The 558,841-nt window shown below is 38.9% G+C and overlaps 3 protein-coding genes and 5 long non-coding RNA genes across 17 annotated transcripts in view; 3 read left to right on the plus strand and 5 right to left on the minus strand.

Moving 5' to 3' along the window:
• The first annotated feature begins 3,180 nt into the window (after window positions 1-3,180).
• Window positions 3,181-113,146, plus strand: LUZP2 (leucine zipper protein 2). The gene is given in 13 exon segments (XM_068194647.1): window positions 3,181-3,347; window positions 61,541-61,658; window positions 63,754-63,824; window positions 66,810-66,888; window positions 74,738-74,800; window positions 79,608-79,670; window positions 81,700-81,762; window positions 86,926-87,000; window positions 91,416-91,580; window positions 105,165-105,257; window positions 111,883-111,960; window positions 112,517-112,567; window positions 112,569-113,146. Coding segments are annotated over 13 exon segments (1,026 nt in total). The 5' UTR covers window positions 3,181-3,285; the 3' UTR covers window positions 112,614-113,146.
• Window positions 113,147-203,350: 90,204 nt separating this feature from the next.
• Window positions 203,351-211,584, plus strand: LOC137476692 (uncharacterized). The gene is made up of 3 exons (XR_011000528.1): window positions 203,351-203,438; window positions 209,366-209,439; window positions 211,224-211,584. It is a non-coding gene; the product is annotated as an uncharacterized lncRNA (long non-coding RNA).
• Window positions 211,585-243,039: 31,455 nt separating this feature from the next.
• On the minus strand, window positions 243,040-448,634 carry GALNT18 (polypeptide N-acetylgalactosaminyltransferase 18). 4 transcript variants are annotated; one of them, XM_068194648.1, is made up of 12 exons: window positions 448,334-448,630; window positions 447,926-448,191; window positions 358,461-358,653; window positions 347,829-347,995; window positions 316,970-317,153; window positions 315,854-316,051; window positions 312,977-313,091; window positions 299,423-299,608; window positions 294,938-295,075; window positions 290,757-290,852; window positions 261,017-261,181; window positions 243,040-243,517 (listed from the first exon to the last, which is right to left on the minus strand). In XM_068194648.1, exons 2-12 carry the CDS (start codon window positions 448,158-448,160, stop codon window positions 243,371-243,373), a joined length of 1,824 nt encoding a protein of 607 aa, XP_068050749.1. In that variant the 5' UTR covers window positions 448,161-448,191; window positions 448,334-448,630; the 3' UTR covers window positions 243,040-243,370. The 4 variants fall into 4 exon arrangements, with proteins under 4 accessions (XP_068050749.1, XP_068050751.1, XP_068050750.1 ...); XM_068194649.1 differs by lacking the exon at window positions 243,040-243,517 and adding an exon at window positions 260,294-260,329 and having other exon boundaries at window positions 448,334-448,632; XM_068194650.1 differs by lacking the exon at window positions 261,017-261,181 and having other exon boundaries at window positions 448,334-448,633.
• Window positions 354,936-358,030, minus strand: LOC137476413 (uncharacterized). Its single transcript, XR_011000360.1, has 2 exons — window positions 356,555-358,030; window positions 354,936-356,099 (listed from the first exon to the last, which is right to left on the minus strand). It is a non-coding gene; the product is annotated as an uncharacterized lncRNA (long non-coding RNA).
• Window positions 448,635-470,063: 21,429 nt separating the features above from the next.
• LOC137476411 (uncharacterized) lies at window positions 470,064-476,584 on the minus strand. The gene is made up of 2 exons (XR_011000358.1): window positions 476,407-476,584; window positions 470,064-470,227 (listed from the first exon to the last, which is right to left on the minus strand). It is a non-coding gene; the product is annotated as an uncharacterized lncRNA (long non-coding RNA).
• Window positions 476,585-508,579: 31,995 nt separating this feature from the next.
• On the minus strand, window positions 508,580-509,572 carry LOC137476693 (uncharacterized). Its single transcript, XR_011000529.1, has 2 exons — window positions 509,403-509,572; window positions 508,580-509,188 (listed from the first exon to the last, which is right to left on the minus strand). It is a non-coding gene; the product is annotated as an uncharacterized lncRNA (long non-coding RNA).
• A 14,063-nt stretch (window positions 509,573-523,635) lies between these two features.
• LOC137476414 (uncharacterized) lies at window positions 523,636-533,515 on the minus strand. Of its 4 annotated transcripts, XR_011000363.1 has the most exons (4): window positions 533,377-533,515; window positions 529,130-533,342; window positions 524,802-526,200; window positions 523,636-523,756 (listed from the first exon to the last, which is right to left on the minus strand). It is a non-coding gene; the product is annotated as an uncharacterized lncRNA (long non-coding RNA). The 4 variants fall into 4 exon arrangements; XR_011000364.1 differs by having other exon boundaries at window positions 525,554-533,342; XR_011000361.1 differs by having other exon boundaries at window positions 524,802-533,342.
• Window positions 533,516-538,457: 4,942 nt separating this feature from the next.
• The window catches only part of USP47 (ubiquitin specific peptidase 47), a 53,102-nt gene continuing 32,718 nt past the window's right edge, over window positions 538,458-558,841 (plus strand). Inside the window, exons 1-4 of one of the 4 annotated variants that reach the window (XM_068194654.1) lie at window positions 538,458-538,711; window positions 553,482-553,541; window positions 556,675-556,878; window positions 557,709-557,825. In XM_068194654.1, the coding sequence (XP_068050755.1) occupies window positions 538,673-538,711; window positions 553,482-553,541; window positions 556,675-556,878; window positions 557,709-557,825 (420 nt within the window). In that variant the 5' untranslated portion in view covers window positions 538,458-538,672. The remainder of the gene's footprint in view (window positions 538,712-553,481; window positions 553,542-556,674; window positions 556,879-557,708; window positions 557,826-558,841) is intronic. The other 3 variants (XM_068194652.1, XM_068194653.1, XM_068194656.1) reach the window with 3 other exon arrangements.

Here is a 558,841-nt window from a genome sequence, read left to right on the forward strand (position 1 = left end):
TATGTTCCTGGTTGTTAGCATACCTGGATAAGGTCTTTCATCTTCAGTATTAGGGGGTTTGGGTTTTGTTGTTGTTTTATGTGTGTTTGTTTGGGTCATTGTTTTTTGTTTTGTTTTCTTGTCTTTTTACTTGGCTCCAGTGTACACTTAATTAAAAGAATAAAATTGCTTATAGTCTGACAAGTTTCTGATTCAGTATTTCCAGTTTTGTAGAGTTTTATTTCCTGTTTTATTGAGATTCCATCATCAGCCTGATGAATATCTCTATTCAAAGTCTGTCCAAACCTGCCTTCCTCAATAGCTCCTTACTCATAAATGTGTGTTTGCTTTTTTTCATGTTATTTAGGTTAGGTTAGGCTGAGAGCCCTGTGTCAGCATACACTCTGTATCTCAATGTGTTGAGTCTAAACCCAAGAAAAATCAAGAAACTCATGCCAAATCTTCAGAAAAAGTGTCTCTGCCTGTACTGTTCAGGAGTGCTCCAACAGTATTCAGCATTCTATAAACCAGAAAGTGATGAGCTGTAGAACAAAGGCTTTTGAGATGAGGAAGGGTTTGAACTGTGCCACTGCTTGGTCAAGGGCTCTGATCTGTAACTTTCTTCAAAGAGTTTGTAAGGGAAGCAACGACACTGTACTGCTTGACATTTTCTAAGAAAAATTTAACCCTGTTTGGCTTATTTCTGTAGCAAAATTGTGAACTTTCTTGAGTGGATACTGGTGCTTGTTTGAAGGCTGAGGAACTAGGAAACATCTTTTACTTTTCTGCTATTTAAATTGCTTGTAAAGAATGTAAACATTTTTAGTAATCTCAGTAGAATTTTGCAGAAATTTTGAATCCTTATCACTCTGATAATGCTAACTATGTGGTTTTGATAGCTGCCCTTGGTGACCACAATAACTGTCAGGCAGTCTGGGTAACATGGTTTCTGTTTTCCAGGTGAGGAAAAAAGGACATGGTTAATGAACTGAATTGCACCTTTCCTCTCTTATTTCATAGCATGGGTTTTAGTCTGCTGTAGTTGAGTGTAAGGAGTCTGTGACATCTTAATTTCTAAATTCAGCAATGCTCCAGGTGAACAACAGTACAGCTCTCTGAAGCTATTTTTGTAAAGAGTGTTTTTAGAAGAAAAAACATATTCAAAACCCTGTACATTTTTTGCTCATTCCTATGACATATGAGGGAAAGAAATAATTTGGATGCAATGTTGAAATAAATTCCTATTAAACCCTTGATCCAGAATACTTGATATTGTTTCAACAATTTGAGAAGTGGAAGAAAATCTTTCATTTGTCAGATTCATTATGTATTTGCCACCTTGGTTAATAATTTCTCACTGTTCCTAACACATGGATAACCATGACAGTTGCTCACCAGTCTTAATACATTTTACATTACAATGAGTCTGTTACACCCAAGTATTAACCTGCATTCTGAACCCCGGCTACATTTTATTTTCATTTTCCTTTGATGCAGTACATTGATAATGAAAATCAGATCATTAGTTGGATTTATGGATCAAATCTATCTCTATGTAGCCAGCTCTATCTCTTATGGCCAGAAAATTAATCTTTTCACTTACTCTTTTGCAACGGGTTCTCTTTGAAGAATCTAAGTACACTCATACACCCTGTATGAATGCACATAAAAGGAAGATGAAAGAAGCATTAGCTGCTGATCCATTACTATGAAGTGCCTGGTAGACTGGAAAGGTTGGCTTTTTCTAGAAGAGAAAATGACAAGCTAACAGTTATTTTTATGACCTTTTTACCATGCTATCATAAGTATCCATGGTAACATGACTGTTCATTCAAGCTGGTACGTAGCATCAAAATAGCAATAAATAAAGGTTTAAATGAATGTGATTGAATAGAATGTGCTGCCAGGTGTGCTGAAAAAGATACTAGAGTTGGGACACAGAAAGTCAGAATTTAAGTATTTTGTTCCTTTTCATTTTTTTCTTTTACCTCCCATCACTCTCAGTTTGCTATTGAAGGATGTAATTTATTAATTTTGTTTGTATTCACCATGTACCTATTTTATTAAGGGACAACACTAATTTTAAAAAGTCATCCATTCATTTCAAACAGTGAATTTCTGTTTTCTGTGATGGAACACAAAATTACTCTGCAATAAACAGCTGAATGCAATCACTAACCAGTTTAAACTAAAGAAATCTTTATTTTACACTTGTGATGCATAATGTAGTTTCTGGATGTCTTTTGTAAGAGCAGAGAAGCCCACAGGTGACCAGATACCTTTCTTGTAATGACCACAATTCACTCACTTCCAGACAAGTTTGTTTGATTGCGGTGTTGCAGTATTGTGGAGAAAGATTCCTTCTGTTTAAATGTTATACTTTCATATGATTTGCAATCAGATGAACTTGTGTTTAGGTAGGCAATTATTTACACACTGAAAACATTTTTAACCAAATTTGCTGATTTGTGTAACTTATGATTAAGTTCGGGAGAATACAAACACAGGAAACGGGCAAAGGGTGTTTATTTCTTTGACGGTCTTGTCCATTGTTTCAGGTTATGAAGGGCTTTTAGAGATGACATTGTTCTAAATCCTGTTCTGGAAGCTGTTTCTGCTCCTACCTTCGACTTGATACGGGGTGAATGAACAGCGGATCGGAACAGCAGCGGTGTGCTCCTGCCGTGCAGAAGCGACGCGTGGCTGTGTGCACTGACAGGCTCCTCCGGGGCTCGACACCCACCTGGAACAGCTCCTGCCTCGGGATCGCCTCTCTTGTGCAGCCACATCACAGAAACACACTAGCTGCTAAATACTGCTGGTGTTTTCGCGGCGGCTTTCTCTCTCTCTCTCTCTCTCTCTCTTTTTTTTTTTTTTTTTTCCCTTCCAGGCAGCATCTCTCGGCCGTGCCCCGCCGCTCCCACGGGATGAATCTCCGAGCAGCACGCCCTAATCCCTCCTCGGCCGCCGCGAAGGGGCGCGGCCTGGCGCAGCCGGCGGGGCGTGCTGGAGCAGCCGCGGGCCGGGCTCCGGAGCAGCCGCGGGCCGGGCTCCGCGCTGCCGGCTCGCCGTGCCCCGCCGTGCCCCGCCGTGCCCCGCCGTGCCTCGCCGTGCCCCGCCGTGCCCCGCCGTGCCCCGCGATATCGCTCCCGGAGGGAGCTCAGACCCCGCTCGGCGCTCCCTTCCTCTCGCCGTCCGACTGTCTGCGCCGGCGGAGGGGGAATCTTTCCGCAGCTCCCTTGCGAGGTGAGGTTGGAGGAGACGAGGACCGGTGTGAGGACGCGGAACGAACGGAGGGGGGCCGGTATGAAATTCATCGCTGCTTATTACGTGCTGCCTCTCTTTCCTGCTCTGGTCTTTGGCACTAGGTGAGTACCGACAGCTGTTTTCCTTAGAGCGCTCCTGCTTTGTTTCCTTTTTCAGATTCAGAGCTTTGAAGAGAAATAAAACAGATTTCAGGTCTTACTGAGGTATTAAGTTTAGAGCAAAGATCGTCTCTGATTCTTATCGGTCTCGCTCCCGCTCCTGATCGTCTCAAGATTGAATGTTCTCTTGGTGGTTGTTTTTTGTTTGTTTGTTTGTTTGAGTTTTTTGTTTGGTTGGTCGATTTTTTTTTCCCATTATTTTTTTAATGCTGGGAAAGAGATACTCCTGCATAATTTGACCCACAGCTTGTGGGCTGTAACAAGGCAGTGACGGATGTAAGCTTTATATATAGAGCAGTTAAACCAGATGGACTCTGTTTCATTGTAAAGAAAGGCAAACAGGTGAAACTGAGAATTGCTAACGCTTTCCCTTACAGAGTGCGAAAAATTAAAAACACTAGAACAATCTCATCTCAGGATTCTATATCCGAATAATGACCGGGGACTTTTTTTACTGTAAGATATTGTAGTGTTATCTCAATCCCAGTAAATGTATAAAAAGTTGCTGCAATCTAGAATAATTCCTTCCTGTGAAAGTGTAAGTGTGAGAAAACATGAACAAAATCTATTGCAGCTTAAAAATAAACCTGATCTGACCATGCAGTGTCCTGATAAGATAACGTGTTCTGCTCAGTTGCTCAGAGACAGTATATTGTCTATGTTGAGATAGTATATTGTCTGTGCTGTCAGCAAAGAAAAGGTAAAGCTGAGACACATTATCCCATTGTCTTGATGTACACAGATGAGAAATTAATGTGGGGTACAGAGCAGATCTGTTATGATACTGCTGTTCAGACTGCTCAACTTCCAGTTCCTCATCAGTAGATCAAGCCAGAATTTTGACTATGGTATTTCTCTGCTGTGTTGGAATAATAACACAGAAATAAGTGCATAATAAATAGAAATGAGTCTTTAAAGCATGTTCTTGGAGCATGTTCTTGTAAAGCATGTGCACATTTTTCAGGAAAATGTGGCTTTTTCCTTTGTGCTGTGTCTCCTCCTGTGAAATGGGCATCAAAGCAGCCTTTTGCAGAAGCACTGCTGTTTTAAGGCTTAAAACATGAGGTATTCACTGAGATGTAAAAAGGAAAGAAGAAAATGTGTGCCTGGTACATAGTCAAGTAAGGAGCAGCAGGAGCTGCATACAGAGGCAAATAATAACTGAAAATTTCTGAACAGTAAAATGTCTGAATGCAGGAAGAAATCAGGGCATTGCTTCAATTATCCAGTAACAGCCTTACTTTAGAATGAGTCTTTATTGGCACAAGGCGGGTCCTTTTTTTGGTAACATTTCTGGTTAGGGGTTCCACTGCTGGTCCATATGAGCCATGCTGATGTGCTTTGGAATGTAGCACTTGGAGGAATATATTGTGGTTCAATTCTTCTGATTTAATAAAAGGCCTAAGGAAACTTTCACTAGCAGTCATGTGAATTAATTTGGATTAATAATTTTATGCTCATTAAAGAGTGATGCATCCTTGGAAGAAGAGTTAAAATGGAGAGGAAGCACCAAACCAGCTTTTGCAGATGCAGGTTTGTATCTTGCATGAGCTTGTGCAGATTACCCTGTACAGAAAAGAGATATAAGAAAGCTTAAAAACTGCCTGAACATTCATGGGAGTCATTAATTCAAGGTATTTAGTGTAGAGCCCTAAAATTGAGTCCTTATCTTCTTGAGCAAATGTTACCAGTATGAGAAATTAAGCATAGTTAATTCTGGATAGTTGTAAAAAAAATAATAAATTCAAATCCTCCCTTAACTTTCAAAAAATTGTTGGGAAGAATATCAAGAAGTTGAAATTGGCATGTGGATGCTAATTATAAAAATCATAATTCTGAAGAGTGTGTATATTTCCATAAGAGCACAGTGTTGTGGCCTGTGGTGGTTATGTAATTGAGAGATGAAAATGATCAGTGGGGGAGAAATTCCACTTAAAATTCCACTCAGGTACAGTATGGGTTGCAAAGTGATTTTTGGTACCAGATTGGTCATCCCATTACAGAGGAGACTGAAATTCTATTGTAGAGTTGGAGATTTATAAAAGTCCTGGTCTACTCTCTTCAGCAGTCTTCAGCCAGTTTTTAACTGGCTGTGTAGAAGATCGAGTTCAACGTTACAACAGCACATTCAGGAAGTTTAAAAAATGCAGTGCTGTCAACGTGCCATTTACTGGAAAGAGATTATGCTTTAATCTCCTTCAGCAGAAGGCAATTCTGGCCCTGACAATTAATACTTGTTGTAAACCTGTGCCTAATTGACTGGTTGGACCCAACAAGGTAGGTTTGCAGGACCAGTTTTTCTTGCAAAACAGCAGGGTACAATATCTTACCATGTGAAATTCCTTAGCTAAGGCAGAATATTAACTTTGCAGGACAGAGTTTTCCATCATGAGGATTTCTTTTTGTAAAAGTTTGTACTCCATTTCACACATTGGTACTGATTAAAGACAGGACTTGTTGCAGAGGTGGACAACTCATGGATTTTTGTTCCTTGTCAGGCAGTGATGCTATCCTTTTTGCATCATGTTATGGTGATAGTTTTGAAAGATCTCAGCATGTCTTCAAGCATAATTGCAGACAAATATGAATTAATGAGTTAAGCTATGTTAAGGCAACATGTAATCTTTTCTTATTTGATAAAATTGTTAAGAAGAGGAAAGCTATCACCATTATTTCATAATTGTATGTAACTTCTAAACTTGGTCTAAAATCATACGTATTAACCAAATGCCCATAAAATTACAGAAAGTTCATTATTTTGAAATGAATTATCTTTTCTGCATTATCTAACTGGATTTTGGTATGGCTTTGAAACACAGTGGTAAGTCTTCATCATATTTCAGGTCAGTTGTGGTGCCAAAGAGGTCATAATATTGAATTGAATTTGTCTGTCCAGTTAAACATGTATGTTTTGATGGCTTAAGTAAAAATTACTGCTCTAAAATCTGTCTCTCAAAATGTAAAGAGGAACATTTTTGAAGATTAATTTAGCTTGGTAAAAAATATGAAATTGGTGTTTTCCTGTCCACTTTTATATTTCCTTTGACATTTCAGTTTTGGCAGATTTAATGTGATAAATGTTATAAGTTGATTTTTTTCAAATTCTGCTGAAGACAATAGAGGGTTTTCATATGACATCAGAAATGAGTCTCACTGCCCTGAGAGTTCAGGGAATGGACTCAGTGCAGAATAAGCTCAGGATCTTATTCTGTGAGCACTTGCTTGCTTTTGTGGCCCCAGACAGCTGAATAGTCTGACTGGAATGCTTGTAAAAGGGAATCTTACATGAAGGCAGTCATTGGGGTCAGTAACTATGGTCCAGATGATCTTGTCTAGTGAGACCTCCCTACTTTTAGCTAAAAGGACAGTTTTCTGAATATTATTTGAACATTACTTTTGAAATGCTGTATACCAATTTTTTTTGTCTAAACAACAAAATACAACTCCTTAGAAGAAGCCTGATGTGAAACAGAGCTTTCCTTTTCTTTTTTCTTTTTTTTTTTCTTGTGACAGTGCATTCCTTTCTGTCCACATGTGAAATATGACAAAGATACAGCACACTGAATAATTTGATTGCAGTAGAATGCTTTGTACTAGAGAACAGGACCATAAATGCCACAAGATGCTCTTCAGTAATAATTGTAATATTTCTACTACAGCAACTCATTAAATGAATGTAAAAATAACAGGGCTGTAAAAGGCAGAATTTTTTAATTGTGGAGAAGTAGCTGGTGGTAATTTTTTTTCCCTAAAAGTACAGTTCATTGTCAGTCTTACTGCACTGGTGTTACAAAGCAATCTGTAATGCAATGGCTTAAGAATAATGCATCCTCTGTTGTTTGTAGCAGGATAAAAGTAGTGTACTCATTTCAGGCTGATTAATGAATGTACAGTGTTGATCTGGTATATGTATATTGTTGGAAGTGATAAAAAAAATGATGAATTTCTTAATTAAGCTTGAGAATGGTTGAGCTTTCCTTGGATGTATTTTTAAGGTCAGGTATTTTCTTTACATTTGTTGGGTTTGGTAATTATTTTTAAGGGACTTGAAAATAATTTTTCCCTCCTTTCAGATAAAGGTGTGTAAATAACTCAGCCTGTGGCTTGAGGAAAAGATACAGATACCTGTCTGATGATACTGTACTGGCATAGAGAGAAAGTTGAAAATCCTTGTTTCTAGTTTTTAAGATCATTTTGGTCATAAAAACATCATCAGATATTGAAAGTAGCTGTTTTTCATTTAGACTGATATGAGAGTAGGTGGAGCACTTCTTTATAGACTTTGAAGGATGAGGCTCATTGAATGTTAATGCTCTTGGCCGTACCCATGCCATAGTAACATTCTGTCTGGCCAGTAGCCAGAACTGATTCTCACTTGTGAGATCTCAGACTAAGGTCCAGTAGTGTCCCTTCTCTTCCCTTCAATTGAAGATTAATTCTGTACAGTGGTAGTAGGCTGCTTATTTTGGAGAAAATATGATACCTTTTTTTGCTGTAGGTTCTTAACTTGCTTTCTGAATTCTTTCAGAAATGCAGGGGTAATAAATATAATTTTTCTCCTGTGTAGAGTTCACAGTTTTGTTGTCTAAATTTTCTGGGCCCTAAAAGCTTTCTGATTTCTATCAGTGTGGATGATGATGCTTGTTTGGTTAATGGCTTGTAAGGATTTATATTTGAGGTACAGATGTAGTATTTAGCATGTGACTTGTGGCTGTACTAGACCTGTAAACTATGTGCTTTTGTTGTGGACCGTGTTTAAGTGTAATGGGTGCTTAAACCAGTGGTGCAACTTCATAATTTCATGGTATGTATTTGGCTTGATGGCTTTATTTGGATGACTTCTAAGAAAGTGCCTAATGCAGCACACTAGAAGCTACTTGCACCTTGCTGCCAAAGGAATGGAGAAAAATGCATTGGCAATATCGATGGTGCTCCATATATCTAAGGTGATGAACCTAAACTAAAAATCCAGAAAGAAAGTCTCAGTTTGGCCAGAAAAATAAAATAAAAAAAAAATTCTTCTGTGATGTTGGAATTCTGCTTGTTATGCTATGTATAACGCATTTCTGCCCAAGAGACTTGCCAAGGAGTTACTGCTGGCATTTTAGTGTATTCTTTAGTGTTTAGAAGAATTAGAATGCTGACACTTTCCTGTGTCTCATTTATTAATTTACAGTCAGGACGTAAGATAAGGATATATTAACCTGAATTGTAATCCCTTTTTCAGCGAGATTGTGAACTCAATATTATTTTCTATATTTAATAGAAAACTGCTCACAGACTGTGTTCCTTGTGATGTACCACTCCGCAGACAAAGAAATCTCATTTATGCCACTTGTCAAAGCAGTGTTTCTTCCCATTGTCTAGGTTTGCACAATGGGTGCACCGTCTGTCTTGTAAGGGTCAGATTGTAAATATTCTCTATTTGGAAGTCAAGGAATATGTTTGTCAGAAAGCAAAAGAAAATTTTCATACTATCCTTCGGTATTAATATTGTGCAAAGGTTTAAGATATGTATTGTTATATTTGCTATTTTAAACACATTGGAGGGCAAGTACATTTTAGAAATACTGAAGAATATATATGACATTTCATCAAATAGCATTTTTATGTACTTCTGTGTTTTTCTTTACTCTTTCCTTACTTGCTCATCTTTGCCTTTGCATAGTTCCTGTGTTTATTCTAATGTTTACTTTTTCTGGTTTTTATCTCAGCAATATTTTTTGTAGTGTTCCCTCTTTTTCTGCTGTATTTGTAGATGCAACCAATACCTCAGTCAATCATTAGAGAAATCAGTACATGAATCTTAAAAGCTGAAGAAATAGGTGTGTACAGAATTTATTGATATCTTACTTGTTGATATTGGTTAATAGTTTCTATGGAAAAAAGTAGAGAAGTGTCAAAAAATTCTGGTGTATTTTGTCTTCATGTGCTGTCTTAGGAAGAAAAGACTAATTTGCTGCCAGCTAGTGTATATTGCCCAAAATGTTGATTTTTCCAGCCATTTACATAGTCTTGTTGTTATTTTTGAATGGTCATATTCGGACAATTTGTGGTCAGTTTCCTTGCAGGAAATAGGTAGGTTTTCTTTGCATTTGCTAACTATGAAAGTGGAAAAACAAAGTAAACCTGCTTTGGACAAATTGAACACTTAGAAAATGGGGTATGTATTTGCTGAGTCACATGTAATTGCAGAACTAAAACCTTTCCCTTTCAGTTGGAGATGGAACTGCAGGAGAATATCTTTCTAATGTGTCCATATAAAAGACTTCCAGGCCACCACACTTCCATGACCCAGATATATGCTCCTGCTTTGACAGCATCAAAACACCTTCTATGCAACAACAGGAAACAGGGATTTATGGTGGGGCCCAGTCTCTGTAATTTCACCATTGTAAAATCATACATAAACAAATCATCAGTAGTTTTATGGGTGTTTATTCCTTTGGTGGTTGGAGGGGGGAGACAAATTTCCTGGTGTACCTGGTAAACAAAATAGTTTACTCATGCTTTATATTGTTGAATTCTCTATAGTTGATACAGTTCTTCAGGTGATTGTGGTTTTGTTGATATGAAAGACTACAGAAGTAGGAGCTGTGACTTTGTACCTCAGAATTGCTTGGTGAACCAAGAGCAGCAATAAACCCAACAATTACACTATGCCCACCATATATGCATCGTCTTCATCATGTTTGAATGATTTTGCAGCCATGTGTTTGTTTCAGGCTAGTCAGTGGCAATAAACATGGGAAGAAAACTGAGATTTTACTGAAATGTGGAAGAACTGAGCTGACAAGACTGGAAAAACAGCAGCTGTGCTCTGGGTAGCATTAGATTGTTAAGGATGTTTCTTCCTCCTGAGGCAGTGTAATGAAATGTGTGCTTGATGTGCAAAGAGAGACTGTCTCACTTGAAAATGGAGAAATAAAATCAATTTTTATACTGCTTCACTTAGATTTTTTTGTTAAGAAGTATTTTTCTGGATGAGGTGAAACTCAGCGAGAGTGCAATATGTTTAGGTGTTTAGTAGCTGAACCTTTGAGATGCTATGCTGAAACTAATCAGTTGATAATCAATTGTTATTTTCAGTGCCAAAATGTCCAAAATAGCCACTGTATTCTCACTGCTTATCAATGGCTGGCATAGTCCATCAGTCCTGCTGTACTTCTACCCCTCTGTTCTATGAAGAGTACAGAAGCTCCTATTATTTCCTTGTCTGAAAAGAGACACTGTCAATTTTTTATTGGTTTTGATTTGTTTTCTTTCCCCTTCTGTGAAGGGAGCCAACATTTGCCAAGGGATCAGATATTTTTGAGAGGCTTAATACCTATAATCTGCAATGAATTTTCTTTCAAGTGAGCTGAAAGAGTCTAATATGATGACTTTTGAATTTCAGGAGACAGCTGGCTGACTGTACTAACCTTTTGAAACTCTGAAACAAAAGCTATATTCTTTGAAACTTATACTATTCTTTAGGTGCTGAATGGCATGGGGGATACCAAATAGTTGTGATTGTTAGAAATCCATCCTGACCTCTTTTAGGAAGTTTAGCTTTGCAGCTGTCTTCATTTTACCCTCAGTTGAGGAATAAGATTATTGGGCTTAATGCAAAGGGTAAGGCTTGGGTAATTAATCTGTACCCATGGTGCCTCAATGACAGTGAAGTGAGGAGGGGTCAGAACCTATTACAGCATTGCTGCTTTCCTTCTGTTCCCTTAAGCATATTTAATGTTGCAATTAGTGCGGCCTATGCAATTTAATTTGGTGAGAAATCAGTCTCAAATACCGCTTTCTGTGAGATCACTGCATTCATATATAAATATATGTGAATATATGCATTCATATATGAAAAAAACCCGCTGTCCTCAAGTGCATAGACAGTGGATAGAGACTCATCTGCTTTTTTCTTTGTAAAACCACTGTCTGCTCTTCGGTACACAGATGTGCTGTATTTGGCTCAGGAAAGCTCATGAAAGCAGGCATTTAACTTAATTTAATTTATTTATTTTACTCTGTTCCCGTTTCAAACATCCTAGTTCTTTCCCTAATTTTTACTCAGATGGAGCTCCTTTGCCGCAAGGGCAGATTGTTATCTGTTCCTGGGCACAGAAAGAATTAAAATGCTGTAAGAATTAAATAGTAAGACTAATTTTAAAGAAATAATAGTCAGTCCATTTGACTCAGAAAAAAATGTGCATTTCTGTCTGTTTTAATGTCCTAGTGTGTAGTATTGTCAGTTGCATATGTACAGAAAAGTGACAAAATTTAAAGAGCTTCTGAAAAGAACTAGGAAGAGATACAGGACATGTATACCAGAACTAAGGGTTTAAGGAATATCTGTTTCCTTTGTATGAGATGACTACTGCATCACTGGCTTATAAAATGTTTAAGCCATTCCCATCAAATAGGTGATGTGCAGAAGTTGATACTGCAGTCAGGATTTAATATTTTAGTGTTCACTGACATCATTTGTTTCTTTGCTGCTTAACCTTGCTGGTAATGTCACATGTTAAAATGGTACTTTTAAATGTAATGGGAAACTGTTCCCAATACTATTCAGTAATTACAGGAACATGGAAGTTTTTATCACACTAGATTAAACCTGATGATACCTTGGAAGCAGTATGGATTAATTTAATGTGCCTTAATTATTTTAGTGTTTTAGGGAATTAAAGGATCCTTCAGGTAGCTTGTGCCATTCCTTTAGAAGAATATTCAGTATCTATAACAGAGTCTTTGTTTGTGTGAATATTTGCAAGGACCCATCTGGAGAAATAAGTAGATGTGTTTCCAGAAGTTTAGCTACCAAGTAGGCCAGAAACAAACATACATGTCCGAGCAATCCCCTCAACCACCTGATTTTCAAGGAAACCATTGAGAAAAATCACTTTACAAAGTCAGATTTGTGAAGCTGCCAGAGCCATTCTGGGACCTGATAGGATGAGATAAGATACCAGAGGATGGTGATGGGAAAACAGTCTAATTTCAATGCCTATTAGAAGGAGGTAGATAAAAAGGGACATTGTTTAGTGAATGAATAAGTTGAAATACTGATGCTATTCTAGAGACATGTTATTTACCTGTATCTTGCCAGATGCTAACAGTATCTGGAGCTGCTCTTTCTAAACAAAGGTTTTAAAAAATGCTGTTTGTGTAGAGAGACAGTATTGGAGAGGAGAAGGCTTGTTAGGCTCTTCCTGTTACTGTTCAGGACTTAGAAATTATAGCATTTACGTAGCTTTAATTCTTTAAAACAAAAGCTTAAAAATTGTTTTAAAAATATGTCTTGAAAGTCTCCTAATAAGAAAGCAGTAAAATACCTAGCACTTTCACTTCAATTTTTGGGCAATAGGGTAGGTTCTCTTGTGCTACAGATAACTATTCTCCATATATTTTAAACTTCATAGATATATATAGATTATATATAGCTAGGGCTAAAACTTTTTGGGGCTCTACAGATAACACTGTTTTATAGACAGTGTATCTGTGTATGTGTGGAAATCTGAGTGCTCATTACTAATGAGGATGGAGAGAACTCCTGCCTGATTCTTGTTAATTTAATGAAAATGAGTGTCAGTAAGAAAGTCTCCTCATCTGGAGCAGATACCAAAATGTCATTGTGGATGCTGATAAAAAGAAATTAAGAATTGCAAAATTGTAATCTATTTCCTTGGTATATATATATATATATATATATAATTATACTTAATTCTGTAGAAGCATATATATATATATATATATATATATATGCTTCTACAGAATTAAGTACTTCAAAACAGATGATTTTTTTTTCAAAAGCTAAGGCATCAAATTTGACTATATTTTTGCAGATAAAAATACCAAATTATTTCTACAGGCAACACTGAGGGTTTTTTATATCCTGCCACTTCCTTCAAATGCAAGAAATTATATTGGAGACAAGTATTGTTTCTGGCAAATATATTAACCTGGAATTATTCTGCCAACTTCCACTTTTGCGGTCTTTCAGTTGGACAGTCTTGCATTTCAGTGTCTAAAAAGATGTTAACTTTCTTTAAATTCCTTGTATTTCTACAGAATTTTATATTTATGTTGATGATGGCCATTAGTTCCTGTCATTATGGCCTAGGTCACATTTCTGAAAGAGAAACTTTAGCAATTGGTGTATTGTTAAATGCTCACTCCGCTCTTGGTAATTTTGGTGTTTTTTTGTGTTTCTTGGTGGCCCAGTTATCAATATAACCTCTTGTTACAGCGGCATCTGACATCCTGAGGATGTTCCAAATAACTCTCACAGGGATGCCAAGCAGTGGGTGCTTTTGCAAAGTCTCTCTTCTTAACAGGCTCTGAAGCTTTTGCTTGGAGGTAACCTTCTAAATCTTCTTTATAGAAAGATCTGAATCTTTTCAGAGCTCCAGTGCTTTTACGTTTCGCCTGAATATGAGGAAGAACTTCATTACTGTGCAGGTGACTGTGCACTGGAGCAAGTGGCCCAGACAGCTTGTGGAGTCCCCCTCTCTAGACATCTTGAAGGATTCTCTGGACATGGTCCTATGCCATGTGCTCTAGGATGACCCTGCTTAAGCAGGGAGGTTGGACTGGATGACCCGCTGTGCTCCCTTCCAACTTTGCCCATTCTGTGATAATGTGAAAGAAGAGTGCTCATTCATTTACCATCACTTCATTGACTTGCAGCATAGTTTTCAGTCAAGATAATTTGTAGCAAATGAAGCAGCTTCAAATTCTTATTTGTGTGGAGGAGAAAAGTGGGATGATTGCTTTTCCTGTTTTCTTTCCTTTATTTTCTTCTTCCAAAAGCCTGTGTTGGAATTAATATATAAAGCTTGATTTAGGTGAAAAAACTGGTGAAATCTTGCCTTCATAAAAAGGCAGCTATGGTTGTTTATGGGCACGGTAAGGCTTGCTTCTTCTTCATTTGATTTGGATTTTCATCTTGAAGCTAGTCCAAGGATCATTCTTAAAAGGCTAGTGTAAATGCCCGTTTCTTAAAATATCCAGAAGACCTGGAATTTCCATAACAGCTTCATTTGGAGTATAAAAAATTTAAAAGAATTGTAGAAAACAAAATTAATTAATGTTTTTGTATGTTTCTGGGTAAACTAAACTGGTATTCTTTCTGTTTAAACCTGTATAATCCATGTTTATTGATGTAGCCTAGGATATGTATAAGAAATTGAGATTGGTTTTGGAGGTTCAGTTGTCTTCCACTTATTGAAACAAGAATAATAGATGAGAATAACTCTTTCAGTAATATATGAAAACATATATATGTATATATTCGTAGTGAACATCAAGATGCAATCTTTAAAATACTAATCTTAAAAATGAGGGAGGACCATTGAGTTTAGATGTTTTAGCTTAAAAACATCAAGCCACAAAAACTCTGATTTGCATTATGGATCCAGGTGTGACATCCCAACCTCAAGGGGAAGGGTGCACCCAAGATCAATAGGTGCTTATGGTTAAAAGGGATGACAAAAGTCACAGAGACCACAAAAACTCACAAAAGTTTTATTATTAAATTACACAATTGGCATGGAAATTGGTATGTTAGTGCCTGTCCTACTATATAAGCACATGGGAGTGTGGTAAGATGAAAATGAGAGGGAGGGAGGGAGGGAGGTTGAGCTTAATGTGGGGATACCTTTCTACAGGTAGCTCTAGGGTGGGAAAACCTAAGCTTCTCACTTTCTATTCAAGTTAGTTTCCATACTCAGTCCATTCTTTCGGATCTTTCTGGAAATGGGTCAGAGGGCTTCAGAGGTCTTCGGTGGTCTTGATTCCCACCTTTATAGTCCATGCCCACTTCTTGGCCTTGTTCTTGCCCTAGAGTTGCACTGCATTGTGCTTATTTCCAAGAACTAGAATAAGGATGTTTGTCCTGGAAAAGTGCTGCCCTGCTTCTGCATGGCCCCCTTCTCCAGCAGCCTCTTTTTCTTTCCCACAGTGTGTTGAAACACACACATTATACCATCTTTTGGGATTCTACACAAGGTCGTGGGAGTATGCTTTGTTCAGATGATATGGAGCCTTGAGAATATTAAGTGGCTTGGCAGGATTACACTAAAATAAAGTAAAACTTGAATAACAGCCTGTAGCTTTATTTGATTATCTTCAGTAATTACTAAATAAATCACACATTTGATTTCTTCGTAGTCATTGTAACATCCATTGAGTTCACAAATCCCCATTGATGGTAGAACAATATCCTAGCATCTTCCTAGCACGTGTGGAAAGAGAATAAGAAATTGGCATTCAGTTTAGCAACACTTGAACCAAGACAACACTCAGATTTTTTAAAAAGATATAATTATTCTCTTATTTAAATACAAGAAAGTTACAGACTTTTTTTTTAATTCAGCCTTTGATATTTAGCTCTAATTTCTCTAAAACAGAAAATCTCAGAGTTAAAGCTTCTTGTGTGAAAGTTGGCTTTTTAATTTTTTAAAAAATTTGCTTCATATTTAGATCCTTGAAGTACTGACACATACATTGAGTGAATTCTAATTTTTCTTTCTTTCTTTATAGCCTTTATATTTTGTAAATGCACATCAGATTTACTACTCACTTTAAAGTCTGTGGAACAGCAGTAACTGTGGAATGCATAATATGCAGATCTGTCTTTTTTTGGTCAACAGGTTTCTTGTTTTGCAACCAGTTAGCATATTTACATGAGTTCTGTGGGAAAAGTTAATGCATCTTGTTTATTTCATTCTGGGGAAATAAGGAGAAAAGGGATGCTCTTGATACAAGATTTTGTCAGTTGTGTTATGGAAGTACTCTTTCAGGCTTTTGTTCCTATTTTACTTTTAACATTTTGTATTCTGACTGTTCTTCAGCAATTTTATAACTTTATATTTGTGTAAGGAGTACAGGAATTATCTGTCCCAACTTTATGGCATCCCACTGCCAAACACACAAGAGCTCTCAGGTATACAAACCTTTCTAACTTACCTTCCTTTTATATTTCTCTGAGAGTCATCTTATGGATATTCTCAGTTCAGGCAGGGAGAGAAGGAGAGAGATTCTACCAGGAAAAATTCTACCCAGAAAAATGCCTGGGAAAAAGTCCGAGAGGAATGTAAACAATTATTATCTCTCTCTCTGTTCATATTGTTTATAGATATGTTCTGCCACCGTGTGCTATGTGGAATTTCTTTTTATTTTCTGAATGAAATTTATGAAAATTTTGTGCTTAATGAGTAGCTTAATTTTGCCCTTAATTCAGTACCTTAATGGATACTGAATGGGTGTTATAGTAGTTGCAAGACACCTAGTGTCCCAGGTACACCTTTAACAGTTCCAGTTAAAATTTAACACTTTAAGCCTTTGTTTTAGAAGTTGTTTTCCTTTTGTTTTTCTTAATGTTTTCTGTTTAGAGTGGTTCATAGGATATTGTGGATTTCTTCTCTCTCGGGGTTCTTAGAGGTCAGGGTGAACCCAAAAGAGATCCGAAATGAGTCTTTGCTTCCTTAGCCCGAACGTTGCCAAAGAAGAGGTCTTGGAATGCTTCCAGTTGCTTTTTCAAGGTTGTTTATTATTTCTTAGCTACAATATTTTCTCTCTGACCTGCCGAGGTCCTCTCAGCAAGGCAGCCATGGCATTCTGCTCTGCCCTGTCGGGTAGTGTTTACCTTTTATATCAAAAAGGTAAAAGTATACTATGTTTACAATTTATTACCAATACCTAACATTTATGTCGGACAGTGTGTCCCTACCTTAAACCAATAGAATGCTAGCCCTCTGCACAATATGAGTGGGGGAAATACCAGCACTCATCAAATTAGTACTGAGTTTAATCATGCGCCTTCTAATATGATAAAGTGAAGAATGCAGCCATGGCAAGGCTGTATTTCCATTTCTCTTAGAATTAAAAGGCAAGGCAAAAAAATGGTATATATCTGTGAGTAACTGGGCATTGAATGTCTATAGGAAGAGTTGCACATCATAGCTGAAGGATGTTTCTGTTGAAAACTCAATCTAGATATTTAATGTTTAGATTGTGGCACCGAGAAAAGAAGAAAACAATGCTCCCCATATATGACCCACTGTCTGAGGTCAGTGACATGGTTCTCTGTGGAGGGCACCAGCTTGGAGAAGGAGTCATCCCTGTTTGAAAGAAAAAAACCAATACGCTAAAAAAGTCTACAGATGCAATTGTCAGACTTCTTCATATAGCCTGTATAATTTTCCAGTAACAGTATAGATTTAGACCTGTGAAATTGCTACAGAGGTGTCAAGTACAGGGGGGAAAAATAGCGAAGCAGTCCAACTAGAAATTGTGCTATGCATTTAACCTGCACAGCATTCATGGAGTAATGAGGACAGGGTAAAGCTTTTAAATAAGTTCACAATGAAAAAGTCTAGCTTTTAAACTCAGGAATCTGACAATTTTTAAGCCACCCACTCTTCTGGTTAGTTTTAATACCAGCAGTCAGAAAGGATATATTTCCAAGTTCAACTGCTATTGAAATTGCATGTGGAACAGTGTGCATTAAGTGGTTTCTACAGCAAGTAAATGGAAAAAAGCAGCACCATGAATTGTGAATTTTCAGGCTGCTGTCATACAGAAGAGTATCTCAGACCTATTTTTTCAGGCTTTTGGCATTAATTTGGAGCTTTTTGGTTTTGGACTTGGTGTATGGTTAGCAATCTTTGATGTCACCAGATCAACTTTGGCTTTAATACATGCAGTGTACATAACTGGCTGTTTTTTCTGATGAGTGTAATAATTCCTTTTCTTATTCATTTAAAATCATGACATAAGTGTCCTTCCAATGGAAAGGAAGGAATGATAAAATATGTGTAATTTTTTTCCACTTTTGTACATTCTAATGTCATATCATAGCTATTTCTCATCTCTTTCTTTCCAAGTGAAAGGTCAGTAGTTAAATTTGGCTTGGAAAAAAACATTAAGGAAAATGTGCTTGTATATTCTTGAATAACATGACATTAAATCAATGAGTTCAGTAGAACTATATAGTTACTATTTAAAGGACTATATGAATCAGACTTCCTTGCTGCTTTCCATTTCAGTGCTGACTTACATGATACTGTGTAATATCAAACTTGTTAGAGGTACACCTACTTTGTCAGAAAGATACCCAGCTAATAGCTGGGCAGGGGGTTGACTATAAAATTGAAGTCAAATTGAGGTAAGACTTCAGGTTAAAAATTCATAGCAAAGAAAAATATTTGATTCTTGTTTCAACTTTTTTTTCAATAGAATATTCAGCATAGCAGAATAATATGTTATTTTTACTTGGTATCTTAAAAGGGTGTGCCTAAATTTATTGCAACAACCTATATTATTGACTAAAAAGAAATAGATTTGTTTTCTACTCTTCAGAAACTGCATTTCCAATTTAGAAAAAAACAATCTTTTTATCAATTGAAATGAATACTCATTTTTTTTAAAACAGTGAGCAGCTTTTCTACACTGATTAAAATATTGAAGTATATCTAGCATGAATAGATTAAGGTGAATTAGGAAATATAAAACAATTAAAGCTAGCATAGATTGTTTCTAGAGCTTTAAAATGCCCAGATGCCTTGCAATACCCCCGCAGGCACCAAAGCCAGAAAAAGATCCAATTCAGCAACAATGATCGGGAGTGATTCGAGATGCTGTCATAGAAGGTGAATGGCAAGCTGCCAGTTCTCTTGCTTGCCCTATGATAATTAATAATAATCAAGCAAATTGGGAACTTCACGATTGGAAAATACTTCAACAAGCAAAACAGTTTTTTTTTCTAGAGGGAAAGGAGCTTTGTGGTTCCCTAGCAGATTTGTTCACCCCGCATGTCAACTCCAGAAGAACGGAGGAGATATCAACTCTATCTCCAGCCGGTCTTCAATAGACTCTGCACAGAACTTGGACCAATCCCACCTTCCATAGAAGATACCCTGTCAATGGTAGTAACAGAGCAATCATTTGGACTGCTAGTTTGTAATGCTGTGTTAAGAAATTGCTGTAAAAACGCTGCTTGTGGGAATTCTGGAAAGCAAGCTGACATAGTATTAAGCTGTGGTAATTGTAGAGAGAATTTTGTTACACATTGTAACCGCTTACGAAATGATTATGCTTTATGCTTAGGTTGCCAAAGCATCTTTGATGATATTACTTTTGAAGATAATTGTAGAGTATTTCTGAACCTTAAGCCAAATCAACCTTTTCCAGAAACATGGGTACCAGAAAGCATTGACAGCCAAAATGAAGCTTTTCTTTGGTGGGCATTGAACAAGGCTTTAACTGTTGTCTTATCCACAAAAAGAACGCAAGCTCTTGGCTTGTGGTGTTCATTTTGCCAGTTAGGAACAAGAATTACAAAATAATGAAATTGTTTCATTTGATTATAGGGCTGATAGGATTGACAAAACTGTCCTTGGAGAAGACAGCATGGATTAACATCCAACCACAAAAGAATATGTGGGTTACCTGGGCCAATCAGACAGGGCAAAAGTAATTCTGTTTATCACTAGCTACCCCTTCTGATCCCTTTTGTACTTGTTTAATTGGAATTCCTTTGAACAATCTGACAGAATTCAGGCCTTGGACAAAAAGTAAAGTATATCCCAAGCCTGAACAAGCAGCAGATGAGTTTTGTACTACCACCTATCAAACAAAAGGAGTTCCAATTAATTGGTGCAAGCAACTCAACATTTTGACAAACCCCTTAGGGTCCCAAGCATTCTTAATGGCAAAAGGACTGAATGCTACAGGTATAGAACCTCAGGAATTAGACATTTTAGGGTCTGCTCCAGGAAATTACTTTCTAGTTTTTGGATTTCAGGGAAGGGACATTAGCTCAGAAAACCTTCGGGCATTCAAACCAAGTAGTAATAGTACTTGGATTGCCCCTGGATCCCCTTGGTACCACAACATTACTGCTTATTGTGACAATTGGATTTGGCCTGTTCCATGGTTTAGGGCCACAGCACAGATGTTACCTCCAGGAGTATTCCTCATTTGTGGGGATCGTGCCTGGCCTGCCATACCTGCTAAAGCAGCAGGAGGACCGTGTTATTTTGGCAAATTAACATTATTTGCCCCCAGCATCCAACAGGTACTCAACATGAATCACAAGTCTCAATGAGTTATGCATAGTGTACGCCAATTAGAATTAGGACCTGAATGTAGAGATGATGTTCAATTGTGGGGACGGCCATCTATCATTTTAACATCAATTTTTGCACCAGGAGTTACTTCCTCCTGAGCTTTTGAACGAATGAGATGACTAGCTTGTCGGACAGGGAAACAAATTAGTATCACCTCCAAAATATTAAGTGAGCTCACCACTGACGTTGACAGTATACGACATGCTGTATTACAGAATCGTGCTGCAACTGATTTCCTGTTATTGGCTCAAGGACACGGCTGTGAGGATTTTGAGGGAATGTGTTGCATTAATCTTTCTGATCAGTCTGTTTCCATTCACAAGAGACTTTCCCTACTACAAGAAAATACGAAAAAGATTACTATTGTTGAAAATCCTTTTGATGAATGGCTCAAAGAATGTGGAATTACTGGATGGCTGAAAACCTTCTCGATGGAAGGAATTGGATTCCTTCTTGTCACTTTTGCTGTGCTTATTATCTTTGGCTGTATTTTTTCATGTATGAAGAAAAGCTTAGAGTCCATTGTAAATAGGGTCTGGGTTGTCCAGAAAGAAAAAGGGGGATTTGTAGAGGAATTTCTTGTGGAACAAGGACATGCTATCTTCAATGCTATTCCTTTGCAGGAACTGGACAACCCTGGCCTGCAGATTACAGAGTTACTTTAGATACTTTAAAGTATTTAGGACATCCTTGAAAAGACAATAAGCTTTGTACAAACACAATAGTCAATGCTGGATGCTGAGTAGTATATGAAAACTGTCACGTACCATAACCTGATCAGATGCTTGTAGTATAACAAACAATCTAGAAGTGACTTGTATATGTAATTATATCACGTTAACTCTTCAGGTGGGGATCAGCCTCTTCTCACAGGCAGTTAGCAACAAGATGAGGATATAGCCTCAAGCCTGTGCCAGGGGAGGTTCAAGTTCGACAACAGGAGGAATTTCTTCACGGAAGGGGTTGTTAAGCATGGGAATGGACTTCACAGGCAGGTGGTGGATTCACCATTCCTGGAGGTGTTCATGAAATGCCTAGATGTGGCACTCAGTGCCATGGTCTAGTTGACAAGATGGTGTTCCACCAAAGGTTGAACTCTGTCTCAGATGTCTTTTCCAACTGTTTGAGTCTGTGATTTCATCTGCAGGTGTGGTTTCTCCAGATTACTAGAAATAAACATAACTAATAAAAGGTATATAAAAAAAAAGTCAAGTGCAAAATATGTTCCTTATGCTTAATAAGTTATATCTGCATTAGGGATCTAAAGCAGTAGTTACAGTGTCATCCAAGAATCAGAAATTACTAGGACTTAATAGTGTACCTTTCATTTAAATCTAGTTAAGATTTTAAGATCAAGATTTTATCAAGTTCTGTCAAGAAAAGTTCTAGGAAGATCTGTTCTCAGAGGAATATGCATTGAATTTTGTGCTGTAGCTTTACCATAAACATTTGCCAGTTTCAGGAGTTTCATCTTCTGTCAGCCCTGTTCTGCACTGTGTCTCATGCTACTAGTATTATGTACTGTGAGTACTGGTAGATCACATAAATGTTACATGAAGATTGCAAATTTATGTGACTAAACATCACAGCATATAGTACTGATTTTCTAGTAACACTGTTAACCAGAGCCAGGGTGAACAAATCTTCAGAACATTAATTTGTATTTATAATTGTGCTGTTTACTGCAGACTATAATGATTTTGACCTTTGTGCACGAGGATAAACTAATCCTCAGGTTTAAAGTAATTGCCACACTATATTTGGTATTGACTAAGCAGTTACATTGCCTTCAGCATCAAACAGAAGCAACTTGCTAGACTTAATCTCAGACAATTTTAGTTTAACAAATTCTGATTTTTACGCAATTATTAAGATTGTAGACTTTGAAGGATGCCACAAAAATAGGCCTTACTTTGAAATTTAATTTAGACTGGCAGACCCAAGCTAGTTGGGAAGATACTGTCTTTCCCCCATACAGGGGAGTCCATTTCCTAATAGACTCGTAGCTTTCAAGCCTATGTGTCAGAGGCAGCAGAAGTAATTTTTATAATTTCTAGGCTAAATGTTTGGCTAAATGTGTATATATATATGTAGATGAGAAAGGGTTAAGTATATGCAAATACCTGTAGAGAATTCATGGAGTGTACTTAAAAATTGAAGAGAAAAAATACAAAGACAATATAATGAAGTTTCCTTTCTTATGTTGGATGTTTGGTTATTTTGGTCCTACCTCACTTCTGTTAAGGGAAAATGTTGCTTTTTCTGTTTCATGGTGGCTTGGCTGTTGCTTGTAATAACTACTTCTGAGGAAGGGTTATTCAGCTTTGGAATAAAAAAAAATCTGTCTTTAATTTTGGCTATTAAAGGGACCATATTGAAACTCTTCTGTTGAGAACTAAAAAGAAAAATTGTTTGAACAATTTGAACATCAGATAACTGTACTGATTAGATAATGGTACTGACTTCCCATGTAAGGTTTTGTTAATGATCTTATATGTGGTGGGAGTAAAGAGATTGACCTGAAAGTGGGGAAATTTTGTGCAGAAGTTTTGTATATGTTAGAAAACAGTCTTATAATTAATACATTAACAAGAGTATTAACCTTCCATAGCTTTTTGTTACTTAAGTTTTTTCATAAGTTGATTGTGCAGATTGTGGTTGCTGTGGTGTAGAAATCTATCTGTGCTGTTTTCCTTCATTGCAAAAATAGATCGGCTCCAATTCTTTCCATTTCAAGGTAGTGGAACTACTTGCAAATAACTGACTCTTGCAAATAACTTCCATCACATTCTCTATTTCTATGTTTTTTATACAATCAACCAGTTTTGGAGGACAGAGGGCAGGAAAAAGGGCTTGATTATTAAATGAACTCTTCTAGCATATATGTTATTAGGGTAATATGAGATTAAATGGGGATTATGACTTGTCATGAGAGAGGCATTATGTAGATAAACAGATTTTTTCAAGACTTGTTCATTTCAATTTAGTGCTTAGTCATTTGGTTTAATGTCTTCCAGTTTTTCAGAGAAGTGTTTCCTAGTTAGTACTAAGATTTTTTTTCCTAAACCAAAGAAGGGACTTTTCGGTGGGTTAGGAACTTCCTTGGAATAAAAATACATTCTTTTCAGAATTAAACAAACCAAACCAACCAACCAAAAAAAAAAAAAAAAAACCAAACTAAACAAACACAAAAAAAAGCCAAAAAACCCCCAAAAAAGCCCACAAAATTTGCTAGAAGCTCATTGTCTGGTGGTAAGGTTTTGATTGGTTTTTGTTTTTTTGGGGTGGTGGGGGTGTAGGTTGTTTTTTGTTGTTGTGTTTTGGGGTTTTTTCATTGTTGGGGTTTTTTTCTTTGTAGGAGGTTGTGATATTTCTGACTTACAGGAGTTTCTTTGGAGAGAGTTTTTTTGGTTTTTTGCTGTGTAGAGGGAGGGTTACTGTCTGGAGCAAAAATGCTGTCTGGAACATTTTTGTTGGTAGAGGAATTCTTATTTAATGAATGGCTAACAGACATAATGATCCCTGAAAGATTATTTTTTCCCCTTCCTTCTCTACATAGGTGTTATAGAAGTGGTTTATGGAAGTGATGTAGTTCTGTGAAAGTATGTTTGTGAGCTAGTTTAAGGCAGAAAATATTTAGGGTTCTCACTGAAGGCTTAAGCAGCTTGACTCCTTGAAGTGTTGAAATTGTGCCAGAAAAAAATAATTCATGTACTTGGATTGTTGTGGTTCTTAAGAAGGACTAGAAGTGTTCAGTAGTACCTCTGCTAGGATTCTCTGGTGGCATCTGCTGTTCTTTAGTTTCTGTGTATCATTTCATCTTGTTTGTCTTTGCATTAGGGTTAATCTTACTGCAAAAATACTCTATGAATGTAAAATGTGCTTAAACTTTCTGTATAAGAAACAACAGAAAGCAAACCAGCTAGTTTTGCTTTCACCTGTTTCATTCTGTATTATTTTCTGTCTCTCTTCTCATAAAACCTCCTCGCATAGAGTTACATAAGGACTGAAGTAATTTCAGTCTCTTGAGAGAATAATAAAGTTCAGGAAAAACATCAAATAGTACAGAAAACAAGAATTCAAACAATGTGGGATGTGTTTCTAATTCTGCATATTTTTTTCTATGAGATTGTTATTTTTTATTTATTTCTTCTCACTTTCCTACTGTTTTTTAGAGTATGTTTATGAAAAATGCTTGCGGGTTTGACAGTATTAATTGACTAGACAAAATGCTTCATGTAGCAGAGGACATCTCTGTTGTAGTGGTAAAATGTGAGCTAGCAGACCAGTTGAAAATTTAATTATGAATATCTAAGAGATAGCAAGTTAATTGTGGGACTAGAAACAAGCAGCTGTTTGGTTTGGGGTTAACCTGAAATCTCTGTATTCTATTGCAGAAAAATAGTCATTTCAGGTCTAGAATCCATTCCCTGTACTTCTAGAATACATTTGGATTGAAATAAAATTGAGAATTTAATGCATCTGAGCAGAATGGTCAGTTGTTTTCTTCAAACAGAATGAAGTAAGGAAGTACTGTCACCCACCTTGCATAAAGCTCAGCAGTCAGTTTGAGGCCTATAATATTTTTCATACTAATGTATTTGTAAGACCTTCATAAAAGTAGAATTTTGAGTTGTTGGAATTATTGCTATATATTGTTATATTAAGTCCTAAAAGTTAGACCTTATTTTATACTCCAGAAATTGTTCAAAAATTCAGTTTTGGAACACAAAGTGATCTTGGTTAAACATGAAAAGTGAAGTTGAACCTTTTTTTTTATAATTAATGTTAGTAGGGAATTAAATTTTTCATGCTTTCCTTAAGGAAGCACTAAAAGCCATAAAAGTTGTTTTTTTTGTTTTTTTTTTTTTTTTTTTTTTTTTTACATTGTATATTTATATTCTATGTAAATGTGTTTATGAAAACTTCAAAACTCCAAAAACTCTGCTCAAAGTCTCCAAAACACCTACCCATAACAGCTGGTGCAATGCTATTTGCATTAATGGAAATACATGACAGATCCAAATTTCATGACAACATTCAGTTCTTGAATGTTCTGTGTTTAAAAATTGACTGAGTACACATTTGATTGTGGAAACCACTGAAGTGTGTTGAGTCCCTCCACTCAAAAAACAGAAAGTCAGAGTTGGTGTGTGTTTGCATGAGTTTATCTTGGAGCTGTCCTGGGCTGGTGAACATGGTCAAGAGGCAGAACGAGTAGTCAGGAAGATCACCAGTGCAGGCAGCAGAAGAGTAAAAACCTGGGTCCTGAGTCGCAAGATGAAGCAAGCATTCCTTTCAGCAGTAAAAAGTGATTTCCAAGAATATCTGCTTCTGCAAAAGACACTTCAGATTTCTGGGATTGATTTGTGAAAATGCACTGTGAAGCAGTTAGATGTATTTCAAATATGGAACAGTCCTGCTGTCAAACTCAATGGATATCACCAAACCATCCCATGAAATATGCACATTGCAAGCTTTCTTCCGCAGTTCTACTAGCTAAAGGATATTTAGGTACTTTCTATGTTGTATGAATAATGTATTCCCCCTGCAGTGCTTGAAAAAATACTAAGAATAGCAAAACCTGTTTATTATAAAGAACCACAGTAAAATAGAAGTAACTTCTTGCACAGCTGATACTGTTGAGAGAACAGACTGCTTTCAATATTCTGCCTGAACAGTGTAAATTCTGTATTACAGTATCAAGCAAGTATTTGGAAAATACAAGAATAAGATCTATATGGCAATGTTTGGCAATGACTCTTCATGAAGTACAAAAATATAAAGTGTAAAAGTTATGACATTGACAGTTTCAGGGAGAAAAAAATCATCAACTATCTAGAGTCAATATTTCAATGGATTTTTTTCATTTATTAATGAGCATATTAAGCAAAATGACATTATTACAAATTATTACATTACATTATTAATCATTACAAATGTAAATATATTGGTCAGAGAAATGCTAAATTAGAGACATTCACCTTGGATATTTTGTTTTATTGCTATTTCAGTACAGCAGAAAAATGTTGTTTAAAAATCAGCGTGCACTGGAGATTCTTGACAAAAGAAATCAGCAAATGAAGCTATAAGTACTTTGTAAGCGTGAAAATATGGAGAATGTGTACTGTAGAGCACAGTAATTTGCTGAATGTTCATACTCAGAAAAGTGATTTAATGCAAAGTAAAAACAAAACTCCAGTCTCCTCAAACCTCAAATCATTTAATATGTTTTTATTGCTGAATTCCTGCTTAGTGTCAAGTTGTATTCACTGATCTTCAGTTTATGAGATCTCAGTTGCTTTCTCAGTTACTTACAGAATTCTTAGGATTGGAAGGAACCTCTGGAGATCATCTAGTCCAATCCACCCTCCAAGGCAGGCTCACCTAGTGTAGGTGACACAGGAATGCACCCAGGTGGGTTTTGAACATTTTCAGGGAGGAGACCGCACAACTTCCCTGGGCAGCTGTTCCAGTGCTCTGTCACCTTCGGCATCAAGTTCTTCCTCATGTTGGGGTGAAACTTGGTGTGTTTTGGTTTATGTCCTGTCACTGGACACCACTGCAAAGAGGCTGGCACCATCCTCTTGGCAACTGACCTTGAGATATTTATATGCATTAATGAGATGCCCTCTCAGTCTTCTCTAGTTTAAATAGGCCCAGCTGCCACAGCCTCCTCACAGGAGAGGTGCTCCAGACCCCTCATCATCTTCGTGACCTCTGCTGGATCCTCTCCAATACCTCCTTGTCTTTCTTGTACTGAGTAGTCTGCAGTACTCAAGATGCTAAAGCTTATTAGAAATCTGATTCATATCAATATACAAAATCCCTTTTTTACCCCGACTGTTGCTCTTGGGGCAGATATTTTGTACCTATAAATTTTATTAACTTAGAGTATAGGTAAACGTTAAGGTTCACTTATTACTTTCTGTAAGTAGATGTGAATGAGAGAAAATAAGTTTGAAAGCTCATTTTGACAGGTTAATCACTGTGTATTTGTAAGAAACTAAAAAAACTATTTCATTGGAAGAATAGAGATTTGTCAGTTATTTAATTCTATACATAGAATTAACTGTACTTACTCTGATCTAAGTAGATATGGTCACTGGACCTGTAGCTTCTTGAAATGGCTTCTAAAAAAGAAATTAAAGCATGCTATGTTTTCTGGCAATGTAATTTTAAACTGGTGTTTAGGCTTTAAGGTGTAAGTGAATTACCTTCTAAAAATTTTGCTGAAATGTGGAAATCTGTTTGAGTGATACCCACCCATGGTTACTTTAGCATTGTAATACTGAATATGTCTGTAAGTGTTTAAGGCCAGGTTGGATGGAACTCTGAGCAACCTGGTCTAGTGAAATATGTTCCTGCCCATGGCAGGTTGTTTGGAACTAGATGATCTTTAAGGTTCCATCCAACCAGGCCATTTTATGTATGGTTTATGAGTACCACTTTTTCTGGTTTCTCTCAAATCAGAAATTATACTTACTTGATGTACAAGCACTTTTGCTTTTTCCCTTTTCTTCTCAATAAGCAATTAAAAAATTATAATTTTAAGTTAGATGGAGCAAACATCTTAGAGCATCATATTGGTCATGGATCTGTACTCTACAGAAAAGCATTCAACCAGCTTATCTAGAAGCTGCAGCAAGTTTTGAGTCTGGAAAATAGCCAGGATTTTGTGATTTAATCTGAGGTAAAACACAAACTTAAGCAATTGTAGTTCGTAAACTATGAAGGAGGGAGGGAAAAAATACTACAAACAAGTCAAAACCACAGAAAAACAAACCCAAAGGCAAAAAATCCCATCAAACTCAAGCAGAGAAATTAATAAAATCTGTGTTTTTCTGGCGTGGAGTATTTTGAGATGCCAACTAAATTTCCTTGTCAATTTTAAGATACAAACTTATTTTTCAAGTTCAGTATTAAAAATATTATGGTCTGACTGGTCGTTTGAAATACCTTATCTTTTGGAAAGGCCTCTATTCTATACCTAAGTGTTTTTCCAGCTGAGAACATGTCAGATTTCATGACTGTACTTCAGTAACTGATTGTAGCATATCAAGCAGATTAATTAGGATCACATATATTTCTTCATATTTACTAAATGCTTTTGATTGCATGTACATGTACTGTTTCCCAGCTTTTTATGTGTATGGTAATTATATCTCTCCCATAAGGAGAGTCTTCAATTTATTAGCAAGTTTTCTGGCAATAGAAAGTTGCCAGAAATATATTGTAATGTTGTATCAAATATGTAGTAAGATTGTGAGGCTGTAAGGAAACACCTTATTACTAACACAAAAAAAGAAAAGCCAGTCTGCTAGACTGTCTGCTTTGCACATGTGAAATGTTTTTTCTGGTCTTCATTCTGATGGAGGCTCCTAGGGGTTACAGGAATTATACTCTGTGTTTTTAATAAATAAAATTGCATCCTGGTGCTAACAATGCTACATAGAGAAGTGACAGTGCTCTGCATTCAAATTACTCTCCAGTATACAAGAAAGTGAATATCCCTGAAATGGTCAAGGAAACGGTAGAGGAATCCATACAATCTGCCTATTCAGTGATGCTCTGTAGAAAAGAATGAATAATGCTAGAATTTGGCATGATCAACTAGGTTCCTAAATGATGTGCTAATTAGGAAAGCAGACAAAACAAGAACTGTAGAAGCAAAATGTAACTTTAAACAAAAACATCAGTTGTTTGAGTTGATACGAATGGGAGGTTTTTTCTTTAAAGAAGTCTGCACTGGGTTAATATACCATTTAGTTTTTTAAAACCTGTTATTCCTTGGCAGGCATTCTCCAAGGAAGAGATAATGTGCTATTTCTTCAGTTAGAATGAGAAATCTGTGTGGTGTGATTAATAAACATGAACCTGCAATTAAAGTAAAAGGGAAAGAGGTTTGCGTGGTAAAACAAAATAGGAAGTAAAAAATGGGCCTTTGCTCATTTTTGCTTTTACAGATCTCAGTGGAATTGTCCTTACATACAGGGATCTACATCTCTTTATTTAGTACCTGCAATTATAGACATGAAGTACCATGTGAAGAAGCACTAGAATAAGACTTTCAATCTTTCTAGTACAGATTCAATGAAGCAGAGAAAGCGATGTCCCAAAATAGGTTCTTTCACCTGGTGTGCAATAGGCCAATGCACACACAGAGTCGAGGTACGTGATTTATTTACAGTTCTGCATGGAAAGGGGGCTGGGTGGCAAATCCATGAAGTCAGCACAACAACTACCAAAACTTTTCACTGTTTTCACATTTTAATAAGCAAAAGCATTAATGTTCACTGGATACAAGTTACCTAGTTATTTTGTTAATTCATATTCTCTCTACTATTGGTCAATATTTCTCTCACTTCTCATGCTAAGCAGTCAGCATGCTCTTTCTCCTTTGAGTTGATTGGTTTCTTGGGTCAGTGGTTGTGATCTTTCCTTGCCAGAATTACCTTTTACCCAGCCAGAGCTAATTCAGCACAGTTGCTGAGTTGTCCTTATTAGTTTCTTCCTTGGGGGTTCTGCCAAATGTCCTTCTGGCCTGTAAATTTTGAATTCTTTGTGTCCACTATCAGTGGTACATCCTTCTTCCCAAGCTTTGTTAACCTCCCCCTATGTCTGAAATCATTGAAGCATGTCCAACCCTAAGTGGTAACAAAATAATTCTGCCAACAAGTAATTTACCTTTCTAACACCTGGACCTCACTTAGATATTAGCTGCTCTCTGTTCCATGGATTAAATCTCCCTTCTTGTTGATGAGGCTTGAAAAGTATACAAAGAACAAATCATCCTTTCTTAAGAAAATTTTACATCAACCAAATTTTGCAACAAGAGGAATGCCCTTAAAAATACAAATCACAGCTACAAGAATGTAATATAAAAACCTATTCATAATGCTTGCACATCCATTTTTCATTTTATATTTTAATCTTTGCAGGGGAATAGGTTCACAGAACTGTACAGTAGGTAGGGCTATAAATCAAGCAAGGCCTAGCAAAAGTATTCTTAGAAATGCTCAAAAACACTCTGTTAAATGCTGGGTGTCTTCCAAAGATCCAACTTCTTAAATTTCAAGTTATGTTTGAGCACCTCTTCATATAGAAATGGCTTAGCATCCTCTTGAAGCCATCTGTGATGCATGATACAATTTTCCTCTGGGTGGTATGAAATGGAGAGGTAGCTTTGGGATGTTGTCCAACCTTATTAACATTTTCCCAGTGTCTGGTCCACTTGAAAGCTGGAATCACCATCATCTTGTGCAAATTTTCAAAAAGCCCACAAAATCCTAGTAATTTCTTAGTGTCAGGTAGAGGTGATGTAGGAGAAAAGTTTCATGTGCAGTTAAAGTTGATTTAGTTTACTTTGAAAGGAATGAAGGACTGATCTGGTTGGAAGATATTTTCATTAGTAAGAAGGGCTTTAGTATTGTCCAGTGCATAGCAACAATAATGAATAACTATTGCAAGGTAAATCAGTCAACCAGGATAATACTTGTATTTCTAAACCTGAAAACTAGGCAAGCAGCAGTTCATCCCTTGGTATTAAAGTTTCATGAAACATGAACTCTGAAGTTTAACACATCAATGTATCTTGATTTTAATCGTGAGACATATCTTGAAAATATTGTATCTGTATCTGAACACATTTCTGATACAGATTCTTAAATAATTTTTCAGTCTTAATTGTATGATATTAGTATCTATAATAATATTTATCGTTAGCCTTTGCTTCTGTTTTTCTTTCAGTCATTTGGAAGGAAAGTGAGGAGACCAAGGATTTTAATTTACAAAATTGGAGCATTTTCGTGTACTCTGAACTGACTGACCTTGTTTTAACTGATCTATTTTTTTAATTGATGACAGGACAGGTTGATTTCTTGAGTGAAAGGACAGCTATAATGATTGAAATTAGTTAAATAGGAGGAGTTCTGCTCTTTGGTGTCAGCACTTTCATGAGCAGTCGGCACTTAATCTTACAGGAAAATAGCGTCATGCTTCTTTTCTTGGCAGACGTACATTTCCTTTTGTATGTGTTAATGTAGTTGCTTATGGGTAATATCAAGGAACACTTGTACTGCAATTTTATTCAAACCCTGCTCCTGTCTCTCTCTGTGGATGATTATACATACTCATTGGTGTTGATGTGAAAAAGGAGAGGGGATCAGGTAGTAACAGTTTGTCTTAATACCGGGACAAAAGAAAGGAAAAGATGCTCCTGGATGTTGTCTTTCATTTGCTAAGTTAACCAGTCTGACATTAAGGTCCATATATGGACCTGGCAAACCAGTTCCAAATATATTTCTAGTGTTGTGTGCTGTGATGTATTTTATCTGGACTAAGAGACAAAAAACTTTCAAGAACTATGTAGTATGTTGTGTCTCCTATCTGTACATGCTCCTTTGTTCACACGCTGGATCTCTGTGCACAGCAGTGTTGTGACTGATGCTGGCAGAGCCTTGCAGTTACCCCTGTGCATCTGTGCACGTGTGACTTTGGTCTGAAGCCAGGTCTGTACTGTTGGCTGCAGCTTGCATACTGGTAGAACTAACCTTTGTAGTTGTGGTGGTTTTCAGATGGTGGGATTTTCATGAAGTGCTCCGGTGGCTCTGCTCAATTATGGTAAAGGACTTTGTAGTCTGTACTGGTAAAGCAGATTTTCTTTCCTGGGTTTTGGAGCTCCAGTGGGGAATTCCAAGTACAATTTCTAGACCTATTCTATTAATTGACTTGATAATTCTTATTGAAAGCAGAATGATGTGGGCATTCAACAGTATCAATAAACTTTGAAGGCTAAATGAACTTGCAACTGAGTAGATGAAAATTCTGCACTTTACATTAACTGAGTACCACCATCTAGATGATAATGCCCAGATAATAATTTAAAGTTCAATTTAGATAGTTTACTGCCAATTTTATTAAAGCTGTGTAGTCAAATTTTCTAAACTTAAATGGATTTTTCTAAGGTTTCTTACTTACTAGCAATCTGTCAACAAAGGAACAGGTGCAGATCTTTGGTAAGTATATGGTCACATAAGTAAAATGCTAGTGAGGAGTACTATTTTGCTCATTTCAAACTGAAAACAACATTATTAAAACCCCTTATAATTGTTCAGAAAACTAAAGCTACAGTTAGTAGAGCTGTGTGTCTACTACATGCAGTACTGTAAAGATAATTTTTTTCCTCCGTTATCTGCCAATTCAAATTAACAGGCTGTTAGTTTGTCTGTCATGTGTTGTGGAGACCCTGAGAGGCATTCCCTGGGTTAGGGAGACACAAGAAGCTTCCCTCAAAAGATACTCTGTTCTGTTAGACCCTTTTGGCTCCTTCCCTTTGTTCCTATGTCCCTCAGCCACTTGCTCCCTATTCCCCCACTGGCCCTCATCTTTGTACTGCCCCCAGTGCCCTGTTCAGCCCCTACCTCTCAATATACAAAAACCTGGACTCTCCCCATGAGTTCAGCCTTTGGACCTGAACATCTTTCCGCGTGCAGCATGCAAAGGCCCATTTTGCTTCCTTACCCTGGACTTTATTAGCAGCTGTTTTGGCTGCTACAATGTGTTATATGCAATGCAATGGAACAATTTCGTAATCTGAGCACCTAGCATGGCTTCAGCCTAAATATCCTTCAACTGATTTAATTAGCAAAGCTCCGTGTTGATCACTTTACAATTAAACTTTCAGATTGTATGAGGAAAAAAGGAATCCCTTTACAAAACAAAAAAATTAGAATTAGGCCTGTGATAACAGTAATTTACATTTGTGTTTCAGGAAATGTGTTAAACAGTTAATGAATTATTCAGCTGTGGTTGTGTGTAACATTTATAGATTTTAGTAAGCTTTCCCATACTAAATTTTACTATTTCTTGCATATTTATTAGCAGAAAAGGGCTCATTAAGAAAATATATTCATTAATGTATTATCTCTTACAAAGAATAGCACTATGTTTTCTGTGATCTGTATATTTCCAAATATTATTCCACATTTGTGTATAAAATATATGTATTATTATTACCTCTGAGATGCAGAAAAAAAAATTATATGGGTTAAGATTATATAACTGTTTTGCTTACTTCTGCGTTCAAAGTTCTCCTCTGGAAGTGTTTAATTTTCAGGAATCTGGGACTGATTTGGGGGTGCTGGTGGCTGAGAGGCTGGACATGACCTAGCTATGTGCACTGGCAGCCCGGGAATGCAAACGTGTCCTGGGCTACATCCAAAGCAGTGTGGGCAAGCAGGGTAAGGGCGGGGGGGGCTTCTGCCCCTCTGCTCTGCTTGGGTGAGATCCCACCTTGAGTACTGTATCCAGCTCTGGGGTCCCCAGCAGAGGAAAGACATTGACCCATTGAACTGAGGAGGCCACCAAGTTGATCAGAGGGATGAAGCAATTCTATGAGGAAAGGCTGAGAGAGTTGGGATTTTTCAGCCTGGAAAAGACAAGACTTTGAGATGACCTTATTGCAGCCTTCCAGCCCCTCAAGGGAACTTGCATGAAAGATGGAGAGAGACTTGTTACAAGAGCATGTAGTGACAGGACACGGAAAGAATTCAAAATGACAGAGAGTAGGTTCACCTTAGATATTGGGTAAAAAAAAAATCTTGGGTGCTGAGGCAGTGGAAAGAGTTGCAAAGAGAAGCTGTGGACACCCCATGCCTGGAAGTGTTCTATCCCTGGCTGAATGTGTCTCCCTTGATCTAGTGCAACATGGTCTGGTGAAAAATGTCCCTGTCCATGGCAGGGAGCTTCAAACTAGAGGATGTCTAAGGTCCCTTCCAGCTTAGGCCATTCTGTGCTTCTGTGAATATTGGAGCCAGGTGTAGGTGCTTCGTCTTGGTTTTTGCTCTTCTATCTGAAAGATACCAAGCCCTTCACATTGCTGCATTGGATGATAAATTTCTGAGCCAACAGAAGTCCTTTCTTGGGTTGCTACTTTCCCAGCATATCAGAAGACCCATTTTCTCAAAATCAGCCTTAACTTTCTCTGAGATGCTCTGGGCTCTTACTGTAGTCAGTAACATGTATGGACAACAAAGTGTGTATTCATGAGATGGATTTTTGCTCCTGCACATCTTGGGTTACCCAGGAGATCTGGGAAGAGATGTTACGTGTTTGCAGAATTATTCACATTCCTTTCTGCTGTGTGAACAGTGCATCTCAGCTGTCGTAGTGCTATATTTACAATGCTAAAACAGTAATACTTTATTAGTCTGAGCACTGAGCTTTCTAGGAATTGCATCTATCTGTCCATTCTAAAAAATCCTGGAAAGTTAGGGCTTTTTTTTTTCTTTTTGTTTAGCCTGTCTTTTGCTCTTTATGGGAATATTTATTTTTTCATAGATTTCACAGCATCTTCAGAGTAATGAATAATTAATTATGACTAGCAATTTATGCTTATTTTCTACATAAATTTTGAAGTGTCTGAAATACCAAATTCTTATTTGTACTAAGTACTATATAAATATGAGCAGTAGCTTATTAATTTGTCTACTCTAAAGAGAACCGAGGGAAAGAAGAAGAGATTAGCAGCTAGCAGCCAGCAGGATGGTGATATCATGCAAAAAATCAATTCTGCTTTCTTGGAGGAGGTGAGATAATTTTTTTACTTGATACAGCCAAAGAGACCAGATACCATGGAAGGTAAGAAAGTAAAAAATTATGTTAAAAAACTTTGGATGTTTTACCTGGTTTTTGTGAAATGGTTCTGGATAACCACAAAGACTCCCTAGAGTCTGTTCATGCCAAAAAAAGTCATTTAAAATGATAAAACATTTTAATAGGTCCAAAAGAATTGTGTTAAAAAAAAACCCCAAAACCAAAAAACAAAACCCACCAAAAACATAACAAAATAAAATAAATGACAAACAATGATTAGCTATTTCTCCCACTTGCCTTGCTTTTAATTTTCTTTTCAGTATGTGTGTTGAGGCCAGCTCAAACCCATTATTGTTGCTGAAAATCTTTGGTTAGTTGCTCAGTTTTTATACCTTGTATATATTCATCTCTACATATTCACCCCCACGTCTTCCCCCCTGCTGGTCGGGCTAATTCAGGCTTTCACACACTTATAATGAACTGGGGAAGAAGCATTTATACCACCAGTTATCTACTCAACTGTGACCTCTTTAATTGAACTGCTCAACTCTTACCTAAAACATAACACCACCCTCTGTCCCCTTCGTGCTGAGATAACCAGCTCTCTTTGCAATAGCTTGGTCAGTCATAACCTGGGCTGTTCTCTGGGTTTCATGGGTACACTGCTCATGGCCATCTCCTTTGGGCCTTCTCTCATTGTAGGGGTTTACTGGCCAGCCATGCTGGGTCAAGAACTGCATTAACTGCATTCTTACCCCTTATTAACAAAAAGTTCTCAGCTTCTTTGGTTTAGCTACAGGGGTTTAATGAATGCAGTCATTGAAGAAGTTGATGCCATCGCTTACACAGAATTTCTGTTGATGTTCTCTAGTAGATGAAGTATGAATGACTACTGCCATTTATATAGTCATAAAATGGTTTGGGTTGGAAGAGACCTTAAAGATAATTTCGTTCCAACCTTACCCACTGTGGCTGCTAATGTGTCTGGTAATAGAGATGAGGTTGAGCTCTGTTGGTAAAATTGGATTTGAAATTTCCCTAGACATTCTCATTTAAATGAATTGAGCCATGAAAAGCACAACCATTTGCTATTGTTAATTACATTAATGTAACTGTAGGCTTTAATTTTCTCAAAAGTATTTAAAACCTATTTTCCTTTGTACTTTATACATTTAATGTATTTTAATTATTTGTTATTGCTGTTTTATATTAACTAAGAATTTTAAAGATACCCTAGGTATTATGTAATTATGTTACTTTTCCATCCCTTTGAAAATATTATTCTTAGATTATAATAGAATTTTTTCCAAATAGTTCAGGAAAAAAAAAATCCTTAAATACTTTAATGAAATGTGGGGTAAAGTGAAGTTTACAGCACTCTGAAACAGTGTTCAGTTCTCTTCACTTGTGGTTAATGTCACTGGGAAAACATTAAAGGACATACCTAAAGTTGTAGTAGATATCAGGATGCAAAGTATTTTAAGGGCATCTCAGTGCAGAACGAAGGAGACCTGTTTCGTACAAGTGGCTTCTGCAAAAGGAAAACTGGCTCTCTTGGAGTTTCATGTGTTTTGGGGAACTTCCTAGTGGATAGATACCAGGTACATCAAGTGAGCCATCACTTTTGAAGACGGTCTCCCATTCTTATTCCCTTGTACACTCTTAAGTGGCCATTTATGATACCAGAATTAATTTGAGATCTGAACTTTTACTTGCATAACTTGCAAATTTTACTGTAAACACTTCATTTTAGGGTAAATAAATTTTATTCTGTTTTATTTAATATAAGTAATTTTTATGCTGTTATTTTGGCTCACACAGTAGTTTTTTCTCTTTCTTGTCTCTGTAGTCTTTGTACTGTTTCATTACCTCTCAGTCTTTTCTCCAGTAAATGTCGGGTTTTTTCTTCAGGGACATGTAGGTAATGTCATCAACTTCTTGGCAGCAGGCCTCTGTTCCTTTTGCATACCTGGGTGCCATATCTTCTGCATTCAGGGACTTTTGGGAATGTTGTTACTGGTTTACAGGCAGGTACCTGAACAGGGATCCACACCATAGATCGAAAGGCTCAGACAATTCCATTCCAGAGAAATATTTGCTTCATTTGGGTCTAATAAGTAATAAACATTCATCATTCATATAGGTTAAAAACCCTAGGATTTGCATTGCACAGCTCAGAATTTCTATTGTCACAATTTCTGGAGAAATATCAAACTAGACTAACTGAACTAAGAAGTATCAAAATGCCGAACCATAAATGCAAAAAAAAGTATTTTTGATCAGAATTAAAAGATTAATTCAGGTGAGACTAACATTTAATATTTGTGGCCTTCTAGCCTTGATACCTTTATGTCGTGTTTAGGAATAATACTCCTCAATTCAGTGCCCCCACCGAGAATCACTCCCCCTTTCCATTCCAGTGGGATGGAGTTGAGAATTGGAGGCAAAAAAGGTGAAAATCACAGGTTGAGATAAGACCGATTTACTGGAAACAGCAGTGATATAAGAAAAGGAGTAGTAAAGCAACAATATTAGTAAGAAAAGGTATAAGAAAAAGAAACTATTTACACGGAAAGACTGTGACAAATTGCGACTGGCTCTCCCCCACTACGCTTTCTCCAGAACAAAAAGCGTGTCCTTCTGGGAAGCAAGAGTCTCTTACTCCTGGCCCTGGCAATGACATGGTGGTACGAAATAACACCCACTCATCACAGTGCATGGCAGACCAGAACTCCTGGGCTCAGGTGATCCTATTGAGGTGATACACGGAATAAATAAATAGACTCCACAACCTGGGGTAGTTATGAAGTGGGTATGTATGTCATCGCCCGACACAAGTGAGATAGCTCTCCAGAAACTTGTGCCCCGAGCCTCAGTCTGACCCACACTTTTATTCAGAAAGTTGTTCCATATGCAGTACATTGCACAACTTTTCCATGCATATTTAACCCCTGGCCCCGCCTGTCCTTGGTTCTCGTGCTAAATAGGTCCACGCCCTTCTGGGCACGCGTGGTTTGCTGTGGTGGTCATACGGGGGTCTCTCGGGGGTCTTCTTAGGCTGAAGGTTTTGGTCTTCCTCATGACTGAACTTTTGAACTTTTCTTCTCTGCGCGTGCGCTTTCAGTCTTTTGGTGCTTATCTGTGTACATCTGTCAGTCTTGATAGGCTTGGAGACAGAGAAGCTTCTTTATCTGGGTTCTTTGCATCCCTTAGCATTGTTCTTTATGCAAGAAATTTGCATTTTCCTATGACTTTTTTACCAGGCAGACGTTTCTTAAGTAAAAGGTTAAAATTCAACACATAACTCTACAAGTTAAAATATAAAAGCTTAATTCATTTTGTTAATTTAAGTGAGCTCCAAAAATCTGTATTTCACTATGGGATCATCCTCCTCGGTAGCTGGGACTACAAGCCACTATGCCCAACTACTGTAAAAAATTTAGCACTGTCCTGGCTGAAACTAGGACACTGTGGGAAATGAGTTTGGTGGTTCTTTTCTTGTAAGGCCTGTTCTCATTTACTCACTCACCCAGTCTTAGGTTGATTTTATGGTGTTCTATTCCTGATGTCTGCTGTGAGTCCAGAGAAGGTTGCTGTGAATTTAAGGTGGGTCCTGTGGAGGGGCAGGAGCTTTGGGGACTCCTGCATGGAAAGCCTCACTTACGGGCACGCTCATCGTGGTGCAGATCGGCGGGTACTTCGTTGCTTAGCTGACTTGGTTTTTTGTTAGTTTAAGCAAGAAGTTTCTTTTTTCCCCATTCATTGGCCTGTAGAGACTGCAGCAGCAACCCTTCAGCCAGCTTTTGTTTTTTCTTGAACCGTTCGGCTTGCTTTCAGTCCAGTATCAGACAGTCTCCGAGAGATGGTCAATGGGGAACTGCAGGGAGCCATGGCAACCACTCTGCCCGGCCCCAGACCTCAGGAAAAGCTGAACCAACTATAGAAAGGACCCCAAAATCTACCTGCTGTGGGTTCAGAAATCCACAAATCCAAAATCACCGAAATTCATCTGCTGTGAGGAGGAGACCAGTGCCAGAGGTTCAACAAGTTCCCATCTGCTTTGCCTGAGCTGCTGCATGAACTTTTTTCCTTCCCTGAGACAAAAGCAGGGTGCGATTTTGTTCCCCCCCACCATGCAGCCAGCCAGTTTGCGTCTTCCCCTGACATTCTGGGGTTTTTTGTTCTGCTGTGGGTGGGTGTGTGGGGAGTGGGAGGTGGGGTTCTGATGGTTCAATGTCTAGCATGTATTTAGTTGTTTTCCCATGCCGTGCCTGCACTTTGTTTGTCGATAAACAGTTGGGGTTTTTCACTTTCATCCCCTGCTGTTCGTTTTCTCCTTGATAGAAAAGGGATTGCTGAGGCACTTTTTCTTTGGAGGAAACACTTGTTCCAGAGTGTTTTCTCCTAAACTTGCCTCTAAACCGAGACACCCAGAAGGATTAAATCTGGGATAGCTGAGAGCACAGTGAATGAAATGTCTCATTTGATTTGTTGATTCTGGAATTACACTTTAGCTGTTGTTTTCTGGAGGAGTTTGCAATTATTGTTTTAGTTTAAACTAAATTGGAGAAAAATGTCCATCATGTACAGCAAATCCGCTGCAGTACATTGCTCCTGGTTGGCTTTGCTTGAGTTAATTTATTAAAAAGAATTTTTAAAAAAAAGAGAGCAAAATCAATTCCATAGGTCATATGTAAAGCTGATAGCTCATATGTTGGAAGAAAGGCAATGCTGCTATGCTTGGACAAATACAACTTTTTTATGTTTCTAATCTGTCAAAAACACCAATCACTTGTTTTTTTTTAAATCTTAGAAGTTTATTAATAATAAAATACTTATAAAAAAGTAGTAATAAAATTAGAGTAATAAAAATTTGGACAATGAAGATTAGGACACTATGAGACAATAAAAAGCAAAGAATTACGGTCATTTGGATGTTTTTGGGCACTAAGCTGCCAAAACTATGCCTTGTGAGCAAAGGAATAACCCTTAAAAGCAACAGCCTGGTGCATATTCATATATCTCCTACGTGATGCATAAATTCCTTGCAAATTAAGAATTTTTCTGGTTTTTGTCAACTTCTTCCCCTTAATCCTGGTGGTTCCATGAAGTCAGAGAGAAGGTGGAAGAATGTTTGTCTTTTCAGATAAGGAGGCTGTAACTCTTCAGGGTTCATGTTGCTGTTATCTCTGTGCGAAGAGTTTCTTGATTATCTCATCTCTTTCTTGAGCTAGTAAAAAAAATATCTTACATCACATAGTTTCTATTTTAACATTATGTTGTAACCTAAAACTATATTTAACACACTACTTAAAAAGGATTAATACAATATTACAAAATAACCCTCCATAATACACATAGTATTCCATTTAATATTTGCAAAAAGCCAATTATAAAATACACATTTTTCACATAATCTGAGATAAAACAGTAGATATGAGCTTCTCAGATAAGTTCAAGGTAAAGATCATATTCAGATGATTGTAATAAACTTTTTATCACCTCTGTTTTTTTCTGCTGTGCATTGGAAGGATTAATAATAAACAAGTTCTATAGATTGTAATAAACTTTTTATCACCTCTGTTTTTTTCTGCTGTGCATTGGAAGGATTAATAATAAACAAGTTCTCAGGAAAGAGACTTAACAATGCCATGAGGAGAAAATACCATGGAGACAAGAGTGTCTGTATTCTAAATTACTTAGAAAACTGGAATCTTTTATTTTATGCTGAATTGTAGTCCCTTCATTAAAATGAAGGAAGAATTCAAGACAAAGTGACCATTTGGAAGAGGGAAAGTCTTCTTTTTGTCTGTGACTAATAGGGCTTTATGTATAGCAATATTAGGTGCAGCTCTTGGGTTTTATGTCAACACAAAGTATAAGTCCAGGCTGACTGAAAAGCATGGAAAATCTCCTTGTACAAGTGTATAACTGCTTGCACAAAGTAGAGAATGGTTCAGGTTGTTTCCCTGCTTATTTATTTCTTAATGATTTATTGAGACCTTTCTAGTAACTTTTCTGTTCCCAGTATAGCATCACAGTTCTACAGGAGAAAGATCTGTCTGCAAAAGACACATAAGCAGTTTTGGACCCATTCCCAAGGTACTTTTCCTGAGTCTCTTCAGAAGATAAAATGCATAGCTCTCTGCAATTCCTACCATTTAGCTTTGAGAAGTTTGAGCCAGTGCACCTTTTGTTAAAGTTCACATGTAGGCCATATCCCTTCAGAGTAGGATAAAATTATTACAAACCAAAATACTTTTCCTGAAGCACGTAAACAAACTTAAAATATCTACTGATTTTCAGTGATGTGTGAAAAAAATCCTTTTATTAGTGTTTTTTACAGTGTTTTTTTTTTTTAATCCTCTTCTGGGGAAAAGTTTTTCAACAGCAAGCTCAGGGATGCAGGTTGTTCACTGGTAGTAGAAATAAAAATGCAGCACTATGGACTAGTTTCTAGTCTTTCAACTTGAATTAGGAAATTTGCTTTCTTGATTTATCCTAGCTTTCTCTTTTGTGTATTTTCTGGAATGACTAAACCTTGAAGACAGATATTTTTGAGCTGAACTCTGTTTTGTAGTTATACAACCATCCCTTTTTGAGTTCCATGATATTTAATGACTGAAATCTGTTAAAGGGACTTGCAAGTCTTTTCCTTTCTGGTTGATTTGTTATGGTTTCACATCTCTACTGCAAATTCCTGGAAGTGCTTATCAACAGGAGAAATGGTGGCAAAGGAAATATTTGTTTAATGAGGCATTACATTCAAGTTTCTGCAGTGATGAGACGTGTGTGCTTCCATAGGAAGTTCTCAACCCTTCTCAAATTTTTCCTCTAAAATGGAGCACAGTGTCTGTGATTTTACTCTATTCCAGCACTCTTTGGCTTGCTGAACTGCTCAAATTTTGTTCCTCTATCTGTATTAACTCCCTGTCTTTTAGATGGCAATTCTTGTTAAAGATGAGGTTGAATTTTCATAGCTCCTCAAAAGTAAAGATGCTTTTTTTTTTGTGAAGATGATTTTATTCATAGACTCACTGTCTTTTATAATTTTCCTTTTAACTAGAGTGGTCAAATGTACCAGACCATTTAACTTCTACCTGTTACTGTGTCAAACATTTACTACTTTACCTCTCTGACCTACATTTTTTGATACTGGGTCACCTAATTGTTGCTGCATTTTGTTTTGCACTAACTGACTGCAAATAATGCTACTCATGCATGTGTATGATTAAATATTGAAATATTGCTAGTTGTGTAATTTTCTGGAGCTAGAAAGAATGGCATTTCCTATATATTGTTGTTCATTAACTGGGGTATAGAAGATCTTTATCTGAGAGATAAAGAATGGCAAAAATCTGTTCATCTCTTCTGTTTTGCCAGGTGATAACTTGACAACGATTTTATATTTTCCTACATATGCATATTGATTTAAAAAGGAACTTAATAAATATTCTGATGAAGTTCTCAGATTGCAATTAAAAAGTTAAATAACCAATTAAAAATAGAGCAATGTGGGAAGCTCTTTTTTTGTGGGTTCGTTCTTTAATTCATTGGGGTTTGGTTTGGTGGGAGAGAGTTGCGTATCGTAAGTATAATAATATTTGCAATAGGGTCCTGTAACTAAAAAAAGACAGGACAGCATTTCAATTTTATTTATTTGGTATATCCACAGATATTTTGACTTTAGTTGTTCATAAAATGTATTGAAGTGTTTGAACTCCAGTGTACTCCTTTCTGTTGCACAAGCTCCTAGATGATGCTATTTTATTTCCTTTCAAAAATAGTATGAAAATATGCAACCATCACCATTGCCTGAAGTGTGTTTATATGTGTATCCCCATACATAATTTTAATTATAAAAGACTCAAAAAGAGCTCTTTATACAGCAAGTTCCCATTATTCTGTCTCTCATATGTCCATCACTGTGCAAATAATGTGCAGGCAAATTCTTCCTGTTACCATAGTCATTTTTATTAAAAGCAGCTTACAGTTGGTACTCAGGGTAGGCATGGCACTAGAAGTGAAAGCAAACTCTCTTCTGTAAGACTATATTTTGCCTTACTGCTGTGGGGGGTCTGTAAAGACCAGGAATACCGCGTCACGAAGTAATTGATTACATTAATACTTTTGTAATTCTGTCGTACAACCTGACATAAATCTGGCACAAATAGATGCAGAGTTAGACCTTAAGTTAGAAAAAATCAGAGACATAGACATTAATCTAGATATTTTGATTACATGATCACTGAGCAGCTCACTACAGGTCCTTACTGAATGGTAAGAGTAATTCCATACAGAGGTCTCTTGCTTGTCTAGATTAGAAACCAAAATTACTAACTCTCAAAGCAGACACGGTTTTACACCACTGCATTTGTGTAGTGTAATTAATGAAATGGATTAATTAGCTGCATTTTAAATGAAATGTTAAATGCAGCAGGAAATATATCTGCTACTATCAACATCTGAATTGCTCGAAGAATATGGATTTGTGCTTAATGCACAGTACTCGAGTCTTTTTAATTGATGAAGAGATGGGTGTTATGACCTCTTAGATTTGTTTATCTGGGCAAATTATAAAATACTGCTTTATAAATGGAGCAGTAGCAATGGCTTAAATTCATGTTAGCAGTCCTTGTAACTGTGGAAACTACAGGGACTTGAGGAGCTCTGAAATTTACAGCCTTTAGGAGTATTCATTGTAAGGATATTTGGAAATGTTTGTTTAAAACCAGGAAAAAAGCCTAAACTGAAAACTGAAAGGAAAAGAAATGTATATAACTTCCATTCTAAAGTTGTATCCTGTTTATTTCTTGCATTTCAGTATTATATTAAAAAAGGATGTTTAGTGCTGCAGAGGACCTAGTAATGAAAGCAATGCCATTAAGTCATTGAGAGTCATCCATCATTTAAAAAAAAATAGAATCTTCCTGAGGAATTATCTGCATCATATTTTTAGAGAGAGTCTATTTTTCAGAGTGAGAGGGACAAGACTAAGAAACTAGAAACAAGCTTCCCAGCAGTAGGATCTGTATGTGGAAGTGTGTGTGTTTAGGTATTTACAAGCTCTAACATAATCAGATTATTTTGGAGTCACATTCTCGATGCCTCACTTTGCTTCCTAAATATTAAGATTTTTTTTTAATATTACGATGTATCCTTTCCTAATTTATAATAGGATGTCAGGATGTTCTGATTGACTTTGGTTTTTTCCTAGGTAAGTGACACCAACCAGTTTAAATATAGCCTTGGCTCAGAGCTTGATGGTGTGCTACAGCTCAGTAATGTGCTTGATGAGCATTCTAGGAAAGGATCACAGTTTATATTTAGCTCCAGATATAATTAGCATATCTCTGCTTCCCTAGGAGGAGGGAGTAGTAGCAGTATCATGTTATCTTGTCGGTTTTGTGGTGTAAGGCTTGGTCTGTTAAAGGTTGTCACTGGCTGAAATGTCAAAGAAAAAATACTGGAATAATGTAAAAATGTCCCTGTATGTCCTATCTTCTGTGACTTCTGCAAGTGTTAGGTCTGACAGCCATTTTGAAACACGGATGAAGATGTAGAAGACTATTGTCCCTAGGAAAAAAATATTTAGAGATATCTATGTGCAATCTTGCCTTTCAAAATCACCACCTTTTGGGTGCTCTTAGTTTAGTTGCTGGGTTTGGTTCAGACCCTTTATTTTCCTTTCTTCCATCTCTATATGTCTTTTGGACAAATGGTTTTTTGAGTTCATACTTTTAAAGGACTGAAAAGGGGGAGAGAAACTTGAAGTAATTAAAATCAGTAATTCTAGCTATTTGTATCTGCAGCTTATTTGTCCACATACATGTTAATTTGACTCGCTATGAGATTAATAATATAAAGTGCTGCTTATCACATTTCGAGAATGTTGTTTCTCCATTCAGATCCACACAGACCTGGGTACTTCAGCAGATTCTGTAGCAGAACTGATGGCATTTGCTTTGAGTTAACCTTAACTGATAGTTCTGCAAATCATCCCATTCAGAAAAACAGTGTAAGTGTTAAATTTACAAGCAAGTCTTACAAGGAGTCAGGAATGAGGAAAGGAAATTGAAGTTTTATGGCAATGTTAGGTATGATGGCTGAATTTAATTTTCTTTTTTTTTACTTGTAATAAATCTGGTTGATTTTGCACATGGCTTCTAAAATCTTTCTTCAAAATATTTTTATCTACTTTTTTTTTTTTTTTTTTGTAATTTCCATATAGTTGCTGATCTGTATTCTTGCTAGGGAATAAAAACTGCTTCTTGCCAAAGGGCTTAAATAGTACCAAATCTCATTTCAGTCAGCATTAATAAACATGGGTTGTATGTTTTCCTGGCTTTCATTTGGAATGAAAGTGAAATACATAGAATAAGCATATTGTAACTATTGTAAATGAATGAGTCAAACATGATCTTGCTAGCATATACTCAAGGAATAAATGAGGCAAGGGTGTGCTTGTGAAAATCAAGAAGAATCCTAATTTCATTATAAATCTAGAAGGATGTTGTTTTTCCAGGCACTTGTGGATGTGTTTCACTAGTGGACTTGGCAGTGCTGGGTTAACTGATGAACTCAATGATCAGAAAGGTCTTTTCCAACTGAAATGATTCTATGATTCTATATTGAGTTCAAAAACATATATTCTAGGCTTAGTCATTACTTGATTGACTGCAGCTGATGTGTTGCCCTGCCTGCTCGTGACGTGAAGGAGTTAAGCAAACTGCACCTACTGCTTCTCATTGCCTTAACTTGTGGGGCATGACTTCAGTTTGCAGCCACTGTCTGTAAATTGAATTAAATCTCCATAAACCAATCTCCAGACCTGCAGCAAGACAGAATGTGCAAAATGTACATTGCCTTGTATATTATAAAATATATTTAGTCTGCTTCAGAGAGCCTTTATGTCTGAACTTATTTAAACAAATTGCAAATCAGTTTTTGGTGAATATTTGTTAAACTTTTCACAACTTCTGTGAGTATATTGAGTAGGGTTTTACAAGTTTTCTGAGGCAGTGCCCTGCACAGGAGGAGGACACAAACTCTTGTGTGCTGCCTCTTCTGGTTCCATTTATGGATGTAAACACCCCATCACATGCCAGCACTGCAGCCTATTAGAGAAGCATGTGGTCTCCATGTTCATACACATTTAAGAAAGAGAGTGTCGTGGTTTGACACGGAAGTAAATTTTCTTAGGAAGTTGATAGTTAAACCAATCAGTGGTCAGGTTTGGATATTGGTACCTAGAGTAACCACTGAAGATATAGACACGCTTCTGAGAGCACAGAGGGTTAAAAGCAAAAACCAGGAGGAAAATGTCGCTAAAAATGTGGAGGAAATGTCCTTGGAAGTTGACTGATGAAGATGAGTTGCTGTAAATGTGGCTGTAAATGTGCTCTTGGGAGGTGTGCAGTGCCCACGTGGGCATTTCTGAAGGAGGTACAGCTGTGGGTCACCAGCACTAGGTCAGGGACACACCTGAGGAACGGCAGCCTGTGGGTCACACATGTCAGAGTGGTACCACCCCTAGGTGACTTCAGTCCATGGAGAACTCATACTGGAGTAGAGAAAAAGCACCAACAGACCATGAGCAGCAGGGGAAGGTTGCTATGCACTGCCCCAGTCTCCTGTGATTCCTGGAATGGCTCAAGAATATCCTGCCATGCGCATATCAGAAGTTGAGATGAGGTGTAGGAGAAAGAGATTTGGTGCAGGATGACATGGCGAAGAGGAAGGAAGAGTATTTATAGGAGTAAATATATAGAGTATTTATAGGAGTTTTTTGATTTTTTTTATACTCTCCTCTTTTCCAAATACCCAGATCAGCAATCAGAAGTGGGGGTTAAATAACAGTAAGTTAAATTAAGAAAAAATTTCCCAAACTGAGACAGTTTTGCCAGTGACAGCCCTTAGCAAAAGAAAAATAAACACTTTCATTCAGTTGCTGCAGAAGTAGAGTTCCCGGATTCTCTGCTGAATGAACATGCAGATATTCTTGACTTAAATTTATATCTCAGTGAGAAAATTATTGCTGCTGTGGTACCGTTGAAAGCTGTAGAAATTAAAAGACAACTTCAAGGTCAAATCTTCATTTCAATTTCTGATTCAATGTATTTATTTAACCTGAAGAAAACTCATGAGATGTAAAGCATTTGAATTCTAATGTGATCCTTTAAGAGCTGATATATTTATACTTGTAAAAAAATATTCAGTATAAAGGGCAGTTGTCAAAAAACTATTATGTAATGAAACTAGATTTACAGTTCTGATTTCAAATCTAAGATCTTAGTCCAATTAAACAATAAATGGCAGGTGCCCTTGAAATCAGTTTCATGATGACACACAAATTTGTGGAGTGATAAAACTACAGAAAAATTTCATGTAATTCCATTTTTCTAGTCAATATTTGTGATATTTTCACATGTATGCATTTATGCATTTCAGTAATGGTGTATCAACAATATTACTGGAATTTGTCTTTCCTTTCAGAATTGCAAACAGAAAAGCTGAAAGAATTATTTGTAGCTAGTACAAAAGTCAAGCAGATCTCACAAAATAATTATTTTTCTAATGAAAACTATATTGTCTGTATTTGGTGGAGATGTTTGTTTGGTGTTCATTGAATCTCTAAGACAAATGTTAACACGCAGATTTCACTTCAAGAGGTAACATCAGTTGAAAATAAGGTCCAGTGCTTGTTTCTACCCTTCCTAAAATTTCCTAAACAAGGCAATGATTTAGGAATTCTGATTTCAAGGAAGGAGTGAGTCATCAGGCTTGTGAGAGTATTTTCTTGTGCATGAGATTGTTCATATGTGTCTGAAAAGACAAATAGAAATGGCTGGTTAATGAAAACAAATGCTAAATGGTTGTCTGAAACTGTCAATATGGGAATTTATATATACACATATATACTTTTGTTGTAAATATATATATTTAAACTGTAAATGTATGTAAAGGAATATGTGAATTATAGAAAACCCTATAATAGTGCCTGAGCCTCTCTGAGAGGAGACAGGGAACTAATTTTTGTTATGTGCAGTCACACAGCTAAAATACTTACACTTTGACTTGGTTCTATATTAAAGACTTATGATATGCTTTCTCAAATACTGCAATGTTTTTTCTCCTTTTCTAAATGTGGGATAAGTATTTAAAAGCCAAGTCTTTTATTCCTATCAGCAAAATATGAATTGAGAACACTCAAGGTGGGTAGCAGGAGTAGTAATGGGCACCTTTATAAAAACTAATTTAGTGAAAATGGAAAAAAACTTTGAGGGATTCCATGATGTACCTAAAAATCGATGCATAAACAAGAAAAATATTTAACAGGTTGGTGGGAAGTATGTGATAGCAGTGTCGACACTTCCAAAATATGTAAAAATCCTTTCACATAAATGTGTATGTCCATGTAGTTATTGGTGTGATTGTATTTGAGTGTGTATGTATACACATACATATACAAAGTAATTGTGTTCCCCAATGGGAAAAATGTTAGAAACTATAGTAAAAACTAGTACTGATGAAGAGTCTGTATGAAATATTATGAAATTATTTTTTATCACGTGTATTTCTCCCATTGAATGCTGCAGAATACCAGCATTACCAGAAAGCAGAATTCCCAGACAATGGCAGAAGGTGATCATATTGAATTTAAAATGCCAGCATATTCTAAGAAAAGAAAATGAATGAAGGACAAAGGGCTTGAAACAAGATTCTTCTGTGCGAAGTCAGAATGTGCAGAAGTAGAATATCCTGTTGATTTGATTAACAGAAATCTTCAAGTGTTTTATTTATATCCAAATGTCATATTCATGAATGATAATCAACATTGGTCAACTTAAGTACTTCTGAAGATGTTTTCATTATTTAATTTGAGAACAACTCTGCTTCAGTGTGCTCTTGAATCATCTAAATATACTTGAATTTTCAAAGGCCAAGTGCTGCATGAAAATCAGTTTGCTTTTGGCATTTTTTTCTAAGCCAGATTCTCTAGTAACCTATAAAATAAGTTCAGGTCAAACTTTCAGCTTTTCAGATTTTTCAGTAAAGGTATTGCTTCTGAAGTTATGTTCAGCCCCTAACTTCCTCTCTGTTGCAGAAATCTGGAAGGATGGTTGTATAGGAAAAAGCTTTTGTTCATGTACATCTAATAGTGAATTACACATCTCAACAAAGGAAATGGAAGAAGAGGATATGGGGACTTACTGATGATGAAATGCAAACATTGACTTCTGTAGCTGTTAAATCATGAAAAAGAGAAATTTGCTTTCTAATTTGTACATCTGAATTCAGAACAGTGCCTTTTGAGCTCATCTGTTCATTCAAAATTTGGGACTAAAAAAAATTCTTTAAAAAGAGTTGAAGAGATGGACAAAAAAATTATTGAATTTTCTTTTAAATTACTTTTCAATATTTGATTGCTTTCCAAAGGTTTGTTATGCTAATGAGTGATAAATAATTAGAAATCTTTGCAAATTACCATGTAAGAACAGTATGTATCAAAAAGCTGCAGTTGAGGAAGAACTCGCTTCAGACTTGCAAACACACAGAGACACTAGGCTGCAAACACAAAATAATTGACTGGTCCCAATCCAAGTGTCCTTTCTCTTCCTTAATCTTCTATAGCTAAGCAGTAAAAGTGAACTATTTTGAAAATAATTTGAAAAGTAACTTGCCTTCAACAAAAAACTTGGTGTCAAATGTGTTGCCTTCAGTGGAACTGTGCCATCTTACAGAATGGGTCGTGTTTCCTTAGGGCTGAAATAAAAAACTAGCACAGGATACCAAAGCTACCATTCCCCTAGGAGCATGCCTGTGGAGGGTTGTGAGGAAGAATTAGTATCACACTACGCGTGTTTCTCAAGCACTCTTAGCAGGGCCCTGCATACCAGGTTTTAACTATTTTAACTAATGTATTTTTAGACTAAGATTTTTTTTTCCTCCCTTCCTCAGACATACTGTACCAGGATCTGCTGCCAGCTGGCTGTTGATGTCATAGACCTTTCTTCCAGTCATACTCGCCTAGAAAGAGTAAAATGATTGAGCCCAATTTTTTATCTACCAGTGGGGGACATTTGTTTTTCTTACCCTGAAGGTAGATTGGAGTCTTGGTGTTACTACATGCGATGAAAAAGTGTGTCAAAACAAAATCTTGGGAGCCTCAAAGGAAACTCCTCCTCCTTTCTAGGGTTAGGGGTTTTACAAATAATAAGCTGCATTAAACATCTCCTATTTTTAAGCATAAACTTTTTAATATAGGTTAAAAGTAGCAAGGTAGAATGATAATTAGTTCTGATTCATTGACTACGACATCCTTGCCCTCTCCAATGTTACGGAATCTTTGAAGTGTTCTCTGTGTTGTGCTGGCTGTGGATTTGTGCTAGGCTTGAAGTTTAATATATGAAATAGAAGCTGATCAGTTACTTCAAAAGGTGAGATGAGGTACCCATTGAGCCCATCTATTTAGAGCTGGTTTACTTTTTTACCAAATAGGATAATACATTGCAAATGGCTCTTTCTTTTTCAAAGAGCCATTCACATGAGAGATGAGATAGTTTTACTCCTTCCATGATGAATGCTTAATTCTCCATGAAGTGTGAGCCACATTAGCAAGAATTCCAGTGTTACCTCTAAGTGCTTTAAAGCTGTGTTGTTTACGTTATTATCAGAGATTAGAACTAAAGCAGCTGCAAATATTATCACACATCTCCTACATACTAATAACTGGGCTATTGAATGTGAGGGTTTTAGCTCTTCCTCCTTCTGTTTTACAGATTTGTTGAGACTTTTTACTTCCAGCTATGGCCATTTAATGGATCGGATCAAATTATAATAATTTTGAAATTGCTCATACCTCATCATTAAATGTTGTAATCTCTCTTTTCTCATATTTTTCCAGCTTGCAGTAAAAATCTGTGTGCCTTCAGAAGACGATTTATTGAGTGAAGCAGGTTTCTTTGGAAAACATCTAGTGATGCAACATGACACAGTATTGCATTACTGCCTCTTTGTGCATGCAGACACAGCAATAATAACAGTGAGAATGGTTTTAGTAGCAAGACTAGTTCAGCTATAAATTATTAGAAATTAATAGTTGACCCTTTAAGAAAAGGGTTGCCTACATGCCTACATTGCCTACATGCATTATCCTACAGCTAAGTGTTAATTTAACTGGCTGTGTAAGGAAAACAAGGAAATGCTGTCATATTTTGCGTTCAGAACATCAAATGCACAGTTGCTATAGGAAGGCACATTCTTTTTGTGTCTAGAAGCTCTGTGAGGAAAAAAGCTAATTCTAAAACTGTTACTGTTTTTGCCTCTTACGTTCAGAAAGTTCATCACAATAGAAGGATAAGCACAAGACTTCCAAATTTTTATTTATTAAAAAAACAAAAGTTAGCAAGTTAAGCAGCAATCACAGAGTTGTGTAAAGACTATGTAATTTTTGGTGACTTTGCCACTGGTTTTGTAATACAAACAGTGCGTGTTATACTAGAAAACATTTGGATCTATTTAATTCAAGTAGATTTCAAAAAGTTCTGTCCTTTCATGTCTGCAAGATGTGTACATGAAATTCAGTTTATTTATTTTTCTTACTGGACAGCATGTTACTGAAAAAATGTACTGTTTTTATATAGCATTGTTTCTGTAAAATTCCATTAAAATATGTAGAATACTTATTACCCTTAATGTGCTGAACTATCTGGGATTTTACTGGTGAGAATGGAAGATCTTGACTAGTATTGAAAAGTTTTATTAGGATGGTGTGGTGCTCAACAAACTTCGACTTTAAAACCTGACTTTTGTCATTAGCAACCGGTTTTAATACTAAGTGAACATAAATTATTGATGCATAAGTATTCATACAAATAGAAAGACACAGATTGTTGTATAGCTCCTACTGTACCTTCCACGGCGGTCAATGTCAACCACACTGTTGACATAATTGATGAGTTTGCCTCTTTGCTGTAAATAATGCGCTGCGACTCCATTTCCTATTTTCACACTTTGAAACCCTGGTGTATGGTTAGGGGTGTACTGTATGCTAATAAAGATAATCTTTGTCCGAAGAACAGTCCTGCAGCTCTGACAAGGTGTTCCACCCCTCTTTGCTACTGTTGTGCTTCAGTTATTTGATCTTAATATGAGTTGTACTAATTGAACTGCATTTTGTAAATAAATTCAGACAAAAATGACGAATGCTTCTTGAAAATATTGATCAAGTCTTGCAACGAGAACAGGGAACATTAGATACAGGTGAAAGACATGTTGGGCCGTGAGCAAGCCCATAAGAACTGGATTCTTCGTTTTGATCCTAGTAATGCTGTACAGTTCATGTCTCCTAACTCTGGCATTTCTGCACAATCATGAGGGGAGTTGTGCTGGGTTTTGCTTGCAGCATAAATGGATGTGTGAAGCAGGAGTTTGAGTTGTGACTATCCAAAGGTTTTTATCACAAGTATCACTTTTGATTTCTAAGATGCATAGTAATGCATAATTTTTTATGTGCAGACATTTTTTTTCTAAATTCACCCAACTGGGATTGTATAAGTATATCATCAAGGATCTACATCACCTCTGCTTTTCTGAAATTTTTGAAAAAATACAATGTTCTTCCCATGATAATGAGTAGTGTATATAACTAGAAAAGCATGGGTTTGTAAATTTTTAAATGTTTTCATTTTGGTCCCCAGGAAAAAGAAATATAAAAGGAAATACCTTATATTTTGGCTCATTGAAGGTTTAGATATATTTATGCTTATACGTACAAAGGCTCTTTTTCTCTAATGTTCAATTCCTTTCTTGGTTTCATGTAAGAAAGTGTATCACTACTCTCTGGATACATCCATCCAACTAATTCCTTATCCACCTAACAGTCCTCCCATCAAATCCAGTCTCTCTCCAATGTGGTGGAGTACTCTGTCAAAGGCTTTACAAAAGTCCAGATAAATGGCATCTCTAGCCCTTCTCTTGTGCACTGATGTAGTCACCCCATCACAGAAGGCCACTGGGTTGGTCACACAGGTCTGGTGCTTGATGTCCCAAATCCCTTCCCTGTCCCTCATGTGCCTCAGCTCAGCTTCTAAGAGGATCTGGTCCATGACCTTGCCAGCACAGAGGTGAGATGGACAGGTCAGTAGTTCCCGGGGTCCTCCTTTCTATCCCTTTTAGAGATGGTTACAATGTTTCCCTTTTTTTGAATACCCTGGGACTTAACCTGACTGCCATGACTTTCCAAGTATCATGGACTGTGGTGTAGTAGCTAAATCAGCCAATTCTCTCAGGACTCTCTAGTGCATCTCCTTGGGTCACATAGATTTGTTTATGTCTGGATTGGTCAGGTGATCATGAACCTCATCTTCAACAACCAACTAATAAAAGTCAGGTAATTAATTATTTTCTTCATTTCCCCCTAAATCCCCAGTTCCTCCCTGTTCCCTGTCCCCAGTTCCCCCTCTCTCTTCACCCCCCGTCTGAAACACAGTGTTCAGGTAATGTCCAAGTACAAAATATATTGTGTCATTTGAGTATGAAGAATAGTTGTATCTGACAAAGCCTGGATTTCAGCAAAAGCATATCTGCTGATCAGCTTAATACTTATAAGACTTTCCCCAAGTGTAATAGTCAATGCAGAATTAAATCAGGTAGAAGTACTTAAAACTCATGTTGGATACTATTTTAATACTGTATCTATCTATCTGTCTCTATAGATATAGATATATGTTGTAATTATATGTAGCATACTTTATCTAGATAACCTGATCATTTTGGGTTTTGATTAATAAAAAATTTCACAGATTTTCTAGATTTAAAATGTTCATACTTAGGAAAATCAGCATTGCAATGCTCTATTACAAATTATTTCAATCTCATTTGATTATTGTACAATTTTTAATATTTTAATATTCTTATATTCAACTGCCATATATGTTGATTAAGAATTATGATTAATCATTTTTTCACTTGAATATAAACCAGATTTATGTGCCCACTTCTACTACCAAGAATACCTTCAAAAGATTGCTTTAGAAACACCCATGTGATCATGCACTTTGCAAGGGTACTTTGTAAGCAGTATTTGTTACAATTTGTTACACCCTTATCAAATTACCTAATTTTATTAACATTTACTGTAGAATGCCCTAAACTAGTAATTATAATTAAGCAGAAGAAGTTTTTTAAAAAGAGGAGCTTAAAAATAAACTGTTGCATGATTGCTGAAGGAGTGCCTCAGTTTAGAGACAAATTTCAGGAGAAAATGCTCTGGAAGGAGTGTTTCCTCTAAAGAGTAGGGCTTTGGTGATCCTTTGATCCTTTTTTTTTTTCCAATGAGAAATGAATACCAGCGGGTGAAAGTGGAAAAAAGTAAAACTGTTTATTATTCTACTTTAATTTGTCCTAAACCACAGACTTTTTTCCACTTTTCTCTTGTTTCAAGGGCTGGGTTTTTTCAGTCAGGGACTTCTATGCACCAGAAATAATTTAATTCTTTATAGAAGTTTTATTTCAACGGCAGGCTTTTTAAACCTTGCTGGAAAACAAGATCAATAGTCATTTGTCCTGACATAGTCCGTCTGAAAAATTAATTCAATTCTTATTTTGAAGACCAAAAGGTTAATTTATAATAGTTAAGGAAGTAACAAGATGGAGTGATCTCTGGGGTGCAAGTCTTTCTACTTATTAGATATTTGCCTCTGTTGTATACTGAGAATTAGAATCTGTTGGAATGTTTATTAAGATCTATTAAATTTTGTCTGTAGAAGAGTAAAAGAGCTGACTAATCTTAAAACAATAGGGAAATAAAATTCCCTTGAAAACTGATTATATTGACATTTATACTGTTACTACATTAATAAGCTGATGGTAGTAGTGAAACAACTTGCAATTAGAGTACTACAGATGATTGTAACAAGCAGAGTATTGCTAAATTGTTCTGTTTCATAATGAACATTTAAAAAAATCCTTTAATGTGCTCAAATGATAAATGTTCATTTTAAGCCTAAAATATGCTGACAATATCTTGCAGAATGGTATTAACTGATATAACCTAATATTCAGGGAACAGATCTGTGTATAGTTTCATACTTTCCTAGGAGTGGATTTAATTATATGTTACATATAATCATTATATACAACATGTATTTCAAAATGTGTAAGAGAACCCTGACAGTATTTGAGGATTCAAAGTTTTCAGAAAATCACTGGAATTTGATGATGTTGTGGTGACACATCACAAACACTGAGTCAGCTTCTTTCAGAACTGTCCTGTAGTATAAACTGGCATCCAAGTTCAGCATAAGGAAGTTGTTCAATTTAGAGATTATTTTTTGGGCTGGAAGAATCCAGCATCCACCCACATCCACACAACATGCTGTTGAATTTAACATTTCAATCTTTTCCTGCCGAAGTTACTTCTCTTATTTTCTTCTACGTGGTGAAGGATGATGCCATCCTTCTTAAAGACCCATATGCTTCATTCTGACAGGTACCTACATATGGATCAGGTGTTCTTTCATCTTAAAATCTTCTTCAGCTTCAGTGGAACTATTCTGATAAAGTCTTGTAACATCTGGTTCATTTGCTTTACATGTTGCAGTTTTTCTTAATTGAACAAATCATCTTGTTAGTTAAATTCAGACAAGTGTGCTTGTATTCATTAGGACAAAATTTCTGTATTTGTAAAATACAGGACAAAGTTTCTGTATTTGTATATTTGTAACTGCTGTGTTTCAAAATATGAAAGAAATGTTACTATACTGTGGTGAAAATATTTGATTTTTATTAATATAACATTAGCTTCAGAAAATACAATATGCTTTTCATACAGTAACACAGCTGTAGACTGTTGGCATGCTGATGTGGAAAACTGACGTGTGAAACCTTCTTAAGAATGCTTATCAAACACATGTGAGAGTAAAATTTGGTTATTTAGAAATCAGGAAGGGAAGAATAAGAAAACCAATTGACCATAGAGCTTTCCTTAAACCCAATCCCGAGAATCCTGCTGATATTAAGGAAGTTGTGGCCTGTATCAGGAACAGTGTGGCCATCAGGACCAGGGAGGTCATTCTTGTGCTGTACTTGGCACTGGTGAAGCCACACCTTGCGTGCTGTGTCCCGTTCTGTCCCCATCCACCCTTCCCTGCCTTCTCCAACTCAGGAAGGACATTGAGGTGCTCAGATGTGTCCAGAGGAGGGTAACAAGGCTGGTGAAGGGTCTAGAACACAAGCCCTCTGAGAAGTAGCTGAGGGAGCTGGGGTTGTTTAGGCTGGAGAAAAGGAGGCTCAGGGGTGACCTTAACACTCTCTACAACTCCTTGAAAGGTGGTTGTAGTCAGGTGGGGGTTGGTCTCTTTCTCCAGACAGCCAGCAGCAGGATGAGATGACACAGTCTTAAGCTGTGCCTAGGGAAGTTTAGGCTGGACATTAGAAAAACAGAAAGGCTGGACACAGAAAGTTTGATTAGGCACTGGAATGGGCTGCCCAGGGAGGTGGTGGAGTCACCACCCCAGTGGTGTTTAAGAAAAGACTGGATGTGGCACTTAGTGCCATGGTTTAGTTGATGAGGTGGTGTTAGGTTGTAGGTTGGACTCGATGATCTTGAAAGTCTTTTCCAATGTAATTAATTCAGTGATTCTGGGAAGTCTAAAAGTGAAAATATAGTCAGTTTTGTTGAGAATGTGAGAGATCTTGAATAATGTAAGTGATTCATGATTAGATCACTATATTTACAAATTTACCCTTTTTCACTTGAATTGCACTTTGTTAATTTAAATAACACAGGTTCTCAATGTAGAAATTGAGGTGACCAAAACAGATGGCCTGATCTGAGGGTTTGTGGGTTATCACATGGGTGCAGAGTTGAATTTCGCTATATACAAATATATGGGTACTGTTCTTGGACGCAATGCAGAGTCAGAGCTTGATATCAGAGATAATATTGCCCAGAACAGAAAACCTTCAAGACCTAAGTGTCAATTGTTCTGTCTTGTATCTTCATTCCTGTTATATAAAAAAAAAAATTCTTCTAATAGTTTTACAACCCATTCCTGAAAGCAGGGTAACTGAGGTTCTTAAGTGAAAGAGCACTGAATGACAGTTTTATATATATCTATTAGAACAATTTGATTGCAACAGGAAGGAGGTATGTAACCATTATTATAATTATCTGTAGTAATATAACAATACACAAGCACAAAGATAGCATTTAAGAAAACGTCTAAGGAAAAAAAAAAAAAAAGGAAGTGTTGGAGTAAATAGCGGAGAGAAAAAGAATCACTACTTGTGGATCCAGTAACGAAACTTGATTGTTGCAATTTCAATATCTTGTTAAAAGTGATGGTCACTGTCTTGATCAGGGTTGGGGAATGCCCATGAAACAAAGATTTCAATGTATGCTTAAGGTGCTTTCAGGTTCAGGTGGGAATGCCCAGCCCCCTCCCCTGGGGAGGTGTTAGCACTGTGGATCATGCAGAGTCCTCTGGTGGAAGACCCCAGAAATAAGTATGGAGGTGCTTTGATGGTCACTGGTGGTTGCAGGTGACACCTGTCCCAAAACTTGGGGTGATATGTCTATAAACAGTGGCTTCCTTTCCCACGGTTTGCCGCAGTGGGAATTTTTGTCTGCATGCATTAACCAGGATGTGCTAACCAGATCTCACATCTGCCAGGCCTGGAATTAGAACTTCCCTGTTGTGAATTCCTCACTTCTGTGCTTATCTGAAGTTTCTGCTGCGGTGACTTTCCTTATGGCAAGTTCCTTCTTGGCAGTGTTTGAGACAGGGAGCTGCGCTCTTTAAGTCCTTACAAGCAGTTATGAGGGTTTGATTTGATTTGTGACTCCCCATGGTAAACTGGTTGTTGGCTTTTTGTCTCCACCTTTCTGCACAGTGTGTCATAGAAGATAATGTGAAGGAAAAGACAGGTGCATGCATAATTAAATTTTTAAATTCTGGAAATCTCCTAGTTTATACAAATTGCTAATTATCAGGCAATAGAGCAAAACATGTGCCAACTGAATACCCATGGGGCAGCCTGGGATGGACAGATGACCATTAAATGCTGAAGCATGTTTAGGGGACAGAGTGTGGTACTTCAAAGTGATTGCTAAAACACAGTGTTACCACCAGCATGTAATTTTTTTTTTTTTTTTAAAGCCCAACATATCAATAGCAAAAGGAGACCATCAGGACTAACACAAGTTTTTCTATTACTTAAAAAGGAGTGGAAGTGATGATCTTATTCAAACTACCTGATCACTTTAGCAGAAGGTAATTCCTCCTTGACCTCTGTTTATAGGGAAATTAAACTGATGGTATTCTCTGAAATGTGTCAGGCTGACTACACATAATGTTACTGTTAAGGTAAGGCAGCTCTATTACAGTGATACCTTCTTTAGAATCATATGTAGCTTGCTTGGAAACAAAAAAAGCCTGTAGGTGTTCCTGTATTACACAGAATGTTTTATATATATTGCAGGTAATGATGAGAATGTTTATATTTATCATGTATTCTAGCACTAGCTAATTTTGATTAATATATTTTCTTTTATACAATGTGATAGAAAAAAACTGAACCAAAAAAGAAACTATAAATGTAAATAATGCTAAGTTTGGAAGGTCCATAATTTTGGCATACAGATTTCCTGTAAACCCATGTGAGTTTTGCTGCATGACCTCTATTAGAGCTAACTTATTTTTGATCATAGGATCATAAAATGATTTGGATTAGAAGGGAATTTCAATTCCAATCCCCTGCCATGTCTAGGGATACCTTCCACTAGGCCAGGATGCTCAAAACTCCATTCAGCTGGCCTTGAACTTATATTTTGATAACATCCAGTTATCTAGTTATTTTATTAGGAAAGTCAAGTCACTGTCATCACTTCTAGTTACTTAAAGTATCATTTAATACAGAATAATTTTCTTTTTTGATAAGTCTGTCATATTTTGTGAGTTTGTCGTTCGCTAAAGTAGATAGTACTGATACTAGATAGGACGTTTAATTTGCTTTCCTAAGTTTCTCTGCTAAAGTGTGTATTCAAAGTCCATGAGTGTTAAGATCCCTGCTTAACCTCAAGGTCCTGAATCTCCAGGTAAAATACAACTTTTGTGCTGCAAATTTGAGATTCTCGAAGTACTGCATGAAAGAAAAAGAAATTAAGTTGCAGAAGGAAAAGGTGTTTTAATTCACTGTTTGGTCTTTATCAAAACAGCAATTTTAAATTAAAAAGTATGTTGCATTAGCATTAATTGTGAAGTTTACCTGTTTTTCTGAAATGGAATATGAGAGCTGGATCTGCATTTCATTTAACCTCAAGCAGTATGAATTGGATTTATTTAATTGGGGATTTTATAAAAACTTTAAAATAAATGGTTTAATTCCAAGTAAAAGTTCCATTTTGAAAAGGATAGAATTTTTTTTACTTATCCATTAATTCATAACTAAGTTTGATTCCACTGAGCATATTTGTCAGTTCTAGTTTATACTGTAAGACTTAAGTGAGAAGAAATTGCAGAATGAGTTAAACTTTATGATTCAAAGAATCTGTAAGCTTTATTGGCCTGGTCAGTGGGAGCGTGTGGCATGCAGGGGATTGATGCCCAAAAGATAGGCTGGAAATAAATCCCCAGAGACTGATGTCTGTAGAGCAGGTATTTGCTTATTGCAGCGCTGGTGGGTAAGGGGGATAGCTCCACCTAGCTCACCCGCCTTTGTCAAGTGCTGGGGTATATTTATACAGCATTGCTGAGTGTCGCTGTGTCACTGTAACATCGTCACATGCAGGCCAGAATTAATTTACATAGAATGATCTCGTGGTTATTAGACAGCTCTTTTGCACTGCGCTTGTGCCTCCTCAGCTCAGGGGTCGTCGGGGGTCTTTGATGAAGGCTTCCAAAAATCTTCTTCGCAGGTGAACTTCTCAACTTTGTCTTCGGAGCATGTGGAGTTTACGGTGTTCCTTGGTCTGTCTGGTCCTAACCGGCCTAAATTCTTTGTTTTGTGGCTAATTGGCTATACATTTTCTAATTTCTCATTAGTACTATACTTATCTATCTCTGAATCTATCCAGCTAGTGTGATTTATTTCTTTTTTTTTTTTGTCGATTCAGCGTTAAGTAAATAGTTAACCATGTACTAAGCATTACATTGTATAGAAAGTTTATATCAGGTTATATTGGTATAAAGAGCTATGATTCAAGTTAGATAAGTAAAAAAAGCTATGATTTAGGTTATATAAGTGTAGAAAGTTATGATTCAGGTTATATTGATATCAGGTTATATTGATGTCCTATTACTCTGGTTGTATAAGCACCTTGTAACTTTGACCTAAGTTATACAGGCACCATGGTTAACACCACACCTCCATGTGCATCTCTGCCATGCTCATTTTACAGTGGTTATTTATTTGTTTACAAGTTTGGCATCTGTCCTGTTTGTTTATTCATCTAAAAGTTACAGTCTTGAGGGGTTGGGGTCTTCTATAACTTGTGGTTTTCTTATCTTAGGTTATAAACATGGCACACTATTCTTATCTAATACGTTCATCACACCTGTTTTGCTAATGCTTATTGCACACTTTATTGCTGTATCAGTTATACTTCATCTGACATTGTGCAATAATTTTGTTCCTATTCTTTTATTACATTTTTCTGTGCTTTGTGACAGCTCTTCTATTAGTCATGAAAATGACTAGTAGCAGCTAGTAAGCGTTCTTCAGTATTGCTTAGCACATGCGGGTTAAGCCCTTGTCCTGCAGAAAAAGCAGTTAGCCAAACCCATTAGCACACGTTCCTTTCCCTTATCATCTTAGTCCACTTGTTTTTTGTTTTCTCCAAGAGCAGTTAGCATTAGGCATAGCATCTACCATTTGCTTATCATCTGGGGCTAGGCTTCTTGTTTTGCAAAAGCGGTTGTGATCCAGCCCAGCTGGTAACACCTAACTTTTATTAATCTATGCTTTATACTAAGGTGTTTGTGTTAAAGGAGTCCTGTGTTTCATTTACCAAGTTATAATAGATAATGAATTGTTCTTACTGATGTCTCAAAACTTCATACTTACAGAGTTTTGCTTTGTTTCTTGTATGGTACATGTTTTAAGGTAAGAAAAATCTCACACTCTCACTCATGCTAAATACATCCCTTTATGTCTCCTCTTCATCACAGACAGTCCTTAATTTGCAGTGTTTCAATCTGGTAATTTGCTCATGCAGAATCAGGACATCATTTCAATGTATAAAACATCTATTCATCAATATTAGGAAAAATTAAGTTCTATAGGTGAGCAAGGGGACATAGTCCCCTTGAAATCTATACAGGGTGTTGGAATTAATTACATTTGGATGAACTAAGATATGTTTTCAGTTGCATTGACAGATGTTTTGAAATTATCTCATGCTTTTATTCTTTGTGTTAGTCAGGGCTATGAAGAACTGGAAAGACAACTGAAAGAAGTCTTTAAAGAGAGGAGCAACATACTTCATCAGCTGTTAAAGAATTCTAAAGAACTTCAGGGAATTAAAGTAAACCTCCAGGTTAGATTCTGTCTCATTTTCTGTAAGATTACTTACTTATCTCAACATTTTCTTATTGGTGTCTTAATTACAAAAAATATGTTTCTTTTAAAAAATCATTAAATATGTGAATAATTATTATTTTGTTTATTTTGTTGATCTTCTATTAAACATAAACTTGATCGTTTCATGGGAAATTTCATCCTAATGTGTTGGGGCCTTTATCAACTCAATAAAAAAAAAAGAAAATATGAAAATAGAACATAGAAAAAGGAAGGGAAGGACAAGAAATACAGAGTATTAATGGAGCTGACACACATTTGAAGCACGGACAGATGACTCTTCAACTAATTAAAGTTGAAAAGAAGGATATTTTATTGCAGCGCTGGACACATGCGGAATCATTTCTAGATACATGTGCAGGGAGTTGCAGACTATTTATACAGTTGCCCTCTATTTATACAGAAAAGATTTTGCATATCCAGGCAGTTTCTAAGGACGCATAATCCATTATCATTTCCTGCCCGCTTCGTATTATAATCAGCTGAATATCCATTACAGCTGAATTGGGTTGGTGGGATTTTGAAATAGGGGAGTGGTCGTATGGGAGGAAGAAAGTTGTCTTCCTCCTGGTGAGCTCTTTACCTATAGCTAGTTGGCAGGACCTTTTGACCTGCTGGTCACGGTCCAAGCCTCTCTTAACTGTTTGATTATTCTCGAGGCAAGGTATTTCTATAGTCTCTGCTTCTTCACAATTGTGTCATCTATCTTTGCCACTTCTAGCTTCTCTATCTTAATATATTTGTTACTCTTCAACTAAGGTACGTGATCTTTGCTAGCTAACTTAGTTTCTTAACTCATTTTAAAATCGTAAGTAAAATATGTCATCTTCTACTATCCCAGTTATATTCCCAGCTGGCCCCTTGACTCAAATTTGTACTGGCAGCTACTGAAAAGGATGGCTTTTGCTGTTGCAGGTTGGATCTTTGCTGCTGAATTCCATACACTCAATTCAGTTGCTCAGTTTACCTTTCTGACATGCCATCTACACAGTCTGACTGGATTTACTGCAGGGCATTGACTTACAAATTTGGCTGACAATCTGTGCTAGATGAGCCTGAAGTGAGAGCTCAGACTTCTCTTCATTCTGGGTGCCATGGTGCCATTCATTCTCTTCATATCTGGGTGCCATGGTTAGGCTGAAAGGGCAGTAAAAAAACTCTGAACTCAAATCAGCTCCTCAGAGGGAAAACTAAATTGAAAATGCTTCCCTGGGTTTGAAGTCCAGATATTCAGCTGAGGGAGCACCTGTCTTTTCCCAGTAGAGTCTGTTGGTCTGGTGCAAACATTTAGACTCATTATCAGTTGAAATTGGTCTCTGTATTTCATGCCGATTTAAAGGAAATTATTTTTCTGACAATACATCTTTGTAAGCTAGCCGGAAAAAATAAAAGGAGAAGCACTCTATCTGTTCACAGGAGAATACCAGTGGTGTGCATCAGTACTGTGCTATATTATAGTATTATGTTATATTTTCTTATGTTCCAGACTTCCCTGGTTTTAATTAATCAACCTTTAGGGTTTTTGGTTTGGGATTTGGGTTTAATTTGTTTTTGTTTTTGTTTTTTTTTTGGTTTTTTTTTGAGTGCTTTATCACCATTACTGTAGGCTTTTTCTTACTTTTTAGAGAAATATACTCTCCTTGTAGCAAATTTATTTTAGAATGTAGCACAATTGAAGGTCGTATTCAGCAAAATTGCACTGTGAAAATTAGACTCAGCACTACAGAGATCTTGATATAGGCAAACAGCTGTAGTATTATCTTCTGCATATACACACTTACTTGGTCATAAAATTCTAATGCTTTCAGTCATTCGTCTGTTTCTAAATCTGATTGTTGTATTTATCTCTCATTTAGTATTTGAAAAATACAGAGCTGTGTACAGTTAACAGTGTTTGAGCTACAGTAAAGAAAAATCAGACTATTCCAATTTTCTTAAGTGGTAATGTGTGCAATTCACCAGGACCATTTTATGAACAAGGGCTAAATACTTTTACAGATTATTAATAAAAAGGATCTCTTTAATAGAGTTTTTTTTTTTTTTGTTGCTATCAGTCTTTAAAAGATGATGAAGCATCAACCAAAAATGATGTACAGAAACTTCTGGAAATGGGCCAAAACCAAAGGTAAGACCTTCACTTCCTTCTTTTTCTTTCCATTTCCTGACTAAAAGCTGTCAGACTAGCAAATTCCACCTTTCCTTTTACTATATAGATAAACACTGCTGTATTCCAGAATCTGCTAACTGTAACAGTAAAATAAACACAGGAAATACTCTTTTTGAAAGAAATGATGGATTTGCTGATGTTCGACGTATGATAGGAAAATGTAATAAAATGTGAGATATCTGCTAAACAAAGACATTGAATTTTAAAGGAAAATTTAATCATGAAGTATTTATTAAAAAATAAATTCAGTATTTTTAGAAAATTAAATTACTGAAGTGTCTAAATCTCTGAGTTTGGAGATGATGACATTTATTCAAACCTCTTAATTTAAATGTTTATGTGTGTAGACACTCAAAATCACTAGTCCATGTGCAAACAGGCATACTTCCACTGGATATTAGGGATGAATGGAGTTAGAAAGAGAAAGAAGTATTAATTTCAAATTACTCATTGAGTACTTAAAATGTTAGTTCCCATGGCTGGGAATGCAAGTTCCCAGCCTAGTCCTTAGTCTCAATTTCCCTAGTGCTTCATTGTGAGTAAGCCTCATCATTCTGTGTCTCTTAATTTTTGAAACTCAGTCCAGCAAATAGCAACATCAATACAATTTTATTAACAAGAAAGCATAACTAATATAGTGACCACTTTTGCTGGAAAAATAGAGTATATAGTGACTGCCTCTATACTTCATATTTCTCCCTAGGAAAAATGTTTAGTAAGAAAATATTAAGTTCATACTTCCTTCATTGTTAAAAATGAAATAATTAAATTCCATGGCCATCTTACATCTACATTCAGTGTAGATGCACACATGAAAGTATGTATAAAATTGCATTGCTACATAGAAACCTTGTGAGAAAATTACCTTCATATCTTAAATACCCAATATATAAGGTCTGCAATACAATACCAGTAGAATTTCTTATTTTTACTGTAATGCATAGCAATCTTTCAGGTATTCCAGACAAATATATTAAATTATAAAGGAAAGACTTTAGCTACTGTCCTATTTAAATACTTATGTGGCTTGGTTATGACTGAAGGTGTACATCTCAGCATCACAGCTGTCCTTTGCACAGACTAAATCCTTCATCTTACATGAATGCAGTTTTGTGGTGGTTTGATTGTTGTGCAACTTTCCTTTATGAAATTGAGACATGAATTGATTAAAAGTATTAATGGACTGTTTAGTAAATAGATATTAGTTGCAGCTGGGAAAATGGAGTCTGCTGAAAGAAAGTTTTATTACATATTTCAAATATTCTTCCTAATCTCCTCTGTAAATCACCACTTGCAGTCTCTCACGTTCCGCCCTAAAATATATGTTGACTTTGCTTCTAAGGCATCCAGACATTGAGTGTACTGCACAAGAGCAGTTCCCAGAAAGAACTGGGAAATAAAAAGTGGATCAGTGCAATCTGCTGCTGAGCAGCCCACTCCATCATTCAGAAAATGAAAAGTTTTTACAGTATACTACAAGGAAATGCTTTGGGGCTACTACTGTTGCCAGAAGTTTACAGACTTGCTAGATTTCATTTCCAGAGAGGGGTAAAAAGTTCAGCGTATGAAAGAGGAATTAAAAATGTGCCAGGGAATCTTCCTCATAGAATTTCACTGGGGAAAGGTCACAGTTTATTTTCCAGGGTCCTCAAGCTACCTTTTACCTGCAGTAAATGAAGAAAAGTGAACATAGTATTATGCTTAAAAATCTACTGCATTGAAGCCAAAATTCAAAATATATCCCAATAATAATGTTATGATCTTTCTTTGAACAAACATGAGCTGCATACTTGGTCTGAGCACGACTTTGATTATACTCTACAGTGCTGGATGATACAGTAAAGTTTAGAGTACTAGAATTTCAGCTTTTGTTAGTGAATGTTCTGTTAACTTTAAAATAATTTTTTTTTTAAATTCCATTTGTGCAAATTCTTCAATAATTCTGAAGTTCCAAGTAAAACTTGGTCACTGTGATGCCTCCAGTTTTATTCTATCTGTGCATCATCAACACTGTGAAATGATGGCATTTTTAGTGCCGATGGTATATTGTTTTCATGCTGCTCAATCACTTTTTCAATTAAATCTGTTCTGTACCAGTGTTGCCGAAATTGCTGAAAGTAGTAGGGGTTATCAGCTAAAAAAAATAAAACAGATCCAACAGGTAGCAAGTTCTTTTAAAATTATGTGGTGTCCATTCAGTTTAGTTTTCACAAGGCCAAATTATTATATGTTACTGTCTGTAAATCCAGTTGTCTTGGTCTTCATTGAGAGTTTATCCATGCAAGCAGCAATCCTCCAAAAGCTCTACAGCTGTTATGAAATATGTCATTTTACTATTTTGCTGCGTCTCCAAAGTGTGTCATGTGCTGTGAGTAGAAAATTCTCACAATTTAGAGAAAATCTCTGACTAAATCAGTAATGCACAGGGTTTTTACTTGATTCAAATAAACCCAATCCAAGCAATTATCCTGCTCTTTTTTCTTTTTATACCAGAATCTTCTACTGAATTTTTTGTTGCTTGTCTCTAGAAAGTGCCATATGAGGTTGAATTTTATCAGAGCATGATTTATTTGTTTATTTTAAAGCAGATATAAACTTGTTCTTATTGATAATAGTATGTCTTGATGTCAGTGGATTTTCACTTGCCTACTTTCCTCACTTATTTGGTGTCAGTAATTTTTGTTAGAAATTATGCACTAGCAGATGTTTTGCACAGGAGGCCATTCAGCAGATATGAACAGTGGCCACTTTGCATCATAGATAATTTTTGTTTTGCATTGGCACTATACTTCATGGAATCATTATGATTTAATTTGCAAGACTCATAGACAAAATACATCTGTTTGCTACTCTGAATAATTAAAGGTCCGTTTTTAATCTAAATAAGTGTTTCCTAGTGGACACTTGTGTTGAAGTTTGTGTTCTGTGTTTTCAATAACCTAGGGAAATGAAAACTCTCCAGGAAGCCTTTCAAAAGCAGCTTAATGAGGCAGCTGAGAAGGCAGAGAAGCAGCAGGCTACCGTGAGTGAATCTCTTTCTTTCCTTATTTTTGTTTTTTTTTTTTCCTGTTTTTTCTTAATCTTGCCTTGAGAATTTATTAGCTCAAAAACTTTGTAAAAAAAAAATAGATCTCATATATATGTTAGTACCCTGCAAGCTTCAGAAGAAAGGATCTGGAAAAAGTTTTAATGTTCTAAAATATTAAGATATCTTCCCTTATTTCTGTGGAATTTAGGGATGTTCATGCACTTTTGGAGACTTTAGACAAGAAATTTAGGCCTTAGGCATGCATCTATTGACTTTTTAGGAATTACTATGAATTTTCAGCAACAAAATACATAGTAGAGTGTCTGATTTTGACCATAGTGGAACTAATTATCATTCTATTAAGTCTTATTAATAATATATAAGTATTATTAAGTCCCATTAAGATTTCATGCTTTATTGAAATTCTGTTTCTGGACAAACTGCACAATTGTTTTGACTTTCATGTAGCAACGTGATGTTTTGGAGCATAAATAGACACATTTTGCTACTGTAGGAAAAAAAAAAGGTAGAATCATGTTTACTAAGAGGAAAGAAGGAAATTTTTCATATGTTGGTTATTAATATTCCTGTAACATGGACACAACTGAGCTGTGTTGACTAGCATAAGTTGACTAGATAATCTGCAGAGGTTCCTTCAAATCCTAAATGTTTTATGGTTTGAACTCCGAATTTGAAATCAACCTGCTAGAAGTGTTTATAGATCTATTTTCTGTTTCATACTGGATAACTACTGATTTATTTACTAACCTTTTGCTGTCTTCTAGGGTCACAAAGCAAGGGTTTGTCCAAGACAGAGGTTTAAATGTAATTATTAAATTCAACAAATATTTACACAGCCTTATTTCATATGACTGTGATTTGTATGTGGCTATATTCCCTTGGTGAACAAAATGTGAGAGTGTATGTTTTCCTACTTTCTAATTAGAAACAGCTTAGATTGTGGACCAAACTATTCCTATTGTAGGTTTCTTTCAGTTAATCTCATTCTTGGAAACACATTTTTTCCCTTTGGTGCTCAAAAATCTGAAGAGTAAAGATACTTTCTGTTCTTGTGTACCACACAACATAAAATAATTGTATTTTTGGTACTTGCATTTTTGTCTAGAGAAAGAAAAAGAACTTTTATCCTCTTCAAGAGTGAAAAGCAGTAATCTGAAAGCAGTATTGAGTTTGAAAAGAGTAGCATATTTTGGTGGTCTTTCTATCCAGGACAGTATACATCCAGAAAAAAATGAAACAAACTGCACTTGTTTTAAGATCCTTTTGTACTGAGACAATCTATAAATTGTCTATCTCGAATCCTAGAGTCATAGAATGTTAAGGGGCTGGAATGGACCTTAAAGATCATCTAGTCCCAACCTCCTATGCCGTGGGCAGGGGCACCTCCCACTAGATTGAGTTGCTCAAGGCCCTTTTGAACTGGCTTTGAACACTGGCAGGGTTGGGCATCCACGGCCTCCCCAGACAACCTGTCCCAGTGCCTCACCTGGAATATACCCTTGTACCTCTTTGTCCTGTCACTACAGTTCTTGAAGGGTCTCTCTCTGGCTTCCCTGTAGGTCCCTTCTCATGCTGGAAGGTTGCTCTGAGATCTCCATGCAACCTTCTTTTCTCCAGGCTGAACAGCTACAGCTCTTTCAGGCTGTCTTCACAGGGAATGTGCTCCAGTCCTCTTATCAACCTTGTTGTCCTCCTCTGAACTTGCCCTGACAGTTCCATGTCATTCTTATGCTGGGGATACCAGAACTGTACACAGTACTCCAGGTGGGGTTCCACAAGAGCAGAGTAGGGGGGAGAATCACTTCCTTCAATATAGTTCTGAAATAAGAAAAAAATGAGTATCTAGTAGTCTCTGATAAGTACTCAGAACATACTAGTTGAAAGTTGACATTTTTCAGGTGTATTGAATGTATTCCTATTGACTTTATCACCACAATGAATTCCAGTCCTACTCATGGAAGGTGGAAAACATATTTAATTATTGAGTCTTTTAATTAGATTTTGATACTCAAGACTAATTCAGGTGTGGATTACATAAATCTCAGATATAGTGAATGGATTTGTTGGTGTTTGTGCTTTTTTTATTTGAGCAACAGTGCCTTGTGTACATTCAGTCCCAATCTAGCACTCTGAAGAGCACAAGATTTGTTCTACACAAAACAATATCTGCCATTAACTGGGAGCAAAATACCATCTGGTGTAGAAACCAGGGGAAGCTCCTCTGAGTGTATAACAGAATCTGGCTTGGAGTGGTGGCACATGCTTAAAGAATCTGAATTCTTGAGCTGTATTCCAATACTCAACACTAATAGTATATTAAACTTGCTAATAATTCTAAGGAAATCAGAACTGTGTCCTTGGTTTGTGATTTACTTCCTTATGCCTCAGAGTACAGTGTACCTAGTGAAGCTCAGCAGTACTGTGAGTCTGAATGAATATTCAAAATGTACCTCAGGATCCTCAGATGAAAAGTGCAGTAGAAATGGAGATAGATATTATTACTGACACACAAGGTTATTTTATACCTGGTTTCTCTATGTGTTCCATGTTTTTCTGAAAACAATGTGAAATCTATGAAAGAAGGTCTAAATACTTTAATGCAAGACTAGTGAGAGAATGGGATCTTGAATTTAATTCTAATTTAATTAATTGTGAAACTTGTTTTTAGTCCAATCTAAGCACATTTTATATTATAGGACTTGATGAAAGAAATCTTGATTTTCATCAGAGTAAATGAAAGTAGAATTACATTTCACAAAGACTAATAAAGCACTGGTGGGAGCGGGAAGGGTGGAAATACATTTTTCTGCATTTGTGCAGGAGACATAATACAATGCTTACTGTATGTATGGCTGTATAAATTCAACACGTAACACCTGCCTGTAGGTGTTCTTTATTAGGTCAGTGTAAAAGTGTAAGTAAGAATTCACAAGAATTAAGTCAAATTGAATGAAAAATAACCGGGAAATTACTCAAGGACTCTGACCAAAACAGAAGAAAAAAGGAATCACAACAGCTATACATTAGACTTCACATCCATGCCTTCTTGTGCAATGTGTGGCAAGGCTTTTCACTAGTGTTGCGTGAACGATTCATCAGAAACAGAGATATCAATGTTACTATGCTTGCAAATCCATTTTTTTCAGCCTTTAAGACTAGACAAACCAAGAACTGCAGGCAGCAAAAAAGTTGCTGTTCTGAGCAGCTGCTGAAGTGTTGGTGGGTACAGGTAGAGGTACAGGTAGAGGGCAGCTAGTGGAGCTGCTGCTGGGTAGTGAACAGCGTTCTGAGGACAGAAGCAGCAGCCGAGGCATGCGGAACGTAAAAGGACAGGTAAAGACATTCCTGTCCCTCAGAGCAGTAATCACACTGAGGGATCTTAACAGGAGTGAGCGCTGTCTTTCTGGATTGTGTCCTGCATCTGTAGCACTAACAAAGAGCAGCAGCAGTTTGTCTTGGGACAGGTCTTTCCTAGAAAATTTATGGCAGATCTCAGATACATTTATGTCTATTGTTTCAGCTGTTGTGTCTGGGATAATAAAATGTGCAGAGAAACATTAGAAAAACTGTAAGGATGGTTTAAATTTTAGACTAGTCCTACATTGTAAACTTCAAGGTCAAATACAGTCTTCCAGAAAGACTTTGGTTATGAAGGAGCTTCTCTACAGATTGTCTCACACTAGAACTTTAGATTATTTTTATATCTAAAAACATTTCAGAAGGACCATACTGGGTTTAGTTATACAATATGCATATAAAATATGTAAGACATGATTCCAAATAGCCTGATGTCCTCTTTAACAATCATTAAAGGTTGAAAAATTTTTTGTTCTGTATTTAGCATCAAATACCTAAGCAATTTGTATTAAGTTTTCATGCAGTGAAAAAAATATTAATAAAGTCAAGCTATTATCTCTAAATGTGAAGTGGAGCCACTTCCAGAAACAGAGTTGGAGATCACAGACTGATTTTCACTTTTGTTAACAAAAAGGCACAGAGCAAATGGGACATGTAACTTGAAAGTGTCTTGTTTTGTTTGTTTGATATTTTTCAATGAATTTGAATAAACAGAGTAAGTATTGATTCTGTATGTCTTCATTAGGTTAAAAGACTCTTAGAGCTTTTGGGAGATTGACTCTTTGCTTGGCTGTATTTCATGCTAATGTTTGCATGTTAAGAAATAGTTACATTTTTAGCAAGTTTGAAAACTTATTTCCCATTAACTGCAGTTAAAGTTTATATAAAGAGCTGGCTGGCTCTGGATGAGGGAGAAAAAGAAATAAGGAAACACTCAAAAATAGTTTGGCTAAGTAGAGTAAGTTTAATCTACCTTTTCTGTTTATTCTGTTGGTATTTTATATCATGCTGGCAGTTTTAAAGAAGATATGCTAATGGATTGTCTGGCAATACAGTTACAGTACTGTCTGTCAAAATAAAGGAGAAAATTTGTCTGTGTAATTTCCTTTTTTGCTCAGTGTACATTATGAGAAATGAGAATTAAGTACCACTTTATATATTACTTATTTAAAGGAACCATAAACAATATGGGTATTTTTAAATCAGTAGGGTTTTTCTAGTAAAAAAAGGTTATACAAATGAAAGCTTTTATTTTATACAAATAAAAGGTTTTCTAGTAATAAAAGGTTACAATAAAGGGTTATGTAATAAAACGTTAACAGAATGTGGGGAATTTGATTCAGTATTATCCCCATACTTGGAAGATTTTAATAAAAAGTTCTGATGTTCTTTTCCCTTAAAAAATATTTATTTTTTCTAGTAAAAGTTTTAATGACTATTCAGAAAGTCCTAAATGTTCCTTTGATGGAAGTTTCATTTCTTAATCAAACTATAACTTGCAGCTTAAAAGCTACATTCATCTTAGACTAAGAGGTGAAATCTATTTAGCTTTGCTTTTAAAAGTATTTAGCACTCTGTAGAACGCTTTTTGCCCAAAGGAAGGAATATTTTCTATGTTTTACATAATAGCCTAGACAGTTCTCTCTGAAGTCAATTTTTACACTACATCTTGAAAAGTAGACCAGGAAAATGAACACTGAGTATGTTAGGGTTTCCAGATATGGCCAAAATAGTCAGGTGTTAATGAATGAATTTCAGTCAAACCTTAACTGCTCATTTTAGTCCTGAGCAAGATACAAGCAGTCCGGAGGTAAGCGAATATGATTACAGCTGAGTCTTAGCTTAGTAATGATGTTGTATTGGGATTTTACCATCCTGTCATGAATAAATACGATTGTCTGACTCTTATAATTACATCACTACCATCTGCTAAAGCATTCTCTATTTCGATGGGGGAAAATTTAATTGAAACATTTCAAGGTCACCAGCTGCTGTGAGTAAAGGCCACTGGATGGAAACTCTTGTCGTTAATAAACACAATGAGCTCTGAAACACACAAAACTCTGAGTATCTTGGATGACTGTCTCCAGGATATGGAAGCAGTGTCCTTGCTTAGTACTGAAAAGTTCAGACTTAGGACAATATATTTTCATTACGTGCTGTCATAATTGCAGCCAGATAGCAATTAAAGGCAAACAACATATGCAAAGAGGTGAATGTTATTTTTTTCCCTATTAATTTAGAGGTGGGTATAAATGTCTATTCTTGCTTATTATACTCTCAGGATTTGATGACTGAAATAAGTATTTTTACGTCTCTTCTGGAAAATTATATTATGTCTTGTCCTTGAGACTTACTGAAAGCATCATGCAAATGGCCTGATACAGGCTGATCTGCCTTAAAGCATGAAGCTATACATATGGGTACACTTAAATGGATAGGTAAAGTTATCCCTTTAATGGCTCTAGTAGTCAAGTCATATAAATCCCCCTGTGTAACTCTCCATATCTGTACTTTGTGACTAAGTGGTTCTTCATGTGTTAGAGATTTAGTAGAAGACCCTTAAAATGCTATTATAATTTAAAGGCAAAAATTAATCAGTTCCTAAATAATACTTCTATTCTTTTTTAAAAAGGAAGTGATGTAAAAATATTTTTTAATTTTTAATTTGTTAATTTTAATTATTGTTTTTTTTTCAGCTAAGCTAAAATGGTATGTTTGCACTATGTAAGATATCCATATCATTGATATAAGATGCATATGTATGTGAATAGTAAGTAACAAAATTTAACTAACATAGATTACTGGATAAATTTATAGTACTGGACTGTCTTAAATGTCTCCTCCCTAAAAGATCCAAGCTATGTAGAGATAATAATTTTGATATCACATCTCTTTAGTTATTTCATATATATTCATAGCTAGAAGTGCCTTGAAGGAATATTAATATTCCTGAGAGATAGATCTAAGAAAGGGAGCACTCTTTAATGGAGGTCAGTATATTTTTTTTTCAGTGTTTAATGGTAGGTAGCTGGCAATTCCTTTGAACAGCTGAAAAAACAAAGTAACCACAATAAATAGCTGTCCTGTGCTTCTCCCCATTCATCTTGATCTGATATTTTGGTTATGACCTTTATTTTTTGTTGCGCCAAATCTTCATATTTATTCTCTATGCATGTTCTAAATTGCAGTATTTGTGGATGTCAGTACTAGGCAGGTGCTGAATAAAGCATCATTCTCTTCCAGTAGGTGGATGTGCAATCAGTATTTCCACAATCAAAGCACTTAGACAGAACTTTGAAAGAGTTTTGTAAAAGACGTTCTACTTATGTATGTCAGGTGGCACCAGTTTCATGGACCCCCTACCTACATTTCTGTCTTAAGTGATTATAGCATTCTCTGACTTCACTTTTGATACAGGTGAGAGTGCTGTCAGTTCAGTGATGTTTTTTAAATTACCAACATGTCTACTTGAGTGTGGACATGATTATAAGAACAGCTGTCATATCATGTAGATTCAGTGTTCATTTTTTTTATGTACATGACATCCAAACCATTAACCTTTGGATCAAGGTCTCTGAAATCTGAACCTGTTTTCTTACAGGAGTTTTGTTTTTCTGTTGCAATGTCAGAACAACTGTAGTTTCCTTTGAACAGGGATAGAGTTTTGTATCAACAGCATGGGACATAATAGGGTAAATAGGGATGAGTATTTTGCTAATTGAACAGTCCAAAAGCATCTTCCTCAAAGTAACAGAAATGTGTTCTTTTAATCCTAGTTTATAATTATGTCCTCCTTCCTCCCATTGTATTCCATAAGCTGTGATTAAAGCTCAGTCCTGAAAAAACTCTTATGTAAGAATAATTTTTTAAACTGTGTTTGATTAAAGTCAGTCTCAAGCCTTGTGACTGGAATTTGTACTTTCCAAGTCAAGTCATTGACTTAAGTAGGATCTAAAGACCATATTTGAATGCTTTCATATATAACACACTTTATTCCACAGGTGGATCTGACTAGGAGCAAGGTCTTTATCTAATTAGGACCAACAGTGAAGCATTCAAATAAAATAACTGTATTAGAAACCTGCTCTGATAGATATGTTCTTACAGGGGAAAAATATTTTTGTTAGAAAATCAGTTAATATTGTTTTAAAAATCCTCAGTTCTTTGAAGATCATATTGAAATACCTTGTGAAAAATAAACACTTTGTCTACTGGTACAAAACAAAAGTAAGCCTATTTACAAACAGCAATTTTCTTATTTTGATTATTAGCTTTCTAGTAAATATGCTAAATGTTTGTAAATTTATCAAATACTTAACTGTGGCCTATGCCAGTTTGGTATGTAAGCAAAGATTTTGATTTGGTAGTTGTTTTTTTCAAAACTTTTAAAAGCATCAAAAAATAATTAGTGTTTACAGTTACATCTCAACAACTCCCACTCAACATTTCTTTAAAATCATAGATTAACTTTTTGAAGACTGAAATGGAAAGGAAGAACAAAATGATACGAGACCTCCAAAACGAGGTAAGAGGAACATTTGATTCTCATCTCAGTTCAGAATTCATATTGGAAGAGAGTGTGGTTTGGCTTCATATGCAAAGCACGTTATTGTAATAGGCAAAAAAGGCAGCAGTGAAATTCTCCGAACAGAAAAGCAAGCAAAAATGACTGTGTGCATTTAGAAATAATGTTTTACTGAATGCAATGGTTGACTCCATGCTAGTGGTGCTTAGTTTGATAGCACACTTCTGCAACTTTTGCTGCTTTTCCAGAAAGGAAGTTCTGTAGGTTATTGACACACCGTGAAACTTTGTTCGTATTGTTATTGCTTACTTTGGAAATAAACAGCAAGTGGAGGAAAAAGGAAATGCAATATCGGAACTGAGATTCTTAATAAAATTTAAAAAAATCTCAAACTCCTAAAATGTTTTTTTAAGCTTTGTGTGCCGTGAATATCATTCCCAGATTGATCCCAAAATTCCAAATAAAATATAAAACATGTTTTAATTAATGCTTATTGGTATTAAACTGAATTTGTTTTGAAATTTGGTCCTTGAATAGAAACATCAAATATTTGAGCAGCATTATATTTTCCCTCCCTTATCTCTTTCTCTCCACAGGATTCTCTCATCCTGATTTGCTTAAATCAGGATGTAGTTTCTCTTTCCATTCCTTCATTTTTGCAAAGAACGCTGCACTTGAAAATATTTTATTCATATGATGCCTTGTTCTCTTGCCAACCAGGCTTCTTGCCGTTATCTGCTTTGTTCAGTTCTTTTGCTTTTCTAAACTATTCTGAGTCCATGTGTATGTAAACTTGATCTCTTTAAAGCTGCCATTTAAACAGGAATCCCTGATTTCTTTGGTCTATGAGATTGTATATATAATCTGAAAAATGCGTACATTGCTTTTTAAGTCATAAATGTATCCTAGTTTTGGATTAATTTTTTACAGTAGTCAGGAAGGGGGGCATGGCCAAACCATAATGTTATTTGATACCATCTTACATCACTTGCCAGGGGCAGGAAGAGGGGACTCTCTCATTTCTGGTTCTGTTTGAGAGAGAAGAGCATGGTGACTGAAATGGTCTGGTACTGTTTTACTTTCCATATAATTTGTTTTTCTTATACCTTTTGTTATTAATATTGTTGCTGTTACTGTTCATTTTCTTACCTTATTGCTATTTCTAGTAAATTGTTCTTATCTCAACCCAGTTTTCACCTTTGTGCCTCCAATCCCCAAATCCATTCCTGGAGTGGAAAGTGGGAGGGGAAGGAGGTGAGCGGGCAAGCTTGTTTGGGAGAGTCTCACTGGGGTACTGCATTGGGGAGTACTATTCCTAAACCACAACAGATGTCTCTTTCAGTTGCTCATGTTACTTAGGTCATGCTCTCAGTTGCCTTTATCGACAGTCAAAAATGCCTTGCTTTCTGTTCTCATCTGTTATTATTGGATGCTTTGCAATTGAGCCTTAAACTCTAATAAATCGTATCAGTCTCATCCTATTGAGCAGTCAGTAAAAAATCTTTTGTCTTACTGAACACAAATATTCAAACTGTCTGCCTGTTAATGATTTGCTTAGGTAGGTCAGTAGACTTCTCTAGTATTTACCACATTTATAGCAAATTTTAGAAAATCTACTTTGAAAGGAATCTTTCTTTTGGCACCAAATATCAGCTACTCTGTGGAAAATGAACCAAAAGCTATACCTATCTAATGGCTTTCTATTAAATTTTTATACCATGTTATTTTCCCTGAAAATAACCACTTCTACCAGTTTTTTGGAAATTTGACTGAATTTAAATGATATGATTTTGAGGAAATATTGTGTTATTTAGGTCCTGCCTCCAAACACTGAATACACATTGCTTTTAAAAAACTCATAAATTTGGACGTGCTATATATTTAAATAATTGACAGCAATTTATGTGTAGGTTTTGAAACAATATCTGCATACAGCTGTATAGAAACAGATAATGAAAATGCTTCCTTAATAGCTGCTCTTGTTGTTTCAAATATTGCCTTCACCCTCATTTTATATTGCCAAATTGTGAATTTTGCAATCTTAGGCTCTTCTGTGACTGTAAAAATAATTTCCTATTTAGTTCTGCTCTTTCAGCACATGCCCTAGTGCCATTTGGAGATACAAATAGATGGCAACAGCCTTCCAGCTGAATGCAGCAGGTGTCATGTAGTGTGTGAGGAGAGGACATTGTACAGAAAGGCAATTTTTAGCCTATTCAAGGATTTGGGGGGCAAAAATTGACAAAAAAATTGTCTGTAGTATTGAGGAAAAAATGTGCCAGGTAGAGCACAAAGGGATTAGGTGTCTCAAAATAATCTGGGTTTTAAAAGTCTTTAAGTGCTTCCTGCAAATACCACAAAATATCTGCCAGACTTCTAGCTGTAACATCATGTGGATTGTGTTAATTTAGTTTTAAAGGATTGGCATGTAAGCAGATAGGCTTTTATTTCAAGCAATTTCTGTTATTGACAAAGAAACCTAGAAGTTTGGAAATGCAGAAGCACCAGTAGAACTAAGAAGCTTGCAAAAATGTAGAATAAAATAGAATATGTATAAAAAAAGATTATTTAAAAATTTTCACTTTTGTAGATGGTTATAGAGTGAGCAGCTCACTTCTAGCATATCGTATGGTTTTTGGGAAATTGTGCCTGTTTTGGATCTGATAGTTACTCATGTTTGCCAGGAATATAAGCCTGTAAATTTTCTATTTAAATCCTGAACTGCTGGGAATTTGGAATGGCTCAGCTCAGGTCAAATGCAGTGTTCTCTTGTGGGTCTGTGCCTTTAAGCACAGAAAGTTTAAAATTCTCAGCATCCAGGATTCCAGCAGACAAATGCTGTATACATATAACTATATACTTTTGGGTTTGTTTGGCACAAAATGTGGAAATTGCGACAACCGTCTAGTACATTGTGTGTCCTGTTGCCACACAGTTTTTCACATTCTGGGTTACTGCATGGTATTCTCAGAATAGCCTATGTAGAAATTACTTACAAAAGATTAATGTATTAGTAGAAGTTATTTCTTACAATAGTTTACATTGGGTAAAAGGAAGATAAATGAATCAAAATGCAGTGATTATGATTCATTCTGTCTGTGCTTCTGAAAGTCGGACAGAGTGCTACTGAACCAACCATCACCAGTCTGTAGAGGGACTGGAGGATAATGAGTTAGTCAGACTAAAGGGATGACTTGATATCCTGGGTTAATTAAGTGCAAGTCCCTAATGAAACAGTGCCTTTGGGACGTCTGTTTTAACATCATCCCAAAAGGTGATGCTGATCTTTATGTGAAACCATTAAGATGTGTGTAAAACACATTCACTTTGTGTTCACAAGTATAGCATGGTTCTTTAGGTTGTACCCCTGGTGAGCCATAGATGAGTCAGGTGTGCTTCATGACTTTGATTTTTATTTTGTTTACCTTTGTTCATCTTGTATCTGCTATACCGTTCCATTTTTTCAGAGCCAGTTGTTTTATTCTGTATTTCTGTAGTGATTAGCGCAATAGGCTGTTTCTCTTTGGTGAGTTACAGCATAAATTTTCAAAAAAAGAACTAAAATATGTAATTGATTGTGACACTTACTAGAGCAACATCCAGCTCTTTGCAAATCATGTTTTGAAAGATAGAATCTGGATTGTTGGATTGTCTCATTCAAAATAACATCCTAGTTCCTTTCTGTTGTATCAGAGAACTATGGGCATCCATGTCAAACAGCTGGGAAAAATTTATTGTTTTTGCAGTGAAATGTGAAATTATGTCAGATCTCCTCCTTATTTTGGAATTGTGAAAATGAGTTTTCAAATAAAATTTTAGTTCCTTTGCATTTGCTTTTTAAAAAAAAAAGGGTTTTTTTTTTTCAAGTGAAACTCAAAGCTTCCAATTCTGGAATTGAAGCTTCCAGTGTTTCAGTGGCATGCGGACCTAAATTTGATCTGGATGGAATTATGTTTTTTGCTCTAATGACAGCTTGTTCTTGTGCACAATGTACAGGAAAGCTATTAACTCTGGAATAGTTGGTTTTTGTAGTCTTTTAATTTTTTTTCATGTTAAGCCTGTTATGTTCAGCACTGGTAGATCTGCTTGTTGAATACTAATGGTTTTGACCAGTTTTAAAAGATGTTCACACTGCAGAGAAATCTTCACTCTTGACTGTCATTTATGGGATAATATGAGTGAGGAGTGGAAGAATAATTACTATGAAGAATTAATTTTGTCAGGGTTTGTTATTTTCCCTGAAAATGAGAAGAAAAACATTTAAAACTCTTACATGAAAAACCATATTGATTTGGCAGAATGCTTTCAGGTAACTAACTTCCTACTGTTTTTATTATTTCCAGTTTTAAATTATAAAATTTAGCAGAAACATCCCTTGATTTTGGTCATCAAAGTCAAGTGATGAGACCTTGGCCCTTTTACTCAATTGTTAAAATGATTTACAGAAAATGATTCTGAGCTATGGAGTTGATACCAAGCAAGGATTAGAGGTTTTTTTCTGCCCTTTTGTACTTCAGCATATTAAATCTAAATTGCTTTCAGTTGCCAGTGTTCTGGGAAGGTCTCTATGGGCAGTCCTGTTCCTGTTGAAGCAAATTTTAATGCAAATGCCTTTAAGAATTCTGTAAGAGGATACTGTGCCTTGATTAATCTCTCTTGTTTTATTTATATCTTTGTTGATGACTTGAAGATGTTATCCATATAAAAAATAAAGCTAGTATTGATCAAATAGTTAAAGGGTCCCTTAATGTTTTAATAACACTTACTAATAAACTATTTTGGTTTTTTTTTTTTGTCCCACTCACAGAACAAAAGCCTCAAAAACAAGCTCTTGTCAGGAAACAAGCTTTGTGGTATGCACGCAGAAGAAGTAAGGAAGATTCCTCTCTGTTCTAAATCTAATGTACCCAAAAAAGTTTGCATCAAAGTGTTTTGTACTGAGGTTCTGGTGTATTATACATATACACAAGAATTTATATGTGTGTGTGTGTATATATAGACCAGAATACAGAATGTATATTATGCTTACATGGTGAGTGTTCCTGAGGTGTTGTCATCCCAGCTCATTTTTGTGACTTCACAAGAAGCAGCTCAAATGTATTAGAAAGCAAGTTGCAAACTCAAGTTTCAGACAAATAAAATCATCTAGGTGTGCCTATGATATAACTCTGTAGATATATACCTTTATAACATATATGAAATTGATTTCATTTACATGAACTCCATGTCTACACTAAGCCGGGAATTGCCAAAGGCCCCTTTTGAAATTAACATTGAGACAGGAATGATCTATTATTACTGATTCCCAGAATATTTCATTATTTCAAGGGAAAAAGATCACTACGAAACTGAGGGAAAGAAATCTCTCCTCTACTGAGGAGTGAAATAGTCAATGATACAAAAGCCCTATTTTTGGCAAATTCCCCAATGCAGAAGTACCTGCACTCATGTAAGCATTCCCTTTATTTTCCTTTTCATTAAAAAAAAAAAGCTATGTCATGTCAATCTGATTTACTCACATTACTTTAGTCTGGGTTTTTTGCATATGTAATTTCTGTTAAGGTTATTGCACCTTGCCAGAATGAAACCAAAGCATAAAAAATTTCCTCTGTACTAAAATTTTCCTAATGATGATTGAATGCATTTTCTTCATTAGAGTCTCTACCTTTTAAGTTAGAGATCAGTACTTAGGAGGTCAAGTTTCTGATAAATTCTCAAAGGTAGGAAATAATAGGGTTAGGAGTACTTTTTTAAGTCTTTCAAAATCTCTTACCTTCCTTTATCCCCATTGTTGGTCTCAAACATGTCACAGTGTAGGAATACAGATGTATTTTCTTCCCTTCTTTACTGCTTAAAAAACAGCAGTGTGTACAAATACCCTTCTTTTTCAAGTGTTTTTCTTAGTGTATTGGGTTTGCAAGGCAAGGTTTTGGTAGTGGGGAGAGCTATTGGGGTGGCTTATTTTGGGAAGCTTCCAGAAGCTTCTCCTGTGTCCAACAGTGCCAATGTAAACCAGCTCCACTATGAACCTGCCACTGGCCTAGGCTGAGGCAGTCAGAGATGGTAGTAACCCCTTTGTGATAATATATTTAAGAAAGAAAAAAGTTGCTGCACTGCAATAACTGTTGACAGAGAAGAGAGGAGTGAGAATATGTGAAGGAATCATGTCTGCAGATACCAAGGTCAGTGCAGAAGGAAGGAGAGGAGCTGCTCCAGGTGCTGGAGCTGAGATTCCCCTGCAGTCAGTGGGGTAAAAGGCCATGGTGAAACAGCTGTGCCCCTGCAGCCTTCGGAAAGACCAACAGGAGTGCAGAGATCCACCTGCAGCCTGTGGAGGAGACCCATGTCAGAGCAAGTGGCTGCCCTTAAAGAATTATTCTAAGGATATATTTAGCAATATATAAAGTAAATATCATCTTAAACTGATACAAATAAGCATAACTATGCCTGTACTTTCAAGGGCATGGTTGCAAACTGAGAAACTCCAAACTAGTTCCTTTGGATACCACCTGGAACATCCTGATCTTTACAAAGACCTGTATAAGCCTATGGAGCCTTTTACTTCTAAGAATAAGATAGTTTACTTTGAAGGTGATTCCTTCAGTTTTGCTACAAGGCAAGTATTAATAACAGCTCACGTCTAAAATTTGTAAGCCCAACTGCTATTCTTTATAGTACTAACTCAGGTATGTGCTTTAGGTGAGTGCCATTTTGCATTTTCCTCAGTACTTTTGGTTGGTTTGACTTGTTAAACTGGAAAAGCAATTGACAATTATTTGGAGGGGGGCATTCTACATTTTAAATCTGATCTAGATTCTGCTGTTCTCAGAATTCGCTTTTTTTTTTAATATTTAAAATTTAAAAAACCCAGAACCTGATTTGATTATCCTCACTTTCAGTCAAAAAAGATCCAAGCCCAGCTGAAAGAGCTTCGTTATGGGAAAAAGGATTTGATTTTTAAGGTAAGTTTTATTTCACTATAGTTAGCTAAAGTATTAGGGTTAATATAGCATTGGAGTAAAGTAGGAATATGGTAGCTGCCTTTATTATTGCAGTTCTAAGGAATAAGTTTGTTCTGAAAAGAGCTCAAAACACCAAGACAGGCTTAATACCATAATGCATTTTCAGAAATATATCTTCATTTTTGTGCTTGCAAAAAGCAAAATTCTAGGTTACTGCTGATGAATAAAACCTGTTGCCCTATTCCATATATTCTGTAACACGTCTTTCATATTTTTAACTGAATGATATAATATTTTACAGATGCTTCTTGTTTTTCCTTTAATTAGCACTCTTCCATGGCAAAGTCAAGTATTGTTAACATTTAAAGCAAATCTCTGTGTTCATGGTAAGCTTGAGCAATGTAATGTTCCTTAGGTCTGAAGATTTAAGAAAAAAGAAACATCTGCTACTAAAACAATCCAAATCAATAATCTGTTCTAGCTAGCACATTTTAAAAAATAATAAAAAAATTTAAAATAAAGGAGGGGAGGACAAAAAAGAAAGACATTGCTGAAGGGCATCAAGTCCTTGTTAACACAGGGAGAAGTTAACCCCTGTTAAAAGGAAGAGGAGAGAGATGTGGGTCACCTGACTATTAATGGAGTAGTCCTTTTATATATTCCCAGCACAAAGGATGGAGAATAAGTAGTCATCTTCAAAGTTACTGGACCTAGAATTACTTACAAAGTCATTCATGTCAATATGAGTTCCAGATTTTCTTCTGGAAGTGTTTAACTCTCTCTGCTGTCTCTCTATTGTATATACAGTGCTGTGAATATCTAAATACAGAGTAATACAGTAGGCCATTTAAAAGAGACAGTGTGATTTCTGTGCTTTTTTTTGCCTTTTTTTTTTTTTTTTTTTTTTTTAATGCATAGGTTTATTCCAAGATTCTTCAGGGATGTTTATTTCTGGTCTCCAGAAGACTAAAACCAGGGAAACAGATTTAGATACAAAAATTAGGTATATTATAGATCTAGGCATTTAACTTTTAACGCCATCTAGCATTAACAAAAGTAACACATCTTTCTTAAAATTCAGTATAATGGAGAGCTTGAGCAGAGGTAAAGATCAAAAATTCTAATCTTGCCTTGCTGTGAAAGTTTGTTTTCTTTGGCTGAAGCAGTAGGATTGCTCAGCACTATTATCTTCTTGTTGCTTTCATTATGCTAATACACAGTGATCCCAAAAAAGGATCTGAGTTCTGGTAGGGTGTATACTAATGGAACTCCTGCCGAGTACTACCCACCTGAAAAAAGCTCACTAAAGATTAAAAAGAAAACGGGAACATAAACAAGTGAACATGGCAGAAAGGCTGTCCAGCAAGTCACTGACGTACATGCAGTGAAATCCACCTTCTCCTAAGACTGCTCCAGTAAACTGTGACAATGTAGTAGTTAAGGCACACATGTAGAGAACTGTACTAAAGGGAGGAAACGTGTCCAGTGTGAATGGTTTCATCTGACTGGGTATGGCATTCTCCATCATAGTCTCCGCTTCAAATCCTTGGAGCATTATCTTCTGAAGACTATGTCTACATTTGACCACATGAATTACACCTTAAAGTCTTTGACTTATATTGAATAGACATATTGAATAGACCGGACGATACCCTTTTCCTGACCCAGAGATGGGGCAGCTGAGAGGCGTTTTAAAAACTTTTATTCCATTTTCAGTCTCATGAAAAGGGTGACACAATATGAATGTTTATAATTACAATCCATTCTGATTGTAATTACAAGCCATTACAATCAGAAGCTACTTCCTAATTACAATACACTATAAGGGCTTCTTGGCCTATCAGCTTTTTGCCATGCCATGTTGTAGATGCCTTAAAGCAAATAATCTAAAACTACCCCCGTGGGTCCCACTGCAATGCATCTTTCATAGTTCTATTTGTCCAAAGTATCTAGCCTTATTTGCAAGGCCATCTTTTGAAACTTTTTTCTAGCTCCATTTCTCTCTCAACAATATCTGTCCTATTCCATGGCATTTCTAAATCAGCATTTCTTGTCTCAAAGTTTGCATATGGATGCACACTGTGTGGGGGCCTTCTGTCAGGCCCTGAGAACTTTCTAGAAATCCATTTCCCACTGTTCTTGATTATGAATGAACACTAGAGCCACCAGCTGAGATGCAGGTAGTGGTAGTGTGGGTTCTCCTCTGAGTGCTCTTATTGCAAAATAAGGATAGTTACTTACCTTCTAGGTAAACTATGATCTTATGTAACTAAAAAAACTCTAAGAACTTTAGATGGGGAATGTTGATGAATTGTGGATTCCAAAGCCCCACATACTGAGAACTATGTGTTATATATTTATATGTAAATAATTGAAACATCTCTTGACAGTGTGCAATTCTGTATTAGATTGAATGCCTGCTTTGCTAATATTGGTATATCCTTTATATGTAACCAGAAACGTTTTTGCAGGTTTATTCATCAGTCTTTTTCTGTCCAAGAAAATTTGATTTGTGAAGCAGAGGGAGCAGCAACCTTATGCTATCCTCCTAAATCATATGAGATAGGGGGAGGGTAGGTTCAGTGTGCTTGTTGGTGTGTGTTTCATGTCTGAAGACAGACACGCTAAGCAGAGTAGAAGCCATTTAGTATAGTCTGGAAAGTTTTTAAATATCTGCTTGTGGCGAGTGGGAGATAAACCAGTGGGAGGAATGAACCCCACACAAATATCTTGTGAAAGATTTAAAGTCACAGCTATAATTTAGTAGGAAAATTACAATAAAGGCAATAGTACAGAAACACTGGTTTAAACTGACAAAGTCAGAACACGACCTGATACCCTGTTGGTCAGTGTGGTGGTAGCAGTCCAATTAAATGGGGGTGGCAGTCCTGTTGGATGTGGTCTTGTCAAAGCAGTGAGCCTGTGGAAAGGTCTGGTCCTTCTCTGGAGGTCCGGTGGTGGTGGAGAGTTCTTGTGATTCTTGGGAATCCAGTGGCACGTGTTGTCCTGTCCCAAACCCCAGATACATAGAAGCAGGAGTGTTCAGTAGCTCCCTTAGGGTGGGGAATTTCACAATGGGCTGATGTGATTCTATCAGTCATTCTGGGGAGTCCTTGATGTCCCATGAGTAGAGATGACCCCTCAGAGTGGCTGCTGCTTCCCCAGAAGGAGGAGTTAACATGGTTGAGTCATGGCAAAGATAGAGAAACAGTGCTCCACCCACCTTAATAGTCCATCAGAAGGTAATGTGGGTGGTGGTAGAATATATACTTCAGTTACACCCCATATTGTAACCCAGGATCCTGTTTGATCAGAGAGAGGCTGCTAGGTTTGGGCAAGAACAGGTGATATTTCATTTCTAATAGCTTTCATACTGGAAACATAACAGATTTAATGTTAGCATTGCTAACTTAAATTTTGCCAACTGACAAAATGGAAGGATTATTTCTGTAGTGAATTCTCTGTTGCCAGACTAAAGGATCAAACCAATGGTCTGATATGTGTGTTTTGACAGTGACTGGTGTTAGCTGTAAGGAATGTGATGCAGTGTAAATTATGCACAGCAATTCACGACAGACTTTCCCACATCTGAGTAAACAGTTGACTTCCACTTTGAAGCAAGTTTGGTTTTGACTAATGAAACTGTGACTCTGGTGATAAATCTGAAGATAAATGCCTAATCCTGTTTTAAAATGCAACCATGCAGTTCTTTACATGAGTTAGGAACTGAAAATTCCAGGCTTTTGACATTTAATTTGGCAGTACAGCCTATGCCTAATGCTAATAAACATCACAGCTGTCTGCTGAGGACTACAGGCTTGCCTAAGCTCATCACCTCATCTATGACATGTGCTGGAAGGACTGTTATTACCTCAGCAGAAAACAAATTAACCACCTTTATAGGATTTACACTAAACAGCATTTATGTCGTGTGGCTATCAATTAAGCTATGCTACAATCAACAGAGTGCAGGAGATTTTGAAAGGTCTGTCAGGAAAAAAATCTCTGGCTGGGATTGAACTCCAGAAACCTGAGAGCATGGAATGGTGTTGAGGGAAAATGCACTTGCAAATATTGGGTTGAAATAAAAATGTGCTGCTCTTTATCTGAGAAATGAGAATTTTATCCAATTATTCTGCATGTGCAAAATGTATATTTACCTAATCAGAATTTCAGAGAGAGAAGATAAGTGGCTAGTCCAGTGTCCTTCTCTATGGCTCCCTTTTTAAACAGGGAAAACAATGACTAGGCTGGGTTTTTTGCAGGTACAACAGCAGAAGAATTCTTATTCCTTTTGATTGCATAGTTATGTGTTATTAATGACAAGGCTGAGAACTGCAGGAATCTGCTTTCCTGAAACAGAAAAGTCTTGCAGAGAACGTATTTCCTTCAAATGAACAGGCTGGGTTTATACATCTCCAAGGGAAAGAGAGAGAAAATATTTGTCTTTATTTACTGAACACTTAATAGTGTGTTCTGATGCTTTTTGTTTTGGGCCGCTCACTTAAAAAGCATCTTCTGAACCCCTGCGCTCCATGAATGACATATACATTATATAGAGCCAGAAGTCCTTCCACGCAGGGTGCAGGCTACTAGCCTGATCCTGACTTCAAACACAAGTCTCCCAAAATGCTTTCCTGCTATGAGTTAGATATTCTTGTGAATTTTCCTTCTATATTTCCAGGAAAAGATATGGAGAAAAAAAATCTGGAGTTACCTCCTTGTATACTAGTAGGTAGTATAATTTCATAAGGTGTTTGCATGTAAGAATGTTTGGGTGTTTTCTAATTTGTCTGTTTATGCCCAATTAGCTTAATGTTGGTATCACAATGTTTAAAACTACAAAATAATTTTCAAATTGCACTCAGAAGTCAGACAAATGAACAAAATTATTCAAAGACATTTGAATACCTTGAATTTTCCAGAAGGACATTATGACATAATATTAAATACTTTATAGTATGGAAATAATTTTGCTATTGACATTGAATTATTATAAACATTCACATAAATGGAGCACATTTGACCATATTTTTTTTTTCCTCAGGTAAAGCAAATCTGACCCAACCCATATATATTACTTGTAAAATTTCTGTTCTTTCCTCTCTCGCGTGAAAAAAATGCATTGGAGATTGCATCAGCTTTTTTTCTTAATTCCCACAGGCACAACAGCTAACAGATCTGGAGCAAAAACTATCAGTTGCAAAAGGCAAATTGGAAAACGCAGCCCTTGACAAAGTAAGACGTAATTTAAGCATGTTTACCTATATCAGCTGTGGATGTTTTGGTGTAATTTGACAAAAACAAATGAAAGCCTTGCAGTTACCAGGCTGGATACTAAGTTGCATCTGAATTGTACCCGAGAGAGATGCTACTGAAATCAGTGGAACTAATTATGATACACGAAGTTAAGTATATCTGCAAAGTTATTTAAGAAGAGGATGGTCAAATTAGAAAAAAAAAAAGCTCAAAAAAATTTTGCACTGATTTTTAGTAGATTTAGATATTTATTGAACTATAGTTTGTGCTGACAGTAGACTTAGTGTCTATCATAAGTTTTTTTGCACTAGAGCAGTTTTCTATTTCACACCATGGACCCTTAGAATGCTTACAAATTTTGAATTATCAGGCCCCAGATACCAAGAACAGTGTGGCCAGTGGGGCTAGGAAAGTGATTGTCCCCCTGTACTCAGAACTGGTAAGGTCACGCCTCACATATTGCTCAGTTTTGGGCCACTCACTTAAAAAACAACATTTTAGTGCTGGAGTGAGTTCAGAGAAGGGCAGTGAAGCTGGTGAAGGGCCTGGAAAACATGTCTTCTGAGGAGCATCTGAGGGAACTGGCGCTGTTTAGTCCGAAGAAGAGGAGGCTCATGCTTATTGCTCTCTACAGCTGTCTGAAAGGAAACCGTCATGAGGCAGGGGTTGGTTTCTTCTGCCATGTCTCAAGTGAAAGGATGAGAGGAAATTATTTTAAGTTGTACCAGGGCAGATTCAGATTAGAAATAAGAAATTTTATTTTCACTCCAGAAGTGGTTAGGCATTGGAATAAGCTGCCAAGGAAGTTGGTGGAGGTGCCATTTCTAGAGTGTTAAAGAGGCATCTGGATGTGGCACTTGGGTTTAGGGATGATTAAAATGGTGCTGTGTTGACAGATGGTCTTAAAGGTCCCTTCCAGTCGTGATGATTCTGTGGATCTAGCCATGTGATAGGAATACAAATAGATCTGGGAAATATGAAGACATGCATCATATGTGGGCAGTATTTTGTCCAATAAGCAGCCTATTTTGATCACAATCACATTTACACAAGGTTATAGAGAACTTTGTCAAATTACATCCCTGGTTCCAATAGTGTTTCCTGCACCTATGCTTTCATGATGTTCATTTATAGATCTCCTATTAGCAAAGTCTATATTGAATTATGCTATGCACAGGATGGAAACAAATTTACTTGTTCTTCTTTTACCTTTGGAATGGCAAAATTGGAATGGCTGCCGCCAAGGAAGAATGAGCACTGGATGGCAGGATTAAGAGATGAGAGGATGAGAAATTATCCAGAGAAATTTCTGGATGAGAGGAGTGTGATTTCAGATTGGTGGATCTGCAGGAAGCCCTAGGATTATATTAGACTAGATTGACTGAGTCCATATCATCCTGCAAAATTAGACAGTCTGTTACCTTTGCCCATTTAATCATAACAAATGGTGATTTATGCTGTCTGTGCAGTCACTAACTTGAAAAGTTAGAATTAAAGACATGTTACATTGAAAAGAAGTATGCTGGTATCTTCTGCTGCCAATTAGAAATCAAAGGGTCCCTGAGTCAAATGGATAAATGGATGGGCAAGAAGGTTTTGGAGGAACTTAGGAATAAAAAGAGGATGTATCATCTTTGGAAGGAGGGTCAGGTCTCTCAGGAAGTTTTTAAGGGTGCTGCAAGAGCATGTAGGAAAACAATTAGAGTGACCAAAGCTCAGATTGAACTTAAAATGGTGACTTCTGTAAAAGATAATAAAAATTGTTTTTGCAAATATATCAATGGTAAAAGGAAGGGTAAGACCAAATTTTGTGCTTTATTAAATGTGAGGGACCTTAACTGCAGATGAAGAGAAGGCAGAGGTGCTTAGCACCTTCTTTGCCTCAGATTTTAGTGAGAAAATGACTTGCCTTCAGAACAACTGTCCTCTTGGGTGGGTTGATGGTATCAAGGAGCAGAATGGTGCACCCATTATCCAAGAGGAGGCAGGCAGAGAACTGCTGAGATGCTTGGATATTCATAAATTTATGGGACCTGATGGGATCCACCCCAGGGTGATGAGGGAGCTGGCAGCTGAGTTTGCAAAGCCGCTCTCCATCATTTACCAGCTGGGCTGGACTCGATGATCTTGAAGGTCTCTTTCAACCCAGTGATTCTGTGAATTCTGTGAATCATTGGCTCGGTTGTAAAACTCCTCTTCCCAGGGAAGGTATGGGGCCACTCACATTCCCACAGAACATTCGATAGCCTCAGTTGAGGGTAGTCATCCCTTCGGATGGGGCATAACTGTGCTGATGTGAGAGGCAGCTGTCATGTCTTAGAAGGTGCAATAAGCCATCAAAGATGCCCAGAGTGTCCCCAGACTCTTTCTGGGACCTTCAGTCAGAGGACTGTGCATTATCCACAGTGTTGCACCAGACAGTGTAAACTGCTCCCTCAGGAGAGGTACCCTGGGCACTCCCACATAAGCCTAAACATGGAACTCTGTTTTGTGGGCTTTCCCTTATCTCCGAGGAAACAAGACTGTGGATATCACTTTGACCAATGGGCATCAAAATCGCAATGATTAAGTCTCATAACTGGATCCAGGGGTGGTGATATCTTTTTACTTTTATTTCCTTCCTTCCTTCCTTCCTTCCTTCCTTCCTTCCTTCCTTCCTTCCTTCCTTCCTTCCTTCCTTCCTTCCTTCCTTCCTTCCTTCCTTCCTTCCTTCCTTCCTTCCTTCCTTCCTTCCTTCCTTCCTTCCTTCCTTCCTTCCTTCCTTCCGTCCTTCCTTCCGTCCTTCCTTCCGTCCTTCCTTCCGTCCTTCCTCCCTCCCTCCCTCTCTCCCTCCCTTCCTCCTTTTATATTGATATGTTACTGTAGGTAATATCAAAACCAGTTATATATTTGCTTTCCACTGCAAGCAAATTGCTCTAAAATAAACCATATATATAAAACATAAATAATTCTGTGGTGTTTCACTCTAATCTGCCCCAAGGGATCTATTAACAAGAACCTAAGTTAGTGACTTCCCTTAAGGGGCAGGTCATAACATGTTCCATCTCCTGTTTCTTTAATTCTCCCTATTGTGCTCTGCATTAATGGTCTTTCTATGGTTGTCTTTTGTCCTACTATTGAAATACACTCTACTAACTGTTTGTTTTTTTAAGAAACAATCCGTTTTTCCAGTTAAGAGATACATTCCTTGCTTTCAGTTCAGGGGAAGTTTATCTGATGTAAAACAAAATATTTGTCATTTTCTCAAAAATATTTGCTAAGAAAATAAACTAAAACATGTGTGCCATTGCTTAGGATTAATATGACTATGAAATATTTTATTTTATATATAATATTTCACATACTTTATATGTAATGTGTAATGATACACATTTTCCACCACATATACATGTGTTTTCCACCAGCTTTTGCCATGGTATCCCTTGATTTAAAAAAATTAAACTTTAAAACCTTAAGAGGTTAAAAACCTTAAAAAAAAAATCTTTGATGATTGAAACGTGAACGCATTTTGTATTTACAGGTGCATTTTTAATAAAAAGAAGAAAACTAGAAATTAAATGTTTTTTTAATGTCAAATGCTGCTAACTCCCCCTGAAGTGAGTGTAAGAAGTTACCTCAATGGCCAGCATTTGATACATGTCTTGCTTTTATGAAATAATGATTTAAAATATGATTTCCTGACTGCTGTAGTTATCTCATTGTTCTTGCTCTCTCAGCTTATTTCAATTACAGACTTCTATTTCCATTAATATATCTGTCTATGTTTCTGGGAGTAAAGCACAAATGTTCTAACAAGAGTCGCAAGCACTTCACCACTTAGAAGTTTTATTTTGGCTTAATGGACAGTTGTGGGTCTGGACAAATATATTTTCAACTGTTAAAAAGACCTATGTTTTTTTACTATATAGTGCAAAAGTGTAATACACCCATGAGAGAAGCCATCTTAGTTGGATTATAATCTATCTGAAATGTGTAAAAATACCAATTATTTGAAATGTTACTGACAAAACTCCATGCATAGTCTATGTCTTGCAATACTTATGACTTCTCTGTAGATATTATACATAAAAGGCTGGACACTGTATGATATTTTGTAAATAGTATTTTTCTTTTCAGAAAAAAAATATATTTAAGTACTATTTGCAGTAATCAGTGTGGATAAAACTGCATGAAGGGATGGGAAGAGTGTGCAGTGACTTCCTAGGCAGTTTGGTGTCTAATGTTCTGTAACCTAATCACATAAAAATACTGCTTTAGACAGTCTTAATTCCTTCCATCAGTAAGAAAAATCAGCAGCTACTCATAAGTGTTTGGTTTAATACAGACAGAGAAAGTAAACCATTGTGTTCATCATAGCACGTCATAGAGAAGTGATGGTTTCTTATTTTCCCCAGGAGTCACAGCTGAAAGCTCTGAAGGAGACTGTGCAGCTTTGCCTGTCTTCCGTTCTGCGCAGTCAGCCTCCCACAGTGAATCTAAACTCTTCAAAACCAGCTGAGAAGCTGACTTCCTCAAATACAAAGGGCTCCAAAGTCCCATTTCAAGTGACAAGCACCAAGGTATGATTCCACTCTTGGGTGGTTTTTTTTTTTAACATCTTTGGAAGTTTGTATTGTAAGAGCATCAAACTGAAACTAAGGAGGATTTCAAATTCATTGGAAGATTATGACAAATTTTGAGGATAATTCTAAGACTGTTTCTGATGTCAATAAGTTGGTTTTTTATTTGGGAAGCAGCTACATTTTAGTGAGTAACAAAATTCTGTCACGTGGTAAATGGATTGATCGTGTCTGCACGACAAATCTACAACAAAGATGGATTTGCATTTAAAATAAATGAGGGTGCTAATTCATAGGATCATTTACCTGTCAGGCACTGAAAGTGAGTTTGTGGTAATACAGCACTAAACAGTAATATGGGGTTTGCTTATCATGGTTCCTTTCAGTGAAAAAAAAAAAATATATAAAAACCATAAAATCATCTGGGGCACCCAAATCAAAACTGCCAAAATGGATCAATAAACTTGACAATAGGGAATAGGGAATATTGCAGTCTTGCAAGATGAGAAGGGCAGTTTCAGAGAAAGCATGAGGGAAAAAAAAATAAAAACTGGTTTGAGTCAATAAATTCAAACATTATAAATACAGTCAAGATTCATATTGATTAACAACTGTCCTAGTAATTTTCATCTCCAGTGTTACATTTTGCTCCTGAATTCAACTGATTGAATAGACAGAACTAGAAAATGTATAATTTCAGTGAAAAGGAAGTTTTACGGAAGAATGACTGAAGGACACTTCAATGTCCTCCTTTCATTACAAAACTGAAATAAAAATAGGAATTGCTAACTCATAGCCAATTTGCAATTTGTATATGGCAGTTGTTGGTATTTACTGTTAGTGTACAGGCTGAAGCCAAAAATTAGTAATCTTTCTATATATAATTAAAATACAATTTCAGAAAGCAGAATATAATTACAAAACTGGATATCACATCACTACTCTTAAAATTATGATTGTCAGTTTATTAATAAGTGTTTTGCAGGAAGAAACCATCATTCCCAAAAATTATTACCTCTGGAAAAAAAGCACTGTATTAATTATTAGCAGCACATGGGTATGATAGTGTTCATTTAGATTAAGCTCACTGGATCCATGTTCTGCAGGACATGCAAGCAGAGCAGCACTCTGGGATCTCAGGAGCATATTGTTCCTAATTAATGTGGCTGTAGAATTGTTTAGCTTGCTCTTAATGTCCTTTTCTTCAGGTTGGAAGTATTCATGCCTCTGTCATGAGAGGAGTACTGAAGGATAAGGGCCAGCTAGACAGCATGTCTCTGTTTAAGATTGGTCTAGGGTCGGAGCCTTTGGAGAATTTGGGGTCTCCTTGATGTTACACATAGGGACGTGAGAACACAGATAGAGATTAGAATTAGATTTTTGATATTTGACTCAAATACAGAGTACTCTTCCTTCTTTTTTTTTTTTCTCAATTACATGAATACAATCAAGGGAAATGGAAAAAAGTACCTGGTATCTCTTATTTAGTCTGTAACACCCCCTCCCAACACACACACACACACACACACACACACACACACAAAAATATCCTTTTCCTTCAAGTTTTAGTGGCACAATCTTTATCTTCATTTCATTAACGGTTTGACCTCACTCCTCTTTGTTGCAGAGTGTAAGTAGCTGGAATGGGTTCAACTCTGAAGTTAGCAATGTGCTAATGGGTTAAAGAGGTAACTGTTAATTGTTTATTGCTGCACTTTTTGTGGCTGTTAACTGCAGATCTGTTTGCCTGTATATTAAAATCACTCCATAGCCTCACTCCAAATATCCTTTTTTAATTAACTCTTTACCTCTCAGATGTTTCAATAAAGTCTCCCGTAATCTATTACATAATATGTCTCAAAATACTGTGGATGACTGCTTGACAGTGGTTGAAAAGGTATATGTATATTCAAAATCTAAATTTCTTAAGAAATATTTTAAATAACATCAAAATCCAGATTGTTAGGTATGGTGATTGGTCTCACATGGACCTGTGGATTAGCATTTACAGCATACATCCAGTTTACCTGATTTTGCTTCAGTCTAAATCCAGGACCCCAAACTAGAGCAGCCTCAAGCTTGCTGTGATGCTCAGCAGATTTCTGGCCAAGCTCTTTCTCTATCAGAAACAGAGAAGACCCCTTTGATCATTGCTCACCTACTCACATCATGTGATTTTTAAAAATATTTATCTTTTTTTTTTTTTTTGGCATGGTGACAGCAGAGATAACTGGTAAAATGTACACTATTTCTAATTTTAGTTGAAGTTGCATTTAGTAGAAAAGTAGTAATATATTTTTCATCTTTTGACTTTCCTAGGTGATGTGTTTGTTACATGTTCTGTTAAAAAATATGTGCATGAGAGCAATTAATTTCTATTACATGGGATCTAAAACTGCAGCCATCCCTAAACATCTGTGAAGTACTTAAAAGATTTTTGCCTAATACCTTCCCTTTCTTTACTCCCTTTTACAGTGAGGCTACATTTAGTTCATTGTGTGTTCATTTAAGTATTAGAACTTTTTATGTATCACCTCTCCTATACTCTAGCTCCTGATGTGAAGTCTACAAGTGTTTAAACATATACATTCTGCTTGAAAATACAAAACTTCTTCTTCAACTCCTTGGCATGATCTTGGCCATGAAGGAATGTCTGCAATTGAAATTTCAGTCACTAGGTCAAACTAAAATTATTATGGCTTCAAATAGGATGCTTATTCTGCATTTTTTAATTGCAAGATCTTTAATCCTGGTCTAAATGAATCGTGGTTTTTATTATTATTCATTGTTACCCAGATCTATGACCAGTTGAGTTCAATTAGAATGAAAAATACCAATGGTTACCTGTATGTTTTTAGGTTTCCTACTTTATTTATGTGTACTGATTTCTGTCTTATTGTCTTTCTGATCAAATAGTCTGGCTTTTAATTAGCACTGAAATTTCACAGTCTGTTCTGCTCTGTGTGTATATAGCAGTTTCTCTGTGCTTGTACAGCAAACAGCAATGATTCTCACACAATATGAAGAAAATCTGTTCCTCTACCAACAACAAACTTGTCATGAGTTTTTGGACACAGCTGTTCTAGGAAGAAAAATTAGTAAGAGGAAAATTATTCAGTCATTTCATTAATACCAATATTGTGAAACTTTTAATCAATGAATGTTAGATTAGAGATGCCTCCTCCATGGGTCATAATTATATTAGCTGCTCATTGAATTCAGCAGAGAAGAGCAACAAGATGTGTTTTCAAATATACATATTGTAGATATGTATAAAGAGATAGATATATAGGGATAGATGATGATAAATAGATAGATAGATAGATAGATAGATAGAAAGAAAGAAAGAAAGAAAGAAAGATCTATCTGAGGGATCCAGCTGCCTTCCTCACTATTTCTAGTTGTGAATCTAATACCATAGTTTGGACTGTCATAATAGCAATAGTTGCAGCTCTGAATCATGAGACGTTTGAGGGGGGGAAAATGTGATTTCGTGGTTCCATGCTTTATCTTCCTTCATATTTCTGTCATGCTATGGCAGAACATCCCTTAGAGAATCACAAGGGTAGACAGAAAAGTTCGAAGTCTAACTCCCACTGCAGATCAAGTGGAAGAAAAAAAGTGAAAAATCATCACAAATGCATGATTTTAAGATTAAACTAACCTCTGTAGAGTTGCATGAAATTGTTTCTCTGTGAATTTAGAGCCAAAAATAGCAGAAACACATCACCTAGCTTTTTTAAAAAGGTATTGACTTGCATAAAATTTTGTTGAAAGGCAGTAAAAGTGTTACATAAATACCAAAAGCAATTTAACTTGGCCAAGGTGACCCTTCAACTTGAGACAATAATACTTGGCTAGATATTTGCAGTTTATTTAGTGTAGTATATCACACAGGCTAATCTGAGATCTTCAACTACATCAAGCAAGTCTGAATCTCTGTCAAGAAGACATAAAAACCCTAGCCTGTGTCCAGATACATAATTTAGAGATTAAAATGTATGTATTATTTATTGAAGAAGTTGTAGTGGTTGGTTTATTTTTTTCTCTCAACAGTTCTTTTCACCAGCATTCTTTCCAAAATGCTAGGAGGTCTAGAGAAAGGTAAAATACTAATGGGATAGATATCATAGCTTGTGATACAAGCATAATACAAATGAAAGTCCAGGTTCACCCTGCTGCTGTACAGCTTGCACTGTACAAATGATGTGCAACCTGTGCTTTGCAGTTGGATATTTTTTCATTTTTTAAATGTTATTACAGTGTATTTCTAAAGTTTTCCTGTTCCTATGCAGAATGTAAACCACAGTTTACTTGCTATCTTGATTTTTATTTGTTCCCATTTTTTTTTTATTTTAGATGTGTGAAGTCTCAGAAAGCCAAAAATGTATTCATTCATTTTTCATGTTCAGGGCCTGAAAGAAGACTTGTATGTGTTTGGAGATGGAATTATTTCTGTATTTTGCCATAACATGCTTAATTTTGATGGACTGCTGTTTCACTTTTTGCCCCTGAGTAGGGTAAGGGCTATAAAATGCAGCATGGGCAACTGAATGAAACAAAGCTCTATTCATATTATTTGCAGTAATCAATCTATCCTGCATTTTGCCAAGCAGTACTTGTGTTTTCTCATTTATTAAATCAGGGGCACTGTTTACTGCAAAACACAGTAGGTAAGCTCTTTCAAAAACGCTGATTCTTCTCAGATCCACACTTTTTCATTGTTCCAGATAGGTTTCAATTTATGTGACAAGCAAGAACTAAAAACCAGGAGACAAGATGAAGACAACATTGCATGAATATCTGCTGTTGTTAGTGACATGCAGACATGTTATCAAAACATACCATATTTCCTTTTTTTTAACTTACCATTTGTCTCCAATGGCTCTTCCTTTTTCTTCCCTTTTTTTAATGTTGCTATGGATGCCCTTTTCCTTATATGCTTTCTGCCATCTTATCTTTCTTATCTGGGGTTGTGGAAGGTTGGTTGGGGGGGGGGGGGTTGCTTCATTTTGTTTATTTTAATGAGTAGAACTATCTAGGTGATGAATTTTCAGCTATCCCAAGGCTCTGATTTGCATAGGTCAGTTACACAGTGCTCTATATCCATCTTTTTAATTCTTCAGCTGTTCTGACTGCTAATTTGCTTATGCATGTGTGTTAGTGTTTGCAGGTGGCAGTATAAGTAGGTAGAAAGTATAATATCCAGAACAGTGGGAGTGTTCTCGAAGTACTGGGAGTAGCTGTAGGGGACTCTGCAGTCTTGTTGCATATTCAGGACTGTAGTAGTCAAGGTATATTGGGGAAAAATATTTTCAAATAGATTTTTATACTTAGAAAGATCTCCTGAATAAAAAAAAAATTGTGTAATATATTACCAGACAGTAACAGAAGACCCTGAAATCGGAAGTTTATATTCAGAAATGAGACTTGAAGGACACTTTTGTTACTGTCAGGCAGAAAAACATAGTAAAGCTATCCTGCCTTTAAAGAAATATTACAAAAATATTCATATCTAAGTGCTTTTTTATCAGATCTGTAGCAAAGATAATATTCCACAGAACTGAACCATTAAATAACTACAGGGCATCAAAAGTAGACACAGCTTTTGCAACACACAAAGCCAGTTATTTCTCAAGTTGCCCCAGTTTTTTATTTGACTAAGGAAAACAACAAACGAAAACTTTATAATTTAAATAGGATTAATGATATGCATGACAAATGTTTATTGTGAAGTCCTTTGAAAGAACAATAAGAATAATTCAAGAAGCTCTTGATATCATGTGTGGCAAATCCAGTCATATTTCTGGGTGAGCTACATAGAGCCTTCAGTAATAAATGTAATTCCTTCCTTGCCATTTAGAGGTTATTCTACTTCTCCTTTTATCTAGGTATTATAGGCTCAAGTATATTTGCTGCAGTAAAGTGCCTTGAAAGCAATTTAGGAATGGTATGTCTATGCTCTTAAATATATCCAACAGCATGTGCATGCCTTCACAATATAAATAAAGGGTTTAGGACCCTATTCTCTTGAGATATCTATGCAAAAGATGTCCATGGACCTTAGCAGCACACCAGCAGATTAGTTATAAAAATGACTGTGGCATAACTTTATGATAAGCAAGTGACCCAACTGTAGTGCCATGAGACCTGAACTCAGGACTCCAATCCTGTAATACTACACAAACATTTTCTTTAAAGCATGGGCCAGGATGGAAAATTAATCTCAGGAAAATGTCAGAACAGAATGTCATAGAAAAATGCTGCATTTGGGGATTAAATAAATAGAGGCAAGGAAAGTCTTACAGGGATCCCTTCCTTTTTTGTAAAGGCAGTGAGCCTTCTCAGCTTCCACTGAAATTGCTGTGGTTGTGCTTAGGACTTTCAGGACCAAACCCCAAATGTGTCATCAGCAGCTTTCCCACAGCAGTAAGCTCTCCTCCAAATCCAGGGTATGGATTCAGATCACACATTGCTACATCATTAGAAGCAGCACTGGCTTTTGGCAAATACTTTTATCATTAGCCCTGCTGACTTCAAAGAACTCAAACTGAGCAGCAATAGAGCATGTCTTTTACCTGTTAAAGTCAGAAGACTCCTGATGGGTAATGTAGTAGCATCTACCTACAAAGTAGTAGAGATCTAATAGGACTTTGTTAAATTTTCAAACTGGATTATATGAAGTATAATTTAGTTGTTTTTTAAGGCACAAACTTTCGTATCTTGGTATAAATTCAAAATATAGATGCTTTTCAAGAGATGCTTTTCTCCTCTTTAAATATCAGCCGAATGATTAAAGTGAGACAGAAGCTGTAGACAGCTGTGGGAACACCTACCTGGTTACAGATAATCGTAAAAAGCAAATATTACACCAGTTTTACTGGCTGCTCTTATGGAATAAAATGTTGCTGATGGTAAGACTGAAATCTTGTATTGCCTTTTACTGATAAGATGCGATTTCCATTTCCATGGACTCATTTTACAGATTCTTAGGTAAGTACAAATTTTAATCTGGTATTTATATTAACATATTTTGATTGAATTTGCTACATGAAGAGTAATTTAGGCTATTTTTAGCAAAGGAAAGCCAGTTTGGGTTTTGGCCAAATGATAAGCCAAGTTTGCTTTAAATTCACTTTGCAATTACATCCTCTACAAAAATAGAGCAGGTAAACAATAGCCTAATTACTACAGGTAATAAATGAGAAATTTGGAAGATGCAAATTACGGAGCACAGGTGCTTTTGTAAATGGTATCATTTGGAAAATTTTAATCTTCAGTGACCCATAAAGATGAATAGCCACATTTTGTGGTGGTGTTATGCAAATTCAAGTAATGTTGAAATAGCATCTGTTTGCAAATTTCAGTAATTTTTCTTTTATTAGAGTACTTCCACATGTGTGTAGCTGCAGATCTCAGTTCTGTTATCTGCAGAAAACTAAAAATGTCTTTTTTATTAAGAATATTTCTGGTAACTGCTCAAAAGTGTGTAGCAGTAGAATTGCCCTGTACAGAGCACACACCTGAATATCCTCCATGCTAGGCTATTAATAAATTCCAGACTTTTACAGGTTAGTTCTCTTATCAGCACATTGCATCAATCCACACTTTAAATTATTTATTTTCTTCGCTTGGTTTATTTTAAGTAGTAAGGAGGCATGCTTTCAAGTATATGTGCACTAAGCACTACTTAGAACAACTTGGGATTCTTTTTTGCTATCCATGATTGATTAAAATGTAATTTGGGCTGTAAATCTTTAATCTCACTAGGCTACAAAACTGTGTGACATGTGGAGTTCTATTTAGTGAGAATTTTCCTGAACAGCCAACCTAAACCACTGACTCCAATAATTTCAGATTTTCATTGTCTCGTATATTTCATACCAACATAAGCCATGCAACAAGAAGATGATGGTGTTTTGTCCACAGTTTAATAAAAATAATTTATGACTTCCACAAAGTTAGTACAAGGAAAAAGTATTTCTAAATTCTGTTTTCAGTTAAGTAATTTTATCTCTTTCTCTTGTATAATCTCACCAGAACTTTGATTTGTTTCCTTATGTTTATTTTTGTCTAAGCATGTGACTTAGATATTCTCTCTTTTGTTTTGGCAGTTGAATAGAAGTAAATACATCATTCTGACTCTTTTGAAAACTGAGGTACAATGAATCATTGAGATGTTCTTATTGATACAGAAAAAAATGGTTGTATACATCTTCACAAGGGCTTTCACACCCTCACCTGCATGAAAATACAAATAAGAAACTGCAGTTGTTCCAAGGAAGTGAGGCAACTGAAAGTGTTGGTTTAAGGTTCTGTTAGAAAACTGAAATTATCTCAAATATGCAATGCTTTCAAACTAAGTGCATTAGAAAAAACCAGCAGAATTCAGTGCACAGTAGCAAACACATGGAACTCCTTTGTATGTGTAGCTAGGCATTTTTAGAATTGCATTCCTCTCTTGTGAGTCTTTTCTCCTTTACCAGCCCCTTGCTGTCCTGGAGGCGTTTGGGGGTCAACCTAAATACTAGCTGCCTGAGAATAGTTAATAGACTTCCATGCCATACTGTAAATGCAAATACATTCTGTATATTACTAGTGGAAGGTGTCCTGATATTATTTTTATCTTCTGTTTCTCTGGTACTTTCTTATCTTTGAGCACATTTGTGAGTTTGCTGCATGTCGTGCTGGACTGCCCTGGAAGGGATGCTTTGCTCTGGTCTCTGACAGAGACCGACATCCTCCAGCTCACTGTAGTTCAGGGATAGTTCATCCTTTCTGCATGTACTAGCTTTCATATAGAAAAGATGTTCACTTAGCAATGAGGTCCTTTGGTTTGAGGTGATTAGGAACTAGTTTTTTTTCCCAAGGAGACTTTAAATAGAAGACTTATTAAGTAGGAAATACTAAAAATAGTGTTTGAAAACTTCAGTATCTTCCCTGGCTCTTGACAAACAAAAACTTTTAATTTTTTTTTTCTTTTAGAATAGTTTTTTTTTTCAAGAGATAAAGGACCCCAGAAGACTTAGAAAGTAAAAATGTAAATTAATAATGTTTATAATGTCTAACATAATATACTGCTATGAGGCATTTATATGTATGAGGGGAAATTCTGCACGTGTAGATGAAAAGAATTATTCAGGAAGTTGACATCTAGATATGTCATCTATCATTCCAAATGATCTCTTTGAAAGAAAAATCCTTTCACTTTGATAGATGTTCAGCTATTTGAGATCATTGTGGATGTTCATCTTGGAGAAGCTCCTTTATAACCAAGTAATAGGGAAAAATTGCATTGATGTGACCCATATGGTGTTGGCAGGTTGTCTGTTGTCTGTCCTGTTCCTAGCACTCTGGCATCTCACATGAAAAACTGCTGACTACAGAGTAAGGGTTGTGTAGTCGTGCCAAAAAGTCATGTGAGAAGAAAGAGCCAGTGGAACTATTCATAATATGGCAAATACTTGAGCTACATAGCAAAGTTGCAGAATCTTTTGAAAGATGGGATTCAGTTGGCCTAATTTTGCAGTTTTATTTAGCAGTGAAGATGAGGGTATTATAACAATAGTGCACCCTTTGAGAAGAAAAGCTGTTTGGTATTAGAAATGAAAAATATATAAAGCATAAATGAAGGGAATTTCAAGGGCATGAAGGAGAAGTGGGGTTTATTTATTCCACTGCAAACTTTGGAGTTTAGTTTGCTTATCTTCAAGCATTATGCAAGTTTTGCTGCGAGCAAAGCAGTCATCAACAGACTCTAGTTTCCTCTGCAAGTACATACCTTCAATACATTTTAAACCATTATTTCAAGGATCTGAAATGCAAAGCTTGGGTTTTAGTCAAGCTTGTAAGGTCTCACCATGACGATTCTGCCAAATTATTTTGAAGAGAAAGACAAGACAGAAGATTTCATGTTCCTTGAAAAAATATTTGCATTTGAAATCCCATATTGAAAAGATTTGAGGACAGTTTAGAAAGCTTTAAGTAAATTGGAAAGGAATTCATAATCTTTATCCAAACAATTTCACTGTGCAAAACTTGATGTCACTTTTATTATGTAAGGTGTTGGTCTAGTAAATAGGCTCCACTCAGATAAATAATAGCATATTCATTTTTATATGAGGGGTTATTTTTAATAATAAAACATCTGTCTGCAGAGTCTTCCTGTAAGACTCACACATCATCAGCAAGTATATAGGACTCTAAAATTTTTTTTCATGTAAATAGACAGTGTTAGTCCTAAAATTTTATAGAATAAAACGGCATAAATAGATGCAGTATGCCCTCTGGCCAGAACTCAGATTGAAAGGACTGTGTTGATTTGGCACAGCCTGGGTTTTTGGTAATTGCAGGGGGAGGGGGATCCCACAGGGTTTGCTTCTATGAGAAGCTGCTGGAAGCTTCCACCATGTCTGACAGAGCCAATCTCGTTGGCTCTGAAGATGCACATGCTGCTGGCCCGATCAGAGAGGTTGGTAACGCCTCTGAGATAACATATTTAAGAAACTCAAAACAGCACAAGTGCAGTTTTTCCCAGGAGTGGCAGGGCACCTCTGCCAGGGGTCATCCCTGGTGCAGTGATGCGCCACAGCTGCCTCCATCGTGGTGCAGCCTGCAGCCATCCCTGCCTGCGTGGCAGCCCCTAGCCAGCCACGCTGCAGGCAGAGAGGAAGGGACAGCAGCGGCAGCTTCTCCTTCCTGGTGCCCTGCATGAGGAGAGGTGTTAAATAGCACCAGTGCCCTGCTGGCTGCCTCTGCCCACGTGGTGGCCGCAGGGCCACATGGCCAACGGCAAAAACACAGCAAGTGACTCCCCAGTATGGAACCTAGATGAAATCAACCTCTCGGCGCTACAGGATCCTGCAGGAATCTTTGAATTAATGGAACTTGTTTGCAGTGGTTCCTACAAGCAGCAGTTTTTCTTCTAGCTAGAGAAGAGAAGGAAGTGAGGACATGTGAGGGAAAAACAGCATGGCCACTCCAAGGTCAGTGGAAAAGAGAGGGAGAGGAGATGCTCCAAGCATCGGAGCCGTGATTCCTCTGCAAGCTGCAGTGAGGACTGTGGCGAAATAAGCTGACCCCCTGAAACGTATGCAGTCCACAGGGAATGCAGAGATCTGCTTGCAGCCCGTGGGAAAAATGCTCATGCTGGAGCAGGTGGATGCCAGAGAAAGCTGTGATCCAGTGGGAGACCAAATGGAGAGAGAGTGCCCCTGCTTCCAGAGAGAGAGACAGAGGGCATTTGCTTCCAGACTAGAGCAGCGTATCCTTGGAAGACTGTGGACAACTGACCCACATCACAGCAGTTTTGGGAAGAATGTTTGCCCGTGGGAGGGACCTAACGGCATAGCAGAGAAAAGAGTCCATGAGCAAACAGAAGATCTCGAATGACAAACTGGCCAAAATCCCCACATCCTGTCTCCCTTCACTGCCATTGGGAAGGAGGGAGGGGCTGGGAAGAAAAAAAGGTGGTTTAAAGGCTTCTTTTACTTTCATTATCCTCCTCTGACTCTCTTAATAATAAATTTACTTTATGTATTTAAATGTGAACGTGTTTTGCCCTTAGAGTGTTTTTCTCCCAGTCCTTATCTCAAGTCATGAGCCCTTTGTTAATATTTTTCTCTTTCCTCTGCCCAGATAGCAGGAGAGGGTAAGTGAATTACTTTCCTGGGGGCCTGGCATTTGGCCAGAGTCAAACCATGACAGGGACCCAGCCAGGGTCTTGCCCTCTTGTTCTGCTTTCCTCCTTTGGCCTTTGTGAGAAGTGTGGTGGTGTTTTAAACTCGAACTTAAGACATGCAGATCAGTGTCACCTTAGGGTAACAGCATGAAAAGTAATGGGAGATGATGGCTGTGTGATAGATGAAGGGATGCAATGTCCATTAATTAGAAAATGGGGGAAATGAAACAGTCCCGTTCACTGCTCCCAGGTTTGGCTGGTGTCAGAGCAGTGCAGCTCTGGTAAGTGATTTTAATAGTTTGTAACAGGATCCGATCTTACTGGCTAAGGCAATCCTATAGAAATTGAAAAACCTCATGAAATCATGTCTCTTGTTTTGGGAGAGAGAAAAGAAGAGTTATAGTATGTAATAACAGACAGGAGACAACTGGAAATTTTCCTGTTCTCCAATATCCTAGAAATAGGAAATGCTTTAAACATCTGAAAATGTGACACTTGGAATCAATTTTTTAATGACAACTTACCTAAAATCTCAAACTTCCCCTTGTTTTGTAGAAATGAGTACAAGACACTGAGAAATTGTGTATCATTTGCTAAGGTATAATCTTAAGCAAGAACCAAATTCTGAAATAAGAAGTACTATGCATAGGCATTTATTCTTCTCAGTAGCGCTTAAAGCTGTCTGGTTTTGCGGGCATCCCATGGGATTTCACTATATCAGGTAGTCAAGAAACTAAGTGAACACAGGTTTTATAATTTATTGAACGTAACACTTCTCTTTTTCAATGGGAAGAAATTTAGGTTTGAAGAACTGTAATTTCTTTCAGTCCAAACAGACAGGTCGCTCAATACAGGTATTAAATGTCATTTATTATTTAACAAAACAATTATTTATATTGATCTTTTCAATTTGTTTGTCTCCACATTACTTCCTCCCATAGTCCGTTGCTCTATAAAACTAACAAATCCTCATTGGAGAGCTGTTAATCAGAGACTTTTTGAACTATCTGAACTGTTTTATTTCAGCTATAAATTGAAGTATTTTTCATGGTTCAAGTGAAATTGTAAATAGTAACCTGCTTAGTTTGGTTTGTCCTGTTTGTAATTTCTGATCATCATTTATATTATTTAGTAATTCAATGCAGTATAAGTGACATGAGAAAGGTTTCAAAACTGGTGTCTGAAGTTTTAACTTCCCTTTACAGAAAAGTTATTTTGTTTTGTTTCCTGTCACCATCCCCCTGAAGAGTTTCAATTTGTCTTGCAGGCAATTTGATGCTTTCAGGATAGTTTCAGTGCATGTTCTTCCTTTTTTGCCCTTTTGAATCTTAAAAGTTTCAGGAAATACAGAAAATTATGCTTAAAGCAAGCAACAATTCAGTGGAAGAAAGTTCACTGCTTATAAAATGATATTTGAGTGCCTTCCCCATACAGCAGTCCATTTTGTGTGTAAGGAGAGGAAGGCATGAAAAGGAACATGTTTTGCCAGCTTGCAGCTTGGGAGGTGGGAGAGCAGAGGGAGAGGCTGTGGATGGCTAAAGTAAGCTAAAGCAGTTCAAAAACATGTCAACTCACAGCCTCAGTCTTTCCCAGAATCCACAAGACTCACAGGAATATGTGTTCTGAAAATGCTCTTTTTCTCTCCTTTGGCATTTAGATAGAATATCTTGATTATGTATATGGAAGTAATCATTTACAAGGGAGTGCTGTAACAAGAATGTATATTGAGGCATTCCCTGTATAAAATTTGCTGAAAATGCTGTATATAAAGTAGTGAACTGTTTGCAGTATGTGACCTCTTGGTTTTTAATTGTTATCCTGAATTTCCACATGTGACTTATTTGATATTTTATCCCCATTATATAAATGTATTTAAATTATTATTTTATATTTTTCTTTTTCAGGTCTGGCAAAATGTCTCAGCAGAGAAAGAGAATTTTCATCTGGCCTTGAAAAAGGAAGAAAATCGAAGCACCCAGGAGTGTGATTCTCAAGATGTAAGATTAGCTCACCTGAAAAACAAGGCCTAATCTAGGCTGTATGAAAACATGAATGCTTTAGGCAACTGTCAATGAGACTTTTCCTATTCAAGATGGTAGACATATTTTATAAGCCTGCTATGTTCTGTATTAAAGTGCTGAGGAGCAAATGCTCTTTGCTGTCAATCTGCATATATATTATCAAGGTTTTTTTTTTTTTAAAACTGCTTAATAGAAGTGGTAAAGCTGTTGCAGGAAGAGCAGTGGTGGGAAGTGGTGTCATTTGATGTTTAACCATTTCAAAAATTCGTTTGTTCCTGGTTGAAGCATTGCCTGCATTATAGTGAGATCCAAAACCCTTGTTTACATATCATTATATTTATTATTAATTTATTTACTTCTCGTAATCAGGCACAGCCTTCACAGATGCTTTGTTTAACAAAGCAAAGCCTTTGGGGAGATGTAAGACATGACAGCATAATAGTTGAAAGGATGTGATATCGTTCACTGCCAGTCTAGAAAAGCTGTAAGGTGTGTTTTTCTTATGACAGCTCTGACAGAAAGCTAAATCTGGTGCTTTTACTGAGACAATACACTCAGTCAAACAGCATGGTGTGAGCTCTTAAAAGAAATCTTGAATGCATGTATTGTGGCTGTAACTATAAAGATACAAATAGAACAGGAAAAAAAAACAGAAAAAATGAGTGAGACAGATTTTGTTGTGAGAGTCTGCTCTGACTTGAGGATTTTCTGCTCAAAAGTTCAAAAAGTATAGTGCTACTCTGACTAATTTGCAGGTGAAATATAAATATCGAATATTCACTATATATTGAATATATTGTTATATCTTGAGATAAAACAAAATCTTATGGAGGTAAATGAGTAGCTTGCTGTTAGTGATCATGACAGTGTGAAGAAAATTCTGGAAAAAATCTTAGATAATTCAGTATACAGTAATTTAAAAAAAATATATAGTATCAATTTATTACAAAGGTATTACAAGTTTGTTCAGTTATAAGTTACTTTCCTTCTGCCACATCATCTAGAGAACAAGGAGAAATTATGAAAATCCATGAGTGCATACTTTGCTGTTGCACATTTCTTAATACCTAAAGGTAAAAGAAACTTCAGTTGTTAATAAAATTTGAAGGAGCGAAAGAAAAACAGGTGGAACTATGAAGTTGGAGTGAACTCCATTTAGATTATGACTAGAGGTTAGTTATTCCTTGGAAAAGTTGTGAAAGGCTTGATGAAATTTAGAATACTTTCAATAGAGACTGAAACAGTTTAGGCTAAATACTTGTGTCAGAAATTTTAAACAGCTCTTTTTTACAGAAGTGGATACATTAAAAGAGAAAGAAGAAGAAAATAACTGGTAACATATTTCAAAAATCAAAACAGTATTTAATTTCTGTGTCAAGTACTGCGATGAAAGACACCTAAAAGATTCACCTTTCCATAAAATAAATTTTTTAGTTATTTAGATTAGCCAGTGGTTGTTTTTTTGTCCTTCTAACAGCTAGTATTTTTAACTGTTTAGTCAGTCAGCAACTGTTTAGTCTGTCAGCAGGCAGACACACTGTCCATCTTAACATAGGCTAAAATGGACATAAAAATAGTGCAGGTATAGACATTTGTCTAGCAACTTTTTCTTCATCATCATCACCTCACATTAACATAGAGAGAAAGAAAGACACAAGGAAGAATTCAAATTATTAGCTTTAGAACTGAACTAAAAATGTTCTTTCCACAATCAGCCTTCATATATTGGCATTAGAGATACCACTTTGAGTTCTGAAAGAACTGGAAGGAATTTATTTTCCCAAGGGATCGTATTACTTCAGTAATACAAAGCTGCAATTTGTACCTGTGAACACTATCACTTGGAGAAAATTCAACACTTGGCAAGAGTTTGAATTGTGTTTTTTCATTACTTGGCTGTGCGTAATTTTTTCTGAAGTTTTTACAGCTGCTTAAATTCAAATGAAGGAAGATTAAGGTTGTATGGTTAAGGTTGTAATGCAGCATTTTAAAGAAAAATTAGTGAAGATGCACTTAAAACTGTGTTGCTTGGAAACCTAATATTTCAGCAATCCTTTCTCTGAACTTTACAAAGACCATTTTATTGTGTCTCTGATAAATAAAATGTGATTTCTATTTAGAAAGAATTAAGGTAGTGAAGACTAACTAGAGAAGAACATGCAATCTTACAGATACTGAGGTAAAAAATAAAGCAAAATGGTTAGTTGCTGGTTCCAACTGGTATTTTTAAGTCTGTATGGCTAAGCATCTCTATGTTAAATTTGTGATCTTTCTGCAATTTTGTAGTTATGGGGTTTATGCCTGTTCAGAGTAATTAATGTAGTTTATATTAGAACAAATACAAATGAAAATTTATTGGCAAATGGGATACAGAGTAGCAAATTTGGAAATTAGACACTGCTGATATTTATCTGTAATGAAATTTGGCGTAGGACCAGTAATAGTCAGAAGTAGGTAGAATATCCTGTGATACAGAATCTGAAACTCATCAAAAACAAAACAAAACAAAACAAACAAACAAACAAAAAAAACAAAAAAAACCCCCCAAAATAATTAACTTCAATATTGTTGTAAAAGTTTCCATAATTTAGATTATTTGTATTTTATTAGAGGCATCTTGTCAATACTACTTTTTCTTAGCCTTTTCCAGAGATGCTTTCCTATGTCTGACTCCTGAAAGTCTCTGTGCACAACCAGAGTTCTGCAGAGCTTTTTCCCCTGTATCCCTTCCTTTTTCTGTCTTCCCAAAAGCTTTTGGGATTTTGGCTTTTACACCATAATTTACTTCATTCCCTTTTCATGTGAGATAATTCTTACGCATGTGACATATCATTTTAAACCACCTATTTGGTATTGCTAAAACATCGAAGAATTTATAAAATTATTCTTCATTCTCTGTTGTCATATTAGTTTTTTTGCTTTGTCCTTATAGAGTTTTCTCTGATAAATAGAAGTGGTAGTGCTTTTATTTACTGCCTTAATTTCCTGCAGTAAAAAACCACTATATGTTCATTGACCATCCAATGACAAAGGACATTCAGTATTGGAGCCAGAATTGTACACATTTCTAAGCAACTACAGCATTTTGCTTTATTTTCTTAAATCAGTTTCAGAGCTCTGATCAAATTGCACTCTCCAATTGTTTTCCAAAGGGCATAATAAGAGGAAAAAAAATTTTATAGCAAAATTTCCAACTAATAAAATCCTTAAAGCAAATTTGATTCTGTAAATGAGGACCAGGAAGGTGATAAGGAGTTTAACCATCCCCTTAGCACACTGTGATCTAAAACAGGAAAAGGATATGAAAAACTGCAGAGGTGTCTTCTGAAAAGGCATATGCACATTTCACATACTTCTTGTTCTGTATCTTTCTTCTAAACAGTGATTAAAGCAGCTTCCAGTACAGATCTGTAACAAATTCATGAGCAAACCTGATAAAACATGTCTTTGAGTAAGCTGTGAACCTCACCTGGTTAATGACAACTAAGATAACTAGTTATATTCAGAATTAACTCAGTACTTTCTCCCCCATCATGCTTTACAAACAACTTCTGTATCTGCTTGTTGTGCCCTATGAAGCCAAAAGCAGCGGTGATGCAAAGGAACACTCAAACTCCAATGTCTGGTCAACTAAATCTGTATGATGCTCTTTAGGAGCAGCAGAATTATCTTCTAACTGCAATAGCTGTTATAATACCACTTATTTAAACTTGATTTCCTGTCCACTTGTGAGTTGATTATTTGGCCTTAAATTGTTATGATTTTTTTGACCGTAAAGCCAGTTCTGATTTGCTGAGTTGATGCAGTAGAAAATACTTCTAGTTACATTGTTCAGCTGTTTGCAGATAAAGTTGTGTGATTTAATAGCCAATGGACATGCTGAGTTCTGACTGGCTTGTTGAAAATTTTTTAAATAAAGATGCACCCTTCGTTTATCCACCTTTGTCATTTATACATCCAGCTGTGAAGCTCTCCAGCTTTGCAGTGTTATTTACTAGGACAATTGAATACCATAACTTCTCAAATTTTGTATACATTACCAATCAAGGTGCAGATTTTATAACCATAATTTCACACACAGATAATTTGTTAATTGGGCTGCATGCTAAGCTGAGGAAAGCAACACAGCAAATTGTTTTTGCTTTTTGGTAGTTTCTACCATGTCAAGCTCTCATTCTGTCCTTTTGTAGTGAGTGTTCCTCTCATGGGAGGGAATCTGACCGACAGTCACCCAGACGAACATACAAAACAATCCACTACTTGGCAAAGAGGGAACTAACAACAATAACAGAAGTTTAATATTTTGCTTTCTTTGTCACCTAAGGTTGTGAAAGGTATTCTAGTGCATTGGGTTTATATTCCTCCACTGATCTTTAGCTGAGGGACATAAAGATATATGTGTTGTGTGTATTTGTATATTTATGTGTTTATATATGCATATATACACATATACATATATATATATATATACATAAAGCACATAAATACACACATGGCAGTGTGGGGCTATGGGGGTGTGTTTATATGTATGTATTTATAGATATGCCTGAGGTCATATGCGGATGGGATTCAGTTTGGGTGCTGTTAAACCCAGTCCTCTGTGTGTGTGTGTGTGTGTGTACACCTCATCCATAGGAACTGGTTACAGTCCTGGCTATTAAAGTGTTGTTGTTCAATCTGTAATTTATTTGGTAAGGATATACAATGTTTCACAGTGACAAGGAGTCAATAATGAATCTGTTACGCTTTAACATCATAAAGACATTCTCAAGAAAAAGTCCCTATCTTTCTCCAACAGTGACCCATATGGTGTGCTATTAAAGGAAAAGATCTCTGAGTGAGCAAATATGAAATACTACAGACATAAGTCTTTATTGCTCTTTTCCTATCAAGATAGCCTTTGTTATCTGGTCTATGAAAAGAGTGTGCAAGACTACTCACTCATAAAGCATTGTTTTATCATTTGCTTTTATTTTCTCTAAAGCAGACCTGCTTTTTTTTTTCCTTCCTTTGCATATGTCTTAAGAAGTTGACCTTTAGCTTTATTGATGCAATTAATAGTTTTTGCTTCCTGTCTCCTATAAATTATGTTGGTGAAATAGTTTACCTGATTTCTTGTACATTGAGAGAAAATTCCGGATATGTAAATTATCATATTTAATTAGCATTATTTCTATCCTCTTCATTACACATTTTGCAATACTATTGATTGTTTGACCTATAGTATATTTTGTCCTCAAGCCACACACCTAGAAGTCACCTAAATCTTCATTTTTTTCTGATGATAATTCAGCTTGAAATATTTTTTAAAAATCTAGATTATGAACAAATAATTGAAATGAAAGTTTTGACAGGACCACACTTAAAAGGTTTTGAAGTATTACAAGTCTACTAAAAATTGCTACTCTGTCATCTGACTTTTTAGTCTTTATCTAAGACATAAATCACATGCTTGTTTGATGTTTTGTTTGATTTTTTGTCATAAAAGGAGTAGGTGCTTTATCAATAGACTTTGTTTTAATCAATACTGCCTTGATTATTCCCTACATGAATCCAGTTTTTGTGTGCTACTCTCTAGAGTGGGAAAATATGAAAAAGAGTTCCCCACATCAAATCCATCTGCATCATGGCAGAGGCTAACTTCAGTAGCTTAAACATGACTAAACCCCTCCCCACTGTTACATTAGAAAGAGTCTTGATGATTTAAAACTTTAAAAAAACCCTGTCATTTTCACTCCATTTAAATGTATCACTTTTAACAGCAAAACAAGTAGAGAAATTCCTATGTGAACTCATTTAGAGTACTAACCAAGTATTATGAATATTTGACTGTATTTCATGTTTCAACTCCTTTTCTTATGGCATCCTTAATCCTACTCCTGAAGGGACTTTGATTTAAGGACAGTAGAATTTTCACTGTTGAATAAATCTCTGGTTTCATATCTGAAGATCTCCTTAGTTCAAAAATCCACTTTGTAATTAATTTTATTTATGATGTGCTACTCTGTTTTCCCAAATATTAAAAAGCATATTGGCAAAGAATATAACATTATTCCTTGAATAAAATGACAGCAATTAATGCAACAAGATTTTCTGCCTTGAGAGTCATCTGACTTCCCTATTCAGTGACTTTATATTCCTATTCAGGGATCATTATACATAAGAGATCTAGAGTTTAGACAAGAGAATAGTAATAGAGTAGTTCTAACTGTAATGCTGATTTTCTACTGTTTGTTACTATTTCCTCACCCATAAAAGACACTTGTAATTAATTTTCTGTTCCCTAGGACCACTTGTAGAAGTAAACTTCACTATTGGTGATGAGATTTAAACATGAAGAAAAAAAGCTGGATAAGTATCAAGTTGTTAAACTTGCTGTCACAAGACTATATTGTTGAAGACTTACAGGGATGATGGGAGTCTGGGATAAGCTTAGCTATGAAAACTTTGTTCCATTTCATCAAGCAGGCTTAAAAGAAGACCCAGTGGGTTTTTTTTTTGTTGTTTTTTTTTTTTTTGTTTTTTTGTTTTTTTTTTTTTTGAAAACTGAATATTTTTGCAAAAAATATGAAGTAGTTATCTCTTACATTTCTATTGACAGGTTGCCAAGACATGTTTGGGGAATCGTAATGATTCAACATCTCGTTTGAAGGCAGCAGAAACAGAGACAAGCTTTCAGGTATTCTTTTTCAGAGTAATTTTTGGGGTTTTACTAAAAGGTCTTATGAAATTAAGTTAAAGTATACTTACACATTCTTCACCAAGTTCTGTCTCAAAAGAGAAGACTACTTAATTCAGGCTTTGACTGCATCTGATTGCAATTCATCTGTTCAAAATGTTTTCTGGCTGGTAGCAATCTGCAAACTATTAAATATTTGGAGAGCTGGTAGTCAAATGAATTAGTAGTCAAATTACTTAATTTGACTGTGTGATGTGTATAGCCCTGGAAGCAGGAGTAAGGAGATATTTCCAAAATAATTAAATATTAAATACAGATATAATTATTTATATATATATATATATATATATTTATATAAAATATGCAGTCATATGAAGCTGTATGCAGCATCAGACTTGTATGGTTTTGCACTGTGAAGGTTGTTAATTATCCTTTCTTTAATAGAGATCAGGACCCTTCTCTAGGGACAATTCCATTGCCATGGAATTTTAACATACTTTTTTTCTTTCTGCTTACATATATATATATTCTATACACCATGTTTTTACCTCTACAGAAGTTTCACAGCTCTCCACGGACTAAACACGAAGATAAAAAATCACCTGAAAAAAAATGAGAAAAAAACCGAAGAATCAGTTAGTGCACCAGAATAAAAACTCTAAATGCTACTAATCTACATTGAAAAATGCCAATCACTTCCATTCTCATGTTCTGCTAGCACAAAGGCATGAAATGTCCCAGGTTTCTAAAGCATGGATTTTTCACTATTTTATGGATGTCTGTAAATTAGTGTAGAACAGACCAGTTAGTACCTTACAGCAATAATGCAAAATGGATGTTTGAAGAAATGCTTTGTAATGCAGTCCAGTTTTTGAATTCTTGTTCTACCTTATCAGTAATTGTATACTATAAATTACCTTCTATGTAAACAACAGTCATTCTCAAGTATATTTCTCAGTCTGTTTTATTTAATGTAATTTTGTGGCAGATTAGGTTCTAATATTAAGAGTGTGTGTGGGGGGGGGATGATATCTGTGTAACTATATTTGAAGTACAATCCTTAAGTGCAACTGTAAAAAGAGAACTCTGTGTGGGGGGGTCCATGTATACTTACCTTTTAGTAATTCCATCTCAAATCTACTTACTTACACAATAAAATATGTTTATTTTGTTCTTTTTTTCCTCACTCCTATCTTAACTAGCCCATTTTTGAACACTGAAAAGCTGACAGAATTGGATTTTAAGGGATGGAGATAGAGAGGATCATTACTTTGACGATTCAAGCAAAAAAATTGCAGGTGGTACTGAGTTTCATAGCTTGGATGGCAGTCATGGGAAGTCAGTTTCATCCCTTATATTTGTGCTGATCTCAACGGGATGAAATATACTTCAAAGGGTAAAGCCCTATTTTGTCCACTGCAGTTGGCCTTTGATCACTCCATCAGGGAGGATTCATTGGAGTAAGCTCTGTCACTCATGGATTCTTTCAGTTTCTCCTTAAGTCGCATACTCTGTGACAAGAAAGCAGAAAGAAAGGGAGGAGAAGAGAGAATGTTTTGCTTGTTTGTGTGTATGTCGTTATTGGTCTAATTTAAGAATTCATATGCCATATCTTTTTGAGATGCAAATCTTTCAAGAAGGGTTGGAATAGTAAACTGCCTGGTGCAATGCTATGCTATCCCTAGCAAGAAGTGTTTTAAGCGTTTGTAACTTGTAAACTTTTGTCTTAATGCACACCTCAGCACATTTTTTACTAGATTTAAAGTAGTTACAATAATTTACTTTTTCTTGCTTTGTATCAGTTTGAAAGCAAATAGATAAATCTTTTATTTGACTTAGTGATGCTCTGTTCAGTTTTAGCATTTAAGATTTTGCCTCTCCTTCAACAGTCTCCTTCAATACCTGCCTTTTCCTTGCTGATATGAGTAATCTTTCACCCTGGCACATTTTATATGCTCCTCTACTCAAAGGTAGATAGTTGCAGTTTCTCTGCCTTGAGAAAATACAATTTTAAAAAGAAAAAAACCTCATGAGCTGACCAAATGATGACAAAGTACAGCTTAAGGTTATCCATGTTAAGAGTCGAAAGACGTGAAATTGCGGCCACAAAATTAATCAGAAAAGAGATGTGGCTTTTTGCATTTGATCCTAAATCTTTTACTGTTGTAGAGCTCAACTTCAAAACTTAACAAGTTTAGTAAATTGTTACCATACTAAATGTCCTAGAACAAAAAGCCAGAGTTTTTCACTTTCTTCTTGCACCTTATAAACTGCTCCACACACAGTTCTATGTGTTTTCCTCCTCGGCCCTACTTACAACTGTACATTTTAAGTCTTCAAAAGACTAGTTACAAAATTAAAAACAAAAATATTCAGCAGCTAGTCTCACAGACCAAGGTCCAGAAGAAAGAGCGAGTGCTGGATTGAACCCTTCCTTTTCAACCTGTAAACTGCACTGCCAACAATAAGACGATTCTCTTTCTTTCCCAGATATATGCAGGATCTCATTCTTTCAGTCTCAAAAACAGAAAAACAGAATCCAAAACCGCACCCCTCCACTTACTCCTCCCAAACAAAGGTGCTAGGAGAAAAAGCTTTTGGCTTTTACCCTGCCTCTGTCGCTGTTCAGCAGTTCCACTAGACAGTGATGTTTATTTGCAAAAAAGTAAATGGACAATGGCTAACTAAGCAACTCAAATTACAGATCCAAAGCTGGAAACGTCACTACTCAAACACAGCATATCAGGACAGAAAGATGCTTGGTTTCAATTTCTGGATTCAACAAACGAAATTTATAGCTGAGTTTACCTATTGATTACAATCCAGGGCTTGCTTCCACAAAAAAGTTGCCAGGTTAGAAAACATTTAGCAGGCCTTTACCTACCATTGACAGCCAAAAGAGAACCGGAAACACTAGAGCTGGATACTTTCCCTCCCATGGAAAAAGACTTCCAAACACTTCCAAGAGCACACCATCAAAATTTGTATAATCTATCCAGTAATGAATATGTCCAAGGATTGCTCCAACACAAAATTTTCAGGACAGAAAAGACTTGATGGCCTTTGCCTGTGATTGGCAGCTGCAGTACATCAGGTGTTTCTCTTCCTAAGGAAAGGGACACCCAGTTTTGATATTTGGTGTACAGCTAACATTGAATATTTCCAGTGAATTGCTCCCACATAAAAGGTCCCTGGACATAATGGTCTCGTTGGCCTTTACCTCCCATGAGAGTACTTTATCATCTATACCTGTGTTGAGGAATACATGGAGAGGCACAACAGGAGCTGTGTACTACCTTACATTTGGATAGCAAAGGGCATGAAGACCAGTGGTGCCACCTAGGTTGATGGACACTGAAGGGGAAAGAGTGGAATTTGTGCATGGATGGACTGTGAAGGTTGAAAAACCAAGGGGTTCCTCTGCTTGGGGTCCCTGGTCAGAGGCACCCAGCTCCACCCAGAGAATGTACTCCACCTGTGGGTTTCATTTCAAGGTGTCATTCAAGGAATTTCTTTAAATTTATTAAATTTTTAATAGTTTATATCCTGGTTTTCTCCAAGCTTACACTCTTTCCTGTAATATAGAGGCAGGATGAAGTATTTTGAGGATGGAACATGCACAGTGCAAGAAGATTTATAAAAATCTTAAAATGGTGACAATATAGTTGTGAAATATTTTGTTGTTTAGGATTCCCATAGAACAGAAGATTTAACTCCTATCATTTTCAGAGGGAGGAAATACTTTCAATCTTCCCACTTTAGTACAGTGGACTCTTGTTCAAGATTTGGAGAGGTTTTATTTGAAATTTTATGAAAGCTCACAATATTTCTCTAAGTTCCTCATGTTGCTTTTATTATTAATGAATGTCTGATACTATGTATATGTTGCCTTTTTATAAAGTCACTTGAGGGAAAAGATGTATACATTGTCAGTAATAGTCAGCCGTGTTCATATTTGAATTTGTATCTTGAAAGGGGGAAAATCAATTTGTAGACCTTTTCACTGTGAAAATACTGCAGAGAAATGATTTCACTGCAGTCCATTGCTCATGAAGATAAGCAGCTTAGAGAAATCTTTACAATCAAGGGAATCTTAAACCCAGGGAAGCAGGAAGCTATGAAGCCATCCCTAGGTTAGAAAGGGAGGTTTCTAAAATTAGATTATTATTTAAACAAGTCTGCTCTAAGTTAGCAGTTGGATACTTCTTCTGAGTTCATGCATTTTGGATGAAAAATGTAAAAATTGTCCCTCCTCAGTGACGTAACTGCTGATGTTGTAGATTAGGAGTTTTTTCTGTCTTCCCATTTAATACTTTTAGAATTCCATTGAGACCTTGCTGATCAACACTCAAAACATCTGAGTAGTATCAGTTTTGCCCTAACAGATCTGAAGAAATGAGTTTTGTCCTAAAGTATGGCTACGTCTCCAGCACATTTTATGTTTGAAATGCGTGACGTTACCTATAGTCGGAGGTATGAAAATGGTGTTACCATCAATGGATTCTCCAGGTAGGATGGAGTGAATGGATGCTTGGCTAAGGACATGCACTGGAGCTGTGTCAAGCCAGATCAGGCCCTTCAGAACAGAGAAGGGACAATCTGTTGAATAAGTTCTTTTCACTCTGTTTTAAAGGAGGGCCCAGTGCTGGACGGGAACTGTAACACACATGTGAGGCACAGAAATGTTCTGCGTGTGACTTGTCCAGTTGAAGTTTGTATAGGTAACATCTGCAGACAAAGCTCCAAGTTCCCTCTCCTACTTTTTCCTTCTCCTTCCACTGCCATTAAAGTTAGAAAGCCCTTTCTGACCTTTTCCAAACATAAGCCAGGTTACATTTAGTCTGGGTAATTTTATCTATGTTGGTCTGTTTATGTCCTCTCTCTTTTTTTTCCTCTTTTTTATTTTAAATTTATTTTATTTAAAGGAAACCTTTTTAAAAATTCCAGTTTTATAGGGAAATCTCCTGTAACTGCCTAATCACACTTTCCATCTGACTTCTAATACAACTTTCAGCTTCTGTTATTGTCACACCTATTCTTTGAAGGTAACACAATGGTTGAAGATAAGCTTGTTTTAAGAAATAGTGGTTTTGTTAGCATCTTTTTGCCTTTTTTGATTTTGCAAAATCATGCACCAGTGTTTTAGCAAAGATTAAGTTCCTGTTAAAAAACATTCCGTCTACTTCACTCCAGAAATATATGTAAGAAACCCCACACAGCTACCTGTGTGCTCCACAGAGAGATCGTTAGAGTTCTGTAAGTTTGGACATAATTGGTTAGAAACAAGGCTGGCTTTCTGCCTGTCTTTCCTTGATCTCTGAGGAGAAAATGGTGTATGCAGAGACGCATTTTCAATTATAAATTATTTCAGGTTTTCAACTGACTGGTTTGAGATTTGATATCCTGTCATGGTTCAAAGATGAGAGGATTAAGTTGAACAAACCTTTCTTTTAGCAGCAGGTAAGCAGATAAGCAGTACAGTAAAGTAAGATGGTTACTGCAACTTAAGTGGGATTTTGTATTGGGTGAAATGATTTTTTCACAGTTACTCAATTTGAGATGCAGATCAGAGAAACAGGGGACAAATATTAGGATTTTTCTGTTTGCTTTATTGTCAAAAGAGAAACTAATCCGTGGTAAAGTTGGAAAAAAACTTTTTCTTCCACCAACTTATGCATTTGAAATTTAACATGGATTTTGAATAAATAGGCATGTAAATGCTTTATCATAAATAGAAAATGTGTGAAAATACAATTCTAAATCCATATTTTCAGTGTGCTAACCTAAAGGACACAATATAAATAAAAACTGAAATATTCTCTATAGTTGTGGGGATAAGAGACACCCAGTAGTCTTCCAGTAGGGCACAAAATTTGCAGAGGCTTTGGGACACAGCCAAACCTCCACAGATGTTCTTCATGGAGACTGTCTATTAGGAAACTAAACCGTATGGGTTAGACTATTTCCAATATGGTAAAGGGAATGAGAGATTAGGGAGGAAATGGTGGAATTTACTCTGACCAGGAAGAAATAAGGAAGAGAACCCAAGTTGAACCAATGTCCACTCTCACCCCTTGTCACAGAATATGAGCACACTGCCTGGAGAGGAGGTGCCGTGAGAATTGTGAACCTGAGTTGCAAAGAGTGTGTCCTTGAATTGCTCTAGATGTGTTCAGTATATTTCGTGTGAACTTTTTTCTTCTTTTCCTGTGGCCTCTTAATGAAAAATGTTAAGATTTTAACAATTTTCTTTTTAAATATATTATTAATTGAAAATTCATATTCACATTACCCCAACATCCAGAGGTGTTCTCTGATTCAACAACAGTCAAAGCCTTTTTTAATGTGATTTCTGACTTTAAGGTAATAATTCAGGAAAAAAATATAACATCAATTTTTCTATAAATATTAAAAACTTTGACTGCAAGTGGGAATGTTTCAGAACATGTTTTTTTTTTTTTCAATTTGTTTCTTTTGAAAATAAACACTTCCTGTTCATGCACACAAAGCAGTGTCAACAATACTGCCAGTAAGAAACATTCCTCTGCATTAATATGAAATTTAAATTTGAATACACAGTGTGTGACTGAGAACTGGCACAGGTTGCTGTTGGGGAAGATGAAATGGGAAAGCCTTATAAATACTGTGGAAACCCAGAGCCAGGGGTATATCCCCCTGTCTGCTCTGGGGTGCTCCGACTCCCAGGAAAACACTGACTTTGGCCATCATTCATGGAGAAGGCCTCCCAAGCCTCAAAGTAAACCAGAGACTACAAAAGTGTCAAATAGATTGTAGAGATTGTAGGGAGTAGTTTAGTATGTCACATGGGTGAGAAATTTAGATTTTAGGATTTTTAGCATATTGTAGATAGATGCAATATGGAGGATGCAGGTTGTTGTCTCGAGTTCCTTTCTTCTTTCTTCTTCCTTTTTCTTCTTGGGTTTGGGTGGTATCTTTTAATTGGGCAGAAAAATCTGCATTGCGGGCCTTTAGGGGTCAGTTATTGGGTTAGAAAGGGAAATAATCTAGGTGTCACTCCTTAATTGGGTAGTTTAGTTTTAGATTAGACTTAAAAAGACCTTGCAGCGTGAGTTTGTTAGCCATTTTGTGCTGTTTTCACGCATGTAAGGTCTGAGTGCAGACAGCGTGCTGAAGTCTTGATAAGATAACAATAAAACAAGAACCTGAAGACCGAAGAAATCCTGTTTGTCTGCTTTTCCTAACAAAGAACTGCTTCAAGGGGGTTTCCTCCTGCCAGGGGAGCCCTCAGGGAGCTGCCCGACGTGGGGCCCGCAAACTCACAAATATGATTGCCTGGCAAAGGATTTGGAAAATACAGAGACCGTAGGCGAGGCTGAGTGAGAATAAGCTTTGAGATGTCAGACCTTGGTTGCTAAGCAACTAGAGAACAGTGGTATCACCAGTTGCAGGCAACTCCCCCTTTTGACCCACAGACAGATCCAGGGGTCAGATAGAATGTTCTGTCTCATCCCTCAAAAATGTACAGTTTATCCCACATCTGTAACCCTCCCCTGAAGTATCAGGTATCTGTAATCCCGTTGGCCCAAAGTCTTATTCCGCACCCACTCTGAAGCCCCCTAGATCAGGTGTACCCAGGGCACCAGGGGCCCTCTTGGAACCCTCTCTTGGCATCCTCTCCCGCCCCCGCTCCCTCCCTCTCGCCATCCCTCCCTGTCCTCACTCCTTGGGGCCTGCCCCGAGCTGCGGCCGGCAGCTCCACGCTGGGACCCCACACCCACGCCCTTTGCAATAAACCCTGTATTCCAAGACCTGGCTTCAGAGATCTCCCGTCTCCATCCGTCCCGACCGTCCAGGACGTCAGCGCGCCCCGCAGGTTACCTCAAGAGGTTGTGGAGTCTCCATCTTTGAAGATGCTACAAAGCTGGACAAGGCGCTGTGAAAGAGGGACTAATAATAAAAGGGTGGCTGGCAGGAACAAACGCAGATCCAAACCAATATGGTTAATCCGACGTTCTCCCTTTATTGTTTACAGACAGCAGTTTTTATACACTTCCAGATAGTTTACAATCGTGAGCACACTCTCATTGGCAAGCAAACATTGTTTGTTCCTGTCTTAAGGTGGCTAGAGTTTCACACTGCAGAGCTATACTAATTAATTCACACCTAGATAGCTCAGTACATTGTGTTATACCTTAACATAATTTCTGACTGCGCCACAAACTTATTCTTAACTGCGCCACAGGCTCCAAGGCCTCACCAAGGCCCACATCTGAGGCCTAGGCTGGGGTAGCTCAACCTTCACTGTAAACATATAAATCATGGACATCCAGATCGTGACCCATTTCTCTCAGAAATTGCTCTACAGCGCTGTTCAGCCTTTTCTAGGTGGCCCTGCTTGAGCGAACGGATGGCAACACGACTTCCAGAGGCATTCCCTATCTCAGACATTCAGTGATTCCATGAAAAGTAAATTAATTGGTCACCATTGTTTCAGAGCACTCAAAGCAACAATGCCCAAGTCCACACTGACCCTGTAGTATAGTTCTTCTCTCTGCTTTTGACAGGCCTCTGAGAGGTTTTGTTTTTTCCCTTTTGTTTGTGTCCATTTTTTCTATATGCCCATAATTTAAATTTCCTTTATATTCAATTTTATTTTAATATTTTGTTTTCTATTTTTTACTTGCTTGGCTTTAATTGAAATGTATTTGTTGCCTTGTTCTGACTGGAGGAAGTCTTGTGGCTCTTCTCTGGTAAGAACTGCAAACACTTCATGCTGACAAACCAGTCCCATCCTTGCAAATTTCATTATTGGCTGTGAAGACTTCCTAGGTTTGTTTCTTTAGCAATTAAGGTTCTATCCCAAGCTCACTGAAAATGAATGACAAAGTTTAACTATCTTAAATGCAGGATTAATCAATCTCAGCAGGCAGATAAAGAGTGATACAGTGTAATGGTCTCACTACAAGAAGCAAAAGGTGATTAAATGTAAATCCCTTTTTTTTTTTCTTCCTGTGGTTTTGTTGTTGTCTTTCTTCCTTTTTTTTTTTTTTAACTTACAAAAAGCCTAATAAAGCTTGCTATTGAATAATTAATGAAAAATAACTGGTATCTAAGTTTGTCAAAATTACAACCTTCATTCTAGGCTTGGTGCCCCTTCAAATAATTGAAAAAAATATCAGACTTTCCACCTATAGTTTAATTATGCGTTTTATATTACCATAGGTTTATTGTTATATCTGTATAGAATTGTTGGTCTTAGAACTAAAATTAATTTGTTTATATTTTCCTTCGATTCTATTTACTTGAATAAATTGCAAAACGTGAGCCTAATCAGCCATCAGTCATTCAGTTCAACTGAATTTAATTTCTTGAGCAGAGCAAGCACCTTATGGTATCTGATAGGCCAAAATAGACATTTTATTAGTTTACATTCTGAATGCAGACAGGATAAATAATTATAAATGCACTAAAGTGTGAAATGTGTAACAAAAAGTGTAGTTTCATGAAAACTATTGAAAGGGGCAGTCTAATATATTTGCAGATATATTCCAAGAATTGGATTTGGTTTTGTGTGCTTTAAAGAGATGAGGAGTTGAAAGAGAAAGCTCTAAGAATTGTTCCATACTTGCTTCCCTTTTCCTTCTACTTGTGTAATGAAAACAGAACAGATTCAGATTTGAAGAATACGTTTTGACAATTATGTAAATGCAATCAATATAAGGAAAAACTTATCTCTGAGAAACAAGCTTCTGTTTGTTTTCCTCAAACTGCTCTGCATACTGGCACAATACAAAATTAGAGATTATTTGTTGTAGAAAATGTACAGAAGAGTTTTTGTGATTGAATCTGTGCAAAACATATTATTTCAAGAAAAATATATCAGATAGCTTACTCTGCTGGCCTTTATAGCTTTTAAGAAATTTTATATCCATCTGCCTGTTCCAACTTCTAGAAATTTACTGCAGGCTGTTATGGCATTTAGATATCTGATGATCACAATATGATTTGTGCTGGTTTTAAGGAAGAAATCTTTCAGTATTCTAATTTCCTTAGTTTGTGACAAAGGCTTAAGATAAAACATACTAATACATACCTTAATTTCCAATATTACTGTAAAGGCAGCTGCATTCTTTGTGTCTTAGTAGAAGTATATGCAATCCAACAAGTCATTATGTACATATATATTTTCATGCATTTAAGTGGTTGTATTTGCTCCAGTGGGCCATTACATGAGTCAGACGAATTGACTTCTGTAAAAGTCTTTGTGGGACTTTGTTCAACTCTTGATGAAGCCTTTATCATGTGGTTCTCATGGAAATAAGTGGACTCATTGAAATAATTTTAATTTCAGTGTAATTTAAATAGAATTGGGATGGAGTATCTTGGGATCCCAAGAGATAATAATGGTCTGCATTTCAAAATCTTGCCCTGAAATCTTCACTACAGAAGAAATTGTATTACATCTACTCCGACATAGACTTGAACACAAGTATATATGCACAGAATTACAGTGAGAAGGCTGTGAAAGCTTAAATTGCATCTAGAATATTGGAGGAGGTGGAGGGCACTTAAGGTCCTCCAGTCAGTAGTAGTGATTCCAATCATCAGCATCCATTGAGTCAACCTTAACTCTTAAATATTCTCAGCTCATTAGGTGCTAGATTAATAGCTTGTGTTGCCTGGTGCTGCAGCACAGTGACTTACATTTCCTCTGTGTTGTAGGTACATTCCACTTGACCTGAATTAAATGATCTTGAATCTGATTGCATCAAAATTTTCAATACTCATGCCATAATTATATCTGGATCTAAATAAACTAGCTCAACTTTTTATATTCTCAATGAAGTAACAATATTACTCCCCATCTGTGATTTACTTTATGCATAAATTTCACAGGTTTCTAGGTGGATTAAATAAATTACAATGATTAGCATAACAAACCTGAATCCCACTACTGTACATTGTGGTACTAAAGAAAAATTTGCAGAGGATGAGAGGAAGAACTGAGTAATTAGGATCAGAAAAAAATATAACTGAATTGATAAGTCAGATGCCATCCTTATGGTGAAGCTGATATTTTGTGGGATGTCTGCCCTATTGGAGGAAAGCATTACTCATAGTTTAAAGAATTTTTTTTGTCCTGATCAAGGATGATGTTGGTGGAGACAGGAGATGGAGCATTACCCAGAACTGGTATAGTTGGTGCTATCTCCAGTGCTTAAAACATGGGATTACACTGAACTCCAAAACTCGCTCTCTAAGGAAACCCCTTGTCAAAATGAGCACAAAGTGTTTATGATTTCATAAGGATCTAAGGAGAGACTAGATTTTGGTCTGGCTGGTTTTCTTTTTTTACAGTTGCCCAAATCAAAAGGGAATAGTAAGTATTTTCTGTGTTGGGAGCATTGTCTTGACAGCACATGGATTTGCTATGCTCAGGATGGTGTAGTTCTATCTGTGCCTCAGATGGTAAAGAGAGGGTTTCACTATCCATTGCATGGGGACCCAGGGTTAAGTAATTTATTCAATGTTTTGGGTAGTTTACATAAATGCCAGTTCCATTTCAGGCTTTGTGTTGGCAGAATCTGGCTTGTGAAAATTCTGCAGAAGGTAGTAAAAGATAGCAAGAATCCCTGTGTTGTGTTGTCTTTAGTGAAATAGGTCTAGAAAAGACATGAAAGAACCACATAACTTATTCCTTTTCCTGAGGATGAGACAAGCTATTCTTATACATTTTTGACAGAAATCTGGTTTGCTCTGCAAATGGAGAATCACAGCTTTGCTGGGCAATATTCTAATATTTCCCTAGTCTTTCTATCACTGAGTTTTATATACAGCCTGATTTTAAACACTTCTCTCCCTTTTCCTGTATCTGAAACATTCTTTTCTAACTGAGCCCCACACAGAGGTTTGTTAATTTCTTAATTTGAAACCTTGCGTTCTCTAATTCTTTCATTTTTAGACTGTTGAAAGCCCAGTGCATTTGTCTTTCCATATGTCATGCACTGTCTCCTCTTAGGATTCCAGTGTTCACATTTCTATTTTTTGGCATTCCAAAGGAGACATATTACTCTGAGAAGCTGGGTGGATTTTACCTGGCTTTGTTTACTGCTACAATAAACACCTGCTTAAAATTACCTGTAGTGGGATGCATATTCCATAATCTGTGGCAACAATTAGTAAAGGAAATGTGACTGGAGTGGCTGAATCCTTTAGTGGATTCCCTTCCACATTTTACAGTATTTTATTGCTTCTATTGTTTTGAATTCTCCATTTAAAAATAAAAATGAATATTCTATTTTAGATATTCTGTTCAAAGGCTCTGAGCTTTTAACTCAGCATTTTGCTTTTATTTCTGTGTAAAAGTGCCTATTATGTGATACTCTAAATGCTATTAACTCCTTTCTCATTGTCTTAAAAGCAATTCCCTTTTTTGTCCTTTTTAATCTCTCATAATTTCACTTCTTTTTTCCTAGATAGCTGGAAGCATTTTTACAGTGTAATGTCTCCCTAGGCAGAGTATTTGATATTTGAGGTGGATTTGATAATTCTTCCCAGTGCATCATAACCAGTGTGCCTCCATTTAGCTCTCCTACTTGTTTCGTTAAATCTTCTGGTTGGAATGTGCTTGCTTTTCCCCAGGTTTGAGTTTAGCAAGAAAGTTTGTGAGATTACCTGGGGAAACTAAATTCAAATGTGCTGAAGTGTTTAAGAAGTAATCATGCATCAAAGGGGGTAAAGTCCCTCCTTCCCCCACAAATCTTTAAGAAAGCTTGCAGATTGATATCAATGAAAAAATTAGGGCACCTATAAAGTGAGAACTTCTAAACAGCTTTGACAACATACTGAAACTGAGCATTCAGATGTCTAGGAACTGCAGTGGATTGTCACTGAGTGTGAAATGTTTTTCTGCAATGTCAAAATCCAGGATATAAATGTACGTTCAGTCTTTATGACTATTCTGTAACAAAGTAGAGGCATTTTTATTAGTTTTTACTTAGACAAAATTCATAATAGAATCCAGAAACCACACCCAGTCAGAAGAGTAGCCAAGAGCACTGTGCCAGGGATGAGTTCAGCCTGCTGTATCCATGTGTCTGTTGGCATTACACTCTAAGGAATGTTCATAGAGATTTTCTCAGGAGATAACTACAGACCACTTCTTTACTCTTAAGACAGATCAGTGGGAAAGAAATAAAATGCCCTTCATGTTCAGAGCCCAGCAGTATGTTTTGTTTTTGTGTTGTCTTTAACTGTTTCAACATAAACCAAGCAGTCTATACTAATGCTTTCACCTCTGAATACTTCACTACTTCCAAAGGAAATTTCTTTTCAAGTTGGAGTTCATGAAAAACAACCTTAATGCTGGAGGGTACCATTGTTTTTGTGATGAATAGCATTTCTGAAATTGTAAGTTTTTGGATGTCAGAAATTGCATTTTCTTCCCTCCTTGATTTTTAATCTTTGTTTCAGTCACCCTGGAATTAAAGGAAAATTGAAAATGTTAACAGGCTGGATGAGAGCAGTATTTGTTTCACTCCTTGCTTGTGTTATTTTATTCTTGGGTTTCTTTTGATTCTTCAGCAGATACTGATGGAGGTGTCAGATATTCCAGAAATTTATGTAGATTACAGACCCAACACAAGGGGTCCCCACAATGTAATGCTCAAGAAATTCCTCCTCCTCTTCACTGTTAAACAGTCTTATTTAACTGGTAAGACATTGTGTTCAAGTGTCAAAGAGATTGTTCTAAAGAGATATTTAATATTACTACACTATGTATAATATCATCAAATTGACTTCATGATTTAAAGCAGAAAATAAATTCAGTTAGAGAAGTAATTAACCACTTTCTCATCAGACATTTTAAATTATGTTGTGGCTGATGTTCAATCTATTTGAATTTGTGTTTGTTAGGTTTTTTTTTCTTTTTTTACAAGAGCTATTCCATAAAATAGAGTTACTCCTGGACATCTATATGCTTTTACAGTTTATTACTTTTATTAATTTCCAAGAGTCAAGACTCTATTGATCAACAGAAAGAATGGGTTTAAAATAGTAGTAAATTTTTTCCACTGGAGTCTTGATGAAATGCATTTTTTGTCAATGCACATCTCTAGGTAGTTGAAAGTAGCTTCCATTTAGAAGCATGTATGTTATCAGAGAGTGAAGAAACAGCCCAGTTTTACAAAGGTGATGTTCAGTCTCCGGCCTATTTAGAAATAGGTAATATGAGGTAACTCATATCTCTTGGATCTCTTGGAGTAGGAAGGGACATTGAGAAATGGAGACTCTTGGGTCTAATGGAGTGAAATTTATCTGTTGGATTTAGTAGAACTGATAGAAGCAGTAATTTCTCCATCTAAAATCTTCATGACTTCTTTAAAACCCCCATATTATATACGTATATACACATTTTCTTTTTCATCTCTATGTTGACTTGGCTTTATAACCTTTTAAATTTCCATGGCCATTGTGGTTAAGTGCTCCATACATCACTACAAAGTTGGGGCAGTGTGGCTGGAAGGTGGTCCAGGGCAAAGTACCTGGGGCTGCTGGTCAAGAGCTGCTGAAAATGAGCCAGGGTGTGATCAGGTGGGCAGTGCCACCCTGGCCTGTACCAGCAATAGTGTGGCCAGCAGGAGCAGGGCAGTGGCTGTCCCCCTGTACTGGGCACTGCTGAGGCCACGCCTCGAGTGCTGTGTCCTGTTCTGGGGTCCCTCAGTTCAGGAAGGACACTGAGGGGCTGGAGCGAGTCCAGAGAAGGGAAACTGAGCTCAAGAGGGGTTTGGAGCCTGAGTCTGATGATGAGAAGCTGAGGGAGCTGGGGATGTTTAGTCTGGAGAAGAAGAGGCTCAGGGGGAACTTTATTGCTCTCTGCAACTGCCTGAAGGGAGTGGGTAGCCAGGTGGGGGGTCAGTAATTTCTTCCAGGAAAGCAGTGATAGGATAAGAGAAAATGACCTCAAACTGCACCAGGAGAGGCTCAGGCTGGACATCAAGAAGGTCTTATCTGACCTAAATCATCTTATGTTTCTATTCTATGATTCTGAGTATCTTACTGAATGTCCCTGACAAATGCTATTGGCTTTATGTGCTGTATCTGTTGAACCTGTTGGCTGGTTTGATCCAAAGTTTAAGGACATAGATAAAATTATTTGTGATTCAAGTTCTTTTAATTTCTAAAAAATTAAATGCTTTAATAGAAATGCCTTCAGAACTGGGAGCAGATGGTTCTTTTGAAAGCAGGCCATGTCCTGGAGGGAAGGTGTAGGGGGTGGCACATGTCAGTGGGCTCTGAAGATTAAAGAGTTTCTGCTGGACCAGGGAACCACTTTAGACCTTTGCTATTGTAATTTACTGGTATTGTGGTTTTTTTAAGCTGGGTGTCTCAGAACATCTAGATGTAAGAGATGGTCCCAAGTTTCCCTCATCTGCCTCACGATCATTGCAAGGACAGAGACTAAGACCCTGAAGACCCTGACTGGAGTTCTGGCCTGGTTGAGGTGGACGCTTGCCAAGTGATTGGTTGCAGGTGTGCTTGCTGTGCTGCCACTGTGCACTGCTTCGAGCAGGGACTGGTAAGGAGCGGCTTGCTCTGTACTCTTACATCTGCTTCACAGTCCCCGCTCATCACAACAGCCCATGAATTTCCCCATCTCTTGGCCAGATACCACTCGCTTTAGAGAACTTTGGTGATCCCTCATGGAAGATCCCTCATCTGCCTCACAGCTGCCATCAAGGATTGAAGCACGTCCCAAGGACTGAGACTGAGAGCCTTAAATTTCTAACACAGGGGCGCTGGTCTGACCGAAGCAGGATGTCTGCCAAGTGTTACCTGCAGATGTATTTGCTGGACCAAGACAGGTTACCCATGGTAACCAGCCCCAAAATGATTAGTCCTGTTCACTGCTGGGACTGGATTGTCCTGTTCCAAACTGGACTGTCTGTACTTGTTCTCAACAGACTTATTACCTGCTCCCTCGACATACTATAGAAGACCCCTGAGTTAACCAAAGACTTTGAGATTCGCCCCAACATGTCAAGACAGATCTATTGGCTGGACCACAAGGATTTAGTCTCTCTGTTGGTAACTATTCCCCCCACCTTTCTCTTTCTCTCTCTCTATCCTTTATCTCCTTTCTAATCCTTATATTGCATTTGCTGTGGGCACTCAATAAAAGGTGCATTTGTTTTGATTGATACTGAAAATCCCATTCTCTGTGTTGTTTTTGCACTCTGAGATGGTAAAATGAACCATCACGACTCCACCTTGTACTAGCGGATCGTGACACCGGATCAGGGGTCTGCATGCGTAGACATTTAAAAGGAAGAGTTTTCAGTCTTCAACAGATAAAAGTCTAAAGCACTAGACAGAGCAGATAAATGAAACCAACAGATGGAAGAAATGCAGAAAGAGAACAAATAGCAGAAATAGCCACATACTTTGACATAATCAAATAGCATTCGCTGACATATCACTATATCTGACTACTACAGTGCTGCATGTTTAGTGTAGGTAGTTTGAATCTCTTCAGCCAGCAACACAAAGTTCACATGACATCTTTTGATGGATAGCATCCTTCAGTTTTATATTTGGAAAAAATTCTTTGTTCTTGGTGCCAACATAACTTGCTGACTTTTGAAAAAGCAGTGATTATGGAATTTTTTAGCACTACCTTTTGATTTACCTGAGAAATGTCAGCTTGTGGTCAGGAAGGGGAACTGTTTTCAGCTGAATTTGCAGTTCTTTTATTCCTCCCTCTGTTGACTAAAGAGGGACATTTCTCCCCCTAAGCAAGAACATCCAGCTTATGCCACATGTTTAAATTCTAAGTGTCAGGAGGTTGGTCAAAGGAATGCCTCCCTCAAACTTTGTAGTTAAAATGTAAGGATATCAGGAATGATCAGGAATTATCTTCAGCTGAACTCATAAGTTGAGTTTGTTTAATGAAGCAAAAAGTGTCAAATCCTTAGGCATTCTGTGATTGCTTTATCCATACACTTGACCTAGAGCAAAGTCTGAGTAAGTAGCCCAATGAGTTCTGGTCTATTAGGCTTGCCTTTGAAATCATGAAGAATAGAAATCTGCCTAGAGAGCAGATATTCCTGTTTGAAAGCTTTTACTTTCAAAAGTAGTTTGTGTTGGGTCTGCAGCTGTTGCAATGGGCACATAGGATTCCAGGGATGTTAGTCTTAAGCTTGTTGTCTTACCTAGGGATTCAGTAGGACTGTATATGTTTTCTAGGCTTAGTTCTTCATGCTATGCCATGTTATTTTGGAATTTGTCCTCAACCTGCTACCCTTGAGCCCTATTTAACAGAAGTTTTTACATTTCTTCACATTTGCATAGGTGTCCATGTCTCGCATCCTGTATATAAAAGAATATCATTGGCCTTCTTGGTCTGAATCTTTGCCTTAATCTCCTTTCCAAGCTGTTATGAATTATTGCTCCTTCTTGGAGTTATATAAACTGATATTTTTGGTTGTTGGTTGATCAGTAACCTGTTTAATATCGCTTCATCTTGCGCACAGCTGCACTCTTGTTCTGAACTCATACTTTGCTTTTGTCTTTCCTGAAGCCTGCAGAATATTCTCAGACCCCTAAAGCAGGCAGTTTACCAGCAAGAATTGCTCAATCTGCTTGAATAATCCCATTCAGAAAATGACATCATTAAGGCATTAATTTTTTCATGGTCAAGTTAAAGAGTATCAAGGATGGGGAATTCTTCTTCACTGTTTACATACTGGTATTAAATGAGACTAATTTTCACTTTCTCACACAGCAATATTCATAAACAAGCAGTTGTGCTGTCTCAATATATAAAAGCGATTCTTTAATATCCTGCCACGATAAAATGACTATTTCAGAAGTTAGTAGTTTGTTGTTTTTGGTTTGTTTTTTTTTTTTTTTTTTTTTTTTTTTTTTCTTCTGAAAACTGTGTATTCTGGCATGTTCCTTTTCTTCTCTGAATCATTATGAAATGAAAAGCTTTTTTAGCAGTGAACTAATATGTGTCACTGTCTGTTATGCACCCCCTATTTATTCAGTTAGAATTTTAAAATCTGCTGTAATGAGAAAATGCCTCTGTAGTTTTGTATTTACTGTGCCTGATTTCTGAAGTGTAGGATGCCAGAATTAATTTGTAATTTTTTTTACCTATTGCTACTCATTATTACTATATACTATTTTTCCTTATTATTTCTTCTAATAATTCAGTGAAAACACTGTCAGCAGTGGATGCTTTTGTTATTTCTGATCATTCTAGAATCTCATTGAAGCTGCATTTACTGTAGATAATTAATTGGAAAACAGCTGTTTGTTCCTGCGCTCTAGAAATTTCAGCATTGAAGAACTGATTAAAATACTAGATTAAGCTTTGTAGGAATGTGTTTTTGAAACTGAATTTCCCCCCCATTCTTTACGAGTCTTCCTTTCAGTTGGTGTAATTTCCTTCATATATATTTGTATCTTATATATTTCCTGACAATATTTTTCATTCTGTTACTCTTCACTTTTTCCAACAAATAATGAAAATTCTGGATTTTGTGTGTTACTTCCTATTGCTTTACCACTGATTATATTTAAATACTTTCATGGTATTTTTCACGTTACCATGTTTGTCATCTTCAAAGCTGTTCTTTGCAATTTCCTGGAATACCTGCACACTGTTTTCCTCTGAAATTCCTACTGCCTGTTGTTTGGGCTCTTGTTGCAAGGGATGACAGGAATGAAATCTGCCTCTGTTCTTTTTCAAGATTCTGGGCAGTACATTTGTATCCTGAGTCACTAATTAATTACAGTGGGATTTTTCAGGATTCTTGTTCATGCTTGAGAAATTTTTTTATCAGAGATTGTTTTTCACAAGGGTAACTTCAGATACTGAAATGAATCCCTCCCATTTTGCTTTAACGCATTATGAAAAACCTTACTCCCTCATTTTCACAAACAAAACATTATCTTTTTCAATGTAGTCACTTGGAGCAATTCCTGTGATGTATCTTGGGCACGTTCACTACATTGATTCAAGCTTTCTAGAACTCATTATAATGTAAAGAGAATATTAATCTCTTTTTTCTTCCCTGTAAACATATTGATGTCATCCCAACTTAATGGGTAGCACAATATCCTTCACTGTAGAGTTTATGCCTCTAGTCATTCCTGCCTTCCTGCCTGATAAGGGTCTAAATTCACTGATTTTGAGAGCCTCTAATCATACATCCAAACTCTGGAGAGATCAAAACACTGATATGAGTATCCCAAGTGCCATCTCTTTTTTTTTTTTTTTTTTGAGGCATGCTTAAACATTTCTTTGTTTTGGTTTTTGTAATCACATAGAGTCATAGAATCACAGAACAGTCTGGGTTAGAAGGGACTTCAAGGATCATTTATTTCCAATCCCCCTGCCATGGGCAGGGACATCTCCACCAGACCAGGTTTCTCAGGGCCCCATCCAACTTGGCATTAAACATTTTCAGAGATGAGGCTTCCACAACTTCTCTGGGCAGCCTGTGCCTCATGACCCTCACAGTAAATAATTTTTTCCTATTCTCCAATCTAAATGTACTCTCCCTTAGTATGAAGCCATTCCCCCTTGTCCTATATACTTTCAGAGCTTTCAGAAGTTCATATACTTTTAGTTAGGATCCATACAAAAATGTGGCAATTCAATTAGAAATGTAGCCAGAGAAGTAAGAGCCAGGACAGGAAAGTAAAGCCCCATTTCTGCAGCTGTTTCTTCACACACAGATCTTCATGCCTGTGCTGAGATTCATGGAGGTCATTGAGATTCTGCGTGGATTCAACAGCTACAGTCTCAAGCTCCAGGGACTTCCCAGATTCAGATGTTGAGAGTAAAATTATGTATGTGTGCATTTCTTGTTCATTTGATTTAGAAAACTAGATACAAATCCAATCCTTGCTAATTCAGATTCAAATCAAGCAATGCAAACTCAGTTGAATGAATTTTCCATATAATTAGCTTTATCTGTGAGGCTATAGAGTAACACAACTTTTTTGTTATACTTAACACTAAAATATATCTGCTTGATACCCAAGAGTAGTTATGTGGTTTCAAAATGAATAGAGATAACCTAATTTTACAGAAATCATTCTGTATTAGCTCAGTTTTGTGCAAGATGGAAAATGGTGATGTTAATTAAAATGCATCAATGTCAAGTAGTATTTCTGTTTAATTTTATGGAAATCATTTCCTCAAATACATTTGTAGCTGAGATGTATGCAAGGGAACAACTCTTATTTCCAAACTCTTTGCTCTTCTGAAAGGGTCATAAACCTCACAGAGAGGTGAGCTTTATTCAAGCCATTGAACTAAGTCAATGAATAACATCCAGCTCAGGCATCATTGGGAAGTGCAGGCTTGTAACATTACTGGTAAGCAGAAAAAATAGCGACTGACTGGCAGTGCCATTTTCTGACTGGTTAAGGTACACACACACACACTGCTGAGTGATTGTTGGCTGCAGAGAGACACCTGCATGCTTCAGGTGGCACACAGATCTGCTGCACCATGGAAAATTCAGAATTATGTCACAGTACATATGCAGAGCCCTGGGTTGCCCTTTTCTAGGTAAGTTATACATATGTATGAAACATATTGTTCCTGTTAGACCTTACTGGTTACTTTTTACCACCAATAAATTATCTCATTTTTTATGCTTGCCCAAGTCAGGGAGTGGGGTTGGAATTAGATGACCTCTAAGATCCCTTCCAACCAAAAACATTTGATGACTCTGTGAGTTTCTTTAGGCCCAGATATGTTGCATAAAAATATCCTGCCTTGTCGGTCCTGTATCCTTTCCATGCTGCAGAAATATTGAGAGTAATTGGCCCACCCCCTGCATCTGTTTGGCTTTGCTAGAAGAGCTTCATGGTTTTCCAGACACACATTTTTACCCCCTGGAGGATGTCCTTTTTTTTTATTGTTGTTGTTACTTTCTTGTAATTTTTTTCTCTGCCAGCTTCCTATATGGATTTTTACAGCAGGACACCTGGTTTGACTCAAATTACATCTAAGCATGTAGTAAGCTTCTGATTCTCTGGAATAGCTCAAAAATGATTATGCTAAATGATAAAATCATTAGGTTGTGAATAATTCCAATTTTATGCAATGGTTAGAGACAGTGGTTATTTCAATCACTGAAGTGTAAGAAACATCTGACTAACTAGATTTAAACCTACATTTAAATATTTTCTACAAGGATACATAGGCATGTCTCAACGTTTCCTTTTAATAGATTTTTTTTTTTGAAGATGCAAGTAATAAGTAGTCATAATTTTCATCAACTTATCAGTTGTTTTTATAGGATAAAATATATACATAAAAATATGTAGATTAATGAAAAGCTTTGCATGAAAAATGGGATAATATAAGAGATGGACATTAGGTAAGGGGAGTGGGTACCTTGGAGTGAACGAACTATTTGTTCATTTGTTCCTATTTGTATTGAGCCTTTGCTCCTGTTTGTGTAGCAATGTGCTTGATGGAAAAATCTTCACTGAACTTAGCCATGAGACTTCAGAGTCTCACTAAGGATTGGTGTACCATGAAGTTTTTCCACATAAACATATGCATGTCTGTGTTCCTTGCATTGCTTGCAACCTGTTTTGGTCAACAGGCTCTGGACAGATATGACACCATTATTCTTGCTGATAGCCAGGATTCAAAAATGCTTTTCTCAGTGGGCTGATGAAATGACAGACAGTGGGAAGACAAATCTGAGAAAGGGAGTGTATATGAAAATCTGATTTTTTTTATTCCCAGCAGTTATCAGTTGCTATAATAAAAGATACTGCTTCTCCTAATGACTCTTGCCTAATAATTATTAGGTGTTCTAAACAAAAACAAACAAACAAACAAACAAACAAACAAAACCCAATTAGACGGCACCTTTTTTTTTGGTGAATTTGTCGTAAAATTAGAAATAGTGCTTTCCAAGAAATAATTTGCAAAGCTAGCAACATGAACCAGGTTAAGAAAAGAACCATAGGTTAGCAAATTATCTCTTTCCACACCAATGATTTCATGCTGATGCATTCTCAGTATTGTAACAGCACTCATCACTTACTGGAGCATGCTATGAAATACAAGGTGGATCAGAAATAAAAAAACACCTCTGACCTTGTTTCTCTGCTGTGAGGGGAAAGAAAAGCCTCATCTCTACCCTGGTCAGAATAGATCATAAAATCAGGATGCTCATAGCCCCAGGTTGGAAAGGCCTCAGTGCCTCAGCCTACAAACTCCTGTGTAATAAAATTTGAGCACAGAGTTCACATCATGTTGCTCAGGACCTTTTCCAGTCAGGTCCTGAAGACCTCCAAGAACGGAGGGTGGCCCCCTCTTCCAGGGCATGACTGTCCTCTTGTCTTACAGGGCTAATTCCTTCTACCTGAAGTCTCTGCTCTAGATAGCTTCCACATCTTTTGGAGCTCACAGATCCCTCCACGGAATCATAGAGTGATTTGGGTTGGAAGGAAACTTTGGAGATAATCTAATCCAACTCCCCTGACCTAGAGCAGGTTGCACAGAGGTGTATCCATGCAGGTTTTTAATATCTCCAGAGAAGGAGACTCCCCAGCATTTCTGAGCAGCCTGTTCCTGTTCTGTTGTCTTCAAAGCAACAGAGCATCTCCTCATATTCAGATGGAGCTTTCTGTGTTTCAGTTTGTGTGCCTTGCCTCTTTTCCTGCTGCAGGGCCCTGAAAGAATTTGACTGAAAAGAATCTGGCCCCATTTTCTTGAGGCTTGAGGTTTGGGCTGTTTGACCACAGGCTGTGGATCCACCAGAGTGCATTTAGAGTGAGCTATGCAAATCCTTCTTGGCCACCCTTATGTCACACAGCTTTCTTGCTGCCTCCTGCAGTTCAGCCACCTGCTGCTGTGGGATGTCCTCCTCCTGCATCTGTTGCGGGCACCTCTGCTGCCTGTCCCTGCTCCAGGAGAAAGGTTCAGGTACTTCCTGCACTCTGAGGTCTGTGCTGCAGCCTCTCTCCCCAGCAGCTCTGTGTGGGCAGGGGCACCCATGTTGCAATGATTCAAATTCTAGGATGGGTTGGTTTGTTGGGTGCACGAGGACTTGGAAGGTTGGTACAAACCTGTTGTGGAGAAAGCGCAGGAGGCACATTATGCTGGGTTTAAAGTTGTGAGTATTGGGTAAACTCAGACTCTGGAAACCCAGTTCAGAGTTTGTTAGTTTAAGGTATTATTCCACCACAGGAGCCATCCTGCAGGTGCAAGGAAGCACTGGGTTTTATTCAGGTCCTATGGAAGCAAGGGAAAGCAATTTGTCCAGCAGCTTCTGTTAGCCTGAAGAGTTAAAAGGGACAATTTCTGCTTTTGAAATCTGTCCCCAGTGTTGCTTGAGTCACCAGAGATACACTAAGAAGAGGCAATTACCAACTATTCTTCTCTTTTTAATTTTTTTTTTCTAAGTCCAGAGGAAAGTTAATTACACCCCAGTGTAGTGTCACATAAAACGACCCAAACCAAGTGCAACTACAGTTGTGGGGAGAAAAAAATCCAGCTGTAACTCTGCTCTGGAGCAAAACAAGAGAGATTTCTCACCTGCATGTCAAGATTTATAGTGTCCCCAGAAGCCACCTAGTCGTAAAGTAGGGAGCACTAGCTAAGGAATGGATATGTGAAGCCACAGTTCCCTTTCACTTGGAGTAGCCTCCAGTACTAACTACTGGGAACATGTTTCTGTGAAGAAAACAAGCCTGATGAGGTCACAAAATAAGTCCTGAGGAGGATCTCGGTCAGATTGCTTTAATTTAAAGGTCACAATTGCAAATGAACAAGAACAACCAGAGCAGCCTTTGAAGCAAAGAGAGATGGTAAATTACAGCAAAGAGGCACAGTAAGAGGAAACTGCAGCAGCAGAGAGAAGCTGCAGCAGCAGTTCAGGAGCTGCTCTGTCACACTCGTGCCAGCAGAGAGCAGTGGAAGAATGGCAAAAGATCCTGCCTGGATGCATGGATGCACCAGCACATCTTCAACGTGCTGGCTGATTTAACATTACTGCTTCTGCATCTCATACTGTGTGTGCAGGGCTAGCTCTTCACCTCCTTTCATTACATCGTGCCACTTAGGTCAAACTCTCATAAAGTAGATGTTTAGTAGGCTGCAAAATGACAGAAAAGGTACATTTTCGGCACCAAATCTGAAGCACCACTTTAACAATGTAGAAGGTTTTTTATGACATAGACCACACTTACTTTTTGTGATGTAGGTCCTATTTGGATGATGGTATTTCAAGGTGTTACGAATTCGAAGCCAGATTTTGATTCTGTATTGTGAGGGTTTACCCAGGATATTTAATTTAAGAGGATATTGAATTTTAAAAGGTACCAGCTGTTCCTCAACAGTTAAATCTGCTCTGAAGTTTAAAACTTTGAGAATGTCAGCATAAAAATATGCCATATATTTTGAAACAAAACTGATGACAATGGCATTGTGTGCTTGTTATTTTCAGACCTTGGCTGCTGGACACCCTGAGTCACTTCTGAATCATCATTCCATTGAGAAAGTATCCCAGCAGAGAACTGACTGTTCTCCTTGATACATACAGAGAGAATTTAATCTAAATTTGGTCAAGTAATTTCCTTCTTTTATTTTGCACGTGTCTTAGTTATTTCATTTTCTGGCCATGCAATTTGCATTTCTACTTATCTCCGTTATCACAATATGGGGATATGATGTTTTTTCCTTTGTAAGCTTTACTGTTCATTCCCAACTGTGAAAACATAGCATCCTCACATAATCTTCAACTAGCTATGCATCAAATTCTATTATTCTTATCAATTAGTATATATGTTACATTGTTTATTGGGGTAAAACACTTCTCTAGTGAGGCAAACATATTTATAGCCCTTACAAGGAAAATGTTCTTACTAAAAATCAATATGCCTATATAAAAATACAGTAGAACAGTGTAACATATGTAAGGTGTGTTTGTACTTGTGTCTCTTTAAATCTAGAAAGGTTGTTTGTCATGCAAAGATTTGTCTTGTTTCGCATGTGTGTGTCTATATGGCAGTGCCCTGAAGGAGCATTGAAAGGCCACTCATTTGTAAGTGTAGCAGGTCTGCTTCTGGCACAGAAAGCTGTTCCACAGAAGGGGATTGGGAATCACTGGCTGCTCATACAAATTCTCGTTGCCAGTCTAGCTGTGAAAGACAGCTGTGCAGAGCAGAGACTGCTACCAAGGCTGGCAGGCAGCATCTGGCCCTCTGCTCATAAACCTATCGTTCAAGCATATTAAATTGGAAGCCAGAAATGTTATTTCTTGTACTATGCCCTAAGTAAAACCTCAGGCGGTCAGAATGGTCACAGTCATAACTTGTGGCAAATAAATGATGTCTGAAAAAAAGGTGAATATTACTTGGAGATGCGCTCACAGAATTAATATTATAGTTATACAGTTCTACATTTGCCATTACATTACCAGTGACAATGGCAGGATTATAAAGCAGAAGATTATAAATGAGAACCAAACAAAGCCATGTGCTTTGAGTGAGTTATTTTTCTTTTTTTTTTTTTTTTTTTTTTTTTTTTGCATGTGCCATTGCATTTTTAAGCGGAGATATAACCCAAGCTGCTGGAATATATTCTGATCTTCAGTAAGCAGCATTTATCCAGAATAACTACAGGAGTTAATATTGATTAAAATCACAATTTGGCCCATAAGCCTGGCATGACATTTTCAGTAGAGATATTTGACTTCACTTTCAGTAATTGTTTATTTTGAACCTGAGAGGCAGCTTGGTAGATATATAAAAATTAAGGCCTGATAGATTTTGGTGGTTAAAATTATTACAGTGATCTGTTGTCAGCTGAAATATTTAAACCAGTAGCATTCAATACTGGTATTCTATATTGGCTACTGGTATTCCAGAAATGCCTTCGGCAGAGATGACCTTGCCTTCAGGCAGAGATATGGGCTTGGTGATGAAATCGATTCCAGACCATTTAGTCATGATCCATTGCCTTCTTGTCTTCCCTGCAATGGCAGAAACATGTACTTGCTGCTACCTCTTACTAGGAGTACAGGTGTATTTCAAGAAGTTTGGATCTTGTATTCTGTGAACTGTCACAGCAATGAAAAAATTAGAACTAGAGATACCTGTAAAAGAAATAATAATGTCCCTGATTACTGCATCTTTACTTACGGATGTGGGATAGCCTCCAGTAATATAATCTTCCCATCACTTGAGTCCCAAACTGGTATTTTGAAGTTTTGAGTAATGTGATTTCAGTATTAATCCTGTGATCTGAAAACGATGCCCTTTTCAGGTACCACAGGCTGGACACCCATAAAATTATTGAAAAATTTTACACAGGAAGTAAATTCATACATTTTGGAAGGGATGCTCTTTTGGAAACTGATTTAGAGCTCCCATGAGGAAAAAATGACTTTGTGTTTTGATGAACTTTGAAGCCATTGTTGCCCTGATGTGTGCTGTGGATGAGGCTAATGATCCATGGATTTAATGGAATGTGTCTGAGATTTTTGGTTTGGCATTCGGTATGTATGTAAGAGGGTCATGTATGGTCTTGTTACAGTTTAAAATTCAGTGTGCTTTCAGTTGTTGACTGAACGCAAACTTTGTTACTATTCTGGGATTTACAAAACATGATGTGAACTGGCAGAGGAAAAAATTGGAGACAACAGTGAATTAATGTGTGTATATCCAAATGGAAACATATATGTCTCTTCAGTAGATAACTACTAGTACATTAACATTTGCAACACTTTACACAAAGCATGATTTAATTTTTTTTTTTTTTACTGTCTGGTAAAAGGTAAAGAAAATCTCATAGCTGCTTTTGTGTGCATACAATTATATATGTGTAAAATGCACTCACTCTATTTTCAGCAAGTGGTTGAGAATGTCAGCTGAGTCAGCACAGACTGAGAGAACATGATTACTATACTTCAGTGATATGTACCCTATGGATAAGATAATGCTTCTAATGTACTAAACTCTTCCAGAATACCTTACAGAATGCCAAGTTTAAATGTGTTGTTCCAAAAGCTAGTCAGAAGGTAGGACAGTTACCTGGATGCACCTTGTGTGATATTTAAATTTCTTGCTGGCCATTATTGGCTACTCTAAAACACTTTGCAGCTAATAAGAAATGCATTAATGTAGTAGAGGGATTCAGGAGAGGATAAACAGAACAAAAAAGTAGCTATTTTCTAACAATTATCCTGATAAGCTTTTGAATTTAGTCCAATCCTGTTAATGAAGATGGTAGCTTGCAGCACTTTAGAATAAAGCAACATGAAAAATCAAATTGTATTGATTAAAAACCTGTATCAAACACAATAAGCTACTGTAGACTTAATGTATTTTTGAGGTAAGTGACTTCAGTCAACATATGTAAAATGAAATGGTGAGAAAAAATTCAGTTTGGATGCTCTTTTCAAAATTTCAAGTGTGGTCAGAGCTAGTTGTTTAGATGGTTACTAAGAGATAGTAGAGGTCTGTGCTTTGTTATTTTGAGGGATCTTTTGTGTAATGGATTTGTCAAAGTAGAGAGGATATGGTAATTACAGGATGAGGAAACGGCAAAGAGAAAGGGGCCGGGAGAACTAGTTTGTGCCACTAGCATAAGGAAACATAAAAACCTGGTGGCTGTATAGTGTGGCTGTTGCGACTTCATGCTGTGCTACATCAGGGCTGAGATATGTTGGTAATTATCACCCTCGTTCCTAGAAAACTGCATAAGGATTACTTTTTGTACCATTTACTTGTTTAAAGGTAAGATTTCTGAGAATGATAACTAAAAATGCACAATAAAAGGTAACATTTAGTGAAAAATGCCTGTACCTTTTCACAATCCCTATGAGGGAAGTAAGATTCCTTAGCTGTAGTATGACGTAAATGACATGCGAAGTCCGGTACGCCTTCATAAGCTTTATTCCCACACTCACCACTGATACTGTAAAGTTTCTTTTTCCCAGGAGGGCTACTTCCACCCAGCAAAGAGAAAAAGCCCCTTTTAAAAACAAAAAAAGAAGAAGAAAATAAAAACCAGTGAATCTAGGTAAACACTGGGGAGTTTGCCACTGCAGACCTGCTGATAATGACGATGTGTGACTACAGAAACTTTCCTGTGACACTCCACCTGCAGAGCAGCCCTTAAACCTCTGTCTGTCCAGTTATCTATCATAGCCTCCGTCTTTCTTTTTTGCCTGTTTTTGGCTTCTTACTTTCCTTGAAATGGGTTCTTAGGATTCTGGTAGCATTCAAAGTAATGATGTGGTAAGCTTTCGGCATCTCTACATTGTGCAACCCTGAGACAGGTCTGCAAACTTCACTGTGTATTTATCCATTAATTACACTGTCATGTATCACTCTTATCAAAAGAAACAGGATGAGGGAATGCCTGTTAACCAAACAAAAGCACAGTATCAAACAAAACAGCTCTCTGAGAAAAAAAGCATTTGGCAAACCAGAGGAAAGCATGGAATTCATAGTAAACAGAGCATATGTTTCTCTGCAATAAATTAGCATAACCATAGTCTATTCACATTCCACTTTGTGTTATTGTAGCTGTGCAAATTATTATGCAGAAAAAGACAGCACAATCTTGTTGCAGACTGAACCAAATCAAGCATTTACTTTGGCTGCTTGAATAAAAAAAGTTGCTAGATTTTCCCAGTGCATTTTCAGAGTTTATTTCTATGAGGTTGATTTTTATTTTTGTTTGGGTTTTTTTTTTTTTTTGTTGTTTTGTTTTGTTGTTGTTGTTTTTATTCATTAATGTCAGTGCTGGTACTGGACATGGCAGTTTATTATCACAGAAAAATAGCTTGAGCACCTTGCAGTCCAGAGACCACAGCAATGGATTAGAATTTAGGAATCTTGGGATTTTTTGACCATACATCTCCTGTTTGGCTTCTGTCTCTCCCATTTTCTCAACAGTTTTGCTAATTCAGAAGAGTAAGGACTGTATTCTGCAAGGAGTTCATGTACTACATAGCTTCTACATGGCCATGCTCACCTTGGTTGTGGCCTTAGTGTGATAAAATAAACAGCAATCAATTCAACAGTCCATCCACCAGTCAACTAAAGTAGAGGATCACTAGCTAATGCTGGTTTTTCTAGTCTTCATCATGCTGTAAAACATGGCACACCATTTTGACTAGTTAGATGCTCAAAGTAGAGTAACTCTGATCAATATTGAAGTCCAAGTTAAAACTTTTACTTGCAGATTCTTGGACCATCTTGCTTTCTGTTGTTTAAATGCTTATCATTCAAATGGCCTGTGAGGGAAGGTTCTTGTGTCTCTGTAACCCATGGAATGCCTCTCAGGGTCTCCACAATTGCATCCAGGAAATACTTCAGGATTCTCACATACTTCCTTGGTCCTGATACACTTTGAATTATTACAATGCATTTTGAATTATCTCTGTGGAAGGTGAGAAGGAATCAGACAAAGTCCTTTACTGTTGGAAGCAGTTTGTTGGGGTGTCTTCATGGATATCATTTGCAGAGGTGAGCAGGCCCCATTTCTCTTTTTATTCTCTGTTCTTGAGCTGCAATGGATTCACTGTATTTCTAGACAAGGCCCATCTGAGTTTCTCTTTGATGATCAGCCAGCCAACATTTATCTGTGAGTCTGAAAAAATAGCAAAACAGAGCTGATGTTTCAAATGCTGCATAGTGCCTTTTGTTTTATCTCCTTTCTTATTTATTACCATGACCTACCTTGGGGAGACAGGAAGAGCAAGAACCCCAGCTTGATACCAATTGTGCTGGCTCTTAGCCAAGTAAAGGATGAAACCATGGAACTTCAAATGGACCAAAACGTTCTCCAGCTGAAGAGTGAGTGGGCAGGTCTTACTACTCAGAACATGTGAGCTGTTCTCTTACAGCTTCTCTGTGCCTCTTTCTGTACTGGTTTTAATTGGCAGATACTATGCTCCTGCCCACAGGAGGAATATGAAGATTATTCAGTGTTTCTAAAAAGCTTTGAAGATGAACAAAGATGCCCCTATAGAGCTGTCTGTGTTTTCAGCAGAAAATCTTGCTGGTTTATTTTGCTGGCAGTTAGAATAAATTTTGTTGCTCACGGGAGAAAAACACTGTTTTCCCTCACTGTTTGAAGGGCTGCATTGTCCTGTGAGGCTTGAACCAGAGCAGGTGGTGTGTGATGCACGAGCTGGGCTACAAGGCAGGTCTGCTGGACAAACTGTGTGTTCTCTGAAGAACTGCACTAGGTTACCTACAGGACTCACTCATTCCTGGACTGTACCATCAGCAATTTAGGACATCTCTGTACCAGTCTGTGTGATGGGAAGGTGAGGCTAATTGTTTTCCCTTTCCTGACCACTGGTCTTTTCTTGGGGGAGAGTTAAGCAGCAGTTCATAACTAGGCATGCCTGGAATCATGCACAAACTCTTGTCCTATCAGATATGACTTTGGAGAAGAGACCAACACCTGTCTTACCACAACTTCTTTTCAGGTACTTGTAGAGCATGATCAGATCTCTCCTGAGCTACCTATTCTCCAGACTAAACATCCCCAGTGGGCAATGGTGAATATTCCATATATTTTGAGCCTTTTTGTGTGGAAAATAGAAAAAGTAAATTCTTGTTGCCTGTTCTTATGTTTCTGCATCAGTTGCAGTATAAATCTTAATTTAGAAGCTCAATATTGAAGAGACACCAGCTTTTAACAAAGTCTCTGCAGAACTGCAGAGCTGCAATAAAACAATGAGCAGCATTTATTCCACTCTACAGCATTTCTATTCAGAAACCTCTTTTTTAAGAGTAATGTAATGTTTTGGGGTTTGAGTAATGTTCCCACATAAAAACATGCATTAACCATCAGTTATCTTACAAGGGGGGAATAAAGTAGATATCCATTAGTATATTAACTCGTTGGCAGTAATAGCAAATAATTATTCATTATTGCAATCTCTTCTTGACATTTCTGCTGCTGGAATTTTTAGAAATACAAAATGTTCTCAGGTATATTAGAAATGTATTGATGGATATTCAGTTGGTATCAAGCCCTTACAGCAAGCTGGTCTTCTGGATTGCTGCCTAGTTAATCTGTGATTAATGAATGCTTCCATTTTGTATAGGAATTTGGGAGCCTGTGTTCTTGGCATTCTTGAAGTATGTAAATGTCTTCCTCAGATATAACATGACAGACAACACCTAAAATACAAGTGCTTTGTTCTGCTACCTGTCAGATCAAAGGAAAGGTTTGCATTCTTAAAGCTATGATTTTAACTGGAAGAGGAAATGAGCTGGCAAATGCTCTGTACTCTGTTCTTTCTGCGGCATCCTCTGAAGTAATTTTGCATACTGAAGGGCAAAACCAGCAGATGAGATATGTTGATGTCCTTAAATAGAATGCATTTGTAAATAAAGACCTGTAAACCCTTTAAAGTAAACACTTTAAAGAGCAAATATACCTTCTTTAAAAAAAAAGAAAAAAGCAGATGACCTTATCAGGTGTCCTGCTGAAGGTCTGGCTGGATGTCTGAAGGTTCGGAAGCAAGTAATGGTTTAAAAATCTAATTACTCTGAGTGAGTAAATCCTGAGTGATGGTAAGTGCTGGAAAGGTCCTTTGGAATGAATGGGAATTGTAGGAACTTCACAAATCCTAGAATTTGCCCCAGTGTCCATAGAAAAGGCCTCTTTTTTAACTGTTGGTAATTAAAAGGTTATTCTTGTAATGGAACAGCAAGCTTCACTTACACCATGCTGCAGTCATTACCTTGCAATTATTTCTTCTTTAGGGCTTTCAGAAGTAGCTCTTGGAGCTGACAGCTGCAGCCTACAACATACCTGGTGTTTTAGATAGCTACTTTAATGAAAACAGATGAGTGTAAGGTCAGTTTCTCCACAGTACATTCTAATTATATTTCCACTTTCCTTCAGAAAGCAGATCACATCTGGCCCAAAGACAGAAGTCCATTGTGCCAGACATGGAATGGAATAGGTGTTGTTTTGTACTTGCCTTCTTGGAGAGATAATGACATGGAAAATTATTTCTCTGCCACTCTTTACTTATCTTCCAGCTGTTACTGTGTTTGTGTACAACTGGATACAAAAGCTAATCACAAACTTCTGTTTAAAAGGGTTTTTTTTTTGTTGGCTCCCACGTCAACTTTAGCTGATACAGACAAGGTTGTTAAAGCAGAAATGTTGCAAAGCAGTGTGGAACATTGCTCAACTGTATGTGCAAGACAGGATTAATATTATCTACTGTTGGATCCTGGCAAACCAGGGCAAAAACCAGATGTACACCAGACTTTTCACTTAGTGATATGTGTCAAAATGTGGGAGAGAAGGGAACAAATCTACGTAAAGTCTTGACTCCTTTAAAGGGCCCAGAATTTCAGAAGAACAGAATTTTACTACAGTATTTTCAAAGAAATTGAAATTACTGCAAGGGGAATTGACAGCTATGGAGGAACAGTCAATGCCTGTATGGAAAGTGTTCCTGATTCTGTTACTCATTTATTTTTGTTTTGTGTCACAATAGCACCAAAGGGAGTAATTTCTCTCCTGAGCTGTTGGTCAGAAAAGCCAGGTGAACTTCCAAAAACCATCTTAGTATGAGCAGTGTTACCATAAAGATGCAACAGCCACACCGTGATGGGATATTTGCTCATAAGGGATGAAGAACACGAGAGAAGTCTGTAAGAGCCTGGAAAGCAACACTGAGTTGACTGACAAGCACACCAAGAGAATAAATCACAAGCTGTTCTTCTGGAAAGCAAAACTTAATGTAATCTGTGCTTGTCCATTCTGCCCTAGGGTCCTCAAGGTACTGTATGCTAAGCAGTTAATAAATATTGTCTTTCTGAACAGACTGCCCTATGTCACTGTAAAATGTCTCCTTCTGCATCTGAATCATGAAAAGGCAAACTCTCAGGGGAGATCCACCCTGTAAGTGAAAAACCCAAAGTGAGAAATAAGGCGCATGGGAGGAATCCAGTCAGAATGGATCAAAAGATTTGGCAAAAAATAAAAGTGCTGATAGGTTGCGGTATTATATTGCTCTTTGAGGCAGTCAGTTGCAGGAGCTGTAACAACAAAATATGATTTAATGAGTTTTGTGAACAATTGATGCTCTGGAGGGCTGTGATTTTTTTTTCCCTTTTACTTTCTGTAAACATACTCCAGGAAGCCTAATTGAAGCATGTGAATAGTTCCATTGCAAGTAATAAGATTAATCATGCTGAAAGCAAAAAACATTGTTAAGTATCTTCCTAAACAATCGCTTGGGCTTCCTTAGGGCCCTTTCATTGTTGTAGTACCTCCAGTGGAAAAAATATGCACAGTAAACTACTGAGATGATAAATCCTGCTTCTTCCCAAGAATGCTGTCTCTAATTTCCCTGAATCTCAAAACTTTGTTAGCATTTTCAATTTTATTTTTCAGTACAGACATGTCCTCCATTATGTTGTTCATATTTTTAAATCAATTTCAAAGCTTGTAAGAATGTTTTATAGATAAATCATTGGTTGCTTATAGGTAACAGTAAAAACCAGTGTAGAATATATATGAATATCAGGATACAGAAATATAAGTAAAATGGATATGTTGTTGTCTGTTAGCTGGGAAGGTAAACCCTTTACTCATTTAAGTTTTTATTTTCTGTGTATTTCGTCATAGGATGTATGTGAATATAACTTTGGTAGAAGACTTTTCCTGTCCTTTTCTCTCTGTGAGCAATGTGCATGATGGAGGAGATGGTTCATTCTGCAAAGAACACTCTCTTTGGGGAAATGCCACAGGATCACTTGTGCTGATGTGGAACACATGAACTCCAGGGTGAAATAACATGAAAGTCACCAGGCTCAGTGGGAACTGGGTACTTTGATTGTGACCATCCCCTTTCAAATCTGAGGGTTTTTTTTCCTGAGCAGATTTGTCTATGAATACCATACACCATTAAATTTACGTGTAAAAATAACAGCTTCTGGTCCTAGCACATCTGCTGGGTTTTCAAGAGCAAACACACATGCTAAAATGAAATCCCAGGTTTTAGAGTAGCAGGAAGGTGCATCAGCTAAACTCTATCTTTGGAGCCAATGAGGTATGGATATTTCTAGGAAGCCTTCCTGACGTGATGGCTCGTGAGGCCCAAACTGGGGGTAAGGAAAGGGCATAAAGTATTGAAAAGTGGTACCACATGTCAAAAGATGCCCTGCTGTTTCTGGCAATTTTTATGCATAGATATTTTCTGTTGCAAAGGAGCACATTACTGAGATAGAATTGTAAACAGCTGGCCTGAAAACTGTGCAAACCAGGCTTAAGCTGGACGATGTATATGCTTTTTAGATTAACTTTGGGTTAAAGAGAAAAGAAAGCTGGTAGCCAGTTTGCAATTTGCATTTTTGGCAGCTTCACACATGAGTTCCAGTCCGTGCCCTGGCGCTGGGCTGAGCTCTCCAGAGGACACAGACTGAAGACAGTGACAATTTGTGATTCATTTCATGACATGTGAAAAATTTTCTGATGGTGGTTGTGCTTCAGAGTTTATGTATCTCACAGTGAGTGGCTAAGGAACAGTCTGCCCATATTAAGCACTGGATCTAAGTGGCTCACAAGCAGTGGATGAGCAATTAAGTTTCAGTCAGAAGTAGTAATGGTGTGGGAGAGAAAGAATGCAATTTGCAGCAAGGGTTTTAATGCAATCCTGAGAATATTAAATAGAAGTTTTGCTTTATTTGGTACTTTCAGTGGTCTTCCAGTGGAAGACAAATGTTCACAATTCAGTTAGACTGTTGATCACCAGTGAGAAGAGCCAGTGGAATAACTAAAGCATATGAAAAAATGTTATTAAAGAGGAAGTATTCCAGGAGCTCAGTCTACTTAATCTATTAAATCTAAGGTGAAAGGGTGGTTGCAGTAGTCATTATATGAGAAATATAATTTATATGTTCTCATAACTAATGACAAATACAATTTTCCTACAGAGAGCTTTCTGAAATCTATCAGATGAAAATAAAGCAAGTTCTGATGTTTGAAACTGATAAATTAAGGGGCAGGGGATTCAATATTTTTTAAAATTGGACCCCCAGTTGCCAGCAAGCCGTGGATTATGCCTTGCTAAACACATCTTAAATCAAGAACAGATATTGCTTCATAAAATATAAATTGCTGGAATGACTTGTGCCTTTGACTCTCTCTCTTATGGCTTTTTCAGTTTTGTGCTACTCCCGTATCATGGTTTGACGCTGGCGCAATGCCAGTGCCCCCATGAGAATACACCTTCCCCAGAAGAGTGCTGTGAGATGCGACCAGAGACAGAGCAGAGTAGGCTGGAGCTTAAAAATAGAGAAAAAACTTTATTAACCTACACTATTGTAAAAGGAACACACAGGAAAACAGAAAGAAAAACCTTCCAAAACATTCCTCCTCCCCCCACCCAATTTCCAACTAAACACAGTGAGACAGAACCCTGGATTCCTGATCAAATTACCACCCCTCAGATAATCAATACTCAGTCCATCAAGGGAGAGAGGAGTCTCTCTTGTATCACAGACCCCCAGAAAACACAATTGCAACCTCTGGTGTTTCCATGTCACAGATGGCACCGCCTGGAGAAAATCTGCCAGTGTGACATCCTCCTTCCATGTACAGTGCTCTCACCACTGTGCATGGACCAAGACTGCTCACAGGGTTCCTTTTAAGGATGCTTTGCCAAGGACCAAAGAACAACAGTTTCTCATTTTGGGACAACAGTCCCCCCCATTTTCTCCCCCCCTGGGGCCGAGGGTCTCAAGAACAGAGATCTTCTTTTCCCTGAAGACTGAGGGCACCACCACACCCTCCTCATCTTTCTCTGTTCACTCCACTCCTGTCACTCTCCCGGCATCACTGCAGCAGGTCATTCTCTTGGCTCAAACCATTGCATCCCCCCAAGAATGCAGCCTGTGTTGCAGGAGAAATTGGTTCAGTCTATGGCTATACAAGAAAAGTCCAGCCAAGGCCACTCCATCATCTCCCACCTAGGATTCTTTCCCCACCTTCTTCTAACATCTCGGGCCCCAGGCCGTCTCTCTTCTCTTTCAGATCAAGGAGGATTAATGTTTCACAAAGCTTTCACTGTCCAAGAAGGAGTTAAAAGTCTCGGGCTCCCAGGACGGCTGAAATCTCAGCTGCCCAGAACTCCAACTCCCAGGGCTGGGCAACCACTTCACTTCCTCCTCTGCCAGCGTACTGCGGGCACATGATATCAAATTTCCAGGTGGCTGCAGTCTCTCTCTCTCTCTCTCCCATTGGGGTGGGGGGAACAAAGACTTCTCAGTTTCTTTCCACCCTTCTGTCCGAAGGGGCCGACCCCATTCCACTCCCTTCTCTCTCCTAGGCCACATCGCTTCCCCTCCCCATCCCAGCCCGTGGCTGGGCAGGGGACAGTCTGCATCCTTCACTGACCGGAACCAAAGAGAGAGTTCTCCTGGAGCTCTCTGCTTCTAACCCCCTGTTCTCAGAGGTGTGCCCATGTCTTCAGTGGTCACACCAGGTGTCAGTGTTCAAAGCTGACCACTGATTGGTTTGACCCCAACTTCCTGAGAAAATTCACTTCCTTGTCAAACCAGGACATCCTGACAGGTAACCAAGGTGTGCGTGCTACATGCTGGTTACAATGGTTTTGGATGCAGACTAATGGCCTTTAATGCATGCTTGTTTTTCACTCAGGACCTACTAGAATTTTAAAAGTCCATTTATAGAAAGAAAGAGCTAAAACATCCCTTTTCCTACTTAGGAAGATTAATTTAAAGTGTGTTAAACTTTTGCATATTGTTTACAAATTGAGTTCTATAAAACATCCTGACTACATTGAAATGACAGTGATTGAGAGGAAGCAACACACACACAATTAATACTGACTGAATTGCTAATTACAAGGGGGGAAATAAAGGATTGACATCTCATTTGCAATGAGATGCTGCAGGTCTTTTGCAAAAAGAACTGGCAGTATTGTCATGTTATTTTGCATTTTCCTTCAGCTGGTATTTTGATGTCCTGTAGTTAAAATTCAACTGAATTCTCATCTTGTAAAATTCTCTTGCAATGTGATAAAGGTCTTAAGAGGAAAAGCAAAGTAGTTACCACTCCCCAAGAATTAACTCCCTCCTGAGACTTTCTACTACCAAATATAGATCGTGCTACACTGTTCTTACTTGTTTTATTAGTTACACCAGCTTTCTCAGTCTTTGTGCTTTATTTCCCTGGCATGCAGAAAAAGTAAATAGTGCTGTTACCGAGAAGGGTTATACAGGCTTAAAAATAAAGTTCATTTGAAACAGTACATTTTATTAAGGAAACCCTGTAGCTGGAAAAAGTAAGTTCAGCAGTTATGCTAAGGAGTGGCCCTTAAACTGTAGATGCGTGCACCAAATGCTGGGTTGCACAGAAATGGGCTGGCCAGATGCAATCTGACAGATTTGTATTAATCTGGTCACCTTGGCCTGGCCACATGGATGCAGAGATCAGTGTGGTTCTTCCATGACCAGGGCAGGATTATGTGTTACAAGGGTTTGAAAGATTTTAAAGTAAATGCTATGGTCTGGCATAAAAGGGAACAGTAGGAGAGAAACAGACAATGGCAGCATCAACACTGACAATGGAACCAGAAACTGGAGGGTATAAAAAAGTGACTCTCTGGGATGTTCCCAGTGCTGCAGAGTTGCCACCATTTCTTCACTGCCTTAATGAACAGGGAAGCCAGTGAGGTGTATCCCCAGCGCTCTTCCAGAGTTTGCCTCAGGCTTTCTCAGCAGAAGAAGCAGAAACCCAAGTTTTGTAAGAAAAGTCTTTAGGCTAAGGTGCTTTCAGAGGTATATGCACACCTTTTGATATGATTCCACCCATCATCTGTTAACATAATTAATTCACAAGAGTGATGTATGAAATGTGCTCCCTGTGGCCTATGGAGAGGATCAAAAATAGGCTCAGTCAAATTCAGCAGAGTTCAGAGTTTCAGAGTTCAAGTCTGAAAGATGAGAAAACTCAAGTGGAAGCACAGAGAAGGCTGAGCTATGAATGGACATTCCAGGGCAGAATTATTTCTTTACCTCTGGGAATAACAGTGTGCATTCCCCCAAGCATTCTGCACATCTGCCGTGCCTGTCATGAAGAAGATTCAAGCATGGCTTTTAATCACAAGCCTTGCAAATAAAAATTAATTATTTTTTCAAGAAATAAAAAGAAGCAGCTACATTGTTATTTGAATGGCTTAGCGTTTAACTTCAATAACAGCCCTAAGTGTCCACACCCAGTAGGAAAGACTTAAAGACATGCTTTCTTTTTTTGCTCTTTTTTGGTTTCTTGTAGCATTGCAGACAATCTTGCAGAAGGATAGTCTTGGCTTGGTCTGCATCCTCATCATGGCCAGTTAGGTGGGATGAAAGAGTGGCCTCACAAGTAGGTAAAAAACCCCAAAATCTTTAATATTGAGGTCTTATAATTGAGGGAATAGAGTCAAAACGTGCTCAAGTTTCCCTATGTCTTGCTAAGGACTGGTGAGAACAGTGGGGGACAGAAATTTTGTCTTGTGAGTAATTATTCAAACAGTGAGAGATGTACTCACAGATAATCACCCTAACTGCAGTATTTGCTTAGAAAATCAATCCAAACTAGAACTGTTTTATGCAGGGAGCACATATAGGGTCAGTCTCCTGTTGCTGATGGTGGAGACGGGAATGTACCGTACACACACCGAAGTCCATGCAGGTGTGTCGGGTGTCCCCTATTACAGGAGCTTTGAATTTCCTGGGTTTACACACATGATTGGACAAGGGTCCCAACTCTGCCCAGCTCACTGGCCAACGACGTGGGTGCGTCCTTGTTCCAAAGGGGTTGGCTGGGGTCCCCTCTTTGAGCTTGAATTCAGCCAATCACTTTCACACCTGGGGACTTGTTTTTCTCGATTCTCTAATGAACTAAGCTGTCTGTCATGGCCAAATTATCCGTGCAGCTGTAGATCAGCTATAACTGTCACAGTCTCCCATGACACATAACCTTTTACCTTTCAGACTCAGTAGTAACAGGAATGGAAAAGAAAAATTTTGGCTTCTTAGAAGCTATTGTACTGTTTTCTATGACAGAACCTTAGAAACTCCTAAGTATTTTGAAATAGTAAAGTAACTTATACTGTTTTTGAGAATTGAAGTAAGAACTGCTTCTTGCAGCTGTGATCCTTTACTGATCCTAGTAATAAAACATGGTATAACAAGAGTGCTAAGTGCCTTCAGCTTAGCAAATGGACCTCTAGTTCCTTCTTCAAAAGTATCTAGTTTACTCATTTTGACAGATAAAATGTGAGAATAGGTAGTAGGACATGTACCCATGTGATTAAAAAATGCCTTAGTTTCCCTAATAACCAAAATCTACCAGAAAGAGAATGTTTCCTGTATTTTCCTGTATCCATCAGTTCTTTTACTGTCCTGATATATAGCATAAGGAATGGAAATGCCATAGTGTTCAGTCAGTTTTATAGATTACAATTTGCTTCCATGGCTGACACAGACAATAGGGATTTACTAATAGTAGAGGAAGAAATACAGCACTCAGAGGTTCAGAAGAGTTTTTGATTAATTTTGTGCTTACTCAACCTTCTGTCCAGCCCCTCCCCAGGTGTAGTCCTGTGGAATATGGCTTTACACCCAAGGCAGGAGGATAAAGTACTTATGTTTGCTGACTGAGGTCCTGGATATTTTTAATGTGATAGACGGACACGTAACAGCCAAAGCAGAGCACAACAGCTCTACTTCCCATACATTGGTGTTGCTGAATGCACGAAAGCCACCCCGGCCTGTCAGGGAAATCACCTCTTTTCTTGTTCATATTTGCACAACAGAATCATGTCATTCCTTCTATCTCTGTAGGGGGATAAATATTTTGTGGAAGATTAGCTAACATGACCTACCTAATAAGTTATTAATAAAATAAGTCTGTGGTTGGCAGTATTTATGCAAGCGCAGTATGGGTTTATGATAGTAGAAGTGCCTGACAGGCTTGTCCTGGTGCGAGGAAAGTTACTGTAAGTGATTAAAGGAGGTGGAAGAGGTGATGTTGAAGAAGTAGAACTGGTTTTTTGACCTGAATGTAAACACATCTCCATCCCACAGAAGTGAGATGCTTTTTTCAGCAAGCACCAGTAGACTGAATGATAAAGTTTTCCTGGCAAAGGCAGTTGATTATAAAAGGAACTTGAATAAAGCAGTAATAATAATGAAAAAGGCTTCACAGAAAATTGTAGGTGACTTGCAATTAGCACATGTGTAAGTGATCTTCCTTCTGGTTATTTTTGTGAAGTACTTGTATGCATTACATGTGTACGTTAGATTACTAAGGTATGCATTACGCATTGTCTTCAGAGGCTTGATTTTCTTAAGAGTCATGTGAGAATATCTGCAATTTTAAATGAAATTATCGAGTAAAATGGATGAAGCTGAATGTGATTTTGTGTTTGGAAGATGAAATGAAGTAGTGAATCAAGAGAATTAACAGTTTTCTTTGTTCTGTTTGGAGAGGATAAGAACCTGTTTCCTGCTACATGGCTTATGTTTGAGGTGAATGAAGGACACAAGGAGTTTTTACCTGAAAATGTGCTTGTATGTGTGCAGGTTGAGAGAACCCCTGTGTTATCATTCAGTCTGTCTTAAACCACAACCCACCTCAGGCTGGCTATGAGCTGTCTGTGGAAGGAGGTCAGGAAAGAGGCAAACCCTGTGAGGCAGGAACTGTCTCTGTGTCCTCACCAAAAAGATCTCAGCTATGATAACTCCTTTGCCAGGGAAGTATCAGGGGCATTCACACAAACCCTGAAATTGTTCATCTCTGCTGATTGTGGGCCATCATCTTATAAGGGGTCAGGGACTCCCAAAGTGTCCAGTGATTCACAACATTAGATCATCCAGTGTGAAACTCCACCTCAAGGAGAGGTACCTGGGCATTCCCACCTGAACCTGAGTGACTATAAACCCAGCAGAATCTGTGTTCCATGGATTTCCCTCATCACCAGATGGATCCAGTCTGCAACCATCACGTCAACCAGCAGACACTGACAGAAATTGCAACAACCAAATCTCATTGCAAGGCCTTCAGGTGGTGAGATCTTTCTACCCTAATCCTTCTTTCTCTTTCTTTTCCCTAAGAAAAATGTTTCCTTAAGTGATATTTTTGTGCTTTTATATTGTCATCCTACTAAGATAATGATAACCAAAATGGCTATATGCCTGCTTTCCATTGCCATCAAATTGTTCTAAAACAAACCTTACAGATTTACATTTATAGACACTGATCATTCAGGGTTGTTTCACTCTAATCTATTGCAAGGGATCCATTAATTAAAACCTGGGTTGCTCTCACCTTTATGGGGTTGGAAGACCCTGTTCAGTTGCCTCCTTTTAATTTTTCTTGTGAATGCATAAGATCTAATTTGTCTGTGTACCTAATTACTGGCACTATGCAGAGCCATAAGAGGCAACGAGGCACCTTGTGCATAGATCTCTTGGAATACATCATCCATACTCTCAGGAAAACAGCAGGTGGAAAGCAGGGGTAACGTACAGGGAACCAGGATGTTTGCCATTGCGTTGGATCGTAACACTGCTTGAAATAAGCACTGTTCTTCACTTTTGTTGGAAAGAATTGCCTCTGAGAAAAAAAACCCAGTATATTTAATGAGAATTCAAAGATATTAGTAAAATTTCAATGATTAAACATTAAATGTTATTGCAATCAGCAGATAATTATTTATTAATAATATTTAAATATAGTTATAAAATTATCTCAATTATTTTATAACATTTAGTTAATGATTTACTGGTCACATGTGCTTTCTAAAAGGATATTCCTGATTAGACTCTTGGAAAAGGTAATTTTTTACAGCAGACCTTCCTGTACCTCAGAGAACATGCAGAAGTTTCCAAAGCTTTAAAATTTACTGGACAAAACCTGCTCGGATGACAAAGAGTGTCCATCACCTGATGTGGTCCATCACCAGCACATTCTGTTCTGGGATCAGGATTAGGGGCAGTATACGAGGATGACAGGTTTCTATGACTTGAGATAAATAAAGCATTAGGTTCCAGCTCCAAACTTCAAACTTGCTTCATACTTGAAGGATGGAGTGTTGAGATCCATATGCCAATGAAAAATGGACACACTGGTTAACAGATTTATTCCTGAAAATAATTTCCTTATTCATAGTATGTAGTAGAAGAAAAATGAGGAACACCACACTTTGTCAAGCAGTATTAAAATACATGTTAATTTAGCTGAGAGTTTTAGGGATGCAATTTTAAAATAGTTATTTCAGTATTTTATCATTTTCCCTCTGGGTGCTTTGATTTGCCTAACAGGTTTGTGCTTTATCTGATTCTCTTTTAACAGGTTTTCAGTGTATAGCTTTGATCTGGAATAACTAGGACAGAGGAAAAGTTTTAGCAATTCTTTTCTTACATGGTAAATGACATTTCTTCACAGATATTATATTCATAGGTATATTAATAAAACGTTTTTATTGGGTCTAGTGGCATAACAGATGTGGAAGTGCAAGTACTCAAAATCTATAAATTATGGAGATACAAGGGCTAAATTTCCTTTACTGACAATGTCTGTTTTGGATGGAAATGGCAAATGAGGCAGGGCAGTTTACAGGAAAATGTACTTAGCTGTGTGCTGTGCATGGTTAAGTGTATCCAGACCGATAGGTCTGGTCTGTATTTGAAAACATTGACCTCAGTGAGCCAAAAATACATAATTCAGTGTTTTGCTAAACTGGGCCCAGCTTTATTTGACTCCACGTGTCCACGTAGTTTATAACTTATTGTTGATATCACAAGGAGTAAGAGGATAGCATTTTTTTAATCTGAACTACAATACATTTGGTTATGAGACCTTTTCATTGTAAAGCTAAAGCTGAGAGGAACACAAGATACTCCCAGTAAAATGAAAGTAGGTCCTAAAGAAGCCAGTACCACTCAATTTCTATAAATGGAAGACCAAGAACATTTCAAAATTTTAAAGCTAATTCTAAGGGCAGAAAATAGATATTTTCTTTTTCTCTTTCCTAAAGTGCTAGTTCATATAGAAAGCAAAATTGCTGTGGGAACAGAAACCCTGCCTGCGTATAAAAGTATATACCTTTGCAACCCTATAAATGGATTTTTCAGAAACAGAGAAACAGTCAGAGCATACTTTCTCTAACAATTCCCAGTTTGATGCTTAGCTAGGCCATTTCACTCTATTTAAAGAGTCATGATTAAAATAATATCTAGAAAGGACTGAAGAGTAGAATCTTTCCTAAGGGAAATGCCAACTCAACATTGATTTCAGCCAGAACTAACAAAAAAGTCCAAGTATCAAAATATTTTGCTGAACTGAAAGGCTCAGAAAAATCTCAGATTCATAGTATAAGAATAAACCCCTCTGATTTAAAATGTTTTAATCTCTAAGTTAATGTCTCCACAGGGCTGAATGGGAACTTCAGGTTTGGGCATTCAGCCTCTTTGATTGGGCCATTCACTCAAGACCTGGACTTGATGATCCCTGTGGCTGCCTTCCAACTCAGGATGTTCTGTGATTCTGCTTTAAGAGTTTCACCTTACCTAGGGAGTTACTTTGAGGGTGCCAGGTCAGGGAGCAGCATCCCTGCAGCTTCCCCAAAACCCCCATGGAGTCACACCTCCACCTTGTGCTGCCTCCTGCTTGCCCTCATTTACTGGGAGCTGGATGTAGGCTGTGGTTCCAAATATATTTGCTACAAAAAGCAATAGTAATCCTAAAATCTTCTTTGGTGTGAGGGGAAGAGACAGCTGTGAGAGTCCCCAGCCAGGCTGGGTCACAAGAGTCCATTCCCTCCATCCCCACTATGTGCTTTTCATTGAAAAGACCAATTCTTTTGGTGATCACAACCCTTTTTTAAGACTTCTTTATATTGCTAGGGCTATTAATTAGCCTTCATTCCTCTTTTGCAGCCTATACCATGGCTGTAACTGCATGTTTATAGTAGATAGGTTACTTGTCAATTCGTTGTAATAATGCTCTTGGGGTTACATACACAAAACAGAGAAATTCTGCTTGGTTCTGTCTGTGGAACTATGTTAATATCTGTGTGGAACGACATAGTGGTGTCCTGCATGTAACCTACTGCCATGCTGGGACTCATGTTCAAGGTGTGAGTGTACAGAATAGTCTGCTCTTGAACAGTGTCTGAAAAAAAGGGGCAGTGTGAAGCCAAGGTGTCTCCAGTGATCTCTATGACACTGAGAGAAGAGAGGAACTTAAAAAAAAAAAATTAACAAAAAACTAGAGCAGTAACTCTTTCTATAACTATTGTAGAATTGCCCTCTACAGAGTTGGTGAAAATATGATTTATATTCTGGAACAAATATTTGATTTTAACCTCAAATTTGATATGTGTTTTGAATATATTTTTGTTCCTGGAAGCTGTATCAGCTTTATCTGCAGCATTAGAGCAGAATAAAGAGAGCAGAATCATATTGTGCCATAGCTGTTCAGGGTGACAGTCTCCCTGCACACAGAAGTATTCCTCTCTAACAATGACAATTCATTGTGACCTGATTACCCAAAGATGATGAAAAGCTGCAGAAACAATTGTATTTACAGATTCTTGGTTGCATTTGTTTGTTGCTTGCTAGGATTTTATGGAAACTGGGAAAAATATTGATACCAAATAGGAGATGCTGCAGGGTTGTGCTTTTCTCTCGCCCTTTGCAAAGAAAAATATATGTTTTGTAGCATTTCATGTCATATTGATTGTTTCCCTCATCCATTTGTTTTTGCAGCAATGCAAACTGTCCAATTGTTACCTGCATAGCTGTAGAAAGTGTTATTTCATGTGGTCCTGCAAAGAAACTGTAAGGATTATAGGTACGGCCTCTCACAATTTGCTCTAATGGAAATAAACCTATAGTTTAGTGTATTTATATATTTCCAAACTTCTCCCAGCCTTTCCAGTGAGGGTGAGTTAGTGCTGGCATTCTGCAGCTCTTTGTTTTGTCACTTTTCCCAGAGAGAGTGGAAGATGGAAGCTCTCAGGCCAGCATTGTGGCTTCAGGAATTAGGCAGGACTACACTGTAATAGCACATTCTGGGCACAGATTAGGCTGCAGCTTTTGCTGTCACCTTAGCATACAAATGTTTTCAAGTTGGAGCCCGGAGAGATGCCCAAATGCAGACTAAAGGCAGAGGAGCACGTGGAGATGAAGCCCTGTTGAGCACAGCAGGAATTCCGTCATGGATTCTATGGAAGGCTCTGAGCACAGCCTTGTTGTGCTGTCTTTGGGTTATTCCTTCTTCGTTAGTGACATTGCTTTTGGAGGAAGATAGCTATTTTTATGGGCACTTCTATTAAAAGTCAAATAGTTGCTTTCTGTATATTTTAAATTTCAGGGCCTTTGGGTTGATCTCTCTCTAGACCCATCAGTGTTGTGGTATAGTCATATAAAGCCATTCCTGCAAAAAGTCACTCTATCAGGCTTTTTTGCTCTGGTTCTCAAGTTACTTTAATGTTTGCTGCTGCTGACAAATGACTTTTTTAGCTTGATTTAAATGTATATTCCTATTTTTGCTGAATCATAAAATTTTGACCAAACTACATTTAATCTAAACCATTCGTTTATTTGAATTATTTTATTTTTATTCTAGTTATTCTTGGTACATGCTTCATAGTTCTGAATGCATTTAAGAAAACTAGCACTTATTTTGATAGATTTGGAGCTGAAACTTTCTGCCCTACAAGACCTTTCTATAATTCCCCAAGGAAATGAGCTGTGCTAGTTCTGGGTAATCTGTTTAGTTCTGTGGAGGGCTTTTTCTAAATTACAGAAGGTTCTGCAGATTCTGCTCAAACATTGTTTTATTCATATGATTGGCTTCAACAAATATGTTGGTGGTGGACAGGACTGTGTATTTCTCAGCACAAATAACTACCGAAAAGCCTGTGTAAAAAAGCTGTTTATAAAATGCAAAACCCAAGCAAAAAAAAAAAAAAAATACACCTATCACATTTTAGCATTGACCGGTTAATAAAACATGTAAGAAAGTGTCACACTCAATGTCACAAATATGAGAGTTATATCTCACTTGAATTTGCCTTAGCTTCAGTTATTAATTGATGTATTTTTCTTTGACTATTTTTTTTTTTTAAACTTAAGAGCCAAAGCATCTCCTCCTCAGGACAGGGTAACACATTCATTTCTTACCCTGAACAAATTGAACAAATTGTTCATTGAACAAAATTGTTCATTGAACAAATGAACAAAGCAAGTTTCTCAGGGCTTTTTCCAGTCTGGATCTGAAAACATCAAAGGACTCCACGAGCTCCTTGGGCAATGTGTGACCACTGTCTCTCAGCTTCCTGCTGTACACCTCAGAAGAAGTTGCATCCAACCTCTCCATCATCTCCTCTTAGGACTGGAATAGGGCAATCTGCTTGGCTGGGGAATAGTCATGAGTAACTCCCAAACATCCCATATATGTGACGCGTGAGGATCACAAGATCCCAGTGGTTTCTGACACATAAATCAGCCTGATTAGTGCCACAGGAATAGGCAGAATCTGCTATGAAAAATATGAAAGAGCTGACCTGAAGAATAGTGTTAAGTGTAATTTCCTCACAGTGATTCCACCATTCCATGGCAAAAAACCAAAATAGAGGTTAAGATGTAAGCCTGATTAGTTTTCACTTTTGTAAACAATATGGATTAAATTAATTTGGTTATGCATTGATGGTACTCATAGTTTCTTTTACACTCTTGCATAGATATTTTACAATATTCTTTGAAGGTCTCATAAAAATTCAGCATACAGAAAGATAAACTATAATTTCTGAGAGAAGTTCCGGAAAATGTGAATGGAACTCTTTCTGTATGAACATGCATGATTAAGGCATCACTTGTATTTTGAAAAAGTGTGGCACAAACATAAGAAAAGAAACATTGCAGCATAAATGAATCTTTTTCATACCATCATAAAGAAATTACAATGTCTAAGACAAGAGCCTGTAACAAGATTTCATAAAAGGTTACCAAGTGGGATTTCCTACTATTTAATAAAAGCTGTTCATGATTATATAAAATGCAAGCTTTGATAATTCAAGAAGGATTGCAGTAGTTCTTAATGGAAAAAACGGAGTTCTGAGAGCAGTTTAGAATGGGACACACTCATTTTTTTTAAATAGAGAGACAAAAAGTCTCCCTCCCAAAATATCTTTGGCAAGGTCCTGCCAAATGTTTTTCCAGGGGTACTTGAGTACTGCTCTGTGGAAATGGAATCTTCATAAAGGAAAACACTCTGCCTTTTTTTGTGGAAGGCACACTCCAAAATTCTGACCCTTAAGCGGAAGGATATAATGGCCCACATAGATTTTATGAGGATAGACAGCTGCTTCTGTTGACACTGGGAAAAAGTTCCTTGAGCCACTCAATTTGCTCTTGGCAGATCTCTAGTTGGTGCTGTGTGTCATCGACTATAAGGCTGTACTAGGAATATGTATTTTTAACATTCCAGGTTGCTCCCAGGTAGACTAATGAATGAGTCTGCAGTAAATTAAGCACAACATGCCTTTAATCTGATGATGTATGTACTTGGCTGGTTTTATCTCATCTTTGTAGAAGGAAAAAAATACTAAAATTAAAGATGTGGCTTCATGTTTATTCACCCATCAGTCTTAACTTCTGCTTATGAATTTCACACATTCTGTGATTTTTTAAATTCCTCTTCTGCTCTTATGGAATGATTCTGATTCTTATGGAATTACTGATTTCAAAGGAAGTTGTTCTGCATGTTGCTGGAAGAATTCCTTGAGCAGTATGTCAGGATTAGTATGTACCTGTTCTGTCACCCTGTTCAGCAACTAGTGAAGAAACATACATTTGTGAAATGACATCACAAAATATACCTGGAAATTTAGTTCTCTTAAACCCTCTGTGCACTGGAAGGTGGTACTGATGTAGCTAGAGTTGCAGTAGTACCAGTCTCCCCATTTTTGTCCCCTCCAACCAGCCAGGCACATTGTGCGCACACAGTCATTTTTAGTGCTCTGCTGCACTCAGAATTTTTCTGCCTGGGGGATGAAAGTTTTGGTACAGAGCATGTTTTATACGTCCTAAATTGTGGCCATTCTTGGGTTGTGGAGTGGCACATCAATGAAACAGCAGCTTTGTGATTGGAGAAGTCACCAGTCCCAGTTTGAACCTGCAGACTGATGTGTTTACAAAAGCACTGCCACTAGCACTTCTGTTGCAATTTCCACTTAATGTTTCTCAGTTAGAAAGTGTCTCATATGAGGATCTCAGTTACATTATCCCTGATGCATATCTTATTAATGTGTTGAGAATATGAGATTAGAGTTGGTCTTCTGAGGATTACTGATCATTGCTTTAACTGAGGAAATGAATTATACTGCTCTGCTCCCTTGCACTATATATTTTTTTCTTACTTCAGGTAGGTTTGTCTGTACCACATTGTTATTTTAACAGCTTTTGATACTTTAAAAAAATCTTTTTGGTTCAATATTTCATTATGCATAAAAAGTTTGAAACACCTTCCTCTTTGGATGAAGAGCCTAGCTGGATATAAAACATGACATTTTGCCTTTTGTAGTATTGTGGCATTAATGCTTTGAATAATATGTGGATTATTAGTATGTGGATCATTGGTAGGGTGCAAGGCTTCCTGCTTCTGTCATGCATTACCTTAAAACTGGGAATCATTCTTTTATTTTTGGTAAACCTATTATGAGCTGACATAATACTACATTTTTAGTCAGCAGTGCTTCAGATGACGCTCCAGCTCAGAGGTAAGGGCTTCCTTTGGCTTAACTAGTATTTTCCCAAAGTTTATATTAATGCGCTTACTTAAAACTATGGTCACGCTAAGAAGCATAATTACAGACTGCATGCAGACTCTTGATAAGGAAACAGGGAAAATCTGTATCAGGAAGATCAAAGAAGCATCTGAAGTTAATTATAAATTAGCACTGAAGTGTAGCTGCCAAAGCACTTTAATTATTACTGGAGGTTAAACAACCCTGGTATGATCTTGCGTGTTGGTTAAGTTTACACCAGAGTCCTTTCATTGTGCTCATTTACACCTAAGATCACTGAAGGATGAATGACTTCCAGTCTAAAAGAAGACACTGGAGATGTCATTTCCATAGGAAGGTTCTAGATTTTTAAATGTTCTTTACATCATGGTGCCTTCTACAATGGGGGCGATTAGAAAACTCCATTAAAATAAGATGTAGGATTGATAAGTAAAACTGAATTTCACTGTTAAGATATTTTTTTCATGCAGAGATCAGTAAAGGACCTAAAACATTATCATTGATTTAGTTTCAAAGATGAAACCTATCAGAGCACAGTATCTCTGCAGTTGTAGTACACTGTTTCCCTGTAACCAAAGGTACAAAGTGACAGCCAGGCTCCAGTGAAGGTCAGGAACCTTATTCATGAGGCAGACCTTAGCCAAGGGCTGGCATTGCTAGTGATGCCATGACCCTCTCTGACATAATTTGGACACCTCATAAATTAATAAGGATTGAAAGTTTTTATTTACAGTTCTGTTTTGGAAGAAGAGTCATCCTTTGTCCGTAAGCGATGCTGTTATCCACAAAGACCCAGCAGAAAGTTTAATGAATTCAAGCATTCTGCTTTAGAATACATCTGGTCAACAAATAAGTACTTATTTGATGACTTTTCATCACCTGCATTTTCTAAAACATGCTTTCTTTCAATTTGAAAAGTCTAATTTATACTCATGCTAAATGAATTATTCAAAGAGAATTATTTAGTTGATTCATATGAGATTATTTTCTTGCTTATGAATCAGCAAGGAAGTTATGATTAGAGCCAATGGAAAAACTTTCAACAAATCAAAAGATCATTTACTCTGTTCTCTACCATTGGTGGTCCCTATGGTTTCAGTGTAACTAATGCAGTTTTTTAAAAACTACAGCTGTGCACATTCATGTAGAAATTCTAGCTCCTCAGTTTATGCCATATCTACTGTGTAGCTGGAAAAAATATTTTTGTAGCAGTTCTTTATATATTTGAAAGTCGTTATTGTATATTCCCTAACATGTTTTCTGTAGGTGATCAATGCCAGATCTCTCAGGTTTTCCCCACAGAATGTGGTCAGATGTTGTCCATTATTCATATCACTATCTTTTATCCCCAAGGGATCTACTTGAAAAATATTAATGAACAACAAATGATGGATGCCTGTAGCAAAGTATGTGAACAACTTAGGCCCCATTGTGCACCAGCCATCCAGCTTGTAGCTATTCTTATCAGAGTTCTCTCTCAGCCCTGGGATGCATCAAGGTTACGAAGACATAAACTGTGCTAAATTAAGAAAGAAGAGACTGAGAAACAGAATACCAAGACCACAAGGACTGGATAACAGGGGGCTGTGAAGCACCTGGGCTGTAACCAACCACATACTCTGAGAAATGCATGCAGAACACGTGGACAAGATAGAGGCACCAATGAAGAAGAGCGTGATCAGTGTGTGCAGTAGAGTTGGAATGTATAAATAAGTGCGTAATGCAAATTATGAAGGGCTTCTTCTTAATCATATTGGTTAGTTGTACAGGAGTTCTGTTTTCCTGCAGACTCCAATGATTGCAGAATGAAAAGAATTTGAGAATTTGAGAATTTTCATATCATTGTGCCTCACAATAGTTATTTCCAGGGTGGTTTTTTTTGTTTTGTTTTGTGTTTTTTTTTTTTTTTTTTTTGAAAGCTTAACAAAAAATTAAACAAAATTTTCATATGAAAAGAGAAATAAATTCTCCAATTATACATCTGCAGCAAAGTTGGGGGCCATCTTCTTCAGTATGAAATCAAGCTGCATAATGAGTAATAGGCACTTACAGTAAAAAATGTAGGATTGCTATAAATTGATTTAGAATATTGAATGGAAATTAGATACATGATTATATATTAAAAAAAAAACCTGAACCAGAATGTGCTTACTTCTGTGTCATTCTTAATCTCTCTTTGGCTCTCTCTTTATTATCCCGCTACTACCTGAATACAGTGAAACTTGTTTACTACGATGGAAAAATCAGCTGTGTAAGCACCAGAGCACCCCTTGGAATATAGTGATGGAAAGGAGACACTCGGCCAGTGCGACTGCACATTGATCTTCAGCTGCAAGCTGGAAGTTACGGCTGAAGGCTGGGTGGGAGGTTTGCAAGTCTCTCTATAAAAAATGCACTGAAACTGGCCATAGAAAAACACTCTTCTGCTGCACCATTGATAATGGGTTACTTCCAATGCAAGCAGGCAAAATGAAGCTGGCACAATATTCTCCGTGAAGGGGTGGCTAGTTGGCCCAAAATGTCTTCTTGGGGCTAATAATGAAAATGTAGTTTTATCCATTCCTGCTGAACTAGTTACACACCTATTTAAAAGTGTGACAACTGTGCTCCTTGCTTTGATTTCTGTTCCTGGAAGTTCCATGAAACAGCAGTGAGTATAAATCTGCCAAGCGCCCATCTGCAGCTTTTGTGGATCGTTTTCAGTATTACCACTGGCGGACATCAAACTGCAAAAGTCCTACAGGTAGGAAAAGGCCATCTACTTAACCCTAAGCCTAAGCCTAGGCCTAGCCCTAACCCTAACCCTAAGCCTAAGCCTAGCCGTAACCTTGTTTTGATTACAGCCGATGTGAAAACTGATGGTTCCTGAAATGTATGAAGCTGAGTTACCTCCTATTTACACAAAATAGAGTAACTCCAGCCAAGCCAGTGGTGGCAGTCCAGAGCCATACCAAAAAGAGAGAATCCTTCAGCAGTGCACTCTTCCTTTCCTCAATCCACGGGGGCCATCCTGAAGAAAACTCAAAATGGAAGCTAAGTTCATCAATATTTCAAGCAGAAAATGTACTGGTATCTGCCTGTCTTTCCATCCCAAGCTCAGATTAATCTGGCTGTGTGTCAACTGCCTCACAAAAAATGTTCTGATTTGTGGATTCTTGCATTTGAAAACTAAGCAAAAAAAATATCCCGAGGTGTGTTTTTCATATTCCCAATGTGCCTATAAATTTCTGTATGTCTTTGACATCCTCAGACAATATTTGTGTCATTGCTTTAGTCTGCATTTTAAGGTGCCTTATGATTATCTCAGAAGTACAGGTGTGGATTTTTCTGAAAAAAATTAAAACAAGATCTTTCTGAGGCACAGGATAAGCTGCTTATGGTCTAAAAAACTCTACTGTATCAACCTCTTATTGGCTACTGTTTCTGTCCTCTCTATTCCTAAATCCTGCAAATTTTCCAACCCTAAGTAGTGTTTACTGGAGGGATTATTTCAGTCAGATCCTTATGCATGTTTCTCTACCCAATGGCCAGCTTTGTGTGCCAGATGCATTGGTTTCATTCTCAACATGTTCCCAGTCTTTCTGCCTGCTTTTCAGGATGACTTGGTAGATGAAGTTTGTGTGCTTCAGTGATAATCCTGGAATTTGTTACTGGTTTTTCTTTGCTTTTTCCCTTAAATTATATTTAGTTATTTTGTTGGCAGCTTTTTTCTTTAGCTTTTTAAAACCTGTCTATAAACAAATTAGGGGGAACAAATTTTGATGCAACTGGATTAGGAACCTTGGACACAGCATCAATTTCATCACATTTGAACTAATAAATCAATTTTCTTATTTCCTTCCATGTATTAATGAGAGATACACGAATAAATTAATTTTTTAGCATTTAAATCACTATTCCATTAGTTTTTCAGTTTGGATTGATTTTTGTTTTTTTCATTGAAGAAAGAATTTACTATTTTATTAAAAAACCCCTTTGGTCTGAGTTTTTCAAGCATGAAATAAACACGATTCAGTTTTATGTAACATGGCCTATTCAGTTATGCTTATGCTAGGGAGTTTTTAGCCTTTAAGAATAGCATGTTGTTTTTAAAATTAATTTGTAATTGATATAATTTGCTAATGTAGCATGCATTGTGTGACATATAAAAAGCATGTTGCAACTGTCTGGAAAAACTTGAGAGAGCATTATTGACAGACACACAGCTTGAACCTAAGTTGCCAAATGTACCTGCAATGTCTGTTCAGAATGAGTTGCTGCTTTTTTTCTGGTAATGCAGGACATCCTTTGCATTTAGACAGGTAAATTTAATTCTTTTGCTCTACTGTACATGTGATGAAAGCTGATGAGCAAGAAAAAAAAGCACTTTCTTCGGCAAAAAGGCTTTTAAGGTAATTGCTCAGGAATCTTAAGGGGCTTGGGGCGTTTTTCCTATCTTTTTAAAGTATGATCTTTCACAGGAGGATGATTTAAAAGAAGCTGTAGTGTTTGCAAGCAATGATCTACTAGTAGGTTTGGTAGCATTTTAGGCATTATCAGGATGTATTGTGTTCTCAGAAAGAATTGACTTGTGTGAATCACAAAGACAAATGCATTTCTTGAAACTACACCATTCCAGCCCCATTACTTGCAGGGGTCAGAGTGTCCAGTCATGTAATGGAAGCCATTTGCAGAGAGAAATAATTTCAGGAGTCCCAGAAAAATTCAGGATCTAGGAGAAAATGAGAAACCCTAAGCTGATACTTTTGTAAGCTATTTACAAATTGATTAATATACAGCACTTTGGAAGAAAAGAGTGTCACTATATTTGGCTAAACTGCTGTCAGAGTTACGTGATCACAACGTTTGCTTGTCACATGCTTTCACAGATATTTTGTGCTTGTGGGCCTTTGAGAGGGTGCCCTTCCATGGCAACCCTGGTACTCACAGTTTGGTAGCATCCACAGGGATGGAATCCAGGGCTGGAGTAGAGCTGCAGAACTGGACAGTGTTCACTCCTTACATGTGGCTTTTCGATTGTAACTGGAGGCTTCCAGGTCAGTGCTCCCTGCCATATTTTAATTGACTGTCTTAAGGTGGTGTGAGTCTTGAGGGGTGGGGGCATTGGGTGTAAATCCTGAGTGAAGAAGGCTGCAAACTGGAAACAGATTTTATTTATTTGTTTTTAAAGCTATCAGAGTCAAAGAATTAAAATGACTTGTGTGTGGCTGAAAAGCAGGAAGGCAGGAAAGCAAAAGATGGAATTGCAGTGTCTTGGCCCCATGACTGTTGCATAAACTCCTTGACCAGACTGCCTCAAGGCAGATTAATCCAGTAGTTATCAGCTACAGTTGGAAGCATGCAGTTGTATCAATGGTACATGGGATACTGCCAGCAGGACTCCACATTAGGCCCTTCTGTGGGCAGGAATTCAGTCAGGAAAATTTTGATTTGAAAGCAGAGGGCAGGCTCAGCTGGTTCCCTCATCTTTCATACCAATTTAACAGACCACCTCCTTTCCATTTCTTCCTCCACTTCCCTTCCATTCCTTTGTTTCTCCAGCCTGACACTGTCAAGGTTTCATTAACTGGCCAGGAAATGAAATGGCACCATGGTATTGATCCTCTTTCACCACTTAGCTGAAGAGTGGTACCAACCTTGTGCTGCATTTGGGTCTCACTACTGGGCAAATTAATAAGAATCGGTGCAGATTTTAATTTTTAAAAAGTTTCTTTTGTACCACTAGATATTAATTATAAAAACAGCCAACTTTTTTTTTTTTTTAATTAAAATAGATGATACTGGCTTTTGCTTTCCTTTAAAAGATAAAATATGTCATGGTTTCTGGGGTTGTATTTTTCCATTTGTTTTGAAACAGAGAGGATTTTGCCTTACAAATGACATTCAAACACAGCCCATTCTCTCTTTGATTTTTTTTCTTCTGTTTGTTTCTTTCTTTTTCAGTATTTTCTCTACATTGTGTTTAGTGGTGCTGTTCAAAGTGGCAGTAGATTATTAGGCTGTACTGGAAAACAATTTGCTACTTGTACAGGACTCTTGTACCCCTCTGCTCCAGGGATAAGAATTATTAGTCTACAAACACTTTGCCCTTTGAGGTTCATTTCAGAGTACATTTAAGTTTCTATAGCCCTCTGTGCTCTCTCTCATTCTGGTGAGATGTAGAATACTGACTCTAATGCGCCGGACAGGTAAGATCACAGCCCTGATGAGGAGGAACTATAATTCACTTTACAAAATTGTGGAGCAGGTGACAGAGAATGTTTCCAGGAGTGCAAATTTAGGAAATGGGGAATGCCAGTGATAATGCCTAGTCTATGTCCTTGCCTTGTAAATTTGTGTGTCAGGTGTAGGGTGTATTATTAGAGTGAGCATTTTACATGAGTTCTGCATCCCCTAGAGAAGATTTCAAGTCATATTTGGAGGCAGCCTGAATAAATATGAATCAGTAATGAGAGACATCAGACCAGAATCCATTCAGATTGATTCAGTTCCCATGTGGGAGGGAGTGAGAAGCACTTTGCACAACACCAGTGGGGCATTGCTGCACCCTTTGTGCTGCTGATGCTTGTTTCTCTATATCACAAAATCTTAGCAGAGTGGGCAATGAGAACACTGCTGGAGCTCAAGCTCAAAATCTGTCTTTGCCCTGAGAACCAGATTTTGTTGTTAATGCCTCTGATGCTTAATTTGTCTCACCCCAGATGAAATTTGACCTAGTGAAACAAAGGTTTATGCTTTTCCTACTGTTCTCTCACAATTGTGGAATCTGATTTGTAGCATAAATTATATTTTGAGTATTCAAGTTGTTTTTCTAATAGAGGCATAAGAATCCCTGCCTGTCTCTTGGATTTTAGTTGTTCTGCAGCTGCAGTGAACTGTGTGAGTAACAGTTTTTTAACCAAATAATAGTCTGAGATTTTAAAACTTCCAGTCCTACACTCTTACATACTCCATCCACTTCCCTTTAAAACAATCGCTTATCAAAGGAAGACACTTATTTTACCCCCAAAATCCCTTCCAGGGTTGCGAGTAAAGTCAAATGTCAGTGTTGAAATAAATTTAAAAGTTGTATGTTTTTTGTGCTTCTTTCTTGGATGCAGAAAACTTCTAGCTTTCTGTAGTATGATTACTTCCCAAAGCATAAATAAATAGGACAGATTAGCCTTGCTTGGTGTTAGGAAGCTCAGTCAGACCTTAATGGACTGTTGCATAGAAACTGGCCTTTGAAGAATTATCTCACAGCTGCTAGTGAGATAGATTAAAAAATTCCAAAATTACTTGAAATTATTTGAACCTCTCTATACCTCATGTAAATAAGATTCTGTTAGCTTATAAAACGAGATTTTATAAAAGATTTTGAATCCAAATCAGATTGGTTCATAGGCTGTGGCTCAGTACATCCTGTCTGATCCATTTGTAAGATCAAATAGACAGAGGTAGGCTCTGCTTGTACTCTGAATACAAAAATGTTACTGACATTAACGAGAACAAACCCCTGAATTGCTTTTAAATACTCCAGAAAGCAAAAGTTACTGCAGTTGACTACTTTGCACAATTAGTGGATCCTCATCCTAAGCTAATGGCACTTACCTGCCAACACAAAGTCAATTAACAGCTCTGAAGATATCACAAGATAGCGGTAATTTCTGTCACCACAGGGATATTAGTACACTTCAGAACTGGAAGGGACCTGGAGGAATGTGGCTATTAGTAAATGCCTGCATTTTTATGCATGCAAAGTCAGTTTCATGTGTGTTGATCCCACTGCAGTGTTGTAGCTATACATTCATAATGAGTATCATTTTCCATTTGATGATGTCAGTGCAAATCCAGGAAGATTACACTGAAGTGATGAAAGAATCCTGTGTTGACTGAAGTTAATGGGATTTGATTTTCAAGCATTTGATAGGACTCCCTTCCCCCTTTTCCCAGCACATGAAGAAATTGGTAACTGGTTACAGGACGGCCAAGGAAAATTATTTGGAAGAGAGAACCATGGAGGACGGTGTCAAGGTCAGCAAGGACATTGCTGACAGTAGAGATGTCTGGTTTGGGAGAGGGAAGTGGCACCTGACTGAAGTGAGTGTGGAATACTCTTTAATCTGGATAAAACCTGTGGAAGTTCCAAGTGCTGTGCAGGACCCTGCTTTCAGCTGAGCTCACAGGCTGGCTTCTGCCTGGCTCTTCTGAGCCAGTTACATGCTGGAGGCAGAAACAGTTGCTTCAAAATAAATGTGTAGAAGTGAGGATCAAGAGTGGAAATTTCTTTAGAAACTGCTGTGAGATCTTAATCCCCTTCCATGAGAATTTTAGCTCTTTAATGAAATAGGTGTAAGCCACAGGACAAAAACCAGAAAGAATAGAATAGTTCTCAACGCCATAGGGATCAGTTGTGAGGAACTCAATGGCCTGGTAATTTCTCTTTTTCCTTCAGAGTGTGTGAGGTGTCCTTTCAGGCACTGTGGAGAAGCAGCATTGCATTCTGCTGCTTTCTATTCAGATAGTCTGAATCACACTAGGAGGCATCTGAATAAGATACAGATGGTTGTGTATGTGTAATCTCAGACTGAAATAGAAAAAAATATAGAATATGTAGGATATTGCAAGTTTTTCTTTGATTAAAGAGCATGCATGTCCACATTAATTAAAAAAACCCAACCACCTACACTTTTATTTTTCTCAGGCGCCATCTTTGCTTTCATTGCTAAGGACACAACAAATCAATCCTAATTAGAAACCTAATTGAATAGTCCAAGGAGTAATCAACATTAAACAAAATGTTTCTAATGATGATCTGTCAGTTTTCTTTTTAGCTTCTTTTTAGGCAGCTGCCAAAGTTATATCTTTAATTGCTTCTTTTAAATTGATTTCTACAGAGATCTTTTAGCTGGATTTTAAACCAGCTGAATGGAGTATCTGGGTTCATCAGAAATTAGTAGTCTTATTAGTGATTTGAAAGTCAAATGACTGGGGTGACATATAGGAAATCAATGAAAACTAATAGGTGGAAGAATATTATTTAAATATTTATAAAAACCCCATCACTCTCAGCTAAATCCCAAACTGTCTCTGGGACAGCATTTCTGCTGATATATATCAGCTGATTTATGCCAACTAAGGACCTTATGCTTACAGAAGGAGGCAAATTATGAGTTTTCTTTTTTTGTTCTAAATAATTTACACTAACACGTGAATAAACGTGAGTGTGGAAAATACTGTAGTAATCAAGAATTGAAAGAATGATGTTTGACTGTCTCAACAGCAGTGGCAGCAAACAGTCATTATAAAAACCCAGGGTATTGAAAGCTGTGCATTTCCAGGAGAAATCCCTTCAGTTTGAAGGAAATTATTGGAAAATTCCATAAGACTTTTAAATTTTCCTATGAAAATGGATTTTTTTTTTTTTAAATGAGCATTCAGCTGAATTTTTTTTTTTTAATTTCTCTGAAGCCAAATGTGTGGCAGATCCTGACGTCTCTGTTACAGGTGGAAACAATAAATCAATGTGATGTGGAGCAAAGAAATGCAACAACACTCTTCACTCCTTCAACCAAAAATCAAGTTCTAAACTTTGGAAATGTCCATATGTATACATCCAGTAACAGAATTGCAATCCACACCTGCATAGTATGTTTACTGAAAAAAATTTGGTTATATATTTTTAGCATTAAAAATATGTCTTTAAGCCTGAAAAAGAACTATTTGATGGGCAATCACAGTATAATATTTAAATTATAATTTTTTAAAAAAATACAATCATTTGTTAATTTCTTATGTCCAACATTTTAAGAAGCTGTGAAGTGCTCTTCAAAGCTTCCATTTGGAAGTTGGGTTAGAGCTGTGAGCCAAGCCTTGCCTTGCTGCAGCCACAGTTCAATTAACTGAACTGAGCCAGACCTGATTTCTGTTCCAGTTTGAATCATAAGTCATTGAATTTTTCAGTGCTGAAGGAGAGGATTATTTCCTTACACTGCCAAGATCTTTTCCTGTCCTCTATTATGTGAATTCAATCAAATAATCACGTAAATTAAGTGACTATTTAATCAAGTAAATCAAAGTAATGTTTGAAAGAACAGGTGCCATCCAGAAAGAAAGTACCAAAATATTAATCTGGCTTTAAATTATGTAGTACCCTGCCATTAGTGACTGTAACTTACAGACTAGATCCTTCTGCCAATTTTGGATCTGTAGTTTAAACCAGTCTCCTTCATTCTCTAAGGCTCTTGTGAGGGAAGAAAACAGCCTGTTGATAACAACTATTATTCCCAAAATATCTTAATACTGCTCTTGAGATGATCCATGAAATGCTGCTGTCCAAAGTGGGATTGAGATAACAATGATCCTTTCTGGAGTTTTTTTCCTACAGTGTGGGATTTTATTAATGTGATATTCCTGTTCTTCTATTAAAATTAATGAAGAGACCCATTTCTGACTGGATTTGTTTATAGTGTGAGTTTTCCTCGAGGATTGTCAGTGAAAAGTTACACAGGTATGTTCTTTGGGACCTTAACTGATTACATCTTTAATCTTCACCAAAATACAGTGAGTTTTATGAAATCTAAGAACAAAACAACAAAAAAAAATAGGATTAAAAAAAAATTAAAGTCCCTCCTCAAGGGACAGGATGAAAGTCTGCAAAACTTTCAATATGTTTTGAGAAAAAGGAAAAAAAGAGATTATTAAGTCACATATGTTGAGAGTAATGGAGATGTGCTTGACATCTGCAAAGAAAGAGTGGCAAATGCCCAAAATTGTGCTGATACATTAAGCAAAATCTCTGTGTAGGGAAAATAAATTGGTCTCCAAGTGAAAAATATAATTTTGGAAAATGAGTTTTCATTCATTTAATAGCCCTGTAGCTTGTGTGCAGTAAAACCAAACCAAACCAAAAAAACCCCAAAAAATCCAAACAAACCCAACTTCAGGGAAACTATAATTATTCACCTATATACCTTATGTTTTGCCTGGTTTGGTTTGTTACTAAATAGTTGTCTAGCGTCCTGGACACTCCACATAAGTATTCTGATTTAAACATATTTGGGAAAGTAATGTGTATTATATTCATGGCCAACTGAAACTCGCTATGTGCAATTGTTGGCGTCGGTGCTAATCCATCCTCCCACAATAAGTAACTCCTCCTGTCCATTTTAATGTGGGTGAGGCAGATGTGGCAGAATAGACAAAAGGACCTGGAGCTTTGCATCTTGTCAGGATGAGAAATGCATCCAGCAGATGTCATGCATTTTGACTGCATGGTGGGTATTGATGAAATTGGTTGGGTAATTTTCCCAAGTACAGCTAAATACAGATAGAAGATTTAGATTCTCCAGGAGACTTTAGGCAGATTCCTGCTACCTCACACTTCATGTCCTACAGATGACCTTCTCAGGGTCCAAAGAGTGGCTATAATATCTGCCCACCTTACTGTGCTTGTGAATATAACTAAACCCTGAGATTCCTGCCTTCAGAAAGATTCCTGCTCTGGGCATGGAATTTGAAGCCATTCTCAATATGGGTTATGGAGGATGGAAACTTGAATGGAAGTGTAAAAATTCTGTTACAAAAAGGAGTGTAGAAAGATTTTTTTTTTTTTTTAAGTCTTGAATCTTTTGCTCAGGGTTTGAGAATTGGGGTGAGTTTATAAATCATTTGAGTATTTTAACAACCTGACTGAAGTAGAAAAAATGTGTTATGAATCAGAGTTTTGGTCAGGAACACCTGTGATCTGTCAGTGTGTTACCACAAAATATGAGCAGCAGCAGTTAGAGGTGCCAGTCTTGGTCTCATCTTTGTCACCCTTCCCTTTTTAAGAGCATCATGTTGCACTATCAGAATCGGACCTGTTTTCCACCTTTACAACTTGGTGACAGTTAGATTTTTGTTTTATCAAGCAGAGAAAGAGGCAAGACAAAGATACAGATCTGAGAAATAGGTGATGTTCTTTCCTAGGTCTAACTCCTTTTCCCCACCTCTATACATCCCTGAATGTAAAAAAATAATTTTATTGTATACATCCCTGAATGTAAAAAAATAATTTTATAGCCAAGAGTGCCAAGTGAGCTGCTCCGTGTCAGTAGAGAAAATGGTGATGTCAACTGTTCCACTTCTTATCACATAATACAAGAAAATTCTTTCACTTCAGAGTTAACATTTTCCTGAACGTGTGGAATCGGAGACGAGGGGACTGAGAGACATGCAGAACTTTGAGCAGCCTGTGCAGCTCCATAGTGTTAGGATGTAGAAAGTCTTTAGGAATCAGAGGAAGGACAGGAGAGACAGCACTGGCTCAGGAAGGTTGCTCTGGGGGCAGAAACCAACACTGGGCTACAGACAACTCCCTGGTCTGTTTGCATTCCCCAGCACTGGGCTACTTTTACCTGGCTCCCAGCTCCCCTCAGGAGCCCTGTGCATCTCCTGCCTCAGCGCTCATATGGAGGCTGGGACATGTGGCACAGATTAAGGACTTTGCACAATTTTATTGCCTCTTGGAAGGACGGGTGAGACTCATTAGAGACTGATGGGGACAGCAACTGGTGGTATCTCAACATTTTGCACCAAAGGAGCAGAGAGGAGAGTTGTACTGGGTGGTATCTCAACTGGTGGTATCTCAACATTTTGCACCAAAGGAGCAGAGAGGAGACTTGTACTGGGTGGGCCTTGTGCCCAAAGATAGGAAGCCGTGTACACTGCTGAAATCCTCACCTGCAACAGTAATACATTTTCCGAGGCACACACATTCACTAAACTAAGTTTTCAGTTATGCCTTCCAGCTGGAAATATTTAAATTATTTGGTATCAGGGAGCCATTCACCTTCAGTCATTCTCCACACATGCCTTCTATTCCTGTGATTTGTATATTGTTTATTCTAATGTGTTACCCTGCACTGTAAATATCTACATCTTGATTTGTCAAGTGCCTTGGTAGCTAATATGCTGCTATACCTGGGAGAGACATTTTCATAAACAAATATTTACAGCACATCTTATATTCTCCTATATCATTATATAAAAATACTTTATTTGTTTAAATTCTGTTCAGAATACATCCACTGGGACAGCAGTTTCCTTAAAGAAATGCATCTGAGGAAATAAGGGCCTAAAATATACAAAGCTGAAAACAGTAAACACCTAGGTACTATTGCAGTCTTGATAATAGTAAAGTCCCCAAGCAAGAGAAATTGTGCATCCTTCACTGTCCATTTGTCTTGCTCCTGTGTGTGCAGCTATGAAAATAAGGGTCTTTGTTTTCACTTTTGCTTTTAAGAGCCCTTCTCATATATGAAAGCAAACTCTCTTTATGGTAGCAGCTTTCGTAGCCTTTTATAACCCTGCACTCTCATAAAGCAATTTTCCTTCATATTTTCTGTATGAAACTGATTGTTTTAGCGTGTGTTTCTTCTTCATGTATGGAAAAAAGAGAAGTGTCTTGTATCAAAGCAGAGTCAGGTAACAGCATCAGTTAATGCCTGATCACCAACAAAGGCCTTGCTGGACTTGCCCTTTCTTCACAGTGCAGACCCAAGCCTGTCCATAGAGTTTCAGAACTTTTACAGACCACACCCACCCACTGGTGCTTGTCAAGTTTCTCTTCACCTTTGTTCTGTCTTCTGAGCTAAGAGACATCCCTGAGCTTGGTGCATCTTTAAGACTGCAGTCATACTGCCTACTGAGGAGGCAAAATCCTAGGAAGGTCTTATCAGGATTAACAATAAACTAAACAGTGATTTGAAGTCATGTGAAGGCACTCCACTTATTCCTATTAAACGTTTTGCAGAGGAACTGCAGTGCTGACTTTTTTCTTCTTGTCATGAATGCTGTGGAAGCCTTTTACTTTAAAGGGGTTTTTTGTGTTTATTTTCATCTCTGCATTAACAAAGTGAAGCAGATGGTTGTCTGTCATCTTCCTTTTTAATATATTTTTTACACACATCTATGTCAGCTTCAGAGAGATAATTGTGAAAAGGCTTTGTCTTACAAAGCAAGTATTTTCAAGCATAAATTGATTTTGAATATATTGGGTGACACAGTTACAGATGCCACTTTCTTGAAGGGTTCAAGGCAGCTTTTAACTATCAGGGGAATGGAGATTTTTAATGAATCTTGAGTAGTGAAAGCTAGTATATCTTTTGAAAACTGACTGAAATAGACTGTGCTTCTATTAAGTGATTTATGATTTTTCAGAGCTTTTATATTAAAAACAAAACAAAACAAAACAAAAAGCCCAAAACGGCAAAAAACCTCAAATCCTGGCAAAGGATAACCAACCCCAAACCCCCACCTTTTTCCTAATACTCCTTAATCATTGGTATTCCACTAAAGAAACATTGCTTGAATGAAATTTAAATGCGATCTTACACCCAAATAATTGTATTAAATGTTAATTACTAAACTTCAGTCTCCTTTAATCTACAATGTTTTTATTTACTTATGAGGAAATTGATTATTTACTTAACATGAAAGATTTGTGAGCCTAAAATATTTTTTTCCAGCTGCATTAGTTGGCTTAATGAAAGACACTCTGTTTTTCTGCACCCATCACTCCTCATTAAAGTTATTTTTTTAAGTTCAGTTAGCTGAGCGGTGCCAAGAGAGAACAATCAGTCCTAGCCAAAGAAAAGTCTGAATCTGTGACCCTACACGTGGGAGATAGGAATCCCCTGGAAGTGTTACATAAATCCAGCCTCTCTACAATGGTCATTTGCTAGGCAGAACAAATTTTAAACAGTACCTTTTTGAGAAATATATTTTTTTTAGAAATAACTGATTTTCTAGTGTGATGGTTTATATTAAAAAAAAAAAAAAGGACAGTGATTGCTATTAGAAACCATTAAGCATCTACTTTGCTTGACTTTATTTCCTCTTAGAGGGACAGGTGAGAAGGAAATCATAGGCTCTTAAAGGTATTTCAGATTAGCCATCCCAAATCATGAACTGTTGCTGAAAAGGACATGTTTAGTTACCATGTTTCATTTCAGTTACTCAGCATTTACAGATTAAATCCCAGATATCCCCATATACCCAGGGACTGCTCCTAGTAGTTTCTATTTCCACATAGTAGCAGAAAGAGAGGGCAGAGTTTATTTTTCAATGAGAAATACCCTAAAGTAATATAAATAAAAATCACATTGAGAATACTGGATTGGAGAATTTCATGAACTCTAGCTTTTCAGAACAGGCATTCAGTTACTTGCCACATAGTTCTAAGAGCTTTTGAGTTATCAGCAATTGAAATTTTGGCACATTTCTTTTCATATCACATCACTGTCTTCACATGCTAAAGCATTTCAGACTTTGGCTTAGTGTTCCTAAGTATAGAATTGTATTTAACTGCAGTGTTTGAAGTGCAGTGGACATCAAATTCATCAAGAATTCTCTTTCCCACTTGCTATCAAATTTTAGTGATCACATTTAAGTATTTAAATATGTTAAATGATACAAGGCCTGAATAAAATTAGAATATTGATTAACACAATGTTTTCTAATCTCTAAGTTTTCTGTAAACCAATACGACTCTTGAAGAAACCATATTTAATATGTGAGAAGTGCCTTAGCTCATAGGGTTATATCTCTACAGAGACAGGCTTACTTGCCATAATTCAGAGTAACCTCAGTGGAATATGATGTCAAATAGAATCTTATTTCTTATTTAAAGTATTTAAACTTTTAAATACATCCATGAGCAGAGCAAAAGGCAATGTATACTACATGAAAGATTTCTTCAGACAGTTCTGTGCCAGCATTATATGAAACTCTCTTGACATATTCATGAGGTCTGAACACCACAGTAATCTTACCTTGTGCTACTGGTTTAATAACAGTGTTCACTTTAAAAGTTAATTTTACTTTAACCTTTCTTTCTTATTATTAAATGGATTTTGTTTCAAACCAGCCTGTGAAAATAATAGTGCATGTGTATTTCTGACATATCTTATTTGCATAGAAATAGAAGATTAGACACAACTAACTATTAGCTGCCTATCTTCAGTGTGGTGGTTGGTGCTACAGCTGAAGAGAGGAAATTGCCATTCTGTTGTATTGCAAGGTGCTTTGTGACTTTCAAGTGTTAGCTTTCTGCCTTGAAATCTATCTAAATAAACGGGAAATAAAATTAGATGGCTGAAATCCTGAATGTAGCTACACAGAAGGTCAGGAAAAGATAGACAGCTCTTTATCAGAGAGAACATTTTTCACAAATTTCAAATATCAGACCTCCTATTTCTTAAATCTAAGTCTTCAAGGGAGATTTACAAATTGCTTTTAAAGTCCAGGATGTAAAATCTGTAACTGCTCCTTACTAAAAACACAGGGGAGCAACGGAAGCATCTGTGCTATGGCTCACCAAAACCTACTGATCCCTCTTTGTTGCAAAGGTGCTGTTAATTCTGTCCTTGGGTTTCATGGGCCTCTCACATCTTCCCTTTCTAACACAAAGGGCTGCTCTGAGCACTACCTGTGCTCTTGCTTACCTGGTCTTTCTGAGTAACCTAAGATATCAGTATAATTCCTTCTGTTAGTCACACCACTAACATCTCATTCTTCACATGAAGAGGGAAGGGCTTTTCCAGCCGTGGTCTGTTTTCCCCCATTATTCCCCCATTTCTCACTTTATGTTCTTAGCATTTACCTTCTATTGGCTGTGGAGTTCAGGGACCCATTTTGGATAGATATAACTCACAAAGGGGTTCTGTTGTATTTGCTGGACATGCTTTTAAAAAGCCAAACTGGGTGTTACTCTTCAAATTTTCTTTTGATATTTGCACTGCCTGATGTTTTGTGTTACATTTTGTGTGGGATGGTATTTCTTCATACAGATTGCTTTGGCTGTATAAGCTTTATTGCTTTATAGAAAAACATTAACTTTTTTTCTAATGTTTAACATTTTCTATTAAGAATCTATTTCTAAGCAAAGTTCATATTTATTCAGCAGCAGATTGTAAAGATAATTTTCCGTCAAATCTTCTTCCCACATAACATGGTTTAGCTCCCCCTGTGTTTTAACATTCAGAGGTACACTTTCTTTTCAAAAGAGGTTAGACTTTGATTATTAGTGCACACTTATGAGGCTGAAATAATACTGTAACTTTTCTGCCAGCCTGGAAATTATGAGTGGAAGCAAACAATAAAATCCACTGTGTATATTTTAGTAATGTGTGCATAAGGAAAAGCAATTTCAGTTCTTCACTGAAGCTGGTAATATATTCAGACACTTTTTATTACTACTGCTTTTATCCCCACATAAAAGAAACAAAAAAAACAAAACAAAACAAAAAAAAAAAACCAAACAACAACAACAACAAAAAACCCACAAAAAAAAAAAAAAAACAACATAGCAAATAAATAGAAATTTCAAACGTTAGTAAAAACCAAAACTACAGGAATTGGTACTATGGAATTTGGCAGCCATTGAAGCTACAGTCATGTTTTGTTTCTGATTCATATCCTGCCTCTCAAAAAAAACCCAACCAATAAACATCCCCCAATCAAAACCAAAAACCCAACCTCAAAACCTTTCCTCCACACCCCCCCAACAAAAGCAAGCAAACAAACAAACAAACAAAACAAACAAAAAAACAAACAAAAAAACAAGAAAAAAACCCAAAACAACCCCCTAAAAACTCCCAAGACCATGGCTCTGCACACAAGAACAGATCAAACTGGGACAGGAAAGAGGAAAGAGCAGAACCTTATGGAAGAGTGCAAGTCTAGAAGTTCTGTGCCCTAGAAGTCCCAATACTTAAACATTTTTAACAGAGTGGAGCTCAAACCATGGCTGCAGACCCTCAAATCAAATTCTTGTCAAGTTCAGTTCCACGTTTGAGTTTGTATCTGTCAGAAGTGTTCATCTCTACAAAACAATCAAACTGAAACCTAGAACTGAATATCCAGGATGTCTATAAGGCTTCATCCAGATCAAATTCTGAGGAGTTTTTTTCTCCTTTTATGATTTTCAATATTCCTTAACCTTTCAAGGTACCTCGAATTTCCCCAAGAGAAAGGGAAATTTTTATTTCTAGTGGGCCAATCATCTTCTGTTTTAAAAGATTTATTCAGTGAAATGTAAGCAAAATTTAACAATAAGTACATTCTTAAACCCTTGAAATGAAGCCTACACTTAGGTACTTTGATGAGTAAAAATGCTTTTTTAATAAAGAAATAAATACATAATTAAAGCACAAGTAATGATCTGGGATTGGGCATTGTTGACTGAAGAACACTACTACTACTGTGAGTAGCAGTAGTAGCACTAGTAATTATTCAATAATATATTGTGCTCTGGACAGCATAAATGTTCTAATTCCACTATTTAGACTTTTCTAGAGAGATGTAATCAATATTTTGGGTTTTTTTCTTTATTCTCTCCATCTCATTCTTCCTCTCCCTTCCATCCTCCCATTGCCCAGCCCCCTGGTATATTGATATCACTGCATGTGGCAGAATTCTTCCTTTTCTGAGACTGACATCCTTCTGTCTAAAAAAAGACTGTGGGAAATATGTAGCATCTATTAGAGGTTTTATTTTGCTGGTATTTTGGTTAGATACAGATTACAGAGCAGAACTTCAGCTATACATTCTGGCTTGTAGAAGCTTTCCAATGCTTCTGCAATTGTTTTAGCATTTTAAATATTTAGTATTCTACAGTATTTTATTCAGAATTTGAAGACTGTATGAGATTCAGTAGAAAAGCAAGATTCACAATGAAAGGCAATATGCTTCAAAAGATAATTGTGAAGCAGGAAAATGAGTTTCCATCTTAGATTCTGTGGGGTTTGGTTTGGTGTGACCTGATTATTTAATGTATCAAAGGAAATCTGTGTGAATCTTTCTTGCTCTGAATTGAAGAAGTCAGCTGTCTCAGCTCTGACCCACAGAAATTCCTACAGGTTGTTAAGAAAGCCCTAGGGAGAGGATATTTGTCTGGGATCAATGCAGTTTCTCTTCACAAACGCCGTACAGACTGTGACAGAAATTGAATCTATGACTGCAGTGTGACACTGCCAAGCTGTTTGGTCTGTATTTGTGCCTTTTTGTACACTTTTGCTGACCATGAGAATCCTCCAAAATATCACAGAATTGCATTTTGTTTATTTCGTAACAACAGTAGCTGTTGAAACCAATTTGATTATTATATCAAGTTATGATTATAACCATATAGAAAAAGTTAATTTGGGCTGTTATGCAAATTATTTTATTTCCTCTTTGTCAACCAGCTACTGTCAGTTTTAAATTGTATATAATTTATATGTGATATGTCAGTGAAATATTGTGCTATGATAAGCAGATACACACAGGGCTCTGAAAGCAGTTTCACAATAGCAGTGCTTTAATCTGAGAGTTCAATAATGTGACTTAAAGGTTCTCTGAAGATATTCTTGTATGGTAAATGTGTTCTTGTATTACACACAGCAGGTACAGGAGGACCTTTCACTGTGTTCCAAGTCAGGTTGTACCATGTGTTTCCTTTTGATACCTCATTATCTGTTATTATATTTAATTCTATGGTCGTGCAAATCTTTATATCTGGCTTTATTGTATTTTATTATATTACATAAAATACTATTTTATACTTCAAAGATTTCTAGCTACTTTCTTTAGTGTCAGAATAAATTACAGTGTTGGAAAGATCTGTGGTGCTGTTAGAAGACATTTTCTTTGAAATATCATTAAAATTAATTTTAAGAGCTTTTTCTTGAGACTAGGTGTTGAGAACAGAAGATACTCTGGAAAAAAAAAAGTCATGCTAGCATGAAGGCTTTAGTTACTTGAACCTAAAACCACTAGAAAAATCATTAGGGGTTTATTTTTTCAATAACCAAGAACACTGTTTTCTTCAGATTAATTCACTTGCAAGATGACAAAATACAAAAGCCTACAAATCCATTCAAGTTACTTTTGAACCAGTCCCAAAATGGCCTTTTAATTACAATTTTCAGGAGAAATGGCAGTCAGCTGGAGATATCCTTGGAAATAGAACAAATTCTAGATTTGAAAGGTCCTGATGCTGTTTGCCATCACCCAGAATGGCAGGGTATTTAATATTGCCAACTTAACAGAGAGTTCCAGCAAATGCTCAGCCTTTTCCTTTGCTGAGTGACTGGTGCTCCTTGGTCTGAGTGACTGTAGAATTAATTTTGGAACTCTTTCTAACAAATAGTTGTGGCTTCCTTAAGCTGTATGTCAGGACAGAGCATTTTGACCGTGCTTGATAAGTATCTTGACTAGAATTTCAAAGTAAAATCTCCAGTAATTTCTGAGAATAAAAGCAACATATTTTTCAATAACCTAAGTTTTTGAGGTCCCTATTCCCTCAGATGCTTCTGAATATCTCACTGCTTGGATACAAGGCTTGGCTTCTCTTTGCCCTTATTTTTTTGGACTGACAACCATTGCTTCTGTTGGAAAAGCTGGCAGTTGAAGTGTTGATTAATTTACCTCAAGTGGAATAAAGAAGTAGAGAGATAAACAAGAAGAATATGAAAATTAGTTTAGACCCTGGAGAACACACACAAAATCCTGGAAGGCTAAAAATTATGGTATTTAACCAATTAACAGCATGCCAAATTAAATACTTTACTATTAAATCTACGGCAAGTTCTTCCATTGAAAGAATTGAAGAGCAAGCATTTAATTTAACTGAAACTATCTTTCTGCAAGATCTGGGAACAAATGTCTGGAATATTTAAAGGTTGTTCATTTTTTTGGATGATAAAAATGGTAGTTCCCTTTTTACTAAGTATTTGCTTATACTAGAAAAGAGTAGGAGCAAAAACAGTCTATATCAGTGACTGCACACAAAGTCTTTACCCAGAAGAGGTTATGATGTCAATATACAAGACAAACTGAAGCTGAGAAAAAGGGGGAATCAGTATTTCTGTTTTAGAAAAGAAACACAAATGGGAAATAATTAGCACTTTGGATTCCTAGGGCTCAATGATGGCACTGGAGCCATTTGGGTGAGTGGCTTGTGATGAATATCAAGGGTTAACTGTCTTGTCCAGTGGACTTTTCAGAATCACTCTGAACACCTGGAGAGCCTGGGGTGCAACTGAGATCTGTTATCTATCCCAATCCTTCCCTGAACTGCAAAACCACCCAGCTGTGAAACATGCCTGTGGACCATAAAGCAGAGCACAGCTTGGAGCAGTTCAGGGCTCCAGCACCATGAGAACCCAGCAAAAAATTGCTGGGAGGGAGGGGATGGCTGAACAGCTTCAGCAGGGAAATGTCCAGCTTCTGTGACTTTACAATCAAGTATTCATAGCAAGGTGAAGAAGAAGTCAAGGTCCAGAAAGAGAAAAGGAACCTCTGACCATGTGAATTCTTTCCTGGGGTATGTTCAAATTTGGATTTTAAATTGGAGGAAATGAAAGGCAGAATGTAATGAAGGATGTACTTTTATAGTTTGGAGCTTTTTTTGAGAATTTCTTGCATTTGATGTTTTAAATCAATTTTCCAAGGAGCAATAAACTGAACTAAACTAAAAGCTACATGGAACAGAATTTTTAATTTGATTAACCAAGCTAACTGTGTGATAAATTCTTGTTCCTTTTTCTCATGCTCACCATCAACCTCCATTAGGTACTTTCTGTGCTGCACAGTACACTCTCTACTATTGCAAAATACGCTGTCTGATTGAAAACATCTTGAATATCTGGGCACATTATCTTGAAATTGTTGCCAATGCAATAGAAATACTAATGTTTCCAGTGATCTATCATTGGAGTTTCTCATTTTTTGCTCCACATTTAAGTTATAAGCTCACATGCAAATGCTAAAAAAACATTCAGAGCTTATTTTCGCAATAAATAAATAAAATATCAACACTAAATCACAAATATTTGCAAACATTTCAAGTAATTGCAATGGCAAAAGAACAGAAGTGCAGGTTACAAGATCCAGTGCTAATAAATACGTGTTTCCTTAAAGCTGGTACAGACATAATGAGCATTTTCAATCTGCTTTGCAAGCTTTTGAGAGGATTATTGCAGCATGACATCAATAGTCACATACTTCAATTTGAATTTTAATAAATGAATAATTGATTTTAAATATCTGTAAAAAATCTTTTCTCCTAAAAATTTGAGCAGTGCCTTATCTGGTGCTGAGCAACAGCAGCTTTTCAACTAGTTTGCACTCACCAGCTCTGAGGCCTCCTAATTTCTGTGGGTTCCACTGATGGTGAGTTTGTCTCACTGCCTCTACAGTCAGATGTCCCTATATCCAAAGGCTACAAAATTAAGTTCTTCTGGACATTTAAAAACATGGACAAGCTAGTTTTGAAATTGTTTTTATGTTCAGCAAAGGAAGCAATATGTTTAGCTTGAGCTACTAACATCTACACAGTAAAATGGTACAGTTTTCTTAGAGGAAAGACAAAGTCTTGGACTAACACCTTTGAAAATGACAGACATTCTGAAAAGATATAAACTGAAAATTGTGCTGCTTCTTAGCATGTGTTGGACGTCTTCCTGAAAGTTCTGCATGTCCAGTTCCAGTGAGCAGAGTGGTCGTATGAGGAATGGCAGTGTGAAAATCAAGGGCAGACCTGCAAACTGTGGTCTTGTTCCTTTTCCATTAAACCATCTGCTGCCCTCCAACGAATCTCTCATTAACACACTGTATTTCCACTGGAGGAGGAGAAATGAATGGCACTGTGATCAATTTATATCTGTCCTTCAAAACAATCTCAATTTTACTACCAATTCACTTGCCCATAGCTGCAGTTTAAAATATGTATTTAAATCTCTGTAAAAACCTTCAAGTGAATTTGGAGTCCTGTGTATTTTGCAATCTCACCTAAAGCAATGACATTTGTAATGACTCTGAGACTCACTTATTTTCTCAGCCTTACAGTGTCTCACTATTCCAGGCTGCTTAAAGAAGGAAAGATCTTTAGCATTGTCAGAACATGGTCCTGCTCTCCTGTAGCTACAGGAGTATTATATGGTGTAGAAGCTGCCATTTTAAAGATTTGAATTTTCTATTTATTTTTTTAGTCTCAGTGTGATGGATTCACCCCAGCCAGCAGCTAAGCACCACATTTCTCCACACAGTGACAAAACTTCTGTTGAGATAAACAGTTTTATAAAGAAAGAGGGAGAAAAAACCTCCTAAGATAATGATGTGAAGGCCATCACTAACCACTTCCCAAAAGCAGACTAGCCAGCCTCTGAGCAATGTCTGCTTTCTCAAAAATCCCTTTATTGCTGATCATGATGTTCCACAACGTGGAATATCCCTTTGCTCAGTTTGGGATGGCTGTCCAGGTTGTGTCCCTGCTCAAATTCTTGCTCACCTCCAGGCTACTCATTGAGGAAGGGCAAGGAAAAAAGCAAGCCCTGAGGCTGTGCAAATGCTGCTGGGCTGTGCAGCAGCCCCAGTCAAACCCAGTCATTCAGCTCCACGGTGTAGCACATATTCAAATGAGTTCCACAGGAAGTCATCAGCAGTGGAATTATAGGGCATGGATGGATGGGCAGTCCAAAAGGGGATGAAGCTTGTGTTCTGCAAGTCAAGGCACTTTCAGGGCTTGCACCACATCTGTTCTTCCTGGCATTCTTGTCAAGTACATAATGTAGTATTATATTTTTGCTATTAAACTGCTTGTTTTCTAGTAGAAAACAAGGAGAAAGAGAACTTCTGTGTCCCTTTGTTTGTAACTTCATTCTATTTAACAAGACTGTTTAAGGGAAAAAGCCATGAGTTGTGCCTCATAATCTAAAATCACTCATACCAGCAGCTTCCAAATCATTGCTCTGACTAAGGTTTAGTTAAATATGTAGGTTATTTGACTGTATGTGGAGGGAAGCATTGCAGGGCAAGGTAGCAAGCTAAGAAATTAAAATTATTTTCTTCAGTTCCTTTTTGTATGTTGTTGTTGTAATTCAGTCAGTAGAGCATATTATAGGGAATATATTTCTAATAGACTGTAGTGTCTGTCTCTGTTTCTCTCACTGCATACTTGTCTTGTAAATCATTCTGAGGTCTGCTTATGTGTTGCAGTTATTTATTGTTATCTCTGAATTGTTCCCAGTGAATTCTGCCTGGATGTTTTCAGTAAGTTTTCCACAGAGTTTGGCCACTGCAGAGTGCCAGTGGGAATGTTCTGGAGGATCTTCCTTCTGCTCACACAATTCTGATATCAGATAGTCCAATGCTCTTGGTGCAACCAAATATTCATTGCCTCTCCTCAGGAGTGGACTGTGGGATCTCGGATCAGAAATGGTCATTAGAATTGTTGATGCATTCAGTCCTTGAGCTGTTCCAGTACAACAAGTCCATGGAACCATTATCTTTGTTGTATTCATAAAACAGTGTCTAAAGTTGTACTCTTTGCTGAAATATCAACCCTGACATAAGTTTCTGTTGTAAAGACCCACAGATGTTCATTTGTTTACCTGTAGTAAATAACAGAAAATTTTTTCTATTCTAGGCTGTGAATAATTCAATAAGTCTTGTAAAACAGTTACTGAACGTGTTTTTAATTATTATTATTTAGGCTCAGGTTATCCTCCAAAAAGGGCTTAAGCTGAATTAACCTTCTCTGCCAACAATAACTCCAGTAATTTGAATAATTGCATAGATGCTTTTCACAATCATCCACTCCAAGATGAAAAGATTCAGCCCTCTTTGCATGATGTCTGTTTCAGCCACCTGATACAGAAATGAGCTTCCTGAATCACACAGTATCAGTCTGAGTGGGCTGCCCTTGCAGAAAATGGGAGCTTTTGATCAGAATGGCCATACTCTGCAAAATTGAGAAAAACACCCAAACTCTATGTGTGCTGAACCTGCTGGATAGTAAAGGTGGATGTTCAGGGTAGCTACTGCTAAAGCAAAGGTTCTCTTCATTGCTAGTGCTGACCTCTTGCATGGCACCCTCTCCCTGCAAGAAAACTGTGTCAATTAGTCCATTTATCAATCTGAATGGCAGCCTTGGATCTCCAGATTTGTCTCTGTTTAAATACTCCTGCCAGGCAGAAGAGTAGAAACCTATGTTTGGTCTCACTTCCCTTTGTAATTTGGTCTCCTCAAAATGCCCTTTGTGTGGTCTTAGGATGGTACAGGGTATCCCACAAACTGTAATGTGCAGAGAGAATAGAAGTTAATGTTTTCAAAATAAACCCCTTTCTCCTGTTCTTTTAAAGAAGCCTGCAGGGTTGAAAGAAGTCACTTTCTTGGCTGACTGCAATGGATTCAAATGGTGACGAGTACTGAATGAGCTGCCAAGCTCTGTACATCACTGCAGATTTGTCTTTGGTAGCCACTTGGCTGGCAAACTAACCCTATCATGTCATTATCCTGAGAGGTACATGACTTGTTGCTTCAGTAAGCTCTGATATTGTAAAAGGTTCCAGGATAGGCCTGAATGTTGTATTTGAGCACATGTAAAATGTACATGGATTTGATATGGAATCTAAGTTTATTCACTGGCCTATTTCTAAAGGCTTGGTCCCAGAAAATTTTGAGAAAAATGCAACTGTAGAATTATTTTACATTTTTTCTAGAGATCTGCCCTTTTGCTTCTTCCTTCTTGCCCTTTTTACCATGCTTATTGCATAGAAATCTTATGCTGTGAAAAATAGCTTTTAATTATCTTGTGTGGAAGTTGCTTCTTGGAAATGGATGGTACAATAAATACTAATATTTAATTTCTTGTGATCTGAGTGGAAAACTTAGGTAAAAAACTAAAGGGAAGGTTGCTGGCTGGATAGTAAAGGAAAGGAAATAATTGGTTTGCTGTGAGGAACACCTCGCATCAGAACTGAGAAAAGACAAGCAATTGACTGAAAATATCCAGACAATTAATCAAGTGGAGAGCATTCTCAAGAACGTGATGTCCCAGAACATCAAAAATGAGTGTGGTTCCCAGGATTCAATGACTCTAGCATTCCATGAACATAGAACTCTGGGATTCCACGGCTCTGTGACCCATGGATGGATTTGAGGACTGTCCCCAAGGCCACGAGGGAGCGTTGGTGCCAGCGGGAGGGGCTGGAGTGAAAGGGGACCAGCAGCTGAGAGGCAACTGCAGCTGCAGCTGCTGCTGCTGTTTGTGGGGCTGCTGCTGGCAGGGGCAGTGCCCTGGTGTGGCTGAGCATTGCCATCTGCAGCCTGCGAGCTCCTGGGAGCTCAGGGCAGAGCCCACTGACCCAGTTTGGCATTGCAGTTGAGGAGAGACACAGAGAATGCAAAGTGTGCCCACAGAGTGGTTCAGAGCAGGTCTGTGGGAAGGAGGAGGGAGGGAGGATGAATCCCCTGCCCAAGGCTGCCAAGGGAAGGGCTTTGGGAGGGCAAGGAAGCCTTGACCTGACACTAAGCCCTACAAAGACCCAGTTGCCCATGCTGAGCAGGATTCCATCAGGCTTTGTCTCAAGACAGTGGGAGGGTCAGAAGTGGTGGGAGTGGCTGGAAAGCAGGGCCATGCATTCCCCCTCCCTTGCCCATTTGGGAACATCTGGGCAAGGTCTCCATTGTCTGCCTGCAGCCAGCTGCCTGCAGCCAGAGGTCCTACTTCTTCTCCTCCTGCTTGGGGGATTGGGCTTGCTTTCTTCTGTCATCTGCAATGCTGAGCTTCTCTCTCCTCAAACCTGGCTGTTCAGGGTTTGTGTCCCTGTGTCTTGCACCTTTCTCCTCTTCCTCCTTACCACATGCTCATGGAGCCTCTTTGAGCAGCTGGATTTGGAACTTGAAGCACCAGGTGTGCCCTGAGGAGCACCTCTGGCCTCCAGCCTTTCTGCAAGGCTAGCCAGAGCTTTTCTTCCAGTGGTGAGCCTCTTTCCTTTTTCTTCCTAAAGCAATATAGTCTGAATCTTGTCTCTTTACTCCTTTCTCTTTCAAGGAAGGATCGGCCATGGCTGAAGGAATCTTCCATACATACCTGGTGCTGATGGCCATTGTCAGCATCAACCAGCCCTCTGGAAAGAATGGGATTTCTCCCGAAGATGAAAAAGAAATTGTCCAGAGGATGAAGGAGCGGGAAGTGATCCTTTGGCAGCAGCAGCTGTGGTTAGAGAAGGAAATTGCAGACCTGGAAGCCAGACAGGAGTCTCTGGCATGGCCTCTGTAGGAACTGGAGAGAAAGAATTTCACTCCTTGGCTGTATTAATGGATGCTGGAATTCATGGTGCTCCCCTCAAACTTCCAAGGATTGGAGGGTGCACTGCGGGCTGTGAGGAAGCACGTCCCAAGGCATGGCAGAGGTTGTACATCTGTTCAAACAAATGGGAACTGGAGAGGGTTCTTTCAAAGTTTGACTCCTTCCTATTCCGTAAGCAGTTCTCTCACTGCATTTATAGGTCAGGAACATGTACAATACGTGACAGGGAAGCTGGGCAAGTGCTGTACCAGCATGGCCACAATGGTGCAAGAGACAGAGCCAAACAGGCTGAGGAATCCAGACCAATCCCCTCTGTCCAGGGCTCTGGATTGAACACACAGCTTCAATTATGTGATGTGCTCTTCCTACAGAGCCTTCTGCGGAACTCTGGGTTAGGACTGCCAGCTTTCCTCTTTATTTCATGCCAGAAAGGGATTTTTTTCTCTTGTTTTGCCCATCTTATCTAGGCAGATGTGATGGGAGGCCATCTCTCCGCTTGTGTAGGGGTTGAACCTGAGAAAGACAGTCTGTAGTACCAGTTGGATATCTGAGGGTTGTAACATAAGCAGTAAGTGTGAACCATCAATTTAAAACATGATAAAGAATGTAGTATGTTCCAATCCCCCTTAAAATTAAATTTCAATGCCACCTGTGGCTCCAGTGGGCTATGGATCAGACATGTGTCTTTATCAACAATGTAATGCTTATTGTAATACTTTTCAGTTGGGATTGGGTCCAAAAGCAAGAGGATCTCAGTGCAAAATTAGCATTCAGTCTAATCACTGCAACTAATTAATGAGTTTTATTGAATAAATGCACATGTACAAATGTGCCAGCAGTTAGTCTCTGAGTATGTCTGAGGCATTTTTCATTTAGTATGTAGTGTGAACCTCAGTGTCTGCAGACTTAATGTTAAATTTCTCTCTTGGTCATCACTTGATTATCATCACTAGAATGAAATTCTTACTGTAGTGAGAAGGTGGAAAATAGATAAGAAAGTGTATTGGGTTTGCATGGCCAGGTTTGGGTAGGTGAAGTAATGGTTTCTGTAAGAAGCTGTTGGAAGCTTCCTGATGTCCACAGAGCAAATGCCAGCCAGCTCCAGGAGAGGCCCACTGACCTAGGCTGGGGCCATCAGAGATGGTGCTGATGCCTCTGTTATTACTGTAAATATATAAACTTATTGAAGAAGGAAAAAAACGTAATTGCACCAAAGTAATTGTGGCCAGAAATGAGTGAGATGTGTGAGAGGAACAGCCCTGCAGACAGCCAGGTCCGTGCAGGAGGGGCAGGAGGTGCTCCAGGTGCTGGGGCTGAGACTCCCCTGCAGCCCCTGGGGCAGCCCTGGTGAGGCAGCTGAGCCCTGAGCACAGGGAGGGCACAGGGATATGAGGACCCTGGAGATCATCTTCTAAGTTAAGGAGACACAGGAAGCTTCCCTCAAAGCCGTTAAAACCCCATTGACTCCTTCCCCTGTTCCTATGTCTGTTCCTGCCCCTGAGCCACTCCCTCCCCATTCCCTGATTTGGAATCCTTAACTTTGTACTGACCTGAGACCAGGGTGACCGCCAGGCCCCTGGGGAGTGAGTAAGCTGGACTCTCCACGTGTGTGTGCTGGGGACCTGAACATCTCACCGTGCAGCTGAATTAAACATCTCTGGATACCATGCAAAGGCCCTTTCTGCTTCCTTTCCTTGGACTTTACTAGCAGCAGTTCAGGCTGCAACACGGGGATGCTGAGATTGCCCTTCAGCCCCGCAGGAGCACATGCCGGAGCAGGAGGATGCCTGAGAGGAGGCTGTGAACCTGTGGGAGGCCTGTGCTGGAATAAATTGCTAGCAGGGTCCTGCAGACCTGTGGAGAGAGGAGCCCACACCAGAGGAGGTTTCCTGGTAGGACATGTGATCCTGTGGGGGACCCATGTTGGAGAAGGCTGTCCTTGAAGGAATGCGCTCTGTGGAAGAGTGACCCCCGTTGGAGCAGTTTGAGAAGAACTGACTCCCATGGGAGGGATCCCACACTGGAGCAGGGGAAGGACTCCTCTCTCTGGGCCACTGCAGAAAATAATGTGTGATGAACTGACCATAATCCCCACTCCCTGTCTCCCTGCCCCAGTGGGTGGGAGGAAGTAGAGCCCAGGAGGAAGGGAAAGGGTGGGAAGAAGGTTTTTTTTAAGATTTGTTCTACTTCTCATTATCCTACTTTGGTTTTGATTGGTAATAAATTAAATTAATTTCCCCAAGCTGAGTCTGTTTGGCCCACGATGGTAACTGGTGAGTGATTGTGGAAATCACATATCCTCTGAACAGAGAGAGAGATAGCTTTCCCAGGATTTTCCTGGAAAAGCTGTGAGAAGCTGTGAGAAAGATTAAAGAAATGAATGAGAAACAATTCTTCACTTGCTGGCTGCACTTGTTGTTGTGCACATGTGGAGTGTGTTATGGAGATTTGTTTACCAAAGGGTTATTTCTTAATTGACCGATAGTGATGGTGTTTGGATTAATTGACCAGTCTGGTCTGACTGTACTGGACTATTTGTAAGAAGGGAGTGCTTCTTAATAGTATAGTATAGTTTAGTACAGTACAATAAAGCAATTGATCAGCCTTCTGCAATCACGGAGTCAATACCAATTATTACCCGGCAGACACCACTGCTATGATAAGTGATGTGTGTATCCCTGTCCTTCAGCTAATGAAGCTTTCGTTATATTCTCTCTCCCCTGTCCAGTTGTGGAGGAAAGTGATAGAGCACCTTTGGTGGGTGTCTGGAATCCAGCCAGGGACAACCCACCACAGGAAACTACTCGACCTTAAAGATCCATTTTATGCCAGGGCCATTTATTTCTGTCATGCATAACTTAACAAAGTTATTAATATAGAGATCAAAGTTTAGATCAATAAAAATTAAGGAGTTTGGGGCAGAATTGTCACTGAACATAAAATGATAGACTTTCTTGAAAAATCTTAAGTGACCTAGTAGATTTACAGTCCAGTGTCTCAGTATTTCACGCTCCTGTTTGTCCAGAAACATTTTGGTACTTTGTGCTGCCTAAGGAGTTCACAACTTGCATTCTCAATCCTGATACTGTACACATATGAACAGAGTATGGCTGGTCTTTTCAGGGCATTACTTCTAGGTTTAGGAGAGGAAAACTAGCTCCCACTGCAGCTCCCTAAACATGCAATTCACAGTGTCTGTTCTTGTTTACTGTGGTGAAAAATATAAGTATGTATCTCACTGAACTGTTTTCTGTCAGTGTTGCTACACAGAAGGCAAACTTGGCAGCTGTGTGACCACACTCTGGAATATTTTCCACTTGTAGAATCTGCTTGTTGGTTGCTCATTTAAACAATGATATTTTCTGCTGCCTGAATTTTAATTGAACTGTTCTGTGCAAGTTTGTAGATTTAATCATCCAATGCTTTTCTTTAGCAGTAGGTGCAGCCAAAAATTATTATTTTAAGTGAGAAATATCCTAATGACTCCCAAACCTTCTCAGTAAACAGGTTATATTATAGACTTGCCTAATAGGCAAGAACTCTTGCAGAATGTTCTTTCAGTTTCAGTCAAAATATGATGAAGCCTCACTACCTATTTTAAATGGTATCTTGAATAGTTTTTGGCATCACTGATTGAGGTCGTACTGTACAATGCACTGGAACTGAGTAATCAGATGATCTGCAGTATTCATAAACCAGATCTGATGGCACTGTTAAATCTCTAAGTTTTAAAATATGCATGGATAGTTAACTGAGAGTTGTTTCTTGTTTGAATCCATACCTTATGTCAAGCACTTTTCTTGCTGTCTACTTTTATGCCAGGAAGAATTTCCCCCTCAGTACATACATAAACGAGTTATAGGAAGGTCACTCTTTTCGTTAATTATTTGTTGTGGCAAACAAAGTGATTTAAAGATGTGTAATGTTTTTACTAGCAGGTTTCTTGCATTGTTAAGCAGAAAAGAAGAGGGAGGATAAAAAGTGGCTCAATAGGTATAAATTGGTGGCTCACAGATACATTCTGCTGGCAGTTCTGATGGTAAAAGGCAGTAAGCATGTTACACTTTATGTACATAAAGCAGGCTATTACAGAGTGAAATGTTTATCCATATATTTTAGCTAATGTACTTTGGTGAAGATATAGTGTTTTATCTTAGATAGAGTGCCTATTTTTTTTTCTAAAAACTGTCAAATGTTGCCTAATCTTTGCTGGTAGGAGGTGTGAGATTTAGCTATTCATGAACTTAGGGCAATTCTCATTCAGTCCAAATTACTCTCCGTATTTGAGCAAACAACATGTGACCATCTCATTAAGATCACATTTCTCTTGTACTTCTACAGCATTACTGAGATGCTTTGTGTTCCCTCTGATGTAAAAGGTCTCTTATTTATTAATAGTTCTGTTGATGTAACAGTTCTTGTGGTTCAGGTGAATCCCATGAGATGACAGGAAAGTGCAGTCTATGAGAAGCAGAGTAAACCTGTAAAGAAAAAGGAGATTGGAGAACAATGTGTTTCAAAATAAAGCAAGAATTTATATTAGAGACCTATTTGACATTCCTAGACCTAGAGCTTAATTTAGATTTAAATACAGTAATAAAAGAAAATGTTGGTTATGGATACATTGTGACCGATACCTTATCTTTTTCAGAACATTTTTAGGAAAAAAAATTCTTTATTCTTAGAATAAAAGTGAGGTGTTCTAGGTCAGGTCTGTAATTTAAAATGGGCATAGAAAGTAGACATTATTCATTTGGACTTCATTAGTAAACAACAGCAGCAGTATCTGATCTGTAACAACAGTGAAATAAATCAGTGCATTGGGACCAGCACTGGGCACTCAAAAATTAGAGTGTAGATTTTGATCTATGAGAACTATTGTATTGAAAATTTAGAGTGGTGGACAGAGAAATCCCTTCTACCAAGAAGCCTTGGTCTGAACTTAAAACAGGAGAGAATAAGGATGAAAGTGTGTGGCACAGGTCCACCTTTGACAGAAAATCTGAGTCTGATAATGAACTTAAAACTGTTTTGAGAATGCTGAGACAGGCCAAAATTGTTGCACCAGTAGAGAGTGGAGAAAATGCCAGAGGTAACCATGTTAAAAGAATATTGTTTGGGCTGCTACATATCAGAACCCAATGGCTCTTCTTCCTCTAACTACATTACCTTTGTCCCTGCAAGTCAGGTCAGACATTTCAGACATTTAGTGATGTAAAACTATTCCGACTCTGTAGCAGAACTTGCCATCACAAGATCTGCCAGCAGAATACTCAATGCAAAGCAGCTGGAAAGAGTTTACAAGGCTCCCACTTGCAAGGGGCCACTGCAATATAATTTCAAAAACCAGTGGTAATACAATTGGCTGAAATGTTCAGGGAGCCAAAGGCGGCTCTGAACCATTCTTTCTGTAGAGACATTTGTCTTCTGTAGATTGGCATGTTATCTAGAATGAAAGACTCACTCAGATATGACTCGCCACTAGGCTTTATCACCAGCAAGCCTTTATCACCAGCAGGCCTTTTGCTGGCAATAATAATGAAATTTGAAGAAAATACCAAAACACCTCAGTTTTGAGAGTAGGTTGTATCAAATGGTTTTGATTTGTGTTTCCAGAATGAGCCTGGGGTTTAGGTCTATCTTTCTCATCCCTTCTCCTTTTTCATTCTACCTCTCTTCCCCTCCACAGGAAGGAAACAACAGAACTATGTCACCAAGCTATGTTAATAATAATGTTAATTTTCAACCATCCAAGTACCAAGCTGCACTACCCTGTAATAGTCAAATATCATTATAAAGTGGCTGCACTGATGAAAGCATAATTTTACTTTGCTAACTCACTCATTTATCATGCTCCTTCAGGTGTTAAATTTTATAGCACTCAGAAACATGCATGATACTTCACAGATACGTATATGAATAAATGGTAATGTAGGTAACCTGGAACACTTAGGTATAAACAACTATGCTATATAGACACAAAGTTCACAGGAACAGTTCCTGTGATTAACAGAAAAGGAGAAAACCAAATTGTTTTATCTTGCAGTGTTTCATTTTGGGCAATTAGTAAAGTCCAGATTATTCCTTCTGGGGAAAATAGCTTAATTATTTTTTCTACTAAACTGTGACATTTCATATTTGCTGTTTATTACTCATTACAATAACAAATTGACTTGAATTTAATAAAATTAATGATTTTATGCTGTCAAACACAGGAACATTACAAATCCTACCCTGCTGCTAACCACACCGAAGAACAAGGTCCTGCGGTGCTTCTTTTCTCCCCTGAAGCCACCTGTGTAACCTTAAATTCTAACTTCTGTAGTCAGAAAGTTTAAATGATCCTATGAAGCTGCATCTGAACAGCTTGAGCAGTGGCTCATTCATCAACTCTGGCAAATGGAGGTGTCCTAAGTAGCATTAAGGACTTTCATATGCTTGGTTTTCCCTGCGTTTCTTTGTCCTACGCAGGAACAGAACTATGGCTGCTCATTTCCTATTGAGCTGGCAAGCAACACAACACTTTGGTTCAGCCAGCAGATATTTTGTTTATTCTGTTAGAAGTTAAGTGTCAGGCATGGTTTTTCTCTGTTATTCTGTGTAAATTCAGAGTTGCTTAAACCCAACATGACAGAAGCACTTTGCCCTCAGTGCACTCTTCCGTTGTTTCTATTTTTAAGACATCTATTTTTTTTTTCTAGGAATATTACTGTGTCTTTTTCTATTAAGAAGGTTATAATGTTTAGCATCATTAATTGAGCTGCATCACTGCTAGTAACAGGCTATCATTCACACATATCTGGGATAATATATTGTTAGTATGACACATTAATTAGGTGTGCCACTTTGTTTATAGTTAACTGAAGAAAGTTATGACATTAGAAAAATTATTAAAGTAGCTGACATAATCACATTTAGTAATGACAACAATGCCAAATGTAAAAGTTTCCAGGAGGAATTACAGATATTAATACAATGATCACTATTCATGTTTGACTGCTCTATGTAGGTGTGGCAATTAGTAATTCTATGTTTTTTAAAATTCCCTTTAAATATCAACTTGCAAGCTATTAGTATCTTTTTAGAAATGTTGCAGAAAGCCCCTCAAAGTCTCTAAAGCGTTTCAGCACAAAATATGCATTCTGAATAATAAAGAAAATCTCTGAAATCTCAACACACTCAAATCAAAGAAAACCACTCGGATTTATCTTGCCTGTGTCCTTTCTAACATCATTGTGCACTTAAAGATAAGGTGGGGAATTGTGCTTGGGAAAAACTCATCCCATTAAATGTTGAAAATGAGAAAAAAAAAGATCTTGGTTAGAAAGTGTGAAAATTGCTCTTGCATTTGGAGGTCATATAGATTGGAATTTTTTTATAAATTACCCATTAGCCAAGTATTTCTGTTCTGTCTCTATGCTAGCAAGAAAGCGCTCTTTCATTTTGTGGCTGCAAAAAAGCTGACATTTCAGAAAAATAACTACTGCTTTGTCTTAGCTATACTAGAAATTTGATGACAAAATTGACCTTAATTCTAGAAATATTGTGACTGAGGTGGGAAAAAATCAGGATATAAAGTAGCAAGATGTCTGCTCTATTGGTCATAGATGGGAAAAGTCAGGGTATAGCAATTCAAAGGTGAATGTGGGTTTACTGCTGTCTTGAATTACATTTAGTTACTGGTACCAAGATTACAGGCAGATTGCAGAGTTTACAAACTCACATCCATAGTTTTGGACTGAATTTCTCAAAGATCTAAGTGCTGCTAATCCTACTGATATTAAGGAATCACTTAATAACCCACAGCTTTGAATGTCAGATCATTTGAATCTAAAAAGAAGCACAGTTAACACCACCTACAGGAAAAGCTGAGGGTTTTTTTGGTGATTAGGCACTGTGGGTTTTTTAGTGTTACGAGTTGAACAGTGTTACACACAGGTTTTAAACAAAATATTTTTTAGGGAAAAAAACCCCTTCCAGTGAATCAGTACTAAATAGAGAGCATATGTCTAAGCTTTTAGAATACATATTGTTTTTTATGATTGCATGGATAAGAATAATTATGCCTGTTATACAGAGACAAAAATACTATCTGTCTAGATGCAGCTTCAGCGCTTCAGTTTGGTATTCTAGTCACAAAAAAAAGGTGAAAAGTAAATTCTAAGGCTTCCCTAAAAACATGGCAGTAATTAAACCTCAAGGTTGAGTCATATCACTTTCTCCCATGTGTAGAGGCAGTGAGGAAAAGCATTTTCTTTTGGATTATGAAGTGAAACCCATGTACAATGCCTGGAAAAGTGATTCTTGGATGCAGTAGTGTCTGTGCTGAAAAGCAAAAAAGTCAACCCAAGGAGACTCACTGCCTGTTTTTCTGTTTTTCCATCACCTGAGAGTAAGAGTAGCCATTTCTTAGAGGGACTCATTAAAGAGTACAGTGAGGCAGGAAAATGGTAAAAGGAGGAAAAAAAAGTGTCTGCATGAGAGAAACTCAAGTAAAATGCATTGAATTGTTGTGAATTGGATAAATAAATTATGTAAATTTAAAACTTAGATTTAAATTATTTTTATTTCCTCATTTATTCCGCATTTATTAAATTATTTTTTATTTCCTCATTTATTCCATAGTTACAGGAGATTATTACTGTGTAATAATCTCCAGTTGACAAAGTTGTCAACTGGTTTTCCAGTTGACAAAGTCAAAATCAATCTTTTAGACAACTTTAGAAGGACTTATTAGTTGGTTTTTTTTTTTTCAATGATGCATTTGTTGTGTTTTTAGCTCTTGCTCAGCCACATGAAAGGAAAGCTTTTGAAGACAAAATAAAGGAAAATTCTTATGTCACAAGATATTTCTCATCTGCTTTGCCAGAATGACTGTGCAATTTGAACCTAGGATCTAGGCACTCAGCTGAGGAATCAGAGTTCACTTCACCAAAGGGAAGGTTGTGCAAAGTTCTGATTAAACTACAGCAAATCCCAGAGGTGAAGGCATCTCTGTTTCTAGACCTGAGAATATCTGGGCTGTAAAGCCTCACAGACCTGTGGCAAGAAATCAAATGGAACTGTGCTGTACCTCTCTTAGACCAATAAAATCTTCAATTCAGATGGTTCATACGCTTTCACGTATTATTACAGGCACTCAGTTTTCTTACTCAGAACTGCTAAGGATTGTGACTGCTGTTGGATGTCCCCAGATGAAGTTTTAATCCATCAAGGCACTCAGAAGCTGGATGAACTCAATTTCTCTTTGATTACAGTCATACACTTTGTAGTGTCATGCTTATGATGAAGCAGAGGACAGGTTTTAGTCTGTGGCTTTCACCTCCTTCTCCACCTTTTTTCAGTGCTTCCCTTTCCCTGAGAGGATTTTCTGATGTATTTTTCCAACTTTTTTGCTGTGATTCAACAGTTCACAACCTGAAGAAGATCTAAGGAGGTAACATGCATCATCTGCCAGGGCTGTCCCTTAAACAACAACTTGAGGGCACACTGCCTTTATGGCCAGATCTTGTGACCACATGCTGATCGAGAGGCTGCTTTACAGCAAAACCTCTTTTTTAGATTTTTGCTGTGTGCAAAAGGCAACAGGCAGAAAGAGAGAGCAGTTTTATTCTCTAGAGTGCAATTAGGGAATAGACTGTGATCAAAGACCTTTCAGAGCTGCATAAACAGCTTCAGAAGAAATTTCATTATGTGTCCTCAATCCAGTAACCCCTACAGAGGACATTTCCAATATTGTGCTGCGGACAAGTGTCACACCATGTTGCTGTGTCCCTCAACATCATCAAACTAAATCTGGTAGAAACAAAATTCTGTGCCCCTTCTGAAAATCAGTGAAAAGGGAAGATTTATTTCCATAGGAATATGCATTCTGGAACTGCTGTGCAGCTGTCTGCAAACCGGTGTGAGACCTGACATTGTCTCTTTTCCAGACATCTGATAGAAAGATTTTGTTTGCTTTAGTTTTTGAGGTAAGAAATTTCACCAGATGTTTAGAATTTCTGGTCTCTTACTCTGGTAGCTATTGTCATTCCAGGGATTGACTGCTGATGTAGCAAACTGTCTTCTAGTTCTTAAGGGAAAAGATCAACCAATCTACAATTAAAAACACAAAGCATCATGATAGATAATGTATTTAATTTAGTTTAGTATATTAATTCTGAGATATTATACAATTTTGTAATTATTTTAAAGTAATACATAGCACCACACATAGAAAAAAGTGGCTAAGCAGGTTATCTCAAGGTCTGGAAGCTCAAGTCAATTCTCATTTTTGAAGCTGATTGTCATTGCTGCTATCTTGAAACAAGACCTAATACCTGACATCACTTATCATACCTAAATATGAAAGTCATGAAGGGAGTTCAAGGGGGAACATCAATATTACAGTCATAGAGAAGGTAAATATGTACTGGAGCAGTAGTAGGGGATTCATATTTATACCACGCTGCCAGTGGAGATAAGCACATTGTGAAGTTGCTTATGTGTAGCAGCTACAGATATTTTATTGTTGCAATTGCTGCATGTTGTTATACAACCACTAACTAAGCTTCTGTCAGTTGAAATCAAATGAATCACCCAGTTAGCATCAACTTCACTTGGCCTAACTGGTACTGGATTAACTTGGGAAGTTCTGTGTGTAAGGCTATTGAGAATCACCATGGGAATCATTTATATTGAAAAAGATCTCCAAGATCATCGAGTCCAACTGTTAGCCCAGCCCTGCCAAGTCCACCATTAAACCATGTCCCTAAGTGCCACACCTACATGGCATTAAAATGCCTCCAGGAATTGTGACTCAAACACTTCCCTGGGCATTCTCTTCCAGTGCTTGACAACCCTTTCTGTGAATGTTTTTTTCCCAATATCCAACTCAAAGTTCCCTTGGTGTAACCTAAGGCCATTTCCTCTCATCCTATCACTTGTTACCTGGGAGAACACACCAGGCTACAATCTTCTCTCATGTTCAGAGTCATTTGTAAACAGTCATTAAACTCCTAAGCCCACTGTTTCCTCAGCCAAATGCTTTTAACTTCAAATCCTAAACCCTCAGCCTTGGAAATATATCCATGACATCAATTGCTTTAGAAAAACCTCTGTGTGTGTTAGTGGGATATCCTTGTGAGTAAATAAGTCAGCTTGCTTACTAGCTCTTTACCACTCACTTAAAATTGCATGCTATAGAGATAGAAGGTTAAATCTGAGTTAAGTCCGTTGTAAAGAGACATTGTCTTCATAGTGAACAAAATCCCACAGGAATTTGGGTTCATAGGTTAAGACGACAACAAACAGTGACTAACATTATCTAACATTTCCTATGTTTCATGTAGAAGTACAATAATTTCCTTTTCAAGATGCAGTCAGAGCAGTATGATCATCATCACTAGGCTTTACATAAACAAGCAAAATGGTAATTTGGATGTAGTATCCATTGCAGTACTTTTTGCAAAGTGAAAAAGACCCGTTAACCAGTGTTACAATTTCCAAAGAAAAGCAGGATTGTGAATGTGTAAAACTAGGCAGCTTGATTGCTGGAGAAAACATCCTGATTTTTCTTGGAAGCTGGATAAAATACTTTAAAAAACTCACTAAGAAAAAAAGCAAAAAGAAAGGAAAAAAAAAAAAAGCCTGTGGCTATTACTCTACAAATAATACAATACTGAAGACTCCAATTAATTTGAGAGTAAAATTAACTACACAGGCAGCAACCATTAAACAGTCAGGTCAGAAATAATACCACTTTTAGTACTGGGCCTCAAATTCCTTATTCAAATACTGGTTTTCATTCCATAGAACAGTCTTAAAGTTCCCTGCAATTTCATAGGTTTTTAATGGCACTATACAGCCATACACTTCCCAAACTTACTGAAGGGTAAAAGAAGTTGAAGTGTTGATACAGTGTCAGCTCTGTATTGCCCATGTGATGGAACATAATGGAATATTTTAAAAATAACCTTAATTATGAAATTCAAGGGACAAATACACTGGCATTTGCAACACATCCAGTTAGGTTATGCTTGCAGTCCTGTGTCTGATTCCCAATGAACCAAACCAGCAGCAGGTCCCATGTATGCCTGAATGTAATCCCGCAGCTGTGCTCAAAGTTTTTTTGCTTAAGTCCCCTGAAATTCTGCTACAGTACAAATCTCAGAACAGAGTCCAGCATCAGGCTCTTCACAGGCTGCTGTGGCTTTTGCTTGGTTTTATTTCAAAAGGAGTTTTCAAAAGGAACCAACACCTACATTCTTAGAATCTTTGCCCAGGATGTCTAACATCTTCAGCTAGGTCCCAGTGAATGTGTTTTCTTACTTACTAATATTGACTGTGCTCTTTGTAAGTAAAAGTGGCGGGGGGGGGGGGAAAGGCAATACAAATTAAAGTTGTTCCACACCTGAGGAAGAGTAGAGCTGTTAAAGTCTAGATAAATTTTACCTAGATAAATTCTAGATGGAATGTGTTTTCTGTACTTGTAGTTCAAGTATTTGTGCTAAGCATTTAAGCTCTGAATGACAGTCAACTTGAAAACCCATATAAATATTGCCAAGGTTTTGTCTGAACATACAAGAAAAAGACATCATGGCAACAAAACGTGAAAATGCCATGAAACATGAAGAATTTTTTAATCTTTATTGCAGTCTCAAAATGCTAGCAATACTGAATTCATTGCCAAAATTGTCAGCACGTTCCCCAGCCCTACTTCGTCCTGCTTCCATTATTCCTTGTGGTTCACTCAGTCTTGAATGAAAAAAATTAAACAGTACAGGCTTGATGACTTTCTATCAGAGCAAAGCTTATCTAAACTAGCAGTTCTGTAGTCACAGGACACAGTGGGGTGCTTTCTTGCTTGTGGACAGCTTTATCTCACAGAAAATGGCCTGAGGAAGAAAATGGTTCATTGTAAGCATCTTATTACCAGATGAATGGGAGAATATAAAGATCTAATTGTAATATCTAAACAACTTCCCCAAAGCCAGCAGCAGCGTCAAACAAGTCTGTGTTGTCAATCACCTCACATGATCATTCTGAGACATGTTAAAAGCATGACAAACTAAAAAGAAACGAAAAGGACCTGCAGTCAACATTCTTAGAAAGCAAGTACCCTTTTCTACCAACCAATGTGGTAAAGAATATTAGGTAACAAGCCTAGAATTGGGATATTTCCCTAGCATCACCAGAATTTTATATGCTTGTAATTGGGTTTATTTTGGTTCTCTGGTATGTAATATACACAGATTAACAGCAAATGGAGAACTTACTGCTGCATTGCACACACAAAAAAACTGATTCAGGAGCTTACATTCAGCAAAAGAATTCCCAGTGAATGGTGAATCTTTTCAGCTTCTACAATGAATAAATTTTGCTATATCAACATGTTCAGCATGCTCTTAATTTCTTCTGAAAAGGTTAGTCACAAAGAAGTACCAAATGCGATGGTTTAGATTTATTTTCCCCTTCATTTACAAACAAAAGTTAGGTCAATTAGAAGCAATCTAGCAGGGGGACTGATACTGGATTCTTCCTGCAAAATGTATTTCACACAGATGAAATGAGCACTTCTGTTTATACAAACAACAGACAGAAACATTTGCCCACCATACTGGAAGATCACAAAGATGGAACAGTAAAAAAACCCAATAAACTGGGTTTTAGTTTTGCTCTTCAGCACTATCCATCACTCTTTCTCAGGGAACCTTACAGTTTAATACTGATGTTTGACCCACTATCTACCCTCTCAGTGAACATTTGTATTCTCTTAACATTGGTTTTCCAGGTGATTATTTATGCACCCTAGAATGCACATTTCCTCCTTGACTTTTTTTTTCATGTACCCTTTGAGCTCAGAAATATATGCACATAAAGTTAGGCCCAACACAACTGAGGGGGTGACACAGAAGTTTTAGTCCCCCCCAAATTAATTTATTGTCATGTCAACAAAATGAACAATGAGAAAATATATATTCACTCAGGAAGTATGTCATTAGTGCTGAATGTATCTACTCATATTTATTGTATGAATAGACTTAAGAGTTAATATTTGTATTCCCTTGTCTTTATTTACTTTTCAAGTTTCTCTTCAACTAATATGAAAATATTCATCCCATGAATTCCTGATAAAAAACAGATGATAGCAAATGTCTGTCTAAATACTGTTCCACATTAATCTTGCCTTAATCTTACATCTCACTGATTTTTTGTGGACCTGCACACTCCATTCACACCAAAAGACCTTAACTTGGACATTTTGTCAGCTTTGCCTCTTCCTCCCTTGGCAGCCTGAGAGTTAATCACACAATTGTAATGTGCTGCTACATTTTTTGAGTCTTGCAACAATTCAGAGGCAAAAGCAGAGCAGCAGTTTCCATTCAAAAAACAAAAAAAAACCAAAAAAACAAACAAACAAACAAACAAAAAAAAAACAAAAAAAAAAAAAAAAAAAACCAAAAAACCCCAAAAAACCCCAAAAAAACCCCAAAAACTTCACACATTTAACCACACTGAAATCAATTTCAGTTCTGTGGGAGCCCTGACATAACTGACACTGGTAACCAGTGCAGGTGCTTGAACAAGTAAGCCACTCTGTCACTGCCCTCTTCAGCTGGACTCAACATTCCCTCCAACCCTCCCCTTTTCTGGATTCAGATTCACCCCCTATTTCTCTCCCTCCCTCCCCCAACAGGGCAAAGAATAGGGAATGTGTGTTGTAGTCGGTTCATCACAGTTCTTTTTTTTAACTGCAGGTATCAGAAAATACTAAATAACCTTGAAAAAATATTTTTCTGTGAAATTCATCAGAGTAAAGAGGCTCCATTTAGTTGTGCTTTATAGACAATTTTGCCATTATCTTTGGACTGCAGACCTTAGTTAAATTATTTTCAAAAATCCCTGGAGTTTTCACTGTTATATGACTTTTAAAAGGATTTCAGGAAAAGCAGCAGTTATTTACTTTAAGAGTCCAAACAACTCTATCTTTGCATCTTGCTTTACATCTCCCCATAGCTTTATGGGATCAGACTCTAATGAGTCTGATCTTCATTCTTACAGTTTTTCTTCTCTGTAGAATCTAGGAAAACTGAGCATAAATCACCAGTGGATTTCTTGTAGTGACCTACCCACTTAAATTCAGAACTTGCGAGATTCTTAAAAACAGTGAGCTCTTTGTTAGGGGAAAAAAAAAAAAAAAAATCAATCTTTAGTCTCTCCAAAGCTTTGTGAACACTTCACACTACTGTGTCTGGAAACCAGAACAGTGCCCTGTGCACCACTCCCGTTGTAGTGAGTCCATTCCTATTAACCAAACAGACTGCAGCCTCCTGAGACCTCCAGAGGGAAATTATGGGGCAGGGGGGCAGATAGCAGGGAGTGCCCAGGTGCTAGCCATAAGATGAGATGGCACAGACCTGCAGCCTGTTAATGGCATCAGATTTCAGCACCACCGACAACCCACCCCACCCACAGCCTTCCCGGTAAGCTGAGATGCTGCAGAGTACCTGAGAAGGTCTTGCAGTGTGAGGGAATTGGAGAGAGATAATAAGGTTAGTGACTTTAACTAATATCTGTTTTTTTGTCCATGTTTAACTGTGTTCTGCAGGTATTACTTTTATAATCCTGGGGGTTTCAGAGTTTGTTTCTTGAGTAATATCACAACAGATGTTATCTAAAAATGTGATGAGATAATACAGAAAAATTTAGAAACTTAGAAATCTTTGAAAACTAGTGGATAAAGTAGGTACTATATAAAATTTTATAAAGCTTGTCTATTATGAGCAACAAAAAAAAAAAAAAACAAAAAAACAACAGCCCACAGGTCTCCACTTTTTTTTTTTTTTTTAATTTCTAAATTCTTATTCCTTTGCATCAGGTAAACTTCTGAAACTCTAATTTACTCAATTGCTTCCCCGACAGGAAGCTGTACAGAGCTGTACTGCTAATCATAATAGGGTGATGCCCCCCTTATTTGTGCTTATAATTGTCCCATGCTAAGAAAGGGAAAGAGGAGATAGCCCACAGCCCTTAGAATTTTTTTTCTGAGTTTCTGATGAGCACAGATGCACAAGATGAATTTAAGTCTTTAAGTACTTGAAGATAAATATGTACATCCAATTTCCAATTTGCTATCCTATTGTGAGAGAGAACCTTATCTTTTCCTGTGGGTTCCCCCCACCCCCCTCCAAAGACTTTCTTTTTCTCTTTTAGCTCTCTGGAGTCATTGTATTTGTCTTCAAAGTTTGTGATTATGGCTGCTTCCAGGCAAAAAGGCTCAAGGAGAGTTGAGATTCTTTAATCTTTGCAGATGCATAGCTGCTTGTCATTAGTGTGCTTTTAGTGGTTGAGGCTGTTATTTTGTGCTACTCATGAAAGCTTAGTTTAGGATCTATGACCTCCTGCTTGGACAATTAATTGGGAAGCAATGAAATACTGCTGCAGTACAACATAGAGTTCTAAGCTGTGTAAACTTTTAATACATGTATAAAACCATGTCACAATTCTCTACTGCTGCTTGTGTATTGCTGCTTTTATGATGTAATAAATTGTGATATCAGAGCGACAATTCTAGTGAGATAAATAAGATAGGAAATTTTTTTTGAGATAGTGACTTGCTGCTGCATATAAAAGTAACCATTTATTAGCTTGCCCTAGGGTGTCTGCTTCAGGTTTTCCAGTGCCAAAAGATGTGGAGACTATCTCAACATGTGAGGGTTTTATTTATGGACATGTGCATGCCTTAATCAGTAGAATAATGCCTGAATGTAGAAGAGAGGAGTTGAAGTTGTCATTAGCCTGCTATAATACAGACTTTGTTGTTCTAGTGTGGTCAAAAGGGTCTGATGCAGAGGTACCAGTGAAAACAGGTGTGATCTGGACAAGCATCATATGCTTTGGTCTCCTGTTGTCACAGCTAATGAAGCTGTTCCTTGGCTTCTCATCGACTGGTCACAGATGAAAGTGCAGCTTTCAGAAATAATTTTTATCTAATCAGGCAGTCATTGCTTTCTGGAGACAGAGGCTGTGAACTCAGCAGCCTCTCTCTGTCGGGGTTTATGAGGTGTGTGAATCACTGTTTATTGGTGGTTTCAACATGTCTTCTCTCTCCTTCTTTCTCTCCTTTCAAAGGCTTCTCTTGTCTTTTCTATGATGGACCATCTATGCTTTTCTGTATTTTCTGGGCAATATAAATTATGCAGGTCTGTAATGAAATGAATAATATTGAAGTGTATGAGTATTTTGATTTCATTCTTGAGTACCTTTTCCACATGACCCTAAAAAGTTACTTGCTGTAATTATTAGAAGATGAAGTTACAGTAAAACACTGTGACTGCTGAGTCAGGGTCTCTTTAATTTTTGATGTATCAGAGTTAAAGAATGTAAAAACATTTCTCTACACATCTAAGCTTCCTCATGAGACAAGAGCAGTATTCCACACTGAGTAGTACATAAATTCTGTAAGAGATGTCCTTGTGTTATTTAAGGCATAAATCTGTTTTTGGGTAATTTCTTATAATGCTGAACAGCTGTGTGACACAGTTCTTTATCTGCTCTGGGGAGCTGTTTGGTCTGACCAAGTAATGCAGGATTTGGCATAGAACCTCTGCCAAATTAGTGTGTAGAATACAAAAAACAGATGTAAAATTCCAAACTCAGCCGACTTACACTGTCTTTTTAGATTTTGTAAACCTCAAGGGCAAAATTATTAATAAGTGTATTGAATTTTTCTACTGCATCTTGTTTCAGACTTTTGCATGTAAAATTGTTAAATCTAATTGTCGTCATTCTAAAAGCTGGGCAGCAAGGAAAGGTTCATGTGCTCCAGTTTGGATCGCTACTGAGTCGCTTCATGTGTTTTGTCCTTTTTTCTTAATCAGAGATTGTGTTATGTTCTAACAGTGAATGTGTTTGGTTTTTTAAAAATATAAATATTAATTGATATTAAATGGTAAAACTTTAAACAAACTCTGAGAAAATAATTAAACAAATCAATATAAAACCCATGAGCACTCTTCCAGATTCACAAATCCTTTATTTTAAAGGATTTTAAAAAATCCCCTCTCTTCCAATGTAGGATGATACTGATGTCCTTTTTTAAATTCACTGTTATCTCAGTAAAGTCTTTCAAAAGCTGCCTGAGACAGACACCATACAGAATCGCACTTCAAGTTTAAAAAAATTAGATTAATTATTGGGCTGAAAATGTAATAGTTTTACTTGTGAACTAAAACCATTTCTACTAAACCCGCAGTGTATTTTCTAAAACCAAGAATTTGTCTTATTTTTGGGATGACTCTCACTGTTGGAAATATTACTGTTTATGTGCTACTTAGAAGAGTTTGCAAAACTCATTTTACTAAATATAAGTTACAGTTATATCTGTAATTGTAAGAAAACTTCAATAATTCTATCTCATGTGACTTCAGTTCTCTATCCCTGGATAATGCTATCTGTGATTTTTCTTTGGGTTCATGAGGGACTTCCTTTGGGGGATATCTCATCATCCTTGTGTCTGAAAGCAAGAAGCTGTATAAGCCTGCAGAGCAGAGTTCAAGCAGGCTGCTGGGAAATACTCACTGACTCAGTTTCTTCTAAATTCTTGATTTATCTCTTTAAGTGCCTGGAAAAATAATTTGGATGCAAACTCAGTTTCCCTAGAGAGATGTGGGGTTTTTTGCTGGGTTTTCAAGCAAATTAGGAAGGCAGAAAATGGCTCATGCAAGTCAGTAATCACTGCAAACTGGCATTGTGTTTTTTTCTTGAGATTACAAAAATGCAATTTTCTGGAAGACAAGCTTATGTTTGCCTAAAAGTTATGGATTGGATACGAGAATCATTTGAAGAAACTCTACATCCTGCTTAGCAAAGCAGCTACTTAAACCCTTTTTGGCATCAAAGTCTGAATTTGTGTTGCTGTGAAGAGGTTTAAATCTTGCAAAGAGGGAAACAAAATCTCTAAAGAAGAACTATTGATATATCAACTTAAGATAACTTCCAGATATTTCTTCAGAAGTTCTATATAGCAGAGCATAAAGAATGTCATTTGCAGTGGTATGTAACTGCAAATGGAAATACTTTTGCAGTAGCACAGTAATGGGGAAGTAATAGGAATTAATGTGGGTGAAGAAATAAGATTAGTCCTCCTAGAGAAATAGGGAAAAACAAATGGATCCCTTCAAAGCTATGAAGAGACTATGGGAAAAGTACTGTGTTTCACCTGGTGTGGTACTCCTGGAGGAAAACCTTCTCAAAAATGTAAGTTCAACATAACCTGTGAGCCCTCTGCCCCACATATTTGAGGCCCCTCATATGCTTGTACACCTCTGCAAATCTCATTGTATATGCAAGTCTGAGGCCATGAAATAGCTGGATAAAATGTACCTGTTTAGTATCAGTAAGTGGCAATGAAAGAATAACCCAAGAAGAAAGTGTACCTCTCAGCTGAACTAAGTTCTGGATCTAAATTTGGAGAATGGCTTACTTGTTTCAATGGAGAAATGGGCATTCAGTGTCAAATTGTCTTGAACTTCAGAGAAATTTAGATATTTCTCTCCCTTTAGCCATACAGTTGTAAAATTTTATGAGTAATAAGAAGAATGAATATTATAAGAATATGGAGCTTTCAAGATCTATATAAGATATTATCCTTGCCTCTAAAAGCTGACAATTCAAATTAAACTGACACAACTGATGGACAAATATCTTCAGTTGAGATTTGAGCACAGAAGTGATTGATGGAGGGGTGTATGTGTTTGTTACACTGGGGTTTATTTGTTTTAGTTTTGTTTGTTTGTTTTATGTGTTTTGTTTTTATATAGTTGGGGGAAAAGTGAAGGTAAAAAAGAGGGTGGGAAAAATACTCTGGACTAATCAATTTAGCAGTGATTCGGAATAACCCCTGCCTTTTTTCTATGTCTGATTGTGGATTTCTGTGTTTGTCTGGGATTTGTTGTTGTTGCTGGGGTAGAGGACAAGCTGTGATCCTTTGGGGAATGAAAAAAAAAAAGTGAGGAGTACAAGTATCAGAAAAAAGAAGGTTGCTGGATTACCATAGGGAATATAAATGCTCTAAAAACCTATAAAACTATAACATCTCTACTTCAGCTTATCAGAGGAATGGGCCTCTTTATAAAAAAGGGATGGAAGAAGTGAATCAGATTTCTACGCATTTTTGTTGTTCATCTGTCTAGCATTGATTTTGGTTTAGAATATTTGTACTGTTTAGAGAGGTTATTATAAGCTTAGGTGGAATATTTTCAGTGCTAAAATCAATGGATGCCCATTTGCTTTTCTCTCATTCTGTTCAGAGCTGTAGCAGGCTATTAAAGTAATTCTCTATTAAAAGTGTGTAAAATGTCTAAGAATAAGAGTAGTTGTTAACAGGCAATGAAGGCAGATGCAAAACTGACAAAGCTGGAGTCAGGAAGAACAGGCTGGTTGCTCTCTTCATATTTTTCCCTATTTTGAGATAGCATTGACTCTAAATCAATTATATCCACAAAGTGGCATACATTCCCCTTACAAATTCAATTGAGTATCAGCAATGACGTTGTTACAGTAAAAATGAAAAGAATCGCAGCTCTGTACAGGCTGCCAAATAAATGAAATTTAGTGAAAAGTAGCACAACAGTGGTTGATCTGTGCTTAAAACTTCAGTTGTCTAGTAGAAATATCTGGGAAGCACTCTATTTCTACACATTCCCTACTTCCAAAATTTGACATCTATGTAACTTTTTTTTTTTCTTATGTATGTCCTTGAGGTTTTTATTGCAAGGGAGCCCGTGTAAAAGGAAGACCTGCATTTCTGAATTAATGTTTTCCTTTTTCCTTCGAAATTCTTACTATTTTGTGTATCTTCAAGTGATTAAAAATTATTTTAGATAGAAACATAACTACCAAATTACTCAGCTACCATGACTCAATGGTATCTCACAATTCAGTGAGTCAGACTCTTCATCCTGCAGAGCAGCATCTCAGATGATTTCTGAAAGAACATTAGCAAAGGCAACTGTTCAGAATGTAGCTTGAAATATTTAAGTTAGTGTGCAGATACTACACAAAGCCTTATACAGACTAGACTTACTGCTTTAATTTTGAACTCATATTCTTGTTTTAAAGAGTACTGAGGAGATTTTATTTTCCCCTTAGTATGATTTTATATTAGAAGCTTTTAGAGCTGAAATGGTGGCAAGAGGCTGAGTTCCTCTTTGCTGCTTTGTCAATATGAAATTTCAGGTTTAAAATGGTGAAGTAGATTTTTCTCAGGTAATTGTGTTGTCAAATTGACTCTCAGCTATTGAAGAGTGTGTTGACAGTCTGATAGATTCCTCAATAGTCCACAGGGATGTTTGTGCTTATTTGCAAACATAATGAAGCTAAAATAATCCTGGAAGCAATTATGTTCTATTCTTTATATTTTTAGGTGCTTTAGATTCACTGGTTTTCATTTTATGTTTGCCACTGCTTTTAGTAACAGGAGATACCTCGTATCTGATTTTTATTCAGCATCAGACTGGACAAGTATTTTATGATGAGTTCTCCAGTCAGCAGGTAAATGCATTAGTTTATTTTTTGGGTTTTTTTTTTTCTCCTCCACACAAATGATTCAACAGAGAGAAAGCACAAATTTGCATGTCTTCATCTTATGGGTATCAAGTAGTACCACTGACTTACGTTATCACTGTCTTGTTAACATCTAGAGAATACTGTGCTCCGTGCTTCCCATGCACAGAAAACAAGCAATGGATTCTTGGTCCTAAAAGCATCCTTTGGAGTAAGGCATACAAATAGGAAATTAAATTGGGAATATTATATACAGGTTGCACAACAGAAGTTGGTGACTATTACTGACTCTGGCCAGAATCTGGAAATAAACTCTTCAGCTGTTGAGCTCTATTGCTGGTAAAAGGATGGGTTTGTAATCTTCTAAGATTATGGCTCAGAGTATATGAGTGGAATTCTATACATCATAAGAACAAGAACTCTAACTCCTGTCTAACTTCATTTTTCTGCTAAAAATGAAGCCTTTTAGCCAAAGGTTTTCTGTTTACTGTTTAATTTGAAGGAGTTAAATTTTCATGCACTTCTAAATTCTGCATGCAGTCCCTCTGACTTGCTGACACATGTAGTTGTAGCTAGGAATGAAAAAGCTTCAAGATACGAACCTGCAACAGACTAAAGCTTTTTAACAACATAAGGCCCATCCTGATAAGGGGGAAAGTATTTTGTAGTTTCTTTACACACAGCCCAAATTAACATTTTTATGGCTGGAGAATTCATAAACTTTAAATCCTTAAACCGGAATATCATTCTTGCTTTAATAATGCTATATTGGTATTTTGGTTAATTATTAAATGGACTGGTTTTGGTCAAATTTAGTGACTGTAGTTAAAGATGGTAGAAGCTAATGTGGAATGAGCTCTGAGAAAAGAGGTGCTCAGCCTGTGGGTTAAAGAAAAAAAAAAAGAAGGGTTGTTTTGTGAGTTTTTTTATTGTTTCTCTGTTGACTTTCTTAACACGAGAGAGAGTGTGTGAGAAGTGCAACTGAGAGCAACTGCCTCTGGCTTGAAAAATCCTTTACGTTTCTAGAGCTCAACATGCTTCAGGGAGGAACACACTGCAAGGGTTGCTAGGGAGAGCAAACAAGCAAAATCGTGCCAATTAAGTACCAACTCCAGAGACCATGGTAATTTTAAAAGAATGTCAAGATTGTATCATATTTTCTTACTATACTTAGTAACTGTAGCACCCGTTGTCAAAATAGCAGGGTCGTAGATCAGAACAAGGACATTAAATGTAAAAAGATGTGGGGCACGTGGGTGAAATAGCTTGGTACAGTCTTTTCCCTCCCTTCCCAAATGCGGCATGAAGATATTTCTGATCCATCTGTCACAGCATCAGTAGTGGGATGTAACTGGGCATTAATTATTGATAACTACACAGAGGTAGATAGTTGCTATTTGCATTCCAAAAGCACAGCTGGGGCCTACTCTTCTTTCTTAGCTTCATATTTTGGAAGTCTAGCAGGAAGACATAGTTAAATATGCGTTATAATACCAATCAGAGCTAAGAAAAATTAATTGAAAAAAACTATGGGAAGACTTTGGGGTCTTTTTTGTTTTAAAAGAAAAAATTGAACCATGGAGTTGGTGTGGTCCAATAAGATGTAAAAGTTAGAATGAGAAGACAGTAGTTAGAGGCAAGGAAGAATATATGCTCACTAACTTGCTAGTCAGTGTGACAGGAGCTTGTTCTAGTAGCCTGAGGCTAGTCTGGTATTTTCCAAGTTCATCTGTAACTTTTCTCTGACTGCCCTGCACGGCATTTCTTAACAGATTACTAGTCTGCATATTTAACACCAACCAAAAATGCTACAATGGCTTTACTGCTCTTAAATAGAGGGAAATAAACTGCTGATGTACAGCCCTTGGAACATTCTATAAGAGCATTTGATATCCACAGTGAGAAGCTGCATTTGAAGTAATATGCACTTAAAATCAAATAGAGTAACAATTAAAATGAATGAAGGCAACAGTTGAAAATGATATGTAGCTCAACATGAACATGTTCTCTAATTTGAAAATGTTTTATTAGAATTAGCAGGAGAGTGAAACTCTTTGTGGGGTGTGGCATATGTCTTTATTGAGGTCCAGTTCTGTTAAATTGTCAGGATTGTGAAATAATATAGTTCCCCTAGATATGCGTGTGTGTGTGTATAATGTAAACTCAGCTGGTGATTTGCTCAGTGGCGACCTTCAAACTCTGCACAGTGTAGTGAGAAGGTCTTTTTGTTGAGGTGGCCTTTATCTCCAGAGGAAAGTAGCTGACTGGACAGAGAAAGTTGAGGAGAAAGGGTTTGCATTTAGGTCAGCATACGCTGGGGTGCAGAGCTGCAGTTCAGAGAAGGAAAGCAGGGTCAGCTGGACACACAGAATCCTAAGGGGACAAAGAAAATGCTGTTGCTGTGTAGAAAACCTATCATTTTAAAGTGCCCTGAGTTTGTAGGGCACATAAAAACCTCCTGAGTTTGGAGGATCTCAGTATTTTTGTGCTTAACAAATAGAATTTAAATGAACAAGCAAAATGTAACAAAAACCTCCAAACAAAGCCACAAAAAACCCCAACAAAAACACTCCTAAAATGTCATGTTAGTTCAAATATGGTTTGGAGTTGTAGCAGCAAATTTTAGGCTAGCTCTAATGCTATCTGCATTGAGAACTGAGTTATCCTTTCTTTGCGCTGGCACATGACTGGAATTAGAGTCCCTTTTCTTCTACAGTGGTGTATTTTGCTCCAGAGTCCTCCTGCCCAGAACTGCAAAGTTAGGCCCAGTTATCAGTGTGATTGATCAAAATGTGGAACTGATTTCTCAGTTTCTCTTCAGTTTACATGAGAAATTGGTTTAATTAATGGTACATCAGCACTGCAGATTCAAGGGCCCTGACAAGACACACCTGTGCATGTGCTCAGCATGTCCTGGGAACCAACTCAATTTGTGAAATCTCAGTTTATGTGGTGGAGGTCACTGTTAGAATTGTGGGGTGATATTACTCATTTGGGACATATCAAACCGACACTGATCAGAGTAGCTCTGTTTCTAAGAGAGTAGCTCTGTGACTAAGAATATTTTGTTTTGTTTTACATTTTCAAAATGATGACAAGTGTGCTTGGAGGGTCAAAACACTGCCCCAGATGTGATGTGAGAGGTTGAAATTATAATTTCCTCAAAGTGAATGAGAGGAAAATTAAACTGTCAGTGAAACTGAGAGAGTGGAGCTTATATTTTAGAGTGAAACTCCCGACAGATAATAGTGTTGTCTTTTATACGTGGTCTTTTCTTGTGCTGTGCAGGGGTTAGTAAAGGAAAAGCTGTGTTTTAGGAATGGGCTACCACAATGGTAGCAATTAATGATGTTCCTTGGTTTGCATCTGGGCACTTAACCTGTTTGCTAGACTTCCTTGCTTATAGCTACTTTATTGACTGCAAAGCATTATTAATTTCACTTTAAGGTGTGCTTATAAAATACAGCAGATGGGCTCCCCTCTAGATGTGCAAGCAGAAAGCTAAAAGAAATTATTAATGTCCTGTTTATAAATTGTTAAAATGAGCATTATTTTCACCTTGGCCAGGGTACATTTATGTTTTGTTAAATATAGCTGTTTTTTTGGCTTGCTTTTTTTGTTCTTCACTGGAAGCATTGACAGGTCAATGAAAGCAAGTGTCCAGATCTCAATGGCTTTTAATGAGTTTTGGTTCCAATCCTCTCTGAGTAGCAAATCTTTTAGGATCCTTAAAGACATGCAGTAATGTCCAGTGATAGTGTTTGATCTTGTCATGTTTATGCTGTGATATAGTATTGGAGCAGTTTGATTTATTAACCTAATTGGTTACCGAGTTGGCATCCAGCTTTATTTGACTGTTGCAGTAAACTGTGAGTAACAATTCCTGAAGCATTAAAAATCCCCCAATCCATCCCCACACCCAACCAAAACAACACATTTTTTTATTTGGAGATATCAGTATTCCAAGCTACTTGAGAAGGAAACAGCAGGTTTCCTTCTGTGATGTTGATGGTGTAAGGGACATTCAGTGGCAGAAGCAGCACAGGTCCCTCCTCAAGTCCCCAGCTATGTGATGCAGAGTTGTATTGGTGATGGCAAAGATTAAACAAGTAGTGTGAGTTGTCATGTTCCAGTAGAACACAGCTCCTGCCAAGCTGGCTTTCAATTACACCCTGAGAAAACAGCTTGCTGCCTGTTCTATTTTTACAGCTTTGAAACTCTGCCTTGGTTTGCGTGGCAGTGTATGATTAATGTTTTTTTTTGGTTTGTAATTTTATTTAAAAATAATAGCCACAAAAGTTATGGTGTGACATAAGAAAATATTCTGGATATGCTTTTTATTCCCTATATTAATGTAACCTCTAGTTTTAATACAACAGAGCATTGTTTAAATATCCTTTGATAATATCACAGAATTGTGGCATTGTCTAGAAACTTCAAAAATGAAGACGACAGTGAAAGCTATGGTAGAAACTATCATGGGAGAAATATGGCCTAAATACATGGCAAAGGGCTGGTTTTCCTGAAGCATAGGCTCAATTTCAAAAAAAATACTAAAATAGGGTTTACACCTTGATGTGGCAAAAGTGATTTCCTTTCTCTTCATAATTTAATAGAATATGAGAAATTGGTTTTATAAGACATGAAGCATATATGTTGGGCTTTTTTGAACCAGGTATTCCTCTGCATTCCCATATCCATACTGATGTTGACTACTTAATGATGTTGATGTCAACTACTGATGTTGACATCTTGGAAAAGGCTGGATTTCAAGCACTGAGTTTTCTAAGAAACCTTAAAGTTTGAGTACTGAGATTTGTAGTCCAGCAAACGGTTTGGTTTATATTAAAAAAATATTCATTTTAATGGAGTAATAGATTTCATATCCAACAAGATTAAAAATTCGGTTAATCAACAAAAAACTTGAGCTAGGTGCAAATTTGGCACAGGTATATTCAGGTTGGTCTGTGGACTCTTCAGTCTGACTTCAAATAGTACAGAAACTTTGGCATTGCCAATGTTCTTCATTTTCCTTGCAAAACCAGACTCTGTAAGCCAAAATTCCTGTCTTAATCTATGTACTGGGTCTCCATTAGTACATCTGTTCAGCCTGAGGGCCACATTCCTGTGCAATGTGTATCCTTCCAGTCCAGTGCAGTGTGTATTTCTATGGATGTGACATCAGGAAAGTTCACTTTCTAAGGAGCATCTCTAATGAGGAAATGAGGTGCTGAAGTTAGTGGTGTATCAACTCGCTCTGCTGTGGCACATCAACAATGAATTTCAATTTTTAGAGCTGGAACAACTCTAGCAACGAAGGCTTGTAGGACTGTGACAACTGAGCCTTGATTGAAGATTTTGACGGGCCCATCATCTGTAGGAGAAAAATGGACACTTGCTGGTTTTGGCTGGGATAGAATTACTTCACAGTAGCTAGCTGGCACTGGGCCGTGGTTTGGATTTTCAATGAAAACAGAGTCGGTAGCACAGGGGTATTTTGGTTGCTGCTGAGCAGTATCAAAGCTTTTTGAGCCTCTCACCCCACCAGTGAGGGGAGTGGGGCGCACAGGAGGTGGGGAGGAGGCACAGCTGGAGCAGCTGACCCTGCTGACCCAAGGGATTTCCCACACCAGGTGGGCTCATGCTCAGTGTATAAAGCTGGGGGAAGAAGGAGGAAGGTGGGCAGGGGACATTCAGAGCGCTGGTGTTTGATTTACCAAGTCACTGCTATGTGATGGAGCCCTGCTTTCCTGGAGATGGCTGCTCATGGGAAGCCAGGAGTGAATTCCTTGTTTTGCTTTGCTCAAGTGTGCTGCTTTTTCTTTGCTTATTAAACCATCTTTGCTTCAACCCATGAGTTTACTCACTTTCGATTCTCTCTTCCATCCCAGTGTAGTGGAGTGAGTGAGCAGCTGTGTGGGGCTTGGTTTTCAGCTGGAGTTAATCCATGAAAACACATTTTAAATTTTGACACTACAATAAAACTGCCATCTTAAGTAATGAGGAGGATCAAGCCTTGTCAATATTGTAATAACATTTACTCTGGTAGTCAAACCAGTGGTTGTGGTAGTTTAGATTCAGTTTTCTTATGGAGTTGTGGATTTCTGTTGTTTAATTTTATGACACTTAAAGGGGAAATAAGGACAATAAGAAGGTCCTTCAGTATGTAAGAAGTGGAGATGGACTTACCTTGATTTTTACTGGGGCAGTGCCAATTTTCCCAGAAGCGGTGCTGAGGTTAAGAGCACAAATATTTCTAATCTACTTATCTCCTCACACATATAGCTGGGAAAGAAATGGTCTTCCCATTTCAGGAGACAAAACTGAAACCTATTTTCTTCCACCTTCTGTCCTTCTCCCCTCCCTAAAACACTGACAATGCTGGAAGCTTAAAATTCACAGCTGAGATCCACAGTATTTGTTTTCAAAATTGGAAGGCTTTTCTGTTAATTTCTGTCAGGCACTAAGAGCTGTACAGAGCTCAGCAGCAACAGACAGAAATAACGATAGTTCATGTGTCTTTTCTTCCTTACCTCTGAATATGAGTAGAATAACTGAGCAGTTTCTTGTTAAGTTAAAACTGGATTTTTTCTGTTGCTGTTATTCAGAAATGGGCAACCACAAAACACTGTCCATTTCTGGTCTCTGAGACAAGGGTATCCACAGTTGCTGCCTCTAACTGGGGAAGGTTTTAGGAAAAGAGAAATTATTCTCAGCCCTTTGCCTCTTAACTCCACAGTTTCTCATTTTCCCTAAGGAACATGCAGTATTATAAAAAATTTTAAAAGTCCCCGGAGCCTTACAGAGCACCCTGTTTCCTCCTTGTGTGATGCAGAGGGTTTTTCAATGACTGCACTTGTATGCTTCCTACTCTGTGTTCTATATATTCTGTTTTTGATTGCAGTATTGATTGCCACCTGATTAAAGCCTCAGCCATGCTGTTAGTTAACCCCATCACCTGTGACACACTAAACTAAATGGAAAATCTGCCAACTGCTTACAAAAGCCTTTAGTACTCTTCTCAAGAAATGTACCTGAATATGCAGCTAAATTTATCTGCTTATAGTATGTGTTGAATTTGCTTATGCCATTTCCTACATACTCCTAGTCTATTGAAAGGTGAGGAATATTTTCTCCCAGTAGGTGTGGGGATGTGTTATTTAGTTTAATCTTTATAGAGTGTGGTTGTGCCTTTCTGCAAGAAGAGAGGGACTGTCAGGAAAATTCAGTAATGGGGTATACTTGATTTTTATCTGTTTCTGAAATTAACATAGAAAATAATCTTTAGTGAATTGCCCCAAGTATAACATCGCTCTATAAACCTGTCTGAAACAAAATTTTATCAAGAGTTTGGTGAAAGATGAAAATAGAGAGGAGGAAAGCATAACTGGCTTGGCTGATCAAAGTGTATCAGTTCATAAATAAGGAATGTAAAAGGTTTTGAAGATCTGAGCTTGTAGCTCAAGCCCCTGGGAAGACTGGGCTACCATGACTGGCACATCTCAGATAATAAGCTGGCATGGCAAGGGCCCCGTTTTACAACAAATTAAATACTCTGTACTGTCTGGCAGCAGAATTAAGTTCTCTGTTTTGGGACTTAATTTTGAAAGATACATTAACTGTCATTTGTCTCTGCCTATTAACCTTCTGCCATACATTCAAGCTCTGAGTGTTTTCTCCTTTTCTAATACAGAAAGGCAGATATTGAAGAAAATTCTGTACCCCTTCAGTTATTATGTACTTTTTGCTCTTGTTAATACAAGAGCAGTGATGTTATGTCAAACTCTTAAGTCTATTGGGCAGCTACTAATATTTTTCTTTTCCTTCCATGAAGCTCAGAATCAATCACCATATACTTTTGTCTTGCCTCTTTCGTAAGCCATATCCTGTGTTAAAATTCTATCCTTGCCACTAGAATGTGTTCATAGGTTTTCCACTTGTCATTGAGCATGGAAATTCAGAACTGGGGGGGTTTTATTTGGGCTTTTGATGGGGCTTTTGTTTGGTCTGTTTTTGTTTTCTTGGTACTGTTGACTTGTGTTTTGTTCTTCCAAATAAAACACAAGCAGTGTTATTAGATACTTCATGCCTGAGAATAAAATGTTTGCTCTTTCTGAGTACTGGGAGAGTGCTAAAATATGAAGATACTGAACAGAGAAAATAAGAGATTTAAAATAATATTTGTTCAGCTAGCTCATTTCAAGGAGTTCAGGAGGTGAGAGAGAAGGGTGAAGAAAAGGGCTACTTCTATTAGCATTTTTGCAAACTGTAATTGAGTGCCCTAAAGGGGTCACTTATTTATTTAAAGCTGTGCTTAAAATTTTCAGTAATTGCTAATGACTTCAGATTTTCTTTTGAAAATTTGGTCACTTTGATTTCCATGTTTGGGGTAGGTCATAAATGCCTTAGTTTATGGAAAGTTTGAGAATGAAGGAACCTTTAAAAGGTGGTCTGTGACAGCCTGGTGCAGACTGCCTTGAGTTTTTCTCAAATCCAGGACAGTTTTCAGTATTGGTGGTGGTATAGGCAGTTACTAGTATTTTTCTTATTTTTGTAGTTCTTAAAATGAAGCAATTTCAGAGCCTTAACTTCATTTACATCAAGAAAGAAGTAATGAAGAGAAGGTTTCCTCAATTTGTACTTAATCTGTCTGACTTTTGGAGCTGTTTGAAATGGTGGTAACCCCACTCAGAGGCACTCTGTAAATATCAATTAGTGCTTGCTGAAATAGCACAGGTTTCTCCAGAACCCTTCAAAAGTCAGCATTAATTTAGAGCACAGAATCATCCTGAAAAGTAACTTTCTATTAAGATGACTTTTCTTCTAATTTTTGTATGGAATTCCAAAGTTCAAACTATTCTTTTCTCATTTCCTAAAGGCTATGCATGACTATTTCAGCTATAAGATTTTGCAGCTCATCAGAAAGAACAGTTGGATTGCTTTCAGTTGAAGATCAAAAAAAAAAAAATTGCTTCAAAGATTATGAGGATTTTCCTTTATATTTTAGTACTCTGTAGCAAGTTCTTTTCTTCTGCATTCAGCACTGAAGGTACTTGAGTGCCATGGTACTGCTTTTATCTGTGTGTGTGCTTTTTAGAATCTTTATTGTTTTCAGTATAAAATATTTATGCTTCTTAAGCTTTTAGGAGGAAGTATGACTGTTTATACACTGACAAATGTAAACATTAATAAGATAGGCTGGCCTGTAGCATATAGAGGACCTTGATTATTAATTGACAAGGAAAACTATTAATCAGCAGAATTCCTTAAATACCATTTTGAAGCTTTGTTTAGGGATTAGGTAGCCACTGGTATGAGATCAGGGTCTGAGGATAGTGGACTCTCATAAAGTGCTTAGAACAAAAGAGGACACATCAAACCTAAGTTCTGTATTTTAAAATATTAATGGAAATTCAGGGAATGAATTAGGTTGGCAGTCCATCATAAAAAATGAATTGTATGTGTCAGCAGCAAAAATATTCCTGAAAGATACAGGTTTTCTAAACATGTTTCAGCAGCTTGCTTTCTTCATCCTTTGTAGGCTGATGCAAAATCCAAATGCAGTTGTCAACTGAAAGTCTTAAAACTCTAAGTACTTTCTAAAATCAATGCTTATTCAGACCAGGAAGAGATTGACTGCTGGGCCAAGTGTCTGTATCCCCACTTAGACAGGTATGGAATTAATTTGGGACTCACAGAAAGGTGAGAAAGGTAAATGTTTTAATTTGCTGTCCAAGCAATCTGCAGCACTGAACAGGATAAAAAGTACTTGTTGCATTCTGAAACAGATGGGGAAAATGACTCCTTTGAATAGCTGAACTCTAAAGTTTGTGCCCTGTGTGGTTTGCATCCACGGTGTTGAGGGACCTGGGATTGTTCAGTGTGTTGTTCTTCCACCTGTGATATGGTACAAAGAGCAGTACTGGCTTCTCAAACAGATTCTGGATCCTCTGAACTAGATGTATGAGGAAAGGAACTTTTGTGTCTGACTCAAGTTCAGGCTGAGTCTGACTCTGTTATTATCTCTGACAAACTTGATGAGTCACCTTGGGCAAGGTATTTTCATAATCCTCCCTTTGTGTTTTTTTATTTTTGTGGGGGTTGTTTTTTGTTTTGGTTGTGGGTTTTTTTTTTTTTTTTTTTGAGTAGGTAGCTTTTTTGGGTTTGTGTTTTTTGGGTATTTGCCGAGCTGATCCTCGTCAAGTATATTGGTTATTAGGTCATAGAAGAAAGGGAAATCTTCCAGTGGAAGGCACCACAGGACCACAGAATTAGATCCTTTAAATGAAAGGCTGCAGGACAGAGTTATAATCATCATTATTAGAGGGTGTTTTGCTGAGGGTCTGGTACTCAGAGCAGTACATAGAGTAAAATAAGTCCTTTTTTTTGCACTGGGATTTGCAAACTGTTATCTCCACTTCCTTGAAATGGCCTCTCTCTCCTGTCTTCCATAAGCTGTCAAAAAGAAAATGAAACTCCTAGCCTGAAGAAAGAGAAATGCTAAAGGAAAGCAAAGTGTTTACTCTGCATATCAAATTGTGCCTTATCGCAGGTAGGCTCAGAGCTGTCTGCAGCCATCAGCACTGAGGTTCGTTTGCAGCAAGCACTGGAAGACACCAAATTGACTGCAAATTCACCACAGCTGAACTAGGAACTGGTGTTTTGCAGCTGTTCAAGGAGGCAGGAGATTCTCAGGACCTGTAGTTTATAAGTCACAGCCCTTGAACAGTTTCCATTATTGCTATTAAATTCTCTCTTGAGTCTAATATAATGAATTTCCCTTTATGCCTTTCCAGTGTATTTATTTGTTTAACTGTGGTGCTCCTTGGATGGAGAAATCTTTTCCCACAGGGCTGTTGGTTTTTTTGGGAGTTTTTTTTCTTCTTTCCCTTCTTTCCTTCCTTTTACAAATGTACAGTCCACCCACATGGTTTAGAATTTATTTATAAAAAAGAATTTTCATATTCTTTTGTTGCAACTGTACCTTTCTTTTTATACTTCAGGGACATTTTTTTGAATAAAGGATGAAAATGTACCTCAGGAAGACAAGGGAAGAAAGCTGGTACCTTCACTTAGTCTTGCAGGAAGGGTGACTGTTTTCAAGTGCATGTTTTCTTTTTTTTTTTTTTTTGCACTGCTGTCAGCCTCCCTTATGAGCATTTCTCACTTCAGATCAGTAAAGTTGTATTTGCATCTTGGTTTAATAGCAAAAGTAATTAAACCCCTACATTTCTAGCCTGCCATTTTCAGGTCCTATTAATTTAGGGAATGAGTTACATAGGAAATATATCATAAACTTTCCGTGGTTAAAAAAAGGAGGTGGGGGCACTATTTATTATAAAAGTAAATTGGAGGGGAATAGGCTATTTTTTTTTGTTCCATGTCTCAGATGAAAATAATTGGCTCATTAATCACAATATCAGCTTGGTCATTTTAGGAAGGTCAGGCTAAAGAATGAATAGAAACAAAGCATATGCTTTTAAAATTTAAAAAACAAACATTAGGAATGCCAGTGAAAGAAACATCAGTAAATAAACCATTGACATCTTGTTGCTTTATATAAGCAAACATTTAGGATTAAATGCATTCCATGTGTCTTCCCTCCCCCAGTTCTTTTAGAATTACACTCTGAAAACATATATGTATTTATATATACACACATATACATATTCACACAGTAGCATGAAAGTTAAGGTTGATTTTTTCCCTTCAGATTTTTCTGGATAAGAGTTCTTTTGGCTTTTCTAGCTTTCCACGTATCCACCATTTCTTTCCCAAACTACCCTCTACTACCTTTGAATGCATGTAGTTACTGCTAAAGCATGGAGAAGGCCGAGCAGAAACCCTGGGAGCAGTTCATGAAATTCATAACATAAAGTGCTTTACAAGTCTCTCTGCCGGAGACATGGTCAATGCAGCATCGTGCTGCTGCTCAGGTATCTTTTTTATTTCCTTGTGTACTCTTTCAACCACTGACTGGCTGGTGGGATTATGTGGGATGCCCGTACAGTGGTTGATGCCCCACAATTGTACAAATTCCTTACAGTGCTTTGATGTAAATCCTGGGCCATTGTCTGTTTTTATTGATTTGGGGATGCCTAGGGTGGTGAACGCCATGTAAAAGTGCTTGATGATATCCTTTGACTTTTCCCCTGTGTTAAGGGATGCAAACACTGCCCCAGAGAATGTGTCTACTGACACATGCACATATTTTAATCGTCCAAAAGGAGTGCAAGGAGTGACATCCGATTGCCAGAGTTCCAGAGCTCCCAAGCATCTCGGGTTGACACCCGATACTATTGAAGGAAGGGCTAGGGATTGGCAGTTGGAACACGTAGAAACGATTTCTCTGGCTTGGATCTTGAAGATTTTGAACTGTCTTACTAGAGCTGAGGCATTCTGATGGAAGAATGTGTGACTGAGTCACGCTTGCTGAAAGATGTTAGGAATATCTGGTGTGGTGTGGGTGGCACTTGCTGTCATTGCTAAGGTGTCCGCCCTCTGGTTGCCCTCTGTTATGTGCCCAGGCAGGTCCACGTGCGATCGGACGTGCAGAATGTGGTAAGGTTGCTCTCTGTGGGAGATGAGCCAAATTAATTCAGAGAGCAAGCTATACAATTTTTTATCTTGAAATTCCTTGAGCCGGCCACGCTCCGCCCGCTCTGCTATCCCAGCAACATATGCCGAATCTGTTACCAAATGAAAAGGTTGCTGAAATTTTCTGAATGCTCTTACAACCGCAGCAAGCTCTGCAATCTGAGGGGAACCCTCAACAACTTGGACATCAGACTCCCACTTCTGCGTGTCTGGGTCCTTCCAGGTGAACACTGACTTGTGGGACTTGCCTGAGCCGTCAGTGAACACTGTGACCGTGTTTTTGATTGGGGTTTTGCTTTTATATGATTTTGGGACCAAATGAAGTGCGTCTTTGAAACGCTTATGTTTGGGGTAGTGGATCGAAATCTGGCTGGGGTAGCTATCTAGGGAAATTTGCAAATGTTCATTAGTTTGTAACACCGTATCCGATTGTTCCAAATTAAACAGGAGATAAATACATGCTGGATCGCAAGCTGCGAGGGTCTGGATGCATTGACAGCCTTTGATGAAAAATTTAGCAATGAATTCAGGTGGAGTTGTTACTGTTTTACGGGGTTGGTGCGGCAGGAAGATCCATTTGATAATAAGGAGTGGGTCCCTAGAGGTGCCATCCCACTGAAATATCAGGGCATGGAAGTTCAGGCACTTACCAAAGATGCTGATGTTCAGGGGAAGAGACCGGTCTGTTCTGTACACCTGGTGAGTCTGGACAGAGTGCGTGACCCTCTCTAGGGCCCCAGGAGCCTCAGATGTCAGTGGGTGTTGGGAAGCCAGGACACTGTCTCCCCGTAGCAGATCGAAAAGCGGCACCAGCTCTTCAGTGGTCAGGCCAAGGAGAGGCCGAATCCAGGTGATGGTGCCGCATGGCTGTTGCATGTCTCGCAGTGTTCGTGTATCTTCCTTGATTGTCAGGTGTTGGGGTACGATGGTCCTTCCGGTGATTAGAAACCTGACTTGCTTCCATGGACTCGAGAGTTGGGTTTTCTCCTGCGATATTTGGAGTCCCGCACCTTCGACAGCTGCTATGGTCTTGGCCAGCGCTGCATCTAGGTGTGACTTGGTGGAGGCACAGATTAAGATATCGTCCATCTAATGTAATATGATGGCTTCAGGGAACAGTTTGCACACTGGTGACTGGTCTCCCACAACACTTGACACTCTTTTCCTCAGGGAGGATGGGAAATGCCAGAAGTAGGGCATGTGGCATAAACTACACACTGAGTTTCTTTTTCTGGAAAAGGGCAAGAACTGGGTTGATCCTGTCAGTTGCAGAAAACAGCTCCAGCAAAGAGCTGACTTCTCTGTTGTGTCTCTTTTTTCTCATCTTCCACTAGAACCCAGAAGTTTATTTCTGATGTGGAAAACACTCTTCACTAGCTGGAATGTCAAGCTTCAGTTCTCTCTTCTTCCAGTTCTCTTCAATTCTCCTGAATGAGCCAAGCTTAATGTGTAATAGGGCAAATCAGCTACTAACAGATTTTTTTTACATCTGGAAGGACTATAATATGTTTGCCTTGCTCCTCTCTTCCTTTCATTTTTGTTCACATGTTTTTCACTTTCTTATTATCTCTTCTCTCAAACATATCCCAAACACACCTGGTGAGGGATGTGCCTGTCTTAAAGTTTGTCTACTCTTGTCTATGGCATCTTTTAGTCAAGGAAACATTATCTCTTCCCTTACTAACCTGGCTTAAAATAAAATTCACACTAGACCCAGTTTTGTCTCTATGTTCTTTACTCAGAAAAAAATCCAAACCAAAAAGCAGATGGGAGATGGGAGCCAAGAAATCAGAGCAATTTACCCTTCACTTGAGAAAGGTAAATTACAAGCTTGTTTTTGAAATTGCTTAGTACCTATTGCCTCTTATCAAGCAATGACTCGGACTTTAAATGTCCTACTATCACAGAAAAAAAAAATTTAATGTAAGTGTTAATTTCACTTACAGTGAAATCTTCCAAGCTTCATGACTGCTCTGGAAGTCATTGCAGTGGATTTTCAACCTTGTGGAGAGTAGGAATATGCAGCCTCCTCATGTAAAACACATGTGAAATCAACCTAAATTCTGCTCAAGCTGAGCTTGTGAGAGGATTTTCCAGCTCAGCCATGACAAAATTGTGTCAGGCCAAAGCTTATATTATATTGTTAATTCTTCATGGTTTTTTTTTTTTGTTTTTAATGCATCCATCTGCTACTCTATTACTTAGAAAAGTTAGTTCCGTTCTTCAAATTAGAACCTAAATAAGGATACAATTTTGCATGGTAGAAAAGTACTGGTTTTGCTTTCTCTTCTTTTCTTTTTTTCTGTTCTTCTCTTTTCTAAAAACAACTTGTAGGTCTGGAAATTTGAGATATTCAGAGCACACGGATGAAGGCCAGGGAGTTTTGACAATTCTTTTTGCAGGTCCCCTATCAGCACATTGTGTTTGACAAATGACTCCAAACTGGGAGAGTGTGCTTTTATTTTATTCTTAGGTTTACCACTGTACTGTAACTCTAAACTGAAGAAATCTGGTTTTAAGAATTAGCTCTTAGACACGTTGATAATGAATTGTTGGAATTTACTTCAAAACCTTCCCTATCGCATTCCCATTGTCTGGATGGAACACAAGCCAATTAAAATGATTAAAAAATATATATGTCACATATGTAATGTATGTCATATATATATTGTGAGAACAAGCTCACTACAGTTAAGACTCTGGGGGGCTACATTTAAATTCTTTATTAATAATGGCTATTACTTCTGCTGAAGGAAATCCTGTCTGATGACAGGAAGCTTCATATTAACCAACAAATTTGTGATTTTCATTCAAGAAGACTGTGGAGGACAAGACTGTATTCAGCGGGAAAAGTTTATGTGCATAAATCTTTCAAACAAATATCTGGAAATTTTAAGATCAAAGCATTCCAGCAATTGTTTAGCCAGTTTCCATGTAAACATTATATTAGTGCATTCTGCTATGGGTTATTACAATGGAAAGAAGAGGAAGTTATTAGAAAAACACTTAATTTTTTTTTAATATTACTTCTGAACTGTGTTTGTCTCTTCTACTGGTTAACTAATCATTCAAAGCTGGGTCCTCAAGACCAATTTCCAGGTTGTTTTTCTGAGCTTCCAATGGGACAAATGAAATCTGGTCTTTTGGTGACACTCATGAGAATACACAGCCGATTCTCATTGTCACCTAATTTCTCAGGCTCAAAAGCCTGTTTGTACTTAAAAATTTGGTGACAATGAGTAGCTCACCTGCATCAGTATGTGTCATGTTGCCTACAATTTCCCTAACACAAGGCAACTAAGAATATTTTCTCTCCAAACCAAATTGCCATTGGTTTTTAATGAGGTTTGCTTTTCATTTAGTAGGCATTTGTGTTGATTAGGTTTGCATTGTTCCACTGTTTATGATTTTTCTTGTTGGTAAAATTACCCAAATAGTACATATTAACATGAAAGCTATTTCTGAGGTGGAATTGGGAAGTTCCAAGGGAACTCCCCATCTCCAAGGGAAAAGAAATTATATTATTTCTTTCTGTAAAGGTAATAGCTTTTAAAGAACTGTTAATGCTGATGAGTTCATCAAGCATTCATCATGCCCAAATAATTCCTTTCTGAAACTTCACTTAGATGAAAAAAAAAAAAAAGAAAGAAAATCAGTCCCTGGTATTTGTGTTTAAAAAGCAGATAAAAGTGCTGCTGGAGATTGTACTCCAAGTGCACAGCTGTAAATGGAGAAAACCTCTTTGAAGAATGATGCTCTGTATTTCAAATAGAAGTGTTTTATGAGCTGCTTGCAATGGAAAACCCAGAACTTGCACTTACCATTTGTCCCATACCTCCGTTTGCTCAGCTCTAAAATATTCAAATGATTGCTTGAGAACTCTGAAATCACAAATGGAGTTCTACAGCACTTCCAGTCCATGGCATCATTTAAATGTGTTGTGTGAAGAAAGAGGCTTTCTCAAGAGGCAGTAAATAAGATGAATCCTTGGGGAAAAGGTAATGAAGCCCTGCAAATTTTAAGATTTTTCTCTCTAGCTGGTAATGCCAGCAAGGCTAACAGGGAGCCAACAAAGACCAAGTTCATCCTGAGTTCCTGTGTGCAGATGAATAATCCTGTAGGCACCAGTCAGATGCATTCAGCTCCCCTTCTGTCCTGATTACATCTGAGATTCCAGAGATGTGTCTTGGCTGTAGTGCGTCAGATTTCCCTGTACGTAATAAATTCTTAGAGAAAATACCTTGCTAGAACCCTTGGCAGGCCATTTCAGTGAACTGAAGTCAAACACGAAGTTCATTCACATGTCGTTTGTGTAAAGCAGAGCATTTCCACATATTTCAGTATTTCAGTGGGTTTCATTGGTACAAAAAGGAACAAATTTTAAGATGTGTTTTCCTTTAGATGAGTGTGATACAAACCACAATGGCTGTAAAACAGTATTTGTCCTCCTACACTTCTAGCATGTGTTTTAGATTATATCAAAAGCATAGCTGCTCCTTGGCACTAAAAGGGCCATGGTAAAATGTGCAGGTAAAAAAAAAAATTGCAGTGTGCTGAGAAATCTAACTCTGGACACTTGGATGAGTCTTGAGATGCTTTATCCATGCCTCATCAAAATATGACAGCTGGTACCTACAGCATCAGATTTTCCTAAAGAGTTTTCAACATTTAGTTTGTGTTCTATGTTCCTGATCCAGATTTGAGCATCAAGTTTTTAAGGGAGGTAACTGTAAAATCTTTATTTACATGAGTATTCTCTACTTGGGACTAAGTAAAATAAGTAAAGTCTACCTGTGCCAAAATTTTTCGACTCAACTGTTCCCTCAAAATGTGTAAATCTCTCTGCATTGTGGCACAGCTGATGTATCCTGCTGGCATTTTAAGATTACTAAATTTCTGCGGTTTAAGTGCTCCATTTTTGAACCTTCATTCTACCTAATTTTTTTTCCCCCTCACTTGAAACAGTAAATCAAGGGACCGTGGTAAAGGTCTGACTACAAATATAAAACTCCTAATGTAACAATAAATAATGTTTGCTTTTAAGAAGTTTGTTTGCATATGTGATCTGGCATTTTATTTTGGAAAAAAATCTGTGATTTGGCAGATACAGCAAGCTTTATGGTATCCAGAGTCATGTGCATTGCCTATATAATACACTGTAGTTCAGAGAGGTTTGTCCTTGGCCCCTTTCAGTCAGGGAGTTTGATGGCTAGTATAACCTCTCTAACTAGAAATGGACAAGAGATAATATTCAAGTAAAACTTGCATTCCATTTTCAAGTGTGGGTTTGCCTAAATAATAAATTCAGAGTTACAGTTTCACTATCTTTTGATTCTGTTCTGTCTCCCTTCATCCCTGCAATTACCTTTTCTAAGTTAAGCAAGAGCTGTCTAGTGCCAAATTCACTATATTCACTATACAGAAGTTGGGAGGGGAAAGTTGCTTTTCCAACTTCATTTGCTGGAGCTGGAATTCCTGTTGGGCTTGCTGTGTTTAGAGGGATAATCCTGGAAAGTGGGCACAGTGCAACAAACACCCTGAGCTGGCTGAGTGAGCTTCTGTCCCGGCACCGCCTCTGGATCCTTGCTAGAGAACTCCAGGGAGTTGTTTATGGACAGTCTTGGACTAAAACAAGGCAATTCCCACGTGTCACATCTATAAGTCACACATGCTGTTTTCCTGGAGGCTTGTAATGCTTTACAGGTTTGTGTTGTTGATGCTTGTCCTAGTTAGGATTGCACTGAGTTGCAAAACTTGAGTTCTTTTGGGGCAGGAAAAGCATTTGCCTTATCTTCCGAGTCCAGGGAGCTGTGAAAAGCTGCAGTTCAAAGATCAATAATTATGAAGGAGAATCCCATTTCCCTTAACAGTGGAGAGAAGCAAGAGTAAACAATTTCTTTGCAAGAAGTTCCTTGTAAATCCAGACAGGCCATGTCAGGTTTGAATGGACTGAGTCAGACTGACAAGTGCTGATAACGATGATTCTTTGAAGACTTTAGATTTTTCAGATAGAGTGGAATGGGTATTTCTACACATAAAAAGAACACTTTGAAGAAGCCAGCATCAGTGGTAACTGGAAGATTACACTGCTTGGGAGATGGTAAACACAGCAGAAGACAGAATTCATTCCACAGGTAGATTGTCATCATCCCATAACAATGAATTTAAAAAAATCAAGCAGCGCACATTCACTATCAGTTTTCCTATCCTTGCCTTATTTATGTTTCTCTGCAGTTACTAGCCAGAATAGAGCACAAGAACTGCAGCTTGCACTGATATACGGAGTTTTCCCATGGATTATAGGTCTATTAAAGATTCTAGTAATAGAAACTATTCCCAAGTTCAGCTGGAAAAATTGCAGTCCGCTCTGCAGGTTGCCAGTTTAATCCCTGAAGGTGTTCCAAAATGTGGTGATCAGTCATCCACCAACCCTATGGGAATTGTAATGGATTAATTTTCAAAACCATGAGAGAAATCTTTTAAACATCTCTTTTAAGATGTGGGAGCTGGGGGTAAGATAAGGCTTGTACCATATTTGAGGTCAAATACACTCTTTGGTAGGAGCTGTGACCATGTATTTGCTCCTGTTCCTGACATTAGATGGCACCTGTACCACCACTGTATTTTGGAGGGGTTATGGTGGGGTATAAGCAAGACAATAATTTTGGCAGAAGTCTCTTAATGCTCCCTGTGGTAGACTAGGCTGGAAAATGACTGCATTTTCTGTTTCTCCATATTCTCCCATCCATCTTCTAATGGTACCACTTTTGATCCCAGAGGGCTTGGCAAACCTTTCCAAACGGAAAGAAAAAGGCCATTTACTGACAGTGTAATTTGAATGTGGAATTCTTATCATGTAGCTCTTTCATGGCTGTGCAGAACAGCATAACAAGTGAGAATGTGTGGTACTTATAAACCCTGCTTCTCTGGCTTCCTGGGGCAGGCAACAACAGAAAACATGAAACAAGAATATTGAAACCCATTTTAGCTTTGTATTTTTTAATTATTAGTGCTGGTATTCAACATTATCCTTATGGGAATTAAACTGCATGAAACTAGTTTTTATAACAGAGTTCAGATTATGTACCCCAGTCACTGTTTATTGTCTCACCCCAGGGGGAAAAAATCCATCAGGGAAAAATCAATGTCTCTGTACTAATTCTCACTGGACTCCTATTGATATTGTATGATTTAAGAATCTGCAGTTGCATATTTTTATGTCAGCAGACATTTGATGGTGCCTGGGACATTGTATTTTGCCATGCTACATTTATGTGCCAGAACATAATGTTGCTTAATCGTACCTGCATTTTTTATTATTGAGGATAATAACAAGCAATTCTCTTCAAGACACAGTAAAGCACAATATTTAAGCTTGTAGATGAATACAAGCTCTAGTATGCTTTTTTACATAGTGACTTACTAGGGATCTGTACATAGGGGAAAATGGGGGTAAGTGGACCATGACACTGTGGTTATGCTCTTGATTTATTTTTTATGGTTTTTTTTTTTTTTTTTTTTTTTCACCTCCAGTCCTATAATGTCTTTGCATGTTAGTAATTGCGTGCAGACAAAAAAAAATTTGTCAGTCAGATACTTCATTTTATTTGGGGAGCACAAAGTTATCTCTTAGAAAGTTCGCTCCTAGCACTTAGAACTGTACAAGGTGGTATAAATTAGATTTTGAACCACATTTACTTGTTACTTATTTTCTTTTGAACATTTAAAAATCTTGTTTATAATGTTTCTTTTAGACTGGACAGCCATCCTCTCCCTCAGAACCTTGTTCTTTTCTCATAGAAGAACACCATCGGCTCTCACAGATCTCTATGCCCAATCCCTCACCTCAAGCTCCTGCCTCACTTGTTCTTTGGGACAAGAAGTTCATGTGTTCCTGTAGTTGCTCCATGCTTTATTTCCCTCCAGCTCCTTTCCATCTTCTTTACATTTTTGCCATCAATTTTATGCATTCTTGGCCACCATTCTTCATGTTGCTATTCTATTTTTCAGCTGATTATTGAGCCTGGTACAAATGCAAATACATCAAATGGGCCAGAAGCCCAGAACTGGGGTATTCTTGTGGCAAGTTTGGAATTTTTACACATAAAGAAACTTCAGTGCAGGCTTTAACCAGAGGGAAAAAGGAATCTTTTATTTTAAGAACCAGTGGCATCTTGTCAGTTTTTCATCTTTTAAAAAAAACCTAACCCCACAAAACCTATAATAAACAACAACAAAAGCAGACTGGAAGTAAAGAATTTTTTCCCTCTGCTTTTTGGCTTTTTATTCTCCTGTCTCTCTCCTGTATCCCTAGAAACCAGAGAACTTTAATCTAAGCTCTCTTACACTTAATCCTCTGGCCTGTCACCCCATTGCAGCAGACACAAATAACCTTTTCTTCCAGAGACCTACTCTGAGAAAAATTATTTCCTTTTGATCATGCCAGTACCTGAATTGCTCATCCTGGTTTAATGCTCGTGGTGTCTTTGTATTCCAGCCTGGCTTTCTCAGGATAAAGACTTGTTAATGCACAAGTGCCTCTAGATTCTGTCAGGCTGGTGCTGCCAGCTTTATCTCTGCTAGTCCTCCTCGCGTTCAGTACAACTGCCACTGTTTTCTTGGCAGGCTGCTACAATCATAATTTGCTTTCTTTTTGAACCTGAAACATCTTCCCAAAGGTTCATTTTTTGTTACCATCTTGGCTGGATATACTCTTCTGTTTTTATTCCATTTCCCAGGTGATAAAAGTTATTTAGAAGTGTAAGTACAGGGATGATTTTTGCCTGTGCATGTGTTTGCCTGCCTGCATGCTGAAAACTCCTGAGATCAGCCAGTGCCCTTCATTATTTGTGCCTGTGCTATTCTTTCACTCTGCTTTTATGTGCCTTGCAAACTGAATTCCTCAGAGCAAGGATGATGACTCCTTATGTACTTGTAAGAAGAATGGCTGTTCTGTGAGTGGTATTGCAATAATATTTATTAGAAGTGTTTCTCCTTGGACTGAATGCCCTGAAAAGACAAAATTCAATGAATAATACACCATTGTCACTTCTGGAAATTACCAGAACTCTTCAGGTCTGTGTTTCACATGTAAATCCCCCTTTCCCAGCCGGGCTCCTCTGACAGTTCTACGCAGTCTCCCTGTGACAAAGTAGTGCTGGCTCACAGTGCCAGGAGGGCACGGGATGAGTGGGAGCTGCCCGGAACTTGAGCTGTCTGCAGTGCAAATCCAGCTTTCATGTGCTTCTTATATAATTTAAAAGCTTTTGTTTACTATGTTAGCTCTAGGGGAGAAAAAATGAAAACGGCAATATTAAAAAAAAAAAAAAATCCCCCCAAAACGTACAAGCATGCAAGTTTATTTCTCTATTCTTTCTGCTGCCTTACTCTACCCAGAGTCTACCCCCAAAAAGCCAAAAATTAAAAACTGTTTAGGGTACATATTTCTATGTTCTTAAGGAGAAACTTGCCAAATTTTAGTGCTATACTCTGGTCTGGTTTTAATTCCCATTAACAGCGAAGCATCAGTCTGTGCCGCTTCGCTTTTTTCCCGTGCAATGGATTTGGATGAACATTTCTGCCTCTTATCCTAGCAAAGTATAATTGTATTAATGTTTCTAACTGCATAATACAGTATGAATGTATTTTAGTAGTCAGATGGATTACCTGGATGATTTTTTTTCCCGTAAAATCATGTTTCTCTGCTTTAGATGAAACTCAGCACCTGTATGTTTGGAGAGAGTATTAAAATAGTAGGGTAGGGTCTACATGGTGATTTAAAATGAACATGCACTTCAGAAATCATGGTCTAGTAATTTCTTATACTGGACTAGTTTATAGATTGCTGGACAAAGTGTTTCTTTATGCCCCGTTTTAACTTGCTGTACAATAGAAATAAATTAACTATTTCGTGGGAATGTTATAGAGACTAATAAATTATTTAGGCAGGATTTTAAATCACTGGTATAAGTAGGTGGTGAGTATTACTGGTGAAGATACTCAGATGCACAAGTGGTATTTGGACACAGCAGCCATTTCGGTCTCTGAAAATGTTTCCCTGGCTGGGGGTGGTAGAGATTTGCTGTTGCATGTGACCTGGGGGAAGCTGCTTAACTCCTCTGCCAAATGGCAAGACTAATGATGTAACTCAAAGGCATTTAATCTGCAAAGAGCTTTGAAACCCTCTGACAAGAAGGGCCCTATCAGTGAGCTTATTCAAGTTGCAGGTCACATGATGGTTTTTGAAGATGTTTCTGCCTGTGCTTCTTCTTGCATGACAAGGATGCAGGATGCTTTCTATTTCAAATATCAATTTTATTAATTAATGATGATATCCTTTGCTATACTTAAGTTACTTGACAGGGAGCTGGATCTGTGCTGAGGATGTGATCCACACTTGCCTTAGAAGTGATACTGATTCATTCTGTGAAATTCTTCACAGTTTTATTTTTAGGTGGCAACTACCCATTGTATGGTAAAGAAACTGCAAAGTCAGCAATTTTAGTACCATTGTTTCAAGACGTTCAGCTAGAAATCCAAGCCAAACATCTAACTGGAATGGGAGGGGAAAATAATTTTTTAAATGCTCACTTAAAAAGGCATTGTATACACAGCATGGTAGCCACTCCAATAATGACTGAGGTTAGGTATGATGACCGACAAGCACGGTGAGGTCAGTTGTTCAAAGGGCTTTAGAAGATGTCCAGATGACCAGAAATGAGAACACTCAGAGTCAACAGAAAGGGGGCAAATTAACCGTAGTGTAACTGAGAGGGGGATTTCCCTCAGCATGGATTTTTGTTTCTCTGGGCAAAATTAGGCTCTGTAAAAAGACCATCTGAGAAGTTTCCACATCTCTAGCACAGCACTCCACCTGCCAGTGCCACAGTATCCGTTACCTAGCTTGTGTTGTTTGCAGGATTCCAGTAATGTTGATGAACAGAAGTTTTGGCATGGTAACAATGGGAACATGCTGCTGCTGTGTTTAAAGTGGGTCCCCTGAAACCTTTGACTTGTGATAAAGTGCTGCACTAAGCTCCTGTGGGTTAGTAGGCATGGTGGCAGCAGTAACTCCAATTTTTCTTCATGAAGTATGGTTCCACTCCAATAAAGAAACCTGGATCATGGCAGGATTCAGTGTTTAATGGACTAATCACTGAAATGAAACACTTCAGATCTTTTGAAATAGTCCACATTTTTCTTTTCCTAGTGTACTATGATAACTTTTACTGAGTTTTTCATTACAATTTCCCTGAAACTCCTTGTAGGCTAACAATTTCCACATAGCAACACCTGCAAGTGTCAGAAGTTTGTTTCACTAAAAGCTTGCAAAGCAATGTTAGCCAGTAGAAAAGAGTGTCTAAAAAGTCAAGGAGCTTGAGCACCTGTCATGGTCTGAGAAGGTATTCAAAACAATGAGTTTGATAATGTATTGTACATTTATTTATTTATTTTTAAACTGTGAGACCTAATTAGTGCTTCTCCAGAAATACTTTAAACACCATATAATGTCATATAATATTGCTGGTTTATGAACAGTCTTAATTTTGGAAAGGAAAGATTAAAAAGCTATTTTTCCTTTTTTTGTGTCTTTCCCTTGCCTAATTATATGCAGTCTCTTAATTGACATTGTGTTTTTTTTTTTTTTTTTGGTAAATGGTATTTTTTTATTTTTTATCATAAATGTAAATACTTCATTATAATAGTATAAAAATAAAGTCTAGTATTTTGGTGAAATTGCTGCTGGGACAAAATGATCAGCAATTACAAGGTATTAGTTCTGAAAAGGTAAATGATTGCCAAGTTCAAATAGCTATAATGCTTTATCTTATAATTTTATAACATCATTAGAGACATAATTATGCAATATCATTAGAGATGGAATCCTCACATCCGACCTGGGTTCTTGCCCAGTTTGTCTTTAGGAAAACTCAGAACAACAATTTGTGTATTGCTTATTTGTAAAAATGCGATGAAAGAGCTGGAAGTAGTTATGTTGACTTTGCTGGTCTGAATGCATTGCTGCAGAGCAGTATTTAGTAGCAGATAATTTTGGATGCTCAGTGGCTAGAGCTCACAGAAGTGCATTTATGCAGTGCTCTTGCTGTAGCAGGCAGCAGCACAAGCAATCTGGCCTGTGAGCGCACCTTGGTCAGCAGCCAGACTAAATCCAGACAAGCTGAGGAACCTTTTATCTGCTCTTGGTGCCCATCAGATTGGCTGCTGGGAACAAGGGTTTGTAGGAAATGATGGCTCACACGGGCTGTAGTGCTGTCTCTTCACACACATTTGCAAATGATTTCCTGGATACAGCAGTTGCTTTATGTAAATGCATACAGTGATAAGTTATAATGTATCCCATAAAACAATTCCTTGGGGTGAATTGTTGGGGAATTTCTCCTAGAGGAAGTTATACTTGAATGCATAGGCTGTGTAAAATTACCAGTTTTCAGAAAACATTAAAAAATGAAAATGATGTTCTATTGTGTGAGGAATGGCAGCACTGGTGCAAAGTTATCTGAGCATCTGTGGGAGTGGGGGAGCAGGGCTGGCCCCAAATTACCAAGCTGTCAGAATGGATATCTGCAGAACTGTGACATTTACTATTTCCAGTAACAGCTGGAAAAACCAGCTGGATCCCCACTGTGCATAGCCAGTGGCTACGGTGCTTGCAGTTTCTAGGGGACATAGAATTACTTGTCTCCTAAGATGCTAAGAATAGAGAGAGTGCAGCACTAAAATATCTGCAAGATAATTACAGAAAATTGCATTTGGGACTTTAAACAACATAATAAATAACCAGAATGCTGTGCTAGCTTGATTTCTCTGTGACCAGCTATTAAACATGTTATGTTCTTCTAAGACTTTGAGAACATCTGTGTGCAGTTCCTCTCTCCACCACACACTCCCACATGCTGGAAGTTTTTCAGTCACCTTAAACTGGACTTCCTATCTTATTCTCTCTTACTTTCAGCACCCTGCCTTGCTAGGCGAGAGGTAAGGCTGAACAATTGGAGAATCCCTCCTACCTTAAGAACTGTGAATTATTTTCTGATCCATAAGTCTGTCACTCCACATGTCTTATGTATGGTGCTGCACTTTGAAGCACAGATTTGTCACCTGTGTGTGTCTTGCACCCTTTGCCAAAAAACCTTTTCCTCTGTTCTCTCTCTGGCCCTTCACGAGCGTCTGCAGCCGCAGCTGTACATGGTTCTCCCTTCCTGGTCTCTAGCAGGTGTTTCAGGCCAAGCCAGCTGCTATTGTAGGTTTCCCTGTTTGCGTAGAGTGGATTAGAAACAAGTGCATCTCGGAAAAGTGCAGTCTTCAAAAATTACAACATATGTAAAATTAAGCCCCTGTCCCCTTTTTATAGACTGGTGAATAATGAGATATAGAAAAATGTTTTGATCTCTGTGGTCACTGTTGCCTTGTACTGTTACTGATCACTACAACTTATCTTTAAGATAAACATGGACTCAAACTACCTGTGAAGTACAGGCGATGTTTTCTACAGACAAGTTGATGTTATCTCTATTCCAGTAATTTTGTTGAAAAACATCTTGGGTTTCCTATGTGGGCAGGAAGTTGGAGAAGCATATACCAGAACCTAGGGTATTAATTAGAATTGTTATTATTCTGAAGGGTAAAATGTAGATCTAAAATACATCCACAAGGGTAACAGCTTTAAAAGAATTCAGCTCTTTACAAGGGTCTGTTTAGCAATAATGAACACACTGTTTGTGGACAAAAAGAAATTGTATTCCTTATTTCTATTCCAGTTAAAAGCAGTTGTTATGGCAACCATTGCAACATCTTTGTTGGTATTTCTATTGTACTGTTTGGGAGAAGCATAAATCTCTTTTGCTCAGATGCATGTGACTGAAGGAATGGGAGACTGACATGTCCCATTGCTGAGGAGTAGGATGAGGATTGTAGTAATGTGTTTTAAGCTAACCTCCCCTTCTCTGGGGGAGAGGGAAGCAAGAGCTGCCCATAAATTCAGACAGATTACACAGGTGGACGAAGCACCAGGACTCTTTTCCAAAGCTCTGGGTACCCAGAAGTCCTGGCTACAAGTACAGCCTGCTGCTTTACATGCCACTGTTGGTAGCCAAATCTGTGTGCTGCTCCCAGGGAAGGGTGATGGCTGTCGTTTATCGAGTGTCTGGTGATCCTGCCCAAACACCTGAGAGGAGGCACACAGGAGCTGTTGCCGGTGTGCTTAATGGGTAATATAAGAACACTCTGCAGCAAGGTTTATATTATCTCTTTAAGTAGTCCCTCAAGTCCAACACATTCCCATCTTCCAGTTGTGAAATTAGGGCTGCATTTGGATGCTTGCCTGCAAACTTGTGTTTGTTTGGCCTCAAGCCAAACTTCGACCTGAACTCATTTTTTCCGAGATGTGTTTGTACCAGTTCATTGTTTCTTTTTGCAGTTGCCAACTTTGTTTTACGCTGGTTTTGGTGGTTGTTATTACTCTAAGAGTGGAGCACCAGAAGAGGTCAGAAAGGTGTTGCATAACACCTTTGTTGTTTCACAGGAAACTGTTGGCAGTATCATTCATGCCAGAGGAATTTCTGCTCAGTTTTTAAAAAGCAAGAGTAATACAGGTGCTATTTCTGGGTAAAACACAGGGCACAGCAAAATCTGCTGGAAAACTCAATTTTCCTGTTCCTCTGACTTGTATCTTTAATAATTTGTTGATTCTACTGTGCCCCTTAACAGTGCAAGGCATCATGTTGGGGTAAAAGAATATCATGGATCAATAGGCCACAATGGAATTCACAATTGAGAGGCAGGTTTTTATAACCATGTTCCCCCTGGAAAGTGTGTCACTGCAAGCTGCCCCACATAAATTGATATACAAGAGAAAAGTATGGCTCTCAAGCTAATTTGACTCCGGTAATATTCATCTTTCATGAATCTTTTCCATAAAGTAAATGACCACTTCTGGAGACAATTTAAAGTCAAAGTGAACACAGGCTTCTGAAACTACACCAGTAGAACTTGACTTGTGGGAGCTTAGATATGATGGACAGTATTCTTTTCAGAACTTTTCAGATGATGAAATCTTCGTGTAATCCAATCTCTCCCAGGAAAATTCAGTCAAGGATTTAATACCTGAAAGCTTTGCCATTCTTGACAGGAGTTATGATGGTGAGACCAAGTAGAGGAAGTCATGCTATGGAACAATAAAATGATTTAAATATGAACTGGTTCAAGTCTGAACTGACACTTCAAATACTTCTGCCTCTCTGCTAAAATAATTGGGTGTAAGACAGGCTTTTTCTTTAACTTTGTTGATTGCTAAATACACAGAAATCTAACGTTTAAGTGCCTAGGCACAATACATACAGGTTAGAAAAATGGAGGTGGTACACATTGCATTCAGCCACAGGCAGAAGGATTAGCTATCTCACACATAGTCAGCCAATGAGGCTTCCAAATTATTCAGTTGAAGTCTCGACTCTGTTTTCTAAGAATAGGAAAGTAAGGCAGATTAGAAAAGTGATACCTGCCAGAAATTTGAAGTTTTCTTTGATACAGGTTTTGTGGTTTGGTGGTATTTTTTTCCCTCGTGTAATGCATACCCAGGTAAAAAGTGCTCAGTAGCAAAGCATGTGAGGAACACTAAAAGTCAAGGTTATTCACTTCTCCAGTGTGATGATCTTTCTTCATCTCTTAATAAAAGAAGCTCTCTCTGAACGACTGCCAGATCCGATGAGATATGGTCAGCAAAAATGCCTAAAGCACAAGACATGTTTTGGAAAGTGCTGTCCATACGGTAACTTTTAATTCTTGTCTTTGCAGTGCTTGTGTTGTACTTTTTCTATTGTTTAGAAAGGTCTCAGCATCCAATTTTGCTGGCAAGATCCTTTTTGTGCACAGGATCCTTTTTGTGATTGTCAGTGCTTATTCCAGGTGACCTGTCGACATTTTTGGGACATATTTTTAGAATCTCCTCTTTAATTGTGAGCATTTCCAGGGCATTTAACTCAAGTGATAATTCTTGTTATAATAGCTGAACAATGTCTAGGAGAATATAGAAAACTATAAAATAATGGTAAATCACAAAAATATGATGCACAGAAAACCCTTAGTAACAGATGCTGAAAATAAGAATGTAGCCTTTGGTGGTTTGTTTCAAATTGGAATGAGTGCACTTGTCATTTGCAGCAAAATATTCATAAGTGGTATGAGAGTAACTGGCACTTATGGGCACTTAAATATTGTTATTTCCTATCTGTATTTGTAGAAAATGGGCAGATCTTCCTGAGGTTAGCTGTTGGTATGCCACTTCTAGAGCAGATGAGGAAATAAAAACTGAAATTAAGGGATTTTAGCAATGAGAGAAGGTAAGGGAATATCAGTCCAAATGACAAGCTGAGGCTCACAACATTCTTTCTGTGTGCTGACAGGAGCTTTGGTTCTCTAGGAGTAAGAAAGAGTATTTTAAAATTTTTGCCTGCTATTGTTTATTAAAAAACCCCACCCACACAGACTTCTGATCAAGAATGTCAGCAGAGTTTAAAGGCCGAACTGAACTCTTAATACTTTTAGGTCTGAGCAGTCACCACCTTCTAAACCATGGCCTAGTTTATTTAGAATACTCATTTTCCTTCCTTATAAAATTTGAATGAAAATTTCATGCACCTTTGGCCTTTTGCAACTAATATATATTCGTTGTTTTCATATCCTGAGATGATATTCTTTAATTGAAAAATCCTGTCCTATCATTTATGCACCTCAAATAGAGGCTACTTCACTGGAAACAATATATTATAATGAAAAGTATGTTTTTCTAGTGCTAAAAGGTTTTCAGATGGTTTATCACAAAAATCCCCTCAGACTATTCAGAACAAGAGCTGAATTCAGTTAAAATAGTCACTTTCATCTGACAATGCAGAGCTGTTAGTCAGTAAACAATAATACCTTTCTTTGCTATTTAAGAATATAGCCATGAATGACAGATCTGAGACTCAACTTTTGCACTTTTAAGTATTTTTAAAGCAAGCTGTGTAGCAGGGGGAAAATTTAGAAAATCAGTAGAGAATGCACTGTTAGATAAAAGCCTTGCTAATTGCATCCTGAGCCTCTGTGTTAATACAGCTATTTTGTATTCTGGTTGGAGAAGTTACTATGGAAAACTTCTAACATTCACTTGGAAAAATGTTGAAAAAGGATCATGTGTTCTGCTTTTTTTGCCAGCATTAAAAACAGATGTAGTGCTGAAGGTGTAGCAGTAATGCAATTGTGAACCAAACCTGACATTTTGGTGTCTTATCTGCATGTTTTAAAGACTGTAGTTGGATAAAGTGCACTTTAATGTAATTTTTCTTCTGTTGTGGTTGGCCAGTAAGCTGTCTGTGTACATGCATGTTAATGTTTTATATAAAAATTTACATGTATTTGATGTTGTAGAGATATATACACACAAATACACATAATATAGGTCTGTAAGCAAAATTGTGCTTACAGACCCATTTTTACATTGATTGTAAAATGGAAGTATGACTTATAAAATCTATTTCCCTTTATATCTCCAGCTAAGTAAGTATTCAGTGCTACCCAGTATAAAATGACATTTGACAGCTACTTGCTTAATTATCATTTTTGCTACTACCTCTTGATTAACATGCTCAGTGATTAGTTTTGACTGATTAATTTCTGTTGATAAAAGACACCAAAAAAGATACATGATGTTGGACGATGAAATTATGATCCTTCAGAAAGATGAAACCAAAAAACCTGCCTCTAAGAAGGCTTAGGGTTTATTGAAACATTATGTTTCCTTTAGTTGTCAGTATATCCTTATCAGCTGGTACATGTGGTAGGTGTACTGTTACTTGTCAAGAAAAACGGATCAAAATATATGGGAATAGTTGTCAAGCAGTAGGAGGAAGAGGGAGCTGAATGGATCTTTCTGGTCATCATTTCTGACTAGACTCAGTCGAGGAGTTTTATGACTTCTGGAATGGTACTCTTTGCTAGCTTTTCCTCTTTAAAAGAATCAAGACCCTCCAAATACAAACAACTATTGTTAGGGAATATTTTTTACCTTTTGAGGCAACTGATGGTTGAATAAGGTTCTATAGTTTTCCAGAAAGTGAAGATGAGTTTTATTTTCCACTTGGTACTTTTGATTATTTTTTCTCTTTCACAGTGTGAGGCAGTGCTCCTCTTTCTGTGTAATTTTTGTGCAGCTGAAAAAAGTAGTGATGAGGCAGTTCATTGCTAAGAGTGTCCAGTGAAATGTGGCCACGTCCTTCAGTTCTGCTTGTGCTGTTGTGTTTTCCTGAGAGGCTTGTCAGAGAAAATCTGTTTGGAGACCTGAGGTCTCAGAGCACAATAATGGTAATGGTTATATACACTCATAATTTTTACTGTGCCCTTTTTGTAGGCTTACCCACAGCTTTAAACCCCTTTCCCTTTTATTATGTTATCACATAAAAATGTTTGCTCTATGATAAAAAACAAAGGGAAAAGTATATTCTAAATCATGCATTTTACCTATAGCCAAACTGCTGCAGTATAAAGTAACGTTTCAAGTCCAGATTTATAGGGTTTCCCACCAAGAATTTTTATTCTGGTAATTCTGCTATAGTTACCAGAATTGCAGTGCACTCAAATTTAAATCCACAGTCACCACTGAGGGATTCCCTCTAAGGCTTTTGACGAAAAGTGTTCCTGAGTGCAGACCCCATGGGAATCAAGGGACGCAGCAGCCTTGGAGCTGGTGTGCAGCAGGGAGGCTCGGCCGTACAGCACAGAACACCGGTGCTAGGACAAGGAGTAATGGGTTCAGACTGAAAGAGTGGAAATTTAGGTTGGATATATGGAGGAACTATGTGGGTGGTGAGGCACAGGCTGTCCAGAGATGTGGATGCCCCATCCCTGGGGGGATCAAGGCCAGGTTGGATGGGGCTTGAGCGAGCTGGTCGAGTGGAAGGTGTCCCTGCCCATGGCAGTGGGAATGGTTCTAGAGATCTTTAAGGCCTCTTCCAACCCAAACCATTCTATGAATCTGTGGTTTGGCACAGTGATGTGGTTCACTTAAGTGGGGTGTGGTTTTTTGTTGTATTTTTTTTTTTTTTTCACTTGGCAATGGGCGTCAGCACACTGCTGCAATGTGGTCAGGAGTAACTCCAATCTTCTCTGGGCAGATTCTAGACACAGGATACTCATTATAGTATGAAACACAGCAATTCAGAGCTCGGCACCTTTCTTTAAAGTCTTTGCCAGGTATTTCCTTCTAGTGTTCATAAATAAAAACATTCCCAGACCAAAAAGTGAAGGCCCACATCAGCAAGCCTGGAGGAATCAAGAGCAGACTGATTTGATCCACAGCATTTGTGTTTCCCTTATGGCTGCATCTCCATGCACCAAAGCCTCAGTAACTTTGCTGGAAGGAAGCTGTCTCCTGCTACTCTGCCTGTATTCTGTGCTTTTTCTGTCTGAACATGTAGTTTCTTCCCCATTTATATGGAATGGTTGAATTAGGGAGTGCTCAAAACGACTCTGCATTCTAATTCTAATGTGTGCTTTTTTACTCAAGAAGGCTGAGGGGCCTCCAAAGTTGGTCAAAGGTGAGGTGTTCAGCCCATCTCCACCTCTATGACTTTTCTCCTGTTGTTGGCTCAGGGTTTTCCTCTTTGAGAAGCACATGTATTGTAACTATACAGCTATCTATATGACAAATATATACAGCAGAAATTAGAATACCTTAAATTAATGTGCCCAAGGCTTATTGAACAGCCCCAGGAAGCAATGCTGTGAGCTGATCCTCAACGTGAAGCCAGTCTGTAAAAGACAATCTGGCACGTAACCAGATCCGAAACAGGTTAGGACTGTTGCTTAAGGTAGAAAACAGAATAAAAAGAACAACTAGAGAAAAGAAAGGAGATAAAAGAGAAGGAATTTACATACAAATAAAAGCAGCTGGAAATAGACTCTAGTAATCCCAGTGCTCTGGTTTACCTCATCAAATTTTCTCTCCTTACCAATCTTAGCAGAGATGAAGTGATATGGAATTGCATTCACACCTCCTTCAAGGCAGGGAGAAAGGCAGAGTGAATTCATACCTTTTTCTCTTGGATGGAGCCGTTTTTACCCAAGTGTGCAGTACCCAGGGAACAACTGCATTTAAAAAAGGAGTTGTAAGAACAATGAAGAATTGGAAGGAAAGTTCAGCCACTGAAATGGAGGCCAACCCACTGTGAAATGTCAGGGTTTATTGTCGCCCTGTTCTTTTGAGAGTTTTAAAGTTCTTCTAAAAGTTTTCTATACCTTCTGATGTTCACATATTTCTACTGGAGTTTCTCATGCATGTTCATATAAACAATGCTTGTTTTGTATTCTTCCTTGTGGGAGGAGAGAATTGATGGACTGTTGGTTTGACCAGTGTGGTTGGAAAGGTGGCAATTTCATCCTCCAAACCACTGTCACTTTTGGAATTCTATATATTGTGGCGTCAGAAATAAACTTCCCTCTTTTTTCCCTCTTTTGCATCTAGCGTGCGTGTGCGAGTTATTTCGTGTTGTAGTGCGACAGTTTATATTTTAGTTTTTCTTCCAGTAGCTGCTGCTTTTCTCCTGGATCTTTTTTTCCCTTCTTTTCAATAAATTTGCTTCCCTTCACTTCCCTGAGCAACAATTTTGCCTCACTTGAGCCCTGGGGCTCTCTCTGGGGTTTTATTAAGTGGTGCTGGAGAGGAAAAATACTTGGGGGCATAGTACCTCCACACCCCAGACCTTTCCCCTGTATTTGCACACCAGTAGCTACAGTGGACTAGACAGATCTCTGGAGAGGAAGAATGGAGAAAATCCTCCCTTGCTGTAGCTATTGGTGTGCAGGTAGAACTTTTTATCAAAAGTCTGGAGAATTCCGATGCTCTGCAGCAACATGCCGAGATCAGGCTCGGGTTAATGAAAGCAATGAAACCAGCACTTAACTTCCAAATGGATTTCCATGGAGACACCTACACAGTAATAGTGTTTGGACTTTTTTATTCAATAAAAGCTTGAGATATAAATATTCTCCATTTGCTTAATATTTACACTTGTAAAATATTTTAGGATAGCCTACCCGTCACCTGTCATTCAGCATCTCTATAAATGTTGTGAAAACATCATTGTGAAATAAAAACTTCTTATTTCCAGCCCACAAACCCAATTTCCACACACTCACAAAATAAAATCAAAGACAAAAAAGGGGAGAGAAGGAACTGGGGGGATGGGGAGCAGGAGGAATACAGTACAGCAGGCGACAATGCAGTACTTGCTACACAGTAGCAAAAGAAATGGGTACAAAATTTAGTCTGCTATAATGACAAGCTTCTCAGGACGTTTGTTATGGACCAGCGCTGTCCAGTGCACTTCTGAAGGACCACTTGAAATCCAAATTCATTTTCATTGTTTTCCTGCAATTCCAGGCAGCGCTTGGATTTTCGGTTCTGGATAGGACCTCCCTGTAAAGATTGGGGAAAAAAAAGAAAAAGAATTGTTTGTGTTAAACACTGACCTTGTTGCATTGCTGCTGTGGGGTAATATAAGTCATAGAACATTCCAGTGTCTGTCTACTGTGAAAAACTTGCCAGTTAGAGACAAGATAAGCGCTGGATTTGGAATGAAGCTTCCTTTGTCACAGGCTGGTTTAATCTCTGATGCAATTTGCAATAGTCTCAATTGCCTGGTTTCCATTTCAGCAAATGGGATTTCTGGAATTGAGCTGTGTTTCTATCCATGTATTTTTACCATAAAAAAGCCAAAAGCTTTCCTGTTTGCTTGAGTTCCCTGATTTTGTGGTTCTGCTGCACTTCTGAGCACCAAAATAAGACAAAAGACAGCCATGGTATACTGCATAAATGATAAAATGCAAAAACTGTTTATTCCTTGAATACTGAAATGTCTTTTATAATCTTTTCTTTTTACAGAAGTAGGGTAGTTACACAGAAGTCTGAAAGTGGCTTTCTCTAAAGTACTTTGGACTTCTTGTCCTGGTTTGACAAGGAAGTGAGTTTTCTCAGGAAGTTGGGGTCAAACCAATCAGTGGTCAGCTTTGAACACTGACACCTGGTGTGACCACTGAAGACATGGGCACACCTCTGAGAACAGGGGGTTAGAAGCAGAGAGCTCCAGGGGAACTCTCTCTTTGGTTCCGGTCAGTGAAGGATGCAGACTGTCCCCTGCCCAGCCACGGGCTGGGATGGGGAGGGGAAGCGATGTGGCCTAGGAGAGAGAAGGGAGTGGAATGGGGTCGGCCCCTTCGGACAGAAGGGTGGAAAGAAACTGAGAAGTCTTTGTTCCCCCCACCCCAATGGGAGAGAGAGAGAGAGAGACTGCAGCCACCTGGAAATTTGATATCATGTGCCCGCAGTACGCTGGCAGAGGAGGAAGTGAAGTGGTTGCCCAGCCCTGGGAGTTGGAGTTCTGGGCAGCTGAGATTTCAGCCGTCCTGGGAGCCCGAGACTTTTAACTCCTTCTTGGACAGTGAAAGCTTTGTGAAACATTAATCCTCCTTGATCTGAAAGAGAAGAGAGACGGCCTGGGGCCCGAGATGTTAGAAGAAGGTGGGGAAAGAATCCTAGGTGGGAGATGATGGAGTGGCCTTGGCTGGACTTTTCTTGTATAGCCATAGACTGAACCAATTTCTCCTGCAACAAAGGCTGCATTCTTGGGGGGATGCAATGGTTTGAGCCAAGAAAGTGACCTGCTGCAGTGATGCCGGGAGAGTGACAGGAGTGGAGTGAACAGAGAAAGATGAGGAGGGTGTGGTGGTGCCCTCAGTCTTCAGGGAAAAGAAGATCTCTGTTCTTGAGACCCTCGGCCCCAGGGGGGAGAAAATGGGGGGGACTGTTGTCCCAAAATGAGAAACTGTTGTTCTTTGGTCCTTGTCAAAGCATCCTTTAAAGGAACCCTGTGAGCAGTCTTGGTCCATGCACAGTGGTGAGAGCACTGTACATGGAAGGAGGATGTCACACTGGCAGATTTTCTCCAGGCGGTGCCATCTGTGACATGGAAACACCAGAGGTTGCAATTGTGTTTTCTGGGGGTCTGTGATACAAGAGAGACTCCTCTCTACCCTCATGGACTGAGAATTGATTATTTGAGATTATTTGATTGAGAGTCCAAGTTTTGTCTCACTGTGTTTAGCTGGAAATTGGGTGGGGGGAGGAGGAATGTTTTAGAAGGTTTTCATTCTGTTTTCCTGTGTGTGTCTTTTATTATAGTTGTAGGTTAATGAAGTTTTTTTATTTATTTTTAAGCTCCAGCCTGCTCTGCTCTGTCTCTGGTCGCATCTCTCAGCACTCATTTGGGGAAGGTGTATTCTCATGGGGGCACTGGCATTGCGCCAGCATCAAACCATGACACTTGTGTAGAGAATTACAGGCTTAATCTGTAAATCAAAGAAAGGAGTTGGTGCAGATTAGTACCTCTGAAGTATGGAAATAGCAGAAGCATTGAAATTGCTCATATATACGATGGGAAAAAATAGTTGCTGTAAAAAACCCAAACCAAACATGCGATTCCATACAAAAACCCACCACCTCATAGTTTTGTTCAAGTCTGTGTTATACCTTGCATTATAAAGTCAGAGCTGGGAAGGGCACTGGCATAAACTGGGAAGGACTGGGAAGGATATTGGCATAAACAAGGCTGTGTGCTGTTTCAGAACAGGCTGCTCCCCAGACAAGGGCAGCTTGTGCCATTCAGTACAGGTTCTGCTTCTTTCAGAGAGGTGGCTGAGGGTCCCCTCCTATCCCACCAGTAATGCTTAGCAAGAACTTTCTCTAAGATGTGACTTCTAAAATAGCATTTTAGGCCTGGTTAATGAAATACAGAATTAGGTTAGGAAACTCCACATTTTAAATATAGCTTTGGATAAGAGGGACCATTTCTAGAATAATCCACAAAAATTCGAAACGTGTGGCTCCCATAAATCCTCCTGGTAGGTCTATGTGCAGCCTTGATAAAATTTCCACTGATTACTTTACTAGGCAGACAGGCTTGCAGAGGCATTTTAATACACCTCCATAATGAAACGCTGAGTGAACTGTATTTTCACACTGCTGTATAACTGTTATTGACATTTGTATTAATAACAGCAGTTAAATTTGGCTGTCTGGTGGGAGCATAAACTCCAAACTATCCAAAAACTAACATGGCATGACATACAAGAAATTTGAAGGAAGGAGGATGAATATTTTGTCAGTCCTTTATTATATGCTATCTCCTATCCTAGACACCCACACTACATCCTCCCACTCCCCCCCCCCCACCACTAATCTCATTCCCCCATTCCCTTGGTTACTTTGGCCTTCTAGAGATCATTGTAGTGAGGCTGATTTTTCTTTTTCTCCAAGTTAATTTAATGAGCTTTGAAATAGGTTATTCACATGTAAAACTCTGAGGTAATGGATATTTTCTCATTGTGAAAGGAACAGTTATCTTGTTTTCTTCTAGAATAACATGACCTTTCTATTATTGATGAAAGCTGTAGAGTGTGGTTTTCCACTGCATAGACTCAGTGTTGCATGGCACCTCAGCTCTCTTGGCTTAAACTGGGAATTGGGAATTATACCTTACAAGTGTTTCTGGCTAAACTCAAAATCAAGATTAACTTCCTTGTGTTTTCATCTGGAGGTGCTTGTGTTGCTGTTAATTATGCAAACTAGTTTTGTATCTTTCATTTATTAGTTGTCTCTCATCTGACTTTTGGTGCTTGAGACATTCTCTGCTTAGAACCTGCACTGGAAGCTGAGGAAAGCTGTCCCACTTTGTCTTGTTAGAAAACTAACTTAGTTGCCTGATTTCTGGACTTGGGATATGACTCTATGCATGGTACTCTTAGGCTTCTCCTGTCATTTCTAACTTACTGGCATAAGGAAAGGAACATAATTCCCTCTCTCCATTTTTTGAGAAGTACAGCACTTGGAGATCTGTTAGTAGAGGAAGGCACAGTGTTAAGATTTACAGACTGCCATGCAGAGTTGGAATTTTTCTGCTTAATTTCCATTTGTTTCAGTGGTTAAGGGTTTCTTTCACTTGAATGGGCCCAAATGCTCTGTGGATTTGGAGGTAGGAGAAGGAGGATGTTCACAGTGGAGACAATGTTTTTAATTTTTTCTAAATTTTGTAGAGCAGATCTAGGTGTTATAGTAAATGTATTCATGAGAAACACTTCAATACAGGCAGCTACACAAACAAAGTGTAAAATATTCCTAAGGAAAAACAAAACAAGCAAGCAACCAAAAAACTTATAAAGAGCTCCCTCACTCCTTTACTCTTTCTGATGTGCCCTCATGTGAAATCTGGCTTTTATTTAACAGAAACAAGTGAATTGGGACATAACAAGCCAAGGAAGCTCATCTTGATGTGGTGGAAGTGCTCTGCATTGGCTACTGAAAACCACCCTGCTGAGTACATTGGAGCTGCTGTATGGATTATAAAAGAGACGCCAAAATCAAGTGGTGTCTAATATGTGTGAATTGAGTATTGTAGAGAGCACAGATGCTTCCAGCAAGATGTGCTTTTTTTAACCACAAAAGAGAAACGTGAAGGCTCAAGCCCTGTTAGGAGCTAAGCTGTTCTGTTTCTAAGAGATGAGAGGTCTGTGCAGAGCCACTGCTTCAGCCCTCAGAGTGGGTGCAGTGTACACAGCATTAGATGCATTCAGCAGACACAGAAATGGAAGAACTGCTCTCAAGTACAGGGAGGAAAGTTACTTACTTAAAATTTCCTGTTATTTTTCTACTTAGCTGTGTTCATTTTCACCCCTTCATATGCCCAATCCAAGCCTAGGACAGTGGTATTGTCCTGTCAGCTCTGGGTTGCTGACAGTGCACCTCATACAGGTTGCAAGGCCTGAATTAGTGAGCTGTGTAAGGATTAAAGCACACAAACTGAGTAACTCCAGGAAAAAACCGAGCAGGCAGGATTGAGGCATCAAAAGCTAACACTGTCTTTCGCTCCTGTAACTGGCTTGGCCTACAAATTACAGCATTCCTGAATGGTTTCTGGAGTCTGTTGTTGTCATTAGCATTTGGAACCCTAAAGCCAAATGCAGGCAAAGGTGCCCTTTAAGTTAATTATTTTTTGCCTTTTTTATAGTAAGCAGTTATCCAAAGTTGTATAAAACTCTCATAATTGGATTTACTGCATGTTTGGCAAAAGGGTTTATTGTGTTACTACACTTCACGCTCAGTGAAAGGCGAGTTGCCCATCTGAGTTCCTTTACCCATTCTAGGCAAGATCTCTGCTTTCCAATTTTAAGGCAAAAATTGATAGCCTAGAATAATGTCTTTAATCATGAAATGTTAAGCATAATTCTGTAGGCTGAAACAAGTTTCAAGAGAAATTCTGTGCAATTGAACAGAATTAGGATTAAGATCACTGATGATGAGAGACAGCTCAATGGCAGTAGAAGTCTCAAGAGGATAAATAAGCATCCAGGTCAACTATTCTGTAAAAAAATAGACCAAACGTGTCAGCACTAACAGGTTTGACTGAAAACTGCATGGTTTTTGCAAAGTAAATTGAAGCAATTCCTGTGGGAAGCACAAATGTTCTCAGCTCCTGCTGGTACTCAGACATACAGAAAACTGATCGAGTGCTTTGAAAGTGTACTTTTAATGTTAATACTGTCTCAAGTCAACATCCTGGTACACAGAGTGGAAAGCAATGCTTTTGACTTCCTTTAGAGTTATTGCACTTCCTGCATGTCTGCTGTATGGAAGGGGTTTCCTTACCAGTCTTTCATTAAAGCAGAATTTATCCAATAACATGGCACTTAAGAACACCATTTGATGTGCCTGCAAACCCTTGCAAGTTGTGCAAAGTAGTTAGACAGTTTTTGCTGAACTGTTCTATGGGATCTTTTTTGGTTTACTGGGGGTGGTAGGTGCACAGTTACCAAACCTGATCACTTTGTAAGACCTGGTCACTTGTAGAGAAGAGGGATGTTAAATGAGCGCTGGAGGTTGTCAGCATTACTGAAAATCAGACTGACGGCCATTTTTAAGGAGTTACTCTAAAGTCAACACTTTTCCTTTCAGAGTTTAAACCTGCTTTTTGCTCACCATATTGAAGCTCATGTTATTCTACCTGAAAGAGAAAAAACATGCTTGCCTAAACATGGATGTTTCAGAAAAAGGTCTTAAAAGGTTAATAAGTATATCCAGCCTCCTATCACATACACTGTATAAATCATTGTATTCTCTAGTCTATTAATTTTCTATTTGGACCTCAATCAGTGACCTCAAATATTTACATGTTCACTCTGCCTTTGAGGCAGAAACTCTAATCTTTGCTGTTGCATTGATACATTTGAATCGAAGAATTATGCTGAGGTGTATGAGACAATCTCCACTCCAAACAGAACACTTGATCTCCTCGTGCATTTCCCCAGAATACTGGGGTAAATTTTCAGTGACTGTTGGCACGCCAAATTTAATCCTAAAGAAAATTACTCAAATTATACATTTTTTTTTCCTCTGTGTGATTCACTTCTGCATGGATGTTGAAGCAATAAGAAATGTTCATAGGAAGATGGGAATAATTTATCCCATCCAGTAATTTATGCATTTTCAGTATTGCCTGCTTCTTGGAAAAAATTAGATTGTTACTCAGTTTAAATTTTCTGCTTTTTAGCTGTATAAGATATATGTAATATAGAGGTAACTGATTAACTTCTTCTTGAATCCAAAGAAATATGACAAATTTTCCAACTCTTTGTCTGACAGGTGTGCTGTAAGTAAAGCAGGCTCTATAACATATCTTTTGCTGTTCTAATCTTTCATCAATTACCTTGAACTATTTAAATTGAAATATTTCTCACTGAAGTATATTGATAGCTGCCCTTACTCAAAGACATACTTCCTAATATATTTTATATGAGTACTGTGAAAATAAGGCGCATTTAACTGCTTTTATGTATATGAAGTATCATATACAGCAGGTTTATATATTAAAAATATATTGTTATCTGTTCAGCTATTTGGATCTTTATTTACAGGGTAGATAAGCAAATGAGAATTTTTACAAGACTCACTTAAAATGTGGATTTATTTTTCTAATACTAAACAAAACTAATTACTATGTACAATGTAAAATTACGTGGTGTTATAATAGGGATCAGCCAAACCATTTCTTAAGGAAAAAGTAAATTTTTTCCCTCCTCCTGCACTCAAGTTCTGTTGTCAGGTAGCCACACAAGCACTTACATCCACTTGCTGGTACTCAGTGTGTAAATACTGTGAAACATCCTCTGACAGTGAGATTAGACACATCATTCAACAGTTACACCACTTCAATGTTTACATCACAGTTTTGTCTCCTTCCTCTCCAAAGACATCTAAATGTTCATGTTTTACATGATTATAAATGCTAGATTTTCATCATGCTGCATTAAATTTTTAATACTGCAGCCGTGACAAATCAAATGAAGCAGCTTCATCTGTATGTCCAGAGCAGGTTTTAGTAACTAGATGTCTGTGCAATCATTTTCTGTTTTGTTTACTCTAGATTGGATGGTCTGATTTGCTTACTCTCCCCAGGATGTAGAAATACACTACACTGTTAATTAAGGTATTAAAATAAAAGCAATTAAACCTGGTACAAGGAAATGCAGTTTCATACAGAGAATGTAATTGGAATAGAAAAGAAATTACAGAGATGCAGCATAAAAATCAGAAATGGAACATGTGGATCTATACCTATCACCAACATTTCTCCACATATATAAAAAAAGTTATCACAGATTTATAACAGGTTGCAGTCCTGTTAATAGCAAGATTAAGAAAATAATAACTTGAAAATAATTAAATTCAAGCCTTTACAGAAATACCAAGAAGCTCTTCAGGATATGATAGCTGGAAATGTATTTTACTACAGAAAATTGGGATAAGACTACAAAACCAGAAGTTTTGGAGAAGAATATATTAGCCAGAGTAAGATATTTTTCAGAAAGTAAACATGAATTATTACCCTATCAGCAGTGGCCAGGAAACCTTCCTGACATGCTAGAAAAACATGCAGAAACAACTATTCTAGGTGTATGATGTGATTTTTGTAATGAATTATTAAACACTGTCTCAGGGGTGGGGGGTGGCTGTGGTAGAGTGGAAAGCAGATTAAAATAGGGAATCCTTTATCCATACATAGCCCTGATACTTATGGCTAAATGCAGAATTTACAGTTGAATGCAATGTTTGGTTTTTATTTGGCAGCAAATCCAGATGATAAACTATTATGTTGATCTTCTGAGAGCTAGGATTACCTAGCAAGTCGTTTGTGGAAAAGGAAGAACCTTCTTGATGCTCTGCAGCTGAGGATGATGTGCTTGGCTTTTCTGACCACAACTGTTCTGAGTAACCAGTAACAGGACTTAGAAATAATTGCCTTTTTGGGAACTTAAAGGAGTAAGCTACAGAGATGCATGTTGGTGAGGGATGATTCACAGACGGATATTTCTGATTTTATTTTCCTCATCACTAAAGAGAATGATGTTCACACTTGTGTCATCCTTTTCCCTAATTTGCCTGCTTGTCCTACTTGGTAGCATTCAGAAAACTCCATGTGCAGAACCCACCACATTCAATGCTCACTGGCTACTTAGTGCTCCAACTTTGATACTCAAGTACTAAATTAGAACTTAAGATGTGTTTCTGAACAATGTCAGTTTGCAGCAACAACTACAACTGCTACATTTTATACTCCCTCTGGTAGGAGAAGAGTTGTATATAGGCAACTACATTTTAAACACCTCCGGAGTCGTGTGTGAGACTTGACCTATATAAAATATCTAAAGTTAATGCTTTACCCAATGTTTTCTGCATGGTAATTTTTCTCTAACTAAAACCCAGAAGTCTTTACTTTCTTTTCATTTATTTGGCCATGCAACAGCTGCTTGTGTAGTGAAACAGTATCTTGATACAATCAAGAAAAAGACAGGTGTGCTGGTGACACTTGCTTTATTTGTTTTAATACTACATTTTGTGAAAAGCTCAGAAAAGTTACCTTTTTTATTCTGAGATTACATAAATTATTTCTGCAAACAACTCAGGCTTGATTCATCTGCTGTGATCTAGGCTTGCTTCAAGGTGTTTAAAGTGTAAGACAGAGACAGGAAACAAAGATGTTTTGAAGCGTGATGGACTATTCAGATGGTGGGGAATTACAAAATATAGTAACATGAAATAAAAAAAGGACTTTGCCTAGTAGGGGAATGAAAATTAGTGGGACCTGCCTTTAGTGTTCAAAAGTCTGCACACCTGTGAATAGCAGTGAGGAACTGGTAAACAAAGTTTCTAAGGAAAAAAGGAGTGTTAGATTAAAAATTTGCTACAGCTATTGGTGATTTATGACAGTATAGGAAACCTGTTGAATTCATTGTCTCAGACATCAATGTTCAGTGACTAACTAGATAATTTTTGATGGGCTGAGTTAATTTTAAGAGTGCTGATAACTCTTTTTAGGCATGCTGAGATGATCATTCAGACAAATCAAGCCTCAATCTTCTCGAAGAGAGCAAATCAGGGGTCAAGAAGGGAATCCTCTTTTTGGACTTACAATGAACTGCTGGCTCACAACAGATCTCATTTCTGCGGAACAGCAAGCACTGCCCCATTGCCTGGGGCAGTCTTCTGGATGAGGTAATTAATCCAGTTAATTAATTTTGTGATTTGTGATGCAGCAAATTGTATATTCCTAGGTTTTGCCTTCCTGTTTGGTTTTAGTAAAAGTAATATCACTATGGTACATAGAATTACAGAAGTATAAAAGACTTTTTAGATTATTGAGTTCAACCCTTAACACTATCAGTTTCATAACCAAATGAAACCATGTTCCTAAGTGCCACTTCCTACGTGTCTTTTAAATATCTCTGGGAATGGGGACTGCACCACTTCCCTGGGCAGCCTACTTCCCTGCTTGGCAACCCTTTCCTGATATCCAATCTAAACCTCCCCTGGCACAACTCGAGCCCATTTCCTCTCATCCTGTCACTGAAAAAAGAGACCAACACGCACCTGGCTACAACCTCCCTTCACACAGAGCAAAGAGGCCCTCAGGAGTCTCCTTTTCTCCCAACTAAACACCCCTATCTCCCTCAGCTTTGTTCTCCAGACCTGTCACCAGGTGTGTTGCCCTTCTCTGGACACATTCCAGCATCTCAATGTCTTGCAGATAGTGAGGGGTACAAACCTATACACATTCACATCTTGCAGCTGTAGCTCATGCCTAGGAGCACCTCACTGCCTTATTCTTTCTCTTTTTCTCTCTACAGATGAAAATATTGTTCTAACATAACACAGATGCACAACTGATGTGAAGAACACAACTCCACATTGCTATTTACCAGCCTTAGCATAGGTTATACCTAGTTATTGTTCTTCAAACAGGTAAGAAACTCCTTTCAGCACAACTAGGAAACCCAAGATTTTTATATTTTTCCCAGACATGTTAACAGATTTCCAAAGGTTTATGGGGTTTAGATAAGATTATTTGTGAGAAATAACTCCCTTGGAAAAAAAAAATACTGAATGACAATATTATTTCTTTTTTGTGTGTGTTATATTTAATTAATCTAAGTTTTCTAATCTGAATGCTCCTTAAGAAGGAGGCTTAATGCATTTTAACCCAGAAACTGAACTACTTGCATTATCATTATATGCTTATGATTAAACCAGTCTCTAGGGCCTAAGAAATAAATTGAATGAGAAGTGAAGAAAATTAAGAAATGAATTTGCACCAGTATTTCAATTGATCTGCATATTCTAACATGTGATTTTAGGCTGGGCTTCTTGGGACTCTGATCATAGTGTCTAGTTTTTGAAAATAGCTTTTTCCCCACTAACCACACAAATCTGATTATAACTCATATTGGGAAAGTAATGTCCTTGCTGCTGCAGCACAAACCTTGTGCAGTTTACTCAGACCATAATGAAAATAATCTATTTTTTTGTCTGATATACTGAGTGTCACCACGCTTGGCTTCAGGACACCAGGCTTGATGGCCCGATCATTTCACTGAATAACAAACACTCCTTTCTTGTCAATTTTTTCATCCTGATTTATCTGATTTCTAAGGGAACATTTTTTTCTCATCTTCTTATCTCAGACTGTAGATGATTATTTGGTAGCCAGATCTTGCTTACATACATACTGCTTTTGTCTCCACTGGGATTAAAGATGTAACTTTTACTGACTTGATAGGGACAGAGTTTTGTTTTCAGCTGGGAATTTAGAAATACTAACAGCAAAACTCCTTCCATCCCTCCCACAGCTGGGGAATGCAGAACCCAAGCAGAGACTGGTGTGGTAATGCAAAGGAGGAATCAAAAGCAGAGTTCAGATCTCCTGAAACTCACGCCCTTCACTGGTTATCACTCAAGTTGTAGGAGACATTCTGGATTTGGCCATTGCTTTGCACACCTGACATGACAATACCACGCAGTGCCTTGGCAGCAGCTGTCATCTACAATTGTTGGATGCAGCCTATCTGGACAGCTGAAATCAGGAAGAATCATGTGCAACTCGAACAAATAATTTCTTTGTAAATAAATGTGGCATTTAAAATTAGATGCTGAAATATGCAAATAGGGTATCTGTTTTGAACAAAAAACATGGGTATGTGTTAACTTTCTTCTAAATTAATTCAGCACAAGTGTCTTTGGAGCTTAAAAGTAGTTCTCAGGAGAGTAAATACTGCATAATGTGATATGCTGGAAAAGATTTGAAATGCGCCCCCTAAAAGCTCGTTTTACTGCTGTATTTCACACCAGCTTTCTAGCTGGCAAGTTCTACACCAGTTTGCAAAGATTAAAACTTTCTGCTAGAAAATTACTCCAAATAGAAAACTAAACTGATACAATGAAATTTTCGTTACCACTAGCTACGGCAATAATTAGCAAGTAAATTTAGCATCAGTTAGCAATAATTGCCAATCAAATTTCAGTTATTAAAACACAATATTGTATAGTAATATTTCTATTCCATATTTTTGTGCATTTTTTTTGCATATACATTTTTGTTTTTAAGTTTCAGCCAAGTATTCAAAATGGAGAAAGCCTGTGTGCATTTAGATTTTTGTACTTTTCCATTCCATTCTGCATAAATGATACTAAAATGTTTATAGGCTTATAGTAAGACATAGTTCATGGTGAATAAAATAGAAGTATTTTAATACACCTCTTTTAAAATCCATATTGTCATATTAAAATATGACAAGGATATTAAGTTACACATGTTAGAGACCAATTTACTAGAGAAAAATGCAAATTGAAACATTAACTATAGTTTTCTCATGTCTAAGCAGAACAATGGTTCAGCTTCCTCATCCTCCAGCTATAATACCTTGTGCAGTTATCCAGTTAGTTCAAATATTAAGTACAGGCAAGCTGGGGTAATATTTGATAAAAAAATCAGCAAAGAATACCTAAATATAGAAATGCTGCTGATGTACTGGATCTCTACACCAACACTGAGCCATGGGGGTTGTGGAAGTGCTCTTTTATGTCTGAGGTTCAAAACTCCACACTTGGCAACAATGGTTACTTAAAAATCAGATTGCCTCACTAAAAATACAGAGCTTAACCCAGTCTATTGGCTCATTTAATCGAATAATTAGGTTCTGTTTTTCTTTATATTTCTCCTGCAGGATCAAAGTCTGTATCTCTTTTAACAGGATCACCATCCCTTTCTGTTCTGAGCTGCCAGGCAAAAAAAAGTAAGACAGTACAGCATGTCTTAAACTACAGAGACATACTGAGAGTATTGGTATCCCTTGTGGTTAGAAATACCACATAAATCCAAACTCTTGAAAAATCAGTGATGCTGCTTTGCCAGCCTGTGGCTCCCATAATGGAAGAATCTGATGAAGTGGAGGGGGCCACTGTTCCTTTAGACACACAGAGCTCTACTGAGATTAATCCCTTTTGTACGCTGATGTCCTTGGCTACTGGATGGGATGAAAACAGGAGTGGACATTAGAATTAGCCTGCTGTAGAATGGTGTTGGGCTCTGCTTCTGCACTCGGTGTGCTCAGCAAGGGGGCATCTGAAATTGGTACAGAGGTTCTCTTCTTGCTTCCCAGCTCACCAGTTTAATCTTGCTGTGCAGCTGCATTCCTGTACTTCCCTGGGCTGTGGCAGTGGGTAACGTAGTACTGCACAACCTTTATTTTCATTAGATAAAGGTGGGTAAGAGTAATTTAAAGGCAAAAGTCTTCAGGAGGAACAAGACACAAATTCAGTAATTTTAAGGTCTATTCTTTCTTTATACAGCTAAACAGAAGATCTCCTTATCTATTACCTAAAACAGTTTAAATAAGATCTAAATCATCATATTTATCTGAGGAATACCTGTAACAACTCAGTAATTAATACGCTTGTCTGACTTCCCTTTTCCTTCCCAAGCAATTCCTACTATGATATTTAGGATATATGTATTGTAACTACAGCTGTCAGCAACAAATTTTATTTACAGTTTCTGGCCATAGTATAAACCACTCTCTCCAAGCATTTATGAATGGGAAGATATCCTGTGGAAACCTTCAGCAGTGACTAGAATCACAATTCTCCACACCACACACAAGCAATGTTATCAGAAGATATGGAAACAGGATGGTGCCGAGAGCAGGACCTGCACATCTTCTCCCTCCCATGAAGGATGTGGTGAATGTCCATCCCTATAGATGCAGGTTCTTACTATCTTTCCATGGCAACCACACTGGAAGCTGAATTACTTAAATTAACTAAGTAGGAAACAGCTGTAAATGATTAATCCCAAGTTTTTAGCTCAGCCTGGTGTCTTTTCTTTTGCCTGTTTTCACACAGAGCTCTCCCCTGTTGCATTTCTCAAAACAGCAATAAGTGAGACCGTGGCTCGTCTGTTTAGAATGGAATAGTCACAACTGAACAGAAACAGGACAGTTCAAGAAAAAGAGTAATTACAGAAAAACTTCCTCCTTTTGCCTTTGCTATGCCTCTGGAGGAGCCCTAACGAGGTAAGTGAACTTTCTAACTGATCTGCTACCATCCAGATGAGGCATGTAGAGACAAATTTCACTTGTAGGGCAGGCAACTGACTTTGCATCAGCAATAAACCTGGGAAATCAGATTGGAGACTGAGAGACTTCTTAAAATCCTGCAAATTTGGGATTTGTCTTCTGAAAAACCCGACTGCAGCACTGAGAATGTACTGCTTCTCCAGAACATCCACAAAACTAATCATATCAGAGAACTGATATGATGGCCAAAAGCAGTTTCTACCAACAGATGTCCTGAGGTCTCACCTGCCCAGGTGCTCTGGCCTTCATTTTCCACAGCTCGTAGCTCCTTCCCTGCCACCTACCAGACCCTGTAGCACCATCACTGCAGCAGCCCCAGCAGCTTCACTGAGCACAGTGACAAATGCTGCTGAGCTGGTGCTTTGTGCCAGCACTTGGTTCCACGGGAGCTGCTGCTGCTGCCAGCAGTGTCTGCAGCTGCTCCTCGCCAAAACCAGCTCACAGCCTGAGCTTTTGCTTTCCTCACGCTTCATGATGCCAAAGCAGCTTCCTTGAGACCATGTTTCAAATCATATTTTACTAAAAATCTGACCTTTTTTCTTATTCTTGCCTCTATCTTCTCTGCCTTCTCTAATTTCTGATCACTTACTGTGTTTTTTTGCTACAAGCTCTAACTTTGTTCCGATTAAATGAAAAAGTGGTGAGACAGACTGAACTAGATGAGCTGTCAAACACCTAGAAAACAATCCAGCATAAAAGTATTTCCAAAACAAACATTTCCCTAAGAGAAGACTTGACAAACAGCCTGAACAATAAAATTCTTGAATACCACCCAGTTGATGAGACTCTTTTTGGGGCGAATTTACATAATTTGACATAATTACTGTTATAAACACTTGAAGAAGCTTTGCAAGCAAGAATGCCACCAAAGCCTACATTTTATTGGGTCTCATTGCATTTGGCAGCTGTACAAAACTGTGGAGCATGGAAATGTGCTCAGATAGATCCTGGTTATAAAAACACATACTACAAGCTTTGAATGCTCAGTGCAAGTTTTTGTACAGGACAAAGATACCAAAGGTAATGATTCCTTCCAAGTGCCTGCCCATCAAACCACAATTTTGTCCACAAAGTAGCAGTGGACATCTGGCTGCCTGACTCCAACTGCCTGCTACTGAAGATAGTCAGGGAGTTTAAAATTTTAAAACCAAAGTAAAAGATAAAATAAAAAAAGAAGTCAAGTTTGATATATATATGCCCAAGCATATATATATGTGTGTATACACACGCATCTGATCTAAAAGATGTGACTTAATAATTAATTAAATAAGTTCTTTAATAGATCTACAGAAGCAAGGAGTCTCCTGAGGACAACCCCATCTTCTACTTTTGTCATGTGGAATTCACTCACCATTACACAGTACAAAGGAGGAGGAAAGTGTTACCTGAAGGATGTTTTTTTTAAAGCTGTACAGTTTTCTATCAACCAGACTGCTGTCCATGTCCCACCACAGACTATTGTGGGGCCTCTCAGATTATAGTGTTTCCTCATTCAAACTAATTTACCATAAATGTCTTAAAGCAGGGAAAATATAGATTTTTTTGTGCTGGTCAGGGAAATCTAGTTCAATTGGTCTATCCTACTTTGGGTGGTCAGTCTGTTTCCTGTTCCCCTTCTGAGACAATCCCCACTTGCACTGCTGTATTTTTACTTACCTATACCATCAGCCATTCCCATGAAATGGCTCAAGAGCCCAGAGAAGTCAAAGCAGAGCTTCAGCTAAAGGAAAATGCTATAAAAGGCTACAACCAGCATCTACATTTGAATTAATAGTTCACAAATTTCAAGACAATATAAGCATCAGTATGATACTCACAGTAGTCCTGCTCACTGCACATATCGAAAAGAAATACCAGAGTTTTAAAAAAGTAATAAAAAGAGTCTTTTTAGAGAGAACTTCCAAGACAGTCGCACAAATACATCTTTTCACCAGATTAAATGTCTGGTGAAATGTCAAATGGAGTTCATCATTTGATCTTGGCAAGCCCTGATTGCATTAACTTTCTTCTAACTTACAGAATGTACCCCATTGAGCAATAATGACATTTTAATTGTATTGGGTATTAGCAAAATCTTTTTTGAACAGAAGACTTTTAATTATTTCATTTGTCTTTTAATTTATCATGAAGAAACAACTAATTAGCTTTCACTTCTCTCAGGGAGGTGTTCCTTTGCAGAAGGAAGAGAGAGGCCATAGAGTTGAGTTTACCAGCTCTGCACCTTCATTGAGAGATTGTAGCTGGAATATGGAATTGCAACAATCCTAATACTGCCAAATCCCATTTTTAAAGATTTTAATAGCTAAATTATCAAGGCCTTCTACTGCTGCCCCCTGCCCCAAAGTAAGATCTAACATAATCAGTATTATGAAATAGCAGCAGTATCCTGGAGTAGAAACCCTTAATTGTCACCAAAACTTTGGGGTATACAGTGCAATCACTGGATAGGTGGACCATGCTAAAATGTTACTGAAATACTCTTCAATTTTAATTATACTTTTTAGAAATGGTATAAAAAAAATGAAATGCAGAGAAGGATACAGTGAGGCTCCCCTCATGAAAGGACTAGCGTTAAAATTTGTGAGAAGATATAATTAAAACTTTGCCCTTGAGTGGCCAATTTAGGGATTTAAGGTCTGTTGCTTGAGAGTTATCTCCTAAAGACCTAGATGACTTTGAAGTATAAATACAAAATAAGCTAATACTATGCTTTACTGATTAATGTCCAGATGCTTTCTGCACCAAGACTGATACTAACTGTATTAAAAATGTCCTAAAGCACATGAATAATGGCTATTAAAGAAATTATTGAGTTGACAGAAAAGATATTTGCAAATCCACGTGGATGTTAACAGAAAAATTAAATGCAGGAAAAAAATGCCTTCTATTGGTGAGCCTCAGCCTGTGAGCTGGAGTACTCAACTAGATTTGTTGATTCAAAACTGCAGAGGAGCAACTGTGATACCAGGGAAACTCCCACTAGCTATGACATTTGCCCCAGAAGTTACATCATGCATATGTTTTAGAAAGTAATGTCATTTCATTTCATTGATTCACCAGTGTGCCAGCACCTGACATGGCAAAGGTCCACTGTGTTAAACTTACCTTAGGAAAAACTCATCTTTCTTTGAAAAACAGAATTTGACTCTCTTTGACTTCCAGCCATTGGAACCTGTTTTGTCTTCAGGGTAACCTATACCCCTCTGTGGAAACACTGAGATGCCTTACATCACCCTGCCATTTCCTCTTAGCTAAACCAGAGTGATCTCCTTAAGTGTTATGTGGCAGAGCACCTTTTCTAGCCCCAGAACTTTTGTGGCTTTTTACTCTCCCTTATCTTTCTAAATCTGTTATGAATGCGGACACCAGGCCTGGCCTTAGTGTCCTATCAGCATTCTCATCACTATGAAAGCACCTCTCAGCCTTTCCTTGAGCCTCTTTCTGCATCTCTCACACTCATGTGTAAAAGCATGAGCCTTTTTAAAAAAGAAACTGCAGAACTAGCTCATTATGAGGCTGTTACCACCAATGATCCACTACCACCATTTCTGAGTGGCTACTTTAAAAAAAAAAAAACCAAAAACCAAGCATATTTCTGTTCCTTGTTCCTAAATAGGTTACTTTGCATTTGACTCCACCGAAATAACCATTTCCCCCACCCCCATCACAGTACTCTGCCTTACAAACAGGTTATTAATGGTGAACTCAGAAAATATAATACAAGTTTTGTACCCTACTGAGGTAGCTGACATCGGGATCAAACTAAACACCAGCTTCCTGGCTCTGTGCAAAGAAAGCAAGGATAAATTTCATTCTGTTCTGTTAATAAACAGATTAGTCACACTTCAACACAGAAACAGAGCTTTAAAACTTTCTGAAATGGCTGCTGGGTAAGAATTACCTGAGTAAACTGCCAGTAAAGCTTCATTCTCTTGGCTTTGGCATAATTGCATTCAATGAGCCTGGGCCTGCTGTTCACATCCACCAGGCATCTGTTGTCATCATCGTCGATCGTGGGGCTCAGAACACCCACGTGGAGCTGCTGACTGCTTGTGTAATAAACATTCTGCAAGAGGAAGCACAAAGAGGATTTGTGGCCTCTACACAGAAGCAGCACTTTCACCCAAAAGCTAATGGCAAAGATAAATATGCTGAAGAGCAGTAGGCTGACCCCATAGTGGCTTTTAAATTATTTCCTTTCATGCAGAAAGCAACACAATATTTTAAAAGTTGGTCTAAATGAACAATTAATTGCTTAAATACTGGTTAAGTATTTAAGAGGAAATATGCAAATTCAACTGATTATTGTCTCATCATGTGACTCTTTACTTCTGTTTTCTGTGGCCATACTGAGGGTCTTCAAAGAGGAAGACACACAGCCTGGGATTGGCTTGAATATGGCCATCAGCTCTGATTAGACTATTTCATCTGAGGATAACACCTCACTGGAGAGGTAAAAAAAGAGAACAGCATCACAGGAGCTCAGACCATCTCAGTCTTTTATAGGACAGATAAAAAAGATAAATTAAAGTTTTCTGCAAACAAATGCTAAAACCCACACTTGAAGCGGCTACTATATAGAAAAAAATAGTTGTTAGCAACTGGTGACAGATACAGGCAGGAGAGAGGACAGAATGGCCACGTTTCAAGGCATTTGTTCTCATTTCACTTTTTATATGTCAATACACACAGATACAAGAGATAAGGAAAAGGGACAGACACTGGCTGCTCTGTATTTCTAGCAAAGAAGGGCCCTCAAAGGCCTCAGGGATTACACCTGGGACCAAAGACATGAGTTTATTATGTTATACAAATTCTTTCTACTCTGTTTGACTACAAAGATATGTGAAGGTTTCTCTAGAAGAAAGAAAAAGAAGGGGAAGGATGGAGTGGATATGTCCTCTTTCAGATTGGCAGGTTACATGTAAGCCCAGGAAGGTAACACAGAACTCTGCCAGGATTGCTTGATTGCTGATCACAAATAGCATTTATTTTTCTAAAATCAGATCTTTTTTCTTGGAAGGACCATGAGAAAGATGAAATGGAAACATCATGCTTTAGGTGTTAAGTCTTTGATAACCCAGTGGTGGGAGAGTCACAACAGACAAGAGTGGACAGAAGCACCAAATTAATGCCCCTGTCATTTACTGTAGCTATTCTATTTGTCTGTAACAAAAGGAAAACTGGAAATTATGCTGGGTGTATTTGGGAATCTTTTTGGTGCCCAGATTTTCCTGGTATTTGTTCATTGTTGATGTTGTAAATTGCTTTATGTGTGAGTGCTCTCATTTATGAAAACTCTGGTAAAATAGGAGAGAAAGCAGAAAAGCCAGGTCTGATAAAAGATTTTGGAGCTTCACGTAATAAATAAATAAATAGAATGCTGGAAGCAGTCAATGCAAGGATTGAATACAATCACAACAAATGGTGGTGTTTTGGGCAAGACTGTGCCCCCTGTTTACCCTCCTGTAACACTGCCAGGGCAGATGTAAGCTGACAGAGCTGCATTAAAGTTAATTAAGTTACCATTAATGGTTTAGACAAATCCAAGGTTTTGCCCCCTTAATGAAGTTTCATTGTTTTCACCCCACAGAAACAATAACAAGCCTGAGCTGCCTGGAGTGAGGTGAGTGAAAGCTTTAAGAGGTTGAACAGAGAAAAGTTGAATAGTTCAGTCATGCCCTACAGGAGGAGAGCAGGGTAATAAAAGGAACTGGCAGAGCACATTTCCAGAATGGATGGTTATGATTGAAGTAAGGATTGAAGTAAACTGTAAGAACTATAACAAGATCACACTGCATCCACAATTCAGGTTATTAACATTCCTGCAAACAAAACTGATACCTTAGAAAACTAATAAACATTTAGAATGCACTTTCTAGACAGGCCAAGAGCAGCTATTTTAGACATGTATATAATCTATTTAGACAAAATTTTTGGAGAGACTGAGGTAGTGACAGAGCATGGCTATAAGATCAAGATCTTAAAAGGGGATTTTTAGGACACCCTAACAATGAACTTTTTGTTGCAGCTCATTTACCTCTTACCTAAAATTACTACTAGAAAACAAAGTGAAATTGTCAGTTATGTAAATTTTTAACTAATAGGAAGGGGTATTTCATTTCAGCATGTTGTCACTACTGAAAACATGATACAAGAAAATAAAGGGGGGGTTGCAATTTTTTCTTAATAATATATATCAGTCACTGGAAACAAATGAGCAGGCTTGACTGTAACTCTGAGAAATGCATTCTATGGCTTAAGGGCTGCACAAAGAAAGCAGTGTGCCTGCAAACCCTCGTGGCTGAGCTGTTTTTATCAGCTCACACACCTCAGCCTTTTGCAGCATGGCCTGAAGGCTGGAGGTAATCATTTCACCTTCTGGATGGACAGAGCAAACACATACTACAGCTCTACCAGCTTCTTCTGGTGTCAATGCAGCAATGGTTCAGCCTGAGCCCCTTTCTGGGCAGAAGCAGAATGATGGCTCTGGCTGGAGCCTCAATTCTGCTTGTTGGCAAAACTGTACAGAAGCAGCACAATCAAACACAGATTTAATTAGCAGGTTGCTAATTAAGGGAGCCTACCTGCTAATATAACTTCATTTTTCATTGTGGGCCAGTTAGAAAAAGAGGTGAGAAATCCTGAATTCTCACCTAGTTTTGGGAAAGACGCCTTTCAGCTTGGTAATTGGCATGTAAAAATAAGCTCAAACTAAAACAGAATGTGGTATGGTGGCAGCCTGTCCAGCAAGGCTCTTCCAAGAAGTTGCTTTGCTTATCCAGTAATGTGGACAATATTTAACTGTTCTACGTATCATTACAAACATTTTAGTCTCTTATACGATAAATCCATTTCTTATTTCACTTTGGAATTGAAAACGTTGCACAACCTTGCAGCTTGACTGCTGTGTTCTTCTACTGGAGGAATCAAATCAAAAACACACAACCTCTAAAAATTCAATTTGAGCAGCATGTTAGCCAACAAGGACGTACTGGTTTGTGTTGCACTTGGCCAGAAAACTTTTCTTAAAACCTACCAACAGTCCCTGGTTCCTCTCCCCCACCCTGAAAATTAAACCATCCCTGCACTGAGAGAACACAATAATAACTCTGTTGGCTTGAAAGGAGGAGATCCATTTGGTAAAAGAGAACTAACCATTACTGATTACTGTTCTAATCTGAAACCTAAAGCTACTAGACATGAAACCATGGTAAAGCCTCCCTTTAAACAATTTCATATATTAAAAAGACTTTAATTGCTTTCATACAAGACCTTCCTGTTTCTATTTACTTACTTGCATTTTCCAAAATACTTTTTGAAGTTGTTTTGTTTTGGGGTTCTTTGTTTTTATTTTTTGTTTTGTTTTGTTTGGGTTTTTTTTTTAAGGATGGTACACAAATTAGTTGTCTGGAGCAGGCTGTAGGAGATTGCCTGAGTTACATGAACTGAATTACCCTCTCAAAATGTACATGTTAGCTATGCACACTATGCCTTTTTATTGAACATATTTTTAATCGACCTTCAGGTAAAGTATGGCCTTACAAATTAAAACCATACTCATGCTTTAACATCCTGTAGCTGTATAAACACACAGCTTGCACTTGTGATTTAAACAAGCTCTTAAATACATCCTCCTTCTTAAGGAGGATGCTTTTAAGAAGCATCAACAGGCACACAACTGTTTTGCAGTGCACTTCAGCACAAAATGGACAATTGAGGCACTCTTGTTTAAAACACTTGAAAAGATACAAGTCAAATGCATTTCACTAGCACATTTGTTCTACAATATTGCAAACATCATCATGATCAACGAACACAACAGGACAAAAATTCTGCAGTAATTCAGGGCAGTGATTTGTTGAACAATCACTCCAGTACTGTCCTAGAAGTCCAAACGATTGAACACTAAATATGAACTGCTAAGTTGTTGGGGTAACTTTGAAAATTTTATTAGAACTTGGACTTTTTTCATGTGAGCCACAACAGCAAATGGCACAGCAGTGCTTGCTCAAGGGACTAGACCGTAGACAAAAATGTATTTTGTTCCACTAAAGTCAAGACACTTGCTGTATGGTGATTTACAGCATTCATTCCAAGTTCCTCAGCAAAACAAGCACACATTTTCACATCACCACCAACACATACTCCCGGAGGAGCTACTGAATTTCCACAGGAAGAATCCTGCTTGAATATTGGTACCAAAGCACCAGGTAACAACTCCCTTCGTCTGTAATAAAAGAACTCTCCTTACATTTCATTAGTCTGTTCTAGCCCACAGCATTTTACCATCTTGTTTTTTCACTATAGCAGCATTGATGTACAATGATGTCTCCTGGGCACCTGGCAGGGAGCACTTCTGTCCAGGAAATCAGTTAGGTTTGACAAAAGGCACTTACCTTCTCAAAAAGTGAAGCTCCAAGGATTCAGCATTACTGTCAGTGAGAAACTCTAAAAACCTAGGCAGGATTTGTGATCCACAGAGTCTCAGAGTCAATGTGTGCCCTGAGCCTTTGGCACTGCTACCCCTCCTTCAAGCACTCTCCCACCAGGTGGGTGAGTGCCATGCATACAGGGACAGGCTGACCCTGGAGGCTGCCATGGGCTGCCTGCTTTCCTTGCAGGTCCAGCTGCATTCAGGGACCTCAGGAAACTTTCCCTGGAAGCCTCCTGGGGCTCACAGTAGACTAAAGTGATGGGGAAGAAATTCTTCAGAACAAAACCCTGGGTTATCAATCGAAAAGTTTGCAGCAAGAAATGAATAAAGTAACAGACGTTTCCTACCTGGGTCTGAAGAGAAGCACATTGGTTGCCTTCAAAGCATGACAGAGGTGTCTGCCACAAGGCTTCTGTTCCAGACTCTTTTGTGTTCTCAAAGACCAGCCTCATAACTAACCTCTTCATAATTAATCTTCCCCCAGACTGTAAAATGTGGGGATTTCTTGTAAATTGTTTCCAGGATTTTCAATATCTGCTGAGAAACTTGGCTTGCAAATACCCTTACATCTCTAAACTGGCACCTTCCAACTGAAGAACCAATTAGTCTGTAGTTTTCTTGAATTTGTTTTACTAGAAGTGTCCTATCTAACCCATTGTTTAATTTCTGTTTGCTCTACCCAATAATCTCTCTGTCTATTCACATTAAGACAAGCAAACTGAGATTGGTATCACATAATTAAAACTAATAAAATGGTTCCCCAAATCCTCATATGAGGTGAAAGTGTGAGGTTTAGTCATGGCATACTTATTTTTGTTAAACAATTTATCTTTTTCTCTTAAGAAAAACATTTATTTGTCCTGAAAAAAGATATCTAAAGGATGAGAACATGAATCAGTGGTAGCTGAGAACTGCATAGGATTCTCAGGAAATCAGCATGACTAGGAACTATTAGAGAAAATTAGGTGTTTTAAATGTTCTCCACATGTGCATTTCAGGTGAACTAATTTGCTCAATGTTATTTTTTACTATTTAATATTATTCTAAGCTTAACATTTTCTAAAAGTTTGCTTGACTATCAAGAAAGCTTACAATATTGCAATGAAAGCAAAAGCTGTATTCATTACTGCTACTCAGACCAACTCCAGAAGTAAGGAGAAGCAGCTTCACCCTTTGTCATTGCACCAAGCCATACCCTTGCTCATTTTTGGGGAATGCCAGGACTCCCCTCTCTCCTGATGCAATCTCATGTAGCAAATCAGCAGGGAAGAGAAAATGGAGAGTTTATGTTTGGAGACACAATCTCCCCTAAATCTCAGTTGTTACATTCAGAACAAAGGGTCTTTTGGCCCTTCTATTCCACTCATCTCCTCCGAGACAAATTCTGCTTTCAGTTGTAATCTTGAAATATCACTTGCACAGCCCTCTCACTGCCGAAGATTTCACCCTCTGCTCAGCTAGTGCTCCCTGAAAAGCCCTGCACAGCGCACACACAGGTGCCAGGAGGCATGGAGGGAACACGGCACGAAGCAGAGCTGAGCAAGAAGGCTCAAAATTGGAAAATAAGAGTTAGTGATTTATAAAGGGTTAGAGCTGAGATAACCTAGCACGTTCATGTAGAATACTTCTTGGCTGATATTAAAGATCTATGACAAGTTTTGGTTGTTTCTGTTTTACACAGGGGGATGATGCTAAGCATGATCCACAGAATTTCCTCCTGTACTTCAGCTCTGGCCCAGCTTGGTCAGACACAGCCAGACCAAAAGTCTGGGACAGACCTCACTGGTACAGATCAGCCACTCAGTCAGGGCCTAGCAAACTGAAAGGTGCTGCTGCTCTTTCTGAAAATCACCAACTTGATTGCCTTGGCAGGTTTCCTGTAGGGCTGGAAGGATAATTTTGGTGCAACACTCACATATTGTGTGTATGCAGGACAAACCTAAATCTGCCATGGGAGAAATGAAACCCAAGGCAATTCAACTAACATTTTTGCCCAGTGAAAATGCTTCAAACACCTACACAAGATAAAATCTGCACAACCCACCACGATGCTGTAGAGTAGAGGGGAGGGTAAATGAGCTCTGCTTACTTGGACACAAATGCACAGCTTTGGCCTTTTCGAAGATGTTATGTAGAATTTCTGTCCTTGAGAAGTTTGCCTTAAAAGGTCAAATTGTGATTCCCATTGCAATTAACACTGAAATTCCACTGACTTTGAGTGTGATGGGATTTTTGGCTCCAAGTTTGTTATTAAACTTTGAAAAGCCACCAGACTTTATAAAGACTTCAGAGCTGAAGTGGGTTGCCAGTTGCAGTAAATTATTCATAGGAGCTGGTTTATCATGTAGCAAAAAATTACACTTAGATGTTCAACTTAACACAAATTGCCAACTCCCCACTGTAAGTTTAGAGCAATACATACCAATTTTCAGTCTGAAAGCCATTTGTAATCCTTATGGCAATGTTCCCAGATGAAATCACGCTGGAGACTGGTACATGACTCTGCATTTATAATGAGCAAACTTAATGCTCACCACCAGCAGTATTTATTTGCTACTTTGCCTTTGGCATAACAACTGAGGGATAAAAAGCCTGATTCACCACTGCTTTATTCCATCTTTGAACCATATTTTTTTCCAAATGAATCCATGAAGTCATTTATTGTCAGGATTAATATATTAACATACTAGGTCCAAAGTCTCATAGCAGATTCATACTTGACTGTAACTCCAGCTAAGGAGTAGTCTGGTGGATTCCAGTAAATCCTGACTTAGCTCCCATTGCCTCTACTTGGCTGTTTGTATTGTTCCTGATTCCTATTCTGGCATTTCTTGCTACATAAATACATCAGAAAGAAAGAGCTTTCCAATCCTGGAAAGAAAATGACCAACAGAATCCAAGTTCATTCTGAACAACACAAACATATGCATCACTAAGATAAAAATCAAATGTTTTCCCATTTACTATTCAAGTAGGAAGTGGCAGAGGAGAGAGCCTGTGCTGTCCTGTAGCAACAGCATCTCTGTGTCTTGTGCTGCCCTAAAACACTGCTGAGGAAGGAAATCATGAGAACATGGGCTGAGAATTATAGAAAGTTACCCCTAAGCCACAGGTCAACCCTCAGAAGAGTCACACTGGTTTTGGAGGCAGGTTTTCAGCCTAATGATTCAACTTTAAAACCATTATGATGATACTTTATCCATGTTGAGGATCAATTAACTATGAATCTTACCTTAGTGAAGAGCTGACAAACAGCTCTGGTATACCAAGTGTAGCAACACTTTAACTTAGATTTAAATTGTATTAAAGTACGTAAGAAAGATTCACTATTTCACTTCAGTGTTCAGACTTGTATCTTCTGAATTAAGGCACCAGCATACTGTTTATCTGACCTACTTGCTGTTTTCATGCCCATGCACTAATTAAGACCTGAACTCCAAGCAACAATATTTGATAGTAATAGAACCAAGGTGCTCAGAAACTTTAAATACATGCTTAAAGACACAAAAATGTTATCATTTTGATAGAAAATACACAGGTACTAAATGCCAGACCTTTTCTTTTTAATTTAAATTCATGAACTCATACTGCAGTGGAATACCTAATTCTGATGTTGCCTACTTTGGTATTCTGCTTTGGTTTTATTTTAAACAAGCAAACAAAAATCCTATTACTTAAGCTCTACTTTTTAAATTGAATAAAGCTGTCAATCATGGGTTTTATATATGCTTTCAGTATTTACTGCCATAGTTCTCCTAATTCTGATAAGTACAGAATTTACAGGACCTGGATAAATTAAAATTGTACTTGATTTGGCTTCTAATGTTTCTCTGAGTTTTGCTCTTTTCTCTGTACAAGACCTCTACATCTCTTTCACAAGGAAAAAAAAAAAAAAGGCAGCAAAAAATCCAGAACAATTCTGGCATCTGTGTCCTGCTTTTTTAAAAACATGTTGCCTTATGGCTCCTGTGACTTGGACCTATCTGCAGTTTCCTTCACCCTTTCCCACTAATCTCTCTTTAACCTTCACAGTTTTCTTTGTGGATTCCTAAAGAACCCCACGTCTTTCTTACCCTGTTTTCTTTTCCTTCAACATATACTCACAATATGCTGATGCACTGGTCCATCCTTTAAAGCAGAGCTGACTTCTAGACAAAATCTGAGCTAGTTCACTGCCATCTGTGTATAAGCATTTAGTAGCTCAGCATCAATAACTTTAAAAGCAGAATTCTTTACTTTTTCATAGCTAGACCTCCAGATTACTATGGGCACAGTCAAGTTCAGATAATTGTGTGTTTATATAATATACAGCTTCACCTTGAACCTCTTCCCAACCATCAAATCTTGCCATACAGCCTATTTTTCCTACAATAAAATACAACTTTTCCACTTAAAGGTGACCCTTGCTGGTTTCCTCACTGATGTCAAGATTCATCACTTCAAATCCACCCTGAATGCTTCTGAATTTTGGTTTTCAGGCTGCCTTTCTGGAAGGCAGTGTCTTTCCTCTTGTTCTGTTTTCCACACTGCTTAAACTTGCTTGTCTTCATTTTCAAAGCCCTTCTGAACTCTTCTCATGTTATTTATCAGCCAAGCAAGTATCACTAGCTTATCATCCAGCTCCTAATTGCCAGCCTTCACTGTTCTCTGACCATTCCACAGAATTTCCCAAATGTTCAAAAAGAAAAAAATAAAACAGTAATTTTAATTTTTCTGATTAACCCAAAGCATAACTCAAGAATGCTCTCTCAATACATCCCAGCATTCCCTTCTTGTCTCTCCCAAAATCTCCTGTTTCTAATACTCTATTTTTAAGCTTTAGCTCTTCAAGTCAAGGGTGTAGGTTTTATTCTGTGGTAGTAGAGCACCTGATATAAAAGACATATGGGTAATTATTGGAGTGCCTAGAACTGCAATAATAAACAACAATAAAAAAGATGCAGTGCCAGGGATGTTTCATGTAGCTTACTACTCCTCATTTCTTCTAATGGTATAACCTTCTGCGAGTTTTCTAAAAAATGTGTTATTTCTACCACTATTATGTTTTCTAAACTAAATTTGATTATATTTTTTGTCTACAAGGGATAAATTAAGGCAAATTACAACCAAATGCCACACCCTCTTAAGATGCTCTACAGTAAACACCTTGATCTCAAGGGTTTTGAGGTTCTTGCTTGTTTGTTTGAGGTTTTCAGTTTGTAGATTCATTTAGTTTTGCTTTCTAATCCAGCCCTGTCATGTTTAATTTTGTATGGCAGTGAGCGATGACTATGGATACAGAGGTCTTTTAATTCCTCTTGTGTTCCACAAGTGCTGTAATTTTTCATCATTTTTGTGACAGGAACAAAGGAAGGTAGTTACTGTACAACTCTGGAAGAATCCCCAGCTCCCTAGAGATATTTCTTAACACATAAGCCTACTCTTTCTCCTGGCTTCACTGAAAGGAATCACAAATCTGTTTCTAAGATCAGATGAGTCAGCCTCACCCATTCTTAGAATCACATGTGCATTTGACTTCAGTTTTCCAGGGGTACCACACTGACACCAACACATGCAAATTCAAGAACTAAATTATCTAAAATGTAGTTACTTTTTGTACTAAAGTCAATAACATAAAGACATTAGAACTTCTACACTGTGAAAAATGCATACTTTATGATTGGCTTTTCGCAAATTTTATGTGCAATGTTAGAAAGTTATGCTGTATTAATTCTCTTAAGTAGTGTGTCAAATACAGTTTTAGGTTATAACACAATGTTAAAATAGAAACTATGCTACGTAAGACACTTTTTAACTAGCTCAAGAAAGAGATGACATAATCAAGAAGTTCTTCGCAGAGATAACAGTGAAAGGGCCCATGAAGAGTTACAGCCTCCTTATCAGAAAAGACAAACATTCTTCCACCTTTATGGAACCACCAGGATTAAGGGGAAGAAGTTGACAAAAACCAGAAAAGTTCTTAATTTGCAAGGAATTTATGCATCATGTATGAGATATATGAATATGCAACAGGCTGTTGCTTTTAAGGGAATTATTCCTTTGTTCACAAGGCATGCTTGTCATGGCTTATGTGCCTAAGAGCATCCTGGATGTCTGTAATTCTTTCCTTTTTTATTGTCTTGTAATTGTCCTAACTCTAATTGTATTACTATTTTTATAACCATTTTATTATTATTAAACTTTTAAATTGTTAAAAACCAAGTGACTGGCGTTTTTCACATACACGGAAGTGAATCAACACATTTTAACCTAAGTTGGTTAGTGACAATCTTTCTTTTGTTTTTTTTTTTTTTTTAACTACAAGCAAGGACATATTCTTGTGGGAGGATGGATTGTGAGAGAATAGAGATAATGCTGAAGGCAATCGTGCCCCTGAGGAGTTGCAGCTGTGCTAATTCCCAAAGAGTGGGAACAGCCCTGCCCTTAATAGGGCACAGCTGTGTCCCATAAGGATGGTCCAGTGAGGGTGGGTGTTCTAAGAGCTGAGAGGGGAGTTGGAGTCAGTCGGCTGTGCTGCTGCGAGGAGTAAGGGTCAGGTGTTTGTGATAGGGGCAGTAAGGGTTAGTATGTGCTACTAGGGACAGAAAGGGTCAGGCTGTGACCTTCATGCAAGCACCTTTGAGAGGACAAATTGAAATGTCAAACCACCTGCAACCAAAGAACCCGCTTAGAGACTTGAGTTACAATGGCAATGCCAAAATTAATATACAAATTAAAACTAAAATAATAACTTAGAATATCCCAGCGTGTCAGAGCACTTTGACAAAAGTGAAGCTCTGAAGTTTTCGCTCAGTCCTATTATCAGTGTTTCCTTCAGCAGCAGTTTTAACCTCCCACTTGACCTCCTAGCCTCTCTGAAATAATTATACTCTGAAAGTCTTATTATGGATATTATGAAAGTTGTGAATTAGTTAGGAACCCATCTGGAGACCCACAGGATGAGAAGCACCAGTGGTCTGGAGCACTACCAGTATTCCAACACAGTGAGGAGGGATAAAAGCCTCTGCAGTGCAGCAGACGGCCTCAAACACCAAAACAAAAAGAATTTCATTTTGTTCAAACACAGGAATGTGAGAGCAACTCAGCACCGACGCACAGCAATCACACAGACCATTTTCTTCAGTGTTTTGTCTCTCACTTGGTTTCAGGAGTTGTCTTACAGCTGAGATATTGCTGTCTGGGAATGCCATCATAAAGGCTTATTACTTGCAGGTACATTGTGCATTTCCATGCACAGAACATTCAGTGCTGCAGTTTCAGTGACAAACAGCAGTTTTTGTATCAAGCTCCACCACTTGAGCTGCTCAGTGGGTACTCCTGTAGTCTTTTAAAATTAGTTAGAATTAGTCACTTTTCAGAGTAAAACCTGACACTATTCGCCTCAGGTTATCATGTCATACATGCCTACATTGACAGAAAGGGCAAATACTCTATGTAGCCTAGTTTCATGCTCAGTAACATTATTTTTAATAAACTATAAACAAATAGTTTATAGTTTATAAACAAATAAACTATAACAAATGAGATCTCTGTCAGGTTTAGCTGCCTGCTTTGTCATAATATGAATAAAATTTCAGACATCTGATGTCTGAGCTGGGATGTGCTTTTCTTTAAAATACTTATGTGACTTAACAGCCAACTTCACAACAGAGAATTAATGGATGAGATAGCTAGAATTCTGATGTTGCAGACAGGACTGATAACCACCAAAGCAAAGAGCTTTTACCATTTTTTGTTGATTATCTCTGTCATCAACAGTTAAGCTTCTCTCTTTTTATAAAAGAACAAAACCATTCTTTCCCTTTGGGTTCGTGCTGATGGGGGCCTGTGGTGTGGCTGTTCAGCGGCAGGGGTGAGAGGTGCAGCTTAGTGCAGTCTCCCTTTTACAGAGAATAAAGGAAAGTTACTCTGTTCCCACCTGGGCACACTCAGGAGTATTTTTCCTCTTAAACCATGTTAAGCCCATTAAGCTGAAGAAAATAATTTCTCCTATTTTAAATGGACAGCATCAAAATCCAAGCAAATCCTTAATCACAGTAGCCTACAAAAAGTAAAAATATTATGCCTGTATGATGTAGATAATGTATTTCAAGTAATAAACCTTATCACTTCAACTGACTGATTTCACTCTTTACTGTTGGTCTCTCTTTGTAGACTGACAGGAGCTCATGAAGTTTTATCCATCCCAATTGTATCCTAAAAGAAAATTTCCACCCTGAAATACTTTTAAGCTCTCCAAGGCAAGTGGAGAAATATATGTCCCTTACTAGAATAGGTACTTTCCCTGCCTGCCAAATGTCTTGAAGGAGTAGCTCCACTGTTTTCAGGGTGACAGCAAATGACACTCAGAAAAAGAAATCACACCTAGAATTTAAATGAGGATCCTCAACACTATGACCTCATGCAGAAGTTGGAGCTTCGATCCTGCCGGTGTTTATGAATAAATTGCGAAGTTCACAAGGCTCTGCAAGTAAGATTGAGATGTGTTTCAGGCTGGAATACTGTGCTCATATCCCAGAGATTCCTCTTTTCTTCTGCTCTTCTGGCCCCCAAAAGAAGGGCAAGGAAAAGCATCACCTAATACATTTATGTCACTAAATGTACTTTTTGTGCCAATGGCATTTTTAATGGAAAGATGGAAAAGAAGAATGCCATTAGAAGCAACTATACGCCAAGATTTCTTACCATGAGTATTTAAGTCTTAAAAGATTTTCTAAACCAGGAACAAATAAACAAATAAAGCAGTTCAAAAAGCAGAAAATTGCTTTGATGTCAAGGAGGACATTAATTCAACTGCCTGAGCTTTGAGGGAAGCCTTACTGTGCTTGGCTGAGTGAGCTTCACTTCTCCTACAACTACAAACGTTGCCAACTCTGTGTTGTGCCCCTTGCACAAATCAGGCTGTAAACCTTGGCAAGAAATGAAACTGCAAATACTGTGATATGCAAAGGCATGTTGCTTAATCATGCAAATGTTATGATATCTTCCTCCATTTTTATTCATTTCATTTAATTTCATTTCTGGGCCATTCAGTCATACAGTGAAGGCTAGATATAAACTCAGGCCTTCACAGGCTAAGCAGAAGAGGCTCAGATTTCTGAGTGGCAGCTTATCAGATGAATGAGGCAGCAAAATAAAACCAACAACTCTAAACCCAGGCTGTTTAAATGACCTTCAAGTACAACACTGAATAGCTAAAATAGCTCTACTAAGCTCCAGGCTGCCAAGATACCACTGGGCTGTGACGCTGAGCTGCTCTCAGCACCAAAGACAGATTATGTCAGGTTTTTCTCTGCATTTTCTGCATGTCTTAGGAGGCTTTATTTTAATATCTGAAGTAGATTATCCCATAACAGTATCTACAGGACACAGATTTAAAGAAATGCAAAAGCCTGCTGTCTTGCTGTTTAGAATGAATACAAAAACTAGGCACATCAGGCACTCATAATTAAAAGTCACTGAATAGTCACAATATAAATAATAGTTCTTTCAGGAGTCTTTTAAGTAAATTAATTTTACAATATCCTTTTGATTGTTCTAAACCAACAACAATGACTACTGTTAGCTTCTTAATTTGCATATTAATAGCAACACGAGTAAGGATTATTACAATTGTCTGTTGTACAATAAACCATTTAGTGATTTGTATTGTTTTGTGCAGATTGTCCCTAAAGCACAAATCTCTGGCCCTACACAGGCCCTCTAGGGCTAGATGTTCCCTCAGAGGGCACGGGTGGCAGAGGCATGCACTGGGGAAATAGTAGTTTGGGAATTAATTAATAATTAGTAGGATGGCATTCTCCCCTCCTTCCCAGTGGACACTGGACCATGTCCACACAGAGGGAATGCTGTGCTAGGACACTGCCAAGAGGAGACAACACCACTGCACTCCCATCCTATGTATCCACCCCAAACTGTACGGAAGGAGGACAGTGACCCTCTCAATTCCTAGAGACAGCTCCAAGGCCCAGACAGCCTGTGCAGGAGCTCAGGAAAGAGGCAGTGCACAGCCTGTCCTTGTCCCAGCTGGGCTGTCATGACCTGTGACATGAATTAAGTGTGGCAAAACCTCAAAAGAGCAGAGCTAGGTTTGACCTAAAGCCACACTACTTGTATTTAGCTTTCCCCCCAGACTAGACTAGACTGAAGTAAAGCATCAGATTTCAGTCAACAAACTGTTGGTCCAGATTTCCCCTTGGTACACACCTGGAGGACACAACTACAGTCAGCTACAAGTTATTCCTTCAGCATGCTCTTTTCCAAGCCCACTGTTGTCGGCCTCTTAAACAGAATCTCGGGGCAGAAATTTGTCAGTCTCCAGTACAACTCACTCTGTGACTTGTACCTATCAGTTTCACTGGAAGACAGGAAGACAGTAGAACAGTTAAAATCACACCACTCACAGTCTTGATCATTCAGTATGAAATCTCTTTGTATGCTTCAAGCCAACAGAGCCCTTTCCTCATGAACTAAATTGCATCAGCCCTAAAAGGAGGTGCCAGAAAATTTTGTTCCTTCAACAGTCATAGAACAATTTGGGAGATGAATGGGAAGCTGAGGAGACAGGCTACATCCTTATCTGAGATTCTGAATCACACTGATGTACCTGATCCTGGTACAGTGCTGAGCACTCTCTAAATAAAACTAACTTCACATTCTCTATGGCACATGGGGCACCACACCAGATTTACTCTCCTGTTGCACAGAGTATCTTTTAGACATGTTTGCAGCTGCTTTGCACTTAAAGTCTGATTTAATTATTATTTAATTAAACCCATTTAATGGCTGTTACCCAGAAAACATTTCATTAGGCACTGACTGAAATCCTTGGGCCAGCATACTGAAATTAGAGATTTAGTCACTGTCCTGTTATCCCAAAGCACCCAGAGTTTATCCTTCATGATCAGCTGGGGGGCTCCATCCCCACTGTTATTTACACTATTGACTCACTGCTGCCACTGTTTCTTACTGAAGATGAAACATTTCATGGGTTACTCTATTAGGTTATAGTTACCTTCTACCTTTAATGCTTGGTTTGCTCCTTTAAAGAAGAGATGACAGAAATATCAGAGTTTCTTTTATATCTATCTCAAGTCTTGGAGAGTTTTTAGCCTTTTGGGGAAGCAATGGCCCTGAGATCATGGAACCTTTTTTCACCCCTATCCAGGCAATATATTTGTCTTGGAGTTGGCAAATTTGGGAAGAGATGGAATTATTTTCCCTCACAAGGGACTCTTCTCTTGCCCAAGGTGAACTGGGCTTCATCTGCAATTATGGATAGAATAGGAAAATAAAGTATCATGAGGTATTTTCCCTGCTCTAGCTAACCCTGCAGGGGGGTTGGACCAGACGAACTCCAGAGGTCCCTTCCCACCTCAAACATTCTGTGACTGTGGGAAATAGCTTCCCATTAGAACAAGACTGAAAAATGCTGAAGAGCAATGAAGTCAGAGGGACAGGAAGAATCCTAAGAGGTAAATGCGTTAATTAACAAAAAATTTAATCAGTATTGATGTTTGGAAGTCTAAACAGTGCCAAAGAAGCTGAAGTAAACATCAAACCTGACACAATATTTGTAGCTGGTGTTGTTTCTTCTTAGTGACCTTAACTACAGTGTTATCTCAGGGAATATTGATCAAATTACATAAGTCCTTCAAATTTATGTGCAGCAAGTTGAGTCTGCAGAGGGCAGATTTAACTTACTTGAAAACATGTGACATAGGATATTAGAAGGTATTTGGAAGCCAGAAATGGGTGCTCTGCAACATACAGTTACTTCATAATCATTAGGTGTGGCTTCTGCTGAAAGTGGGAAATTAGGCATCTCAGAGTGCTAGCCATGTCACACATCTGGCAGAATGACATGCAGCTCACTTGACAGCTCATATTTAAATGCGCCTTGAGTGCTCAAGAAGGTCCCAAGAGTCTCAGTCTATTTTTACACAAACACTCACTCCCGTTACTATCATATTGAATTTAAAAATGCCATTTGGGGAAAAAAAAAACCACCTGCTCCAGAAATGCTTAAACCCCCTCAAATTCGTAATTGCTAACAAGAATGAGGTTAAACTTGATGAGATGTTTAAATCAATGCAGTAGGTGAAAGGACTTAGTGTTGTGACTGCATTGGACACAAATAAATTAAATTACGATCAATAATAATTTGATAATTTGATCCAGCAGTGCTGACAGCACATAACCCTGAGGTCAGCTGGTAGCCAAAATATGTCCCATATAATGAAAACACATGCAGGCACAATTTAACAAGGGAAACCTTTTTAGCACACTGTATCCCTCTAATGCAATGGTATTTGATAATTTCTATTTGAACAACTGAAGATTTCCTCATGTAAACACATTTAAGGACAAGTAAAAAATTTAAGGATTTGATTCTGTGTTAATATAAAAAAGAAGATCAAATAAAACCCCCAAACCAACAGGAAATTTACAGCTCTCATATACCATGATCTACTTCTTTCATACTGAGTTCAGTACCTGCCCTTTTGGTCACAGACCTCCATCCCAAAGGCAAAGCAGCATTATCTAAAAAATTCCAGGTTTAATGCAGTAACCTCAGTTTTATCCTTTTTAATTTTTTTTATTTTAACCTCATGTTATTTTTACTAAAACTAGTGAGTTCATGAGCCGTGTTGCTATTTTTAACTTCCCAAACTGCCATTTGTGAGTCAGTCAATGCAGACTTCACAGTTTTAAGGCTAATTTGAGAGCTTGAAGGCACCAAAAATAACTGCTGAAATGGAATATGCATGCTGAACAAATCACTACATCTTTAACACAAGAATAACAAAGCTCCAGTGTCCACAATCAGTGCCGTTCCCTGCCAAAAAACCCCAAAGTTAATTCTGTAGTAACATCAGAATGACTTAAATGCATTCCTCAGCTTTTCCACTTGATTGCTTTGAGCCTTTATAGACAGCCAGCTGAGCAGACAGGCTTGGCATAACACAGCTATTGCCATATAATTTGTGCAATCACTCTTTAGGAGAAAAGGATCACCAGTTTTTCACTCTGCTCCCCCATATGCCATGAACTCCATATTTCCATGTGCTTACCTCTAAGTACAATGATTTGTATTGAATTAAATTATAGTTTCCAGAGTTGTGTCAGCTTTGATAATGTCAACAATTACTTCATGTGATGGCCACTGACCTGGTCTGACAGGAATATGTACCTTATTCCTAATGGACATCCAGCTGGCTTTAATTTCTAGCCATTGGCTCTTGAAACGACCCTAGATTAACATCTCTAGTATCCCGTATTTTCTTTGGGAACAATACATCCACTTCGTAAAGATATTCAGGTTTAGACTAAACTCAACTCTTACTAAGAGCTAGTTTGATTGCTGATTTCAAATAAATTATCTTACAAACATAGCTCTTTCCTTGGCTTCCAAATCAATGCAGGTTTTCTTTTTTCAGAGTTACTCATAAATATTCAATCAACATTTTATGTGAACAAATAATTTCTTACATTCTCTGTGCTTCCCAACTGGACAAATGATGGTTAATCAGCAGGACAAAAAAAAAAAAAAAATCCCCTATTCACAGAAACGCACTGTGGATACAATCATTCTATAAACATTTCTGCAAATAACCACATTCTGCAAGTGCAGAACAGTATCAGGGAGAACCTAAGCTGAAGCTGAATTGCTGATCAGAATCTGAATGAAGGCTATGGAAGTAATATGGCTCATGTAATTACAGAGGGAGTTGAATATGCTTTCATGGGAACTGAACTTGGTCCATGAATTCTAAATGAGCCAGTGGATGACTTCAATTAATGGACTGACATAATAAAATTATCAATAAAACTAAAGTAACTATAAAGTGAATTTTCCATCTACTGTATTAACTACCTTCTCTAATAGTTAATAACATACTGTTAAGAATTTGAGAAACAAAAATCTGACCTTCAGAACTTCTCTGTCTGATGAAGTAACAAGTGTAATATTTATCAAAAGAATGTTTAAATTGACAACCATCCCACAATTACTACATCATCCATCTCCAAGTGCTCTACATGTGCTCCAATAACTGTTAGTTTTATGCTGAATTTAGATTGTAAGTGACAATTGGTTTTAAAAACTGCTGACTGAACTGCCAATTTGCAATGAGAAGAGACATCTTTAAAATATGGATAACTCTAGTAACAGCTACATAATATCCAATTCTGATCTATTTCAAATTAATGCACTTACAAAATGTGAAACGCTCCCATAGTATTAGATTATGAGACTAGACTGCAGGTACCCAAAACAGCTGCTCTGTTTCTCCAAGAGTGTGAAATAAAACCATTTCCAAATTAGCAAAGGAAAGCCCTTCCTTTCTTGTTTGGTTGTACTACACAATCTCATACAAGAAGTGCTCGTTTGCCAAGTGGCTGAGGGAGAGCTTGGAGGGGGCAGATTTGGGCCCCAAGGTCAGGGCAGCAACCAAGCACTGCAGAGAGCGGCAGCAGCCTCAAAACCATGATACCCTGGGTATTTTGGGGGTGTGGGCTGCAAAGCCCTTCAGCACCAACCCACAGCTCTGAATCCAAATCCAAAATCTAGTGTCAGGCTTATCATCTAGCAGCCCAGCAATATTTCACCTCCACATTTTCAAATATTTCTGATATTTTAACCTGCTGAAATCAATTTAACCAAAACTAGTCTTACAAAAAAAAAAAATCACTTATTATAGCACAGTACAAGGAAAAAAAAAAGAGAAACCCTGGAATTGTATGTGCATTTTTATTTCCTAGATGAGAACAGTTCTAAACTGCTGTATAATATTCAGGGTAATGACTCTAATCTCTTCTAAATTAAAAAAGTACATAAGAGCTTGAAATGCTCTGATAATTTTAAATTTTTAGGCACTGCAGTTGCTCTCAACAGTTTATTTCAATTACATTTTCAAAGCAGAATTTTTTTTTATTACAGATATTCTGGGCAAATTGCCTTAAAAATGTAAACTAGGGAAGAAAGCTCTCACAGTGACCATGAGAAGCTCAATAATAATTATCTGAATAATATAAAATTCAAAAAAACTATCAAAAGAGGGCATTACATAGCCTGGAAATCAATTAGTTTTATATTCCATTTGCCTTCTTCCCGCACCAGCCTCACTTATTTAACAAAATGCTGAATAAATTGTTTCTGGTCAAACTATAAAGACAGCAGATATATGCCCCTCTCCTTCTATATCAATAACAGACATATCAACTGTGGACACGATATCCAGAAAAGATCATAAAGATGGATATAGTCATACAGAAAGGCAACAGAATTCAAGATGAAGAGAATAAGCCAAAGGCTGAAAGGCAAATGCAACACCTCAGCAATACAGAAAACAGGCAAGGAAATGATAACATGACACACAAAACACAAAGTGAAAATACTTTAAAGATTATTAAAACAAAATTCTGTGAGGAACCTTCTGTCACATACGTTGTGGAGGCCAGTGGCCCTACACAAAAAGGACCCATTACGGTTCCTTGGAGAGACAGACCCTAAATTGGAAAAATCTCCCCTGATCAAGGCAACAGAGCAGAGCCTCTGCCAGGATGCTCTGCTGTGTATGCAAATGTACCCCAGTTCTACCTCCCTGGTTGGCCCGTTGGCCTCTCTGCCCCTTTTTCCTTTTCTGTATATGCCCTAGAATGTTCTCCCTTCCCTGCTTATCCCTTGGCCCCACTTTGGCACAATGTCCCGCCTCCTTTACCTTATTGGCTGCCACCCCTTATCCCACCTCTGTACCGCCCTCCGCCCTCAAGCCATTGGCCCTGATGCTCTGCTCCACCCTGCCCCTGTCTCCCATATTTAAACCTGGACCCTCCTGGACTGTTCTTTTGTCTTTGTCCCTGGACCTCTTCGTGAGCGACTGGAATAAACCTCCTCCTCGGAACTCTATACAAAGACCCTTCCCACTCTGTCGTCGGTGATTCTACAAGAGCTACTGGAAGCGTGTGCTTGAGTGATTGTGTGTGTGTGTGTGCCTGTGCCACCGAGTGACTGCATGACTGGAGATGCTTCTGGAAGGTCGCAGCACTGCTGCCTCTCGCTCCACTGCCAACGGGCTAGCGGCTCGCGACAGCACAGCATCATCAACTAACCAGTTTTTCTTAAAAGCAATAAATAAAAACCCTCCCAAAGACATCACACAGTGAGAAAGTCCCCAGTCTAAGCCATGTGGTCCAACAGAGGGGAACAGATGTGTTAACTGAGTAATTGATTAATCCCACTGTCTCTCCACAGGAGCATCCTCTGTGGTCTCAGGGTGGTGCTCTGAGCACTCCACGAGCTCTCTCACTACTATTTTTTGCTGACACAATGCATTATACTTTTCTGCAGTAATGTGATGAAAGCTGAGTTTATCAAGTCTAGGTAAATTACATCAGATTTTTTGCCAGTTGAAGTTTCTATTATCTCTATGGAAATCCTGCTTTACTAGGCAAAAGCTGAGGAACTGAATGTCTTTGATAGCATTTTCTGAGCACCCTTCTGACATTGCTTCTGATCAGCATTTGCAATTTTTCCTCCCATTAAAGGTTAACTTATGCTTCTCTATCTTTTCAGCACATCTAATATATGGAAAATTGCAACAGTACCTCTACTGTAAAATATTCAATAGTTCTGCTATCATAAAAGAGCTCTTATCCATTCTCTAAGATGAGCATTTCCCTCTTATTTAGAAGAATGGATGAGTGAACAGATACACCATATTACAGACAACTGCTCTCATTCCTGTTACATTTTGTGGTTAGGGGTTTTATTTGCTTTTTCAAACACATGTCTTCCGTGGCACTGGCCAAGTTATCTTTGACTCTCCTGCTGCATATATCTGCTTAAACGAGCAGTCATTTCTCAATCAGAAAAATACTTGGCCATTCTTTTTTTCTTAGAGCCTTCTTGGCTCTAAGTTTTGCAGTAATTCAAGTTCTTAATACTCTTCCTCACAGCACTTAAAAGAACTGAACTAAATTTTGAATTCTTGCTTTTTAACTTCAGCTCAGGTGCTGAAACCTCAACATCAAGATTAGTGCTTTAGCTAGATCACTCATTTCACCTTACAGTGGTATTTTCCTTTTTCAGTATTCATGCTCACCTTCAGCAGTAAGCCTGTACACTAGGGAAGAATACAGATTTCAGAAGCATATAGGACATTTTAAACTTTCTTTTCATTCTAAACTATTCTATTGAAACAAAGATAAAATTTCTTCAAAACAATACCATTTCTCCAAGGCTACAAAAATTCTATATGTTTCCAAATGAGAAAATCAATGTTACTCTCAGGAAAAAAAAAAGATTATTTTTCAACTCTTTAATTTCACCATGGCTGGAGTTTCAATTCCAAGTGATCAGTTCTCTCAATTCTCACAGGTACACTCAATGTTTTCACACTATGGTTTCGAACACAAAAATAAATAAGCAGAAATATCCATTCCATTATTTCCAAATTGAGGGATGTAAAAGATATTCCCTCTGATCCAGAATAATGCAGTTCTACAGCTTTTCCCCTCTGCTTTTGTTTTCAATCAGTGAAGTGTAACATACAAAAGACCTATCCCAGGTCTGAAACCTGAAGAAGGACCTCTTGTGCTGATTCTTTTGAATTCCAGTGCCTTGTACCTGCTGAACAGAGAGTGACATTCATTATGTCTGATACTTTCATAAAATGAAGAGGCAGGTTGGTCTCTGTCCTATTATTATAAAGACTCTTATTCAGTTGCAAAAGAGAGTGTGCAAATTCTTCAGACCCATCAGATTCACACACATAAGCTACAAATTCAACACCATGGATCTTCACCTGCAATGAAAAACTCTCTTATTTAGGTTGGAAAAGACTTTTAAGATGGAGTCCAACTGCAAACTTAATGCTGCCACAGCAAGTACAGAAAAAAAACACTCATGGCAAATGGCTCAGTATAAAACTGCTCCAAACCCAGAAATCAGATTAACAGATTCTCCCTCGGAAACTCTGCACAGAAGGAAATAATGAGAATTTGGCCAGAATCAAACTTAAGGGGAAAGAAAAAAAAAAAAAAAAAAAAAAAAAGAAGATATTATATAATGTGAAATATCTTCATCCACAACACATCCTCAAGAAGAAAGCGTTGCACTGCTTGTGCTAGGCCAAGAAGGACTGGTTGGTTTTGGAAGTCTTTGAAACATCTCTGTAGCTCCCTGATGTACCTGTCATATATTCTAAAGAGGCTGCAGCTTTGAATTCATCTTCTCAGGTATACATAGGAAAACTCAACTTTGAAAAGGATTGCAAAAAACTATCACCAGATTTTGCTTCCCTTGCAAACAAGGTCACAATTCCTATTAACTTTACCATGATCAAAACCTGGATTTATGCACTAAAAGAAATCAGCAGAAATATAAATAGACTTAATAAACTACTCAGCAGGAATGTCTTATGTAAGACATTAATTGCCACAACTATTTACAGAATATGTTTAAAATCAAAAATACAATTTAATAATGCTGATAACCATACTTGCCAGGCAGTTTCACTGACTCTCTACATTATCTTCTATTACTTACCACATCTACCAAACTGGGCAATCTAGACTGGGGGGAAGGAAAAAAAAGGCTATTTAATATGGGAAAGCATCCTTGCTCCCAGAAATCAAGCATGTACATAAACATTTGAGTTAGGCCCAGTGCTTAGATCATTCCACAAGAGTTCATAAAAAAGGCAAAGGACAACCTGTAAGACAACATGGGCTGGCAGTGCTGTCAGATGCAGTCCCTGGAAGAGGAGCACATACCCTGGGAGTCAGGCTGCCTAGCGAGGCTGCCTCTCTGCATGGGAATAATGACAGACTCACTTTGGCTGGACAAAGAGAGGAGTGTGCAATTCCCTCAGATCCACACTCGGAAGCTAAAAAGTCAACACCATTGATCTCCACCTGCAATCAAAAACTCTCTACTTCAGGCTGGAAAAGACAGTTAAGATCATCCAGTCCACCTGCAAAGCTAACACTGCCACAGCAAGGACTTGCTCTGTTCATGATCTGACTGCTCACTGAAAAAGTACCTGGACCAGGATAGAACTGGATGCTTTGTACAGCCCTCTGCGTATCTGCACACATGAAAGGATCATCCTCAAGGAGGTGATGGCCCAGCTCAGCCTAACATGTTAGAAAGAAGTGGTGCTGTCAGGTCAGGCTGCCCTGTACACAGCTGCTGAATGTCTCTAGCATTTGCCTCCAAGACAAACATGAACACCAACCCTAAGTTTTCATGTAACTGAGAGCTGTTAAACAGCTGCTGTGCTCCCTTTTACTGCCTATAAAAGGCTGTCTGAAATGTTTTTATTGTGGACACTTCATTTTCAATGCAGTGATTTTTCAACTCTGAAGGGCCAGTCATTGATCCAATTGCAGGTTTTGTTGTTTTCTTCCTTATTCCCTGACAGTCTGCATCTGTTGCATGTGGGGCCTTCTGTTAAACTATTTTCTTGCACTGAGTCTCAGTTTTCAATGCTTATGTGTTTTACACACACACACACTTAACAAACTTCTAAATAACAGAAGATATTTTCTGAAATGTATGAAAAATATCTGTGTATGAACAATCAACATGCTAAGAGATTTGATAGAATAAAACATAGTTTTTATAAAAATATATATTTTAAACACTTCAAAAGAAGCATTCATGAACCATACAAAGAGTGTTTGGAAGTTTCTGGGAGTTTTTTGCAACTACTCCCAGTACTTCAGACACTGTGCTGAGAATACATTATGCTTTCAGGTCAGAGTCTTGTACAGCGTGAACTGGCACAGCTTTATGTGTTGGCAGGACTCTCTTCCACTGCTTTGAGTGGAGATGCAATAATTCATACCAGGCAGGGCTGTAGTCACTGGTGTCAGTTCTGCAATCTCTTGCAAGAATATGAAATTAGATAAATGGGTGTCCCTTCTCATCTGTGTTTCTTTTCTAGTGATACTCCCCATTTAGTCTTCAGACCCTGGTCCTCAACCTGAATTCCTCAAAATCTCTGGATGAGCTTTGGGGTTTAACTGCTTATAAATTTAGAATTCTATGAGCCAGAAGCTATTGAACAAGGGAACAGAACTGCCCATTATCCCCACAGTCACAAGCAATTTTCAAAGTAAATCTCTACTTAAAATATCACTTCATTGATTGATGCTACTTATTTATTATATAATAAAGTCTCTAATAATGTGGTATTTTATTCTCATAAAATAATCTTTTAAACTCTCACTCAGGAGCAGTTTTAATGCAAGTGACATGCTGTCATCAACCCGCCTTCAAGATTACAAACCTGGTTAAACAGCAGTCTTAAACAACAACAAACAAGCTCAAGCAGATCCCAGAACCAGGAATGGAATGCTGTCAGGCCTGGGGCATGCATTTACTGCAACTACAACAACCATCTTTTCCATGCAGAACAGGGGCACAGCAGGAAATAGATCTCCTAAGACATAAATGTAGGACTGAATTGTTGCTTTACTTTAACAAGTTCAGGAACTAAAACACTACCTTTATCCTCTTCTATATGCACCACATAAAAAAACCCTCAGCAAAACCCCTAGAGCTTCACATGCACTTTATGTTTTAGCTACTGTTTTGCCAGAACTGTTCTTCTGCCTTCACATTTATCTCCTCTCACTGCCACTTCATCTCCCAGTTTTCCTGATTCCCTTTATCATCACTCTGATGGGGAGCTGTTGTGTTTTGCCTCTGAGCTGATCTTATGTGATTAAAGCAACACGATTTCTACCATCACTAAACAGCGCATTAGGAGCCTGGTTTAACTCCTGCAGTTAACTATGTTACCATGTTGCATTTACTTTTTTGGCTGTTTCAACAGTTGCAGAAGCTGGGTTTTGTCCAGCTGTGCTAAGCAGCTGCACAGCAGGAGAGGCAGATGTGGCAGATGTGAATACCTCTGATGTGGCAGACACTGAAAGCCCCTTACAAACAGTGGCCAGCAGCACATCAGAGGAACCAAAATCACCTGATGGCCTTGGTCTAACAACTGCACATCTAACAGCTGCCTGGTACTGTGGTGGCTGCAGGAGCAGCAGCAGATGCTCAGGTGTGATGGCAATGTTCCTGCAGGTGAGGTGGGGACTTATGCCAACACTCTGTGAGCAGCTGTACAGATGGAGCAGAAATGACAGTGCTGGTTTGGGCAGAGACTGTCTAAAGGCAGGAATGGAAAGATGTGATGCTTAGGGAGAAATACTCTTCAGCAACAGAATCAGGGGAGGATGAGCTACTTAGACAGCCATTGCTCTTCAGATGCCACCACTTAGACAGGGATCCTCTCAACAGAAACTCTAATTATCTAGGAAGCATTTTGTAATGAATTCACTCTTACCAAAGGTAAAGGAATAGCAATTCTTCCCTTAAATTCATGTGAGTGCATTGCAGGATCATCACCCTTGTTGTTTTTTCCACTAGTCAAACATTCAGGGTGCTCTACTCAGTGAATGGTACCGTAATTCTTGAAGTGTCCAGACTCCTGGGGACCAGGACAAAATAGAGCTGCCCTGGAAGGCACCCTCTGAAGATGAAGGGAAACACACCTAATCACAGACTGAAGTTTTTCAAGCGCCTTCTGTCTTTTCAGGCCAAGTCAAACACCCTGCTGTGAGGAATTCTTTCACATTAGTAGTATCAGAGGACTACAGAAATGGACAGATTATATTTTGATTTTCTATTCCACCTTAGTATTTAACCACACATAAGATTTGCATCAGTTTATCTGCAGAATGGAAGCATGAAATAAACACTGTTTATTTCCTTCACTCCAAGATACTTGCAGGAATGAACTGTGAATATGGCAATGTTACTTACAGTAGACACAGAGTGGACTGTGGAAAGGTTTGGAAATCTGAATCACAGAAGTCTTACCATCACCAGTCCTGATTCTATTTAAAATGAAACAGAAACATCACGGGAAAATACACTGCTGATCATTTCATTGCAATATTTTAGGCTATTTCCTTGCCATTTTCTACTGCTTTTAATTATGAAGCTACACATTATGTTTTTGATACTGTCTAAAAAAAAAAAAAAAAAGAACATGGAATTTTAATATCAGGTATGCAGTTCCCTTTTTACTGACTTTGATGATTTCTTTCCTATATAAAGCATATTAAAAGGAAACAGTAGCTGTACCTATGATTGTAAGACAATTCCTTGATGTCAAACACCTTACCTAAGCCACTTCTCCTGCAAAAAGATGAGAATTCAAAAACATCTGAAAGCAGTTAGTGGAGGAAAAAATAGGTAGTTATCCAATTCAGAAGAGGGGCTGTAATAGTAACTAATAATAGCAACTTAACTGCATATGAGGGAGTGGTTCCTGGCAGTCAGATATATTATTGCACATCTAGATGCAAGCGTGCTAAGTGGTGGCAGCAATAAAACTGTAAACGGAATAGCTTCAACAGAAAAATTTTGCATCTGAGCTAAGAATGGCATCACCCAAACACTCAATCAGGCAGTCCTGAATCAGGGCACTAATCTGTTTTTGTAAGGACTTCCAGGTAGGAAAAACAGCCCCCTTTATACAACACTTCACCACTACTAGAATAAAATTAACCTCTTACTGGTATCTTTTGTGGCTATTGGCAAGATCACTAAGATTAAAAGGAATATTTATACAAATATTTCCAACACCTAACAGAAGAAGTGCATGGCTGGGCTGCAGATCTGCTTAAGCAAGAGATGCAACATTGCAGTGGAAATCTCAAAGAGGTATGCTCAGTGATGTTAGTTCTTTCCCTCTTAATACCATAATCCCTAACACAGAAAAAGTCTAATTCTCTTTTGAAAAAGTTCTCAATCACTACTGGGATCTTACCCAAATATGGGCCCTTTCAGATGTTGTTTTTACCATTAGTTACAAAATGAAATACATAGTAATGGGGAGGAAACACAACTTATGAAGGAGCAGAGTCTTGTCTAGAAAAGTTTCCCTTGTCTCTTTCTCCTCTGTCATTTGTTTGCTGCTATCTCATTTGTACAGAACTTGAGCTGACATGCAAAGGTAGTTCTTTATCTAGTGAATACTGAGCTGCGCTAATTGAAGTGACTTTGGTTATTGTTGTTTGTCTCTCAACTATAATTAAAGTTTCTAACTGGAATTTACAGGCATGCCTGCAGTGTGTTGTTCTCATAGATGAGGTGCTACCGGAGCTATGGTGCCAGGGGATGAGGAATAATGGCTCTGGCTCAGGGGTGAATTGCACAGTTCCTTTGCAAACACTGAGGACTGTCTTGAAAAGCTCCTGCAGGCAAGCAGTGGTCCCCACATCATTCTGTGACAAATAAGGCACAGCCCATGCAGTAAGTGAGTCTGATTTTCAGATATTTCTGGCTTCATCATCCATAATTTACTCAAGCATGATGCCACTAGTGATCATTATTAAAGGCTCTCAGCAAAGGAAGCCAGTGCAGAACAGACCTGCAGCATGTGCATGCAACTTGGCAGGAAAGTAGAGAATCGTAACTGCAGCTCCCCAAATTCATGTTTCCAGTTCACTATGAGGTCCAGGCACAGGGGACAAGACCACCCTACTGCTCTGTGTTTATTTCTGAGATACTGTGAGGATTCATTTGCTGTATAGTCAGATCAGGTAACTGACAACTCCTGGGTAAAAACACATTCCATAACTCCATAGGGTGGAGTGTTATGGGGTCCTTTCAAGAAAGCAAATATAAAACATAGTCAAGTCAAAAAATCATTCAAACTGGAGGGGTTTTTCAGTTTCTCCGGTCACTTCCACAAGTATATCCATTTCCTTTATGTCATTTTTGCATATGTTACTTTTAAGATTAAGTAATCTGCACATCTGTCTTTGACAAGCATGTTCGAAGCCATGCAACGTTAGTTTTCCTGTCAAGATCTGCCTCACAACCCTTTCACATAAGCCCATGCACTTAGCTGGGAAGACACAAGTCTTAACCCTCTTGTCTGTCAAGTTAGTAATTCCAACTGTTATGTAGGAAAATGGAAAAGTTTTTATAATTTGAGCCTTTGGCACATATTACAGTAACAGGACAAGAGCAGAGAAAGATAAAAAGATTTACAGGAGGGGTTTTCACGAGAACAGGGTTTGGAATTTGACACAGCTGTATGGTGTGAAGAAGGTGGCTGTGCATTTCACATTTGTGGAAATGACACAGTAAATATATAAAGTAAAAATCCACGTTGCTTCAGATAATATACATATATAGTGGGAATCCAGAGCATCCCTCTGGCTGCCCTGGAAGGTCTGGGACCCTGGCAGGGGGTCAGAAGCCCCCCTGTACAGAGCCCCGAGAGACACTGTCTCTGATCTCTGTCCATGGAAAAGAGTTTTCAATCTTACAGGATGAATTACAAGCTCTGAGTGTTTGATATAAGTAGTAATTAGTGTGGCACGGGTGCAAAAGTAGAATTTTAGGATTCTAGATAAGGGGAAAAGATTGGGCATGAGAAAGGAGGAAAATTGGGCATGCCTTGTCCTTTTTCCTTCCTCTTCATGCCCTCCGTGTTTCACTGTGCTGTTGGCATTTTTCTGTTGGTTTAGGCTAGGGACACACTGTTCAACACGGGTGACAGGTATTGGCACAATATTGTAAATATAGCACACGTAGTTTTTGATATATAATGTTTGTAACATTCCACTGAGGGGCAGAGCTCCTCACACTGTCCTGCAAGACAGACCTGCTGCAGGTCAGAGAGAAAATACTTTAGATAAGAAGAAATAAACAACCTCGAAAACCAGCAGAGATGAATTACGACTCCTTCTTTGGCAGCAGGGCTGAAAGAGACTTTCTACAATCTCAGGAGCATCTAAATATCACAGATCCCAACAATATATATGAGTATACCTATGCATGTATGCAAAATGTTTTAAAATGCATTGCTTCATTAATATGACATGCACAGTTAAGGATCAGAAATCAAAGCTTTTATCAGCAAATCTGGGTCAGTGCTGACTCTAAAATCCCTAAATTCTTTCAAAATTTATAAATCAACTTCCTTGTCAAAGCATTATTATACCACTGTTTCTCAACGTACAGCAGAAATAATGCTGTCTCTCTATCAAACAGCTACTAAACATCTTACCAAGGGATTGTTGCAGGAAAACAATGACAGGTACAAGATGGTTCCTCCCACACAATCTGCTAACAGCAGCAGCAAAATCAGAGATCATTAGGCAAACTAACCTGTGGTGTCATCCCGTGGCAGATATACATGATTGGGATATTCTCTGTGTCTGGCCCTTGATCAAGGCATAAATCACTTTTCAGGGAATTCTGCAGCTAAAATAAACAGAAAGAAAAATAAATCAAGCAAGTTTTACATGAGAAAAAGATGGTGTGATTACTTTCTTTTCTTTGAGAAAATAAATCGTATGTAGTTGAGGAAGGAAATATGCAAAATTAAAAATATGTTGCAGTGAAGAGAAAGCATCTGGACTAAATTCTTCCTTGCAGATAATCTAGCATCACTGATTTCAATAATGTTGCACAAAGTTTCAGGCAGGGTATATTTCAAAAAGCCTTCAGAGATAGCAATAATTTTTTGATATATGTTTTAAAAATATTTAGTCTCTGGTACACACTCTATAAAGAACCTGAATGTATCCTGCTGAGCAAGACAGATGAGGTATTAAACAGCTTTTAAGAATCACTCATGAGAGTCTTCTGATTTCCAGAAATAATTCAAAAAACTGCTTTCAGCTGACATCTGGAGACTTCAGGGCAATTGTTATGCACCAGCTCCCCTGATTATTCTGTGCTAACCCACCACAGCAATGAACAGACTGCAAAGTACTTGGCCCTGGTCAGAACAAAGCCCTGTGAAAAACCTGGGCTATGCTGAGACAGAGTTTTCTAAAACTGAAGTGCTAAATTAATGAGCACAGATAGCTGGGAGGTCTGTTCAGAGTGTGAGGACAAAGATGTGGACTGCATACCCGTGGATGTGCATAAAGGTGTTCATGGTGTAAAGACTGGCTCAGAGAACAGGAGACAACTGCCTGATGGAGATGTGGTTTGCAACCACCTGTGATTAACTGGGCAGTTCTGTCAGCTGTGCACAGGGGCCTCTTTTGAGGAAACCAAATTCTTATCTTTAGAAAGGAAGCCTAGACCTGAACATAAGAAGAGTGGACAAGTCAGAGGCTGAAGCCAGGCAGTGAATAAAATCAAAACCATCAACTAATCTCTACAAGACTTCCAACTCTAAACCTAACTCTAATTCCAGTAATGGACAGGACACGTCTCAACACTACAGAGAAAATATGCATTAGGTATCAATACTGGCATTACTTTCAAGAATTAAAGCCTTGAGAATTACATAAAGCCTTCTCTCTCAAAACCTTCTATTTCTTATTTATAACGTAACCATAGCCATGACTCTAATCACAAACAGATGTCTAAGCACCCCTCTCTATCCAAACCAATGATAAATATCAGCCTTATTAATTCATGGCTGGGTCTATCACTACCTGTGAGAAACATCCACTCACTTTAAAATTTCAAGGGTTTATTAAACCTTAACAAATACTGAATAAGGAGAAAGAGCAGCACCGGGAGCGTGGAACTAAACCACCACGTGATCACCGACAAAGCGGCTGCTCCACCTTTTATACCTCTGGTGTTCCATCAGGTAACCCTAGCCCCTCCCAAAGTCTGGCAGTCAATTCTTCTTCACTGTCCACTGATGGAGACTGCTTCCTTGCAATCTGACTGGAGGTCAGGTGTTGCCATGCCATGCCTCCTAGTACCTAGCCCGCCCTCCTCCCAAATGCCCTGACTACCAAGGCCATCCAGTGACAACAATGCAAGGAGGAGAGGAAAGAGGACTATGGGGAGAACATATCACAATAACATAACTATACATCAGTAGAACTCCTCTTAACAAACACATAATATTTATCCCTTAATTGCGAGAGCCAACCATCACATTACCCGTCTATAACACTACCTCCATGTTTTCAAAACCTCTTCCCTAAACTCTAATCCTAATGCTTGTCCTAGTGCAAATGTTATAAACTTTTCCACAACAATCCCCATAAAAAAGGAAGCAAAAAAAAAAAAAAAAAAAAACGAAAGCAAAACAGCCACGGACCTGTTAATTAATAATGCTGTTTCAAAATCTGAGGCCCAGATTCTCAGGAACAATCACTTTACAAGATCTAGTGGCTTTGTGGCAACCAACAATTAACCTGAGTAATGCAGTTTTAGCCTACCAAGACTTAATCTTAAAAACAATCCAAAACATAACAGACAAGCCCTGTGCTGAAACTCAGAAATAATTATTGTTACACTGAATACAATAGCTTTTGGCCCAGCGACATTGCTTTCTTCTAAATAGGAGGTTACTGCACAATTTAGAAAGAAGTTTGCTTCCCAAATATTTACTCTGCCACCAATCCCAACCCTAGCTATATTCCACAGCATAAGCTAGACCTGAATGCTGCAACTATTTCCCTAACTCTCATAGAACATGGGGAAATGTAGGATTCAGGAAATAAATATGTGGGGTGTCTCCGTAGGTGCCTATATCCTAACCTTTACCCCCATTCTGACAGCTTTTCCAATTACTCAGGATTTTTTTTAATTGATGATAATGCTGTAGTAGTAGTATCTATATTTTCTAAAAGAAAAAAAATGAAGCCTAATATAACCCTGCCTTTGTTCAGTTTAATGCCATTCCCTCTCATCCTATCCCTATACATCCTTGTGAAAAGTCCCTCTCCAGCTCCCTTTAGCCATCTTTAGGTACTGGAAGGTTGCTCTAAGGTCTCCCTGAAGCCTTCTCTTCTCCAGGCTGACCACTGTGTTCAGTATTTCTGTAAAAAAACTCTTCTTACTCTTTCTGGTTGATGAAAATCTCTCAGCAGAGTATAAAATCATTGTTGCTGATTTTCCTTTTCACTTGCACAATGTGGAATTGATCCTAAGATGAGCACTTTAGCTCTTCCACAGCCCTTCCTTTATTTATATTGTATCACTTCTACCTGAAAAGACTTTTTTTGTCCAAAGCCACCTACAAGCAGAACCATGCATTGGTTAGCTGCTATGCCTCCTTCTCCTCAGGAAACTCCACACTTGATTGGATCACAGCATCACTGAGGGCAATTCCATGGTGTGTGGCAGAGGCTCCTTGCACACAGGTGTTATTTTGGCATTGTTCTGAACTAATTTGGGAGGTAACCATTAAGTCATGCATTTAGCAATGACCTAAACCTTTGCTGGAAGTGCTTTTCTTGTATGATTGTATGAAAAGCCAGCATGGTTCTTTTAATATATTATCACAGCCATGGAACTTCACAAGATGTACCACCCCTTCATTTGCCAAAACACAGCAGCTGCTCTATGGCACCCTCAGGGCTCTTCCAGAGCCATAATGGCCAACTGCACAGCTCAGTTTTCTGAAGACAAGCCTTTCACTTGTATGATCTGCTCTCACATTTTCTAATTAGGATTTTCTTACAAAAAGAAAAAAATTAATTCAAAGGAATTAATTTTATTGAAAATGACAGTGGAAGAGAATGTAAAAATGGACATCCTAGGTCTACTACCGTATTATAGGCCTGTTTTAATTTTCTCTGTTCATCTTCCATGCCATGCACACCTACCCTCCCTGTTTGGGGCCCTGCCGGTTTCTAAGGGGCAAGAATTGCTCCTGCCTTAATTAGCACAATGCAACTCAAGCATGATTGCAACAGAGACAAGGGCACTACTGTCCCACAAGTAATGATTAGCCCAAAATGCATGGATTTAGCTGTACTTTCTGTTGGATGTAACATAATTCTCAAACCTCTCTAGTGGTGCTTTATACATGGGATAGCTATGTGAGATTTGGTTAACTTGGAATGTTACTCTTTGATTGTGATACCTGTTCTAGGGTGGATCAGGATTTCCCTTAAATGGCTAAAAGTTTAATAAGGGAAAGCATCAGCCTTTAACAGTTGGATTTGATGATATTAAAGGTCTTTCCATCCTCAATGACTTCATGACTCTAAATTAAGATCTGGCTACAGTCTTAAGAAGGTTGCAGTAGAAATACTGAGTTTATTTTGCGAATTCCCCTGCTGCCACAAACCTGCCAGCTCCAATGTGTCTGCAAAATCACACCCTGAGTATTTCTGTGTAGAATGCAAGCCATGAAGCAAACAAACAAACAAAAAATCAGGGAGGAAGACAATGTTCAGGACATCTCAGCAAAAATGACAGCAGAGAGCTGTCTCTGTCAACTGACCATATTATTTAACTAGTGACTTTAAATTGATCTAATTCTTTTACTTTGAGTCAGGCATTGTCTTCATTAATTACTTCCACTATTACAACTTTTTCCCCCATGTTTGTATAATGGGAAATGTAAACAAGATCCTTACCACCCCATAGGCGACAGTATCTGAGTACATTCTCATTTCTGGATACACGCTGACAAGATACCACCTAAAGGTCTTGCACTGGAGCTTTTTCCTTAGGGCCTTCCTCTCTGAAATATCACCAATATCAATTCCGGAGTCCTGCACATGAAAGAAAGGGCAGAAAAAGTCGTAGAGACATCAGTGATACACTTCTGGGTAAACTACAAACCCAGAATCTCCCACATTGCAGAATCACAGAATCAACTGAGTTGGCAAGGACCTGTCAGGATCATCGAGCCCAACTCCTGGCCCTGCATAGCACCATCCCCAAGAGCCAAACATCGTTTTGACCTATGACAATAAACACATTTTGGTTGTGAAGTGAGTCTGCTACCTACACATACCCCAGAAGTGCCCCAGTTAAATATGATACAGTTCACCATGGCAGGGTCTCTTTCATAGTCTGCTTTGGTGTATGTGAAACGCGGATGAAAAATCAAAACCCCACAACTCCTATAAAGATTTGTAGGGACAGTATGTTTATTACAGTGCTGGACGCATGTTGGGGATTGTCCCCCTTCAACGGACATGCTGCCCCTGAGGACTTATGATCCTTTTTTATTACCCCTTACTAATTTACATATGCATAGATTTTCACAATAGCTTCATGCATATTCATTCTGTTGATTTTGCCTTCGCTTACAGCTAGTTACACATGTACCCAGTTTTTTGTCAGAAAGTACAGAAAGAACTCCTGGGTCACTCTGCCCTGTCTACTTAAAGGTCCGAGGAGTCTTTCTTATCTCTTATCCCTTCAGCTTGGAAATTCACATTCTTTCTCCTCAGCTGGGGCAGTTTTACTAGTGCTGCAAAGTTACCAGACTAAACAGCGTATTTTACTTATGCTAGCAAGCTCAAAGCAGTACATTTCACCTAAATCCAAATGGATTTCTACCCTGTTAAATTTTCGCTCTGTCTCATATGGGACTACTCCTGTTGACTTCATTGGGGTTCAGATCCAGTTTCCAATGAATATCACTGCTGTTCTCTAATTTCCTGGCACTTTCCAAATCCAAAAGGAATTGGCAGGAAGTAGCAAGTTGCCCTAGAAACATGGGCATTGCTGGTGTCCCACTGTGGCCTAATCAATAGTGTATGACACTTTCTGGCCATTTCTGAAGTCTGGATTGCTGCTTGACTGCAAAGAGCAGAAGCTCTGCTCACCTCTCTGAAATAGCACTTATTAAAGTTCTTTTGTAATGTAAAAACAGAAGTTGTTATTTTTGTTAAAAGCAATTGCTGAATATTCTCTCCTGTAATTTTTATTCTCCTTTACATTTCTGGCTAACCTAGTTTCTACTTTTCATAAGAGCAGATCACAAAGCATGACTTTCATAAAGGTCCTGTATAAAAACATCAATAATTCATCACATCAAAATCACACAGCAGAAATTTTTAGAGATGGATCTAAGTGCAAATCTGGCTGCTCTTGACAGGAAGTAAAATGAGACATTTTGCTCTATGTTGTGCTCAATGACTTCTGCCTCAGAGCAAAACACAGGATAAATACATTTTCATAGGGAAATCTTACAATCTATCTCCTTGAACAACAGCCTTTACTGGGCCATGAACACCCCAAAGATTTTGACAAGATTAAAAAAAAAACCACTGAAAGCACTGAATTTTCTTAGTTACACAAAAAAAAAAAAAAAAGGTATCTGTGTAAGTATCTATATTTCTGAGCTGCTGAAACAACCATTGCATCCCAAAGCACTGAATTAATGCTAATCTGGAACAAGTATATTTTATTGTGGAAGCATTTTCTAACTAGAGTAAAATTGACTTCCACATCGGCAAAGTATGCTAAAAAGTAGGAAACAGTGATCTGGCATTAACAGATTAGACATAACACTTTTAAAAATGGTGACTCCCCTTCTCAAGCCCTATATCATCTTTAAAATCTTATGTGGAACTACTCCTTAAGTGGCAATTTTTTTCTGAATTTTGCAGCAAATGACTAAAGAGGCTGTATGTAGTGAGCTGAAAGACAATCAATGGATCTTGTGAACAAATCCCATTCATGCACCATTCCAGCTGCACTTGCCAGTGTATGTGACACTTGTGTGAAGGAGAAGGAGGGTGCCAGCACACAAGCATTCCACTTCAGGCATTAACAAGGCTACCTGAAATCAAGTGCTAAATTGGTCCACTGCCTCTCAAATCCTTTCTTATGCAACCCTGGAGGCACCAGTGCCTGTTCCCTCACAGTTCACAGTATAAGAAAGAGCATTAAGGGCCTCAGTAATCACATCCTTTCATGCAGCTGGAGAAGAAAAATAGCTCATATGTAGCACACTGACTTTATCACCACCAATAAGAGAGTGTGTTCCCCAAAGCTGAGAATTTGATGGGAAAAAAAACCCAATAAATAAAACCAGAAGCACAGGCAGAACACGTGGAAAGCACAGTTCCTGATTCTGGGACTTGAAGAATCTTTCCTCTAGGTTTCAAGTGCTTTTCTGAATCTATTTATCCAAGCGTCAATGATGCAGTCACCATGGCAGTGGAGGTCTCCATTTAAAGCCCTCAGTACTTCAGAGAGAAGCCCACAGAGATCCTGAGAGGGCAGTCACAGCACACTGCAAAATGTGTCTGGCTCCTCTGGATTATTATTATTATTATTAACGCCCAAAGACTAAAACCCTTGGAAACATCTGACTTCTCAGAGATCTAGGAATTCTTCCATGGAAAAAATCAGGTCCCATGTTTAACACTTTGGAATAACATATTTTGTGGAAAGTCCTGACTATTGTAACTAAATACATTTCTACTACCTACACAGTCCATTACCAGTATTCATTAGCTTCCACATAGCGAATTACTCCTGTAATTGTCCAGCTACAACTTATCCTTGCATTCTTTATGAATTTGATCTCTAATTGCATTCAGATCTCAAATTTGCACAAGATTAAGCAATACCACCATCACCTCTGGATGAATATGATGCAAATCAGTGTACAGTGCTGTACATCCTCATTAGCAAAAGGAATTCTTAAGTTTCATGTTAATTTTTTGTTTGCAAGTCAAAAAACTAAACCTTGGATCAATCAATGAAGATGAACCAATCTTAAAGAAAATAATTTACAATATGAAATAGAAACTGAAATTTAAATCTACTAGGGTAATCACAAATAAAATTCATTTGGAATTGCTTTGACATAAAATAAGTAAACTTATCCTGTGCAGAAATGTCTTTATTCTTGTATGGACTTCTTTGCAACTACTCAAAACAGGGATGTGTAGAAGGCAGTTTGGATTCCATGAACATGAGCCGTTCAGAAAAGTCCTTTCTTATATCAGGTTATAGAGGATTTTTTTCATGGTCATAGCAAATTAAGTGGCTAATGCTGCAACCTAAAATAGGAGAATGACTTCCCCACTTTGCCTTATCTAGTTTTAATCACGAGAGATGCAAGAAGCCACTGAGAGCAGCTGAACCAACATCAGCTTTCATGTATTTAGCTGATTTTTTGTTTCTAACATTTTCTTCTAATTAAAGGAGAAGTGCAGCATTTTATTTCTTGACAGAGAAATTGCAGCAAAACCAGTTTCTCTGAACTGTTGTCAAATTAGAGAGATTTTATTAAAGAAAAACTAATCTGCCCTTTAATTTAAGTCTAGACTTTGCTTTTGCTGTAATGATGAGAGCTGTGCTCCAAGTTAAACTCCAAATTCAATAGAACCATGCTTCCCAGCTTCTAGGTGGAAACAATCCCACAGATTCTGAGTACGTACAGTCCCCTTGCTCTGAGCCCTTTAGCTCATAGCTGTTCGCAGATTAAATACCATTGACTACAGAAATGAAGAACACCTAAAATCAAACTGAACTCTGATGTTGGCCATCTGACATTACCTCTTCAATACAATGGACCAAGCAACACTCATCCATGGAAAAGAAATCAGGACAAACAGTCCAGTGGGGAGTTGCAGCAAGAATCTGCAACATGTCATGACACCCACCAAGCCACCTTCACTCTGATGTTCAATACTTATCAGACACCCCACACTTGCATCCACAGATGTCAACACCCCCTGGCAGATCTCTCCTCACAAATCTGATGGAATTATAGCTCTCTGTGATGGTAAATAGGAGACTAAAATTCATATTAAGAGGTGCAATTTGATGGGTTTTTCCCCCCTCATTTCTGCAGCTACTAGTTTAAAATATCCATGAAGAGTCATCAGTGAAGAGAATAAACTCAACAAGAAATTAACTTTTAAGGAACCTAAAGACAAAAAATTATTCTAGAATAAGACACAACTACATATATATGTTTACATGCAACTGCATATGTACAGGCATATACCTTATGCCTGTATGTGAGACATAAATACATACATACATACAAATAAAATCCTACCAGAAAAAAATCAAAATTCAGGATAGTAACCACAATGAAAAGGACCTAAAGCCAAAGCTTGGAAGCACTGGTCTCTGTGACTTACCTCCTGGGGTATGTTCCAGGCCATATAGACATGGCTCTTAAACTCATCCATCCAGACCTCAGCCACCCTCAGAGCGTTTCTCCGGACGTGCGCAGTCAGATCCTCTGTGTATGGTTTATGTGCTCTTTCAATGTGGGCAATCCTGGAGCAAGGCAGAACCTCAACGCTTCCTCCACACTGCCACACCTAGCAGGGAAAAATAAAAGGACATTCTGCTATTGGCAGCTCCCTACACCACTGCTAGCCTCCAGCAAACACACTGGAATTGTTTTATTTCATTGTTAGAAAGGAGAATAACCACTCAACACTTCTTGGACTATAAAGAGGTTGTGAGGGGAGGGTTATCACCTTGCCTTTCCATAAATTATTATTGCTACTTCACCTTAATACAGAGTTTCTACATTACCAGTAGCCGCTCATCGCACTCTGCCTGGATCAAGTTGCTTTCAAGATTATTAATAAAATTATTTATAGGGCAGTCAAAACAGTAACACCTGGTTCACGTTTTAAGCCTTGCAAGACTTTTCTCTGAGGTTCTGCACAGTCCATACATGCACTACCCAGAATCTCAAACTAGGCAGTTTGTCATAATAGGGAAACTAAGCCAATCAGCTTTTTAAGACTGCTGAAGTTTCAGGTTCTATGAAGATGAGGAATATAAATGCACCTTACACTTTGCTTTAAACATGGTTGAGAAAGGACCAGGTTTATTCCTTTTGAGAAGGAGAGAAGACTGAGACTGCCTAATGAAAATGTTGTGTGAAAAATTTAATCAGAAACTACTCTTATAATAGCTTTGTTATGTAGGTTACTCTACCTGCTCGATTAGATTTCAGTTTTGCCCACCACCACAACTGAGCTAAAGTACACAATATTAATCATAATTATTGCTTTCATTTCTGATTTACTCTTTCTGCTTTCAACAAAACAGAAAACCACTATGGCAAACTGAAGAGTCAGTGAAGTACATGAGTTATTTTTTGTATCATGTAAGCTTCCTAACAAGATCAAGGCAGCCCATTCATAATGGTTGAGTGGATGCTGCTCAGGTGAAAGACCAGATGTACCCAAACTGTTTGATTCTACTGAACAAGCACCTGGGTGTTTCAGAGGCAGGTGTACTCACTGAGAAGTGACAGTGTGCCTTATGATTCTGCCAGCAGAAACTCCTGAGGCTCGGTACCTCATACTAAGAAAACAAAAAATGAGAACAAGGGTGCTTCTTTCTTGTACACTTATCCAGGGGGTCATATTCTGGTCTCCCTCCTGACGGCCAGGGATGTGGGCTGGAAAAACATCCTGTTCTGGAGCTGATCTCAGGCCCCTCAGATCTGTCCACCCTATGGGCATATGCTCCACTAAGGAGGCACTTTGTTCACTCATTCATTTTATATATTTAGACATCTGGCTTGAATACAGCATTTAGGCATTTGGCAGCTCCTGAGACCAGAAAATGTGGCATGAATTCAGAATGTTTACAAAGCTTTTTTTCTGAACTGGTGCCTAATTGCATTCAGCATATGCTGGGAGAAGAGACAGAGCCCTGGTTTGCAGAGCTCTGTGGAAAGGGAGCTAACCCATGAACCTGCTGTACAGTCAAAAAGGGAGCTGAGAAGACTTCAGCACATCTCTGTGTCCAGGACTTGGAAGACCATTAGAGTAAATAAGCATAACCATTATCAAAATCAGGGCAAAACTGAGATGATCATAAATATTTAAAAATAAATATGCAACATATCTGGCCCAAAAATAAATAATCCAGAAACAAAATTTGTGTTCTGTCTTTCTAAATATCATATTAAGTGGGCAATCCAGTTTAACAATCTAACAAAAATAATAGTTTGCCAAACATTTAATTATAAATGGTCCAGCTACATCTCCTAATAGAGATTAAATGTGAAGTACCACCAGGCTGTGCTCACACAACGCCTGCTTTCAGTCCAAGTAATTTCTCAGCACAGCATGGACATCCAGCTATAAATTGTTTCAGAGTCACTCACTGTACAGTGCCTAAATTAGTATCATAAAAGACAAGGAGGATGTAAAGATGGTCATAACTTAGCCCAGCACAGGGCAATTCACAGAACACATGCACTGTGTACTCTGCCCAGCCTCTGCTCATTCCAACCAGGGATGGCCTTGAGCCAAGGCCAGCAAGTGAACACCAAATCTTATGTGGGATTTTCAGAGTTAGGTCTCAATGCTGTCTTGACCACAAGTTGAGCCAAAAAGTTCACAGTCTACAATAAGCTGAATTTCCAAGCAAATTTCTAGGAACTGAAATTTGGAAGAACAGTCACGTATAATTTCAGCATTGATTCAGTTATCAGGAAACTATGATTTGACTTAATAATGAAGTGAGATGTTTTCAAAAAACAACCTGAGATGACCAAGTCCTTAACAGAGTTTGCAAATAAAAATTACCCACTACCTGAATAAACACCAATTAATCAACTCCAGTGGCCACTCCTTTCTCCCAGACACTGTCAGTCTTTGTTCTATTTTCAAAGACTAATTAATTTCTATCAATTAATTAGATATAAATACAGAACTGCTAAATTGCATTGAACAGTTTCAAAACCATATTATTTCCAAGCAAAACTTTTCTCAAATGCACAAAAATTAGCTACAGCACTCAGCAAGGAGCATGACCTTAGATACAGACTATGAAACCTTGCCAAGTGGAAGGAGGGGCAGTGCTTTAAAAAGGCAAAAAGTAGAATCCTGACGTGCTCAGCTGGTCACATCTGGGACAAGCCAATGTCCCTTCTCTCTCCCAGTGTTCTTTGCTAGTGGGATTACAGTCCGGCAAGAGATCTCTTTTTTATCCAAATGTTTCATTGCATTTAGGGAGCGGTAAGTTGTTAAAAAAAAAAAAAAAAACCAAAAAAAAAAAACCAAAAAAAAACCAAAAAAACCAAACAAATAGAAATGTAGGTAACAGGCATTAAAGTAGGACTTTCAAATGACATGATGCTCTCCTGGAATCTCATGGAAGTCAGGATCCCCAGCTCCCTAAAATATGCAAAATCTCCAGGCAAAGAATGAAGGGCTTTGCTGTTCATAAAATAAACACTACAGTGAACCACATGTATGAATACTAAATAATAAACATAATTAATTGCTACAAAAAGCATCAGGGTTTGTTTTTTTTTTCAATTCTTCCCTGATTATATTTTAAATAATGGAATTTCTTGCAGTTTCTTTCTCTTGTAGACCAAATGTCCACTTGAATCTGACCACTCCTACCTCCCCCCATCTCTTTCACCCATTTACATTAATTCCTGGTGCTCTAACCATTGTGTTGGAGCTATTGTGGATAGCTGGATGGTTTTTCAAGAAAAAAACCTTGAAATGGTATAAATCTCTTATCAGAAGTGCACAGGAAAGACTAATCAATTACTCTGACCAAATACCTTTCAGTCAGATACAATTTTTATGGTTTTTTAAAAATTAATATTTTAATACTAAGAAATACATTTTCTCAAAGACCCTACTCTGAGGGAAGTTGAGAAGCCTTTTAGAGTGGTCTGTTCTTCATCTAAAAAAATTCCTGTAAACAAGAAAGAATAGTAATTGAGGGGTTAGTTCCTCGCAGCTTCACACATTTCCCCTGTCGATTTTGCAGCTATTTTTTGCTGTCATTAGCAATCTTTATTCAGGATTTATCCACGCTGAATAGCACCCTTCTAGTTTTCTTGGACTGCTATTTTATTTGATGGCTATAAACACATAGAAAAGTTAAAAATCAGCAGAGCTTTTTCAAATTATCTCCCATGGCTTTAGCAAGAAGTCTAAAGATAAGAGCTTCAAAGACTTTTTCAAACCATGTGGAATGGCTTGAAGTAGAACGTTATACTTCTGAGCATACTGTGGCTGCAATCAGTAATACTTAATGACTAACCTACTTGTACAGATTACAAGGAAAACACTTGATTAATTTCCTAAACCATGGTTAGAAGGAAATTCAGCAAATTATCCTGTTGCCCATGAAGATAATTTACCTATGATAGGCAAGCAGTGGAAATTACCAGCAATAATCTCAATTTCCTGCCAAATCTCAAAATATACATATGCAGTTGTAAAAAATAACATATGCTTTCATCGCTGTGACACAATAAATAGTAATTCACATGTCATGCTGTAAAAGCATCAATTGCAAAACTGTACCAACAACCCTCAGACTTTGCCTTAGAAAGTTTTGAAGTGTGAGGGTCAATGTTATCTCTGGGAGTACTTTCCATGATTGCTGGAGTCTCAGATAGGCAAAAGGTTTGCTTTTATCTGGAGGAATTTCCTGAGATTCTCGTCCTGCTGGCTTACATTGCAAAAACAGTCGCTCAGGAAAAGAACACAGCAACTGGAGTTTCCCTTCCAAAGAACTCTGAGCCCACTTCAGTGCGTTTTCAATGTTCCCTTCCAAGGCAGCCTGAGAAAGGGCTCTTTATTCTTGAATTTCCTGAGGAGGTTCATATATTTGGTACAGCCCCAAGAAGGGCTTAGAGAGATTTCTCTTCTTGAAAGAGTTCCTTATTCCTTCATCACTACCCAAAGGTAGTAAAATTCCATAAAAAAATTCAAAAGGACAGTAGCAGTGCCAAGGCAAACACTTAGAGATCTGAAAGAGTAAAATCAGCACACCCCATGACCTAAACTAAGCAAATCAAAGGAGAGATGACAGGGGCATTAAATGAGTACAGAGAATCTACTGGAGGGTGGGTGAGGAGGAAAGGAGGGGGAAACTCCCTTTTAAATCTTCAGTTGTTGTGGCTTATGTGGACGATCTGTCCAAGCTCTAAGCACTTCACACTGTTAATTTACTGAATGTTTATTGGCACATCGTTATAATTGTGGCCCTAAATCGGTGAGAATTTATGTTTACCAATGTTAAAGTAGCACCACAGAGCAAACAGAAAACAGGCGCTCCGCACTGGGAGAGCCAGGACAGCAACTTAAAATCACAGAGAGGACACAGGTGGTGGCACAACAGCTCAGCTGTGACTCCTCCCCTGTTGGAGGGGTACAGGACCTGAGCGTGGGGCAGTACAGGAGCAGGAACACACCAAGTGGCTTCTCAGAGCAACTTGTGAAGTCCTGAAACGCCTGTCACCCCTCTCTCACTCCCAGCAGGTATCCCACAGCACTCGCAGAGCCATGTGTCACTCACACTTCCTTACAAATACCCAAATCAATCTGGTTACAAGTTTTTTTAAGCAAACTCCATTCATATCTGGAAAACCGCTTTCACTACATTATTTAGTAAATCCTCTCCAATTTCACTTAAATGTATTTGAGTTTGCATATTTAATCAAAACAATCACAACTCTGAAGCTGATCCCTTTCTCAAATATTTAATTTATACTTCATTTTAAAATGATAAAACACTTTTTCATTACAAGTTTCTTTTTATCTCTTTAATCACTGAGTGTACTTTTTATGTTATAGAACCTTAATCTAATAAAAAAAAAACCCTACAAGTCATCGAGCAGTTTATTAGCATGTACTGCATTCATTAAATTTACACAGATCATGCAGTTTCTCCAAGAGCTGATGTGACCTTGTTTGATACCATCACCTCATTTGGACTGCAAACAAAAACCTTTTAATAACTAAGTGATTTCTCAAAAAGCTGAAGTAATTTCTAGATTCTAGAAGTACTCATTAAAGATGCCCTGAAGTTAAAAAAACAGTGAGTGCAAATTAATTACTACTGTAGATACAAACTAATTAGTTACCAGTATATTTGAAATATATTTTTGGGAACAATTTATTGTAAAAACTACTTGTGAATCTTGTCAGCCTTTGTCATTACCATTAATTGTTTACAGATAACCAGTAATGAGCTTGATGTTTTACAGACAAATATGAATAAACTATTTTCCTTCAATACCATAATCATTTTGAATCTGCATTTTTATTTTGGTATCTTGACAGGTGACTGCAGAAAGGACAGATAGAGTTGTCAGACACAAAGATCACTGAAATCAATGATCATATTTTTAGTTGCTATCAGTGGGTTTTCGATCATACCCTGAAAGTTTTTGGATTGTTGTGCACATTTGTTGGGTATCTGTCTCTGCAGAGCTGCATGAAATATGTTAATATTTATTTAGTTATTATCTCCACTGAATCCAGATAACCTTCAGTAAATATTTCTGATCATCACACAGTCCTGTCATACTATCAGGTAAACTTATTTATTTGTATGGAAGAACAGTCTTTTTTCATAACCAAGCTGATATTTTAATGCAAAACTGTAAGTAACCTACAAAAACACACACCCACAATCCAAAAGTCTTTTTAAAAGGAAAGTAAAATACTTTAACATAACTAGAGCTGCTCTTCATTTTTAAAATGTAAATTATCCCTTAAATCTAACTTTTGAAGTCATCATTAATTGCCTCACAGGCCTCATTTTACATTAATTGTGCCTTCATAAAACATTCTCATTGAAAACCTAATACATGTAAAAATTCTTCCCAAATTAAATTGTCATTACTTTTCTTCCTCTTTTAGCTAATTGCTTCATTATGTACTTTTTATATTGTTTTGTTCTGCAGGGATTAATTTTCCATGCATCTTCACGAGCTATGAAACTTTTACAGTGTACTGTTAAACTACACATGGTGTGCTGCTGGTTTGAACTGCAGGAACCACTCTCTGCCTGTGTCACTTGGAGATAACACACATGTCAAGGGTCACTGAAGGCTTATGGCTCCATTCACTTCTCTTCCAAGTGTTGTCTGTCTCATTGCCAGGCACAGTAAATAACCCACACATCAATCACTACATTGCCAAGTTTAAGTTATGAACAGGAAGTAAAAGAAATCACTTTTTGTCTTAAAAAGCACAAAAGCAGGAGACTGAAAAACAGGATCACCACTGGTTTAGAATTCATGGAGCAATGTACTGTGCTGGCCATCTTTTATGGCTTTACCTTTCTCTCCCTTACCACAGCTACACTTAGCTTGATCAGTCTTGTTGATCTTGCACTGTGCCTAAAGAGACCTGGTCATAGAATACAATATGCTGGGTTGGGAGGGATCCACAAGGATCATCACAGTTCAATTCCTGGCCCTGCACAGGACACCACAAGAGTCACACCATGTGTCTGAGAGCATTGTCCAAACACTTTCTCAACTCTGTCAGGCTTGGTGCTGTGACCACTTCCCTGGGGAGCCTGTTCCAGTGCCCAGCTACCCTCTGTGAAGAATCTTTTCCTAAAAACCAACCTAAACCTCCTCTGACTCAGCTTCCAGCCATTCCCTTGGGTTCTGGTGCTGGTCATCACAGAGAAGAGGTCAGGCCTGCTCCTCCTCTTCCCTTCACGAGGAAATTGTAACTGCAATGACCCTCAGTCTCCACCCAGGCTGAACAGAACAAGTGCCCTCAGTCCCTCCTCACATGCCTTCCTCTCCAGACCCTTCATCATCCTCACTGCCCTTCTCTGGACACTCTCTAACAGTTTAATGTCTCTTTTATATAGTAACACCCAAAACTGCCCCAGCACTCAAGATGAGGTTGCCCCATTGCAGAGAGAGCAGGACAATCCCTCCCTTGCCTGGCTGTCGATGCCGGGCCTGATGTCCCCTAGGACAGGGCTGCCCCTCCTGGCTGCAGGGCACTGCTGACTCATATTCAACTGGTCATTAACCAGCAAGCAGCCTCAGGTCCCTTTCCACAGCACTGTAGCCCAAATACTATCAGTATTATTAAAGACTGAGGCAAGAGCTCCTGAAGAATTCCCTGCTCAGCCAGGCTGGTCTTTTGCCTCACTTGCTTGACTTACAACATAAGGTGCTGTCACACATGTAAAGGTATCTGGCTTTCACACCTGTGACCTGAACATGCTGGATCCAACCTGGTGAACCCATCTCAGTCATCTACTCACTTCTGTACCACCACAACAACCCCCTGCTCTCCCACACTGGTCTTCCTCTAATCTTTGTTAGATTACTAAATCAGTCTTGCAATATTAAAATCACTCAATGAAATTAAATTCTAGGGGAAAGCAACAAATACGGAATCTTCCCAGCTTAGGCTATGAAGACTTGGAATACTAGAAGGTACAATGGCAATGACTCTATGCCATGACTTGAAAGTGCAGGAAGGCATTAAACATGAGGCTAATGATGCACTAATTAACTTGCATCTCACCTGAGTCCACTGATTTGTAAGAGTATACTGAGTTAAACTGTTTTACTATTTCCCATACCACTATAAATAACAATTTCCTCTCATAAAACATCAATATATCTATATTACTTCCCAGTTGGTAATGTCCAACTACACGTGCACGGTTGGTGAAAAAACATTTGTGAGAAATCTCCAAGTGCCTCCTCATCCTTTCTTGTAGGGTATAGTGATGTCCTGTGTTAGCTGCTGCTGTAATACTTTTCTTTCCTTTGGGAGCAGCTAATAAAATGTTCTCTCCCCAGAAATAGCAAAACCACAAAACTGATTCACTGGTAATGTATAATTACACATGCTGTAGCTGCATATTACCTGCTGAGGCATTCATGAGAAGAACAGAGGGAAAAACAATTATTCCAATGTAGGAGTGACTGAAACCAGAACAAGCAAAAAAAAGCCAGTAATGTCATGATTGGCAGAATTTGGAGGCATGACAATTACTTATTTTATTCTCAATAGAACCTTTCTTTTTTAACCTGTTGGTATTACAATCCTGTAAACAGAGAATTTTAGCCTGTGTCATCTTGAGATTCAAATTTTTGACACAATGAGGTACTTTGCAAAACAAAATTAACCTCAGGAATAATCCTGTGCACACTGATAAGCCACTGCTGGTTACACAGGGTGCTAGGCAAGTGCTTATGCCATACTTGCACAGCTAAGGAATTATTTTTGTCTCGGTGAAAGTGTGAGCTAGGAAAAGCATGGGCTATATCTTGTAAGAAGTAACATTTGGTCAGTCTTTACAATTTTTTTCTTTCAGGCTTCAATCTAGAAATAGTCTCCTCTTAATTCACAAAATGGATAAAAACAAAATAAACTGCTCTCTATTTAAAGCTTTAATGCAAATTTAAAGAGTAATCATTATATGAAAAAGCTGTATTTAAAAGTTATCTCAGAGTAACAACTAAGGATATTTCTATTTTTGGACTTCTCAGCCCTTTGCCTTTACACATCACCAACCTTGTACTGTTGAGCAGTATAGTAAAAATACGGTGAACCCTGGATGCGGGGAAGAAACGAAGATGTCTGGCTTCAGATCAGAATGCTGACGGATAGCTTTATTAAAACTATACTATGCTACATTAATATACTGTTTAAAGAGATACTATACTATTCTACATACTTACTACTTACTTACCTATCAAACTCAAACTCGTGACTCTCTGCTTAGAGTCCGAGCCACAGCTGGATCCCATTGGTCACTGAACCCAAACAACCTTCACCAGAATCCAATCAAGCAATCACTTCAGGTAAACACTCTCCATACCACATTCCACATGGGGAAAACAAAGGAGCAGAGATAAAGATTGTTTTCTCTTCTTCTCTCTGTGCTTCTCCAAGAAATCCTGAGAGACAGAATTATGTCTCTCTGTCCAGAGAATGTGAATGTCACAGAGCAGCACTTGTGATCACGTACTAAGGATGTTTTCTGTAGAGCAAATAATTCCCTACTGGCAAAGGATATTGGCCTTCTTACTGAAAACAAGCTAAAAACATGGCTTTAAGACTACAACAAGTGATGATAGCTGCAAGTGCAAGAATGGGGAATGTCTTGATTAACTTTCCTGAGGCGTATTTGGGGAAGATCTACATTGCTTAATGGGGTGCCATGAAGGGAGGCCCAGCAGCAAGGACAGAAAGGGACACCAGGCACACATGACACATCCCACTACACTCTCTCCATGCAAACAGTTCCACCAGACTAGCAAGAAATGAAGCAATTAATTTCACTACAGCAATATACTGTACAAAAGTAGCATGCCACACTCAGTCTAACTATAAGTGCAATCTTCCTCCCGGGTCAACTGATGTAAAGTCCTGATACACCATTTAGTTGGAACAAGACCCAGTCCTTTTCCCTTAAAGAGCTTTTACCTTCTAATAAATTTTCCTCTTACCCACTTAACAGGGCCATTATATCCTTGTGAACACGAATTCATCTGCAAGCACAAAGTCTTTGTGACACACAAAATTACTCTAAGTCCAAGCCTGGGCTTGCATTGCCATGACTCTGATGATGACTTAGTGTGGGACCTGAGGCAAATCACTGAGTATCTGTTAAGGCATCCCTAAAAGTGGCACAAATAACTTATTGTAACAGATATTCGGGAACTTTATCAAGCATGTAGGCTGCTTTAAAAGACAAAAGAATTGCTACAGGGTTGCTTTTGATAGAAAATCTTCTTCTGACTTCAGTAGGAATTGGAAGAGGCCTTTAAGAAGCCTACTGCAAACTAGACTTGAACCATCCAAAGCAGAATCTGACTGAATGAATCCAGCTGACTGCAGAGGATTTGTAGGGTCTTCCATGGCCACATGAACTGCTTGTGCAGGCACAACCCAGAAGCTGAGCCCAAACGACACTGAAAAACACCAGCCTTACACTCACATTCTTTTTCCACTTTAAGGCAGTTACCAACACAGTTCCTGCTTGGTCACTTGGATAAGAATGTGATTCCAATTTGCCCTCTAAAGGCAATCTGGTAATTTAAAAGCACACTTAAGTCCATTCAATTGGGAATGATTGAACGAAAAAGAAGCACCACTCATCCTAACCTGAATTTACAAATATGAAGCTTCTTCACAGTAAATGAATCTTTTAAAATCCCAGGTAAAGTGACTGAACTGCTCAAAATGGATTCTATCAAGCCTTGCATCAACCAGCCTGCTTTTTTTGTCTTATGGGGCAAATAGATTCACAAGAAAACGTTTTGTCAAAGAGTAAATAAAGAGTTTTTTCTAAGAATCAAATGCATTTATGTTTTGAACTCATCTGCCAGCTTCTAGCTCAAGGCAAAAGATCCCTATTAATATTTATTTAGTAATAAATGTTTAGTATCTTACATACGCTATTACAAATCAACAGATAATGGTAAAAATCTTAGTAGTTAAAATAGTATTCCAAATCAGAGACCAACAGAGCTGAGTAGCAGCTCTGAAACAAATTCAGAATCAAGAGAATAATCCTCCAAAGTCCTGTTTTCTGTGGCTTGTTATGGTTTACCAACAGTGGATACTTCAAATACAGTTTCCAACAGCTGGGGATTTTCTTGCACTCATGTAACACAAATAACTAGATATTTGTGCAGATGATGAGGTGACAAACATAACTCCTCAGTGAGGATAGTGGGGAAAGTCTCCATTTGTCAGGATCTAATTCCTCACAGTAGTTTTACATCCTCTGGACAAAATCAGTAATACAAGGACACAGGACCATGTTCTACTTACCCTGTTTAAGATAAACAGGTAGCTCAAGTGATCCTAACTCTCCAGTTCCTCTAGATGTTTGCTCTTACAAGCTTATGCATAAAATTTCCCTAGCAGGCCATTTTGGACAGACAGTGTCTGCTTGTCCATTATCCTGAATGATAATGCTTTTCACGCAGCAGAATACTAGAAAAATCTAGATACTTCTTAAAAAAAGGAAAACGACATTGAAAGATGAGGTGCAGTGACATAGTCACAGATTGGAGAGCAGCATTTTAAAATGGAAACATTATTTATTGCACTAATATTGTAATTATAATGTAGTTTTTGTAGAACAACGACTATTTTGATTAAGGCATTCATCATTGGCCCCACAGTGGAAAGTGACACAAGTAATCTAGAGATGTTCCAGTGCCCAACCACCCTCTGAGTGAAAAACCTTTTCCTGATACCCAACCTAAACCTTCTGTAACACAATTTCAGGCCATTCCCCTGGGTCCTGCCACAGGTCACCAGAGTGAAGAGATCAGTGCCTGCATGTCTACCTCCCCTCGTGAGGATACTGAAGACCACAACGAGGTCTCCCCTCACTGAGTCTCATCCTTGTATGATCTCAGACACAGTGAGGATTGTGAGAAGAGCTCTTAATAAACTGTTGACAATCTGTTTATTACAGCTCTGTAGTTTGTTTTCATACAGCCAGATCCAAGTCAGCATACAGTCAGATAAAGCAGCATATATTATGCTACCTTGCAACTACAATCTGTTACAGATGAAAATATTTTATGTAGGTCAGGCACTGCATCCCTGGAGACAAAGAAAAAGCCATAAGGAAATCAGAGCAGTGCTGGGCCTTATTCCAGTAATCCAGCCTACTCCAAAATTTCAATTATGCAGAGATTGTGTTTCTCTGATCTTGTCTATCAACATACCAACCATCAACTCCTCCAAGGCTAAGTATTGCAGACCAGACAGTGTACATCTCACGATGCAAACCAAGAGAAAACTCCTTGCACTCGCGAGGAAAAATAATTTTTTGTCAGTTGTAAAAAGAACAGGAAAATCGAAGTGATGTTAATTTTCAACTCATTGCAACACTGAGCTGCAAAATAAGTTTTTGGGAGCAGAAGGCAGCTCTCTGGCCCTCATAGTGAGAAGAACAGTGTTATTAAAAGAAGCAGTCTTGCATTTCTCTCTCCCTTTCCTTAAAAAAGTGCTCTACTGTAGCTGAAAGGGGGTCTGTGCTTCACTCTGGCTGAAAAAACTCTTTATCTCTAACAGGCGGAAGAAAAAGAATTTCGAGAAACCAGAAATAAAAATGAGTATTTTTTGTTATATCTTGCTGTCTCAGGAGATAATTCTACATTTTTACAATAAGTTCCTTTTTTTTTTTTTTTTTTTTTTTTTTGCTATTGTACAACAGTATGCTTTTATTCTGGCAACTAAAAGGCTCAAAACACAATGCTACCTTTCCCTTACATTTCCTAGCAGGATTCAGAACTTAGTTTTGTAACACACCACACCATTTTTCATTACAATTATCTACCTAAGAATTCCACTCTTATCAAAAACCTGAAAGATTCTCAAAGAGAAAAGAAAGGTATTTAGCTGTTAAGAGATACAGAAAGAAATACACAAATCATACACAATACTGCATTATAGTAAACAGGTGAAGAGTGTACATTGCAAAAAGAAAATATATGCACTTATGCACTTTGTGAATATCTTAATCCCCTTCCATCTGGAAGGCAGCATAAATGACTCTATATTCTACTTTGCTCCACAGTGATTTTCCTAATTTAAATAAAGTAATCTAGAAAGGTTTTTCCCATCACACTTGTGAGAAACGATTCTCCTTACTGAGTCTGGGATCACAGGTAAGCAGCAAGTTTTAGCCATCAACTCTGCAAAATTCTAGCCCTGTTGAAAGAACATTCTTAAATTCTGTACTTCTACCTTTGTCCCAGATTAAGTTATGTAAAGAGAGCTATTGCTCTTTTTTCACTCCTCTCTCCTCAACTAAGTTTACATGTCTGCAGAGCTGTGGATCTCCTTTTCATGCCATCATCCATGTTTTGGACTGCTTTCTCCCCTGCAATAAGAAGCAAGCTATATTGTAATTCACCAGTACTGGCTAATTATTTTCCTTACCCTAATTCCGAGCTCCACATTCTCTCCTCCGTATACTTCCATACCTTCATCCAGTAATCCAATCTCTTGGAAGTATTCTCTATCTACTATGAAGCATCCAATCAATGCAGGACTTCTGGAAGAATAAATCATCAGCAACCAAAATTAGCAGATAAATTATGAAGAATGTTATTATTCAGACACAGATTGGATTTCTCATTGCGAGGTAAAATGATGCAGCAAACCAGACTCTTAACAAAGTATTTCCCAAAGAGTTTTATTGAGCCTTGCCTTCTAATACTCCTAAATCTAAAGTGAAATTAACACGACTGAAGGAAATTAGAGACGAATTACTAGACATAAATATTCACCAGAGCAGTTAGGATTTCAGTGCTAATAGTGCAAGATCAAGGAGCCACAGTTTTGTTTCTGAGCCACCAGCCAGTGTAGTCTCTGTCCTTGCTAAGTCCTCAAGTCTCTTGGCTGTGACAATTGCAAATGATACCCACTGATGCACAGTTCTGTGTGTTCAGCCAGAAGCCAGGCTCACCTAGAGCTAAAAAACTTGTGTCTGTAAGCTTATCTAAAAAAAGAGATTATTTCTTGAATAGGACTATCCAGAAAAGTTTTTAATACAGAATCAAGAAAAGTCTGACTTTACCAGCATAGTGTAACATTAGCCCATTGTCCTGAGCCAAATCCAAACACATCACATATCTTTACTGGATCAGTAAGCTCTATTTATGTCATGGTGTGAACCAACTGATTTTTACTATACAGAACCAATTTTAATCAGGTAAGTGTTCAGCCACAGAGGGTACAATTTTACCTTATGAGTAGAGAAGGACATAGAGTCATTTAGGCTTTTCATTTTTCACCTACCTTATAATCCACAATTGCAAGAAATAAATATGTCTTTTCAGATTATTATGCTGTTATCAGGCACTCTGGTAATGACAGGATATTAATTAGCAGTACAGAGGAAATCACCCTGCTTTTATTCAGAACACTCAAGCTACAGCTAGTGGACACATCTGCTTTCAAACACTTCTCCAGAAATCTATATATTAATGCCTCCAAGTGCTATATAACAATAAAGACCATTTCTGATGTACTCATTAATGAAGAAAATAGCAGTTAACATCAATACAAAACTTATGATAAGGTACTTTAGCTTTTGTTGTTGTTTTTAAGTATTTCTCAGTGCACCTGCTTCCCTTTGTTATAATTCTAGAAGGATAATGGAGGCATGATAGAAACCATCCATCAATACACATGGCTTTGTTTGTTGGTGTGTTTGTTTTAATTATCCAACACACACATGCAGCATATTGCACTGAATTAAAAAGAATGTGCCAGGGAAAGAGCTAGGGAACAAAGCTGAAATTCATATAGGACACTCACTCCCCAGTCCTCATAGAGAACAGAGTTTAGGGGTAAAATGGAAAAGTATATTTGCTCATTACTTTGTGTTTCAATACTTTTAATTTTAAAAATCATAATAATTACTCTATGTAATTAATCACAGGATCATAGAATGGCTTGGGCTGGAAAGGACTTTAAAGATCATCTCATTCCAAACCCCAGCCATGAGCAGGTACGTCTTCAAATAGATGAGGTTGCTCAGAGCCCCATTCAGCCTGGCCTTGAACACTTCTATGGATGGGACACCCACAACTTCCCTGGGCAACCTGTTCCAGTGCCTCACCACCCTCACTGTAAAGAATTTCATCCTAATATCTAACACAACCCTGCCCTCTGTCAGTTTAAAGCTGTTCCCTCTAGTCCTGTCACTGCCTGCTTTTGTCCCTTACCAGCTTTCTTGGAACCACTGTTTAGGTACTGGAAGGTGCTGTAAATCTCCCTGGATCCTTTTCTTCTCCATGCTGAACAAGCCAAACTCTCTCAACCTGTCTTCACAGGAACGTTTTTATAGCATTAACAGAGTTCATTAACAGCAATAACTGTTTCTAATTATGTGGAAATTATCACCCCTTTTTACATTTGTCTGTGGCAAACTTGTTCATTTTTATTTCCTGCTTTCCAATTCTAGGTCCTGTTCATGGGTCAGTGCAGTTCAGAGAGTGTTAAACTGACAGAACCTGAGAAAAGTGCCTGCCTGTAAAGACAGAGCTACTGGATGAAAAATAGCTGCCAGTGCTATTTGAGGTTCTACTTTTCATGTGGTGAAAACAGCCTTCACACTTTCTTTCTGCAGGGAGCTACAGCACAGGTAACAGTGACCTCCTTGGAATGAATGTGTATCTACAAGAAAGGCCTGTAATCTCAGCAGAGCTGCTCAGTGGCTTCACAGGCTACTACTCCCCTCCCTGAGACAAAGGTATTGTTCTGTACCAGCCTAACAATGCTCTGGACATGATAAGAAACTACAGACTCAGATTGTCCCAAAGCAAGGACCCAATACAGCCTTTGCTCACAGCCTTTGCAAACATCAACTCCTAGGACACAGCACAGCTGTACACCTATGTGACAACATTATAAAGAATACAGTTGTCAGATCAGCTCTGCTTATATAATGCAACTGCAAAGAAAATGCCATTTCTGGCCTGTAAGCACTAAATTAGCAGGTAAGACATTTGAAGAAAGCAGTGCTGCTGAGCAGCCCTGTCTACCATTCCACTTGGGCAGGAAACCTATTAAAAAAGATCTACTGAAAACAAAAGTTTCCTTTAAAAACCTTTAAAAATATATACTGAAAACAAGAGGTTTTTTTGATAACTGTATAGGCATCAAGGACAAAGCTGAAGAGGACAGGCCAAGGACATTTAAGTATTTGAACTTTACAGTCAGTAAAAGCTATTACGTAGCTGAGCCCACTCGCCCCCTGTCACACCTAGAAGAGTCTGCCAGTGACACTGTAATTTGGGCCACCGTCACCTTATTGGAGCAGTTGTGTTCTCGAGTTTCCACCAGGACTTAGGAGGGTTCAGATACCGGCACCACAGCTCCCAGTCAAACCCTTGTGCTGAGAGGGGATACTCCTCTATTTCAAAATTATCATACTTAATGTTATCGAAGGATGGAGAAATTACTCTTTTTCTGTTTTCTTTTATCCTGCTGAGCACTGGTTCAGCCCTAAAAAAAAACCAAAAAACAAAAAAAACAAAATAAATACAATGTTAAGATTACACCGATACAAGCATAGCACTGATAGAAATCATAGTGTGGTTTGGAAGGAGCCCTTTAAAGATGATTTAGTCCACCACCAAATAAACAATACAGCAGCTTATGCTGTATTTTTCAGAAAGAGCAAAGTCTAAAGCTGTTACCCATTCAGAGCCCTCTCTGCTTCAAGATGGAGTTTTGACAGTGCAGGATTTGCCCCAAAATAACACACTGCAACATATTCTCTAAGGTGCCCTGTTGTTAACCTTGATTTGAGCTGGTGGATGAAAGAAATGAGTATCTGCATATCATAGAGCATTTATACCCTTACTACCAAGCAATGATAACTTCAGGCTCTCAACATTATCAAGGACATCAGGATCAGAGTTAATAATAGATCTATCCTAGAGACAGAGGCTCTTGCCTTTTTACCATCATTATTACTTAAGGACCAAGGGAGATAGTAAATCCAGACTGAACAAGTTAAAATACATTATTTTCGTTCTGTTTACTTTTGCAGAGTGGCCAAAATAATACTTGTTTATACTGCAGAACATAAAAGAAACATAATATTTTTTTATGAAAAGAAGGTACACTCACCCTCATGGGCAAAGGGCTACATTACTGGAGGTGTTTTTTAATGTGCAGTTTTCTAATATGATCTAATTACATTGTAATTAGATCAGCAGATTAATCAAACCATAAAAATAGATCTAGGTCATATTACACAGCACAAACACATTTTTCCTGCTTGTGTCCATAATTATGTCCAAATTTTCATTAAAAAGCTCAGAATTCTAACTCACCCTCTAAATGCAAGAGGAATGCCAGTCAGTAACTTAACACCAGTGCTTGGTAAAGGTCAGAGGAATTGAAGGAGGCACATACCAACCCACATTGAATTCTACATGGGCATCGAAGAGAGCAACGACCGGTGCTGTGGCTGCTCTCCAGCCGCTGACCCGGGACCGGATCAGCCCCTCCTGCTTGCTGTGCCGGACAACCTTGATGAAACCAGGCTTGTGGGCATTCACCTCATCAACATACTTCTGCAGCTTCTCCTTGAGCTCCTCTGTAGAAGGAGAGGAATTAGGTGTTAGCAAGAAGTGTCAGCTTGACAAGATGTAAAAATCTGTTCTTTCAGTAAAACAGGAGTAGCCTTCACACAGCCACTCAGAATTCTCAAATAGTCAGTCTAAAAGGAGGCAAACAAAAAGGAGAAGGACCATGAATTATATAACAACAAAAAAATTTCAGATCTAACTATTTAGCCTACATGACTGCCATCAGAATCCTGGCACAGTTTAACAGCAACATGCCACAAAATGAAGTGTCATAGCTACATAAGAGCATATTATATTACTGTAACAATAAATGAGGCACCTGTCTTAAATTTCCAGGAAAAAAAAAAAAGCCTAAGTATTTTCCATGAATCTTTGCTACCAATATTTCAAGAAAACAAAGAGAAGTAAGAATAAAATGTATTATTTTTCCTCTTTCCATTTTTCTTTCTCAACTTTGACAACTGGTTTCTGTCTTGACTAAGAAGCTCAACAACTTTTGCTCTTAGAAAAAAGACCAGTAAAAGCTATAGAGAAGAATCATTCCTAATTACAATATAATAACCCTTAGATCAACAGTGGTTTAAAGACCACTGCATGACAAAATAGAACATGTGGAGTATAAACATTGTGTTCACAATTATTATTAACTGAAAGCAGTGTTCACTTTATTCTTTATTAGCACTCCTATGTTCTATTTACATTATGGTATCACTCAGAATTCCCTTTGGGACAATAAATTCCTTTTATTCTGAATCTCTCCACAAATCCAGGAATGTCTCTGCTGTGATGGAGAATAATCACAATGGCTATAATGCTATGCTGGGCATTATCAAATGTGCATTAAAGCTCAATGCTGACTGTGAAAACTTCAGCAAGCCACTTAACTTCTCCTGAGGAACAGGTTCCCCAGGGAAGTGGTCACAGCACCGAACCTGCCTGAGTGCAGGAAGCATTTGGACAACCCTCTCTCAGATACATTCTCATGTGAATTTTGGGGTGTCCTGCCATCAAGCCCATGCAGCTTCTCAAACCATCAGCCTTCCAATCTAGGAGCTGGTCACCTCAAACAGATCTGGACAACTGGCATGCTAGAATGGGTAATGGCACAGAAAATTAAAAGCAAGCACACTTTATGAGCCATATTAAACATTCATCCTTGGAAAGGAGATGGGTGTGTCCTTTCTTAAGCAGACAGAAGAAATGAGCTCATGAAGTCCAAACACTCCTAAAGTCCATCCCTGTTTGTAAAGACTCTTGGACATCCACCAGGTGTAATGCAGCTGTTTTCTCAGGCCTTGCAGGACTGTGCATGCCATGTACCTTTGTGTCAATGAACTCTGCATGAAATGAGAACACCACAGAAAAGTCCTGATACTTACAGGTTTTCATAAAACAAGAATTAAAAAGAAATATTCTGCTGATCATGTCCATCACAACATTTAAACTGCAGCAGTATTTTAGGAATTGGCTGGATATATTCCCAAAATTTTCAACACTACAATGCCAATATCGATACAATTTGTCTGTGACTGCATCACCTGGAATAAACAATATGAGCCACTTACATAGCAAAGAGCACTCTTCTATTCTGTATTAGACTTGCTGCTTATTGATCAATATGCTTTTTCTCCTTTATGAAGTAAAAGAAAAACCCACATTAGTTTATTTCTTGCTTGTACCAAACCACATGTTCTTACTGCTCACCTCGTAACACACAGAGATTTGTAGCAAGCACAGAACTATCAAACCAACCACTAGCTATCAGCACATTAAATTGAAAAGAAGACATTTATGTTACAGTAATTCTATGCACCTAAAAATAGTATAAACCCATTCTCTATTCCCAAAATGCAACAGTGCAGAGGGTGAGTATCAAAACACGAGGATTAAAGCTTTGTTCTTGGTGCAAGTGGCTACTCACAGCTTTGCAATACCAGGAGGCTTTATTTGCCACAACAATGCAGCATCACCACTGAGGATAAAATATGTGAAAGGAAAGTAGGCTCTAATCAAGGACTCGAAAATCAGTGGCCTTGACAGAGTCACTGCTCTCTCAGTCACTCCATTTCAGTAAGTGGGCTATTCTTACTCCTGCCTTACACATTTCCTAATGTGGACTGACTTTAGAAGCTTGAGTAAACACAAGATCTATTTCATAGCTAGGTGTAGAATGGAAAGAGATAGAAATGGAACAGAACCCAAACCTTGGCTTGCCACCAGCATGACTTCAGCTACACATTAGAGCTGCGACACTTACTAGGCAGTGCACGCTTCTGATTTTCTGGTTACACTGGTTACACTGCAGCTCTTTGCAAATGAAGTGGATGGCCTGACAGCATCTCAGGGGAACCTTGGAGGCCTACCCGTGGTCAGTCAGCATGGAGGAACCATCCCCTGGGCTTCAGGATCACCTCAGGTGGTCTAGGAAACTGCTGCTTTTTCCTTAATCTTCAACACTGGCCCACAGGCAGTGACTTTGTGGCATGTGCACCGGAGACAGAGCGGTAGTTTGCAGTCAGGCACTTTCTGGCCTTTATTACTTAAAACAGATCAGCTTTGCTCTGCAAAGGCAGAGCCTTATATGCACCCTTTGTCTTACAAGACCTATTGGGCAGATAGTCCCAGAAGAAAAGATAAGGCTGTGAAAAAAAATTGGATTATTTTCACTCAGCCACAGCACAGAGATGACATGCTAATGAAGTTTAGAAAGTCACAACTGAACATTTAAAAATTACCTAGCAAAATGGTGAGTCAGTTTTTCCCCCATGCATTCCATGTCTTGCTGAGTTTTACATGAGAAATCTGAGTTCAATTGTATTTGACAGTTTTAGAGCACCCAGACCAACTGGCCTGAATGATGGGACTCTCCCCCCAGAACTATTCATACACTTTGCTATGGCTCTGATGGTCTTCAGCAACATAATTTTAACCCAAGTTCTTTTTTTTTCCACTTCAAGATATGCTGCCTGAATAATAAACAGGCTTTTTCATTAATTATCGTGCTTCACAACTTTACGTCACCATAGGGAGAAGACAGGGAATAAGCGAATGTGTCATCTTCAATACACTGTTGATTCAGTGTCTAATTATGGAAACAAACAGGCTTATAAAGATGGATACATTTGCCTTTCAGCACAAAATCTCTCAAATAAGGACTCAATTTGACTAAGCTGAATGAGGCTCTGCAACTGGAATGAAAGAGCAGCCATATATGGAATGGGAAGATGGCACTTGGAAATGTTGCACTCTACCACCTGTCTCTATATGGTACAGATGTCTGGAGAGCACAGCACAACTCTCCTCACAAATGTAGAAAACATAATTAGTGTGCCATAATTATGTTTAATATTAACATAATTAGGTTCAAACTCTTCTAATAGGGTGTTTGTTTATTTTTAACAAATTGACAAAGATTTTGTTTGTCAAGTTCCTGTACTCAGTATGACAAAGTAGTGCTAAAGGATTCACACAATTTTGCCTTCTCAGGAAATGGCAGAAACTGGACAGATGGAGCAAGGAGAATGAGGAGTCAGAAGGCATCAGCCACCCCATTTTCTTGAATGGAAAACCATCTACAGATCATGCTTTTCATCCAGCTGCATGAAGTGGGCTACTTTTCGTAAGCCTCTGTCCCCACTAAATTGAGAAGTGAGCAGGCTCAGTGCTGTCAGGTGCCTCAGCCCCTTAGTGTCCTACAGCAGCTGTGGGTCTGTCCCCAGACTTCAAATTTCAAAGTAATTAATATAAACAGCGTTGCCATGAAAAACAAATTACTGCCTCACAGTCATGGAGAAGGAGCTTAAAGAACATCTAATTAAGGCTAACTTTCAGTAACTTTCATACTTTAACATACTCCCAACTCTGAGCGCTTGAATGAGCTTGCATGTCTCAGAACAACCACATTTATGAAGCCTCACACTATGTTTGGCTGAGACATGCATTTTACTGACCTTTTTCTCAGCTGTAAGTTTGCCAAAAGAGCTAAAATAACAAATACATAAATAAAACCAACACCCATAACACACTGCATTTTCTAAAGCCTAAGAGTGCCTGCTGACTTTGGCCCAGCAATGCATGCTGCATGCTACTGCCATCTCTGCAAACCTTGTGATTTTTCCTTTAGGGAAATATTTACTTTCATGTCAGAGGCCCAGGAATTACCATGTCCCTCTTTACCTTGGCCCTTGGCACAAATGTGGCTTCTTTTACTGTGAAGTGAATGACTTACTTGTCAATACAGAACTAGGTTTAAATTAACAGTTGGCCTCCTTGGGCCAAAACCAGTGGATTGACTGGTTATATGAAAGGGGTAAAATCCTGCCAATTCATTTTTTTGTCTCTGTGTGTTCACTGAGCTGCCTAGAAGGCACACTCTGGTCCCCAGGTAAAGAAAAGCGTCGGACATTTCCTTGGATCATAAAGGAAACTTTTAAAGGCAAATCATTAGAGCACCCACAAGAATACTGCAGGAGTTTATGCCTGCATTTGGAGCCAAGAGACCACTGGTCAGCTTGCTTCTGGCAAGGATCCCAGAGCCTTCCTGAATTCCCCGTGCAGCAGGTCAGAATGGGATCCACTGCCCTGCAGGAAGGCAAAACAGTCACCTAGCACAGCTCAAGAAGTTGTTTCACCACACTGGAAACATCTGTCTCATCAGGTACATCTTACTTCTGCATGAAAGACCAGTAAACTGGCAAAAAGACAGAATTCACACAAGCCAATTAATTATAAACCAAGATTTTTCCATCCTCTTTACCCAATTATTTTTGGCTCTAAGTCTTAGGAACAGGAAGAGCTGCTTTTCCAACTTTAACATGTATTAACATAGCTAACTTTCTGGCAAATAAAGAAAGTCTGTTGTAACAGGTTTGCTGCAAAACCCCTCCTCTCTTCCCCTTAAATCCCTCTGTAGGCAACCAGCCTGAATTAATGTAACAACTTGAATTCATGGCAGCAGCTAGGCATATAAGAGAACTTGTTTTGTTGCACTTTATCTAATAGGATATGTGGATTACATCACTTATTTCGTATGCAGCTCAGTGCTTCATCATTTTTATTTTTCTTACCTCTGGTCTCTTATCTTTCATGCTTAAGTGATCACCTCTCATCTCTGTAGCAGAAGCAGATAATTCCAAATGGAAAATATTTATAACCAGACAGAGGCATGTCATTTGTAATGCACATGTGTACAGAGAATGTCTGCAGCAGAGGGTAACAAGGCTCAAGCAGATAAGGAGGGCCTGCTGTGCACATGTATTTAATAGCCCTGTGTTATCTGGTAATAGATAAACCACCCAGGGGAAATTACCAGTGTGATGCAAGGAATTGATCTGGACAGACATGAGAAACAAAAAAAGCAGTGGAATCCTTCTCCTCCACTCCCATACCTAACTTGCACTGTTGACAGAGATGCATAGTCTAATCTCAGAAATTCAGGCTATCAGTTTAATCTCAGAAGTTCACGCTATCCACATGTAAAGATAGAGAGTGTAATGAACTTTTACAGTCACAACTTTGCATTCAGCAAGCCCAAGTCCCAGCTGCTGTCAGATCTCCTCAGGTCTACTAAGATAAATTGCCTACAACAATCTATTGCAGCTCACATCTTGGATTACAAGCCAAGGATTTCTTCAGCATATGAACAGCACCCTTCTCCCACAATAAAGGCAGGGAAAAGAAAAGCATTTCCCCTCTTACCCCTACACACACACATTCTTTTAATTGCCCAGGAGAATCTATACAGAGGAATGGGAAGTTTTCATGGGATTTAATAGGGGCTGCTTTGATCTATTCTCAGTTCCTTCACAAACATACCTCTGCATTTCACTGAATCCTCATGTAAAGTCCTGGGAATCCTACACCAAAAGGACAACATACAGCAAATAAATCCATCTCAAAACAGCAATTAAACAGCTTCCAACAAAAAATAGGCTTTGCAGAAGAAATCTGTGCCAGCAACTCTTCCTTGAGCCATCTAGCAAACACGTTCACTACTTAGGTTCATTTTGGTTTTTTTTCTAAATGATATATATTTCCAATCCCAGCCATGAAAATGGGATACCACGCTTCAGATCATTAAGTCCAACATAAAAATATTGCTGTGTCTTAATAAATCCCAAAAAAGTATGGAAAGAACTATAAAAATTATCTTTTGGAAACTCTGATAGATCAACACTCTGTTATGAAGGAGGGAGATACAGAAGAAATAAATATTACAGCTGTTGGTTTTTGTTACTACTAATCTTCTGGGGTAATGTCTTTATTACAAGGGTTCTAAGTCCCTTTTATATCCCTTCTATTGAGCATTGTTTGAATATATATCTATCTTCACAGCACTCAATTCATGTAAGGTGCATCCCGTCTTAAGGATCACCAAGCCCACGTTATAGCAGCAGTCTTCCAACACTTTGCAAGACAGACACATAAATTGAGATGCCAGGTGAATCTCCAAGGTGACACCAGAAGTTGCAGAAGGGGAGGAATAGAACCTGGATCTCCCAAAATCCCAGGGCTGCAAATTAACACCGGACAATTTCCCTAAGGCTGTAATTCTGCATTTTGAGCTGTGGCCCATATGGAGCCCTAAGAACTCTGATTCAGAGCAGATTCAAGGGCTCCTCCACATCCCTGTGCCAGAATTAAGAGGCAGCTGATATCTGGGATCTTGCTAATGTCAACAGAAATGCATTGCACCAAAGGAACTGAACACTGCCCTTCCATCCCACCAACAATGGGAGACTCACATGCTTACCTCTGAGTACAGAGCAGGGCTTACTAAAGGGAGTAGGAAGTGTTAGCATTTAGAGAGGAAAAGAAAACAAATTTCCTCTCAGGTGAACATTCTGGCTCTTTAAAAGGCAAGGCAGGACTAATAAAAAAGCACAAAATGTCTTTTCTTAGATTGCCAGTCAGGTGTGCACGTGTGGAACATGCAAACACAGCTAAACACAGAACAGGGACTTGCCAAGTGCTGCCACCAGCCACAGAGACACCAAAGGGACAGATGCTGCCATCTATCCCTTCAGGGCCATACCTAAATTTCAAAGGATCTTTAAATACAGAGCTAATAATATAAAATTAATGGTCCCACTTGAAGTACAGATTGCTGGATGCTTGAATTAATCTCAGCAGGAGCACTGTCCCACTCCAGCTTTCAGTGCATGACTGCTTCCTGTTTAGGGGCTGTCATTGCATGGATCAGGGCTACAATAAAGTTATCACAACAATGAGGGCAGGAATAAGCACTACTGCTGAAGTCAGATACTTACATGACATGTGATGCAAGAATCACTTCTGATGTTTGTTTGGATACAACAGTTTTAGAAAGGGGCTGTAGAGTGAGAGGCACAACAAGCACTAAGGCCATGCATTAGAGCTGACACATTGATGTAACGCTGCTGGAATAGCATCAGGCAAAAATCTGAGCTCATCAGTTCATTCCTTGGTGTTCCTGGATTCATTTGTAAAATGACCTTTAAATGTTAAAAGAAGTGCTTGAGAAATGCATTCCAGTCCCAGCTGTTTCCAGTAATCCAAATGGCACCTTTTTTCTTTTTTTAAATATACAGCATTTAATTCTAAACTATTTCTTGGATGTGTGTGGAAAATCACTATTCAGAAAAGAAACTAAATGTCTGAACAGAGCTAGATCAGATTGTATGAATTAAGAAAAATACAATCTAAAGGGCACATTAGAAACCTCTATACTTACATAACCATAAGATGCAGCAAGCTGCTCACTGTACTGTAAACTTGATAGATAATCCTGACTCCAAGAAACAGCAGGGCACTTCATGTTGTGATAACAGATTCACAAGGAAAAAAACCCCTGCCAATTAAAACACACTAGTCCAAATGTAACTACTTTATTTCAGGAGCGGATTCTGAGGAAATTAGTCACAAAAGTTGCATTAGAAATGGAATATGCAAATACTCAGAACTGGATGAAACAGAGGCAGCTCTAATATTCCTCTCTGGATCAAACCTCTCTCTGAGAACAGGACTATAAAAGGAAGAGGAAACAGAAAGCAATCACCGAATAATTGCTGGAAGGGGACCTCTGCAATCCAATCCCTCAATCAAAACAGGTCCAAGTAAACAATATGAAGTAATATTCACTGTTAGATAGTTATTTAAAAGAATGACACAGAGCACTAAAAGGTTTTTATTTGAATAAATATGACTTAGCCTTGCATACCATGTTGATTTTAATTAAAATCTTACTTGATATCAGATATTATAATCTAATTTTATATTTATTGCATAGAATCCCTTCCCTGGGAGCAAACCAACATGCACAAAACCTGATGATACTATGAAAGCATTCTCGAGGGTCAGGACAACAATAACACTATCTCACAGTGCCTTTTTCTTTTACCTTGCCCAAATGTAGAGTTACATTTGGTAGCTTTTTATTTTGACTGAATGACTCTTACTGTACCAGACAATTCCTACACATCAGATGCAAACTGTTCTGTCCATATTCCAAGCCAGAAAGACTGATTTCTTGGCTACCAGTGATCATGTTCTGTGTGACCTCCTATTATCTTCTCCTTTCAATGGCCGCCTGCAGAATAATGCAATTCACACAGCAATAGCAATACAGCACCCAATCCACCAGGGAGAAATACAGCCTGCCTGGGCAGGAGGGCTCTTTTCAGCAGATGGGATTGGTTCACAAAAAGGACTTGTTTTATACCAGTAGAGCTGCAGATACAAGATGTTTATCGCTCAAGATTTTTCTCAAAATAAAAACGAAGTTATCCCATTATGAGCAGATTTGGTTGTTATTCTAATAGCTAATACATCTCTGGCAACACAGCCAGAGTAGATCAGGTAATACCCCTTGCAGGTAAAAAATTTAAATGGGAAAAACTGTAGTCACTGAAGTCAATGAGAACTTCTCGGAAAACTCTGTTATATATGCAGGGCCCATCATGGGGCCCCAAATGCAACATCACACATGATGTCACTGGAAGTGCAAGTTCAAATCACACCTGTTAAGAGTCAGCTCTCACATATCCTCTTATTTTATCATACAGTCTTGAAAAATTCTGCCAAACGCTATTTATTGCCGGCACGACCACCAAATCCTGCTCACCTGGCATAAAGGGAAGGAGCAGGACCTACCTGATCACCTTCTAAGCAAGCAAAGAGCTGCTGCCTTCAGAGTGCACTTCCACTACAACCCTTCAAGGAGTGTCACCTCAGCAACACTGCCAAGATCATTTGGGACAACTTGGGAGGCAGCTACTGTGCTATATAAGTCATGGTTTTTAATTCACATCATTTTGAAGAACTTGGAAGTTGCAACTGCTGATTTTTGAAGTATGGATAAAATCCAAGTAGTTTTTACACCTCCATTCAAATCAGAAATTATTTGGTTTGAATACCACAAGAGCCACAGGGTTTGTTTCCATCTACAGACAGAAACTAGTTTTTTGGAAGAAACAACTATGAACATTTTCAAATTAAAGCAACAAATTCTGTCTTGCTTCTTTTCTAGCATATTTGCTTACTCCTTAGGAGTAACACAATGGATTGTACTATTTGGTACCTGTGGAAAATCTCTAAATCCAGCTCTTATGATCTCCAAGAAAACTGCTTATTACACTACTGTGTCATCCACTGCTTCCTAAAAATCCTGAACTCCAAGTCTTAAAAGAACACAATATCATAGAATTTGTATCTTTAAATATATCACCATGTAGCAAATTATTCCAAGCTTTTCATCAGTTATTATAGAAAATTTCTCTGTAGGCACCTAATCATAATCAATCCATTATTTCTAAGGACACGTTTGGGAGTTAATTGTTATATTACAACTGCTTTTTATGGCCTGCCTTTTTGCATCAGAAACATGTGAAGGACAGCAGCAGCAATCCTTATGGTTTCAGGAAAAAAAAAAAAAAAAAAAAAAAAAAAAGGTTAGGCATTAAAAATAACCCAGGTAGTTACTTAATTGACAGTATGTTATTTTAAAACTAAAGTATGTTAATCTGGCTGTTAGTATGCCTTCCAGCAGGGTGGAAACCTTGCCTGCATAAAACATGCACGCACAAGAGTACACACCAGCCTTGCCTTTCCTGCTCCCTAGAAGCAATTGGCAGTAGAGCCAATATTTTTTTTTTTTACATTATAAGCACTGGAAGTGTATTTTCACTGTACTGAAGTAAGACAGAATCCCACCAGCTCCAGCACTCGCTCCTGGATTTACAGCCAAGTGAGCAGCTGGAGGCTCAGGTGACTGGGCTGCTCCAGGTTTCTGCTTTACTCTGCAGATGGCTGGAACTTCAGGGAAGGACAGCTCCTCCTGTGGAGGAGGAGTTCAAGTTCTGTTTTTATCAGCAAAAGCAGAGCTGGCTGGGCTGGCTGAGAAAGCAGGAGGAAATACATAGCAGTTCTTGACCTGCTGCCTGGCACTGCACCGGTTCCTCACTCTGGATCTGCCAGGCATTGACACCCAGCGCTGCCGAGCGCAGCACTCCTGGCATGCTGAGGGTGAAGGTCACAGAAAACAGACTGACATCAAAAACAACACCTGGGCACTGAAATGCTTCACATCCTGGGAGGTCTCACTAAAGAAAAGTTCCACAGGTGAAGATGGTGCCTAAACTTAAAAAAAAAAACCCCACTTTAAAAGCGTCTTCATTTTTTTTTCTATTAAATGTCAAGCAAACAAAAATTGAGAATATTCTTGAATTACAGTGCCTCCTGCTAATATTTAGATATATTACACCAGGTTTGTTCAACATTTCTGGCAGAATTCACAATACTTTCACAGTTTGTTTCCTTTCTCTCTCTCTTTTTTTTTTTGTCATTTAATTTTAGCCCTTTACTTCAAAATTTACCTTCTGAAGCAAGGCTTGAACATCTGTGGTCAAAGCAGAGATACTCTTGGGACCCATCAGTCACTGCCCATTAAGGACAACTCAGGATGTGCAAAACTGATTGTTCATGTGGAAAACTATGCACATGGGCATTGTATCCAGGCCCTCCCCCACCACAGTTTTCAAATAGCTTAATTTTCTCAATAAATCGCAGCAAATTTAAATTACTTCCATAAGAGCTCCCAGCCTAATTTTTACTGACATTATTGTTTTTTTACACACTAAAATTCTGAATCCTGACATTGACATAAAATATTACTTGGGAAATTTAAAGGTTTTTTTTTTTCCCAGGACATCTTTCTGTGAAGGACTGTTAGCATTAAGTACTACCTGTATCTCATTCAGCCAGCTGTGCTGTAGTCTGTATCTCTGCAGAAAACCTACCAGACTCCATTTATTATTGATATCCAAAGGCTTGAAACTACTTCCTATTCAATTCTTCCAGTATCCTGTTTGACCTTTCACTGTGAATAATGATTTTGTACAGATAATGGCTAATTTCCTTGCACTGGATTATATTTGCAATGATTTGCAGTTTGATTTGTAGTATATCCACATTTTTCAGAATAGTTACTGCCTGCTTTCTCCGATTTAAACCCTTTAGCATCTTCAAAAGAAGGCTTCCTGAACAGCTAAATTTGTAATGGAATTTCACTATTCAATTTCCTCTATCTGTGAGCACTAAAATTCTAACTTGTCTGCATACTGCAATATGTTGCATTGAAGACAACTTTGGACTGGGTAATGATCTCATTTTCCTCCATAGCATTCATCTCAGTTAACCTCAGAGGGTTTATACAGCTATATTCTTATGTCACAGGAGGAGGTTGCTTCCAGCTGTATAAACTCAGAGTTAAAACTAATATCCAAACCTTAAAAATCCTGAGCAGCAATTATTCCATAAAGCAATAGCAAGAAGCTTCTTGAGGTGTGTGGCTCTTCCAACTCCAAGGCTCTCACATCACCCCCACTTTCTAAACCTGCTCTATGTTAAGTTAAAAATGTGTAAATTGTACCCTACATAGCAAACACAGCGATCCTACTGACACTGAGAGTGTTAAGTGGCCTAAACAAAGTGTAATGAACTTCTTCCTTATATTTTCTGTATATACCATCCAGTATGCTTAAAGCAAGGTTCTGATTATGGAAACAAGACAAATTAACATTATTTGAATAATTTATGCTAACCACTATTTTTTTGGTTTCATAGCAGTACTACATTGATAATCCAGCATTTTCCACTGAGGAGTGGAAAATGCTGGATTAACAAAAAATCAAATGCAGCCACTTGCATTCTGCACAGTATTTCTACCTGAGAGGTTTACAGATTCCGCAGAAGAGCTGCTTGTAAAGCTGTTGTCAAAGGAACTGGCAGGGTTTGCTACCTGAGCTACAATAGCAGATAATGTGAAGAACCTGAACCACATACTGCAATTCCAATTAGGGAACTCAAATCAGGAAAATAAGTAACTCCAGTAAATGTCACAAACATAAGATGACAAAATGCCCGAAGAGGCAAACAAAAAGTGGTCACAGTTCAAATACTACAAATTGGAAACTAGTCCAATGCTTCTGTCTTTCACCACAGACAAATCAGGAGAACCAGTAGGTTTCCTAACATCTCTTTGAAAAACACAGCAGGTGAGTTTTTTTTCTTTTTTCTATTTTTTTTACCATCCAGAAGAACAAAAAGCTCAAACCTACAGCAAAAGCAAATAACTTTCTGAGAAGCAAAAAGACTACCAGCTTCTAACAAGAAGTTATTCTCAGTCGTTTTACTAAGCTGTATATGAAAACTTATGTCAAGAGTTCCTCTTTTTTTTTAATTTGCTATGTGAGTGAATCTTCTTGGTGGCTGAAAAGCTAACACTATATGCGTTAATTGGAAGCATTTGTGAAAGCTAATTAAAATTGCTGTGCTGCAATTGTGCTTCAGAGAAGGTTTTTTGTATCAAATCCTAATAAAGATTTGTTCATCTTGTACATGCCTTATTTAATCCCTTCAGGTGGATAAACAAAGAACATATCAGTCATATCTTAGCAGAGAGGGAGCCAATCTAAAGACATCAATTAGGGAGCATGGTACTAGTTATCCCTGGATAAAACTCAAAAGCATGCATGTCCCTTCCTCTTCAACACTAAACCATGCCACCACTGTTTCCATGTGACAATTCCCTAATGAATTTGTCTCCCTCATCCTTTTGCTCTCATCAAGTCTATCCTTCCCTAATGATGTGATATTTGATATGCACTAGCAATCACAAATCCCTCTGATACCACCTGGGATTATGTATGTAGAATTCATGAGTAGTTGGATGAGCTATGTCTCCATTTCCTCTTGGCTGTGTCCACACATAACACCTATCCTTATCAAACAATGCCTTATTTTTCTCCACCCATCTGCTACTTCAATTTTGGAACCCATTGATCTCATTGGTTTGACTTGCACTGTAATAAACAAAACCAGCAGGAGAAGCAGGGAACACCTCTTGAAGGTTTTTCACTGAAATCCTGTCATTCTCTTCACTAAAATCCAGTAATTTAATCCTCTTCATAAACACTCTGTGTTTCACTACTACATGACCCACCACCATTAAAACCTCTCTGTCTGAAAGCCTAAAATATCCACGATCTCAGTGTTATCAGGCATACATGACTGGGATTTGCCACTCAGCAAGTAAAGACATCCTGTGAGGACAGGGCACCATGGCCTCCCAGGACAGAGCCATGGCAGCTCCCAGCGCATGGAGCACTGCGCAGATGCGTCACTTCCAGCTCTGGGAGCAGCTTGGCTGAGCTCCTTGGGGCACGGTGTCAGGAACAGCTGGGCTGAGCACCTTGGGGCATAGTACCAACCCCCCTGAGCTGGTTCATGCACAGTTACCTCAGGTCTGCTGTCCTGCAACTGCAGTTTAATATGGCATTCTTAAAATACTACCAACTATTCTCTTTGAATCTGCATTTTAATAACCATAGTCTTTTAGTCATGTGAGAGGTTGGCCAGGAGCTCAATCCTTTTAATTGTTGAAGAGGAGGCACTTTTATAACTCCTTAGCATCTGGCCATCAGAAATAATTCTATGAATTAAGATGACGAGAGCAGCTTTGGTGAGAACTATTCAGCATCTGAATTAAACAAATACAGTCAGTGAGGCTCAGCTGAGCTCATAAATCAAAAGTGTTTATGTTTACATACCAAAATGCAGTCAACACTTTTTAAAGTTTTAAACTTGTATTTCTGGCTTAAATTTTCAGTCACCTTAAGCCTTTTTAACTAGTGTAAGAAAGATATTACTGAGATTGCAGATTTTGAAACCTCACTGGACATGGTCTTGGGTGACTTGTTCTAGCTGACCCAGCTTTGAGTAGGTGGGTGGGACTAGAAGGTCTTCAGGGGTCACTTCTCACCTCAGACACACTGTGACTCTGTGACAGAGTTCACATCTGCCTTGGAGAGGACGCATTCATTTCTTTTGATGTACACCTATCTTCTGATAAAATAAACAGGCAGTCACAGAACAAATTACAACACTGAGTAGATGGCTTGAGAGCAGTACAGGAACCGGGATGTGAGTGATTTGGCCCTTCTGTGAGCTTGCAACATCCAGTCAGAATTTTACAGAATCTGATTTTAATAACAATGTTTTTTCAATTTCCCAGATAAAATGAAACCCTGCCAAGAAACTAAGCACATGTTTCTGACACTGTAAGGTCAAGGTTTTTGAAACAGATGTCTAAAGCTTGACTCCTTAGCCCTTGCTTTGGTCATTGAGTAGAAATTTCCTGATTTTGACAGACCTGCAGAGACTAAACACTACAGCATCCAGCTGAACAAATGCACTCACCAGTTGCAAAATAATGGGATGGAGTCTGTTTCCTTGTTTATGAAACCCTGCCTACCAGTGAGCAAGTAAAGTTATAAAATGCTTCCACTTTAAATCTATGCAACAACAGCTAATAAATACCAATCAAGCTATAGCTGTTCTGTGTCACAAGTCTTCCAGCAGCAACAGTTTGATAAAGAAATTGAGCTTTGCAATTACTTGTTTGCCAATGGTAAATGAAGAAGCATTAATGTGAAGGAACCTGGTGATCTTATGCACCACAGGCTGTTATGCAAAGAACAAGCTGTGAGCCTTTTTATGTGAATTCTCCATACATAATTCAAACAGATTGCAGAGCCTGATGGTGATCGTTTTTCTTTCATAAACAGGGATCTCTGTTTAAAAGTACATCTCAAAAACATTTTTTCATGTGGACACAGTCAATGGTGACCAAATACTTTGAATATTACAACATGAGAGATACTAAAGGTATCTCTAGCTCTGCCTGTTGGCAGAAGAACATTCACAGAACTGTTAAGGGCTTTCAGAGAATCTAATTTTTTCATATTTGTCCAGGTCAGATGTTGAGGGCAGAAAATTATTTACAGCAGAATGAAAATAAACCTACCAAATACAGAGAGACGTTTCTACTGCTGGTTGCAACTCTGCCACCTTCCCTGTAACAGGAACAACAGCTTCTCAAGTATTTTTATGACAGGTCAGAAACTATAAGAGGTTTCTTTGAATATGAAATCCCTGCCTGAAAATCCACATGCTGACTAAGCAATGAATGTTTATGAACTTCACCTTAGTGCTCTTCTGCTAAAAGTCCAAAAATAGTTTGACAAATATACCATCAGACTGCAGCACTAAATGGATTTTGAGAGACCATCTGGTCTTTCTTCTTGCCCCAACACAGAGAGATATTTGTTCCAATTAATCCTGACAGAAGTTTGTCTCATCTCCTTTTAATTTCATTCAGCAAACATTGTCCCATGCTCCTTACAGATAGATCAAATGAAGCACACTGTAAAGACAAATATATTAATGGTATACCAAAGTCTGTTGTCTGGCACACCCTAAACCTGCAGTGATTAACTCTAGATACCTGCATTTGAAACCATAAAAACAATTTTCTTCAGGCTAACCACTTACAAGAGCCACAAGCCATAAAACCAAAAACTGGCATGAAAGACCTAAAACTCTTTCTGCAACTCTCCACTGACAAGAATACCTTTTCCTCATAAATCTGAAGACCAAGAGCTACTCTTGAGTAACAAGCCCCTTTGAACACTCATAAATATTAATGCATTTCTGATGGCAAATTCATTGTAGCAACTTTGCTTTCCAAGCTGGTATTTCAGGATGCCCCTGGGATGGGGGAAATGGAATGACAGATAACACTATCTCCCATCACCAAGCTGCAAGAGAATCCTCCCACAAGCAATGCTGGATAGTCACACCAGTAGCCTGTAGGGGATGATAGCTTTAAGGATTTGGCAAGGCACATAGCTGGCTCTAAACCCTACACAGTCATAAGTAACATTTAAAAATTAGCTTTTGTACAGAACACGGAAAAACCATCCAAATTTGCTCACTGCCAAATCACTTGAAGACAATAAAAAAAAGAGCAAAGAACTAGTTTGAGAAAAAAAACACTTCAAATACAAAATTGCAGGAGGAATACAGGGAAGGTGTCAGGATATAAAGCTATCAATTTCAATAAAAGAAGGAAAAATAAGCATTTTAAGTCTTAAAAGGTAAACAGGAAAACGTCAAATATATCAAATCCCACAAGGACATAACTGATTCAAGGAAAAGTATTTTACAGCACTTAAAAAAAAAATCAAAATTTACTGAAGTCAGCTGATTAAGAATGAAACTGATCTACCATCTCAGACAAAAAGTCTACCACTCTCTTGCAATTTGCACTGAACTCCCTTCAGAAATAAATTAATTTGGTTATTTAACGTATTCTCGATGTTAAAAGGAATAATAAGATGACAGGAATTTTAACTTACTAATAAATATTCCAGACATACTGGATTTTAAACTTTTTTCCATGCGTATATCAAATCTGTGATGAGTTATTACTCTGTTTATGGAAGCCAAGCGATGGAAGTCATTGTTCATGAATTCTGGTACCACATGATACAAATAATTTCACTGAATGTAATGGCATCAAGGAGGATGGGATCCATTATGCATCTAATTGCTGAACAGCACCTAAACCAAGGAATACCTCCCTGTTTCCACGTAGGAGCTTACAAAATAATGTAAGTCACACAAGTAATCAGGCTTACAATATACACAGCTGGCTGCATGATTAGGTGTGCAGTCCATAAAGCACAAAACAGGACATCTACGAGGGTTAGATACTTTTCAAAAGGCAACTAAATCTTAAGTGAGATTTTCTTGAGCAGACTTGTTCCCATTTTAGCATCTGTGCCAGTAACAGCACATTAGCAAAAGAGTCTACTGAAAGAAATGCCAAGTAAACACATTGAGGAACCTGGAATGAGATGCCAGGGATGGACCCAAGCAAGCAATATAATTCCTCAAGTCTTCCCCAGTGGAGCTGTGACTTGGCATACATGGGAGAGGCATTTATTTCCTATAGATAAAGGCAGAAACATCCTGCATGGCCACACCACCCACCTGCTGTCACTCCTGCCTGTCCTGGGAAGGCTCACCCATTCCAAGCAGATCCAGCCCTAGCACTCCTGGTCCTGTCTGGCAGGCACTTCTGTGCACTTCCCTCACAGAAACAAAGTTTTGTCTCCTGGGGGAGATGAAACAGTTGGAATCAGAATTGTGTTAAAGTATGTCTTGCAGAACATTTACAGAGAAATCTGACTAATTTTTTCCAGAAGAATGCCAGACAGGGCATTGGTGGTGCCTTATCCTACCAAACAGATGTAGAACTGTCAGGCAGCTATGCAGGTACTCTCAGGATTACTGTACAGTAGCTACAATGACAGGCCAAAGATCTGTTCACTACTCCCTTCAAAACTGGCTATTTATTCTCTGTAATTCATGTATTTCTCAGCTGTCACTAGTTAATCCCTTTTGGGATGCTACTGAGTTTCTGGGCTGAAGTTTAGTCAACATGGGTTCTGCTGGTAATAGGATAATGCAGGCAGTTTACTCCTCAATTTCAACAGTATCTTTAATAAATTATCCAAAACTCACAGAGAATGACCTTCCATTTCTAAAAGGACCCATTAAAACAGAACATATTTATTTTATACTTACTGGTGCTTTTATAGCTCTTTATCAGTCAGGAAACCACTGAACAAGTAACTGATTACACAGGTAACTGCACGTGGCATCACATTTTTAAAATATAGTACAAAGGCAGAGGAAACACTTTTCCCCTGCCACAACCATTTATATAGATCACAGGAATTCCTTCTGTAATGGGTATGTATGGCACAGACAGAAATGCAGTTTCACACTGATACGAACTTTTAAAAATGACCAGAATCAGAAATCCACTTAGTTCAACTGGAGATGGGCAGGTCGGGGAAGTTAAACCTGCAGAAAGCCTGGATCTGATAACCAGACAAACCTGCTGTGATTAAAAGTTTCTGAGTGTGGAAACTTAACTGAAATAAAATCCATCTCCAGCACACAGATTTGCTAACTCAGGTTGTATCTGGTATAAGCTAAGTGATCATTGTTCTATATTAAATGAATCACCCCACTATTGCTCTATTAGGATGGGGAAAGACAGCCAGAATAGCAGTGGAGCAGAGTCCATCCAAAGAGTTCAGAATTTTCTAGAAAATATTCCATATGAACTCTAAGCCACAGGGTGCACACGACACTGTGCAACACCACAGAAATTCATGCAATTTTTGAAAGATGGTTTGTCATACATCAGAGCCAAGTCCTGATGCATAAGATTCTGAGCAAGATAAATCATCCACTGCTGGTTTTCATGTTATTTTGATAACTTTGAAAATCCAAACCCAGGGAGTCAAGCAAGCTATTGAACATGCATCTTCTTTTATAGTTCTACTAAAAAATTTCCTCTACTTTCTTTCTTGCTGACCTGAAGTTGATTGAGCTATTATGCAGTATTGTGCACAGTTGATTAAACTCAGTTTGATATACTCTGAAGGAAAAGGCGTATTTTTCTAGGGTACTTTCCATTATAAGGAAAGTTGATTAGACCCCCTTTTTTTTTCCATTTTGCTGCACCTAAGTAATTTCTCTCAGTGTTTCAAGTTCAGGGCCATAAAATGATGGTTAGTTTAACAGACCATTTTATTAATTCACCTTCCCTAAGGTTTTTCTTTTTAGATATTTTAAAAGACCCCTGATTTCCTAATTTTTGTGTGTGATTAAAGGAGTGGTAAAAAGAACAAATATTGGACATGTCTAACCTGTGTAGAGCTTGCAGTATGAATTATAGATCTCTGGAAGTGACTCAGGCTCAGTTTTGCAATCCTCTTCCTGGTAGACTCCGTTGGCTCCCAGATGGGCGCTCCAAGGAGCTGAAACTTCTGGTGAGAGCTTGACAGGATCACAGAGGTTCCATTTGGGAAGACAACACTCTCTTGTGGTTGAACCACTTCTAATTTGAGGAGATGAGCTATATAAGCTGACCTAGCACCTCTAGGACTGGATTTCCTTCATTTGGTGAAGGATTAGATTTCTGGACTAATCATACAACTTTATGGATAATATTTTTCTATGTCACAAGAAAGAACCTATATCACACTGTAGAACACAGGCTATTAATGAAAAATTAAGTCCTAGGAGTCAGCACCTTTCAAGATTGGTCCACAAATTAGAAACAACACTTAAAAGCTTTAGGCATTTGGTAAAGATGGAGTACTGACATAAAAATAAAAAAAGCTATAGAAAAACAAAAGTAAAAAAAAACCCTAGAACTTTTTAAGTAGTTGAAAAACTGCATTTTTTTTCCTTTTGTTTTTAAAAATAATTTTCAGCTGAAAGCTTTTGTGTATCTAATCTTCTTTAGATTGAGTATCATGATTAGTTTAATCTCAGCATCATTTGAGAAAGGCAGCACACCAGCACCAAGAGCTTTCCGTGATGGAAGCTTGAACACTAAAATTATTGTACCATTCTCACCTCAGGGACTATGACTGCACATCTCCAAATACAACTGAAAGTCCCATTCTACAGCATGCAGTAAAACAGTAATTTTGACTGTTTTGCACTGGATTTACTCATCTGGCTCCTGCAGAAGTGCTCCTGCCCACATGATGTCTGAAGCTTTGCAGAGTATTCCAGGCTGCTGTATTTCCATCTGAGAGAGAAACACCGAGCAGTTCCCAGGCTCAATGTGTTTTCAAGGATATGAACTACCAACATTCCCTGCCATCAAACTCTTCCCAGAGCTCCTACTGGGGCATACAGTTATAGAGGCATTTACTCAGATTTCAGGAGAAGAGTAGATCAGTAACAGTTTAGTTGGAGTAACATAAAATACTGCTCAGGATCAACTGAGTATCAGGCAACCTGTGAAGTACTTCTGTATCACTGTGTAACAACTGATCTTTTTAGGTTTGTAGGGTAAAACTAAAGTACAAATTCTCTTATTTCATCTGAAATTTCTCTTCCTGTGAGCTATATGATCATTCTGTGCCCACATGTGATGATGCTCCTTTTAACAAGCCATTGAGGTTTCCTCTAACTTCATTATTTTGCGACGTTCTTCTCCTCTGGGAGATACAATTACTGAAGCACGGAGACACAGTAAATGAAAATTTCCAAAGTCAGATCTAGAGGGGAAAAAAAAAAAAAGCAACAAAATAACCTAATAACCTTGACTATTTCTCTTGCTCTTAGTCAGTCTTTGGGCTCCCCAGAAGAAGGGAATTCTGCAAAAAGTCTTTGCTTTTCAGTCAAAAAAATATCTCCCTTTCTTTTAACCAACCTACCTTTTTTTTTTTTTTTTTCCCTTGGCTATGCTATAGCTTATTTTTTCTTGTGAAAAAGCTTTCCTAAAGTCTAGTTTCACACACTGAACTAATGCTCTAAGCTCAGATGCCATAAGATTTATTCTCAGAAGAACAGGAACCTTCAGAGTCTAGCAGGGCTCCCTCTTGGACACAAGGCATTCCAGAGGTTGTCATGGCACAGCTTCATTCAGTTCTTGCCCTTTTACAGAACACTGTGCAGCACAAATAGCATTAATAAAAATTAAAGCTAACTGTGGAATACATTTTGTCTTTGCCTGTGAAATATTAACCATACACACAGTCACACAACTTTTGCCTCCATGGTCCTTGCATTTTATCTATTTGTGTCTGGGGAAAATTGGTAAAGAGAAAAAACCCCATTTCTTTGGAAACAGAGATACCCGATGAGGGAACACACAAAACCAGACCCAGTGCTACTCAGTTTCACTTGCATGTTCCAAACTGGTTGTCAAAGCCAATGAACGACCAACAAAGAAGTTTCAAGTGCACAAATATCACTGAAATGTAATCCTAGACATTTCATATGAGAAGCAGACCACGGGGAGATGTTTCAAACTTGTTGCCTGTACAGTAATAACAACACTAGAAGGCAGGGAATCACAGTCATTATTTGACATGGGAATGTAAATACATTTTTCAAGTACTGACACTGCAGTCATTCATGGTAATAAAAACCAGAAATCATTGTTTATTTGCTGGCAGACAAGTTGTCAACTTGTTTATTTGCTGGCAAATTAGTTGCAACTTGTTTCTCATTTTAGAAGACCTTGTTGTTTTCCTTCCACTTCATGTACATGAGCAAAGCTTGAGACTAGGAGCAACAGGTCAGGAGAAATAATTATCTCATAGCTTGAAAGAATGATGGGTCATCTATTTAGCCCCAGAAATATCTTCAGGCTTCCTTAAATTTCACCACAATTTGATTAGCTATGCAGATTTTTTTTTCACCTTCATAAAACATTAATGCTCTTAACATCTCATTTATTTTTTTTTTACTTTATTTTTCCAATTATTTCCATTTCTACTGTATGCAAATCTACTGGTATTTGTACTGCTTGAAAAGGTTGCTTCAAATAGAAGGCGGCAGCTTTTGAAACATTAAACAATTTTTAGACAGGCACTGGGCCAAAGAAGTGTGTCAGTGAGAAGCAAAGGAACAATGCAGCAGCTGACACTGAGCTATCTGGAGAAAACTGAAAACACTTTGCAATTCCATCAAGGTTTTCCCTGCTGCCAAATGAAAACAGCAATGATTCATGCTACCATGTTATTTAGCATTCATCATGCTGAATGCTAAATTCTGAATTACTCAGTTGAAAGTTCACACTGCACTTTTTTGAGTTGGTATCAAAAAGCATCTACCACTGATCTCACATTATGTTTGAAAGGAAACTATTATGAAAAAATTAAAAATAAAACCATAATTTTATTCACAAACTCCACTGCAAAATGCCATAGGGATGTAGCAGGAGAATTCAGCTGCACACAGGTCCCCAGTCAGAAGCTGTCACCTATCAGATGGCCAGGAGAGTAAGATTTGCCCAGTCATGTAGGAAATTGGCTGCAGAATTTACCCAAAATCTAACAGACTCAAGACACTTGTGAAAATCAAAAATAACATGAAGGCTATTTATATTTTCAGCATATAACCTCTATCTCCATCCACACAAACTCATGCACCCCCAGACTCTCACAACAGAGTTCCACCAAGTGGTGTTAACAACAACTCTGGTCACGGAGACCCAATGAAAACAAAAGTTTTTTTCCCAAATAAACCAGGTGAGGAAAAACAAGCAGGAATTTGCACTCTCTCACAGTCTAACCCCCAAGTCCTCATTTTTCCCTTGTTAGTTGCATCATCATAAATGAAAGTTTTAGCTCTTATTCACATTCATCACATTTTCCATAAAGTTTTACACTGAGCATCCCCAAAGATTTCCCAAGCTGCTAGCTGAAGCATACTACTTTAAATAGGTTGCTTTTCCAGGGTGAAAGGAAAGAAAACCATTTCAGTAACATCTCCAGAAATCACTAGCAGTGAACAAATGAAATAGAATAATTTAAAATTTGGCCATCGAATATACTTTGAGAACACTTTCAAAGAACTCAATGCCAAACATATCTACAGAAAAGCAGACCAAAAGAAAAGCCAACATGAATTGTTTTAGTTCTTTTAGAATTCACATATCCATTGTTAAAATGTTCTGCACTTAAACTTTAGACTTACAGTAGGTTTCACAATGCCTTTAAAATATCTAGCAATGCCTATAAATATGCCTTTGTGTGGTGACCAAAGATTAATCTGCAATTTATGAATATATTTTGCTAACTGAGTTTTATCATTTAGTGATATGCTTGAACACTCTTAAATACTTCTTTAGGCAAATCTCTTCTCATGTCTTGGATCCTTCAGCACATCAAGAATTTTGAGGTTCTATCACAAAGAAATTGAAGTGTTTGAAATTATCAGCTCTGGCAGGAAGTGTTACCTCTACTTAAAGTTAAGAACTCAGCATTGTTTTTATGCAAGTTATCTTTTTATTAATTTTTCTTTTTAAGAAAAGTATACTTGGGTTGAGAAGAAAAGGTAAATTTTAAAGAAGTTCATTTAAAAGCCAATTTTCATTTCTTAACTTTCTGTAGGACAAAATCCTTTAACTCCTTTGTCTGACATTACAGAGTATTTTCCCCACACCCTGTCAAACTCTTTCAATTATAAGTGCCATTCTTTTGATAAGGAAAGAGAAAGAAATCCTTTAAGAAGTCATTCAGGCTCATAAGAGCTTACATTACTAGAATATTTCAAATACAATTTCTATTGAAGACTTCATGGGAAAAGACATCAAAAGGAAATAATCTGATCAAAGCACAGTATCTTACTGACATCCACAGATATTGGCACTTTTCTCATGAATGTTTTTCACTGCACTAAATCTATACCTGTGGCTGCTACTTGAATTTAGTGACATGTGCTTGAGAACATTATCAACAGAAACCATTCAAGCATTTTTGAAGGCAAAATAATCTGACAAATGTGAGAGGGGGGAAAAATGGGGAAAGAAAAAGGCTTTTCAACCAAGCAATTTCTCAGAGTTCTCTAGAGATTAATTTTAAGGCTAAAATCACAGTGGTGGTAGTGAGAAGTGCACCAAGGCAGTATTTATGTGCTGGCATCCTCAGAGTCAGGATGCCAGCGGCTCAGAGCATGTCCAAGGCACACAGGGTGAGTTCCTCATTACTACCAGAAGAGCTTAATCCAGCCCTGTTCTCAGTGAATGTGACTGCAGCCTTTAAGCGTGGTCACATTTGGCTTCTGAATCACACCTGACACAGGCGATGCTATTTTCTGTAAGTTGACCCAAATAATTCTTCCAGAATACCACAAAGTGCCAGTGTGCAGCTATTTATCATCACCTAGAATCTGGAACTGTAATTTATTCATCTGTTTCAGGCTTTGCTATGACCAAGAACATGAGGGCACACACGAGTATGCCCACACTAAGGGCCGTGTCATGAAGGTTTGCAGGACAGGAGTGGGGACGAAGGATAAGAACACCCTGACGGTGCATTGCACTGCTTGTCATTCAGGGGACACAGCAGATGTGGAATAGAAGTGCAGTATGAACTGGCACACCGAGATTCAAGGTAAAACAGAGCCACCGTGAAACAAGGCCAGTCCTCTTAGACTTTGTGTACTGAATCTGACACAGGAAAAGGTATTCATCAGACTGCTACACTGCAAGTGGATCAGGACTGAACAAGCTAAATTACCTCACAGATGGAATAAAAGATAAGATGACCAGACATTAACTTTTGGCCCCTGCTGGCTAGGGAAGATTCAATTCATAGCATTTTCTGAACGCTTGAGTCATGAAGTCTGATATCAGGAGACTGCAATAAAAGCTCTGCCCTGCACAGCTGCCCACTGATGTGGACAGCGGTTCTGCTATCAGCTGGCACACACATTGAAATGTTACTTTTCCAGCCATACCACCAGACTGAACTATGGTGTATTGCAGATGATTAAAATAACTGTTCTGCTGAAAGGCCACTTTGTCACTGCCAACACCTTTGGAGCACATAGAGCTTCCACAGAGGCAAATGGTCTCACAGCACTGGAACTCTCCCAATTGCCCAGAAAAGGAAGGCTAAGGACCTTCCACTGGAGTTATAAAGAAAGGAGACTGCGATGGTTCCCAACATAAAACTCCATGCTCCAGCTTTCACACAACTATAATGACAAGGACACAAATGACAAGGACACAAAGCCTTGCCTCCAGAAAGGGATGCTAACCCTGCCCCCTCATGTGATGGAATGCGAGTCCTTGAATCTGATGGACTATGGAGTTCAGGGATGGGGGAGTTAGGAAAGCTGAATGAAAACTATACTTCATGATTGTTCTTAAATGAAAACAAAAGAAAATGGAAAAACGTGTATGAAAAGGAGACAATAGAGAGAGAAAGGAAGCAAGCAGGAAATGATAAAAATATGCCCAAAAAAAGGAAAGAACAGACTATTACTGGGGGTGGAGGAAGGCAGGGAGGGATTATTCAGGCAGGAATTTAATTACTGCAGCTAAAAGCAAGGGAAAGCTGAAGGGTGAGATGGGGGAGATGGAGGAATGCAGTTTGTGAGAAAGTGCAGTAAATACTGGGATGGAGGAAATGAAAAGAGGCCTGTACCCTGGAATTTGAGAGCATGCAAAATGGAGACCCCACCTGAAGGACACAAACTCACAAAGAAGGATGAGTTGTAGGGATTGGGGGTGAGGAAGTGAGCATTCAAAAAGGGAAGACTGCCAGAGTAGAAGGAGTCCAAGGAAAGTGGCTGAGACAGTAAAAACCAAGGAACAAGACCACCCTGGGATGAAACAACCACCCCCCCCTCCAAAAAAACCCCAAAACCCACCCCAAACAACCAACAAAACCACAAAAAAACCCCACCTAAAAACCCCAAAAAACCACACAGGGATCAGAATAATTGAGACAAATGGCCTTATTCATCAGCAGTGAGCTTCTCACTTCATTTTGACATCCTACTCCACAACCTCTCCCCTTTAAAGAAGGAATCAAAATCATTGTCACAAGGACTGACAAGTAAGAGGAGACAACAGTCCACAGCCAGTCTAGGACATCATATTCAGGACCCAGTGTCCTTATAAAAATCTCACAGTCTATTTACATTAGTGGTTCATATTTTTTCCCACCAGAATTCTGAACTGCATGGCCAGGACATGAATTAGAAGAACATTATGCTCTAACCTCTGGTGACGACTGGAACAGATGGCCACTGGACAAGGGTTTGCCTATGGTTATTTCCTTCTTTTCAGATGCATCCACAGCAGCTGGAACACCTCACTGCAGTCCCACTAGCAGCACACAACTCGTAGCAGCAGACATATGCTCAAAGAATTGCCTTCATTAATTAAAGCTGCAGCCTTAAACGTTACTAAAGTAAAATGCAGAGTTTGTAACAATAGCCAGCATTTTTCTCAAATCCACAACAGGAACAGATTTCCTGCTCTATACATAAATATATGTTTTTTAGCATTTGATTCCTAGCCAGCACTGCACAGCCTTTTTTTTTCATGTCGATCCCTGTCAACCCTTCTGAGAGCTTGCTTCTGTAAAGACTGTGTAATAATGATTTTAGCATCCAGGCCATTAACTAATGCAGAGAATCAATCTAGGCAGATAAAGTAAAGCCTTCCCGATGCATAAACAACAGCCCAAAAATGAATGCAGGTTTGGATAAACTTGGCCTGTTTCTTTGGTTTCAGATGTTTCTGTTTGTCTTGCAACTTTCCTGACATTCAGGTAAAGGAAGAACAAGAATCCAAACAGAAAGAAAGCAAGACCAAAGGTTTTCCCCAGGAGATTACTATCAACAGGTTTTTCATAGTTGTATGATTTACAAGTAAGCCATCTTCAAACTAGGCTGTGCTATGAAATCTAGCAAGCATTTGAACAGTAGTCTTGATGTTTATTTATCACTGCTTTTGTAAAGAAAAAAAAAAAAAAAACAGGCAATCTTCTATTCCCAAATATCTCTGAAGAATTACCACAGAAATATAACTTTTTAATGAAAAGCTCTGGATGCTTTTTGAAAAGTTTCTTTTCAGTCAGTGTTTTGAGGACAACCTCTTACAGGTGATATGGTTGCACCTGACCCACTTTTTACCAGTCTGTGCTAATTCCCAACACTGCAAGACTTAAAATTCACATCCTGTGATATGCAGCATTATTACTGCAGTTCAATAGCTGTATGCATGGAAATCTCAGGACAAAATGAGAATTATTACACTGAATATGTAGGACTATTTAATTCATAAATAATGCTTCAAGGAAAAGGAAGGAACCTTGCAAAATCTGAGCCTCTACTGCAATATTATTAACTGTAATGTGAAATAAAAATGTCCTAGAACATGGTAATAACTGCTATAGTATTAAATTTTGCAAGGCATACTCTGGACACACTAATGCCCACTGCCTCCCCACGAAGCTGAACTCATCATGGCTAACAACTAGCTTTTTTAGAGAGATTTCAAGTCATCTGAAAATACCTTCAAGAGGTACTTTGTAATGCAGTGGTGCTCAATGCCAGCAAGAAGACTCAAAAGCCAAACCAGGGCTCCAGTGGCACAGAAGGTCACCACCCTGTCCCTAGAAGGCAGGATGCCACAAACCAGGGGAAATAAACCACAATGCCAGTAGTATACAGCTCAGGCAATTCTTCTAAATATGTTTAGAAGGTCTAATTAACCACCAGCAGTCATGGGTGTGGTCACTTAATTTTTTTAAGCCTCTTCTCTGACAAAAAAAAAATTCCTCTGCTTTTGAAGTAAAAGAAAAAAAAATATTGCCAAATTGTAAACTTATATGTATATTATCTCTGCAAAGCAAACAGCACTACTGAGGAGAACGAGAAAGATTCTGATCTGACACTTTAAAATACAGTAAAACATCTGAAATCTGTGCAGTTGCTTAGTCACCAACATGACTAAGATCCAAATGAGACACAAATAAACAACACTGATACTTTGCTTGTTTTAATAAAACTTCTGTTCTCATTATATAATACACAGGTAGTCACTGAAATGTGCCTTTTTTTTATCCTTCAATTAAGCTAAATTCTACTACTAATGTACCTATCAGCATATATGGAACAATTCAGAGCAATCTGCATCAGAATTCCACCAGAAGAGATGGTATGGTGAAATACACACAGTAAGCCATGCAAAAGGCTCTATTAAATAAAGGATCAAAATTTTAGGACCTGCAAAATCTATTTTCTACTTTTAAATGGCATACACTGGCCTTTTCACAGTTTTCTAACTCCAAACACGTATTTTAAACAAGGGAAACTTCACAAAGAGATTAATTGAGGTCTCCCGAAACATAACTGGGAACCTGAAAAACTGCACTGAGGTTTAGGGAAAGTTAAGGATAACTTGCTTGACATCCCTTGAAGTATGTGAAATAAAATGCTACAGCTCATATTGTTCAAGACAAATGTACAGACTTTAGCTCTATACTTGAATTAATAGTTTCTGAAATCAGCCTTCTGGAATTAAAAAAAAAAAACAACATTTAGTTCTTGTACTGGTCTTTTCCAAAATAAGGTCTACAGAAATTTGGGATTCATTAAACCGTGCCCATTTGGACTCTGCCAGATCTCTGGTCTCACTTTTTCTTTCTAGTCACTTCCCACAGTGTGATGTTTCCTGCTTGTGAAGCCCATGGCTGTGGCACCACAGAAAGAAATCCTGCATCAAGTTAAGAGAAGCTGCCATCCCTGGCGAATGCCCGAGAGTAAAAAAACCACTTATAATTAGGATTCTGACAGATCCCTGTGAGAAGCAGAGCTGGAGCCCACCGCAAGCACAAACCAAGTGTTTGCCCCCTCAGGTAAATTACAAGGGAAACCCAGAGTAACCCACTTATCTTACAAGCAGCAACACTTGCAAGCTAAAGAGCTACTAACAAAAACACAGAATGACACTAAATATAAAGGATTCATCTCAGCAATGCTAGAAGGGAGAAAAAATGGAAAATAGAATATTGTAAAAGGGAAAGTAAGTTTTAAAATAAATATTTCACGATTTAAACTAATAGTAGGAAAGCCCATAAATCATCTTTACAATCTCTCCTCTTCTGAACATCCATCAGCTCCAAATACATGCCTATTACCAGGTCTTCAGCATACATTATGGGATAAAGAGGACTGTAGAAATCTAATTTAATACTGCAGGAAAGAGATGCCAGAGAAAGGGTTAGAGGAGTAGCATAAAATCCTGCAGAGGATTGAATATTTCTGTGAGACTAACTATAGCTCTGCACAGTGTGATTTTGTATAAAATGACATGTAACACCAAGCCAAGGCAGCCAAACCAAAGGTTACCTTCCTCCCAATTTCTGTCTCCCTGCTTGGGGCCAGGAACCCGGGGATTTAAGGCACTGGAGGGTAAAAAAGGCAAGCCTAAATAAAAGGCACAGCAAATCATAAAAATATTATACAGTACAGTACCAATGCTAACATTAACAAAAAAATGTGGCTGGACAGGTTTCCCTGAAAGATAAAGTAGTTCCTGTGATTTCTGTTCTATTTCAGGTATGAAATAATGAAAAAGAATAATTTTGGTAAGTCTGCAGAGCACAGTGCAAAGAGTGTTTGTTAGCGAGCTCATCACAGTGATGACAGGCTCTCAGAAACACTGGTATTTCTGACATTGCTCTGCAATGTGCCCACTGCAATAACTGCCTGTAAACCATACAATATCAGACTCAAACTCTAAAAGCTACTTTTTCTCCACCTCATTTCTCTCCTTTTATGTCTGCTTTGTGGCCAGTTTATCAACGTCCAGAGACCTCAGGCCCTGCAGCACCAGCAGCTACTCGCATTCTTTGAGTTCCCATGAGAAAGGTGAAGGAGTGGATTCACACAATTGCGGCCAAGTCCACCAGTCAAAGCTGTGTTTCAGTTGTGTTGTGTTCCTATCAAATCACTGGTGTTGCAGAAGGGAGAAGACAAAACTTAAGACATAGGCCGACACCAAGTTGTTGAGTTTTGTGTGTACTTTGAAGAGTCAGGATTGCAGTTTTTCCTTCATTCGTAGTCGGCAGAAGAGGATATGATGACAAGCATTGCCTGGGGTGGGGAACTTATTTACTGGCTTAGCAATAAGTTTCTTCTCTTTAAAAATCTAAGACACATTTGTGATCAGCAGCAAGTCACAGTATTTAGCTACAGGGATATAGCTAGATAACAGCAGTTGTGATGGCAAGGAAAAGAGAAGCCCTTTGTTCAGCTTTTTCCTTCAACAAGATAAATTCAGATTCTCCTTCTATTTCAGCAGTTCAGAATTAACCCCCCAGCACAGCAGAATTTTTCTTTAAGTTCAACATTCTGTGCTTATTAAAATTTCATCACTAAAGTTGCTAGAAAATAAGACTTGTAAATAGTGCCCAGCATGGCCTCACTGACATACATCCTGGCAAGCACTGAACCATCAGAGATGGGCAGTGCAATGCTTCAAATCATGGAGAGCAACATCTGAGCACAGACAGCAGAGAAGCACCAAGGTAAGTGCTGCTAATGAGGAGAGGAGAACTGGAAATCTAAAGGAGGAGTCTAAGAAACACAGAAAGACATTTTATACAAAACAGAGAGTACACATGTGGAATCATACAGTGGAAATAGAAGGGCAGAAACCATAAAAGCTTGAAAACACTCTCAAGCACTGAGAGTAAAACTTGCTAGGTCTGATCTATTGTTACATTCAAAACTCTGCCTACCAGACACCTCAAACATTCTTTCTTTTGTACACACTTTTAAACATGCCCCACTTGTGCAGAGTTCAAGACAGCCCAGCAAGAGTGTGGGATGAAGAAGGGAGAAAACCCACCCATAACATTTGAAAGGCCAAAAGGATGAGCAAGAGCCAGAATTCAAGGTTTCTCTTGTATGATCCAGCCTCAGGGCAGGGAGGGGGAGGAACCAAAACCGCTTACCATTGTTACTGTTATCATCAACTAGGATGATCTCCTTGAGCAGGTGAGCAGGAGTGCGGTTGATGGCTGAGTGGATGGAGCGCAGGATCACCGAGAGTGCTTCGTTAACGAATATGAACACAATGCTCACCTCGGGAAGACTCTCAGGAAATGTGAGGTTTCTGCACCTGAAGGGAAAGGTTGAATAAAAGAAAATATGTAAATTTTTGGGAGTCACAATGCAAACAAAAAGTATTTCTGAGAAATCTACCCCCAGTTGTAAGAATACATTAGAAGATACAGAAAGAACATCCTGATACTAAAGCTAAGACAGATGGTGCAGCCAGAAAAAACACATAAAACAGTGGAAAATTTATCTGTAAGCACAGTCAGGGGGTTTAATCAGAAAGAGGAATACTCTCATAACCTAGTGCATTTTTCTTTCCTTTTCCAAAAAGATATATTTCAGCCACATTCTAATTTGCTTATGGAAACAGCAGTATGGAAGTGCTGCCCACAACTTTAAAGCTCCTTAGTGTTTTAATGTTTTTTTTTTTTCCACCTCCTTCTTTCCAAAAAGTATTCAAATCTTTCAATTTTATGAGTAGAAAGCTCTTTTACCACTTAACCTTTTTAAACTGTGAGCAAAATATTTGCTTTCTAATAAAGCCAGAACTTAATTGAGTAAAAGGACTTAACTATTTTTCTGTGAAACGATTAATTCTACCTTTTTCTCAGATTTGAAACTATTTACTAGGATGAAATTAGGCACAGGCTAACTCAAGCAGCATTTTTAGATAAACTTTGCAGATGGAAATGACTTTCTCTACCTTCTGACAACACTGAGTGGCTATCCTCTCCAGACACCAGGGTTCACTACATCCAGGAACCCCTGAAAACTGGAAAGCATAACTAACAGTCAATATTTTGCATACAGAAAGCATGGATGAATTCAGTATTTTTACATCATGCTTGAATATGACTCCTTAATTAAATCTGTTCTTCAGTTCAAAGAGAAAAATTCTTTTAGGATTTTGTATTTTAATTTGTGTAGCAAATAAATCCAAAGAAGTATCACAAAAGCATTCCTCTTCATGTGCTGGATGTTGTACAAAAATTAATTCCAATCGAGATGATCAATTTACTTCTATGCTTTTACAGGTTCTGAAAAAAGTCAGTGCATAGGACACATGACACCCAAGCTGACTGAGATAGCACAATATTCAAAATTCAGCTGGTCAACCAATTTTCTAAATTCAGTCATTGGTTTGAATGATAGTAATCACATTAAAGAAGCTATTTAATATTTTAGGTACTTTTCTCTCTGTCACCATACAAAAGAGTTATAAGGTCATATAAAACAGAAAACAGAGTCTAGAAAAAGTAGTAACAGTTCAAGTCTTAAAAAGTGTACAGTATATTTTTAACACCTGGTTTGTACACCTTTTAGAAACAAATATGAAACCTCACTGTGGCAGAGATCCACAGCTTTTTGTTCCATAGCATCAATACCAGAGGAAAATAATTAAAATGCTGTTTGGATTTACTGATTCCCACTTGTGGCTTGATCTTTTGTGGCACAACAAACCAAAACTTTCTTTCCCAAATCAGTCTGTATTTCGACTGGTGTTTTAATCCTCTATTCATTGGTAAGACAGCTTTCAGCATCAGAATGAAACATTTTCTTTAAAGCATCCAGGAGTTGATTTTATGCAAAATAAAGCACTACCATAAGAGACAAGGGGAGCTGGCTTTTCTTCCAGAAGGCAATTAGCGCAAGGCAGCACTGTTTTTCTCTTTTAGCCAGTAGTGCAGGAGTAAAAACCTTCAGCCAGGATAGAGAGAGCATGAGTTCAATCTTCCCTGATCTCCCCAGAGAACCAAGCACTAGCTAGCTTGGTATGATTATTTTTAGTCCCTATTTTCAGGGTCATTCCACTTTCTGTGGAGCAATTAAACTAAGCTGGAGTGATACCAAGTCTCTCTAACCTCATGTTTTGGGTAAATCCCTTGGAAGAAGGACCTGCAGCACATGTTCAAATGGATGTTTGTGCATTTTAAACCCTAAACTCCACTTTTCATGGCTATGTCAAATCTTCTAGATTATAATGCCACAAAAAATTCTTCTGATCACTTTTTTCTTTCTTTTGCAAGCTAATATTTATTATATCCTTTTTACTAGTGACAATTTGGCTGAAGAAACAAAGAAACAAAGTAATTTTCACAGAGCCTGCAAGTCAGGTGTCAGGGCAATGTACTACGATGCCATTCAATCACAGGATGGATGAGGTTGGAAGGGGCCTCGGAAGGCATCCTGTCCAACCCCTTCCTTGAGCAGAGTTCCCTAGAGCCAGCTGCCCAGGAACAGCATTTTCCTGCAACAGCATATTCAGACAGGGCTGGGGTGCCTCCAGTGGGGGAGACTGTACAACCTGTGCTTCAGTTTGTGCTCTTTGCCTCTGGCCCTGCCTCTGGGCAGCACTGAGAAGAGCCTGGCTTGGCGCTCTTTGCAGCCTCCCTTCAGATATTTACCTTGATGACATCCTCCCTAAGCTTCCTCTTCTCTAGGCTAAACAGTCCCAACTCTATAGACACACACTGGTTTTACATCTTCTTAAGGAGAAAAGATAGTTTCCACAGCTGCCTCCCGTACCCTAGAGTGAGTATTTTAACCTCTGACACTGTTCCTTAAAAAAAGATCACCTTTAGTGATGAACAATCTCTGAAAGTCCTGCTTAAAACAATCTCTAAAAGCCCTGCGCAGATGACTGAGTAGTTGAAATAGCCATAAATTTACTTGGGCTGAGCACTGTCAAACCTGAGGCGAATCTTTGACAAATGTGAGTTTTAGGGACCATCAGGTTTAAGTGGCATTTGACAAAAGGATTTCCAGTGTGCATATTTCAGGCTCCAAGTGGCTGGGTGGCCTCTGTACCTATAATCACATAATAATTCTTAAATACTAACACTCATTTTTTTCCAAAAGATGCTAAAACCATTACAGATCCAGGTCCTTGAAGAACAAACCTATTCATGCCAAATGGCGTGTATGCAACCAAATTTTGAAAATTTGTCTTCAAATAGACTATGAAGTAGTTAACAGGTTTAAACCTACTGAAATAATCTTCAGTATTAGCCTTTAAAGAACCTCCAATTCTTGTTATTTTGGTGATGCGTTTGCAGCCAAAATGAACAGATATAAAATGGTCCAGCAAACAAATCTACAGCCAATGTATCTTTAAGCTTGGGTACGGTAATATTTGTTATCTTCAGCCATAACAATGCACAAAGAAGATAAAATGATACTCTAGCAAAAAATGAAACTCTATCAGGTAAGATATGGTACCTATTAAATAATTAAGAAAAACTGAGGGATTTTTGAAAATACTTTGAATGGCAAAAAAGTATACTGAAAATTGTTCAAAGAAGTTGCTTCCTTAAATACTGGTGTTTTTTTCTCCTCTGTCACATAAGTTGAACTTGAGATAAATGTAAAACATACTATTGCAATAAACTAGTGACAAATTATATTCCAAAAAGGTTCTTGATGACAAAACAGCCCCCAAGACGCTGCTTCCCTGCCATAAATCCATGCATAAACTGACAGGTTCAAACAAAATTTCTGCTTCTGATGAGTCTTCCATCCATTTAAAAGAAACTATTTGCATTGGTTTTCCCACCTGCATTCATTTACATATTACATAGTTGCAATTTTTTATCACTCTGGACAAAATTTTTCACTGCTGGCAACTTGTACAGACAAGAGCAAAGCTTTTAATCCTGTGGATGTAATTTGATTCCCTTTTTGCACCACCATGCCTTAAAAGATAACTACAGATGCCATGAGAGAATAGAATTAGACTCCTCTTTTGTCTAATTTCTTTAGTCTTTTCAAGAAGACTAATTTTCAAGGAGGGTACATTCCTGAACTGAGTTCACGTTTCCTTTTTTTGTTTTTTTCCCCATTAAGACTCATTCATTATCTTTACTTCCACCTCAAATTCACCTTTTGTTTCAATGTGTCTGTAGTTTTTAAAAAAAACACTTTTTCCTCTACATAATTTTTCATATCTGCTGATGACGCTAAAAAAGACCTACTTTTTTTTTTTTTCAATTAAAGCAAATCAGAATTAACTCAGCCCCAGATCCTGCACAGAATGTAAAGCACTTGTGCATTTTCACAAGTATGCCCGTCATCACCTTTATGCCAAGTTTAATGAGGAATAAAATTCCATAGTGATAGGAAACAAAAAAGAAAAGCTACAGAGAGAGAGGAGAGGTCTGCGTAAGTGCCGAAAATATGCTGAAGCGGGGAAGAGGAGAGGAGACTGTACGGATGGAAATCTCAGCTCCATAAAGCTCAGAGAAGGGAGAGGTTGCGTGGCAACCACAACGTGCAGGTGCCAATGGCAGCCCCGCCAAGGGCTCATCCCCGGCTCGGCTCGGACCTGCCTCTCACACGGGGAGGCTCCTCCCAAACTCAAAATCCACGAAGCACACAGCGTGTTCCGGTGGGACGCTGAATTCCACATACAGATTCCAAATGGCAGCTAGGGCTGCAATAGTGAGCATCGCTTCAACAAAGCTAAAAATTACCACTCCACTCAATTACATTGGGCTAATAGCACTAAAGTAGCAGTTGTCATGGTTACCAGAAATTTAGAGAAACTCCTGGTGTTCTATTTCAAGCACAGCTCTGGTAAATGGAGGGCAGCATACATTATGAAGCTTCTTTCAAATATTTGTCCACAAGACAACTCTATTCTTCTATGCATTGTGATAATCCAATTTAGCCAGTCATTAGCTATTAAAATTACTTTAGCATAACTATGCATTAAAGCAGCAAACCAAAAATTATTTCCTGTATTAATAACTTATCTCTGAGACCATCTACAAATACGTACATAATTATGAACTCAAATTATTTTCTGCAAGCTTTGAAAAACTTTCACCAAGAGGATCACATCAAACAATAGCAAAACCCCATTGTTTTGTTTAGAAAAAAAATGTAGCATATATTCCACTCTTTTTTGGTTTTGGGGTATTTTTTTTCGTTTAATATAAGATGCAATAAGGATGTTACTAAAAAATGTTTGCAGTTCAAGTGTTGTTTTATAGTAACATACATGGCACCAAGTTTTAGTTCCAACAGCATAAGAATGTCTCAAAAGCACAAGCAGAAACAGAATTGTACTTTCTTCAAGTACTGCTAACATTTTGTCCACAGTCAAAATGGCCAACAGAAGTTCAAAATACATGGGAGTGGAAAAAAACCCAAACATTCTGGCATAAATGAAGTAAGTCACAGTAAAACACTGGCAAAAGAACGGAGTATTATGGTGTCAGCGATGAAGAGAGACGGGGAAGATTGATTTGGTGATCAGAATCCGATTTATTGTGGGATACAAATGCTTATATACTATTTTAGGGAGGCTATAATGTTTTAGTACAGTGAGTGGGTTAATAATCACATAAACAAACTTCTGCATTTTAAACACCTCTTGCTTGCAGAAGTCTGCTGGAATTTTCTTTTCCTGGAAAACCCATCTGGTTGAATCTTCTTGCAATCCTCTGTTTGCTATTGCCAAGGCATCCTGTTATCAAATCTCTCATGTTAACCAGGTCCAAAGTCCATCACCTGTCTTGTGTCCCCCAACATCCCAACATTGTAACAAATATTTTTGCATTTATGTTTATAGTTTCATTGTGTAATCATACTTCATTTTTCCTTTTGCTATTATCAGTATTTTAAGTGCTGAGCTATGCTAACCAGGTTGGCAATGAACAGCATATAAAAAGGTCTTTTTTTTCCTGTACAAGTGTACATCATCATTAACTTGGGTTATTAGAGCAGCCTGAAGACTATAGCAGATTTGGTATCACTGCCAGTGACATTAAACACTTCTAGAGCAGCCATTTGAGGAGGTACATCTCAACAGATGTAAAAGCTTCGGAAAACCGAAGCTCAGCTCAGAATCCCAGGGGGTGGCTGCTCAGGCAGTACACACTGCTGCTGGGAACCACTCTGACAGCAAAGGTGAGATGAGAAAAAGAAGACTCAGAGGTAGAGAGGTAAGTAAAAGAGAGCATGAAATATGACAGCATTAAACGTTAGGTATTTAATAAGAATGCTGAATACTTGGGAAATTTTAGGACTTCTGTCCAAAACAAAACATTACAGGCTTTTGTGCACTTTTTAAATGACTCCTTTGAAACATCAAAACCAACAAGCAGTATTAATGTTCTCTTTTACCATTAGCAACAAAAGAACTTAGTCAGAAATTAACAAGGAGCCATATCCATCACTAACATAAACCCAACAGAACAGAATGGTTTCACAAGTACATGTCGGGGCAAAAGTTTATGGAATGCAACTCTGGAGGAGCTGGCTTTTGGGAGAAATAGAGATTACATACAAATGCCCAGCCTAAACCTCACTATTTGAAATAACCATTTTTCTTATATCAATTTCAATAAAGGGAAAAAACTATAGAAGTCTGATGCATGCTACATCCAGAATTGTGTTTGCCACCATAAGACTGAGTGACATTCTGGAAAAGTGTACACATATAAAAAACCTTTGTCCCAAACCACATAACTCCCCTCAACTAGCCAATGCTTGATTTTTCTTCTTTGTAATCCCATCTGCATTCAGGGGACCTCTTGCCTGCTTTGTTTGTACCCACTTTATCACAAACCTAATTTGCTGTCTTCAAGGCTTCTACCTTTGTCCCTTGCCAAACTGAGCCTCTAAATAATCAGTTTAGGAACAGTGAATTGTTTGAAAGAAGTGCTTACAAAATAGCCAAAGCTCTTCTCTGCACAGGAAACAGGACCTCTCCTCTGCACTTTTCCAGATGACAAACTTTCAGCCAGGAAAAGAGGCAAACCTGCTGTAAGCCACATGCTATACCATGCTATTTGACAATCTCCAAAGAATTAAAACATCTGAGCTTTAAATGCTTCTTTTGCCTCCCACCCTTCCTGCCTTTGCTTCTTTGCTTTCTTCAAGTCAGTTCCACTGACTGAAAAGGTTGGTTTGCGTTTACTGGCCAGGTTTGTTCATATCAGACAGTCTATGCAGAAGCTAAACCCTTTGAAACAGCTCCCCTGCTGGGATCCTGCTGCAAACCTTTCCTGCTATGCCTCCCTCGCTCATGGCATAATCAAAGAAGAATATTACTTCCCTCTCCCATGTGTGCTTCAGCACAATGGATCAGGCAACAGAAATGTACAAGCCAACAAAGTAGAATCTTAAGTGCATCCACTCAAAAGGAGTTTGGGAGACAGTTTCAGGATCCCTAAGCAATCTAAATTGGTATAATGAATTTCTGCATGAGCTTGTTTCATTCACGTTTCACTCAAAACAAGCTGTTTGGGTACTGCCTGCCCTACTAAAAGTAATGAGCACAACAGAATTATAACTAACACAGAACTGTTATCCTCTGTTCCTGCACGCAGCAAGGGCAAAACTACCTTCCTCAGTGCTTCCAAGCACATTAGAGCTATTTGTCAGTCTGTGATGTAGATAGGTCATGGGCTAACATGACCTATCTAGAAGGGTGGGGAACAGCACAGCACCCAGCTTCAGTAGCACAAAATCAGGCCCTGGCAGAGACAGTACTCCACAATAAACCCTGCATTGTCTACTGAGTATTGCAAAAACTGAGCCCACTTCACAGTGCGAGGATTACTTCAGGAGGCTAAAGTATCCAGGGCATCTCTTATTTACTTCAAAGTGATTATTTTGGACTATGCTGGGAACATCCCTCTGCTAGCACAAATACTCACAGTGAAAAGGAACTAAATTCAGAATAGGACAGGAGGCTCATGGCTGTACAGAGGGTCAGAAACCACTCTGCAGTACCTAAAGCATGAGAAGGTCCTTCTGAAAGGTGTGACAACTGCCACAGCTTGACCCAACTGTGCTCTGCTGGATGTTTCCAACCAATGTGGTGATCTTTTTCTAGAGAGGCCAGAGTTCAGAGGCTTGGGCAGAGTGCACTGCCCTAACTACTAAATGTGTTCTACTGCCTCTTCATGCCACCCACACTGAAGAACTGGGCAAGGCTGAATTTTTGCCCTCTCTTCCATCTGTGTTGTGGCTCCGCAATCTCTAATAGTCCTCTTCTTTTGTCATGGCATTTAATGTTGACAATCTCAACCCTAGAAAATGCTGCAAGTTATAATTTGGTGTTATTACACATGTGGAATGGCCTTTCTCTCTGCAGAACCTTGTAAAGACACACTGAGCTCCCCCTCTAAGATATGTTGATGTGAATTCTCAGAGCACTGCAGGCAGAAAGGTCAAAGCTGAGTCATACCACTATGATATAAAAGGAGTAATATCACAATTTTGGCAGATCACTTAATTCTCCTGCTCTAAACTGGGGCTAACAATGTGTGAATTTCCTTAGGTTTCAGTTGCAAATATTGTTGCCTTCCCAAATTCCTGTACTTCATACGATAGGCTCTGAATACAGATGACAGACCACCACTGAGCCCAGGCAGAACTATGTGAGCTCTACCCCTTTATCTACCTGCCACAAGCCTTTGCCGGGATGCCACTGTCATGCTGACTCCTGCAGAATTACTGCTAAATCCATGCTAATGGGCTTGGTTAGACCTTGGCTAACTCTGTCCAGAGCTGTGGCTAACTCTGTCCAGGTACTGTGATACCTCTTATATCTGTGCTCTCATGGATTTCTAGTCAGAACAGAAACTGAGGGCCAGCAACCGTGACTAACTTGGTCTGCATGTCACTTGCTGCAGGCTCTCTTCAAACAGCGCTGTCCTTGGCCTTTAGCCTGTGGTGCTTGAGCCCAGTACCTGCCAAAGGATAATTTAAATACAGCTATAAAGACTTGAGAAGTGACTTCTGCACTTGGCTTAAAAACCAGGTGCTAGAAATCCCAAAAAATTGATTATTACAATGGAAACATACTTTCACAGGGTAGACTTTTTTTTCCCCACAACATTCATGCATGTGCTCTCACAGAAATGAGAATTTGCTTGCCAGGAGCAGGAATTCTTTTCTCAACAACAGGACTTTCAGAACACCTGTAGCTCTGCACTCCACAGGGTGCTGTAGATACAGCAAACAGTTTGCCTACTGCCTGACAACACAGTTCATTTTCCTCAGGGTCAGAACTTACTACATCCCAGTGTCAGAGTCCCTGCCTGCTTCCCAAGCCTAAAGGGTGCAGGGAACCTGCCTGAGCTACCATTACTAAGCCATTATTCTGTATGTATGTGTCCCTAAACATACTGTGATGTCTGTCATGTTTCTGGCAGTCAGTCAGCAAAGGATCAAAACTTGCACAGGAATTAGGATCATGATTCATTTCTAACTAGAGTTTCTTTTAAAATCCTAACCTTAATTTATTTTCAGCTACAGTAACATTCATTTTCTCCATATTTTTAATTTCTAAAATGGAGTTATAAAAAATTTATATTTACATCATTCAGAAGAGTAATTTCAAAAGAGCTATAAGAACAGAAACATTTCTATCATTGATGTCTAGTTAAAAATATTTCTTTTCCTTCCAGATCAGTTTACAATTAAAAAACAAAAGAGACTGTCCCTACAGGCACCGCTAAACTGATTCAACCAAAACACAAATACAATTGCATGGACTTTGATTTTTTTAAAGACAGTATTTCAGCAAATCTGCAACAAAAATATTTCTACAACGCAATATATAATAATATATAGCACAGATACTGCTAAAGTGCCGCCTGAGATGGTGTTCATATATTTTTGCTATCATCAACTTAATGTGCAGCAAAATGCACTACTGTTTTAGTTATTAAAATATTTGGTTAGAATAAGTGAATACAGTCACATTTGATTCACTAAGTACCCTGCATATTTATTTGAATGATTTCTTTTTTTAATGAGCTGCAAAAAAAAAGCAGTTGTCCCTCCACCTGTTTCTCCATCTCCAGAGCTGCTGCTTGTTCAAAGCATCAAATGTATCACCAACACTTCAAAAAAGTTGAGCATTAACTGTCTCTGTGAACAGTGCTGCCCAAACAGCCCTCAGAGGCACTGAAGGGAAGGTTGTTCCCTCCCCTGGTCCCATCCACCTCCCCAAGCCATTGTGGAATAACCCTGGATGTGTTCACCCTGCCTGGCGTGCACGACTGTGAGCAGAGACCTGCCCAGGGAAGGAGGATCCCTGGGCTTTTAGTGCTTGGCTCAAAGGTGTATTTCACCACTAAAACTGCCGACTGACCTTAATCAGGCAGCTCTGTGCTTTCAAAGAAAGCAGCTCTTATTTAGCCACATTATCTGATAAAACTGAAAACTGGCATTAAAAGGTTCTTTTAGCAGAAAAAACACACCCGCTATCTAATGTAAATTGTAGGTGAGATGAAGCTTCCAACAGATGCTGAAGAAATGTTAATGAATACTTAATGGGACTTTAACAGGACTGACTTTGGGCTCAGCAGCACTTCAGAAGACAATTGAAATGTACAGCCTTCATCGATTTGATAAAAATTACTCATTCTGGCTGTTACCTGGACCTGGACCTATGAGGTAAGCCTTGCAGGTGGAAAAGAGCTGGAAAGCCACAGTGAGGCCCTACAGGTGGAAAAGAGCTGGAAGGCCACAGTGTGGGCCGGCAGGGAGGGCACCCCAGGACTCACGCGCTGGGACGCAGGTCCGGCAGAGCCCTGTCCAGGGGCAGGCGGTCGCTCAGGTAGGCGTTGTAGCCGTAGTACTGGAACTGCTTCAGGGCCAGCCGCCTGTTCTCAGGGCTCAGCTCCTGCCCCCAGTGAGCAAAGAGAGACGAGTCCGCGAACGCTTCTGCAGGATTGTCTTCCAATTTTGGTGGAGCTTCTACGAGAGACAAAGAAAAAAAGGAAACAGTAAGGATCTGCTATTTTAAAAAGTGTAACTTTAACTCCACTTGCTGCCTGTAAGTCTTTCCATGATATGCCCTCACATACTCTTGTGTTGGTGTACCTATTAGCACGTAAGGCTCCAAATTTAATAGTTAAACAACGTTAGGTATAAACATGTCGCCGTTGAGGCAGGACGGGAACAGAAGAACTCCAAGATCACAAGGCGAGATGAAAACTCCCCTTTATTTCAAATACACCGCTCTATTTATAGAGAACATCGTGCAGACTAATTTCATTGGTCTTAAAGTAAAAACATCCCACACCATTGCTGCGCTCTGAATGATGCATGGTGGCAGAACGTATCTATAAACAATGTGAACAACAAGAGAGATAAAGAATTATTTACATTCCTTTCCAACTCTCTCCCAGGCCCAGCCTGGTAGAAATGTCTCTTTTTCTCTCTGACTGAACTGAGAATACCCATATTAACAATTCTTTTTTATCACAATCTGACTAAGGGCCAGGACTGATAAATCTAAATGAATTAAATTTCAGAAGGAGCTTTATCAGAAAAGAATGTTATTTTGCTTTTACATACTAAGATGAAATATTTAATTTCAGCCTGGATTATCTTGCTAGGAAACGACCGAAGTTTTGAAGGGGAAAAACAAAGCATCTGTACATAGTGCGCAAAATGGCTGCCAGAGTTTGTGTGTAAAATAAGTTCTTTAAAACTACATATTCAACATAGAGAAAATTCACTGTACTAGGCATTCATGTTTAAATACCAAACCAATTTCAGTCATGCAATAACATAATGCTCCTGTTTACCAATGCAGCCTATTTGAATTTTTAGTCCATATTTAGGTGTACGCGATGATGCTACTGGGATCATCACTTTGTAGTATTTGCTAGATTAGCAAAGGTTTTCATTTCACAAGGCCACATCTCTGGCTGTTACGCCAAACAGAGAGGAGGGAGACACATACCTAGAACTCAATTTAAGAAGAGCTCCAGTACAATGAAATCACAGCATTCATTCTCAATGTTTAGTCGCGCAGAAAGTCTATTCAAGGTGTCCTGTGAGCTCTCTGTGACTGACACATCACAGTTGACCACATAATCTAACCAAGAGACGCCCTTGTTTCTGTGAACACTTTACAATCCACAGCACACCAGTAAAGCAAGATCAAATGCCTTAATTGACTCTGATTTGTCAACATAAACTAGAGACACACACACACAAAAAATCTTTTTCTGGAAATTATTATTATTTCTCAGCAGTCACATTAACAGCGACCCAACCAAATGAAGAACTCTCCTTTCTAAAGGACTGTACTTACAAACACAGAGACTTACAAAAATTAAAGTGAATCTTCTGAAAATCTGTCAATTGTCCCCAAAGTCCTCCTCAGCACCCAGAGCCACCTACAGGCCTGAAAGCTGACTTAACCTTCATGGAAACACCTAAAGATGAAAGTTTATGTACTAGCGCAATATGCCATCAGAATCCTGACTCCCAAAGAATGCCAGGAAGCATCCTTTGATCTCCTACTAAAAAGAAACCAAAATGCAAAAACATAAATTGAGAAGACTAGGTTATTTGATTTGTTTGAGATGTTATTTTTTTTCCTGACAACACTGACAAGAAACTAATGGCAGTTGCTTCCTACACCATGTTCCAACCTCTGTAAACATGAAATGTTTCTTTACTTGTCAAAGTATTGTCTCTGAGCCTGAATTCAGGAATCAGCTCCAACTCTTCAAAGATTAAAGACAAGCTAAACCCTCAGTTAAAGGAGGAAACTACTCTGACACAGGTCCTGCTACCACACAGATAAATGTCTAGGAGAGGAGCTTGGCAACTACACAATTTGGATAAACTCAGATCATTTTAGAGGGTTGTAACTTGAAAAAGGCAGAATAGCATTTGAATACCACTTCAAAAAATCACAGCAACATGGGAGGTCACAGATGTCTCTGTCTTTTCATGGATGAAGAGCCATCCCAGAAACAACTACCTTCACAGACTCACACATATATTGAATATATTGAATTTTATCTAACAATTTTGTGAGTGAGAGTTATTTCCTAAAGTGGTCTGTGAATCTCTTGCTGTTTTCTGATTGATAAAGTGCTCAGTCATCCAGGTTGTATCTCAGTTTAAGATTTTCCAGTAATGGATATCTGTGAATTTAGTTTACAAGCTCTACTAAACCACTTACCAAATACAGTATTTTTTTTGTATGCTAAGCAAACATATTATTTCAATACATTGCACTAAAGGCAAAAAAAAAAAAAAACCCAAAACCAAAAAACCAAAAAACATTAGCAGGAACTTTCAATTACAATTCCAATCAATGGATTTAAGCCCGCATCTCTGATGACAAAGCCTTTCTTTCCTTTATTTGGCTGAAAAGTCTTGGGGGAAGCAACTTTATTCAGCCAGTCTCTCACAAGAAATAAAAATAATGATTACAGACCATCAGCTGCCTTTTGACAAGTCAACAAGTGCATTTGATGTCTTGTTCTCTGTAAAGAGGTCATGGCCTGAGGTCTCACAGCCAGGCCTTCTTCCCACTTGCTCCTGCAGTTGCAGAATGATGGTGGATCAAAGGCCCAAAGGTGACCCATGAGCAGTACTGCCTAAAGCAACACTAGGTAGGCGCATTCATCATCTCAGTTAGTACCAAAAAGGAAAGATCAGTTCCATTTCTCCTGTGGGAAGAAAGCCTGCCACCTGCAGCATGTCACTGCAAATGTTATAAGGTCCTCCCTATATTAACTTTACATACCATGCAAAGCTGTACCCAGACACGAGCCTGGTATTAACTCCTGGCAGACTGACTCCCTGCGGTTAAATCAATTAGTAGCAGAGATTTATTACACAGATGTCAGCTGGCTGCACACCTGTGCCGAAGAAGTCTCCTTCCAGAAGACTGGCTGGTCATGGCATCAGTCTGGAATTGCTCACACACTGCTTACCTGAGCCAAAAACCCCACAATTTGTTTTCCAAAATCATCTGTGTCTCTTCAGCTCATACTCACATTTCCTTAGTTATGCAATTAATGTTTATAGAAATCCATTGCTTCATCTGATCTTTGTGACCAGCTGCCAAGACAGAAATTCACTCTCCTCTTCCTATTGCTCATTGTACAAAATAAGTCAGACACACCAAATCAAAAGACACCACTGAGATAATAAGGGGAAGATATTTTGTTGTCTGATTGCTGCTTTGTTCTATGACCTCTGAAGAAAGCAAATATTTCACTTATTACCAATTAACATGATCAATTAATAACTTTGATTTAATCTCCATGAAAGCCTTTGAAACTCATTGAGACCCATTTTTTCAGCTCCATTCAGATGTCAACATTTCTTCCAAAGAAAAGTTACAATGAGCAGGTTAACAATTAAGAGAAAGGATCAAGTCAGAAAGGGTTGCAAAAATAGTTGCAGACAGATTCAGACATGCTGTTTGTTCTCATGAGTACCTGAGTTTCATTTTACATTTATCCCTTATTTGACTGCAGGTCTACTCACAAAAGCAGCAGTATTTCACATCAAAGCTTTGCTATTGTGAAAATACCTTCCAAGAAACAGAACTGTTTTACAAAGCCTGCAGTGTAACCTTATGTGCTGATTTCATTAAGTGGCAGTAACAAGAAAGTAGATACAATCAGCACAACCACCCTGTCTGAAAAAATATCCCTATATCAGCTAAAGACATGCAGAAGGCATCAATACCTGCACTAAATGATACAAGCTCAGGTGGAACAGGCTGCTCACAAAAAGAAGAATGAGTTGGAAATTATGCCAGAGAGTAGGAAGAAAGGCTTTGATCATGTTCTCCAGTGCCTGACCCTCTGATTTCCCAGCCCACAGAGGAAGGAACAGGCCATGATTACAGAGGTGATGCCACAGCTGTGCCTTGCCTCACCATGCGAGGTGGACTCATGATGTGCATCTAAGCAGACTATCATTAAAGGCAAAACAATGCTCAGCTCTCTCATGAGGTTTAACGGCCTCAAACTCTGGCTCTGGCTCCCAGCACTCAAAAGATCTATATTCTATTTCCTGCAGGCAGTAGCCTTTCAGCTTTCTATGGAAGGAAGGATCTTTTCATCCTTTTCCTCTACAGATGCCCTTCATCTGTTAGGCAATCCATACCCTCTTGCCAGAGGCCATTCGGTGTGACAGGTAAAAATCCCAGGCTGGCATTGGATCACAGAGCCATGATATAGCGTTTATAAGTGGGAAAACTTCACCTAAACTTTGTCACACAGCAAGATACACAGAGGAAAATCCCATTTTTAAAATCTATTCTAATTCATGAAAACACTTTATCATCATTCTCAAAAATCATTGTTTGACAATTCCTGTCTTGCAAGGCTGCTCCCATGCAGGACCCTGCTATAAATCCTGTATCAGATGAGTGAACCTCTAAATGAAAACATCCTTGTTTGCATGGTGTGGTGAAACACTGACAAGCAACAGCAGAAGCAGCTCACCAAGATGCACCACTGCATCAGCCATGGAGAAAAGTACACTCAGAAGACAAAAATTGAAAGTTACAGTAACAGATCTTCCCACAAAGAAGTTATTTTACTTATTCTCTCACCTCTCCAAAAAAATCACAATACTGCTGGCAAGGTATCAACATCAATATAGCTTTGTGCTAAAAAGTGAACTTCATTGTTTTGAATATTCAAGTTAAGTTAATTCCTCTTGGCATTCTAGTCTTGTTCCCAAAGAAATTACTTCAGCAGAAGTGCTCCTAAGAAAAAATGTCATATCTAAGTGGGTTAACTCCTGCTACTACTGCTTACTTACAGCTTAGTAAATCATACTGAAGTTGCTAGGGCTCCTCAGAGAGGCTGACAGAGCCTGTCAGACTCTGTCTGCACAGATGACAGAGCAGAAGAGCCCAAATCTCAAGAAAAATAAACCTGATGCGAACAACATACAAAACACACAACCATCCTGAGAGCATTCAGCTCCATATCCAATCTTTGCATACTCCAGCACACTCTGTAGTTAGTGTAAACATCGGACAGATCAGACCGACAAATAATTGAAAAAAACCCCAACAAAAGAAAGGTGATCCTCTCCTCAACAGCTGTCATGAAATCATAACACTATGAATAGTATACAATCAGACAAAACTTAAAAAATCAAACTGTGTGTGACAGCACATATAGAAGGAAATAGTAAAATTCTCTCAATTTTAAAATTTTTTAGAACTTGAAACACAATTTATATGCTACCTTTACTGCATTTTAAGCAGCCAATACACATACATAATGGTATAAGCTATTAGCATGCTACTAGCATATATTTTCATTTGCTTCTGTTCGAGGGCTTCTGTTTGGAGTTTTTTCTGATAAATAATCCCACACTTATTGTGCATATTAGGGTGGAAATTCAGTCTAGTTCTCCTGCTTAGTGTAGGTAGAAGGGATTACAAGTGACCTCACCTGATAAATCAGTTGTACTAATTACCAAAGAAGAAGAAGAACAGCTTTGCCCTTAATGGGTTGCAGCTGTGACTAATAAAGATAAGTGTGATAAAAGGGGTAGGTTGGCCGGTCAGAGAGAGCCTGGAGGAAAAATGAACGGTTCAGAGAGGTACACGAGAGGAAGGAAAAACCTGGAAGAGAACTGCTGCTGTTTCAGAAGCTCTGCTGTGAGGTCAGGCTGGGTCCGATGGAGTTGGAGCCTGCAGTCACAGTCGAGCTAGGTAAAAGCCTGTGGTCAGAGGCAGCAAGGAAATACTTGCAGTCATATTCCAGCAGGAATAGCCAGCAGTCAGAGTCTGTCAGAGAAGCCAACAGTAAGAGTTTGCTGTAGTTGGAGTCAGGATGGATAAGCTGTAAAGAAGAATAAACAGGGTCCCCTTCCACGCTGTTAAATGAGAGTCTGTGTCTTGGCTCATTTCTACCCCTAACGAGAAGTCTACTGCAACACTTAGCACCCAACAAGGACTGACCTTTGTGTAGGTGGATGTTTCCTGCCCTGGCAGACTTTGATAACCCAACAGCTCCTAAAAAGTCGTGGCTTATACAAACATCATATAGTCAACCCAGGACACATAAAAGTTACTTTACACTGAAGAAAGATGTCCAGAGATGACTCTCAAAACGTGCTCAGTGCTAGAGGGCAGTGTAAGAAACAGGAAAATTTGGGTCTTAAGAGAAATCTGAGGGTTTTGAAACTTCTGAAGAACTTGTTAAAGAGCTCTCAGAACTACAAGTACCAGACCGATAAGCCACTAATTAACCAGCAAATTCCATTATAGTGGTTATTTCCTATGGGTGAGAAAAATGAAATGTTTATTATGTTATTGAGCCAATGCTAAACTATTGGATGTGGGTGTGCACAAATAACACTTTCTAGTGACAGAGTAAGGGTTAAATTTAGTAGCTTAGAATTGAAATCATAGGAATGATTTCTAAACTGTACTGGTGGTGTTGGTGGTGGCTAGAGCAGGCAGGTAGAAGGAACAGGCCTGGACCTGCAGGACAGCCAGGCTTTGGGAGTGAATGATAGCCCTGTAACAGTGATTGCCCTAACCAAATCAAGCATGGTCTTCACCAAATCAAGCACAGTCTTCAGTAGATCAAGCAAAACTGCACCTGTGTGGGAATGGGAACTAGAATGGAACAATATAAGTTTAATAATTAATGTGGGGTGGGGGGGAGTAGAAGGGGTTATTAGCTACCGATTCGGGTGTATCGTTGAAGCCCAGATCTGGGGTCTCACCCCCGGGCTTCTGCGCGCTTCAATAAAACACCTTCATATACAATCAATTCTGATTGTGTGTGGATCCTGACGCTAACACTAGGAACAAGGTCTTGGTAAGGGCTCTATATTTCTTCTGTATGCACTCCATCTGGCCTATTCTGATCTGAAAACACTATAAATCTGGGCATTGTTGTTCCTACTAGATATGTTCTCACTACCAGCCTATTAAATTCCCCTTTAGCCATAACTGTGCCATGGATATGAATCAGGCCAGACAAGTCCATGCATCATTCTGCCAAAGTTAACATGAAGTTACTACAAGCCTGGACAACTTGAAAACAGAGTAAATGCTTCTAATTTACTGGAATGGGATTATCTAAGGAAATACAAATTTGCAAGTACAACCCATTTCCCCTTAGATGAAGACATAGAACTCTGACAGGTACTAATACTGCACTCTTAAGGCTTTCTGTATCTATCAATATTTTGTCAGGGACCAATTTTGTTTTCTCCAATGTGTAAAAGGTGGATTTTCAAAAAACACAGTATGAGGATATTAAAAACAAAGGAGTACCAAGTTCCAAGTCTTCAGACTTTCTAAAATACAATTTTCAGCTTGTCCTAACTAATACCTCTCTGCATTCCTTCTACTTGGAAACCAGATTTTAAGACAGTATCAAATTCATTTAAAGCAACATATAATTTGTTAACTACAGACCTCCAAGATAAAGGGTGATTAGAATAATTATTTATTGACGATAACGTAAAGTTTCATTAAAAGAAGTAGGTTTCTAAATGGCAAAGTTATTTTTCTCATTTCAAATAATTCTTAAGGCATTAACTTAAATCTAATCTGTAGGCAAACATACCACAATTTCTGGAATAACAGTCTAAAAATACAATAATAATCTGCCAAAAACGGCCTGAAAATTGATTTGGTGAATTTATTCAGTTGTGATACACCAATCTCAGTATCACAAAATGCAGTGTAAGTGCCCTGAACCAGCAGTGGTACCCATAAAGGAAAGAGAAGAATGAGATGGGCACAAGTCCCTCCCTAATTTTTCAGACAAGCAGAGTGACAGCCTTGTTTCAGGTCATTCTTTTGATTAGGAGGAATAAACCCCCCTGCAATGCTAATTAGATCAGATTGTCAAGGAAAATGCCAAACTAATTTACGCCAATTATCTCTGATCTGTGCAATTTTGTGAGAATTATTGCAATGGCCTCTTATGTTTCCTGTCTTGGATGAAAAAGACATCACGTTACCATCAAACATAACTGCCATTCTTTGAATTACTTGTGGTAATATTTTCAAAATGCCCAGTAAATTTTATGATAGTGAACCCTGTACAGATGAAAGGAAGGTACAAATTAAACCCCAATTTTGCAAAACCAACAGTTTTTTCATTGGTTCATTGATTACACTGAGTATTTTTTCCATATAAGATTGGAAGACAACAGAATTTCACAGATGAGAGACCAGTTTGCATCCCTGAAACAGAGCTGTGTCAAAAATTGAGATTGCTTCTACTTGATGCTCAAGCACAAAGCTGAATTTCTAATGGCAACTTTCCTCACTTCCTTATCATCATGAAAGAAATAAGTGGAAACAGAGGAGATCTACATATAAAGTGCAGTTTGCAAAGGCAACAGAATGAACCAGGCTCCACATCAGGGCTTGGGGTCTGAGAGCTCTCAAAGAGACAGCACAGAGAGTCTTCTGCAAGACTGAAGATAAGAAGGTTCAGAATATTCCACTGAGTGTAACTGCACGCGTTCCTAAATTTAGGCATCTGCTAATGGGCTTACTAAAAAAGGAAACTCATCTGCATTTAATGAATAGCAGATGACATTTTTCTTTGGGATTAGTGGCTTTTGTATCACTGCAGCTGAGAGGCTTTAAAAGCTCCGTGTGTTTTATATCATAAACCCAAATCTATGTCACCTGGAGTAAACATGAAAGACATTTAACTATTTTGAAAACTATTTTGCCAGGAGCTGTCAGGCTGTGACACAGCTAATTAGTCATATACATACAGCTTTTCTTTTTATACAGAGCTGAGTAGTCACACCAAAAGTAAAGTTCACACAAGGAAACCGAACTCTTCTACCGTCACCCCACTCAAAGCACTGAAAATAGGCTTCCTCTTTCAGTAATCACACAAACAGATTTTCTCTGCTTGCCAGGCTGTACTGAGCTCCCCCAGATTAGTTCTACTTCAAAAACTTCCATTCAGTTCTTTCAGTCCTCTGAGGAATTTTGTTTGGCCACTTTTTCAGAAATATAGAAGTTTTAGAGAGCAACAGCTCCCTCACTCAAGACATCCTTTACTTTATTCCTAAGTGCTTCCAACATTAGACATTATTAGCTGCTCCACCCTCTTCCACCACCGAGTTTTCACCAGCACCTCAGTACACAAACACTTATCTAAGTGGGCCTCTGCTTGACAGGGCTCCTACTTAAAAAGTACTTCTCAAACAATTGCAGGCATTATTGCACAGTGGAGCTACTTCTCACTTCCAGGAGTTTTCCTAAGCTACCCCAAGAGACAGAGATGAGTTTCAGTTTAAAAGGAACCTGAAGAATTATGAAGAACAGGGCTGCTTTGAAGAGCCAGCGTGCTCTTCTGTAAAAGCATCTTCCATTCTCAGGTGCTATGCTTAAAGCACTGGATGTAGACAAATGCAGCAACAGTGAGCAGGTATATTTTAAAGATTCACAAGCTACACTTCAGTTAAAAAAAAAAAAAGGTCAACTAAGCATAACATAGCTTCTCCTCTTGGCAGAAAAACGTGAATGACAATTTAAAAGCACTCTCCCATCTTTGATATCAAGTAGATGATTTGTGCTAATGTTAACATCAATAATACACTGAGCCTATCAAGATGTCAAGAATTCTCTTTGACACAGTAGGTAAAATTAAAGAAAATACAATCAAATTAAGTTCTCTGGTTTCACAGGTATTTGGGGAAATGATGTGAGATGATACTTTAGCTTAATTTTAGAATTAGGACAGTAAGTCAAAAACATGTTGAAAGGAGACAGCAAATCACGTGGACAAGCAGCAGTCTGCATCAACAGAAGGCAAAGGGGAACTTATAGACTGCACCCAGCAAATACTTTGGTTTGCTGTTATTCTCAGCTCACTCTCTATCCTACAACAAGGAACTTTGAGAAATATCTACTACCTGAGAATTTTCCTCTATTGTCTTAATTTAAGAACTGCAGGAAAAAAGGCTTCAAACTTACAGCATTCTGGATTTCCTTTGCAAATTTAAAAAGCAGACTAATTTTAAAAAAATCTTTTTGAAATTGCATTAGGTAGACTGTTCCTCTACTTCAGTTATGTGAAGAATGGGAACATCTGGCTGGTTAGTTATTTCCAGTTTTGTTTTTTTGGGTTTTCTTGTCTGATTTTTTTTTTAAGTCATCATAGGCCAGTCAGAATTTTAATTTAAAAAAAATAAACAAGAAAATTCCAACAAAACAAGACAAAAAATACCTCAAACCCAAAATACAGCTAGATTGGAGAATGAAACAAACATAAAGGTAGAAATGCAGTTTTAAACAGAAATAAGAAGCAAGAGGAAAAATGTGGAAGCCAAGAAAAACTGGTCTTACTGGCAAAATAGTAAAATAAATGAGAATAATGGAAAATTTAATTTATTATGCAAGACACAATAGGCAATTTAGTTAGTAATTTCTCATCAAAAGACTACAGATTTCCCTGCAGATCTCTGTGACTTTAGTGTGAGAAGCATTATTGAAAAAGTCTGACATTCACAAATCAGCCTCTTGCAAATGTGCTAAATCAACACAGAAGAAGAGAAGTAGAAACATCTTCTTAGGTTTTAAATTACCTCTCCTGCAACATAAACCAAAGTTACACTTTGGTAAAAATCAGACACATCTTTTTTCTTCCTGTCCTCACGCCACACCTGATGATGAGCTTCTGGTAAACCCACAAAGCAAAAAGGACGAGAGGAAAAAAGCTCCATCCCTTACTGGCACTTTTTTGGAGTTGTGCAAAGATTTTCTTCTATTTTTTTAAATAACCCTGTGTATCACACATCCTGAAGAGAAAATCAACTTGTTCATTTTGTCTAAGATAAAAATGAAGACTCCTTGTTAAGAATGTGTCCAGCCTTCACCAACACAGCACCCCAATTTAATACAGGTCAAAGTAGTATAGTAAAAATGCAGCGAACCCTGGATGTGGGGAAGAAGTTATGTTGTCTGGCTCCAGATCAGAAGGCTGAAGGATAGCTTTATTAAAACTATACTATATTATATTAATATACTATTTAAAGAGATACTATACTATTCTACATACTTACTTCTTACCTGTCTAACTAACAAACTCGTGACTCTGCTGAGAGTCCGAGCCACAGCTGGATCCCATTGGTCACTGAACCCAAACAACCTTCACCAGAATCCAATCAAGCAATCACTTCAGGTAAACACTCTCCATACCACATTCCACATGGGGAAAACAAAGGAGCAGAGATAAAGATTGTTTTCTCTTCTTCTCTCTGTGCTTCTCCAAGAAATCCTGAGAGACAGAATTATGTCTCTCTGTCCAGAGACTGTGAATGTCACAAAGGAGCACTCTGCCTCTTGCACTGCACCTACAAAACATCCACATCTCACTGAGTTACCACTGAGTCACTGTGTGCATTGGTAAGAGGCACAGGTGCAGTGGCATCCATGGCAAAGCTGCGTAAGTGAGTGGGAACAAAGGAGTTCCTACTGATTTCTACCAGGTAAAGATCTAGAAGAGCATTTAAAATATTCTACTACAGGTAAAATTCTCATCTAAACTATATTAAAATGGACAGGACTAGAGGTTGCTTTATTTTTTAAAGCTGAAGAAGGATAGCAGAGTTACATTTCACATGCATTCAACAGAGGATAGCATTTAGGAGATAGCTCATATACACATAATCCCAGAGAGATGCTTACTAATCCTAGCTGCTCTAAACTGAAACAGAATTATCCAGGAGTGTCAGCAAAATGCCTTAAAAAAAAGGGTAATTAAAACAGACTTCCACCAGTTTTGCAGAATATCTTTAGTACTAGATAATCAGGGACTTTATTATTTATCATCATTACTTGTAGTAAAGACTATTTAGGATAGATACCAGAAGAATATATTATGATAAAACAGCTGAGAATTGTGGGATATTAAATTTTGAATTTATATAGTGCTTTTAGGAATTGTTAAGCATGATACCAGATTTCATTAATCCCGAGGTTATGTCCAAAATGAGCAGTGTTTTTTTCATTTGCTCTACCTGCCCTGCAGGTGTTTGAAATCTGCAGGGCTTACGAATTAATTACTGGTCAGTCACTGGGGTGGGATGGGCTAATCAAACTCTATTTGAAAAATAAAACAATGAAAAAATCATTTTACCATAAGTGTCAGGATATTAACTGCACAGTAGTAGTCAAGGAAGAAGTTCTAGAAGCAGCCAGTTCAGAACAGAAGACTAGGGAGAAGCTGATGTCCCTTTGAAATAACTGTTCATCAATAAAACCAGTGATTTTCTATATTCAAAGTGCATGTAATTTTCTCTAACAGCAAATAAAGTTTCTTAACAGTTTGTTTCCAATTAATCTTTGCTCCTGGAGAAAAGCTGCTCTTTAACACTTTGACACTTAAACACAGTTGGCAGTCAAGTAAAGGTAATGGCAGTAAAGGCTTCAGAAATTTTGTAAGCAAATCCTAGCTTGAGGCATTGTCAGAGAATTAAATATTTTACCTGGAAAATGGAATATTAAATATTTTAATCCAGTAAAAAGAAATAATTATGAGATTAATTGAAGCAAATTAGAAAGCAGGAGGTGATTTCTCTGGCAGGAGAACGAAGGCTCATTGCCTTAGTCCTAACAAACAACTCCAAACCTTAGCCAGAAGAAATTTCCCAACTCCCCCCCATAGTGTTACTTTGTGTCCCTGGTGGAGAGGATTTGGTAATCCTGCTGAGGAGGCACAGCTTCTTCCATGAGCAGAACCACGATTTGGCCAGAATTTTGTAATGCCTCTACTTCCCTGTCCACCTGACTAAAATGCATCCGTGCAATCTCCTTGTTTAGCCAATGGTCATTGTGTAAAAGACGTCAGCAGGTGCACAGGAGCTGGAGATTTAACTCCCAAGTTGCTTTTGCATGTAAAGTTCACTTACCAGAAAAATAAATAATCTGCATATTAAGAGTTTAACACTCCTAGCAAGTTTTGGCTGGGCTACCCAGGGCCAGAAAACTTGCCAATGCTTATTGAAACACTCCTGAAAGAAACAGACACTGATACCAAGGGAACTCCTACACTAGTTTGGCTCCATCCTAGTTTTGGAAGAGTGGCCTGCTAAAAGGTTCAGCAGAGCAGTGTTTCTAACTGTTATTAGTATCTCTCTGCAGCTGCATCTCTGCCAGTGTAGGAGTCTAAAAAAACACATGCAAGGAAACACTGATGAGATCTTGCTCATCCGTTATGATTTGCATCAGAGTAGGTTGATCAGAATCAGTGAAATGAGCAAAGTCTTCTATGGTTTCTTCTCCAATAAATGTTGTTACAGAAGGTTCTGTCCCTTCAGACATTTGCATTAATAACGCTTCTTTGTTAATGCACTTTCCTTCAAAAGACCTAGCAAGCTGTGAAGGAAGGGGTGTCTGTTTTTCCATCATCCCTTTTTTGGCTTCATTTACCACCAGGTTCTCCAGTTCTCCAATACTCCAAGAAGTGGAACTACAGATACCAGATTTCCACATATCTAGGTCCTCAGTGTCACCTAGAGTCAGTGGAAGACTTATCCTTGGTATTGTCCTGTATACTTTCCAGTCTAATTTTACACAATCTTCATAAGCCAAACTGTCCACAGCCAGCAGCACATCCTTTGGCCTGCTGTGGAGGATGATGGTTGAATTTGGAACTTAGACTAAGACTTAGCCTCCTTTTCTCATCTTGCTGCTCGTAGTACCCTTCAACAGTGGTAAAGGAAAAAAGAGGATTTAGTTTTCTTCCTAAAATAATTCCTTGGTTATCTCTGCACAGCTGAGCTCTCGCAGAAAAGCCAGAACGTTTTCCCCATGGATCTCATTTTGCCACTGTAAAACAGGAATAGCAACACATCCCCTGCCTTGCAGGAGTATTAAAACAAAGCTACACTTCAGAGCTGCTCAGTACCAGCCATCACTGAAATGCTTACAAAACCAATAAAAATCTTCTTTCTTCACATTAGCAAAGACGTTAAGATCAGCCACTTTTCACAAATTCCTCTGCATCAGCAGACAGGCTGCACCAGCCCCAATGTTCAATGGCTTGCTGTCCCACAGGAAGTTAATCCTGATAATGTTGGTTTCCCTGTTTCCACGCCAGTAGGCTCCAATACTCCCTGCATTACAAGGAGCAGATGTTTATGTTACAATTCCATTGTCCTTAACTACTATCAGAGGATTGGTTTTGTATGAAAGGAGATTTACTAGATTTTTCCAACCTCTTTAGAGTGTGGCTTGTGAGGAATATTAGATATTTCAGTAGCACCATTTTCCCTGCAAAGAGTCATGTGGACTCAGATACTCGTCTTACAGCCTGGTAAAAATTTGGTTCTGTGAACAATTGTTACCAAGAGGATTTCCATTCCCAACTGACTTAATCATACAGCAGGTTAGAATATACTGCACACAAATAATTTTGTTCAGGCAAAATCCCTTCTTTAAACTGTATCTTTTAGTCCTAACAACACGAGCACTTCTTTGCTTAATTACACAGCCTGCTTTACCCCTCTCTTTTCCCATTCCCATTTTTGTTTTTTCTTGCTCAGAGGTATGCAAACCATCTGTGCAGTTAACATGGTCTAATAACTATTTGCAAATCTGTTCCCTGAAAGTGACTACCAAAGCTGGGAGGCCAAATAGTAAATAGTACAAGCTATTAAGTGTTATGAGTTATTGTTATGATGCTAGAGCATTCAAAACTTCTCTGAAGTGTTCCTGAAAAGATACTTTTTAGGAACACTTTATTTATTCTCATTACACAATTTTATTCTCATAACACTTGCACAGTGTAGAAACATATACTTATCACTTTTTTTTATATAAAATTTAGGTATTTGGGATAATTAAAGAAACTCCAGGGAATTTACATGCTCTATTTACACGCAGAGGAATATTCCAGAGTCAAAAGATACATCCTTGGCCCACAGAACACCAAAGCATGTTTATAGCGTCTCTGAAAATGTTTGTCTTCAAATTTTCACACGGTTTTCTCTTAAATTGTATTTTGGGTATCTAGTTTTAGAGATTTACATTAAATTCTTCTTGTTATCTTTTTAAAATAAATTAGTAAATGTACAAGGGTACACCTAAGTGAAATGCTACTTATACAGTCATATCACGAGCTGGAACTTTAGTGAACAGCACTATGATACTACAGGAGAAACACTGACATTATCTGACTTGGAGTACTACTGATGTAAAGAACATGTGCTGCTTTTCAGTCACAAACAATTGTTGCAACTGGAGCAAACATATACTTTTGACCAAGGCTAAAACCTGTCTCATAAAAAGAGCCCCTATTTCCATGTTTTGAGGGGGGAAAAAAATCCCTAATTTAAATACACTCAACAGACTCACAGGAGTTTATTTTCTCCTGGTAGCTCTCATATGCTGATGCTCACAGCTTCCAACACTTTAAAAAAAGCCATGTTCTATACATCTTCAAACTTCTTTAAAATTTCTATTTCCAATTATTAACATTAGTCTCAGCATAACCCTGAGCATTAGGGTACCTCTTAATGTATTTCTTACAATACAGTTTTGCCATCGTAGGGAATAGTAGAAGCAGAGGACAGGTAAGAGCAAGAAGAGGAAGCACTTTCATTACATTCCCTCCAACCAGCAATGCAGAGGTACTGTGTGGAAAGCAGTAAATTATGCAGCGGGGGAAAAGTCCATGTAAATCTCTTTTCTCTTGGAGTAAAAGGACACTTTACATACCACAGTGTGGCTCCTTCTTGTGTTTTCCACAGTGACTACTCAGATCTTCCTACTGGGGACCAACTCAGCCCTTGTTAATGTTTAATTTAGATACTAATTCCTAAACCACACTTTTGAAGCAAACAGTCCTTAATGGAGAAGATAAAACATAAAGGAACATTGAAACAGTAATTCCAACATTATTTTAACACTTAAGGAAACTGAGTTATTCTTTCACGAGTATCAGTTAAATGAACAGCTTTATATAAAGTATATTCAAACTACAGGACTTGCAAAATTATATCTTTTTAAGAGGTAACAAAACATACTGACAGAAGAAAATAGCACTGCAAACTTAGGAGGGATAACCTAAAACTTTGTTTCACTTGTGACTGGCTGATGGATGATCGTGTCTTGCCAATGCTTTTGGCAAGACTGGATTTCTAAGGTCTACCTTTTAACATTATCATCTGTCTTTTAGCCATACTTGACAAAGAAAATTAATTCATTTGGATTTATACAAGCTTCTTCACAGAATTTCAATGTATAAACATAGAATTCTATTTTTAAATTCAATATTTCTCATTAGAAAAGGAGAGTGAGGAATGAGATTTTGTCATATTTGTCACATAATTCCATTTGATGTCATTCCTCTTTCAGTGATTTCTATCTGCATAATTTAATAGTTCATTAACATATTACAGCCATTGAATCTCAAACAGCTGCTAATGATCATATTTCAGCATCTGTTAGCATCCACTTGCTAAGATCTTGTTCTTCCCATCTTCCATCTGAACCACTTCCAGCAGATCGGGGGGGGGGGGAAAGTGTTATTAAAATTAAAACAACAGGGCAGAAGACTTGCACTGTAAAAAGTAAGACCCCAAATTTTCAGGAGGATGTTTCCAATCAATATAAATAGGTTTCTGTGCAGCTTTTACTAATATTTTCCATGTGCATTATTTAAAAGCAATCATACAGGTTAAGTTGTTGGGGCTTTTTTCTTCTTGTGTTTTCAAATATTAAAAGAGTATCTTCTCCTGTAAGGGAAATAGCTCGGTCCATCTAAATCATTAGTATTTCTTTTATCTCAGATGCTGCCCAGGTCACACTCTCAGTATTAAATAAAAACAGTATTTACATTAGAGTCAAGAGTATAAGCACAGTTAACTGAGCATGAAAACACAAATGGATACCTCAGCCAGGAAATCAAGCTGCATTTTCTGCCCCCTTCCCCCACCAAATCTCATTTTCCCCCTCTTCTTCCTCAGAGTAGCTTCCAAACAAGTCAGTGTTAGAAGCTGACATATTTATCCTGTAAGACTGTGAAAAACTAGCTTTGGAGGACTGAAGACCCCACAAGGACATTTGCAATTTCCTTGTAATTGCTGTTGATTCTTCATAATGAATCCAGGCAAAGTCAGGACTCTTTCCAAGGTCAGGGAGGTCACTGTACATTATTATTAAGATTAATGCCTATTTACACAAAATTATCATATCTGATAATTTATTCCCTGAGATCGAAAAAGCAAATTACTCTGTAGCTGATACAAAAACCCCAAAAATGTCTGGAATTTCTCTGTTTTTACAAAGAACAACCTGACCCTCAGTCTTCATCTTAGCAACAAAAATAAAATCACAAGGGCCACGTGAATCTCCAGCTTCCATTTAAATAGTCTTTGATATGCAAACTTACAATTTTCACAGCTTATTTTGTATTCAGTACTTAATGAAAAATTGACTCAGATACGTTTTCCCATAGCAGCCATAGAATAATGGTTTTTTTTGTTAAAAACTGTTTCTCAGAATCACAGAGCATTTCATCTCACGTTGGAAGAGACCCATAAGGATCACCAAGTCCAAAGTCCCTGCTCCTGGCAGGACTATTAATACTAAACCTGACTGAGAGCGTTGTCCAGGTGCTCCCTGAGCTGTGACAGGCTTGGTGCCATGACCACTTCCCCAGGAAGCCAGTCCCAGAAACAGAAGGAAAAAAAAAATCTCAATTTTTAAGGGTACATGTATTGGAGGTCTGTTGTATACCTATTTAAACACATATTAATTTATGTTTTACTGATTAGGTGTATCATAATCTATCATGGTATTCTAGTACTTCAGAAAATTTTGCTAGCTACATTTAAAAAATGTTATTTGGAATAGTAAAGGGTAGATACAGCAGAGCACTCCCACAATTTCTACAATGAAAACATTTTTCTAATCAGTTAAAATTCATTGAAGCAAATATATTAATGCAAGCTTTTAGCTTATGCATAGATGAGATTAATTACTTGGATGAAAATTCAAAAACTTTTAGAAAGATCATTACTCTTTCTGTGAAATTAAATACCAAACTGTTCTCTTAATAAACGGAAGTCTTCACGAAAAGCCAATGAGGAACTATTGAATGAGAATTTAGATTAGCCTTGAGAATTCTGTCTTCAAGTTAGGGAAGCCGTTTGCATTCCTAACGGCCACCAGCACTATCAAGCTCAGTACTTAACGAGGGCAATCCAGCCTGGAAAACCAACTGGTAACTCAGAAAAAGCAGCTTTTAAGTCAAGAATGCTCTCTGGTGACACACTACTGATAATGGTTTTTATGTCAATGGCTAGGAGAGATGCAAAACACTCAAAAGCCACAGATTTTATCTGCAAGGTCAGACTATCAGATGTGCATGGCACTCCCCAGAATACAAAGGGAAACATTACTTGATTTTAGTAGTCATTGAGTGCAATTATCGATCCTCTACCTTACAAAAATTAAAGTTATTTATGGAAAAAAGTATTAAAAGCGTTTTCCATGGGTTTGAATATTCTATTTATGCTTCTTTTTAAGAACCCATAAAGCAACTTGTGAAACTATGGTCCCCCATACTGAGCAACTTGGTGATGGTGCTGACACATCAGCTTACTAAATTAGCCCATACTCTCCAACTGCAGCAATGCTTTGCTTCTTTTTAAAAGTCTTTGCCAATAGAAATCTTTCTATAGCTCTGTGATGTTCTTGATGTGCAGTTAAAACCTTTGCCATTTTTATTACCTATCCTGAAGGCAATTCATGACAACAGGCTTCCCAAAGAGTATTAATGTTAATTGATATTGCTCAAGCCCAACTCTGACTAGAAAATTTTACTTGATGGATATGAAAAAAGTTTCATACTGTCTTAAAGCTTTGACATGGTAATAAGTAAGCAAATCTCCACTACACAAGGTATGTTGTTACCTTCCAACAGTTTCAAATCAATATATTTCCCTTTCAAAAGCAGAAAAGCTGCTTTTGTTGTCCTGACATTTCAGCAAAAAGTTCCCCCATTTTCTCCCCAGCTCTGAATATGTTAGTAAGAGGCCTATTCTCCCACATGTGCAACAGAAACCTCATCCCACTGATCCGCCAGCTACTCTTCAGTTTGCAGATACGCTTTATAGTCACAATATTTGTTTTTAAACTTCCTTCTCCTCTCATCTGAACTTCAGTCCTCCACCTGAAGCTCATCTCTTTACAAACACTGCTGTGCAACAGTCTTCTCTAGGGCACATATTACTATTTAGACTGGTTTTCTCGTGGTTCTATTCCTTGATTCTTCTGTCAGGTTTCCAGTCTCCTTTGGAATGATGCCTGTTCTCCCCCGAAGAGATCGGGATCTCATTTTGGTACCTATACTTGCTTTGTACATCACTCAAAAACATAGCGGATGTAATTTATCTGGAAAGAGTCAGAGGAGATTTCACAAAAACAATACAGGAACATGATAAATCCTTTGTTCCCAGGACAAAGGGACTCAGGTTAATCCAGCTTAAAGAGATCATCTTAGGTCAAAGAGAAGCCAAGACTCAGTGTGTAAATTAAGGCAGAGAGACACATTAATTTCTTTTTCCCTTCAGGCTGTGTCTCCTGCAAGTGCTCTATCCCCCAAAGGAGCCACCAGAGAAAACAGCTTTGGGGGGGGGGGCTCAATTCTTTTGTAGATTCCTGCCATCTGCAGCTCTTCCTTCCAGGAATAGGAGTGCCTTAACTTCCACTGTACCATGAGGACAAGGACAGATGTGCCAATGTGATGCCAGGGTACCAGTTTTGCCCAGCTTACCAGAACGTTTTGTTTTCACACAGGTACAGGGCTTTCAGGGTACCATTCTGAAAACAGTGCAGCTTGTTAAAATTCTCTGCCAAATCCCACAGGACATGCCAAACAAGACCCAGCACTGAATAAAATACAGTGTTAAGAGCCCTAGGTTGCATTTTATGAGACCAGCTATCAATTGTGCTTACTTGCAAGAAGTTTTAAAACATACTAATTTTACTGATTCAGAAGATGGGAAATGGTCCATGTTTTATTATCTGCTTACATTTTTGAATAGCCATCACTCTGGCTAGCAAACAAAAGCTTTCAAGAAGGTACTATCCAACCAAAAAAAGACCAACAAGCTGAGAAAAAGTGACAGCAGGATGAAGTTATTTTCCAGGAGATACACCTGGCTCGTGAAGCTGATCATCACATAAATTTGGCAGATGGGTGGAAGAAGCAGCCAGTGCAGACAGATAAACTGTTACCTCTTCCAAAGAATCCTGAAGGTCAACCAAATACCCACAGTGATTTTGAGGTGTTGTGATAGCTGGGTAATCCTCCACAGGAAGCAACAGCACTGAGCACAGCAGCAGGAGGTCCTGGCACAAGCTTTTAACAAGCAGCCTTGTTTTCAGAGGAGATCACTAACTGACATGAGTGCGACCTGTGCAACTCAGATTTGCTGGGTTGCATTCAGTTTGCAATCCTTTCAACCACAATCCATCCATAATAATAATGCAAGTTTAGTGCTTTACCAAAATGTTTCCACTTCCACACACAAAGCTGAAATAACTCATTAGCTGTAGCAAATCCTCACTGTTCAGTGACTTGGTCAGGAATGCATTTTGGCAAGTGCTCTAAGGAGCAACAGATTCCAGTGCTCTCTTACAGTCTCAAACATCAGGACAGCTGTTCGTAGTTTCTCTTCATCATATGTACACACCTGCTACCTCTGTACAGCTGAGCTGTACTTGTGCTCCTAATGACACCTCCTGGGAGATGGGAATGCACAGCCTCAGCCAGTATTCCCCACAGCAAAACAAAGATATTGATTTTCCAGTTCAGGCAATAGCAGCAGGTTGCCTCCGCTTCTTGCCCAGTTTCATCTTCAGCAAGACATTTGCATCTTTACAGTCATTAACCTCATCACTCCATGGTATAAAATACCACTTTATTTTTCATTTGTAATAGAAAGCTCTCTGTGTCTCTAATATTTAGCTGGTTCTTTAGTGGTTAAAGCATCCTCTATCAGGTGCTCAGATAAAGAGCTCTTTATTCTTTTCAAGATTTATTGTTTAAAACTACGGGTACATTTGGCATGTGATTCCCAGACATTAGGTGATCAAAACACAGAAGTGTCATCAGCCTCAAGCAGTAGAAAAAGTCTTCCAAAAAATGAAGTCTGCAATTGCTGCTGAACTGGCTTATAATTAGCACATGGCATTAGCATTAAGGCAATACATTAAAATCCTTTAAATGAATAATGCCTTTAATATGGTCTAGAAGAAGGATTTTTTTAAATTAATTTTTTTCTTGTTCCTATTATTTATGATTAAACACTAGCCTGGCACCAGAAACAGAGAAAAAATGCTGAAAGAGTAAATGAGATAGAGCAACTGAAATGAAAGAGCCTCAAGCATAATGCAGCAGTACCTAGCCACAAGCTCTCTTCTCAACCTGCTGGACTCAAGGCAAAGGCTGTCAAGGCAAAATTTAACACCTTTAAGAAAAATCCAGGCGCACCCAACATACTTGATAATCAGTTTTTTAGTTGACACAATGTGTATTTATACATTTTTTGTAAATGCTGGATTTGTTTAAAGCATTGCCAGCTGTATTTTTCAGAAGATCAAATGGAATAATAATTAAAAAAAAAAAACCTCAAGAAAGATTACCGTCATCGCAGAGAGTTTACAAAATGAAAGCGGGCTGTGAGTAGAAGAGGTTATAAATTTTACAGTGTTTTTTGATTTTGCACAACGAAGAATAACCTCAATCAGATTCCTTGCCTGCAAGGAACAGAAACTCTAGCTCTGCTTCTTGACAGCCACAGATGGTAATGGGCAGCCTCAGCTCAGCAAGTCTTCCTACAAATGGATTCCTGCAATACTGACCCAGCCATGACACCTACGAGCTGCATCCTGTCCCAGACTCCCTGGCCTTGAACAGCAAATGCTGAGCTTGGTCCTGGACCACTGAAAATCCATACTCAGCCAGCCTCAGAGACAGCACGGTGCTGTTTGTTACGCTGAGGTGGGATTCCAGTCCCACTCATGGCATAACGGTGCACTCCCCACCCTCACTTCTCAAAATACCTTCCCAGCTATGACATACACATCTTTTTAAACTTCTCAGTATCCAAAGCATAATGTTTAAATAATTTCCTATCCCCAGGAGAACACACAGAGTTTTCTTCTGTGATTTTTTAGACCGTACCACAGAAATAGCGCTTTGAGCGCTCTTCTAACAAGACAGTTTTGCTTGATAAGGACCACATTATACACACAGCCTTGCCTTCTGCTCCAACTGTGCTTCACCCAGGCCTCTGTGGTCAAGAAGAGAACACCTGTGAAGCCTGACAGCTTTAAGATATGCCCCTTCCCAAAGCAGTTAATTATCAAAACTCTAAAATAACATATGTAGGATGAAGCTTGCAGAAATACCTCTGAAATCTGAGCAGCTCAGAAGGTGCTTCCATTGTCTCCCTACCTGTCTTTTTGGTTTTTAATAACCATTCACAACTCCAGACATGTTGACAACTTATTGAAAAGGATTTTTCTTCAGAAAAGTTCTCATCACCAACTGCGTACCATCTTTATTACATTGGTACTGACATTTAACACTCAATAAATCTGCAGCCCTTCAGTGGAGCTCTGCCTGACAGTCAAACTCAGACTTCTGCTTTTCCTTTGATACTTGGGGTTTTCCAGGGACCAAGAGTTAGTTCCAGATCTGGCACTTAATTATCACGCAAGCCACTTGCTTATATTCCTTCCCACTGGCAAGATGAAAGGGCAGGGGAAAAAAAAATCCTAAAGGTCTTTCACAAAATTTCACAGCTGTTTTTCTCTCAACACACAAAATCAAACTGAGCTGCAGTCTGTAACTTCCCCAAGAACAATCACTGCAAAGTGAATGAGTAGTGACAGCTCTCCCAGCTAAATCTTCTCTCACAAGCTCATCATGAGACTTGATGGGAAAGGGTTAGGGGATGCTGCTGATTGACAGTGTCTCTCTCAAAACGGGGTGATGTGAGAACTCCTCAGTTAAAAATTCCTGCACAGAAGCAACCCAGTAAGGTAGGAAAGGCAAAGCACCAGTGCATAATGGCTAGGACGGGTCTGAGAAAAAGCACTTCTACACTCCAGCTCAGAAACCTTTTATCCCAGGGGAACTGTTCAGATCTTTTTCAACTGGCAGCAGAACTCCCTCAAGCAGATGACTTCCCAGGGGTTTGCAGCAGGGCTCAAGTGCAAAGCACTTTGAATTCACTGAGCTATGACAAAAAAGAGAATTTGGTTGACTCACCTGAACTGGTAGCACACAACTGATTCGAGAAGACTTTTTTATTTATGCTATTGGCAACAGCTGATAGAATTATGCCCCAGAAGCAATTCCCTTCAACTGTTTTTATTTTCTAAGTGTCAAAAATTAATTACAACCACGTAATTTGATCTACAGCAGATTTCCAGAGAAGCCAAAGAGCACAGATGCCTGAAACAAGGATCTGACCCCTTCAGAGGACTGCCAAACCACCCCATCTCTACAGGTAACCCTTTGTTAATACAGGCATACAAAAGTTCAAACTGGAAAACCACACTTGTGGGTTCTCATCTGCTGGAAACTGCCACTTCTCCAGCACCATAAACAACCTAATTCCCAATAATTCTACAGATAATGTGACCCCTTCACATTCCAGATGCCAGTGAATGAAGAGTGCAATGTGACATCTGGCATATTCCTTGGGGTTATTTTCCAGTCCAACTTGGAAATGGAGCATATGGAGTGCTTCACATGCATGCAATGTATGATACTTGGAAAAACCCATTCTTGTTAGTTTTAGCTTTCTGTTTCTTACCAATGTTTCTTTTAGCCACAAACACTTGACAACTTCAGCTTTCCTTAAGAAAATAAAATTTCGACCACTCTGACTGCAGAACAAATCTGCAAGTCCTAAAATGAGGTTAAAAGAATTGAAATGCATCATGGAAACTCAGTATTTTTAAATTATACCTTTCTTGGTCAATTTTGTGATTCAGGTATTCGAGTTTAAAATGCTTAGACTTGATAATGATGTATTTCTTAATTACAGTATTTCATTTTGGCATACAACATGTTTCACTTTCATATCAAATTTTATTCTAGGTTGTAAAGAAATAAAATTTAACTATACTCCTTCCAGAAGCCACTTTTAGCTTTCAGCATAGTACTCACCATCAATGTGCAGTTACTGGGATGTGAAGCAGTCCCTTTCTTCCTCCGAGAGACCATAATTAATTTCTTTAAACAAGAGCATGAATGTAACAAGCAAGTTTTGCAAACTGCAGACATCACATGGTGTCATTTTGACTATTTACCCATTTGTCCGTGACAGGTTTGCTTCAAAGAAATATTCAGAGACTTCAGTATGTCTCCGTAATTGCCTCATTCTCCCCTGCTCTTCCCTAGCAGAGACAGCCCTCTCTTTAGCCATATCTCCTACCTCAGGATAAGCACAAAGGGCATCCTGTGGCAAGATGAAGACTGCAAAAATCTTTTTGTTCTCTCTGCCAGTCCCCATTTCATTTTAGTCAATACATGTGCGCTCACAAAACATTTGGCACGAACACAGCGATTTTCCACCTGGTTCTTTGTCATTTGCGGCGCAGTAGGACAAACAGTTCTAGACACACAGGACAGACTGTCTTTGAGGAGATAATATTCTAATAGTGACTCATACACCATCCTGGCAAGTAAACCAAAGGTATCCCACTGGATCTGAGCTTTGTACCAGATTCTCCACAGCTTTCTGGTTTAAAAGAGTTCCTTGCATTTGCATAATGTGGTGTGATACAGAATCACCAGTGGGCAGGACTAACTAGAGGAAATAGTCTCAAGTTGGGCCACAAGAGGTACAGGCTGGATATTAGGACAAAGCACTTCACTAAAAGCTGAGCATTGGAACAAGCTCCCCAGGGAAGTGGGGGAGTCACCATCCCTGGAAGTGTTTAAAAAATGAGTGGACATGGCCCTTCACGATGTGGTTTAGCAAGCAAGGTGCTACTCTGTCAAAGGTTGGACCCGATGCTCTTGGATGTGTTTTCCAACCTTAATGATTCTATGATTCCCAAACTCAAACATTCCAACAAAACAGGATGTTTCACAGCATTCCAATCCGAGCAATAGGAGCAACTAACACCTGGCCCGAGATGAAGAGAGCAGCACTAAAGGGTACCCAAGCCTTCAGTAGTGTCTTTTTGATAAGAGTAATACAAGCATTCCACCAGAGACACCGAGTCTGTAAACAAGGCAAGATTTCACCTTGCACTTCTTCTGATTCATATCCATGAGCTTGCTCAACAGCTTATGATTTTTTTCTGGGGTTCTACACAATATGCCTTTTCTTTTCTTTCTGGACTAGATAAATTGGGAAAAAATGTGGCCATTGCATAATTCATCCAGAATCACCTGCCATTACACAACTTAGCTCCAAATATGATAAAATTCTTTACTTTGTTCATTTTCAGAGACAGAACTGGCCCTAAAACACAACAGAAAATACCAAACCACTGTGATGACATACTGTTAATAAAGTGTTCATTTTAATTACCTTTCATTTTCCCTTATAAAAGAAATGATCAGCAGATATATCCTTCAACAAGACAAAATCATTCTTCATTAAAAAAAATCTTCCATGGATAGTTTTCCAGCATATATAACAAGGCGTTGTGGTAGATTTATATTTGAAGCATGGCAATCATAGAGATGAAAAGTACAAATAGATATTTACTGATGATCCTCGTGGATAGTAACATTACTTATTTTACTGTAGTAAGTAATCCCCTTGCTATCATTCAAGGGGATTTCTTAATGCTAAAATTCAACATTTTTATCAAAAGAGTAAGATACTGGGTATATTCAAGTAATCAAAAAGCTTTCCTATACAAGTGTAGAATTTCAACTACACACCTGGCAGTTCAGATTTCATTTTAACTCAGTTTTGATGCTCTCCACAAAGTCATATCCAAGTGCTAAATTTCATATTGCATACCCAGTTTTTTGAGGCAGACTTCATAAGGAAATCCTTATGAAGGATTCCTCAATTTTTTAATTTTATAAATTGCTACAGACTATGCAGCTTGGATTGGTTTTCCTGATTTGACTACCCTACCCAAGGACTACACAAATGAAACAAACCTTCAGGCTACATGTATGTTGCATCCGTTTTCCTTTTCTGAATGCCAAGTCTCTGATTAATTTGATTCTATCCAAAATGTGAACATGAAACACAAAGGCTGTTTAATCCACCACACACACACAAAAAAGTTTAAATTAAAAAGAAATGCAAGCCATTAATACTCCTGAAGTGAAAGGCACATCTGTGGAATTTCTTTTTTCACACAATACTTAAATACTTAATACTTAAATAAATAAGCTGCTATTATTCCTGTAACTCTGGCGTATCAGAAAATTTGAAATTATTCTAAGACAACGAGTCATCAGAAAGAACTAAATCTCTTGCTGAAATACATTCAGTAATGTCATTCTGTCAATGGTGAATCCTGAGCTCTAGAAGTTAAATTTTCCATAGTTCCAAAAAGCTATTTAAACCTTCAACTGGAAGAATTGAAAAAGAAAGATCAGAGATTCAAAGTCTCATCCCACATGAGCACTTTGACTACTAATTGGTTACCACTGGAAGGATCAACCTATTCTCAAGTCCCTTTTTAATGATAAATGGCAAAAAGTCTTTGGAAGTCATTAAATGAAAAACTTTACAATCCCTGAAAGCATCTGATAATGACAAAATTGACTTCTCAATAGCTCTGCTCAATTAACAATATTCAGAGGGAGGTGTGTTAGCAGATACCTCTATATCCATTTTAAAATAATGTTTAGCTCAGTGAAATAAATCTCTTTTTAATCAGCAACACTTTAAAAGCTAAATTAGAGCTAGAGTATGTAATGAAGAGATAAAACTCTCTGAATAAGAATCAAAATTAATATAAAGAAATTAAGTTTAATTGCTTGAGGAGAGGGAACTAACTATCTAACTTTATGAGATAGTTACAAAAGGCAAATCACAGTAGTTGCACAGAACTCTTGCTCAGAGTCTGCTTTTCTTCTAATCTCAAATTTTCTGAGGACCCAAAGCAGAATTTCTGTAAATTTTCAGGCAACACATAAAACCTGATGTCTCCAGGTCAGATTTGATAGAATTACTTAACTTAGAAATTATTATCTATTTCCAAAGCATTGAAAACGCTGCTACAGGGTGCTCATGAGTAGCATAAATCAATTTAGGAAGTCTGTTAAACATCAGCACCTTTCCCATTACCCACGAGAAGCAGCAAGGCTCTCCTTGAAAGGTATACAAATATTAGTCAAAGCATACCACGACAGGTTAATTCTTTGTCTGTAATATAGCTCTAATGTATGTCTATGGAAATTTATATTGGATATGTACTGCCTTAGTCCTTTGTCTTACTAAGAATTTGTAGTGGTTAAAAAGTCCCTGATCTGAGCATCATAGTGCTGAATCATAGAGGATGACTGGATCCCAATCCCACTGAAAGTATCAGGAAATTTCTTAGGAGGTGTTGAGTCCTGAGAGCAATGCAAGGTGTGAATGCATGAGCTCTCTTCAGGTAAAAACCCACCAGGTACCATCTATGGATGCTCTGAATTACCAACTGACACCCTACTGACACTTCAAGGCAGGATTTGTCACCACAGTCATGCCCTACAAAGCTCAGCTCCTCAGGCAAATTCTGAGTTGCACCTTGCAGCCCAGCTGTGAACCAGCACCCTGAACTGAAGATTCCATTCAAGGTAGGCTACACTTCCGTTTGAAAAATGAATTTCAATTCAGGCAGCCTGGCTGCTCCCTTTGCAGCTTAATACAACAACCACAGCTCTTCCTGCGCTTTCTGAACGCACATAGTCTTGTTCTGCCAGCAGCTTCACAGGTGCATGATCAAACAAATTAATCCAGACCACACTGCCATTATTCAGAGCCACAAGTCACACAGCCTTTTCACCAGCAGGGCAACATTTCAATCTCACAGCTCTGACCACGATCACAAGTCAGCCCCTCTCAGCTGATTTGCCAAAGCAAATCCCAATTGCACTGGGTTAGACACCAAACCCATTGACTGCAGTCTGAGAGAACATCCCCTCACAGAGCCAAAATCAAACTTCTGGGGAACAGCAACTGGGAGAGAAATAATGGAATTTCGCTGTCATTGCAGAAACGTATACAGATTCTGCTGTATCACAGGAATTAGTTGTACCTTAAATCCCAGCTAGGAAGACGGAAGAAAGGAAGATGCTTACAGTGAACGTTCAAGTGAATCAAATGTCTGCATTCAATTCTCCTAAAATTTGACTATTTTGCTTCAAAGGAATCTCTTATCTCAAGAAATCAGAATATAAGGTGTTCTCAAAACCTTTCAGAGAAAAAAAAAAAAAATCTCATTTTCAGTCAGCATGAACAGTACAGACTCATTAGTATGGATTAACCTTAAAGTACTGACAAAACAAGAAAACAGATTTTCAAACCACTGCTTCTGTGATAAAGTAAATATTTATAAATTTATACCTGGAGAGACAGGTACTTTCACAAATTAATTTATTTCCTATAGCTTTTTCTGCATAATCTATCCTTATGCACAGTTTCTCTGCATAATCACATATTTCTTTCATTTGTGTTTTTCCTTTTCCCATTTTGAATCTTTTTACATTCTTCCTCCTCTTTCCCAAATGTCTAAACAAAAAGGGAGATTTCTCCACCACTTGAGAAAGAGACAATACTGGAATAAACTCCTGACAACATGAATTAAACTCATAGGTTTTCTTTGACATATTTCTAGATAAAATATTAGTAAGCATAAGAAAAGTATCTGTGACCTGAAAAGGAAGAGAAAACCAGAAATGAAATGAAAACATGATTACTTCATTTTTTTCCCCATAACCACAGCAGATAATTGATATTACCAATTTAAAAGCTTAACATTTTACATTTTCCTCTGTTTATTACTGCAGTAATCCATTTGAAGTAGTCTGCCTAATTTTAACTGAAACATACAGTCTTGCCTTGTTTTTTTTTTTTTTTTTCCTGCAAGGAACTGGGGATATCTATTACGGTAGCCTGAGGACTCCGTAACTTTCACACAACTATATCTAAATCCATGTGAGGAAGATCCTAAGGGACTCTAATAATGAGTAGCATGCCTGCCACATGAAATGCACTTACCCGTACTGGCTGCAGTATGACCAGTCTACTGGAAAGCTTACTTCTTTTGATTTCAAAACTGCAACTCAGAACTTGATGAGAAAACTCCCAAACTTACTTTCCTTCTTCCTTTATAATTTTGAAGAAATTAATTTGCACAAGTTTAAGATTCTTGATGATGCTGACCAAAATACTCCATGTGATATAAAGCACATGGTGAAAGTGTGCCAGGAGAACACTGCCCTGTGGGATCATTCAGTAAAGAAACAGGTGCCCCTGCTTTACCTATTTATTGCTACTTTCCTGCCCAGTGAACTGCATCAGAGCCAGGGCAGTGCAACCTGTGTCCTACAGCTCATTTCATAGGCTGTTTTAGACACACAGTAGACATCGATTCACCAGCAGAAGATCACTGAGGGATCACACCAGGTTCACTGAGGGTTTATTTTCACTCTGGAGTGGTAACCACCTCTGTAATTCCCTGAAGTACTAATTGCTGAAAACCAGGAGAATATTTCAGGGAAGCTGATGTTCAACACATTTTTTTTCTTTCCTCCATATGCAGGCTGTTGCCAGAAACAGGACAACATAGCAGAAAAACCTTCCTATGAGTAGCTCTATAGTAATTTTATAATACACATACTATGAATTATGCACTATACAGTGCAGTGCTCATTACACATGTATTATATAACACACTGACAATTCCTGAAGCAGGTTATTATGCAATGCAACTTATTAACCAAAATCCATGCAGCAAACTGATCCTATGAAATATGTGTTATTAGGCATTTTTAAAAAGTGAGAGAGTAAAAAGAAAATTGGGAAGAGAAACTTGATCTGCTTCTGCTTGGTAATCAACACATTTTTGACTCCAAGTGTCAGATATGCAAAAGCTGTAGCCTAAGTCCCAGAACAATATTTTCATCAAGAGAAGGTCTGGCCAGAGAAACACAAGCCCCTTTGTTTCTCGTGTAATACTGGTCACGCAGAAACGAAACACATCACTTGTAGGTATTTGCAGGACTTAATTTAGAAAAGTAACCTTCTAGTTTTGTGCAATGGCCTGAAAGAGGCTAAATAAAAATGCACATGCTTTCATCACTTTATCTGAAATGGAAGAACTATTGGTGTGGAATGTTGAAGAAACTAGTTATTATATTGAATTAAATGTAGTAGTACTGCTGTTATTCTGAATTTTAGTGAGAGGGAAAGGATTAACTGTTCATAACAGTGAGATATTTATTGATGGGAGCCTTAGTAACAAAGCAAAACAAGCAGATCTCTTTCCAGTTTTACACAAGATATCCTTTTGAATCTCTTTCTTGGTGAGCCTTTGCCAAAAAGTGAAAGCATGTCAGGTATTAAAGAGGTAATTAATACAACACTTGTTTGTGCCTTACATTCCTTGTAAGGTAAAATGTAAGGGCATGTCAGAAAAAGAGGTCAGCTGTAATCTGGGAGTGAGGAACTAATCTGCAGTATGAGCTGTGGTGTTTGAGATCAACGCAGATTACATTAATCTGAGTGACCTGCCTGCAGTGACTCTGGCCATGTGACACCCAGAACAGTCATCATGGGGCTCCTGCAGATTAATGCTTCCACAGGAGGCAGGGGAGAGGCACTCAGCACAGCTCATCACCTCACAAGGAGTGCGACTGACAGCATAAATAAAACAGATCTCCAAGCCAAGTACCTCTTACTGAATTTCTGTGTCACTTTGGTGTGCTCGCATTCAGCATGAGCCAGCAGCGACTTGTTTTTGTGCCTTGCTGCACACCACATTCCTTGGTTCCAAAGATAAGTTTACTAACAACCTCTTAAGGATGCAAATGTGAGATAGCTCTTGTTTTCTGCGGGAACTCTCACCTCCTACTTGAATACAAGCCCACTGGAGGACTCTCATGAATAAATATCATTGTGGAAATCCCAAGGCCGTTGCTGAACGAACAGCAGCACCTTTCAGAGGCAGTGTGTCAGTGAGCCCTTCCTTGCCTCCATGAGCTAAGAAATACACACAGCCAAAAACTTCAGGGAAGGGCAGTGACACACACAAATGTGCTGCTTGAGTTGTATAAATAGCTTTCCATTCAGTGCCATTAAAAACAGTCATAAACCCCAGTTTATATTCCTGCAATATGCTTCCTTTCCCAGTTTAGGCTTGGTTTATACATTAAAGGTTGTTTTCTCTCAGGCAAACAGAGATGACTATCAGTTTTTTCATGGGACTCCACATGCCAAACTCTTTATAGCCCAGGGACTTTATTACACACATCTTCCTGCCAGAATGTGAAATTACTGATCGGCACTTTCTTTTTATTTTTTTCTGCACTCACCAACCTCCATCTGAAAGAAATCCAACTACACAGTGCTTTTCTATATTCAGTTTTCTCTAGGATTCAAGTTTCTTGGATCCCATATTCCAGCTGGAGTTTATTTTTAGTCCAGGTGACATTTGTTGTAAGAGTCACAATTTGCAAAGAGACCTGGATCTAGTATTTACTGTGGCTGGCATTAATTTCTCCATGCAGCTGACAGTCCAGAATTTTGTCTGGTACGGGACCATTTCTGAGGACAATGGAGGATTGTATTAATTGATGAAAACAGACACCTGATGAACCACTGGGGTTAAAAGGGCTGAAATTCATTCATATTCTGTTCAGGTTCAAATCTTTGATTTCCACACTTCCCAGAAAAATACCATAGTGGAATCTTCCCTGCTAGCCTAGGTTCCCATAATTATATATTTTCAAGGCTTATTCTTTACCTCTCACTGCAGAGACAATCAGAAAGGTTTGGTTGGTTTTTTTTGGTTTTTTTTTTGGTTTTTTTTTTTTTTTTTTTTGTTTGTTTATTTTTTTTAAGATGATTATGAATTTTTCTCTTCAAAACACAGAGGGACTTTAAAACAGAAGATGCAAACTGATAGGACTGTCAACTTCAAAGGACAGATGAATCCTATATTGCCCTGAGAAAGACTACCTGGGGCCAAGACTCAGGTGATTTCCCTTTAAAATACCCTTATATCTGAATGTGTCTTTGAAAACATCTTGATAAGCAGAGCAGGGTGAGGATACAACAAATTAATTTCCTCTCCTGGGTTACGAGGACTTGTCTTGCCTGCTGGTATCTCAAAGAAAGAAAGCTTTCAGACCTAATTTTAACCATTACAGAGCAAAGTAGCTCAGGTGAACACAGGGCAAGCTTGCCTGACTGCCTCTAAGGCACACAAGAACTTGTATTCCTTTTGGATCTGCTAAAATCAACTTTGCCCTGGTGTTGCCATGTGGGCTGCAAGACAATTATAAGATATACCCACAATTCAGAGGAAGGCATCAAGGCCTGGAAAGCCCCAAGAATGCATTCAATAAACTTATTACTCAACAGCTTCTTATATTCCTACGTACCATTTCTCCACAAGCATAATGAGAGAGAAGGTCAGCTTCCATCAGTGTTCTCAGAGGCTTGGATTTCTGGGGAAAAACCCTTCTCTTTGACCTCTGTGGCTGCTCTACTGCTATGAGTGCAGATCCTTACCTGGCATAGAGCAGAACCTAATTCTGGAAAACTACACAGAGCATGGTGAGAGCCCATTCTAAGTGAGTAGCAAGTAACTGTGGAGTAAAAGGTTTTAAATGTATTTACTCAAAGTGAGTTTATTACTGACTCTTGCTACATAAATTCACAAACTGAGTAGCACTTCAAAAATTCATCAAAAATATGTCCCCATTAACTTTTTTTTTCAGAAATATTTATCCTGTACAGAAAAATCTATGTGATAGTAGTTAAGATAGACTGGTTGAAATGAATTAAAAACAATACCAGTTTATTAGAATACTGTCTTTATCTATGCCAGTTAAGGATTTTGTAACATCCATTTTACTAGAGAAACATGGATTTAACAAAGCTGTTGTTAGAGGCATTAAAATACTTTTCACCTTTCATAAAGAGATGTTTTAATAATAAATCAGACTCAAGGATACACAGAGTACACATGGAATACAGCCTTTTGCATCCATGGAACTGTCCTGTGGCCACTTGTTCAGAACACTGATGTTGCTCTAGAAAAAAACCCAACCAATAAAGTTCCTATCTTTTTCAGTCTAAGTCTATTTTAACTCTTTTTGCAGAGCACAAAGAAACCAGGGTGAACATTTTGTGTCTGAACTGATAGGTCAGAGTAGTGGTTGGTATCCAATTAAATTGCAAAGGAAATGAGGCATAAAGAAGAAAATTGTAATGCAGCCGTGGATCACTTCTGACACTTTCAATTACGTTTTTGTTTAGTTAAGCACTTACAAGTTTTAATAAGTGGTTTTGCAAAAAAATTAATAAAAATATTTCCACTCAAGTTGCCTGACTTCACAAAGCCCCACCCAAAACCCTAAAACATCATATTTGTGTTTGATTGTCTTCATACATTTTACTTTCAGATAACTGCACTCCAGAGCAACACTAAACTCGGATGCTGAATTCTCTGCAAACTGAACTCTGCACAGAGCTCTTTTTATTAGGAACATTTGCACATCAAGATTCTTAAATCTGCATTATTAACATATTTTTAATAATTCTATTTCATGAAGGAAGGATTATTCCATCTAAGGAAATGCACCTAGTGAGAACTGAAAATCAACTCCAAAACTGAAAATCTCTCCATAATTAAAGCACAACCTAAGTAAATCCCTAGGGTGAACTTCAGCATGGTAGTTTTGTCTGCTAATGCTCTCCTTCCTGGTATTTACTGAGTATGTGTGTCGCTATGATAGAGGAAAAAAATCAATGCATTTGTTCATACTAATTTTACAAACACTGCATCTCTGAATGCACTTCTGTTTGAAAACTTCTGTCTTTCCTTGGAAAATACTTTTCATTCCTGCTACTCTTGAATTTATCAATTACCCTCCCACTGAAACCCACAGCTGGTGGGGGGAGTGGGAAGGTAAAACACATTTTTATTTTTATTTATTCTTGGATGCAGCAGACAGATAGAATCCTTTCCCAATCAAAGACTGGTTTGATGAGAGTCAACAGGAATGAGAATCGGCACAAATTACAGAGCTTGAAATTACTTTGCTTAAGAAAAATAAATCTATCCAAAACACACTACAAACAGCAGGCCTGACAATCCGGGTCATACTGCAGCATCTCATGCTGCATTTCCTTGCTTTGGAACCCACAAATATTGGCAGTATTAACCAAAACGCTGGAAAAAGCTCTATAATTCAAAATGTGCAATTGTTGTATTTCAAGGGTAGTTTTTTCCACTAAAGAAAACAACACTACTTGTAGACAACCACTCCTAGGGCATTTCACAATTTCAATGTTTACAAACACTATTTCTTTCAATAAAGCTTAATGTCCCTCTTGAAGTTGCTCAGGAAATTTGCCCAGATTTCACTCCCTCATAAGACAGGAGATTTGAGTCCTAACATAAATATTCCAACAGTTTTGCACTTCCTATTAAACAGCACAACATTTCTACACCATCTAAAACAAGAGTAATGGAGTACCTATTCTCACAAAAATGAAATATGCTTTAAAAACATTGACTTTGCTTTTATTCATTACAATAAAAACTTTAAAATAGTTCAAATAGTGACCCATGTTATCATACTTTCTAATTTAACTTCTTTTAATATTTCTCAAACACAGCTTGGAGAATGTGCATGTTGGAAAGGCAGGAATGTGCAGTTTATGAGTTATATCCCATTGATAAATCTCAGTCACACAGAAGGGCTTAATTACTTTGCAAAATCATTGATGTTAATATCTAGTGGGCAATTAATTTGATTTCCCAAGAAGCCTGTTCCCTGACTAAATTAATGTGCATGCATTTATGTCCTGTTGGACACTACTCTGGTCTATCCTCTTAATCAGAATTAAAGAGCTAAGAGCCAAGGAGAAAAGGCCCTCTCTCTCCCTGTGTAATAGCTTGATGCTGTTAGTGGCATCACAGCTATTACAGACAAATAGCATGATTCATATTTCAGAGTCTCTGAGTACTTTTGGGGAAAAGAGAGAATGGCATCAGGAACAAAAAACAAAGAAAGATGGAAAAAACCTCCAAATGTTTGCAGCTTTCACTTTGGAAAACAAAAGGTTTTGACAGGAGATAGGGCCACTTTCTCTGTTTCTGTTTTCATTCTCAGGAACGAATATTACAAAATTAATTCCTCCCCTAACTTTTCAGCCTCCTGCTTCCAGCAAGGTTGATTCTGACATTTACACCTGCCTGGAAAGCAGTCAGATGCAGTGGAAATCATCTTCTAAGTCTACAAAATTTTTACCATCACGTCCAAGAACTTGCACTGTTTGGTGCTGTCTCTCCAAAACAGCCTTCCAAATCCACCACCAATGTATTACTTTTGTGCTGTTAGAGAATTATTTAATCTCTGTAACAATGCCTTCAGTCGGCTTTGAAAGATCATTAATGAAGGCAGCTATTACAACATCAACCTCAGAAATGCCATTAAAATATATCTATACATTTATTCATGCATAAAGGTTAACATTGAAACTCTTATTACCACAGTGTGCTGCTTTCCTAGTGAAAATTTTTTTAGAAATATTTAAAAACTTACTTGCTTTTTAGAAATATTTTAAAACTTACTTGCTTAACAGCTGCCTACAGAGAGAGTTCACAATCACTTTTTATTTAATGCTCAATAAAGTTCAGAATTCCAACTACATGCTATCATTTTGTGTCCTTTTTCCTCCATTGAAGATAGGTTCCCAGACTGATATATCACAGCATATTTCCTATTTCTGGGACGTGTATTTAAAACAGCTTATTCACCATCAGTGCCAACATGCTGACATATCACAATATTTTTTGCATGAAAAACACTACTTTGTCCCTTGCATTTATGCAACTAAGCAAGTTTAGGGTTTTTTTTAAAAGCAGAATTTTTGTTCCTTCCTATTTCTCACAGAAATCTATTCTAAAACTTACCCAGCACAGCAATTCTATTTTAGCTGATGTTATTCAGAGACCACCAGGCTAAGCAATGCCAAGCTTCGGGCAAGTGAAGAACAGCCAACACCAGCAGTGTGGGCTGGAGCCCTTGAAGACTGAATAAAACATTGCTCTTTAATATCCCTATGTGCATAAATACAGCCACACCTTAATTATCTCCCCTCTGTTTAAACAGAACTCCATCTATTATCATAACTGCTTCTTTTATCCATTTCTGCTTGCCGAAACCCCCACAGCCTTGAAGTGCCCACAGTGACATTGAGCTCTGCTCTAAGCTGGGCTGCTGCTCGTGTTTGAAGAGGGTTCCTGGGTGGCCATGTGGGACAGGTCTCCTTTTGAAAAGATAACTGGGCTGAGGCATCAGCCACAGCTTCAACGCCAGCTGTGCCCACCTCCCAGACATCCCAGGGTGTTGTGTGTCAGGGTTTCTGGTAGGGATTCAGCTGCACTTCTTTCCTTAACCCCAAGCCACTGTAATCACACTACTGAGGTGGCAGTGCCTAATCAGTTCTGGAAGTGGTACAGAGCTCCAGGAAGAGCAGTCAGGCAGGTGACACCCAAGACAGAGTCCATCCAAAATAGGTACGCAACTCACTGAACTAAGGGAATCAAAACTTTCTGTGGAAATCAGAGGTCTGATGCCTCTGAGCTGTTTTCAGATTCCCAACAGCTGTTCCACAACAGCTGAATTGCCATTCTGGAATCACTCAGCGGCAAGCCACCTCAGTAGTCCCCATCCCACACAAATTTGGTGGGAATTTGTGTCTTACTGTCAAACAGGACAGCAAAGCTCTGCAGCTGACTGGAAACAGGAGTCTCACTTGTCCCCTTCCTCACCCTCTTGGACAACCACAGCCCTTTGCTTTGGAAAACAAACAGTCCCACAGAAGTCATAGGCACGGCTCACATGATCACTGTCCACCTTTTTTGTAGGGCTTTTATTCTTCTTTTTTTTTCTCACAAAAGAACATCTGGAGAAAAAAGAATCACGAAACTAAAGTGGAAGAGAGTTACTTGCTATTGCAAAAATATTAAGAGAAAGTTAATCCACTCAACCAACACTAAGTTGCATATGGATTCTGATATAAGGGACAGATGGCAAATAGCTGCCATTTGTTAATGACTTAAATTGTCACTATAAACTGACACAGGTCTCACACAAGTGTCAAGATTATTATTCAATATTACAAAAAAAAGTCTGAAGGAGTTGCCATGCTCAGAACAGCTCCAGCCACAGCAAAGACACTCTTTGGAAGACAACCAGTGTTCATCTGAAAAGTACCTAACTGGCCTCCAGTTGAATTGTCACTACTCCCTGTGCCGATTTCTCTCCACAGACAGACTCTCATTCCACTGGGAAAACTCTGCAATTGCAGTGATTTCGAGAGGGTAGGTCTACTGTGCAAGGATATACCATCATTCCTGAGACCAGGGACTGTGGTCCTTCTGCACACTGTGCATGGGGTGCACTAAGTCCAAAATAAGAGCAAAGTGGGCAGTGTTATTGCTAAGAGGCTAAAACGCAAAAAAAAAAAAAAAAGTAAACTGTACCTAGAGTAAAACTCATCAATCAGTTCTTTTCAGAGAAAACTTTCATACCTAGTTCAATCCTGCTTAGCAAATACTGGCTGGCAGAAAAAGCCAGGAAAGCATTGCCAAATTATGAGGAAAACTCTCAGTACCCTAAGTGTGGAAAAGGAGATACAGCTTTCTTAACATAATCTATTTTCTTTTTAAATAAGGAATAAATTAAAGCAATACTTAACACAGTTTTATTAAAAACATTCATTAGCTTTCTCTGAAACACAAACTTGGGCAAAACTTATTTTCCCATTTATTAGACCAGCCAAGTTTTCACTTGTTTTGTACATTAGATTATGTCTAAACACCCCCCTTGATTTGTATAGCTCAAGAGGTCTTTGAGATCTACCCTGGGGAACACAACCCCCTATTCTGCTGCAAAACAAGCAGGTAACAACCCACAGCTTCACTCTGTGCTGATGTGATGTGCGACTCTGATCAGCACTGCCCTCTGGCTCTAGGAAGAGTTTCCACTCCCCAGTGCACAGGGCAGCATAAACCAAGTGGCTGAACCAAGCAGGTGCTTTCACTTCATCAGCTTCAACTGGCCCAGCAAAAGGCAAATTCCTCTCCAGCTTTGTGCGCAGTGAGCTACTGAGCTCCTCTGACACGGGGCCCTGGCAGCAGTGCCTCCATTTAACAGAGCTGGAAAGCCTCACAGGCAACACAGCAAACACCAGGAGACATCTAGGACACAGGTACAGCCACGAAAATATCTGCCTCCAGTAGCTTTTTCATTAAGCAACAATGCAAAAAATACACCCATGGAATGTGAATTAAGGCCTCCTGCAATTAAGAGGATGATCTTTTTAGATGTCAATTTGTAATTTCCCTCTTCTAGCTATGCCCTGACAGACATGGCTGGCTGCACCTTACAAAGCTGAATTAGGCAGTTCATTTAAAAGGAGAGAAAATAAAAACTGGCCAGCAGGGTTGCTTCTGATGATTCCACCTCAATTAGACACAATTATTTCAGATCCTAGCACCACAGTCTGAAGATGCAGATCTCAGCTAAGCGACTCCCAACAGCTCCCCAGGTTCCTTTGCTCCCACATTTTATGGAGCATGCAGGCTCTGTGCACGGGTGTCTGGGTGTCCTAAGGAAAGTTTCTCTTGGAATGTGCCGCCTGTGGGAAGCTGGCTCCCACCCATGGATGGCAGATGGCACCATCAGAGCAGCACAGCTGTACTGTAAGTAACTCCTGCACTAAATGAATTACTGCCTCTGCTAATGGGAGCCATTGCCTCAGCAGTGAAAACAACAGAGCCCCAAGAAGTGGAAAGGCAGCAGCGGTGGGGACTGCACTGCCTGATCCTCTCTGTTGCACATTCCTGGTAAATCCACCAGGTGGTGGCTGTCCCTGGGCTGAGAGGACTTACACAACCTGTCTTTCATCTTTCCAACACCTCACAGAGAACCTTCTGCAGAGCAGCCCCAAAATCCAGTCTGTGCACTCTGCAGGCACATCTGCAATGCCATTCTACCCATTTTGGAGGAGCAAGCCAGGCAGCCTATCTGCACAGAGGAGAAGATTCCCCAGTGACACGTGGCCAATTTCCACATACTTTTGCCTGTAAAACAACAATGATGTTGTTAGGCATTTGAACTACACCTGAATAAAACCATTAACATACAGCTACAAATGAATAGGCTTAAAAAGCAATTCACCAGTATAATAGAAAGTAATGCAAGCTTTTATTTCACACCACAAAATATATGTCAGTATGTAAGAGAAGCAAGGCTGTATCAGAGCATTTTCAGAAATTATTAGGTCTGCTCTTTTCATGATAACTAAGTATTATTTAATAATGGTTAAACTACAATGCAAACATCAGCATTTCAAAATGAAAATAAGCAAAACACAAGGAAAGAAAGAAAACCCAACCTTGCTTAAGGGACATTTCGTCCTAGATCAAGGCTGAACACGGTGCATTATTTCCAAAGAATATCAGCCTTGAAGCCAGTAGGCAAATTTTATTCTGTCCACCAAGAGGATAGCTGGACTATGGAACAAACAGAATCACTAAACTCTAAGTTTGTGCTCAGCTAAAGAAGCCTGCACACAGAAGAATTTGGAGGGGGGAAGAAAAGAGCTACTAAAGCATTAGTGCCAACTGCGGGTATAATCACCTTTTCCAGAGGGTTCTGATTGACTTACACCATTTTTCAAAGGAAGTCAGTCATTGTGAGAGGCCAGGGACAGGTACACAGGCAAGTCCAGCCACACATCCTCAGCACATGCATTAAGCCAACCAAAACACAGACCAGCAAAGCACAAGAGAAAAAAGCACGATTTCACCTCCAAGTCTGAAGCCTTCTTTCCCATGCAGACTGAAGAATGGATTACAGGGAGATGCATAGACATAAAAATGCTCAAATACATTCATATAGCACCTTCACATAAATATTACAACAGCCAGCACATAAATGGGTGGGTGATTTGTGGAGTGAGGCCAATTCTCTACACTAATTTCTGCAGTCCATTACCCACTCCTGTTTGTAATTATAATATGCATGGCTCCCCACAGCAAGCTGAATTTGCTGTTACAAGGAATATAAAGCATGTGCTGATGGCACACAGAGCAAGATGCAGGTCATGAGAAAGTCACAAGAAAGTAAACCCTGGGGAAAAGATCAGAATGTACAAGCTCTTTTTGCTCCTATGTTCCATAATTTTGCGAGCATAGCGTATGATATGTTGCTATCCACATCATCCAATCCCCCTGAAGTATCTTGTATCACAGCTGGGAATAATCAAAGCCTAAAACTTATATCCTAAAAGTCCTGTAAGAGCAACATGTCCATTTTCTTAGAGACACTTAAGCACCTCTAATTGATTTGTCTTCCCCCATTGCCCCTCTCAGCTTCTCAGATGAAACAGTAGCTGTGTGAAAACTTGAGGGTAGCTGTGACTTTGGACATCATGAGCTGTTTAAGACTGACAGATAAGAGCAGAAGCAGTACCCAGACACATCTGGCTCAGAGGAATTGGGATCCAGGATCGAACAAGGTTTTCAGTGTCAGCTGAGGTGGTGAAAGGCTAACTTTGGAGTACCATAGCTGGTGAATGTTCTGGGCACCCCACCTTCCAGAGACACTGCACATGTCAATTGTCTGGAAAATCTTCTCTCAAAGAGTGAGGAAACACATGATTCTACCTCAGCAAGTGAGATTCAGTATGCAAGAAAAGCACAGGGAGAACCGAGAACATGGGAAGAGCAAAAGAGTCACAGAAGAACAAAGGGAAAACACAAGATGGTTAAGAGAATGAGACATAAATCATACTGCAAAAAGGAAAAGTGAAGGCACACAGAAAAAAAAAAGCTTGTGGAGATCTCAGGCACTGCCCTGAGGTGCATCTTTTGCAACTACAGCTCACTGCACCCAATTCTATGAAACAGGATGTGATACCTTTTTGCCCCTTGTCACTGCCTGCAGTGGGGACAAAGCCAGTAACAATTCTCATGCCTCCAAAGGTGACTAAAGTGGGGACCCTTCAGCCACAGCAACTGCAAGCAGAGAATTACTTTTGTTTAACCTTTTTTTTTTTCATTTTTAAAATTCTCTATTATAGTAAAAAAAAAGAAGAGGAGAAGAAAAAGGCCTTTGAGGACACCCTCCTCCCCTCTAACAATCAAGACCCCCACTGCTCTGACTGGAAAAGCACTCATTAACAATTTACTGGATTGAAGGAGACAAAAAAAAATTTCAGAACTAACTAACAGACCAATTTAATATTGTTGGATTAAAAAAAAAAAAAGTCTATATAGATGCAAAGGCATGCCTCTCAAAAAGCCATTATGCCTTCTGTAATTTCCTTCAAGGATTTTGTTTTTATAAACTATTTACTTTTCAAGACTATTACAATCTATGCAAGTAATTGCACTGGAGCCATTGTAATGGTTAGCCAGACATTAGATTCACCACAAATGAATTTATTCATTCAACTTCTTCATGGAAGGACAACAAAGCAGTAACTTTATGATATTATTCCAACATTTAACTTACTTAGTACAATGTAACTGATGACCTTACACTGACCCAAAACCCCCTATACCTGCAATAGATTATACTTCAATTTCATGCCCAAAGGAATTTTTTAGGAGTTTTTGTATCTACAGGTGAAGGGCAGAAAGCCCCACTGCTCCTGACATTGCACCTCCCACACAGGAGCTCTTTAACCTCACCCAGTTTTATGCCAATAACTCACAGTTTACACAAGTCTTTCCAAAATTTAATCCAGATTAGGTTTGTTAATTCTGCATCAAACTCAATGATCCAACTATGTCAGGCTCTACTTCAGAACAGAAAGCATTCAGGACTAAATTTGAATTTAAAAAACCCACTTCTGTAATTTACTTCGATCATTAAAAATTAGTCTTCAATCTGAATTTACTTACTCTAAGGTTAAAACCTTTGCATCTTGGTATGTTTCTATCTAATGAACATACAATTACTCCTCACTCATTTAAACACAGGTAAAGGACAGTAAGACCAGCTTTTAATTTTTTATTTTTTTAAATTAAAAGACAGACTTCAAGTCTCTGACTTCAAGAGACATTGCCAGTCATGGTGTCTAACCCCTTGGTAACCTGGGATATCAACACAGCAAATAAATACATTTGACAAAGATCAACCTTGATATCATAGGTTCACCCTGCAGAAAAAAGCTTCACAAACAATACCTTGCATAGCAAGTACACGGCTGTTCATGTGCCACTGGCCTGACAGCATGGATTAGGAGAAAACAAGATTAAATTAAAAGCTTGACTTGGATTTATTTTTCCCTGCTAGCATTCCAAAGCCAGTGTTGGAAAGACAAAACAAACTGAATTCTCTACTGACCAATATTTCTTCAGTAAAAGTGATAACTAGATTTTTATCACTGACCATTTACACTGGGGGGGGACAGACAAGCCAGAAACAAAGAACCACCTCACCTGTAATAAATTAGACTGTTGGCCTTTGTCAACAGCCACTTGTTAATTTTAATCAAGGACATCAGTGTTAACAGCTGATGATTTCTCTTCCTAAAAGGAACAATTGGCAGCACCTGCAAAGGTATTAGCCCAGTATCTGTTTTAAAGTCACAGATGTAATGATGCAGAACTAGTTTGAGCAAAAATTAAACTAAAAAGTAATCCCATATCACCGTCATCTTCAGTTTACAGGAATGTGGATATTCCCACTGCACAGTTAGCACTGGCAATGAACCCCACCAAAATCTCTTCCTAGCAATTCAAAAATATCCCACATTGCTTGTAGCATTTCTCATTCTAAGCATGAGAAAATTAAAGTCAAAATCTAAGGAAGGAGAGTAAAAAAATGTCCATTTGCTGTTATTGTTGGTTTTACCCCGACCTAGGAAAAAAACAAGCCATTTCTGCTCCTTAGGCAGGACATTAGATATCTCTTATTTTCACATGGTTTCATTACTAACAATTTTTCCTCCAGTTTAGTAAGCAACCAAATAGTGACAAGCTTTTGTACAGCATCTGAGGTTTCTTAAATGCCATGTTTATAAATATTACCGCAGATACAAATTATTCGTGCCACCTGTCCCTTAAAATGTTAGGCTGCCTTTTAAATGTTTATTTTACCTGAAGTTCATCCATGTTGTGGAAGTTAATGAGCCTCCTAAAACTGGGTCATAAATATCTCCCTCTCTGCAGCATTTCTTTTCTATAGGAAGTGTCTGGGGAACCTCTATAAAGATCCGTCAGATGTGGCAAGAGCCACAGCCTTTTGCCAATTTGTAGGTCTTAAAAGCAGAGTGAAATTCTTTGTAGCAGCTGTATACAAGGGGAGCTAGGACACAGATCAACTGAGAAGTGACATTTCTCTCCCATGTTCAAAACACAAACAATAATAAGAAAGTAGAAGGACATTTTATATCCAGACTGTCTGCCTGTGGGCAGGAGCCCGGGCTTGTACAGGGAGCTCTCACGAGCACACCTTTAGAATTCCAGCCTGCTCATTACCTGTGGTTGTAAATGACTCAAGTTTCAGGACTGTTTTGCAGCAGACATCAAAGACCAGATTAGGACTGTGTGTAAACCCTCTCTAGGTCAACCTCACTTTCCTCAGTTCTGGAACAAAACCACGGAGACAGACTTTGCTTTAAGGTTTTATCTCTGCAGGTATATTCCTTTCACTGCTATCACATGGCAGCAATTACACTGGGATTTGGTTCAGTGGACAGGAATCTTGAGGGGTTTTTTTTCCTCTGAAGAGCCGTCAAGGGAAACTAATTGTGAAGAACTGTTTTGATAACATGATTTAATGGGAATAATGATTACAATTTTAGACTATTTTACTGCATTTTTGCATTCTAGCTTTGCCAGACATCTTTCCTGTAGGCTGCTTGAGAGTATGGACATAACACTCATCATGTGAGCAACCCCCCTGGCTTCAGAAACCTCCAAGACAAGCACAGAACTAAGCTGCTGAAAGGAGCACTCATTAGCAACACTCCTTTTGGAAAGCAAGAGGAAAAGAGGGATAAAAGTTAAAGAAAAGCTCAGACATTTTGACATAATTTCTGAAATAAACACGGGCATAACTTGAAGGGTCATTACACCTGCTAGGCTGCATATCACAAAACCAGTGGTTACGACGCACACGCTCCCAGCTGCCTTTTACAAAGGGGGGGTTTCTGTTGCAGTCCTCACTCCTGCAGCACTGGAGGTCCCACACCTGTGACCCCACCTACCAAAGTGCACACAGCTCAGCCACTGAGCTGAGAACACAAAACAAAATAATGAAACCAGAAAGTCAGTTTCTTCCCCTCTACAAAGTATGAAAGGAAGCAAATAGATTTGCTAAAATGCAAATCGAGAAGGGAAAAAGGACAGTTGCATATCCACCAGTGACAGGAATCTCTAGCAATTTAAAAAGGCCATTTGGCAATAGCTTAAATCCAAAGCTTCCACTGCAGCCCCTGTATGAATTAATTCTGTAATACACAGAAAATAAAAGAGCAGGTGTGCATTTGTGTGAGACTATGTGAAGCAGGGGAATAAATGCACACAGCTTGACCTGTGAGATGTGATCACTGTCTATTTTTAAGAGCCTTTACAGAAGGGCAATTGAGGATTCAATATTAAATAAGTCTACATATGCACTCTAAATTTGATAGCCCTGCTTGTACAGTGGTAACTCCTGTACCCACTCAGCCCAACCTAAATCCAAGACTGTTTATATTTTATTAGAAAAGAGAATAAATTAAAAGTATTCTGACTTGCTATGCCACTGCTAGATCATCACCTCACTCTGAATTTGAACCATTTACCACAGACCACCATGAAATATCACTACAATGTTTTAGGTCTAACCAGTTTTGGTATGAAAAGTATCTCCATGCAGGGGTACATCCTGGTAATCACAGCAAAGCATTATATCCAGGGAACTGCAAGGGAATTCTAACCAGGTATATTCCTGGGAACTTACCATTGAAGTTTTCCTGCTTGAGACCATACAGTGCTGCTGGGCGAAGAACAGGTCCTGCACTGCTGCCCCTCCCTTTAGTTTACTGGAGCCAGCCCCCTGCAATCAGTGATGCTGACTTGGGTACAGGTGGCTACAATCTGTCCCAGCATTTCACTTACCACTAATTGGTCACCTGAGGTTACTCGAGTTCCATCCTTAGTAACGAACCCAGTTTCTATATTTATGCCGAAAGCATAGAAATTTCAGAACAACAAATAGGAAAAAGGGTATATTCAAGCCAGAAGAAATTCACTCTTCCTCACAACACTTTGGCTAAATCTTTCTTGGTCCCTGTGATTAGTGTAATCCTTGTTTCAATCTAGATCTGCTTAGAAACAGTTAACAACATCAGAGAAATGATATTGTTGAAAAATGCACTCTCCTCTGTTGTAAGCTAAAAATAAGTTTTACTGTGAGAGGGTCCATAAATAAATCCTGATGACCCTCTTAAGCCCCCATTCAAGTACATTTTGTAGGAGCGGAGTAAGGGCACGATGCAGAAACAATCTGGTCTATCAGCCCCTGCTGTGAAAAACAACACTTGAGTACTTCATCTTCTGCAGTTCATGAGTGTTTCACACAGGTCATTGTCCCCAGGGTGTCCTTCTCACATAGCTCGCATCACTTGATAGGGATCTGCCCACACGGTTTCTCATGTTTGCATTCCATGTAACATGTTAATCCAGAAAAGCAACAAAAATGTGGAATGCATTTTAAAAAATATTAAAAATATGTATTTTGAGTAGACACTTCATGTTACAAGCTGCTTTTTCTTAGAGACAGTTACTCTTAGTGGATTTTTCCACTTCTAATTTTTCTGCCAAATCACTGACAAGGACTTGTAGGAAAGGATAACTAAACAGAGAGAGAAAAAGCAAGGCATATGTTAAAATCATACCAGATCTTATATTATTTCTTGTGATTTCTCAGACTGAGGAAAGATTTCAATAATACATATTTGTTCTAATAATTGCTCTACATTATTAAAATAAGCCAGTTTTTAATAACATATGGTATACATAAAATCATAGAATGGGGCAGGCTGGAAGGGACCACAGGGAGGATCATCTGGTCCAATCTCCCTGCTCAAGCAGGGCCATCCCAGAGCACAGGACTGTGTACACAAGGTTCTGGAGTATCTCCAGTGAGGGAACCTCCACACCCTCTCGGGGCAGCCTGTTCCAGTGCATGATCAATGCACAGTAAGAAGGTCTTCCTCATGGTCAGGTGGAACTTCCTGGGCATCAGTTTCTGCCCTTGCCTCTTGTCCTAGTGCTCAGCACCACCAAACAGAGCCTGGGCCATGCTCTGACACCTCCCTGCAGACACTGACAGACATGGATGGGTATCGTGCACATTGCTGCAATTAGCATTGTTCAGAAAATTTGTTCTTAACCTCATTATAATGGGGGGAAAGCCACAAAGCAAACCACATATAGCATAAGGGTAATTAGTGAGACCAGAGAGTAGCAGTTACACACTAAATTAATAAATGCTATTTATTCATTGTTGTCTAGGCCTGTCCAAAAAGATCTTCAATAGCAGCCTCATTTCATAAGCTACTCACACAGTTAAAGTCACAAAATTCACTCAGCTCTATCTCAAAATGAAAATCATTAAATGTTTTACTAGATCAAGGCAGGCCTAGATCAAAGCTAATTATGCAAACACATTTATTTCAATCATCTCTAACAAGTTACTTTCTGCAGTGCTGCTACCACAGGTCACCCAGACCATTCTGGGAGAAGAGTCACAGGTTTTGTTGGAAGGCTTGTCTGAAGGTGTTCCAGTATATGGGTTTGAAGGTTTTCTAATGTTTTCCAACATCTCACTTATCTCACCTGGGATATCAGATGACAGTCACTGGAGCGCCACAATAATGTTTTTCAAAGAACTGTGACATCCTTTCCTCTCCAGCTAACAAATCTACAGACCAAGAGCCAGTGGTGTCTTCCTTCACAGGTCCCCACACTTAATGGAAACAGATTCCCAATGTGCAGGAGGAGAGCAAAGCTGGCATTGCAACAGGAGCAGTGAGAAACATGTCTGAATGCAAAGCCTGCACTGCCCTGTAAACCCCAGAGTCACACATTCAGTGCTTCCGTGTTGTTTCCACAAATGAAGGGCAGCACATCACTAATATCAGCCTAAGGCAAATGGAATGACATCACCAGCATCCTCCTGCAGACCTGCCTGACTTCTCAATCACCCTACTTGTTACTTGTTTTGCTGTTACTTGTAAAATTTAATGTACATTTAGATGAAATATGTATGAGGGCATCACACAGCAAAACCTCAAGCAGGCTCTGCCTCCTGCACAGGCATTCATCTTCCCTACAGGAAACCTTTCACGTGCACGGAGCTTTATCTTCCCTTCTGTAGTGAAATCTCAACAACGAAAAAACAAAACCAAAAAACCCCCACCAAAAAAACAAGCAAACAAACAAAAAACCCAGTTTTATTAGTTTTCTGGCTGATCGTCTTAGCAAATATATTTTCAACCTTTGTGTCAGAGTGCAGGTTCTATGAAAACAGTATGTGAAGAAATGCAATTTTGAGAAACAAATACTAAAAATCAAAGCCATAGAAAAGTAATTTTAAATAAGGCTAACAACACCTAGGACAGTCTACATCTTAACTTCATTTACCCTTCACTCCTAAGGTTTAAAGACATTTGAGACACACAATTCTGACAGAGAAATTCAGAGTACCTAGAATGTATTCAAGAGCCACTGAAACAAGAATATAATTTTTATATAAAATAAAGCATCACCAAAAAAGTCACACTGATGAGTGAGTCACCCTATTTTGCATGCCATCTTCAGCTATCAATGCTACCATTGATTATATAAATAAAGACATAATGTTAAGAAATTCATTTAAATTAGTGTCTCTGAGCAAAATGTTGATAGGTACAGGTCAGATGCACATGACACAGGGATGGAACAGTGACCAGAAAAGCCCAGATAAAATTGTTTCTACCTTAGCTATTTTCACAAGTTAACGTGAACTGCATCAGTGATGTGCATTTTTACTGTCTGTTAGCCAGGCTATTAAATCTGTACAATACATCACTGATTCCAAGAAAAAGACCTGGCAGAAGGAATGCTTAGCTTTGGAAGTGTTTGTCCAGCATGGTAAGGAGCAGAAGATCATGCTGACGGAAGGGGAAATGGAGGGAATGGGCATGGACAACCACAGGTAACATTAAACACTGAGACCTCACCTATCTCAGTAAATCCATGGGATGAAAATGCTTAAAGTTTCAGAAGGGAATGGAAAACATTATCATGCATGCTTGCCCTGCCCTTGCTGTTTATGGCTGCTGCTCAAGACAGGACATCTTTTATTTGATCCAGTACTGTTAGGTAATAAAAAGTGGTGTAATAGGAAAACAGACTGGAGAGATGCTACGAAGACCACCATAACACTGCCTACTAAAAGTACAATCCATGTAGAAAATAACATTTGATTAAAATTCACTTTCACATCTAATGAAATTTGGTGGCAACATGACGAACCTCAACTGGCCTCAGTCTGTCACCATCTAAAGTGACAGATAAAATAGTATTCTGTGGGCTAAAGGGATTGTTGAAAGGAATTGTGCACATACTCAGACCAATAATAAAGTAGCATCTAATTTTTTCCACATTCTTTTGTGTCCTCCTGCCCATCCACTTGCTTGTTTCATTTGCATACCATGATTGATTGTTGCAGTGCAAATCATACAGGGTGGGAACGCTGACTGATGTTTGCACAGGGCCCCACACAGCAGCGAGCATTCCGTGCAAGCCCCTGGCCTCTACCAAAACAGAAATGGTGGGAAGTAAGAGAGGAGCTGAGGTAATGGCATGTTAGTAATGTTAATGCTCTGAGAGCAGCACTAGACTTACCGTGAGTGGCAAAAGGACCAGCAATGCAGGAGACATTTTGCCTCTGACACATGGCTACACAACTCACATTTTAGTCCTTTCTTAAAATTCACTTTCTCCTGAAGGCAATTTGTTCATGCTCTACAGCTCCACTTATTCTATATTAACAAATATCAGCTGCATAATGAAGTACAAGTTTGGCTTTTATTTTTAACTGAATGTTCAGCATCTCCAGCAACATCCCCATTTTCCTCCTGTTTGCTTCCCTCTTCCATGTCTCTTGTTGAGCCACTTTGGCTTCAGACTAACTGAATACAGTAGATCCATCAAAAGGGCTCTCCTATTTCTGTCTGTAAAGGAAACTGAAGACCTGAGGCAGTGTTAATTAATCTTAATTCATGTTAATGTACAGAAGGCAATGAAACTGGCAAAGTAACAGGGCATCACTCTGACACATGGGGAGTTTTGCTGCCACTGGCTTCAAATGAGGATTCTTTTCCTTTTGGTAGCCCTGTGTTCACAGCACTTCTAACTTCAGTATTCTACAGTTTGCTTTACTGCTCACAGAAAAGTCCGGGTTTTGTGTTCCCTCAGATCTCACTCTGGTTTGGCATTCTTATATCCCAAGAAATAGGCACAAATATTAGCTAGGGAACAACACTGTTTTGTTTCTGATTAGAATGTTAAAAGACAATTTACAGTAGAAATACTATGGTGTTGTCATTTAAAGCACATCACAGGAAAGCTGTGTTTTCAGGGGCTAAGGAAAAAGAAAATCTTCCTGCTACATGTCTTGGTTTTGGGCATAATATACTAAAGATTCAAAGTAACACCGTTCAAAATTTAGCTACTTTGACAACACTGTTGATGCCACATCTCTACTTGCTTTGGTGATACTCTTAGAAAGTTAGATATATTGCTTATTTGCCTAATTTCTTATATACCAGGGGAAAAAAAATAAGGACTCCTTTAACCTCACCTGTCTTTGCGAAACTACATCAATTCACACTGACTAAATTTGACTTACAACTCAGTACTGCTCTCTCTCATATAGCTCTCAGATTTCTGAACAGATTTTTTCATTAATATTTTCCAAATTTCATTAATTTTTCTGGTCCTTATTATTCTTCATGTCTCATACCTGCTGTAGCACTAGGATATTATCAAGCAGAATTAAGATTCCAACAGCTTTACATTCATGTATCATCACAAAATGTTCCCAGAACTGGTGTTACTGACCCTATTCTCCAAGTAAAATCAAATGAGAATTGCACAGCAGAGGGGAATTAGGCTTGCAATTTCAGTGCAACAACAAAAAATCATATTTCCTTTGCCTTTCTAACTCTGAGATGTGTGTACAAGTAATATTTTGGAGCAGATGCCCCAGAAAATCATTCTCCAATCCTCCAGCACACAAAGACTGAAAAATAACATGGCTAAAGAGAACTTGTCTGATTTGCCTCCCAAACACAATGTGCTCTTGTTTTTCTTCACTCCCACTCCAGTTCCACACAAAACTTTTTCTTTCCAGCAGCATAAAAGTGAGTACATCTTTTTCTGTCATACATGGAATTTTTAGCATACTTTTAAATAATTAAGTGAGCAGAAAGGGGAATATTACATGGCCTGTTCGTTATTGCCAGTTTTAACTTGATCTTCCTTTTCTGAATATCCTCCATACACCTGCCTGAAGCGCAAGAAACCACAGAAGGAAAAAAATGGTGGCTCCTTTTCAGATCTCTAGTCTATCCTCTGCTATACTGACATTTTTTAACACTTGAAAGAGAAAAAAAATAGTGTTTCAAAAGTATAAGGAGATGTCTGCTGTTGGAAAGCGAGAAGCACCCATGTGGTCAAACTAAGCAATATTCATTTATGAAAAGCTGGCTAATACAATGAGAAGACTTGTTTGCCACATGAAGAAAATGACAGACACAAAGCTTTGAAAGTAGTCTTATTAGAGCCCCAGAATGCCTCATACAATAAGAGCTAAAAAGGACAGCAAGAGGCTTAAAACCAGAAAAAGGTGAGTGGATTCTAGTTAACACCAACAGTTTGAAGGTTATCAGTATTTCCAAAACAAAATTCCTCATCTCACTTCAATTAGTGCCACCCATGACAAAATGCGTCAGCAGCATCTCCTTCTGTATTTCACATATTTGTGCTGCAGCTCCTCCAAAGCAAAACAATGCACATGACCAATGCATGTGGATCTAACCATGCCTCAGCTTCCCATGTTTCTGTCTCCAGCTGACTGCTGCTAAGGAATGAAGCATCAGACCTTGTAATGAGAACTCCAAAGTTGTTTTCAAACTCAGGGCTACCTCTGCAGGGTTTTTTTCATCCCCACAGGAAGTGTCTTATTCTGTCTGCATGTGGGCATTCAGTGCTTTTACTGACATGAAGCAATTAGGACATATTTATACAACCAACAGGAGGTAATCTGCTTTAATTTTTTGAAAGGGAAGGACACGGATAACAGGTGAGCAAAGAAGTGAATACTGACCTTGTCAAAATTTCTTTTTTCCCCCCACAATGCAATGAAAAAAAACATTCTTTCAGAAAAATATGGGGTTGAGCCAACAATATAGCATTTGCATAATAAGTCCCAGCAGGCTACACACTACAGAGTAAATTGCTACTGGGAAATACTCCATATAGATGATAATTTTTCTGGATACTCTCCACAGAACAACTCAAGAGTAGAGATGCATAAAAGTTGTCATTATTCATAGAAATTATGTATACATCTCCACAGATGAAAAGAAACACAAGGAAATACATGGAAAAATGTGCATATTATTGAAAAAACATTATATATTTATACAAATGCAATCTAATATCTGTATAGTACAATCACGTAATATATGTATTTAAATTATATCTAAATATTCAGAGATATGCCATATATAGGTGCATTATATAAAAAATATAAATAAAATCTGTGGGTAATATGATGAAAATTGATGCAAAGTTGCAGTGTAACAAACAGTTGTTTTCTAGGCAAAAGCCTACCAGGTGAAAGGTACCGACCCCCAAGAAGTCTTAAAAAAAGAACCAGTACATTTTTTATTTTTTCACACCATCACATTAGATTAGCAGTGTGAAAACCTGCAAATAGGGAAAAGGTTGAATATGGAAATCAATAATTTTCATCAAAACAATAAGGACAGACTGTCAGGCTTATGGAATAGAGCTGCAGCTCCTTGTATGAACTCAGACGTTCTGCTGTCAGTGTCCAGTGACACTGAAAACAAGGATTGACTTGTCTTCCTCAGCCCTGTCAAAGACTGGCTGTATTTTACCTAATCCCACTGTAAACCTTTGGGAAACATGCTTACAGCACCTCTTTTTGCAGCTCAAAGTCTGAGACAGTCAGCTTTTCAGCAAGGCAAAATGATTACAGAGTAATTCATCAGAATATCTAATAAATAAAAAAGATTAAGAAAAAACCCTACACATCCCTTCTTTAAGCCTCCAATGTGAATTTATAGATATTTTTCCTAATACTTATCACAAAACATCATCAGTCTCAAGCTCAAAGTACAGATTCAACCACCACATGATAAAACTGTTCAGGAGTCCAGATGGAGTTTTCTATTCCATTTTCTCCCTGAGCAGTATCTTGACAGTAGGTGCTGCCTCGCATGGCCAGTTTAATTCCCACTAGAATCTCATTCGACTCCAAAGACTTCTGAATGACTTCTGAGAAAATCTTTTATGCATGTAAATCTCAAGGATCAGTTTGAACACCGCTCCAAATTTACACTCATCATATCTGGGAAGACTCTCATCTCTGGAACTGTGGAAGGAAATAAAAAGACCCTGTCACCCTTCCCACTGCCCCCTCAAAAATCCAACAAACCCAACCTGACATTTTCAATTAATCCTCTCTTTCCTCAGAAGCTGAAAAACCACCAGTCATAATCCAATAGGGAGTTTACTACGAGTCTTCAAATGCAGACTATGGGAGCTTTTGGGAGCTCTCTAATCTTTAGCTGGGAGTCAAATATTATTTGACTGAAAAAATAAGCTGATTTTCATCTTACTAATTACTTACCAGAAATTTTGTCCAAAACCTAATGCCACTAGATGTGCGCTAGAATTTTTATAGAAGCTGAATAGGTTTGTTTTTTTGCTTTGTACTGAAATTTTCATGATCCGGAACTGAAAAAAGTTAAATAGTAATGTCTGTCAAGAAAAACATCACCTGTTCTGCATGAAGTTCCTTTCTTGCTCTAACTTCAAAGCCTACCATGTAATATTTCCAAATAATTACAGTAAGAAGAATCCAACATCCTAACTACTACTCCTTTACAGATGTTGAAAACTAAAAAATGGCCCGATCATTTAATATTTTTTTTTAATTACACATCAAAGTCTATAAAATGCAGAAGAACACAGATTGTCAATACTGTCTTTGTAAAGCTTTTTTTTTTCTTTTTGCCTCTTATTAATTATCTTTATCGAGCACAAAACTCAAATAATTTGTATAATATGTGCCACTGGTTTTCACTCCCATTGAGATTTTGGTGTCATCAACCTCTTTTCTAATATCCAGTGCAGGTCTGGGAGGACTTCTTTGGATCACAGTTTTGTTTTGAAACGCGGTGTAATTATGGCTTCCAATGAACTTGGGTGTGCCTTCACTCCATAATATACCTTAAACAATTATAGAAGAACACATAGAATTTCCACCTCTTTACCTATGCCACCGCTCTACTGCTTTTCACCTTTTTCCAAACAACACAATGGTGAAAAAAAATGCAGCAGTGGTGAGCTAAAGAAAGCGAGGGATGGGAGGCCTTCCCTCACTCCTAAGTCTGTAAGAGACCCTTTGATAGGTGTGAGCCCTCCATCCTTTCTCACAGCCATCCTGTGCTCACAGGAAATGCTTCCAGGCAAAAGCATACCGGAGTGGACTGTGCTTTTCCAGGCCAGCTTGGCCCTATCCACATGGAGCTTCTGCAAACAGCAGCAACCAAGTTGCTCCAACCGTCAACCACATTCCTTTGGCTTCCTCCCCTCATCCCAACCTGTTCTGCTTGGAAACAACTACACCCCTGGCTACAACTGAGCCTTTTCTCCTTCTTTTCCAGGTGACACTGCCACAGGGAAGTGACTGTAAAGCAGGGCAGACCCAAGCTGAAAAAGCAGACTGAACAATTCCAGCCTTAGTGTGTCAGGCACACATTTCAGACTGCAGCAAACCCACGAGCTCTCAGTGCTCACTGTTCTGGATCGAGCTGCAAGGCTTAGCCAGGAATTGGGTTAGAGTTACATAAACCCTAATTCAGAAAGGATTTCAGCTCATCGTCTGGTTCAACTAACACAATTACAGAAGCAGCTTTGTCAATACACTGAAAAGATTTCTTCTTTGCAAATGTTCCTGTTCCATTTACAGTGAGACAGGAATTAGGACAGAGACAAACGATGCCCACTGTGTAGGCAAAGTTTCCAAAGGAGACAAACAATGGGGAGGAGTTTGGGGTCGTGATGGTGAGGAAGTGAACCCTCCCCAACTCACAGTGGGGAAAAGACAGATGCTGCTTCCCCTAGAGATGTCAGCAACTGCTCTGTTGACTGAAATGAAGGGGATATGCAACATAACTTTGTAAAGTTTTTAGTTAAAGCTGCTATAAAATTCTACAATAACTGGCCAGTGACCTTAAACCACAGAAGCATTTCAAGCAACTTATTGATTAAAAAAGCATGAAGAACAAAGAACCCCTGTGACAGCCTCAGCTTGCATTGGTTTGCACGTCTCAGGAGCATGCAACTAAGCAAAAAGGATCTGAGGAAAAGCTCTGGACTCTGACATTATGATTTGTGGGCTAGCTCATCTTCTTTAACATCCACATATCTACTAGCCCACAGAAAAGTTGTCTCATCACCACTGAGAGGGAGAAGGATCGATCTCAACTTTAGCATGTGTTACTGGACTTTGTATGACAAAACTCAGCATCTCAAGTTCTCCACCCCTCACTTGTTCAAGATCCGGTTTATTCCAGAAGCTGGATTCTGCCTGTCCTGAGTTACACAGACAAGAAAACAGACAAGAGCTTTGGATAAACCTTTCAGAATTAGGTGACATATAGTGTCAAGCTAAATAACTTTGATATTTAATAGATATAAATATTCAAATCCATAATTCTGTTCTGTCTTATATAGATTGTTTAAAAGCTATTTTGACTAGGAGAGGAGTCCTTGTACTGTTTTATGGAAATGTTCAGTTGACTCATACTCGCAGGGTTTGCTTGATGGAAGAGACATCTGGAGCAGAATTTTGCTAAGTAGGTTCTGCTAACATTAAAAAAAGTATACCTGAAAATATCATTTATGTCCATTCAAACTATAGGGGCTGAATCAGGATTCAAATACCTCCAACCCTTGGCACATGTGAAACACACAGCATTGCTATTTCTAGATACTTCCAAGTGCTGCTGGTGTTCTACACATTTTCACACACCTGTGGAAGACGCAGGAATCATTAACTAACACAGAGTGCTGGTCAGGACAGGAGCTGCTCACAGCAGTTTGCCTTCAAGTTTCACATCTGTTACATTCCAATAACTGACAGGCATGAAAAACAACCTGGCATGCCTCTCATCTGGGGGTGGGATATGCTGCAGGAACACACTCACTCTTACAAAATGCATCAACACATTCACGACGGGGCTCTTGAGGATTCTTTCTCAAAATGTAAAAGACGCTTTTTTTTTTTTTTTTTAACTGTAGGTGAATCAGTATTCACATAGTAGACTTTGTAATTATAAATAAACTCTCTCACTCTCCAGTACTGGTCATAAAACAGCTCCTAATAGCCACAAAGAGATTTGCCTGTAGCATGCAGCAAAATCCTGTTTAGTCATTACACCTTTCCTGTTCTTTTCCAACCAAAACCAGATTTAACAGACTTCTGAGCAGCCAGAAGACATGAGGGGTCTGAGTGGCAGTGTGAAAACACAGAACTGAGAGAAGAGGCAGCAGCTAACCAAAGTAATGGCACACCAGTGAGTCCCTTCAGGGTATCCCGTAAGAATTTAGCATTCTCATGCAACAAGCCAAAGTTGCACAGGTGGGGATTTCAGGCAGAGGGACCAAGGACTTTAAGACTTCATGGCAGAACACACATGTAAACCTGAACACAGGCTTTCTGTCATCTCTTGAACCAGTCTTTGGGGTTCTGTTTTTGGATCTTTGAAATTCTTCAGAGGAAGGGGGAAGAAAACGGGAATTGCCTGGATACCTCTGAGAAAAACAGAATGACATGTAAGGCAGCTGTGGGAGTATTAGCAAATCCTGAGAATAAAGATAAAACAAGAAAAACTACACATTACTTTGAGCCTTAGAAGAGTCTGATTTAACTCAGAGGAAAGAAGGGAGAGGGCTCCTAGTCACTGTAATGAAGTTCACACTAACTGAACTGCAAAGCCATGAAAATTGGTTCCCATTCACACCAAATCACACTAAATGTGCATTTCACCATGGGATGAAGTTCAGGTGCTTAATCTACAAAGCGCCTGAAAAATGCCTTTTTTTGAAATTATATCTGTACATTGTCTACTCAATTTTAACACATTTTCACTGCCTTGAAAGGTAGCACAAAAGGAAAGTAACACCTTGAAAAAAACGAATGTTTTCAAAACATGAGTAAAATATCTTCAGAGAGGAACAAAGCTTTGACTGCATTTTAATTTCAATATTCCACTATGACCTGGGGTTTCAGCCACATAGACATATTCCAGCTATAAGATGCAGCTTATTAGTAGCAAACTACTCCAGTGCTAAAAAGCATAATAAAAGAAACCTGTTAGTAGTAAGTAACCATGAGAGAAGAGTTGGTAAGAAAAACCGCAAATCTTCGGATTAAAAAGAAAGTAAACTCTTCTTTCAGAAATAAGAAAATATGTTTCTCAGAATGGAAGTTTTGGGATACCAGGATTTCTGGTGGAAGAAGACTTACAAATAAGTGGGAGATGATGACTGAACTATGGATGATGGAGTTCTGGGGCATGGCAGCCATTCATTAAGCTACCAGAAGTCAGGTTTTCCCTTCATGTAGTGCAGCCTTTAGGATCAAGCTATTTGAATCTACTGTCAGAAATGTTAGCCTCAGTGCTTACTGGTGTCACAGCTATTTTGAAATAGGGATCAGCAGTGCTCAGAGGTAACACCACTGCAGAATAAACACCTGCCAGCTAAACTGACAGCTCTTCAAAGAAGCCTCTGGACACCAATCCCACAAGAGCCAAGAGCAGCTAAGTTAAGCTGGAGGTTCACAAATTGACCAAGTGAAGAGCTACCTCTCTCAGCCCGAAGGCTCACTGTCAACAAGGTTCAGGAAAGCAAATTCCTACAGTCTGCAAGTAATTTTTCACATAAACTCATTAAGAATCTCTAATTCACGTCCTAAATTTAATTAATGCACGCATCTTGCCAGCCATACCTGTTTGCAAACAGCAGTCAGGATAGAGGCACCACAATGTTATTGCTACATCAGCAGCCTCCACAATCAACACGGCTTTCCTAAGCAAACAGAGACACAAATGTGAAGTGGTGTCACTTGGTTGATCCCAGTGGTGTGACATTACAGCCAAGCTAAGCAGTGACAAGTATGGATTTCCTGTATCAATCTCAAAATATACCAGCCTGTGACTCTACAGAGAAGTGCATGACCCAAATTATTAACCTTTCAGTGGTATTGAGTAGATTGGTGCAAAATGGTTACATTCCCATGCAGTGAATCCAACTTCCCCTTAGCATTTTAAACTAAATAAATAGTGACATCAAATTAAAAAAAAAAATCAGTTTGAACTAAATGAGCAAGTCTTCTAGAAAATCATAACATGGATCAGGACAGCAGTCCCTACCTCTTTGTTAACAATCATTTCCTTCACCACAGGTGAAATGAGGCCCCACTTCTTCAACCAACTCTTTTCTGAGACACCACTCACAATCTACTTAAATATTTAGTCAAAGCTATTAAGTTTTACAAAGGTGAAACGGTTAGAGGGCATCAGAGAGGTCAGCTGCAAGGTCCTGGGGCAAAATTCAAGTATTCCAGAAATTACTACCAATGTAAGATGAATGTACAAAGAAATAATGTCTTTAAGACAAATAAATGCCATTTTGTGTATCTTTTGAAACAAATCAAGCTTCTAAACATACTGCCTCTTCTGTTTCTTCATTATTCCCTCATATCATCTAGATTAAAAAAAAACATCAGATTGAGCCCAACCTAACACTGCCAAGTCCACAACTAAACCATGTCTCTATGGATGCAAAGAGATGTAAATCCAGTCGGTGCAGTGATACTGGACCTGGGACACTGTAAAGAGGTGCAAGACAGGAAACAAAGGATTTCTTAACATGGAAACATGCAAAGGACAATGCAGAGCAGACATGGAATTTCTCAGGAAATATGTTTAAAAAACCCAAAATAGTTTTCTTGAGTTCCTCTATGACACAGACATTTAAATGCAGGGAAATTATTATTATTATCATTATCGTCGTTATTATTATTATAATTATTATAATTAATACTAATAATGATAATAATAACAATAATAATAATAATAATAACAAAAAAGAAAGACTGAGCAGCCTGAATGCCTCCCTTCCTCCTAGCCTTCAGCCCACCTGTTGGCAGAAGAAATTCCTCATCATGCATCAGGAATCCTAACCAAAATGGTCATGAAACAAGGGGAAGCAGTGTTTTGTCACTCTGCTTATGAAGGTGAGTGCAATATTGTTGCTGACTTTATTTAATCTGGCAACATAAAAAAGCATGACTGGAAAAGTCTGGAGCCTTCCTTGTTATTACTGCCCACCCATAATGACAGGAAATGACCTGGAACACCACCCAAAAACGACTAAACAGGGCTGCCCTGGGAGGAAATGTGCAACTTCCTTATGTAACCAAAGCAGAAGCTGAATATTTAGGCTCACTCCGTTATCCTGAGGTACTCTAGCACAGGTACAGTGGTGCACACATCTACCTCGTAATGAAAATAAATGCCAAAGCGTGGTTCTTCTTTGGGGAGATAGAAAGTAGCTCATCCAGGTGTTTAAACACACCTATGGTACATGATGGTTAACTTCCTTTTGCTTTCTCATCTTCTGCTCTGCAGGTTTGTTGATTCTGGTATATCAGGACTCAAAGGAAATGCTGGATAACGTGGGCAAAATGTGCAGCGGTTTTAGAAACCTGAGATCATTTAATTAATAACAGCCTACATTTATTTATAAAAGTATATGCGCAAAACAAAGTCCTAATTAGAAAAACAAATGTTGCTGTGCTGTTACTGGCTACTTTCTTATGGCTTGGCTACAGCAGTCAAAAATCTCCACTGTAATGGTGTAACAACATCAACTACAAAAACCCTACACAGCAAAAACATTCTGTGCTTCTAATAGGTTGCTATGGAAATATTTTTTCTGTTTTAATATCGAAGCAGCTTCACATACCCAAGCAGAAGATTGGTTGCTCAGAAATTAGTTTGAGAAGCTTCCTCCATTTACAGGATGGTATTAGGCTAAAACCCTAATTTAAGAAAATCCCCCGAAAACCTCTTTTAAGTTGATATAAACAAATACAAGTCTAAATTGACAACTGGAAAAACAGAGCAGGTGAAGACATAAGTTACATCCCATGAAAAAAATGGAATTTCATCAGTCATAAGTTCTGCAGTTTGGTAGGAATCTATGAAATTCACAAAAAAAAATTCTCAGCTCAGTAAAAATTGCATTTCAAGGTTAGGTTCTCAAGAAAAAAAATGGAAAATCAGGTAACTCATCTTGGCATGAATAATTTCTTTGACTGAGAGTATTTCAGCAATGCTCAGACACATGCAGAAGATTAGAAAGCAATAGCAAAACAAGCCCACCTCAGTACAATTATGGTTTCACAACACAGGATAGCTCAGAGGTGGAGGGATGTGACAGCAATTAAATGTATCAACCCCAGAGTGCAGAGACTCGGATTGAATTTGCAGCACTTTTACAGACCCCCTCAGGCACACATCTGCCCCCATCAGAAAAAGGGCAGTGAACAGCACCTTCCCATGCCAGGGGAAGGCTGTGAGGATAAACACATTGCAAGCATGTGAGGCACCCAGACATCATAGCAGTGGGAGCAAACACATCCCCAACGCTGGAGAAGAGTCAGTGCCAAGCTTGTGCGCACACAGCTCCTTGCCTTCCTACGCGTCTAACAGCTGAGCAACACCGTGGCTTGAGAAACAGGGCACAATTCCACATTGTCCAAGTTTCCAGCATCACCTGAATTCATCTGGGCAGTTTCACTGCAGAGGAATATAACCAACTCACAGACATGTACTCCTGAGAGAACCCGCTGTTTGCCATGTTCCTGTGCCAGCACTTGCTACCCCCACAGAGCCCGGGTTTCTCAGCTCTGGAGACATCCTCTCCCTCCCCCATCCCTGCTGAAGGCAGAATGACTTCCACAGCAGTAAGGGACCATTACTGCTTCAGCTACTGCCTCCAAATCTGCCCTTCCAGAACACAGCCCTGTCTCCTTTCAGCTAACCTGAACATGGTAGAGCAAGCCCAGCTGCACTTGCTGCTGACAGATGCCAGGAAAGCTTGTCACCCACAAGTGACACAAATCTTCCTGTATTGTCCCTTCAGGCAGTCTGCAAGCCTATGGAAGTGCATATTTAATACCTGTTAAAGGCTTTTTAGGAGTTACCCAACAGGAACAAGGTCAAAATCCTTTTCAAGGATCCTATCTTTCACCAGTAGGTAAGACATTTTCCTTTGATGACTCCTTCCCACCGTTCACTGGTGGTGTGGAATAATGGAATAAATATAATGGAAAAATACCAAGATTTCAACGGGAAACAAAAAGCCAACCCAGAAAAGCACCCCATTCATATACTTATGGAATATATGGACTTTTTTTTTCAAAGCCACTCACAGATACCTGATGATGTAGCTACTATGAAGCCTGCTACATTAAACACCTACCTTTTCTCATTAGAAATGGAAAACCTGCACTAAGAGAAAAACTCCATCAAATTTCAACACAGATTAAGAAAAGGAGGTAATACTTTTGGAAAAGTCAAATACTGACTTTTCTTTTTCAAATTACTGCAGATACGTGCGAGGTTTAAATTTGCATGTGAAGAGATATCAGAGGCAATATATTGATGATTCCCTAACACCTAGCACATTTCAACTCAAAACACTAGAAAAATATGTATGTGATGTCCTAATTACACAGAGCAGTCACCCCAGCAATCCCTGAAACCAAAGGGCTTTGGCAAATGAAAATGCAAACAGGTGCAGGAGGGCAGAAGGGAGATCAGGTAGTGCTGCTCTTGGAAGCCCTGGAACTCTGCTGTGCCCCAGCTCCTGCCCTCCTCTTAGCATTCAACTCAGGCCAGTGCTTGCAAAAGTTTGAATGGGACTGTCAGAGGAGCTGCCCATCAGTATGAATGTCACTGCTGCAATCAAACATCCCCAAAAGGCAGAACTCAAGACTCAACTTGCCTCAAAGAACTCCACAACTAAAGCACAACAACCTGAAACATCTGCTTCACCACAGGAACAACTGCAAAAGGTGTTACAGGTCTGATTTATAAACAGTATTGTTCCACAGCCTTTTTCCCCCTAATTATCACTTTCCTACAAGATACTTAAAAGCTTTTCTTTCTAATAACTAGCAAACCCAGAAGTCAGTGACAGAATTGGCATGTCTAAGATCTGATCCAGCACTTGTTGAACTATACAGAAGAATTTTTTCGTTCTTGAATAAAAATTCTTGATGACTGAAATTCAGTGTAAGTTAGAAACTTTTAAAAGGTAATTTAAGCAGAGTACACAGAAAAATCCATGCATGAGACTATGCAGCATTTTCAAAGAGCAGTTCTCTTTTTAAAGCTCCAATGTATTAATTTGTAAGGAGCAGCAGTCTTGGTGATTTAACAGGCATTATGTGCTCCAAAGAAGGTACATCTCTACCAGAGCTGGCTGAAAAAATGAAAAGCCTTAAATAGATTCCATTACATGAAATGAACCACTAGGTCTTCTCAACTTTGTCATTTTCCCTCAAGATCTAATATCTCAGTAAATTCAAAGACAGGCCTGAAAAAAATGGTACAGTACACATTTTTGACAAATAACACTGAATTAGCATGTCCTTTAGCCATCTATATCTAGAAACTGCTGGTTGAATACAAACTAAACACATGTTCCTAGCACTGGCAAACTCCAATGCACACTCTCTTGTAGCAAACCAAGACCAGAAAAAGGGATCACTTTTAGTTGAAGACATCACCGCTTTAAAATTTTGTTCAAGGCCTTTGTGCTAATTTTTACAGAAGATTTTTGTCATAAAACTTCCCATATCTCTCAGAGGCAAAAGCTGCAGGTTTTTTATGACCAACAAAAAGAAACAAAATCCCAAAACTAAGAGTCTTGCAAGTAAAATTTCTTTCAGATACTGAGCAGCTTTCTCATCTAAGCTCTTTGTACCTTTCATATAATGGGGCTGGTACTAATAACTGTACATGGTTCCTAGAGTAATTGTTTATACTGTTTATATTCACAAATATAATTTGTTTTCACCCCAGACTGGCTGTTAGGCTGAAATAGTATTTTTCACTGCATAAAAAAATGCTAATAAATTCGAATGAAGAATGACTAAAAAGTTTGACACTACATCTGTCAGCAGCTCCTGGCTGCAGTACAAAACTCAGCAGCTACTAGCACTGCAGAACAAACGTTTGTCTAGTCTTGATTCTTTAACTGTCCTTATTTTAAAGAGATTATTCTGGCCAAATTAAGCGACATTTTGAAACAAAATAATGTTTCATGTAAAAATTCTGGAGAGCAAATGCAGTAAGAGTGATGTGCTATGCTTCTGTTCACTGTAGCTTTTTTACAAATTTCCACTGCAGATCTGTTCCTTAAGATCAGGAGGATGCTCCACTCTCCAGCCTCTTTTGCTGAGATTCAGAGTTTACTTTCAATCCAGTAAGATTTGAAGCTGTACTGCAGCTGAGAAAGATCTCCCACTGAGAGGTGGATTAGTCCTGGAGGTTTGAGTCATGACTACCCAAAGCAGGAAGCAGAGCCTTCACTCTACTCCAGCTACATCAGGGACAGACTCTCACATCCTAGATACGTTTCCTCACCAGGCTGGGCTGCTTCCAGAAAGGTCCCACCTGATGCCATCACAATGGAAAACTGTACACCTCTATGTTAAATATGTTAACATATTTTGCATAACAAGTTTCAGCACTCACAGTAAAATTTAGAACGATTTCATGGACTAATGTTATACAATATAGACAACTTCATGTTTTTATTTCCCCCTGCAATTTACTCCGTGATTCCCAGCTGAAACAAAATTATTTGCTAAGCATTTATATTTAAGAGAGTTTCACTCTATTGCTTGTACACGAAGTTTACGTGAAAATACAATTTTTTTGTGGTGGTGACCAGATGTAAGAGGATTTGTAAGGAGACTGAGAGGAAAAGGAATGTTCATTGATATATCCAGAAGTAGATATTTAAATTTAGGAAATTCCAAACCAAAGACTTACTGTACAATTCTCTTTTTCCCTGTGTTAATTATTCAGAGATGCCAGACAGGACAATATAATGTCAGCCTTAATTTCCATGTGACTTAACATGAACTTATGGTCCTAAATTCAATGTATGCATATGACAGGAATGGATCCCCAACTTTATACTAACTTGAATTTCTTTCTTCTACTTTACAACTCAAATAATTAACCTACATTTAATCTGCAATTATTTCCTTTAATTGTTCACTGCTTAATAAATTCAGGATCATTCTGTTTTGATAATTTTATTCATAAATAAAATATTCATATAGTCTATACAAAGGGAAGCATTTGTTAGGTTTAGTGCTGTACAACGTCCCAGTTTTACAAAAAGGTACTCTCATTTATATGCAATTTCCTATCACTTCATGAAAAGAGACTGCTTTAAAACTACAAATTAAAAGATCAGTCTTTGGGGATGACAGAGATACTTTAACTGCAAGCCTTGCAAGACCAGACTCTAAGAAGACCATGCACAAAGACAGGAAAATGCAGAGTTTAAAGAAAACTGTCATTGCTAACTCCTGGCTGTTACTAAAGTAAGAGCCTGGAGCCTTGGATATAATCTAGACATTGCAGCATGTAGAGATTTAACTAATTTGCACTCCAGCAATACGAAATGTTGGCAGACACTAACTGGGGACATTTGTTTTATTTCAAGCAGGATTAGGACCCAGGTTTTATTTTTCTGCAGACAGTCTTAGCTGCCAGAAGAAAAGTGCCAATTCCGTTAGTAAGAATAGTGGTGACATTCTGCAATCAAATTTCCTTTAAAAAATAGATGTAGTCATACCTTTCTTCCCCTTGGCTTCATTAATAATCAATACCATTAAAATATTCACACCTCTCAGACTTTGAATTATTTCCTTATAGAACCCACACCCTTCCCAAGCCCATTCTGCAAATTGGAAGGATTTGATTTTACAGTTTGCCAAAACTGTGGCATCCAAATAAACCTTTTTTCAGCTCATACCTTTTTGCAGGTGCAAGCAGGTTGCTTGTTTAATTAAGTGAGGGGTCTGGAAAGGGCATGGGTTTCAAGCTAGCACTGCTTTTACTTTGTCCATAGGGGCATTCATTAGATTTGAACATCAGTGGAAAACTCAGAATTTGTACTTGTTTTTCAGGTGCTGCTGGGATAAAAATTTCAAGGGCTTATCATCCATGAATATCTCCAGGCAGTGACAGTTAGCCAGCAGGACTTACCGGAAGGGAGAAGAATAAAAGCAGGAGGAAAAGTGCAGAAGACATAAATCTACAGAAAATCCCACGAGACAAGGTCAGTACATCGGTCATTGTCTGCCTGAGGTGAGAAATTCAATAAAGTCAGAGCCCTGTACATCTCCTGATGAATCTTGGTAACATCTTTCATTTCAATAACAACTTTTATGGCTGGCAGAAGGTAAAACACTTTGTGATAAGCAGCTCTTGGAAAGTCACAGACAACTGCAGTTGCCAGCCTCAAAAAAAACCCAGAACCAGCTGTTGCCTTGAAATGTCTACCAAAATTAGGCAATTCAACAAGATTTTCCTAGAAAAGCCTCAACTGTGCAGATTAACTTTTTAACACAAGCTGTTTACTTGTATCACAATACTCTCAGGAGCCCCCGTCACATTTTGTGACAGTTTTATTCTGTCATGTATGGCCACATAGGTGAAGAGTAGCTATTCTTCCTTAATTCCATATGCAAAGGGCATAATTTATTTCTGGACAAAAACCTTTTACTACCACTTTCTTTCACCCAGAACTCAGGAAGAACCTGTGCTGCTCCAGCCCCACCAAACCAAGAAATTCAACAAATTCTCCTTATCAGAAGCAGAATTTAAACAATATAGTTGACTTCTAACCATCATGACTGATCTAATGGTATTAAGAGTTTGGAACACCATGAACTGAACTAATTCTGTACTGGAGAAAAAAAAAAATGTCAAAGGCTGCAAACTCACAAAAATTTTACACTGAACTTTTGATGGCAATCACTGGAAAATCACCTGCCCTGCAGCCACATATAAAAAGCTCGTAGAAGAGTCTAAAAATTAGTTTGAATTACATCATTTTGTGATGTCCATAAATTAAATATTCTTATCAAATAATGAATGAATCCTACAACCAGAAAAAATATCCTTTATGAGATAACATACCATATGCTGTTTCTCACACAGTTTAAGCATTCTAATTAGTATCTTACATATAATGAGCAGCAACTGTTTAACTCTTTGTATACAACCACGGTTAAGTGGACAGAACTAACCAGCTTTAATTTCCCTGATGCCTCAAATTATGCATCCATTTAACTTCAAGATGCACAATGTGCATGAGTCTTCTGCTTGTTTGCCTTTCTTTTTTCTTTGCCTTGAATCTTCCCTTTTTATGCTGTGCCATTCTAGAAGTAAATAAATATACTGAATAAAATTAATTTGACACAGAAAAAAAAAAACCTTTAAAAGGTATCCTCAGAGAAATAAGAAGAAAAATATGAAAGGTAAATATTTAATAAAAAAGCACTGAGGTGAAACCTGCACGACTTTCAGACTCCCTCCTATCATGAACACATCAAAACCTGTAATGTGACACTGCCAAGGCAGGTAACAAGTTGTGACAACCATGCATAACATTATGCTATTCTAAAGCACAGGGCTATTTATATTCATCTTGTGATTACCCAGTCCAGCTCATTAGGTGGTTTTGTCTGCAGATGAAGAACACACAGATACCCACGGACCTGCATTAAACCCAGGCTTCCTAAACGGCAGCCTAGCACTGTAACCAGAACTGCCCTTCCTGGACTGTGCTGATTTTAATGAGTATTTGAACCCAGCAGAGGGAAGCCCAAACTGACTGTGAAGGGGCTGGTACAGGCTGGATGAGCAGGGGCAGGGATGTCCCTGGCAGCCTCACCAGGGTGGCTCTGGTTTGTTCAGACACAGAGCTGCACAGCACAGCCCCTGGTACCAAATACACTGAGCATAGCATGTCCTCAGCTATGGAGACTCAAATTTATTTTTCACTTGAACTCAAGAGAGCTGGAGATTATTTAAAGAATTTTAAACTATGCTATCACAGCTGCTTCTAGTTCATCTTTGTTTTGTGGGGGTTTATCCTCCCTAAAAACCAATATGCACATTCAAATGCTGGCATATGGCACTGGCTTTAAGAACAGATGCCCTTTTGGATCTCCAGTGGGTAAGGGATGATACACAAAATATTAAAATGACCTTAAGAGAGGTCCAGGTTACCTGTGAAACAGTTCATACTTCAACATCTTTTTGCAAATCCTGGACTTTATCTAAAGTCTTTAAAAATTAAAATTCCATAATCTTTACATTACAGATTCCTTCTAACTGGCAGCATTTGAAAGCATTCTTTTAGCTCCCATTTTTATTATTTCCCTGCCTTAACTTTTTAATGAAATGAAGAAATCTTTTAGTGTTTGTGAAAGCCACCAGATCAGTAGCCCCAGAGAACCAAGTCTAATTAAACTGTTTTCAGAGTGTGTGGCTTCCTTTTCCTGTTATATAAACAGAGGCTGGCAACCACCCAAGTTGTACTGAGGGTACCCTAAAAGCCAACATCCACTTCCCACTGAAGCCAAGGATCTCAATCCCTTGTGCTTTCCATTTTCCCTTTTCCAACACTATCAGAGAAGGTAATTTCCTGACCAGGATAAATTATCCCCTTGGTTTGTGAAATGTCTTTCAGCTCCTGCACCACAGGCAAAACCCTTCCTGTTCTTGTCACTTCCACAAGAAAGAACAAAACACAACAAATCCTTCCTGTCCATGACTGCTTCTTTATAGGATTTTTTTTAAGATAAGCTGTAACCCAACTGCAAGCTCGTAACAGAGTATGCTGAGGTGACCCTGGCACTACTGTAATACTTCAGGATAAAGAGGGGAAAAAGAAAATAATTCAGAACTTGTGCCTTACACATGATGTGTTATCTCTGTGATGCTGCACTGAAATCTGCACAAAACAAAAGAACCCAGTCTCATATTCCCAGTCCCCAGTGGAAGCAGCAGCCTAAAGGAAAAGCTAGAACTGAAGCACTGCTTTAAATTGGTTTTTAGTACTCATAAAGGCTTGTCATTAAAAATTCCCAAATGGCAGCAGAAATAATTTCCTGAATTTGTATATATAAATTAATATCTTCAGTCTGCACAGAAATACCTTGTTTGCTTACTAGCCTCCTGCCTTATCTATTAGTTTCTGACTGAGATTCTGCAGCATTGCTACATCTGTACACAATACATTCTAAGTATACTGTATTAATTAAATGAGCCTGAGTAGCCCAAGTAAAAGGCTCAATACAATGAAGATTTAACTGCCAGGGAAATAGGGGACTATTACAGATGCAATCAGAACAAGGAGCCAGTATGTCAATGTATTTATGTATATATTCACAAATACAACAGACAATGATATTCATGCTAAAATACAGAGATAAACATCTTGGGACTGCATTTATTTTAACGTATTTAAGGTATATTTTAACCTCATATATGGTTGACACAGCCTACCTAAAAGGGCCACAGTACCTCACAAGAAGAACTAATGTCTAAGATGACACACAACAAAATACTGGTTTAGCAGAGAAGAAAAAACAGGCTAAACAGGCTTTTTTGCTTGCTAAAAGACATAGCTTAAAACTGACCAACCTCACTCACATAATTAACTCTATTGATTTCAAGAGATTTAGACTGAGAAACCTTTAAAGTGGGGCTCATCTCAACTGTCTGTAAATACTTACAGGGTGGATATCTGCATGTGGATGAGTCAGCTCAAGCTCCTTTTACAGCATGGATCTGCATGTGGGTTATTAAGCTTCAGTCCCTCTGCTGTTTGTGGAGAGAAGCAGGTGCTTCCATGGAGAAATGAAAAGAAATGCTCTAGACTGGGCTGAGTAGAGCCTCTTCCTTTACAGGGAGCCTTGACACAAACTTTCCATCAGCTAAATCCCTCTCCCATTCTCTATAATGGTCACAATAGGGAAAGGAAGTGAAAACCAGAGTGCTGCTAAAGATTTAAGGCAAAACAATTAAATAAAGTGCAGAGTCCTTTTTCATTATGAACAAAGGCATCTCTGAGCAGGAAGAAAGATAAGCAGAGCTCACACTAGACCTATGAACATCTTTATTGGAAGTATGCACTTTGTGCATACTCCTGCCCTTTATCATTCTGCAGAAGAGAGACTGTTGCTAATTCAGAAGAGTTCCTGTAAAGCACTGATTTAAAATAAACAATTTAAATATTATCATGCAAGATAGCTACCCAAGTGAAGCAAAATATTCAAATGTTAGCAAGGCACAAAGTCACCCAAACTGCCAATCAAAATGACATCAGAATTAATTTGAAACAGTTAAGTTTAAGAATACACTTCCTTTAAAAATTAAGCTCTTGGTTCTTCTTTTCTTCTTTTGAAAACAATAAATGATTTTTTATAATTTCTATGACTTTTCCTTATCTTCAATGCTTTCATGCAAAATCAAACCATTTAGGATAGCTTTCAGCAGACTTGCACATGGAATTAGCAAGAGACCCAAGTATATTGTTACTGGAGTATTAGAAAACATGTCTCTAAGACAGTTTTCAGTCTCACAGAAACCTCCAGGAAGAAATGTAAGAGACTACAGAGGAACAGGAGACCCTCTGCAACACTGAGACCTCCTTGTCCTCCCTCTTTCTGGACACACCACAAGATGTAGAAATTGAGATAATTACTCAGTTTAATTGCTGATGATCTTAATTCGACATTTGCCTGCAACAGCAAATCCTCGTGAGCCTCATGCACAAGTAATCAAGGGGGAAATGTGAAATGCATGCCATGCCCAGAACACTGCTCCATGCACTGCTCCCCAGCTACAAACAACGACCCTGCCACACGCATTTGAGGCAGAAGTTCAGTTCAGAAGTGAACTCCAGACTAAGCACGCCTTTTAAAATAAATCCTGCCCTTCGTCAAGTCAAAGAGAGCAGACTCTTGGCCAAGTTTGTGCATTTGGTGTGGATTAATTTTTTTCCCCTCAAGTTGTGATCGACGGAAAAACCTCAGGCAAAATTCTAGAAGTTATCACAGTAAAACTACTGAATCAGTAAATGTATTAGGAAAAAAGGGAGCTTCTAGTACACGTTTTTCTCTGTTTTGTTGTACAAATACGTTTTTTGGGGGGTTTTGCTTCCCCCTTCTTCCTTTCAGCTGCACAAATTATAGAAGATATAGAAAAGCTGCACCGAAATTCTCTCTCAAGATGGTTATTTCATAAAAATGTTTTTCAAAGTTTACCTTGGACTTTTTTTGTAAGGGAATAAATGCATTTTTCCCAAGGTGAATAACTAACAGTTGCCCTCTCCATCTTAACTGGCACAAAGGGATAAGCTGAACTCATCAGTTTGACTGCCATAACAAATTTTAATGTTCTGCACACACATTTTCTTGTTCTCATATGATTGAGAAAAACAAAACAAAACAAACAAACGAACCACCAAAAAAGCCCCAAAAACTTGTAGGAAAAAAATACTACATGTTCATAACAATCTGGAATATACAGAATAAACCACTTGGGCTTTTCTGTACTCGTAAAAACTTAACAGTAACTGCTCCAGCCATAGTTTTCAAAAATTGGTCAAGGAACAGGCTGCAGATTGGTCTGGAAAAATAACGGGGTCAGGGTGGAATTAATTTCTATCAAAATGCATAGTGAAGCAGATTATCCCAGTGTCACTCATGCTGAATGTGGCTTTACAGACCCAGCAAGTAGGATTGCAGGAGCCATTAGGATTAAAAAAAAAGAGTACTATGCAACTCAGAAAATATAATATTTTGTCTGGAAAACTTCCAGCTCCAAGACAAGGAAAACAAAATAATTAGGTAACTTTTAGAAAGCAGTTGGGAGGCTAATATAAAGCAGCATATATTCTCAAAATCAGAAAAATCAAACATGCAAATCTTGGATGCTTCTATTCTGAAGAGTCATTATGGGAAAACGTATGTGTGGGAGAGGAAATGGATGTACAAAATGTGCATTTCCATGAATTAAACTCCTGTCTCAGCAAAGCCTCTTTATTAAAATTGCTGAGCACCTAAAACTCAGTGAAACTTAGGCGTAGGCACCTTGGAATCCTTTTTCTGACCTGGACAGAAGCACTTCTGGAGTAAACCTGCAGAACAAAGAGCTGGCCCCCTGACTTTGTTTGTACCTTAAGGCGTGCCATAAAGTCAGCTGAAGAATCAACAGCTCGAAATATTCCATTAGAAGGAAAGTGTTCATAGCACTGAGGCCATTTGCACAAGTTTAATGAAATTAAGATATTAACAGAGTAAATGGCAACTCAGTTCTTCTATAGGTTGTACTGCAGCTGAGTAAACACCAGCTTAGTCAGGCAAAGGCACAAGGGCCAGGGTTTCAGGGCTTTCAGAAGCAGGGGGAGGAAAGGAACAGGTTTTGCTTTTAAACAAAGATTCCTGGAGAGAGATGTATTAATAATTAAACACAGCTTCTGGGTTGAGAAACCAATCAATAACATACATTAAGATCAGATATTCCTTAAAAATTGGCAAATGTGGGGTTTCAGAGGTTTTGTATTCACACACAAGAATTTCTATTTATATCCCTCATATCTGTCATTCCTCTATCAAATTAATACTAAACTCAAGAATTTCTAAACTGTAGTTCCTTGCAGTGTTGTGTTTAAAGCTTGTAGTATATTCACAAAATATTCCTAGCTACCTAGCAGAATTGTCTTTATTGTTCTTCTACAGAAAGTTTTATATGATTACATTGGTTTGTGGGTTGTGGTTTGGTTTTGTTGTTTGAGGGTTTTGTGCAATCTATCTGTAAAGAATTTCACAAAAGTGAAATTTTAATAGAAAAACAATTGGCTTCTTTCAATAAGCTGCTAGGCAGTTCTTACTAAGGCATGAATTAAAACAGGTTTTACTGTGAAAGTATCAGTTCACCATAATGGACAGGAATTCTTGTTCATGTATAGTACTACTACAATTCTTAATGGCTTTGTTGCCTCTACAGTAAATTTTCACACTTCATTTGGGGAAGTTCTCCTAACAAGGAATAAAACATTTGCCACAGCACTAAATTACATTACAGAAAACCACAGAAAATATACCCTTTACAAAGCAACCATGCTGTAATCGTCAAATAAGATTTTTTTACAAGTTTCAGTCATTGTCAAGACAGTCCATAACTCTACAAAAGCCTACTAGCTGAAATTTTGCCAAGGTAATATAAGGTACAGAGCTGACAGCACCAACAACTGATGGACTATCAGAATTTCCCTTGCTAGGTATAACTGCACAACTTTTTTTTCTTCCTGAACTGGATATGGTAACCCTGCAAATGTGCCTGTCCTGCCACCTTGAAATAGCACACAATTTCACAAAAGGGGGGTTGTAACTACAGCTGCACCATAAAAATCTGATCCCAAAAAGAAACACAGTGCCTTCCTTGCACATCTTTACTTCTTCTTTACAAATGTAAAAGTATAAGGTAGTATTCCATGTGCAGTGCAAAGCAAGAAAAGGAATTGCATCCAAACTAGTGACAGAAACAAACACCACAAGGCCCTCAGTCCCAATGGGTACAAAATTGTCACAAGGTCAGCTGGCATTTTACCAAAGCACTTAGCATATAAATTGAACCTAAACAAGAGGAGATAAGTATGTCCTCTGACAAAGAAGATTCCCAACAAAAACAGCAAAAGGATTTCCATTATGGAAGAAAAAAAATGCACTTATTAAAAATGTAACAACATTTATCTTCCTGCTGCAAACATCCTTTTAGCCATTCTGTTTATTGCAAAGGGCCCCTAACAGTGTTAAGTTTCTGTGCTTTGTTTCAGAAAAATAGTCATACACAGGCTGATTATGATATATCCCAAAAACAATTTGCCATGTAAATATAATGATTGATTGAATTTGACAAGCCTCCTTCTAGAACAGTAAACACTGAAGCTTTTTCTTTTTAGGGATATTAATCAGCTCAGCAAACTCAATGTGTCACTTGTGCCAGAATGGAAGAAAAATCATCCCCACCTCCTGGTAGAACAACCACCAGTAATATCCAAAGGAGGCAGGACCCTTCACTGAAAGAATTACTCTGGATCCCAGCTATCCCAACAGGCAGGTTTCCACCAGATACTCACCCTTCCTGTAACTGATCCTCCCCTTAGCAACAATGATCCTGCTGCAGTGGCTGTGGAGGTCCAAATGGAAATCTGGGAGAGCTTTCTGCAATTCCCTACAGATGGGCTCAGGGGCCTGTCTGCACCTTAATACAGACTGAAGACAGTGCTCACTATGCTGAGAATATCTTATGTCTTGGAAATCTGCCTTTAATTTAAGAATAATTAGAAAACACAGATGTCAGGGAATAGTTCACCAAAATTCTTGACTGCAGCTTGGCCATCAGCAGATCATACTGACATTCTTACCTCCTGCTGCTCAGTGGCAAAGAACTCTACTGATGATTTGTTTTCAAGTTCAGGTTCCTCTAGAATGGCAAATGATTATGTAAAAATCAACAGGCTAACTGAAGTGGTGAAGTCAGTCCTCTGAAGGATGCAAAACCCACCCTCTGCTGTAAAATGCTAGTTTCTTATAGGAGGATATCACACATGCTGAACAAACAGGAAAAATCTGCACACACTGACAGAAATTACCCTCCTCAAACATTGAAAACTTTATCTGTCCCATTGGGATGTTTTGACATTATCAAGCTCGTAATAAATAAGCCCAAAACGTGTCAAAAGCTCAGCCCTTCCCACTGACTGAGGCTCCCAAGCTCTGCAAGTGCACACATGCAACCTGGCAATTTTCCATCTAGTTTGCACTTATTTTTACATTCTCTGATCCTTGCAAACGGGACAGTTGGCTCCTGAAATTAAGACTGGAGTGGTGAAGACCCCTCTTCATGTTTCCCTGTCCCGTTCCCAGAGATGCTTAATTCCAACAGCTGCTCTGTTTCGACTCACAGCCTCTGAAAGCCCATGTGATCCCATCAAGCTGAGCAAATGGACAGTCAACTCAGATGATCTTCTGCACAGTATCTGGAAATAGCAAAGTACACTTTCTGTCTCATTTACTGATACTGCTGCTAATTTTGCTGTGTCCCAGTTTCTCATCCATCTGCAATCTGAATTCAGTTTAGATGATGGAAAAGGAAACATGCCACAGTACAGACCAGGATCTGGCAGTCATCTTAGTAGAATGAATAGTCCCATTTCTGCTCAGAAATTCTTCCCAGAAGCTTAGGAAGGACGTAGGACATGATTAAATACATCAGATCACTGAGAACAAGAGCAGATAATGCCAGTTTTCCTTTGGACTTAGTTCTGGGGTTAATGCAAGCACTTTTGAAAATTTTGCAATGTTCAGGAAATTACTGGGAGCAAGTGAGTGTTCCTTCCCATGCACATTGTCTGACAGTGAATATTAATAAATGCAGCTTTTCAACTGGCACAAGAGAGTATCGACAGTGTCTCCCTCTATTAGCTGGAGGAGACTTATATGGATATAGTTATTTCCAAGATTTTTAACCTCTGATTATTTGACTGCTAGGTTCCAAAGCTACTAGAAAGGTAGACAGATCGCTTTCTTAATAATTCAGATTCAGAAATAAAAACCAGAAAGCTTATGAGATAACCCAGTAGGTATGTGATTCCTTCTTTTAATGGCAACCTTACTGGTAATAATTTTAAGCAATTACATAATAACTAAACTGTATTGTGTGAATTCCTCAGAATTTCTATTAGCTGGTGCTTTACCTCCAGTTCCCTGTGGGAAAATTCTGAGGTATGCCTCAAGAAATTTTTTTTTTTTCTTGGAAAGGTAATACACACTAAAGGAGATAAAGCACTGGAGGCTTCAAAGTAACTTACAGAAAAAAAAATTCAAAACATATCTAAGAGACCTACAGAAATAGGACTAACAAGTTTTTCAAAAACATTTTACTGAAATTCTGCTCCTCTGACAGCTGTGTGCTTTGTCATCATTTCTAATTTTAAGGTTTTCACTCACACTAATGATTTGACTGCACTTTTTGTGTCAGGTAAGAGGCAGTGCCTAACACATGTCATGGCAATCAAGAGCTAATTTAAATGTATATACCAAAAAACAAAGTCATTCAAGAAGTTGCACACACTGAACAACTGGAAATAACTTGCATTTAGACCCTGGAGCCCTTCTTACAATTCTATATGGGGATCCAAGGCTCAGGCAGTCAAAGAATGGCATTCTTGAGAAAGTAGAAAGGAAGAATGTTGGCCAACTAGCTGCTTCCACATTTCTGGAAAACAAGTTATAACAAGAACACAAGGAGACTAACCTTGCCTTCTGTGGCTTTTTAGTAAAGTAGATCAAGTTGCTAGAGAAAAATGAATTTTCATTTATGAAAATGCTATTTTGCATTTTAAGTACTCATTGAAATTTGGCTGCGTACAGATTTTAGCAAAGATCTTTTCAGCAGTCACTCAGTTTTCAAAAATCTCTTTCAAAGAGATAGGCAGCATGGGAAGCCCCTGCACATTTGTAACAGATGTCCCATGGCCAAACTTCTCTTTTCCTAAATACTTTTATCTGCAAGTTCCTCAACTCCCCCAACTGAAAATTCCTAACTTATTATAACACAGGTGCACAAGTTTTAAATAATCAGGGTAATGATGGGGGGGGGGCAGGAAATGACTCCTAGAAAACAGAAGATATTAATTAAGTTAACTAACAGGGGAAAAAGGAAAGGAGAAAACTGGTAAAGGGGAAAAGGTCATCATGCTCTCCACTGGGCCTCAAGCACATGGCATTGCTGCAGTGGTTTAAACTGTTTAAATTTTCAACCAAATTCTAATTGCTTGACTGCAACCTCCTTTTTATCTCTAGTCAATGCATTTTAATTCACATTTTGGGTTTGGAGCTGCAAAGGCAAGCTGAAACAAAAACTTTGTGAGACATCAGATGACTTGAAAACCCATCCTGCTCAGTGGTGGGAAAAGGAATGTGGCTAAAACACCGTACTCGGGTCTCAAATACCAATAACAAGAGTTACCTGTAGGAAAATTATTTTTGTCCACTTAAGGGGGTGCAAGACTTCCCTTTAAAATACTGGAACTGAAAGATGGGAAATGTAAATGTGTAAATTCCTTCAGGTTAGGCTTTCTACTCCCAGTGTTATACCTGCTGTCTTAGGTGACTTCATAAAATTGCATTATTTTTTTCAATCTAAAAGACAGAGCTACCCATTCTGATGAATGAAATAAACAGGACTTCTTGAGTTTATTTTAACAGCAGTGAAAAAGGTACCTTGCTTTGAATTGGCCCTTCCAGGTCAAAGGAAATTTGCTTCAAATTGCTTGAATAAATCCTTCTTGTTGCATGATAATTGAATGAGCATGGGGAATTTTGACAGCTACAGGTGTCAAGAAGTTGGGAGAAAATAACATCTGCTCTCATCAAATAGCAGAAAAGTAAATTCAAAGTCACTCTTAATAAATGTGTAGCATAAACATTGAACAGAGACCAAAAGAGACACATTTAAAATATTTTTTAAAGTAAAATTACTCTTTTTACTTAGCTGAATGCAGCAAAGCTAAACTGCTACATCCTACACTGTTGTTTTATCATTTTTTTCCTGTCATCCCTCTCACTGTCACAAGCTGCCATTGTGGCTAAACCCCTCCCATTCTCTGCATCATGTTCACAGTAAAAACAGCCAGGCAGTGCCTTGGCACTCACTGACACACAAGAACAGCCTAGATGCCAGCTCAGCATAAGTCTTAAAAATAGACAGGCAGCAGAGAACACATTGGTTAATATTAACATTGGTTAATACTTGCCATTGCCTGGATTTTGACACAGTATTTATATCACTCCTATAATGATTGCATTATCTTTTATGCTAGTGAATACATTGATTCTTCTTTCCCTTGCCCATCTTCATGCTTCAGACCCAGGGCTTACACGGTGATAAAGAAAAAAAGCAGCTCCACAGTCGCGAGGCAAGGAAGAGCCTCCCCAGATGAGCCCAGCGTGGCCTGTGGGCAATCCAGGGCAGAATTCTAGGGCAGCAGAGGGGACAGAGAGAGCGAGTCCTTGCTTTTCATACTGCTCTGCACAGATCATTCTGCTCCCTCCCCAGCCCCACAGAGCCTCAGGTCTGTGAACTACTGCAGCATGGCCACAACAGCAATTTATGTGAGTCCAACAGAGATAAGACTTTAGAGCAAGGACTTTGAGTGCAGTCACACTGACTGAGAGCTCAATCCAGGGGCTCTCCGTTACATTCTTTCTGTGGGAAGAATGCAGTCTAAAAAGTAATTTAATATCTTTCAGTATCTTAAGGTTTTAAAGATTAGGAAAAAATCTTAGGACAGAACAGTCATTCCCAGCACTTCCTTGTTCTCACTTTCAAATAAAAACCTTGCATCTCTTTTTAGTAACAGAAAGGGTGTAAATGCACAGTGCCTTCAGAGATGACTTTACTACTTAAAACTGGTCTTAACTGGACAGTTAGAACTGATAATCCAATTGCTGGAGAAGCAAATACCCAGAATTATCTTCCAGTGAATCTGTGCTGGCACAAAGAGCACACTGAATAATTCCTTCTCTCGGTTCCTTCTTTCCCTAAGAGACAGATAAACAATTTTTTCAAGGAAGTTACATGGCATCCTTACCTGGCAAAACCAGCCACAAAAGCCAGGTTAAATGCACAGGTTTTTGTCTTAACCTGCCAAGAAACATTCCCTGTGGCTGACCCAACACTTCAAACAGTCTGAGAGTTCTTGTTCCTGTGAGCATTCTGCTCTGAACTTCAGGACAGCCACTCACAGCCCAAAAGCTGCTCATTCAAGGATCTTTGTGAAAAACAGCAATCAGAAAATCACTGGTGAGCAGAACTCAGCATAATCCAAAAAAATATCACTCTCCATCACCACCTCACTATTTTAGCAAAACTTGGGGCTTGGGGATTACTCTGTAACCTACACTTAACCCATGGAGTTAGTGACTGCAGTTAGGGTATTTATTTCCCTGCTGACAGGCACACACATGGTGCGTTGGGCTGAGTGGCTGCTTATCCATCAATCCCTAGAAAAGGGATTGGTGAACAGGTGGTGAACACACAGCCACATGGGAAAGTGTTTGTAATTACACTTTTGCACCACATCTCCTTGTACCTCTCTGCTTTTCTGCCAGACAACATCTTTCTCCCCATAGCGTGAAGACAATACTGGTATTTCACCAGGTATTGCAACCTTTTGCCAGATATAACAGAAGCTTTTGTTTTCCTCTTCATCTCAGAACACAAATAGAAACAGTCTTTGAAATATATTTAGACTAAACTTTTTTTTAAATGTTAATTTTCCAGAATGTTGCCAGTTCACTTTTAGCAGATGGTTTGCTATTTAATGTCTCCAGGCAGGCAGAAAGGCTTTAATCAATAGAATCAAAAGAAATGTTGAGAAATTACAAGCAATTTTACAAAATCAAATGCATTTCCTACATATTGTCAAGCAGACAAAAATATATTGACAAGTTGTTACTGCAAGGAGCTGAGAAACGTTTCCCATATAACAACACCGAATTTTCTTTTACGTGCTTTCAATTCTCCAGGTTTCCTCATAACAAGGAATTTTACCCTGTCATAAATTTAGAAATTCTCCAAGAGCAGCTTAATCAAGAAAAAAAAAAAAAAAAAGGATCAGGGCTGAGCAATTAAAAACCTACTCTCAAGAGCTGGCAGTGCCCACATGAAAAGCTTTACCTCTGCTTACATCTTTGGACAAGAAATCAGTGGTGTGGCTCCCCATTCCCTCTGGGGACCAGTATTCCACCTGCATCATCCGCAGTCATCCAGGAAAGAGACAAAATGGGCAGGGATCAGCCTAGCCACCAACTATCTCTGTTACTGCAGAGAGCACTGACAGCTATCTGAAAACCTGATCCCAACACTTGTCGGAGTCCAGGAATCCCTCTGGCTGTCTCGAGACCCTGGCAGGGGTCTCAGAGACCCTGGCAAGAAGTCAAAAACATCTGTGGCTTTGATTTTAGCCCGTTAAAAACTGCCAACTCTGGATGAGGAATTGCAAGTCACAAGGGTTTTAGTAGTGTGATATTTGAACTAACTCAGGGTGGAAAAATAGAATTTTGGGGTTTTTAAGATAAGGGGTTCAGGGGACAAGGTAGAGGGATTTGGGCATGCCCTAGCCTTTTCTTCCTGCTTCTTGTCCTCCACGTCTTGCTGTGATAGCGACACTTTTCTATTGGTTTAAGGTAGGGACACACTGTCCAACATAAATGTTAGGTATTGGTAATAAATTGTAAACATAGTATACATAACTTTTGATATAAAAGGCAAACACCACCCAAGAGGACATGAAGAATGTAATGGCCTCCTTGCTAGCCAGAGCTCGGCAGGTCAGAGAGAAAATATTATAGATAAGAAAAAATAAACAACCTTGAAAGAGCAACTGGAAGCATTCCAAGACTCACCATTTACCTGCGTCCGGACTAGGGAAGCAAAGACTCTTCTGGATCTCTCTTGGGGTCACCCTGACCTATAGGAGCCCCGAGAGAGAAGAAATCCACAAACACTCTTCAGGCAATGCTTCCACCCTCTGCACTTCCAGGCTGCAGGAGTCTACTCCTGCTACTGCCACACTGAGATATTTTGCAAACACACTCCCAACGTGCTCTAACCAAGCTCTTGCTTTGGTGCTTGCATTACCATTCACAAACTCTTTCATGTAAGCCCCTGTCAGGCAATGGTGAAGCCCCTTCCCACCTTCCAGACAAGACGTATGGATCCTTAGCTCAACCATATTTTTAGAGACAGATATCATATACAAAATATTTTAGATATTTAATATTTTCCATATTCACTTGCATGCAAAATTTTGTCTCAGTACTTAAATGAGAGTAATAGAATCAGCACTGTGAAGGTGCTTTAAATAAATTTTATGTCTTTTTTATGTAAGAAAGACATAAGCTGTGCTGAAAACTCATGTGTGTTGATAGAATTGCACTTATAGGAAGTGTAAGAATGAACCAGTGAGATTTAAATACTTCTATACCAAAAGCATTCCTGTTACAATGGGAGCAAGTGGGAATGATATGTGTCCAAACGTAAGTCTTCTGTTGTCATTTTGTTACAGCTTTTTCTGGTCTTGCTGCTTTCAGTGCCTAAATTCAGGGGTGATCTTGGCATTGTGTACAAGTTTACACATCCCTTTGCAACTTGTGTTTGGGTTTTTCTATTGCTGCTCTGTATGGTTTATGTCTAACACTTCTACATTCATTTTAAACTTGTACAGCTTTACAGCCACGTGAAAGCATTAGCTAAACAGAAGCTTGAAATACCTCATTCTGTTACATCTAAGTTTAATGACATTATAATCCTTTATGACTGGCATCATGTTGTAACTTCACGGAGTTCTAACTCTGAAAAAGCAGGATCAAAACAACAACACACAATTATAATATTGGAGACCAATAGCATCACAGTTTTGGTTCCAGGCCCAGTATTTTGCTTATGACAGTCTGGCTGTATGCAAAAAAAGTATTTCTTACTTCATTGAAGGTGCTACACATGTTTTATAAGATCCATATGAACTAAAGCAAATATATTTAAGTCTTCCATTTTTGAAGATTTGGGGTTAATTAACAAGCTAATATTTGTAGCAATCTACTAGATGTTATATTTGTTTTGAGAGTGGCAGGAAAGCAAAAGGCTTTCAGAAGAGAATCAAAAATGGTGGGTTCCACTCCATGGAAACTCACCAGCACTAGCTGCACCAATAAAACCAGTGGAGAAAGCAGAGTTTCTACTCAGTAACTGCAATTTCATATCAACTAAAAAAGGATGAAACGGTCAGGTATTCTTGTGCAGCCTGTAGCTTTTGCTGTACTTGTCTCCTCCTTGACCCTCCTTGTCCTCCAAACTGTTAAATGTGAATACATCCTCTAATCAGAAATTCCACAGAAATTACAGCATACTACTCCCACACCCTTCACTTGAGCAACTTAAAATATTCCTGTCAGCACAAGTAGAAGAGGGAAAGGCTGGTATAATATGATCATTCCACATACAGCTGGTAAAATTACAAATACCTCTGAGAAAGACAAATACACAGAACAAAGTTACTTTAAAAATGATTCTGTGCTCAGTTCTGCAAGCCCTTTTTATTCTGTGCACAGAGAAATCCCAGAAGACATTTTCTCCAACCATAATTTCAATGCAATGATAATCCTGTAATGGATGAGTACAGACTCACTGAGTCTGCAGTGCTTGAAAAGTTTATCTGACAAGTTTTACTTTTACCTCCAGCATGCCAAATCTTCTTGCAAAGCCTCTGGCAAGTCATGACTTGACACAAAGAGAAAAGCTTCAAAGCAATTTGAATCCACCATGAAAGCAGGGACAGGTAATTCTCCGCATTAGTTGGATGAATCATGAAAGAGATCTTTAGCTAGATTCAGATTATATATGAGCAAGTAACACAGTCTAAAAATCTATATTATCTCCCTAAAATGAAGACTGGAATGATCATTTATCTATGAAGAAAAAAACCCACAGAAATACTATCTTTTTCTTATGCTCTTCAGAAAGCTGCTTATAGAAATCCTATTTTCTCAGAGATCACCTGTGACAGCTCTAATAAAAAGAAAATTCAAACATTCACATTTAAAATATGGGGCTTGATTTAGGAGATAGGAAATGTCAAAACCAAAACTGAAACAGGATTTCCACACCCCTACTGACATTACTAACACAAGGTCACTGAGCTCCTGAATTTTCAGCATACAAGCAGAGATTTAGGCAGTTGTGTGGTATTTAAAATGGGCTAATTAAAATCTGCATGTTGACAGAGCGATCTAATCTCATACTTCAGGGTTCATGTCAGCCTCAAATTTGTGTCTCTGGAAAACAGATGTGGCTACTGCAGCACACCTCAACATCTGGCTACTGCAGGAGCCACACACTCCCTGGGCTCTTCCTGGGGGGAGAAAGGACCTTATGTCTGAATCTTCTGAGCAGCTCCAGCAGTCAAATCTGCCACCAACATGTGTAAAAGTGGGGCCACAGCAGTTCTCTCTATCCCCCTCCTCTGCCCTGCTCCTGCAGACCTTATCCATAGGGATGAAGGCTCCATGTCAGGGCTTCCACTACACATTCATATGGCACTGATCACAGGACAGCTGGGATTCCTGCCAGCTGCCACAGCATTGTTGTCATAGAAATAATACATTTTTAAAATCTCATGTGTTTAAAACACAACTGAAGTAGTGAATATAGCAAGAATCCTTCACAGACTTGAGAAGACGCATTGGCATTTTAAAGACAGAGTACTTCAAGGCAGCAGCTTGGACCTTCCACCTTCATATTCTAAAACAGAAATCAGAATATTCTCATTTGTTAATTTTCAAAGCCAAGCAAAGGAGACACTGGAGAACTGTAATAACAACCATTGGGGTTTCAGCTCCTAAACATCTCTGCCTTTCCCTCAGAAAACTGAGGATATCATGTTAAAAACAGAACTTTAAGTACAATACACCAGTTGAGCAGAGAAAAACTGTGTAGAAAACAGAAACAAAATGTTATTTCACAGAGAATACATCTGCATTGCACAACCATGCAATAGATTTAGGTACATGTAACAGCACCATGAAGTCAAAGCATTAAACTTCATGTACTTGAGAATTTCAGTGTCTATGCAGAGTATCTATTCACACTAATCCAACAGCTTGTTAGTGAGCTCTTTATCAAGTTCCTAAAAGGAAGGAGCCCAGAAGTTTCTAAGGAGGCTTCAGAGCTAGCACTGCAAGGCCAGGGGCAGCACAGAAAGATACCTCTGGAGATAATTAAATGGAAAATAATATAGCAGATGAATAAAAAGGGATTTGCCTCAGAGGAATGAAGTTAGTTTTCACAATATGAAGTTAGTTGTCACTTTTGCATTAGTCAGAAATTAAACTTCACTAATTTTGTTAATTGTGGACCAGTAAATCACCTCACTGCTCTGGACTCGGGGACAATCCCAAGACACCACAGAGCCCAGTCTCCAATCTCCTGGCCGAGTGTGGCTGACAACATCATCTTATGGCTGCATGTAATGAGGACAGCCATGAACCAGTTACAGAGGATTCATGTCCCATTGTGTCCCTTTCCACATTCCACAATGTATTAATAGCTGATAATCAAGTTCCTGGGCTGTTCCAAAGACAAAAAAGATCCTCCATCACCCTCAGCAGGCAGCTAAGCCATCTTCACAACTGCAACTGCTGTCTCAAGATTGGACCCCAATATTTGCTTTTTTAAATCACCATAGATTTTCTTTACACATCATGTCTCTAACATTCAGATAGATAACATCAGCTTATCCCACCACTCCCCACACTCATGCACACTTTCACAGTGTAACATTGATGACAAGACCTTTCTGTTGAATGCAGAATTAAAGTAAACTGCTTCTGTGTCTTGTCACAGGCAAGAGAGCAATGTTAGGTGGAGACGGGCAAAAACTGCCTTATGTGATGCCGTGAGAGAGCGAGACTCCAAGATGATCTCACACATTAGACACAATTCCCAGCAGCTGTGTGTAGGTCTTGCTTTATGCTTCTTTTCATAAAGAAACACATGTATTTACCTCTATTCTGGTCATACAGATAAAAATCACTCATTAGTTCTGAAGTGAGCATAACAAGCTGGCAGGAAAGACCTCAGCTGGAAGCCCTGCTCTGCTGCAGGCTGCATGTGCCAACCTGAGCAACACAGCAAAAAGTGACACCAGAGTGGCACAAATGAAGTACTGAGTGCAGAACCTGAAGCAGAACAGCTCTCTCCATCCCTGCTCAGCCCATACATCTTCTGCTCAAACACTGCACTAAAAACCCTCCTCCTTCCACAAAGGCTGTGCCATTATGCAGAGATAACAAATGTCAACAAAAATTATCTTTTTCAGAGAAAAAGGCAAACTTTCCTAGCTTAGCAATGAGGGAATTTGTGGAGGGCATGGAAGTCACAGCTCCGCTCCTGATTAATTTTTTTAACCTTCTGTTGAAGACTTCTTTCATGTGAACTACAGAAATTGTCACGATTGCAGGAAACGGAATCCAGGTGAATTGCCTTCCCAACTACAAAGCTATCATTCACTCTCCCTCTGCAGCCAAATAAAACTTTCCCTGTTTCTGTCAAAAGAAACCATCTCAAATCTGCCATGCCATTCCCATTGTACAAGCCTGAAGAAACAGAGCAACCTAGATGACAATCAGGAAAATGGAAAATAAAATTTAAAAAAGAAACCTCATTCTGAAGAAAACAGAATCATTCAATATCTAGCAATGAAATTCAGCTACGTTAATAAGGCCAAACTAGCACTCCTCAGCTTTGCCCACTGTGTCCTAACCCCACTGACAGAAATCCTCAGTGGAAGAACTGGCAAGAATATAATTAGAAGGGAGATAAAGATATTCAAAGCACAAAAAAGTTAATTTTAATAACAGTAATAATATACTATCAAGGTGTAGTCAACAGAATGAACAACATTAAGTCTTCAGTAGATTGTCCTTGAAATACCTACACCTGCAGTGCTGCTTGAAAATTTACAGCAAATTAAGTCTTCCAGTTGAAATAACTATATTAAGGTTTCTTTAGTGTGCTCATCCCTAAGCATGGAAGAACATGAAAGTTAAATCCCAATTAATCTGCACTGACATGCAGCCATCTAGAATGACTTGAGAAGTCACAGTCTAAAGAGAAAAAATAAAGGGATTAATCCTGTCTCTCTTACATATGCAAGTAGTTGCTTCCATTGCAATTAGCTGCATCGGGACGGCAGATTTCTGTGCTTGTACAGAGACAGGGAATACAGAGCCCTCTGCAGTGGAGCAAGAGCTGAGGATTCCCAGGGCTGCTGCCTGGTGCTCATTTGTTTCTCAGTAGAATAAATATGCTGCAATGAGTGATAAACATGCCTAATTGCTTTTGAGCTTGAGGGAAATAAGCTGAGGGGATTTAGCCATTTATTATTCCCAAAAGGAAAGTACCTCAGGAGTGAGAGACATGGTGGAGTGGCCATTTGAATCCTGGCAAGCTGACTTTATGGAACCCAGCTAGAGTTAGTTAGCCAGGCTGCAAAAGACAGAAGCCGATTTTCTTTGTGCTTGAGATCAAGAAATAAAGGGTAGATAAGAAACATGACATTTACTTACTCAAATCTTTCCCAGGCTAAAATTAAGAGTGTGGGTTGACCTAGTTCCCAAGCTCAAAATATCCAGTTTCTGAGAGCAAATCATTTTACCCTAATACCTGACACAGGGACTGAGTGAATCACACACTGGAGACCTCTCCCTCGTCCAGCTGACCACAGACAGTGATCAGATATCCAACTGCAGGATAGCTAATATTAGCTCAAGTAAATCCACACAGCAAATCATTCTAAGCAGCAGAATGAAAGATAATGTAAACAGCTCTTCTCTCACAAATTTTCCCAAGTCCACACAGTGCTTGATATTCCACTGACAAGAACAGATGCAGCAGCTTGCAAGGATGGAGGACCAAAGTCCTACCAGGACACAGACGTCTTAGCAACCATCCATCAATCCTAGCTAAAAGTTCAGCTAGTCCAGAAATGAACTGTGTGCTACAACTTCAATTTAGATCTCGCCCATGTCTTAACTGTTTAGTAAATCTGTTTAGGTCCAAGGGGTTGGGAGGAAGAATGGGCGAGGGCAAGGAAGCAAGTTCATGCCACCAACTTCACAGTCTATAATCTTTTAAGATAATTCCTCAACAAAAACATCATCTGATTTAAACTAGGAAGGCTGAAAAATACTAAAATGACATTGAGTAATAAGACAGGATAATGTGCAGTGGTGTTTTGAGTGATATGGGTTTAATCAGAGCTTAGTTTTTCAAGGAAAATTAAGCTATGAACTATGATGGCCTAAAGTGAGGCTGTAGAAAACAACACATTTCTGCCTTTCGGCTGGTGTTTTTCACTTTGTCACTGATATAAACTAAGTATCAGATTAAGAGCAGCCTGCCCACTCCCCTGATCTTCCAACTGCACATATGACTTAGGGCGAGTTTTTGGTGTCAGAGCCAAAGCATGATGCATTATTAAGATGAAGGATATGTTGTGATCTGTCTGAAGCACTCTCATATTGATTTTAATAACCTGAGAGTGTCTGCGGTTTCTTGAGCCACTCTGGTGTTTGTGAACTCAACAGAACACAGTTTTTCTATTCCATTTAACACTTGTTAACCTCAGCCCTCCAAAGCATACTTTCTGGGAATAAAGCTCCGTGCTACTACACGGTCCATGTGCCACACACCTCTGTCAGGCATGAAAAGGGCTGCATTTTGCATCAAGATACCCATCTGGTCGTTTACTCAGTTTCTTTCATACACATAAACACATACACACAATTAATCTCAAAAAAAGACACCATCCAAAGGAGGTGGGAACTATAAGTTTCTCTCAGTGGGCTGCCTGCTAGCATGGAGCATATGCCTCCTACTGAAGATCTGGGCTGGGGCGGGGAAGAGAATCTCCTTGGTACTGCTTGTGGAGCACTCAGATGTAATTAACACCACAATCCCACAACACACCGCCACAGAAAATCCTGCAGGTCACCATCACTACAAAAAGGTAAAGTCACTTGACCAAAACCATCTTGTGAGCTGTGTCTGGCCACAAGCCAGGAACTCAGGATTCCCAGGTTTCAGTCAGCTCAAGTTTCAGCATCGAGCTTTAGCTCCACAAGCTTCTTCTTTCTGTGGCCTGGGATTTCCCTGTCCACACCGTTCTTTCCAAACGCAAGGCATACCAGCTTTGATTCCCTCTGAACCTCTCTTATCTGGAAATCTCTTTTCAGTCTGGTACTTTGCTTGTCATGAAAATGTCTTTTAAAAATACATACTCCAAAAAGGGGTTTATATGAGGGATATGAAGGGTGTATGAAGGCACATCTTATTTCTTCTCATTTCCAGGACACTTGAGAAAATATTACATGATGGCAATTTATATGCTAAAGGAATTCCCAGGTGGCATCTAATCAAACAATCAGAAAGCAAATTAAAATGAAATATTAGTATAACCTCGTGTGCAAAACGCAGCAGCTAAAGCTGTCTGGCATTTGCAGGATATCCTGTGGAATGAAATTCTATTACCTGTGCTAATTTCATGCCTGTTCAGCATTGCAGAACATCTGAGCTACTGAGGCCTCTGTCCAACACAAAAAAGAAGCGGTCCAAGGAAAAGTTTAATAGCAAACTACAGATAACCCTTATAAGCATGTCTAGAACCATTACAGCAGCTGCTTTAATCAATTTCTGGCAACAACTTTCAAACATGTAATTTCTTAAAGCTGGCCTTCAGGTTCAAATCAAACCCAGTCAAGCTTGGGATATTTCTTTCAATTTCTTTCAATAACTTCAGTGAATTTTGCACCATGACCCAGAATTCACAGCATCTCACGGTTCTAAACAAAATTTGATTAAAGTAACATCCTATTCTACAGTATCTGTCACAAGAATTCCTGTGAGAACCCCAGTTATAATTACTTGGAAAATAAAAGTACAGAAAATCCACTTTGAGCTAAGATCTGTGATTTTTATTTTATTCATTTATTTATGTTAAAGACTAAGTAGTTTCAATAAGGCATGAGAAGCTTGTAAAGCTTTTATTTTAATGCCCTAATATTTTAGTACTTATCACCAAACTGTTCACTTAGTTAATTTTGAAAGACCCTCCTCAACTTTAAAAGAAGCATTATTTGCAGAAAAAAAAACCATCTGGTTTGGCTTATGGATAGTCACAAAAAAAAAAAAGCTTATGCTGTAATCCATGCTATACTCTCCCCTGATTTAAGTGAACCTTTTCTCTACTGCTCTAAGAACTAGTGACCAAAGGCACCAATATGGTTAGTTTCTCTGAAAACAAACAAGGCTATTTGAGTTTCACACCAACAAACCTGAAAGTTATGCTCCAGCCTCATAATGGAAATCAATTAACTTTGTCTATCTCGCTCTTAGCCAGAGCCTTTTGGAAAATCCCTGCCTTCGTATATGCTTCCACAGTGCACTCCACTGGCACACAGACAAGAATACATTTCCTTTTAAAAACCCATTTCAGGAATCAAGAAAAACTTAAGGACTGTAAGATAGAACTTAAAACTTGAAGAAGCTGCTATAACCCATTCTCCAGAGAAGAAAGGGGGGGGGGGGGAATTATAAAAAGCAGCATTTTACTCCTCTGAGCAAGATGACAAGACTATCTGAGAAATGAGTGCATACACCAAATGAATGATGATATGACATATTTAGAAAAACATTAACACCAAGCAAAGTAGCTGGGCTTTAGTAGCACTACAAAGTTATGTGTGTTGACAAGCAGGGAGGCCCAACACAAATGGGGCTACCCACTCTGCTCGCTCCATTTGCTTCATATTCGCAGAAGACCAGCTGGTCAAAGCTACTTGGAAGTGAGCAAGATTTTTTGCACTGGTGATAGGTATCCTTAATCACACGGTCTATTCTTTTTCAGGTGTAGGAAAGACTAGAATTGGGGTTTGAGTATTTGGTGGAGGTTATGCAGAAGTAGAGAAAGATGGTTCCTCTACATTTTGTACAGGTTCTCACTGCCCCCAAGCCTCCTTACCTTCCAATTCACTTAGCAGGCTGAGAGAGTGCATGGTATGATGCCATGCAGATGATGAAAGCATAAAGGAAGACACTAATGATTCCCCAGTAAATCATAAGTCATGTAAAATCCCAAACTCACAGGAAATAATCGTATTCTCTCTCAGTGCCTTCCCACTTCAACCCTTCTCCCAGGGAACCCATGAAAAGGCGATCAAATTAAAAGGCATTACATAAAGAGAGGTTACAATCCCAAGAGGCTCCCGGCACTACAGCGGCACTAAGGGAAAACCTTCATCATCCCAAGGAACACAGAGACTCAGCACGGATTAGCAGAGCCAGGCTTAAAGGGGGAGGAGAACAAGAATTCCACTAGCAGCAAACCATTTTGAAAAATCACAAATAGAAATTAAAAACAAACAAACAACAAAAAAAACAAACCAAAAGAAAAAACAAACCAAAAAAAAAAAAAAAAAAAAAAAAAAAAAAAAAAAAAAAAACAACACGAAAACAGCAAGATGGGAAGCGGGTCTTGGCTCCGAGCCCTCCCCGCGGACCCCTACTTGGAGAACGCACAGGCAGGCAGGGAGCTGAGGTTGGTTCCAGCCCCCGGCCGAGCCCCGCGGGTGGGGGCGGCTCCCACAGGGCTCCCCGGCTCCGGCGCTGCCCGGCCGGGCTCCGGGAGGGCTCCTCCGGCGATCCCGCACGCTGCCCCCGGCCCGGCTCTTCCGAGCTGGCCATGGCTCCGCAGATCGCGACAGACACGACAGACAGACACGACAGACAGACACGACAGACGCACACACAGCACACACACAGCGGGCGGGGATGGAGCTGCGCACGGCGGGCGGAGAGGGGAGAGGAGGGCGAGCAAGCGGGGATGCGCTGGTACCTTGGATGTGCTGCTTGATGACATTTTCCAAATGGTCCAGCCTTTCTATAATCCTTAAAGTGTCCCCTTTGTCTTCCTCTAACTTTTTTTCTGAGACCGGCTCCTGCACTTTCACATAAACACTGGCAATGTAGTTGGTGACCCAGCCCACGTACAGCAGGCAGACGATGTTAGTCATTCCACTCAAAATCACGCAAGTGGACACTAAAGTTTTGGTTTTCCTGGTGCACACCATCCTGAGATCCCTCCATATAGCTCCAGAAATCCTGTAATCCACAAAACAAAAATAAGCTGCGATGAACATAAATCCTTTCCCCCCTTTCCCCGAAACGGAGACCACTCCGAAGTCAGTAAATTTCCATGCAAAAAGTTCTCTAATCCACAGAATGAAAAATACTTATCGCCTACCTAGAAGGAGAGGTGGGGGCGGGGAGGGCTGATAATTAGAATCCTGGCTTTGAGTACATGAAAATAGCTGAAAGTTTGCGATGGCAGTGCCGACAGCAGACAGCGAGGCGTGCCAGCCGCCCGGCTGCCCGCTGCCTTCAGGCACCGCCCCCCGCCCCGGGCATCACGGACGCCGGCAGCCCAGCGCCCGAGCGTGGCAAACTTTGTTCCCTCCGACGCCGCTTCCCATCTTCGACCGGCCGCGGCGGCGCCCCAGCCCTGGGAGAAGCCTGCCGGGGAGCGGGGCTCGCCCGGGACTGACAGCGCCCGGCTCCAATGGCAGCGGCGCTGCGCGGGGGCGCGGGGCGGGGATGCGGCGGGACCCACCTGCTCCTCGAGCGGCGCTGGGGGCCAGCCCGGCGCCTCCCTCGCTGCCTGCCTGCCGCCTTCCCTCCCTCCCTCCCTGCCGTGCCGGGGGCTGGCTGCGGAGGATCTCCAGCCGGGAAAAGCAGAGGCGGCAGCCGCCGGTGCCGTTCGCTGCGCGGCGGGGCTGCGAGAGCAGCGGTGCCGCCGCTCGCACCCAGAGGCGTCCATCTGCCTGAAACCAGAGACGTGCCTCGGGCTCAGCGGAGCTCTCGGCTCCCAGCGACCACCCACCACTGCGATGTGTTTGGCTTTGAGCCTCCTGGCGTGCCCGCTCCCCGCCGAGGTTGGGCTGAGAATACCGAGTGGTTGCTCGCATCCGCACCGCCGAGCCCTGTATCCATCCGTTCATCGCCTCCCCCACCTCCGTAGGGATACGCTCTATCCGAGAGCATCCAGAATTAGCTTCAGTATCAGGGGCAGGATCAGTAACTCACAATTTAGTTCAGCATACCCGTGCTGCTTTTCTCTCTTCACCTCACATTTTACATTATTTTTGAAAACACATTAAAAAGGCAAATTCCTCCCAATATGAAATCTCATGGATTTGAGAGAAGGCACATGATGAATCTTTTCCATTCCTATTAAATAGGGACTTTTGTACTATATGAGATCATTTTCTTTTGATAGCTTCAAGACAGAAATGTAACCAGCACATCCAGCATTAGATACAATGAGGCATATGTTAATTAACATTCTAAAATTATTTTAAATACTTATCCAAGGAAAGCAAGAATATCAAATGTTGTGGATTGACTGCACTCTGTAGTCATGCTCCAGAACTGATCGTGCCACCAGTGTGCAGAAAGCCCAGCAAGGTACCAGGACTTATTACTCTGAAGCATAAACATGTGAGTGTTCAAACCCTTCAACAGCTCCAATGTACATTGCAACATCTTAAGAGAAATAAAAGCAGATTATTTGTCTTAGATCTACGGGTTGCTATTTTTAAAGACATTGCAAGCAAGACTCAGTATTCAAGAGAGAAGGCAGACAACTGTCTTGCCAAAAGGCAGAATGACTTCTTCCTTTCCATCAGTTGGTACTCCATAGAAACAGTAAAAATGACGAGTACTCAGACACATACAAACCAGCACCAACAGAAGCTACAGTCAACTCTGCCAACAAAGCTGAAAAAACAAACTGCCCCCTCAGTCTTCTTTCTGAGCCTCTCTGAAAACAAACTGAATTTTTGCCCATTTTAAAAGCACCTCCCCTGTGGTAACACTAGAAGAGCCGAGCCCAAGAGAACTCCCTTGGAAATTAGAATATATAACACAAGGTATTTGAATGAGAATACAATATTTCCATTTTAAGGAAAAATATTTTCAATAATACAGGGAAGTTTGCAGGACAAAGCAGTCAATGAACAAGTTCAAGCTTTGTAAAAGACAAACCACTGACAGAATAGATTAGAACAGTTCCACCCTGTAAGTCACTTAATCCACTTGGTCTGCAATAAATGTGTGTCTACACCATCATTTATTTTCCTGTTTCCTATCTTTGTGTAACACTTCAGTGTTCAGCTTTGCTTCTGGTAGCAGCTGAGTGCTACAGCTGAAGCCTTTAATAATAGTGTTACCTAGACTTCCTCTAATCTTTGTAAACCCTGCCTGCAGTCACAAACTACGAATTCTTCAGCAATTTAAGCAGAAGCCAGGACTTAGCCTGGGACTTCTCAATTTAATCTGCCTCCCACAGCATACTCCTAGATAAGCTGGCAGCCCGTGGCTTGGACAGGAGCACTCCGTGCTGGGTTAGGAACTGGCTGCATGGCCGGGCCCAGAGAGTGGTCGTGAATGGTGCTGCATCCAGCTGGCGGCCAGTCACCAGTGGTGTCCCTCAGGGGTCTGTGCTAGGGCCAGTTCTGTTCAATGTTTTTATTGATGATATGGATGAGGGTTTAGAGTCTTTCATTAGTAAATTTGCAGATGACACTAAGCTGGGAGCGTGTGTCGATCTGTTAGAGGGATGAAGGGCTTTGCAGAGGGACTTGGAACGGTTGGATGGATGGGCAGAATCTAATAGGATGAAGTTCAGTAAGTCCAAGTGCAGAGTCCTACACTTTGGCCACAATAACCCCCTGCAATGCTATAGGCTGGGAACGGTGTGGCTGGACAGTGCTCGGGTGGAAAGGGACCTGGGGGTGCTGGTTGACAGCCGGCTGAACATGAGCCACCAGTGTGCCCAGGTGGCCAAGAAGGCCAATGGCATCCTGGCCAGTATCAGGAATAGTGTGGCCAGCAGGAGCAGGGTGATCACTCTTCCCCTGTACTTGGTACTGGTGAGGCCACACCTTGAGTACTGTGTCCAGTTCTGGGCCCCTCAGTTTAGGAGGAACGTTGAGATGCTTGAGCGTGTCCAAAGGAGAGCAACGAGGCTGGTGAGGGGCTTGGAACACAAGCCATATGAGGAACGACTGAGGGAGCTGGGGTTGTTTAGCCTGGAGAAAAGGAGACTCAGAGGTGACCTTATCGCTCTCTTCAACTTCCTGAAGGGTGGCTGTGGTGAGCTGGGGGTCGGTCTCTTTCTCCGGGCAACAAGAGATAGAACAAGAGGACACAGTCGCAAGCTGCGCCAAGGGAGATACAGGCTAGACTTAAGGAAGAAGTTTTTCACAGAAAGAGTGGTCAAATACTGGAATCATCTGCCCAGGGAGGTGGTGGAGTCAACATCCCTGGATGTATTTAAAAAAAGACTGGATGTGGCACTTGGTGCCATGATCTAGTTGAGGTGTTAGAACATGGGTTGGACTCGATGATCTTAAAGGTCTCTTCCAGCCTAGAAAATTCTGTAAAATTCTGTAAATTCTGTAAAGCACAACTTATCTGAAATCAGTCCAGGTAAGGGATGAGTAACAAGCATAAATAAGTCATAATTTCCATGGAAATATATAAAAAATGAAGCACTAACTCCTTTTATAAACAAATATGAACAGTACTTGTTACTAATGACTGTAAGCACATCCACAAGTGATACAAACATTCGGAAAAAGATGGATAATGTGTCTCACAGCCTTAATAGGTTGCTTACAAAAGTAGATAATTGATTAACCTACAGTAACTATTAATAGTTATTTAGCCTTTTGTTCCCATCAGCTCTCTGATCATGTTTAAAATATATTTTCATTTATAACCACATTCTTTTACTGCCAAAGCTGCACTTCTGTCTCCTAACTTGAGCCTTGATTTTACTGAAGCTACTCTTAAAAACAACTTCATAGCAAAACTTCCAGATGCTTTGATACACAAAAAAAAAAAGCTCTTGCTTTCATGCCTCTGGTAATAATATTCTAGACAGGTCTCTTTAAAAGTCTTCTTTTATGGGTTTATATAAACTTGGAGGTATCTAAGTATATGCCATTTAGAAATTGGCTTTGTAATTTTGATGTATTGTTTAGTATTGCAATCCAGATGAGACCCCTTTGTGTGACATATTACATAAATACATAAGCAGTCCACTTTAATAATTTAATGGGAACAAAAACAGGAAAAGGAACAATAGGAGAATAGAAATGCTGCCAGCCTCACATTATAGTCAGGGAGAAAATTAGGTGGTAAAACCCTGAAATGTTTCTTTTTTGAACATTTAAATTATAGGGGAACACAAGGTCTATGAAATATTTTCGCTTAAATGAAAATGGTGTTTTCTGCTTCAGGTATTTAAGCTTAAGGCCATACAATCTACTGTGCAGGTTATTAAAATATGTGTCCTGATTTTATCCTTGTCCTGATACTGCTGTGCTATGTCATGGTGTGCAAATTATTTCAGGTAATTATTTCACATTTCTTAAAACAGGTATGTATTACAGGCTTTAATGTGGACCTCCCCCAGCTACACTGCTGTAATAGGGCACCATTTCAAACGGTGCTGAGGAAAAATTAACCTCACAAACTAGTAAATAGTGCAAGGTAAGTGGCAGCTGTAAAGTGACCTATAAGTAATTCAGTTAGTATTTCTTATCATTACAGTTCATGGAAGTGAAATGTTTAAGAACTGTATTTTTATTGCAGCATTTTGATGCGGGTTAAAGCGTTTTTACGTGTAAGATGGTGTTTGAAACATCAGAACCAAAAATACTTAACCCATTTTATACGAACGAGTTTCTTACACCTTGTTAGAAATCAGTGGAAAAGCTTAACTTTTAAACTTTATTTTTATCACATTCTATTCAGATTCTTAGCTGAAATCCTATTAGTTTGTGGAGATATAATCTTCATTATTATCTAGTCTGAGGAGATTTTCTTCTATTATTTCTTCCCTCTCTCCCATGGTTATCACATCTTTTGTTTGGAAAGGTGATAAAAAATTCCAAAGACAGTCACTAAGCAACACAGCATTTTACACTGTGGAGAGAGATGACTAAATAAATTTAGGAAAATCTGAATTACTCTGGGAAGGTAATTTTTTTGGAAGCTCTGATGTCTGAGCCTGCACACACCTGTACATCTCAAGCAGAGATTGCCCCTTCTGTAGATGAGATCTTCCCAACAATTCAAAATATAAGACTGGGGTTTAGCTCCTGAAAAGAGGCAGCTTTTTCTATTTTGAAGATAAAGGTCAGGTGGTTCAGTCCCCAGGGAAGTGATCTGATGATCTTTGGAATCTATTGCCCCTAGTCATCACTAACACTAATTTTAAACTGATCTTAAACTTCTATTAAACCATTAAAAAACATATGCAGGAATTGCAAAGATACCTTCGCATTTCCTGAAGCTGGGTTTTGGAGTAAGGGATTTAGTAAGTGGATGTTGTAAGATAATGGATAGGAACTGAATGCAAACCAAAAAGAAAGGAAGAAAACTTGGAAAAAAGCTGAATTAATGAAAAGTAGGATGGAGGAAGACAAAAGAAAAACAAAAACTACTTTTCCTTGTTATGCTGGGACACATTCTCATCATCCTTATTCCTCTGGCATTTTTCTTTGTCTCTCTCTTGCCTTCTTTGGGTCCATATCTGCTTTGTCCCTTTACTACTATTTCCGGTCATCTTTTCCGTTCCTCATTTAAAAATCTCTACATTTACGTTTACACTAGTTCTGTTACACATCACCTTTTGTAACATTTTTAGCAATCACCAGTTCATTTAGGTCATGCAGGACTCATAATTTTTCACTGCTTTACAAAGACTGCTCAGCAAAGCACCATCTACAGCGAAACTCAGCTCCACATGGCCGCTGCAGCCTCCGGAGGAGGAGAGTGAATTAATGTTGAGCACAGAGACATCCAGTGGCACTCTTACATCCATGAATCACAGAAGCATGGAGGTTGGAAAAGACCTTTGAGATCGTCTATTCCAGCCTTTGACTGAACAGCACCATGTCAACTAGGCCACAGCACCAAGCGCCATGTCCAGCTCTTTCTTGAACACCTGCAGGGAAAGGGATTCCCTCACGTCCCTGGGCAGCCCCTTCCACAGTCTAATCACCCTTTCAGTGAAGAAATTCCTCCTCATGTCCAACCTGATGCAGCTTGAGGCTGTGTCCTCTCATCTGTCACTGCTTGCCTGGGAGGAGGTCGATCCCCACCTGGCTCCACCATCCTGTCAGGCAGCTTAGAGAGTGGCAAGGTCTCCCCTGAGCCTCCTTTTCTCCAGGCTGAACACCCCCAGCTCCCTCAACTGCTTCTCACAGGGCTTTTACCCTCCAGAACCTCCGGCTCCATTGCCCTTCTCTGGACCCGCTCCAGCCCCTCAATGTCCTTCTGGAACTGAGGGACCCCAGAACAGGACACAGCACTCGAGGCGTGGCCTCAGCAGTGCCCAGTACAGGGGGACAGCCACTGCCCTGCTCCTGCTGGCCACACTATTGCTGGTACAGGCCAGGGTGTCACTCTCCACCTGGGCACACCCTGGCTCATTTTCAGCAGCTCTTGACCAGCACCCCAGGTCCTTTTCCATAGGGCTCTACTCAGCCCTCTTCCCCCAGCCTGTAGCAGTGCATGGGATTGTTGTGACCCAAGAACAGGACCTGGTGCTTGGACTTGTTGAATCTCACACCACTGGCCTCAGCCCATCCCTCCACCCTTTCCAGATCCCTCTGCAGGGCCTTCCTCCCTCCAGCAGATCAACACTCCCACCCAACTTAGTGTCATCCATGAATTTGTCTTTCCAAAATGTTTTTTCTATCAAAACCATCAAAAATCACTTCATACTGTAATTGATCTCTGCTATGCTGCTGTATTAGCTACTTTTATGCACTGGTGTAATTTAGTTTTTTCTGGCAGCATTACACTGCACTGGTTTTTTTTGCCTCAAAACTATCAGTTAATCCATCTCAAGTGACTCATGTGTGACCAGCAATTCAACAGCAAGAGTAAAAGATGCAACATATGGTCCTTTGTGAGTGGCATGTCTTCAGTTTCTCAGAGAAGCATTATGTTCTGTCCTCCTCAAAGCTATCATATGTCTACACCTTACACCTCCAATGACAACATTGTCCCTAAGCAACTTTAAGTCTCTTCATTTTGGGGTGTTAAACTTTGGGAACATTTGAAACAGATTTCCAGAGATTGCAGCCCACTCAATCTCTGAATCATTCTATATTCAGATTTAAAAAAAAAAAAAAGAGTAAATGCAAAATACTTTTTGACATCTAGAAATCTTGGCTTTTTCAAACAATTCCTCACTGCTCTTTTATTTCTATCTTTAACTACAGTAATACAAATCATTGTACTACGTCAAACAAGAACTGAGGCAGCCAAATATCCTATTTCCAAATACTGTCAGGCTCTGAATATTAAGGGACAATAATAGTCCTCTTGCCAGGCTTTGCCTGGAAAAGCTTCAACAAATTTAATGTCTTGAAGGCTGTCTGTGTCAATGGTTGCAAGTGATTGCTTACACTAGCTGTGCAAGCAATCACAAATTCACAAAGTTCTGAACTGGTACTTTCTCATATTCCAAAGAAACATGAACATATTGTGTGGGCCTATCACAGACCCCCTTCTTAGACAGCTCTTGGCCAATGTGAGTCTCATATATGCAGCCCCTTCTCACATGACAGGAACTCCATACTTCAATTAATTTTTGTAATTTTGCTGTTTCATCAACTTGTCATTCAGGGTTATGTCTTCTTCCACCTTTTGCAGCTGGCTTTAGAAGTTACTAAGGCTATGGTACCCTCACTATTTACATGCTTGTCTGATCACATCTACATATGCTGAACAATGCAGATCCCAACCTCCACTGCTCATGACTGTCTTCTCTTTGGAAACTTATGATTGCTGCCTATTCTTTGTCCTTTCTGTCTTAATCAGTGTTTAATGCATGAATGGAGCTTCTCCTTAAGCATAATGGAGAACAAACTCCTCTGAAGGATTTGCAGCCCAAGTATCAATTAAATCCAGCATCAACTGTCATCATTATCCATGTTCTCTGATGTCTCAAAAAAGAAAGAAGTCCGTAAATAGGTGGAAAGTGACTTCCTTCCATTCCTCATTAGATAATTACTTTTCTAGACAGAAATTCCTTAAAAGAAGCCTAAGAATCTTCAATACTCCTTCTCCCATTCCTGAAAGACAGGGGGTGTTTATTTCTTCCAAATTCTTTCTTTGCTGAAGGCTTGGATCTTCATACTGTTTCAGAGGAATTGACACTGAAGCATTCAAGAGCATTATGCCAGAGTAAAGGGAGTTAATGAAACCACTACTGAGGATTAGAAAGGTAGAGCCTCAGAAGTGACTGTAAATTCAAAATAGAGATCAGAGAAAATGGAACATAAAAGTAATTGTCCTTTTTAATTCAAATTGATGGTTAGAAAGAGCTAATTACTTCTGTAGTTTCTGTTTGTTGTTCAACCAGAAATATAAAAAATGGTATGATTCTGCTTTACTAGTTTAATATAAGGTAGGATGGACACCATTGAAGGACAGTGCTGGTGAAATCAATTTAACTGGTTTAACTCTTCCATTTCCCAATCAACATTATCCAGATCATTTTAAAGATGAGATTTGGCCAGCTGTCCTTCAGCCAGTGGTTAGAAAAATGCACAAAAACCTCTGTTAATGCTCTTTTGCCAAATTTACATCCAAATATGTAATTTAGCTGAAACATGAGTTTCTACAATTTGAGACTGCTGGAATGATTTTCTGTATGACACCTTTCATCAGATACTGCAGCCACAGCTTAATCAAATGAACAATTCACCTTAAAATACCTAGAGTATGTTAGTAATTAATTCTTTCCCTTAGGTAGATGAAAAGGCTTTGGATGTGTTTTTGTTTGGTTGGTTTTTAAAGAATTTGGTGACATCCAGAAGTTATCTTTTCTCTGATCTGTTCGCTGCATAAAAACCACAACCAACAACACCACCCTGAAACACAAAAGAAAGCCCTTGTACCATTTTCAAACAAAACTGACTCCACAGCAAGAAAGCTTCCAGTCCAGCTTGGTATTTTAACAGCTCTCACAGTATGAGAGGAGACTGAATGTTTTATTTGGTTTGGCCTGGAATATATCACACTGCTCCAAGAATGTCTAACAAAACACCTGTGCCCTGCTGCAGAGTTCTCTGATGAACTGCAGAGGGAATGGTCTTGTAATGCTGACAGTTTAGATTAATAGAACCCCTTGTACTAGGTCTGAGGTAAAGTTCACAGCCCTCACAGTGCAGTGCTGTGCTTTGCATTAGTAGCTGGACAGGTGTGGATAACAGACCAGTGTTTTGGCTACTGCAAACAGTGCTGACCCAAATTAGCCAAAGGGATATTCCATACCCTATGACTTCTGCGCAGATATATAAGCTATGGGAGAGAGGAGGAAGAGGGGGCATTCGTGATTCCTCAACCTTTGCCTCCCGGAGAAACCATTATGCTTGCTGGGGCTCTACTTCCTGGGAAAGGTCCAAACATCACTGCCAATGGGAAGTAGAGATTAACCTTTGTTTCATTAATCTATGCACGCACAGATTCTTGCTTATTGCTTTCTTTCTCTAATAAAACTGCCTTATCTCACCCTGCTGGTTATCCTTCATCTTACTCTCTCCCCTGTCCCAGTTGGGAAAGGGAGTGATAGAGCGACTTAGTGAGCACCTGGCATCCAGCCAAGGTCAACTGACTATGCCCCTTTACCTCACGGTTTTGTGGATTAGTTTGGCCTCAAGTTGCTACAGAATTTAAGAAAAACTTAAACATACAATGAGGTCTCCCCTCAGTTTCCTCTCCTCCAGTGGAACAGACCAAGCGCCCTCAGCCTCTCTTCATACAGTTTCCCAGAGCTCCATAGCCTGCTCCGTTCCTGGCTCAGTGCCTCAAACATAGGATGTCCTCCATACAGCCCCAGCCTTGGGCAGCTCTATCCTTCCTACTGGGCTCTGTGTCCAGCTCAGGGCTCCTCCTGTGCCAGCAACACTTGCTCCAGCAGTTGCTGCCACAAGCACTAGGCACATCACTGCCATTGCTGGGCAGCCTCAGGCAGGGCCATACTTCACTGAGCACCAATTCCAAGATCTTGGCCCAAAACTACTGGAATCTAAATCCCAACTCCAGGTACAAATATCACTGGGATTTAATACTCCTCTATTTGCTGCATTCTGTATACATGATTTATCTCGGGAAGATACTGAGTGTGTGGAGCTATGTCTAAGTGTATGTTCCACACCTAAAATATTTCTTAAGAAGTGTGTCAGCTGACTACATATGCTCATTCTCTCTCTGCAGTTATTCTCTATGCATGTATAACATTGTAGAACTAACATGCAATTTCTGTTATTTTGGAGTTCCATTCTCCTCTGCTTTGAGGGATCTAGGACTGGAGGTGGCCTGCAGATTGTCCTGCTGCCACAGACGCCCCAGCCTAGAAGTGCCTTGCGTGTGCTGCTCCAAGTGCATCTTCAAAGGAAAGGCTGTGCTTCCTGAAAAGCTCTTCCAGAACAAATCATCTTCTTTCCAGCCTCAGTCTTTTTCCTGCTCTATTTCTTGACCTTTCCTCTTGCACCAATTGTCTGTGACATGAACCAGCAGGTCTTTCCTGAGCTGCTGCTTTCTTCTTTAATGGACAGATAGAAAGAATCAGGAGAGGAGCCCCTCTGAATGTCCTAAGGGTTGAGCAGCTCTCAATGGCACAGCCTCCTTTGCTGCCGGCAGGTCAGCAGCTCACGGTCCCAGAGCCCACCCCTGGGGTGGCCTGCAGCTGCTCACTTGTACCTGCTCAGCCCTGAACATGATGCTAAGTGCCATGTTCCTGGCACGCTGGCTCGGCAGGAGGCTCAGGAGACGCCGGGGAGAGATGAGGGACGGGTTCGGGCAGGTGGAGGCAGGAGCCCACGAAGCCTTGGGCCAAGGTGGTGACTGGCGAGGCCTGAGAGCCGGCACGGGCAGCAAAGCTGGGCATGCCCCGGGGCTCCTGGGCCTCCTGCCCACACCTGTGGCCAGGGCCCCGAGGCAGAGGGAGCTCAGCCCCTGGGCAGCAATGGGGCCCACACCGAGCGCCAGGGAGCCGCGGGCGCACCTCTTGCTCCTGCAGCCTCTGCCTGGGCCAGCCCAGCCGGGCGTGCGTCTCTCCCGCAGAGGCCGTAGCCAGAGCCACGGGGCTCATGGCCTGCCCTCCTCGTTCTGTGTCTGGCAGGAGAAGCGCCGCAGCCCCTCAGCCTCCGCAGGGAATTGCTGCCAGGGCCGCTGCTTCCACCAGCAGCTGCCGCGGCTGCTCAGGGACAACCGTGCCCTGGTGGAGCTGTGTCTGCAGCACCGCTCTGCGCACAAGGCACTGCCGAGAGAGAGGAGCCAAAGGAGATGTGGCATTTGGAAGAGGAGGAGAATCCGCTTCTCCCCTCGAATATGTCTCTCAGGCTCCAGCCCCGCTCTGGGCTAGTGGCACGTGGGAGGGAATGCATGACCAGTGCCGACACCAGGCACTGGGACCTTCCCGAGCATAGCTGTGCTAAAGCCCCTCATTTTTAGTTGTCGTTTTTAGGAAAGTTTTTACTTAGAAATTGTAGTTTTTCAAGTTTAAGAAAGTTGACGGTTGTTAGGCAATGGGGTCCTAGTAGTTTTTCCCGCCGTTAGTTGTAGCTTTTAAGAGTCTTAAAGTTCAATAAAGCTCAGGTTTTCCATACGTTGCCGTGATCTTTTGCTGTTCCACATGAGATGGGAGGCAGCGATTCATGGGTTTGCACAGGAGCTCCACACCAGCACTCCTGCACCAACATACCAAAAGACTTTCCTTTTGTTTACAAAATAAAGAGAGATGCTTATAGAAGTTATCACAGGAATAGAAAAGGAAGCCCACAGAGGAAGCCTTGGATGAGAGCCAAGAGTTTCTTCAAAAACCAGTATGATACTAGCAAGTGGAGATCACCCCACTCAGAATTCACAAATTTCTAGGTATGCCTTGACTTGGGTAGAACTCCAGGGGAGAATATTTCAAAGCATAAGCTTAAATGACTTATAAAAAGAAAAAACACAGAATTGTTTATTCCTTTTTTTGTCTTAAGTAGCCTGCACACTAAGGAATATACTTTTTTTAAAATAAAATCACCTGCTTTTATACAGTTCAAGACAGGAAAGGGCATGAATTTCTGTTCGCCTCTCTATGTTCAACACACAGCATGTTCACTCACAGAATAATAACCACCAGGCAGCAAAACTTCACGATCATCTAAAGAAACATGGAGCTGAATTGCCCTATGTAGATATTCCAGTTTACCTTCCTGTTCTTTATGCTATTTGCTTTATAATTGCTGGAACGGTCTCTTCTGCCCCACAGAAATCTTCTTTAAACACATGACTGGGTCCTGGAGTCTAGAACAGAATGTGTGAGCTCAAGAAAACTCTTGGAATTCTTACTGTTATTGAACTACTAAACACCACATATTTAAATTTTAAAGTCCCCTGCAGGGTGGCTTTACAATGGAAATTTCATGAATAAAAGATATTCAGGAGTCCTATTTTATCCCATTGAACCTACACAGTTCAAAAAAGTTACAAGACCACATGGGTTTTAGAGTAAGGCACAATCTGTTTATATTGTACCACGCCTCTTCCTCAGAACATCTCAGTTGCTCATTTTCACCTACCCAGTTTTATGGCCTTGGTGTTGTTAGATAATTTCCTCTATAGGATTACATTCCACTGGCCTCTTGCCAAAAACATTCCGACTAGGAGAGATGAAATCTTCAGCCATCAGCAGAATAGTGTAGCTGACATACGTCTTCAGGCAACTGCAGTCTGACATCTATGAACAGCACTGTGCTAAACACAAATTTCACTAAATGTTACTCGGATGGTGTTTCTACCTAGTTGTTGATAAAAACGTGCATTATAGACTGTATAGTGTGGGAATCGCAGCAGACACTGTTTCTCTGTAGATTGTAAATAATACAATTATTTTAGCAACAGAAATTCTGCCCAAGGCTCCTGTTATTTACAGCAACCTCACGCTTTCCCCTGCAGGGCCTGCCTCAACAAGCTTCTGTGTCTTTCACCAGGGTGCTAGAAGGTTCTGCTGCAAATGTTTCAGAAACAAAGTTTTTAACTCTGAGAACTGATGTCAGTTTTCGGCGGGTCCTCCTCCTGCATCTGGACTTCTCAGCTCAAGTCTCTCAGGAAAAAATGACGCAGAACCAGGATCACATACTGATTTGTATGGTAAGCAACCCACAAAAACAAGATTGTAACCTTTTGCAGTGAAATTGAAAGAGGAAAGGGTAGACTGAAGGTGGAGGTTTTTGGGAAAAGATAGGAAAACAACCTGTAAGCAAAGGGAAAAAACAAGGTACAATGAAAATGATACATTTAGTACTAAGCGTTCACCTGTGGCACAAGATACAACTCTATACTTTGGTCTTTGCTCTAAGGGGAAGGAAGTACCACAGGTAGGACCAAAGAGAAACATCTAATCTGATGTTTATTTCCTGGTGATACTAATTTATTTTGCTTCTTGCTGTAAAAGACTTGGGGGGCGGGGGGGGACCCCCACACATGTTTCAATGTAATTCTTCCTCCTGCTCAAGCAATTTCCACCAGTTTTAACTTAGATTTATCTATCACATTCCAAGCTTTATTTCAATGCAATGCTGTGTTTTGAGGATGACTCATCAGTCAAATAATATTACTCTGAAATAGAACTCAGTGACACCAGGCTGCAGAACACATTGCTAGCTGTTAAGAGCACTACTAATTCCAGTTGCAAATTTTGATTATAGGAAAATCAGGTAGGCATAATTTGGGAGTTATTTCCAGTGGGATTTTCATTAAACAGGACCTCCTGATTGCTATGCAAACTCTGAGCAAGCTCATCATTTACCATTTCTATCAGTAGAAGTTTTCATGCTTGTAAGTGCACTCTGACACATTCTAATAATTAAATGGCACTGGAAACACTCATCATACAGCAATAAGGTGAGTTTGGTGTTTTGAAATAGGATATCTGTTTGGGAACATGTTTTATGGCCAGATTGCGGCAAAGAGAAGAACTCGTGAAGTAGGCAATGATTGTCTTACTCTCCTAGCAACTTAGATTTCTTCTATTTTTCAGAAAAGTCAAACTGATATCATGCACCATCTTGAAAGTTCCATTTCAAGGTCTTTTTTATAAGGCTTGAACAGAAAAATTCAATGTCCCTAAACCTTCAAGGGCAAAATAAATGCCAAGCCCCTAAGAAAATTGTTCTAAAAGTGAGCCAGTCCTCCTGGACCTTTTTTTTTTCTTTCTTTCTTTGTTATTGAGAGTTGTAGGAAATAACTTCCCTTGATTTGGGGGTCAGGTGTTTGTTGGTTTTGTTATTTTTTTAAAGCAAATGAACTTAATGGCTGTGACAAACACAAAAGGAGGAGTAAAGCACCACCAGCTTCCTTCATTAAAGTTTGTTTTCCACTTCACTGTGTCTAGTAAAAGAGCCCAGGAATATCTCTACAACCCAGCAATGCTGCATTATTTTGTTTTGTTTAAATGAGGCAGCACACGCCAATCCAGCAGCAATAAAAGATTCTTTCTTTGCTGCAGTGAAAGTATGTGCAGCAAATAGCTTCCATTAGTTCACAGATTCAAATTTTATCTCCATCACTGTCACAGAGAGACAAAACATCAATTGTTGGTCAAAGGCTAGAGAATATTTGTACAATAGGGAGCAGAAAGTGTTTCAAACTAATTCATGTCTACCATAAAGAAGATACCAATTTATACAAATCATGTTTTTAAAAAAAATGTGGAGACACAAATATGACTACAATAATCACATTATTTCCTTAAAAAACGTTACCTTTGGGCAACATCAACACAAATAGAATTAATAACTCATTGAGAAATATTAATTTCTTTCCTTTCAAAAAAGATGAAAACCATTAGTCTCTAATCTGACTTTAAAGCCTTTGTCTAGAAACAAAATATGCTTTCACTTCCCTCCAAGTTGTTGCACAGAAAGGCTTTTTTGTGGAAAAAATAATTTTTATTTAAATAAAAAATCAGCATATTGTTTGATTACTGTTGTAACTCAGAGTTCATTCTAATGCTGTGTTACTTCTAATGCTGTGTTACTTCTAAATTCTTGACATTCTTAGAGTGAAATAAAAAGAAACCAGCCAAAAAACATACACACTTCCAGTAAAAAAGAAAGAATCTGTGGACTAACATAGGAAAAAAAAAAAAAAAAAAAACAAACCTCCAGAAGTCTGTTCACAACCCTGTAGGATATTAACAAGACTTTTTGAAACTAGTAAATCTGTCATGCTTTTAAAAACAAAACTAAGCAACACAGCCAGAAAGGGGAAAAACTCCCACACTTTCCTGTAGCTCAAAGCCTAAGCTTTTAGAAGAGAACTGAAACATTTACTTTCAGCCTTTAAGCCAGATTTAATAAATACCCTAAATCAAGACATAAGACATCACATAATTCATATCCATCTTCATGAACTATAAAGAAAGAATCTTTCATACCAGATCAGATCTGGTTCTTGCCCTGTCAGAGAACATTACCAAATTGAACACATCTTGTATTTCCTTGCTTTGTTTACTGGATAAGGAGCTGAATTATGGATTCCTTTATAGCAATACAGCCACTCCAATCCATACATGGGATCTCCTAAGACAGCAGGTGTTCCTCCATAAGGTAAGAAGGAATTGAAAAACAAAAGGGCAATGTGACCACTGCTCTCTGGCCACAGAGGGCAAGCACAACTTTCCTAGGCATTGTCCTGGGGAAGGCTGTGACAAGATCAGAGAAAAGAATGAGAAACAATTCTTACCTTCATTTGATGCACTTGTTGTTGTGCACATGTGGAATGTGTTATGGAGATTTGTTTACCAAAGGGTGATCTCTTAATTGGCCAATGGTGATGGTGTTTTGGATTCAAGGACCAATCTGGTCTGTCTATATCAGACTGTCTGTGAGGGCAATGAGTTTTTCTTAATAAGGGTAGTATAGTATAATAAAGGGATTGATCAGCCTTCTGGAATCATGGAGTCAATGCCCCGTCGGGGACGCCCTGCTACAACAGGGCAAAGCTTCCCCAGGTTTTAGACCAGAATTTAGGAGACACTGAAGCTTGATGGTGCAGCGGGAAAATTCACAAAACCCATGAATACCACTTAGGCACATAGTTTTCAAAAAAATGTGGAACCCCAGGCAGAGAGGGTAAGACTGAAGAGTTTGTGAGGCTGACACAGCTGTTAACCTGAATGGACTTTAGGCAGATCATCTTTGGGAGGGGGAGCTGGTGTCACAATTTATTTTATACTTTTTTTAGTGCTAATGTTAACAGTGAAGGTTTCTATCACCTGTCATAGAAGGCTTTATAGCCTCATGTATATAAGAGACCATGAATTTGATTATTTCCTAAATAAATAAATCTTTGACTGTATTCCACTTATTATTGGAATGATAACCCAAATTAATATATTCTACAGTAGTATTATTAAATGTTAGGAATTTTTTATAGAAAAGAGAGTTCTGACACCAAAAATCTAAAGTTTTAAAATCGGCGCAAAAAAAAAAAAGTGCTTAGAGATTCTGTTTTTAGTTGTACTTCAAGGTGAGGAGGATTTCTCCTCAAAGTCCTCCTCTCTCTCATTCCCATTGTCCATTTTCCTTCACCATTACCATAAAGAATTCCTGCAATGTTTTACAACTTTTAACGAGTTCATTAGGCAGCTAAATCAGATTAAACAAATAAAAAACTACAAATAAAAGACAAATAATAAAACCAGGAAAAACATCTGAAACTCTGCAACTACAATTATCTCTCTATTTTAATTCATAAGGTGGGAGAATCACTGAATTTTCCACAAATGTCACATTGTAACTCCTATCACTGACAGGAGAAATCTAGAACCCTGACTGAAGTCTTGCTAGATGCCAGCACCAAAAGCTGTTTTTTTTTTTCTTCCTGCTAAATAAATATCTTACAGAGCTGAAAGAGAACACAGATGGAGGTTAAAGGAGGTTTAAACACTACTAATTCATGCATCACTGCTGCTGGGCTTTGCCTTTGCATTTCACTGCTTTCTTTGAATGAATCTGCATCAGAGACAAACAGTTTCATTAACTGGTCAAAGCTGGCTGGTTAGGAACATGAAATATTTGGCAAAACTGTAAATTAGGGTGTGTATATTTACACATTTTTCTTTGAGGAAAGCAGAGCTCATTCATAAAGAAACTTCATGGGCAGTAAATTTTATGGCATCAGTTAAAGAAAAAAAAAATTTCAGACATAGTTAGCTGACAGATCAAGTATGAAAAAGTGAGTTCTGCAATCACTAAGCTGAAAAAGTTCTATTCAGGACATGTTTGTCCCCCACTGGTTATGAAATTAGAGCAAAAAGGTGAAGAGTTATCTTTCCTAGAGGGCAGTTTCCACTAACCACGTGTAAACATGAAATCCATGAGCACTGGTGGGAAACACTGCTACTTTTCTCTCCTAGTTACAGCCGGAACTGGGAAGTTTTCTTATTGCAGACTAATACAATTGTCGGATAGTTAGTGAACCGCACTATTGTTAAAGCCAAGGCTGCTCAGAAACACCAAGAACCTATTTCAGTGAAATGCCCTTTCATAGCAAGCCTTTCACGTCATGGATAGTACATAAAAAAGCAAGAGTCACGATTTCCATCTTTCTTTTGTGACATGAATGTACAACTTCCACGGCTATTACTCCCCCTCAAGGGCAAAAATGAGAACTTACAGAACTTTAGAAGTTTAACATTTAAGTTGCAAAATGAAAAGCTTCTCCTATCTTTTATTGCATTTAGTATTCTACACATTCAGGCAACAATGCAGCCATTTTTACTTTTGTCTGCCCCAGAGAATACTTGTGCTTTGAGCACCCACGCTGCAGAACAGGGCCAAAGGATCCAAAATATCCAGCTTTACATTCCTTGAATCAGTTTTAGACACACAGTAAGGACTGACCCTGGCTGACAAACCAGCATAGCTTAACTTAAAGAAAACTGAGTTTTCTTCACTTGCAAGAGAACCCTCCTTATTTAAAAGAAATAGGAAGATGAACATGTGATGGGGGTTGGGTTTTTTCTGTTATTTCCTTATTACCTGTGGAATTTCTTCCCACGGAGTTCCTAAGAAGCACTGATGGCTGGTTGCTTGAGAGAGGCTGGGAGGGGGAACTCCTTTGGTTTTTTGGGAGTTTCTCTGGGGGGGCAGAAACACCACGAGAATGGGGGCAGTAAATAAAAAAAGATGGGGTTGGGGGCAGCTGCTCTCGTGCTGCTGGGCTTTGTAGGAGGACAGTCAGACCTGCGGCTTGGGGAAGGGAGCTCGCTGCCACCGCCATAACCCAGCGGGGACCCTTTCTTCTGCTGTTGGGCCCCACATCCCTCTGCCCCACCAGGACATCCCACATGTTCCAGCTATTTGCCATGGAGTTTTGATACATTCTCATCCACCACCCCAGGATTTCTGCTCATCCCTGCCGTTCCAGCTTGCTGCTTTCCGAGAGTCCTGCTGGGGCACGGGGGTCGGCTGCCCTAGGGGTTTGTGGAGCAAAGCCTCTCCTGTCCCTCCCCGGCTCGGCCCAGCCCGCCCCACAGTGCCCCGGGGATCACCGCATCTGCCCTGCCCGCCGGGAGCCAGCAGCGCCCCTGCCAGCTGGGCCCGGAACTGCAGCACAGGGGGAAGCGCCGCGGCCGGAAGGCTGGGAGCTGGTTCTGCTTCTGTTGTTGTTAACGTGCAGCTGTGGTTGATTGTTTGCTTTCTTATACACGCTGGTAAAGAATTGTTATTCCTATTGCCATATCTCTGCCTGAGAGACAAAATTTCAAAACTCTAATAATTCAGAGGGAGTGTCGGGGTCAGGTCGGCAAGATCCCAACAGTGTGAAAGTCCTTTTTCCTTAGCCCAGCAGCCAAAGAAGATGTCTGGAAGGCGTGAAGCTGAGTTTTCAAGGTTGTTTATTTCTTCTTATCTAAAATATTTTCTTTCTTGACCCGCCGAGGTCCAGCTAGTATAGAAGCCATAGCAGTCTGCCTCGATCCCCGGGTGTCTCCCACATTATATACTCAAAATTATGTGTACCATGTTTACAGTTCCCTTACCAATACCTAAAATCTATGTTGGACAGTGTGCCCTATCCCAGACCAATAGAAAAGTGTCACTATCACACCGAGACATGGAGGACAAGAAGAAGGAAGAAAAGGCTAGGGCACGCCCAGATTCCTCCATATTGTGTCCCTGAATTACAGTCTAAAAAACCCCAAAATTCTACTTTTTCACCCTGTGTCAATTCCCTTATTGCACTACTCGAGCCCTTTTGGCTTGTAATTCCTCATATAAGGTTGGCAGCCTCCCCCATGGGCTAAAATCAAAGGCACAGGTGTTTTTGACTTGCTGCCAAGGTCCCTGAGCCCCCTGCCAGGGTCTCAAGGCATCCAGAGCAGTCAAAGGAATGCTCTGGACTCCAACAAGGGTGGGGGTTTACATTCTCCATTCCAAGGGAGGCTTTTCTGCCTTCCCTAGCAGACACCTCTCTTGGAAGCCAAGACAACATGTCACTCAGATAAGATTTCACTCATGTTTGATTTCTCTCAATATTTAAGACTCCTCCCCACCCCTTCCCTTTACAGTTTATTTTTGACAGGCATCACAGGCAAAAAAGAAAAAGAAAAGACAGTTAAGGATGTCAGATTCACAGGACAAGAAAAAAAATGTCTTTTTTTCAGTATTGTGAAGTCACTGTGATATGGAGATGACCTGTAACACAAGCAAAATTGCAAAGAGACTTTTCTCTAAGAGAAAATTTCCATTGTGCAGAGGAACACTTCAGTGGCTCCAGTCAACATTAGTGTGCTCAAGCTCAGGATTCTGTGACTTGCAGTCTGCTACTTTGGTGAGGGATTTATAAATGCACAGATCACCACATGGAACATTTGTCCATGGTCTCATTAGAATAATTGCAGGATCTGACTCATTAGTGTTGTCATCCTATTCAGATTTTAGGAAAAAAAAATATATTCTGTAATTGTTAATACAAAAAGTCTTTGAGACACCTTCCTTGCAGACAATAATAGGATAAAACAGCCCAGCTTCTCTGCCCTCTAGAATGTAATTTTGTGTTTATGTATCTAAGGGGATCTGATACTAGTCATCAAGATTTGGTTTCATCTTTGAACCTGCCAAAGAAAATCTAGCTTACAAAAAATATCTGAAATTTATCCTCTGAAATAAAATGAAAAAAAAAAAAAAAAAACCCAAACTAAAAAAAACTACCAACCAACCACTCAGTCACTCAATAAAGCACAGGATGGCATCAACACATATTCAATGTCAATGACTTTCTTAATTCCTGACTGGTATTCAGAGTCCCGAACATTGTACACATCTGCCTTTTGTCATACAGAGGATGTCACCACTCCAGTCTCTAGAAAGGCAAGAGAGAGGACACGCCCCTGCTTTCCCAAAAGGCAAGAGACAGGACAAGCCCCTGCTTTCCCAAAGGCTTTCATCCATAAGAACCATCTCTGCCTTGTGCTACTGCTTCACAAGGAAGGTTTCCGGCAAGTTCAACTCTTACTAAGTAAGCCATAGCTAACAAATGCAAAATCACCAGAGTCTGCTCCCTCAGCCTTCCCTCACACTCTGAATTATTCAGATTTTGGCATTATGATACAGTAATGACTGAGGTCTATGCATGCACTTTCACTCATCATCAGGCAACACACAATTAAGTTCACTGTGGTGAACTTAAACAAAAGCCACCTGTTCATAGGATAGGGTGGAGGTGATGGGATAGGAGAGATTTACCTAAGCATAGGATGCATCTATGATACATCTACAATTCAAGACAGTTAAAAAGTTTCACCTCCTCCAGGCTGGGAAAGTCTTATCAGAAGATTTTGCCTTTGAAACAAGTAAATGGAAAAAAAATTACTACTTAGCAGCCAACCATTAAAAGACAATCACACACTGACAAGCAAGTTGGTAGCATTTCATCACCACTTCTATACAAAAATGAAGACAGAAACCCAAAGAAATTCTCCATTATTATTTTAGCACACCCTTTTATTAACAGACATTTTCTTCAGCGAGTATTAAATGTAATAAATATCATATTCTCAAGTTACTGAGAGCTGCTTTTCCATCCCTTTCAGACTAAGTTCAACTGATTGTTGGGCAGATGGTGCGAAAGAACACATAATGTGTTCTCAATCTGACTGATACAGATTATAGTTTCAAAGCAGTGATTGAAGCACTTTGCTATACCATTTCCTCATCCTCCACCATCAGACAGGAAAGTTTCCTTAGTTACACTGATGCTGTCTCCTCAGAAAATTGCATTCCAATTATTATGCAAGCCACGGAAGTCTATTTTAAGAGTCTTTGCTTTTATTACAGTGCATATGGAGGAGGTTTTCTCCTGACACTTGAGTAATCTGTCTTCACCTAGCAGGTGTGTTTTCCTTTTAGATTTTTTTAAATAACCTCCTGAAAAATAATCAGGAAGATTGAAAGGGAACAAACTAGAATTCTGCTGACAGGCATATGCACTGTGTTTAACAGCACCCAAGAACAGTGCCATGCTAAAAAAATCACTAAACCCACACTTATGGCAGAGCAAGTGAGCCAAATGAGAACATCCATGCATTTCCTTTTCAGGTCAGCACACAGCTCCCATCCTCTGCTCCTCCTTGTGCTAATGGTAATAGTGTAAGAGTTGAAGCAACCTTGGTATCACTCACCACCCTAGCTAGAACCAGCTGCTGGCTGCTGAGATCTTCTGAAACCAGAGCAGCTCAGGTGCAAGACTTCACTGCCTGGAGGAACACAGTTACCATCAGACAGATATCAGGCGTGCAGTGGAATAAATCCTGTCACAAGCAGTCCATGAACATTCTTCAGGATCTTTAGAAGCATCTGTCAGGTTTTCTTCTGGCAAGCATCTTGGAAGCGGTGAACAGGTTGCAGCTGAAGAAATGCTTCAAGAAGCAAGCAACAGATGTAGCCAACACCTTGAGAGAGCATCCTTGACCGCTACCAAGTTTGGAGGCTTCTTGTTCAAAATACAACTCATTGAGTGGTCCTTTTGCAAGTCCTCTGCAGCTGAATGGCTCAGACTGACAAAAATTTGAAAGCAGAAAAAAGAAAGGTGAGCTGAGAAAAATCCCTGTAAGAAGATGAGCTTAGCTGGGGTAAATGAATATACCCCAGTCTTACATGAATCTAAGCCAATTCAATGAGATTCATTTAAAATAATGTCCCTTTAAGCTTTACAACAACCAGTGACCTCCAGGCCTTGCATCAGTAGCTGGTTCAAGTAGGCTGAATAAGGAGAAAAATCCATAAATTATTTGATTTTTCTAGCTCAGAGCTTTGGCCATGTGCCCAGTGAGCTCTTAATTATTTTAAGTCATTCAGCCACAGCAATGAAAAAACCTCCTCATTAATAAGAACTAGGTGTTTAAGTGCCAGGTTACAGTATTGCAAAGGACAGAATATCTCCAGTTTTCTGACAGAAATAAAACCTGGAATCTGGCCTTTGCTCCTCCTCTGAGCACAATCAAGATGATCTCATCAATACCCAGAACTATGAGACTGAGACTTCCTGTAATGCCTGGTGACCATCACTGTCAGAAGAACTGACAGATGGGGAGCAATTCACTGAGAACTTGGGCAAGAGCAGGAATCTCTCACAGGGAATCCTGGAATTTTCATGCTTGGTATTTTGTACCAGTGTTGGGTGGTTAAAAATCTTTATATATATTTTACATATTGCAGACCTTCCTGCTTCTCTCAACTCTGCCTCTGTGTTTTGTGCCAGATTTCAAACGACCAAATGCCAGTGGCAACAAAGGATTCCTTCTCCTCAAGTTTGGGCACAATATATTTGGCACATGACTGTGGAGCATTATAGACCAGTTAAGGCTGAAAAAGACCTCAGAGATGATTGGATCTTCAGCTGTTAATCCAGCACTGCCATGTTCACCAGCTACACATCTGTATGTTTTTTGCGAACTTCCAGGGCTGGTGATTCCACCACTTCCATGGGCAGCCTGTTGCAATGCCTGACAACCCTTTTGTTGAAGAAATTTTCCCTAATATCCAACCTGAACTTTCCCTGGCACAACTTGTAGGCCATTTCTTCTCATCCCATCATTTGTTACCTGGGAGAAAAGACCAACCCACCTGGCTCCATCCTCCTGTAGAGGGTGATAAGGTCTCTCCCGAGCCTCCTTTTCTCCAGATTAAACAAGCCCAGCTCCCTCAGCTGCTCCTCTGAATTGTAAAGGAGAGGGATACAAAATTAGCCACCTTCCAGAGAGACTCTTAGGCAATTCCTAGGTGTGGTGTTTGCATCTTGTGCCTCATGACTTAATCTGGTGACTTGAAGCCTATTGTCTTCTATTTCACAGGAGTGTACAACAATAAAAACATCCTCATCTTTTAAGGGGATGAAGCCAACATGGAATGAACAGACCTCATGGCTTGCAGATTTCAATGCTCAAGGAAAGGCATAGCCAGGCAAGAATTTAAGCAAGCGAAGAATACAATAACTCCAGGTTCTGAAGATTTAAGGAGTTTTACAGTATGACTTAGCTAAAACTAAGAAACTTAACACTCACTGCATTTTCATTGCTATCATTAGCTGAAATACATGACAGAAACAGTGGGTGCATTCTCCAGAAGGACTCATTAGCTGACACAAAGGTAAAACACAACTGCAGCTGAAACTTCCGCTTGAAGAAACAGCATTGGTTACATAAAACACCCAGGCACCTGTAAGGGAGTCAACTTTAAGAATGCTGGGTCTAAAAAAGATTTCTACCCATGATGTTCTCCATGCTTTCACACAGCTGCAGTTGCCTTTAATGAAGAAAAGCTTCCCTTCACCTCCTGCTAAAAAGGTCCCCAAAGATATGTTAATTTTTCTTTAATGTATTATCTTTTCCATCACCACAGCTGTCTTGTCTGCCTTTTTCTCAAGGACTGATGCAAATGCTTTCCTGCATCCCATGATAGATTTTATTAATGACATCAAACAGTTTCATGCTTTGCCTCGTTATTAAGTTCTGTGCTGGTAGCAGATATTGCATTCCTTTGTGTAAGTTCTGTAATTTTTCTGAGTTTTGATAAGGCCATTAATCACAACACAACTATAGTGATCCAGACCATGCTGGAGTCCAAGACAGCACTACAATAACCACTCTTTAATAACCATTCTCCCTTGCCTAACACCTGTAGAGATTTTATCTGCTTAGGTAGTAGTCTTTTTAATGAATATGGGAGAAGATGCGGACTAAACTAACATAACTGTATTTTCAGTAAATTTTCCTCAAATCATTGGGATAGGGCTGACCTTATGAACTCAGCTCATTATTTTATATATTATTTGACCTCAAATCCTTATGACTTCGCTGCTATCAACATCTGTCAATATTCAGACTTAAATAATGCAAAGCACTCGAAAATTCATTGTTAAAAAGGAATATAAATAGCACTGAAATCTTTGCTCCTCAGTAGCCTGACACTGAAAACCTTCTGCTGACTGCAAGCATTAGGTCTCCTTGCATTTGCTAACTAAAATCCTGGTTTCTTTCAAAATAGCTGCTGACAGGTCAACATCTAAAGAAATCACCCTAACAAAGAACACAATTGAACAGCATTTGGCAGGCTGCTACCCTCATTTCTCTCTTAATTTTTTAGGTTTTGCACCATCGTGTCTGGGTACTGAGAATTACTGAGACATGCACTTCAAAATTGTTTTCCATGACCCCACAGAGGTCACATACATGCATACATATATGGGTATATATGCATATCCATGTATAAAGCACAGGCACTGTGTCACATATGAACCTCAAAAAAATGAGGAATGGAGTATTGCGGGGGCAGGGGGAAAGGCACATAGTTGAATCCATTTCCTTCTTGCTGCCAAACTTTGTTTCCTTTGTAGCACCTACAGCCACCTGCTTTATTTGGGATGCCTGAAGTACAGAGGTTACCTGTCCCAGGATAAAGCACACTCAACACTTCCGAGGATTTAAGCCCAGCAGATGTTAACTGCAGCAGGGTACAAAAGGAGCCCCTTGCATTATCCCTGCACACAGCCAGCCTACTGCAAGGCACTGTCTGAGCAGGGCAGTGGAGCTCCTGGGAGTCTGACTGCTTTCCTGAGCCCACTAAGTGTTTAACACACTGGGTCTGAGCGAGTCTTTGACCGGTTCTCTACAGCAGCCAACAACAAATAACCCAGAGAGAGCATGGTTTTGTCCACAATATTCTTCCAGCCTACAGAGATTTAGGGTTGACTGAGATCCCGAGTCAAAGGCTGTGCTACAACATCCTACAGCCCTGACTGAATCTCCCAGAAATACAGGGAATTGTTAAAGCAACCTGGAAGGTAGGCAATACCCCAAACCTTGAGAAATGAGCTGAGGAACGTGCACAGAGTGGTTTTCCTCCTTAGTTCCGTTTCTTTCTCCCAGCCTTCCACCATTTGATGCCTCTGGCTCTATTAAAGGACAGTCAGAAGACATCTCTGACTGACCACCTCAGTCGCCTCTCTTCCACTTCAGATTATCTGATTATCCCTTGTTCAGAGGACAAAGTCTAGGGCAGGCACACATGGCTGAATGCAGGAACTGCCTACTTCAGGCTGTGCATGGAGCTCTTTTTCTAGAGTTAGCACCTGTCTAACCCAACAAGCAGTGAGCTCGGGGGGGCTCCTGGCAGACAGTTCAACTCTGAGTTGACCATGCACAGGAGCCAAGGCCCAGGAGAGGGTGAGACTGTGTTGTGCTGAGCAGCAACAAAAGCCACAGCAATGAAAAACTCAGTTCCTGTGGAACTTTGCAGATAGGACTGCTCTGTAAGCTGGATGCTTTCTCATGTACTACCATGAAGAAAACAAGCTCACCCCATCCGTGGGTGGGTATAAATCACAGGTGATCTCAGGTGCTGCCTTACAAATAAAGCTAACAGTTGACCTTTTTGGGTGTGAAAAAAAATCTGGTTTGCAGGTACAGAGTTGTCAGCTATGGCTTTGCAGCAAGACAACAATTGCACTCATCATGTTCATCTATCACACAAGCCTGTAACAGCCAAGTCATTTTAGGGCTCCCTTATGGAATATTGCAGCTTACTGTGCTTGGAAACAGGCAATATAATTTCCCAAGTTTCAACAAATTCTATTAGTTACCCCACATTTAATCTTTCTTCAAGATACTTGCTAGTACTGTCTCATTTCAGAAGTTTCCAGATAGCCAGCTTTGGTTTTGTGAAGGGGAAGAAGAAAATATGTTTGTTTTGCTTTGTTGTACAACAAAGTTTACTCTTAAATCACTTTTAAGCTATTAATACCATTCCCATATAATGCATCTAGTGTTTAATAGTACAACAATAGAAACAGAGCTCCTTCCTGGCTCTCTGATGGCTGTGATTCACTTCCCAGGCAGCCCAAAGTACATTAACTGTGTGACTGAAAACAGGATTAGGTCTTCTGCCCATAAACAAATAAAAGCATGTCCTTCATGCAGCATTTCATGAAGTCCCCTCTGGTAAAGTGCAGGTGATACTGTGATAGAATTAAGTTACACTAAGAGTAGGGGATCCAAAAGACAGGGACAGGAGTCACCTAGAACTTGATGCCAAAGGAGTGGGTATTACACACCAGGGAAGAATTCTGAACCAAACATCCCTATTCTTTGTGTGAAACTTCAGTGAAACTATTAGAACATAAGCCTGTATATAACTGGATACAGTGACTGGAAAACAAACTTAAAAGATGGTATGTGCAAATGTACCAGAAATACAGGAAATTATTACAGTAGCCTGGAATGCAGAGAAGGCCCAGCCCTTGACAACTGCTAGGTTAATCAGAATCAAGACATGCTCTATATTGTTATTCTCTGGAATGTTAACCTTGCTAAGCTCTCACACATTTTGGAAATCTGCCCATCAGTTATGGAGTTCATGCTTTCATAACAGCAACAACATCTAAAATGAGAGAGAAAGCAAACCCCAAGCATATTTTATTTAGAGCAGTATAAGTGTTAGTGATAGCAGAGCGCTCTTTCTGGAAGTCAAATCACCAAAAACTGCACCAAATCAAGCAGAGACTACAATCACTGATCCTCCTCTCACTTTCTTTTCAGAGTAATAAAACCTGTGTTGTTTAGAACCATTTCTTAAATTTGAGAAAGGGAAGGTTAAGAACAGACGTCAGAAACCTTTTCAGTTGCCAGACCCATCCCCAGACCCACGCAACCCATGAATAAACCCAAGAGGATCATGCAGTGGCTGAACATGCAAGTCCTAGAACATACTTTTGTGAAAATGAGCCAAATTTATCTGAGTATAAGCTAGAATTAGAAAAATAGCAGATGGCAAATTGCGGCACCACTGAAATTCTAACAGCTTGTTTTGAAATGTTAATTCTTAAAATAAGGCTTTAGAATTGAAATAGGATTCTCTAGAGATGCAGGAAACTTGGTTCAGACACAGGAACTCAGATTATTGTCAAAAATTGACTGGACATTATTGGCCAGCTGCATTTTTCTGTGTTCTCCTCACATCAGATGCTGTTCTAGGTGTTCCTCTGGCAGTCATAACTGGGGACTTTTTTATAAAATTTTTAAGCTATTATCACTTTAGACCATTTACCCCTGCCAGGCTTGAAAGAACTCCTCACACTCTCCTTCCCAGCCCTGAAGCTGGCTGCACTTCAGATGCAGTAACTTCATAACCTTGTTGCCACTCAGCTGTGGGTCCTTACACTGGGGAGCAAATTCCCTCACAGAGACCAAGGTGCATTATTTTCCCTTTTAGGTCACAGCTACATTAATGAAAAGGAAAAGGACTAAAATCCTTGGGTTTAGTGTCCTTGGCAGACTGAATGAAGCCAGGTTCCCTGTAGGCTTCCTGCTTACGCTGAACCACTGATTCACACTGTGCACCCACTTTCTTTGCTTTCCTGGGAAAAACAAACTAGTTTTGGGAGTAAGGGGATGAACCTCCCCTTCCATACCTTTCTTCTCTCCTAAGCCTGTTCAAGAATTAAAAGTAAACAGGACAGATGTTCTTTTGTCCTCCAGGAAATGCTTTTCCCCCTGTATTACCACCAGACAAATTAAGGGTACTCCAAAAGCCACCCTGGGCATGCTGCTATTCCCACATCCTTGTGGAAGGACAAGCAATGCAGGAAAGCCTTGCTTTGAAGTTGCACGCCAGGGCTCTTCATGGCTCAGAGGAAATGAAACACTTGCATTGTCAATCCCTCCCAAAGCAGCTTGCTTACAGCTCCAGGGGAAGAAGAACTCGGGGAATGAAAGGCAGGAGCCAGAGGCAGGAGCTCAGGCTGGTTTGCCAGGAGCACAGAGCCTCACCCTGCTGCCCCTCGGACATGGAAAAAGCCTGGCTACCAACAAACACAGGAACAGAATTTAAAAGCAAAACACTCCCCTCTAGGGACTGACCTCACCACCCACATAATTTATCCTCATCACCTACCAGCAACTTCGCCGGTGGTGTAGCTACCATCTCTTCTGGGAAATCAGTGTAGCTCCATCCTTCTGGGTCAAAAACATCCCTCGAAGCAACACCTCCACCAGCCATCTTTCCCACGGCCACGCTTCCTCTTGGAGCAAAACTGAGAAGCAACTGAGCCCAGCCCTTCTTCCAGAAGGTTCTGGCCAGGTGGGCTCAGCCCTTGGCCCAGCTGCCAGCGCTCCCTGACACAGGTGCTGGCACTTAGCTGGATGTCTCCAATCAGGCACAGCTTGTAATTTAACGAGCTGAAAGGGAAGGCAAAGCAAATATCAAGTTGTTTAATGAGGTGATTTTTTCCTCATGGGTTGTTGCTGAGGCCAGAGCTGTGAGCACCCCACAAATGGTCCTGTAGAGACCACTGAGCCTGCCTGTATGGATTCAGTAACATGGTAGTACTGCTTCTGATCTCCAGGAGCTGTCACAGGAGAGTTTTCAGGTTTTCATCCTCGAGTTTCCTGCTGTTCTATTCCCATACCAGACTCTATAAATAATTATTTGTATGTGTATTTTCTCTTTGTTTTTTATGTTTCACTGTAGAGGTGGATTTATCATAGTCAGTATGGCACAGCTGTTTCAGCTGACAGTGATCAAGGCTAACATTGAAGTCAGATCACAATTTACATTACAAATACTGATTTCTGGAATCTTACTACCCTTGCATAAACATGTCCTGCAAGCAGAAATAAAGCTGTGGAAAAAAAAATTGAAAGAACTAAGAAAATTAAAGAACAAAAACAGTGACACAGTTTTGCACCTACTAACACTGGTTTTATGAACCTGTTTTCACTTTTCACCAATCTGACCCTTTAAAAATCATATTTTCTCAGTGCAAAACAAAGTAGAAACATGCAGATGATGTCCAAGTGGCCATTAGAAGGGACTGGCAGCTGCAGCCAAAGCCTTGTGGCCACCAGGACAGGACAGTTTGTACTGCTTAAACAAACATGCTAATGAAGGTTTGCTTTAGAAAAAATGAGAAACATTTGAGCACCCTGGACATTAAATCCTCATTTAATGATGGGAAGTGTTGTGTTTCTTTCCAACATCCAGGCACAGTGCCACAACTTCAACAAGCTGCTTAATTTTCTCTCTAATGCCTAAATCTATGTGATGGATATATGGTGCCATATCACCCTCAGCTGGGAATTGCCTGAACTTTATTGTTTTCTGTCACAGTGTGTATGCTCTTACAATGTTTTAGTGATTGTAAAAGATCAGTAAAGAAGGAGTACTTTGAAAGTCTTTGAAAAGGAAAAAAATCCATGAGGGAAATTCAAGCAACAGTAAACCTGAGACCTGTTGTGCATCCCGAAACATTTAATGAGAAGCAGAAGCAGCCTTTCAACTGTGACAAATAATGAGAGATGCCACTGCAGGACCACTGCTGGAAGACATTTAAAAGAGCATCAGAAGAGTGAGTGCTCAGCTTTCGGGAAGCATTTTGTTCCCAGGGTCCCATCCTTGTGGATCAATAGAGTATTTATTGTTGGCAGTAATTATGAGTTACTGCTGATGCTGTTACACGGACACCTCAAAGGCATTTTCATCAATCTTTCCTTCTAAATTAAAGTTGGTGTGCAAAGGCTGTGGTCCAAATTCAACAGAAACATAAACAGCGCAGCACTTTTAACATATTAATGATGAACTGGGGTCTTTGGGGCAATTCCATCCCATCCTTGAGGCCAGTGCTGGCCCATGGGGCACAGCGACTCTGCCTGCAAGACATTTCACCACAATGCAGTGTAAATGGCAGAAGTAGCTTACAAGACATGAGTGGAATAGTAAATATTTCAATTGGAGAATGCAGAAAACTTGGAACTGAATATTCTTCATCCTACTTGCTAACACAGACTCCTGGGAGACTCTGGTTCTGCCTTCAAACCGGATGGACAAGTGAATTAAAAGTGAAACAAGCCTGTGCTCCTCAGTGTCTATATGGTGCTGTCCACCTCCCTTGTGCTTCTGGAGGGCTGTACTGGTGGGAAAGACAGGAAAATATATAACTTTGCATCACCTTTGACTTGGTAGAAGTGCCATGATGTTTAAGCTACAAGCAGTTTTTCACATGAACCACGGCTGAAGCTTCAGTGGGTCCTGACCGTGACTGGGTTAGGTGACAGCTACAGTCTCACAGGAGAAAGCTCTCCTGAAAAGCCTCTGAATGCATGAGCCTGTTCTCTCAGCTGCTAAATTTCTCCTGTTTTATCTCTTGCTGTCCTCAAGGTTATTCAGCTTGTCTTTATCATACTGCAATTCTCTTGCACAGTAACAATGTTTCCCAGCTGTATTCCAACAGGATGTTTCATTAGCAAACTCTTCATTATTTCAGAGAGGTCATTAATGAAAGCCTCACGTGTTTGGCCCCAGGCAGATTCCTTGAAGATCTCTAGCAGTCAAACCCCCTTGAGCCTCATAACTCCTCCTAAGGAGGTGCCAGCCTCACCTTACATCCTCAAATCCTGAAGCTTTCTCATAATACCCAGTGTGTGATTTATCTTAATCTGCTAAGCACTGAATTAATAGTGCATTATAACGTTATAATGAGCCACTTGCAGAAAGGTGTGGATTTCTTAAAATGCAGCAATTCTATCCTAATGCAAGCAGGAAAAAGATGATGGCCTAGTAAAATAACAACTTATGAGAAGACTAGAAGGGAAAACGTATGTATTATATCAGAATCAGACAAAACAATATGAACTGACCTGAAATATAGTGGTCCCAGTAAAAGCCACACACTGTGATCCCAGCAACATCAAAGAGGTAGCAAAAGGCTCATTATTAATTTATCAGAGAATAGTAAAGAAAGGAAATGGTTGTTTTTTTTTCCAAGAAGCAGAAATCTTGATGTGTCACACACTTTTATTAAAATACAACAATGGATGAACATTAATTAACTCGTAATACACATTAATCAAAGAGAATGCTTCATTATTGCCCAAATTAAAACAAAAGGCCTCTTTAGACTTGTGTGGCATGCTAGGTAATTAGCACAGCCACCCACCAACTTGGCCAGCTGAAGAAAGGAATATTCACCAGCCAGAACCACCGCTGGAGGGAACGACCATTTTTGGTCCAGTCACCACCTGGCTCTTGCAGCATGGAAAGGAGTTCTCATAGCAGGGTGAATCACCGACCTGGCTTACCTGGAGCCCCTGGAATGAGTAAGGCATCAGAACACTTAGTGAGTGACAATTATCAAAAGTATGGGATACACCAACTTTATTGAACAGCTATAGGAGTTGGCAGGGAGCCTGAGTTCTTGTGCTGCTTCCCAAAGCTGTTAGATCAGGATCTTCTTTCCTCCCCATTCTCCTCCACTCTCTCATCATTGTTCACTCACCCACGTTACAGTGCACAGTCTGTTTCCTCTGTCCAGTCCAGAATTCTGTCACATCCACCTTGGCACCAAGCCTTATTTCTTGCTCCTTGTGCCATCAGACCAGTTCCCTTTCTCTGTTTTGTTTCATTTTTAAACTTTAGGCAGATTTTTAAACTCCTTTGTTCTACACTATACTTAACAGTAGATTAGCTTGATAAAATACAGTCAAGTTGTAGTCACAGGATTAGGTCTTCTTTCTAATCTGATGTCTAAAAGGTATCTGGCCAGTTTATTTGGGGCATACAATCCTGAAAAGCACTGTTTATGTTGGATAAATTATTAAGTAACCCAAGACAAACATAGCTGTATGCAAAAACTACATGGGAAGCTTTAGTTGATCTGTTATTGCATATACTATAAAAATACCTGAGTATAAGAAAAAACATGCAAATTACTATTCAAAAATTTTTAAAAATCTAAACATTATGAAGAATACAGTACAATTAAGCTAAGGTTTCTTAAATATGTTTATATATAACTTGTAAGAGCAGTTTACAAGGATATGAAAAGTACAGCCAAGAATTAATGATTTAGGAGATACCAGGTTTAAAGCTGCACAAATTCATTATGATCTACAACTTTACTGCATGCACAGGTACTATTTTTTCTACATGAGCTGTGCTTTACTCAGATTGCTCTCTTATTGACCCGCTCTCCACTATTTGATTTCGTTCTTACTCATTCACTGGGCAACAGCCAGCCCTGTACTCAGCACACACTGTTCCATTACTGTTTTAAAGGGGCAATATTGGCCTTCAGTGGGTGTGAATCTTGCTCCCTGTCCTCCCACATCAAGCTGATTTCCCAGCAGAGAGGGCATGTCTGTCCCGGGCAGCAGAGAAGGGTTAACGTGGCAGTCCAGTACCTCCCAAGTAAACACAGATCCTGCTGCCCACAGCAGAGGATGCTGCAGAGGGTAACAAAAGCAGGTTAGATGAGCACTGTGCCCGTGCTAAACCCCTTGGCTCCTAGGAAAGCTAATCAGAGCTGACATCTGTGCCGCCTGCAGTGCCAGAGAGAAATGTCTGCTGGGCTGCCATGACACAGGCAGAGCTGATGGGCTTGTTATAAGGAGTATGAAATCTACAGAACATTTTTTTCCCTAAAACTCTATGACTGAGTTGATACTGTTGATACCTACAGAGAAAAATCTTCCAGAAAAAAAAAGAGTGTTATTTAAGAAAGTTATCAACATTACTGTGCCTTAATTAAAGCGGCTTTGTGCACAAACATTTCTGGTGGAAGGGATGCCACAGAGGTGGCACTTTCCAGAAGAGCTCTAGAACCAGACTGTTTATTGGTCTAAAACACATCAAAAATTACTAGATAGACACTAGACAGTAGCTAAGGGTCCTTGTCTGAATTAAGCCTTGAGTGACTGGCACCAGATACCCTTGACCGGCAATATTGATATTACAACCTATGGTATAATACCAGACTTTTACTAAGAAATCTAAGAGATCCTTTTATTCATGATTTCACTCATTCACATTCTTAAGCCAGGAACTTCTTACTTCTAAATAAACAAACATGCTTAAATGTCTGTAAGCCAATAGAAAATGACCATCTTTGGTGACACGTGATGAAAAAATCAAATCAGGTTTTTCTCATCTTTGTCACATAGTAGGGGTCACACCCTAGGATTTTTACCTCAGTGAGACATGGAAAACAACTCTGACATTCAGCTCTGTCTAAATAAAGACATTGGCAATGTCTTTATTTAACAAAAGTGTACATACTCATTTGTTAAAAACGCTTGAGTTGGGTGATAATAATAATAATAATAAATAAGAATGTCATGTTGTGTCCATGTTAAATATATTCATAAAGCCCTAAAAAACAATCAGCATGTTTGTAGGTGCTGCACACTCCATTGTTTTCAAAAATCTATTTTTAATTTATAGGATACTGTTTGGAAGTGCATTCTGTTTACACGAAAGGCTGTGCTCAGTAGATCTCTGTGTACACTCAGAACTGAGGGTCAGCCTGGAGCATCCAGACAATCCTGTTTACTAATTCATAGAGTGTTTCACAATGTGCCAGAAGGACACAACAGGAGTATTCTCACTTCTTGGTATTCTGCGGTGGTGGAGAGCTTATTGGATTTTCCTCAGTCATCTGTCACACCTTAAGCATTTCTAGATCATTAATGATCAATAGATCCATTTAGATAAGAATAATAATGCAGACAATTGAAAAACATCCAGGCTTCCTGGAAGGCTTGTGGTCACAGTCACAAATGAATTCTCTGTTCAGCCCTCCTAAGGAATAACTGCTATTGAAAAAGCACATTTTGGAATACCAGAGATGCTAGCTTTGATGATACCCTAATAGCTGCAGTGTAATATTTGTGTTGTTTGTTCAAACACTGCACAATTATGCTTCCTTTGAATTTATCATCTTTACTGAGATTCTGAGCTCTGTTTAGACCTTATGACATCGTTGCATATTTAGTTACTACAGCAGCCTCTACAGTTACAAAAGTAAAAATGTTCTCTCTTAAAGAGCTTCTTTCTCAGTTTTGGGAAACATTATTCCTAAATCCAAAGCAGGAAATACCCAAGATCCAAGAACACAGAGCTCTTACTGTCCATGTATATGAAGTCACGTTCAATCTCTGCTTCATGTTCCCATCCCTTTTGCCCACCCTCTGTGCTTCCTGTATGTGTGCACTAACAAAGATTTGGAGTTAGATGGGAAAGAAGCAGGCTGCACTTTAATGTCCTGGGAAGTCAGGTGGACACTGTGTGCAGGAAGGACAGTCCCGACAGCCCCACAGAGGAATTGTTTCCTTCCTGTGTTACATACACTCTCTGCCCTGCACATGCCCCATGCACTTCATGCACCCCCAGTTCTGTCCCCAGCCACCCTTCCAGCTGCTTTGCTGCCTCCTGTGTAGGGGACATTCACTAAAATCCCCTTGCTGTTTGTCTGTGGCCACCCAGCCCTTTCTCACCACAGCAGCTGTGAGTCCCTGGTGTAGCAGTCACAGGCACCTCAGGCCAATTCAGGTAACCAAAAGAGTGGCTGGCAAACTCAGGTTTCTCTGATTTCCCATGTTTCTCCAGTTCTGATGGAGCTCTTTTTCTCCAACACTTTATCTACGTGTTCGGTGATCTTAATCTTCATTGCCAGGTTTATCATCTCTTGAAGGATGGCACTCAGACTCATGGTCCATCATTTCCTGCATCCTTTCCAGAGCCATTTCTGTGGGCAGGACAGACTTCTGCAATATTCCTGCTTTTGTCATACTGAAAAAATTTTTACCTTTTAAAATTATTTTTCTTCCCCATCATGTGCAAGGTGCTCCTCAAACTCTCTCTTAACCCTCCTAATGGCCTGGTTACATTTGATCTGCTATATGGAGTTTCCTGCTCTATTCTGAAGGACAAAATTCCCATTACAAATGCCAGTCCTTCCTATGTGAAAAACACCCTAATTTTCTATTTAGTCCTGTAGGGCTTTTGCTGGACCACTCTGATTTCTTTTCAAATTTCAGCACAGTTTGTCTTGAATGCTAATACAGGATTTCTCAGAAGTATCTTGGCTACCTTGCTTTTTAGCCTGCTCCCTCCTTAATCCTTTTTTCTTCATTTTAACCACTTGCCATATTAGTATGCAGTTCCCTTTCCTTAGATTGAACACTTGTGTTCTGGATTTGTTTGTTTAGTCTCTCCTGCTGCAGGGTTAAGCCTGATCATCCTGCAATTGCTATTAGATCAGCTCTCCCACATGCTTCTGAAGCTGGTCCTGTGCACCACTCAGGACCAAAGTCAGGGCAGAGATTTTCTGGGATTGCAGACCAGTTGTTCAGGAAAGCAGCTCCAAAAATTGTATTTCTATGTCCTGTCATAGGTCATGAGGCATTTATTCTGTTGGTAGCTGATACATCCCCATATTAGTAGCTGCTCTGACTTTGCAGGTGCCCTAAACTCTATCCTCTATCTATACCCTGAGTGAAAGTGGGGGTAATTATACAATAATTACATTTTTATTATTGCAGTGGGATACTTCCAACCAGAGGGATTTCAGACTGCCTTTTTTTCTATTTTTTTCCCTCCATCCACAATAATTTCATTTGGTTACACTATTTTAAACTCCAAAACCAGCCAGACAACTGCCAGCCCTCTGCATGCACATCCTATTCTGCCAGTTTGTATAAAGCTGATAGGTTGGGAACATCACCTCCAACAATTACTCTCTTTCTGCAAGGTCTCTGAGATGCCTCTCGCATCACATGAAGCCAGGCACCCTGGTTCTCCCATTTCATTTCCATGCTTCCAGCACTGGCAAGGTTTGCCCTTGGTCTGTTGCCCCCTGCATTGGACACTGTCAGCTGCCATAGGAAGGAGCCTGATTTGCCTTCCCTACTCACTGCACTTGTGATGCTTTCTTTGCATCTTTTTAGACATGTACTGAACATTGTCCAGGAGCATTTGGGGGTCACAGCCCTCTGACAACTGTGCTCCTCTGCATCTGTCAGCTTCCTCACACTTCATAGCAGTTTTTTATGTTTTTGGGGTCATCAGCCTGGCTCTTTTCTAGCCAAGGTTTCAACCCTTCTTTTCTGTTCCCCCTCTTCTGAAGTATTCCCCATTTCCTAATGTATGTAAATCTCTTATGCCAGTGTCCAAATGAAATAATTTCTGACTGCATATTATGTTAATTTCTGCTCATGAACAGCAACTGATCATCATCTTCTTAAGAACTCCCCCTTCTATTATAGATTAGACTGCTACCAGAGCATAGAATTTCTAAAATGTTTTTATTTTATGAAAGGTTATTAAGAGGCAGCTGCTAGATTATTAGCAGGCAGCTCAAGTATTATATTTATCCAGACAATAACAGCACCAACACTGTAGTGCAAGCTTCTCCCATGCAGTCCTATTTATTTATTTCCATCAAGCCCAGGAGAAATTCCAGTAAGGAAAGGGGATTGTAATGAGTTTCATGAAGCCTCATTCATGCCAAGCTGTTACAGATAATGACTCAGAGAGGGAGAAAAGGATATGGGGCAGCATCCAGAAGCTGGGGAATAATAGGGTGTTAAACCACCAGTGTCTGTTTGCAAAGTTCAGATAAATGCCAGGTAAAAACCATATTCCCTGGCACTTCAGCTTTACCCTTCAGGGTGCCAAACACACCCCAACATGTGTGTACAGGGCAGAGTTCAGCTCTGCTCTGCACTGGGGTGGCCTCATCTCGACTCCTGGGGGCAGTTTTGGGGCACCACAGTATAGAAAACACATTAATGTATTAGAGAATGTCCAAAGGAGGCCACAAGGATGAAGAAGGGTCTGGAGGGGAAGCCTTGTGAGGAAAAGCTGAGGTCTTCTGGGTTTGTTCAGCCTGGAGAAGAGAAGACTGTGGGGAGACATGGTGCTCTTCAATATCTTCACGTGGGGAAGAGGAGTGGCAGGCACTGATCTCTTCACCAGTGCCAGGACTCAAAGAAATGGCCTGAAGTTCAAGGAAAAGAAGAGCATCCTATCCCAGAAATGGTTTGTTAAGAGCAGAGCAGACACATTTTAACCTTCTGTACATTCCCATTCTCATTTGGACCCTCAATTCTGAACTCACAGGCACACTGAGCATAGGGAAGCCTGTTAAGGTATAGCATCTATACAAAGGCAGGCCACAAACAGTAATGGCATGTAGTCAACACCAATTTGACTTTAAAACAAAAATCCTGTATCTGCACCTCTTGAAAGAATGATCCCTCCTATGGCTAGAACAGGCAAGTTATTTTGCCTCCCTTCACTGTGTTTTCACCAAACCATGTACAGTGGCATATTTATGATGTGAAAGGTATCTGGCAAAAATCACCTCTTCAACAGAAAGTACAGCATTCTAAAATGTCCAGGCACTACCCAGAGCTGCTCAGTCACATGGTAACTGCCATGGACTGAATGAACACTAGGAATGAATAAATTCATGATCCAAATCTGTACCACTTGTGGTTCCGAGTTATGTGTTGCAATATAAAAAGGATTTCCATAGCAGCCAGATGCAATCAATGGTAACAAGTAAAGCAGAGCTGCAGAAAGCGTTCTGAAAGAGGGGTCAGAGTTAATGGTCTCAGCTTCATGTCAGAGAAATGTCATAAAGCCTCCATCATACCTACAGCTGGCAGTGCTATAAACTGAGAATCAGAATGGGGAAAGGGTAAACAAAACATTGATTGCACTGCCTGGTGTGACAAGCACATTACTCCTCACAGGATTATGCCACAGATTCCATGACAACAATAAGAACTAAGACATTTATAACTGTGAAAACAAGCCTCTGTCTTAATGCCACAGTTTGCATTCACAGGCCAAGGACAATTCTGAAAAGTTTTGCACGGAGGTACCTCAGGTATTAAAGGGATTAGGTGTGCTTTGATTCATGTGTGAGCTGCAATGGGACAATGTCTGTGAAAAGTGGCCTTTTCCAGGCTGGTGACTGCCAGCAGTGCTGGGTGTGCTGAGCAGTGGTGAGTGTGAAACCTGGAGCACAGGAAGCGTGATCAGTTTGGAAGTGCTTGTTGTGCAGCAGGGAAACACTTACTGATCCAGAACATCAAAACAGTCATAGCCTGAGCCCCTTCCCTTCCAGCACCACACATGTAATAAAAAAGGAGCTTGGTGAGTCTGTCATTTCTCAGTTCTGTATGGCCTGCACACAGCAGGTGTGCTTTGACTTTAGCATCACACCCATACATCAGAAAGGGAGGATTTCCTTGGATGTGCACATATTGATTCAAAGAATGAAATTAATGTCTTAGACTTTAATGAGCTGAAGGTTTCAGTGCAGTTTTCAGTCATTCTGCAATATCCATTTTATCCTCAATAAGCAACCTTCAGTCTCTCAAAATTAAGTCAATCTACCCAGATTTAGGTCTCTTGCATATCCCTCAAAATCCAAGCATGGTGTGCATGCTGTGTGTCCTAAAACTGTTAGTGACATTAAGATCCACAGATATTCACCACCCTGGGCTTTTTCACATATGTCTTCCCAACATCTTTCTTCACCCAGCCAAACACTACAATTTTATATCCACAGTGACACAGTTGCCATCAGCAAGATCCCACCACTTGCCCTTTGCCTCAGTCCCATTACCTTTTCTTTGTAGGCTCCAGCATTCCCACAGCTGGGAGGTGAGCTCAAGCCAATTAAACATCCAAATATCTCAACTAATTTTTCAAATTTTTCTTTAATCGGCACAGTACATATAGCACATAAACTGAGGCCAGCACAAAGAAAGCAACAGAAATTAAGTCGTCAAGGCTAAATTCTTTCAGTCCAGAGAAATTATGACGAAGAGGTGGGCCTAAATATTTAATGAGAGGAAATAATATGGAAACTGAGGTCTTGTGATTGGACAGTGTTAAGTTCTCACCTGTGGAAATGGTATCTCCAGTAATGCTAAGAAAGTAAAATATTTTGTTTTCATAGTAGAATAGATGGCAAAAGATGTAGCTCTTCACACACCATGGTCTTCTGACATTTACACTGGTGATGTGGTTGCAAAGGCACATGAGAACCTGGCAGATTTTAAAAATATAGTAGAATAAGGCTTCTTATATGTGATATTCAATGAAAAGGAACAATTATATAATTCACTTCACAGTCTACAGAGAGTCAGCTTAGGATAGACAGAGCAGCCGAGTGAAGAGGCAGAACAGAAGAGGGTTTAAAAACAGCTCTCTCTAAAGATGCATTTTGATGTAGTGAAATGACACACATTCAGAATTCATAACCATTGAATCACAAAATACTTTGGTTTAGAAGGGACCTTAAAAGCTCATCTAGTCTGCACCCCTGCAATGAGCAGGGACATCTTCAATTAGGTCAGGTTGCTCAGAGCCCCTTCCAACCTGGCATTGAGTGTTTCCAGGGATGGGGCATCCCCCATCTCTGTGTGCTACCTGTGTCAGTGTTTCCCTACCCTCCTTGTACAAAATTTCCCATGTCCTGCCACTCCAGACCCTGATTAAAAGTCTGTCCCCGTTGTCCTTATAAACCCTCTGTAAGCATTGAAAGCTGCAATGAGGTCTCCCAAGAGTCTTCTCTTCTACAGGCTGAACAACCCCAGCCCTCTCAGCCTTTCCTCACAGAAGAGGTACTCCAGCCTCTGATCATTTTTGTGACTCTCCTCTGGACCTACTCCAGCAGGTCCACGTCTTTCCCATGATGAGGAGCTTGTCCAGGTCCCTGTGGATGGCATCCTGTCCCTCGGACATTCCAGCTGCTCCACTCAGCTTGGTGCTGAGGTCTCCCTAGGTCTCCAGACCTGCACTGGATCCCACTGGCTGTGTCCTTGGTGAAGATATCAAACATACTGGTGCCAGTACAGACCCCTGACAGACACTTCTTGTCATCCATCTCCCTCTGGATGCATTCATCCAACCAATTCCTCATCCCCACAACAGTCCATCCATCAAATCCATATCTCTCCAACAGAGAGACAGAAGTCCAGAGAACAAATACTTCAGAATATTATGACACTACAGATTGTTTTATTGTTCAGAGCTGGCTACTCTAAGTTAGACAAAATTTTATTTATATTCTTGATTTTCAAATGTGCTGGGAATTTTACTTCTATCCACAAAAGGGTTTCTCTAAATAAGGACAAGATTAAGCTGGATCTGAAAGCCAAGCAAGTCTTGTTAAGATGTATAGCAGTACAAAACATCACTTTATTCCACTCAGACTTGACTTTTCCTCCTTGAGGTGCTTTTCTTCTCTTCCGCCTTCCTCATTCATCAGTGTGAACATACAGAATTCATCTTGAAACACCTAAATTTTTATCAGAATCTGCTTTCATCATACGAAGAGCAAACAGGCACAATACCAGTGTCTTGAATGGCTGCCTGGACAAGGAAACTGCAGTTGACACAGCCCAACCTGCCTGGACACCAGGAGATGCTCCTGCTTGTCCTCTGCAATATTCCATCTGCACAGCTGTGCTGCACTGCACAGCACTCACCAGAAGATGCAGATTTGTCTAAAGCTGAACACCAGGAGAATGGCACAGGAAAATATTAGGGAAGAGAATTACGGGACAAATATAAATGAAAGACCGACAACTAAGTCTCTCACTGCAAAACCAGGAAAATAGTTATTCACATTATATTGACTTGTTCCCTTCAGTGCTACTGCAAAAGTTAAACAGAAGTTCTTACTAATTTTATTTAAATCCTGTGTAGTCATGAAAGGATTCATCCTGGCATTATGATAAATGATGAAACGTAAAATTAGCATAAACTTATTTATATGAGGAACGCTGCTGACAGAGTACATGCTTCTTCATTTTATTTTTTCATGTTCCCTCTTTCCAGGACACTCAGCCAGTTCTCCCATCAATTACACCCATACAAAAGAAGAATAACTTCAATAAAGCTTGTATAAATTCATCATCCTAACAAAGAGGCAATATGTATTAATAAGCTGATTTTGACAAAACCGCTAGCTCAGAATAATAAAATTTAACCCCAAACTTATCTATATTGCCTAAGGAGAAGACTAGTAGTCTGAAAACAGCACGGTGTATATGATTCTTTCTACTTGACTGTGCAAAATCACTTGTGTTAACAGGAGGAATCAATCTGGCTGTATTTGTTCAGTTGAAGACAGCAAAAGGGATCTTTGTTCTGCTATATCTGGGCTGTCCCCTGTTTGAAACCAAGCTCCAACAAGAACTTTGCTTTCCCACCCCCTTTCTCAGACCCTGGCACTGTTCTGCAGCTTATAACTAAAGGCTGGAACTCTCTTGCATGGTGCAGTGAACTCCACCTACAGCATTCAGGTAACCTCACTACTGTCTGGTTAAGGAATAAAAAAGGTCTATCACTGCTTAAACCAATGGTCACATAATAGAGCCACTTATCACCACACACAGAAGTCTCAAGACAATTCTGAAAAGAATTGCCTTGACGCTTTTGTTTCAGAAGTAAGCATGCACTCAAGGAAAGATGAGCAAATCCCAGAGTATGGCTGTCAGACAATTAAAACACTGGTAAAAATACTCTGTGTATGTAGCTCCCCGGAATATTTGTTTTCCATTTGCTTTCCTTTTGGTAATTAAAATTTTAAAAGCCTAAGATGGTAATTTTTTAAAAAGATGTCTTTTACATCTTGAACAATACTGCAGCTATTTTGTTATACAGCAATGTAAAAAAACCCAAACAAACAAGTTAAATATTGGATTAGCAACTGACAGCTCTTCAAAAATATTTTCATTGAAGTTGCTTGGAGCATCAGAGTCTGGTTTCATGTTTTGAAAATTAAGTTTCAGGGAAAGCTTCCTCCCTCTCACCATATCCTTGAGGACCTGTGAATGCTGTTGTGGGTGGCAGTGTGTTGGCAAAGCAAATGTCAGCAAACTGCCTCCCTTCACACAAGTGATTGATTTATCAGTTTAATAGAGCTGTAAATCGAGAAAAATGTTCCTCAAGCCTGAACAGTGAACCACAAGGAAATAATAGGCAACAAGCTGTGATGCAGAATTGAAAATGTAAGTGCTTGTGATACACAGCATATGTTACATTTTCCTGTCAGGAGCCCATGGAAAATCTGACCACTCTGATTTCCAGCTACAGTGACTCTGCCCTTGAATTCTGGTGGCAGAGCCTCACTGCATTAATGTTGGATGCCCTTGCTTTCATCTATAGGGAGCACCCACGTGGGTTTTATTACATTTTGGTCAATTTAAAAGAGACAGAAGCCAGTACAAAGGAGCTAAAAACAGCACTACAATACACTGAACCTAGCAAGGAATCTCCAGCCACAAAGCAAAACCAATATTCTTTGCAATCACTTAGTGCCTCTGTATTTACAGAATCAAGAAAGTTTCTAATGTCTGTAATTGTTTGTACAAGACATAAAATGTGTATAATTCCCAAAAGATTCCTTAAGTACTGTTCTCACTCCGCCTAAATACACCAATGTCATACCCCTTTTCCCTTTGCAAAATACTGTTTCTGGCATATTCTGCCATTTCTGTCTAGAATTTCTCTTTCCTTCTTCCCATTTTTGCAAATTTCACAGGACATTTGCCATTTAACTCTTCTGTGCTGTGAGATGGAGCGAGCAGGCTGTGCTGGGAAAGGAGAGATGTTATCTAGCAGCCTGCAGCAGGAGAGCTGCCAGCTGCACTCAGCCCCTGAGCCTGGAAACATCTGTAAGGGAGGAAAGGTCTCCTCGTCAGAAATTCAGCTCTCGCTCGTGATCAATCATTTGTTTGTAATGCAAAAACCAGTTTATAAGAAAAACCTCAAAACCTCAGCCATGGCCTAAGTATCTGAGATTCTGTTTTTAAGAGGTGTTAAAATTGGATAATTCAAGCATTTTGAAGATACATGCTGAGGTGGGAAGAGTTCAGTTTTAGACAAGTATTCTGTTTCAATTACCTGAAAAAATTATTTTGATGCATTTTTTCCCTTCAGATTTTCTTCAACACTGTGACAAATATGGGGCTTTTTTATTAGAAGTAACAGTAGGTTTTCATTCAGTAGATGGGGGTGGATTTCAACACAAAGACTGTTAATTTTTTTTTTATTTTATTTTGTGGTTGTAACTAATATTGTTGTGTAAAAAGCTAATTGTTCTAAGTCTGATACAACTGGGACATCAGACCTCTATTCCATCTCTCACTAAATACTGGCAAATGCAACCAGCAAAAGACCAAATACTCTTGGAGGTTCAGCAATGTCTCTGGAGATCCTCAAATCCTTCCCAGGGAGCTGTGCCTTTGCAAACAAGTCAGGCACATCTTCTGCAACCTTGTCTGCAGCCCAGGGGAAATAAAAAGACACCAATCACACAGGACTGGCCTCATAACATGGGTATTTTGTTCTCCTGCCTGCTTTTGTTTTAAAAGCAGTGGTTGTCTTCCCTGTCCCCGTTGGAAGCAGAAAGAGCTCGCTGCAGTGCAGCCTCTGCCCCATCTCCTGCTGCAAGGCAAGAGCAAGGAGACAAAACACCCCAGGGAAATGTAGTGAGGGAAAAGTGGCTTCCCCCTGCCAGCACATCCATCCAGCAGCCTGTTTGAATCCCGCAGTGCCTTGTCCATGTTGGCCTTCATTAGCTTTGGCGTCTCCCCTGAACCTCTTGGAGGGCTTTAACATGTTCCGCTGTGGCCACTGCAACCTTTTCAGTGTGGTTCCAACCCCCTTGTCCCTCCTGCCACAATCTGGAGATGTTTTTAGATGATATTTAATTAGAAATCTGAGCTCTGTACTCACCAGAAATACAAATCAAATAATACTGATCTGCTTCACAGGAATTTCTTTTCACTACTGAACAAACAAATGCAAGAGCTTTCCCAAGTCCCTGTTACACCCATGGAAGTCAGCAGCCTTCTGTGTTTAAAAGCAATGCAATGTATTTCAGAAGTGCTGAAGTGCTTCTTTCTTTCTTCCTCTGATGGTCTAGGAACTTAGCTGTGTGCAATGTCTGTCTATTGAATTAAGTCTTTAACATGCATTAAATATTACTGGAGGAGCAAACACTGCACCCTGGCACTTGCTGACTTTGCCTCAGTGTTTTTCTTGCCTTGCCTTTCTTCGTTAGAATTCAATCAGAAGACTGTACCCCCAGCCTTTTTTTTGTTAGAAAATAATCGGCTAAAAATTAGTTTTTACACAGGGGAGATAAATAGGATCAACTTCAGTGAGAAGACTACATCCCATGAAATTAAACTTATTTACTTGATTCAGTCTTTTAAAGTATTGTAGCAGAAAATTTTGAAGTGTTGGTACAGCAAATGATCTGCCAAGCAGGGAGCTGCTGACTCACAGGGCCACTTGGAATCAGGATCTAATGGAACTTGTATTAAATTCCATTTTTTCTCAGACTTTCGTCTCAGGAGCACATTTAAAAGTAATTAGTTAATGAACTTGAAAGGAAAGAGAAACCCAGATAATTCTAGAATCGTATTTACCATTAAATTCAACACCTTTTCAGAAAAATATAATTGTCCTGAATTGACTTACACCCTGGTTAGCTCATCACAAACTTAAAATCTCATTTTAGCTTGAAAAATCAAACTTGCTGAGCCAAGCCAATAAATAATGCTGTTCAGTATGGGCAATAAATAACCAATTTAGCTGCTTTCCAAATCCATTTACAAGTAATCATGCAGACATTAAGCAGTTTTGTAACTGATACCTAATGGCCACATAATAATATATTTATTAGAGCTAATAATTCCTGTTATGCTGGTAAATGGACGAGCATGGTTCATCACCATCCCTGATGGTGCCTTTATGAAGTAAAGAGGGAGGCTGTCAGGGAGTGACTGGCACAAACAAGGCTTCTTTAATGCACTCTCTTTCTCTTTTTATTGGAGAATAAGGCTCAGACACAGATGCCAGGGGCCTGTCATGTCACGTTATGACAGATTCATTCTCCCAAGTTTTGTCTGGAGAGTGCAGTGACTGCAGCAGGCTGGAACACAGAGGAAACTGGAAACCTTTAAAGTAGAGCACAAAAAATAACACATTTATCCATCAGTGTTGTCCATCTTGAAAACTCTTTGTGCCACTAGAAATGAGCAAAATTAGCTTGCAGCTGTCAATTAGAGCAGCTCGGTTTGCAGTTGCAGTGGGGTAAGAAATTGTTTCTATCCCAGCACCGACACCAAGCAGGAGAAGAGAGATTCTGAAACTCCCTTTGTGCTCCTCAGGCTGTTTCCCCCGGACTCTGGCACAGGCTTAGTTAGCCCCAGCTTGTTCTTTTCTTCCCAGCATCCCTTCCTGGCCCTGGGAAGCAGCTGTGGAACAGAGCATTCCAGCTACAACCCCATCTCACCCATAAACTTCTATTTTTCCTACACTGCCATATGTTTCTCATGTCAGGGCGAGAATTAGGGCAGGTGTGAGCCACTGCATGAATTATCCTCTTCAGTCTTTGAGAAACAGCCGTGGGCAAGGATATATCTTGAGCTGTTCCTCTTTCTAAGTTCCCTTTCATACTGCTTGAGCTGGGAATTTCACATACAAGTCCTTTCTGTTTAATTTCTAGAGAATGTTCCTTGGTATTGATTGTGTCAAGATCTCATTTTCCCCCTGCTGCTCACTGAAACTTCTTTAAAAATGTTCGATAATCCTCCCCACTTAAGGTTCTCTTCATTTATCACAAAGTGGAATGAAGAGCATTTTAAAAACAAAATTCACAGGCTTGTGGGCATTTGGCTAATACATCGAGTGTAAAGAGTACAGATGGGAAGATGGATTTTTGCCTGCTATCCTCTGCTGTTTCAGCTGTGTGCACCCCAGGCAGAGCCTGTGACAGCCCTCCATGGCACCAGAGCAGTACATGAGCGATGCCCTGGTCCCTGAGAGCAGGAAAAGTGACTCGGCATCTTCTGATGCCTTCTCTGGTGACTGTGAAGGGAATTATCACAGTTTTTACTGACAAGGCACAGAGAAGATATGAGGAAGAAACAATACTGCATCAGTGCCAACAGCAATAGAGAAGGCTTGCTTAATGTGCCACTAGCCTGAGGTAGGGAATGTCACTGAAAACTCACCTTAATAATGTTGTATTTGGAGGCAAAGCCCTGTCAGTCAGCAGTCTCATTTATGGTTTCATAGCTCTAATCTAACGCTGAGGAAAAGCTGTATTAAAAGTAACTGACAGTATCATTCCCTTCCTTGTCACCACCTTAGCCTGAATCCGTCTCTGATACAAGCACACTGACACCATCTCACCAGGGACAGCGTTTTCCAAGGAAGAGAACTGCACCAGGGCTGCCCACACCTCTCCTCCTGCTTCCCCTCACTGCCTCGGAGCAACCCCTTACAGGAACAGCATCAAGCCAAAATGCAGAATTTAAGGTCTGTTCACCCCTTGCTGAAATAACCCCAGTGAGGGGTCATAGCCCAAGGGATGGCTCAGGCTTGCACCCTCCCTGCTCCCAGCCACGCTCCAACAGGGAATTCTCCTCTCGCTCAGCAGGACCAGGGTGGCCATGGCACTGGCTGTGAAGCATAAACTTTAAGGAATTTAGAGATTTTAAAGGAGCTAAAATTTTAGTTAGAGATAAGCCTTACTAGAGTTAATTAAAATAAATGAGTAGGCCTTGATGAAGTTAAGGGTTAGTAGTTAACTAATAATTGATTGCTTGTCAACACAGTGTTCAGTTAGCTGGGTTTGTAATGAAGAATATAGAAAGTGACAAATAGCTTTTAGGAACATAAGACAGTTGTTGGCCTCCTCTGTTCTGAAACCAATTGAAGACAGGGAATGGGAGTTCTACCAAGGTTCATTTGTCATATTTGCATTGAAAAGGTAGAAAGGTCAGAATGAGGAAGACTTCATTTACTTCCTCATTTTGGGACCCCTCCCCATGAAAGGGACCACCGACCCATTTCAAGGAGCAAACTACGCGTGCTTAACAGCTTTTGAAATGATTAGCATACGAAGCGAGGAATGGGATGTACCAAAATTATGAATGTGCATTTGTATTTTGGGTATTCAATACTTGTATGGATAAAAGGACTCTGTAATCATCTGAAAGGTGCGGTGTGGATTTAGGAGCTATCCTGCACTCTGCCCAGTGTTGTAATAAACATACACTTTCTAACTCCAGACTGTTAAGAGAGTTTTTGTCCGTCACAGTTGGATATCGGTACTAGATCAATATCCGTATTTCTTGAATAAATCAGCTGGCAGCACCCAGCCTGGGCTCCCTGGCAACTGCCCAGATGGATTTTGGTATGGAGCTGACCTATCTCCTCCTGTCCTCATTGGTCATAAATCTAAGAAATTCAGTGGAGAAAGATGTCCTGTGGATGTGACAGCCTGGTCAGAGAGCGAGAAAACAAGGTAAGTTTTCTCATGGCCGACTTGTGAGACTTTAGGGAGTTGTAGAGAAATGATGATAGCTTGTTATGGTAAACCACCTGAAGCTGGTGTTTTTCTACTCCGTTTTCCTGTTTTTCTCAAAGATTGTTTCTAAGAAAGGTGTTTTTGTTAATTAGCCAATTAGGTGGAATATGTTGATTAATTGACCACTCTGGTCTGTCTGTATTGGAACAGTGCATAAAAAGAGAGATTTTTTGCAGTAAAGCTGCTGCTGAGCTAAGCAGCCTTCTGGTGAGTCTGTGTCATTTCTTACTCAACAGCAACAGATGTCCTCCTTGTTCCTTCCTGTCTTGGGAAGGCAAGTAGGAGGAAAGGTTCCCTGCCCCTTCTTTTTTCCCAGCTAAAAGACAAATAGGATTTTGGATTCACAGTCTTTGCCAGTCAATGCCATTATGGAGCAGGAAAGCAGCTTTCCTAGGGCAGAACATGGGTTTGCCCTCACTGCTCAAGCTAACCTGATTCTGAGCAGAGCACGGCACATCTGAGCTGATTTTTGGTGGGATATCTGCCCAAGGGAAGAAGCTGTTTAAGCTAAAGTAGAATGAGGCCTTGGGTTACACATTCAATTTATTTCAAGCTACTTTTTAATTAACAGTGATTAAAAATTAACAGTGTTTGAAATATCAGATGCTTTTAAACAAAAAATACAACTATATTAGCACTAATAAATATAGCTGACAGATGAACAAGGAAGAATATGAGTTGCATGGCAGACAAGGACTTCTCCAAGTCCAAAATTTCTGTGATGTGATAGTAAGATGGTGATTTGTGACTAACGTATATTTTCAATAAAAGATTCCCCTTTTGTTTTAAAGAACAATGCTTCTTTCAAAGGTGATTCCAGAGTCTCTCACCAAAAATGTGTTTCTTATGAGCTGAATTAATTTTTTGCTGACCTTAACAAATAGTCATCAGTCACCCAAAAAATGTCCCCCAGAGAATCAAACAGCCAGCAAAACTTCACATAGCTCCAGAATTTATGTGTTTGAAGGATGCATTAAGTATTTCAAACAATTTCTGGGATGTTTTAGACCATAAAGTCTGCTTTCAGCTGTCATAGATCATTGGTTTTGCTTTACAAGAAACATTGTTTAACAGGTTTATAACTTGCCTATAAAAATGTGCTCCAGGCTAAAGCTCAGTATAAAAAAGTCTCAGCTAAAGGGTAATTTTTTTCATTACAACTTTTTCCTACTTTGTTTAGCTTTTAAGATTAAAGCTGCCTCCAAATACTCCCCTTTCACTGTAGGATTATTACCAATACTGGGGGTTGATTTATGCTCTAAACTGCAGGGAAGGGAAAGGTAATCCAGATTTAGAAAAAACACCACAAAACCATCAACAAATGAACACCCCAAAAATGCTGGAACTATAAGGTTTTACATGGTCAAGGTTTTAGATTTTTAAGGTAATGTGCTGGAACATACTCTTAAAAGAGCTGTGACTTGGTGTGCACTTCAGACCATACAAAAGGATGTAAGATAATTAATGTATTGCCATTTCAAACTGGGGCATCTGTAACAAGAGTGGTCCTTCAATGCACTGTTGAAAGTTTGAGGTTCCTCAAGAAAAGAGGAAAAGAACCAGGAAAAGAACCAGCTAAAGCTGTTTGGTTTATTAATTTAATCCAATGCAAAGTCTCGGGGTCATCCCAGTGAGCGTCGCTTGGGCAAGCTCAGAACTAATTTAACATTCTCAGAAGCAGAAAACATTCAGCCTAATGACAATCAGTGAAGTCAGGTCCAGGGCAAGTAATGTTCAGCAACCTGAGTTCATTTTTATGTTCAATTATTTGGCTCATAAAAGCCAAATAGGTGTTAATGCCTAGGGAAGAATAGGAATCATTAATATAAAGTTATATGAAACTACCATAAAGAAACAGCATTGGGATTTGTTGGGTTTCCCCCCTAACAACTGCAGAAAGGATATTGTTGGAAAAAGTAGCCATGTGCTTTTTCCCCAGTCTTCAGCAGAGTGAGTGAAATTGCTGTATTTTTGCTAAGTTTCTGGACAAGCTGAAGCAGTACTGTTGGTCAGAGGGTACAGCAGGGTGGGAACACTCAGTGGAGAACTTTTGCATCAGAGATCCTGGGCAGTCCCAGCTGTGCTCCGGCTGTAACACCCACTTCCATATCCACTTACAGGAGAACCTTTGGGGCCCTCTGTTCTTCCACTGCCTCATTGTTCTGGGCATACAGGACAGAGTTACACTTCCTAGAAACATCAGAGATATTGCTTCAGCATCTAAGAAACCCAGAGAAAACTGTCCTACTTCCAATGCTTATATAAATACTTCAAATCCTGATAGGCTTCCTGCCCTAAAAGCCTCACAAGGGTGTTTTATGCTTCTTTCAGAATCATGTGGTCACGGGTGCTACATGTACAAGCTGCTTTTTATATCCCCTGCAGCAATATTTCCCTGATGTTCACTGCTGGCCCTGAGAGACTTGGCAGCCCATCCACACCATCACCAGGAGCCGGGGGTGTTCAGCCTGGACAAGAAAATGCTCCAGGGAAACCTTGTAATGTCTTCTGATACTTAAAGGGGCTACAAGGGAGCTGGAGAAGGACTTTTGAAAAGGGCAGGTGGTGGCAGAACTAGGAGGGATGGCTTCAAACTGAAAGAGGGCAGGATTGGATTGGATATTAGGAAGAAATTCTTCCCCGTGTGGGTGGTGAGACACTGGCACAGGTTGTCCAGAGAAGTTGTGGATGCCCCCTCCCTGGAAGTATTCAGGACCAGGTTGCATGGGGCTAGTGAAAGGTGGCAGTGTGTTGGAACTAGATGACCTCTAAAGTCCCTTCCAACCCAAACCATTCTATGAAACAATTCTGTGATCCTTTAAGTATTAACTAAAAGTGCAGAACAGCAATATGTTTCCATGCATCAGTGACAGAGTGCTTATGCCTCGCCAGATGAGCAATATTATGGAGACCATTGTGTACATCTTATTTTGCCCAGTGCGCTCCAAAAAATCCCACAATCAAATCAGAATATACCACAAAATCCTGTGGGTGGCATGCAAAGGCAAAAACTTCTTAAAAACTTTCTGTAGAATCAAGCTATATTAACCAGCAAAGCAGCACTGGTGATAGTCCTTTGACTTTTTATATAATCACCAAGCTTTAAGTTGATAATTATTAAAATAAAGATATCAACTAAAACAATGCATTTGTTATCCACGAGTCGCTAGCCATACACTAATGACAACAGTGATGCTTTCACAAGTGGACTGTGCCACACCAGGCAGTACCTCAGGATTTACATGAGGAGACCAACTTTGTCTTTAGGTTTTGAAGAATTACAGAAACAGTATTAAAAGCTGAAGGCTACTGAAGTAGGGAAGAAGTTGAGATTTTCAGTGGCTACCCAACTTCATTCACAAGAGTGGAATTTACTGGTGATTAAGCCTTTTTCTGCTAAGTGAGGAGGACATAATTCTAATCACTGTGATGAAGTTACAGCCAAGCCAAAACAGCTCAGCCCCACTATGGGTGAGAAGCACGTATTTGACGGTCTGTCAGAGGGAGTTCTGCAGAGCCACTGCTCCCTCAGTGACACGGCTCAGGGGATGAAGATGCCCAGACTGAAAATACACCCTTTTGTGCCTAATTCCGTTTGTAAATCTCATCAGGAAGGGGATACAAGCACGGGCTCTGTTTGTACTAACGTGAACTGAAACGCACACTAAAGAAATGACTCACAGGAGAGACTCAAGGATCTGGGAGAGATTGTAATACTGTGTCTAATTTTGGAAACACTTCATGATTTGTATCCTCTTTCAATGCCAATGGAAATAATGAACGGTAATAGCAGGTGCACCAGCGAGTCCTGGCAGTTGTGACCTTTAGGAGAGGGAACTGGGATTTACGGACGACAAGATTCATTGCAAGCACAACACACCACACTGAGCTGCTGATTTTCAGGCTCACTAAGATTTACTGGAATACCCCAGCCCACACACCAATAGTCCAGCACCCACAGGAAGGGAAGTTTTACTAACAAATATCCCAGTCTGCAATTTTCACCAGTAATTCCCAAGACCCATCGTGTTAACCAATATGACGTAAACTTATGACATTTTTCCTCATGGGACTCATCAGCATTACACATTTCAAATCTAATACTGTCTTTTTCCTTGCACACAGACACTGTAGAATAGAAATATGAACATGAAGCAGAAGTGGACCACCTGATACTAAAGTCTAGTGCAATTACAGACTTCTGGAAAGCTGAATTAATTTAGGCACTAATGGAAGAACTTGCTTTTTGCTGCTTTCCTTTTGAAGGCATTTACCTAACTCACATGTCCACATCTCTTGTAATTCTCCTTTCCTCATAAAAGTGAAAAATAAGCCCTGGAGGCATCCCATTTGTGAGTTGAGACATCAGCTTTCACCATACATCTAAAGTATATTTGTGTACTTGCAGATGTACATAAAAAAGCAAGCCTTCATTTAGGAATTAGTTATTATCTGCACATAGACCTACAGGATGCTGATTGATTTCTGCAAGCAATAGGAACAGTAAATTAGGTCTGGGCTGGATATGCAATGCAGCACATTGAACTAGACTTCTCTGAAGCAGTTTGAGAGCTTTATCTGTCCCCATTTAATTTTAAAACTGTTGTTCTAGCTCTCCTAGCTTCATCTCTGTTCTTTCTGGGACCTGGAGATGGAGACATGCTTCAATTGCTGGGATTTTTTTTTTTTTTTGTCCCACAAAATAATGTGTTTTTCTTGACATGTGTGGACATGATGGAAAGAAGATAGATTACAAAAGAGAAATGTCTCCTTTCTGCCTGCCCTCAAATCCCCTTTATGGTTCCTAAATTCAAAGCAGTTGGACAGCTACACCTGGGCCAATACATTGTGCTGCTGTTCCTTTCCTCTGTGTTTACCATGTATTTGATGCAGTAAATCCTGGGCACTGGTTCCTGACACCCACAGAGGTTAAGTGAGAAGTCTTCCTTGCTTGTCTGTACACAATGTTTTTCCAGCACTTGATACCCCAGAGAATCCTTCATTGCTTGTACTCTGTGATCCAATGGGAAGTTCTTCACACATTTCCTGAGTAGAGAGAAAACCCATTTCAGTAAAAAAAAAAGAGATTATTTAAGTTTCAGGAGTGCAGTGCCACAGCAAAATGGTTTTCTGCCTTCATAATATATCACTGAAATGTTTTATTTACAGCAGAATTTGTTCCAGAGATTAGTGAATAAAATATGCTGTAGGCTAAGGTCATAAATTTTCAGATCTCATCCATTGAGTTTTAAGATGTTAAGTACATTAATTTTTTAATTGAGAAGTAACTCAACTGCAATATCATAACTTGAAAAGCCCAGAAACCTTACGAAGTCCAGCTTGCATACACTTACACTAAATACATAATATATATACTATTTTTATACTAAAAACAGAACACTACATATTTCTCTGTATGTCTGAATTTGCCTCCATTTACTCTCAGACTTCTCTTTTCTTCCAGTTAAGTAAATTTACTCTCACATTCAAACCTGAAAGAAGTCCCAGAACAGCATGTAGCCTCTGAACTCCCAGGTCCCGAGGCCTCCCACTGCCTTTAATACTTTTTGCATCAGATCCCGAAAGAGCCTGTGTTGGTAAATAACTTCATTTGTCACTAGAGTGGCCCATAGGCCTCTAGAACAAAAGTTTTATTAAACAAATATAAAACCCTCCACAATTTAATTTTCACATTCATAAGGAATATATTTTTTCATATATTAAGGCCTTTAAAAGATAATTTGTATGTATTTTTTTAAATCCAATTTATATCACCTTGAATACTGAGTAAATATACATGTAACAATAACATATACTGGCTTTTAATCAGCAAAATATTTAATAAGCATGGTCCTAACTTTGTCCAATAAGCCTGAAACTGTTTTAATGAATCAAATCTAGAGTTAATCAGAGCCAAACTTTATTCAAGGATTTACAATAATGATAATCTTTGGGTATATAAGAAGAAGAAAAAGTTACCTTTAACTGATATTTACCTGAAAAAATATTCTCTGTAAAAATATTTTTGCTCTGTAAAAATATTCAGTGTCGTGGCCCCTCAGCTCTAGAATAGTAAGGAAGCATTCCTGTAACAATGTTTCCAGAATGGAATGAATAACGCTCAGCATTTAATAATTCCCACCATTTAATAAACAATGGATAACTCTTAATCCTGATTTGAATGCATGACAGAAAAATCTCATGGGAGTCCCAGTTTGATCCTATTCATTAAGGAGCAGAATCTGCTCTCCTTAGAGATTTGTTCCTTGATGTATCTCTCTGACTACAGGTGGCCAGGAACAGACTCTGCACTAACTATGCTGTGCTGTTTGCACTCAGACAAAAATATAACACTGCTCAGTCCAAGCCAGCATACAGCTCATTTATATTTTACCTCAAATCAGCCCCATGAAAACAAAAGAAAGCTGTTCCCCCAACCTACTTCACCTCCCTTTGCCTTGTTCCATGAGATCAATTGGCAAGTTGGGGTTGCTACAATTATAGACCACAGCACAACTTTATTTTCTTCCCTTCATAGTAATTAAAAAAACCCCAAAAAGCTATGGCCCACAAAGGCCTTATTAATTTCCTTTATTGACTGAAATATAAGACACAAGGCACCTCACAGCTCCTGAGCCACACAACAAAATAAGTGCGAGGATCAGCACTGAAATACACTAAGTAATGAAACAAAAGAAATTATGAGAAGCAAAGCTAGAGATCAATATGCTCTGCTTTTCTGAAAGACTGTGCTCAGCTTTAAAAGCAGAATAGTTTGTGCTGAATGTTTGATTAGCTATAGATCACTAAAGGAGGATTCCAGACCATCTGGAGTCTATTCTGTAAGCTGATCTGGAAACCTCTAGCTCAAAAATAGTCCCTGTGTGAAGGCACAAACATGCATACCACAACCTCATCAGCAAGTTTCTGGAATATATTTTAGATTAAAATATGCCATCTTTATCTCCTGGGAAACCTGAGATGAAAAATAAAAGGACCCAAATACCAAAGTATTAGAAACAATTGGAGAAGCAAGGCATTATTTCTTAAAGGAGCAACAAGAGGGAGGTTAATACCAAAAAGCCTGATGAGCAGCTTTATCTTCTAAACATTAAAAGATGCAATTATTCAACAATGTCAGATAATCACCCAGATGATAAATATACATCTGCTGAGCTTTAACAAGGAGCTTAAAATAAAACTTGCAATATAGCAGTGGAACAGAAGCCCCCATTGCACTGGGAGGATACAGAAATTGGAGCATCACACAAAAACTAAACAAAAGTTGTCTTAAAATAGAACTTGGAATAATGCCATAGTTAAGAGCTATAAATACAGAACATGCTGGTGGATTAAACACGGTTTTTAAATACAGCTTTAATCAGAATGGAAAAGAAAGGCAAGTCAAAGATTTGGTCACCATCAGCAGGGCAAAGAAAACGGAAATAATTCTAGACAGTGACTAGTTAAATCTTTTATTTTTATATTTAAATCAGGTTGGGTCAGACTAAAAGGCTTCCTCCCTGTTTCTATATCAATAATAGAACAATTAGCAGGTGTGTCTTGGAAGGATAACCCAGTCTGTGTACAATACTTGAATTACAGTCAAGTGGTGCAGCAACTCCAAGGGCAAACAGCAAATAATATTCTGGAGGTGGTAGAAGAAAGAGGTCCTTACAAAGCAGTTGATAATCAGCCTGCATAAGAGATCTTTGCCCCTAAGAATCAGCAAAAACCTTTCCAGAGTGTATTTCCTGGATTTTAATAAAGATGGCATCCTGGGAATCTAAAGACTAGGACTGGAATCAGAATTTGGTTCGTTTTTACATCTGGAAGGGTTTCCAGAAAGAAATTCAATGAAAAATAAAAGCTATAAAATATGAACTGCCTGAGTATTTAAAAGAACAAGATGCAGTCTGAAAGTCATAAATGTGTCTCCAACCTGGCCATGACTGAGCAATGCAATCAGGCAGGATCTTACCAAAGAGAGATCCAGGCAAACTTTCCACCCTCTCCTTCCCATCAAGCACAGCCTGTGCTCACAGCAGAGGATCCAGATGTGGGGACGTATTTTTCCCATTCTGACAGGGACTCTGCACGTGGTGACAAGGAGTATTTCAAGCATGAAACACATTTCCCTATAACCCAGGTATGTTGTGAAGTACAAATGTGGTATTTGGAGCTTTCAAGAACTGGGAGAACTGCTTCTGGTAAAATCTCAAACAAAAATGTCAGGAAAATAAAAGGAAACCTATAGTAAAAAAAAGGGAGTTTTAGGTCATTGCCTTCTGACTCACTTTTGAATCTTGGGAGAAATGGTTTGATGAGTTTAGAATTTATGCATCTATCTATACATATTATTACCATTTTAATATAATATAAACCATTAATAATTAATGGTTAATTAATTAATAATATAATATAAACCATTTTTGATATAATCATATGGCTTAAAGATAAAGTAACACTAGTAAAACCTGCTAACACAGTAAAAAAAAAAAACCCTGAACATTTATCTCAGAGTGATTCCAGATATTTTCTCCAGCCATATCTTTTTTTCTATGGAGACTAAAGCTCATCACCCAAGTAATGGAAATGTGAAATATACATGTAAACGTGTGTGAGATAAACAATACTCTTTCACTTGTTTGCCCTCATCTCTCTACTTTGTTTTCTCATTATACAAATCACAAACAAGCAAAGACACTGTGACAAAACCAGCAACTGGGAACAATTTCCAAATACTCCATGCTCAGGAGCAGTCAATCATTTAAAAGACACCAGGCATAAGATATTTACTTTTTATTCCTATCAGATGAAACTGAGCTTCTACCTAAAACTCTGTCCGCGCTTATGAATCTGGAGTGAAAAGATCCCTGCTTTAAAATGATGAATGAAATTTACTGCTGCCAATTGTGAATTTAAATACTTAAAATCGTCCATTAGGGTATATTTGAGCACACAAAAATGTCCTTCATTAGGTTCTATTAAATCTTACCTATTTGGACATGCATCTCTGTGGCTTCTGCAGCCCTAACATGCACTAGAAGTGGCAGCAACACTCCCATGATCTGAGATCCCACTCCCTTTCTCTATAATAAAAATAATGGACAAGCAGCCAGAAAATGCAGATATTATCCTCCCATAGCTTCCAGTGATATAAACCACAAGAACAAAGCTCTGGGAACGTCCTCACAGCTCAGAGTATCTTGTTATTTGTGTGATAAACTCTGAGGTACATCAGGAATGCTAAACTGCAAGGGGTTCCAGCTTCCTCTGCAGAACAGGCTGGATGGAACTTCTTATACACAATGGGAGAGCCTCAAATAAACCAGATTGTTTGAATCTGAGCATTAAAAAAGAACAGAGAGCTTTTTCAAGAACATGGGCTTTGGAAGGAGAAGCTGCTCCTTTGGAGGGAGTGAAGAGCTGCTTGCTTCGGCCTCAAACATCCTGCAAACTAAGGTGTTTTTATAAAAAATGAAATGACAGTTGTTCTGTGCAATTAGGTCCACACATATCCTCAGCAGAGGGTCAAGTCATCTGTACTGATTTAAACCTGCTTCTGGATTCTAACAGGTTCCCTTGATGGATGTGCATCCTTCCCTCTCCTTTGGCACACTAATTTTATCACTGCCAGCAAAGGTTTCACTCAGCACTTACAGACATGCCCCAGCTTGACAGCGATACAATTTACCCTCCCTAACAGAAGACAAAAGGCACTAATGTCTCATTATCCTCACCAAAGCCTGGCCTGGCCTAAGATTGTAGCAACATTGAAATTTCTATTTTGCTGCAAAAAAGCAAACTCAAATTTGACTATTTTTCCTTCTTTTTAAAAGGATGTTGGTGCTTGATTTGGGGTCCAATTCTCTTTGGTAAGGCAGCTGATGCAAAGCAGCATTAATGACTGGTACAGTGCCTTTCCTCACAGCCATGTCACCAAGTTCTGTATGACAAACAGCCTGAGTCCTGAGTGGGACCTTTACAACTAAACAGCAGCAGAGAAAACCAGACCAAGTTCTTTACAGAACGTGGTGCTGTGGCTCCAATGCCAGTGGAGCAGCTCTCATTTCCATCAGCAGAAAATGCAATCCTGTGCTTTTAGCCAGAGGATAGCGCCAGGATTGTGTGTTCAACGGGCTAAATAATTCCAACAGTACTTCTGGTTCATTCTGTACTGAAAAGGACATTCTGGCAGGAGACATCTTCCCAAATCCACTATTCACCTGGATCCCTGAGGCAAAGGTGCATTTCCATTTACTGTATAACAGGAGGTATTGAATAATCTCCCTCTTCACTCATTAGGCTCACTGTATGTTGAAATAAATTAAAATGGAACTGTGAGAATCTATCAGTCTTATAAACAGGTTTTTTCCTGTTTCAAAGATAGGTAGATGAAAAGTGCATTTATCCTGGGAAAACTTTTACTAGTCTCATTTAATCTTAGCACTCTCTCAATACACCTTTTTTCCCCTTAAGATATGATCCAAACCCTACTAGACTTAATAGAAGAGGTTTTCATTGACCTCAGCAAGCTTTGAATCAGACCTGTAAATTAGAGTCTGACCCCTTTCACAGAATTTATGATTTTTACAGACTATCCCTGCAAAATTAGGCCATTGTGCACTCCATGCTTTACAATTCTTAAAATAACTGCCAACAGATAGTGCAAACTATGCTGTTCATTTCAGGATATCCTTGAACCCTGGTTATTTGTCTAATTTTGCTCCAGCTGACCCCTTGACCCTGATCAAGCTTCCTTCATCACAGTAGTTCTAGGCCACCTGTCTTGCTGTCAGGTTAGGAAGCTCAGGCATGAGAGAGAAGAAAGAACTGCTTGGCCATCTAATCTCATATTAATAATTTAAAATAGAGTTTTAGCAAGTTTTTCTTATACTATATGAAAGGAAGCATAAGATGAATGGTTAGCAGCATTCATCCTTGACTATTATAATATGGAGCATGTAGTTAATATTTAAATAATACAGACATTCATATGCAGAGAAAAAAAATAGTTTGAAGCAGAACTGATGCCCCCCAGGACAGGGGACACCCCCGTGCTCTCAGATGATAGAGACAGCCCTTTAGGGGAAACAAGCTAACAAAACCAAACCAAACCCCCTGTGAATCACCTCAGCCTTTTCCACTTTGCAGCTTCCTCTGGCAATAAGCAAATTCCTCTTCCACCTGCACTTCCCACCTACAGTGTTCAGTGCCAAGACAAAAGGTGTGTGACTGAAGAAACATCACGTCCTGTTTACAGCCAGTCAGTGCCAAATGTCTGACTTCAGACAAGAAGAGAGAATGTTAAACCACATTCCAGTAACTCACAGGCAATTCTACAACGGTTCATCCTTACTTGAATTAAAGGCTTACAGCCCATTGTCACACCTGTAAAGGCACTCAGAAAGAGGTGTTCTGATTTAGCAGCATTTTAAACACTCTGTTTGGAGGCCTAAGTGAGTCCACAAACAGGGAGGCAGTGAAAAGTCAAGGGCAGCAAACTCCTGTAAGCATTTCTGCAGTTACAGATATTGGTACAGCAACAGGGAGCCTTTATGTCACCCACACTATATCCTCAGACAGCTCTGTAGCACTCTCATTCAACCAAAACTTTTACCATTAGTATCATGTTGTTCTTGGGGGAAAATGTAGACAGGGCCAAAAAACTTTTCTAAACTTCTCATAGCTACTGAAAGAGACAAATAATAGTTAACTATTTCTGATTTGAGAAGCTATTTGACTGGCATATTTAATCAATCAATTTCTATCAGGAAAATAAAATGCTTCACTGCACCCCAGTTGACACAATAAGAGAATCCAGGACTTATTCACATCTACTTGCAAATTACTGACCAGCCAGCGTGACTTTGTTGTTCTTTCATACTCTGCTTTGCCACAACTGCAGAGATTTTCACTGTTCTGAGCTTCGAAGTTTCCAGAGGGTTGCAGTGAGTTTCTCTATTGGAGGCTCCCTCTTGGTGCCTCCAGCCTTTCCACAATGTTTCCTAACAAACAGATCTCATTTTAATTAAGGGAGATAAAGAAACAGCCCAGATGCTCTGTAGTCACACAGGTCCCTGGTCAAATCTTGTGTCAGAGCAAAGCCGGCGGCAACAAAACATTGGCCTCACGTTGAGCAGCACACAACCAGAATTATACAGAGGGAGTGAAACTCTCTGGGTCCACAGGGGTTCCTGGTGCAGTTTGATTCCCTGGCAGCTCCTTCAGGTAAAAAATACACATTTACTAAAAACTCCAGAGATACCCTGGATGAATCTTCGTTCAAACGTGATTTATTATGCCTACTCTTTGGAAAGGTCTAGTTAAGACAGTCAAAAGTGACCTAGAAGTTGATGCACCTGCTTAGCACCTGAATAACTTGTGGTTAATAACAAATATATATGACTAACACAAGCACTGTGATAAACTGATGTACTGTTGGAATTCACACAAAAATAATTACTTAGAGCTTTCCTAGAAGCAGAACAAGAGCAGGAGAATGATCACATTGAAAATAAATGTAGACAAGTATTCTAGGCAGTCTTGACAGCTGTCTCCTAGTGGGGATTTGCTGCAATGTATGCATGGAATTAATCCATAACTTAACATTTATGCTAGTTTACATCTGTTTACAAGTCCTACTTCCTATTCAATTGAGTAGCACATCAGCCAGGGGTATCATTATTAATTGATAACAACCTCAATTTGCAAATTACTTAAATCTAATGGGCTATATTTCATTACCATACTGGCTGTAATTCCAAGTCAACATTCATTAGTGACATAGTTACATTTTAATGCAGACAACTATACATTGCTGAGGAGTTATTTGTAATATCCTAAATATTTTACTATGAAAGAAATGTGCCCTTTTGCCTAGGAAAAGGTAAGAAAAAACCCAACACCATTGTATAAAGAAATTAAAAGCTGAATTCGGGACTTCCTTCTTACAATCATGTAGAACACACAATCAAAGAGCAATGTGTCCAGACAAAGTTCTATACAGCAAGGAAGTATTCTCTCCCTTACATATCTGCTTCCTCACCATATCAAGAGCATACTTAGCCAAAACCTGTTCTTTTCTTCCCACTTTCAAGCCCTAAAGAGCCAATTACTGCAGCAAGTTATTAATTCATTTCCAACCTGTGCCACACACCCATCTGAGTCAGAAGTCATTTTTTCCACAGTACCAGGCAACAGGAGCACAGCACATCCTTCCATGGATCTGTCATAAATTCAGTGCTTCTCCAAGTCCAAGTGACACAATATCCTGTGTAAGGAGCAGAAGGACATATGAATTGTTCTTGCATCTGTAAGGACAGCAGAAGATCCACCCAGAATAAAACCAAACTGAGCAGCTCTATGAAGTCCACTATTATTTGCAGCTCCATTGCATTTACAGACTGCATGTCCAGCCAGTCTGGACAGCTGCCTTCAGGACTAACTTCCATATTTCTCTCAGGGATTAAAGTTTGTGCCTTAACCCAGAGTCTGAAATGTGTCCAGCTCTTTTCCAAATTGGACTTTTGTCTGTCAGCCTGATTCCAGTCCTAGAACAGATCAACATTATAGTTAATTGCTTCCATTTTTTTCTCTTCCCTTGTATGGACAGCTCCTGTTTTCTACCTCTGTGGATAATGCTCTCCAGCTCAGATCCTGGTTCCTCTCTTCAACAACAGAAGCTCAAACATTATCTGGTTAGTCACTCCCACCTAAAAGAGTTATCTGATAGCAAGAAAGCAGCAAATATAAATAAAATGTGCATAATCTGTTTCTAGCAGGCACTTTTCCAAAAATTCTTTTAGATAAGTAAAGCAAGTGAAGTTGCAGAAGTTCTTCTTATATGGGTCACTTCCCATGAGCTATTAGGAAGTAAACCTTGCAATTTACTTTGAATGAGCCTTGGCAAAGAGTAAGCAACACTCAAAAATCTCATGGAATGCCAGAGGCTCTTTTCCATTTCCTGTATTTGGTACATTTCACACCTTCCAGAGGATGCTTATTTAAGCATAAGACATCACCTCAAACTGCTTTATCAGGAGCCAACCATTCAGAGACTGAGACTTTAGTCCCAGAATTCTGCTACCAACAAAGTGTAAGCCAGGAATTCTGAACTCAATAATTCACTCAGTAACAATTTTTACTTCAGCAAATGCTCAAATCCACCAGAATCCAGAGGGGAATTGTTTGCAACTCACCATGGTAACAGTGCACCAAGGCCAGCTATAAAAATTCACTCCTCTCCACTACATGAATTCTCCTGCAGGAATAAACAGAGTATCAACAAATCCTTCCCCAGCCCCCTTTTGGTTCTAATACAGATGTCATTACCATGCTTTGGAAATGGTGTGGAGGTAATTTGTGGTATTACGTTGTTGGGGTTTGGTTTTTTTTTGGTTTTTTGGGGGGTGGTGGATTTTTGGTTGGTTGGTTTTGTTCTTGTGGGTTTGGTTTTTTTGGGTTTTTTTTTTTTTTTTTTGTGGGTTTGGGTTTTAAAATTTTTTTTTTTCAATTTTTAAATTTTTGTTTCTCTATCTAACCAAAACACTGAAGAGCTCTTTGTACAACCTCTCTACAGATCATGAACAGGCCAAGCCTGCTCCCATTAATGCCAATATAAGCCTTGCAATTGACTTCTGGGGACAAGAGCAATTTGTTGTTAAGTACAGTAATATTTGTTTCACCTTCACCCATGTCAACCTGTTAAAAGGTTTATATTTATGGGCAACAGTGTCTGCTCCTCTCAGAGGGGTTTTGCAAATGCATAGCATTAACCTGTCATTTGATTTTCTACTTGAGCTGGTGTACACACTGAGGCAAAGAGCAGCACTAAGGTGTGTTGGTAATGGCTCCCCTGGATAAATCCATACATATTTTACATTACAGCGTGACCCTTGCAGGTTAGGCTCTTATTTTCCCACAAAAGATGATTTGCATCTCGTTGGCTTCCTTCCAGATGGTGACCAGGAAGTGCACAGGGAGGCTCACACAGGACATCCTCAACGTTCCAATGGCCTCAATATGGCTTTTGGGTTTATGGCCAAAGCGTCCCATTAGCACACAGCTCTATCAGCTCTAATACAGCTGTGAGTGTAATTATGTGAGACAAAGGCCATCCTTCAGCAAGGACAGCTGCACAGCATTAGCACTTTATTCTTACCTGATTCAGAGTATGATTTTTAGTTCATTTAGTTTGAAATAGGAAGCAAGGAAAACATCTGTGTCCCATCACAGTATGCACTACACTTCTGCTATGCATTTTTCTGAGTCTTCCTGCTCTGAATCCTCATGTTATCTCCCAGTTTTACCTTATACTTCTGATGTAGTCATTTATTGCAAAAGCATTTCTAAGCTATCCCATTTCTTTCTAACGTAACATCACAGATAAAAGCAATAAACAGGCTCAAGAATTGAATCCTTTCCTGCATCTATACAGAGATTGCTGCAAGCTGTATGTTCAAAATGAATGGCAGTGATGCAGTTCAAACATGTTTAAAGTAATGATCTATTCATTCTCAGGTATGGGGGTTTGGTAGGTAAGTCAAATAAAACAACTTCTCTGGTTTGCCAGGAAAATGGCTGAGAAACATTTGATTATTTCCTGCCTATAATCCATGTCTTCTGATGGTACTGAAGGGAAGCAACTTCTGTTCCCCTGTGCTCTCTCTCAGGTGGGCTATGGTGCTGCTTTATCCTTCCACCACTTCAAAAGGTATTCCACACTTGATTTCTGCCGTCTATGCTCTCATACCCCACACCTGTGCACTCCCACATGATCTGAGAATTTGGTCCCAAACTTCTGACAATGCAGGTTTTAGTTTATGCAACTGCTTCCCGTATAATGGGCTCTTCCCTTGTGGCTGCTCATCAGTTCCTCGGCTCCTGGGTGTCCCTAGTTCCTTTATTCCCTGCTGGTGCCCACCAGTGGATCTGACTGACCTAATGGATTTGTGACTTAAGTTTTCTCTTGCAAAAGCATTGCTGCTCTGAAGTACCCTGTGTACATATATTTCACATTCAGATGGCCCCTCTGGGCCACTTCCCTGCTTGCCAGTGACAGCAGTTATCTCCTCACTCTGCCATCAGTCTCATTTTTAGTTCCCTCCCTACATCTGACAGCTCTTTAGAGAGGAGCTTGCTAATCCTCACATTCCAGGCACCCCTTCCAACAGCAATTACTCTGACTTAAGTTTTGGAACCGAGACATTTTTGCTGCTGCAGCACAGGTTCTCCTCAGGCTCCAGGTCTCCCAGGGTGACTGCAGGGAGCCAGAGCAGTGCAAGGATTTCATGTCATGCATGAACAAATCCAGCCTTGTGTCCTGTCCAGAGCTCCAATACAGTGCTGGTGTCTCCTATTCACGGTCTCAGCATGCTCCCCGAGCAGGCACAGCTGCACATTAGAGGTTTCTCAGGCCATACCATTTATGACTTTTTATAAAGATAATGAATACAAAGTATAGAAACAGATATAGTACTGCTGAATGGAGAGAACAAAATAGCATTGCTTTCTGCCATCTCTGCCTAAATTACACCACGCTCGAAGGTAGCAACACTGGCAGAGCTGGCATTGCCCTGACAGGGTTCTGCAATCTCCTATCCAACACTCAAATATAACTTCACACCTCAGACCATTAACAAATTAATAGGACTTCAAGCCATTCATCAACAGTCACACAAACTCTGCTTTAATTAATGAGCCATTCTTACCGTTTATGTAATGTTCACTGTTCTTAATGTTCAAACATCTCAATAGAAGCAGATTTCAAAAGTAATTAATATTCAAGTAGCTCAAAGCCTTAAATTTGCATATTAATATTTGCTTTCTAAGTCACATGGAAAGGTATTTGAAAGGCTGGGAGTACTCTGATGCTGTTGAAAAATAAAAGTGTTAGAATTATTAGATTTTCAACCCCTCTTGGTCAATGGTTCTAAGATCACAGATCCTATTTTTTCCCATAAAAACTCTAGATCCTTCATTGAGAAATGGGACTTGAAACAGTTTGATTCTATTCCCAGTGCAGTCCTAGGAACTAGATTGAGGGTGTACAGCCTAGAGTGCTGCACAGCAAAGAAACAGTCTAAAATTATTAAGTTTTCAAAGCAAGATTTTAAATACATTCAGGGTTAAAGCATAATGTTGATTTTGCTGCTTGTGTGATTGTAGCAGAGACATTTCCTAGCAGAATAGGGGTGTAAATGATGGGAGGGGACTACCTTGATCACCCTGGAATCCTAAACTATTTAGCATTTGTTAAATTAAAACAGAGAACAACACCCATTCTATCCATACATATACATGCAGCAGCTGAAATACACTCATAGCCTGTAATGTATACCTCTAAAAGATATAAAATATAAAAACCCCTTCAGACATCCCACAGAAATAAAGAACAAATACATTTAGCAGCACCATAGGTCTCACACAGCCAGGGAGCCACAGGGAAGCAGTTGAACTAAGTAGAGGAAGTGAACTTTACTCCATAAAACAGAAGAGCATGGAAAAACAAAGATCCCAACAGCCTCTGCCAGTGTAAACAAGGATGAGAGGGTGGGAGAGAGGAGACAATTCCTTACTCCTCTCAAATCTGCCAACTGCACAACAGATGGCATTGCCAAGCATGGGTGGAAAACATAAACAGGATCATTAAGATTTCCCATAGGAATAACAGTATGGCATGTTCAGACTCCCATCTTTAGTTCCTAGCAAAGAAACAAACAAACAAACCCAACAAATGTAGTGATGAAATAAAAAAAGAATGTATAGTGAAAAGACAGGAAAAAAAAATATTATTCAATCCTTCAGGTAATTAGTGACAATATTCAACTAAGATAATTGATTAAAACCAAAAGTTTAACAACTCTTCCTAATGCATTTAAATATTCAAGAACCTCCTAGGGAATCATATAACTCCTTTCTTGAATTCATCAAGATCTATTTTCAATTCCTGTGCTCTTTAGTCTTTTGCTCTACTTCAAAGTTAATTTCATAACTTCAGCTGTCCTGTGTACAAGTTCAGTTGCAGGGGGGAACTAGCCATGAAAACACTGGACAGAGCACAGAATCCCACACGTCATCCTTACTAATGGCTTCATTTTAGAACATTCCATAGCAGAGAATAGTGGAAATCTATAAACTTTATTATAATTGTTTTTCAAATTAACAAGAGGCATTTCGTTACCATCAGGATTTCACATATGGCTTCCAAACACAAAGTGACAGGACTAAAAATGTTATCTGGAAAAATACTCCAAAAAAAACCACCTCAGAAAGCACAAAATGTTATATAGGAAATATATGTAAGAGGCAAAAAAAACTCCCCCCTTCCTCCTCAAGAACCTCACTGGCTGCCTTTTTCAGACATCAGTCCAACCCAAATAACCCCAAACTTTCCCATCATGTCTTCTCTACCAGGCCAGCCAGACAGAGCTGTCAGCCTGGCTTCTTCCCCTGAAGAGGTCAATTTTATCTTAGTTTTTCATCCTCATTGCTTTATGCTAGCTTTACCTTCAGCTGTAGTGTTGCTTCTCATTTCCTGTTCCCTAAATGAAGAGAAAATTAGGTTCTCAGTGCACATCCCAAATCCTATCTTCTTTCTTTCCTGCCAAAAATAACTCATTTCAGCGAGCTCACTGGAATCATCACGCTACTCAGATTTAGCAAGGCTGTTTTTATAGCCTGTTTAAACAATGTATTTGATGGTGTCCCATCTGCAGCTGGTCTGAACCAAACCAGAAATACTCACACAATATTTGTTAAGCTACTGTCTCCACAGTTAGAAACAAACTCTGTAATATGCATGGCATTTCCTTCAAAACCCTTTCCCTGCTCATTTCAAATGCTTAACCAATACTGTCTTACTCAGCTGTAGTTAGACAACAAGATTTGCAAACAGCAAGATTTGCTATGAAGGCAGAATGCTGTCTTCAAAGTCTTTGAAACAAATTTAAAAGAACTAAGTTGAATTTTTGGTTCCACCACAGCATTTCTGGTTCGTTTGAAGGTGCATTTCACCTGCAAAGGAATAAATCAGAACACAATCCAATGCCATTGAGCAGCACATTTCAGAACTGAAGTAACATGGAAAACACATGGAAACCATCTTCAGAAGCAATGAATGGTTATAAACCACCACTTTGTACTCCATATAAAAATCAAGTGCCTTTTGTCAGGATCCTGCTAGTAAATCTTAACTCAGTATGTCAGCATTAAGAGAGAATTTCAGGTTGTTATATTGCAAAAGGTATTGGGGATCTCCTTGAGCAATCTCTGAGCTAATGCCATCCATACCTCTCACAAATGCATGTTACTCATGCAAGAGAAATCATAAACATGCTGCAGTCTTCTTAAACCCATTCATTTTTTAGCAAGGGATTAGCATGTCATGAAGATTGTTACAAGGCTGCTTTGTGCCATGCACCTAAAGCTCTGCAGCAGCGTTGCTCAAAGCCATGAAGGCAATTTGTAAGTGAGAGGTATCTGCTTACCCTGGGCTGTTACACTGAAAGTTCAGGTACTGCATGGTTTGGGGAGTTTTTAGTCTTTCAGAAAAACACAATTAAAGGCTTTAGGCTTGCAGCAGCTGTTAGTGCTTGTTTTTAAAACACAGTCAAGGTTTCTGTTTCTCAGTTTATTGTTCTTCCAATCTTACCTCAAATATTCTCCACAAAACCTGCTGCCTGCTAACTTTTGCTTCTGGCAGTGCCATCAATATACATCACTTGAACACGTCTCTCTTCCCCTCTGAGACTGGAATTACAAAAGCTCTTCCTGCATATGTAGCACAGCTCTGTGTCTTGCAGAGAAGTTCTCAGAGCCCTCACCACGTTTTGGTTTCAATAATTTTCAATAACATCTGACCACGTAAGCTTGCTGTTGGTAATGGTGGAAATAACACAGCTTTCCGTACTCAGTGCAGGACACAAACATCCTTTTCTCTTCTGGCTGCTCCTTCTGCTGCAAACACTCCGAGACAGCTCTGCTTTTCAGCTTTTACTCTTGCACAGGGCTTTCACAAGGAAACAAAGAAACAACTGCCCCCAGAACATTGAAATGCACATTCTTTTTTCAGCCTACTTATATGAAGTGTTAGGACTGTCAGGTGTTTTATCTCCATTTTGTTACCTGTCAGAAAATTCATTGCAAGTATCTTTCCCTGACAGGTATATTTGTAATCCTGGATTTCTGTAACAGCCCAGCCATAGACAATGAAACCATTGCAGTCAAATGTGCAGCTCCTGTTCCTGCTCCAAGCCTGCTGAGAACCGTCCTGCAGTTCCTCACTGCAGAGCTTCCACAGAGGCCTGCACGCAAATGGAACAAAACAATCTGCTCTTCCCCAGGACTGTATGGAGTCCTAAACAACCTGTAAGGATTAGGGGACGTTAACACTTCTCCCAGGTGAGTTCACATTTCAAAGACTGAAAGCTTCCTACATCCCATATTCCCATATATTCTGTCCACTCTTTCCATTACTCGGGATTTCTGCAGAAGCTCCTGCCTTCACTCAGCCTTTCTCCTGGCTTCATTTCTATCTGCAAACTCCTTTAAAACTTTTAATTTACCTTCCTTTTTATTCTAAGTCCCTTCAGCTTCTTCTCCAACATCTCCGAACTTACTGTAGTTCATAATCAGTTTTTTACTGTCTCTTTCCTACATCATCTTCAACCATAGAGTGGAATGCGGGCACCTACAATATTTCACCTGCCGAGTGGGATGAACTCTAAATAAATATTTAATATATAATTTTATAGCAAATATATCACTTGTAACCTTAAATGATGCCTGTTTTTACAGCTCTGATGTAGCAAGGCATGTACCACAAAGAAACTGGTCTGTTAGCAAGGCTTGGAGCTGCTGGATCATGTAACAGTTCACATTTCCTGAAAAGACCTTCCATAGCCCAAAAACCTCTGTTTTGCTTAATTTGTTACAAGTTATTCCCGAATAAGCACCCCAAAGACCTGAGGACTTACAAAGGGGATTAACTTACATATTCTTCTACATTAACAGCCGAGCACTTTACCTTAATACGACTGCTTTTGGGCTCTATTTAACTCTCTCCCATCTACAAATGGCAGAATATTACCAAATTTCTTCTTAGCAATACTGTGTTAAGCTTAACATTTATTAATTTATTGTGCTACTTTCCAGGCAAGCCAATATAATAGACAATGCTCGGGACTAAGTAATATGTATTGCAGTTACCACACATATTACCACTTAAAAATTCATATACAGCAAACAGAACAGACACTAATCTCAAACATGCCAGTATAAAATCTTTGCAAACAATAGCTTGTGTTTTTCTGGTGTTTTTCAGCTTTTCATTCCACATCTGTTATAGCAGAAAGTGGAATCTGGCCCAAGGACTACTTCTAATAAATCCTTTCCTTTATTAGTAGAAACAATGTTATTCACCATACAGCATATGTTCCTCTAATTATGTTTTTGAGCAAAAGTATTAATGGCATTTTGGCCATATGTCTAGTTATCCTTCTCAGAGTAAGTTTGGGGATTTTTGACACATTTGCATTATATAATGGTCAGAAACTTTAATTAAAAGTTTGGGATTTCAAGATCTTTTATTTGCAGTAAAATAGAAGCCAAATAGAGACCCATCCAACGATTTTGAGCAGTACTCAGATAGTCAAAATAATTTTTATGATTCTCCAACATTCTAACATTATGTAGACTTTTGAAGACTCTATTTTCCAATGGTGCACCTATATCAGGATATGAACGAACGGAATTTTAAATGTTCACCTCTGTCTATCCTTGTAATTCCAAAATAAACCCTTAAAGCATGGAGAAGTAAAATGGGATGGCAATTTGAAACAGAACATTTCACTGGTTTTGAGGGAGAAGTAAATTTTGTAATCTGGTCATAGTCAACAATGTCTTTGCAAATTCTTTCATGACTGGAGCGAGATATTGAAAAAGGAAATGTTCCTAATTATTTCTATGTTTCTCCTGAAAATTTCTAGTCAATCAAAATGACTTTCAAAAGTCAAGCAACTACCAAGATATTCTATGAAAATTGCACACATGGATCATAATATAAACTTGGATTAGTATTATTCTAGCAATGAAAATAAATAGGCCGTACTAAAAACAAGTATAAATTTAAAATTCATCATTTCCTTAAACCATCTGAGATCTGTATTGTCCTTGTTACCTGCTTTTGTATTACATCCTCTTAATAACCAGAGAGAATAATGTTACCTGTTGTTTCTCTTAGTGCTTTCTACTTAGCATGTGTGGAAAGTACTGACTTTCAATTCCTTAAGAATGAAATTTATTTGTTGTGGCTCAGGTAGACACAAATGCTTCTGGAATTAACACATGATTAAAGCTGCATCATGGAAGTTTTGCACTTGTCTTACAAGTGCCACTGGAAAGGTTAGAAACACCTCATTGCCCTGCGTCTTTCAAGTGTGCTTCCAACTAGCCCTGACAAACACAGTAAAAGCCAAACCTTTTTTAAATGCCTTCTGGAAAAATAAATTGACTTAAACATAAGCACTAACACTTCTAGGTGAAAAGATCCCACAAATAGGATCACTGCTGATTAAACCAGTGAGACCCACTTATAACCAGAATTCTCATCCACTAGGAAGAGGAGAAATTAATTTCATACAGCCTAGTAAAAAAATAGCCTCTGACTTTTATCAGTGTAGGTGGGATTTAAATGTGATCAATAGCACATTTCATCACCAGTAACCTTAATTATTTAATTTCCTTTAAAAAATCTCTCCATTTTCTGCTACAGGCTAGCCCTTGAATTATCTTCCTCTTTAAAGCAGGATGCCTCTGAATTTTCTTTGAAAGCCAGATTTGTCCTGCTGCCAGGATGAGTAAGGGAGGAGGCTCCTGGAGAATATCACAGTCTTTGTGTGACCAGGGGGTTAGATCCATGCTCTCTCTCTTTTTTTAAGCAAGGAGGGGGGAATGATGGAGGTGTGCTGATCTGCAGCAGCCAAAACAACCTCCAGTGTTTGAAGCTGCCTTTCTGAAGCTCTCCCACACTGCTGTCCGTGTGCTGCAGTTCAGTCCTCTCAACATCTCAGAATGTATGTTAGAGTGGAGACAGCAGGCTCTATAAATGAAGATATCAGGTGCGTTTCTTTTGTTTCCTTACAATCCATGCTGGGTAGGCAGGAGAGAGCAGAATTCAGCAATCATTATCACCCAAGGACCTGACTTTATTCTCCCAGTATCATTTATATCCACAGCTTCCTCCCTTCCAGCAATCCAGCAATTTTAGAAAATGTGTTCAAAGCCACAAAAGTAAACAATACTGATGGTAAGTTTGTTTTTGGGAGGCTGTACTGTGAATTGCTGAAGATGAGGAGAACTGCACCAATAAAAATCCCTAGGTACACTAAAGAACAAATTAAATACTCAGGTCATGCACTCCAGCTTGGTAAAGTTCAAACATATGAATTTCGATATCTCTGAACATTAAGTCCAACACCTTGAGCTGTTAGAAAGTTATACTTGCAGACTAAACCTGCCTTAATCCTGGAAGTGCAAACAAAGTGACCACCTGCCAGTAAAACCATCTTAAGTATGGTGGATTTTGAGAAATTGAAAGAAAATGTAAAAAACTTCCTTTTCTACTAAGCATAAAAGCTTTCAAGAAAATGAGAATACAAGACTTTAAATATTTTCTTGTTAAAGTATTATTGCACAGCAGCCAGTATTTCCTTGAAATAATAACAGTTGCTACTCAGGATAGCAAAGTACATCTTCATTACTATAAAAGAGGCATTTCTCCAGGCCGTCATGAAAAAATGCTGTCCTGATTTTAAAATGAAAATGGTCTTGTTAGTGGAATATCTGAAGAAAGTTATAAAACAACCATATGAATTAGGAATATTCAGCTCACAACTCATGCTGCAAAATAAAAATCAAAATGGTAATTAAAAAAAAAAAAAAAAACAAACAAACAAAAAGGTATTTATAGTCTTGGGAAGCTCAACTTCATCCAAAAAACCACAGTGAGGATTCCTGTATTTCTGAGCTTTTTATTACTAATGGGTAAGGCCAGATTGGTAGACCTGTTTTTAGAATCAGAAACAAACTTGACCTAATTCTTTTAGAAGTTGATCAGTGCTGCCCTGAAATAAAATAAAGGTGTTACCCCAAGATTAACTGAAGGTCAATGCTTCTAATGGCTCAAACAGCAGCTCTTTCATAATTCCTGATTATTTATATGGGGAGGGAAAAAATAATAAAAACCCCATTAGAACCCCAACTTTAATGACTTTTCTTTTCTCCTGTTTTTATGTTCTTACCCTAAAATTCTGACTCAGCTATTGACTTCAGGGAGAGTGGGATCAAGCCTTGAATGAATAAAAACACTCAGTGGACATGGAGGGAAATATGTGTGAATCTGAAACTAAATTTCTGTAAGATACTTCTGCTTAGTGCATTTGAAACAATCAAATGTTGCTGCTGAAATCTCAGGAACGCAACTACAGTATTAACTAGAGTCCCAATAAAAAGGACATAGTTTCAACACAATTCATAATTTTCATTGTAAACACAGCAGCAAACGAATGAAACACATCCAGTCCCGTGCCTGTTGCTGATCTACAAGTTCAGGTAACACAAATGAGCACAGCTGCCAGACTTTCTTTCACAAACTGGATAAAATGGAAATAGTCAAACGTCCAGGGCCTCCTGCATGGTGCAGGTGATGTTATTCCCTGAAGTGATGCTGCCATCTTGTGAGGGAAAGGCTTAAATCCACTTTTATTTTCATTCCTGAGATGTATCCAGAGCTACTGGAGATCTGGAACACACAGGTCAGGAATTGCCAGGGATGGGAGCTGGACAGTTGCTCTCCCTCTCCAAAACCAGGTCTTTGGACACAGAGTGGAGAGGACAAGCAACACAGTCCAGGAATTAAGAATTCTTCCAAGCAAGCTCACCCTCGGTCGAGCAGAGCATTCAAATTGCAGCGGGACATTCAAAACTAAGGGAACTTGCATTTCAGGTGGAAATGAAAGCAAAGGAACCACAGGCAGTTCATGCTAAAAGCTGGTGAACTCCACTTCCTTTCTTCTAAATTCCACTGTGCAGCTGGTACCTTGTGCTGCTAGATTGGGAAACACAAGCAAATTTAAAAAATGCATTTTGCATGGCCAGATATTACATCCATCCACCAGTCCTTGACATTAGGGATCAAGGGACAGGGTACAGCTGAAGGGAACAAAGTGATTTCTTGAGTTTTTCACCAAATAACACACCATTGTTAGTCTAATTCTAATGTAATATCTTACATTTTTCTAAATCTCTGTATTCTAATTCTCCATACTCACATCCTAATGCACACACACCAGATTTCAAGACAAGAACCAGGAGCACCTACAGTTGGATTGAATTTAATAGCATGGGCTAAAGAAACACTGACTGCTATTAAATCTAGAGTGAAATTTTCCAACAGTACTTTTACAGCTGAAAATGCCACTTCAAGTATTGCATGCACTCAGCATGAATCTATTTTGAAAAAGAAATAAAGTAGTTTCAATATGATGAAAATATTCTGACTTCCTATTTGTGAATGGAGTATTTAAATCTTCTATTTCCACATTAATAATATGTCATGCATAAAATACAATTTTATGTTTCATTTCTTGAAAGGAACTAGAAAATGTATGGTATTCTAGAGACCATACACCATAGAGTCTATGCAGATTCAGTTTTCACATGGGAGTACAGAGAAATGTCCTAAAATTAATTTTATTAACACACCTAAAGGTTTACTGTTGCTAGAAAAAGAATTACCTGCTCTTCCTGGCTGCAAAATCCATGTCTTCCTGCAAGCCTCTCACAGAAACAGCTTCCTGCTATTTGGGTTTAGAGTGGTAGCTATAAGCAGTGACCTCTCTGCTCTCCCAATATGCAAATTTATGTTACAAGATGTTATTTTAATAATCCCTCACAGGTGAAATGAATCTGTTATTTTGCAGTTGGAGCAGCTGGTGAGGAGATAGTGCCCACCACTGCTGTTAGATTTTATTCTTGCTCTGTCACAGTCTGTTACAGCTCTGGGTCTTCATTTATTCCTTTGGAAAAAGAGTATAAACCCCCACCGTGCCCAGTCTTTGAACAGCACAGCAATTCACACAAAAGAAAAATGTTTTGGTATCTCTGAAAGACAGGACTACAGCCTCAATTATCAGACATTTTGGCGCTTACCAGTTGCAAACTATGTGTAATGTATTCATTAGCTTGCATCACCACCCCAGCATGCATGGTGTGAGCCAAGAACACCTTTTTCTCTTGGCCTGCTCCTTCAGAAGGGCTGGCAGAAGAGGGGAAGTTCTACCCTAGGCTTTCCAAAGAACAGTTCTTCACTGGGAAACTGTAAACCAGACAATCTGGCCCTATATAATTATAAAATGTTTTTGTTGCTTGACTTAACAGCAAGATCTGCTCTTTGTAATTACTTGGCAGTGCACAGAATCCAGAGATATATTCCACTGCCTCCTCTGTAAAACATATTGCCTTTTATTCATGACAACAATGGCCCTGAATTTTATTTTTAATTCAGTATACTTAGTGAGTCTAGAGTCTCTAAACTCTATATTCAGTTATTTAATCTGAAATCACAGCCTAAAATAAACTGTGTTAATCAGAGATTAGAATATGTTGTACTTCTCCTCCATCTGCAAAACTGTTGTGGACTTGTGGGCAATAGTCTCTGAATCCTTTGATGCTCCACATGCCCATGTTAATTCCTGCAAATATGAATGTTTCTGGCCTGAGAGAGGAGCAGGTAAGGGGAAAGGACGATGTGACCCACATTTACAAGCAAAACCCGCTCGTATTTCCTGGTACTGGTTACCCCGCTGAAAAATTGAACTTTTTAATTTGCTGGAGTCTGAGAACTCTTTGAAAAATGAACTCAGGAGATGTACCTATTTCACTTGGAAAGCAACCCTAGCTGCCAGCATTCAAGTGTCCCTTCAAAGCTAAGGGGCTTTGTTTTTAATGTGATTTATCTCTGTATCTCACCTCAGAATGTTAGCCTGCCCTCAGGTATTTCACCTCTCCTACACACCTGAACTTACTTTGCTGTTTTGAACCTATTAACAAACAAACAAACAAACAACCAAAAAAAAAAAAAAGCATTAGGATTGTGGAATTCAGAGGTCATGTTTGCAAGGATGGTGTGTACACACTGTTCTTCCTCCAAAACATGAAAAGCCATAAAACCCATCCAGCAGACCAAGCAAGGACATCTCCAGAGCCAGTAAATGCCCAGTGGGGACTCAGTGACAGAGTCTGGGGGTCTCTATGTCCTCACACTCCCTCCACAGCCCTGGGTACCCCGTCAGGCACACCCAGCAGCCTCCTACAGGACCCAGGAACAGCTCTGACAACCTGGACAACACAACTTCTGCTCCAAACAATTCCAGAAGTTTGGGAACCAGGACAAGAACTAAGAGGTCTGAATCCCTGAGCTCCCCTGAGCTGATCTGAGCTTCCCACAAGAATTCTCATGTCAGAAAAACCTTTTCTTGGCAAGCAGTGAACATTCACAACTCTACTTGAAGTGCAAAGGAGCTGAAAAGTCTAAGGTACCTCCAGAGTTACAAAATTCTACTTCTGTTTTTTTGGGGTTTGTTTTTTGGTTTTTTTTGTTTTGTTTTTTTTTTTTTTGGTTTTGGTTTTTTTGGTTTTTTTTTTTTTGTTTGTTTGGTTTTTTTCTTTATAGCCTTTTTTTTCCTTTCTTCTTTTGAAGGAGTGTCAGCCATGGCTACATGTTCATGGGGAAGACCTACAAAAGTATCTCCAGCTGAGCTGAGCCAAGTAATCAACATACCTTCAGGGAGATGATCATTATCAGTATCAGTATCGGCCACCATCATGAATATTCAGATTTTAACTGCCTGGGTCTCTGAATGGACTTCTTTAAGCAAAAGTTCTGCCAGCAAAACGAAAGATGACTTTTTTCAAACTGCAGGACTTCTTACCAAAAAAAAAAAAAAAAAAGTTTAGAAGGAGAATGTTTCTAAGGATTTTTCAGTAATGCAATTCAGCAACTGAAAATATCCATATAGGTTAAGATATAGCTCCCTGCTCAGCCAAACCATGACTAAACAGGAGACATCTTGTTCCCTCTGATTCACAGAGTACATCTTGAGAATACCGTGGTTAAAACTTTCTATGCATTTATTATCTGATGTATTATATGTGATGAAACTGTTTTTAGCTGTTTATACAAGTATGGTAAGGGATGCAGAATTCTAAAAATTTCCAGGACAGTTTCTGGAAAAAAGATTATTTTCTGAATCAACAGCTAAGGATTCAGACCTATGCAGGGTACAGTTGGCCCTCCCTCAAAAAATTAAACCAAAATACGAAGTGCTTCAACTTGCAGGTATAGTTTAATGTGTTGCAAACATCAATTAAAGAACGACTACTTACCTAAACTGAGGCTTTAAGAGGGATATTTTCCTTTATAATATCCACAATTGTCAATGCTACACACAACCAATATCACTACTTAAAAGAATATTATTGTCCAAAAAGAGATTTAAGAAAAGCAACAGACATTAAAGGAAACAAAATACAAAGAAAAGTTACCAGAGAAAGACAATTTTTTTAATCACTAGGCTGCTCAAAAACATTAACTTCTAGAATAAATTATCTTCACCTGAACTATTCATCATACTTAAGCTTGTGCTGGATATTAAATGACTTTCTCTTTATTAATTTTTTCTTTGGTTATCATTCTTGGCTGTAGTAATTATTTCTGCACAGCAAATAAACACACAGCAATACACACGGTGAAATAATCACAGAGGAGCCAAAATTGAATGAAACCTTTCATCACAGAAGCAAAGGAAAAAGGAATCCCAAATTACCTGGAATTTTGGGGAATGCAGGATATCACTTGCAGAACTTCTCTATAACAGCAGGAAACCTTCAAAAAGTGCAACCCACCCAGCAGAAAGTCCAAAAAGCAAAGCAGTGGTGCTGAGGTCTTCTTGTGTTTTCTAGAATAACAAGTTCTTCTGTGAAAAGTAAAGCCCTTTAAGTATTTCACTAAGACCTAGAAAAGACGGGGCAAGGTTAAGAGAAGAGCAGCCTACCACTGTTCTGTTGGAGCTATGCCTTACATATTTAAGGAGGTTACATCTGGAGGTTTAAAAAAGAATAAATGAGTGGTGCAGATTGCTGGATGAAGGAGAGGGATCATGTTCCCTGCATACAAATGCAATACTGAATTTTACATCAATGTAGGGCTTTCTAGAAAATATATAAGCAGCACTAAAGAACTTTATTTAAATATCTGCATTATTTAAATCAAAACCGAGTAGGGATTCTTTTGATGAATAAGAAACTAATTTGCCATAAAAGATTAACAAGACAAGTAAAATATTTTCCTAATACTTACGTTACTTTTGGACTAGTATTTTTGTTAACAGTCAGAACACACAGCATTTCTTTGACATACTCTGAACTCCTTTCAATTTGATAGACCCAAATCCAACATTCAGTTGAACCTTCTGCCTCTCTTTTTCTTGTTTCCCAACACAACCACTGCACAAGCAGAGATTTGCTAGGTGTTCCTTGAAAATAAATACATTTTTAAAACAGTCTAAATATAACCTACAGTGAGTTATTGTAGGACTTCACAGATGCCCAGGATGAACACATCTCATGATACCAAGGACAATTCCTACAGTATCAGAAAAGAACAGCACAAGGGTTTTTCTGTAATGCTGACAAAATCCTTCCCTGTTTAACTGACCTTTCTTTCCAATTACAGAACCTAACATTAACATTGAAACATACATGGTTGTTGAGCTTGAGTTATTCAGCTAGAACCTAATTAACCTATTCCCAGTTCAGAAACTAGAAAAAAGTATATTCTTATAAGACATCCTAACTGGCTGATGTTGTACAACGGAGCACAGAGGTCTCTGGATGTTATTGTGCAGAAGGCTTGGGGAGAACACAGACCTCAGTAAGATAAATCAAACATTCTTTATCTCTGCTAGAGGTGTAATAATTTCAATATAAGGGCACACTTCTTTACAATCCACTCACTACATTCTACTATACTGAAATAAATCAGCCCTAACAACTGCCAGTGAATCCATGTAAATACATTCCTTGTAGTTTGCTCAGCAGTGGAACACAAAGATGTTTTAGTCTTATTAAATTCCTGGTGGGTTTGGGTGGTTTTTTTTACCCTGTTTTCTGGCACTGGATTCATGTCCGGTGTTCTGGAAAACTCAGCATCTGAATAATCTTTGACTGTAAAGAAACAAGATTAATGCAGCAGGATCTGATCATAATATTAAATATTTATTACTTGATGAAATCATGATTTTCCCTTTCCTGTGAAAATACACCTGCAAGAAAATGTTTAATTGGTCCAAATATTTACATATGCTTAGAAAATGCCACCAGTAGCTTCTAGTGAGGAAAGCACATTATCATCACTTCTTCTAATTCTGCAAGGCAAACTGAGGTCTGCTAGCTTCCTCAGTCTGCTGAGGCTGAAGAACTGTGAATGGTCTCAGTTTGCATTGCTCACTCTCTTGCTGAGGAATTTCTCTTGCCCATCTCACTGTCAGGCTGCAGTGAGAAACCTGCCTCTCTTCCCCACACATTTCTCTGTTCAAAGAGCCTTAAGAAAACTGTAAAATACTTCTACATCATCGGGGAAGGGAGAGGTAAGGGCAGCGGGCAAGGCTTTCAACTTCTATGTGTGTCTTTTAAAGTTAGCTTACTGAGCAATCCTGGCAAAAACAGCTTCTGGATTTAAAAAGCTCTGGTCTCTGATCAAAACCACCAAATATTACCCAGTTTCCAAGGGTCTGTGACAAGCTCCCTTATCCCATAGGCGTCCCTCGCTGAACGCAGGGCCTGAGCTCCAAGTTTCCATTCCCAGTCCTGTCAGGCTGGAGGACAAAAGGGACACTGTGCTGCTGCACAGCTGTTTATTCCAGTGCCACTGGCTCCCAGTAAACAACCAACAGAGCCGTCCTTATGCAATTTCCTGTTCTCCTCAAACCTCGCTCTAATTCCACCACCAAAACAGCTCCCAGCAGAGCCACAGAGCTCCTGGCTGCAAGGTGTCCCACACCTAGAGCTGCCTCTGCGTCCCTTACATTAGGCTCAGCTTTTCAGCAACAAGGCTATTGTGAGATAGAAAGGACACAGAGGCTGATTTTTTTCACTTGATATTAATGTTTTAGTGTTTTTGTAATAGATTTCTTAAATCAAGCTTTCTTAATTATCACTGTCTAGTGCAGTATTAGGAAGCAGCTTTATTGCTTTTGCCTTCTGTCCTATAAAAGCACCTGGGCAAATGTTTTGGTTCTTCTCAGAATGTCTTTTGGTACAAAAACAATACAAAAAAGCAGCTGGACAGTGTCCTACTTGTTCTTTGAAAGATGCTTATTCCTTCTATGATCAGCATCATGGCTATCCCTGCATTTTCCCAGGCACACAGATTTCATTTGTAGAGACCACATTTCATTTTCTCTTTTTCTCACTTTGTCTCTCATTATTTTCCAAACCTTCTGGATTTGTCTTTCACCTTGCCATGTCCATTTCTGGTAAGTTCTTTATCATCACGTTTAACCTTCAAATTTGCCTAACTTAAGCAAGTTTAGTTCCTTCTTCCAGGTTTAACTGGAAGAGTTTAGGAAAAGAGAGAAGTCTTGAAATTATTGTGAAAAAAAATCTAGCATATACAGTAATTTGCAAAATTTGAAGTGTCACAAATTGCATCATGCATGGTAAAGACTAATGTTCACATACATCTATGTCATGGGTCATATGTTCCCACACTTGAAATTTCCATATTCTTTTCACGTGCTTTCTGACTATATGATCACTGAGCACAAGGAAACATAGCTAATATGCTGTTAGAGCATAATATTAAATTAAAAATGGTCTCCCTACAGACCCGAAGAAATGTGAATCTGTTCACATCAAACCTCTTAGCACAGTGATAGAGGAAGGTCTAATGGTGCTCTCAAGAAAACCTTAAGTTGCTCATTTTTTAAATGAAATTAAGGCATGTTATAAATTCAAAGAAGAAAAAACATCAAGCTGCAATTAACATTTCACAAAAGGATTCTAATATCCAACTTCTTCTAATGTACAGATATATCCAGTGTACAGCAGAAGAGACTGTGTGAGTTCAAAACTCTCAGTTTTGAAAACCAGAAATTTCCTTCTCTGGGTTCAAAATAGCAGCACTCATCACTAATTATCTCAGGATTTGTATACTTGATACAAAACTCTAAGCTCAACTACTTCAGCTGTGACAGTGTGGACTTAGATGTTTGCTAAGTAGTAATAAATAATGCAAATAGGTAAAGGGACTTCCCTTTTAGAAATATATACGAAAATGCAAAATTGCTAATGAAATGGAAGTGGATATTCCAAATCATAAACCTCAGCTATTTCCAAGATTCAAAGCTGCAGCAACACTCAGATACAGTGAACAGCTCATGTACCTAAACAATAAATTGCAGACTGCTGCAATGTACTGAAGCAAATCGTCAAGGGAACAACAGGACCAAACATAACCTTGTATTCAAATCAAACTTCTCACACTCAAGCCTCAAGGCTTTAGACCAACGAGGCAAGTACTGCAAAAGAAAGTGCCTTGGGTTTGTATTTCATACCTCTCTCTTTAGTTCTGCCTGTGAATGTCCCCTAGCTGTTACAGTTTTAACCAGATTTCCTCACACTGCATATTAGTACCAAACTAACTCTGGTTGAAACAACACCTTACCTAACTACTGTTTTACAACACAACAGTGCCCAGAAAAAAGGCATTAAGCAATCCAAGTGAACTGAGTGGCACCATTCTCAGTCATATGATGGATTTTAAATAGAGCAGCACTAGTAACTACTCTGAAATCTCCATAATCAGTTTGATTAAAGATTTTTAATAATTGCACATCCACTTTAATTCTTAGTGCTTTCAGTTTTCCCCTTCCTCAATTAAAAAGAAAAAAAAAAAAACAGCTAAATATTTCATCCTGAGGTAGTGCCATGGTTTAAGCAAAGGGCCAGAATCAGACTAGCAGTGAGGTTTTGAGAATAATTTCTTACGCCATAAATTTATTTCTAAAAATTAAACCACAAAAGCATCTTCAAAACACCTTTGTATGAACGTTATTTTTGTTCATTTCAACATAGGAATTCTTGGTTTCATTACCTGTTCATGAAAAGCTGCCCTTTCAGTTTTCAAGAGGCACTATGAAAGTGCTGTTACAGCCAAGGGCCATACAAAAGGACTCCCCTAAAGACCCTGTTAAATCTACTTTGGCTATATGGAAATGTGGCAATCAAAGAGGATAAAAGTCCTTGTATGTGGCAAGAACCAGTATGCCAAGGCTGCCGAGAACATGGATGTTATCATGAGATGGTCAGTTAAAGCTTCATTAACATCTTCATGCCTGAAATGTGTACTACATTAGTGCCATCCTGGGTAAACTCAAATACATGAAAATAAATACCATGAGGATACAAAAAGCAGATTAACAAAAGACAAACTACAGTTTCAGCCTGTCCCTGAAAGAAGAGGCTGAGGGAGTAGCCGTACAATAAGGAGCAACAGATCGAAGAATGATCAGGGTATTAGCAGAACATTTGCAGTTAGAAAAGTATATTATCATCATGCTTTTATTTTTCTTAGAATTCAGAGGTCAGAAGAGATAAAAACCATAAAAGACAAATACAACTGCTTTGATTATCTTTCTTTATGACTGCTTGGGCAGTAGGGACAACAAGCCTCTGAGGGTCTGAGGCTTGCATCTTCCCCATTTGAGAAACCCTCCTAGACTTAAAAAGGACAAATCTGCCATACAGCCCAGACCTGGGATGCAGAGCAGGATGGGACTTTTATTGTGCATGCAAGATTTCTTGTAGGTAGAAACAAACCTAGAACATCAAAAAGTTTACGGATTACTCTAATCCTAGTAAAGAGCATTCCCATTAGCAAGTCTGGAATTTGGTTTCCTGTAAGCATTTGCATTGCTGGTGGTATCAAAAGCACAGCTCTATGTGCCTGTAAGAACTTAAAATTGATCTGGGCTGCTTTACATAAATCTTTTGTTCCCATAAGGAATACAAAGCCAGCACCTATGCAAAGGCACACATTTCCAGCACAAGGAATGGCATAGATTAATTCTGTATGTAAAGCACTGTGGTAAATACTACAGCAGCCAGCCTATGATTATATCTCTGAGTCTGGCATTGAGACCCTGCTGATTCATGCACCCCTGCATTCCAAGGATGCACACTACATTAGTAACCAGCCACCCCCAAAACCCCAAGGAGCCCTCTTCCTTTAACAACTGCATAGAAAAGAACGCTGTGCTGAAGACTTAAGTCTTAGGAGAGGATTTGGATTCAGTCCAGATTATCTGGAACTTGTTCCTACCTATGTGGAGACCTCTGGAAGATGCGCTTACATCCAACAGGCCCAATTAAGAAGCCTGGTTTAAATCACAGGTGAGAGGTAAATGGGTATGCATCTAACTTAAAATAGCCAGCACAATTCATTGCATAGAGGTAACAATATTGAAAGAAATCTATTTCCCATACTAACAGCAAATACATGATTCAAATTCTGCAGCCAAGCCTTCTAATCCAAATGTTGAAGAAACAACTGCTCTCCAGACACATCTATTCACAAAGGCAAGGATGACAAGCAAGCAAGAACAGTAGTTAAAAAGTTTTTTTATTTTTTATCCCATGTTAATTCAATTCAATCAACAGATAAATTACAAACATTTGAAAGAAAAAGCCCATTAAAAATAATTAAAATTCAGGCACATGTGACAAAAATTATTGCTTTCAGGAACTACATTCTCTCAACACTCTTACCACCCATGCTCTGTCCTACTCTTTCATACAGAAGAGACACTCCCAGCACCACAGGATTACTTTATCAGTGCACACCCCACACTCTGACAACTACTTACAGTCAGAGCTGAATACAAACCACAGCAGCCAGGAGCCAGCAGCATTTCCGTGTATATGACCAAAGCAACTGAAGTGCCAACTTGCTGTGAGATTTCAGAGGGCATTTCACCAACATCAGGATACTTTACACAAGTCCCTGCCCCGACTGACTCACGCGGTGTCCACACTGACATTCCCTGCATTTGTCCTGTGACAACATTACCCCTGCCAGAACTCCAGTGCCGGCAGCTGCTGTGGACTGGCAGCTGACATTTTAAATGCTATGTAAGACCTCTGGCAGCTCCCTTTGCTGCTGCCAAAGGTAAAGCTACATTAATTAATGCAAGAAAGAGGTCAGCAACCCCCACAGCAGAGTGGCCCTTAAAGCCCCAGAAGGCTGCAGATGTTCAGGACACAGCACATTGCAAAATAAGGACAAGGTTGAGTATGGAGAACCATGAAAACAGCTGCTGGTTTTAGACCAAGCCTCCCACCAGCTATGCACAGACTGCCTAAAAGCTGCTTTAGAAAGGTCTCAGCACAGCCTGCTCCAAGCCCTGGCATGATGAGGAATGATGGCAGATGAAGAGCCATCCCCTCCCCTCAGAGGTCCTAAACCAGCTATGAAATAACCAGCCCAGGACTCCTCGAAATACAAAGTTCCTCCCATCACCAGTGGAAGAAAGTTATCTGAGAGCACAGAGCAAAGTAGAGAGCGGTGTCAAGCGCTGAGAGGAAGCACCAATCAAGCAGAAATGGGGAGATGGTGACAGTCCCTTCCTGCTTTCCAGCCCTGCCCAGAAAAGAGGGTGGCAGGTCTGCACTGCTGGGGCCAAAGGCAGATCACATCAGGATCCTGCTGCAGCTGCTGTCCTGGTACTCCGTGCCATGGGATTTGAGACATTCAAAAGATGCCTTTTCTTCCCTCTTCTCAGTGAAGGGATGGGGTGGAGCCCAGGCAGCTGCAAGCTACCTCTTTACACTATTATCATGACGCCTTACAAAGAAAAGGTGAAGAAAACATATTTCATCTGGGGAAGGCCACCTAGGAACCTAGCTCTGGGAGGATGGAATGTTCTCTATGTGCTAGGGCATGCTGAGGATGGGAAACCACTTCCTGCTTGCCCAAAGAGCTGCAAGCAGCATAATTAGCACTCACTCGGAATATTAAACGTCACCAGATGTAATCTGAAGGGTCACTGGGAACCCCTAGTGCAAACCCGAATTATTAAATTCCCCAGGAGCCAAGGGCAGCTATAAATACATTGACTGTCCATACTGAGAGCTCCTGAGGGCATACTGAATCCAGGCTGCTCTGTTACTTTTGCACATGACAGCCTCCTGTTTACTGCTGCCTTTGTGCTGGCTGACTATGCAACAGCAATTCCTCACATGCAGCAAGTGTTAACTCAGTGCTTTTAAATACACTGGCTATGTCACAGCGAGCTCTTTTTGAACCTCTGAAGTAACTGAACCATGTTGATGACTTAATTACTGTCATGGTATGAATTCAAGGCAGCTCTCCTTCCTTCTTGCTTTCCCATGGGCAAGCCTTTCCTGTGTTATGCACAGAGACTCCTCACCCCACTGCCACCTCCCAGCCTTGGAGGGTTGCATGACATGGGAGCCCACATTCCAGAAAGGATGCATGCACTCCACCAGGCTGCACATTTTAAAAGACAGCAGATTTCCCAGCTGCTGCACGTTTTAGACCCAGCAGTGCCAGCCTGGCCCCGTGACCAAGCCAGCAAACTCCATGCGAGATCCACTTGGAACTCACAAACTCTACCTGACACCAGCCCACATCTCTTTCCAAACTCTCACCACACAAAGTGGAAGTTGGCCTGCTACCACAAAATTTTACCCCCAGTGGCACCAGGAAGGCTTTGACCAGTGCATCAAGAGGTCAAACACCCTGGAACTGTGTTTTGTTTAGGCTCCTAATGCCAGAAACTGCTCTGTAGTCACAAGCACAAAATGCTGAAAATTTTAAGCCAAGGTGGTAAAAGAATACAGTGTTAATAAAGGAATACGTGGTCTTGCGAAATTCTCTGCAGTGTTTCTACTTCTCTTTACAACTGTAATTTGAGTTCCAAACTCTTGTGGGAATTCATACATAAGATTAATGCTATCATGCTAACTTCCTAAGCTAGTATCTGAACACTTGGTGTCTTGAAACTAGAGTAGTAAGATAATCTTTAACAAAAATGTTAATGAATGTAGGCTGTTGATTTATAATTAATTAAAATAATCCCCTACTGGTTTTGATCAAAAAGATCTTGGCATGAAACACCATGTCAGAGGAGAGAAAAGCTCTTGTCTGTTCATAAAGATTATGGCAGAAAACATGCTTAAGAATTGCAGAACACAATGTTTAGCACTGATCATAAACAATTTTTTTCATTACTCTCATGACGTTTAACTTTAGAGGGCTGCTTATCTACCTATTACAACCACAAGACCTGCAACATTGGTCCCTCTAAAGCAAAATAATACATTTTCCATAGTATATCTCCCATTTAATGTTTTAATTTCCCACACCATTCTCAACTCTTTCAAATTAATTCTTTACTTTCTAAAATTCTGCTTCAAAATATTCATCCTCAGACACATAAGTCTATATGGGCATTTTAAAACACATTATCATAGAAAATAATTTTAATTTTTTTATCTTTAAATTAGTGTCTTGATTCAAGAAACAGTCTAAAATATTAAAATATAAAAGCCTCTTAACAGATATAGAAGAATTAAAACTAATCAGTGTTCTTTTTTCAAAGACCTTAATTTGCTCTTTAGCCTTTTATTGATCTGTTTCATACTTAAGGAGCTAAAATCAAAGAGATTATTATCTAGTAAAAAGGGCATTAAAAGATGCAGAATTCTATAATTTTCTTTTACTTCTGCTAATACTGTTTGTTCTTCCTATTAGCTCTCCTCTCCATCCATATAATGGCTGAATTTACTGATTTATTTTTAACTTTCCTTACTGAAAGGACTGGATGGTGCAAGCAGGTTTTCAGAGAAATAATCCAGATTTTGCTGTGCAACTGGGGAAAAGTTACTTGAGGCTCAAACAGCAAAGTAACCAGCAGTGCAATGACCTACTGAACTGCAGTATCCTGAACTTTCACACATCTCCCCTTCTGTCAGTAGATGTGGAATTGCCAAAGATTGAAAAGGGAAGAGGCCTTGAGCTGTATTTTCTGAGAGTGCTGACAGTGCAGACGAGCTCTGAGCGAACACTGCATCAGCACTGGCTCCACTGCCACTGCTGGCAAACACACAGCAGCTGGGACATTTGGGTAATATGTCAGCAACTTGCCAAGGACTGCAAACTTCAGGTTTAGGGTTTTTTGAGGGCTTGGGGATTTTTTGGCTTCTTTTAGTTGGTTGGTGGGAAGGAGGTTTTGTTTTTTGGTTTTGTTTGGTTGGGTGCTTTTAACAGGACAACATAGAAAAAACCAAGCAAGTTGAACAATACAGAAAAAACCAAGGAAGTTGGCTCTACCTCTAAAACAGGACATAGATCTCCCAGCCTATTTGAAAAATTAAAACCAGGTGTTTCAGAGAAGACATACCAAATCCATGGCATTAAACTACACAATCCTCTTTCCATAGGCTTTCCATTTCAAAGAGGTAGGCTAACATTACTTTGGGAAAGTCACCAGTTTACAGCATCAGACTGCACATATGAAAGAGCTAGATGGCAGCACTCCATTTCGTTCTTAGGACTTTCTTCAAAACTTTATTAATTATTTGTCTAATCTCGGGACAAGATTCAGTGACTCCTTACAGAGAAGGAGGAATGATAAGAGCACCATCTTTAAAGAGGTATCCCATTCCTACAGACTAATTTACAAGTTCAGCATCCTTTAAAATAGAGGTTTGCTATTTACTTTAGCACACTGACAGTGCACAGCTATGCTTCCATTAATCCACTGCATACATTAGTGTGACAAGCATTGTACTGACTGAAAACTGACACACTGTAGCACTTGTGACTCTCATTAATGTGTCTCTGAGCAAGTCTGACAATCAACAGCCCAACAAATTTACCTGCACCTGCAAATCCAGCATCAACTGTAGTCTGAGACATCAGTTTTCCTCCTTCACACTAACAACAAGTTAAATCTGCTATATTAAAATCAGCATTTATGTAAGGCCAGGATTCCCTTCATGAAACTCAAATACTGAATATTCCTCTTTAAGAAGTCTCACATAAAGCAATTTAATACTGTAACATCCACAAATTACAAAAGCTCCTGGAGATTTAATTATTAACTAGAGATTATTACTCCATTAAAGATGTTTTATGCACACATGCTACACTGGATGTTTGCACAGTTTTAAAGGCTGACAGGAGGATCTAACAAAGTATTTCTTCAAAAAACAACTCCTGATTCTTATCTAGCAGGCACATATTTGTGGTAGCTACCTCTTTATTCTAATAGAACAATATATTTCAAATAAAGTCATCGAGTTGTGTAGCTTTTTCCCTTGTTATGCACAAATAGCAGCAAAAAAAATAACCTGTAAGAACACAACATTTTAGAGAGTCAAAAAAACTTTCCAAAGTGACATCTCTGAAAGCTTCTTGTCCCTAATTCTGGATTCCTTCCAACCCAGAGGAAGAATCCTCCAAGTTGGAGAGGTTTTGTGGGGTGTGTCCCCAATGTGGGGGGAGAGGGGAAATTACAGCAGAGCAGTCAGTCACACACAATTTTGCTTCAATGGTTGGATCTCTTGTACTGGAAGCTTGGCTCTGTTCTGGCTCTTCAACTCAAGCACCTGCTCGCTGATCTCCTGGATCTTTGGACACCACAGAACAACTGGAGATCACCAAGCAGCTGCGCTCCTTCAAGTAGCTACAGATCTTGACATCATTTTTCACTTCTTCTGCAGTTATACCTTCTCTTATATCTAGATGCTTACAAAAGTCCCCCTCAAATAAAACCCCAACTAAATCCCAAACCTTTTCATGTACAACACAGCCAAGAAGCATGAGTAAAACAGCTGTTTTCAGAATGACACGAGTTCATTAGTTTCATACTGCCTTTCCTATTAAAATCCCCACTATTTTAGATATTTTTCTTCTTCTTGTAGAGGGGTACCTCTACAAAACCCCAAGCTAACATGAAGTAATATTAACAGCAAGGGACTCGCAGGCTCCAGTCTCAGTACTTGATTTTATCATAATAGAGCTCAAAGGTCTAAGATGAGGGGCTTTCAGGTGCAACATATTTCCAACCCACAGGGCAAGAGCTCCTGTGCCAAAGAACCCTCTGACCTTTGTAAGATAAACAACTTGAACCCATTAAGCTGTATAATGCAAAACAGGTTAGAAATACACTTAAAAACTGCTTTAAGTTTTCCAATGAGAGGACTTCTGTGCTTAATTCAAGGAGCAAAAATTTAAGAAAAAACAAAACCAAACAAAACACAACAAAGCCAGAAACATAGCATTTCCACAGCATACTTGACAGATGAAAATAAGACCACTGATATTACTTACAGGAATTACCATTTTGAAGCCTTTTCTTTAAAGCATTAATATACTATACGACTAGAAACACTCGTAACATATCCTGATTCTAAAAGCTGCCACTTATCTCTGAGAAAGCAGAGAGGAACCTGAGAAGTTACATACTTTGAACATGAAAAGGAAGACGAGGCCATTCAACTTTATCAAATCTTCAGAAGCCTCCAGTGCAATGGGTTTCAAAAATTACCCCAAAGCCCAAAACCAAAAACTATCCTCAGTACTGCATTTTTCCACAAGAGGACACTAAAATAATAAGAAAAACAGTTGTGCAGAAATGTACAGCTACCATATAGCATCGTACATTAGCCATGTAGAATGCTTTTCACCTACAAACTATTTTGCAGTGAACTAGACATCAACTACTTTCCCTCTAAGTGTGTGTTTCAGTAATTCTAGTGATTTGGTTTTTAGTGTGTTTCAGGTGCCACAAAAAAACAGATATAGTTCAGCTTGTTGTGGCCAAAAATCAACAATTAAGCAGTGCCACAGAAACAGCCTTGCGCTCCGTTTGAAAACGAGCTATTAACCTTGGCTTTACAGCGAGCACACGCTGAACTTCATCGCACGACTTCAAGGAACAACTTCTGGGCACCAGCAAGGGCTCACATGCCAGCGGGACCAGGCTGTGCTTACGCGTCCGCTCCAGGCTGGCACCAACGCTGTAAAGGAGCGAGTGAGTCACACTGAAACCGCCTCCCGTGTCCCTGCAGCCCGGGGCTCCGGCAGGGGCGGCTGGGGCAGCGCTGCGAGGGGACGGAGCCCGTGCGGCGGGGCCCGAGTGGCGGGGCCCGGCGCTCCGAGCGCGCTCGGGGCCGGGTGCGAACGAGCTCCGAGCCCGCTCCCCAAACACCCCTGGCTAGCCCGGCTCCGAGCCCGCTCCCCAAACAACCCTGGCTAGCCCGGCTCCCAGCCAGCTCCCCAAACACCCCTGGCTAGCCCGGCTCCGAGCCCGCTCCCCAAACACCCCTGGCTGGCCCGGCTCCGAGCCCCCGCTCCCCAAACACCCCTGGCTGGCCCGGCTCCGAGCCCGCTCCCCAAACACCCCTGGCTGGCCCAGCTCCGAGCCCCCGCTCCCCAAACACCCCTGGCTGGCCCGGCTCCGAGCCCGCTCCCCAAACACCCCTGGCTGGCCCGGCTCCGAGCCCCCGCTCCCCAAACACCCCTGGCTGGCCCAGCTCCGAGCCCCCGCTCCCCAAACACCCCTGGCTGGCCCAGCTCCGAGCCCCCGCTCCCCAAACACCCCTGGCTGGCCCGGCTCCGAGTCCCCGCTCCCCAAACACCCCTGGCTAGCCCGGCTCCGAGCCCCCGCTCCCTGAACGCTCCCGGCCGGGCCGGCTCCGAGCCCCCGCTCCCTGAACGCTCCCGGCCGGGCCAGCTCCGAGCCCCCGCTCCCTGAACGCTCCCGGCCGGGCCGGCTCCGAGCCCCCGCTCCCTGAACGCTCCCGGCCGGGCCGGCTCCGAGCCCCCGCTCCCTGAACGCTCCCGGCCGGGCCGGCTCCGAGCCCCGCTCCGAGCGTGCCCACGGCCGTGTGCTAACGAGCCCGGAGCCGCACCTGCGGCAGTGACCCGGGCGCGCTCCCTCCCCGCTCGCCTCCTAATGCTCCATTTGCGCGGTCTCAGTTAGCTCAGAAAACACCTCTGAGATCATCCAGGCCTCCCCATGACCGCACACCACCGAGCCACGTGCAGCCTTTCCCTAAATACGTCCGCAGACGGCGCCCATTCCATTTATTGACTCCCTGCTCCCCCGCAGGCCCGGGCGCCCTATGCCGTTCCCCAGGGCAGGTTCCCTCCCCGCGGAGGTTCCGCGTTGCGGCCCCGACACCGCCCCTCGTGTTCGGTGAACACCGCGCGGCTCGGCCGGGCCAGGACCAGGACCAGGACCAGGGCCAGGAGCAGGACCTGGGCCCGGGCCCGGGCCCGCTGCGGCCGGGCCGAAGGCGATGAGCGCGGCGGAACGCAGCGAGCGCGGGGTGGGGCGGCTCTCGCGAGAACCGCGCCGGCGGCCATTTTGCCATGGATTGGCGGCGGGGCGGGGCCGCGGCGCTGCCCGCGGGAGCGGAGGAGGTGGAAGAGGAGGAAGAGGAGGAGGTGGAAGAGGAAGAAGAAGAAGAAGAGGAGGAGGAGGAGGAGGAGGAAAAAAAAAAGGAGAAGGGGGAGGATGAGCCGCGGGCGTCCCCCCGCCTCCCGCTGCTGCTGACGACGGCGCTCGGTTCAGCCTGCTGCGGGCTCCGCGCCGCGCCACCGGCCATGGTGCCCAGCGAGGAGAACCAGCTCGTCCCCAAAGAGGTGAGGAGGGAGATGGAGGCGGCGGCCGCCGCGGCGGGCGAGAGGGCCGGAGCACTGCCGCCGACCGAGGAGGGAGTGGAGGAGGCCCGGCCTGGTTCGGCTCCGCTCCCTCTCTGCGCGGCCCGGCGGGCCCGGGCCCGTCTTTGTGCGGGGCCCGGGGTGATGGTGGTGCGCGGGTAAAGGGGCTGGCCAGGGGAGGAGGAGGAGGCTGGGGCTGAGCCCGGGCTGCGCAGGGCCCCGGGCGGCCCGAGGGCTGCACCTGTCCGTGTCGCGGCATGCGGGGAGCCCGGCCTGCGCGGCCGCGGGGCCGAGCCGGGCCGCTCCGGTGTCACGGGGCTGGAGGCAGCGGCCGCCGGCCGGCGGGGCTGCGGCTGAGCGCTGCTGCCGAGGGGCAGAGCGGGGAGCCGGCCCTGGCCGCCAGGCGGGTCTCTGCCGAGGGGCCGGGGCCGGGTGCGGGGCGGCTCCGCGCTCCTGGAGCGGGGCAGAACGGGCGGCAGTGCCCGCGGTGTGTGCCGGAGGGAACGGGTTGAGCAGCGGCTTGTTTCCTTTATTCTGGGCCCCTCATCTCTCCCCTGCTGTAGGGAGAAGGGGAAAGGCTTGGTTTTGGCCATAGGCTAGAGATAAGAGCTCGAGTGAAAGAGGAAGGCGAAGCCTCTGTCCTGCAGCGATAGGCGAATGACACGTGTCAAGTTGGAGCGATACTGTGCAGAGGAAGGAGTTCGGGTGGTGGCATGAAATGTTCGGAAACAGCTGCTGGTAAAGTAGTATCAGCAGAAACTTTGTTTGCTGAGCAGGTACACCATTTTGCCAAATTTTCTGACAGTTTTGCAGTTCTGATAAATTAAAACCCTTCCCATTGCTTTTCGTTAAATGTCAGTGTTACGTTTACCTGTTTTGTTGTGTGTTCTTACAGGAAGCTTTGTCAGGCAAGCGCTTCATTTTTGTGGAGCTTAGCAAAATGAGGTGCTGATCCTTAAATGATATTCTTGAGTAGATCTGGGAAGCAAATAACAGCACTCAACATTGGAAACAATTTTTTGTGCATGCGGTTGTGCATGTAAACACAGGATATATGTAGGGAAAAGGTAACTTTACCTCGTTTCCTTTCTTAAAATACTAAGGTTTAAAGGACTACATTTTGACTTTTTACAGGAAAGTGAAATCTCCAGAAACTTTAAAAAAGAGATATAGTGTAGTAGCTAATATACTTAAATATTAGCTTTTAACAAAAATCTTCAAAAATACAAAACCAGGGTCAGAAGTCAGAGTAGCTGATATACTTAAAGATTTCATTTAAATAAACACATAATGGGTAGTGGCAGTAGCTGTAGTTAAGTGGCATAGACAAGATATTAATAAAAGCAGCTAGCCAAGGCTGTGTCGTTAGTTATATGTATTAATAGTATCCCCCTTGGCTTTAGGGTTGTATTCAGAATATACTTATGATTCAGATGTGTATTTTTAACTGACTCATTGGAGGAGGCTTTTGAATGCACTTTTATCTGTAGGGGGGGAAGTATGGGGAAAGTAAGATGAATATATGTGATTATAGATATGGGTATCTTAAACAAACAATCTATAAACTTTGTACACTGATAATGCTAGTGGGAAGAGTTGCTTTTCCTCAGCAAGTTTTGTCAAGTTCTTTTTTGTGTCTCTATGCATTTTTAAGGTAAATGAAACTGAACAGAATATTGATGAAATCAAATCGAGAAAGAAAACAGATTATTTATGTTTAGCTCATCTAGTTATATCTATATACATGTTGAAATAGAAGTTTGTCTTCAACTTTTCCAGTGTTTTTCAGTATTCTCTTTTTTTTTTTTTTTAGTGACAGGGAGTTTTAACAGATGCTACACTGTAGCATTCCCATTAAGTCCTTTTGAGATTCATTAATAGTCCCATTGCAGAGAATACTGAGTTATGGGGAAACAGAATTCTCCAAGTCTCCTGAGTTCTCAACAGCCTGCTCCTAAATATTCCTATTATGCCCGTAAGAGCAGTTGGAGGCAAAGCAGATCGTTTGGAGTTTCAGCTGTGCCCTCCAGGGATGGATAAAGGACCACAATTCATGGTTTTGTCCCTTCCTGGTGGGCTGAGGGTATCACTTGTACAGCTCGCTGTCTGCTGCTGCTTTGGAGATTTCAGCTGGGCTCTGAACCAGCATCTGCTAAAGATGAGCACGCAGCCAGATTTTCCTTGGCATTCCAGTGTGAAAGAAGGAGAAGAAATGTAATGATATTTGCTTTAGGCTGGGTTAGGGAATGACTAATCACCCAAAGTAGTGGATGGGAAAAGAATTTTGGTTCTTGTCTACAAGTTAGTGATGCCTTTGTAGATAAGTGGTAGGAGGTGTCTCTGACACTACCAGTCTGTGTGGTGGAGTGGAAGGATGGGTATTAATTGGATTATGAGTCTTCAATTGGTGTTTTTATCCATATTTTTGTATATTATCAGGAGCTCAGGTTACCATTTGTAAAGTAGAATTGCTAGGATTTTTTTTATCAGGTTTTGTAAGGAGTAGTACTGTTTTTATGGATACCAAGTTTCATCTTTCATTAGTCTCTTATGAAAAGTTTTCTTTTGGACATTGAATAGCTTCAGCTGCATCTCTGAAGTCCAAGTAATCTGGGCCTTGTTATTTTCTCTTGCTCATAACTTTGGGACAAAGTTCTTTTTCCTTTGGAAGAGATGTATTAAAGCAGTTTCTAATAAACCAGTGTTGGGATTTCATTTTGCATAAAGGTTTTTGCCTGGGCTATGCAGGTACTTAGTAAGTTCATTCTTGCATCCCTACTGCAGCCTAATGCTTTCTCAGCTGTTCCTGTAATAGTGTGACCATAAGTAATTCCTTATGGTGGGGGCAGTGAGAATCCCTGTTACTGCATCTGGGGCTCAGTGTAAACTGGTCACTGTTCCTTTTCCTAATCCTCAATTACTTTGCTTTCTTCATCTAAAAGATGAAAAGATTAATTTCAGTTTCCTTTTATATCCAATAAACAGAAGGCACTGAGTAAAACACTGTTCATTGCTGCACCCTGGTAGCAAAATTTGAGCATATTCTATAAAAATTGCTGTATTAATAGGTGTGGATTTTTACCCAGTAACCGTGGGAAGGGAGGGTGAATAGTATGAGTAAGATAAATATGGAAATAAGAAAATGATGCTGTCAGAAGGGAAAGCATTTCTATGGCTCTCAGTGTTTCTTACAGGAAAAGTTGACTTGAAACTTATTTTGGGAAAATCTACCTCAAATAGAAAATAATAAAATATTCCCATCAATACAGTTGGTGAAAAAGATGCCTATGTGTGTTTTCTGGTAATATAAGTGAACTTTACAAAGATTTATCTTGAAAATCAAGATGTATGAGAACTTAGTGAGTATTGGTCAAAATATGAGAAGTGTGTTCTGCTATGAGGTTTTTGAAGTGTTTGTGACACTGGTTAAATAAATGCTGTGCAGATGCTTTTTCAACATGTTCCATCATGAAGTATCTAAAGTACACCTGTCAGTGTGTGTATATAAAAAAGGATATCCTTGCTGCCATTAAATTGAATAAGCTGTTGTGAGTTCTCTCTCAGCTCACTAATGTGAGTCTTTTCATCCCTACACTAACAAATCCATTTTAATCTTCTGCACTGAACAAATCAAACGTGTCTCTTGATGGATATCATTGTGACTTCCTCATTAGAAGAGCAGGAATCTGATTAAGATATTTTGCAATTCTCTTTAGTAAAGGGATGCTGTTCTTTTCAATGCTGATGTTATCCTTGTTTTTTCATTCCCATATATCAAAAGATTCTAGAAGTGGTTACAGCTTGCATAATTTATTAGTTTTTCCTGCTTTCCTTCTCGTGTGCTCCATTAGAAAACATAAAGGAATGATTGTGACAACTAGAGAAACCAAGTAATTCATTGACTGAGAAGGTATTTTGGAAATCAAATTTAGGAAACTAACAGAAAATCCACAGGGAAGTCCACCAAATAATTTGTTTCTTGCAAACAGACACTTTCTGAATGATGTTCATGTAGTTACTGAGTTTGGTGAATAAAGCTTTGTGTAGAATTCAAGACCTTTCCCTGCTTTTTTCCAGCTATTGGGCTTCCCAGTTAGCGTTTACTTTTCCTTGCTGCCATTGGGGTATTTAATCTGCAGCATAGAAAGATGATCAGGATAATGAAGTATCAGCACCTCTAGATCATCTGATGAAATGTTTTTGCCTAAGAAGTACCAGCTGCCTGATGGGCAGCACTTGGTACTGGAGCCTCAGACTGTAAATGCTGCCAGCAGAAGTTACTACTCGGGAGAATAATCTGACAACTAAATAACTAAATACTTCTTCTTTTTCCTGCAGTGATACATTTTGAACATCATCACAAACAAGAAATGCCATTTTATGTCATTACTGTTTTGTGTGTCCCTGGTGATGAAAATTTCAGAATAAAAAGCTTCTGTAGTAAAAGTATAAACCTTAATTTTTTTGGTGCTATTTTCTGGTCTTTTTAAAACCTGTGGATATAATTGATGCAGCCTTGCATTATAGTTTTAAAATGTTAGTTGCACAAACACACACATACTGATTAAAATTATTATTGTGCTACCTCACTTTCTGATAGAATGTAGCGATGTCAATATAACATTAAAACTTGTGGTGATTTAATGAAATAAGCCAGTACCTTGAATTTGTGCTTTCAATTACATGTTTCATTCTCATCAGGATTAAATGGGAGTAGGGGCAGGATTTTGTTCCAAACCTTCCCCCCCAGTACATTACAACTGGTACTGTAATGCACTATATTATGTACAAATGTTCATATATGTTCATAAATGTTCATATGTTCATAAATGTTCACGGCTTCACTCTTTTTGTTGTGTTTGAAAATATGTTGGGTTTTATCTAAGAAAATAAAGGTGAAAGTTACATCTGTAGAAAATGGAGTGATTGAGTTACATGTACATATTCAGCCTTTTTATTCAGTTTGAAAAAGTTTTTAATTTCTTTGTGAGCATTTAAAGCTGATATTTTACACTTTGCCCTTTAAGATTTAATGTGATGTACCTTTGGGTGGGCTGCCATTTAGCCTTTTGTTATTTTTCTTGTCTTGAATGAAATATTCATAAAACAATGCCATTAGTTAGTAAAGAACTGATAATTGTGAATTCTGGTAAGTCACAGAATATTTTTGTGGAGCTCTGATAAAATAACAATGAACTTGACCACAGTTTTAGGCACTGTGAAATGCTGGGGTTTTTATTTTCTTTGGTTTTTGCAATGCTTGGCATGTAGTCAGCTTGCAGTGAGCAAATGCTCTTGCACAGCACTGGCAGATGAAATAATTTCTAAAAAGGATGTCGTGCATGTTCTAAAAATACGAAGGGTGAAATTGGTACAGATCATTTGATTCAATATAATTGTTGAGATTGTGATCACAAGGATGCTTTAGGTGCTTCTGAAAAATGGCAACAGATTATTTTTAGATTGGCATTTCTGTGAATAGCTTAGAGCTGCGTATCGTGCTGCAGTTCAGGTGTAGCTTCTCAATAAGCACATGTGATGAAAGCTGCCTCAGTAACACGAGCAAGTGTGCCTGAATTCCTGAGGATTGGTGAATGCTCTGGTTTTGGAGCTTCGTGACAAATAAGTTTGATATAATGTGAAAGTTTTCCCAGTAAATAATGTGTGAACATGTAAACAGCATTTTCTGAAGAAGTTTGGCAGCATACTACAGGAGCTAAAGGAATGGAAGGCAGCCATGCTCACTGATTTGTGTAGGTATTGGGTTGAGATCAGTAACAGTGAAGGAAAAGAGAAAACAGCGGATACAGAAACTCTTACATGGTACCTCTTGTTTTGTAAATAAAATGCTTTCATCAGTTTATATATGGAAAAACTGTCTTGGTCCTTTCTCACATGCGCATTGTCGTTCCTGTTCCTTCTGTGGGGACGTTGCTCCGGAGTTCTGTGTTCTCCCTGGAGCCCTTGGTGGTAGTGGCAGCAGGCAGAGTTCACGTCCAGGTGCTTCCATTCTGAGCTGGACCCTTCATTCTGTGCAGAATTCCCAGAGAGCTGCACAAAGCATGCCTGCTAACACACCTTGCTGTTCAGTTTCTCTCTTTCCTTCCCCAATAGCAGCTGGACAGCTTAAAATTAGAGAGCTGTTAAAGAATTAAAAGCTATGCCTGTAGTCATGTTTTAATGTCTGAACTGTACAGGATTTAAAATTTTAAGCATACATGTCTGTTGGTGATTTTGTAGGGAAGTAAACCTTCATTTCAAAATTCTCCATGAAGAGAAAACTCTTCGGAGTACTGGTTTTGCTCAGACTCTTAATTTGTTTTTATGCTAATGTTGTATTTGTAATTCAATCCAGCAGAAAGTTCTTCAGAATAAGAGCAGCAAAGGAAAATGTTTCCATAGAAATCGTACTTGAAGAAATGAAGGGCAAGTTCATCCACTACTTCTGCAGCTCTCAGTAGGGGACAAATGTTGCAAGTATCAAGTAATGTATAAAAGTGTAGTAAGTTTCTTGTGGTGTTCTCAAATCCCTGTTTTTAGCTTTCATGGGTTTTGTTTTTTAAGGAAAACCAAGGAGCGTGCTGCTTAGGAAGTTGAAGAGAAGTTACAAGCAAAGGAAGCTGTATAGAAATGAGGCTGTTTCAGATCTGAGTGTAAAGGTAATACTGTAATAAATGTAGAGAGTCTGGCAGATCGTGAATGTGGAGAACTTCATTGACATTTAATTCTCACAGTTATTTTAGTGTGGTTACAAAACCCTTTGCAAGTTCAACAGCTTTGGGTCAGAGGAAAGAAAATAGGATCAGCTGAAATTAAAACCTTTAAAAGTAAGAGAGTGAAATACAATATCCGGTGGTTAAGAGCTAGCTATAGATATTTAAACTATTCTTTGTTACGCCTGAAGAAAACTTTGTTCTTGTGTGATCTGCAGGTATGACCAGGAAATACTTGCACACTTTTATTATTGACAGCTGCTTAGTTTGACTTTTTTAAGGGAAGTAATTAATCTTGTATCACTTTAATTTATTGTATTTAAAAGACCATGAGGAGATAAGTGTAAGAAGACTGATTCTTCAGATGTCCTTAGCAAGACATATTTAAAGTCTTACTTTAAATATGAAAAATACCTTCTGTAAAACTGAAAAGTGGATATTTTGGTCTGTAGTTCAGCTCTCCCCAGACATGTGTCCCCTTACACTATATCTTTTTCTATAGTCTTTGGAACAGCCTCCAGGCTTATAGTTATTTCTGGCCCCATCCCAACTTTTTTTGTCGTTTGTATTCTTTTGTTAGTGTTTTTTACAAATGACCCGGTAATACACAGCAGTAGGAGCAAACTCTCAAAAGGAAACATTAGTCTCATAGCACACTCTTTATTTCTGAGGCATAGGGTTATTTTTGGACATGTTTGGAAAGTTGGAAATAGTAGACTTTGAAGTGTATATGTATTACAAAAATAATTAGTCCCTGTGCATTTTCCAAGAGTGACAGTTGACAGCTGGCATGCAGCTGATTTGGTGAGGTGGCACTTCCAATTCTTTTTAACTAAAATTTTGTTACTAAGGAAGCCTTTCTGAGAAGGTGCAAGTATTAATCTACACAAGACAGAGAAGAGAGTAAAATATACATCCCATTTTCCAAAGGGAACAAGATGACAGAGGTTCTGTTACAGAACTGATTTTTTATTTCCTCCCTGAATTGGGTCATGCCCCATAGGGAGAGCATTTGTAGGGTTTGCTTTAGCATGGGTGTCAGTGGCCCACCTGCCCTCTGGGATCTACAGCAGTTACCCTCTACCCACAGCAGCTGGCAAACACTGCGAGTGTGGCATGCAGGAGGGAGCAATGGCATTGCCACAGCACTGACACTGTTAGCTCTTCTAGGCCTTTCCAAAGAGAAGGGGAGTTACTCCTCTTGTCCAATAATTAGGAAAATGGTCAGAGTCCGGATATATATTCTTGAATTCTGATGTATTTTAGGCTTGTTGTGAAGCAATTTTTTCCCTTACTTGTAAAGAGACAGAAGACCTCTGTTTAGTTTCACTAGCTTCAAAACGTTGTTGGATTCTGCCTGAAGTCTCCCCAGGTACAATGAAGAATTCAGAGGTGTGGATAAAGTATGTTTATTGAGGTACTCACAAACCTGATACTTTAAAATCAGTCAGATTCAAGATTAAATGATTGTGTCTAAAGGTTGTTTGTGGGAATCCTTAAAATCAGAGGGTTTTGGGAAAGCTGCAAAAGGCAGGCCTCAGAGGCAGCAGAACTACTATTAGACCTAAGCAGTAGCCATAAGATTTATCAGCAGAAAAGTTATATAAGATGTAGAAAGTAAGAACAAATAGAACAATGTGTATTGTTCTGTGTATTAACACTTGGCTTGAATAGCTCCCTAAGCTACAAAAAAAGTATATTTAACAAGATATTAAAAAGTTCTAAGCTTAATAATAGAAGTCTATACATTGTATTTTAAAACTTACAAATGAGTATTGTATTCAAAATAAACATTGTTTTAACCAAAAATATGTGTACTTATAATAATTAAATAGAACTACTGTCAATACACTTTTACTTTGTGTGATTGGTTAAAAATCTTTTAAAGTGATTTATGACATTGAGTTCTTCGTCTACTACTGGGGACATGAGCTGCTGGCATCTTCCCATTGTCATAACCATGTAATGAGACTGATGCTGAAAAATAACCCAAGACATGTTTCTCAGCAATCCCATCCTATTCATGATTTATACGTAGAATCCCAACCAACAATAGTTATTCAGAATTTTTTTGCTTCAGGAAATGTTCCAACACACAAAGTATCAAGTTAACAGCTCAAAATTACTCTGTTTAGGACCTCCTGGGATCTGTGTTCTAAAAGGTGTGTTCAGTTTGCCACAAGTGTGCTGTAAAATATGTCTTTTTAAGTATTTTGGTTTAGGCATTTGTAACAGGATTCTAAGTGCACTGTTCTCTCATTAACTCCGACTGGGCTGCCGCAAAGCATCTGTGTTGAGTAACACCTCAGTGCTCTGACAGGATTAGTTCAGTAACCTCTATTTCAAGAAGTGCTTCTTTTCTCTAAAATAAAGCCAGATGTGAGTCTGAGACTGCCTGCTCAATGCTTCCTTCATTACGAGGACCTTTATCACCCTGTGTTCACCTCCCAGGACAGGGACCCTTCCTACCTGGCTGTACCAGGGAAGTTGGCCTCTAAAAAGAGCTTCCTTGGGCTTGGAAAAAAAACATGGAGCATGAGTAGCTCTGCTGGGGGTAAAAGGCACTCGTGGGTTGTAAGGACTCTCTGGAGTCCGTGGTTCAAAAGCACAGGGTAGAAAGAGGGGAAATGGTAGGATACGGGTGGGAATGGTACCCCAGTGCTTACTGGCTGTTCTCCCCTTATTTGCTGTCTGTTGGAAAGATCTTTGATCTTTGCATTTTTTGCAGGAAGCAGTGCTGTCAACATGTATCCAATATGGCATTTAATGGATTGGACCTCTCGAAATAGGTGGAAAAATTCCTAAATTACGGTTGTGGGTTCTCGAGGAGCTGATTTGATAGTATTTTATCATTGCTGAGAGGGAAAGAAACATTCAGACACTAACAGTTGTTCAGCTGAACAGAAGCTTGTTTCACCTCTGTGATTATACTTCAGAAGTAAAAGGTACAGATGCAGACTACTTGTGTGTCACTGAAGGTCCCAGATTTCACTTATCCTTGTAATTGCTGGAAATGTGCATCCTCATTTACACAGACCTGGAATGTGCACCCCAGAGTGCACATTGGTGTGCACACCCCATTGCACAGTGGTGTGACTGGCAGTAGTCACTTAATGTGCACTTGATACGGGAGTCTGAAGTTGCTGAAGCTGTATTAGGTTTGTGAATTGCTGTCTTAGGCTTAATCATCCAAGTAATTCTGTGAATATGAGCTTGATGTCTGCTGCTTGCTACCGATCTCTTTGTCTTTCCTCTATACTGCCGTGATTTGTGCGAATTATTTACGGATGTGGACATGTAGAGTCTTCTCTAGTGGTGATCCTTTCAAATCTCAATAGCCCATTAAATTTACTTGGCAGTAAAACTTCACACATCTATTGGTTCAACTCTTGACCTGGAATTTGGAAATATTGGGTAGAATCTGTATGAAGTTTGACCTTAGGTTTAGGTTTTGTTTTCAATCTCTGAAAGTAATTTTATAAAAATGAAGCTGGAGTTAAAATAGTAAAATGCTGCTATAGAATTTTAATTAACTCAGTGATTCAAGGCTGAAAAATAACAAGCCACATCTAAATGCGGTGTTAAAACCACTGCAGTTCTACATTTGAATATTGTTGTGACAGATCTAGTAACACTCTATTTTTATTGTTCCTTTATTTTCAACAGATACAGAACCTATATGGTCAAAGCAAATGTTTGTCTTGCAGATGGCACTAATAGCAATGCTGCCTTTGTATATACAGAAATACAGCTTGAATTGCTTCAATACAACAACATGCTTTATGCTCTGCAACTTGCAGGTGCAGATCTTTCATGGAAGAAAGATGAAATGTGTTTTAGAAAGGTACATGGGATGTGAATTCTTGTGTAGCATGGCCCTCTAGAATGGCCACCCAGGTCAGACCTGTGTGTTGATTGTGTGTTCCTATTGTAAAGAGTCTTTTTAAAATCTGGTCTAATAGTCAGAAATCTACATGCAGGTTTATCATCATCACCTTTCTAGAAATGGAACAATGTAAAGGGCTATAGAATGATGTGGTTTGGGAGGGACCTTTACTATCATCTAGTTCCACCCCTCTGCCATGGGCAGGGACACCTTCCACTAGAGCTGGTTGCTCAGGGCCCCATCCAGCCTGGCTGTGAACACTTCCAGGGATGGGCCATTCCACAACTTCCCTGGGTAAACTGTGCCAGTGCCTCGCCACCCTCATGTAAACAATTTCTTCCATATATCTAGTCTAAATTTCCCCTTTCAATGTGAACCTATTACTGCTTGTCTTGCCGCTACAGTTCCTGATGATCAATTGCTCTCTGGCTTCCATGTATGCCCTTCAGATACTGCTGCTATGAGGTCTTCGTGCAGCTTTCTCTTCTCCAGGCTGAGCAGCTCCAGCTCTGTCAGCTTGTCTTCGTAGGGGAGCTACCTGAGTCCCCTTATCAACTTTATGTCCCTGCTCTGGACTTGCTCCAACAGTTCAATGTCCTCCTTATGCTGTGGGCACCAGAAATGTCCCCAGCACTTGGGATGGGGCTCACGAGGGCAGAGTGGAGGAGGTTCCCCTCCCCTGACCTGCTGGTCACACTCCATTTAATGCAGGGCAGGATACATTTGGTTTTCTGGGCTGCTGGATTGCACTGCTGGCTCATGGTAAGTTTTTCATCAGCCATCACCCCCAAGTCCTTCTCCTCAGGGCTGCTCTCAATCACTTCTCTGCACAGCCTCTAGGTGTGTTTGGCATTGTCCCAACTCAGGTGTAGGACCTTGCTCTTTGCTTTGTTGAACTTCATCAGGGTCACACAGCCCCACCTCTCAAGCTGTCAGTGTCCCTCAGGGTGGCATCTTTTCCATGCAACATGTTGACAGCACCACAGAGCTTATTGTCATCAGCAGACTTGCTGAGGATGCTGTCCATCCTGTGGGATTCCCACTCTCAGTAAGATGCAGTGACTTGGGATGAAAGTGTCAGTGTTTCAATATTTTTTTAAAATTACAGTTAACAGTTGAAATTACAATTACAAATATTGGTTGACCAAAATATTAGCCTGAGAAGACTTCTGTGCTAAAATAATCGTAGCATGATTTTGTGAATTACAGCCTTAATTAACAGTCTGCATTTGCCTTTTAGGTGCTTATGCAGTTGAGGGTCTGTAACTTGTTTACCTAAGCCACTCTTGTGCTGTGTCACACTTTGGCAAAGTAGCAGCATGGAACTTTGAGCATGGAGCTTCGAGGACATCTCTCAACTACTGGATAGATGTGCTTGCTACCTGAGTAGTTGCTCTTACTTCTTATGAGGAAAAGACATTAAGGTGTTTCTGCATTTGCCTGTGAATACTGTGTATGTTAATTTGAAAGCCTTGAACTGTGTAGTTAATTGCCTATTGATTTTGTGAGGTGTAATAAGTAATTGGCTTGGCACATTCCAGAGTAACTTTTATCAGGTAAAATTAAGCAACTCTATAGAAGATCTTTGGTCTCTTAATTGTACCTGAAATATGTTTGCATACTGAGAGGAGCTTTTTTGTAAAATGTAGAATAGTACTAGTGGTTATAAAAAAGTTTATTTGGAGTGTTTGAGTGAACACTTTAATTAAAAAGTAGAGAATACTGTATTTGAGAGATGGACACATCTTTGTGATTTCAACAAGGCCAAGTCCTGTGTCCTGCACTTGAGTCACAACCCCATGCTTTGCTGCAGGCTTTGGGGAGACTGGGTGGAAAAGATGGAGCCCAGTGGAAAAGGACCTGGGGATGCTGATTGACAGCAGCTGAAAGTGGCCAAGGAGGCCCAGGACACCCTGGCCTGTACCAGCAATAGTGTGGCCAGCAGGAGCAGGGCAGTGGCTGTCCCCCTGTACTGGGCACTGCTGAGGCCACGCCTCGAGTGCTGTGTCCTGTTCTGGGGTCCCTCAGTTCCAGAAGGACATTGAGGGGCTGGAGCGGGTCCAGAGAAGGGCAATGGAGCCAGGAGGTTCTGGAGGGTAAAAGCCCTGTGAGAAGCAGTTGAGGGAGCTGGGGGTGTTCAGCCTGGAGAAAAGGAGGCTCAGGGGAGACCTTGCCACTCTCTAAGCTGCCTGACAGGATGGTGGAGCCAGGTGGGGATTGGCCTCCTCCCAGGCAAGCAGTGACAGATGAGAGGACATGGCCTCAAGCTGCATCAGGGGATGTTCAGGTTGGACATCAGCAGGAACTGCTTCACAGAAAGGATTGCTCAGCATTGGAAAGGGCTGCCCAGGGAGGGTGGAATCCCCATCTCTGGAAGTGTTCATGAAACAACTGGATGAGGCGCTTGGTGCCATGGTCTAGTTGACATGGTAATGGTCATTTAAAGGTTGGACTCAGTGATCTTGGAAGTCTTTTCCAACCTAGATGGTTTTGTGATTCTATGACTTGTGATTTTTCTTGTCAGAGAAGCTCTCAGTTATTTCTAAAAATTCTGAACATCATATAAACAGTATAATTTGTAAATCTGATTTGTTGGATCTGTTACATGGAATTTCTTTAGTGAAGTAGCTCTTGAAAATCTTCTAGCAGACCTTAACTGAAAAAACAAGAGCTGAGAAACCAGGTCTTGATATAAAAGAATATTAACAAATAATATCAAAGAATACTATCAAAAGGAATATTTTGATAAAAGAAGCAACCTATAGATAGTTCTGTGCAGGTGATACCTGGAGCCTGCCTCCCGTTCCACTCTCCACTGTGTGCACCAAGTCAAATTGCATACTACAAAATTACACGTGCCCCTGTGTGTACCAGACTTAGCTTGCCTGTCTCTGGGGAGAAGGAATTCAGGCTGAAGTCAGGGTTCTTTGGAGTCCCTGACTGGGAGGAAAATTGGAAGTCTTAATTAAGTCCTTGACACAGGGGAATGTATTTGATAACAATAATACTATTACAAATCAGCAGTTTCAGATTTGTGGGTTTGGGACTCCATTAACCTTTGGGTCATTTTAACAAAATGTATATGGCTTTTGACTAAAAGCAGGTAAAACCAGTAGGCAGCAAAACATTTAAATTGTGTGATTTAAATCTGAAATCTCTCAAATCTGAAATTACAGACTGGTGTGTAAGGGAAACTGCTAGACACAGTCTTGTCATACTAAAACTTCCAAACTGGATCTTCTGTTCAGTACGTAAAGAAAAAAAGTGTTGCCTTATGTGTCATCCTGCTGGGAAATTAAATGCAGTAGTCTAATTTGGGATATTTTTGTAGGTCATTTGGTGGGGCAAATAGGGCACGTCAGTAAAGATTGTGTCAGTGCTTTTTGTTTTGATAATCTTTACCGAGGGCACAGTTGAAGGAATTTGGAGATCTTCATTCTCACTTCCTGTTTTTCCTTTCTGGAGAAATACAAAGTGCACCACTTGAGATTCATAAAATGGTTAGTTTGATGTTTAGTCAGAAAACAATTTTGTGCAGTTAATGTTTGCTGTTGAATTTTTGATGATGCATCAGAGATACCAGGGCAGACTTTCTTTAAGAGTGGTAGGAATAAAATCAGTAACTTCATCTCTTTACTACCTTCAGCTGCATACTTCAAAATGGGCTCATAATAATAAAAATTCTGTACAGGAAATAATTCAGGCATGAAACAGCACTTTCATATGAAACTGGACAGCTTCATAATTTAGAAATACATTAATAAACTGAATTACAGGGTTCTATGCTAATCCTACCCATGAACCATTTGAGGTAAAATATTTACCTGTGTTTGTGGCATGTTTTAACAATAATCAAGGAAAGTGTTAGTATGAATTTATATCTTGAATTGTTATTTACATTTTCTTATCCATTCACTTCTTTCTTTATGAGATGTAGTCTGTGTATTACAACTTAACTGACATTGTCTGTAACTGCTCCTATGATAATTTAAATATTAAAATAGGCTATTCCTTCTTGAGTTATTCTGTGAATGGTGTTTCCAAACTCAGTAATGATATTTTTTATAGTCTAAAACTGACTTTATATAAAATAAAAGTCGATTTACAACTTTCAGTTGTTGTGACTTGTTAATTTTGTTTTTATATACTGTAGGATATGTTTTGGAGTTGCAGACAGAGTATCTTTGCTGAAATGAAGAAGAAGTTTTCACAGGTAGACAGATGAAATCAGCTTTATAAAATGATAACCAAGAAACATAATAACAGCATGATGCTGTAGCTTCTATTTATTTTAACATGAGCACGAGCTATTGGCACTAAACTCTGTGCATGTTCTTGAATACAAAGATGATGTACATATTAAATTCAGTCTTAATGGTAGCTTCAAATTGAGTATATGTTGATAAATGCTTTTACACTGGTGTGTGAGGCTTTGGCTCTCTCTATCTCTCTGCATTAAAAAAAGGAATTGTTTTGCTCTCATAATATATCAGATTATGTAATGGTTTAAATTAATTTCTGTGTTTCTGTTGTGGATTTGGTTTGATAACAGCCTGTCAGAATAGCTGAGGGATCTATCACTGGCCAGTCTTGCTTTTCACACTATTTCTGTAGTAAAGTAGCCCCAGACAAGGTGTTGCATTGTTGTCTCCTAGTTCAGCTGGTGTGTGTGAATGTTCTTAGTGAGTAGAGTTGGGCAGAGGTTATTTTTGCTTTATCTATTTACTACTAACGAGTTGAAGTGGTGGCAGTGTGAATGAATGACAGCTTAATACCCTTTGCTGTACTGACCCTGAGTTAAACCAGTTCAGTCTGTCAGAATTACATCTGTGAACAAGAAAGAGAGGATTTGTGTGACATGCAACATCCAGCAACCCAACCTGCAAATCTTCTGTAATCGTCTGTAATTTGTTCCCTTAATGTTATTTCCATCCCTCAGATACTGTGTGCCTAATTATTTTCAGTAGCAATTCTAATGCAAGTCACAACTGATTCACCATCCAGAGTACCAGGGAAAGTGGGAGTGGGAGGAGTTGACTTCAAGGGGAACTCCTGCAGGGAGGAGGGGAGTCAGCGTTGGTTATGTAAAGGCAGTAGCACAAGGAATTGAGTCTCCAGTGGAGAGCTGCTCATAACATGATTATACACAGTAGTCCATCAAGTTACAGCATCAATCCAAAACTAGTGTGGGGATAATTAAATCCAAATTAACTTCTGTTTTCTGAGATGATCCTGTATGAATAGTAGTAAATGCCTCTTAACCCCCCTGCAGTGTTCTATAGAGGAGGGCAGGCTCCCACCCAGAGCAAGCCTTTACCATTGCTGAGGCACCTGCACATAAATATGGGTTGATCTTACAAGTTTGTTGGATTTTAGCTGCTGCTCACCTTCTGCAAAAAAAAAAAAAAAAAAAAAAAAAAACACCTCAAAAAAGAAGACCACTGAACAAGCTTTACCTTCTCTTTCCTAGCCACACAGTGAAAGAGAACTGGCTTCTTTAGCAAAAAAGGGAAAAAAAAAACCACAAAAACCCCCACCAAAAAAACAACAACAAAAAAAGATGCTGTGCTGGGAAGTTTCAAGGGAAGAGCCCAGGAGAAGTAATCACTGGTGAAATTTAATTTTAGTCTACTTAAGTACAGCCCTGTGTGTGTCTGTGGGTGATGAAAGTGAGGATGTAATATGTCAGAATTACTTTGACTTCCAAATTCTGTTTTCTTCTTAATGTGTGGTTAATGTTTCAGGAATAGTTTTGTTTGTCTTCTTGGAAAGTAGTTCATAAACGTAAAATTCTCCCATAAAGATGAAATGTATGAAGTGTTACAGATTTGCTGCAAATAACACTTTGAATATTTTTGAGCCTGCAGTTAATGAAGGATTCCACACAGGATATTTCATTTGATAAACCTAAAGAAATTGGACTCCAAAGTCTTAAAAAAAATCCCAGTCAAAAGCAAACTAATGTCAGTCAGATTGCGTCGAGGGTGGTTTTATTTGCTTTCCTCTAACAACTTTTTTGTGACAATGATAGGAATAGATGCTGCAGTCAGCTAACATTTTATTCTATCCCTGTGTGAACACTGCCAGCAGATCTTGCAGTCCCCTGTAATGAAGGCATGCAGCATCAGCTGGAATGTCCATGTTCCTTTTCCAAGGGTTTGGTGATGTAAGAGCTCTCAAAAGGGGCTGTACCTCTTTGGGGGTGCTCATCTGTGCTGTGAGGCTGGTTGTGTAGAAATACAGGGGATTCTGAAGATGTTCAGATCTTCTTTGTAGCTCTCTTTTCTCTAGAAGCTGCTTGTGATGTGGCTGAGAGTTTGAGCATGAATATAATTATTGCCATTTGTTGTTCTTACCCACTGAGAATCATGATAGCACCGCATGTGTTTTTTTGCCTTTTTGGATGCTGTGGCCATTAGCCATGGAGATTTGGGCACTCTGACAATGCATTACTAATGCTTCTGTGTGTTAGAGCTTGAAAAGGCTGAGTCCCTGAAGGACTAATTCCTTTTACTTACCTGATTCTCTCCTATGAGGTGTGTATTTAAAAATCAGTTATTCCTTCTTGTTCTACAGTTTTGGATAATTAAAATAACTAATTGATTGTGCTTAGATTTTTGACTTGCTGGGTTTTCAGTGTTGGAAAAATGATGTTTTTTTCTTGAATTACCTGGGTCTAGAAACTTTTATTATTGTTCCATTACCACTTTCATTGAAGATCATTATTGTTTTGATTTCAGATACATAGAAGTTTCTGTTTAAACTCTCTTTGCCTTGTCCAGTAGCCATTTGTCAGTGCTAATTTTCTTACTTTGTTCAGGCAGAAGAATATATCCTGCAACTCAGACAGCGGTGGAGTTAGTAGGAAGTTGGTGGTGTGATTATGAAAATTTTTGTTTAGTGGTCAGCTTCTAAGATTGCTTGGAGCTTGCAAATTTTCTGGGTTGCATTCCTGAAAGTCACAAAAGGTATATTCTGCCTCAGCAGGATTTATGATTGTGTCAAAGCTGGAAGTGATGACTTGGAAGTCTGTTCCCGATTTTGAAGCAGCCGTCTATCCGCTTGCTAGCTGAAATTCTGTGTGGAACCTGAGCGGTTTCTCTGTCCCCACACCCGTACAAATTCCTTCTTGTTCTATAAAAATGGAGCTTGTTTTTATAGATTTTTTGAAAACTGCAAGGTTCTTCATTTTCTCACGCTCACTTCGGAAAATAAAGTCCGGTTTTAGGAACCTTAGATTTTAAAAGTATACTACATTTTATTGGTGAAGTCTTGTTTTGATTTTTCAGTTAAACTCCTAAATGTTCCTACTTTTGCTCCTGAATTGTTGTGTGCTGTCATTGCAGGCAGAATGTGCTGCTGAGGAGCCCAGGGTGCTGTGTATAATACAGGACACCACGAATTCCAAGACGGTGAATGAGCGTGTTACCCTGAACCTGCCCGCTTCCACCCCGCTCAAACGGCTCTTCGAAGACGTGGCTGCCAAAGTGGGCTACGTGAATGGCTCTTTTGATTTGATGTGGAGCAATGGAGACAATGTCACTGACACGGTAGGGCAGCTGAGCTTTCTGCTTCCTCTGGGTAGCAAACAATTCACAGTATAGAAAACCTCCTTCTGTGTTGCATGATGCTCATTTATTCCTGTAACATTTTGTGCTGATGCCACTGTGTTGATTTGGCTGAATTTTAGTCTCAAAGTGTGCTCTTTAGTGATGCATCTGTTTAATCATTAAACAAAAACTAATATGATCATTCAGATGCAATATTAGTTTTTGTTATCAGTATGTGTTTTTAATAATAATGCCCGTGATAAATAGTCTCAATTTCCTGTAGTCTTGTTTGAGAAATGTTTTCTTCTCAGCAGCAGCATGTTGTTTTGCGAGTCCTGATGTTTCTTAGACCTATTTGAATATATTATATTAAAAAAAAAATTATATCGCTCCTATGCTTTATTGTAAATTAGTGTTGATTTTAGTTAATATTATTTCTGTAGATGCACCTAGAAAACTTTCTAAGATTTGTTAAGAAATAGACATTAGTTATTTCAGGTCATGTTAATGCCTGCTGAAAGTAAATTTTTTTTCTTCTTTTAAAGAAAAAAAAAAGTGTCTGCATGCTATAGAGGACACTGGATAATGTGATGTTCATGAGAAACTTACAGACCGGTGTCTGACTCCTGAATAGATTAACTAACTGCATTAGACTGTAATGTTTCTTAAAGTGTCCCCAAGTTATTTCAGTACTGATGATGTGTGTTTTGTTTACTGGATAATTATTTATTTTCATGTGGTCTTACTGTGTCAGCAACCATACAAAGCAATGTACTTGAATGGAATCTGTTTCTAAAAAGTGTTGTTTCTGTTGTTTTACTCTTTTTTAGCAGACTCCAATAGATCAGAACAGTGACAAAACCATTCTTGATGCTGGTTTTGAGCCAGGGAAGAAGAATTTTCTGCATTTGACAGACAAGGATGGTGAGCAGCCTCACGTAATGCAGGTAAAATCTTCACTCAGCTACATAAGCCAGTGTTGTGGGAGAGTTGTGTATTCTTTGTAGTGCTTGTGCAAGATCAGAACATGAAATAAAACTGGGCTGAGTATTTCATCTTAAGCTTCTTTGAGAACCTTCTCAACAGACTTTGACTGTATTTACGTCTGTGTTCACATTTCTCCTGAGTGGGACCAACTCCATTAGTAATGATTTGCTGTCATTCTGTTCATGCTTGGCAATATTTATGTGATGTTTGCTGCAAGCAGTTTTCTAAGGTTATATAATTAATTAATCTTCGACACATTCAGAGATAAGTCTTAACAATACATATTTAATCATATATCCAATCCCTTTCCTCTGGGTGTTTGAAAGCAATGTTAGGCCTTTTTGGCAGAATTCTCAGAAATGGTAGCCCTGCATTGACAGCAGTTAGCTGCTTTCACATTTATCTTTATGGACAAATGAATAAATAAATAAATATAAAAGAAGAGTTGACAGTTTTTCTAGAAGCCACTGTTTGCCAAAACAAATACTTTGAAATTTTCTCTTTCTGAAATACATGATGCACACAGCTGCAATATACTCAAATCAAGGATTGAATAGATTAGTGATATATTAAGTTTTATTACTTAGCTCTTGCATCAGCATAATGCTGGCTTACTTAGCCTTTGTTGGGGAGTTTAATTACCTGAAAAGGGGGAAAAAACCCATGTATAAATAATTATGCTCAAGATCAGAATTTAAGAATGGTCCTGGAAGAGTAATGGAGTGAAATTTATATGTCTGGAAAAAATATTATTAGATTATATATGTCCTATGTGTCTTAGAAAAAATCTTATTCTGTATTGCAGTGCAGAAAACTTGAGGCATAGGAGATGCTAAATTGCCAACTTGCTTGTTGTGGACTTTGTAATAGTGTATTTGGATGTGCAGTGTTCCAAGGGACCTGTCCTTCTGCCAATGCTAAGAACAATGTGTCAAGGGAATTTGGAGGGCAGAACTAAAGTTACACTGTGTATCTG

Source organism: Anomalospiza imberbis, chromosome 6 (assembly GCF_031753505.1).
Source record: "Anomalospiza imberbis isolate Cuckoo-Finch-1a 21T00152 chromosome 6, ASM3175350v1, whole genome shotgun sequence".
In the NCBI taxonomy this organism is placed as follows: domain Eukaryota; kingdom Metazoa; phylum Chordata; class Aves; order Passeriformes; family Viduidae; genus Anomalospiza; species Anomalospiza imberbis.

Coding starts and splice junctions, on each gene's coding strand:
- GALNT18 (XM_068194648.1), bottom strand. CDS start 448,160: ATGGTGTGCACCAGGAAAACCAAAACTTTAGTGTCCACTTGCGTGATT. Junction 316,052..316,969: donor GTAGAATTCAATGTGGGTTG/GTATGTGCCTCC, acceptor GTTTTTTTTTAG/GGCTGAACCAGTGCTCAGCA. Junction 299,609..312,976: donor ATGTGGAGCTCGGAATTAGG/GTAAGGAAAATA, acceptor TTTCCCTGCTAG/GTGTGGCAGTGTGGAGGAAG.